We start from the raw sequence: 576,716 nt of genomic DNA on the forward strand, positions 1-576,716 counted from the left end.
TTACCTATTTTGTTTCCAATTCAGAGCCCTTGTAGGGCAATACAGCTACATAATAAGATAGAATGATCCAAGTAAAGACAGCAATAAGATAAACTATTTTCTGACATGATATTGATCGATATTATATGAACAATTATATCAAAAGTACAGTTTAAATCCTTTGTGTAATGTCAGTACAGAAATTATATGTGAACATACTAGTATATCAAGGAATGTCTTTGTTTCTTATTTCATACATCGTTTGCATAAAATTTGAAAGTATATATAGAACGGTTTTGTCTTCATTATTGAATACCCAATAAACTTTTTCTGAATTTTTTAACAAAAAAATGTTTTGACATAACTGACACAACTGACCTATTTCAGTGGTAATTATTTTTTGTCGTTCATTTGCATAAAGTGGACATTCTAACAATGAGTGCATAAACTATCGTCTCTTTTCAGGGCACTAACTGTTCATTTATTTTCCTTTTTCCGTAGCGCCCAGATTCTATACAAAGTTGGTGGGTATACTTAATCTAAATTCGGTGATAATATTACGCTGTCTGAAATCCAAGATACTTAGAAATATGCTTGTCGTCGGAAGCTAGTTTTTAATCTATAAAAAATGGAACATGTGTAAGCTTACCCGAGTCCAAGCCCGGCTCTTTTTGGTATTCCCAAAATTTAGAAAATTTTCTCTCGTCGGGCATTTTTTAACATATATTCTTAACTTTTCCTTGTCCCTATTTTCAACAACAGCCAAACTTATCTGCACAATAGTAAACCATGATAATATATTATACTGGCGGCTCAGAAGATATAACACACTGACAGGGAATACGAGCCCATATCCCTTGAGAAGATCTCGAATAACAATATTTTTATCATGTAACAGTTTACATTCCGCATATCCCGACTCATTCAAACTGCTTTGGCTTTGATTCCACTCTATGTCAATACATAAAAATAGATGTTACATGTTGTAAATAAATTGAAACTGTCCCAACTCAGCTAGCACACCTAGATTATGCTAAGGCACTGTGAATGATACCCAAGACCACAATTTAAAGGCAAGAAATGACATTTCTATTCTGCAGTAATATATGCCGTTATTTTAGGTAATCGCCGAACTCTTGCAGAATGGTGGTATTTTTCCAGTAAAGCGCCTAATGACCTATAAAAAATGAGAAAAAGCAAAGACAATTGAAAATCGAGGTCATGAAGGATCGTTATGGTATAAAGTATCCGTCATATAAACAACATGCTATTTATATTTTACCGTTATGAGATCTGTATAAGATGATCCTTTATACAAGACATTATAGGTCGCCCAAAAATGACAAAACTTTTTTTTTTATCTTGACGTTTTTAATCGATAGCTATATTTTTTCAAATTTCATGAATTTAGCAATGTGAAAACTTTTGATTACATTCCTTGTTCATGACAGAAAATTTCGCAGCATGTGAGACAAAGGGATGCTAATCCGATGCTTGACGACTGAAGCTTTTTGTATAAAGCTTTAGGTGTCAGACCACCAATTCACTCCTTCCAATTTAGAACGTATGTAAAAGTAGCCCTTCTCTGACACAAAATAGTGCTTTTGATGTCATTGTTTACTTAAAATAACCATCAAATTTGCAGAAATGAAACTTTTGGTGAAAGAGAAATATATTTAGACCATTTTGAGCCAAAATTTACTTGTCTATGAGTTTGCATTAAAATTGAGGATTAATCATTATGCGCTCCATAGTATACTACATAAAGATTTCCAGAAAAAAACAGAGATTATTTTTAGTAGTGCCTGTCTTCTGAAAGGCAGTTCTTTCTTAGAAGACTTTAAACATGGGTTGAAAATTGGCATGTAGAAAGGTGATACATGGACAATTCAGGATATACCTGGTTTCTATGAAGTTAAACTTAAGGTAAAATGTTAAGAAAGCTGTGAAAATTGCAAAATTTGGTTGAATAGATAGGGATTTGGAATTGGTCGTCTGACACCTTTATGTTTCGGAAAAGGTAGAAAAGCTGGATAATCCATATGTACAGATACCTTAAAGTCTGATGTTTCCGTCTGGCATATGGCCATTGTCCTTCGCATGACTTTTTTCAGTTATTGGGAGTAATAAGACTTTCGGCCAGACATATAATTTATTTATTAATATACCGGTATCTCTGATCTGGAATTTAGAATCACTGCAAGGTATGCATGTCCGTCATACATGGTTAACCTGACCGTGAACTCATTTCTTGGTTCAGTGATTAACTGAAGTTTTCGATAATATCCGTTTCTCAAATATAATAAGTAATTGGTCAGTTATATTCAGTGTATAGAATGATTGTAAGGTGGTCATGCTCATATAACAGGGTTAATCTTATCTTGATCTTATTTTCATATACATGGTTCATGCATGGTCATTCGTTTTAAGTTTCCGTGATTATATTATAAAAATAAGGAGATGTGGAATTATTGCCAATGAGACATCTGTCCACCAAAGTGCAATTCAAGTGGTTGTAAGCAATTATAGGCAACTGTACGGCCTTCAACACTGAGAAAAACCCATACCGTATAGTCGGCTATAAAGGCCCCGACATGAAAAATATGAAACAATTCAAATGAGCAAACTAACGGCCTAATTTATAACAAAACAATGTACTAAAAATAAGTATGACAGACATGAACCAACGACAACTACTGAACTACAGGCTCCTGACTCAAGACAGGCACATAAAGAATATGATAGGGTTAAACGTTTTTGAAGGCACCAACCCTCCCCTAATCTGGGACAATGATTAAACAGCACAACACCAGAACAATCTATACAAAACAACAAACGAAAAAGTCTGTTTCTTAGAATGAGTTAATATGAGCCATCTATATTTGGTGCTTGGATTGATTGTAAAGTGTACATGTCGGTCTGGCATGTATCATGATTCAGCTGACCGGGACCTCATTTTCATGGTTGATTGATCAATGTTAAGTTTTCCAAGTTAAGTTTGTTTCCTATATACTTTAAGCAATAGGTTAACTATATTTGGCACACAGAATGATTGTAAGGTGTACATGTTTGTCTGGCATGTATCATCTGAATTTGACCTCGTTTTAATGTTTCATTGTTCAGTGTTAAGTTGTCATGGTTCGGACTTTTTTTATACTATAAGCAAAATGTCTGAAATTGACCTTATTGTCATAAATCATTGATAATGTTAAGTTTATGTGATACTTGTAGTAAAAATAACGGCCAAATTTATAACAAAACAATTTACGAAAAAACAATTAGGACAGACATGAACCAACGACAACTACCGAACTACAGGCTCCTGGCTTAGGACAGGCACATAACGAATGTGGCGGGGTTAAACATGTTTGAAGGCGCCAACCTTCAACCTAATCTGGGACAGTGGTGTAACAGTACAACATAAGAACAAACAATAAAAATCAGTTGAAAAGGGCTTAGCTCATCAAATCGATACAAATCAGAAAAACATCTAACAAAAACACAGACCGGACGTGACAGGGGATTTATACCTCCCTCACAACAAAAAAGACACAAAGTACATTATGTCAGTTATTTTGGCCTCGAGCCTCACTAAAGAGACATTAATTGTCGAAATGCGCATCTGGTGCATTAAAATTTGTACCGTTTATGCTATTTTCTCAGACACTAGATGATTCCAGCTTCCCAATTGTGAACTTTCCATACCGAATTAGACTTATTACCTGGTTTGTACTTACATGAGCAACATGACGGGTGCCACATGTTTAAGTTTCGTGATTTCTCATATACGATAACTATATTCAGTGTATATATATATAGAATGATTGTACAGTGTACGTGTCCGTCTGACAGGTGGCCTTGACCTCATTTCAATGGGTTATTGCTCGACGTTAAGGTAGTAATACCTTGGTCTTGATTGTTGGTGTTAAACGCCATTTTCAGAAAGCTTCAGGCTACATCATCGTAGTGAGTTTTTATTGATGGAGGAAGCCGGAGAGAACCACAGATCTTCGGCAGAAAAAGTGGCGATCCTTATCAATTAGATCGGAGTCGAACGCGCATTGCCACGTGCGGGATTTGAACTCACGACCTCCGTGTTGGCAGGTTAACGGTTAGATGGATGAACTACTTAGACCACTTTGCCAACGAGCTCCATTTTGATCTTGATTATACTAAAATACATTTCAAGCATAATTAGTGAAGCAGGCGAGACATATCATCATGGGAACGGCAATTCATTTTGGGGAGGTAGCGCTTTCTTTTAAATCAGTAATACATTTATAAGTCAGTTTCTTCAAAGCTTTTTATGGATTCTTGTGAAATAGAATTGAATTATTCTGTGTTATACTTATAAGCTGTGCAATCTTTTGTTTTGTTGCTGTTTTTTCCGTCGTTTTTGTCTCGCCTTGACGGAGTCAAAAAGCGAGACATATGTATGCTGTTTCCGGCGGCGGCGTCAACAATGTATTAGTTTGTGATTAGGTCTAGTTATGGTGAACCACTAGTGGTAGGTCAATGAATTTTGGTATGCAGTTGTATTAGCATTGGCACATCTCATTACCATGGAGATTATTTGGCCCTGCCCCCTCAGTTATGGTCTATTGACTTTGAAACTTTGCTTAGTTTACATGTATTAGTTTGTGATTAGGTCAGTTTATGGGGACCACTTGTGGTAAGTTAATGATATTTGGTATACAGTTGTATAAGCATTGGCATATCTCATTTCCATGGAGATTATTTGGCTCGGCCCCTCAGTCATGGTCTATTGACTTTGAAACTTTTGCTTAGTTTACATGTATTAGTTTGTGATTAGGTCAGTTCAAGGGGAACCATTAGTGATAGGCCAATGTTAATTGGTATGCAGCTGTATTAGCATTGGCACATTTCATTTCCATGGAGATTGTTTAGCCATTTACCTTCAGTCATGGTTCATTGACTTTGAATATTTGCATAACTTATATGTTAAAGTATTGCTATTTTAATTTCAGGATTTGCATTAATTTATCAAAATCACAAAAAGGCGAGACATATCTCTGTGTTTACAGTTTATTATTTTTGGCCATGGTGTTATAAAAATAAGAAGTTATGGTATAAGTGTCGATGAGACAAAACTCTGCCCGAGACAAAATGACTAAGAAGTTAACAACTATAGGTCATTGTACGGCCTTGTGATTTTTTATCTTGGAAACTTTTCTTTCTAGAATATAATTATGAAAACGGTTGACAAACGTGTCAGTTATTGTTAAGAATCATGTCCCATTACCTAGGTGTTATTTGGTCTATTTCACTTCAAATTCTGTTGTCACATTATCTACATGATTTAAGTGTTATCAAACAAAACTCTTCTTATTCTTTTAGAAGATCCAAAAAGGGGTAAAAACAAGCAATTTTTACTCTGTCTTTCTGACTAATCTCAATAGGGTTTAAATAATCTTGAAATGTTTTTTGTTTTAATATTTTGGATTTTGGGCCCATTTTTCAAATTGGTTCACATCAGAGTCCAAAATTAAACTTTGTTTGATTTCAACAAAAATTGATTGGTAGGGTTTTTTTTCTATGCTGAATTGCTTATATTTGATCAATTTCATTTGTTTGTGTTTTTTTTACATTAAGAGTTACCTCCTTTACAATGATTTAATTTAATAACAGTTTTCCTACAAATTACAGCTTAAACTAAATTCCTATATGGAGCATTTTAAAAACTTAGCTAAAATTGTTCATTAATAAATAAATAAATTAAATTCTTGGTGTACTTGTAGATTCAGCATATCAAAGAACCCGAAGAGTTCAATTTTTGATGAAACAAAGTTGAATTTTTGACCCTTTGGAACTCAATGTGGACCAATTTCATAACATGACCAAAAACCCTCGGTTAGATTCAGCATATCAAAGAGCCTCATATATTCAATTTTTGTTGAAATCTAACAAAAAAAGTTTGATTTTGGACCCCAATTTAGACCAACTTGAAAACTGGGCCCAAAATCAAAAATACATGATTAGAGTCAGCATATAAAAGAACCTCAAGAATTCGATTTTTGTTAAAATCAAACTTACTTTAATTTTGGACCTAGTGGACCTTAATATGGACCAATTTGAAAATTATAATACTTATAAAGTACCAATTGCTGTTTTGATATATTTTATCATTTGTGACTTCTCTATCTGTCAACAGAAATTACAAGTTTTTGTTTTAAATGAACCACCATCTTCGCCTCCACATTCTTAACTGCTAAATATGTACAGAACTTTAAAAGCCTAAGATATATTATATAGAGAAATTTAAAATCTTCTGACGGTATCACTACCATCTTCAAAATATATCGACAAAAAGATCTTTTAACATAATGTTTGTCTTAATATTTTAAATTCCTGACTTGAATATTAGGTTGTCGAAGCCTGCCCTCTATAATTCCTAGGCCTACATTTAGCTGAAATCCAAATTTCACCCAAATCTCTACTAACTGCCAATATAGATTGTAAATTTTAAAGCTTTATAAGAAAAGCTGTACAAAAATAGTTCTGTTTTGCTTTCTTTCCGGTTTTTTTGTCAACTTGAAACATTTTTTATCATTTAATATTCATGGCCAAATAAGGACCATACCAAACTTAATCCTTTCCACATGAACATGAAGACTGTTTTGTTCTAGTCTGAAATGCTCAGCTGCATATTTAACATGCTTGCTTACAAGGTCAGTCTGTAAGATGACATCTATTATTTGAATTCTTGAGCGACATGTCCTAACTCCTTAACATTCAGTACCAATTATCAAATCTTAAGATTTGACCAGACCTGGGATTAAAACAATGACCTCTTGCACTTGAGGTTAGCTGGTTTTCACAAGCAACCATGTTGGTTCCAATAAAAAGTGATGTGGGGTATACAAGGAGCCAGCAACCCAACCTCTCATTCACAGATCAACTCACAGGCTGAAAACTACAAACCTAAGATCCCTCATAACATGGGTTATAGACATGAAATTTAAAGACTCTTACACTGGTAAAATTCTCAATTTCCCATTACAAAAGGTACACTTTAGTTTAAGAATTCTATTTGCTATGAGCATTTATAACAACTGCGTCAAACAAGTAAACTTGTCATTCATTGATAAACAATATTCTACTTTTGCTTACAAGCACTACATGTACTAAAACTTGATTTGACAACATAAAATATGAGTAAAATTGTGCATTCACTCATTTATATGATTGTATTAAACATGTCCTCTTGTAATATCAGATTGTATTAAACATTAACCCTTTTGTAAAATCAGATTGTAATAACTAAACATGTCCCCTCTTGTGAAATCACATTGTATTAAACATGACCCCTTTTTTAAAATCAGATAGTATTAAACATGTCCTCTCTTGTAAAATCAGCCTGACAGTCATAGATGTGCACCCCTTACATTTTGTTTTGTCTTTCTCTTTTTTATCTGCCTTTTTTGCAGGGATGAAATCTGGGGAAAATTCATCCATAAGCTGAATCAACTTCCTCTTGCCTTTGAAAGTATGTCTAATGAATGTTATTACTACTGGTCCAAACCTTACATTTCACACTAAATAGAAGTCTAGTTATTTATTTTTTTTAATTAAAATTGTTTTCGGCCTTAATTCCAAATCATTTCCGGTCATAAGTGAAACATGTGACTTGAGTGATTACTAGACCTGCTCTTACCTCTGGAGGTAAAAAGTAAACACCATCCAGTTTGACTACTGTAACAAATTCATTTACAACAATTCACTAACAGCAACTTTTTTAAATGCTTCACTGAATAATTCAATGTTTGGTTACCATGTCTGTCTTGCTTTATATATTAACATAGGAATCTAGAGTAGGGGTCAGTCGAAATCTTTCTGGCAGAAGAATGGACTTTGATAAATGTCAATGTTTATTTAGCAATATTTAACCTGTTGTGTGTATATATATCTCAGTTTGTACAATATTCCAAGACTATTTCCTTTCAAGATTTTCCTGACATTGGGATTTATGAAAGCTACTGATCCATTGGTTTTAACGAAGTTGAAATTAAACATGGTTAGAAATAGGGGAAGGGAAATACATGTAATAAGCAGTTTGTGAGATATTGAGTATTGGGTCCATAGAAACCTAATGCTCTTAAATTAATGAAAATTATTAAGCATGAAAACAGTTTTATTCAGTAGAAAAAATACATGTAAAAACATTACAATCAGTATATCAAAGAATAGTCAAGAAGAATAAATAAACACACATGTAGATATGAGTAGTACGCTTTCTCACAAGTTATTATAATGTTGAGGGAAGTATCTAAATATCTACCTATTTCATTCATTTCTAAGCTTAACTTCATTCATTTATCATCGGGCTGAACTAAGATTTCATTGAATGACTAGGTAAATAAATAGAAACAATTTAAAATCTTCTGAAAAATCAATGTTTTATACATTATAATTAAAAGCCACATCAGTTAGGGGACGATCATTTAACTTCAAGGGGGGTTATGGTTTTTTCCTAAAAAAATATTCTGATCCCCAATTTGATGAAAAAAAATATTGTGGTCAAGCAGACGACAAAAAAGAAATATTCTGAAACCAGATTTTACCCATGCCTTATAGTGTTAAATTTTGAAAAAAGTAATTTGATTGATTTGTCTGACTCAGACAAAAAAACCATAACACCCCCCCCCCCCACCCAAAGATACAAAATTAAAATGTCTTTACTAAATTATTTAAACTATTATTGAACGTGTCATTTTATTTTGAAAATAACTTGCATTGAAGCAAAAGATACGAATATGAAAATATATATCTAATTTATTTCTACCCTTGCAGTCACTTTTGGAAAGGCATAAATGAGAAAAACCTTGTCAAGAGTAATCATACATGCATGGTTGTAACAACAAAAAATGAAACTTTTCTAGCTCTATCAACATCCCTTTATGTGGCTACACAAGTAATATTGGTAATTCATATCATACTGACTTACATAGGATTAAAATACATAAATACATCAGCGTTTTTTTCTAATCTTTTTACTATATTTTACAAATTTTTATATTATTTGTTTCTTTTATGTTGCACTTTTTTTTAAATTTTTTTTTAAATATAAAATATCTGTTATATCTTTATAACATCTATTTGTACTTGTCTAGTATATGGTTTTAAGTGGTTTTTTGTAGCCATAAACACTGGCTTCAACTTTTCGAAATATCCAAAAATTTACAAATCAACAAAATTAGATGAACAAAATCTTTAATTTTCTTTTAAAGACATTTCTTACTAAGAAATTTTTCTCTTAAACTTGAGTTTAAAAATTATCCGAAACTTTACATCTGATTTGCTGTATGATACTAAGCCAGTGTTTATGTTGGTTTTTGATGAACAAGATTCAAGAGGGTCTAGAAAATGATATGCGTCTGTGAAGGTTTCAGAATTTGACCGACAAGATTCGGTACCTTTTTATTACATTTAAGTTTCCATCACAAGGGCTAGACGAGTTTGTCCCACATATTTATTTGATAAGAACATCAAGTATATAGGACAAACTCGTCTGGATCTTGTGACTTATTTTGCGTAAACATTCAAATGTTGAATGAAGACATGTTGGCTACATCACAGATTTTATTATAATTAATTGTATGAAGTATTTTTAATTACTATGAATAAATTTAAGACGAAAAACGATCTAGGACTGATTTTTTTTCATGGAACATCAGATTACTATAAATACTTGCACATATATATAATGCCAACTTTAAAATACTTTATAATAACTTTAGGAAACTTTTTCTTCAGTTGCATTTTACATGAATATCATGTAGTCATCATTGACAAAGACGTTCTAACCTTTGATAGTTTATGAATAGATCTAAGAAGCAAAGCAGTGTTTGGTTACCTTCTAGTAGGGACATGAAGGAGGATCTCACAGAAAAACTGCATTTCTATACATTTTGGAATGCTAATAATTTACACCTCATGCTTCCCTAATGTCTGTTTCGTTATAAATTTGGATAAATTTCCATTCCATGTGTTATACTTCCGAAGATAACATTTTAAGTTTTAGGTAACCCTTTTCCACTTTAAGTTACATTTTGCTATAAAAATTTCATCAGTTTCATGCATATTCCATTAGTTAATAAAACTGATCAAAAGGTTAAAAATCACTCCCTGAAGTAAGCAAAGTTATTTCAGTTTACAGTATGCTTCTCACAGCTTACGTGCACATCTATTTAATTTAAATAATACCAATTTTAGTACAGGGTTTATTCCGCGATTTGTTATTACTGTTTTATTACTGTGTTTAGAACGGTAATGTAGTTACTGCTCTGTATTCGATAAAATTAAAAGACCGACTTCAGTTCAAAATTTATCAACTGTTTCTGTATGGCATTCCGTTCCTTGTGCCTAATTAGAATTTTTTTTTTATTACTGCTCAAAATAAAAATATACATGTAGATTTGAAGCAACTAAAATTGAACACATTTCATTCATCTTGTACGTGCCTTCAACTTGTTTTACTGCAACAGCCTTATACCTTTCAGATTTTTGAAATTTATTATTTGATCAGTTTGGCAAAATAATGCAGTATGCAACTTGCTAGTTTTTTATGGTTAAAGGCAACTTGTAGACGGAAATGGGTTTGGTTCTCCAACATAAAAATATCTGCTTTTGTTTTAACCTGTGTTATCCTCCATGAAAACAATGAACATGAAAAGCTTAGAGAATTGTGCAGCATGCAAAGCCCACTCCGTTGTCATCGCCACAGCAAATAAGCGGTCTTAATTCTTCATCCTCTTCTGTTTTCCTTTTAAACCAAGATTTGGGTTGCTTTGTGTAGACCTCTTCTTCTTCCTGTTAATTTCAATATAATTTAAAGGGATTGGCTTATTATACACAATAAAAAATATAACATTAAAGGGGCATTAGCTACGAGATTTACAAAAAAAATAAAATGATTTTTTTTGTTAATGAGTAATAAAAGTGAAATAAGGAAATAATAATTCGCTTTTAGCAGCCAATTTGGTTCAAATTTGTCAAAATAAGCTAAGAATAGCAGGAGTTCTTTTGCGCCAATTACAGTTTTTCAGGGGTATCGTTTGCGCCAATTTTTTTTTTCTTCAAATGTATCAATTGCGCAAATATTCGGAACTCATTTGCAAGTGAATAATTCGACCTCATTGAATCCGTATGCATGTGACCTTTAATTTAACCCCTTAGCTGGACATGGGTAACGCATGTATTCAGCTACTAGTATTAAAAGGAAAATAATGTCAACATTGAAAGTGAAACAAGGATGAAACATTTGGTTGACTGATTCATTCGATCCACACAAAATCATTCTTATACGGGTAAAACGATGATTAACATATTTTTAACCTACAATATGAAATCGAACAGACTAAGAAAAATCCAATTGCACGTGGTCAATATCTGTTTATATTTATATTTATGTTTATATCGGATTATATGACCGTCGCAGTCTTCGGAGGTCATCTCGAACAATACACACAAAATGTTGATACATTTTGTAATTTGGATATACGTTTTAGTATGTTATAAATCAAATATGAGAATTTGAGTCAAATCGGTGAACATGAATTTGACAGCTAATGCCCCTTTAAATGGATCGGACATCATGGACATGTTGGTTATTGTCATATGATAGTAGATACAGTGGAAATGCCTTGATACTTGCAAACCATGTGTTTCCTATCAGTAATAAATTGGAATAAATTTGTGCTCTGATCAAAATTTCAAAATTAATAATTATTTTACAGAGTATATTTGAAGGTTTTGGAATGAAGCTTTTAAAGATGAGTGATTTGGAAGTTTACAAGAAAACTCGAATCAAACAAAAATCAGTGGGATATATGTTTGTCAATTATGCAATATTGATATTGTGATAAGATTGCAAACTTCAATTTTTTTTTATTTTATCTAACCATTTTTGGACTGAAACTATTTTTTTTTCTTATTTTAAGAGCACGCGTTTGTCCTGGAGTCCTGGAGTGGTTCAAACTGCCATTGCTTAGCAAATAGATAGATACTATATGCTGTATTTTCGTCCAGCCATGTCGTGACGTATCTGTTAACAAATGTACTACAGTCCTCTGTACGTAGGTCTTAAATGGAGACATAGAGACTCTTGCGACATCGGTTCACATTTGAGTCTATAATGTGCAGTTCCACATTTAAATTTTTTGGTATTTTCATTTTTTTTTATCAAATTTACATATGTATGGTCTTGCTTGGTTAAAACACTTGAATTTGCTTACTGCAAATTCTTTTCTTCCTGTTAATAATTTAGTTTTAATTATTACATAAATTTTTAATTTCACACTCTTCAAACTGTTTGTAAAAAACTGTTTCAGTAGGTAAACTTTCATCATATTACAAAACTGCTCAAACCAAGTATTTCGCTATCAAATGCTAAATTTGTAATGCATGTTGTTATTATTATTATTTTATGTTGTGTATCGGTCTTATATATTCGGTCAAAAAGAATAAGGAGCTTGTCTTGCATTGTGTACTAATGACCAACCCAACAAAAAATAAACCCAAATGGTTGACAGCTGGGGTATAGAAATACGATCATCTAAACTTCTCCCGTCCGGCAGTAAAACGCTTGCTTAAATAGGGCGTTTGTTTGACTGTGCTGGATGTATAAATACACAGCCAAGTCTAGCTAGAATAGAGACGTTAAACTCCGATGCTTTGAGTTGGATGAGCGTTACGCTCTCTTCAAGTTAATAAAAGGTCTGCCTAACTTGCAAGTCTACTTTTAGTATTAATGTTTGTTCTCGCTCTGAATATGCATGAAATATTTTCCACTAGATATCAAGCAAGCAACAGTAAATAAATCTCATCTTTTTCTTATCTTACATAAATATCAATAACAGATACCTCTTCGTCATAGTCAAAGTTGGCAATAATCCTTGGTTTCTCGAGTATTATGTCCGGAACATTCATTTTGTCAGGCCAACCATCTCTCTCTAAGTCACCCTTTTTATTTGGATCTACTCTGATGTCTGTTGCCTCCTTGTCAGTTAGTTCTGTATGATCCTCATTTAACTCAGTATAGTCTGCTTCGGTCTCCTTAGAAACTATGACAACATTCTTGTCATTCAAATTATTTTCCTGATGTGTTATATCATCTTCATCAGAAACGAAACTTTCATTAAAACCCTCCTCTTTTTCATCGACAAATACGTCATCTTCTTCCATGTTGTTTTCTGGTATCTCAACATTAGATTCGCAATCAAGATCTTGATGGCTGTCATAGTCGTCGTTTGGTTGAATTTCGTCTTCGCTGCTGTCTGATGTTGTTCTTATTCTATGTTCTTCTTCAGAATTATATCCTGTATCACAACTACTGTGTCTTTCTTCATCATTTTTAATCTCTGCAAGTTTCATTTCTTCTTGAAGACTAGTTTCGATATAACTTAATTTAGGCATATTACTTGTTTCCTCATCATTGTCATTGTATGCCTATAAAAAATAAAAACGAACACTTTATACATTTCATGCGTCTGAAGCGCTTTTCTGGATTTACCTTCAGAAGAACGCCCAAAGCCGAATACTTGAAAGCCAAGGATGTATAAGAACCGAAACATTTGAAGAGCTAAATGGCCAAAAAGTAACTAAAAATAAAAGCTAAATCTAAGGGTCAACTAAGCCTGAGGAAGTTGAAACCTTAGTTTCTTAATAATTTCAAAATTTATAAACGAATAGTTAAGAAAAGTTTGTTATAGAATGTATACATTAATATACTACATACTGGAAATGTGTTAAGGCCACAGTTACGGATGATAGCGAGATATAGCAGCATTGTTTTAATTGAAAATGAAGATTACTGCAACATTACCACCCAATTTCTACACGAAATTCAAATTCCTTCTCTTTCATGCACATATCGAGTTACATGTATACTAAAAATCTAGGTAAATATTTTCGCACAAAAAAGATAAAATCAACTAATATCAAATTTTGAAGAAAAAAAGAGTCAACGAGATATGAAAAAACAAATATTTGATTTTTGTAAAAGATAATTTAAACCGTTTTGCATTACAAATATTCACGAAATAAGATAAAATGGCTCGCTCATGAAATTCTCGTGAAAAGTATTTTGTTTATTTATTTCACATGCATGGAATTTGCAGATATTAATTGAAATGATGAAAAATCCTCAAAGTTACCAAACTGATAATTTGTTGCGTTTTTTGTGTACATAAGACCAATAAGTGATTCCAGAATCAAAACAGTTGGAAGGCTAAATCAATAACGAAGTTGAAGAGCATTAAAATCCCTAAGTTACAAAATAATAAATATAGATATGGCGATCTTTACGGAAGGGTAGAATAACCTTAGTTTTTGGAGTGATCTTTAACTTTGAGGAGCTGTAAATTTACAGAAAATGATCATACCAATGGTATTTCATGCCATCACAAAAATGCTAACTATACAGTGCTGGTGAAACCTTCGGTGTCGAAACGTTCACTAGCAGTGGCCTCGATCGAGAAGTTGTAAAAGCTTCTCAACGGTACCAGTCTTATAATTTAGTACCCAAGACGCGTATTTAGTCATCATGAGACTCATTGATTAATATTGTTTTACACTTCAAAGACTAGTTGTTTACTAGTTTAATGACAAGGTTTCTACATGTGAACCAACACAAAGATAATAATTCTTACGATTTCTTCATCGTCTTCATTGTTATCTGCCTCAGCTTGGTTAACACTGATAGCATCTATGGACGCCTCATCTTCATCATAGTTTATACCGATAGAATCAGCGTTAGTCCCGTAGAACAACTCGTCGACCATACTTGGAGACAAGGAGATATCATCATCGGCAACAAGAGCGACGTACTTGCCTTTATTTCCTGAAATTAATTGAAATCGAACCATGGTTACACTAACCTTTTTCTCGCAACATTGGATATTAATTACACTCAATACTTAGCATGCAGAAAATGGTCTACTTCACGTATTTATATTCTACTGACTAGCAAGCTCGATTGCTATCATTAAGTAACTCAATATAATTTTTTTCTCATAAATCATAATTTAATAAATCATACTTGGTGTGTTAACGATTAGTGCATCTTCGCTAGCCAAGGGTCACGATGGAGAGGAGGGGACTGGATCGTAACCCTTGGCTAGCGAGGATGCGAATAACGATGGAATGGAAGTATATACTGTATTTCTCATGAGGGTTAGTTTGTTATCGTTTAAATTTACAATTTAAAAACTATTTCAACACATACATTTTTATATTTCATCATTTTTTTACTTAGCTTTGGGACTTAAAAACATACTATAAAATTAGACATGGACGAAGGCGTTTTTGCAGTGAACAAAATGAAATCAAGATATTGATTAAACATGCATGCACATCTTACCCGAAAATTATATTTTTGCTTCTTGATGTTTCTGTATTTCCTCTATTGAGTTACAGTCAGTAAGAAACGAATTACTGGGTACTATGAATGTAATAAAATTTTGAACATTAATTTTACCATTGTATGTTTTGGCCTTTAGTACTGGTGTTTCTTTTCCTTCATACTTCTTCGATTTCTTTTTGTCTTTTGCTGTAAAAGTGAATATCATGTATAAGGAGAGAGAGATAATGCGTTTTAGATGACATCTGCACATGTTTATAGATGACTGTTTTGTCAATTAAGTTAACATTTTTTGATAAAACACAAAAGTTTGCATTATTGAGAGGTTTAGCTAGCTATAAAACCATGTTTAATCCACTATTTTCTACATAAAGAAATGCCTGTACCAAGTCAAGAAGGAATATGACAGTTGTTTTCCATTCGGTTGATGTGTTTGAGCTTTTGATTTTGCCATTTGATAAAGTACTTTTATGGCAAGCCGTTTTACTATTTATTCGAACTTCAAGATACCTCAAATAATATATAAGATATCTTATATAATCTAGTTTTATAAGATATCTTATAAACTTTATAAGATATCTCATATACTTTATAAGATATCTTATATACTTTATAGGATATATTATATACTTTATCAGATATCTTTTAAAGTTTATAAGATATCTTATAAAGTATATAAGATACCTCATAAAGTATACAAGATATCTTATAAAGAAAATTATAGAAGATATCTTATAAATTATATGAGATATCTTATAAACTAGGGTGAAGGTTGGCGCCCGTTAAAACGTTTAAACCCGCTGCATTTGTTTGCACCTGTCCTAAGTCAGGAACCTGTTGTTCAGTGGTTGTCGTTTGTTGATGTGGTTCGTAACTCATTGGCGTATATAGATTTTTTTTGTCAAATGAAGCCTGATCAATGTGATTATAAAGCATTAAGGAAGGAGGCTAGAATGAATTTCAAATTTTCAATATCCAAGGGGTAAATCAAGACCCCCCAACAGGTCAAGACCACACATAAGTTTCTCGTTTTTTATATAGATTAGAACGCTGGTTTTCCTGGTTGAATTGTTTTACACTAGTCATTTTGGGGCCCTTTATAGCTTGCTGTCCGGTGTGAACCAAGGCTCCGTCTTGAAGGCCGTACTTTGACCTATAATTGTTTACTTTTACACATTGTGACTTGGATGGAGAGTTGTCTCATTGGCACTCATACCACATCTTCTTACTTCTATATAAGATATCTTATAAACTACATAAGATATCTTATAAACTATATGAGATATCTTATATAATATATAAGATATCTTATATAATCTAGTTTTTAAAAGATATTCTTATATATTATATGAGATATCTCATATATTATATAAGATATCTCATATAGTTCATAAGATATCTTATATACTTTATAAGATATCTTATATAAATATTTTTTATATAAGATATCTAATATACTTTATAAGATATCTTATAAAGAAAATTATATGAGATAGCTTATAAACTATATAATATATCTTATAATATATATTAGATATCTGATATTCTATATGAGATATCTTATAAAGTTTATGAGATATCTTGAAATTAGAATAAATAGTAAAACGGCTTGCTTTAGACTTTCCGTTTGAATTTTTCTTGAAGTTCGGTATTTTTGTTATTTTATATTTTACTGATAAAATATTAAAACCCTCTAAAATAGAAATTATTCATTCGTTATCTCCCACTTGCAAATGTTAAAAAAGAAAAATCCTGTTATTTAGAGTAATGAGTAATTTCAATTATCCCACAAGGAACTCCATAACTTAAAAAAGTCCTTGTGACAAAATAAATGCCATAACAACATAAAAAGAAACAAAAAGTATAAAAACAAAAGCCAATAGTTCTCAACCATATGAAAGTTTGAACAATCTTTTCTTAGATGGTATACATGCCAAGACTTCAATTTCTACAGGTTAAAACAGATTTAAAAGGCTGCAAGGGATTTGGTGGTATGCCCTACTTTCTCACTTCCAGTGATTGACAGACAAGGGCAAACATTACTGAAATTTATTTGCATTATCTTCATTTCTGTATTTTCCTATTTTCATTATTATTGCGTATACCATGTATACATTATTCATTCTAGTAATACTGATCAATTGAAGGCGTTTATACTTATCACAATCCACAAACAAATGCCAAATAATTCATTCTGGCAGTTCATCAAAGAGGGTGCGTATTTCTGCATTTTTCACAGAAGATCGACTCGTTGTTACACAAGCGCACATGTATTCTCTCGTAGTTACAGCTTAATCCAATTGATTATTAATCATTCATTTAAAGAAGGAAACTGCCAAAAACCTAGATATTGGTGATTAGTTTATGCATAAATATTACATAAGTAAGAGTTATTTAAAATGTTGTTGCCAATAATAAAGCTAAAAAAGAGATCGAGCTTTTATACACTGGTAATAAAGTTAGAGTTGCATTTTGTAAAGATTAAACATCTTATAAATATTTGCCATTCTAAAATTCCGTTCGATGAGTCTATACTATGTTGATTTTGTGCCAATAACCTGTGAACATAGTTGACTAATCAAACTGAATGTATCAAAATCATCATATTAAAATTCCGAGATTCTACATAGAACAAATTTAAAAAATGAGTAGGCTAGCTCTTGCAAATGGAATAAACATTGCTAGAGTATGAACGTCCATTTCGCTGAACTAGTATACATTATTGTTTAGGGACCAGCTGAACCTCCGGGTGCGGGATTTTATCGCTGTGTTGAAGACCTATTTGTGGTCTTGCGCTGTTTTCTGCTCTTTGTTCGGGTTGTTGTCTCTTTAACACATTCCCCGTTTCCATTCTCAATTCTATTCCTTGTTTTAATTCTTAGATATAAGACCCTTTCGTTTCATACATTTGGCTTTCCGAACTTTTGTCACGAGTGCACCTGATGAAAGTTATTCAAGAAGCACGTGCTGTTCGAAAGGAATCAAAGCCTTTTGTTTTTAAATGAGCACGTGAAAACAAACTTTTTAGAAAGAATATGTCAATAAACTGTACATTGTTGGATTTTTTTCTCTATTTTTTTAAGTTACTGTAGTAAGGTTTATACACATTGTCATGTTTGTCCTAAACTCACCATGTTTTCTTCTTTTCCGGTTCCGTCTTCTGCCACCAACAAACAGTACATCTGTTTTTTCCAGCTGGAAAGCTTTGTTTAAAGCATTTTGTATTTTGACTCGGAGTGGGCTGTGCATACTACAGTCTCTAATAGGGTGTGAGGACAAGTTATTGGGATAGCTGCATGGTGTCGCGCTATAACCTAAATGGAAAATACATTGTCAAGGTGGACATAAATGATAGTGTGCGAGGACAAGTTATTGGGGTAGCTATAACCTAAAATATATATAGAAAATACATGGTTTTTCGTTGACGATATTTCTTTTTCTTCTGAAAACATATTATCGTAAATCATTAAATATAGTAATATTGATATGATTATAACTTTATAACAAAGCATTATCAATTCTTTAAATAACTTTAAAATGTTATCTCCTACTGATAACATTTCCATCTTACTTTTACAATTTTGTTTTACTCATGAATATATCAAAAATGTTAAACATCTTTCATTTTAAAAATTTCACAATTTTACATATCGTGTAAAAGCACGTTACAGTATAAGTCTATAATAAACTGACCTGCTGTACAAGTGTTAAACTCCTTAAAAATTATTTTCTAAAAAGCAAAGGAACCAGTCCCCCGATAGCTGTTGGAAAACTGCACGTGTTTAACACATGAATCAGTATTTGTAGTACGTATGTGTATAGCAGCAATGTGCACACATACAACAGATGTCTTTATGACCGCACACAGAAGGTGTAATTAACAGAACATTATAACATAAGCAACTGGTAATGGTCTGGACAGTTCTTATGTGATATAATGTTATTATCATAATATTACTGTTACCGGAGGAATAATATTCATCATTATTATATTTATTTTATTTCGACAGACGAAATTTGGAGATTGACGAAAAAGTGAAGGTAAAAATGTAAAGCTGAATAACTGCCCCGACTCCTACATCGAAAATAGTGTTGTAAATACTGAAGATATAAAATAATGTTAATTTGAATAATCGATATGTTTGGAATCATTATACGGTTTGCTTCCTAGAATTTAAAAAAAATCTAATAATTTATTTATTTCTGTAAAATTTCGACTTGAATACACAAAAGTAATGTAATATACAACTATCCTCAAATCATTTGGCATTTTCCCTTCAACAATTGTGGTTCTAAACCTACTTACCTAAGACTGGGTAACAGTACTTTTGAACAAGGCCATAAAATTTTGTTTTATATCTGTCACGAAATAATCCAGACAGACGAAGTTCATTCATGTTTCTTCATCAAATCTCGCGATATATATCAATCTCGGCGCAAGTTTTTTGAAGACACGTAGATACTTCTCATGCCGTCATTAATTATATGTATATTTCTAGCATTTATTTTAATGTACATGTATACAAATGTCAAACATACATAATAACATTCATTAGAGCGCTCACAGCAATAGTAGTAAAGCCAATATGAATGAAAGGAGATGCGGGGTAAACATCTACGAGATAGCAACCCAACGGTTCGATAACAGACCATAAGGCATGCTGAGGTTTATATATGTAGTGTAAACAATAGAGTGTCGTCAACACATTTCAAAAAAAAAATAATCTTAAATAGATTTAACAGAGTATATCAAAGATCTGCCATCAGCACCAAATTATTAAAAGGTCAAAACATTAAGATATTACTAAAGAGAGCCATTGACAAAGTTCCTGAATTAGAACAGGCACATGAACACGTGGCTTTGTTAAAGCAGTATAATTTAGGGAATATTAATTATATGGCTATGGTCAGTATCATACCGGTATCAAACCGAGCAACAAATCCCGAGAGCTCTGATCGAGGGATTGTATTGGTTGAGGGTTGATACGGTATATGATAATGAAAACGCCGTATCATATATACACGGAGAACATTATATGGCTTTTTCAATATCACATCGGTATCAACACGAGACACCAATAGAGCTCTCGGGATTATATAGATTGAGGTTGATGTACGGTGTGTGAAATTAAAAAAAAAGGAATATCATATAAACGTTATAATTTAACCATTAAATGACGTAGATAAGAATTAATATAGAATAGTGGTTTGATAAAAACACTTTTTGTCTTCCCTTATGAAACAAGTTATTTAATGTTTTTTTCAAGTCGCCACAAAACATGCTTGGCCCGTCGGTGCTTCCATTAGACGGGTATTTATGATTAGAGGTAGGGCAAATTTTCTTTGAATTCTAATATCCGTTTTCAATATTCTGTAGGATGATGACGTTTTTTAACCGACTCCATTTTCCTTTAATAGATTGAGTAACTGTTGTTTGATAAGCATCCATATACTTCATGCATGTTCATGTCGAGAACAAATTAAACAATTCATCTCACAAATGGATAAGAAGCAAATGTGGTCGACCGGGGTTGAGACTTAAAATTTGGATTGCTGCTGGAAATAGCTAGTGTTGGAAAGAGGCTGAAATATGTCCTTTCAACAGGCCACCTAGGAACTCACAAGAGAGTTGTTGCAAGGGTTCAATTACTTACAGAGAGCGTTGCACTCATTCAATACGGAGTATCTGAATTTGTATATTTTTTAAATGATGTTAAAGAGATGATTGCACGCAAGTTTTTTTCGTCTGTCGAAATTGACATTATAACAACATAAAACCACTGCTGCTTCCACGTCATCGATTATATCTTCAAGGAAATTAACCAGATTAAAATTCATTTGACATTTTTCACAAAACACAACTTCAAGTCCTCCTTTTCTTTTGGTGTTGTTAGTGTTGCTCAATAGATTGTTTGATTGTTTTGTTTTGTGTTTTGTAGACATCTGTTTGTCTCTTTATCGTTTTCCTTTTGGTCATAGTGTTTTTTCTACTTATAGTTTTTGATTGCATCCTTCTTATCTACCCCCTTTTTTATATATTTTTGTTAATGAATTGTCTATCATATTTTTTATTCATTATCGGTTGCAAAATATTTATTGGCAAATTTTAATAATTTTAGAACTCCGTGATGGACTCTGCGACGAATTGTTTTATGATTAGTACATTTTGATAAGGATAAACGAAAACACAAAATGAGGTGAGGATGCGAAATTCATTTCTAGAATGATTCATAAAATATAAATTATAAAAATAAGAAGATGTGGTATGATTGCCAATGAGACAACTCTCCACAAGAGACCAAATGACACAGAAATTAACAACTATAGGTCACCGTACGGCCTTCAACAATGAGCAAAGCTCATACCGCATAGACAACTATGAAAGGCCCCGAAATGACCAATGTAAAAATATTCAAACGAGAAAACTAACGGTCTGATTTATGAACAAAATAATGAACGAAAAACAAATATGATATACAGCAACAAACGACAACCACTGAATTACAGGCTCCTGACTTGGGGCAGGCACATACAGAATATGGCGGGGTTCAACATGTGAGCGGGAACCCAACCCTCCCCCTAACCTGGGACAGTGGTGTAACAGTACAACATATGAACAAACTATAAAAATCAGTTGAAAAGGGCTTAACTCATTATATAGATACAAAGCAAAAACAAGTGACAAAAACACAGAGTGGACATGGCAGGGTACTCATACATCCCCAAAACAAAAAGTACAGATCTGAGAGTACTCGCAGTTACTGACAACTAGTTCAAAGCCAATAACAACTTATAAAAAAAATCATGCATCTAAGACTAAAATATCAATCATCCAACATCCAATGGATTTAGTGTGAAAATGGCATAAACAGTCAGAGAAAAACACGACCTTGTGCAATGCCAAGATACAGGTATCGACAGAATGTAGAGCCATGAATATGCATATGTATATAAAAATGATATTTAGTTTGATTTTAATTTACTGATAACAAAATAAATAGTAATACCAATAAAAACAATATTCAAAGATCTAATTACAGTGTTGAATTGGTAACGTTTTAGAATACGTTTGTTTAAAGGATCGATAAGTTTACCCGGATCGTTTCTAAGTTTCCGGGCTCGGTAAACAACATCTCCGTAAAAATTAGGATGTGCTATCCCGTTTGAAATAAGTTTTCTATAGGTACAACCAAATTTCAAAACCAAATCTTTATTATATATGGAAGAATTTAGTAAAGGTTTTAAGTAATTTGTGGTAACGAAATCCCTGACTTAATAATTTACCAGTGATACATAGATTAAGTTCATTGAAATCCAAAACGTCACAACAGACACGGGCATAGCGAACGAGTTGTGATATATAAACACCGTAAGATGGTACCAAAGGAACATCACCGTCCAAAAAAGGAAAATCAACAATAGGGACGAAAAATCGTCCCTTTTGTCGTAAATTTTAATATAGAGTTTCCCGTGTGAAACTGAAATATCTAAATCTAGGAAAGGACAGTTATTACCAATTATATTTGATATGTTTAAAGTATGTTCCTTTGGGTAAATTTCGCCTCGGCAGTATATTTAGAACATTCTTGATTAATTAACGAAAAAATATCATCAAGATAACGGTAAGTGTTGTTGAATTTATCCATTAAGCTGTGATTCATAACAGTACAAGAACAAGTCTGCTATTAAAGGGGCACAATTGGTGCCCATAGGAATACCTACAATATGTCGATAAACTTTATTGCCGAAACGTACACAAATACTATCAAGGAGAAAATTAACAGCTTCAATCATCTCATCACACCTCCAGTAAATAAATCTAGCATATTTACCTTTCTCATTAGAGAAGAAGGCTTTAAATGAAGAAGGCTTTAAATGAGTTGCAGCAAATATTTTTGCATTCAGATTTATCAAAACGACCAATTAATTAAATAGGAAAACTTTTGTTTGATAAGATTGTGTGGAAGTGTAGCGTAAAGAGTTGAAAAGTCAAAACTGTCAACAGAATCAAAAGGACTATCAAAAGTACGTAATTTATCTTAAACATCCAAAGATTTTTTAAACTCCAAAAAAAGTTAATTCCACTATTTTCATATATTTTATTACAAAAGTTGATGATGAGTTCTTTGATAGTAGTTAAGGAACTAGTTAAAAGCACTGAAAGATTAGTTGTAGAACACTCACTAGAGGCCAGGATGAAACGATATTTTACTGGTTTTGTGTGTAGTTCAAGTAACCAATACATAGTAGGGACCTTCAAATGTTCAGAAGAGGCCTCAAGCTGTGATGTGGTTATGATATGTTTGTTTACTATATGACTCTCTGTGGAGCGCACGGACTTAAATGTAAAAGAAATAAAAATCTCACTCTTAAGAACGTCCGTGTAATATTTACGGCATACCACCACCACATTGTTGGCTGCTTTCTCGGCCGGTACAAACACAAACCGCTTTGAAAGTACTTGAAGTTTGTTTCTTATACTAGAAATAGGCATATTATGTACTCTTTTACTTATTTCTGAATTATTTTCAAAATGTGATATTCGAATATCCACAATATTCATACATTTATTCAAATAAGAATCAAGAGATTTTTTATCGGATTTTTTTCGAAGTAGCTCTTGGCTGCTTTGGATTTTTTTTCAAGTATCTTCTTATTGTTATTTGATCAGTTAGATGTTTTTTTCTGTTACCGCTTGGGTTTTTTAAGCGACGGCGGTGTTTTACTGCTACTGCTACTGCTATGGATAGATAAATAAATAAGTAACAAGATAACAAGATAAATATAAAGATAATATGTGTGTATTATGATAAGTACATCTTTATGCTAAATGCAAAGAGACGTTCATAATAGCAGTTTACAGTATTGCAAAAATAGTATGTACTTACACACACACAACACACACACACATACAAATTATCTGATTTTATATAATTTTAAAAAGAAAAGTTCGTCATATAACATTTCGTTAAACATAAATTACGTGATTGTTGTACACTAGTTTTTTTATCTAGAAAATATAAACTGTTTGTCCAAAGACGATATACAGGGTGAATACAGTTTCTTTTGTATTTATCACAAGAATAAATTGTCCATTGTTTTCAATTTTATACCATCATTAACCCGACAGTAAATTCAAAATATTATAACGGCCTCTACCAAGGAAGTAGAAGACGGCACTTATATATCCAGCCCTTGACAGTTTTCAGCCTACCACAGGCGGCAACAAAACAGTGTCAATTACATGGATTACTCCATTGACAACTGAAATATCCGCTGTTGTTATTTTACAGTCATTTACCACCAACTTATCTGAAAAATAAAAAAACAAATCTTTTTTTTAATTTACCACCTAATTTTACAAATTTCATAATTTTATAGAAATCGAGATCGATTTATTATTTCTAAGAGAATTACAGACATTAGAAACTAGGGCAATCTTATCATAGATCGAGAGGCGAAAAGAATAACGACAGTAATATTTGTATGGATTTTATGATCACTTTGAACATAAATTAATGGTCAAACAACATGCACACGTCAGTAAATCGGGTATGTTATTATTGAGAAAAGAGGAATCCAGTATGATCATTTTATTTTTTTTTTTTTTTATTTAAGATGTCCCCTTCTGTGTGTGTTTATGATGTTGAGGCGTCATATAAACCGTGTTTATAGTGATGTCTTTCATTTCTGAACTTCTGGAATGAATTACCTGGATTCATTGTGATATTTAGAGATCTGCCTTCTACTGTTGGCAGTACCATTCCATTCGTCAAACCAGCAGTGTATAAAGTTCCTTTCAGCAAGTGATAATTTAAAGTATCTACAAAATAGGAGATTCATATTTTACCAATTGCCTGATTAACAGTTCTGCCATAAATCCCACGTTCCTTAGGCTTTTGTCAAGTGCGCGTAGATATTTAGTGTCATGATCCGTCTTTTCCACCAGATATATATATTCACATAATAATTAATACCTTACCAAGCCAGTCTTTAAACAACTACAAATCAAGTATTTGCTAAATTTAGTGCAGAAAATAATTTGGATAACTACTGTAACTTAAACTTAATTTCGCACATACTTTATTTCGCGTTAAGTTCTTTCTAGCCAACTTCGCGGGGATTCGTTTTCGCGATTTTCTGATTTTCTTGATATATTTATATAAAGGGAAGATCAAAAGTTTATATATTCGCGACGATTTACATTCGCGTTATTTTTCTACTCGCGAAAGTTGCGAAAATTTAGAAGTACTGAACAGTCTTCAACACGCCTCATTATGAAAGAAACAGAAAAATTGTTTGATAAAAGAAGAAAAAAAAGAAAAATATCAAATACGTCTACTCTACATCCAGAAATATAAAGTAAAATATCATATTAAACGTTGATATTTGCGATTAGATTTTTAGTGTATAACCTTAACCTATCAATAGTAATCTAACATTTTAACTGACATTTTATACACAACAAACATTAAGTTTAAGGTGGATCATCGGAATATATTTCTTCAGATAGAATTTTCTTATACTTTGCCAAAATGAAGATTTTACCATGCTTTTTTCCAAAATATAATAAAAAGTATTGGTCACCGTGCTATTTTTCAAGCTACAAGTCGTGCAAAGTTTCCAAAATTTGCATAGATTGTTCATGAAAAAACACATTTTTGTGAATACAAAGAAGTCTATGAGATAGAATTTTGAAATAAAATATGAGAAGATAGGTTTTATAATATGCTTTAAGAAAAGAAAAAAGAAAAAAATGGTGTCACCGAACTTGTTTTCTTGCTACAAGTAAAATATGAAAAAATTTCAATATCATCCCAGTATAAAAATTTTACTATAAGAGTTATCTCCCCTTAAATGGCTAAGTTGAAAAATTGATTCTAAAAACGCAAATATTTGGTATTTGTTTGAACATTTTGGATTGTGCAATGAATCACGCATTTTTCTTTAAACAAATAAACATTCTTACACATAAATTGCAAATCTGTCTCAAAACTTGCAGATTTAGGCAAAGAACTAGCCCGAGAGAATGACAAGCTCTCATCACGTTAGATATCACTTGTTACAACTCTTTGAGGGGTCATAAGGTGGCTTAGTGGGTCCAAATTTCCCCTCTTTATGCAGAGTGGTCCACTTTACAGAAACAAGAATAACGTAGTGTCTTTAATGGTCGGTCACACTTTTCCTTGAATTTTTGATTCGTGTTTGCATCTTTTTAGTCAGTTCGATACCATCATGTTCTTATAACCTAAAGTATGAAAAATATGCAAGTGATCATAAATGAACTTACCTGAAAGTTTTTTGTCATCACTAACTAATTTAATCAAAAGGTATGGAGGGAATTGTTCAAAAGCTGCATCTGTTGGTGCAAATAATGTGTAAGGCCCATCTGCAAATTAAAAAATAAATCGTTATTTAAAATATATATTATCGACATTTACAGTGAAAAAAACTTTTCACATGGTATTTCATGTCCAGAAAAAATGTTTTCATTACATTGTGATGTTTAATCTAAACCTCATGACTTCAAACACGTGTGTTTTTTTTTTCACTAGCTACAATAAATGCTTTTATACCAACATATATACAGTTCTTCCTCATTACGCACATTTCATAAATCATTTATCAATAAGATTTACTTAACTTTATAATTCAAACTGATACATGCAACTTTAATGGGAAATTTAATTTGAGCGCTAAGTATTATTTTCCAAATCAAATGACAATGTCCGGATAATATCAGCATAGTAATGTTGTTCAGGTGATACCATTCCTTTCTTATAATCTGTTCTTGGTAATTTTAGCAAAAACGAATGTTCCAATTTTTCTAGTCATACTTAGTTTTGGGCGGTTTGGGATTTTTTTATTGTTTTTTTTTTTATTATTCTATTGTCCCCTTGTTTTTATATATCTACAACTGTTTAAACATTTTGATCTCAACATTCAAGATGCTTTGTCCAGAAAAAAAAAGTTACTCTCAGCAATTTTAAAGTGGGACGTGCTTAATTCTAACCAGGTTTTATGGAGACCAACCTCTGATACGTATATAGTACTGATAATGTGACAGTTTAACCTCAATGTGAACTCATTTATTCTTACCTATTAATTTTCGTTCTAGTTTGACCTTCACAAACGAATGGATGAATTTATAAAACTCGCCATTGCTGGCTAGGTACTGTAGCATGTTTTGACTTGGTAACGGTACAAGGACCTTGTCAATGACATGGATAACACCGTTTGTTGCGTTTTGGTCAGCAAGTAAAACTTTACTTCCATCTATTACTATTTTCTGAAGAAACATATAAATATGAATAGTTGAAGATTATCAGTCCAGGTATAAAAAGACAAGCAGTTGTTAATTAGTAAAAAAGGGAAACAATTGAATACAAGTAACAACTCTTTTGGGGGGGGGGGGGGGGGGGCAACATATTACAAAATTGCGATTAAATACTCAAACACTATAGCCTGAAAAATACCCATGATATGTCAAGAAGCTCCAATGTATGACATTCTCAGTCTACACTTTCGTTTTCATGTTTTTACAGAAAAGGAATTTTATATTTGTATTTCTGCTATTATCACGTCACACTGACGCGTTATAAATTTTAGAAAGAGCTAAGACATGCCTTATCATAACTTGTCCTTTCTGATAATTTTTTTCTTAATAATGCGCAGAGATTTATAGCTCTTTATAATCAAATACACCCTAATAAGTCCAGGTTTTCTCCGAAGTTACTTGCAATTTGTCTTTTACTAGTCAACAAGGTAACGAAGACGTTGACAGCTATACCCTTATCAACATAAATAAAGGATGGCCTTTAAAATACTAAGAATGTGTTCTCTGTTAATATATACTTATGATGATTTGTCATGCCATCAACACCAATTTCCCTTAATGTAAAAACAGCACGATACATGTAGTTACGAATTGAATGCTTCTTTTTGTAATTTTATCGAGTGTAAAAGCGAAGACCGAAGCACATTTTGTACAAAGCGCGGAAGCTCTTCATACTTAAAATGTGCGCATGATCAACTCTCTGGCAACCCTACATAATTACAAAAACATTCCCCGTTTCTATTCTCAAATTTATTCAATTCTTAAAATTACGTGTTTATGCATCAACCATGAAATAACGAGTTCTATCAAATTTTCGTTTGTTTTCCTAGGCATTGTTGTAAGGTTGTCATGAGAAGCACGTGATGTCAATGAAAATCACTATAGAAAAGAGCACTTAACTCCCTTATACCCGTTTAATAGATAATAATTACATTACATGTATGTTTCATTATGATACGTTATTTTGATTGGATAACAGCAATCTCGCGTCATTCGGAAATTAACCTTCATTTCAAAATGAAATGTAACATTCATGATGACACGAGCTTCCACAATAAAGTACACAGGTAATTAAAAGAAAAACTTGATAGAAATCGTGTTTTCATGATCTTAGCAAAAAAATGTAATTATAAGTATTGAATGCTTCTTTTAGACTAGTAATTTTATAGGGTTGTAAAAGCGTTGACCGTGCGCACATTTTTAGAAAAAAAAATGTACTTCGGTCAACGCTTTTACACCCCAAAAAATTTACAAAAAGAAGCATTCAATTCTTAAATAAAATACAAGTACAAACAAAAACAACAATAAATGGTCGCCGCGTGAAAGAGGGCTCGCAGTTGCTTAACGCAAGCTCAAAGTACTTACCCGGCTGATATGAATCATTCTGTCCTACACTTTCTAAGGCATGAGATGAACTATCGATCGATATAGGCGAGTAAACGACAAAATAAATCGTTTACTGATTAAGTTTTGCTTTATGACATATAACAAGGTTCCATTGGAACAAACTAACTGTATTGGTGATAAAATAAAATGATTTATATAAGAAATTTTAAGCACCGACGCACCTCTTTTCACCTTGATGTCATAGTATTTACCTTATTATACAGATTGATTCTAACTTTCATGTTATTATTAAGAGTAGGTATCCTTTTCTCATGATTTAACTCCTTGGTATATATCTTCCAGCTTAGTATATGGAACAAAAGTACAGACTTTAACATCTCCTTGTCCTTAGTCATTTTATTTAATACATCATTTGCTAAAGCATCAAATGCATTATCGGTGGGTACAAAAACTGTAAACGGACCTGCAAATCATGCATAAACATTTAAGCATAAAAAACACATTGAAATAGTCGAAAAAAGATAGGCTATGTGTGATAATCTTTGATGTAATATAAAATGAAACACCTTGAAACATGTACTAATTTAAAACAAGAGACAAAACATTGCTTATCACACCTTTTAAAATTTAAGTTAGCCAGTGTTTCGGAATTGGCATGAACTAACTGATACATTTTGAGTGTAAACTTCCAGGTCATAAAATTATGTAATTGTGATAAATTAAGACGACAGTAGTTTACAGATGTTCAAATCTCGTAAATGGATTAGGAAGAGATAATTCAAGGTACCAAACAAGAACTGAGAGAATTGCATGAACTCCAAAAGGAGCGAGACCGGTTACGTGATAATTGATGGTGACCGTAAAACTTAGGGGTTGATTTCAGTCGTTCTTCCTCATAACTCTGATGGAGCAGTTTTTGCGTAAGAAGCACACCCCTGTCAAATAAATCCGTACAGTGTAAACATGCACGAGCGTAACCATCAACTTAGATTTGTAAATGCCATACGATGAAACAGTGGTATGTTACTGCTGAGACATGGGAATTGACAATTGGAAAGTTGAAATTGAAGTCATAGATTCTTGTTTGAAGTCGTCCAGATTTGTCAATATTGAGGAAAGGACCAAGATATGAAGCAGATCTTCTATACTTTCGTTACTATCCTTAATCTCAAGTTCACTAAGATGTATAAGATGTAAGCGCTCATTGAAATGTGGTAAAACTGGGATTGCGAATTTACCACTGACGGTTTGGGCTTTTCTGTAAATATGCTCTCAAACGTTTTATATTTTTGATAAGTTGGTATTGGAAAGTTATTCCAGAAATACGTGTTGTCTTTTGGTTTTTATGCTGTTGAACATTTTATATTTTTGCTTTCCGAAAGTTTTGGTCTTGAGCATACTTGTCGAAGGTTATTCTGGAAACGCGCGTGTGTTCAGTCACCAGTGTCTGAGTAGAAAGTTTACGAACCAGGGTTATGTCAAAGAACGTCTCGTTCTTTTTCTTAAAAAAGTTCATCGGAAGATACCAAGACCTTGTTGACAAATAATCCGTATCAACTTACTGTTAAAGTCCATTTTTGGTAATATCCTTTTGGCGTGGCTCGGTACTTATACATCCCGCCAATGTTATTGTGCTATGGCCATTTTTTGTACTTTTGTTTTTCATTTTTGCTTATGTGCTTTGTCTATATGCCATTTTGTTTTTCTTTGTCGACATATTTGTTTGTTTTTATAGTGATTAAGATTACAACACAATGTTGACTGTTGTACCCCTATTTTTGACATTTTTACCGGTTATATCTGTTTGTTTTGTTCACACATTGTTGTCAATATATAATGGAATTTTATGCGACTGCCATTCAAATGAGAGGTTTAGCTAGCTATAAAACCAGGTTTAATCCACCATTTTCTACAAAGGAAATGCCTGTACCAAGTCATGAATATGACAGCTGTTTTCCATTCGTTTGATGTGTTTAAGCTTTTTGATTTTGCCATTGAATAAGGGACTTTCCGTTTTGAATTTTCCTTGGAGTTCGGTATTTTTGTTATATTACTGTTCACATGTTGTACGCACACAAATACGTTAAAAATATGTACTTTATGTATAAAATATGTGTGATAGCCTGTTATTTTATGTATTTTGTATATTTTTATATTCTTAGTACTTGATATTAGTATATACTTGAATAAAGTTATATTGTTAGCTTAATAATTACATTTTGTAATTAAGGATTAGCATTGTGTATTATTCTATTTTAACTTATTGACATGGACTATTGACGGACGAATTCTCATCTCATGTTTTGGTTAAGTCTGATTTCACTGTAGTTAGTACTTTATTTTCACGGTTGATTTGAGCGCTATGGTACATTTCTTCTATTGGTCAGTACTTTTGGCGGTTTAATTCCTTTGTTCTAGATCTTATGGGAAGACATCTTGTGGTCAACACCTATATATTTACCTGTCTGCAATTTAACAACTTGAAGAAATTAATATCTGTTAAATAACAATTCTGTGATTGGAAAGTTTCTTATATAAGGTCAGTCTTATTCTCTCTTTATTAATTTTGCAATAACTGTCCAATAGTTCATATTTTACACGTATGAATGTTTAGATTGAATGTCGAGAACGAGTGTTAAATTTTATAACAAAAGAGATCGTAAATGTATTTAAAACATAAGAAGAGTAGAATTTTACGATCAGATATAATAATACTTCATTAACCTATTTAAATCTGGTATAATAATTTGAAGATAAAACTTTACGTATAAAATTGAATGAATGCACGTATCGAGCGGCCCGGTATGAATGCGGTAATTTTTTAAAGGTTAATCGAATTAAAGTAAATATATCTTAGAGCTAAAAATAGATATCTAGGTTTAATATTGATTTTTATAGTAAACATGAGTTTGTACTATAAACAATAAATAATGCTTAACAAAGATTTATAATAATCATTTTTGTTATACAGGTATATTTAAACCTTGCCAAAGATGTAGTATTCGATATTTAATGGTTTATATGGAAATGTGCCACTTGCACGATATGTGAGGTAAGCTAAGTGTATTTGTATTCTTGTTTCGCTTAGCTTTAGTTTTTAATATTTGCTTTGCTATATTGTTACTTTTTGTGCTTATTTGCTTTTTGATTTAACCAAGCACGCAGCTTACGTTTTTGTGTAGTTTATGTTACCAACACAAGTAATATTTATAATAGACATTGGTATGAGACAGCATATGAGAACATGTACTATTATATCTAAGTCTAATTGGTATAACTGTAATTGAGACAAGTAATGGCTATTGTATCCACAGTATATATTTTTGTGACTAGATACATAAGTATGCAGCTAAATAAGTTTGCATGATAATGAATTACGAACATTAGTTTTAATTATTACTTAGTAAACAGATTTATCTATCTGTAACTTATAAGTACATTTATATTTTACAGGGCTGTATTTACATATTCATATAGTTACTTCGTTTTCGTCTGAATAAAAGTTACAGAACCCTAGATTGCAGTTATTTCTTTTATTACTAAAAGCCCGAGGAAAATCGGCTTTTACATTGGCGCCCAACGTACTTAGGAAGCTTTACTCAGCGACGAAGTAGAAACCAAGAATATATTCTGAACTTTGACAACGACAGTGAATTCGTACGGAAAAATTACATACGCAATACCGGAAACTGATCAGTGACGTATATCAACATAACCGGTTCATGAACTAGGACGACAGAGAACACATTTTTCGTTGGATTCATCTTGATCAACAAACATTATTGCTGAATTTATTGAACATATTAGTATTATAGTAAGTTCATATATACTTATAATTAATTGCCTGATAATATACATTGTATAAATCTAGTTGTGTAGCATTTATCGTATGTAGAGACTTCAAAATAATTGAAATTGGTGTTTGAAAAATTTGTCCAATTTTTATTTTGTAAACATTACACGCCGAAAAGCGTTAGCATTACTGACACTGAGTTAACATAAAACTCGATTGAAGACAAGCATACAAGTGGCCTTTATTGAGATTTAATTCATATTTAGACATTTACATTAAGACTTTGTACTTTGTTTATTTGTTTGTTGATACTTGACCCCCCCCCCCCCCCCACCCATAAAAAAGACCACACCCATAGATATAAGGTCAAGGTCAACCGGAAGTACACTTAATAAAGCTGTCTAGACATACACCACATGTAAACAAACATTTATTTACACACAGAGAGTGACATACATTTAGAATTGGTATTTTGCATTGAATATTATACACATTGATTGTGTTTGAAATATTTATGTCACATTAAAGCAAAACCAGACTTTGTTAATTTACGCATACACTTTGATAAGTGAATAAAGTCCAACTTTGTTTAACACACACACATACATACATACATAGGGTTCTTTGATATTGATTGATATTAACAAAATAAATTCAGACAGATTTTGTGAATTTTTGTTGTTGTGTGTATATGATATTTTTTGTGTGTGACTTTGTTTATTATCATTGTGTCATTTGTGTTTTATGTTGATTGTGCATAGTCCTGTGTAGTATATAGTTGTTTACATGTATTAGTGTTGTATACTGTACATTGTGTTGTGTTGATTGTGTATATTTGTTTGTGAATTTAAAATTTCAGATTTGATTTAAAATTTAATTTTCAATTTAAATTTAGAAACATCAGATAAATTTATCATACAAGTTAAACATTTAAATAGTAACTTAATATATTAAAGTTAAGATTTGTACGCATAGTAGTTAAACTTGTTTGAGTGTAAAGTTGCATGTTCCTTTATAACAGGTAGTTCTTTAACAACTGCACCACCTATCCATACTCCTAAACCTTACCTATTGCATGTAATACACATACATCCATTTCAACTTCTGATTTTTTTTTTCTTGATTCTCTTGACTGTATTTTTTCAGGATAGGATAGTTCTTAGGATTTTGATTCTGATTTAAGTTGACATTTGAGACTTAGACTTACATTGACAATTTGATTTGATATTTAGTACAGAGTAACATAGTAAGTATTGTTGTTTCATAGTTTTAGATTGTGAACGTAAAAGATTCACATATCTATTACACACTTTTGTAGGTAGAAGCAGATTATTTATATTATTATTTGGTAGGTACATTTGATAAATTGTATATATATAGTATATTTTGATATACTGGGATTGAGATTAGATCTTTTTGATATTTGGTATATAGATTTTTTTTGATATTTGGTATATAGATTTTTTTTTTGATATATGGCCAAGAAGGGAGGAACCGAGGAGGTCCCTATTGAACAACCTACTACTCCATTAGTTGAGAATCCATCACCTGCACTACATGAGATCATGGAAGTATTTGCCAAGACAGGAGTCAAACCAAAGGCTGATACACCTGAGGACCTAACTAAATGGATGATAGACTACCTAAAATCTACTGGAGCCATCAAATTAGAACAGGTTAATCCAGAGCTGGTATTACCATCTCCACCTAAGGCACCACCAAGGGAAAAATCTAACAAAGTAGTTATGACACACCCACCAAGGATTTCCAACTTTTCTGGAAATGAACCTAAGTCAGGGGACACCACCTATGAGTTATGGAAGCAGGAAGTAAAGTTGCTGATGAAACAGTCATATGAGAAGGAAGCCATCTTGAATGCTGTTCGAAGGTCACTAAGAGGGGAAGCTGGATATGCAGCCATGCGACTGGATTTAGATGCATCAGTTGAGGAAGTCATTCATAAGCTAGACTCTATTTATGGGAATGTCGACAAGAAGGAAGAACTTTTGGCAGAGTTTTATGGATCACGCCAAAAAGAAGATGAAACTGTCACTAGCTGGAGTTGCCGTCTAGAATCACTCATGGGACAGGCAGTAGAGAGAGGTATTGTTGGAAGACAGGATGTAGATGGTATGCTTCACTCCATGTTGTGGACTGGTCTGAGAACATCACTCAAGGACATCTCGGGACACAAGTATGACACCATCAAGGAATTTGATGCACTGAGAGTTGCACTTCGCCAGATAGAGAATGATCACTTGCACCGAGAAGTATTAAGCAAGCCTTCCAAACCACAAACCAGTAAAGCAGCAATTGAACAATCTGATGTTGAGGATATCAAAGGAATGATCCAGCAGATGACAACTAGAATGGACAGTTATGAAAAGAAATTGGACCAACAAGAACCTCCCTGGCAACAACAACCATCCACATGGCAACAACCTACCTGGCAACCAAAGCCTTGGCAACAACACTGGCAACCAGGATGGCAACAACAGAGAGGTAGAGGTAGAGGATTTGGTAGAGGACAAGGACAACAACAGACACATGATGAACCTCAATGTTGGAGATGTGGACAAACTGGACATTATAAAAGAGGTTGTGCTGTAAGAATGGATCACAGCAGGAAGAATTTAAACGGCAAGAAGTCTATGAAGGGGGAGCATCCATAGGCTTATGTAGAAGTAGTGTTCCCAAAACCAGTCATGTAAAAGTACCACCAGGATTATTTGGTAAACCAACAGAAACTAAAGTTTGTATTGAAGGCTTAGAAACACCTGCACTTCTTGATACTGGTTCCACCGTCTCAACTATCAGCGAATCTTTTTACAGGGAACATTTAACAACACCATTGAACAACATAACAACACTACTAGATATTGAATGTGCTGATGGCCAGAAACTACCATACTTAGGCTACATAGAAGCAGATCTACAAATACCAGGGTATAAACAGATACACTCATCTATCCTGTTAGTTACACCAGACAGTCGATACAATCAGCAAGTACCATTATTACTAGGAACTAACACGCTCTCATACTTCATGGAATCTCTCAGGAAGGACTTTGGAGAAAGATTTTTACAGACTAGTAAGGTGACTACATCCTGGTATCTCACATTCAGATGCATACTACTTCAAGAAAAGGAACTCAAGAAAAACAACAACATCTTAGGTCTTATAAAGAATGCAGAAGTTAAAAAGATCATTGTACCACCGAACACTACCATCACATTATCTGGATATGTTGACAAGGAAGTTCCATACCATACTACACCAGCTATGCTCCATCCTTGCAACTTAGCCAAAGATTCGGAAGACTTTGATGTTGAACCATCTTTGATTACATACCAACACACACGGAACGGGACAGTTACTGTTACCATAGAGAATTTGACAACAAGAACACTGAGTATACCACCAAAGGCAATAGTATGTGAATTACAACCAGTCCAACTAGAACCTTCACCAAGTTTACCATCTGAAGAGGAAATTACTAACATCATGGAGAAGATAAAGATTACACAGAGCACATTAACAGATGAACAACTAGATGCAGGAGTTCAACTTCTACGCTCGTACATGGACATTTTCTCCAAGACTGATGAGGACGTAGGTCGTACAGATATTGTGAAACATCGCATCGATATGACAGATGATAGACCTTTTAAGCAACGATACAGAAGAATTCCTCCATCAGCTTATGAAGAAGTTAGAGATCATCTTCGACAACTCACACATGCAGGGATTATTAGACCATCTAAGAGTCCATTTGCCTCCAATGTAGTTCTCGCCAGAAAGAAGGATAACAGCCTACGCCTGTGTGTTGATTATCGTCAGCTCAACAATAGGACGAAAAAAGATAGCTATAGCTTGCCGAGGATTGAAGACCTGCTTGATTGTCTCTCCGGAAGTACCTTTTTCAGTGTTGTTGATATGAAGTCCGGGTATCATCAAGTGGAGCTGTACGAACCACACAAGGAAAGGACTGCATTCACAGTAGGACCTCTAGGCTTCTATGAGTACAACAGAATGCCATTTGGACTCACCAACAGTCCCGCCACCTACCAAAGACTCATGGAAGACTGTCTAGCTGATTACCACCTTAGAATATGCTGTGTGTTCATTGATGATGTGATTATCTTTGGGAAGACATACGAGGAACATCTTAACAACTTGCAACTGGTAATGGACCGCATAAGAAAGGCGAACCTGAAGTTGGCACCCAAGAAGTGTTCTTTCTTCCAACGCAAAGTAAAGTTCCTTGGACACATTGTTTCAGCGGATGGAGTGGAAGTGGATCCAGAAAAGACCGAGAAAGTCATGGCTTGGCCTACACCAACATCACCTAAAGATGTTCGACGTTTTTTGGGATTAGCTGGATATTACAGACGCTTCATTAAGAACTTCAGTCAGATCAGCAGACCATTGACAGAATTGATGCCAATTCCATCAGGTAGGAAAGGACAGAAGAAGAAGAAACAACCACAGAAGGAATGGCATTGGGGAGAACAACAGGACCAAGCATTCAGGAAATTGAAGGAACTATTAACATCAGCTCCGGTATTGAGTTACCCTGACAACAGTTTGCAGTATGAACTTCACACAGATGCGTCTGGTTTTGGACTTGGTGCTGTACTTTACCAGGAACAAAATGGAGAGAAACACGTCATCTGTTATGCCAGTAGAGGGCTAACCAAAGCCGAGAAGAATTATCCGGCTCACAAGATGGAGTTCCTGGCGTTGAAGTGGGCAATAACAGACAAGTTTAAGGATTACCTGTATGGACCAGCGCATTTTACAGTGATGACCGACAACAATCCTTTGACGTATGTCCTCACCACTGCCAAACTGGATGCCACAGGACACAGATGGTTAGCCGATCTTGCAACCTATAACTTTGACATCAAGTATCGTCCAGGGAGAAACAACTCTGATGCTGACGCCTTAAGCAGACTTCCCAAGGACATAGTAGAGATCAAAACCGATACCATAAGAGCCATCTGTAATTCCATAACATCAGTACCTTATGCAGAATGTTTAGCAGTCAATCCAGATGTACTGCAAGATGACAACGATCTGAATGGAACATCTACATCAGATATCATAGACTGGAAGAGAGCCCAAAGACAAGACACAGTTGTTAGTCACTGGATTGATATGATACAGAAACAACAGAAACCAGAGAAAGGCGACGCCATACTTAAGAGGCAGTACCATCATTTGAAGATCATAGATGGCGTATTATATCGACAGGTTACTATCAACGATGAAGTTAAACAACAGCTAGTACTTCCAGCAGCACATGTTTCTACAACACTTCAGGCACTGCACAACGACATGGGACACCCTGGCAAAGACCGTACATTGTCATTATTGAGAGACAGATTTTACTGGCCTGGTATAGCCAAGGATGTTGAAGAATGGATAGCACATTGTGGAAGGTGCATTCGAAGAAAGACACTTCCAAACCAGAGAGCTCCACTAGTCAGTATTGAGACAACAACACCACTACAGCTAGTGTGTATGGACTACCTTACTTTAGAGCCATCCAAAGGAGGTCAACAACACATCCTGGTCATAACAGATCACTTCACCAGATTTACTCAAGCCATTCCCACCAAGAACCAAACAGCAAAGACAACAGCTGAAGCCTTCTATCAGAATTTCATAGTGCTTTATGGAATACCCGACCGGATACATTCAGACCAAGGGGCTAACTTCGAATCCAAAATCATAAAGGAGTTATGCAGTATGACAGGGATGACAAAGTCACGTACCACCAGTTATCATCCAATGGGGAACGGGATGTGCGAAAGGTTCAACCGAACTCTACTTAACATGCTGGGGACACTTCAACCAGACAAGAAGAAGAACTGGAAAGCTTATGTAGGACCACTTGTCCACGCATACAACTGTACCAAGCATGAGTCTACTGGATTTGCACCATATTACCTTATGTTTGGAAGAGATCCCAGACTTCCAGTGGATGTAGCGTTTGGTATACGAAAAGAGACAGGATCTAATTACATCAAGGACCTTAGAGAACGGTTGGAATTTGCGCACAACTTAGCTACTGAAGCGTCGAAGAAAGCACAACTGAAACAAAAGAAGAACTATGACACCAGAGTAAAGGGAGCTACCATCAAGAAAGGAGATTTAGTCCTGGTGAAGATAGTTGCATTTGAAGGCAAACACAAATTATCAGACAAGTGGGAGCAGGATCCGTATGTTGTACTCGAACAACCGAATCTGGACATACCAGTCTTCACAGTGAGAAAGGAGAATGGAGAAGGACGTAAGAGGAACCTCCATAGAAACTTGCTGTTGCCAGTGGGTCACCTTGTAGAACCAACTAAGCCAGTACCTAAACCCAGAAAACGAACCAAGAAGGAACCACCGAAACCTGCACCTAGAATATGCAAGAAACCGACAGCCAATTATCCGGAATCATCTGATGATGAGGATATTATAGATGTGATATTGGAACCATTAGTTGAGGATGACAGTGATTCAACCATCACTTCAGATATAACTCAGCCAGTTGTTATTCCAACAAGCAATGTGGATACAGAAGATGATTCTGAATCTGAAGGGGACGCCCACTCTCATGACACCATTGGGACAGATTCAGATATCAGCGACAGAAGGCCTTCACAAGAGGTGACCAGTGACAATCAGGAGGATATTTCTGACAGTTCGTCATCATCGTCACCTGTGAGTATTCGTCGGTCAACCAGAACAAAGAAAGCACCTGCTTGGATGACGTCAGGAACATATGAGCTTTCTAAGAGTGCAAGTCACACCACCACTGCAGATTGGTTTCAGAGGGTTCAATGCCTTTCATCTTTAGCAGACACTCATCTATTTCATGGAAAACAGGCAGAAGCAGCACAGGCCATTATTGATATCATTTCAACAGCAACCACACACAGGAAATGACGGGACGTCATTTCACGGCTGGGGGGAGTATGTGATAGCCTGTTATTTTATGTATTTTGTATATTTTTATATTCTTAGTACTTGATATTAGTATATACTTGAATAAAGTTATATTGTTAGCTTAATAATTACATTTTGTAATTAAGGATTAGCATTGTGTATTATTCTATTTTAACTTATTGACATGGACTATTGACGGACGAATTCTCATCTCATGTTTTGGTTAAGTCTGATTTCACTGTAGTTAGTACTTTATTTTCACGGTTGATTTGAGCGCTATGGTACATTTCTTCTATTGGTCAGTACTTTTGGCGGTTTAATTCCTTTGTTCTAGATCTTATGGGAAGACATCTTGTGGTCAACACCTATATATTTACCTGTCTGCAATTTAACAACTTGAAGAAATTAATATCTGTTAAATAACAATTCTGTGATTGGAAAGTTTCTTATATAAGGTCAGTCTTATTCTCTCTTTATTAATTTTGCAATAACTGTCCAATAGTTCATATTTTACACGTATGAATGTTTAGATTGAATGTCGAGAACGAGTGTTAAATTTTATAACAAAAGAGATCGTAAATGTATTTAAAACATAAGAAGAGTAGAATTTTACGATCAGATATAATAATACTTCATTAACCTATTTAAATCTGGTATAATAATTTGAAGATAAAACTTTACGTATAAAATTGAATGAATGCACGTATCGAGCGGCCCGGTATGAATGCGGTAATTTTTTAAAGGTTAATCGAATTAAAGTAAATATATCTTAGAGCTAAAAATAGATATCTAGGTTTAATATTGATTTTTATAGTAAACATGAGTTTGTACTATAAACAATAAATAATGCTTAACAAAGATTTATAATAATCATTTTTGTTATACAGGTATATTTAAACCTTGCCAAAGATGTAGTATTCGATATTTAATGGTTTATATGGAAATGTGCCACTTGCACGATATGTGAGGTAAGCTAAGTGTATTTGTATTCTTGTTTCGCTTAGCTTTAGTTTTTAATATTTGCTTTGCTATATTGTTACTTTTTGTGCTTATTTGCTTTTTGATTTAACCAAGCACGCAGCTTACGTTTTTGTGTAGTTTATGTTACCAACACAAGTAATATTTATAATAGACATTGGTATGAGACAGCATATGAGAACATGTACTATTATATCTAAGTCTAATTGGTATAACTGTAATTGAGACAAGTAATGGCTATTGTATCCACAGTATATATTTTTGTGACTAGATACATAAGTATGCAGCTAAATAAGTTTGCATGATAATGAATTACGAACATTAGTTTTAATTATTACTTAGTAAACAGATTTATCTATCTGTAACTTATAAGTACATTTATATTTTACAGGGCTGTATTTACATATTCATATAGTTACTTCGTTTTCGTCTGAATAAAAGTTACAGAACCCTAGATTGCAGTTATTTCTTTTATTACTAAAAGCCCGAGGAAAATCGGCTTTTACATATGTATGACATGTATAACATGTATCATACTTGTATGTATTAATACTGTTTCTGGTAACATTTTCATTGTTGAACCGTATAAAGAACAAACGAGTGGGTATCACAGTTGCCGAACGTCTTTTCCTAAGAATCTAAATATTAAATATTACTATGTAGTTTATACGTGTATGTATACAAGTTCGAGAGATATAAATACACTTACCTGACCCAGATAACATGTCAGTTAGTCCAACATCGTCTAGTAGCTTCACGAATTTTAAACCATTCAATTTTTCAGCTAATTCAGGTATTGTATCTGCACTCGATAACCCAAAATAAGCAATGATAATGCAAGTAATTGCTTTCATAGCAACTACAAGAGTTTGGGGAAACAATTCTTCCAAAATTATTTGACCTTTTATCTCGTACGGAAGTCACGAACGACATCTTAAGAGACGTTAAGATAAAAACTGTCTTATCAAGGTTGCGCAACCTTCACATTTCTACTTTAGCTTGATAATCAGCTCTTTATTTTTCACATATTATTAAATTCGAGTCAATACGTGTATATTTCAAACAATCGTATTAGAATTAAAGACGAAACAGCAACAAACTAGACAAGTACCTGTTTAGTCTGGTATCGTATTATTTGCCTCTGTTTAATTCATGCATAACCGGACAGACTTACATATTATTATACGTTGCATTTTCACAAACAGAGACTGCTTTAAAAAAGTTTAAATTCTGGTTAACTTATGTTTTTGAGATTATAACTATTTAAAATTGACCTACAGCTCCTTTTAATTAAACAAGATGCGTAAAATTCCGATATTCATTGCAAGCTCTTCTTTAGTGAGACCACAGTTTTTAAATAAAAAGATCACACTCAGACTACTTTACCAGTTCAGATAGGGAACCACGCCATTCTGAACCAACTCAATAGTTTATTTTTATAAATTTTACTTAACAAGCTCAGATACGGAAACAAACCGTCTATGTCATTTGGTCACTGGTGGAGAGTTGTCTCATTGGCAATCATACCACATCTCCTTATTTTATAAGACCCCCATATAAAGAAAAATCAAAATAATGTTGGCTAAATATCATTTTTCTCATAAAGGAGATTCTCTCTAATTTTCATGAACTCTTAAACAAATCGAACGATTTTAACTTATTACTAAAAACCCTAATATTGGACTAACCGATCAATGACCGACACGTCTAATCTTGGCGATTTCTTTGCAGACAGATCAAAATCAACTTTTTTTCATGGTTTGAAAGAAAAATAAAGTCCAGGAGCAGAACAAAATTGTCATGAACACGACTGTTTCCCTTGAAAGTGTGATATAAAACAAAGAAAAGGCTGTTATATAAAGGTTTGAACACAAACATACTATTCTTTTTGAAAAATATTACTTGCATATTAAAAAATATTACGAATACACATTGCGATTTATCTGATATTTTTGCAACATGCACAATCTTGTTTAGTAAGCGTCATTATCAACATATGGAAACAGATGGTACCAGACACTTACAGTTAAAATACGGAATTTATATTTAATAATGTACAGTCTATTTTTTTTTTTTAGGAAAGAGAGCCAAGCATCCACGCATCTTCTTCATTGCACTAGTCTTGATATATTAAAGTACATATGTAGAAGAGTTTTTTTGAATAAGGAAATCATGTAAAAATGATAACATAAAAAGACAACAATTGATAAGAAAACTCCTCATAGATACCAGGATTAAAATTGTGTACGCAAGACGCTCGCTTCGTGTACGTAAGACTCATCAGCGACTCTCGAATCAAAAAAGTTAAAAAGGCCAAATAAAGTTCGAAATTGAAGAGCATAAAGGATCCAAAATAAGATGAGCAGGTTTTCTATGTTAAAGTACTTACGCGACTTCTTAATGTTTGGGCATAAACAAATGAGGTTTGCACACTTTCCCACATTGTTCTGCTATTTCTGCAAGTACCGCTTGTTGAAGTTATTAATTTTCGATAAACAAAAACCAAGTATATTCTGACACAAAGTCGGGATACTCATGATTAAATATGAAACAAATGTTAATATATGTCACTTTTGTTAAATGCGATGATTATTTAAGAACTGTCTAGTTGTTTCAGACATGAATGTGGCCGATTGCATACATATGAGACAAAAAGCACTTACAGTTTAAATGGCTTAGTGAAAATAATGCTATATTCTGAGCTAGTTAAACAGTTCCCTCGCTGGCGCCGCTCATTCTTAATCATTAACAATTACTCTAACTAATACTTTGTTTCCAGCATTCGCATAGGCCCGTCATGAATTTATAACAGCATTTTCAAAAATGGAGGGGAAATCCGAAAATTTTTACTGACAATTTTATAAAAGGAGAGAGCGACTGTTTTTTTACGGAAATGTGAACATGCTTGTCAAAAAGATAAGACTGTGACAAAAATCTGTCAACGTATAACTATTCTGCTCTATTTCTGACATAGCCTGCATATCTCGCAACTATATTACAGGTTACAAGAGCGCAATTATTCGTAATGCATTTTCCATAGGGTACCACTGGTGTTCCGTATTTTTTTTCTCGAAGACTACACAAACTAGGGAAAAACGGATTGCAGTTCCTGTTACTAGAAATGCCAGTGTTGCATTACAATCAAAAAAATATATAGGGTCATGCGGCAGAAATTGACTTAAAATGCAGTTGAAAAAGATCGTCTATTTTTTTCGCTTAATGAAAAAGGCATAATTTTAATGGCTCCGACGTGCAGAAATGGAGGATATTTTCTATACTTCGTAAAATGTGAATATGATTTTCTGCAATTTTTAAACCTAATTGGATAAGCTTTCGATTAAATGTAATTCCAATCCTGTATCATCCAATCAGAAGCCGTATAGGATTCTATTCTGAGTACCATCTTGGGGTAAAAAACTTGCCGGTAAAATGTAAACAAATAATTGCGCTCTTGTAACCTATACGGTAATGAAAAACAATTGCGAAAATTAAGCGCCCGCGCTAAATGAAGCGCTAGCGTCTATCTAGATAAAATCACGTCTTTAAAACATTATCTGATCACTCTCTTAATTTTGAGAATTAGTTTTTGCCCGCCGATCGGGCCAAAAATTTGAACTGATTTTTTCACCAAATACGGTACTGTTCAAAAAGACATGAAGATAAAGTTTATTTACTGGCCTTATTTTTCAAAGGTCACCCAGCACTGATCATATTGTCGACAAAACCGTTCTGATATGGAAAAGCTACATCGATTTTTGAAGAATGGCTTTAAATGAAACCATTTCTTGAAAAAACACGTTTTTGAAACAGACTATAGTTTTTCCAAATTTTGAAAATATGATTATATTACTACTTTGGCAAGAGAAACTATTCTTGGACTACAATATTCAATGCCAAGATTAATTTTTCTACTTTGCAATTTAACTAAATCGTTGGTGTTTGCTTAGGGACCCTTTCGGTCAATTTTCACCAAATTAGCTTTTTGCTAGAATAGCAACTGCGTCACGATCATTATTGTTAAAAACCAAAATGAATCTTCAAATTCAAGATATACACATGCTTTTCCCCACAAAAACAGTAGATATCACAAAACCGTTCTATTCTCTTCATACTTTGTCGACATTCGAGCCTACCCTAGATTTAGATATGGAAATCAACACAAATAGGAAACAGACTATAGCTTGAATTCACGTTGATGAAAAGTCCATTTGACCCAATTTCTCGCTGTTTCACATTTTTTCCGAGCAAAATGACTATTTTTAACATTTTTCAAAGCCTTATTAAAAAAAAATGTCTTTTTTCTATAGGTTACAAGAGCGCAATTATTCGTAATGCATTTTCCATAGGGTACCACTGGTGTTCCGTATTTTTTTTCTCGAAGACTACACAAACTAGGGAAAAACGGATTGCAGTTCCTGTTACTAGAAATGCCAGTGTTGCATTACAATCAAAAAAATATATAGGGTCATGCGGCAGAAATTGACTTAAAATGCAGTTGAAAAAGATCGTCTATTTTTTTCGCTTAATGAAAAAGGCATAATTTTAATGGCTCCGACGTGCAGAAATGGAGGATATTTTCTATACTTCGTAAAATGTGAATATGATTTTCTGCAATTTTTAAACCTAATTGGATAAGCTTTCGATTAAATGTAATTCCAATCCTGTATCATCCAATCAGAAGCCGTATAGGATTCTATTCTGAGTACCATCTTGGGGTAAAAAAAACTTGCCGGTAAAATGTAAACAAATAATTGCGCTCTTGTAACCTACAAGGGTTTGTTGAAATCATGAATAGGAAACATATATTTTTCTTAACTTTATGATATAAGTAACAAACAAAAAACAGATAGACGTAGAGGCTTGATAAAAAGGGGTTTGAATAAATAGACCGGCATTGTAACTTACATCTTGAATCACAAAGCGAGAGAACTGTTTTTAATGCTTACGTTTTACCTCATTTAGATTATTGTTGTTCAATATGGGGAAACTGCAACAATTTTTATTACTTAGTTTACTAAAGCTGCAAAAGAGGGAAGCAAGAATAATTTTAGACGAACATAATTTCAACAAACCTTCTAGCGAATTATTTCACGAATGTGACATTGTATAAAAATAAGGAGATGTGGTATGATTGCCAATGAGACAACTATCCACCAAAGTTCAAATGAAGTGGATGTAAGCAATTATAGGCAACCGTACGGCCTTCAACAATGAGAAAAACCCATACCTTATGGTCGGCTATAAAAGGCCCCGCCATGAAAAAAATGAAACAATTCAATTGAGAAAACTAACGGCCTAATTTATAACAAAACAATTTACGAAAAACAAATAAGACAGACATGAACCAACGACAACCACTGAACTACAGGCTCCTGACTTGGGACAGGCACATAAAGAATGTGGCGGGGTTAAACATGTTTGTGAGCGCTAAACCCTCCCCCTAACCTGGGACAGTGGTGTAACAGTACAAGATAAGAACAAACTATAAAAATCAGTTGAAAAAGGATTAACTCATCAGATGGATGCAAATAGAAATACATCTAACAAAAACACAGAGTGGACGTGGACGGATACTTGTACATCCCCACAACAAAAAGACACTAAGTACAGATCTGAAAGTACTCGCAGTTACTGACAGCTAGTTCAAAGCCAATAACAACTAATAAAAAAATCATGTGCCTAAGACTAAAATATCAATCAGTACACATCCAACATCCAATGGATTTAGTGTCAAGACGTCATTAACAGTCAGGGAAAAACATGACCTTGTGCAATGCCAAACTATAGGTATCGACAGATTGTAGTGCCGTGAAAGTACATATGTGTAATATTTAGTATGGTTTTAATTTACTGATAGCAAAATCAATATTTATACCAATTAAAACAATTTTTAAAGATTTAATTACAGTGTTGAATAAGAATAAGTTTATTTAAAGGATTGAGAAGTTTACCCGGATCGTATCTAAATTTCCGGGCTTGGTTTACAACATCACCGCAAAATTTAGGATGTGCTATTCCGTCTGGAATAATAAACTTGCTGACCAAATCTTTGCATCTATGGAAGAATTTAGTAAAGGTTTTAAGTAATTTGTGCCGATTACAAAAAGAATACACTATCATAAATAAAATTGAGAATGGAAATGGGGAATATGTCAAAGAGACAACAACCCGACCAAAGAGCAGACAACAGCCGAAGGCCACCAATGGGTCCTCAACGCAGCGAGAAAATCACGCCTCGGAGGTGGTTCTTAGCTGGCCCCTAAATAAAATTGTGTACTAGTTCAGTGAAAATGGACGCCACACTAAACTCCAAAACATATAAATGAACTACAATTAAAAAACATACAAGACTAACAAAGGCCAGAGGCTCCTGACTTGGGACAGGCGCAAAAATGCGGCGGAGTTAAACATGTTTTGTGAGATCTCAACCCTCCCCCTATACCTCTAGCCAATGTAAAATAAAGAAACACATAGCAATACGCACAGTAAAACTCAGTTCAAAAGAAGTCCGAGTCCGATGTCAGAATAGGTAACAAAAGAAACTAAGCAAAATGACAATGATACATAAATGAACAAAGGACTACTAGCAGTTACTGACATGCCAGCTCCAGACCTCAATTAAACTGATTGAAAGATTATGTCTTCATCATATGAAAATCAAGTATAATCCCTCCCGTTAGGGGTTTAGTATCATACCATCATAAAATATATGAGAAGAACATAACCCGTATCATGCCAACAACTGGTTTTAGAATAAATGTGTTTATTTCCGATGCAAAGACCCTATGAGTGAATCAATATTAATATCAAAATATGCAATCCTTAATGACTTGACAACAGTATCGTAACTATATCCTTTCCGAATAAGTCTGTTTAAAGGTTTGGTTAGCTTTTGAGGTGAATGCCAAAATTTTTGTGCTTTGTAAAGAATATTACCATAAAATATTGGATGTGAAATACCTGAACGTATAAGATGTCTGCATGTTGATTTATATTTACGAATGATGTCCTTGTACCGATGATAAAATTTAGTAAATGTTTTGACTAGTTTGTGATATCGAAAACCCTGGTGTAATAATTTTTCAGTAATACAGAGATTTCTTTCGTTGAAATCAAATGCGTTGTTACATACACGAGCGAATCGAACAAGTTGAGATATATAAACACCATAAGATGGCGACAAGGCAACGTCACCATCTAAAAATGGATAATTAACAATAGGAAATGAAAAATCATCTCTTTTATCATAAATTTTGGTATTAAGCTTCCCGTTAAAGATAAAGATATCAAGATCCAGGAAAGAGCAGTGTTCATTGCTAGTATTAGCTTTATTTAAAGTCAGTTCGGCAGGATAAATCTCTTTAGTGTACATACTGATGTCGTCATTATTGAGAGCCAATATATCATCTAAATATCTAAAAGTGTTATTAAATTTTTGAATCAGATGTTGTTTCGATGGGTCTTTGCTGATTTTAGTCATAAATTGTAACTCATAACAATACAGAAACAGGTCCGCAATAAGTGGTGCACAGTTAGTCCCCATGGGAATTCCGATAACCTGACGATATACGGAATCTCCATAGCGAACAAAAATGTTATCTAGTAAAAATTCAAGGGCAGTTATAGTATCAAAGCAGGTCCAATTGACATAGTTCTTTTGTTTGTTGTTACTAAAAAAATGACCTAAAAGAGTTTGAACATATATATTCGCATTCCGACTTTTTAAATGCCCATTTAATCTGGTGTGTGAATTTTTCTTAATAAGATTATGAGGCAACGTGGTATATAGGGTAGAAAAATCAAAACTTTGAACAGATTCAAAATCACCAATATAAGCATGCAATTTATCAAGTACTTACTACATTACTAATGTATAAGGCAAAACATAGTTTAGCTCCAGAATATTTGTCGAGTCTTATTATATCCGCTTCTGCAAACCAAAAATACAATACGAGATTTTCATCATCTGATAATTTTATAATTCCAAAGCGAAATACTGAGAAGTATAAGTCTAGTTTCTCGTACAGTGGACCAACAGTTTGGAATGAAGAAAAAACTAAAAATCTATGTACTTTTAACATAACCATGATGTTTGTACTTTAATGCCATAGAATAATTGTTTATCAAATTTACATTGTATTGTATGTTTATTTATCATTATTATTGAATTTGTATTGTATTGTTTAATCATTAATGTAATTTCTATTGTATTAAGAGAGCGTTAATGGAAATGGGTGTAATCCAATGAGTTACTCTCTCTAAATAAAGATATTATTATTATTACTGCGTTTCGCACAACAATCTATTAAATAGATCAAGCGCAAATATACTCTTTTTTTAGAGTTGAATGCTTTTCTTATCGCTCTTTAGTAAAACATGTCCCTTTTGACTAAAATGCCACAAAACTAATCTTTAATTCAGATTAAGTTCACCAAACTTGATAATATAAACAAATCTTCAAATATACCAGACTTATAATTTGTTACGCCAGACACACGTTTCGTCTACATAAGACTCATCAGTGACGCTCGAACCAAATCGGTTGGAAGGCTATATCAAATACGAAGTTGTAGAGCATTAAAAACCAAAAATTGCGAAAAGTTGTGCCGATTGCGGCTATGACCATCTTTGACTGGGGTAGAAAAACCTTAGAGGTTCGAATAATTAAAAATTGGGTTAACAGAAAATTTATAGAAGTTGACGTTTCATTACTATTTCATGTAAACGCAGAAGTGCTGACTACTGTTTTGGTAATAAACTGGGGGACGAAACGTCCAACAACAGTGTCATCAACCAAATGGTTGTAAAGACTCATCAAAGTTATCAGGCTTATAATTTATAACATAGGCATATCATATGAAAATTCCATTTTTACGAAAAACGTGTATAGAAAATACCAAACCTACTGTTAAAAAGAAGGATAAAACACGAGACAAACATATATTTTTAAAAGGCCGTACGGTGACCTATAGTTGGCAGCTTCGACGTCATTTGGCGTCTGGTGGAGAATTGTCTCATTGGCAATGATGCCACATCTTATTTTTATGTGCATGTAGCGAACAATTAAAACATAAACTTTCAGCAAATTCCATGAGTGATATTTGATGTTCAGGAAGATTTTTTAAAATTTATATTGGGACTCGCCGTTCAATTTGTTCAATCGTTTGTTTTGTCTGAAGTGTTTGTTGGACCGTTGTTTTTTTTCTTTTTTTGCAAAAGTTGTCATCCTTTTTAACGTTTTGGCTTTGAATGTTCCCTTTCTTCCCTTTTTCGTGATGCCCGCTGGTCAACTTCACCGAATCCATATACCAGCCACATTGCTTTAAGTCTGACGAAACATAAACAATTCCACTCTATTTTTTAAATTTATTTACATATAATACGATAAAAAAAATCAACAAAATATATAACAATATACAATAAAACTGTATTATAATGTTTTTCTTATTTTGGAGGTAACAAAACCGTGTCAATAACATGGATGACGCCATTTGTGACGGGTATATTAGCCATGGTAACCTTGGCATCGTTTATCATCACACCACCTGAAAAATAAATGAAAGAAATAAATGGAAATTTTGAACAACTAACCATAAATTTAAAACAAATAAATTTTTACTAGACATCTCAGTTTTAAGCTCCAGGTCTGGAAAATGCTTAAGCTTGCAGTAACCTTAGGATTTGCAAGTTAAAAAGTATGGCGGAAAATATTGTCAAATTTTGGCAACTCAGATAACCATAATTATGAAGACAGTTTCTGTCTTTAATTAACAGTTACGCTGCGACATGAAAGATATTTCAAACAATATCCACTCAGTAGAATTGAAAGTAATTGAAAATTGATTTAAGTCCTCCAAAGTGCTTTGAAACAAACTATCAAACTTTGTGTGTATCAAAATGGAGAACTACTGTCCAACAATTCATTATATTGACACATTTCTTAAATAGAAATTACGTTCGGTAGACGTCCATGAGAAACAATCCTATGAAACACTGCCAAGGACCAAAATAAATACAAGGAATATTAATTTTATTGCTGTTTTGTACATGTTTAACTTATATTACCTGAACTAAGATCTACTTTTACTGATTTGCCCTCTACAGTTGGTACCATGCCATTTGATAGTCCGACACTGTAGACTGTTCCCTTAACAACATGGTACGTTAGCACCTCTACAACGTAAGATGTAATACATCACATTTTTGTCAACACATTGCATCTATTATTTCTACTGAAGTGTTAAATACACTTTTGAAAGACACAGTGTCCCTCCCACAGCCATTTATTCTCATTGGTATAATTGATAATTATAATCGCACTAAATAGCTTATAAGAACCAAACGAACTACCACTTGATTGAAATTTGTAACAATGTCTACAGATAAAAAAAATACATTATTCTCTCTCTTGATCTAAATATTCACGACATTTTCTAAATATACAAACAAAAACAAACAACAAAAACATTTGTTCATTTAGTTATTTGTGTTGTGTCTCATTGACGTTTACCATCAGTGGGAAAGCCACACGTCAGTTCTGCGCCTCCTTCCATATGACGTAACGGACAAGAATTCAAGGGCGACAATCGCGATTTTTACATAGACGGCGACAGTATCGCACCATCTCGGTAATTTGTTTACATCGTGTACGTTTGATTTTTCAAGAAATTTATTATTAAAGACAATTAAACTTGCATCATTTCATCATCAATTAGTTATATAGGTAAGTTTAACAGGTGACCATGCTATTTTTTCTTCTTAGGAGATTTTATTTTACAAGAAACAAACATCTGAAAATGGCAAGTGACGTTGTTGTTTTGGAAGATAAAAATATGGCGGGTGTTTTCCCCTTCTGAAAATAACTGACACATTTGCATCCTAATGGCTATTTAAATATAAAATGACCAAAAATAGTATCTATGATGATGGGAGTCCCTAAATATTTGCATAATTACCCATCACTCCGTGTCAAATTGCAACTGAGGCTGCGAAAGGGAAGCACATAAATCGACGCCATTTTTCAACAGATCCACATGAATAGTAGGTTTCTGTGCTCACAAAATCCTAGTAATATTCTTTTAATGGTTAGTAGAAAGATATGAACAATATCCATAACAAAATTTTATTGATCAGATCGGTTTATGCCAAATTATGGCTATATATTTGCCCCTTTTTCGATGCTGAAATTTCCACAGACCACATGTAAATAAACGCCCCTTTCCCAGCGTTAGACTCCAATTTTAAATAAAACTTTAATTTTGGCCTGTCAATGATAGCATTTATATTTTAGTTTAATTATTACGGTTGTGTAAAGCATTTGTGATCATTTGTTTGATTCTCTCGAATAGTAAAAAGGTTAGTTCAATGAGTGTGTGACAAAAAAAAATAACAACAGAATAGAGTACTATGGCTAAAAGTATAAAGAATAGAGAAAAATTGACTAAAAAATATAAGTAATAGAGAATAATGTTGTGCTAATTTATTGAGAAAAGAGAATGATGGGCAAAAAGTATAAAGAATAGAGACAAATGACCTTAAAGATTTAATAATATAGAAATGGAGGACACCCCATCCAGACCCTTGTTTATGTGAACAACAGTACCATTTTTTTGTTAAATAATGCATATATGGTCATGAAAAATATTTTGAACAGATTTCAGGTATATGAAATATTAATCAGGAGGAAAGTATCAGTTCTGCCTCTCCTTCCATGCTAAAAAAACACACAAATTATATGTGATTAATTGTTGATTTTTAACGCCACAGTATTGGCAAGGTATGTGTTGTGGCCAGGTTTTATTGGTGGTGGATGCCTGATTGCTCATATACTTTATAGTACAGCCCGAAGAATGCCCTCAGATTTGAGGGAATCTCAAATTTCACAACTGATTAGCTTCACAGTTTGAAGTCCTTGTAATTTATATATCACTCTTCCCAATAAACCATGGAAGTATTATATTGACATGAATAAACTGACCACAGATGTTATACATAGGTTATCTGATAAGAAAGTCAACATTTCGCCATTTTCTGTCTTTACTTGAAATATAGATATAAATATTCTTCATAAGATTTTGACAATCTAGTCAGTGTTTTTTTTCATTAATCATGTTCAGATACAGTTAAAGGAATGTAATATGAAGTTATGATTTTTTTTTTATTAATTTTCCATTTTTTTTAAATTTAGAATAGACCCATAATCTGTTGTCATTTTGAAGATTAATTTTCATTAGAAATGAATATTCTTTGTAATTTTCACATTTATTTTGATAAAATGTCATTTAATGATAAAAGGAAATTTCCTAAATATTTAAAAGAAATTCTTAATAGAATATCCATCAGGCAAAGACAATTTGGAAAAAGAACCCTCCTTTTTATACGCCCGTTTATGAGAGGTACAAATGTATTATGGTATACCGTTGTCCATCCGTCTGTCTGTCCGTCCGTCATAGATAACCACAGACCTTTGATTACAGCAATCCTAGTTCAGATAACTTGCACAAGGAGAGTTTGAATTCTCAACCTGAATACAGACTTACTTGTGCATTTACTTTATATTGTTGCTCTCATACTGATATTTTGTTTGTAATTATGACGTTTACTTACATTTAATATCATAAAATATATATTAATATCTATTAAACAGATTGATATGTTATTATAGTGATGAATTTAACTTTAACATGTTAAGATACTGAAGTAAATGAATAAATAAATAGAAATATTTCTTTGAACATATGTTGCTGTATATGATTTTGACCTTTTCTTATCAGACATATCATATAAAGTCATTAAAATAAATTATTTATTTACATCAAAAGTCTAAATTTTTTTGTTTTTTTTATTGAAGCTTATATACATACTTTTGATTATTTAAGATTAAAATAAGAATAATTTCAATTTCAAAAAAATAATAACAAATATCTAAAAACAAACTTAAGTATACCGGTATACATTATGGGATTTTCTCATGATTGAAGGCTTTAGTGTAGCATAAAATTGCTTATATCCACTCCATTTGATTTTTTGGGGATAGTTGTCTCATTGGCAATTATTTCACATCTGATTAGTTTTACATTAGTGAAATTAGAAACATTCAATTTAAATTAAAACTTGGACCACATAAGAATCAGTAGACAATTAAAATGTAAATTATAATTTCATATGACAACTCTAGAGAAGTTGGGAAATTATTTTCATTTAATATCATATGCATAAATTATATATTTACAGATACATGTAACAATAGAAATAAGGAATAAAGAAGAGCAGGAAACATTTCCATTTTGAGGATTTGTGGAACAGAGGACTTTTTGACTTGTTTTTACTTTAACTTGGACTTTTTAACAATAATTATGCTTCTTAAATTTAAAACTTTATTGTTATGTGTTTGTTTTTTTTTTTTTAACTTTCAAAGTATTTAAGTTGCATTAAATTTTGTTTATTTGATTGAAGCTTATTTACTTATAATTATTTAAGATATTATTTACATATGTTTCATTTTAACATTATTTTTATGCATTTGTATTTATTTATCTTTTAATAAACTTTTTTTTTCTTAACATTTTTATATTTTTATATATACAAAGTGAAACACCATAATCATTTTATATTGATGACATGGGGTAGATGTACATGAGACAATGCTGCTGCTGCAATACAATAAAACATTCATAGATGCAAAGCAAGCACATTAGCCATATGCATGTATGTACTGTAGTATTTGAGACATAAAAAAATATCAAAGATTTAAAAGGTCTACTTTAATGATTTATTAGGTGTGAAGGACTTAAATGGAGTGGTTTTAGAATCATTCACTTCTCCCAGAGGTATCTTTGATGTCTCTCTAGTGGCCTCTCATGACATGACTTTTCACTGTTATATGCTTCCAGGGAGATTTTGAAGTGTGGTGACCCTAGCACCTAAATAAACATTTTCAGCAGATACATATCTCTGTTTTCAGACTATTTGATGAAAAGTTTAAACTAATGTTCAAATTAGAAAAATGAAAAGTGAGCAACTTGAACCCACAAAATACAGATGATCTCAGGTGCTCTGGAAGAGTAAGCAGATCCTGCTCCATGTGTAGTATTTAGAATGAGATGCCTAGGTGCCCTTTTCCTATATGTAATCACATGATTTTGCAAATTATTGTGTGCTTTTATTATTGCAAATTTGAAGAATGGAATAAAATGTGTAAAAAGTATTGCTTTTGCAGAAAAATCAGCACACAGATATAGGAATGGTATATATATGTATCTGATTTAAGTATAGATCCTGTGTCCAAGCTTTGTTTTCTGGTAATAAGCTTGGACATAGGATTTGCATTTTAATCAGATTAAAAGGTATCAGAATGCAATTTATTATTTAGATACTCACCCACTCACATTATTGCAGTAATAAAAACTTTGCTATCCTTTCTGAATTTACAGTAACAAAAATTTCCATCATATAGACCTCGAAAAAGATTAGTGTGAAATTAAAGTTGTGGGTCGAAAAATTAATATCAACGCAACAAAACAGGATCACCAAAAATCAGAGTGAGACATTCATATGCCATCTTCAAAGCAGACCTCAGAAGCAATATAGCTTTTTTTAATGCTCTTAATGGTCATATAGCTCTCACTTGTATTAAGACTTGTATCTACTAGGCATTGAGCATACCTGTTGAAGGTTAATCCAGGAAAGCCCTTGGATGCATTCAATTTAAAATATTTTTTTTTCATTTTCAATGAAGGAATAGTGTAATTAATGAATGCTATATTTGAAAAATACCATTGTTAATGTTAATTTCTTCAGCAGCAGCATATCTGGGTTGAACTATTTTTTTTGGGAAAAGTTGTTTTTAAAAGAAACCCATATTGACATGATTGACAATTGATAGATGATGATAATTATAGGTAACAGTTTTAGCCTTCAACAATTTGCAAACCAATTTGTCAAGTGTAAAGGACCTTATAAAACAGCATGTGATAAAAAATCTAAATCCAGAACTAATGATGAAATAAATACAGCTACTATATATATATGGAAGAAAAACAAATTTGATGAATGGCCACTAAACTTTTTCAAAACATTTCTTTAAGAACATGCACACACTTTTAAAACACAATGACAAATATTTGTTACCAGGGCCCAGACACACTTAAACATGAATGGTTAGTGTACAACAGGTTCCTTGATAAGGACAGGCAAAATACAAATGTTTGTGTGTTAACTTCCCACTTGCATAGTAGTTTTATTTATACAATAAGAACAAAGACTAAAAATCAAGTGAAAATTATTGACTCATCAGATTTTCATGTCACAGTGGCAGGCAGGCAATATTTGTTGATTGATACTTTTAATATTTTTAAAATTTACAAGTTGACACATTTCAGGTAAATATTTACAGAAACAAAGAATGACTGTAATCATTAGACTTAAAAAAATGGCTTAAAACAGACATTAGCTGAGTGTTTACACTTTGCATTTTTGCAAGCTTTTCATTCAGACAATATTTTTTGCCCAACTGAAATTTCTTGAAAGTGGGAAAAGGGGGGGGGGGGGCTTCCAGACAACTGAAGTCATTTATATGGAAAAATTCAATCATAGAATAAACCAGTTTCAATGTACTACATAAATCTGTTATACACTGCAGCATTATTAAACAAATAATTAAATGAATGCAGAAAATTATTGAAACAAGGAGTCTGAGCAACATGAAAAAAATCAACAAATGACGGAGTAAAGCCTTCAACCTATCAACATTTTTATGTAAAACATTAAAAATCCAGGAAACATCATCACACTTCATTGTCTGAATCAATTTCGTGGTTAAAAACTGGTAAAAATTGACATCATTTGCTCCATTTTGCAATGAAATAACTCCAAAAACGTTAGAAAATGTTGAATTTTTACCTCCGGTTGAGGTATTTATTATGTAAACAAGACTCGAAGTGACGGGGTATTCTTTACATAGTCATGTGCCCATGTGTTTCTGGGTCACATTTATTTATATCTCAACCAATGAAAAGCTTTAGGATGCAATTGTGTCAGTTATTTTCAGAAGGGGGTATTACCCGCGGTTTTTTGGAAACCAACGGAGGTAGTCTTTTGATTTATCACATTTCAATAACGAAGCACTTATTTTAATATATTTTTGGCAGTCGTGTGACAAAATCTATTCTGATGAAGATTAAACCGCAAATACTGTTGGATGATAAGTCGTTTTGATAAATTTATTGTCTGAATCATATGCTACGTTTTTGTTTACACGCTGATTACAGCGCCACCTCGAAATTTTTAGATTATGTCCCCTTTCCCGCGTGACCACCGGAAAGAACTCTTCAATGTCACTGGCTTTCCCACATGCGAACTCAAGATATTGAATCTTAGAATTAATCACCATCACAAATATTGTTTGAAAAGCAATGATATTACAGATATTGATTCTTTATACCAAGCACGTCTGATGTATATTATTATTGTCTGTCAAAAAGCAGTTTAACTAAGGATACGGAAATTGTTACACATTAAAGTTTTATAAGTCTTACCGATGAGAGCTGTCTGGTTCTGTAGAAGTTTGTTTATTGCATCTGGTGGGAGTTTGTTAAATGCTTCATTTGTTGGTGCAAACAGAGTAAATGGGCCGCCTACAAAACACACATTTTTGTTACTGTCAAGTAAAAATCTGGAGAACTATTTAGCACTGGAATTTAGTATTAACCCCTTTTTCCTAAAAATAGGCAGCCGGTGTTAAAAGCGTAAATCCCTACTTTTATCTTGGAAAATCATTATGTATATATTTGTCAAATAAAGGTGAAAAACATTATTGTATAACTTGATAAAACAACTATCACTGGAGTTCGGTATCATTTAAGAAATAAAATGATGAACAAACACTTCACATGGTAAAAAAATGTCCGAAAGAATAATAATTTATACTTAACTTGCATTAAAAGAACAATAGTGACAATCTAACATTTTCAGTGTCATACATTGCCTGTTATTTTTTACAGAAAAATAATAAACTCTTGCATGTTTTGGGTTTGGGTTTGGGTTTGAGTTTTGTTTTTTAATTTATCTTTCACAATTAACCATATCGTGAGGGCCATTGATCTACTTTGTACTGTGCAAATGTTGACATATTGCACGTCTGTTTTATGGGAAGCTTTCTTTTAAGAATGAAATCTCCTTACTTTTTGTTTTGTCATTTCCTTATAATGGTGTCATTTCATAAAGAAAAGACTTGCATTTCAAACACAGAAACATTGGAACATTTGTATTTGATTGACTACAGCTGCTGCGTATAAATCCCTTTCCTTTAATTGGATATACGTTATTACAAAATGATAGTTTCATTTATTCTACCTGATAATGTTGCACCAAGTTTCGCTCTAACTACTGCGTATACAAGACTCGAAAAATCTTTTTGACTTGCAGCAAACTGTACGATATTTTGAGTTGGGATCTCTGCAAGTACTTCGTCAATTACATGGATGACGCCATTTGTTGCATTTTGGTCAGCCATTATTACCTTGCTCCCATCTACAGCTACAGTCTGAAGTTTTATAAAAATGTATAACGTTATTGCTATTTTACAAAAAAAGTATGAAGATACCGAATGTTACTGGGTTCTTATTTTTGTTGAATCTTTTTTGTCTATTCGTCTTGTTTGTTTCTGCCATTCTGTTTTACCTTATGATTTAAATCGCCCCTGTGGTGTCGTCTTACTTTTGCTAGTACCTAATGATCTTTTATTTGAAGTTGGTCATTGTGTATGTGTGTGTACGTGTGTCTGTTTGTTGACATGCATATATGTGCATATATATAATTGCTGTCACGGCCTATTCGCAAACATATTTTTGTTGTTCTAAACATATCAAAAGCTCGTATTGTTTTGTATTTTTATGAAAATTCAATGACCGTGATACCGTTTATGTAAATTCTACTAAGAGAGAATAAATAAAACAGAATATATGCTAGTATTTAAATAACGGGATGAGGTATGATTGTCAAGGAGACAACTATTCATAAAGGCCAAAAGACAAAGACGGAACAATTACATGTCATCGTACCGTCCTCAACCATGAGCAATACCCATGCCGTAAGTGTTATTGCTATACATGTAAGAGGACTCGGTTTTACATAATATGAAACAACTCAAAAGAGAAAACGAACAACCTTAAAAATACTACAACAATGGAGGGAAAAAAATGGCAGACACCAACCAACTACAACAAATGGATTACAGGTTCAGGTTAATGGCTTGGGACAAACACATAAAAAATAGGGTGGAGTGTAACATGTTTGTGAGCTTACAGCCCTCCCCTAACCTGGGGCAGTGGTGTAACAACACAACATAAGAACTGTGAAAATCAGTAGGAAAGAGCTTGACTCACCACATCGGTACTAAACACAAATAACAAAAAGAACAAATACATTAAGCAAGTACCGATTAATGTATACTAGCAGGTTATGCATTTCTTGTATAGATATTAAGAAGATGGAAAATGTTTGAAAGCAACAAATTTACCTGTCCGTAAATGTTAATTCTAACTTTTGCACCATTAAGCGTGGCTGCTGTCATATCATTGGTTAATTGACTTGAGTAAACTTTACCGCTTAAAACATGGAACAGCAGTACAGACTTCAGCAGTTGTTTGTCATTCATTAATTTATTTAAAACATCTGGAGGTAAAGCTGCAAAGGCTGCATCAGTGGGCCCAAATACCGTAAATGGACCTGTGATATAGAAAACAGCTATACATAAATAAACGATAGTTACTTTTGTGTACCAAAATTACCTGAAATTTTGACTTATGAATCTGGGTTTTTACCATCTCGTTTGTTCTGGCTGTTCCTGTATTGAAATTCAATATTAGACTTACGAAATAATTATTATTACCAGATCAAATGCCTTGTAAGTTTTTATTTTGTCGTACTATTCGTGCTGCTTCAATGGTAGCTGAACGTAACAATCATTTATAATAAAACGAAAACCTAATATCAGAATATAACCACTAAGGAATGAAAGTAGTATACCGAATTCAATAAAAAAAAATTATCACAAGTCAATGTATACTAGTAAACAGAACAAACTACATAGTCACAATTATAGGCGATGTGTGTCTACTGCTAGACTTACACCACACGTCATACGAATTCTTCTTCAGTAGCAAATAAAGGAGAATATTTTGGAGTTGTTTTAGAGTTCAAAGCACATCTCCGTCTATTTGTGAAATTTTTATAAGGACATGTACTGGCATATTACTTCCACCGAGACACCCAACACAATGAGCCAGTACTACTCACAGATAAAAGTAAAACGTATACAAATAATTAAGATATTTGATAAATTTTGACTGCAAGATTGTTTCTTCTTTGATTTTCTTTAAAAATTGAAAGAAAACATGAAATCTAACCTTGACCGGACAAAGTATCAGCAAGCCCTGCATCTGTGACTAATTTTACAAGAGTTTTAGCCCCAAGTTTTTCTGCAAGTTCTGGTATCGTCTGTGCATTGGATAGCACAAAACAGACCACTAACAAGATCAGTTTCATGGTGCCAGTTATTTAATTATTCAACGTTAATAATCTCACTTGATTTGTTATTCCTTTTATTCCTTTTATATCCAAAATTTCACGTTTCCATTCAGGCGACATGGTTTCTGCTGATAACAGAAACTATTGTATAATGTTGCGTTAGTAATACACGTGACACGAAGTTTGACAGCATAGTTTAGACGTATTTTTGGCAAGGGTAATCTCATATTAGAAATTAAGTCAAGTTAGTCCTTATACGAAGTTGGGCACTCTTTGGTTCTGATGCCCTTAAATACTTTATTTATCTGGATTCTCCAACTTTTGAATTTGAGCGTACCTTATGAAGGATGTATATCTATTTATTGAAATTTGCTGTTATAAAATTTTGATAGTCATTTTAGATTAAGGAATGTATCTCCATCGTATATATCTCTGATTTCTTATCCGTGTTTGCTTTTACTTTTACTTTTTGTCCTTTTTAGTTTTATCAGCTCTTCAATATTTGTATTAGGATTTGGAATTTCATATATTTTGACCTCGAACATTAATGAAGAGACGTGTGCGAAATGTGCATTCATCTGAAGCAGCAAATTGGTACCGTTAATGTTGTTTTTCCAGATAAATGTGTTGTGTGCCCTGAAGCTAGTATCACAGCACTAATATTACCGCTATTACTTCTAGTAAATAAGTATTGATATGATATATAGTAAAACTTTGCATTGAACCTAGAGAGGAAAGACTGCTTAAGGTTTTTAGGATTAAACAAAAAAAAAAGTGCCCATGATTTAGAAAATTGCCAATTAAAATGGAAATGATGTATAAAGAAATGCAATATCTTCTTTTCCTCAGTTTTTTTAGCCTTAAATACTACTATAAAACAATTGAAAATAAACTCTTTTGACTTTGATTATAGCAAGCATAGGTAGCAAAAACAAATGCATTACAAACAATCTCAGCTTATTCAGCAACATGTGTTGAGAAAAAATGTAAAAAAATGTTTTTTAAAATAACGTGTACAGGGGGCAGACTAATTTGAATTATTTTCTTACGTGTTCAGATCGTTTACAAGCTTGAAGTTTATATTGTTTGTAATAAAGGCTTACTATTTCATGTTATATGTTAAATATATCTCTTAACATCATGCATTACCCACTACTACATCAGGTATACAGTTTATTGACTTATATGTGTTAAACAAGCACACTCATACTCAAATTTTTGTTATTGATAAATTTGGCAACCTACATTGACTTTTAAACAACTTTAACATATCAAGTATTTTTGAATATAACCCGAAGAATAATAACTATGTATATTAATGTGAGAAATACAAGAAACATGTGTTGATCGATTCACATAGCAATAATAATATCCTCCAATGGTTAACAATCATTACATCTATATAATCTGAGAATCATGCCAATTCAGGAATACTTAAACACAGGTTTCATAATCACTTACTAGACAAAACGGAACACATGTATGATCTCTTATCATATTTTGGCTGGTTTGATTCCGTTGTTTTGTAATTTTATTTCATTTCCATTGGGTTGGTGCCACTTCTAGTGAACCCCGCTTTCCCTAAGTTACCTGTTAGTCACTGCTTTTAAATTATTTTTTTCGGGATTTAGATTAGAGTGGATCAGTTAATAAGAAAATTTGAAGATATATTGAGTGTAAGGGATACTCCCATATGCACATCTGTTCTTTATTTGGTTTGTTGTCCCTTTGTTCGCATTTAGGATTATAGCTCTTGAATGTGTAATTCTTTAGGATTTTCAATATTTGATTTCCACACCATAAATAATTTCTCAAAATGTTCATACGGTTCAACGTTCAACAGATAGATTTTTGTATATTTGAATTATGTTACTACCACTAAGACCGTGACATAGTTGATAGAATGCAAGTCCCTTATGGTATCATAAGCCCGGTTATGGTTTCGATCATGACTGAAGAATAATTAATTGATAGCTTCAGAATAGAGTTCTTTACAGTATAAAGTCCTAACCTTACAAAATGCCAATCAGATGATACAAGACATATTTAACCTTTTTCACGAGCGTACATGATAAACTTTATTCCAGTGTTGTGCGTATGGAAATAATATCATCTGTTCTTTTTTTTTTTAAATATATTTTCCGACAAACACAGATGAGTATATGATTATCTTACGAACACATGTTGTTCTCATCAGTTTATTAACCTACTATAGAGGCAATCAAACCATGTCATAAATCCCACGTGGTCTCTGTCAACTTTTATTACCTTGGTCTCAATTCATTTGAAGTTCTTAATCAACATTACCTCGTCTCTTTTTGCTTGAACTTATTATGGTTCTACTTACTTGGGTAAAATGTCTTTATTCTAGTGTTCATACAACTCGAATACTTTTACTGGTTTGTGATAATGGTTATCTATTTCAAACCTTCTTTTTTACCTTTCAAATAATTTATCTATTATTGCCTGGTTTTACTGATAACTGCGAGTATTTCTGATGAATGTTAATCCATATATATTATTTCACGCAGCAAAATCAAAGCGTTTTACACTGAATCACTGTTTTAATATATTGGTAATTGTCTCGTTATTTCGGATTTTAACACGACATTGTCTATTCTCATTCGATGGTTTGCTATTCTATATATCATCACATTTTCCAATGCCTGTTCCCGTATATATGTGAATATGTCTAGACATATTTTTTTGCAACTTGCAGAATATGTAAAATACGAACCAATAAATAAAAGTTTTAATTATCTTACATATGTCGTTATGCAGTCTGTATTTTTTTTTTATCTGTGATGGTGATTTATAAGGTTGTTTTAATTGAATGTTCAAATTTTCAATCATATATTCACGCCTTATGTGAAAAAAAACAATCAATTATTCAGATTCAACATATTTTAAAAATATTCTATTCATTAAAATAAAAAAAAGTAGCTCCTTTACTTATTTTAAAAAGCGAGACACGCCCAATAATTCGAAAGACCGGACGTGACACTCGGTTGTTCAAATATCTCATTTCAAAGTTCAGATTTCTAACATCCGACTTGATATTTCTCAGTTCTAGCTTAAATTTTTCTTCCAACTTCATATTCCCCATTTCCATATGCGTATGAGGGACATTATATTATTTTTTATTTTTCAAAATGTCGCCTTTATTCTTGGAATTTCAAACTCTAATCTCTGAATTATCGACTTTAATCCTTAAATAATCAACTTTGCACTTGATATTATTATTCTAATCTTAATATTATTAACTTAAATCATTTATTTATTGGAATTTCACTTAGCAGTCATATGATTTCGGAAACAGTTTATTAGGAGAAATACTATAGAAACTTTAGATTTCAAAAACTGTGCGATTTAAATTTTGGTAAATTACCTAGAAGTCTCAAAGACCATTATTTTTTTTTAATTTCACATGGCTACCAAATTTTTTTTTGTAAAACACTTTCTATAAATAGAAATATTGTTAACTATTGGATTAAATAATTATGGGATAATGGATGGGTGCACATATTACTGTCATTACTGCCAACAGCTTCTAGTTTATATAGTTTATATTATAAACATTGTACTGATAGTAATTTTTTCAGGATTTATTGTTTCCAAAATCATATGTTACTACTCATAATTTTTTTTAAAAAACCAAACAAGTTAATGGTCTTTGAATCTTCCAGGATATTTGCCAAAATAAGAATTGTATGTTTTCTAAATGAAACAAACTTCCAAATTAAAGTTGAAAGTTCCGAGATTAACGATGACAATAGCAAAACAAAATTAAAGTTTCGAAATAAAAGTAAACATTTAGAAAAAAAATAAATAATAATGTTTCTCTAATTCGCTTCCGTAGCGTACACATCTTTTGGGGTATATAAATAATTGGCAAGTCTCATTGGCAATCATGTCACGTATCCTTATTATTTTAATATTCGGAGAAATAGACCAGTTTTCTCAACTTTGCCTTAGGAATTTAAATATATATATAATATTTTGGAAGAAATATTTGTTAAACTTAACAGTTTACCGATGAATTGGCTTATAATTTGTTACGCTAGTCGCGCGTTTTGTCTACATAGAACTCATCACTGGCGCTTGAAACAAATCAGTTGGAAGGCTATATCAAATACGAAGTTGCAGAGCATAGAAAACTAAAAATAGAAGTTGACCGTATCATTGGTATTACATGTTAACACAGAAGTGCTGACTACTAGGCTGGAAATAAAATCATGGACGAAACGTCCACCAACAGTGACATCGACCAATTGGTTGTAAAAACTCATCAAAGTAACCAGGCTTATAATTTATAACATATGCATATCATATGAGCATTCCATTTTTACGAATAACGTGCATAGAAAGTATCAAACCAAACGTGTTAAATAGAGGGATAAGACACGAGACAAATCAACAACAAAGAGACATATCAGTTTGCCTTCCTGCTGTTTTGATTCGAGCGCCACTGATGAGACTTATTTAGATGAAACCTGTGTTCTAAATTAGAAGCCTGGTATCGTTGATGATTTTATTTTATCCAGAGTCTAACAAGAAAACAAACCTACATTGTTGAAGGCTGTACGGTGACCTTAAGTTGCTACTACCTCATTTGGTCTCTGGTGGAGAGTTGTCTCATAGACGATCATGCCACATCTTTTTTTTTATATTCATTCAGCGAACAATTAAAACATGAACTTTAGGCAAATTCTATGAGTGATATTCTGTGTTCAGCGAGGAAGAGTATGTATAGTTCGCTACGCTTGAGACTCGGTTAATTAAAGTGGTTCAGTCTTAAATGTTCTGTGTAGTGTTTAGTGTTTATTGGACTGTTCGGTTTTATTTCTTTTTTTGTTTTGTTTTTGGCATAAGTTTTGTCATCCCTTTTAACCTTTTTGTCTTCGAATGCCCACTTCGATTCTTCGTCCCTATTTCGTGATGCCCATTGGTCAACTCCACCGAGTCTATATACCAGCCTCATTGCTTTAAGTCTGACGAAACATTAACAATTTTACTCAAGTTTTAAAATATATTTACATATAAAATCAACAAAATATATAACAATATACACTAGAACTGTATTTACAATAACATTATAATGTTTTTCTTATTTTGGAGGCAACAAAACTGTGTCAATAACATGGATGACGCCATTTGTGACGGGTATATCGGCCATGGTAACCTTGGCATCGTTGACCACCACACCACCTGAAAAAGAAATAAAAGAAATAAATGGAAATTTTGAATAAATTATTATAAATTATAAAACAAATCAACTTTTACTAGACATCTCATTTTTTAGCTCCAACTCTGGAAAAAGCTTATTATGATTTGTAAGTTAAAATAGATGGCGGAAACTATTGTCAATTTTTGCAACTAAGATAACCATATGAAGACAGTTTCTGTCTTTAATTAGCAGTTACACTGCGATATGAAAGTTGTTTCAAACAATATCCACCTAGTAAAATTGTAAGTAATAAAAATTGATTTAAGTCCTCTTAAGTGCTTTCAAACAAACTATCAAACTTTGTTTGTATCAACATGGAGAACTACTGTCCAACAATTCATTAAATTGACACAGTTCTTAAATAGAAATTACGTTCGGTAGATGTCCATGAGAAACAACCTTATGAAACACTGTCAAGGACCATAAAATATTCCTAGGAATATTCATTGCATTGCTGTTTTATACATTTGTAACTTATATTACCTGAACAAAGATCTACTTTTACTGATTTGCCCTCTACAGTTGGTACCATTCCGTTTGATAGTTCGACACTGTAGACTGTTCCCTTAACAACATGGTACGTTAGCACCTCTACAACGTAAGATGTAATACATTTGTCAACACATTGCACTTATTATTTCTACTGAAGTGTTAAATATACTTTTGAACGACACAGGCAGTGTCACAATGCCTACCGATAATCAAATGCAATATTCTCTCTAGATCTAGATAGTCACGACATTTTCTAAATATGCCAAAAAAAGGTTATTTTTTTATTTGGTTGTTTGGGTGCTGTCTCGTTGACGATAACAGCCGATGTTAAAAGCGAACATCCATATTTTTATCTTGTATCTGTCAAACAAAGGTGAAAATATTATTGTAGAAAATGATAGAACAAGTAACTATCACCGGAGAAATAAAATGATGAAAAACAATTTACAAGGGATAAATAAAATGTCCGAAAGAATGATATACTGAACTTGTATTAAAAGAGCAATTGCTATAGCCAGTCATTTTTTTTAGAAAAAAAAACTCTAACACGTCTGGATTTGGGTTTGGGATTTTAACTTATCTTTCACAACTAACCACATTGGGAAGGCCGTTGTTCTATTTTGCATTGTGCAAATGTTGACATATTTCCACGTTTGTTTTATTGGAAGCTTTCTTTTAAGAATGAAACTCTATCTCAATACTTTTTCTTTTATCATTTCCCTATAAATGGTGGCAAATCAACAACAAAAGAATTGAATATCAAACACAGAAACATTGGAACATTTTATTTGATTAAATGCGTCTAAAATACTTTCCTTTAGATATACTTTATTATAAATGGACACTTTCATTTATTTCACCTGATAATGTTGCTCCAAGTTTAGCACTAACTACTGCGAATACAAGACTCGAAAAATCTTTTTGACTTGCAGCAAACTGTACGATATTTTGAGTTGGGATCTCTGTAAGTACTTTGTCAATTAAATGGATAACGCCATTTGTTGCATTTTGGTCATGTAGAAAATTGATGGATTAAACCTAGTTTTATAGCTAGTTAAACTTCTCACTTGTATGATTTGATTTGATTGGATTTGATTATTTGGTGTTTAACACCACTTTCAACACTAATGTGCTATTTCGTGGCGGTCAGTTTTTATAGGTGGAGGAAGCCCTCAATTTTAGAACTCATTCATACATTTTTGTATTATTCAAAGTTATCAGTAAATTATGTGTTCTACAAGGATCACCAGTCCTTCACCTTTCATTTGATACCTTAATTACTAAAATATATGCTATATAGTTTTAGATTTACACCTATGACTAGGAACTATTTTGTTTTAAATCTGTACTACTTTCCAGTATGTTCTTTTTTTACCGGGCCCGATTCGGTGGTGTTACATCTTACAAAGTCTATCCAAATTAATATTTGCAAAGAATTCCGCTCAAGCCGGTGATAGGGGCCGTCTTAAACTTGCAGTGAGGTGAGAGTTTTTTTGCTCGTTGTTGAAGGCCTCCCTGTGACTTTGAGATAAAGAACAGCAATAAAAGCGCTGTTCCTTTGCTTATTGTGTGTTTTTTGCTGTGCATGTACTGATTTTGTATCGTGGATGGATACATTATATCATTTGTTTTTCTATTATGTAGACACTCTATAGACAAAGCATATAAGCAAACATGAAAGACAAGAATACAAAATAAAATGACCATAGCACAATAACACAATGGCGGGATGTATAAATACCGAGCCACGCCAAAAAGGATATTACCAAAAATGGACTAAACTGTAAAGGTTACAAAAATACAAAGACAAATAAAAAGAACACGATAACACGCGTTATAAAGAACGGTTATAAATAAGTAAACGATAGTTGCATTTGTGTAGCAAAAAATTACATGAAACTTGCCGCATAAATCTGGGTTTTGTACCATTTTGCTTGCTCTGGCCGTTCCTATATTGAGATTCAAAATTAGACTTAAGAAATATTTATTATTACAAGATCAAATGCCTTGTACATTTTTATTTGTTCGTACTACACGTGTTGTTTCAATGGTAATTGAACGTTACGATCATTTATAATAAAACAAAAACATAATATCAGAATATAACCACTGAGAAATGAAAGTAGTATACCGATTTCAATAAAAAAAAAATATCACAAGTCAATGTATATTAGTAAACAAAACAAACTTCACAGTCACAATTATATGCGATGTGTGTGAACAAGTTGAAGTCTGCTGCTGGACTTACATCAAACGCCATACGAATTCTTATTCAGTAGCAAATGAAGGAGGATATTTAGTTGTTTTTGAGTTCAAATCATCTCTTTATTTGTGAAATGTTTAATATGATAAGAACATGAACCTGGGATATTGCTTCCACCGAGACACCCAACACCATGAGCTAGGACTACTCAAAAATAAAAGTAAAACGCATACGAATAATCTAAATATTGTCTGCAGGATTGTTTCTTCTTAAAATTTCCTTACAGATTAAAACAAAACATGAAAACTAACCTTGACCGGACAAAGTATCAGCAAACCCTGCATCTTTGACTAATTTTATAAGAGTTTTAGCTCCAGGTTTTTCTGCAAGTTCTGGTATCGTCTGTGCATTGGATAGCATAAAACAGACCAATAACAAGATCAGTTTCATGGTGCCAGTTATTTAATTATTTAACGTTAATAATCTCACTTGATTTGTTATTCCTTTTCTATACAAAATTTAACGTTTCAAGTTTCTGCTGATAAAAGAAACAATTGAATAATGTTGCTTTAGTAATACACGCGACAAGAAGTTTGACACAATATTTAGACGTAATTTTGGTTATGGCAATCAAATATTAGGAATTAAGTCGAGATTCCTCTGTCAAGAACTTGTACTTAACCTAAGGTTGCAAATCCCTGAGTCAAGTTTGTCCTTATACAAGGTTAGGCACTATTTGGTTATGATGCCCTTAAATACTTTATTTGTCTGGCTTCGCGAACTTTTGAGATTATAAGGTACTTATAAAGGATGTATTTATTTATTGAAATTTGCTGTTGTAAAATTTGGTAATCATTTTAGATTAAGGAATTTATAACCCTCATGCATAGCTCTGATTTCTATTCCGGGTTCGGCTTTACTGTTTGTCCTTTTTAGCTCACCGTTCCAAAATTGTCAGTTGACCCCTTAAGGAGTTATTGTCTTTTAAAGACAATTTTTCACAATTTGTTTGTCCTTTTTAGCTCACCGTTCCAAAATTGTCAGTTGACCCCTTAAGGAGTTAATGTCTTTTAAAGACAATTTTTCACAATTTGTTCATCTAATCTAGTTTGCTTACTTTAAACAATCTTCTCCTTTGAAACTGCTGAATCTATTTCAGCCAAACTTGGGCTGAATGAGTTTCAGAGTATCTTGTATAAATTTTGTATTTTATTTCCTTTTACGTCAAAAAACATAGCCACTATGGCTAAAATGGAACATTTGGGTAAAATGTATTTTTTTGCTTTTGTAGAAAATATGACAGATACAAAGAACATTTAAATGGCATTTTTAAGCCACTCATTAATATATATTGAAAAGCAAAAATAATCATTGATGAACGATTTAAGCAAAACATTACAGGTGAGCGATTCAGGCTCTTGAGAGCCTCTTGTTAGTTTTATCAGCTCTTCTGTGTTTGTATTAGGTTTTGGGATTTCAAATATTTTTACCTCGAATAATAATGTAGAGACATTTTAAATTTTTCGAAATGTGCATTCATCTGAAACAGTAAATTGGTAACGTTAATGTTGTTATTCCAAACAAATGTGAGGTGTGTATTGAAGTTAGTATCACAGCGCAAGTATTACCTGTATTACGAAGATTGCGGCTTTTCGGGTGACTTAAAATCTAGGCCGGATTTGGCTTGTTTAAATATTACACATTGACGGTTTGGTTAATAAAAGTGCTAAGAAATGGGTGTTTTCGAATTGACCCTGTTATTTGTCCTCAGTCAGTAATAATGGCCTCGGAGGCTGTAGTGTCCCTCGGCTTTGTATCGTGTCATTACAGGCATCCTGGATCATTATAACAGACCTTGGAATATAACAGGGCCATTATAAACACCCATTGATTAATACTATAATAAAAAGTGGATTCCATTACTTGAGAGAAAATCCATAAAAACGAATTGCATTTCTGTTATTAAGGTTATATATAAACTTTCAGTCTCAATCTGTATCAACTATATGAGCTTCAAGATGCCTGCCTAGATTTTAAGTCACCCGAAAAGCCGCAACCTTCAGAATGTTTATTTTCATTTTTTTGTGTTTTCTGATCTGGAAACGTATCATTGGTTTAAAGGTGACATTAGAGTTGATGATGCGCCACATCTACTTTTTCTCCGACAACACAACTGGATCGCAAACAGACTTCATGAAATGAATCCTCAATGGGATGACGATACACTTTTCTTTGAAGGTCGTAAAATTTAACATTGACATTTTCCAGCATATAACATTTAATGAGTATCTACCACAGATTTTAGGAACTACATTGGTTGCTAGCAGCAACCTTATTATAAAACCCGTATATTTGGATCAGTACGACGATAAAATAAATCATTCCATTAAAAATGAGTTCCTTATTGTCATTTTAAGGTATTGAATTGTTTAGCTCTTCAAAGTTTGTATATATTTTAAAATATTTTAGCCTCGATCATCTCTGAAGAGATATTAATGGTCGAATCCTGTGCAGCAACATTGCTATCGTTTACAAATATGTTCTTACTACCATTGGATCGATAACTCTGCTGGTAGACTACTAGTTCTTGAGTGTATCACCAGCCCAAGTACTGGCAGGAAAATACGAGTATTGCGTTATTGAAATATGCTGTTATCAAATTTTTAATTTTTTTTAAAAAAAGTGTATTTCCCTCATGCATAACTCTAATTCCTTGTTCTGGTGTTATCTTCACTTTTTGTCCCTTTCAGTTTTATCAGCTATTCAACTTTTGTATTAAGTTTTTGATTTTCAAATGTTTTGGCCTTGAGAACCATTGAAGTGACATTAAATGTCGAAATGCGCGTCTGGTGCAGTAAAATTGGTACAGTGCCTATAAAGAATTGATGGTATGTAGATACATATCTGAATTTGTTACATTGTACGATAAGGTATAGAACCAATAATTCGGGCCCGGTCAGAAAGAACATCCTTTATTTATTGGGTTTCTTAATGTATCATTTCTAAGGAAATTGATATATACTAATATAGGAATTCCGAAATCTCACTTGAAATATAATTTTCTACCAGTTTAGCAAGATGTCTAGCTGGGAGATACATAAATTGCTCTAGTTGATCCAAGTTTTTACAGAAAAGTATGTTTTTTTACCAAAATACACTCCTTTTCCATCATGTAGAAAAAAGAGGGGGACAAAACTGTCAATTAAATTTAATGTTTGGACTACTATCTTAATATCCAATGAACAATCTTTTATAAAATTAAGACATATAGGTAAGAACATTATTTGTTATTTGAGTGGATATTAGCAAATTAGAACTAATAATAATTGAAAAAGTCACAAATTGGTCACTATTATTAGCTATGTGGAGTTTTCTTTGTATTACGCATATGTTACTACCAGTCCAATTTGATATAGTTATTCAACAAAAGCTTTATGTGTTTTTCTATGCTAGAAATGGATCATAGAAAGAAATTAAGAAAAGCAGAAGTCAATATAACAAGTTTGGTGCTGTTAAAGGTATAGAACCACTAATTCGGGTCCAGCCAGAAAGAACATACTTTTTCCACAAAATAGTTCCTACGCATAGCTGTAACTTTGTCAAAAAGTAAAATATTTGGATAGTTTTGGTATCAAATGAAAGCTGGAGGACTTGGGATCACTGTAGAACCCTTGTTGGCAGTTTCTTATGGGTAATAAAATTATAATAGGAGGGCACATTTGGCCTTTTTTTCAGATAAGAAGTACCTGTATTTGTACTACCTTACTTCCGGGAACCAGTGCGCTTTTATATGCAATTAGAGGTATGTTAAATTTTTTAGCACAAGTCAGGATAAGGTATAGTTTTGACATGAAAGGACTGCCACTTTATTTGAACTTAAGACAAAGTAGCCATTAATGCTTGAAATTGCAGCATTTAGCATAGAAAGCAATGGGGCTATGAATTAGTACATTAGATATTGACCCCGTTACCGATTTATCCAATGAGATGGCGACTCCGCAAGTCATTGTTGCACTTGACTCACAGTGGTGGTCTAGCACACATTTATTTGTATCAAGCAGATGCGGAACAAAGATTTTGAAAAGGGGGAAACAAACTAAGCAACCATTAAGAGTGGAACATGTAAAGAGTCCATTCTTATTCCGCCCTGACGAGGATATTAAGCATTATTCTAATGATTGTAAGTTTTGTTTTATTGTTAATTTTCAACATATGTGGTTTTATTCCACAAAGAAAGGTTGACATGATGACAAATATATCTTTTGTATTAAAAAAATACCCGACAAAAACGTTTAAAAGCATAGGTTTGGATGTGCATTAATTGAAGGAAATTCCATTAAAAGAACAATGAATTCATCATGAAATTAAATAAAGCTAAATTGTTGATTGAAAAAAAAAAACCACGAATACATCATTATATATCATTCATTATTATCAAAAACGAACAAAAACTACAAAGCGAACTTCCTCATCGTCATCAAAATCTCTCGTCGTCGTCGTCATTATTAGGTCTTTCCACTTTTCTGTGGAGAGACCTATTGTATTTGTTCTGATTATTATTATTAAGTCTTTCCACTTTTCTGTGGAAAGACCTATTGTATTTGTTCTGATTATTATTATTATTATTATTATTATTTTTTTCTTCCGCCTAATTTTGTTCTCACGTAAAATTTTTGTTTCGCAAGATGTCGCTTAGATATTTCTTATTTAATATCATACAGTTTATGCGCTTTTTATTTTCACCCATTCTAAGCCGAACAATTTTCTTTGTAGGAGTTATCTCCCTGAACACTGTTTTCCTTGTTACTGCATCTCCTCCGTAACCGTAAAAGAAAGCGACAAATTTATTTTACCAAATTGCTCGTTATATCCTCAGGATGTTTTGTCCAATTTTGACCGAGGCGGTACGTAAACTCCATATGAGAGTTATTTCCCCTTCTGTATTTAACATAAAGATATATAAATGTATAGCATGAATGGTAAGTGATAGAGACCTAAGGTATATTGATTTGAGTTCCTTGGTTCATTTAAATGAAATTGAGGCCAAGGTCAAAGGTCAAGGTCATATTCTAAATTTTGACTTTTCCTTGTTATTTGATCTCCTCTGTCACTTTTAAAGATACAAATTAAAGAACAAGTGCAAAATGTTTGCCTAATTGTGATTAAGATATGATACATTTGGTCTGAAACAATCCAATGACATCTTATAGGAGTTATTGTCCCTGAAATGATTCAATTTAAGGTTAATTGATTATTACTCCAACTTGTTACATGATAAAGCCATAGTGTCTTTTGCAAACTGTTGGTTGACCTATGACCTTGAAAAATGTCAATCGGAAGTGACCTTGAGTGAACCGGAAGTAGTATTTTTTGCACTTATTTCATGGAAAAGTACCTAGAAACCATATATTTTTTGAATGACCATAGGTTAACCTATCTTTTGAGACCGGAAGTAACATTTTATAAACCGGAGGTGCATATTACCTTCCTTATTACAGGCATAAGTATATAAAAACTATATATTTTTGGAATCAGTGTGAATAAAGCTATCATATGAGACCGGAAGTGACATTTTCTAAACCGGAAGTAGCTAATTATCTCCCTTTTTACAAGCAAAAGTATATATAAACCATATATTTTTGGAATCAGTATAAATAAAGCTATCATATGAGACCGGAAGTGACATTTTCTAAACCGGAAGTTGGCAATTATCTCCCTTATTTCAGGCAAAAGTATATAGAAACCATATATTAATTGAATCAGTATGAAGAAACCAAAGCTTGGACGCCAATAGTAATTTTGAGTAAACTGGATGTAGCTTCTCATCAATAATTTAGAACATTGATGTGGAAAGACCTTCAATTGTTCTCTGAACAATTGGTTTTTAATTATTATTATTATTTTTTTTTTTTTCTTCCGCCTTATTTTGTTCTCACATAAAATTTTTGTTTCGCAAGATGTCGCTTAGATATTTCTTATATAATATCATACAGTTTATGCGCTTTTTATTTTCACCCATTCTAAGCCGAACAATTTTCTTTGTAGGAGTTATCTCCCTGAACACTGTTTTCCTTGTTACTGCATCTCCTCCGTAACCGTAAAAGAAAGCGACAAATTTATTTTACCAAATTGCTCGTTATATCCTCAGGATGTTTTGTCCAATTTTGACCGACGCGGTACGTAAACTCCATATGAGAGTTATTTCCCCTTCTGTATTTGACATAAGGGATATATAAATGTATAGCATGAATGGTAAGTGATAGAGACCTAAGGTATATTGATTTGAGTTCCTTGGTTCATTTAAATGAAATTGAGGCCAAGGGCAAAGGTCAAGGTCATATTCTAAATTTTGACTTTTACTTGTTATTTGATCTCCTCTGTCACTTTTAAAGATACAAATTAAAGAACAAGTGCAAAATGTTTGCCTAATTGTGATTAAGATATGATACATTTGGTCTGAAACAATCCAATGACATCTTATAGGAGTTATTGTCCCTGAAATGATTCAATTTAAGGTTAATTGATTATTACTCCAACTTGTTACATGATAAAGCCATTGGGTCTTTTGCAAACTGTTGGTTGACCTATGACCTTAAAAAATGTCAACCGGAAGTGACCTTGAGTGAACCGGAAGTAGTATTTTTTGCACTTATTTCATGGAAAAGTACCTAGAAAGCATATATTTTTTGAATGACCATAGGTTAACCTATCTTTTGAGACCGGAAGTCACATTTTATAAACCGGAAGTAGCATATTATCTTCCTTATTACAGGCATAAGTATATACAAACTATATATTTTTGGAATCAGTGTGAATAAAGCTATCATATGAGACCGGAAGTGACATTTTCTAAACCGGAAGTAGCTAATTATCTCCCTTTTTACATGCAAAAGTATATATAAACCATATATTTTTGGAATCAGTATAAATAAAGCTATCATATGAGACCGGAAGTGACATTTTCTAAACCGGAAGTTGGCAATTATCTCCCTTATTTCAGGCAAAAGTATATAGAAACCATATATTAATTGAATCAGTATGAAGAAACCAAAGCTTGGACGCCAATAGTAATTTTGAGTAAACTGGATGTAGCTTCTCATCAATAATTTAGAACATTGATGTGGAAAGACCTTCAATTGTTCTCTGAACAATTGGTTTTTAATTATTATTATTATTATTATTATTATTATTATTATTATTATTATTATTATTATTATTCTAATCATTATTATTAAGATTTGGACACTCTATGTTACCATCTCATCAGGCAATCCTGCTAATAGGCCACTGTTCACTGGACTGGTACAGTCTCTTTGAAAACTATGAAAACACCCATCTGCTGTACCGTAATCTTAAATTATTTGAGATGGTTTACGTGAGAACACAGTATGAAGACAGAGAGGTGAGCTGTTTATTTTATCTTTAACCTCAAATGGGAAGTTTCCGAACGAAAGAAAAAAAAACTTCGTTGCTTTGAGGTGCAGTCTCACGATTTCAAATTGTCGTTATGACACATCTTATTTAAAAAGTATCAACGGATGTAAATTATGGAACGCCACAGCTGTCTTATGTGGAACTCTGATATTACTTTATGTTGTTTTATTATTACTTGATGACATTTTGTCTTTACTTAATATGGTTTTGACATTACGTAATGATGTTTTGATATAACTCAATATGGAATAGTCATTACTTAATGATATTTCGATATTACACGATATGGTTTCGTATTGACTTGATATAGTTTTGTCATTACTCAATATGGTTTTGTCATTACTCGATGTGGTTTCACCATTATTTAATGTGGTTGTGTCATTAGTCAATGTGGTTTTAACATTACTTGATGTGAATGTGACTTAACGTTATGTAGTTGTTTCATTACATGATGTGGTTTTGTTATTTCGTAATGATGATTTGCCTATTCTTTATATGGTTTTAACATTACGCAATGATGTTTCAAAATTTGACGATTTTACACTACATTATGTGTTTGTTTCATTATTTGATGTGGTCCTGTCATTCTTTGATGTGGTTATCCCATTACTTGATGAGGTAAAACCACGTGACCAATTCGGAAAAAAATATGTTCTATTTTTAAACAGATTTCAAAATATCGTTTGTTTAATGTGCTTTGGATGGGTATCGCTATCCATTGAGTTACTGTTCAAATTAAAGTTCGAGTGGTTGTTCAGAGTTATTTGGTATGAAAAAGGGGAACGACAGACAATAATAAGAAAAAAAAGTATTAAAATTTTACAGTATTTCGGACACAATTGGGATATCCCCAAACCACTTGGTCCTGTTGTTTTTATCCTAAGTTCTTAAACGGAAGCAGTATTTTTGTAATAAATTTGTAAAATATTCCACGGAATCATGTGTCGCGCCTGATATTGCTGCTGTAAGTGTAAAAGCGTCATGTTGATCGGCTGTACATTTATCTATACATTTATCGGTAAAAACAAAATTAGAAAAAAAAATGTTTTTCTGTAGGTGCTTTTTCTTGAAACTGAGGAATAACTCCTATACAAGTTTTAAAACACTTCATTGAGGTTTACAAATTTATCATGTCAAAACAGTTTAATTCGGTTTTATTTAACTAAAACAAAACTGTATGGTTTTCAACAATGAGCAAAACCCATACCCTATAGTAAGCTATAAAAGGTCCCGAAATGAAAAATGTAAAAAACTAGAAACCTAACGATCTATAGATACATAGATACTTTATTCTCTAAAAACTAAATACAAGTTTACAGAGAAACATACAATATAAATACAGGTACAATAGTCGAGGTAAACAAATACAGTATGATATTCTAAAAGTACAAAATTATGATGGCATACATGTTTAGTAACATGTATAATGAAAGGTTAAACTCAATAGAAATAAAAGAATGGAGATGGAGACGCCGACGCCACTATCGACGACGAAATATAGGTTTGTTGTGTCTCACTGCCGCTACATTGATGTCGCAGGCTCGACACAAATCAAAAGACTTGAACTTTATTGTTAACAAATGAAACACTTCAAATCAACTCACACTAAAGTTACAGGGAAACGGGGGAAGAAGGGGCTCGGACTAAGTGACAAAGCATCAATACTATAAAATAAGAATTCTCCGATTTTTTTTTTTAGCGTAAATGATCATTTGAACTTATACGAATATCAATCTTTTATTTGTAATCAATTGAATTCCCTGATCTACCTCGCACTAATTGAAAAATAAACTTTTTGGAATATCTGTTTCACATGTGACGACGGACATGTTCCAGTGATCGTAACCATAATACCGTCATCTTTTCCTTGAATGTAAACTTCCAAATAAAACCAAATCACTGGGTTTATACTTTCTCGAATAACACGACGGGTGCCTATCTGGAGCATCCGAGATCACCCCGATGGATTTATATTACCCAGTCATACCGATCTATTGAATCAGCCAAATGAAACTGTTTTGTATGCCACCGCAACTGAAAGCTGGGGGCATATTGTTTTACCCCTGTCCGTCCGTCCGTCCGTCTGTCCGTCCTATTATGGGTGTATAGTTATTCCGCATAACTCCTCCTACAGTTTGAATCCTAGGAAGTTTTCTCTTTACTGTCTGTTTGTACATATATTGAAGGTGTGCATGTGGTCAGGGTTTAATGTTTATTAATATTTGCTTTTTTGGGAGATAGTTGAACTTTGTAATTTTTTGGGAAATTTATTTGCATAAGAAGAGCGTTTCCAGATAACTCCTCCTACAGTTTGAATGCTAGGAAGTTTTCACTCTGCTGGCTGTTTGTACATATATTGTAGGTGTGCATGTGGTCAGGGTTTTTATTTTTATTATCTTTTGCTCTTTTTGGGAGACAATTGAACTTGTTTTTGTCATTTTTGGGGTATAAGCGGTTAAATGAGTTGAGTGCGGGGGCATCACTTTGTCTAGTTTACATTATTTTCTCGTGTTGTGCTGTTACACAACTGTAACAGTCCGATGTAAGGTTAGGATTTAGCGCTCACATACATGTTAAACTCCGCCACGTGCACCGTTTCTTTACGTACCTGCCCCAAGTCAGGAGCATGAAGTTCAATTGTTGTCGTTGTATAAATGTGTGTCATTTTTTTTGTAGATTGTTTATTTATAAATGAGACCGTTTGTTTTTTCGTTTGAATTTTTTCACATGGTGCATGGTGGCCTTTTGTAGCTGACTAAACGGTGTGTTGAAGGCTGTTCGGTTGCCTATATATAATTTCTTACATCCACTGCATTTAAACTCTGGTGGATAGTTGTCTCATTGTCAATAACACCACATCTAGCTTTATTTCAACTTCTATGTTGCGTTTTGTATACTGTAACATTGTTTATCTTTTGTACGCATAACCCGGAGCCCTCTTTTCGGAAGCCCGAGCAAAAGTCCTTGTTCCGCGATAGAAAATTTAATTACGAACCCATATAAGATAGCTCGAATTTCAACTCATAATCTTTATTAATCTAAATGAGTCTTAAATTCGAATCTTACTCAAACTCTACCTCAAAAAGTGACTCAAATTTAATGTTGTAACTAGAACTCTACCTTTAATTGTGACTCAAACTCGAAGTCCAACTCGAAAATCAATCCTAACTAAAACTTTAATTCTAATAATGACTTGAATTCGAAATCGAAGACTAACTCAAAGTTTAACTCAAACAGTAACCCGAACCCAAATTCGATGGATGGCCACACTCATCCAAGGCACATACAACTGGGAATCTATCTAAAAATAGAACAGGTTTTTCCGAATTGGTCACGTGATTTTACCTCATCAAGTAATGGGATAACCACATCAAAGAATGACAGGACCACATCAAATAATGAAACAAACACATAATGTAGTGTAAAATCGTCAAATTTTGAAACATCATTGCGTAATGTTAAAACTATATAAAGAATAGGCAAATCGTCATTACAAAATAACAAAACCACATCATGTAATGAAACAAATATATAACGTTAAGTCACATTCACATCAAGTAATGTTAAAACCACATTGACTAATGACACAACCACATTAAATAATGGTGAAACCACATCGAGTAATGACAAAACCATATTGAGTAATGACAAAACTATATCAAGTCAATACGAAACCATATCGTGTAATATCGAAATATCATTAAGTAATGACTATTCCATATTGAGTTATATCAAAACATCATTACGTAATGTCAAAACCATATTAAGTAAAGACAAAATGTCATCAAGTAATAATAAAACAACATAAAGTAATATCAGAGTTCCACATAAGACAGCTGTGGCGTTCCATAGAAATTCCTGTCATCTTTGTTTTATGTATTATTTTTTTTTAAATCACGTTGAAGTTTCGAACATTTGTTGTTCCCTATTCTTATATATTTCGGTTTTATTAATATATTATTTAAGATATTATACGGAATATGACATCCTACACATGTTGGACGGATAATGTCCAATTAGTTCAGACAGTGGTCATCTTTCCTTAAAATCTGTCGAGCAAAAATAGGACTTGTATCGAATTGAAAATCTCTTCCCACTTTTTATAATCAAAGTCTTATAACTCCAAATCGAAAAGAAATTAAATATGTTTTTATTGTTTTTTAATATTCCTGAAAATCTGATTAACAGTTTGACTTAATGTTATAAAGATATAATCCTCCTTTTTAGATCACCGGGGCCCGAAGGGCCCCATGTGAGCTTATGCCATCACTTGCGTCCGTCGTCTGTCGTCGTAAACTATTTAAAAAATCTTCTCCTCTGAAACTACTGGGCCAAATACCTTCAAACTTTAACTAAATGTTCCTTAGGGTATCTAGTTTATAAATTGTATCCGAAGTTTTGATCCATCAACAAACGTGGCCGCCATGGCTAAAAATAGAACATAGGGGTCAAATGCAGTTTTTGGCTTATATCTCAAAAACTAAAGCTTTAAGAGCAAATCTGACATGGGGTAAAATTGTTCAATTGGTCAAGATCTATCAGCTCTGAAATTTTCAGACGAATCGAACAACCCATTGTTGGGTTGCTGCCACCGAATTGGTAGTTTTAACAAAATTTTGCAGTTTTTTGTTATTATTTTGAATATTATTATAGATATATATAAACTGTAAGCAGCAATAATGTTCAGCAAAGTAAGATCTACAAAAAAGTTAAATGACCATAATTGTCAATTGACCCCTTATGGAGTTATTGTCCTTTAAAGACAATTTTACACAATTTGTTCATCAAGTTTGCTAACATTTAAAAATCTTCTCCTCTGAAACTACTGGGTCAATTACCTTCAAACTTTAACTCAATGTTCCTTAGGGTATCTTGTTTATGAATTATATCCGAAGTTTGTATCCATCGACAAACATGGCCGCCATGGCTAAAAATAGAACATAAGGGTCAAATGCAGTTTTTGGCTTATATCTCAAAAACTAAAGCCTTTAGAGCAAATGTGACGAGGTAAAATTGTTCAATTGGTCAAGATCTATCGGCCCTGAAATTTTTAAACGAATCGAACAACCCATTGTTGGGTTGCTGCCACCGAATTTAACAAAATTTTGCAGTTTTTTGTTATTATTTTGAACATTATTATAGATATATATAAACTGTAGGCAGCAATAATGTTCAGCAAAGTAAGATCTACAAAAAAGTTAATATGACCAAAATTGTCAATTGAACCCTTAAGGAGTTATTGCCCTTTAAAGACAATTTTACACAATTTGTTCATCAAGTTTGCTAACATTTAAAATTCTTCTCCTCTGAAATACAGGTGAGCGATTCAGGCTCTTAAGAGCCTCTTGTTTAGTTTACTTAGAATATTATAACTCCAAAACGACAACTCAGACTAACCATACAGATATTTCACAAGAGAGTTTTAATCTCTTCAACCAATCTTAACATAGTGATACTGTTTCATAAAAACAGTCAAAGCAAATCTGAGGTATTGTAAAAAAAAAAAAAAAGAAATGAACGGACTGATGATCTGACAACAAAGTATCAAAAAACGTCCCCGTTCAACGACAATGGTTGATATGTGCTGCCATTGTACTCTTTGTTTTCCACACAACTGGAAATATCGGGAATTGTTATATCGTACTACTGTTTACATCGATGACATCTTCAACTGAAAATAATTCAACCAAAACAGAAAAACATGTACTAACAGCAATCAAATTTCCGAAACCACCTTTTTTTTTTTTGCTATTTTTTTTTTTTTTTTGTAGATACATGTGTATTGGTACACAATTAATTTACATCTCTCTCTCATACAGCCGTAAAGCAATTAAAATCATCGAAGGAAATTTCGTGAGTTACTTAAAACACAGCAAAGAATGCGATGTGAGCTTCGATTTGTCAATAAGTCTAACAAACATTTGTTTCCCCGTTTTGATGAGGGTTAAAGGTTCGTCATAGCAAATTGACAAAAATGGCTGTATTTACACCTCAAAAAACTGTTCTGAGTACAGACTAACATGTGCACGTGAAAAAGTTTTAAGGCCTGGCATTCACTAGATATATAAAAGTTAAATGCATTTTGTGTTTCAGAAAGATAAAATAATTTTTGGATTATTCTGAATTATTCTACATTACGACATTTTTGTTGTTGTGAATGTTAAATCATTCCGTACATTGATTGCTGTCTCGGTGATTAATCATGAACTATGAATGCAAGACGTGGTTGGATCTCCAATAACCCTGTATCAAAGAAATACTGAATTTAAACACAAACTCGGGAATAACGTGTTAACTGAAAGGTTTTTACTTCATATTCAGTTGTTCTCAAATTAACCTGACAGTCAATTTGAAGGTCAGTAATGAGTAAAACCTTGATTAATCTGTATGTGGTATCTTTCCTTTCAAATCAATGCCAAAATGGGCCCAATATAGTCTCCTTTCTTCGAGTCATTCGGTAACAGGGCACCCCTATACAGCAAAACGTACAGTAAATGGATAATGCTAGATTCTTATTCCTCTTGAGAAGCCGATAATTCGTTGCAGATGACTATTTGTTAGAAAAAAAGTATAACAAAAATATATTGGTACAAGTAATTTCCGAAGAAAACGGGTGGGTTAAATCTGGTTTTATAGCTAGCTAAACCTCCCACTTGTATGAAATAGAGTGTTCCGGTTTTTTTTTTACCAGTTAGGACATACGCTTTCCTTATACAATCCAAATCTTTGGAAAAGTAAGAAGATACAAAGAAACATATGGTACCAATTTACGTTGCACTTTTCATGAAAACCAAAAGATACAAAACACTGTAAGAATGAAATACGAAACGACCTAAACAGACAGCATAGACGGTCAAACTGATTAGCCTGAAATCAAAGCAATGGTTTATTTAATCTAAAAACAGACAACAGCTACTGTTTAAATATCAATGAAAATTTATTTCATGGCAATTTCAATAGTTGATTCCGACAGATTCAGACGTTTAATGTTCTCTGTATGGTTCTAGATCTAACCGAAGAATATCTGCAGAGTTCTTTAAATCATTACTGAAAATAAAAAAAAAACATTAATTCCTGTCGTTATGAATTTCATTGATTAGTGGATTTTGTCAGATACAAATGGTTGTGTATTACAGAATAGGAGGGTATTTATTACATATTTTGAATACGGGACCTGAATTACTTCATTTTGATGATTATTTGTGGGGGTTAGGGGAACTAGTTATCTGCATATTAATGCACAAAATGCACCTCCAAATAAGATTCGTGGATTAAATGTTTTGGCTGCTTGGACACTTAAACTGTTCACTTAATATTTTTTCTCAACTAAAAATTTAATTTTGTCCATCTTTCAAATTCAAGTGTTCTGCTTGGACACTTAAACTGTTCACTTAATATTTTTTCTCAACTAAAAAAATTTAATTTTGTCCATCTTTCAAATTCGTTTTCAAATCTAATTGCTGATCTTTTTTTTATGTGATTGTACTTGTAAATATTTACTGTTGTGTAAGATCAATACGTGACACTTTAATAAAATAAATTTATCTTTATCTATCTTATCTTAAATTTAAATCTAATTCGTCTTACATGTCTAATTCTAAACATTTATATCGTCACGGATTAACATCGGACATGATTGCTTATACTACTGTGGCGTGGTCAATTACATCAAAAAGTTGATGGTCAATACTTAATCAGTTTAATGATCTTTCATCTTGTTTAATGTGACAGTTTATACAGTACATGGGATGCACAGTAGAGTTGCAATAACATTGATAAGTATATCAAAATATTCTAAGACCATAAAACAATGTATAGCCTAAATTAAGAACAGATGTTAATAGCACGATATTGTGAGAAACTTTATATTGGTCAGTTATTTGTAGTAGCTAGAAGTTACATTACACACAGAAGCCCCGTTACACTACGGTATACTAAATATAATACTCACGAATCCTCTTGGATCAATTGTTTTGCTGTTGCAATATATAAACAAAAAGATGTGGTATGATTGCCAATGAGACAATTCTCCGTCAGAGACCAAATAACGTAGAAGTTAACAACTATAGGTCACCGTACGGCCTTCAAACTCTTCCTTTATCCATCTTTACAGATTGAGTCACCGCAAAGGCCAATAAATGGATAAATGGATATCTGTTTAACGTCCTGTGATATATAATACATGGACATCTATATGGACGAGCACATGTTACTGTGGTATGAATATAAACCCCGATTAAATCTAGACAGACACGCTGAACCGAATTTTAGTTTAAAATTCAATAAACATTGCAATATAAATCATTGGAAAACACCAAACAGTAGTATTAGTAACCTTGAGTAAATTCCAATATTTCCGGCAGATCTTTCATACCAAAATCTATCACTATGTCTGATAGAGTAAAACTGTTTCGTCAACAGACATGTAAACGTCGGACCCAACATACTGCCTCCTTTTGGTGTTTCAGACATACCTCCGGCGTATAAATCAATGTGATCTGATGTCTGCAAGAAATGTATAAGTTCAAATGTCACATAATTATTGCAACTGGATCAGTTGATGAGTCCTGCTTTAACAAAGCTGCTTTCATCAGATTATGATTTAGCAAACATTATTAAACTCCTTTGTCTACTTTCTTTCGTGTAAACATAACCTAATGTATAGTGTTGTTTCTTTCTAGTGTTTACGAGATTAGTATTTTTAATGATATATGACTATTTATTTTTACTTATCGAATGACAATCAAATTAGGTTATTGAAATGCATTAACTCCCTCTTAATTGAAAAGGGGAGATATTTTAAAATCCCAAGAGAGGAACGACTTTGTCATAAATGTAAAATACTAGAGGACGAGAAACATTTTTTACTCTATTGTGATTATAATAAAACACTAAGAAATGCCTTTTTTGAACACATATGTACTGAAAATAATAACTTTAATAATTTAAATGAAGAAGAAAAAATTCATTATTTACTAAATCCATCAACGCCTTTACAAACAAATAAGTTAGGATCCTTCTTGAAAAAGTCATTAGAACTGAGGGCAGGGGACTCTTAACAACAACTTGTTTGTTTTTATAAATTTTGATGCTGTTTTTATTGTGTTTGTTTGATATGTATGTATATATGTTTATTGTGTTAATACATGTTGGTCACAAACTGTAAAGTTTATAAGACAATAAAATATTTGATTTATTAACTGAGGTCACCGAGTCAATGACCCTGTTTGATATAAAATAAGATAAAACTAGACAAAGTGATTCCCCCGCACTCCACTCTGAAGTATCTGTATTATAACAAAGTCAGTGTAGGACTTTCTTTGAGATATTATTGTGTCTGGGAGACACAATTGATGCACAAATGATGCCCTCGCAGATGCAAAGTTATCCGGAAACTCTATGCACCTCTTATGCGAGTATATACTCCAAAATGACAAAGTTCAACTATCTCCCAAACGAGCAAATATTAATAAAAATCAAAACCTTGTCCACATGCACACCTTCAATATATGTACACACAGCCAGCAAAGTGAAAACTTCCTAGCATTCAAACTGTAGGAGAAGTTATTTGGAAACACTTTTCACCCATAATGGGACGGATGGATGTTTTCAAACTGTTAGAGGAGTTATGTGGAATAACTATAAGGTTATGCACCTCTTATACTAAAAAAATGACAAAGTTCAACTATCTCCCAAAAGAGCAAATATTAATAAAAATCAAAACCCTGACCACATGCACACCTTCAATATATGTTCAAACAGACAGCAAAGTGAAAACTTCCTAGCATTCAAACTGTAGGAGGAGTTATGTGGAATAACTATATACCCATAATGGGACGGAAGGACGGACGGACAGACTGACAGGGGTAAAACAATATGCCCCCCCCCCCCCCAACTTTTAATTGCGGGTCATAAAAACACCCAGAAAGATCAGATACTGTAAAAGTGATTATAAAATTACTTGTAAAGGCCTATAAGAATCTTAGAACTATCCTAATCATGGTCACGAAAGATGTAGTTTCTTGAAATACGAAGAAAAGATTTGATGATTTAGTTCAATTTCAGACAGCCGAAGAGCTGAGAACGAGCGATCTAGAAACAATTCAAATACCAAGGGGACCCTCAAAACTCATAAGATTAACCGACATCTCGACTGCCAAAACAAAAACGACGAATAGACAAACAAGTCCATAAAACACTTAAAGCCAAACAAAACAACTGGCAAATAATACCAATGAAACCAACACGGGGATTACTACATCCATCCATCTCAAAAACTGTTATCATAAGAATGAGAACGAAGGGATAGGGAGTAGGTTTGCATGAGACAAAAAACTAATGAAATACTTGAAAATGATTAATATATAAAAGTGCAAAAATAAAATGTGAATTTATTGAAAAAAGAAACTCAAATCTTTTAGACGACCATTGATCTCTTACAAAAACCGGAAATTTGTGCACTTTGGAACATAAGTGAATTTTGTATAAACACATCAGATATATTATTATTTCAACATGCTTCTTTTATTGTTTACTGGGTCAATCATAAGTCAGATATTCTGTATATTCCTCGAGTAAATTATAAGAGGACTTCCTCATCAGTCCAACTTTTTGCACTGTATTACAAAATAATTTAGAATAGTAATACAATACTTTCACATACTTTGTTGTACTATTCAAAACAAATGTATCATTTAATGGAACGCCACAGCTGTCTTATGTGGAACTCTGATATTACTTTATATTGTTTTATTATTACTTGATGATATTTTGTCTTTACTTAATATGGTTTTGACATTACGTAATGATGTTTTGATATAACTCAATATGGAATAGTCATTACTTAATGATATTTCGATATTACACGATATGGTTTCGTATTGACTTGATATAGTTTTGTCATTACTCAATATGGTTTTGTCATTACTCGATGTGGTTTCACCATTATTTAATGTGGTTGTGTCATTAGTCAATGTGGTTTTAACATTACTTGATGTGAATGTGACTTAACGCTATGTAGTTGTTTCATTACATGATGTGGTTTTGTTATTTCGTAATGATGATTTGCCTATTCTTTATATGGTTTTAACATTACGCAATGATGTTTCAAAATTTGACGATTTTACACTACATGATGTGTTTGTTTCATTATTTGATGTGGTCCTGTCATTCTTTGATGTGGTTATCCCATTACTTGATGAGGTAAAACCACGTGACCAATTCGGAAAAAAATATGTTCTATTTTTAAACAGATTTCAATATATCGTTTGTTTAAGGTGCTTTGGATGGGTATCGCTAATCCATTGAGTTAAAGTTCAAATTAAAGTTCGAGTGGTTGTTCAGAGTTATTTGATATGAAAAAGGGGAACGGCAGACAATAATAAAAAAAAAAGTATTAAAAAGTTTACAGTATTTCGGACATAATTGGGATATCCCCAAACCACTTGGTCCTGTTGTTTTTATCCTAAGTTCTCAAACGGAAGCAGTATTTTTGTAATAAATTTGTAAAATATTCCACGGAACCATGTGTCTCGCCTGATATTGCTGCTGTAAGTGTAAAAGCGTCATGTTGATCGACTGTACATTTATCTATACATTTATCGGTAAAAACAAAATTAAAAAAAAAATGTTTTTCTGTAGATGCTTTTTCTTGAAATTGAGGAATAACTCCTATACAAGTTTTAAAACACTTCATTGAGGTTTACAAATTTATCATGTCAAAACAGTTTAATTCGGTTTTTATTAACTAAAACAAAACTGTATGGTTTTCAACAATGAGCAAAACCCATACCCTATAGTAAGCTATAAAAGGTCCCGAAATGAAAAATGTAAAAAACTAGAAACCTAACGATCTATAGATACATAGATACTTTATTCTCTAAAAACTAAATACAAGTTTACAGAGAAACATACAATATAAATACAGATACAATAGTCGAGGTAAACAAATACAGTATGATATTCTAAAAGTACAAAATTATGATGGCATACATGTTTAGTAACATGTATAATGAAAGGTTAAACTCAATAGAAATAAAAAAAAATGGAGATGGAGACGCCGACGCCACTATCGACGACGAAATATAGGTTTGTTGTGTCTCACTGCCGCTACATTGATGTCGCAGGCTCGACACAAATCAAAAGACTTGAACTTTATTGTTAACAAATGAAACACTTCAAATCAACTCACACTAAAGTTACAAGGAAACGGGGGGAGAAGGGGCTCGGACTTAGCGACAAAGCATCAATACTATAAAATAAGAATTCTCCGATTTTTTTTTTAGCGTAAATGATCATTTGAACTTATACGAATATCAATCTTTTATTTGTAATCAATTGAATTCCCTGATCTACCTCGCACTAATTGAAAAATAAACTTTTTGGAATATCTGTTTCACATGTGACGACGGACATGTTCCAGTGGTCGTAACCATAATACCGTCATCTTTTCCTTGAATGTAAACTTCCAAATAAACCCAAATCACTGGGTTTGTACTTTCTCGAATAACACGACGGGTGCCTTTCTGGAGCATCCGAGATCACCCCGATGGATTTATTTTACCCAGTCATACCGATCTATTGAATCAACCAAATGAAACTGTTTTGTATGCTACCGCAACTGAAAGCTGGGGGGCATATTGTTTTACCCCTGTCCGTCCGTCCGTCCGTCCGTCTGTCCGTCCCATTATGGGTATATAGTTATTCCGCATAACTCCTCCTACAGTTTGAATCCAAGGAAGTTTTCTCTTTACTGTCTGTTTGTACATATATTGAAGGTGTGCATGTGGTCAGGGTTTAATGTTTATTAATATTTGCTTTTTTGGGAGATAGTTGAACTTAGTAATTTTTTGGGAAATTTCCTTGCATAAGAAGAGCGTTTCCAGATAACTCCTCCTACAGTTTGAATGCTAGGAAGTTTTCACTCTGCTGGCTGTTTGTACATATATTGTAGGTGTGCATGTGGTCAGGGTTTATATTTTTATTATCTTTTGCTCATTTTGGGAGACAATTGAACTTGTTTTTGTCATTTTTGGGGTATAAGCGGTTAAATGAGTTGAGTGCGGGGGCATCACTTTGTCTAGTTTACATTTTTTTCTCGTGTTGTGCTGTTACACAACTGTAACAGTCCGATGTAAGGTTATGATTTAGCGCTCACATACATGTTAAACTCCGCCACGTGCACTTTCTTTATGTACCTGCCCCAAGTCAGGAGCATGAAGTTCAATTGTTGTCGTTGTATAAATGTGAGTTTTTTTTGTAGATTGTTTATTTATAAATAAGACCGTTTGTTTTTTCGTTTGAATTTTTTCACATGGTGCAAGGTGGCCTCTTGTAGCTGACTAAACGGTGTGTTGAAGGCTGTACGGTTGCCTATATATGATTTCTTACATCCACTGCATTTAAACTCTGGCGGATAGTTGTCTCATTGTCAATCACACCACATCTAGCTTTATTTCAACTTCTATGTTGCGTTTTGTATACTGTAACATTGTTTATCTTTTGTACGCATAACTCGGAGCCCTCTTTTCGGAAGCCCGAGCAAAAGTCCTTGTTCCGCGATAGAAAATTTAATTACGAACCCATATAAGATAGCTCGAATTTCAACTCATAATCTGAATTAATATAAATGAGACTTAAATTCGAATCTTACTCAAACTCTACCTCAAAAAGTGACTCAAATTTAATGTTGTAACTAGAACTCTACCCTTAAATGTGACTCAAACTCGAAGTCCAACTCGAAACTCAATGCTAACTAAAATTTTAATTCTAATAATGACTTGAATTCGAAATCGAAGACTAACTCAAAGTTTAACTCAAACAGTAACCCGAACTCAAATTCGATGGATGGCAACACTCATCCCAGGCACATACAACCTGAAATCTATCTAAAAATAGAACAGGTTTTTCCGAATTAGTCACGTGATTTTACCTCATCAAGTAATGGGATAACCACATCAAAGAATGACAGGACCACATCAAATAATGAAACAAACACATCATGTAGTGTAAAATCGTCAAATTTTGAAACATCATAACGTAATGTTAAAACCATATAAAGAATAGGCAAATCATCATTACAAAATAACAAAACCACATCATGTAATGAAACAACTACATAACGTTAAGTCACATTCACATCAAGTAATGTTAAAACCACATTGACTAATGACACAACCACATTAAATAATGTTAAAACCACATTGACTAATGACACAACCACATTAAATAATGGTGAAACCACATCGAGTATGACAAAACCATATTGAGTAATGACAAAACTATATCAAGTCAATACGAAACCATATCGTGTAATATCGAAATATCATTAAGTAATGACTATTCCATATTGAGTTATATCAAAACATCATTACGTAATGTCAAAACCATATTAAGTAAAGACAAAATATCATCAAGTAATAATAAAACAACATAAAGTAATATCAGAGTTCCACATAAGACAGCTGTGGCGTTCCATAGGAATTACCTGTAATATTGAACAGTACAACAAAACCAAATTAACTATGAGATAAACGTACAAAGACATACAACAACGAGTAACACATTGTCTAACATAGATTACCCGACTTGATGCAGGCAATATAAAAATAAAGAGATGTGGTATGATTGCCAATGAGATAACTATCCACCAAAGTTCAAATGAAGTGGATGTAAGCGATTATAGGCAACAGTACGGCCTTCAACAATGAGAAAAACCTATACCGTATATTCGGCTATAAAAGTCCCCGACATGAAAAAATGTGAAACAATTCAAAAGAGAAAATTAACGGCCTAATTCATAACATAACAATTTACGAAAAACAAATATAACAGACATGAACCAACGACAACCAATGAATTACAAGATCCTAACTTGGGACAGGCACGTCTAGAATGTGGCGGGGTTAAACATGTTTGCGAGCGCTCAATCACCCTCTAAAATGGGACATTAACAGTACAACATAAGAACAAACTATAAAAATCAAAAGAAAAGGGCGTTTGTTGGTGTGGTTCATAAGTGTTTCTCGTTTCACGTTTTTTATATAGATTAGACCGTTGGTTTTCCTGTTTGAATTGTTTTACACTAGACTTTTTGGGGCCCTTTATAGCTTGGTGTTCGGTGTGAGTCAAGGCTCTGTGTTGAAGGCCGTACTTTGACCTATAACTGTTTACTGTTTACACACTGTGACTTGGATGGATAGTTGTCTCATTGGCACTCATACCACATCTTCTTATTTATATCAACTCATCAGATCGATACAAAGCAGAAAAACCAACTAACAAAAAAACAGACCGGATGTGGCATACATCCCTAACAACAAAAAAGACACAAAGTACAGATCTGAGAGTACTCACAATTACTGGCAACTAAATGTTCAATATGCGCAGAAACCTCCCCTATAGCAGTGCGTTATACTAATTGTTAACATTATGGTGTGTTTCCATTATATATATCTTTAAAAAAAACTTTTCGATTTTATTAATCATCACAATTCCCATTGTTTGCAATTGTTGCAATAAATGAATGTGAAGAAAATGATGGCCAAAATATGAACTAATAATAATTTATAATATCTTCCGCACATTGAACAATTGAATTGCGGAAATTTATAGATTTTCATGTGTACAAAATCTTTGACTATATATAGCAATAATTTCAGTTTCACCCATTTTTAATTATCAGTTTAACATAACATGTATTACAGTAAACCGAAACCGTTGCCGTTGGTATTTGACTGATTTTCGTACTCTTTAGTAGATTTAAAAGGTTTTTGTCGTGAACTAATATACATTTTTATATGGTGTACACAATATCCTGTGCGAACTAAAGATTAAAGCTAATTAACATACAAAATACAGAGGAATGGAGGCATACAATAACGTTTCATCAATCCTGGAGAAAAATTTTGATATTTCAGAGCTGCTGACACCTAACACCATCATTATATCAATTGGTATTTTCCTTTCTATTTGTGGAAATTCGATAGTTATGTTCATTCACTGGAGAAAACTTAACTCGATGAAAAACTTTCGAATGTTTATTCCGTTTCTAGCATTATCGGACTGCCTAGCAGCAATTATCTGCTCGAGCGTTTCAGTCTATCAGAACTTCCACTGGTATACATGGACTACACGACATTTATGTAAACTAGCCTGGTTCAGCATGTCATTGGTGCAAACAAATTCAGCCATCTTGTTGTTTGCCATTGCTGTTCAGAGATACTTACGGATCTGTCATCCACTACGGTGGCCAATGAAGTTAAGGAAGAAGATCGGACTTTTATTGTTTGCAATAAGTTTTCTTGGCTTTGAATCGGTTCCATTTATTGTCTTTGCAGATGTTGTTACTCATGACGATGTTGTTAAAAATGCGACGATATATGAATGCAGGATGCTGGTCAACGAGAAATTAATCCATACAGTGTATAGATATGCTGATGATATGTTTATACTGATCATCGTTGTTATAGTAACAATTTTATACATCAAGTCAGGTCTGGTCCTTTCTGTATTATCTAAGAAAGCCACTCAGTCAAATATCAGACACAATGATAAGAACAATTTAGGTTTATTGAATACAACTCAAGTGATCCAGGGACAAGAATATATTGAAAATTCTGTTGATGGTGTTTCTAGAACGTTGGATGTTTTGGACTCCTCAAATACAGATGGTACAATAGAAAGGGTTTCAAAACCAAAAAGGATGACTCGATCAAAGTGTAGAAAATATAGGAATATTAACATTATGTTCATAGTTATATCATTTACTGCCTTCTTCGTCTACACTCCACGCACAGTTTTTAACATTTTAGAGCTCCATTCGACACAATTTTGGTTTCGTCTATCTAAGTCTCAGTTAAGGCTTTTGCTAGCAGTGAAGAGGTTGTATCTAATGATGTACTGTGTAAATCCATTTATATATAGCATAATGGATAGTCAGTTCCGGAGAGAATTAAAAAAAATAGTTTTTCGTCTAGAAACGAATTCGGATTAATTTTTAATTTTACACTGGTAATAAAACTTATAGACACCAGGATTAAATTTGTATATGCCAGACGCGCGTTTCGTCTACAAAAGACTCATCAGTGACACTCGAAACAAAAAAGTTTAAAAGGCCAAATAAAGTACGAAGTTGAAGAGCATTGAGGGACCCAAAATTCCGAAAGGTTTTGCCAAATACAGCTAAGGTAATCTATTTCTGGGATAGATGCGATTGATAATAAATAGGTATTTGAGCTACATAGCGTAAAAATTATGTATATAATATGCAAATATCAAGGATATTTTGTCAATTCAAGTGTGCTATCGAGATTGTGTTCCTGTCTTATTGACGTATAATCCACTTTTCCCTATATCAATAATCATAAACATGATAAATATAATTATTGATCGATGACAAATCGGTCAAACAGTAAATCTTAGTGAAAATTCAAATATCAAATCGTGTTTTAATCTTCCTGAAATAAATATTAGATATAGAAAGCTTTGTTGTATAACTTTATTCGTCTTTCCTTGATTTTGCCCTTTTTTGAGTGTTTTTCAGACTATATTTCTGGTTCTGTTGGTGTAATTTTCTGCCTTATTGTGTGCCTCTCATACCTCTGATATGCTGCTAGTGTTTTCTCACTTTGAAAACAAAAAACAATGTAAATCAATTTATATACTAGTGAAACAGCAACCCTTCAACACGGCAAAACGATGATATATAGTGGTCAAAATATCATCTTCAACAATGATTAATTTTCTTTTTAAAGTGTTAATTTCAAGCAACAGATAGTGCAACATAGGAAGATACGAAGGAGAGTAGTCATAAAAATAAGTAAAAAAAGGACAGACATCACCATACACCTCCACCCAACAATAAATTTAAAAAATAACCAATAGAAAAACAACAGCCAACACCATCGCAAAACTTGGGATAGTCTCTCAAAACTCAGTTGCTTAGAAATGTTTAACAGTTCATTTTGTCTAGTAAGTGGTATCGAATCCAACACAGCATACCAATGATCTCAAATGAACAATAAATCCTACTAGACATAAGTATTATCAACTATGGACGATGATTGTGACATAGGACTGGTAACTTAAAATGTGTCGGGTAGAACTATTCTTGGAATATTTTTGTCTCAATCAGGTTAATTAAAAAATGGTACAGAGGAGAAGCTAAATTATAATAAGTTCCGAAAAAAAAGACCACTTAACATATAATAATAGTAATAATATAAACTGCAAAAAGACAGGTATTAGTCAAAATCAGAATTTCAAAATATCAATTAATTTTCTTTTTAAAGTGAAATAAAGAATGTTTGCGGATACTTAAAGTGAGCTCAAAGTGCTTAAAAGGCCGCCTTTAATAAGAATTTACTTCCCAATCTAGTACCGTCCGCATTGTCCGAAAGTAAATTTTACAGAGCAATATTATGACAATTGAAAAATGGACACTTTTAATTGTGTCTCAAACTTAACAGGCAATACATAGGCCCCTACTGGTTGAAAAATCATTGTAAAGGATTGATCAATAACTTGTCATGGTGTAACTGTATAACAAATATCAAGTCAATATCTTCAAGCATGACGAAAAAAAGTATTGAAAACCTGATTATTTAAGTGAATTTTCTAAATCCTCTAAGTCCAAGTACCATAACTCTGCACAGAATCATCAGACCGGAACAAAATTCAAACTTGATCTGTAACTTGTCATGATAAAACTATATACCAATTATCAAATCAATATCTTCAAAGCATGATGAAAAAAAGTGCGGGAAACTGATTATTTGAGTGAATTTTCTAAGTCCAAGGACCATAACTCTGCACAAAATCATCAGACCGGAACAAAATTCAAACTTGATCTGTAACTTGTCATGATAAAACTATATATCAATTATCAAATCAAAATCTTCAAGCATGATGAAAAAAAGTGCGGAAAACTAAATTTGAGTGAATTTTCTAAGTCCAAGGACCATAACTCTACACAAAATTATCAGACCGGAACAAAATTCAAACTTGATCTGTAACTTGTCATGATAAAACAATACACCAAATATCAAATCAATATCTTAAAGCAATAAGAAAAAAGGTGTGGAAAACTGACTTGCCGGACTGACGAATGGACAGACAGACAGACAGACGGAGTGCAAACCTAAAGTCCTAAAGACTAAAAAACGAAACTAAATCAAGAGTTTACCCTTGAAATACAAGACACAATAGAATGAATTTCATAACAGCGTGGACATGGACACATGGTAATTAAATGTTATCGTGTGTATCACTGGCTGTCAACAACAAAGACTTCACGCAATTACAGTATGTCAGGGGCCTCTCGATGGGGATATACATAATTACTATCTTTACACATGTCCATTTATAAAATTAAAGTTTGTGCATGAAAGTTTATAGGAATTTGTTTTGAATATATTTATATACTAACAACAAAAAGTTTCTTTTGACAGAATGAGTTTATTCAGAGGTGATATCACCAAGTAATCGAGGGAAAAAAAACGTTATGTTTTTTCTTGCACAAACGTTCTGTAGCTCCTTAAAAAAATAAGAATCATTTATTCGTACGAATTGAAGTAGAGTAACATACGATCAACTTTCATACTAAGATTATTTTTGTTGGTAATAAGAACCCCGGCCCTTCATAAAAAATCATTTTAGTCCTCTGGGCTACATATTTTTTGCACGGAACAAATTTGAATTCCCATCGAAGACTCCAACGATCAGATTTTCGTGAACATTTAAATATCATTCTAACAAAAAATAACTCATAAAAATATCAAGAAGCATACGAATCCGATCTTGTGTGCAAAATTTACGTTGATTGGAGTCAGAGTAGCTATTGTGGAAACAGTGATATTTATTTTAGATTTTGTTATACCTGAACGCGTATAACAAAAGTTTCGGGATATATATTCTTTTACTACAAATTAAGCAAGTAATTTCAATGAATTTGGTCTTACTCAACTATTTTTTTTTGTTATTTGAGGACGCATATTTGAGACAATTCAGCATACACGTTTATTTGCAATTTTATTAATGCTGATTTCAAAAGCCTCTTGCACAGCCACCCCCTCCCTTATTTTAACCGAATCAGGAATGGTCACCCCCTTACAATTTGAAATTGTACTCACTTCTTTTTCGGTTCCTGTGTTTCAATATATATCCACGAATTTAATGATATGTTCACAATACTTATGTTTTGGAATAATAAACCATGTGCACAAGACTATACTGGTCAATTGTAACACGAGATAATGTACAGGTTATTATGTAGTCTCGATTACCCAGACTATATAGTATATTTATATATGCGTATAAACTATACTTCGAAAAATTAAGCAGCTGGGTGATCGAGACTAGTTATTATGTCAACATAACAGTAACAGTGTAAAAATAATCTTTTAACTGGGTGCACTCGTTTGATTATTCTAATATAAAAGGTTTTGTTAATTCATGGATAGTTACTGAAACACAAATTAAAAAAAATAAGTACAATTCTAAATTAAATCGCTGTGATCCGTCCATTCGTTTTTCAAATCAACAGAACAGCGGCATTTAACAGGTTGGGCACGTTTCCTTATACGGACATGTATTATTAAGCATACTTATGCACCCCGTCAATGCATGTATTAGTGTTTATTTACAAAAAAAAAACTCTTTCTTTTTTTGGTCGATTGACCAATCCACTGAATGATTTGCAATGCATGATGGACTACTTGTCTATAACTGACACACTACTTAATTTTTCAGTTATTGCCAGAAAAAAATTTCTAAAAAATTTTTTCTCTCGATTACTTGGTGATATCACCTCTGAAATACTCATTCTTTCAAAAGAAACTTTTTTGCTGTGAGTATATAAATATATTCAAAACAAATTCCTATAAACTTTCATGAAAAAAAAATTTATGAATGGACATGTGTTTCTATTAGCTGGTGACGGTGACCTTTCATTTCAACAAAATAAAGAAATTTTTGAGTCTGTACAATCTAATATCAGAATTACCCAAAGATTCAGAACATTCAAATGCAATTCTGAATTCTTCTTTTTCACACTTCACTCCAGTCCAGTCGTATCTAATATTTCATATTATATTGTATTTTTTTTGTTGATTTTCGTCATTATCTAATGTATTTTGTGTTTATATTTGTATAGGAAGAGGACGTCACTAATGTTGTTATAACTTGTGTCCAATCCCTTTTGCTGCTTTTGCAAATAAAATATGTTTAAACTAAACTGATCTTAGAGACATATCAAAAGAGATAGATAACAAAAATACTATTGTTTTAAATTTCATTACCTCTTATTTAGTTAGGAACAAACACGTGCCTTTGTGAAAATGAAGTAACTAATATATGATTTAACAAAGAAATCTGGAATGTAATCAACCTTTAGCTTTGTTGCATAAAAAAGAATGGCCAAGTATCTTGTCTTAGGGAGGGACAAATCCTACTTTGTAAAAAATCACTCTGATTCCAACAAAAAATTCTCTGAAACTGACATTATCAAGATGCTTGATTTCTTGATTGACAACATATTTGTTACGTTTGGAGGACGTGTTTTTCAACAAACGATCGGCATTCCCATGGGGAAACTTCTTGGGAAGAAAGAAGAGAAGTTAGCAGTATCCTTTAACCATACTTTCCGCTATAAAGATGTTCTCTCACTAAATAATTCAAAATTTGGTGACTATGTTGAACGCATCTATCCCATCGAACTTAAGATAAAGGATACAACAGATACAGTTAAGTCTGCCTCATATCTTGACTTACATCAAGAAATTGGGGTCGGTTGAAAACAAAACTTTACGACAAAAGAGATGATTTCAAATTTCCAATTGTGAACTGTCCATTTCTATTTAGCAACATTCCAGCAGCGCCTGCATACGGAGTATATATCTCCCAGTTGATAAATATTCCAGGGCTTGTATTTCCTATCATGATTTCCTTGATAGACGGTTGCTGCTCTCAATGAAGATATTAAACCAAGAGTTCCAAGTGGTGAAATTGAAATCATCCCTTCGTAAGTTTTACGGACGCCATCATGAGTTGGTTGACCGTTATGAAATATCCGTATCACAGATGATTGCGGATATGTTTCCAATCTCGTAACTACACCCCCCCCCCCCTTTTATCCCGAATGTGACATACCGAATTATACTTATTACCGTGTTTGTACTAACATGAGCAAAACGACGGGTGCCACATGTGGAGCAGGATCTGCTTACCCTTCCGGAGCACCCCCAGTTTTTGGTGGGGTTCGTGTTGCTCATTCTTTAGTTTTCTATGTTGTGTTTTGTGTACTATTGTTTGTCTGTTGGTCTTTAGCTATGACGTTGTCAGTTTATTTTCGACTTATGAGTTTGAATGTCCCTCTGATATCTTTCGTCCCTCTTTAAGAAGCAAATGTTTAGATTTATACATCAAGCAACAGAAACAAATTGGATGCATAATTTAAAATAAGTCAAACAGAGCGATTTCCGTGATATACAATTATGCAGTTTCTGTATTATTGGACAGAGATTTCAAAACATCAAACTTAAGATAAAATAGATTAATATCGGATATGAGACAAAATAACCATGTTGATCCATTGTATTTTTAATTTTTTTTAAATAATGAAATAACTTTATTTTTAACTTGGTATTATGTGATATAATTACTTGTTAGACAATGCTTATGGAATTTTTTTTATGTTTAATTTGTCGTCATAAACTTCCTGGTTAAGACTGAATAAATAAATTGTCATTGACCACAGATAAAATAAAACTCAAACAAAGGATAATATGTTTTAACGGAATATATCAACGACTATATCGTACTTGAAATTGATACATTAAAGTATTTAACATGTACTATAATATTTGATTATTGAAAAAGCATAAGATATGAAGGTTTTGTATGACTTCTGCTTTATATGAGTACAAGAGGGAGTCGTAAAGCAGGAGCTCTCCATATTAGAAACCACTGAAAACTGACTGTAAATCTACCAAACTCAACAAATATGCTGTCGACAGGAAAGTCCAATATTATTTTTTTTTTATTGCAATGAATGTGGTTCTTTTCAAAGTAAGATTTGAACAACCTCGAATAGGACACTAGTATGGGGAATATCAAATGAATTTAACTTCAAGGTATATCTTCATTTATCATATACTTAGAGTAAATAACTTATATTTTTTACAGTATGACAATAGCATTAAATTTACGTGAATTCCATATTTTCCGAAATGGTGCTTAGCTGGCTGATATGAAAAATTTATCAACTGCCTTTCCGTCAATGTTATCACATACCACTCCGTCAACACTCGGCAAAATCCGGAAAATACACCTCAATGGTACGTTTTCAGTGAAAAAAAAACATAACAAAGTAGGGTTCAAAACAAATATTAGGAAACAGGAAAATATATTATGTAAAATGCAAAACAAATGATACTGTACAATAAATGCATTTTTCAAAGTTTCCAGCATAATTTAGCAAGTTACTTTACAAATGTTCAAGTGACTTTTCTTAACAGTGTTCATTATGTTTTGTTGATTTTTTTTATCGTCGATACAAAATACATTATACTGTTGTTTTTCTGTAATAGTTATACACCGAGGGACAGGTGTGTCTGGATAAGAAACCCCGTCGGCCGGAGGCCGGAGGGGTTTCTTATCCAGACACGCCGTATCCCGAGGTGTATAACTAACTTACACCCCATTCTAAACCCTATATTTGTTAACATTGATTATTAAATGAAAAAAAAAACGAAAGCATATTTATTGACAATATCAAACCATGATTTATAAGAATATTTTTTTTATTACATGAAACCCCACTAGTAACCTTTCTTTGGTTATCTTCGTTCAAACTTTGACAAGTGAGTATATTTTACAAATGTCAAAGTTGTTTTGCATATTCCCGTTAAATCGTGCTAATATGGATCAGCAGGTCAAGGTTGACTGTTTCGTGTATTCTTATTACAAACAAACCATACATCATGCTTCTGGTATGCAGTTGTCAATATGGACGGGTATAAGACGGACGACATTTTGTGGCAAGCGTTGGGTTTGGTAGAAGAGACTAAAGATAAAGGCAATAATATAACCCAAAGTAATTACCTGTGTCAGTTTAATAAAGGTAATCATAACTGTATTTTATATCTTACGATTTTATCAAAAACAAAAGCCCCCCTCTTCTCGAGAATAAACAAACATTCATATTCGAACATACTAAGGGATAGGTGTGTCTGCATTAGAAACCCGACTACCAGACACGCTCAACATACAATATTTAATATAGAGATAGAGGAACTCCCTTTTTGGGGGCAATCAGGGGCTGATCCAGCCGGGGGTTCCCAACTCAAGAGAAAAAAGGTGGGGGGGGTCCAACCATTCAAATACATTGATCTTTTAAATAAAAGTCGGGTCATACCCGCGGAAACCCCAACCCCGTATCGGCCACTGGGTAACCGGGGCGGGGGGGGGGGGGGGGGGGGGAGGGGGTTCCGGGAGTTATAATCCCCATATAGAGACATATGACTGGGATAAAAAAAAATTACCTTCAAGCAAAAGAGTATTTAAAGGATTATTTTTGTATTCCATATAGATGCTTATTGGAATTTCCTAAAATGTGTTTTTTTTTTAATATCATGAAACAATTTGTAGTGAACACTATAAGTACTTTCTTATGTTCGTGCTATTTAAAAAATAATCAACTTCTATTGTTACGAATAACAATGGACTTTGTTTGCGGGATGTAGAAGCAGGGGTTTCCAGAAACCCCGCTCGTCACACCCTGTGGTCAAAATCCATTGTTATTCGTAACAATAGATCTATTCAATTTACACTTGTTTCAGAAATAGAAACTATGAAGTATAACAATAGAACTGGGGTGTAACCTCTGTTGAGGCATACGATGAAAGATTTCATACTGGATGTATTACATTTGGCGTCCGTCGTCCGTGAACTTTTTTGAACTTCTACTTGAGAACCACTTAAAAGGATCAATATATTAAACTGTTATTTTTTCCATTGTTAAAGCATATGATAAAAAGATCATAACATGTCATTTTTCATATCAGATGTATTATCAGCCCTCTGCCTTCGGCTCTTGGGCTGATTTTGAACCTAGGGCTGATAATACATCTGATATGAAAAATGCCATGTAATAATCTGATAATATCGTTCTGATGAAGAACAAACACCAATGATTTCAATTGAGTGATGGAAGCAAAATTTCCAATGAGTAATAAAACATAAATTTAGACATTCAAGATTTGTTTTTACATTTTAAGAATCATGTATTGATTTATTACTGAATTATATCTGTCTCGAGGTATATAGAAATACATTACCATATTTTGAAGGATATCGTCTATAACTTTCTTTATAATTCTAAGTTAGTGTGTCCTTATCTAAAGAATTATTACTACATCTTTAGTGCATTTTGTCCATCAATGCTTTAAATGTTTGTCATTCTGATAGACGCCTAATGAATTATGTATAGCCTGTTTCTTTCCTTTTTTGGTTAATCACTGTTAATGTATCCAGCATTAGTGCTTTGGATGAAATACGTATTTTTCTCTCAAAATTTTGACTTTTTCTTCTGTGTGATCATTACTTTTTTTTTTAACGATTAATGAAGACATTAATTACACTGGATTCACCGTAAATCTCATTTCCGGTAAGACTTTTAATCTTTAATACATAATCGTAAAACAATTGTTGGTTGATCGTTCACTCAATCATGAACGGTTATTCAAAGCTTAGCAATTTTTACCTGTATGATGATATGTTCCTTTATTAATGATACTATAAAATCGTCCATTCAAAACAGTGCAATGCACATGTACAATATTATGTAAGTTTGCTACGCTTTTTTGTATAGCCACATATTGGAATCCACGGAGCTAGTGTTGAGTATGCTTCACAAATGTTATATATTCTGATATGAGAATCGAATGGAAGTAGTTTTAAAACACATATTTGGATTTATTTTTTATAATTTATAAAAATGCCGTTTTTCTCATGATCTGCAACTGTTCCGTCGCGCAAATTTGTTCGAAAACATTGTGCAGAAATCATAACACTCTGTTAGATTGTTCTGGGCGAAAATTAGATGAATTCCCAATTTTAGTTCATGTACTGCAGTTAAATATATGTATTTCAGTGATTACAATCTTACCATTGTTCCTTTTTTCAAATACTTACCGCGTGATATTTTTCTTTTGGATATTTCGTTTAACAACATCGAAAGTTTTGGAAGTGGTTCTTTATCATCAATGCCGAACCTGAGATATTTGAACTTAAGTGGGAATAGTTTTAGCACTGTTCCTGGTATTGAAAAAACTTCCGTTGATACTAACGCATTTGAATTTATCAGTGAACTGGATGATAAAAATCATTTTGGAAAAAACCGTTTGAAAAAAATGTGTTTCTTATCGAGTTTGATTTGCATGGCAATTATTTGGGCGCAAATCCGACCATATTTTATAAAGGCATATTCGATAATCTAAAAAAAATTACAATATCTGGATATTTCTGATAATAATTTTAGCAGAAACACACTTCGATATCCAGATGAAGAATTTGAAAAACTAACATCACTCAATAACTTAACTATTGACGCACTTGAGGGAAGAACGCCAATCGGTAAAGGATTTTTCAACTTGCAAAATCTTACAACATTGAAAATTTTACCTGGACGAATAAAGAAAACTACTGTAGACTATTTTAAGAACGTGCCACAAATTCAAAATTTGGATGTTTCAGTGAAAAGGACTCAGTATATAAATACGTCAAGTGGATTCTATCTAAAACAGAATGAATTGGGTGCTTTAAGTAAATTGCAAAGACTACGAACTTTTTCTTTTTTAGCCATGGCGTTGTCAGTTTATTTTCGACTTATGAGTTTGAATGTACCTTTGGTATCTTTCGCCTCTCTTTTACGAACTTTAGATATTTCATATAACTAAATGATTGGATTATGTGCTAGTCGAAATGTAACACATGACCTTCGAACAACAGATATAAAAGTTTTACGAGCAAATGAAATCCAATGTCCATATGGTTATAGTACAATGATTTTTATAGAAGATATAAAACCAACAAAACACTAGTCTCGAAGAACTTTATCTTGACAAAAACCGACCGGAAATGGCAGAAGATTTTGCAGCTACATATTTACCAAAAAATCTAAAAATATTAAGTCTCAGGTACAACCGTTTAAGACTTGATAAATATAAAGTTAATGGCATTTATAAATTAATAGGTATTCGGTTTTTAGATTTACGATATCAAGATCAGCATGCATCTATAGTGGATTATATAGAAACGCTACAATGTTTAGCAGACAGTGGCGAAGCAAGGCCTTTTTTAAGTGTACGCCCGAACCTCGGCGAGTGGTCTGGATCCAGGGTGTAGCTCTGAAAGGGGCTCCTGTGGGGGACCCCCGGACCTTCACGGAAGCTCACGCGTTATCGAGAAAGAGATACAGGAGATGTGGGGTGAAAGTGCAAACCACATATCGTATCACAGCTTCCATAGAAATATAAAAAAGAAAACTTAATGAAAAATGTTGTCCTAGATTTTTTAGTTGTAATCTCTGTCCTGCATTTTTATTTTTCACTCTATTCGTTCCTGCCTTTTTTTTATTAGTTTATCCTGACTTTTTTATAATAAATTGTCATCCTGCATTTTTTTTTGCCAAGTTGCTCATCCTGCCTTTTTTTTTACTCAAAAATCCTGTCCTGCCTTTTTTTCAAATTTCATCCTAGCTCTTTTTTCCTTCAGTATGGCCACGAAGTGGTATATTCTGTTTTCACAAAGGATTATTACATTAACTATTTTTGAAAGTATATGTCGGTTTTTTGTTAGAATCTCATGATGAAAGGATGACAGTGGAGAACTTGAGAAGCTATCGACTTGGATATTGAATTTGCAACATCCAAAACGTCTTGTCCAAATTTTACACAATAATGGTGAGAAAAATCATCTTCCATGTGTTGTTTTACATGTGACAAGTTTGACCAGTCATTTACAGGAGACAAAATTCAAAATTATTTTATTTTCATATCACATGTCGTTTGGCAAAAATAGTACAATAAACGTTTTACCTAGTTAAATCCGTAATGCTGTCTCCTTGGCTTCAGACTATCAGACACCACCACTTTCATTGTTAACAAGATTTTATATATAATAAATTGCTTTGAACAATAGGAAATTGAGTAGAATTCACAGTAGATTCAGACTTTGACAGAAAATGAATAAATATGTAATATTATATCATTTGATTCAAAAAGTTAATGTCGTCATTGAAGATAACATTACAAGCCTCATGTGCTTTTAACCAAATCTTTTAATTTATTAAGATTAAAATTTTTTTTTCAAAATTTATGTGTACGCCCGGGCGTTTTGACGCAAACGTAGCTACGCGCCTGGCAGATCGTCTGTTAATGAAAAAAACAACCAAAAAGACTTTCTCGTGATAGATAAGATAAAACATTATGCAAATGCATACGAAGAAAGATAATGCGCGATTGATACGATAACAAACCGTAAAACAGGCAATATATAAAAACATTATATTCTTGTAGAAATCTCGATACCAGAGGTACTAATCTGAATACCATTGACCCATATCCCTATGTAAGGCCAACATACTGCAGTTTGAATGGCCCAGGGGGTCGTTGGAAGTGGGTGTGGTATTCAACTACTATTCCACCGAACCTGAAAAGTGATAAATTGATCGTTCTAATCTTGGTGACATTATAGCAATCATTCAGCGGCAACAGTTTCCATTATTTTCTTGGGCCAGTCTGTAATGTTACAAAGGTACGAATACTTGATCTATCTAACAATTTCTGTCTGAACGTATCGACATATTTTTTTTATTAATTTCACCAGTCTGGAAATACTGCATATCGAGAACAACTTCCTGTGCGATGCCTTTTGTGAACTTAATAATGGTGAGATATTTGTTAATCAGGGAAATCTTACATCTCTCAATATGTCTGCAAATAGAATTATAGTTCTACCAGGGCACCTTCTTTATCATGTTCGAAATATTGAAATGTTTGACTTAAGTCATAATCTGCTAACAGACTGGAATCTGAACATATACAACTTACATAAGTTAAAGGAAATAATTGTAACGTTCAACCAAATAACTTTTCTATCAGAAACTGCCATGAAAAAACTGGAAAATTATTCATCAGCCAATTTATCCATAAATTTGACGAATAACCCATTTCAATGTAACTGTGAATCTCTGACGTTCTTTACTTGGTTAAAAAGACAAAATCATGTTTTGAAACACCAAGAGAACTACACTTGTCAAAATAGTGAATGGAAACAAACTAACCTAACTAATGCTAGACTGCTATTAATTAAATCGTGTAGTTCAAAGATTGGTCTAATTATTGATGTTTCCGTAATAGTTATACACCGAGGGACAGGTGTGTCTGGATAAGAAACCCCGTCGGCCGGAGGCCGGAGGGGTTTCTTATCCAGACACGCCGTATCCCGAGGTGTATAACTAACTTACACCCCATTCTAAACCCTATATTTGTTAACATTGATTATTAAATGAAAAAAAAAAACGAAAGCATATTTATTGACAATATCAAACCATGATTTATAAGAATATTTTTTTTATTACATGAAACCCCACTAGTAACCTTTCTTTGGTTATCTTCGTTCAAACTTTGACAAGTGAGTATATTTTACAAATGTCAAAGTTGTTTTGCATATTCCCGTTAAATCGTGCTAATATGGATCAGCAGGTCAAGGTTGACTGTTTCGTGTATTCTTATTACAAACAAACCATACATCATGCTTCTGGTATGCAGTTGTCAATATGGACGGGTATAAGACGGACGACATTTTGTGGCAAGCGTTGGGTTTGGTAGAAGAGACTAAAGATAAAGGCAATAATATAACCCAAAGTAGTTACCTGTGTCAGTTTAATAAAGGTAATCATAACTGTATTTTATATCTTACGATTTTATCAAAAACAAAAGCCCCCCTCTTCTCGAGAATAAACAAACATTCATATTCGAACATACTAAGGGATAGGTGTGTCTGCATTAGAAACCCGACTACCAGACACGCTCAACATACAATATTTAATATAGAGATAGAGGAACTCCCTTTTTGGGGGCAATCAGGGGCTGATCCAGCCGGGGGTTCCCAACTCAAGAGAAAAAAGGTGGGGGGGGTCCAACCATTCAAATACATTGATCTTTTAAATAAAAGTCGGGTCATACCCGCGGAAACCCCAACCCCGTATCGGCCACTGGGTAACCGGGGCGGGGGGGGGGGGGGGGGGGGAGGGGGTTCCGGGAGTTATAATCCCCATATAGAGACATATGACTGGGATAAAAAAAAATTACCTTCAAGCAAAAGAGTATTTAAAGGATTATTTTTGTATTCCATATAGATGCTTATTGGAATTTCCTAAAATGTGTTTTTTTTTTAATATCATGAAACAATTTGTAGTGAACACTATAAGTACTTTCTTATGTTCGTGCTATTTAAAAAATAATCAACTTCTATTGTTACGAATAACAATGGACTTTGTTTGCGGGATGTAGAAGCAGGGGTTTCCAGAAACCCCGCTCGTCACACCCTGTGGTCAAAATCCATTGTTATTCGTAACAATAGATCTATTCAATTTACACTTGTTTCAGAAATAGAAACTATGAAGTATAACAATAGAACTGGGGTGTAATTTTGTATACTGTTATCAATCTAAGTTACGGTTGGTGCGATTCTTTACAGACATCGGTCGCATATAAGATATTAGTACTACATATCTAAAAGACGATACTTTAGTGGATATGAAAGACTACGACATAATCAACAGGAATTTACATGTGATGCGTTTATTTCCTATGCAGACGACGACCGTCAATTTGTTTTTAATAATTTGATTCATGACCTCGAGGAAACAAAAGGAAAAAGGTTATGTATACAATCATCGCGATTTTATACCAGGTTGTGATATTTCCGATAACATAACAAATGCCATTCATGAGAGCCGAAAAATAATTTGTCTGATATCAAGAGCATTTATAAAATCTGATTGGTGTATGTATGAATTAAATATTGCTCGTATGGAAGGCATTTGGTCACGCGACGGGGCAAATATAGTTATTATCATTCTATTGGAAGATATCCCAACAAATGAACTTCCAATAAAAGTTATAGAATTAATTGCTAGCGATGCTGAAGTGTATCTTGATTATACACAGTACAGAAGTACACCAGAAATATTTATCGACATGCTAACTACTGCTATTGAATGTTAAGTATTGAAAGTCTTCGTACCAAAAAGGGATGTTTAACCAAAAATGTCTATGACTCTCTCTCTCTTTCTGATATCTACTGTATGAACCGATAAGATTTGTCTGTATGTGTTTCAACTCACTAGCGACATATTTTCGTTGTCTTAGAACATTATATAACGTCGGATCTGTAAGTTTACTGATTGTGTCTTATTCCCAATTGTGACATTTTGACTGAGTGTGGATTCGCATTGCGGGTGATGCATGAATTGCAGGAGACGTTTGCTCTGTACACAAACCCGGTGTCTCTACTTTTGGAGATCATGCAATTTCAAAGGAACAATACTTTTGTCGTTATTTTTATTCTAACCTGTATCATGTCAAGTATAAATTATACTTAAAGACATTAATGATTACAGTTAAGTGCTACACGAGGTTTCGTCAGCTATTTCATTTGTCAATTGGTACTGACATAATTTATAACAAACCCTTTCTTATATTATAGAAAAACAAAGGATATGGGGTATCCATCCATGAAAACAAAATCACTACAAGCACAGCAAAACACACACAAAAAGATTTATATTGTCCATTTATAAATTTTGAAATTATCAACAAACTAAGGTTTCAACTCCCTCAGGCAAAGTTGGCCTTAGATGGATTCGGTTATTCTGTTTAGACCTTTTTGGTGAAATAGCTCTTCAACTGTTTCGGTTCTTATATACATCCTTGGCTTTCAAATATTCAGCCTTGAGACTTCTTGATGAAGGAAATTCAAAAAAGTGCTTCGGATGCATCAAATTTGTAAAGTGTTGTTTTCATTTTTTCTCTGTTACCTCATTAAATAAAAAAACAAAAAAAAAACTAATTGTATCTCATTTTTAATAAATTAAAGATAATGATAAAAGTAAAAACAGTGTGTTTTTGAAAGCATATCACATTGATAACGGTATCATCACTTGAAATTTGAATATACATAATTTTCTTAAAAAAGTGTTTTTTTTTTCAAATGGAAGTTTTGAAGAAAGAAAACTACTATGTTATTTTTCATAAAAGTGCCAACTTATTAAGATTGTAAAAAGAGAGATATAAAAACTAACCTATCGATAGGTCACAGAGCATATGTCAGTTTTGTTCACAGAATGTGAGCATCCTAGTTTTATATAAAATGCTCATTGTTGAAGGTTGTGCAGTGACCTATAGTTGTTAACTTCTATGTCAATTGGTCATTGGTGGAGAGTTGTCTCACTGACAATATTCATAGCACATCTTCCTATCTTTATATTGAAAACTTAGTTCGTGTTCTCATGCAAGATTATCAATTGAGATCAATACAGATGTTTTATCACACGGCTCTTATCCTTTGATAGTTTAAAACTCAAATACCTTTTACTTTTATATTTTATATTCATTCGGATATGTTTTTACTCATTCATGTTGAATGTATGCATTAACTTGTCATCTACAAATCGAAAGTCAAAATTTTTAAATAGGTTGTATCCAAGTTCTTGCTCTAGAATTATTTAAATGTTTTAAGTGGTTGCTGCTTGTTCATTACCCGAAAACATATATGATCAACATATAACGTTCATCGTAGCTCTAAAAATAAATGATGGTGATCGTGAATCACGTCAACAACAGCCGCCTAACTATCCATGAATATCCTCACCGTACTACACATATTGGAAGACCAAACCCCGACTTAGTCCTATCAGCTCGGAATGCCCCGAAACTTCAGAGGAAATAAGCCAGCAAAACAAAAAAATCATCGAAAGCCCGTTATGAAAGAAACAACCACAGTCCAAGAAAGAGATGGAAATGCCTGCTCAATTCAAGTGCCAACAACACAGAACAGATAAGATGGGAGACACCGCACGAGACAGGGACAGACTCTACTCCTGATAGTAATAAATTTCTCTCTAAAAACTTTCACCAGCCTGGCCATCTCACTGTTTCTATGAAAGTCAGGATTATAGAGAAAATATACCATTCAACAAATGATCCCATATTGAGTACACAATATCGCTTCTCACGAAAAAAAATCTGGATGGTGTTGGTATTTTGTCTAGTCCCAGGTGTACGACTAATTAAAAACAAATTAAAAGTATTTAACACGTTTGTTCGACGCAATATGAGTCACGGTCATCGAAAATATACGCCACCTGTACTTCACATCGTCTCTATGGATGGCGTGTTATCTTCTGTTCAAAAATATTTGGTAACTCACTTCTAGTATATTCGAACAAAACTATTTTCCATACCATTATCAGTGTTCAATTCACTGTTTCAAGAGACCCAAAACACTTGCGTTATTGATTCAAATTCTTCTAAGTACATATTGGTGGCAATGGTTATGGACGCTGCTAACCAAAGGCTATTAAAACCCGTGATTACTAGTTCCAAAGATAAGGAAACCGTAGTTTTATAATGTAGCATTCGCTAATAAAGTTTAGGTGATATCAATATCAGCAATAATTTCCACCCTACCAAAAGTTTGCGCAGAAAACAATACCTGATTACACCAAAGATAAAACTACACCTGTCATTTCATATACCTACACCAAACATATTGCATCGAAGATTTTCAACCACAAGATGGTGCTAGAGAGCTCTACCATCAAGGATGTAAAATGCAAACCGCCCTGTTGCTCCTGTTAGTTTTTCCCGTACGTATAAAGCCTCGCTGGTCATGTTATTTTTGGAATATTTGTTTTCATTAAACGATGAATAACTTTGAGAATTCTTCAACTGGATGAAGAACTTTAGATTACTGATGGATGCAGTTGAAGAATATGGCAGAAAATGAGTAAACTCATCAAAAGATACCAGGCTTATAATTTGGTACGCCAGAAAAAAACAAATTTGGACTCTTTATCTGAATGGATCAAAGTTGCTCGGTCATGCATTCAAAATATACAACCTGCAATGAGCACACGAGTTTCTAACCCTTTTAAGAAACTCGAGGTTAAGGGTGCTATATCCTCTCTCCACGACAAACATGCTGTTGTTCCAGCTGACATTTCCTCTAACAATATTGTTTTATATGTAAACTCATTTTTTATTTGGTATGGCTCCATTAAAGAACTCGTAATTCACAACAATACTTGTAATCCCACATATACCATACACCATTCACGAAAGAGGAGATTTAAGAAAATCCAAAATCTGTCCTTCTCTCCTTTTGTACTAACATAAAAAAATCCTTATATAAAAAGAGGTATGCTACTTGCACAAAAACTGCTCAAACATAGCTTTGAGGAAGAACGACTGAAATCGACACTACATGGGTAATACGGTCACCATCACGAATTGGTTAACCGAAACGATATGTGTGTGTCCAAACTCACAAGGGACATGTTTTTGCAGTCTTACATCTTTATATACCAGAATGGTCGTCTAATCTGTAATTTTACCGATTGGGTCTTATTCTCGATTGTGAAATTTTGCATTCAGTCTGGGTTTGCATGACGGATGATGCATGCATAGCAGGAGACGTTTACCCTGTCAACGAACCCGGTCTCGCTCCCTTATGAGTTCATGCTATTCCATCAGGTCGTGTTTTTTGTCTTCTTAATCAATTTATTGCCTTAATTCTGCATCGGATAACAATGGCCGAAGTTTACTGCGAGGAATAGGAAAAACCTCCACCAAAAGCCAAATCATCGCCAAAGGTTCCGCCTGCTCTGTGGGTTATGAAGGTCGCCAAAGGACCACAAAAGAGAGAAAGGAAGATTGTCATTACAAATTCAAGATATTAGAGAGAATTATTGAAAAAGGTCACGCTGAACATTCAACAGAAGACCTATCTTTTCGAAATAAATAAACTCATATCACAGATACCAAATATATAAAAGAAAGGTGAAAGATACCAAAGGGCATTCAAACTCATAAGTCGAAAATAAACTGACAACACCATGGCTAAAAAAGAAAATGACCAACAGACAAACAACAGTACACAAAACACAAAACACAACATAGAAAACTAAAGACTGAGCAACGCGAACCCTACCAAAAAAAAGGAGAATCAAATCATTTATTAGCATAGTATTTGAAATGATATAGGAATGGAAATAGAAATAGAAATAGATATATGTTCAAAGGCAAAATTAAACTATTTTAGTATTCAAAATCTAACTAAAATGTATGTGTTAATCGTGTCTAATAAACACGAAATTTTAGGATTGAAAAATCCAATTCAAATACAAATATTGATGAGTTCTAATATAGGGAAGAGCATCAAGAACAGATAGATTATTGGTAGCATGTTTTGATAAATACTAATACCAGAATGAAGCAATTACGCCAACGGCCAATGAACGTCTTACAGTCTGAATCGCCGAGTACAACTTTAGGTTGAATTTATAATGTCCCTCTGGGCATAGATAAACAGCACTTAAAAGAATTCTTTGAGAAACAATAAGTGACTCAAATACAAAAACTAACTATGTTTAAATTTGTAATGTAAGGGTATCAGCCAAAACACCTGGTCTATTAGGCAATACAGAAGAACTACCAAACAATTATGATAGGGCTCTATAGCTAAAAAACCAAAGCAGTGTTTGAAATGCTAAAGTTTGAACACAAACAAAATAATGCAGACAGTGAGTTAAATGTGTAAGGTGTTGGAAAGATAACATAGGGAAAAATGTGAAGAGAAGGCAGGATGTATCAGCTATAAAAGTGAGCATCCAGTAACTAGTAAGATTACTATAGAATTGATACTTTGTTGAGATTTTAATGCTCACAATAATTTATTGGGAAATAAGAAAAAAAATATACTAACGGCAGACAACTTAAAAACTTATTCAAGAAACAATATATATCGAAGGTTCTGGAACAAGACTGGATCCAAACAATTTAGGAACATCATGTTTAGATTTAACTTTCAGTAGTCCAAATATCGAACATAAAATGAACTGCAACGTAGTCAGTACACCAACATTGAACCTATGGAAGTAATCGTTAGTAATCGTTTCTGTATCTTTATTAATTCAAATATATGTATATGAGATAGCAATAGTGATTTCTCCCTTAAATGAAAATTTAATGAAGCAAATTGGAAAAGCTTCACACACAAAATAGAAAATTAACAGAAAACTTAATTACTGATGATATACAGCAAACAACCAATGCATAAAGAACCAAATTAGTCGATATAGCATGTACATATATCCCTACTATATTACTAATTGCTGCTATGATTAATATATTTACCACCGTAGATACAAGTATCTTGTCTTAGGGAAAAAGTAAAATAACAAAAATACCGAACTCCGAGGAAAATTCTAAACGGAAAGTCCCTAAGCAAATGGCAAAATCAAAAGCTCAAACACATCAAACGAAGGGAGTGATAAATCGTACTTTGTAAAAATCACTCTAACTGAAACAAAATATTTTCTGCAACTGACATTATAAAGATGCTTGATTTCTTGATTGACAACATATTTGTAAGTTTGGAGGACATGTTTTTCGAACAGTCGGCATCCCCATGGGAACCAACTGTGCTTCTAGGAAGAAGAAAAGAAACAAGCATTATCCTTTAACTTCACGTTCCGTTAAACAGATGATGTCCTTTCACTAGATGATTCGAAATTTAGTGTCTACTAGCATGTTGAACGCATCTATCCCATCGAACTTGGAATTAAGTATACAACAGACACAGTTAAGTCTGTCTCATATCTTGACTTAAATCAAAAGGTAGTCAATGATGATCCGTTGAGAAAAAACGTTACGACAAAAGAGATGATTTCAGATTCCCAATTGTGAACTTTCGATTCTTATTCAATCAAATCCTGCATATATGGTATATATCCAGTTGATACGATATTCCAGAATTTGCATTCCTATTTTAATTGCCTTGATAGAGGGTTGCTGCTTACAAAGAAGCTATTAAACCAAGAATTTCAAGTTGTGAAGTTGAAATCATTTCTTCGAAAATTTTATGGACGCTATCACGAGTTGGTTGACCGTTATGGAATATCTGTTTCACAGATGACGACGGATATGTTCCAATTGTCGTAACCACAATCCCGTCCTCTGTTCCTCGGATGTTACCTAACGAATTAGACTTATCACAGGGTTTTTACTTACATGATCAATACGACGGGTGCCATAAGTGGTGCAGGATTTGCCTACCCTTCCGAAACACAGACCACCCCATGTTTTTGTGGTGTTCGTGTTGCTGTCTGTAGTTTTTTTTTTGTGTACTGTTGTTTGTCTTTGATTCATTGTTCACTTTTTGCCATGGCAATGTCAGTTAGTTTTCGACTTGAGTTTGGTTATTATTTTGGTATCTTTCGCCTCTCTTCTACTAAGAATTTCAGAAAACCAACAAACCTCGAGTCCTGTCATGAACCAATGAATGCACACCACCCATAAATGCTAGAAACAAAGCTAGCACAGAGAAAGTCGTATGTGAAGTGGCATAGATTTTGAAAACTAATTAAGATAAAGAGAGAAACACACGAACGAGACCTAATGTTCAAATTATTGCAATCATATGAATTGTAATAGTAACATTTCAGATCTGTGGTATAATGTAAAGTAGATGTTAGGCAAGATCAGCTATAAGAGAAATATTCCTTTTTTGATACATTTGAATGATTTTATAACAGATAACAAAGAAGGAAAAAAGTCTTTTTCTTCCGAGTACGGGAAAAAAAGAGTATTTAATGAAATCTTTTATCAGTTGCAATTTGCCGAAATTTATGTTGTCTTCTAGTACGTCTGTCATATTTTGTTAAATTGTCCTTTGGAACTTCTACTAACTTCCAATTAATTTTATATAGCATTGTTAATCTAGCTTTTTTACTTCTATTATGTAAACTGTCCATTGTAAAGAATTTGTCATGTTGGAAACTGTACCCGGTGTTCTGTCTTTTTAATCATTATAGACAAATCGGGCTGCTTTATGCTGAATCTGCTCAACCTGAGTGATGTGGTGCTTTTTGTAAGGATCCAAAACAGGGGAAGAGTATTCAACGACTGGACGTACAAGTGATGTGTACGTGAGGTTTTTAACCTTACGTGTACATTTTTTTTAAGTTCTACGGAGAAAGCCTAAGGTATTATTTGCCTTACAGGTAATATTATTTATTTGTGTTCCCCAGTCAAGATCATGGTTTATGGTTACACCTAAATATTTACTGTTTTTAACAGATTCTAATACATGATTATATCAAACGTGCTTGCGGAAAATTATTTTAAAACTGGTACAGCATAAACGTAAAATTATTATTATAAGGCTAAAATAGAACAAGAACAAATTTATTATTTCATTGAATATTACAAAAATAATACAGATTGTTGTAATGAAGAATTTACATTGCAGGGGTTCAAAGGCGCAAAGGCAGATACAGATGATAGCTCACCAGAGAAAATAGAACAACTTATAGTTTGTTTCGTCATTTAACTGACAGAACGTTAAGAATATTTTTACTTTCATTAATATTATTTTGATGTTACACTACAACAAAACCGCGTGCGCTCAAAAATCTATCGTTGGGATACTGAAAAAAATAAATAAAACCATTCCTGGTAATTCCTATTAATGTTTACTTCAGACAACAAATAATTTCCCAAATCTGGATAAAACAAAAGGAGAGAAGATACTAAGGTGGCAATCAATAACCACAAGTTAAAGACTATCAGACAACATCTTTCCAAAAACTATGTTTTGAGAGTTCCCCTTAGGTAATCTGTGAACATTAAAGAGTGTTATATTGATGTGTACCCTTGTGGAACATCCGTTTTATGCTTGGTTCACATTAGCTTTAGATATAGATATGTCAGACCACTGGAGCGAACAAGGGCTATTCACACTTATTCTTTTTCATCTGAACGTGACTTTTTATATTTATATACTTCATATTACTCCTTATCTTAAAAGAAGCAGAAAATTTGTATTGTACTTATATTTTATATATTAGTCTGTGATAATTTTGTGAATATAAGAGCACACATTTATTTGAAGATTTTACTTTTATTAAAAAAAAAAAAGATTGTGTATAATATCTAAACACATTTCTAAGTAAGTACAATAAATGTACGCATGTCTTTAATATAAACCCCATCTAAATGTGTTTAGAATTGAAGTGTTTAGGGCTAAAACACTAATTTCTAAGCTAAACACGATACTAAACACAATATTCAACACTTTTTCAACCCAATTACATTGTCAACCTAATTATGTTTACAAATGAGACATATTTAGACTTAAACATGTTTTAAAAAAGTGCACAAAAATCTGTTTACAGTTGTGTTTAGGATCATAACACCATATTTACAGCGTACATTTGGACGTTTAATACTTATCAATCATTTTATTGAAGGACTAAAAGATCATTTTGCGGCCTTAACTTGATATATTGCCATGGAATTCAGCTGTTAAAGTTTGTTATCATGAGATAGTCCCTACAGATGGAAAAGCTAGAAATTTTTTAAATTCTTTAACAGCTATATTGATCGATTCACATTAGTGTTACGCACTGGTTATTTCAATGGCAAATACTGAGCAGAAATTAGTCCAAAACGATGATAGTAAAAGATGTAATACCGAAGAATTGTCAGGGAAAACAATTCTTATTATTGGAACTTCCGGGCCAGGTTTGCAGTTCCTGTGGAAAATTTTGAAGGATTTAAATATAAAGGTATGTTTAATGGAAAAATACTTCTGTATTGAAAAATATAACAGGAAAAAAAGAGGTGAAAGATACGAAGGGGACATTCAAAACTCATAAGTCGAACAAAAACCAACAACACCATGGCAACCCCTCCCCCCCAAAAAAAACACAAACACACCAACAAAGCATTACATTTCGATAGATCGAGCAACACGAAACCCACAAAAAACCGGGGATGAACTCAGGTGACAACTAATAAAGTACGATTTGAAATTTTCATATGTAAGTTTGCGCATACCCCACCAGTTAAATGTATGATTGGTAATATATCAGTGAATATATTGAAAATAATATCGAATAACTCTACCAAACTCATAGAGATTTGAGTTGCCTTGGAGAATCAAGTGGCCTAATCTGGATGTTTGTGTTGCCCAAACTTTCAGAGGTTTTCATTGTTTTTTTACAATATGTTTTAGGTAATTCTGTTTGACCCAAAAGAAGAGAACCATGGTCGTCGTTTTGTTGAAGTTTTTATCCAATACAACTATTTAGAGGATTCTATACACAGAGATGAAAATCATGCAAATACTATCATTCGACTTCTCGGTCACAGGAAGGAACAGCTATCGGCATGTATTTCTTTCGATGAAGATAGTATGCATTTAACTGCCATTTTAAGTCAGAAGTTAGGACTGATTGGTATTGATCCAGATGTTGCTCGTACATCGCAGAGCAAACAATTAACCTATGATGCGCTGAAAGACGATTTGGATACAAGTAAATATTCCCCGCTATCATTTCGAATTGAAAATGTATCAGATATCGTCAATACAAAAGGTCTTTTATTTCCAGCGATACTTAAACCAGAATATGGCAGCAATTCAGAGGGTATAACGGAAGTTACATCGACAGACGATTGTGCAAGTAAATATACCAAACTACAAGGTGCATTTGGAAAAGATTGGAACGTGAAGGGATTCGGCAGTGCAATGGTTCTAATGGAATACTTACCTGGCATAAGTCACCACATTGAAATTGTTGTATTTCACGGTGCTTTGCTTAAAGCACTCGTATCAGACATGGGTCCAAAATTACCAGGTGTATTTGCAGATACGACCACTTGTTTTCCGACTTGTTTATCGGACAAATTAAAGGGCGAAATAATTAATGCGTCTTTTGATTGCTGTAGGAAAATCGGATTGGATAATGGTGTTTACAATGTTGAGATGAAATTGACCAACACTGGCTTCAAGATGGTCGAAATAAACACCAGACCTGGTTCTTATAAAAGGTGTGCTGTTTTCAAAACCACGAATTCTATCGACCTACATGTGACCAATGTTTTAATCAAATGTGGAATCAAGCCAAAGTTACAAGAAGTGAATATGAATTATGCGGTTGGATGTTTTCTGTATTCATTTGCTCATCGTCGTCAATTGAGGAATCAAACAGTACAGAGGAGAATCAGCAAATTACAACAGCAAAATCAAATTCTATACATTGAAAGATCCGAAATAGCTGAATGTGATAATACCTTTCCAAAATGTTTCGCTCATTTAGTGGCTATGGACAAAAGAAGTGTACAATTTGCAAAACAAAATTTGATAGACATTTGCACGGAACTCAATCTATCTAGTGATGAATATAATATAAAACATTTTACAAGGTATTTCTAAAACGTACATACAGGAATATAATCACTTAGACCTATACGCATTTTGTCAGGACTCGGTAATTTTAGTACATGGCATTCTAGTACGTGCCGGAGTGACACATTTTATGCAAGCTTCTATTCATTGATGTTTCCCTTTCAAATAAAATATCGAAGATTAAATAGTGTAATATTTTTCTTCAAAGGGCCCCTAATTTAACGTGACGAGGGCGTGACGTCATATATCGAATGACGTCATAATTGAGCATGTGACGTCACTGATGTCCAACTGCTGTATTTTCTGGCACATGAAATTTTAACCATATCAAATTAGTGACAGCAAGAGGGTAAAGGGACTAGTGTTTCACGATTTGACGCAAAATGGGCACAGAATGTCAAATAAAAAGTGCGAGCGATGCCCAGTTTGAAAATTGCAAAGACAGAACACTATTGTTTTCATGAATTCATTTTTTTTTCATATCAGTTATACTATGTTCGTTTTCCACAGCTCGGCTTTCACCACAATTATTGATTATTATTTTGTTTGTTCATTAGATAAAAAAAAGTTGCACATTTACAATAGCTTCAATTCACATTTTGGACCTCTGATCATCTCTTCACAGTCTCCATTTTGACTTTTCTTCTGTCGACCCGGGATCGTTTTAATCTTCGGGAATTGTGCTAAAAAAACATTTGCATTAAACTAGGATAGCGGTTTTTTATTTGGACTCCAGCAGATACCCGAAATAGCTGAATGTGATAATACCTTTCCAAAATGTTTCGCTCATTTAGTGGCTATAGACAAAAGAAGTGTGTACAATTTGCAAAACAAAATTTGATAGACATTTGCACGGAACTCAATCTATCTAGTGATGAATATAATATAAAACATTTTACAAGGTATTTCTAAAACGTACATACAGGAATATAATACTAACCAGACCGTCGGTAGTAAAACAAAAAAGGGTGACACAGATTTCTGAGCACACAACATTTGTTTCTAGATTAAGAGAGAAAATGAATTTGAAAAAAATAAAACCAGTAATTGAAAATAAAAATTATTTCTGGTGCATGATGTTTTACCGAGCCTACAAAATTGAAAACTTTCGTGCATGAACACTACATCCTGAAAATATTTAGAAAATTCTAAGAATTAACGACAAGAAGGGACGACGGACTCGAGGTGGTTTCAGTATCGTATGGTAAGCTTACGTGCTTGATCCAGTATAGGCATTAAGGCCGCATGGATATTTAAAGGATGATGACAAGCATAGTCGACAATTGTACATAAGAGACTGCCTTAGAGTAAATCATTTTTCAATAGGCTAAGTCTTGTCTACCTGAAGCTTGCATGTAAAAAATCTTCCTTATCAAAATAAATCGTCTACATCATATATGTTGGGAGAGACAAATATTGTTTTCCAATTAGGGGCAATCATACGTTTTTCGAAGTAGGGTGTATAAATACTCAGTCACCGGGTGGAATGGGGACGTCAAATCTGATGCCTCATGCAGGAAGAGTTCCTCGCTTTTTGCATGTTAAATACAAGTGACCTTTGCAACAACTTTTAAGGTGTCCGCAGGTAGTCTGTTGCAAAACAAAATTCATGTTCCTATCCAACATACCTTCTTATTCCCATGGCAGTTTAACTTTACCGCCCTTTATCCCGGGTCAATCCACTTAGCAGAACCTACCCCTTGGATTATTGTTAATTTGTTAATTTGTTCTCGTCCTGAAAATGGCGACATGAATTGTGTCACTGGACGTTAAGAAGATTAACATATTTATTGTAACATTTTACAAAATGATTAGGCACAAGTTATTACTCGTTGGACAATGACTTAAAGTTATTTGAAGGTCCGTTGGACATGGCTTGGATCTATCCAAAGGTCTCTTGGACATGATTTGGACCCTTCTAAGGGTCCGTTGGGCAGTTCTTAAATTTGTTAAAAGACGAAAGTACAATAGGCATGGATTAGAATGTCAGAAAGTGCGTTGGAAATGCCTAAAGATTTCAGAAGACCCGTTGAACATAGCTTAAATCTATCGAATGGATCAAATGTTTTCGACGATAAGACGTATACGCTCAAATGTAATCCATGTAGATCCATCTAAGCATTCAGACCATTAAAATCATGAAAACTATTTTCTGTAATATAATTTTGGAGTGGCTAGGTATTTATACATCCCACCATTGTGTTATTGTGCTATGGTTATTGTTGTATTCTTGTCTTTCATATTTGCTTATGTACTTTGTCTATAGAGTGTCTATATGCCATCTTTTTTCTTTTCTTTCTTGAAATATTTATTTGTTTTTATAGTGATTAAGATTATACTACAATGTTGACTGCTGTACCCCAATTATTTACATATTTACCTATTATGTCTGTTTGTTTTGCTCACACATTGTTGTCAATATAATGAAATTCTATATGACTGTCATATAAGTGAGAGGTTTAGCTAGCTATAAAACCAGGTTGTATCCACCATTTTCTACATAAGAAAATGCCTGTACCAAGTCAGGAATATGACAGTTGTTTTCCATTCGTTTGATGTGTATGAGGTTTTGATTTTGCCATTTGATAAAAGGACTTTCCGTTTTGAATTTTCCTTGGAGTTCGGTATTTTTCTTAATTTACTTTTTAGTAAAACTTACAATAAACAAGAACAACAATTAAGTTATCTTTAATTCAAAATTCATCATTTCAATAATATCATCCCTCTATGTTTCTACCAAAACTGTGTCTATGATCTGAACCACACCGTTCAAAGTTGGTACATCTGCGTTGATTATCTTAGCTGAACCTATATACACTTCTCTCTCTGAAAAAAAAAATCATTCGTAAAACACGGTTTTTAACCTACAGAGCATCATGGTTTTGGTGAGAAATATTAAACATAGTTTTATGAATTGGTGTAGTGCTAAAAAATAATCATTTAAAAAAAAATAGCAAAAATTAATAAAACTAAAGATATTTGTAGTCGAATTCAAAAAGAGGCAACCAACCAACTCATCAAAAGTAGAAAAGACTTCTAGCGATATCAAAAGTTAGAAGATACCAAAAAGGGCAAATCGACGACAAAACCTAACTTTTACAGAAAAAAAACAGACAAATAAAATTCTACAAAACAATGTTACAACAAACATAGAATGAGCAGCACAAACCTCATGACAACATAGACGCAGGCATACAAAAAAGAATCAGCACAGGCACTAAAATAATGTCTTAATAGTGTATTTGTCATGTATTTTGTTATAGTTTTTGTATTCATGAATGGCTCATCCAAATTATAGCGCTTTCCATGCAGTATGGAAGTTTGTCCATATTGTGACCACTAAGTTATACATAAAAATGTAACAGGAATCACGAAAAATACCGTGACTGACCACCAACATCGGAATCCTCCGGGGGAAAAACACGTCCAAAAAAAACATGACAACAACGAACAACATAAATTCTAGATAGGCTGACTTGGTACAGGCACACAATGTTATGTGGTTAATACAGTTTTACGTTTGCACAAACATCCCCCCTGATCTATGAAGACAATATGTCGTAAAAACTAAATCACAATGGTTTGATATTGCCGCTTAAGAAAACGAAAAATATCAGAAACAATATAAATAAAAGGTTTCATGAAGGAGCATCATAACATTTAATTGAAATCGGTTGTACTTTGAGGGGCCAGTATTTTACATTTAAAATCGTCAGATAATCAGAAGAAAACACCATTTAAACCGAGTTAGTATATCACGCCAGTATGTCTTTCTGTTGAAAGATGAAATTAAGAAATTGTTCACTGAGTCGAAGAAAAACCGACAACACCATTGCAAAAAAAAGACAAAAAAGACAACAACAGTCTCCAAAACACTACATAGAAAACTAAAGATGAGCAACACGAACCACACACCAAACCGGGTGATAACAGTTCCTGCTCTACATGTGGCACCCGTCGTGTTCATGCCAAATACAACTTTTGTGTTAATGCAAGGTTATGTTTATTAACAGTTTCTTTGGATAACTTATATCTATAGCAAGCCGTTTTACTATTTATTCTAACTTCAAGATATCTCATAAACTTCATAAGATATGTTTATAAGATATCTTATATAGTTTATGAGATATCTTATATAGTTTTAGATATCGTATATAGTTTATAAGATATCTCATATAATTTTATTTATAAGATATATTATTAACTATATGAGATATCTTATAAACTATATGAGATATCTTATTAAGTATATAAGATATCTTATATAAAAATATTTATAAGATATCTTATAAACTTTAGGAGATATCTTATAAATTATATAAAATATCTTATATAATATATAAGATATCTTATAAAAAAACAGATTATATAAGATATCTTATATATTATATGAGATATCTTATATATTATATGAGATTTCTTATATAGTATATAAGATATCTCATATAGTTTATATGATATTTTATATAGTTTATAAGATATCTCATATAATTTATAAGATATCTTATATAATTTTCTTTATAAGATATCTCATAAATTATATGAGATATCTTATAAACTATATATATATCTTATATAAAAATATTTATAAGATATCACATATACTTTATAAAATATCTTATAAACTTTAGAAGATATCTTATAAAGTATATCTTATAAACTATATAAGATATCTTATATAATATCTTATAAAAATTAAATTATATAAGATATCTTATATATTAAATGAGATATCTTATATATTATATGAGATATCTTGAAATTCGAATAAATAGTAAAACGGCTTGCCATATATATCGTTTAGTATAAAAATAAGAAGATGTGGTATGATTGTCAATGAGACAACTCTCCACAAGAGATCAAATGACGTAGAAGTTAACAACTAAATGTCACCGTAAGGCCTTCAACAATGAGCAAAACCCAAACCCGCATAGTAAGCTATAAAAGGCCCCGAATGCAAAAACAATCTATATCTATCTCACAAACGTTTTACTTTACACAATCCTTTATAGTTACTGAAAACTATCTCGGGGGAAATAAGAATAAAAAGGTTGTGTCGTGTAAACATCAATCACACAGCAACCACGTAAAAATCAAACAAACAATTTCAGGGTCATCATACGGTCGCCGACCACGGACAAACTTGATATCCATATTGCAAGCCTTAGTCCCTCTAGGGAAATTTTTCAAACACACAGATAACTTGGAAAAATACACAAACAGACTCGAGTCATATCTTTGTTTTATTATTCAAACTAATCTAACACATTCAAGAGTAACTTACTTTTAAAAATTAAAAACATGAAGATTGGCCTTACCTTTAATGTCCACTGGAAAAGACGTGCCTGATTTAGCTGTAAATTTCCGTAAGTGAGTAAGACCTTCAGTGAAAAACACTTCATCAGCCATATGGTTTGACAGAACTCCTACAGTATAAAATGTTAACTGATATATAAATGTTTAAAACATTGGATATTTCATAAATTTGAAAAAGAATTAGAAAAGCAATTTTACATAACTTGAAGGACTCTTAGCCATGGTCATCATCCTCATTGGTACAAATCCAGACTTACAACTAAGCTACTTAATTACACCGTGTAGAACACCACATGCTATGTTGGCTATGTTTGACACGGGGTTGCGGTTTTGAAGCGGAGATGAACCGATTTTTTTTAGAATTGTTAGCACCAAATAAGGTATTGCAAGGAAGGAACCGAACCATAATCTATTTCCAGCACGCAGAAGCAGTAGTTTCCAGTGCTCTGTTTTATCAAACACCTCTCCCCAGTTTTCCGTGTTGCTGATTTTGATACTTCATATGCAAGTTTCAGGATAAAAAACTACTTTTGGCGATTGTTTCCCGTATGATTTATATGGAAATGAATTCTTCCTATTATAGAATTTAACCAAATCCCAGCTTCTTAGTAAAAATTTATAGGTTTTAAAGTTAATTTTTCATCGAAATGTAATATATAGCTCGGGGTGTCAGATTTGCGTCTCAAGGGGTAGAGGCATTTATTAAAACAAGGCTAGATTTGCCTATAATTCGGTCTTTATCTGATAGTTTGTAATTCAAACACACCAACTCTGTTATGATGACTCATTACAAACTTAAGGGCATACGATACAGTTACAAGGGAGTTAATGACGTTGCTAACGTGAAATGTTATTTTTCGCGACGTCAAAGTCAAACTGTGACATATCGGGTAACGATGCATTTTCGACTAATTTTTATCATTCAGACTGATTTAACTTGAAAACGAGTTCATGGACCCGTCTTTTTTAAAATGACATTAGGTTTGATTACGTATGAAGATTATTTGTACCAATTTTTATGAAAAAGTCACCGATGAAATTTTTTTTAAATTAGATAAATATACAGCAAAAATGCCGTGTTTTTTTTTCTAAAATCTGAAACTTTGATAAGAATTAATTATTTTCAAAGAATTGTTATACAAATTTAGAGCATACTTATGTAAAGAAGATTTTCCAAATGTTTTTACAAAAATCCGCTTGTGTTTATCTTTTGAAACAAAAAAGTTAGGTATGTCTACCCAAAGGATAGAAATATCCAAAAGACCGAAATTTTGAGTAAATGTCTAAAATTTCGACCCCATTTATCTCTTAAAGTAGCACATGAAGGTATATTTTTTATTACATATTTGAATCGACAAGGTGAAAAATAGCTTGTATGCAAATTTTCGTAAAAAAATCATTGTGGAATCAAAACTGTATCGTATGCCCTTAAGGTATTTCAATTGGCCCATATTTTAGTTTTTTAATTAATGTGCATTTTTAATGTTAGAAATGGAAAAAAAAACCTCAAAGTATAATTATGTTTTATACCTGAACACGGTTTGTTTTGCTTTTCAGTTACTATCATGGTCAGGAAAAAGTCACGGCTATGGCTTAATACACCAAAACATGGAGCAAAATCACAAAGGTGTTCTACACGGTGAATTAATTCATCAAGTTTTATATTCATTTTCACGAGACATCATTAAAAAATTACACACACACAAATAAATAGATGGAAACGCACCGGCTTTATCAAGTATATTTTCTCGTTTTTAAATTCTTAAGAGTATATTTCTTGTATACAGTTTCTCTCCTTTCCACCACCCAGTACCATACTAGGCCAATTATGTCATTGAAAAAAGAAATCAAACTGGAAATTGGTACATTTAAACTCTTTACAAAGTTGATAACAATCGTCACCTGAATGATGGCCTGAAACAAATGTATTTACCAGTTGAAGAATACGTGTTACATTTTATAAACCATACCTTTAAGCAATTCTGGATTACTTGTGATATTTTGCAAAACACCAGGAGCTAATTTGGAAAATGCTGCATTGTCTGGTACTAAAACAGTCATGTTAGGTCCTTTAAGAAAAAAAATCCATAGATGTAATACAAGACTATGAAATGAAGTGCCAATTGATATCGTGTTATAATTTGTGTTAGGCGTTCTTGATCCAAGTTGATATGATTTGGTGATTTGATGTGTTTTGACAAATTTGTGCTTTGAATGATGTTTTTTAATATAGACATAACATGAATAAGGAAATCTGGTATGATTGCCACTGAGACAACTCTCCACCAGAGACCTAAGGACATGGGTGCATGCAACCATAGGTCACATTACGGTCTTCAACAATGAGCTAAGTAAAAAAAAACAATTTGTCTGCTTGAAATCACATGATTTACTGAAGGCAAAACATTAATAATAAAAAACAATTTAAAAAGCTATGCACATATTATACAACAAATATGCATACTCAATGTATTGATAGCTGATTGAAAAATATATAAATATACCTTTAAAAGTGTCCAAATCCTGAGCTTTAGATGCAAGTAAGAGAAATGTGCTTACATTGCGGTCTTCAGATATATATTTGTATGCTGTTTTAGTTGGAATCTGATATAATACATGATGTATAACACATATCCTTCCATTCTTTGTCCTGTCCTCAACGTTCATGTACTCACCACCTTCTACTGTTATTAAAGTTTTGTTGTCCTGAAGTAGGTATATAAAATAACAATCAGCCAGTGCTTCGTTTGAAGGCATACTCTTAATGATGCATTTTAAAGAAGTTTATTTTCTATCAATTAAACATATAATTGTATTAAAACTAGAGTCTTAAATCAGATAAAGTTCGCAATTGACCGTTTTAACTGTTCTAATTGGGTCGTTTGGGGTTTTCATGTTTCCCAATTTTAGTAGATGGTATTTTAGAAGTTTACTCTATAAACATGTTCCCAATTTTTGATAGATTGTACTTAAGAAGTTTACTCCATAAACATGTTCCCAACTTTTGGTAGATTGTACCTTAGAAGTTTACCCAAGAAGCATGTTTCAAACTTTTGGTAGATTGTACTTTAGAAGTTTACTCCATAACATGTTCCAAACATTTGGAAGATTATATTTAGAAGTTTACCCAAGAAACATGTTCCCAACTTTTGGTAGATTGTGCTTTAGAAATTTACTCAAGAAACATGTTCCCAACTTTTGGTAGATTTTACTTTAGAAGTTTACTCCATTAACATTATAATAGAATTAACACATTTGTATGGAACGCCACAGCTGTCTTATGTGGAACTCTGATATTACTTTATGTTGTTTTATTATAACTTGATGATATTTTGTCTTTACTTAATATGGTTTTGACATTACGTAATGATGTTTTGATATAACTCAATATGGAATAGTCATTACTTAATGATATTTCGATATTTCACGATATGGTTTCGTATTGATTTGATATAGTTTTGTCATTACTCAATATGGTTTTGTCATTACTCGATGTGGTTTCACCATTAATTAATGTGGTTGTGTCATTAGTCAATGTGGTTTTAACATTACTTGATGTGAATGTGACTTAACGTTATGTAGTTGTTTTGTAATGATGATTTGCCTATTCTTTATATGGTTTTAACATTACGTAATGATGTTTCAAAATTTGACGATTTTACACCAATTCGGAAAAACCTGTTCTATTTTTAGATAGATTTCCATGTTGTATGTGCCTTGGATGAGTGTGGCCATCCATCGAATTAGAGTTCAAATTAAAGTTACTGTTTGAGTTATACTTTGACTTAGTCTTCGATTTCGAATTCAAGTCATTATTAGAATTAAAGTTTTAGTTAGCATTGAGTTGTGAGTTGGACTTCGAGTTTGAGTCACATTTAAAGGTAGAGTTCTAGTTACAACATTAAATTTGAGTCACTTTTTGAGTTTGAGTAAGATTCGAATTTGAGTCTCATTCAGATTAATTAAGATTTTGAGTTGAAATTGGAGCTATCTTATATGAGTTCGTAATTAAATTTTCTATCGCGGCACAAGGACTTTTGCTCGGGCTTCCGAAAAGAGGGCTACGGAGTATGCGTACAAAAGATAAACAATGTTACAGTATACAAAACGCAACATAGAAGTTGAAATAAAGTTAGTTGTGGTGTGATTGACAATGAGACAACTATCTACCAGAGTTTAAATGCAGTAAATGTTAGAAATCATATATAGGCAACCGCACAGCCTTCAACACACCGTATAGTCAGCTACAAAAGGCCACCATGCACCATGTGAAAAAATTCAAACGACAAAACAAACGGTCTTATTTATATTTAAACAATCTACAAAAAAAAATGACACACATTTATACAACGACAACAATTGAACTTCATGCTCCTGACTTGGGGCAGGTACATAAAGAAAGTGCACGTGGCGGAGTTAAACATGTATGTGAGCGCTAAATCCTAACCTTAAATCGGACTGTTACAGTTGTGTAACAGCACAAAACGAGAAAAAAATGTAAACTAGACAAAGTGATGTCCCCGCACTCAACTCATTTAACCGCTTATACCCCAAAAATGACAAAAAAAGTTCAATTATCTCCCAAAAAAGCATAAGATAATAAAAATAAAAACCCTGACCACATGCACACCTTCAATAATTGTACAAACAGCCAGCAGAGTGAATACTTCCTGGCATTCTAAATTCAAACTATAGAAGGAGTTATCTGGAAACGCTCTTCTTATGCAAGTAAATTTCCCAAAAAATTACAAAAAAAAGTTCAACTATCTCCCAAAAGAGCAAATATTAATAAACATTAAACCCTTACCACATGCACAACTTCAATATATGTACAAACAGACAGTAAAGAGAAAACTTCCTAGGATTAAAACTGTAGGAGGAGTTATGCGGAACAACTATATATCCATAATGGGACGGACATACGGACGGACGGACAGGGATAAAACAGCATGCCCCCCAACTTTCAGTTGCGGTGGCATACAAAACAGTTTCATTTGGCTGACTCAATAGATCGGTATGACTGGGTAATATAAATCCATCGGGGTGATCTCGGATGCTCCAGAAAGGCACCCGTCGTGTTATTCGAGAGAGTACAAACCCAGTGATTTGGTTTTATTTGGTAGTTCACATTCAAGGAAAAGATGACGGTATTATGGTTACGACCACTGGAACATGTCCGTCGTCACATGTGAAACAGATATTCCAAAAAGTGTATTTTTCAATTAGTGCGAGGTAGATCAGGGAATTCAATTGATTACAAATAAAAGATTGATATTCATATAAGTTCAAATGATCATTTACGCTAAAAAAAAATCGGAAAATTCTTATTTGATAGTATTTATGCTTTGTCGCTAAAACCGAGCCCCCTCCTCCCGTTTCCCTGTAACTTTAGTGTGAGTTGATTTGAAGTGTTTCATTTGTTAACAATAAAGTTCAAGTCTTTTGATTTGTGTCGAGCCTGTGCCATCAATGTTGCGGCAGTGAGACACAACAAACCTATATTTCGTCGTCGATAGTGGCGTCGGCGTCTCCGTCTCCATTTTTTAAAATTTTTATTGAGTTTAACATTTCATTATACATGTTACTAAACATGTATGCCATCATAATTTTGTACTTTTAGAATATCATACTGTATTTTTTTACCTCAACTATTGTATCTGTATTTATATTGTATGTTTCTCTGTAAACTTATAATTAGTTTTTAGAGAATAAAGTATCTATCTATCTATAGATCGTTAGGTTTCTAGTTTTTTTACATTTTTCATTTCGGGACCTTTTATAGCTTACTATAGGGTATAGATTTTGCTTATTGTTGAAAACCATACAGTTTTGTTTTAGTTAAATAAAACCGAATTAAACTGTTTTGACATGATAAATTTGTAAACCTCCATGAAGTGTTTTAAAACTTGTATAGGAGTTATTCCTCAATTTCAAGAAAAAGCATCTACAGAAAAACATTTTTTTTTTTTAATTTTTTTTTTACCGATAAATGTATAGATAAATGTACAGCCGATCGACATGACGCTTTTACACTTACAGCAGCAATATTAGGCGAGACACAGGGTTCCGTGGAATATTTTACAAATTTATTACAAAAATACTGCTTCCTTTTGAGAACTTAGGATAAAAACAACAAGACCAAGTGGTTTGGGATATCCCAATTATGTCCGAAATACTGTAAACTTTTTATTACTTTTTTTTCTTATTATTGTCTGCCGTTCCCCTTTTTCGTACCAAATAACTCTGAACAACCACTCGAACATTAATTTGAACTTTAACTCAATGGATAGCGATACCCATCCAAAGCACATTAAACAAATGATATATTTAAACAGTTAAATTTTAATTATTTAAAAAGCTCGGCAAGCCTCGCGCTTTAAATATTAAAATTTAACCGTCTCGAGTGGAGAAATATCGTAATACACTTGTTGCAGTGGTGGAATCTATATGTATCTACTCGTTTTAAGAAGGATATAGAAGTGTGACGATTGTAACAACAAATTGTTTGAACGGTCCTGTTTAGATAGCTTAGCTATACCAGACACATGAGAATACAGAGATCCTAGTCATAATATAAGTTGAGATCTAAAAACAATACTAAGTTATTCTTGCCACATGTGCATGTGCCTGTTCCGTCATGAAACTCGAAAATGGCGGGTTGTCGTTTTTTTTTATATCTCAGTGGTTTCGCTATTTAGCGAAGTTGAAATCATATATTTAGTATATTTTGTAAAATGTCTTGATTTTCCTTATTTTGTATTAATATTTAAGCATATTTTGGATTGGAAAAGTATGGTCACACCTAATGATTAACTTTTTATATTTTGATAGGATTATTTTATAGCGAAAGAAAGCTTTAAAAAAACAATGCTGTTACTTTTGCTGTCGGCTACAAAGGAAATATGGACGGATAACTTTATAAAAACATGTTTCTTCATTTTCTTTATTAGAACATCATAACATTGTAAATCTGGTTTAATTCTTAAAACTAGCTCTTTCGGTTTTATAAATTCCCCTACAATATGAACAAATTTGAAGTACTTAAAAATAGGGAAAATGACAGTTAAGTACTCGTGTTGCTCAGTCTATAGTTTTCGAAGTTGTACTTTGTAGACTGTTGTTTGTTTTTTCGTTGTTTTTCGTTTCTTGCCATGGCGTTGTCAGTTAGTCTTCGACTAATGAGTTAGAATATGTTATTCAAAAGAGACACCATGCCTTTTACAACAGTCAGTTACTTATATTGCTGAAGATGTCTAGAAAATTATTTTGTTTGTTTGTTATATGGAAATAAAGAACGATTTGTTCTAACTCTTATTATACACTTTATTAGTTTGTGTTATAATGTATTTTGCAACCTAAATATTAAGTCTTCTGTCTATAGCATAAATGAAGTAATCCATGAGACTTTTGCTTGCTTCGTCAATAAGTGAATTTATCTAATTTTGTGACAATTTGTACGACTTTGTCCCCAGCAGAGCTATAGAAAAACAGCACAATAACGGGTGTTACACGGACACTTTTTATGAATAGAGTCACTAGTGCATTCAGTGAGTTCATAGGCATTTTATCGTATACCTTGTGACCTAATTACCTTGTTTTATAAATATAATTTATATGAAAATTGTTTATAAAAATTGTATTTATAAAAAAGCTAACTATGTCCCAAAATGCTGAAATTAAATAAAGTGTCTACGAAGTTACTGACTGCAAGAGTAACTGCAACCATAAAATATGTCCATGTACAAACCTCTCGTGTGTTTGCATAGGAGTAAGATTAAATCTTTCAAATCGTCTAAATCGTACTATTCGGAGGATTTGCCCTTTTCTCTTCATGTTCAATGAATTTGCTTAAGTCGAATTGTGATAGAACAAAATCAATATTTATACATGTTGTATTTACGTTTGTCTGATTACTCTTTCTTATTTCATTTGAATCTATCAAAAATGTTTCAATATATTCTTGTATGACATCAAGATTACATCTTATATCATGTTGTTCCATAAGTACTGTTTGTTTTGATTTGCTTATGAAGAGGGTTGTTTGAATTGGTAACTTTAAATCAATTTTGCAAATTTAAAATTCGACATTTTATGAAAATGACCCATATAGCCATTGTCGATGTAAAGTTTGCGTTACGGACCCATCAAACGATCAATCGGCTTTATGGAAATTGGAATGTTTATGTATTTATATTATAGTAACTTATTTGTAAGTTTATTGTCTTACCTGTTCTGATGTGTATCTGTTAACTCGTAATTGTTCTCCTTGGAAAGTTGGCAATAAACTGTTGTCTTTCATATTGTTACATTGAAGTTTCTGAGGAACTAAATGGTACATAATTGTTTCTTTTAAAAATGTTTTATTTTTAGACATCATCTCCATGATTGCTGATGGAATACTGTCCAGTGCACCTCTTGAAGGCAGAAACAGAGTTTTGCTATCTACAAAAAGAAAAAGCATCTCTGCAACCAAATCGTCCTTTCTCTAGTTTGTTGAAAACATTATACATGTATATACCTTCTAAGTTTTTGTATTGATTACTGCAATCCAAGAAAGGTTGTATATCTTTAGAATCAATATTTCTAAAAGCTAGCTCAAAGGAAAATTCTTCGGATTTAAAAAAAAATATCGACAACTACATATACTATAACCGGCTATCGGAACGACGACAGCTACCATAGGATCTGAGTTTCCCATTGATCTTAAGAGAAACATTAGCGTTGGCTATATCGTGTACCGTAGATTTTTGTCTGCGTCTCCTATTGTCATTGCAATACAGTTGATTTTACAATTGTGTAAAGCATTTTGATATGCGTTACATAATGTATCTGCTGAACATATAGCCGGTAATACGGTATGCAATGCACTTCTAAGTAATTCTCCTAAAGCTTTGCCATGCAATAGTGCTTGTGTCACGTCCTTAGCTAATTTAGGAAACAATTTTAAACAGAAAAGAAATGTATATGAAGCCATTTAGCTGTGATTCAGAATAAATCAATAAATCAATATTAATCCCGAAAAATACAAGATATAAGGATTTTGCAAACAACAGTTTACATAAGATTCATCCTTTTGAAATAAAGATTATTTATATGATTTAAAATATAAATTAAAGAGCAATCTGATTAAAATTCAGATCTATATTAACTCGCGTACTCGTATATATGAGGATAACCAAATCAGAGATCTATATTTGAATTAGATTGAAGTTTAAGATTTGAAGAGCATTCTGAACATTGTTTATTCGAGACACACATCTCGAATTCATTCGTCAACGTTTGAGGCAAGGTAGAGATTCTAATATGAGAAACGAAACTCCTGGGTAAGCTACTGGAAAGGGATATATTAAGACACAAAATACATTGTAAGCATGCTTGCCTTACCATTTCCTTTTGTAAATTCATGCGTAACATGAGCTTTTTCACATAATTCAACGAATTTCCATGATCCAAGAAAGTCTGCACAAGTCAGCAAATCGTAAAATTGACACGGATTACAATTGGCCGATATGACTGCAGCGAAAATTACCAACAAAATCTTCATTTTAAAATATTAGATTAAAATGAAAACACGGACATGACTAGGACTGTGTATATCACAAGTCATACACATATCTACCTAAGATAAATCACATTGATAAATATGATAACAAGCACCTAATAAGTACTTTGGCACTAGTGTGATTTTCACAAATTCCCAATTCTAAATTTAGCACGATCTTCTGGTTTAGTCTCATTGAGAGACTTAATCGATTTTTGTCATTTCTTTTTAGTATTTTTTATTTCAACTCTTTTTTTAAGCAATTGAATTCCCTTAAAATTTGGTCTTCTTTACTTTAGAATGTAAAACGTATGAATAAGTAAAAGAATTTGTCTACAAAATGTATGCTTAAAATCAAAAGTACAATGCATGTATATCAATAGGTACGTAAATCTTGATTATGAGAATGTACGCCTTTTTATGGATTTATCCTCATTTTCCAGTTGTATTCCAAATTTCCCGCCCTTCATCCCTGACGAACCCTGTTACAGGACCTACCTATTGTATGTATTGTTAATTCGTTCTCGTCCTGAACATGCATGAAATATTTGCCACTGGACGTTAAGTAACCAACAATCTAACCATCCTTGTTATGGTCTTTTATCATTTATGAAGTGCTTTATTAAACTGTCAAATAATGGGCAAAGTACCACCTACAACATAAACCATTATGCCATCAGATCTCAAAATCCATTCTAATATGTTTTATTTGGTGATACATCAATGGGTTGGGCACTCAATTTTATAGCCGAGCCGATTTTGGTCACGTTATCGTTAAATCTCAATTTTTCTGAACTATTAATTCTCCTTGTTTGATTGTCCGGACAAACGTAAGTAAAGAAAAGTGCTCCGAAAACAGAACGAAAAAAATCCTTTTTTTAAACAAAAATTAAGGCAGCAATCTCTCACCGAGTCAAGTTGACCCGAGAAGGTTTTAGCTTCCTGCATTTATTTTGTTCGAATTCATTTCGCCACTACTCGATCTAAACTTTTGAATCAGAGCTTGTTCCGGTGAAGTTAAAGGTGTCAGACCACCAATTCAAAATCCCTATCTATCCAACAAAATTTTGCAAATTTCACAGCTTTCTTAATATTTTACCTTAAGTTTAACTTCATAGAAATCAGGTATATACCCAAAGATTATCATCCGCCACATAATATTCCGACACTTAGCTTGTGTTTTCATAATTTGTAACTTTTTAACAACAACGGTCAAATGATGCAACTCCTAAATTTCAAGTTGTCATTCAACATGCAGCATTAGAGACCAAGTGGTATTAATATTAACTTGTGAATACGTCCCCCTTCCAAAGTGAAAATGTTTAAGATCATCCCCTTCATGGTATTTCAAAATAACATCTCTATTAGATGGATAATTTAAACTTTTATTCAGTATCCGACCTGATCACTTAGGGTCGTCTTGAACGTGCAGTGAAGCGACGTGAGCTGTTGCTCAGTGTTGAAGGCCTCAATGTGAATTTGCGTTGAGCAACAGTAATAACATCGTTGTTTTTTTTTGGCTTTGCCAAGTGCGTTTTAAGAAATTTTGACATGAACTAAGACCCACGTAGTTAGTAGAGTATGATATGTACTCGTCAAAGACCTGCTTTTACTTCATAGTTTGTGCCGCTAAAGTCATATAGACTCACATTATATTTCCCAATGTTTGTCTAAGTCTATTTTATAGGCATTTATTGACGGGTCCTTTATCATATTATCAGGTAGTTTGTATTACTCAACATGTCAAAATTAAGAGAAATTCAATCTTCAGAAGCCAAATGAGGAGCTACTACAGGTTCCTGACCTTCCTAGATCTTACTATTTCTTCAGTTCCTATTGGTCAAAAGTGTTGCAGTATGCATTTCATCCAATTCATTTTTGTTTTCAAAATTTGTATGAAATATTTGCTGCTGTGTGTTAATTAAACAAACTATCAAACAAGAAAAATAGGTCACCACGAACAACATTCTATGTCTTATCGTGTTAAGGTCTTGTCCAAGTTTATTTCTATGGTACTGCATATTCTTCAATTCTGTAACTCGGTGATGTTCAACTTTAACTATTAGATTTGGAATATATTCCAATTTAAAAACACAAGACAACACAATAAAACAAACTAGTCTAAGAACTGTTGACTAAGCTGGACTAATACACAACCCCAACATCCTGGATTGACATTTAGGTAAACTAGTTACTGATATACAGGAAATCAAAGAAATTGATAATATAAATTTGTATTTTTTCTAGTATTTCATTTCATGTCTCAGCTTCATGTACATCTTGCATACATATTTGTATGGAACGCCATGACTGCCTTATGTTAATGATCATCATTATATGCAGTGGTCACAGCAATATATGCAGTCGTGAAAGCATTGTTGCAGTGGTCAAAACATTATATGCAGTGGTCACAACATCATATGCAGTGGTCACAACATAATATGCAGTCGTGACAACATTATATGCAGTTGTCGGAACATTATATGTAGTGGTCACAACATTTTATGCAGTGGTCACAACATTATATGCAGTCGTGGTAACATTATATGCAGTGGTCACAACATTATATGCAGTGGTCACAACATTATATGCAGTGGTCACAACATTATACGTGTTTTGTTGGTGAAGGTGATGATCAGTGATAGGGATGATGATGATTTATGATAGTGATGGTGGTGGTTCAATTCGGATAAACTTCGTAAATTTTTTATCGGAAATTGCCGAATCCAAAATTGATAATGCCCCGCAAACAAAATGAAACAGTTATTGAAGTCATGTAATTTAGGCAATTCGATTGAAAACTTTATCAGAGAAAAAATAACGCCTGCTATTGTCTGCAAATTGGACAGACATAATTTTATAAATTTAGGGGTAGTTCATTCCGAGGAAATGATGAAACTAAGAGTTGAATGCATTAACTAGTTCTGTCCGTCTTAAGAAATACGCATGGCATAATGTAAGTAAAATAATGTTTAATAAAAATGAAATATCAAAGGACAGTTTGTATACTATATGGCTCGAGTTCATTTCCTACTGAAGAACTATTGCTAGGTGCCACTTTATAGTCGATATTCAGTTTAAATGGCATAAATACATTTTGAATAAAATAGTCAGTAAGACCTAAGTCCCATATCTCGCCAGCTTATATATGTCATGATAGAGCCATTATTTGGCTTTGATTTTCAGAATTATGCATTTTTACATGATTTAGTATCTAACAGATATGAAAAATGCAGTTTAAAGCCTTTCATTGTAGGTGTTTAATATAACAAGTTGTTATTGTTAACATAACGGGGTTACTTCCCTTTCAAAACAAAAAAAGAAATCTGAAAGGATTCAACAGACGAAGTAATTATAATACATGTAATGAACGATTGAAATTAATTCATAAAACAAATTTAAAGCTTAAAAGTTGCTATTGTTGGCATTTGTTTTCTGTATAGACAAATGGAAGTAGGATCTTAATACTCAGTATTGAAGACTTGATCACTTTGATAGGCCGCTAGTCAAAATACCACATGTGAAGATAGTCGGTAAGATAAATTCGTTACACGGTGTGCTAGTGACCTTATACGATATATATGGGGTCAGTAAATTCCATACTACTGACCCCATATATATCGTATTAGGTCACTAACACACCATGTAACTAATAATATATGACAGCATCGATCATATTTTACAACTTCAGATAAACATCTTTTTTGGTTCATGATAGTTGATGCTCATATCAAAATATAAACTTTTATTAGGAAAATTTACCCTTTTTCAGACCCAGTTTAACATTTTTATTTATAGTTATCATCTCTTTATCATCCTTTCGGAAAACGGAGTTTGGGAGTGGATATTGCGTTTACTACGTTTGTTTGTCCGTATGTCACGGTTAATATAAAAATAAGGAGATGTGGTATGATTGCCAATGAGACAACTATCCACGGGTTCAAATGAAGTGGATGTAAGCAATTATAGGCAATCGTACGGCCTTCAACAATGAGAAAAACCCATACCGTATAGTCGGCTATAAAAGGCCCCGATATGAAAAATATGAAACAATTCAATTGAGAAAACTTACGGCCTAAGTTTTGCGTTTTAAGGTCAAGATCGGAACAAACTGCGAGTCAAAGAGGAATGGTTCACTATTAGTGCGCACATCTTGAATAGTAACGAATGTCCATGAAAAAATTGGGTCACCTCGACCTAATTTAATTCTGGTTAAGTTTTGCATTAAAATACAAAATCTCATCAACTACAAAACATAGAGGAATGATATCTTTTAGATCGCACATCTGTGATAACAACAATGGACCTTGAAAAAAAGTTGGTCACCTCGACCTATATTTTTCGCATGAATGATTTTGATTAAAATTTGTGTTAAGCCACGGTCCAGATGAAATCAACTACAAGTAAAAGAGGAATAATATTTGTTACTGAGCAGCACTTCTTTGATATTAATGAAGGTCCGCACAAAAATTTTGTCACCTCAACACACAGGCGCTAGGCTAGCGTTTTGAAATTATATATACTCTACAACAACAAAAAAACAAAACTTGCCACTCCTTATTATGTTTCTTAATGGAGAGCTATTGTTTTACTGTGAATTCTTCTCGTTGTTGTTATTGGCGTTCTAATTCTTGTCTTGTCTTGTTACTATAGTCTGGGGATTTCAGTTATTTTTGCTAACAAAATGTTTTCCCTATCCCATGTTAGGATCCTTGTCAGAAGTTGCAACTTGAAAATTTCATATCTGAATATGTTTCGTTATCTGGAAACTTTACTTTTGATGGTAGATCTTGATTGTTTCTGTGGGGCTTTTTTCTCCTGCATATGTTTCACTCACGGGGTAAAAATCGGAATTGGATTTTTATATATTGCATAGTCCGAATTATATACTTAAAAAAGATTTTCATTCATAAAATAGTTATTTTACACTACAAATTGCTGTTCCATGCCTTTTTAAAACAATATTGCAAATCTTATACGTTTTATTAAAATTCTATTTCGAATGACATCGCTGACCAACATAAATTAAATTTGTTTCCAAAATGCAATACATAATTTATTTCTGACAGATATTTGGTTCTCCTTGAAAAATAATGGGTCATGATATATCTAAATTGCAGTCCCGAGTAATCTGAAGATGTTTATTTGGGATTAAATGTTCAGAAATGCACAATTATATATGTTTTTAAATACTTAAATTACAAACATATTAAGTTGTGATACTAATCACTGAAATACGATAAAATGACATTAAAAATGACCCTGACGTGGAATAAATTCTTGGTGAATTGGTCCTACTTTCTAATTTCCTTATTTCAATTCAGAGTTTTATATATTGTATAGATAGCTGTCTATTGTTACCGACTGTATGACTCTAATGTTGTACGGTTGTCTTTGTCGTTGGGTTGCTGCCTCATTAACGTGTATCCATATCTCTATTTTTCATATGAATATGATAGGAATGAGACATCGTACGTTGATTGAGTGGATCGACGTATTTCATGTAAGCAAAATATTTCTGTCCAAGTGCAGAATCTGCTGTCTGTGGTTGATCGGTTGTCATTTATCCATGTTCGTTTTTTTTTAATTTGTTTTAGTTCATTCTTTGCGACGGGATGCTTTATCCTTTGTTAATTGTTCCTTTACATAAGCCATTGTGATATGTATAAAATATTAAAAAAAAATTTGTATATTTGGACAGCATTATACGAAAACAAAACGTTCACTTCAGAGAAAATAAAAAATAAGATCAAGTGGGAACAAATGATCAAATCATATAAGACATCGAAAAGAGGAGACTCCTTGGAGTAATAGTTTTGGTGTACAGTCATGGCACCACATGATTTGAGGAACGGACCTCGATCATAGGCTCCCGGTGGACGTCGATCTTAGTCTTACATATACTAGTCAACAATGGTAACGATACACAAGTTTGAAGTCCAATTTATCATAAAATATAATAAATAGGAAAAACTGTTAAATTATCCAATGAAAAACATTCATTTGCAAAGCAAATGCGTATGATTAAAAGAATCTGACCAAATTGAAAAGTACCGTGTTATTGCACATAGGGGTCAAATTTATTTTGCGGAAAATGATGACAAAAGTCGGCACTTAATTTCGAAGATAAGAATTAAGTATTCAAATATCTGCAAAGGCATTCAAAATTTTCAGCAGACCATGTTTAAGTTTAAAGTTTTAAGTTCTAATATCGATTTTTGAATTTTGGGGTGAAAACACGATTTTTGAAATAACAAAAATTGCAAAAAAAAAAATTCGCATATTTGAGATTTGAATGGTTTTGATAGAAAATAACTCTGTAAATATTAGACCAATTGGGCAATTATTAACCTTGGTACAGTGTATTCAATTTCATTATATAAGGAAAATACATTGCCATGGCCCCCCTTTTGTGGGAAAAATTTGGTTGATTATTTATGGAATCACTGAAGCATGACTGGAGCGGGCCTCCTCTTATGGAAGTCAGTGCCCCCCCCCCCCCCTTATGAAAATTTCTGGATCCGCCACTGGTTGACTAGTATATATATGTGGCATATATGTTTTGGTTGTTCAATATGAAATGATTTCGAGACATGCAGTATACAAATGCCATACAATGTTTCATTATTATCATTCATTATTGTTAAATTACATTATGCCGTGCGTATTTCTTAATATAAATAGAACTATAATTAAATTCATTTAATTTTTAGTTTCATCATTTCCTTGGAATGAACTACCCCTAAATGGATTAAAATTATGTCTGTCCAATTTGCAGACAATAGCAGGTGTTATTTTTTTTTAAAAAAGATTTCAATCGAATTGCCTAAATTACATGACTTCAATAACTGTTTCGTTTTGTTTGCGGGGCATTATCAATTATGACTGGATTCGGCAATTTCCGAAAAAAAATTTACGAAGTTTACCGAATTTGAACCACCACCATCACCATCATCAATCATCATCATCACTATCACTGATCATCATCACCTTCACCAACAAAACACGTATAATGTTGTGACCACTGCATATAATGCTCCGACAACTGCATATAATGTTACTACGACTGCATATAATGTTGTGACCACTGCATATAATGTTGTAACCACTACATATAATGTTCCGACAACTGCATATAATGTTGTCACGACTGCATATAATGTTGTGACCACTGCATATAATGTTTTGACCACTGCATATAATACTTTCACGACTGCATATAATGCTGTGACCACTGCATATGATGATGATCATCAACATAAGGTAGTCATGGCGTTCCATATATTTGCATATCAAGGTATACAAATATACTCTGTTTCATATAGATAAATGAACCATCTTTAAGGACATGCCATGACAAGGTGGGAGCTGGACATAGCCAAAATTTGTTAAGTTCAATGGACCATTACTCTAGAAAAACTCAATTGATTGGAATATCCTACCCATATGTACATCTCCATATTAGATTCTAAAAGAATCGTGTAGATATGACAAAACATATAGGAGCTGTGATGACAATGTCTGATTGAAAACCCCAAAGTTTCTAAGTTCAATTGGCATTACTCTTAAATAAATTCTCTAAGGACTGAAATATCCTACAATTACACATCTACAGAATAGAATATATCAATGATCATCAACGTTCTAACTTAAATGTAGGTATGACAAACCCTGAATCAGTAGTAGTATCATTTTCCCTTTAAAACCATAGGTACTAGGGGACAGGATCATTTTTTTTTTACCCTCCCCCTTTTTTTCCAAAATCCTTTATTTTTTTTCGTTTTCTATTAATTTCAATTATTTTCGCATTTTTCTGTATTATAAGAACATAAATATACTACAAATAACTTGTATTTGCTGTTTACTATCAATTCCAAGTTTACTATCCACAGCGGTCACTGATATATAATAAATAACGGATTTTGGAAAAAAGGGGGAGGGTAAAAAAAATTGTCCTGTCCCCAAGAACCTATGTTTAAGACCATAGTTCAAATGAGAACTTAATACAAAGATAATGGCCTCCAAAAATCCTACTTTTTGAAGGCTGTTAACTTTTATGCTGATGATATTTCAGTCATGGTGTCTTTAGGCAAAATGTTGTCCTTTATCCAAATGTTTGCACCATGACAGAAAATATTTTTAAATCGAAAGTTTATATTTTTATCACTGAAAATTGATACCTGTTTTGGGGTATAATACCCATAAATGAGGATAGGACCCATTTATGAGGATCCTCCCCAACCTGTCCAATAAAACTCAATGGACAAGAACATCATACCCATATGCACATCTGCATATCAAACAATGCACTGAGTATAATTTAGAAACAATGAAGTATGTAGGATAAGTTGCAATGAAAAGGTCAGTTCTGAAAACTCAAAATTTTCTAAGCTAAGATAGACTGGCATATCTCTAGAAAAACTCAAAGGTCTTGAATATCCTACCCAAAATCACATTTTCATAAAAGAATCTAACAATGTACCAACTTCCATGTAGATATGATAAACCACGAGGGAGGGGTTGTCCTGACAAGATAGGTCACATAAGTGTTTAACAAGGCAAACTTTCTAAGTTTAAAGAGGCATGTCTCTCAATATTAACTCAATGGATTTGAGCATCCTACAAACATGCACATCTTAGGGGGAGGGTTGGGATCCCGCTAACATGTTTAACCCCGCCACATTCTGTATGTATGTGCCTGTCCCAAGTCAGGAGCCTGTAATATAATTCAGTGGTTGTCGTTTGTTTATGTGTTACATATTTGTTTTTCGTTCATTTTTTGTACATAAATTAGGCCGTTAGTTTTCTTGTTTGAATTGTTTTACATTGTCATTTCGGTGCCTTTTATAGCTGACTGTGCGTTATGGGCTTTGCTCATTGTTGAAGGCCGTACGGTGACCTACAGTTGTTAATTTCTGTGTCATTTGGTCTCTTGTGGAGAGTGGTCTCATTGGCAATCATACCACATCTTCTTTTTTACATCTGTATTTTACAATCGAACAATATACCAAGTTTTGTGTAGATACAATAAAACATGTAGGAGGTGTTGCAATGAGAAGGTTGGTGCTGGACATGGCCAACATTTCGAAGTTGAAAATGTCATAACTCTCAAAAACTCAATTGATAGGAACATCTTACCCACATGCACATATGCATATAAGGATCTAACAATGTACTAAGTTTCATGTAGATATGAGTAACCATGTGGTAGGAGTTGTGACAAGACTGGTTCTGAAAAGGGTCAAAGCTTTAAAAATGAAAGGGGCATAATTCTGGATTAACTGAACAGAAAACAAATTCCTCACATATAATGATAAATTATTCCACAAGTTTCAAAGTGCATCAAACAAAGGATAAGGAAGTTGGACAGTAGGCCAGAGAGGCTGATTCCTATATATCCAACACACTTTGTTTGCAGGGAATATTATATGTTATTCAGGTCTTGGACAGGGTATTCAGCTCAGGGAATATTATTAGTTACATAGTGTGCTAGTGACCTTATATGATATATATGGGGTTAGTAAATTTCATATGGGGTGAGAGCGAATTTTATCTTACTGACTATCTTAACATGTGGTATTTAGACTAGTGGCCTAACAATTAAGAACCTATACTTCCATTGGTCTATACAAAAACAAATGTCAACAATAACAACTTGTTAGCTTTAAATGTGTTTTATGAATTTATTTCAATAGTTCATCATCAATTTCTTCGTCTGTTGAAACCTTTAAGATTTTTCCTCAACACCGTGATGTTTTTATAAAGGGACGTAACACCACTACTAACCGTGTATTGAAATAAGCCCCGCCTACTAACCCAATATAGAGTATACATGGTCTCCAAGCCGTTGCTTTAAACCAATCATATTCCTAGAAATGTATAGGAGGTAAGATAAAAACTCTTAGCCGGGAATGTCACATTATATTCCCTGTCTGAAACCTGAATTACACATATATTACGGATTACCCCTGCCTTAATGTTTTTCCAGTACCAGGTATTCATTAAACATTCACCATGCAGTATATATATTCAGTATATGCTTATTGTTTCTTAATATTTTGAGTAATTCTTTTAAAAATGCAAGTTTTTCATCTATACAAATATTTTTTTTCTTGTTAAGAATTTTTTTCAATAACGTTTTTAGATTTCATGTAAGCTGTTTGTATGTTTGTGACTTTTTATGTATTATGACTTTTTTTGACAACAAAATTATTGAAAAACCCAAGCTGATATTTTTCGCATACATGAAGGATTTTGTAATTTGCTGTGAAAATAATTTTTATCGTGTATGCAATGATTTGTAATAACACTTTTAGACATTAATTAAGTATTTGATGTGTAAATCGAGTGATTTTAGATTAAATTAAAAACGTATTATTGATAGATACACATCATTATTTTCCCTCTGTGAGCCTCTGACATTCTTTAAGTGTTCTGTATAGCTTAAGACTAGTCACATAGTAACGTTCGTTATGATGACGTTGTTGAGGTTCCAATTGGGATAAAAAAAAACGTCATATATGCTCAGGCAGTTTCCTGAATATATACTGCCATCTCTATATTGTTATCCAATCACAAAACTCGACATATTTGTAATCCGTAATATAATAAAATATGATGTTTATAGATTCAAACATGAAACCTTCAACAATGACACATGTATATACCAAATGTCACACTATATATCACCTTGACCAATTGTGATCTGCTATCCACATCAAACTTGAATAAACCACAAGAAACACTTAATTGTAAACAACTACTGATGTTTTTGTTGATGTAGGACAGGTACATGAACTCGAGGCATGTTAAATTTTGGGTTATTTTGCTTTGGAACTCAACAGTCCCTATGTTGAAAATTGCCTTTTTTCTGTCTTGTTTTTAAAATAAATTCAATTTCCCCTTTTCTCATTTCACAAATCATAATAATGTCTTTGGCTGTCAAAGACCACTTCAATAGTAAAGTTGTATATTATTAATTAAATAAATACAATGTAAAACATATTAGAAATTAAACATGGAATACAAAATATCATAAAACATCTGTTATAAATAATTCACAATACTGTTCTAGCTTTCTTCAATGGTGTAACAAAACTGTCCTCGTCTGACAGTCTCTTCCTTTTTTTACATATTGTATTGTTTTTATTGGTATGTTGCTGTGTAATTGGAATTAAACATAGGTCCGAAGAATAAGATGCTTTCCTTTTCATATTGAGAGGTTTAAGAGGAATGAGTTTTACAGAAGCTGGAATGTTATTATTGTATAACTGACTGTGTTTGTCCATACTACAGTTTGCTTCTGGAAGTGATAAAGAGGTGTCATTTCCTGGACATAATGTGTCCACTGTATATTGATGGGCAACAGGAGACTTTGTCACAGTGATAGCAGATCTGAACCATGTATCCAGTTTCTTTTGTCCTTGATTTGGCTGGGTTTGAGTATTTTGTTTAGCTGTTGTAAAGGTACTATCATCTTGTTTTGAACTAGTTTGTATACCAACACAGTGATTATCTTTATTTCTATTTGACACACACGTTTCAACAGAATCAATACACTTGGATAAAGGTTTACGTGAATGAGTATTTGATTGGATTGCACCATCATGAAATAATCTATTCTTGTCATATACTGGCTGTTCTTGGTCTGAGGAATTTAATGTTGGTTCAATTTGAACACTTCTTTTATCAGATATTTCAGGAATTGTATTACCGGTAGTTGTGTCTGGTAAACATTCATAATCATCATTTACATTTGATTCTCTATAAACTAGTTCTATTTCTGTCAATTTTGTCATTTTGTTAGCATCATCAATTGTCGATTTCAAAACGGGATAATGTCTTACATCAATTTTATCGTCTAAGAGATTTGTTTTAGACTTGGACACTTTCTTGAAAGATCTTCTCATTTTTTCCAACTGATTTTCAAATTCTTGTGCAGATTCATTTAGTTGAGATTTCTGTGGAGATTCAAAAACCACACCTAAAGAGACAGAAGTTTTCTTCTTCAATGATATTTTGCAGCCTTGTTTTTTCTGTCTAGATACTTTCCTCATGTATGTATTCATAGGCAAAGACATAAATCTCTTAACAGATTTTGGAATTGTAAACTTCACACTTTGCTCTTTTGATAAGTATTTATTAAGGCAAGATAAATCTGAGCGGTCAGACAGTTTCCCAAATATTCCACCTCTTTGTCTTTCATTGACAACTGGATAAATGAATTTGGGTTTTACTCTTTCCACGAAAGTGCATATCTCTTCATAGCTACAATGGTCGGAATACGGTACTATATGGACATTAGATATACCTTCATATGGAATACAACCTAGTCCACAATACAAAGAACTTGGTAAAATCACCAAGGTTGGTTCATAGTCGTTCCAACCAATAATGTTTGATTTGTTAACTGTATGAAATGGTACTACTCTTATCCTGCACTCATTGTCTTCAATACAAAACACATTAGGCAGACCAAGAATTTCTGCTGTTCTATACATAGAAATTGGAACAGAAATCCATTCCTGAGTTATTTCAGCAATTTTAACTAATAAGTCCTCTTTACCTAGATTTCGCATTCCAATTATTATTCTGTGATCTTTATGCTCTTGTATCAATTTGATTAGTTTCTCTACAGCTTCCTCCCGTGTAGGAAAATTACATTCAGGTGCACAGTAAGTGTTGTCTAAATATAGAATATCAATATCAGAGCAATTTGATAATGGAGTATCTACAAACATTAAATCGCAATAACGAAAATCACCAGTATACAAAACTTTACCAAAGTATCCTTCAAAGAGAAACATAACAGATCCTGGACAGTGATTTGCATCAATCACACCAACAACCATTTGTTCCTGCTTCTCATCATCCAAATAAATTACACTACTACTTCCTGTCTCAAGGACATTTATAAGGTCATATTTAATTCCATACTTCTCAGTCAGTAGTTTTGATGTAACTGCAGAGCAGTAAATGTTGTATTGCCATGATGAGGACAGTCCTACTGTGTGGTCACCATGGAGATGAGTCAAGAAGAAAAACTTTGCAGATGGACAATCCCTTTTCTTCCAGAAGTCCACAGCAATTGGTGTTCCTGGTATGATATGTCCATTCATTGCTCTGTTGCCCTCAGTACTTTTTTATCAATTTAAATAATTGCTGAATATCATTGCTGAAAAATATGAAAATATGTTCCAGTAAAAAATTTATCACATTGTTGGTATTTCTGTTATAACAGGTAAATGATAGGTGTAAAATATGGATTACGTTGACAAAAACATCCAGCTGTTCTAATATTTGCAAGGTCATTTTACAGCTTCAGTTATAGGCCACTTATGTATTTATTCAATTTCAAAGAAAATTGAGGGTAAAATAATAAGACTATTAGGAGTCTATTGATGCTCATCTTGCAGTCACAAAGTGGATTACCAGGTATTTCCATTGTATCATCAGATCATGTTTTCCTTCAATATTTCTAAACATTCATGATATATTGTTTGGTAGACTGGAATATCATAACTTTATTCTGAAATGGACTTGCATATTTTTTTCTATACCCTCTGTCAGTAAAGAAAAACTTTTTATACATGTGTCATGTAGTTTTGTAAGTTACAAATGTATATATTGGCATGATACGGGTTATGTTCTTCTCATATATTTTATGAAAGTATGATACTAAACCCCTAACGGGAGGGATTGTACTTGATTTTCATATGATGAAGACCTAATCTTTCAATCAGTTTAATTGAGGTTTTGAGCTGGCATGTCAGTAACTGCTAGTAGTCCTTTGTTCATTTATGTATCATTGTCATTTGCTTAGTTTCTTTTGTGACCTATTTTGACATCGGACTCGGACATCTTTTAAACTTTTACTGTGCGTATTGCTATGTGTTTCTTTTTTCTACATTGACTAGAGGTATAGGGGGAGGGTTGAGATCTCACAAAACATGTTTAACCCCGCCGCATTTTTGCGCCTGTCCCAAAGTCAGGAGCCTCTGGCCTTTGCTTGTCTTGCTAGTTTTTTAATTTTAGTTCATTTATATGTTTTGGAGTTTAGTGTGACGTCCATTTTCACTGAACTAGCACATAATTTTATTTAGGGGCCAGCTGAGGACCACCTCCGGGTGCGTGATTTTCTTGCTGCATTGAAGACCCATTGTTGGCCTTCGGCTGTTGTCTGCTCTCTGGTCAGGTTGTTATCTCTTTGACATACTCCCCATTTCCATTCTCAATTTTATGTAAGACTCAAATCTATGGCGGGTTCCAAATCTATGGCAGATACCTAATCTATGGCAAATGTGACGTTACAAATGTCAAACAAATCAAATCTATGGCAGATTTTTGTTTCTCCAAATCTATGGCAGATCTTTAAATTGCGTAATTTTCCCGGGGAAAGAGTAACATATAATGTCACCATTAAATAACGCCATATTACATCATTGCTGCCGCAAATGATTGCAGAACCCATAGATTTGAACACCATTCCAGATGAAGGTTTTTCCCTCGACAACAATTTGCGGATGGTTTAAAGGAAGATGTGGCCTTTCATCCTGAAGAGGGACAAAACGTGCTGTACCGGCCAAAGCCAGCAATGAATAAGGGCACTGCTGTTTTCTGTACCAGATATTTTAGAAAGGGAGTTATAGAAAATATTTTACTGCCATGGCTGGCAAAGTTTATAAAGTGAAATATGAAATTACCAGATACCAATTTGATTTCATTCGTCATCAAATAAAAAAGATGTATTAACGATAAAATTAATATTATTTGAAAATTCAAACTGTTCATTTTTGTCGAGTTACTCTGACCTTTTTTTCGTAAAAGCGAGACATAGAGATCCTACATTCCATTGTCAGCATCAGCGTCCTCGTCGTCGACAGCGTCCACAAATATTCAATCTGTGGTTAAAGTTTTTGAAATTTTAATAACTTTCTTAAACTATCCTGGATTTCTACCAAACTTGGAAAGAGCTTGTTTATGATCATAAGATAGTATCCAGAAGTAAATTTTGTAAAAAAAAATAATCCTGTTTATTCGTATTTTTCTTATAAATGGACATAGTTTTTCTGCAAGTTAACATAACACTCACTCTGTGGTTAAAGTTTTGGAAATTTTAATAACTTTCTTAAAAACTATCTTGGATTTGTACCAAATTTGGACAGAAGCTTGTTTATGATCAAAAGCTATTATCTAGAAGGAAATTTTGTAAAAATGTATTTCCTGTTTTTCCGTATATTACTTATAAATGGACTTAGTTTTTCTTCAAGTTAACATTACATACAGTCTGCAGTTAAAGTTTTAAAAACATTTATTAGATTCATAAACAATCCTGGATTTTTACCAAACTTGGACAGAAGCTTTTTACAATCAAAAGAGGAAAATTTTTAATAATTTTTTACCCATTTTTGTTGAGCCTGCGACTAACAGCAAAAGTAGGCGAGACACTGGGTTCCGCGGAATTACAAATTTTTATTTATTTATTTATTTTTTATATAAAAAACTGCCTACTTGTTTGTTAAGGGACTTACTAGTTGGGTTAAACAGTTACCATGCACAGATTAGAAAATGTTTATTTTTTTACGGGACACATCATTTCAATCTTGAAGTCTGTATTAAGGTAAATGAATTCATCATTTACGAATTTTTTTGGGTTGCCATCACGATTTGGTTGACCATTATGGAAACTCCAAATGTTTATTTCACAACTGTTTATAGACATACTCCCGTTGTCGTACATTTCCACTTGTTTAAGACAAGTCATTGGTCGTATATGTACTGCATTGTTTCCATTTGCACAAAATTTGCCATAGATTTGGAAACAACAAAAATGCGCCATAGATTATGAAATTACAAAACTTGCCATAGATTAGGATTGTAAAAAATCTGCCATAGATTTGGGATGGTATGACGTCACATTTGCCATAGATTAGGAATCTGCCAAAGATTTGGAACCCACCATAGATTTGAGTCCTACATATATGTTGTGTACAAGTTGCAATTTTGTACAAATTATAATTTGTACAGGGTTTTTGTACAAGTTATCAGTATTTTGACACACACCTTCTTTCACCAGGTGATACAAGTCTATCTTCAATAATTATCCAGTTCGATGTTTTACTCACAAATTTATATACTTCAACCTAACATTAAGCACTGTCCTCTATGTCATAAAACTACAAATAAGGACACCTGATTGGTTTAGATTATATTTTTATTTTTTGACTAATACCAAATTCTATGTCCACAAAATATATTTTAGTGTTTTTATATAGACTTTGCGTCAGTACTATGTGCAAGACTAGCATGTAGTTGTGGAAATAAAACAGTGATAAGCTTAACCAAAGACACTGTGCTTATTTTATCTTATTATGTAAAGAGATTCACAAAATACTGATAACTTGTACAAAAATACTGTACAAATTATAATTTGTACAACATTACAATTTGTACACAACATATACATTGTAAATAACAATAATGGTCATGATGGTACATGAAAGTATCCTGAGTTACCATTACAGAATTGAACTTCATCCAGAACCTTTTGATCATTCAGGCAGACTTTGGTTCACTACATGTACTTTGAGAATATAGTTACTGTCAAAATGGTCAAATAACAGTCCAGACAAACCTGTGCACCTGAAAGAATTTTAAGGCATAGCTGGACCTAAATTATAATTTAAAAGCATTTGATGTTTCAAAATATCAAAAATTTATTAACTAGATTTTTCAATGCATTTTTTTCATTCCTGCATAAAGTGCTGAAATAAAGAAGTTGGGATAGGTTTTTGAGAAGCTTCTCTCATATAATACATTTTGTAAATGGAATGAACTGTTTTGATTGACATGGAAAATAGAAATCAGCACAACAATAGGTGATATAAACTGTGTAACTGAGTGGACCTTCTCAAGGAAAACTCAGGTGTTTGGAATTCTAGTCAATTCGGCACCTAGTTAAATCAAGATCTGGTTAATTTGGCACCTGATGTAGGTATTTCTGCACCCAAAAATTTACATTACTTTTGAAAGTTGATGATTGAAGACCATAATTTAATTTTAATATTTTCACTCAAGTTGTCATCGTATATTTGTTCCAAATAAAATGAATTGTCATAAAATATAAGTTCCTCTAGAATATAAATTCCAAGAGGAACAGATAATATGACATTGTTTATAACAAAGTTTCCATTGGAACTTCTGTTATGCAGAACAAATATATGTTGACAACTTGAGTAAAAATATTTAAATAGCGGGGGAAAAAAATCTAAATTACAACATGTACAATGATTAAATTTGCTTTTATCCTCATCTGTGGATTAACCAACAGCTTGGAAAATGGCTACTTTGTTTAGATTTAAGGAATTTTTAATCATAAAACATCAAAAACTACATAAAAATGGCTAAAACAACAAACAGGTTATTGTTTTTAATTGATATAAGTTCATAAGTTCATGAAGTTTATAAAGTGATAACCAATCAAAACATCATTAATAGAATATTGAGAAAACTTCAAACAGCAAGCCAACTGATTTTTTATTGTGTATTCTAAATGCTTAATTACATGTGCTGATTTTTTTTAACGATGTACGAAATGTATTTTTTATTTAACCTCTGAAAGTAAGTTTTGCATAAAAATATATATATATAAAAAAAAACGAAAATCTATTTTCCAAATACTTTAAACAAAAAGGAAAAAAAAGGTAAAAATAATATAAGTTGCCAAAATTGAATAACCAAATGCCGAAATGACTTTAAATAAATATTGATTTGACTTTTTCTATAGGTGCCGAATTGACCAGGTGCCAATTTGACTTGTACCCAGTGTTTGTTTAATTTGCAATCTTCAGTAGACTTAAAAAAGGTACCTAAAAATCCAGATAAGTTTTTAATTTTCTGAAACATACAATACATATAACTTTTATATATATCTAGGTCAATCCATGCCTTAAAATTTTTGCACTGGCTACGATTACCCGCAAAAAGTAACAATAAGAAATATTTATTGTCACTTCTGAGACTAATTGCCGAAATGTATTACCGGACAGGGACCGACTTCATACGGAAATTGCAGGAAACAATAATTTTATAATCCGCAAACTATATTCAGGCATGCATTGTTCTAAAAGAAATATTTGATTTGTGAGCAATCTATGGAAAAAATTTAAACCACTAAATTATAAAAATTCGTAAGGGTTCCGCGGAACCCAGTGTCTCGCCTACTTTTTCTGTTAATCGCAGGCTCAACAAAAATGAGGAAGTAAATCAATAAAAATATTCCTCTTGAAACTATCTTTTGATTGTAAGAAGCTTCTGTCCAAGTTTGGTAAAAATCCAGGATAGTTTATGAATCTAATAAATGTTTAAAAACTTTAACTGAAGACTGAATGTAATGTTAACTGGAAGAAAACAAAATTTCCTTCTAGATACTAGCATTTGATCATAAACAAGCTTCTGTCCAAGTTTGGTACAAATCCAAAATAGTATAAGAAAGTTATTAAAATTCTAAAAACTTTAACCACAGAGTGAATGTGTTGTTTCCTGGCAGAAAATCTAAGTCCATTTAAAAGTCAAATACGGAAAAAATGGATTTATTTTTTTACAAAATTTCCTTCTAGATACTAGCTTTTGATCATAAACAAGTTTCTGATCAAGTTTGGTACAAATCCAAAATAGTATAAGAAAGTTATTAAAATTTTAAAAACTTTAACCACAGAGTGAATGTGTTGTTTCCTGGCAGAAAATCTAAGTCCATTTAAAAGTAAAATAAGGAAAAAATGGATTTATTTTTTTACAAAATTTACTTCTGGATACTATCCTATGATCATAAACAAGCTTCTGTCCAAGTTTGGTACAAACCCAGGATAGTTTAAGAAAGTTATTAAAATTCTAAAAACTTTAACCACAGAGTGAATGTAATATTTCCCGGCAGAAAAACTAAGTCCATTTATAAGTAAAATACGGAAAAAATGGAATTTTATTTTTACAAAATTTACTTCTGGATACTATCTTATGATCATAAACAAGCTTCTGTCCAAGTTTGGTAGAAATCCAAGATAGTTTAAGAAAGTTATTATAATTTCAAAAACTTTAACCACAGAGTGAATATTTGTGGACGCCGCCAACGACGACGACGCCGACGGAATTTAGGATCGCTATGTCTCGCTTTTTCGACTAAAGTCGAAGGCTCGACAAAAACATTAACATGATTAATTTTTCAGATATATTGACCAATATAACGTTCACTTTTGCCATAGGGGTTGATTAAAACAACTCATCATAGAACATATCGATTTCATGCACTTTTCCATAAACTGTCGAGGTCACAATGCTTATGCTATTACGTCTAGTAAGAACTGATTGTTTAAAGATTTTGTTTACTGTTTGACCTCTGCCTTCAACCGGTGCAACTCTTTTTTAAAACAAGAATGTGTCCATAGTACATGGATGCCCCACTCACACTATCATTTTCTATGTTCAGTGGACCGTGAAATTGGGGTCAAAACTCTAATTTGGTATTAAAATTAGAAAGATCATATCATAGGAACATGTGTACTAAGTTTCAAGTTGATTGTGGACTTCAACTTCATCAAAAACTACCTTGACCAAAAAATTTAACCTGAAGCAGGACAGACGGATGAACGAACGGACGCACAAACCGAAAAACATAATGCCCCTCTACTATCGTAGGTGGGGCATAAAAACTACTCTGGATTGGTGTATTCAGAATGGAACTGTTTAGTGTGTGGTATAGCCGTGAATTTATAAGGATTTTAAATATAGGTTTCTGGAGCTGTACCATCTGAAATGTGTTGACTGTTGGCCTCAAAATGCCACTTATGGTATAAAACCACTAATTCATAGCCCCATTGCTTTCTCTGTTAAATTCTGCAATTTCAAGCATTAATGGCTACTTTGTCATAAGTTCAAATAAAATGGCTGTCATTTCATGTCAAAACTATACAAATTGACTAGGATTGTCAGTTTTCCTATCGAAGGTCGGTGGTTTTCTCCGGGCACTCCGGCTTCCTCGACCAATAAAAACTGGCCGCCACGAAATAGCCCAAACGTGGCGCTTAAAAGTGGCGTTAAAACACCAACAATCAATCAATCAATCAATCAAAACTATACCTTATCCTGACTTGTGGTAAAATATTCAACATATCTTTAATTGCATATTAGAGCGAACTGGTTCCTGGAACAAATGTGGAAGTTTGATTGTACAAAAACTGGTACTTCTGATCTGAACAACAGGGCAAATGTGCCCTCCTATTATATATTATATATATATTATTCATATACTTCTTTATTATTCAATAAAAACTTTCAACAAGGGTTCTACAGTGATCCCAAGTACCCAAGCTTTCATTTAATACCAAAACGAGCAACATATTGCACCTATTGACAAAGATACAGCTATGCGCAGGAACTATTTTGTTTAAAATATGTACTACTTTCTTGTATGTTCTTTCCGACTGGGCCTGAATTAGTGGTTCTATACCTTATATAAATATAGGAAGATGTGGTATGAGTGCCAATGAGACAACTCTCCATCCAAGTAACAATTTATAAAAGTATACCATTATAGGTCAAGGTATGGCCTTCAACACGGAGCATTGGCTCACACCGAACAGCACGCTATAAAGGGTCCCAAAAATTACTAGTGTAAAACCATTCAAAAGGGAAAACTAACAGTCTAATCTATATAAAAACGAGAAACAAGAAACTCATATGAACTACATAAACAGACGACAACTACTGTACATCAGATTCCTGACTTAGGACAGGTGCAAACATTTGCAGCGGGATTAAACGTTTTAATGGTACCAAACCTTCTCCCTTTTCTGAAACAATAGTATAACATCACAACATAGAAAGACACACTATAAAATATCAATTGGAGACTTAACTCAATCAAAAAACGTAAATTAACGCTTATACCTACATATACTGTGTGTGCAGGAAGTGCCAAAAAAATCAATAGCTGAAAGAATTCTAATTATGTATAAATGTGCTTTCAATTTATCTTTGCTATGTTCAATAAATTATTTTCTATTGATATAAATTTTGTTCATATATGTAAACCAACGTATACTGGTCAATGACATAAAGACAGTACAAAGTATCCGATACTACACATTAAAAAGACATAATTTGCAAATGTAAATTTTGCAGGTAATAATAACTGCAGGAATTTAAACAATAAAAAACAATAATGTGTCCATAGTACACGGATGCCCCACTCGCACTATCATTTTCTATGTCCAGTGGACCGTTAAATTGGGGTCAAAACTCTAATTTGGTATTAAAATTAGAAAGATCATATCATAGGAACATGTGTACTAAGTTTCGAGTTGATTGGACTTCAACTTCATCAAAAACTACCTTGACCAAAAACTTTTAACCTGAAGCGGGACAGACGGACAGACGAACGAACGGATGGATGGACCAATGAACGGACGGACAGACATACGGACGGACAAACGAACGGACGCACAGACCCAAAAACATATTGCCCCTAGGTGGGGCATAAAAATATATTATTGTTATCTGCCGTTTCCGTATGAAATCTGTCTTATCTGGAAACATATTTCGGCAATTAGTCTGGGAAGTAACAATAATTATTACTTACTGTTACTTTTTGCGGGTAATCATAGCCTGTGCCAGAATTTTCTGCTGCCCTGGTAATTAGAAAACAAAATTGAAATAGTGTGAAATGAGTGTTAGCCATTGGTGTAGAAATAGCTAGTCCGAGATTACTCTGACGTCCAACGGCTGTTTTGCCAGACAAGCTGGGGCCGTGGGACGGTCCCAGCTTTTGTGGCAAAACAGACGGGGACGGCCCCAGCTTGTCTGGCAAAACAGCTGTTGGACGTCGAGAGTAATCTCGGACTAGCTATTTCTACACCAATGGCTAACACTCATTTCACATTGTTTTCTATGCAAAATTAAGCAAGGGGTGTTCTTCATCCATACTATTTCGAAAATTCCGGGTCCGTTGAGTACACTTAAAAAATGCCATTTTTCTATAAAAAAAAAGCTGCAGCACCATATGTCAGGTTGGGAACAAACCCTCTACATGGTGTTTTTACCTGTATTGAGAGATAATCCTTCTATAGAGGGATAAAATTATCCTTCTATAGAGGGGTATTTTTGTGTATACTGGATTTAAAGCAAAATAGGGCAGATTGGCATTTTCTAGTTATATTGGCTATAATCTATAGCATTGTATGCATCAATTGATGTACTGAATTTAATTTGTACATGCCCAGTTTACTGCTAAACTGACTGAATATACAATCTATTGTTCACCATAATTGAAAGCTGTGATGATCAGGTAAATTCTACTCAGTTATGCCTCACTGAACAGAATTTCTAATGTTAGATTTAACATAAAATTTAAAGGTCAACTGTCGCTTTTGTTGTTGATCAGGTGTTCAGATAGCTATACAATAGATTTCAAGTTCTGTCACTTTAGCAAAAAACTGGGCATCCCAATTTTTAATAAAGAGCATTAATTGATGCATACAATGCTATAGATCACAGCCAATATAACTAGAAAATGCCAATCTGCCCTATTTTGCTTTAAATCCAGTCTAAACAAAAATATCCCTCTATAGAAGGATAATTTTATCCCTATATAGAAGGACTATCCCTCTATACAGGTAAAAACGAATCCGGGTCCGTTCACGCCCAATCACGTTCGCCCCCATGCACGTTCGCCCCCTTTCACTTTCGCACCCCACACGTTCGCATCCAAAGTCCGTTCGCGCCAAATTTTTATTGGTTTTGTGTTTCATAATTTGTAAAGGAGTTTTGGTAAGTGTATTGCTATAAATATATATTTTTTTCATTGTTTCTAAATAAAGTGAGATTCTGACAAGGTTTTTTTTTGTGTCATGGTAAAATTATGTACTGCCATAAACATTTTTTTTTTCATTTTTTTTTAAATAAAGTGAGATTCTGACGACCAGTATTTTATTTTTGTGTTGAATAATTTTTAATCATGTTTTGGTAAGTTTATTGTAATAAATATTTTTTTTCATTGTTTCTAGTAAATAAAGTGAGATTCTGACAAAGTTTTTTTATGTGTTGATAAAATCTTAATCATATTTTGGTTAGTGTATTGCTATAGATATTTCTTTTTTATTGTTTCAAAAAACTAGAGGCTCTAAAGAGCCTGTGTCGCTCACCTTGGTCTATGTGCATATTAAACAAAGGACACAGATGGATTCATGACAAAATTGTGTTTTGGTGATGGTGATGTGTTTTGGTGATGGTGATGTGTTTGTAGATCTTACTTTACTGAACATTCTTGCTCCTTACTATTATCTCTATCTAAAATGAACTTGGCCCGGTAGTTACAGTGGAAAATACTTTGTAAAAATTTACAAAAATTTACAAAATTTATGAAAATTGTAAAAAATTGACTATAAAGGGCAATAACTCCTTAAGGGGTCAATTGACAATTTTGGTCATGTTGCCTTATTTGTAGATCTAACTTTGCTGTACATTATTGCTGTTTACAGTTTATCTCTATCTATAATAATATTCAAGATAATAACCAAAAGCTGCAAAATTTTCTTAAAATTACCAATTCAGGGGCAGCAACCCAACAATGTGTTGCCTGATTGGTCTGAAAATTTCAGGGCAGATAGATCTTGTCCTAATGATAAATTTTATACTCATCAGATTTGCTCTAAATGCTTTGGTTTCAGAGATATGAGCCAAAAACTGCATTTTACCCTATGTACTATTTTTTAGCCATGTCGGCCATCTTGGTTCACAGGCGGGGTCATCGGACACATTTTTTAAACAAGATACCCTAATGATGATTGTGGACAAGTTTGGTTAAATTTGTCTTAGTAGTTTCAGAGGAGAAGATTTTTGTAAAAGATTACAAAAATTTACGAAAAATGGTTAAAAATTGACTATAAGGGGCAATAACTCCTTAAGGGGTCAACTGACCATTTTGGTCAAGTTGACTTATTTGTAGATCTTACTTTGCTGAACATTATTGCTGTTTACAGTTTATCTCTATCTATAATAATATTCAAGATAATAACCAAAAACGGCAAAATTTCCTTAAAATTACCAATTCAGGGGCAGCAACCCAACAACGGGTTGCCTGATTGGTCTGAAAATTTCAGGGCAGATAGATCTTGACCTAATGAACAATTTTATACTCATCAGATTTGCTCTAAATGCTTTGGTTTCAGAGATATGAGCCAAAAACTGCATTTTACCCTATGTACTATTTTTTAGCCATGTCGGCCATCTTGGTTCGCGGGCGGGGTCATTGGACACATTTTTTAAACTAGATACCCTAATGATGATTGTGGACAAGTTTGGTTAAATTTGTCTAAGTAGTTTCAGAGGAGAAGATTTTTGTAAAAAATTACAAAAATTTACGAAAAATGGTTAAAAATTGACTATAAAGGGCAATAACTCCTTAAGGGGTCAACTGACAATTTTGGTCAAGTTGACTTATTTGTAGATCTTACTTTGCTGAACATTATTGCTGTTTACAGTTTATCTCTATCTATAATAATATTCAAGATAATAACCAAAAACGGCAAAATTTCCTTAAAATTACCAATTCAGGGGCAGCAACCCAACAACGGGTTGCCTGATTGGTAAGAAAATTTCAGGGCAGATAGATCTTGTCCTAATGAACAATTTTATACTCATCAGATTTGCTCTAAATGCTTTGGTTTCAGAGATATGAGCCAAAAACTGCATTTTACCCTATGTACTATTTTTTAGCCATGTCTGCCATCTTGGTTCATGGGCGGGGTCATCGGACACATTTTTTAAACAAGATACCCTAATGATGATTGTGGACAAGTTTGGTTAAATTTGTCTAAGTAGTTTCAGAGGAGAAGATTTTTGTAAAAGATTACAAAAATTTACGAAAAATGGTTAAAAATTGACTATAAAGGGCAATAACTCCTTAAGGGGTCAACTGACCATTTTGGTCAAGTTGACTTATTTGTAGATCTTACTTTGCTGAACATAATTGCTGTTTACAGTTTATCTCTATCTATAATAATATTCAAGATGATAACCAAAAACAGCAAAATTTTCTTAAAATTACCAATTCAGGGGCAGCAACCCAACAACAGGTTGTCCAATTCATCTGAAAATTTCAGGGCAGATAGATCTTGACCTAATAAACAATTTTACCCCATGTCAGATTTGCTCTAAATGCTTTGGTTTCAGAGATATAAGCCAAAATCTACATTTTACCCCTATGTTCTATTTTTAGCCATGGCGGCCATCTTGGTTGGTTGGCCGGGTCACCGGACACATTTTTTAAACTAGATACCCAAATGATGATTGTGGCCAAGTTTGGTCAAATTTGGCCCAGTAGTTTCAGAGGAGAAGATTTTTGTAAAAGTTTACGGACGACGGACGACGGACGCAGGACGACAGTCGACGGACGCAAAGTGATGAGAAAAGCTCACTTGACCTTTCAGGTCAGGTGAGCTAAAAATGGGATTCTGACAACGTTTTTTTTTTATGTGTTGAATAATTCGTAATCATGTTTTGGATAGTGTATTGCTATACATATTTTTTTTCATTGTTTATGAATAAACTGAGATTCTAACACCGTTTTTTGGGTGTCTTCCCGATTGTCCCACTTTTTGAAATTACAGGTAAAAAAGTAATGAAATTTTGTGGGACAATCGGGAATATGTTTGTGGGACAATTGGGAAGTTTAAATGTGGGACAATTGGGAATTGTTTTGATAGTGATTAATTTGTTTTTATAGTCTGTATCAGTTAATTACAGGTTACTAATCACTGTAACTTATAAAATATGAAAAAAACCATGAACAAATAATAATACTTACATATTATATTTTGCACATACATGTAGTAGGTACAATTGAAGTATCAAACATGGAATATAATATGAAATCATAAAATTTTAGTCTTAGATGCATGATTTTTTTAATTAGTTTTTATTGGCTTTGAACTAGCTGTCAGTAACTGCGAGTACTCTAAGATCTGTACTTAGTGTCTTTGTTGTGGGGATGTATAAGTAGCCGTCCACGTCCATGTCCACTCGATGTACATAAATTAGGTCGTTAGTTTTTCTAGTTTGAATTTTTTTTACATTTTTCATATGGGACCTTTAAAGCTGACTCTGCTGTATGGGCTTTGTTCATTGTTGAAGGCTGTATTGTGACCTATAGCTGTTAATTTCTGTGTCATTTAGTCTTTTTTGGAGAGTTGTCTCATTGGCAATCATACCACATCTTTTTTTTTTATGGAAGTCTGGTTCTTCTTTATAGTTGGTGACGAGTCCTGTTGACTGCACTTTATGGCAAAGACACTGGGAATATTGGAAAAACAACCTTTGATATTGATTCTTAGAAAGGCTGATCTGGCAGAATTCTAGACAACAGCTTCATTATCAAAAAAAGGAAGTTGTTGGGTTCAGGTGAATCTGACGTTGGGTGTTAGCAGTCTTCAATAGTGCAGAGAATGTTGTATTAATGTCCTCTGACTTCCCTAGTAAAATTGTAAAGACTTCTGGAAAAATCTCTCCATCAACAAGTTCGTGTAAAGTGTAGAATGTAAATGAGTTTATAGCTTTTTTTTTTAATTGCATGCATTATTTATTCAAAAACTGTATAGAGAAAATGTAATTAAAATTATGGTATTGAAATTTGTTTTATAAATAACGTAACATTGTAGATATATTTCATAAATTAGAAATAACATTTTTTTAATCAAAAGTGCATTAATCTAATGATTTAAAAAAACATTTTGTTTTATACTTCTATAAAATTAATATTAAATGGGGAATATAGGGAAAGTAACTTATCATAGTTACAATGGAACCTCAATAGATGATTTTATTGTATCTGTAGTTCAACATTCCTATCAAATATAATGAACTTTAGAATTGAAGACTTTCATCCAAATAATTCAGATCACTGTCAAATAACCGTAAACATTTTTTGTAGTAATATAATGGGTCCTAAACAGGACATATGTAATCTTCGGAAATTGCCACAAGTCATAAGATGGTCTCCAATACGAGAGCAAAAATTTATTGAAAACTTAAATTATGATAGTTTTTATAATATTTGTACAAAAGCCGAAAAGCTGATAGCAAGTGAGAATGCTGATAACAGCACATCAGAAGTGGATGACGTGGTTTCTGATTTTAATCAATTACTAAAGGGAGCAGCAACCCTAGATAACAGATTTGAATCAAAACTGCATAATAAACAAAAAAGAAGGAAAATTAAAAAACCATGGGTTGACAAAGACTGTGATGTTAAATATAGGCATATAAAAGCTGTCTGTAGAACTTTATGTAGGAATCCTTGGGATTCTAGTTTGAGACTAAAAATTTTTACAGAGAGAAAAAACTTCAACAAGCTTGTACGTAAAAAACATAGGGTCTATAAAAATAAAATACTAAAAAATATACTTGACCTATCCGAGAACAATCCTTCGGAATTTTGGAAATCTGTAAATTTATTAAAGGACAAAGCGAAGGAAGACCCTAGCTCCAATATTTCACATGATGAATGGTTGAAGTACTTTAAAAATTTAATGAATTTTCAACATTGTAATAATTTTGATGAAAACGTTAGTAGTATTGATTGTAATAATGATTGTTTAAATGATAGTATTACTGTGGATGAGGTGTTAAAGGTTGTAAAAGACTTAAAGTTAAAAAAATCTGCTGGTTGTGATGGTATAACAAACGAAATGATTAGAGTGTCATGTGGTAAATTAGTTAAAAACATATGTGTTGATTTTTAATTTGATATTTAAAAGTGGAATCTTTCCTTCTATATGGAGAGAAAACATCATTAAGCCTATATTTAAAGGAGGGTGTTTTAATGATCCTTCCAACTACAGGGGTATAGCTCTTTCTAGCTGTTTAGGTAAATTTTTCTTAAAGATATTATCTACCAGGTTAGAGAACTTCCTTGAAACTAACAATATATTACACAAGGAGCAAATAGGCTTTAGGAAAAATTGCAGAACAAGTGATCACATTTTAACATTAAAAACTCTGATTGACAAGACCTTTAAAAAATCTAAACATCTATACATTTGTTTAGTAGATCTAAGAAAAGCGTTTGACACAATCAATAGAGATGGCCTTTTTCATAAATTACTAAAATATAATATAAAAGGGTCTTTTTTTAATATTTTAAAAGATATGTACAAAGATGTCTCTTTCTCTGTAAAATTAAAAGAGGGACTAACACAAACATTTCCCTCATGTGTAGGATTAAAACAGGGTTGTATATTAAGCCCTACATTATTTTCATTGTATATAAATGAACTGGTTGAAACGTTTGACCACAAATGTGATCCAGCATGCCTAGATGATAAACAAGTGTCTTGTCTTCTTTATGCAGACGATTTAGTAGTAATATCAGAATCTGCATCTGGCCTGCAAAATGCTTTAGATAAATTAAATATGTTTTGTGATAAATGGAATCTATCTGTCAATCTTAATAAAACAAAGATTATAATATTCAATAAGACAGGAAAAATTATTAAAAAACACAATTTCTATTATAATGGAAAACTACTAGAGCTGACTGATGAATACAAGTATCTAGGTATAATTTTTAAACCATCTGGATCTTTTACTACAGCAATTGATCAGTTATCTAAAAAGGCTAGCAAAGCTATTTTTTGTATTAGAAAATTATTATATTCTAAAAATATGAATTTACTACCACATTTAAAGCTTTTTGATTCATGTGTTAAACCTATTTTTTTATATAGCAGTGAAGTTTGGGTTACCATTAGTTTAGTGAAACAAAATACTACCATCGAGTCAAACTATGCAAACTTTAGTCCAAATAAGATTCAAATCAAATTTGCTAAATTTTTATTGGGTGTAAATAAAGGTGCTGTGAATAATGCTGTACTTGCTGAATTAGGATTATTGTCTGTTCTATGGTCGGGTTGTTGTCTCTTTGACACATTCCCCATTTCCATTCTCAATTTTATGGTAATAAACTAAGAACGTATCGCAAAGTTAAAAATAATTACGAATTAGAAAAATATCTCCTACTGGACCTTAACAAAAATGTTATTTCTAAAATGGTAAAAATTAGAATTAGTAATAGCAAATTACTAATAGAAGTTGGTAGATATACTAGAACACCTTTAGAACAGAGAATTTGTCCACTTGAAGATGAATTCCATTTCCTCATTAAATGTAAAGCGTTAGAATTTAATAGAAATATACTCTTTTGTAATTTAAGTGATATAGTTCCATCTTTTGTTAATATGTCTGAACAAGATAAATTTAGTTTCATTTTGAAAAGTAATGATACTGACATTTGTACTGTATGTGTAGCTGGAATAAGCGATATGTATGATTCGAACATTCATTTAAAGCAAACATAATGTTGTTAAGAACTGTTGTAGTAGTAAAGCTTATTGTAATAACTTGAAGTGATAATATAGTATGAATAACACCTCCACGCAATGTAGATATAAAATATGTGTCTCTTATCATTGAGAAAACATATCTCTGTATATTTGTTTTTTGTTTATTTAAGTCTGTTTTTGTATTTGTATTTTGTAAATGTCAGCTGGTATCATTCCTGTATTGGAATTTACACCAATAAAATTATTTTGATATTTTAAATGTGCAATAAATTAATCCTTGTTTATTTAGCAAAACAAACAACAGTTACATTGTTTATCTAAGAACATTTTACTTCATAAAATAATGTGGGACAATCAGAACTTTTCATGTGGGACAATCAGAACTCTAAAATTTTAAAAAGTGGGACAATCGCGAATAAACTGTTTTTTGTGTGCGTGTTGAATACATCTTACATGCAGTATTTACATCAAAGTAAGTTAAAACAACAATCATGATTTTTAAACACTCAACAATAACACCAAATTAGGCTGTGTATAAATACCAATTAGCAGTAATCATACATAATTAACATTTAATAATTAATCATCAAATCAATTTAAAACCATATTTTATTTAAAAATTCCTGAATTTTTATTTATGAAAATAAAAATATTTTGATATAAACATCTACAAAACATCTAAAAATTTATCAGGTTTTTAAATAAAAAAAAAAGGTGCGAACGTGTAGGGTGCGAACGGACCTAGGAGGCGAACGTGTGGGGTGCGAACGTGTAGGGTGCGAACGGACCTAGGAGGCGAACGTGTGGGGTGCGAACGTGTAGGGTGCGAACGGACCTAGGAGGCGAACGTGTGGGGTGCGAACGTGTAGGGTGCGAACGTGTATTTGGCGCGAACGGACCCGATACCGGTAAAAACACCATGTAGAGGGTTTGTTCCCAACCTGTACGTGTTTTGCAGTTTTATTCACACCAAAAGGTGATGATTATTCAGAATTTGACAGTTTAATCAATGGATCTTTTATAGCGAAAACGCAAAAGGCTACCATAATTTGTCGCCTATGTAAATAATTACTTCATTTTAACTACAACTGGATTTCTAAATCTTATTTTCGTATCTTCCGCTCCATCTTTAAAAGGTGCTAAATAAACTCTTACAATCCCGACCGCTGTGATATTTTTTTCATTATATTTCTAAATATTTCCACAAGTTACAGATAATTTGTAGTGCTATCAGTGTCATAATTTATTCATCAAAATAAAAAATGTAATCTGTAATAAAATAACTGCATATAGCTGTACTTTTTATGACACCTAAGTGCCTTTTCCTTAATATGTCAAGTTTTGTCAAGGGAGACAACTAAAACCATTTTTTTCTAAGGACAGGTTAAAAATTCAAGATCAAAATGTGATTATAGTTCTCTTGAAAACACAGTATATTAAAGGTACAATAGAAGGGTATTACATTTTGAATTGACAGGGATATTCAGTACCCAATGTGAAAGAATTACAGGGATTGTTTTGCTCCCAAAGCTTTCATGCACTAGGCCACAGACCACAATTAAATTCCCCTATTAGTTCTTTATAACGTTTTGTTTCATTAAAAAAATTGCACCGTGCATTTTTGTCAAATCTTTTGTGTGTGTAATGTATAGTACTAGTCCAAAAATATATCCAAAATTCAGGAAGATTGAACCAATGACTCTTACAAATTTAGCCAATACACATCCATACCCCTATGGACAAGTCAAGAGATGTTCCGAAAACTGTAAATATCACCTTTTTGCACCTGGCCTAATCACTCTTTCCATATCAAAATCAGTTAAAATACAACATCCAAAAGTTTATTTCACCTCTCTTCTTTAATTTCCACCCAAAAAAAACTAAGAAATGAGTGAGGAAGGGAAAGAAAAAAAATTAAGAAAAAATACACTCTAATTAAAAGGAACTATATTCGTGGACAACGAAAAGCGGGATCATTAATTGTGGTCTTGGGCCTATTAGGGGTCTAAAACTTGACCAATTCTAATAAAACTTGGCAAGATTTAAGCTTAGTGTATTATAAAACAGTTTACAAAGTTTCAAAGCCATATGATACCAATTATAAAAAATGTGGTATTTTTTATATTTGAACTTTGGGTGCTGAATTGTGGCGTTGAATTAGAACAATTTCAACTATCAAATTTGGGCTTCTAAAAACCAAAATATACCAAAACTTACACTTTTTAATGTCTCTATGTATAAGTTATCACCTATTAAAAGCAGCAGATAGCATACTTCATGTTTCAGACTTATAAAAAATGGCCAGAAGTAAATTTTATATGAGCCTGTGCCAAAAAATAGAGGTTTTCAAATGAAGTCAGGCCTTATATGAAATGTAATATTTTTCACTTACCACAATTTTCTGAAGTTGTTAAGTTATAAAAAAACCTTTTACATGTTATAAATGTACTTTTAATGGAAATATAAGTTTCAAATAGCATAACACATGTGAATAAAATGGTCTTCAGCAATGTCAAGCTTAAAAAAACAGGTTGTCAATTTAGGTCGTTCCCCACATTTGCATATTAAAAAGCTTATAAATGATATGGGAGATAGAGATATGCTTCTTTTTGCTCAAATCTTTGTTTAGATATGATAAAACATGGAGCCTGGATGTAACAAGACTGTCACTTTCAACTATATATGTAGACAGTATGATTTGATGCAAAGTTATTTACTTTACTTTTTAAAACCGGCATGAAATTTCAGCCTCAAATGGCCAATATTTTAACCACTAGCTATCAAACAAAAGAAAATTAAGGTAGTCTGTGAAACAGACAAGGTCAAACAACCAGTAATAAGTGCTTTTGATACAGATTCAGTGAAATCTGCTAAAAGGAATTCAACTTGTATGTGCATAGAACCTCATTTTTCACTTGCTTCATACTGACCGTTAGACTAAGACCATTAAAGCAGCACATTTTGCACTCTTATTCTGATTTTATCTACTTTTTTTTTGTGTTCAGTGTTCAAAAATGAGTTAAACATCTACATTAGATACCACATACACAAATAGAAAACCAGAAAAATCTGTCAGAGAGAAAGTAAGCATGCTACTTTTGTAAAAATATTGAAACAACTGAAAAAGTTCAATTTTGGGCATGTAGGCTGAAATGTCACTTTTTTACAAAATTTCTATCAAATAAAAGTGGAAATCATTTATTCTCATGTAGTTTGACAAATTAGTACCAATAGATCATTCAGGGAAGTTGTCAAAGTACAAATTCAATATTTCCTGAATTCACCTCTTAGGCCACAGACCACAATTAAATTCCCCTATTAGTTCTTTATAACGTTTTGTTTCATTAAAAAAATTGCACCGTGCATTTTTGTCAAATCTTTTGTGTGTGTAATGTATAGTACTAGTCCAAAAATATATCCAAAATTCAGAAAGATTGAACCAATGACTCTTACAAATTTAGCCAATACACATCCATACCCCTATGGACAAGTCAAGAGATGTTCCGAAAACTGTAAATATCACCTTTTTGCACCTGGCCTAATCACTCTTTCCATATCAAAATCAGTTAAAATACAACATCCAAAAGTTTATTTCACCTCTCTTCTTTTATTTCCACCCCTAAAAAACTAAGAAATGAGTGAGGAAGGGAAAGAAAAAAAATTAAGAAAAAATACACTCTAATTAAAAGGAACTATATTCGTGGACAACGAAAAGCGGGATCATTAATTGTGGTCTTGGGCCACTAGCTAACCACATCTAGATCTAGTCCAAATGATTTTGACGTCTTGGAAGGCTATTTTTATTTTATGCTTTGATGCCTTCCTGCAATGAGGGATTAAAATAAACAAAATCCTTTAACACCCTCAACAGACGGCATGATTATCTGAACTATAACCACATCCACAGGCACTTGTTTTTATCCATATTAGTCCACCTCCCAATAATGGCAATATCATCGATGATTGCAAGTTCGTGACATTTAGGGATTTCCGATTTGCATACGTTTCTATCATCAGCAACATGCTACTTCAAAAAATTTTGAATTAACAAGAGAAAATGTCTGACGCCTCAAAGGAAAAGTGATTGTTGTATGACATCAAAAATTCAAATGTCGCAAATTCCCAAATAGCGATAAGGTCTATGGATAGAAAAAAGCGCCTGTGACTACATCTCCTTATTTTGATAATTAAGGAACCAGATAGAGTAAATGTTACACCTAGATATTTGTGAAATTTGGTACAATCTTATCGCAAATAGAATTAAATCAAAAGCTTTATTTACATATATATACAAAACAGTACAACATAAGCTCAGCAGTGCTTTAATAACTGATATTAATCTCTTTTGAGATTCTGTGTCCAGAGTTAATTTCTGATTTGGAAAACCACTCAGTGGGCAGCCAAATCAGAAAATTGCTACAAAAGGAATAAACTGACATACATGACATAAGTATGCTTTCAAGACATTTCTCAAATTAGTTTTCCACTTCTGGTTAGATTTTTTCTTTAAAAGGGGGATTGCTCAATTTAAGTTCATTTTAAAAGAATATTGGGGTTGATGAAAAGTACTTAGTGTAAGTTGACATATTTGTTTAAGATCAGTTATAAAGGGGGTTGGCCATAATGCATTTCCACAAGGATAAACAAAACATAGCTAAGCAAGTGCAGAAGAATCAATGCTTTTTTTCTGAAGTGGAATTCTTTTATAATTAAAGAGTTAGGGCGGCCAATTTCCATGGATTTCCAAAAAAAAAACTTTTACTTCAGAAAGAAGTTTGGTTTAAGATAAGATAAGAACATTTTAATTTGATTTGGCATTTATAAAACTATACAACAAGAGCTTGAGATAGGCTTTTGACTGAATATAAAAACACATAAATAACATGAATTCAATGATAACAACAAGCATTACAGACACAAAATTTGGCATTTATATGGTTTGGTTCAGAATATTATTTTTTTTTTAACTCAAAACTTTACTGAAATCTTCAAAAACTGCCATCTTTAAGCATTTATAATTTGTTTTTATGTCCAGAAATGAATTTGTATTTATATTTGCAGAAAATGTCAGGGTCAAGATATGCAGCTCGAATGGCAAGGCTTTCTGCAAAGATCTTTGGAGAAGTTAGCCCAACAGATACCAAATTATCAAGAAAAGTTGTAGATTTAATGAGCAAGCCATACTATCATGAACAACCAGAGGTTGTGAATTATTACCCAAAACATTTTGAAGTGACTAGGCTCATGAAAACTCTCAGGCATTTTGGTTTATTCAGGTAATTATATCACCACTTTTAAGAAGTGATCCATCTCAATGTATTTGTTTAAAAAAAAGAATAAGTGATGCATTTATTAGTGAACATGACACACTTTTAAGCCTTTTGAAATAACTATATTGTACGTAGTTAAAAGATATGGAAAACTATTGATCATCAGTATTTGACTTGACCCACAAATATCAAATATTTCACCATTTAGGAGGCTACTGTTATACAATTGAATAGCATTTCATGTATGTTTCTTTAATTTCCATGGCAATAACAAATAACATTTTTATAAAAGTTTGTTATGTTTCCATCTTTTTATGTTATAACATGTATAAAGGGAAGTAAGTCTAAATAATCATCAAAAATAAAATAAACCACACACACACAAAAATTCACTGTATTAAAATTTAACTTCATATTGTCATAAGCCATAGTTTTATAGTCTAGTTAATGTGAAAATTATTCAGAGTAAGCATTTACATATTTAGTTATTTGGAAAACAATATCTGAATATAATAGTTGTTCCTCTGTAAAAAATATCCCAGCTTCAGCAAAAATCATTGTGACAAAGGGTCATTTATCACTTTTGTTTGACTTTGACTGTGTAAGTCAAAGTCATTATAGGGTATCACAACTATATGACTCATGTAATTGTATAAGAGGGCAAATTCAGCTCCAACACTAACATGTAAAAAGTAAAAGTTATGACATGATAAATCATTTAACTTTTTCATTGAAAAAATGCTAAGTTATAGGTAATTGGTAATTTTTACAGATGCCTACATCTTCTTTTTTTAAATAAAATATAAGAATATTATTTTGGTATAAGGTTAAAAAGTGTCTTTGTTTTTCATTTAAGGAGTGAACATTTAGACTTTACAGAAGAAATGGAAAGATTAAGAAAATTACGTGGCAAAGGAAAACCCACAAGAGATGCGAGAAAAAGGAAAAAGGAAGAATAAAATTATTAAATTTATTAAAGTTTGTTGAATTTATAAATGATTACAGATTATCATTATGTATCTTAAAAATGTATGTATGTCAATTTGTCAAAGGGTAACCATTTCACCATTAATTTTCAACCTCAGAGGATCAAGTTTGAGGTCGAAACTTTGTCAGCATGATAAAAATCAGTGTTGTTAATCATCATTGCGCATAAAACAAAGTGAGGAGATTGTTTCAGTTGTTTATTATGGCCTTCGGTTAAATTGAAAGTTCTTTGTTTTTGAAGGCTACAAATTTTTCCAACACAATTCAGTCTTTTATCATATTTGGTATACCTTACCATAATGATTACGACATTTACAACTTATTTGTTCAATAACTAATTGTACTATAATACATACCGGTAATAGATTTGTATTGTTCAGCTGTTATTAGATGAAAGAAGGTATAACTGATTATTTTACTTTGTACAGAGGACATATGAAGAGTAATTAAAACAAGTAAAATGTTGGTACTGCTCCTTGAATCATACATTTATTGAGAGAGAAAGTAAAAAGGAGTGATATGTATGTTCTGTCTTGTATTTTATTAAAGATGCAAAGTAGTATTTGTCTACACCACCTCAGTCATAGTCTATTGACTGTATAAGTTTGCATAGTTTACATGTCAAACACCTGAAAGTCGTGATTAGGTAAGTTATAGATGAACCACTAATAGTAAGTCAATGATATTAGGTATGCAGTTGAAGTAACATTTGAATTTCAATAGAGATTATATGGCCCCACCCCCTCATTCATAGTATGTTGACTCAAATTTTTGCATAGCTTACATGTTAAATTTTGTGATTAAGTCAGTTTAATGGAAACCACATATGATAAGTCAATACCACTTGGTATGCAGTTGTATCAGCATAAACACATCTCATATCCATGGAGATTATTTGGCTCTGTCTCCTCAGTCATGGTCTATTTACTTTGAAACTTTTGCACAATTTTCATTTTGAAGTTTGTGATTGTCATTTTAAGATGATCCTCTAATGGTAAGAGTCAGATATTTGGTATGCAGTTGCATTAGAATTTGCACATCTCATTTACAGGGAGATAATTTGACCATGTACCTTCAGTCATGCTTCATTGACTTTGACTTTGATGATGATGATGATGGATGGCTGCTTAATGTCCAGCGGCAAATTAATATGAATATTCAGGACATGAACATGTTTATGTAATATGAATATTAACCCTGCTTTGCAAATTGCACTAGACAGACACGCTGAGTCAGATTTTGAACGTGCTAGTTCACAAGGTAACAGTCTGCAGGAAGACATGTAACCTTATCTGGACACATTATTCTGACTGCGAGCCGACCAATCTTTGCACTTACTCCTTAATGTCATGAGCTTATCAGAGAAGCAGCAAATACCAATTTTAAAGTCTTTGGTTTGACCCGTCCGGGGTTCGAACCCACGACCTCCTGCACTCGTCATCGACTTTGAATGTTTCGCATAGATTACATGTTAAAGTAATGCCATTTTAATCTCAACATTTGCATTTAACTATCAAAATTACAAACAGAGGAGGCATATCTTGGTGTCAACAGTATATGATTGTTTTGCCTGCGACAATAGAAAATTTCAAGACGAAGCAATTCTAATCCAGCAGAGGCAACAACAAATATGTACTTCATATCTTGTATACAGATGCCCTATGTTTATGTCTGGCATATATCCATTGTCCTTGACCTCGTTTTCATGGTTCAGCAACTGCAGACAGATTTTTTATAATATGATTTGATGTATTTGGTTTATAGAATCATTGCAAGGTCTGCATGTTGCATCACACAGATTTAACCTGACCATGACCTCATTTCATGGATCAGTGATTGACGTTTATTTTTTTGTGTTTGGGTCTTTTTCTCAGATTATATAAGCAATGTGGAATCATTCATTTCACTGCAAGTTGTACATGTCCATCTTCAAGGGTTCATCTGATCTTGGATCTCAATTTCATGGATAATTGAAAATGTAATTTTTATGTGATATCTGTGAATAACAGAAAATTTATCTTATTGATAAGGACTTTCAAGGTACAATTCAATCATGATTGGTACAGATGGCAAGACATTTCAGCCTTTGCACTCTTGTGATACAAAGGTCTGAACTCTAGTAGATAATACCTGATTAGCCCAAAATATGATTTGCACTGCTAGGCATGGTGGCAAGAATTTATTGTCAAGTTTTGCATTGATTTGAAAGCAAAATGAAAAAAAAAGTGGTGTTCGTGATTTTTACCTTCAAATAGACATGGTTAATATATCTGTGAAGTGAAGGACTATATTGTTCCATATGAAACATTCATGTCCATATTACTCTGAGGCATCTAATTTACTAAAACCAACAATACACATTTACCCTGTTATAATATTTAATATTGGTGAAAGTACATCACTTGCGAAATAATAACTTAATTTATACAAATAGAAAACTGCACTGACACTGAAAATATTTCCTGTCTTCTGCAGTCAATTGATTGACAATTAAAGATTTTAATTTTTATACGACGGCAAAAAATTTTGTGGTCATATATTGGTATCACGTCGTCGTCGTTGTCCGCGTCGTCCGAAGACATTTGGTTTCCAGACAATAACTTTAGTATTAGTAAATAGAAATCTATGAAATTTAAACACAAGGTTTATAACCACAAAAGGAAGGTTGGAATTGATTTTGGGGGTTATGGTCCCAACAATTTAGGAATTAGAGGCCAAAAAGGGACCCAAATAAGCATTTTTCTAGTTTCCAGACAATAACTTGTGGAATGGTGTATGGATCTCTCTGAAATTATACCACAAGTTTCCATACCACAAAGGGATGGTAAGGATTGGCTTTAGGGTGTTATGGCTCAAACTGTTTAGGAATTAGGGGCAAAAAAAAGAGAAAAAATAAGGTTGTCCTGATAAATGGACAATTACTTAAGTACAATGTTGTGTTAGAATTACCTCCCTTACACTGCTTTCAAATTATGTATAAAGAAATGTTGTATTGTCTTGAGGTGATTAGCTGTTAATTTATTTTTAGAAGTTACTATTTTAATAATTTTAAAAATGCTGATTAAGGTATATCAATTTTAGCCATGATTATGTATGTCATTTTCTATTTTAAGACTTTTATGATGTATTTAAATGGGTTATTATGGTTGCAAACTCCATTATACAATTTTTTCTCCTCAAGATTTCAGAAATCAAAAAGAAAATTTCTTCAAATATTTTCTTTTTTTTTTAAAGGGGGAGGTAAAAAGACCAACAGCATAGTGTATTGCACAAAAGCAAAAAAAAGTGGGTGTAAATTTTTTTTTTTGGGGGGGTGGGGGGGTCAATTCGCAACAGCATAGTGTATTGCACAAAAGCAAAAAAATGAATATAAATTCAAATCATATAACCAATTCTAAGTTCTTCGACTCAATTATTCTGTGTCAGAAACCTTTTATGTGTCAAATATTGAATTACAATCCAAATTGGACCTCTGCGGTCGTATCCAGCTGCGCTTGGCGAAGCAATTTATTTAATAATACCATTCCTGAAAGAATTAAAAAGATACAAAGGCAATTACATACCATGGATATAAAGAATGAACTGTTAACACAGAGATCTGTCTCGCCTATCGGCATAAAATTCAGAAAAAGACCAATCTGATGGACAGCATCATTTCTTATTAATTCAGTCACTGGACCATGATCTAGTGGGCAGGGCCTGAAAATGGTCGACAAACTGAGATGTACAGACAGTGATGTAACTTTATAGAAAATATCGTTGTTTATTGTAAGTAGTTCTTATTACTGATAGTAATGTGACTTCATACAAAATATCATTGATCTATCACAAGTAGATCCTATCAATATAACTTAAGAAGAAAAACTTAACATTGAAAAGTGCTAATTAATTCAAAAGTCACTGGACCATGTCCTAGGGGCAGGGCCTCAATATAGTCGTCAAACTGATATGTACTGATAGTAATGCAACTTCATACAAAATATCATTGATCTAATTCAAGTAGATCCTATCAAACAAACTTAAGCAGAAAACTTAACATTGAAAATTGCTAATTAATTCAGTCACTGGACCATGTCCTAGGTGGCAGGGCCTCAAAATAGTTGTCAAACTGATATGTACTGATAGTAATGCAACTTTATATTAAATATAAATGATCTATCACAAGTAGTTCCAATCAAACTAACTTAAGCAGAAAACTTAACAATTGTTGACGCCAGAGCTGGAGCCAGTAAAGCATCCCTATGTCTCGTCTTCTGCAAAAGTCGCAGTCTAGACAAAAACGATAAAAAGACAACGGTCTGCAAAGCACTACACAGACAAGAGTGCACATGCTGAAATGTCTCACCTACTATACTGACCATTGATTTTATGTTGATAGTCCTACATATAAAGTTTTACTACAAGTATCACATTAACATTTATGATCCAAGAAAATGAGGTCAAGGTCAGATAAACCAAGCCGGAAATACATGTACACCTTCAATACAATCCCTCCATACACAGAATATAGATGACCTATTGCTTATAGTATAAAAGAAACAGACCAAACCATGGAAATTCTATACGGACCAATGAACCATGAAAATGAAGTCAAGGTCATTTGAACCCTGCCAGACAGACATGTACACCTTAAAATCATTCCATGCATCAAATATAGTTGACCTATTGCTTAAGGTATCTAAAAAAAAAATTAACCAGGAAAACTGAACATTGACCAATCAACCATGAAAATGAGGTGAAGGTCAGATGATACCTGCCAGACATACATATACACCTTACAATCATTACATACACCAAATATAGTTGACCTATTGCTTAAAGAAAAACAGACCAAAACACAAAAACTTAACATAAGCAATGAACCATGAAAATGAGGTCAAGGTCAAATAAAACCGGCCAGACTGACATGTACATCATTAAATATTTCCATACACCAAATATAGTTGACCTACTGCATACAGTATTAGAAAAACAGACCAAAACACGAAAAATAAACATTGAGCAATGAACTGTGAAAATGAGGTCAATGTCAAATAAAACCTGCCAGACTGACATGTACATCGTAAAATATTTCCATACACCAAATATAGTTGACCTACTGCATACAGTATTAGAAAAACAGACCAAATCACAAAAACTTAACATTGAGCAATGAACCGTGAAAATGAGGTCAAGGTCAAATAAAACCTGCCAGACTGACATGAACATTGTAAAATTTTTCCATACATAAAATACAGTTGACCTACCGGTATTGCATACAGTATTAGAAAAACAGACCAAAACACAAAAAACTAAACTATGACCACTGAACCATGAAAATGAGGTCAAGGTCAGATGACACCTGCCAGTTTGACATGTACACCTTACAATCATTACATACACCAAATATAGTAGACCTATTGCCTTGTTCACTGATCCATGAAATGAGGTCGAGGTCAAGTGAAAACTGTCATGAGGACCTTGCAAGGTACGCACATACCAAATATAGTTATCCTATTACTCATAATAAGAGAGAAATTAACATTACAAAAAATCTTAACTTTTTTTTCAAGTAGTCACTGAACCATGAAAATGAGGTCAAGGACTATGGACATATGACAGACGGAAACTTCATATTATAAGGCATCTATATACAAAGTATGAAGCATCCAGGTCTTCTACCTTCTGAAATATTAAGCTTTTAAGAAGTTAGTTAACACCGCCGCCGCCACCGGATCACTATCCCTGTCGAGCTTTCTGCGACAAAAGTCTACATTGAGCTACATGAACCCCACCAAAAACCTGTGGTGAACTAAGTTGCTCCAGATGGGTAAGCAGTTCCTACTCCACTTGCACCAGTTGTGCTGTTGCTTGGAACCCTTGGTTCAATAGCTTCCTTGTAAGCAGCAACCTTCTATCAAGGAAATCATGATGAGGAAAGCAAGCCCAGGAATATTATATCAACTTGCAGATTTATGCTCCATATGCAGAAAGAAAACTTCAATGCTAATGAGGCATTGCATTGTAGCAATTTGTTAAATAAGGTAGTGCGTGTAAATATGTTAAGTAATACTGTGGATTCATTTTTATGCCCCACCTACGATAGTAGAGGGGCATTATGTTTTTCAGTCTGTGCGTGAGTTCGTCTGTCCGGCCGTCCGTTCTTCCGTCTGTCCTGCTTCAGGTTAAAGTTTTTGGTCAAGGTAGTTTTTGATGAAGTTGAAGTCCAATCAACTTGAAACTTAGTACACATGTTCCCTAAGATATGATCTTTCTAATTTTAATGCAAAATTAGAGTTTTGACCTCAATTTAATGCTCCACTGAACATAGAAAATGATAGTGCGAGTGGGGCATCTGTGTACTATGGACACATTCTTGTTTTTGGTGTTTTTAAAAATTCTGCATACAATAGCTAGGTTATTGTAGGCAGAATAAGTCTTTTTTGCTAGCATAGTAAGTGTGGCGGACAATGCCATATGGCATTTTCATTATGTCTCGGCTATTGTTATTTTAACATTACTACAATGCATCTAAAATTAAATGCATGTAAAGTTTTAGTTTCTCTATTTTGTCAGTGTACTGTGGGGTGTGCCAACTCTAAAGTTTTTAAAAACTCTTGTAAAATCCTGAACATTTGCCAAAGTCCAAGGAAAATTTGTGAACTAATAAATTAAATGGACTGTTACATACAGAATGTGTTGACACATGATCTCTCAAGGCAGTTTTGCCCAGGGGAGGTATTTATTATGTTAAACATCTTGTCTCAGTTTTAATTCACATGGTTTGTATAAAAAAAGTACACTTTCTTAGAGTAAACAACAAAAATATATTAAATGTTTATAGTAATATTTCTCATTTTTATACAAAAAGACAATAAACATTTTAATTTTCAATAAAATATCACAGACAGTTTAGCAGTAATCATAAATCTCCTAGTTAATATCAGTCCCAACAGTTCAGTTAAATGTATATACTGCTTTACGATTTCTCAACACATTTCTTTAACATTAAATAGCACGGCATGATTATCAAAAGTTCTAGATGTATGAAAATCAGTAATGCTTATAGTTAACAATGCTTTACAATACATAATAAGAATGAACTTAAAATTAACCCGGTTTTAAACATTCTCTTCTTCATCATTTTTACATATAATACAGAATAATAGAAATAAATCCCAAATCAATATCCTGCTTTAACTGGATGTATTGGTGGTAAAACGTTATGTTTCTCTGACCCTGGCCGTCCCTGTGATGGTGGTCTTTGTAGAGGGGGTGGGAGATCTTTTTTAGTTCCCTTTCCATCCATCAAATTAATTGGATTCACAGAGTCTGTTGGTAAATTAAATCCTTTTCCGTCATGCAATGATCCATCTGGAGAATTTGACTTCATGTCCCCAGCTGATGCAACAGATAAAGTAGAATCAGATTCATCATCACTGGAACTATCTTCCTCCTCCCCTGTCTGAAGTGGTTTCTCTACTGGAGCAGAGAATGATCGAAGATCTCCTGAGACATTTAGACCCACTTGTCCCTCTACAGTCTGTGGAGCTGTCTTAGGGTACCTGTAATATAGGATTACATATTTTAGATGCTAGCATATATAACTAAGAAGAGATGAAGTGATGTAGGACATTAAGTTACATATCAAACCTACATAAAATCATATTTATTGGAATAAAACAGTTTTAGGTCATTTTTGGTTGGATAATCATCAAAGTTTCTTTGTTTATAGGCAAATGATTATGTTTTTCCTGACATTTTTTTCTGAACATTTTAACATATACTGTGAAAGTACTTTTATTTGTAGGGTACCAATTTTCGTGGATGGCCGTGTCCATAAATTTAAGTGTCCAACGAAATATAACATATGTTGTACAAATCAAGACATGAAAAGATCCCCATGTAGGTTTTACTAGATGGATACATCAAATATCAGCAAACACACTGAAAACTATATATATACAACTTCGGACAGGACTTTACCCTTTTAATCTTTAAAAAAACCTAAACTGTACGACTTCTTATTCTCATGGAAAATTCTTTTTGATCGATGAAAGTCAGACTTTCGGTGATGGTATGCGATGATGAAGTATTGATGTTAATTATCACCTCAAAATTCTCATACAAAAATATAATTAATAATTTCATATTGGGCTTTCTTTTTTATTTCATGAGAATTAATTCTACAATTCGTAGTACATTTGTAGCATTTTTTATGTAACCATTTTCTTTAAGTTGTATGGCCCAATTAACACCTTTGATAATCATTTGATCTTGGTTAAAATTAACATCATTTCTGATCACACGTGTGTCTTTTTGTTGCTAACTCATCGGTGTTCACCCTCACATCCATTTTTTTAATACTTACTGGGTAGTTATCTGCTCAAACAATGGAGGTATATATCCAGACACAGCATCCCTGGCAGCACTATGTCTTCTTTTGATGGACATCTCTTCCTGCAATAACAATAACTTATTTATTGGCATAAATTAATAATAAAAAACATGTGTACATATATGGTTGTTTATGTTTTTAGATGTCAGGGTAAATTGATTATTATAAGAGGAATTAACTGTAATATATTGTGATTTAAGGTTCTATAGTAGTTATTATTGGTGAATTTTATGTTTTCACAGTATAAAGTATAATTTTATATAAATACTATCTCTGATACAGAAATTCAAAAAGTTCCTTGTTGAGTAAAAATAGAAGAAATGAAGGATGAAACAAAACCTGCCCTACAAACAACCTCAATAAACTCTACAGTTTTTGATAAAAAAAAAAACAGTTGTTGAACCATGAAAATAGGGTCATGGACAATGGAAATCTCAGAACATAAGACATCTATATATAAGGTATGACATAACCAGATCTCCTGCCTTTAGGAATATAAAGCTTTATACAAATAGTCTAAATCCCCGCAGCTGCTGGATTAGTATCCATATGTTTGGCATTCTGCGATGAAAGACAAGTAAAAAAAATATTTTTAAAAAATGGAGATTTTGTTTATTATACATTGTTGTAGAATCTGTTTCTTTACGATCTTTACTCTTTATTTAGCCTAGTAGTGAACTCAAAAGTTATAGCCTATAATTGAACTTTTTATTTAGCCTTACAGTGAAATCTTTATTTAGGCTTATAGGGAACTCTTTATTTAGCCTAATAGTGATATATATATTAATAACTTGAAAATTAGAGAAATAATATTACCAATATTCCTCTGCCAGACTGCACAGGAGATTGTGTTTTGCCCCTCGTATATGGCTGAGACAAACTGTCTGGTAGACTAGGCTTGGACCATGTTCTGGTTCCCATCTGTGTTTGTTGTCCTTCTACCACTGTTTCCTCTTCATCTCCAGATTCACTTTGTTCTGATGTTAAACTGATACCTAGGTAGTCAGTTACTAACCTTCTTAGCCTCCTATAGGCCTCCTGGATATCATCTATAATCATAGAGATTTAATTCAGGTAGTATCATATTCTAACAAGCTTGCATTATGATCAGTCAAAAGAAATTGACTAACACAAATGTGAAAAGCATATTATCACAGCACTTCTGAATTTTATAATTTATGCATGTTATTTGAATAATTTTAAATTTTGATTCCAATAACTATCTTTAAAAAATTACACAAATGTCAATCAAACAAATCAGTTTCAAAATGTTATTGTTGTAGTTTAATTAGACTTTCATACAATTACAGATTTTGCAATTATTAACTGCAGTTGCTGTAGCAAAATAGAAAAGAAGTAATTATACAATATACATTTGTACCATAATAAATGAAGTGTAGGTTTAATATCATTTGTCAAAACTCTTTAAACAGGCATCATATAAAAAGTCTTTAATTTGAAAAGCAATCTCCATATGATATGTACTTATTCTAATGCTACTAAATCAGTGTTCCAGCTAGGCCTTTTTCGTAAGTCCATGCCTTTATTGCCTTAATATTTTGATGAAAATACAATTATTCTACCTGTCTTCATATTTATGACAAGTTTATGACCCTCAGCTAATTAACATTTACAGCAGGTGTAACAAGTTGTGATTACAGATAATCCGCTTATCGACATCGGATGGGTCATTAATCCGTTAATTAAACTTCATAATTGACCATTGTAATAATTTTTCTCATTAAGTTTGGTCAGTCAGCATTTCAATTTCAATATTTCTCAAAAGATGACACTTTGTATCCGTAGATCGTCTGTTGTTTATATGTCAAAGATTTTTTTTTTAAATTGATCTTTTAAATTAGTTTTAATCCAGAAGAAAGTAAAAACAATGCTTGACTGTACCTTTCATTAAATATCTATTTCCAAATTAAATTAATTAAAGCTGTAATCCATGATCACAAATTGACTGCTTTGTTTACATTTGTTGAAAGCCATATGCTTTTTTGGCGGAAAAATTCGGAAAACCCCTTTAACAAGAAACAGTTACATTTCATAGTTATTTATAGACAGTAAGATTTTCATTTTGATTAACTGCTAAGATTATTTCATTAAAAATGAATACGTTCTTGGGGTGAAACTGATAATACTTTAATACTCTACATCTAGGCATGTGTAAAATGGAAAAGGGGGGGGGGGGGGGGGAATTTTTTATATATTTTTTATATATAATATTACAAATATAAGTTTCAGAGTCTGAAAAGACATGATTAAATGGATTTTAATTCTGAAAAACTCAATGTGGTTTATTATAATTCATTTATTATTTCTATCATAATCAGAAACACTGGGCTACATGTATTAGGCATTTCAAACATATATTATTGCCTTTATAAGAACATTCAAGACTATTATTAAGTATGTACCTGTAGTAAAAATACCCTGGTAGGGCCTTAAAATTTCTACTGGGCCCTTGGAAAAAAGTTTTGGGATCCAGGTTGGCCCCTGGAGAAAATGTAAGGTATTGTTCCTGACTGTATTGCAGATCTAGTGTAGTATTTCAATTGACATGCACAATTCATTTCACTAATGAAATAAAAATAATAATACAAAATGCCGCTGCGCTCTGCATTGCAACTTAACCTTAGACCTACCATGCATCAAAAATGTTCTAGGGAAGACTGAGCTAGTAATATACGTCTTTGCATGGTCCCTTTAACACTGTTACCCAAAATAAGGTGGATTTTCATCTAGCGTAAAAGTGACTAAAACCCCCTCAAAACTCCTAGCTGAAACCCCTGCAGTTAACATAAGACAATGTTTGACATGCCCTTTTTGAAATATCAATCATCGTGCTAAAGTGCCCTTTTCGTGATTGGCTCCCTGCCCTTTTGAAATCCTAGCTGGAACACTGTAAATACCAAATATTACTGACTTTTAACATAACATAAGTGGTTCTTGTGAAACTGACCTCATCACATATATAAACATGTAAAGAAGTCAACAGACTGGGGAAGCAAGGTTAAAAATTCAAATTTGTATGATATGTTATGTATCAATGCAACTACATACAAATTAATAATGCTATAACATATCAAAATCAATTCTGTAAAACTGATCACACCACAAAATTAAACATGTTAAAATTTAATAGACCATGACTGAGAAGGTTTTGGCTAAGTAAGTTCACCTAACCATAAACTACAGAAATATTCGACACAAACAATGACATCAAGAACAAAAAAGCATTCTGAAACTTTCATTAGAAAAAAACAGTAGAACTCTGTAAAAATAGTATATTCATTGTACTTGGTATCAAAAACATAAACTAACCACTGTTGATCATCATATCAAAGAATCCAGGATGTTCTTGGTTGTATTCCAGATACATGTCTGATCTCTTTAGAGTGTAATCCATCTGTGCGTCTGTGTAGATCCCTCTGTCTCTTAAACGTTTCTCATGAGAATCCTTACTCAATGGCATAATCAACACATATCTTGGTTCAAAATAGGTATTTTTAAGTGTAAGCACACCCTGCATAGAAATAAATACAAAATAAAAATGACATTTGTGGCAGGGATAACAGTTAAAAAATGTTTTCCTCATAAATAACCATCGTAGATAAATATATTAACTGGCGAAAACTTTTTGTTGTTTTAAGGTGAATTTTTGAATATTTTACATGTTTTGAACAAATAATTGGTATTTTCATCATAAAAGTATATCAATGACTTGTTTACACCAATAAACCAGTGTACAATCTGATGGTCAATAATTATAGTATTTACCTAGCTGTGTTGTAGAAATCACAGATCTAACTGTAGGTTATTATCATTATAGAAACAATGTGTATAAAATTAATGGTCTTATACTTTATTTTCTAGAAAACATAAAACACATTCACAACATAAAAACAAATTTCCTAACATTTCCATTCCTGGATATAAATATTACACAAAATACTTATGTTGTTTTTTTATGTATCTTGAAAACTGCCAAAAAATGTTTTTTTCCTCTAAATTTTTAGTGCCTCACTTTGTCAGTAAAAACAATAAATCTACAAGAAACAGTTTCTTTTTGCGTACTATTAGAAGTGATTACCTCGAGTTCCATGTGTACAACACAAGCTAGACCTTCTCTTGCAACACATTCAACAGACTCCATTTGTAAGCCATACCAGTTACTATTATACTGATAAGTCTGAATAAACTGACCCTGTAATGAAATAGTACATACAGCTAGATTAAAATTGGAGACCATGCCTGAAATTCTGATGTTATAACAAGAATTGTAGCTCCCTTAAAAAGATGAACAAATAATTCTAAAAACTTAATTTTTTCAATTAAAGTTTGTCAGAGTTCCCCAAACTTCATCTCCTCTAATTATTAACAAGTTTCAATGTTAAGAAATTATAAGCTCAAAGACTGTGTTTTCTTACCATTTTGATATCATATTCAAACTTTTCAAGGGTAACATAATGATAGTCCTGTCCCATTTTTTCTTCCTGGTGTGGTCTTCTAGTTGTATGGGAAATCCTAAAAATAATACCAAATTACATGTTTCAGAACCAAAATATTCTGTCATTAATATGCGTTAAATTCGTTTTACCATAAATTAATCACTACATTAAAAATCAAAATATGATCAATATATCATTAATTTGATACTTTTATTTCTTATTTGACAAAAAATTTAATAGTTACATGTTCTGTAGTATGATCTTTTCTAGTGGTTTATAAATCAATTATTATTTATATAGCTGCTTTTGTCTCTAAGCTATCCTAATGAAAGTTAATCAAGAAATTTGCATCAAACACTGAAAATGTAATATGTTTCATTTTGATTTAAATTCTTTAAAATTTTTGTCAAGTAAATAAAACTAATAAAGGTTCAGTGTAGTCACTTACTATTCTAACCTTTATAATATTCACTTTGTGCTCTCCTGTGATATTTAACATTTTGGTACAATAAAGTAGTCACAACTTACCCATATCCAAAATAGTCCCCAAATTCATCTACCAGTTTCATTGCTAAATCTTTCTTCCCTGATCCCTGGGGTCCAACTAGAACTAACATTGGGTAAGGTGTCTCTACACTTGGTAATGTACTGAAATAAAGCATTCAAATTTGAAACTAAAATAAATAATTATAAATTTTAGACATAATCAGTTCTCATTTTATTTAATAGAAAAATTGAAATTCGCCTATCTGAGCAATGGTCACTAAAATTATTTAGCTTGACAACATTCTACAAAACAAAATAGTTGCCTAAAGTAGACACATTAATTACCTGTCACTAACTCCACTACAACTATTCAACTGTCGTCGGCAAGCAAAAAAAATATTTTACTTGTCTTAGACTGTAATGAAATATTTTCATTTGTCATGGATTTCTCTTTCTGTGTGCAGTTTGTTAAATTATGATGAACCACAAATTGATTAAATTTGTCTAGTGTAATTTCTCGCCATATCCATTCAGAACATTGAAATAGGCATTTTCCATTAAATCATTAGAGAAACCGATTCAACCAATTATAAAACTTGTTTTGTAAAATATTCATCCACTCTTGATAATTCAATTTTCAGTAATTACAAATCTCACATTTTAAACTTTGAAAATTGAACTACCTCAAGCAAATAAATATAACAATCAACAGCATTGTATTGTAGTATCTATATTCATGTACCTGTCCCAGACTCTACTTGGTTGGAGGAACTGATAAACAACATGCATTATATGATCTCTGGATGCTATAACTTCTAATGGTGGATTGAACATATTTGCTGCTGCAACCTAAAAATGTAAGTTGATAAAAATACAATCTGATTAAAATACAGATTATGTGTCCAAGCTTTGCTTACAAGGATCTAACATGCTCCGTTTCACTTTCAGTTCTTGTAATTATTACACCAGCCAATCAAATTTCAGCCTTCAAAAATTTGAAGGCATGTATAAATCCCACATAACCTTGAACAAGTAAAGCAAAATTGTATACTCAATAAAATGTACTTTAAATTTATTCTCATCCTATAAAAATTATCCACAAACCTGTAAGTTAAATATTTGCCACCATGCATTAAGTAAACAACTATCAATCAATCTAACTTAATTTAATGTAGGGTAACGTACATGTATTACCTCCCTTATCTACATTTCATGCACAATTTTCACTGCAAGAATAAAAAAAATAAGGTGACTATGTTGATTACTACATATATCAATCTATCAATAAAGTGATTGCAAATCTTTGTGTAAATATATTAGAATGAAAAAAAAAATACTTGTTTCTTTAACAGCAGAGTTAAAATATCTTTAAGTTTAACTTTCAAACAAACAAAATGTTGTCCTGCCTACAACACTCGACTAAGACATGCTGTTTGAGGTGTTTGAGGTGTTTGTGGCTGCAACGTTTGTTTAAGTTTGTGAATAGGTTACACTGGCAAGACATATGTAAAAACATAACTAGAACAATTTAAGAAAAACAGTTCTTGGAGTTAATAAATTCTTGTATTTACAGGCATGTTTTATCATGGAGAATGTATATATACTTAACTTAAATACACTTTGGTCATGAAAGAGATATCATCTAAAATTTCTAAAATTAAAATGATGAATATCCCTCTACTTACCTTTTCTTCAACCTCCACTTTGTGTCTGTCAAGTTGTGTTAAATTTTGAAGTCTAAATAAAATGCAGAGTCTATAATCAGGGAGTTCTTGAATGGGATTCCGTAACAAATTTAGCTGCCTCAGCATCCGTAATCCTTTAACAAACTTGATTTCTGTGATATCTATTACCTATAATAAATGATAAAAGCAAATTCTGACATAACAGTGGCGATTTAATTGTAAGTTTTGCACAAATTATCTCCCCTTCATGCAACATTTTTATTTTATATTTATAGGTAAAAAAAATGTAGTTCTTTCAACTTTCATATTTTTGTGCCTGTGGACAAGTAATTCTGTAAGCCTTTTCCTGAAAATTATTTTGAAAGAAATCATTGCTAAAAAATTATGCAGGCATTGGTATTTTGAATTTTTCATAAAAAATCTGAATTTAAGGAACTAGCTCAATATAAAAGTTCATAGCATTAAAAGAAGAACAGGGATAACCTCAAGGCTTTTTTAACATGTATGGAGATGCTAAGTTCCTTTAAAATGGTTACCCTTTATACCAAAATAAAAACAAAAAAATAAAATGTGTGTGGCCTAATTATAGCTAACCTCATTATCTTCTACATCAATACACTCCATCAAATCATGGTCTTCTAAACCCTTCAAACTTCTTATGTTGTTGCCACATAAATTAATTGTCTGTAAAAAAAAAAAACCCCACAAAAATACATCAGTACTTTAACCGGTTTTATTTTCTCATCTGACATCAAAGAAACTGACATAACTTAATGTTATCAAATGGTCACAAGTTACTAGTAAATCAGGTTTTCTCATTTCAATATTGTATCCTTGCATTGTCAACCTGTTATATTGTTGTTGATTTTTTTAATTCTAATCCATCTGCATTATTATATTGAATAAATAAATATAATTAATAATAAGTCAAATATGAGTTGTGGAGACACTGTTTGAGGACCAAAACAGGTTGTGGGAGATGAAGGTATTTTAAAAGTTCATCACAGCCTCTATCTGGTGGTCCAGTTTTAAATTTTTTGGCATTACTTGTATCCATTCATCATTATCTTAATGTTTCTTTATATTAAAATTCAAACTTTGGATATTCAATTTTCCTTATCACCTCAAATAAATGTGTTTCACAGAACAATTTTCCACTTGACCATTCATCAAAGGTGTTAAAAAACACTACTGATAAACATGTCAATCTGATTGTTACAGGTACAAATATGATTAACACTATTAGGTTTTTTTTAACAACCTTGACTACCCGTGAGGGTCTCGCACAGTCAGTAAATTAACATAGAATTAATTAGGGATTTGTTTGATGATTAATATAGAATTAACAAGTGAAACTGCAAGCTACTGCTCACTGATGATACCCCCGCTGCAAGTGGATAATTTTAATAGTGTAAAAATATGTAAGTGTTCGGTAAACAGGAAGTTGTTGAGTGATGAATCTGAAAACACATCACACGGTATAGCTAACTTATATAAACCCTGAAACCAAATTTCAGAAATCATTATGATGTAGTTCCTGAGAAAGATGCGACGAAAAATATTCATGGAACGGATGGACGGACTGACGGATGGACTGACGGATGGAAGGACAGACAGACAGAGGTAAAACAGTAAACCCCTACTTTTTTAAAGCAGGGGTATAATAAGGGATTTGTTTGGATGCAAAATAAAAACTACTATTTTATATTTGACACATTATGTTAGACTACATCTGTTTTCTTTGCTTTCCAAATTTTCTGTGAACTTTGACACAGAGTTAGTTGATGCTGATATTTCTTTGAGTAGACTTCAAAATACCTGTATACTCAAAATTATTTTAGAAATCAACATATTATAATCAAAGTGTAAAATGTATTGAACAAATAGGAATCATACCAGGGCTGACAATTATTTAGACTTATCTGACTGAGTAAAGAAAGAAATCTGACTGAGTTAGAAGGTACTGTGCTACCTTTCCAAAAAGATCAGTGCAATTCTTGAAAAGAAAACATATCAACTTTTTCTATCTTCACTTATATGGATAACATTTAAACATGTAAAAAGTTTGATCATCAAACTGCTTAGAAAACTACAAAACAAACAACAAATTTAATCACTTGACAATAATACCATGTTATTACTTACTCTGAGTCTGTCTAATGTCTCTATGTTTTCTATTTTCTTCAGATGATTATGACTCTACAAAAATCAAAATGATAATTAAGGAAAAAATTATAAAAAAAGGTATCATTATTTTGAATGTTTTTCCCCCCATATTATTTGAAGTTGTACCTCCTCTCCAACTGCAATAATGTTAATAGCTTTGTAAAACAAACATACTTTGGTAACACATATCTGACATCAAAAGTAAAACTTTCAAGTTTTTTAATGTGAAATGTAAATGATTAGGCAGTTTATACATGAGTTTTGGTTTAATAGTTAACCTTGAGTTTTCATGTCAGGATGAGAACAAATTACACAATTCATCAGTAGGTATAACAAAGTGGCTTTAATTGACTGCCACTGAAATAATTGGGAATCTTGCTTATATTAGGAAATTTTGCCTTGCAACAGGCTTCCTACAGATTTGTTACAAGGTTTCTTTAAAGTGCAGAGAGCATGGCCCTCCCTAAACATAGTGTATCAGATTTAACGTCCTGATTCCAACAGCATAATGCTGCATTCGTATACATCCTTCACAGAAAAACAGGCAACCATACAGCTGGATGGGAGATACCTGTATGACCAAATCTCTTCATCACATTCACCCATGATGTGGCTTAATGAAAGATATGTTTACAAAATAAGGAAAAAAAACATGAAAAAAGGCTTGTTAATGCTGCTGTAGTTTAATATGAAATGCAGCATACAGACCGTCTATTTTTTTATATGAACAAGAGCAAACTCCACTTTGCTACAAAAAATTGGATAGCAGGCAAATTTGAGGTAGTTCAACACCAGTAAACCAAACTTCTATACTTCTAAATTGATCATAATACATAACAAACTAGTATCTCTATTGTGAGCGATTTATCTAAACTAGTTTGTCTTACAAACCAGCTCCTGTAAATAAACAAACAGAAAAGATTAAAGTTATTTCAAAATATATAAACTTACAAGATCTAACTGCTGAATAGGTAAGTTATCCAATCCTTGTATTTTATCTATCTTGTTGTGAGCTAAACTGAGTTTAGTTATCCTCTTACAATTCTCCAAACCTTTAATTTCCTTCAATTTATTATCTGATTCTCAGTTAAGGAAACTTTATTTCATCAAGAATATTATAAATACAAAATAATTAATTGTCTCTGTTCCTTGCACTAAAGCTGCACACAACTATGCTAAATCTTTGCTGTAATTAAATGGTTAAAAATAAATTTTATAATGAGCCTTTTTTGTTTACTTTGTAGAAGAAAAATATGAATGAGGTTAAAACTTATAACATCTTATAAAATATATAGGTCATAGAATAGGCTAAATGATATTCAGATTAATGCAGTAAAATGAAACAGTTAACAAATAAATAAATAAATAAGGTTTTGAAGCATCTGAGTTTCCTCATGCAGAACGGTCTTATCTGTGCAAAAAAAAAGCTTAATGGGCCAGTTTTTGTTATTTTGAAACAATTAACAAAGTCAGAGAATGTGACTGTTCAGGGCCTAATCTAGGATTTTTGAGAGGGAGAAGTGACTTCTCCTTCCATGAGAGAGTTGGGAGAAGTGATCAATTTCATGGAGAAGCGAAATTCCATTACCGTTTCGTTTGCATAGTGTTTTCGTGTACATCATTAAGGGAAAATTGTTTTATTTATGCAATAATAAATATACTTGCAGTGTTTTATATGATATTGTATAAAATGTATGAATTGAAAATTCTTAATAAAAAGGTTTAGACAATGTAGTTGTTATTTATTCATTCAACCTTTTGTGCTGTCAACTTGAAATTAAGTTTGTTGCTTGCCTAGTAATATTATATGTATTAATCCCATGTGCATCTGCTTCGATAAGTCCAGAAAAATATGGCTCCCAGTTTATGTGATGACTTTTTAATGACTGGGCAATTTAATGTTTATCATCTCATGTCATAATTTTTAAAAAATATTGACTGTCCAGGATATCATGTCAGCTTTAAGTTGAGAATCTCGTGAAAGATTGCAAGCCTATATATAAATGAAAATATTTAGCAATCACATTTTAATAAGTCGATAAAGAGCTAATTTTTATCATTTTGTTATAAAAGATATCTCCCCAATTTATGAGCCCTAATTAACAAATTGGTCACAAGCTGGCCATTTGTTGTACGTTTGCAGTCATCTTATCCATTGGCTGTCTTTCTACCTTTTATATTTCAATTTTTGATCAAAGAATGTAAAAAATCTTCCGTTCATTCCCACCCTTGACCTACCGAATAGTAAAATTGATCGTCTTGTAATAAATAAAAAGAAAACAAAAACAGCTGAATGATTACGCAACATCCTCGGATGAAAATCATCGTAAAATGATAACTCAAACAGACGCTCTGTTTCTCGTTCCAATAGGTTTGAATGTTAAATCTATGGATGCTCAAAGTCGCCGTTGTATTTATTTCATTTAAACATCGAAAGTATTAGTCCTGTGTCACTTCAAAAATTTCGATTTTCCTTGTCGCTGCCATTTTTGTTACCTGTGAAACTTGTAAAATTCAAGTTGTCTCCCTTTTACCGATTTTGATAGCGATTTGACTTCGCCATGAAGTCAATCAGCCGGCGAGTTTTAGCGATTTTCAAAATTCCTTGGCGACTTAAATCGTCATTTCGCCGGCAAGATTATGGCCTGACTGTTATTTCCACACATAAAACTGTTGAAAGAAAATTCAACATTGTCTCCCAGTTTCACCCTTACTTGAAAATTGCCATCAAATTGGAAGATAAAAAATGTTAAGGATACGATCTAGAACAAGACTCATTAGATAGTGGTGTGGTGTCAAATCTGTCATTTCCTCTATCTCATTGTAGGACAAGTCCACTTGTTGTAAATTCTTCGGTGGTGAAAAATCCAGAAGTTTGGAAATTTTGTTGTGTGATGCATCTAGTATTAACAAATACTTCAAATCATTCAAGGGAGACAAATCTGCAAAATAAACAAAACTACTGAAATCTTCATCCAAATTTTATTTGCTATCATTATAACTTATTTTTTTTTAATATATGTTTTTGTCAATGATAAAGAAAAAAAAAATTCAATAATAATTAATCACAAATTACATAAGCAGTCTGTTGCATAAAAATTGTTGTTCACTGAAAAAAATCCAACACACCCCTAGGTAGCAATACACAGTTAGAAGTTTAGTTTCGCATTATGGCCATGGTGAATATTTTAAATATGAAAGTTTTTGTACAATAAAATTGATTTTTAGATAGTTGAAGAATAATATAGCCTTCTAAGTGTGTTTATATGAACATTTAGATTGTTTTTAGCATGTTTTATAGGCCATTTTTCTGTTTGACAGTTCGTATTTTCCTATCCATACCGCCCATAGGTCCAGAAATTATTGTAACGTTTTTCAACAAAGATTTGACGCTCGATCTTTTCAATTCAATTTTATGGAAAAACGAGCAGAAATGCATATGATTTTTTTTGGACCTCGTGATAGATAAATGTCTATGGTTTCAGGAAAGGTAGCACTCTATTTGATTGAAATTTTCCTTTTGACCAACTTTTGAAGACTTTTGTGAAATTTTCACCCCCTTTTTGCAATATTTTGTATCAAATAAATGCTGATTGTTGTCATGGTTACACCAAAAAGAGATTATATTTCACCATTTTAACTATTGGAAATCAAATCTATGGAAGATTCTCTTTCCATAAATATACACATGCATAACACAAATAGTAAGCCTTATTTGTCAGAAAGGAAGGGAAAGAGGGTGTCTAAAAATTTTGAGTGTCAATTTTAAGTTTTTTTCCTAACTGTGTATTGCTACCCTAACCTGCCCTTTCAAAATCCTGGCTGGCAGACTGAACAACATAGCTCACTAGTCATTACCCAAATGAATGCAGTGTAATTTAATGTATAGCTCTCTAAGTAGGAAATTGCTGTAACTTTGGTACAAAATTTTGAGACATTACAATTAAAACATATTAATATACTGCGTAACCGGTAAATGTCTATTTCATGGTTATTATAAGTTATCCAATTTTCATTTTATTTTGGTAAAATTGTAAGTGAATTTGCACATTTAAATCAAATACTCAAGATTCTGTAACTTTCTATTTTGATCAGTTCTTTCTAGTCCGTCAATTTTTCACAATCTATTGCTCTCTGCTTTTCCCTGAATTTGCTGTCTAGAGGGAAAATATGCTTAATGATCGGTCTTTCTTTTTCTTGGTTGTGACAAGATCATGTTTAAAAAAATCATCCAGAAAATTTTAAAGGAAGGGTATGCGAGTGTTGTAGGGTTTGTATGGGGTTCCTCATTGCAAAAAGGGGTCCAACGTAATTTTCATTTTTTTTCATAATAAAAAAAAAAAAACCTTTGAAGGATGGATGGAGTGTTGGAGACTCTATTAATGTTCTTATATATGATAATATTCATATTTTAACAAATGATCTTAATTATACTTTACCTGTGATTTCATTGTAAGGCATCTCTATTTTCTGCAGGTGAATGTAATTGGCTAAAATTGAAATGTCTTTCAGAGAAAATCCCTATAAAAAGTAAAATAAATATATAATTTATCTGAAATAATTTATGACCCTACTGTGGCCTACACAATTCAAAGGATATTAAAGATTATTAAAGTACTTTGTCCTTAGAGATAATATTCACTCTTACTATGAACATGATGAAAGAAATATATAATTTATAATAATTGTTTTATTTTCTATTATTTTGGAAACAATACTTTTTGTGAAAAACAAACTGAATTTGTGGTTCTTACATTTCATGTTGAGCTTTCAAAGTGACTGTAAATAGATATAAGAAGATGTGGTATGAGTGCCAATGAGACAACTCTCCATCCAAGTCAAAATTTATAAAAGTAAACCATTATAGGTCAAAGTACGGTCTTCAACACAGAGCCTTGGCTCACACCGAACAGCAAGTTATAAAGGGCCCCAAAAATTACTAGTGTAAAACCATTCAAACAGGAAAACCAACGGTCTAATCTATATAAAAAACGAGAAACGAGAAACACTTATGAACCACATAAACAAACGACAACTACTGAACATCAGATTCCTGACTTAGGACAGGTGCAAACAATTGCAGCGGGTTTAAATGTTTTAATGGTACCAAACCTTCACCCTTATCTGAAACAATAGTGTAACATCACAACATAGAAAGACACACTATAAAATATCAATCGAAATGGCTTAACTCAATCAAAAGACATATTAACACAAGTGAACATACACTGAACAAATAAATTTGATCTATAATACAATGTAAATACAAAATAAATAAACTAAGGGAAGAATAATTTAAGTAACATGTTATACCGCTGTGAAATGTTGAACAATTTAAGAAAAACAATATGCTTGAACCCTGGAAGTCATATCATTTTTTTTTCTAATCATATTATTAGCACCAGACAATTATATTCATTTTTTTTTTAAATATCATAGACAAAATTATGAATGACAAATGAAGATTAACTTTCAAATTTAATATAATTTTACTAGAATCCTAAAATGTTGCACCGTTCTTTGAAATCAAAATCTGACATACATGTAATAAGTTTATTACCGGAATGGCTGTGTGAAGATAAACTTGCTGTGATCCATCAGCTGACCTTCCAAGATTAGACATCCCTCTTCCAATAGTCTCCTCATCTAAGATTCCATCAGGAGATAGCTGTGCAAAAAAAAAAGTATTTTAAAAAATGCAAAATGACACTGATAAAGAAAATCTGAAGTAAATCGCTTTATCCTGGAATCATATTATATTATTATTGATAAAAGAATTAATGGTGGCACATGCACATGTATATATGGATGTGTATTGAGTTATTTATAGACTGTAAAAAAAAAGTGCAAAAACAGTTGTTGCATTCATTTGATTTAGGAGCTTGGTAACAGTTACAGGAGAGGTCAGGATACATGGAATAGGTTAGCAAATTAAAAACGTTTTTTAAAAGTCATGTTCATGTATAATTCATTGCAATAAGATATTTGACTAGAGTAAAATACATTTAACTGACCAATTCTATTTTTATTTAAAATTTTTGACAAAAAGAACCTTCAAAAGTAATTTGTTTCTTGATTCCTCAACTCAAATTTGTAACCCAGCTGATATGTGAAACTAGAAAAGTATATGGCATCCAACTAATGTCAATTAATGAATTAAATGGTTTGAAAAAGATCAATTTATTCTCCATCCAAGTGTGCACACAGGTAAAAGTGATAGTCTGATGTCTGTTATCCCCCAGGGGCATTAATGCAGTTACTTGGAGGGACTTGTGATTTATCATACAAGAGTTTATTTTCTTGCAGTTATAGTTACATGTACATGTAGTTGGCAAAACAAATACAGGAGGCAATTCATAAAATAATAAAAAAAAACAACTAGAAACAACATTTCATGGAAAAGCATCCTACTCTTTGTTTGTATGGCAGCAACTAGCATAGCAAGATGAACGAAAACAAATTTGAATACACTTTTTAACCATGGCAGCTGGCAAATCAAACCATGAATAGATTATTTGAAGCTGACATTTACATTAAAGAAGGCCTTAATAAGTTTTGATCTGAAGAGGAACTCCTCAATAGCAGTAAGAAAATCAATAAAAAGAAAAAGGAACATATAAATAAATATACTTATAAATCTAAAATCATTAACTTTATAACCATGCTAACACAACAGTTGCACTTGTGCATTACCCTGTTTCTATTTTGGTGATGGTAATTGCCCTGTTGTAATTAAGACGATTTTCCCAGAAATTTGTAAATTTGATTACCAAAAATAACAATAATATGAGTACCAGTATTTGAATTTATTCTTCTTGTGTACTGTATGGGTCTAGTGCTTATCCAACATACATGTATACGATTTTATAGCAAAAAAATTGAGTTCTCTGGTATACCTCATCTGATTAATCAGACAAAATTTTCATCAATAAACAAAGGTAAATAAGGCAAAAAAAAAAAAATGGCTGTTTAAGATTACATCCTTCAAAAAAATAGGGTGGATAGGTAGGTAGTTCCATTTTTTTTTTGGCAAGATGTTACATGTAGCTGTGTGCTGTTTGTAAATGTTGTTTAAACTAATATGTGAATATATTAACTTTTTACTGATATAAACTAGATTGGATCTAAATCGTATGAAGGCTTCAATATCGTGCACACGATGACCAAGGGCCTACATATGTACTTGCAATTTTGTTTTAAACCCAAAGTAGATTATTCCAGCTTTTAGCTTCGAATTCACTTTCTATTTTATTAATGGATAAAATGAGAAAGGGTTGGCACCTCAAAAAAGGGTTGGCTGGGTAACTATAAACATATTTTTTGGGGGGAAAAAAAGCTGGCTTAGTAAGGTATGTGTATTGTCTTAAGGTATACCTCATAATAAAAGTTTCTTTGTTCACAATCAAAATGATTCCATTAATAAAATTCATAACAACAGGACTATTATCGCATCTAATTTAAGTTACGTTTTCAACAGAAATTTTTAAACTCTAATTTATCATTTTTTGGTAAAGAGTTATTTATTGTTCAGCCCTCAGTCACTTAATATGTCAATGATGTAGGGTATCTGATTGTTTTAAAATGATATTAAGTGATTTTTTGTATTAAATGTCAACATAATTGGAAAAGTGTAAAAATAATTGATGTGCTTAGTAATAAGATTTAAAAATAATTTTACTGTCATTTTAATAGCAAAAATCAGTATTTACATGTAAATAGTTATTAATATGGACTTCATCCTCTTTCACAGGTACATTTGTACTGTATACCTGCCTCCCATGATGAAAAATATAGGGTATTTTTTAATAACTACAAATGCAGACTTCGTCTCATAATAGGTTGGGACACTAGACTCCTGTTAATTATCATCAATGTGTACCTCGACATCCTCTTCTTCTTCTGAATCATAGTATGAGCTTTGAGGCTGATCTTCATCAGCAGCAGTTGCCACTTCTGTAGCCTGTCTGTCTTGATCAAGTGATAGAACATTTGTATCGTAATTCAAAATATGTGTTTCTCCATCGACATGCACAAAACCGCCTTCAACAATAGGCGAAAACTGCCCATTTTGTATTCCCAATTCTTCATCGTTCCAGTTGTCGGCCATCTTTGTTTTCTTGGATACAAACAGATCCGCACTGAATGTATTTACTTCAAGTTCAATATAATTTTGAAATACTTTTAAAAATAATACATATGACTGAAACATGAATTTTTTTCTCTGGTCTAGATCAGTCAAATCAATGTTGATTGTACTTTTTTTGTTGTTGTTGTTTTAGACTGACGAGTGCTGTCCCTTGGCTTGTTACTCTGGGATCAGATTAATTTGAGACAGAGTTTACCAGTCATTTTTTTTTTTGGATTTAGCACCCTATACCGTATTTCCTATAAAAAAGGATTGTTTGTGTTACGATTGGATTAAATTGATTATGTTTATATTTTACATAAAAGCAAGGATTTGAATAGTCAGAAATTAAAATAAATGTTTATTAATAATCTAATTTATTTCTCGTAAAAAGAAAGTCGACAGCAATATTTGCACAGTTCAAAAGAAAATTTACCTAAAATATAAACTTTACGAATAAAACCACAGGCGCTTTGGGAATGGATCCCCCTATTTCATGTATTTAGATTTATTCTTTTTAAGTAAATATTCTGTAATATTTTCATTTATCTATTGTGTTCTTGCTCTTTTACATACGATATTACATTTGCTATAGTTTATATAAATTTTGACCATCTATATAACCCGAATAATTCAGACGTTATATTCCACGGCTCTACGATGGCTGTTATGATATCAGATAATTGTTTTCCTTTGATTTGCACTGAAGTCCATAGGAACACATGCAAAGTATCTGATCTGAGACTACTATAACACAGAAGAGAGAAAAAATTTCATTAACGGTAAATGAGTAATTTCCTTACGTAACAGATCAGCAAAGAGGTTATAACTGCAATGGATACATAAAGCAAACATAAGCCCTAACAAATTATATATATGTTCCCAAAATATCGCCGGCATTTTCATTTTTCAATTCACAATGTCCAGTAACATTGATTTTTTATCTTGGGATGATAGTGATCTCAATCTTGATCTTTTACGTGGTGAATATACTGCATCAGATATTGAATCTGAGGATGACTATACGTCCCTGCTGCAAAGACTGCAAAAACTACAAAAGCTCCAAAAGAAGCATCAACCGCAAGTACATGTAAATCAGAACGAAGAAGCTTCAAAATTACGTGACTGAATAATCAAATTATCTCTATGTTAACATAAATAGAACCACATTAGTGTAAATTACGATGACATTTTTTCAACACCAGAAATATGTGCCCTCTTTCAAAATCCCAGACAAGAAATTTTGTGCTTCAATACAGAGCCGTAAAGTTTTTGAATATTGTCTATTGTTAAAGTGTCGTATGTTTTAGTTATATCGCTATGCTTTTTGTAACCCTAATAATTGAGCAACTCAGATGAGAAGAGTTGTGATTTGCTTTAGTTTTTTTTAGCCACAGCAAATATAAATGTGCTTGTTCAATGTTTGGTGACAAACCATGTTAATTGTTGTCGGCATGATGCTTTGTAAATAGGTTCCCTATAACATTTTTTTGTTGGGTAACTGCTGACAGTTTACCATGTGAAAATTCTGAGAAGCCAAAAATAATGCGGAATGTATAAATACGTAGCAATGTCAGATCTAAACAAGAAGGTTAAATATGATAGCATATATTGATGTCACCTTTCTGTAAATTCAACTTCGATTCACAACTGCTTGTCAATGGCAAATATTTCATGTACAGTCAGCCTGATTAAACCGAAATGAACTATTTTCAAATTATGTTTAAAGTTTGTTTTTATGTTATGTCGTTACACCAATGTCCCATGCTAGTGGTGGTGATGAGCGCCTAAAAATATTTAACATTGTCACATTCTTTATGTGCCCGTCTCAAGTCAGGAGCCTGTAATTCAGTGGTTGCTGTTGGTTCATGTCCGTCATATTTGAATTTTCGTAAATTGCTTTGTTATTGTAGACACTTCGTTTTCTCTAGTGAATTGTGATGTATTTTCCATGTCGGGGACTTTTGAAGCTGACTGCACGGGATAGGTTTTCTCATTGTTGAAGGTAATTACGGTGCATTCCAATAACTTACATCCACTTCATTGAACTTCATTTGGACTAAAGGAGTTGTCTGATGATCATTAGCAAAAATATATAAAAATCTCCTTAAAGTTTGCTTCAAGTGGCTATTCCTTTAATATATAAAGATGTGTGGTTACTTGTTTTTTTTCTTTCATTTAACTGTTATCCAAACTGAGCGTGTTAGTGAATTTCTGCATTCCTGTCTTAGTTTTAATGTATATAATAATAAAAATGTATATTCAAAGACTTAAATATTTATTTCTCCATGTAAGACAAGCATGACAAATTCAATGAAATTAAAAAAAATACTAAAAAAAGTCATTTTCTCCTGTAGTACTTCTCCCTTCTTCTAATGCGTGATTTCTTTCTGGGGGTATTCCTACAATAAAGAATATATTATAAATAAAAAGAAATAATCGTTGTCAAGTTTATAGCATAGGCAATTCATTAATTTTTAAGACAGTAATCTGAGACTTGAGACTCAGCAGTAATTGACCAATCATGTCAATATGGATCAAAATAGTTAAACTGATAAAGGATGCAGACCAAAGGTGCATGTACTTTTTACATCATGTTTGGGTCAATTATTTAAAAAAAATACCTCTATTTAGGAACTCATGATGTACTGGTATTTCACATGGTGACACATTTTCATTGCATAATATTATTATACTAGCATGTATAGACTGCATATATATTATCAATGGAACCAAATATAAATCTAAATTTCTTTCACTAACAATACAAATTCACCTATCAGACCTCATGTTGTGTGTGTGCAAGTTGTCTCGTGTGTTTCTCAGTTCTGCAGCGGGAACTTACTGATACAGAAAAATTGGAATTTCATATAATTACAAATTTTACATCATTACATCGGTTAATTACTAAGGCTTGCACATACATTATCCGGAAAACAGATTGTTCATCTGGATGTAAGTTATGGGTGAGTTGCTCATTGACCCTGTCCCACGGACTGGTAGCGCTTTCATGTCGATCCGGCCCCACGTCGATCCGGCCCAAGTCGATCCGTCCCACGTCGATCCGGCCCAACGTCGATCCGGCCCATATTTAAAGTCGATCCGGCCCCAATAAAAAAATATATTTATATAAGGAATAAAAATAAAGATATATTTTAATTGTAATTCATAAATGTTTATGAATTTTATTATAATGTAAAAGGTGTACGGTAAAAAAAAATGGCCTTTGACAAATATTTTCTTTAGATGAGTATAAAACAAGTAGGTTGATTATGTTTTCATTACAAATTTTCAAGATTATTGGGTATAAATATAATAAAAACGTATATAACAGAATTTAGTACAATCAACAGACATCAACATTAATCAGCAGTAATTAGCATTTTCTTTCAATTGACTGTGATCTTAACAAGTCTTTCATCCTGTGTAATAACAAATAGTTACTGTATACATACGATCCCCAAGCTGATACATACAAACTTTGTTTTTGTTTTAAGTTCTTAAAACTTCTCAAATTGAGAAATGTTGTTTGATTTGCCGAATCCTTTCTATAAAAGAGGAGACAGAATGCGTTTGCTTTTAATATCACAATGGCTTTTCCTTGTGTGGTATGTGACCAACATGTTAGACCTCGGCAGCATGCACTTCAGTAAATGATTTAAAAGTTATATATATATTTATGTGAGTGTCAGAGATAGTGTGTTTGTTAGTGTGTATGAATTTATTGTTATATTATAGTAGTGCTGATATTATATTTTAGAGAGTGAAAATGTGCATTCAGTGTAATTATTTTGTTATTATCTTGCAATAAAGAATAATGGATACTCATATAACTTTTTTTTTTCTACACACAACTATTCAAAATATTGTCAACTTTAAAAAAATATATTAACTATATTCGATATTACAAAAAAACAACATGTGTTATAGAAGCCTCTGATGTTACCTGAAAAAAAATTACAATTAATTATTATAACACATAACACCAAACAAAAGATCAAACTATAAAGACCTTGCTGATTACGTAACTTTAATCAATCAGGATTTGATTGAATTAAGTGATTACGAGTGGCATTACCTTAGTTCACAATCATCAGACAATTATTGAATAAACAAACCAATTATAGACTAATGATTTGATTAAACAAGTCATTATATGATGAGTTAAATTTTATAGGTTCCATTGGAATGTAAATATTTATTTAGCTATTCTGTGTGTGAATTAAATAAAATAAAAATCGCCATGACATTCAAAGTTATCATGGAAAATATATAACTTCATATTAATATGTTGAAGCTGCTATACAAACAGACACAATCACACTCAGTTTCGTATCGATTTAAAATAATTCTTTGACTGGTACACCAATACTTCACTTACCTGTTGTCATCTATCATCGATACTTTTTGCAAAATCCAATTATACTGTTAAAATCCTCCAAAGTCAATATAGTTTATTCATATTTTATTATGGGGCCGGATCGACTTTGGGCCGGATCGACGTGGGCCGGATCGACTTGGGACGGATCGACTTTGGGCCGGATCGACTTGGGGCCGGATCGGTTTGGGGACGGAACGACCGGATACCCTGGTAATAACTCGAGGTTACTTTCCGGTTTGGTCGGTAAATTCAAGTCTATAACTGCACTTATTTTATTTAAAGTGCTTATAAACCAACATTTATGAACATGTCAAATCTTATATTCACACTTACCGGAACATAACACTCTTTATAAATCCACATTTGTTAATTATTATTTTCTCTTTCGCTGTCAAAAATGGCGGTCGAATCTTTCTTGTCAATCATTGCGAGTCACGTGCCGAGTCACGTGATCGAAGACTTACATAGACAATAATAGTGCATTGACTTGACATATCAACGATATAAGGATGAGGCTTAGAAACAGGGAAATGCGAGGCTCTGCCGAGCTTTTTCCCCGTTTCGGGCCGAATCCTTATATCGTTGATATGTCAAGTCAATGCACTATTATTGTCTTTATACTGCAATCTAAAAAAAAACATTTTCATTTGTTGTTTAATGTGTTAATGTTATTATTTGATTTAAATATTGGGAAACTTCCCCCTTTTATAAAAAGGCCTCATATCATGCAGGCGGGGAAATATACATAACAATGAAATGTACATTGCCTGTTGAAACCCGCAGTCGATGGTGAACGAATTTGTTTGAGAATGAACTAAAATATCAACAATAAGCATAAAACCTAATGATTTATAGTTTGCAAACCAAAAGTATCAACAAGTGAAATATGTTTTTTTTCTAAAAATTGCAAAAGAAATAAGTTTGAGTCGTTGCATACATTGGAAACAAGAACAGGTTGAATAGGTCGTATGAATAATTAATTATAATTTCGGCAATTTCTATTTAAATATTCATGAGGAAAAGTGATATCAGGTCAGTGACTGTATATGACATAGAAATATACGGTCAACGCATTTTGACTGCTCAAATAGAACGAGTGCAGTATAAAATTAATTACTATTTGACTGGTCAGTACGGGAAGTGACCAATCTCTGTGTTATAGTAGTCTCAGATCTGATATATAAAGCTGTCGGTATGTATTTATCTTTAAAATTGATACATGAACATTTTAACAGTCATAAAAAGCTATTACATAACCTAGCTCTGACATAGCCAATCACATAAAATACATGCCTGCAAAGGTATATTAAAACTTAATACCATTATTTTTTTAATAGGGCGAATTGACTCTAAGGGCGAACGAACCTAGGACGAACATGTAATTAGGGCGAACGGACCCGTTTTTATTACGCTCATTACTATTTATTCTACATATAATATAAACAAGTAATGCAAATGGACATACAAGACAATAAAAGCTGCATGTTCTGTAAAATTGGTGCTGGTAAGGATCAGAACACACAAATCTTGTATCAAGTAAGTACACAAATTGTACTTTTTATAGATCTGTTTACAATATTGTGGGTCAAAGTTCATTCTACAATTATAGACACAGCTTTTTTTTCTCTATTCTTTATATTTTTGGCCGTCCTTTATTCTGCACTTCGTGCCCATTATTCTCTATCCACCAGACCCTCAGGTCTTTTCGCCGGTGTCTGTTTATTAAGCTATGAGTTTGAAAGTTATGTTTTATAAGATATACATTGAATTTCCTTGATTGATTTAATCAAACTGGCTCTATATTTGTTTTTCATGTACTGACTTTGAATGATAAAACTTTTATGTTTTATTATCATATCCGATGCGTCAATCCGAGATGTCCAGAGTATAGTAGTCTCAGTTTCGATACTAGTAGACTATTTAGTACTGTTTGTGATAATGTAATAATACAAGACTAATGACCATCTTCAATCTTTTACTGAGACATTCTTCTTTGAATTTATGTGAACCCATGAACGAAGTTTGGGGATGGAAGCCACGGTACACCAGGAATCACTTTGTCTGTGCCAATCATTTCGGTTTCATCGATATCTTTTGAATGCCTTGGAGCCGGGATTATTCGGCATGAGTGATACTTGATATTCCTGTAGGTCCAATACCAGAGGGTGTCGATACTTTGGTGTCAATCAAGGTCTAGTAAAAATCCTCTTCATATTTTGTCAAATATTCATGTTCAACTATTTGACCCAAGTTCTCATATTTGATATATATACCATACTAAAACGTATATCCAATTTACAAAAAAGTCCAAAAAGATACAACTAATAATGCAAAGAAACAATTAACAACGCAAAGAAACAATTAACAATGTCCGGACTCGCTATAATGTATCAACATTTCGTGCGTATTTTAGACTAGACGTCATTTAATTAACAACCGAGATGACCGTCGATTTTTTATTTTTTTTTTATTTTTGGTGTTTTAACGCCATTTTTAAGCACCGCTTTTGGGCTATTTCGTGGCGGCCAGCTTTTATTGGTGGAGGAAGCCGGAGTGCCCGGGGAAAACCACCGACCTTTGATAGGAAAACTGACAATCCTAGTCAATTAAGATTGGAGTCGAGTGCACCCGCACGAGCGGGATTCGAACTCACAACCTCAGTGTTGACTGGCAAGTGATTGCAGTAGTAACTACTTAGACCACTCGGCCACCGAGGCCCCTGAGAGATGACCGTCGAAGACGGCCAATGGTCATATTTTGACCTCATTGACTCACTGCTCTCATTTGGATTATATTGGAATGATAACAGCTAAATAAGAATAAAAAATGCTATTTTCTGTTAAGGCCGCACACAAGCATTTTACCTTGCATAGACATGCGTAAAATATATTTCATTATTTTTCTCCAAAATAATAACCTTTATTCAAAGATTGAAAACGCATGATCTGTAAAGTTTCTAAAAAAAATTGAAGAATGTGCTATTTTAATATTGTAAAAATTATGTGTATTACTAAAATTTTATGAAAAAGTAAGAAGTCGCAAACCGAACCTTTTTTTACCTTTTATTTCATAGATAAAAATATCATAAAGTCGTCCAGTGTCCAGTTTGATGGTCAATTAATTTACTGTACTCGTGTGTGTAAAAAGAAATAAAAAAATAACTTCTTTATACAGAATATTATATGATTAGGGACTTCCAATATGTGCAAAAAAGTTACGATTGGATGATGGGTATAATATGTGTTACTGTTGTAACATTAAACATACACCGAAAGTGTTCTGCCTTACGATATAACCTGTGTATTTAGCTTCCAACCTTCAAATATGACTGCTTCACTCCCAGGTTATTTTTCAGTATACAAAATAGTCCTTAAGTATATCGACTCCATGTCTAGCATATTTCCGTCTAGCTGTAAGCAACTCATGGTGGTGTAAACATTATCACTTTAGCCCATTTTAAAGTAAACAAACACGACTGAGGGAATCTGTTAATGAAGTACGTATAGTGTAAATATGCACAAGCTTAAAGTATTAATTGAGAAATGTATATGCCAAATGATGGGGCAGAGGTAAATGGGAAGTTGACTATTAAAAAGTTGAAATCATCACGTTTGTCATGGATTCACGTTTGGAATTGGTCGTCTATTTACCTCAATTTTAATGAAGATATCAAGATATAAGGCATACCTTATTTAGTTTCGGTAGTACCCTTAATCTCAAATTCACTGGGATTTATGAGATAAAAGCACTCACTGATATGTTAGTTATTAATTGACCGGACATCATATGTATACAGGAAAGTGAAATTAAAGAACTTTGCAAGATTCTTTTTGTTTTGTTTTGGTCTTTGAGAATGTCCTGTGTGAAGTTTGCTTCATATGAGTACAAAAACAAGTCGACCAGTAGGGGTGCATATTTAGTACCCATTGTAATAACTGCTGTCTGTTGAAATCTCAATCCACCAAACTCAACAAACATGTTGTTGACCAGAAGTCCAGCTTTTATTTTATGTTAAAACCAAAGAGAGAAGGACGGATCTGTGATGTACAAGCAAATCGTTCCTATAATAAACTCATAAGAACTCTACACACTTGGGAAATCCCCCAAACATAAACCCACCAAGTACATTTACTTTTAAACCTTAGATAATATAATCTCGCTTCTATACAACGCAAAAATATTAAGTGCAATAATATGATCTCTACTCATATTTGCTTTATTGAAACACGAAGCTTTGACGAGCAAAGTTCTTGGACCAAGTGTCAGAGCGAATATGAATCAATATTATGCTCATTAAAACTGTTTCAAGATACGCAAATACAGCCTTGTTGGCAATATTTTCACATCTTTAAATTGGCAAAGAAGTGTATGAAACAAATTAATGCGTTGTTTAAAGGTATGCAGCGATTTCTGGAATTTGCTAGATCGAAAACCCGAGATTAAGTGACAGAACTTAAAACGAAATCTGGTATACTTTTTATGTGTTGCCTCTCTTATTGAAAAAGATGATGACAGACTTCTATAATAAAGCATTTATGCATAAGACTGCATACTTTGACCATGTTCATGAGGAAAATGTTGGAAGAAAAATTGAAAACCGGTAAAAAAAAATCCACATCGATTTCCTTTGTAAAATGGGTTCCATTCGCTACAAATCTATTTTTTTTTTTTGGGTGAATTTGTAAAAAGAAAATTAAGCCCGAAAATAAAACATGCTACACCGAAGAATAATTAAGTGGGGTTTCTCCAGTATGCTCACGGAGATTCTCATTGACAGCATATTTGTTGAATTTGGATCCCTCTCCCTGTCGACTTGTTATTATTTTCATATGAGAGAGTCCTTTCAGATACTTATAAAAAACAATAAGATCAAAGAAGTACGATCATTTGATTTCACATACAGATATATCCATGATGACTGTTCTCTCCATTAACCTATTATGTCTGTTTTTGATTTCTCACCCAGTTTTGTCAATATAAAGGAATTATAAACAACTGTCATACAAGTGGGAGGTTTAGCTAGCTAAGAAACCAGGTTTAACCCACAATTTTCTTCGAAAAATGCATGTTCCAAGTCAGGAATATGACAGTTGTTTTTCACTCGTTCCTTTGGTTGATAACGTTTGATTTTGTCAGTTTTCATGGACATGGAAATACCGGGCGTCCGTCCGTCCACTCTTGTTAGCGCTCTCACGTGTACAATTCTTGCCAGATTTTTATGAGAAACTTATATCATAGGCTTATATCATCAATGTTCTTGAAAAGTTCAAAAATCAGTGCCAATCAATTATATTTAAAAGAGTTATGCCCCTTGAAAATATTGATTATATGAAAAATTGCAATGTTATCGCTCTCATGTGTTCAATTCTTGCCAGAAATTTATGAAACTTATATTATAGGTTTATATCAACAATGTGTTTGATACTTTCGAAAATAAGTTCTGATCAAATATTTTTAACGTGTTATGCCCCTTGGAAATATAAATTATAATGGAAATCACATTGCATTTGCTCTGAAGCCTGAATTTCTCTTAAGATATTAATAAAAAGTTTTAAAGAAAAAAAAAATGGATGTTTTAGTGATTGCCCATGTACCTTAGATAGATTAAATATGTGCAACGCGGGGGACATTGGAACTCTGTTCTTTTATTGAATTTACATAAACAGTTCAGTATTTTTGTTATACGTTTTTTATCAAACTTTTCAGGATAAAACTATTTGTACTTTATCGGGAGAGTGTATGTATGTCAAAAATATTTTAATATACTATATAATAGTTTACGCCCAATTACAAAAACGTTTTTGTTGCCGTCTTCGTTAGATTTATATGCAATCCTGGACGATTGTTTTATTGTATGTTTGTTTTTACTATAATTTTTTATGTATCTATGATGTATCTTTACACAATATTTGCAGCTGGATTACAATTATTGACACGTTAACCGATTATGTCTGTTTTTGGATGCTCACAATATTTTTTGTCAATATAATGGAACTATATCCAACAACTGTCATACAGGTGGAATGTTTAGCTAGATATAAAACCAGATTTAACCAATCATTTTCCTCGGGAAATGCCTGTACCAAGTTAGGAGTATGACATTTGTTTTCCATTCGCTCCGTTGGTTGATATAGTCGATCGCTCGGTTTTATCAGTTTTTATGGACTTTCCCTTTTTTAACTTACCTATGAGCTCGGTTTTTTTTTTGTTATTACATTTTTTGCAATATTTTGTTTCATGTTTTTATTATCATTTTAATCTATGCCCAGATGTAGATCAATGCACTAGTATTTCATTTTTAGGAAATTGAACATTCGTTATATATATATATATGATGCATTTGATATTTCATTGTCAGAAATGTCACAAATCTGCCATGCTGGAGGGGTTTCGATATAGTGCAATTTCAAATTATCAACATTTGGTTTTATTTGGGGCTTATTTTGTATATGACATAAGACAGCTGGCAATTTGATTAAGACTACCGAAGGACTTATCCGAACTCAATCAAATTTAACACCTGCCACGCAGGAACCCCACCTCCAAACAAAATCATTTGGCTCGACAGACCGTGCTTTAATTCTATCATAATCATGTTTTTGACCTTAAGCCGCCATGCCAAGACTTTCCTTTTCAAAACTATTTGATTTAGCAAGTACACATTTCAGCAACTCTACGTTCTTTTACATCCCATCATCATTTTGTCGGGGGAACAGCCAGTACTATCATGTTGTGAATTTCTATATGCTATAAGAAAAAACGACAAGGTATCATTCAAATCTTTGCTTAATGATTTTCATTAGTGTTATAAATTGCCGATAATTACCAGCCAAATCAAGAAAACTTCTTTCCTCGTGGTCTTTTTTAACCGTTTTTATATTAGAAGGATCACATGTTATGCCTGCCTCATCTACCGTATACCCTGAAAATATAACGTAATTTATGAAAAGATAAAATTTATAAAACGGGTCCCAGCATTGTTCAAACCAGACCGGAGAACTTTAAACTCAAATAGTCCCATATATGTGTTGTATGTGTCCGTTCTTTACACCGATGGTTCATTTCAACTTGCAGCTAACCACCGGTCAAATTAAGTGTATTTTACATTCAGAAACCTAAAGAATCCGCAGATGTTCAAGTTCTAGGTAGAAGGTATGCGTTATTCTTCTTGACATAGTTAACTCTTCTAAACTCAAAGCAAGATCTAACCGATTCGTCTTTCCTTTTTACAAGCAAAATTTGTGCAATGCATGCGATTTTATCTTACATTTTCTGAATTTCAGTTTCAAGAACCTGTCTTTTTGTAATGTGAGGTATTGGTGGAGATAGTTTAATGGGTTTCGCATCACCAGACTTTATGACATGTTTTAATAGACTGGCACATTTTCTGTCTGGTCCAATAAAAATATACTGAAACTCACCAAATAATCCTTGCTTGATCGCTTTTGATTCTCAACAACTTTAGAAAAATGTTTTATCAAATAATGGATTCAAATATTTAATTCAAGTTTTTCCTTGTTTAGAAACTACGCCTGTATTCATAACAGTAGAGAAACAGGTTTAACCGGTTTTATAATCCCTACTTTTTTTGACAAGGAACATTCCAAGAAAATGCTCCTTGTACCAATCTTTTCTTTGAAAAAAGACAGAATATACCAAGGGGACATTCAAAACTCATAAGTCGAAGATAAACTGACAACGCCATGGCAAAAAAGACGAAAAGACGAAAAGACAACAAGAGCACAAAACGCTACATAGAAAACTTAAAACTGAGCAACAAGAACCTTACCTCCAAAATAACCGGGGGTAATCTCAAGTTGTCCAGAACTTTCAGATAAAATGCATATTGTCTCACCATCAATATTAGCCAAGCGAACTGTTATTTTAAGCTGAGTTATTTTGATATTAAATGCTGTTAATTTTTGCTCCAAATCGGAAATAAATATATGCACAGTGCTCCTCATGTTCATTCATTCATATTAAGAGTGTACTTGACAGTCCTATCGTTATAGATATTTCCGTACTCAACTACTTTCTTCAAGTTACGAAGTTAGAAAAAATTGTAAAACTTATGTACAAGTATCAATCTTTTAGTGTTTGCACTTAGCATAATATACTAGATACTAGATACAAGTAATTCGTGTAAACATCTTAACGAAATACATGTAGTTGTTTTCCGAAAAAGAAAATAAATATCAGTTTCAAACGCCCAAATTACAGACGACTACTGTAGTTGTCTTTCTTTCCACGTGCGATATAAGATTAGACAGACAAAACACAAAGTGCCATCAATGCTGCTGTACTTTATTTATAACCATGGCTTAATATCCCTGCTACATACATATGTCAAAATATTGACTCGGCACATCAACTTTTGTCACACTATTTTGTTTAATATCACGTGCTCAACAATATGCTTATTTATCAGAACTACATCGATTAAGCACGAATTAACATAGACATAGACATCGAAGTTTTATTTAAAGTCGTTACACATATATTACAAGTTACATAAGTTCTGTAGAGCTTTTAACTTGCATACATAATGACAATAAAATAAATATACAATACTGTTAGTGTTGCAAGCTCGCATGAAATAGTACTACAAAGCTTATGTTAAATCCGTTTAAGCACTAAAATCATTTTTCTTTGAAACCACTGAACGGATTTGAACTTCTGTTTGGTATGTAGAGTAAACAAATTTTATCTGATATTTTTATCCGTCAATTAACTTGATCGCCGTTGCTAAATAAAGGCAACAGAATTATACCGCTGTTCAATAGTCATAATTCGATTGAACAAAAACAAACCCGAAATGCCAACATACTTAGAAACGGACTGTGTGATAACAACTGCCATATTCCTGACTTGGTACAGGACATCGAACAATCTAAAGGAGGTAAAACTGCAGGTTTTGTTAAGAGATTTATCTCATAAACTAAAAGCAGTTATAGCAAAACTGACACGAATACAAATGATCAAATGGAAAAGATCTATCTACCCTGACTTTTTTTTTAGAAAAATCAAACTACATTCTTTTTAGAATTATTCCCCTTGAAATATCATTTTTTAGTAAACTGTTATATGTTATTATCTTTAAAACTAATAGATAGATAGAACCTTTAAATGGCAAAAATGACCAACAAGACAATTTCTACAAATAAAAAAAACACATTTCGAAATACGTCAGTCGAATACTTATAAGAGATATTGCCCCTACATGATGATTTTACACTTTGTTTTCGTTTTTGGCTCTTATCTTTAAAACCGCAATTGCCAGTTGCATCTTGGGCTAGGAATGTGTCATAAAGCAAAGTAATGTCACGCTTTGACCCCTATGGTAGTAAAATCTTTGTCTGATGTGTGTCCTTGGTATACATTTTGTACTGTAGAACTTAGGTTGTCCAAACTTGGTATGAGGATGTATCATGGCATGGGGTGAGTCGTCACTCTGACTTGACTATGACCTTTGGCATCTATGATAGTAAAAGTTTGTCTGATTTTTGTCCTGCGCATACCTTCTGTATCTTAGAACTAAGGTTGACCAAACTTGGTATGAGGATGCATTATGGCCTGGGGTGAGTCATATACCAAAGTCAGGTCACTCTGAACTTGACTTTTACCTCTGACACCTATGATAATAAAATATTGTTTGATTTGTTTTACGGCGTATAACTTTTGTACCGTAGCACTTATATCGACATTATGGGACCGGGGATTGTCAAATTCCAAAATCAGGTCACTCTGACCCTGATATTGACTTCAAATAAATAGAGAGAAATTGTTATCAACAAAAATGATCAACAAAAAAAGAATACAAATAGGTGAACATCATGAACATGTGGATTTAATATTTATAGAAGTTACTTCCCCCAAATAACAATTTTTGACAAATTTTAGCGTATTTGTAAATATCTTGAACACTTTAAACAGATGGAGAGACACTGGTAACAGCGGAAAACTGATCATACAGAAAGACAAGATCTACAGGAGAGTGTGTTGGAAATTGTAAATTGACTCCTTATTAGGATTATTGTCCTTAAATGACTTGACCATTTTTTCCCCCAATTATTCTCCCAGTGAATCTGGATCAAACCTGGTCACAATCTTACTTTGTGTGTGACACTTTTGGTAATGATTTAAATGTTGCGTAGTTTTACCAGGTCTGCAATTCAGGCTTCTAGCAGCCCGACTAGAGGCATTAGTTGGTCTTGACGAACTATATGATTGAAATGGTTACTTACTCTATAATAATATTTTTTCTTATCTATAACAGTAACGCTTCGTTACGATGTTAGAAAGCCAAAAATATACAAAATGTTTGAGAGTGAAAAAGGACCCAAATAGAACAGTCAAAATGTCCCAAGTTCAACTTTGCTCAAGGGAGTTGTAACCTTATTTTCGACACACTTACATAATTATATAAACTGGAAATTTACAACCAAAATGTATCATTGCAAGCATGCCAATATCAAATCACTGACTATAGTGGGTGAATGGTTTAATCTGAACTTACGTACATGTATACTGTTTCCGATCAATTATTCGAGCATCGCTCAGATAACTGCAAGTTAACTGAACGCATGTAATCTTTTTTCTCATATTTGACAAAATTGAAAACCCTTTTTTGTTTATATCTGGAACTACTTGAGTCATTCCCTGCTAACCTTTTCATAACACTGAAATCTGTACTGTTTCAGATTTATGCCAGACCGTATCGACTTTCATTCATTAGTTTCTAATCTGTTCATGCCCCGGGTACTTTTGATTTTGTGTTCTTGATTTCTTCTTTTGATTTACTGATCAAATATTGGAACTTGTTTAATATCTGTGTAACTTGTATATATTTTGATTGTAGCTGCAATGCCTAGACATCAACTCTGCGTCAAAAGTCTCGACTTTTCCTGGCATGTTTTGAAGGCATGGCACTATATGGTTTACATAACAAATTGTCTGTCTGATTTTTTACACAATTATTTTTAGCTTTCATATCCTGAATGACAATAAAACGTTCTATTTCTTAAAATAAAATCTGGACGTAGTCACATTGGATATTTGCTTTGTAATGAAGTATTCAATTTGGCAGTAAGCACTTTTTTAAATAGAAAGATATAAATAATTAAAAGATTTGTCAAAATAACATTAAACTGAATTAAAAACTTCTATAAGTAGTTCTTAAGATAACTGTTTTGCTATTATTGGGATCATTATAAAAGATACAAATTACTATCACTATTTGCGTAATGGCAGAGATTAAGTACTTCCATATCCACTAAAACGTCAACAAAGTGAACTGGAATAGTTAATTTACTATTCAATTAATCTGCTAAAAGATAGATAGAAAATCGATAACAATTATAAAACAGTAAAAATTAAACAATTACCAAATAAAATAGACAAAAATAGACGATAAAATTATAAGCATCATAAACATTGAACAAATGCATGTAGTTTATTATATATTTTACAACTTTCTTATTCAGTTTTGATTATTGTGTTTTTTAAATTTATCGATTTATTTTTGCTCTCAGTGTTTCAATATTTATAACGGTCTATCAAATTTGATCGTCCTGAACATACATGAAATATTTGCCACTAGACGTTAAGCAACCAACAATCAATCAATCAAATTTTGATAACGAGCATACGTGTATTTAGCTGTAAACCTTGTCTTATTGTCCAGTCCAATTTATAGGATAGCCGACCTAGTTAGTGCATCTGTCAAATACTTACCATACAATGGGGTGCTCATGACTTCATTTATATTCATTTGGAAGTAAATATTATAAAAGCTGCAACTTGGTAATGAATAATATATTGTGTTTACTCATTTCATTGACATGTTCATTAGATCATTTAGCGTCAATACACTTGCATTCATTGTAGGTTAATAAGTTAGTATAAGCTGTGGTCCGCACCTCGAATCTTCAGCACTTGTAAAGGCAAAACGTTTCGTACACAATACGTGTAACTTTTGTATTTATATTGATTTATAGTTGTTTGCTTAACGTCCAGTAGCAAATATTTCAATCATGCTCAGGACGAGAACAAATAAACAATTAAAAGAATAGGTAGGTCCTACAATAGTGGACGATCTGGATGAAGGGCGGGAAATTTGTAATGCCACTGGTGGAAAATGAAGGTATATTGGATAAGGACAGAAATTTAGCCTTGCAATAAGCCACCTACAGACCCTCAGAGAGTTGTTGCAAGGGTTCTAAACGTGTAGAGAGTTTCACTCTCTCTACACGATGCATAGGATATAACGTCCCCATTCCGACCGGAAGTGGCTGCGAATCCATACATCCCGCACAGACAAATGACACCCCACTTTGGTGAGAGTTTTACTGCCGATCGGAAGAAGATCGAAAGTGACCATATTTCTATACCCCAGTCACCCTTTGCGTTTTGTATCTAGATAAAAGTAGGTTCCATTTCCCATGAATTTAATTAACAAGAGTGCCCTTATAAAAAGTCTGTATTTTTACTTTAAGATTCAAAGTATCAAAACTTTATGTATTTACCTTATGGTTCTAAAACCAGTGTAGCTTACTTTGTAACATCTGACCAAATTGTTATTGCATAAAAATTATTCAAAACAGCACTTTCGACAGATTTTGGTAAAATTATATACATGCATACGAATTCTGATACACATATTAAACGATTCTACCACTGCCTTCTTTTCTCGCATACGCAACATGGTTTATTGTAAATTTGATTTATTAATAAATATTCGACATGAATATGCATGAAATATTTGCCACTTGACGTGAAGTAAAAAACAGCCAATCAGTATTTTTCCTATATTGTTTACAAACGACCATATGTAAGCCTGTGGTGTAAAACCGGTTACTTTGTTTCTGTTTTTATTTTCTCTTGATGACTTTGCCTGTTTATATATCGATATAATTCATTTTAGGATGAAGACTTTGTTGTGTTTAGAGATATAAGACCGGCGGCTGATCATCACTATTTAGTTATACCCAAAATCCATATACCAAATCCTAAACTGTTAAATCAAAGTCACATTCCACTAGGTAAATATAAAAATTAGAAGATGATGTATGATTGCCAATGAGACAACTCTCCACAAAGAGACCAAAATTACACAGAAATAAACAACTATAGGTCACCGTACGGCCTTCAACAATGAGTAAAACCCATACTACATAGTCAGCTATAAAAGGCCCCGATATGACAAATTTATAACAATTCAAACTAGAAAAACTAACGGCCTGATTTATGTTAATAATGAACGAAAAACAAATACGTTATACAGCAACAAACGACAACAGTTTGCATAAAAATATCTTTTAATTTTGAAAAAATGTTATACGAAGTCAAGTATTATGTGCTTTTGTTTTTTATTGATGCAGACTGAAGTCTATTGCATAAATGATAGGTTTTGAGCTATCCATTAACCCACCAATTTTCCTTTATCAAGTCCAAAATATTACAGGTAGTAATACACCTTCAAATCATATTAATATGCTTTTGTCCTTATTATTTATGTAATATGTGTCGCTGAACGTTAAGCAGAATTCAATCAACTAGTTATATATTCTATACTAAGTAAATGTTCAGAACTCATAAATTCATTATTTAGAGAAGGAAGAATAAAGTTATTATGTAAAATACAAGACAAGAAAGGGGAAGGGTGTGAACTTATTGCATCTCGATGCTTTTTCTCTGCACTGCCTTTCACATTTTTATTGTTTTCTTTACAAAGTAATGTTTCATTCCACTTAAAATCAGTTGCTGAAATATCAATAACTATTCTAAAGGGGTAGGAACTAACCTATAGGCTAAGTCCTTCCCGGGTTTTGGCGAGGTTTATATTGTGCATTCTTTCGTTTTCTGTGTAGTTTTGGATTTGTGTGTCTCTTCGTTGTTTTGCTTTTCTTTTTGGTCATGGTATAATTATGGTTTTTATTCGACCTGTGAGTTTTGTTTCCCCCTTGGTATTTTGTTCCACATTATCCACAAAGGTGAAATGTGAAGGTGGTAAACAGACAAACATGAGAGTTTAAATAATCGGAATCACACAAACTACAAACGAAATGAGACTAAGTGCGTTGAAAAGGTTAGAATTGCATACCATTACTTACCATACTATCCAAAAGTCAGTACCAGTAGAAAAACCAGAGGCATGTCTTGACTCTGTGCGAGCACATATATAAAAATAAGATGTGGCATGATTGCCAATGACACAACTATCCACCAAAGTTCAAATGAAGTGGATTTAAGCAAGTATAGGCAACCGTACGGCCTTCAACAATGAGACAAACCCATACGTATAGTCGGCTATAAAAGGCCTCTACATGGCCCCGACATGACCCCCGACAGTTCTTAATTGAATACTAAGTCCGTTATCACGGCCTTTGTAGTCCCTCTGTTAAAGGAATTAAATTACTTGAGAAAAACGGAAAAACATAGGCTAGTATCAATTTTAAGACCATAAAGGACAGTATTGGTGTTCACACCAATTTTGATAAAGTCTCGTATTTTTATATTTTTTTTTATATTTTATAACATTTAGAATCTTCAAATTCTGACATAAGATATAAGTTCGCAGTATGCAAGATTTCACTACATATTAGCATAATGAATAAGTATGTAAAATTGATCCTTCATTTTTATAGAATTCATTATACCATTTTTAAGAACTTCCATAAAAAAAAGTGCTGTGAACATTGTGTAGCTCTACACTCCGACATGGACTGAAACTTTGCAAGAAAACTTGCCAACAAATAATAAAATACATTGAATACTGTTTTAAAATACTGACATAAACTTCTGTGTTTGAGAAAATTGTAAGCTAGTGTAGCTATTGCAATGATAGTCTATTTCATCACGGTCAAATCATTTCGTCGCATTTTTTTTTTTTTTTTTGCATTTAAAGTCTTTTTTTAGTAGCTATCTAATGATGCATTCCAGAATTGCAGTTTGTCTGTGATTTACCAACTTAGAATATATAAAAGAGTAAAATTGAGGTGTTTCATTTTAAAGAAATTAAATGTAGATAATTACAATAGTCCATAATTTTCAGTGCTTTGAAATGTGTATGCTTTCTTGGATGTTTGGTTTCCCTCGTCTTATTGCAATTCAAATTTCAACTTCCTGTGAGGTTTCTGCAGTATGAAATCTCCGATAAAGTCCTCTGTTTGACCTCCATGAATTCTTCTGGACGCGTCGGTAATCTTCCATAAACGTTATCATATTTTATAACATTCCAGCAGCGCATGCATATGGAGTACATATCTCCTAGTTTATACGATATTCCAGGGCTTGCATTTCCTATCATGATTTCCTTGATAGAGGGTTGGTGCTCACAAGGAAGCTATTAAACCAAGAGTTCCAAGTGGTTAAGTTGAAATCCTCCCCTCGAAAATTTTACGGAAGCCATCACGAGTCAGTTGACCGTTATGGAATATGTTTCACCGATGCCGACGTATATGTTCCAATCGTCGTAACCACGATTCCATCCTCCTTTTCCCCGAATGTGACCTACCAAATTAGCCTGGTCACCTTGCTTGTACTTACATGAGCAACACGACGGGTACCACATGTGGAGCAGGATCTGCTTACCCTTCCACAGTACCTGAGATCATCCCCGGTTTTTAGAGGGTTCGTTTTGCTCAGTCCTTAGTTTTCTTTGTTGTATTTTGTATACTGTGGTTTGTCTTTTGGTCTTTTTCTTTTTATTTTGCCATGGCATTGTCAGTTTTTTTTTTCGATTTATGAGTTTGAATGTCCCTTTGGTATCTTTCGCCTATCTTTTATAAGTAATCATTTTCTATTACATTTGTACGTCCTAGTTTAAACAGTCTATTTGCCCCGGTCCTGTTTTTATAAGCACATTAGTAGACGTGTGTATATTTCTGTCATCGATATTTAAAGACATATTGATATTGAAATGTTTTCTTTAAATCTTTATTTTTGTCTGCAGTTGAATATTTATGTTGACCACTGGGCTACAATAACAAGTTTTTCACAATTACCGGACTCATCACACTAATTATAGTTACTTAATTTTTTGTGTTTCAGTTGAAAAGCTGATATTCATAGGACAACAGGTTTTGACAGAGAAAAAGGGTGACATAGACGATACAAAGTTAGTGCCCCTCTCTCTCTCTCTCTCTCTCTCTCTCTCTCTCTCTCTATCTACATTTTATACTTAAGGCTATTTTTAGCTTAACATACACAAATAGTAGTCAAAAATACTAGTCATCGGGATTGATTCCTACTGTTGAATAATGTCTGCTTTTTACGGAACGGCTGTTGCAGTTCGTTGTAAATAAATGGAAGTGGTGTATAGTTTACAGTTGTGCACCTAAATGTACCACAAGCAAATACATCTATAGCCCAACATAGAGATTTACAATAAAGAAATATAATGCCACTTTCCATATAATTGATTAATTATTATTTGTATAGTTTTGATTCTCCATTTGGTATTACCCACCTACTTGTTCCTTTGGTATTATCCACCTCCTTGTTTCTTTTGGTATCACCCAACCCTTGTTACTTTTGTTATTATTGACCTCCTTGTTTCCTTTGGTATTACCCACTTTCTTGCTTCCTTTGGTATTACCCACCTCCTTGTTTCCTTTGGTATCACCACCTCCTTGTTTCCTTTGGTATTACCCACATACTTGTTTCCTTTTATTACCTACCTCCTTGCTTCCTTTGGTATCACCCACCTCCTTGTTTCCTTTGGTATTACCACCTCCTTGTTTCCTTTGGTATTACCCATCTCTTTGTTTCTTTTGGTATAACCCACCTCCTTGTTTCCTTTTATTACCCACCTCCTTGTTTCCTTTCGTATTACCCACCTCCTTGTTTTCTTTGGTATTACACACCTTGTTTCCTTTGGTATTACCCACCTCCTTGTTTCCTTTGGTATTACCCACCTCCTTGTTTTCTTTGGTATTACCCACCCTGTTTCCTTTGGTATTACCCACCTCCTTGTTTCCTATGGTATTACTCAGTGTTGAAGGCCGTACTTTGACCTATAATGGTTTACTTGTGACTTGGATGGAGAGTTGTCTCATTGGCACTCATACCACATCTTCTTATATCTAATTACCCACCTCCTTGTTTCCTTTGTTATCTACCACCTCCATGTTTCCTTTGGTATTACCCACATACTTGTTTCCTTTTTTTACCCACCTCCTTGTTTCCTTGGTATCACCCCACCTCCTTGTTTCCTTTGGTACTACCCACCTCCTTGTTTCATTTGGTATTACCCACCTCCTTGTTTCCTTTTGGTATCACCCACCTCCTTGTTTCCTTTGGTATCACCCTCCTCCTTGTTTCCTTTGGTATTACCCACCTCCTTGTTTCATTTGGTATTACCCACCTCCTTGTTTCCTTTTGGTATCACCCACCTCCTTGTTTCCTTTGGTATCACCCACCTCCTTGCTTCCTTTTGGTATCACCCACCTCCTTGTTTCCTTTGGTATCACCCACCTCCTTTTTTCCTTTGGTATTACCCACCTCCTTGTTTCATTTGGTATAACCTCCTCCTTGTTTCCTTTTGGTATCACCCACCTCCTTGTTTCCTTTTGGTATCACCCACCTCCTTGCTTCCTTTTGGTATCACCCACCTCCTTGTTTCCTTTTGGTATCACCCACCTCCTTGTTTCCTTTTGGTTAAAAAGTTAAAAATAGCAATAAGCACAAATGAACATGGGCTCTTTTCACAAAGAATCATACGATAAAAATTTCTTCTTTATACTGTCATTTTTTGACATTCAATTTACTTTTTGTAATTTTTTTTTCAAACGTGGCAATTGTTTTATTTGTTGGTGAAAAAATTCGAGTTGCATCTTTATTCTTTTTTTCAAATTTAATATAGGGGGATTGGGGTAAGTGGTCACCTTAAGTAAAGAATTGTATAACTCGCCGTTTAAAACATAACCTGTGCATACTATAGAATATGTGCTACACTTGATACGAAGCCTTTATATAAATTGGTGTTTGCTGAATCACTGTCAGTATGTATACTTATTTACTTCTGACCCCATAGAAAGTCAATCGTGTATTGTGCTTATGACATGATTGGTTATCGAGCGGAAAATGTAAGTCTGGTCTTATGAGACGCTGACTCGTAAGAGAGTTTCGATGACGTAATTTTATTAGTGATGATTTTTTTTCAGCTATGGTTTTCACTGGCCACCGTTCCACTCTATTCCACACCTTCATCTTCATGTTATATCACCCTCCTCCTCCATGAGATGGTTGCAAAGAATTATATTTAGACAAAACTCATTCTGGTTTGTTACGGTAAGATAATACATTAGATCTATATTCTTACATTTTATACTTCAGGACTTTTTTTGGTGTCATGTGTGTGTGTGCATAGAAGATACGCATAAAATTGTTAGAGAGTAGATCTGAGTCTTAACTTTCCAACTGTTACTGGGACTGAAACTTTTCCCTCTCACTCTTACGTCAACAAATCCTAGTATTGCATAGCTATGGAACGCCGACACTGTCTTATTATGACATTTCTCATTATATGATGTTCATTTGCCATTATATGATGTCATATTACCCTTATATGATGTGCAAATGACATTATATGATGTGCATTTGTCCTTATATGATGTACACTTGTCATTATGTGATGTGAACTTGTCCTTATATGATGTACACTTGTCATTATATGATGTGAAGTTGTCCTTATATGCTGTCCAAACACATTTATATGAGGTGCAAACATCTTTATATCATGTCCACAATTCATTATATGATGTGCTTTCTCCATTATATTATGTGATTGAGTCCTTATATTATGTGATGCTTTCCTTATACGATGTAGAAACGGCATTATGTGATGTGCAACCACCTTTATACGATATGCAATCACCTTTATATGATGACAATTTGACATTATCTGATGTGCAAATTATATTATATGATGTGCAAATTATCTTATATGATGTGCAAATGGTCTTATATGATGTGCAAATTATCTTATATCATGTACAGATGTCTTTATATTATGTGCAAACTTCTTTATATGATGTGAACTTATCCTTATGTTATGTGCTAACATCGTTATATGATGTGGTAAGGTCATTATATTATGACAATGTAACATCATATGGTGTGGTTCGGTTTACATCTTTATATGATGTCAGAACATCATTATGATGATGTCGAAACATCATTATGATGATGTGCATTCATCGTCCTGATGGTCAATGAACATGATTACGATTAAAGCGATTACTCACTACGTCAGAACTGATTCCGATCTGCTGCTACGAAAACATATCATTTTAAAATGGCGTCGACGTCAGCAGACGCTGTTAGACGGGTTTTGACTCAGATTAATTTGGGAGAATTGATAGATACGTTTATAGAAGGCAAAGTTGATAGTATATCAACGTGTCGTATGTTATCAGATGCAGATCTTGGACGACTTGGAATAACAACAATTGGTGACCGTGCACGTTTTAGATCGGAAGTTATGAAAGGTAAGACACACCTGCTTTTAACTCAAAATAGTTCTCCTCCTCGATGACAAACTCAAGATTTTAAAAGAGGTGGCCAGGTGTCCAAGCCAGACCAAGCCACACTTATCTTGATAAAAAATACGTGTGTTTGGAGGCAAAATTTGATGCAGCCCGCTTTTAGAACCAAAAATTAGATTCGATGATTATGCCTTCTTTACACGTCCCTCCCATTTTAAAATGAAATTGCCTATGATTTGATGCAGTTTATTCTTTGTTAAAATCCTGTCCCAAAGTATGATTATCAAAGTACTTTATATTGTCTACTTGTTGCCCGAGACATGTTGTAGATTTAAAAATATTTTGAAAGGTTGTTGTTTTTTGTTTTATTATATATTATGGTGTCATAGTATAATTTTTTTTAAGAAGATATGGTATGACAGAGTTCTTGAAAAGTGGTGGTCCTAGGATTTGACCACCACATTTTTGGGGAGGACCAACACAATTTTGGTAATTTCCAATAGAAATGATAGTGAGGACCTGCAGATTTTTATCAAGGACAGCCAGGGAAAAAAAGGTTTCAAGACCTCTGGTATGAGTGCCAATGAGGAAACTCTCTATTGTAATGTAGTTTAAGTCAGCACGCAGTCAACTGTATGAAAAAAAAAATGATAGCTAAACTGATGTTTGATTGATATAGAGTATCCCACGTGAAATTGAATAAAATGTTTTCCATTATGTCTTGCATGTCTATTTTTGGCTATTTTACAATGGCGCACCCAACATCATCTTAGCCGAGTTGAGGCACACACTGAGGTTTAAAAAATACATGGTTTACAGAGAAGATATTTGAGGTTTTAAAAGAGAGGCGAAAGATACCAGAGGGACATTTAAACTCATAAGCCACAAATAAACTGACGGCGACGCCATGGCTTGAAAAGAAACAGACCAACAGACAAACAATAGTCCACAAAACCCAACATACAAAACTAAAGATTGAGAAACACGAACCCCACCAAAATCTGGGGTGATCTCATGTGCTCCGGAAGTGTATGAAGATCCTGCTCCACGTGTGGCACCCGTCGTGTTGATCATGTTAGTACAAACCCGGTAATAAGTCTATAAAATTCGGTATAACACATTCGGGAAAAAGGGACCTTGAAGCAAGGTCAAAGTTGCTTTTGATTTTTGCTGACCGCTTTAATAGATAAAATATCAATAGGACCATCAGAGCAACGATTCTGCAGCAAGGGGAAATGATATTTTCCTGATCTAGTATACATTAGGATTTTGGGGCCTGCTCAAGACCTCCTCTGGGTGCGGGATTTCTCGCATGTTGAAAACCCATTGGTGGCCTTGAGTTGTTTTGTACGTTTTTGGTCGGGTTTTTGTTTCTTTGACATATTCCCCGTTTCCATTCTTATTCAGCATGTACTACACATGCATGAAATATTTGCCACTGGACCTAAATCACTCAACTATCAATAAAAGCATCGTCATAGTTATTTTGTATTATAAATATCTACACGTATTAAAACATGTACAATGTTTACTTTTAATGTATAGATGTTTGTGTAAATGAATATTGTATTTTGTATTTATGAATGTATGAATGTATATTGTATGACAGGGGTCGAAATTGGCGCTGGTCCGGTGGTCCGGGACCAGTAGAATTTGCGTCGGACCGGTACATTTTGTCAGCTGGTGGTCCGGCGGACCAGTTGAAATTTTTCGATAAAATTCTCTGATTGCATGACAATCTCAGTTTGTTTACATTACAAATTACTTGAGAAATCAATTACGCGGTACTGGAGGTATTAAAATTGATTAAATTAATTAATATCTCGGGTGGGCGTCCTTCACAATAAACAAAATATGGAAATTTTTGGAAGGGGTTAAACCGCCGGAGCAAAAAAAAATAAGGTAAGTGTCAAAGAAAAGGAGGATAGAAATAAAGTATAAAAAAAAAATTATGACAATTACAAGAGATAACGAAAATATAAAAAATCCTGGGGAAAAGATCGATAATGGCCTAATAATATCGTCGATCGCAATGTTATGAATTGTACAACATGTAAAAAAATTTGCAGTGACAGACCTCGATAAAAAATGTATTTTTGTAACACTGTACATGAATAAAGGAGAGGAAAGTATCCGATGAATCAAGAGCAGGGAATATTTTTTCAAAAAAGCTGGTGCCACTGACTTTGTGATATTGATTTATTCCTTAGTTACCTTTCCAGCACATTTTGCTAATGCAGAAACTTAAGGGACCTTTCTGAGAATAAAGTTGTAAAAAATGACTGGCGTACAAAATTGCGTCCAAGTTTTTTTTATTCGAATATATTATTGATAATGTTTGACACTGAAGATATAGGATCATTTGATACACTGCCGTCTATTTAAATGTGGAAATTTCTGGACAGCGCTCCAGACGACCGAGCTTGGCACCCTATGGTCGTCGTGAAGATGGTGATGATGTTGAAGACACTGTTAACATTTTTACAGTTCTTGGTCCTGATTTTGATAAAGAATATTATTAACTTTATCAGAATCAGGATACAATATCTTCTTTGATCAATGTATAGTATATGTAAACAAAGACATGAAAATAAAAGTAAGCATCTTTAATTTATGTTGGAGTTTGTCAAATTGTTATGCGGGAAAGAGAGGGCAGGGCAGACTAAGGCAGTTGCCTCCCCTCTCCCGCTGAAAGTTTAAATGTAGTCGCCCTGCTGTTTACATAGTCTCTGTTCACTATTTCAACTACGACAATTTTGGGGACTGTCGTTCGCGTTCTTTCGAGGCCTCCTGGTGAATAAAACAAAGATGCCTATATATGTTTATTTCGAGTCCAACCATAAGAGTAAATTAGTGTTTGATTCCTCATATTTTACCTCAATTTACCATCATTATAAAATGTCATTTTTTCAGGATCAGTAGATTTTGTGCAGGACCAGTAGAATTTTCAGTCCACTGGTCCGGCTGGCCATTACACAAAAAACCTTAAATTCGACCCCTGAATTGTATGCATGTATTTGTTTAGAGGGCCTCAATGAAAATTAGACAAGTTCTAATTGAGTTACCCTCTTAAAATAAAGAATTATTATTATTATTATTATTTATATTAACAACGATAACACGTTTGGTCCAAGTAAACTGACAATACGTCCTTGTCAAAAATCGAATCAAGCAGAGAACTGAAGAATTAAATGTAACAAAAGAACGCACAAATAACTGGTTTGATACGAATTGCCCAAGAAGCGTATATTCACGTATTGTTTCACGTCTAGACCCGTCGTATTGCAGCATTATAAAGTACAAGTAATTTAGTAAAGGAGTCGGTCATAATTGTTTAAAAAGATAAAAAAAAAAAAAATCGGTTCTGTTAATTTTTTTTAATATTACCGTGGCTCAATTTATTGTGGAGAACTATCCATAAGTCAAATTTGTGTTGTATATGCAGGATTTAAACCGCATACAACAAAGATGAAGTTATACACAAGTTGTTATGTATTATGCACCACTGATTAAAATGTATCGTTTGTTTAATTGTTATTATGTATATGCCTTTGACCCTATTATGGGTATAATTTGTGCTTTAATAAAGAATTAATTAATTCGTCGACAACTTGGCGGCCGCAGCTGCACAGGTAAAAAAATGAAGCCTGTTTTGGAAGAGAATATTAATTGATGGACGCTGAAAAAACAATTTTCTATCAACGAAATTATTTTATTTACAATTAAGAACGCATAGAAACTATTTGAAGAATCTTGACCTGTATTCAATGAACATCTTTAACATTTGTCAATGCCCCCGCTGTTAGGCGAAAGAGAATTACGTTTACCCTTGTCCGTCCGTACAAAAGTCCGTCTGTCTGTAGTCCCGAAGTTGTTTTCCGTTCTATAACTTTTGTTTGTATCACCTATATGTTTTGAAACTTATCCACAAGATAGACAAGACGATATGGTATGAGTGCCAATGAGACAACTCTCCATCTCAGTCACAATCTAATTAAAGTAAGCAATTATAGGACAATACGGCCTTCAAAATGGAGCAATGTCTCACACCGAACAGCAAGCTACAAAAGGCCCCTAAATGACCAGTGTTAAACCAATATACCAAACGAGAAACTAAAAACACCTTTGAACTACAACAATGAACAAGGGGCTCCTGACTTAGGACAGGTGCATGTAAAATGTTTAAACGTTTCAACAGGTGCCAACCTTCACCCTAACCTGAGATAGTGGTGTGTTATTACGACACAAAAAGCTACACTAATAAAATAATTGAAAAAGGCTTAACTCATCAAAGTTGTACAAACAATAACAATCAAAATCAAGGAGTAAACAAAAACTCATGAAACCAAAAAACATCTACAACAGCAGTAAAACATAAATAAGAAACTAGACAAATTGATGCCTCCGGGGGCACTCCACACAGAAGTAACTGTAATACTAGTATAACAAAGTCAATGAGATATTGTTGTCTAGGAGACACAAATGATGCTCCCGCAGATGCAAAGTGTTGTTTTAAAATACACAAAGTTGAGCATGGGAGCACGTTGGTCAAAGGTTCATATCGAATGGTAGCTCCTCTTATGCATGTATATACTCAAAAAATGACGAACTTCAATTATCTTTCAAAAAAGCAAATATTAATAAAAATCAAAACCCTGTCAGATTATTTGCACACCTTCAATATGTGTTTAAACAGCCAGCAAAGTGAAAACTTCCTAGCATTCAAACTGTAGGAGTTATCTGGAATAACTATATACCCATAACTGGACGGATGGACGGACGGACAGGGTTAAAAAGGTATGCCCCAACACGAACTCCACTAAAAACCGGGAGTGAAATCAGGACAGTCTGGTGCTTTGGAAGGGTAAGCATTTCCTGCACCGTATACGGCACGCGTCGTTTTATTTATTTAAGTCCGGCAATGATGGAAGGTTATTTTGACTGAGGAAGAATGTCAGATATAATTTCTGACACACGTTTGTCATAATGGTCAATTAGTGAATTAGCTCATGATGGCGACCGTAAAATTTCTTGAGTGATGACTTTAAATGACTGATTCATAGCCCTGTCCTTGCAACTTTTGAGAAAGCAGTATTCCTCGTTCAATATAAACAGCAACAAGAAGTTACACTTAACAAATAAGTAAGATCCATGACACACTTTAATTATAAAATATGATTGCCAATCAGACAACTATCCACCATTACCATATGACGTAGATTTAGTAATTATAGGTCAACTTAAGACATTCGACAATTATCAAAACCAATACTGTTTATAGTATTAAAGGTATAAAGGTCCGACCATTACAAAGTTGAAACAATTCAAACGAGACACAAACAGACCGGTTATTACGTGTACTCTTTTTTTTTTAGCAAATTGTCTTCCACTGAATATTGATGACAGAAATCATCTGGAAGAAAGAGTATCACTATTCAGACCTTCAAGGTCACGATTTACCGCTGCATCATCTAATGGAAGACGCAAATTAAATACTAATAAGATACGCACATGGACATGTGAATTTGTTTGCATGTCCAAAAAGGACGCAATTAAAACACCAACTGCAGAAGAAAGGGTCGCTTTATCAAGAGCAGGAATGGGCATAAAAAAAATGCAATTTGCATTAAGTGATGACGAGGCAGCGTTTCGAAGACATCTCATCAGCTCGGAGGGATTTAGTAAGCTAAATCAGTGTGGGGGATTCGAGCTGATGAGATGTCAGAGTAACTGTAGAGTACTAGAGGTGATTGCAGGAAAATGGACGCCGGAAAGCTTGAGATCTAATATTGGCAGTCAGTCAAAAATTTATATTCGGCCAATTCAAAAAGATATTGATTTAGACAGTGTTGCTTATATTGTACATAAAACTAATATAAAAGAAATGTGCTTAAATTGTCAAGGAGAATTTTTAGTGTCTGACCTTCGAGAACACGTGAAAGACTGTAATTCTGTTAATAATATTGATGTACAAGATAATGTGGACAATTCAGAATCTAGAGCTGAAGTGCCGGAAGAGGGAGTGACAGAACCTGCTGCAGAAACGCTTACAACAACAACTGGTGATCTTATTACCAATGCCATTTCAGTAGATGATCTTATTACCAGTGCCATTTCAGTAGATGATCTTAATACCAGTGCCATTTCAGTAGACGATCTTCCAAATCTGTATATGCCTAGACACATTAATGAAAATGCTATTGAAACGCCGGATCTACTGCAGCAAATAATAAATTCATGTATAGATTTCTGTAATGAAAATAAAATAACAGATCCTGTAGATATACTGAGGTGTATCCAAAAAAGATTGGTTTATGGTCGAGACTTGGATCTTGTTGATGATTCAACAACTATCGATGGCGAAACAAATTTTATAATGGTAAACCGAACCAGTTTACTTGAAACAGCTTTTGAAGAAATTGCCGGCCTTACTGATATAAGATTGACTTTACAAGTCCAGTTTTATGATGAGGTAAGGTATCTGTAACATGTTTAATAGTAATCATACTTCTTATCGTCTTGACCTTGTTATAGAGTATGAATGATTTGTTTATTGTTAAAGGGCCTATACATCGACTGTCAAGATGAAGAATAGGAATAAATTGTTCTATGCATTTTTTTTTAAATCAAGTATCGCAAGTAAAGAACGACGTAGACATCATGGAAATGGAATTTTTCTCAATGCATTCGCTATAAAGGTTCCCATATTAAAGAGCGATGAAGACCTTAACAAATAGACATTTTTTTTCAATTCAAATCTTTATTGCCATTACACCATAATATATAGCATGTGTCACAACATAAGAGGGGGGATCGGACCTTTATCGGGACTCCGGGATCGGGTGTTTTTAAGCTCGGGATTGATCCTTTTGGGATCCGGGAATTCTTATTCCGAATTTCGGGATGTCGGATTGAAATTTTTTTAAATTCGGGACCTCGGGATTTCATGTTTTTAAGCCTAGAATTTCGGGATCAGGACCCCTCCGATCCCTCCTAAACATAACAAAATAAAATCAAACAATATCAACAAGATTATCTATATAGAGTCTCCTGTCCTCATTTCTATAGACTGTTTTAAAAAGGATCCAATTAAGCGTATTTACCTGAATGTGTGATCTTGGGTTGAGTATATATGTAACTAGAAGAGACCTAGGATACTTAAAATGTTTATGAATATACATAGCATAGCACTACATTGCACTGTTGGGTGGTTCGTATTGCCCAGACTGTTTTTTGTGCATAGATGGGTGTTTTATTAAGTGGTGCAAGTTTGTAATATTTCTTTTTCCGAGTTTTTGTAGTTTTCTATTTTTCGAGTGGTGTTAGTTGGTAAAAATAGTTGCGTGCGTGCGTTCTGCGAGTTGACTATGGGTCGAGTTGTCATGCATGCTTACACAGTTAGTTATGTTGACGGAAAGGAACCACCAAATACGGAACTCTTGGGTTTATTTAATTAAGCTACGGTAATGCATTACCCCGAGGGTACATTTCACAACTACCGCCCTTTAAATAAATTTGTAATAAAGTGTACAACGGCCGCATGACTGTTGGGGCAAAAATAGGGGGGTCCAACCAGCACATTGCATTTTAAACTCTGAGGGTACGTTTCATAAACGTATGTATGTTTAATGCAAGTCTGTAAATTTAATGTCATTTCAGTTTTTTTAATTCTATATTATTTTCGTGTAAATGTTATAAATTTGGTATTATTCTTGGCCCGTGATAACTTTTGCGCATGCTTAGAACATTTTTGTTTACTACTGGCAGATTTTGCACATGGGACGTTTGCACATGTTTAGAACACATTCCATTTTGGGTTGTTTACAAAATGTAGACGGGATGGAACCAGCTACGGAACTCTATTTGGGGTTTAGTTAATTAAGCTATGCTAATAAAAGCAATTACTATATGAAGTTATAAAGTACATTACATATACACTTACTATTTATTATTAGATAATGCTTCAGAAGATCGTCGGCTCGGTGACAAACCGGCTAAAAATGTCCAGTCCTTAAATTTAATAGTATAGCTTTTATCTATACCGTTTAAATATGTAAAGTGTGTATTCTCATTAAAAAATAAACTTTCCTAATATTACCGTTAATATCACAATATAAAAAGAAATGAATTTTGTCATTATTTTTTTTCCATTTTTTGCATAATCTTTCTTCTCTTGGGATTTTAAGATATCTTCCTTTTTATGCCCCACCTACGATAGTTTTCTGGTCTGTGTGTCTGTTCGTTCGTCCGTCCATCTCAGATTACAGTTTTTGGTCAAGGTAGTTTTTGATGAAGTTGAACTTGACGTCCGATCAACTTGAAACTTAGTACACATGTTCCCTATGATATGATCTTTCTAGTTTTAATGTGTCTAAATCCAAACCTGTTTCTTCTAACACATGTTTTACAAAACCAAAAATAAATTTCAAAAGAGTCAAGGTTTTCAGTCAAAACAACGGGATATTTCCGAAGTCTCCCCAAATCAACTCTTGCACCTACATTTGATGAAGTTTTTCTAATACCCAATGTATATTTACAAAACTGTAGATGTAACTTTTCTAAATGTGTTTTATCTTCCTGAATTATTTGCTCTTTTTTTTTGGCTCTAAAATTACATAGGTATCCAAAAGTCGTTTGATTTTTTACACTTGATTGCATCTTAAATACTGTTCCCTATAATACATGTATAGGTGTATCGAAGCTGCGTCTCCGGTGATAATTTTTTCCTCTAGTGACAATTCACCACTCATCCAAGGCCAGTATGTTTATAATGACACACCCTTACGTGTAACTAAATATACATTTAATAAAACTAACTTTAAAATCATGTACTAACTTTAAAATAATGAAAGTTCGCAAGATTGGATCGAACATCATTTGTAAGGGACAGACGGACTGACACGCGGACAAGCAGACTGATCACCATATACAAGGCCACCGCTGCTTCGATATCGGTTCGTTCGCGCTCATGCATAACATGTTCCCCTAAATTAATTATTGTTATCTACTGAATTAAAGGGTTTTCGTTTTGTTTTAATGTGACATTTTTTCTTCTTCTAGAAAGCAGTGGATTTGGGTGGACCCCGAAAAGAATTTTTCTCAATTCTTATGCGAGAAATTCAGCAGAAATATTTTAATCCAGTAAAGGAATGGTCCAAAGATTACGAAGTGATTGGAAAGATTTTTGGTAAGTATAAATAGGAAGATAAGTATTCCTTTTTAACCCTTACTTATTCTTCTCAGATACCGATTATAACTATACATCCGCTTTTTTACACCCCGTTGTTTTAATAGAAGGTAAATAGTAATGAGGGTTCCGTCTGTCCTTCCGTTCGTTCGTCCATTTGCTACAATATCACAACATGAATATGTACAACTTTTATATCCGCAACTCCTTCTAAACCATTTAATATAACTTTAAAATGAAACTTTCCCAGATTCATTATCTAATAATTTTGTTGTTTAATTAAATAATTTCAGTGTTTTCTTTTCCAACAAATGTACTTTTCCATTGCCTTATATGGCCATACTCATTTTGTATCTGCAACTCCTACTAAACCACTGCTTATAATTCAACGAATGTTCATTGAATCTTCACCATGAATTGTCATTGTGTACACAGGCACTTGTCTCAGAAAAACAAATCTCTATACCTTAACAGACTTAATAGAGATTTTTCTGTGACAAGTGCCTGTGATTGTGCTCCTCTATTTTATGTTATGGTAAAAATTATTTTGCAGATTTTCAATACTGAAAATATAAACTTTGTAAGGATGGGGTATAATTTCGTGAGCTCTGCTAAAAAACTTCTTGTTTTTAATTATTGAGTATATTTAAGAATTGAAAGCTTCGGTCTTTTTGTAATTTTATTGGGTTAACTTGGTAAAAGTGTCGACTGAAGCACACTTTGTATGCAATCTAAAAATGTGCGCACGATCAACACTTTTACACCCCTATAGCATTACTAATTTCAATCCTTATAATTTTTTTTTACTAGGATCATGAAAGAAAGAGTTCTATTGGGGTTTTCTTCTATTTACTGTGCACTTTTTTTTTTTATCGAAGCACGTGTCATCGGGATTGTTACATTTGATTTTGAAATGAAGGTTAATTTTAGAAAGCCGCACGATTATTGTTAGACAATCAAACTTCTGGATTTATGTGAAATGTACATCTAATGTAATATAAATTCCGGTTACTGTGTTGTATGCAAATATTTGCCGATTTCTGTAATATATAGTCTATTAACTGTACCTAAACCTTTTTCAGAATTTCTGGAAAAGAATATTTTACTTAACGTGTTCTTTAAAATTAAATTGAAACACAAATCAGTTATTTGAAAAACCATTATATAGTCACAATAAAATGAAAACTAGTCTTATTCAATCATTCGTTCTGTTCCAGCACTAAGCATTCTTCAGAATGGGACTTTACCACGTATTCTCACAACAGATTTATTAGAAGAACTTTTTGAAAAGGAGAACCCCAGAGAATTTGTAAAAGATCTTCGCATGGGACTTGATTCTTTAGGGTTATTTCAGGTAATCTAAACGTCACGGTATTTTTATTCAAGGTATAAAGCATATAGGATAAAGGAAGAGCAAGTGAACAATCGAACATTCTAAAAAAAAAAAAAAAAACAGAAAACAAGACAACATTTTTAGAGGGACAAATAAATAAAAATTGAAGGCAGAACAACACTTATGGTACCAAACAAGAAAGTCTAAGTCAAAAGTCACAAAAGACTGAGCTGTTCAGGCTGATTGTAGAAATAAAAAGCAACTTAACATGACTTGTATGCTTGCACATTAAAATTATTAAATAATCGACTATAAGGTTTATGCTTTGGGATACATGTACACGTTTTTGTGTGAATACCATGTATATTGCATTGGTTATGTAGAGCAAATATTCAGGCATGAAACTGTTTCAATTATTCTGAATTTAGCAATCATTATTTTCAGTTGGTGAAAAGTCTACCCCCATTAGTACACTTGTTCACACCAAGTCCGTCAACTCCAGTTACTTTCAAGATGATAACAACGATACTGAGGCCTGAGTTTTCAGAGGAAGGCTCAAATAGAAGGAAAAGAGAAAATAGAGTTTATTCTAAATTTATAAAATATATGAGAGAAGCTGCTAGTATGTATTATGGATTCTACTATAGGGTAAAACAAAATATGTAGTCTCAAAATGTTAAATGTGTCAATGACCATGTAATTCATTATAGAATTCGTATCATTGGCGAAGTAAGTGCTGCACCTTTTGATTATTTAAATTTTAAAAGTTATCTGTTAAACACTATAAATATTTTATTATAAATGTGTTCACTTTGGTTTATTGATTTATTATTTTCAATGTCTCTTTGAGCATTCCCCATTTCCATTCTCAATTTTATTTCATAATCTAATTTTCATTGTTTTCTTTAAAATGAATTTCTTAAGTTCAGAATAAAATTGTAATCAAATCATAATAATTTCGTATTTTTTTTTTTTTTTTTGCAAAATATCAAAGTTTTCAAACTATGGCAGGTTTAAATTTTATGAGTCTTAATTATCAATTACAGTGGAAATTCCAGAGATCCCATACCTACATGTGCATTTTGCTGGTATGCAAAACTGAATAACTAGATATTGGTAAAATTCACTTCTTAATTTAGTTACTTTTAGTAAAAGAAGCCTTTCTGAAATTCAGAAGTGCTTATTTTACTAAAAGTAACTAAATTAAGAATTATTTGTTTGTAGATATTTGTTCGAATAGTATTCATTCTTTTCAGGTGGAAGAAGAGGCGATGTGAATTTAGCCAAAATTCTAAAATTTGGAACCAGTGTGGAAGAGGAACCGATTCTAGGATTTTCGATGCATCCAAGTCTGCATTTTTCTGAACGAATTTCTTATCTGCCAACAGCAAATACATGCATCAACCGTATAACGCTTACAGTTCCAGAGACTGAAGACCAACTTCCTGAAGATAATGTCTTATTCAACTTATTTGATTATGCTTTTTGCAACACCTATTATGGATTACAATAGACTGCTTCCACCTTATGTTTACTTTGTTCTGTAAATAATTAAGCATTTCAGAACATGTAGAAGTATTGAGTAAGTGCCTTGTTAACAGGAATTGAAATGTTTTGTAACATGTCCTAAATAGAAAAAACAACTTTGTAGGGTAACCCATTTAATTTTCCCTTTTTTAACCTTGTTATAAAACCAGAGGTGAAGCCACCAGTTTGTGTTGCTTTGAAAGATTATGTGAAATACTTTGACAATTGCTTCGAATATATTTATTTATACCCGTCTATACCTGAAGGTAATTTAGTTGATTCATTTGATAACTTAACTCTGGTTCTCTTCAATTTTACATGGAATTTTAGAATCTGTAATTGAAAAACACATGTTATATTCAAAAAAATTACACAAGTTTCAGATTTTTAAACTTTTAACTCATCATTATTAATTGCTGTTATAGTAGACTGAATACTATTTTGATAGAAATTTCAAAGCAATTTCTATAAATGCACATTTTTTTTCTTTTTTTACTGTATGACCAAGAGTGTTATAGTTTATATAAATATGTATGTTAATATATTTAAACCTTAATTATGAAACTACAACAAATAAGGTTCTTTGCTATCCCATAAATGATTGTCTCATATACTTTGCAGTTCATTTATTAAATCTTCAAACTAGGGTGTGGCATGGCCCTGAGTAGGCGAGTCATGTTTTTCTTAGAGAGCAAGGAATACATTGTAATTCCAACAAAATATGTTGTCTGTTGTTTCTATAAGAGATAAACATCATTACAGTAAAACCTGACTAAACCGAACCCTTTCAGGACTTGAGATTTTGTTCAGTTTTGGCAGGTATTCGGTTTCATCAGGTTCACAATGCTTAAAATGTGATATGATTGGTCTTCAGAACAAGTTTGGATTAGACAGGTTTCCGGTTTATTCAGGGTTCGGTTTAATCAGGTTTCACTGTAGTGAATGGTAATTGACCACAAAGGTATATTAATGACATGTTAAAATTTTTACACTTACTGTACAAAGGAAATGTTTTACTAGTCTCTATGTATAGAGATTGGTGTCAAATGTAAAGCGGTTGAGAAGTTTTTACAAAGGTCTTTAGTTAATAATCCCATTTTCACATGTATGTTGAATAAATCATGTTACATGAATGTAGAAAGAATACAATTGTTAGGATAAATTAGAATGTTTTGATTTGATAAATAAAAGCCTAGAATTGGACTAATGACCTATTTTCAATAGGTGATCAAATTTTAGCTGGGCTGACCAAAGGCCTATTGAGGTTTTGTTTTCACTTGGTGGCTGTCATCCACGCGTCCGTCTGTAAAATTTCACACTCTAATACCACTAGGCCTAAAGGAAATAAACTTGTCAGATAGCATTAGCATCTTTTTAAGATCCTTTATCATTTTTTTTTCATTTTTTTTTTAGATAAGTAAAGGCGATGCCTTATGACTTCGCAATTCTTGTTTCTAGAAATCTTTTCGTCTGAAATCGATTAGCCAAATGGAACCAAACTTGACAAGAAGCCTTTATAAAGTTTCCTCATTTCGTCATTATTGAGCAACAACAATGGCAATCATGAGTAATTCGTGTTTCTTAGTGCCTTAGCAAAACTTATTTCCTCTAAAGTGATGGCGAAAATGTAATAAATTAAAGGACTTTTAAGCAGTTTGAACTTTTTGATATATTTATTTCTACTTGTGAAAGATATAAGACAAAGAATTTGATTTTAAGAATATGTGTATATTTCTATGAAGCCTAAAAGGGGTAATATATACCCAAAACTGACTTCAACGGTGTAAGTAGAATGTCAATGACATTTTTTTTTTTTTTATTTTTTGTATCGACTGTACCAGCCAGTAAGACTTAGGATAGTGATCAGGCGGCAGCGTCGGCGTTAGCTCTTGACTTAAAAGTTTAAATATTTTAAAAGGTAGAAGACCTGGATGCTTCATACTTTGTATATAGATGCCTTATGTTACGAACTTTCCGTCTATCATATGATCATTGTCCTTGACCTCATTTGTATGGTTCAGTAAGTACTTTATTAAAAGTTTTGATTTATTGTTATGTTAATTACTTGGGCACAAGGAGAGTCTGATGCTAAGTTTGGATTGCAAAGGATAATCCAAGATCCTATCATATTGTTATTTATTGCAAAACATGAAACCCTGGCGGGTTAAAATGCAAACATAGTACATTGTATACACAAGTGACAAGAAACATAATACATGATAAATGTTTTAAACAAGTCAAGTTGATATTACATATATATATATATATATATAATAATTGACCAATGTGGACCTTATTTTCGCGATTCCATAGATTGCTTTGTATAGTCTACAACACTAGACAAAATATCTTTATTGGGATCTAGAATAGTTTTAAGTTTAGAGTTTGAGTCAAGCTGGTTAAAATTAGGATAATGGGTTTTAATTGCATTTATAAGGGAATGTCTTACATTACTGTTAATTTGGCAATGAAGGAAAAAGTGTTCCTCATCATCTAAAATTTTACAAACTTTGCACAGTCTGTGTTCTCTTTGAATTTTTTTATAACGTCCTAATTCAATTTCCAAATTATGATCACTTACACGTAATTTTGTTAAAAGTTGACGACTATTAAAATTGTTTAGATTGTGCAAGTAGTCCTCCAATTTAATTTCATTTTTAAGTTTACTATAAAGATAAAGTTTTGAACTGTTATCAATATTTGAAAGTTTTTCAAGAGTGATGTTATTATACTTTTCCTTCACAATATGTTTAAAAGTTTTTTTGAGTGAATTTTTTATAAGTTTAAAAGGTTTATCAAAATCAACATATTCTTCTTCATCAATATTTAATTCTTTAAAAATATGCTTGGCAAAAGTATACCAAGTATATATTCCATCTTCAGACATAGACTTATTTACTGCAAAAGCTTCTTTAACAAGAGGGTTTATTTCATGGCAGTTTATTCTACAAAAATATAATAAAACCTGAGTTTTAATAAAGGAGTCAAGTGGAAATCGTCCTAACTCAGACTTTGCAGCTATATTACATGAGGTTTTTTTTTAATTCCAAGAACAGTTATTATTTTCAAACTGACACAAAACAATGCTAAAACACTTTTTCGTGTTTAAATAGAAAACATCTTGCTAAGCATACAACTCGAGTCCAAATTTATAAATATTTATATAATTAGCCTGAAAACCCCCATTGTCAGCAAACCAGGAACCCATACTGAAACAGCATTATTATCCAAAATAGATAAGTCATACAGAGAACCTTTAAAAATGTTGTCAATTACCAACAATTGTCCAACATAGTGGGAAAAAAGTCGGTGAACTTCATGTTTTGATATTCATCAGCAAAAAACAACAAAATGCATTTTGGTTAATGTTTTGTTTAAAATCATTAAAGTCTATATAAATATAAATAAAAAGTTCCTAAAAGTACCGTGAATTGTTTGAGTACTGTATTAGTTATATCTTCCTCATTCATATAAGTAACCTATCATTACCGGATAGAAAAAAGAAATAACACGATGGGTGCGATATACGGTGCTTACCCTTCCGGAGCACCTGATTTCACTCCCAGTTTTCAGTGGAGTTCGTGTTGTTTCTTGGTTGAACTTTGATATTTGGGAGTATATACTTGCAAAAGAGGTGCATAGCGTTTCCAGATAACTCCTCCTACAGTTTCAATGCTAGGAAGTTTTCACTTTGCTGGCTGTTTGTACATATATTGAAGGTGTGCATGTGGTCAGGGTTTTGATTTTTATTAATATTTGCTCTTTTGGGAGATAGTTGAACTTTGTCATTTTTAGCTCACCTGGCCCAAAGGGCCAAGTGAGCTTTTCTCATCACTTGGCGTCCGTCGTCCCATGGTCGTCCGTAAACTTTTACAAAAATCTTCTCCTCTGAAACTACTGGGCCAAATTTAACCAAACTTGGCCACAATCATCATTAGGGTATCTAATTTAAAAAATGTGTCCGGTGACCCGGCCAACCAACCAAGATGGCCGCCATGGCTAAAAATAGAACATGGGGGTAAAATGTAGATTTTGACTTAATTATATCTCTGAAACCAAAGCATTGAGAGCAAATCTGACATGAGGTAAAATGTTTATCAGGCCAAGATCTATCTGCTCTGAAATTTTCAGATGAATCGGACAACCCGTTGTTAGGTTGCTGCCCCTGAATTAGTAATTTTAAGGAAATTTTGACGTATTTGGTTATTATCTTGAATATTATTATAGATAGAGATAAACTGTAAACAGCAATAATGTTCAGCAAAGTAAGTTCTACAAATAAGTCAACATAACCAAAATGGTCAGTTGACCCCTTAAGGAATTATTGCCCTTTTATAGTCAATTTTTAACCATTTTTCGTAAATTTTTGTGATCTTTTACAAAAATCTTCTCTGAAACTACTAAGATGAATTTAACCAAAGTTGTAAATAATCATCATTAGGGTATGTAGTTTAAAAATTGTGTCTGATGACCCCGCCCGCGAACCAAGATGGCCGACATGGCTAATAATAGTACATAGGGTAAAATGCAGTTTTTGGCTCATATATCTAAACCCAAAGCATTTCGAGCAAATCTTTCAAAAACAAAATTGTTTATTAGGTCAAGATCTATCTGCCCTTAAATTTTCAGACCATTCAGGCAACCCGTTGTTGGGTTGTTGCCCCTGAATTGGTAATTTTTTTCAGCTTTTGGTTATTATCTTGAATATTATTATAGATAGAGATAAACTGTAAACAGCAATAATGTGCAGCAAAGTAAGACCTACAAATAAGTCATCATGACCAAAATGGTCAATTGACCTCTTAAGGAGTTATTGCCCTTTATAATCAATTTTTAACAATTTTCATAAATTTTGTAAATTTTACAAAATAATTTCCACTGAAACTACTGGGCCAAGTTCATTATAGATAGAGATAATTGTAAGCATCAAGAATGTTCAGTAAAGTAAGATCTACAAACACATCACCATCACAAAAACACAATTTTGTCATGAATCCATCTGTGTCATTTGTTTAATATGCACATAGACCAAGGTGAGCGACACAGGCTCTTTAGAGCCTCTAGTTGGAGTATATACTTGCAAGAGGTGCATATCGTGTCCGGATAACTCCTACAGTTTCAATGCTAAGAAGTTTTCACTTTGCTGGCTGTTTGTACATATATGAGGGGGTGGACAGGGGTGTATCCTTCTCCCGCCTCCCACTTTTTTTTTAGTAATTTCTCTCCCACTTTTTTTTTGTCTCCCAACTCCCGCCCCCTTTCTCCCATTTTTTTTATCAATATTTGCTCTTTTGGGAGATCGTTGAACTTTGTCATATTTGGAGTATATACATGCATAACATTTCCGAAATAACACTTTGCATCTGTGGGGGCATCATCATCTGTGTCTCCCAGACACAATAATATCTCAAAGAAAGTCCTACATTGACTTTGTTATAATACAGTTACTTCAGAGTGGAGTGTGGGGGCACTCACTTTGTCTAGTTTAGGTACTAAATTCGTGGGTACTGGACTGGTTACCTTAACTGGGATCTTATTCCAACTTTTCAACGCAATTTTACGAAAACAATTAGGCGAAAGACATATGATTTTCTTTTATATTTTGATATATGTATGTAAATAGATTCAGAAAAGGTATCACTCAAGGCCATTGAAATTCAAGTTTGCCGGGAAAAAATTTTTGGGAAACGACACCTTCACCCCAATTTTAGCACTATTTTATAGCAAATACAAGCAGATTATTGCCATAGATACACCAAAAATAAATAAAATTTCACCATTTTCAGCATTGGAAATAGAATATTTCGAAGATTCTGATTATAGACATATGCACATATATTAGATGTTTCTCGTTTTGTAAATAGATACATTGTACTTAGTAAGACCGTTGGTTTTCCTGTTTGAATTGTGTTACACTGGTTATTTGGGGCCCTTTATAGCTTACTGGTCGGTGTGAGCTAATGCTCCGTGTTGAAGGCCGTACATTGACCTATAATTGTTAACTTTTTATACATTGTGACTTGGATGGAGAGTTGTCTCATTTGTGACTTGGATGGAGAGTTGTCTCATTGGCACTCATACCACATCTTCTTATTTATACAAACATTATAAGCTTTTACTATTTAAAAGCAAGGAAAAGAGGATGGCTAATATTTATGAGGCTAACTGTGTATTGTTACCTGAAAGACTGGCATGTATACCAAAAATCGCCTGAATATCGGAAGTCCTGAAAGTTGTTCGTTGTGAAATGACTAAATGACAGAAAAACGGACAAGAGTTAAACTACATACCACAACTATATACTTTATCAATCAAAGTGTTCGATAAACATTTGTATTTAAAGCATAAAATGACATGTACAAATTACATAAAAGGAATAAAACAATATCGGAAGTCATCATCTTTGAAATAGTAAACTGTAACAGCATTTTTTTTTATATTCTTATTTCTCAACAACATAATGCTTAACCAGTTTGGTTTTATCTAACTCTTTCAATTTCACAATCTGTCTGAAAGTTTATTGCCAAACACTTAAGAAAAATGAGAAGATGATATACATATGTCCTACACTGAAAAAGGTTAACTCGTTTATAATCACTCAATAATTCCGGAATTCCTCTCGATAATATGTAATGCTTGTAGATATACGTCGATTCCATGATATACAGAGCTCCAATTTTTTGGACAATACAAGTTTAGTTGTTCTTGGCATGTTTCATTTACAACAAACGCCTGTGAATCAAGTATAGGCCTGGGATCATCTATGCCAGTATAGTCATTTAAAGTATCTTCATAATTTCCCTCTGTACCGTAATTTTCGATGTCAAAAATTTCAAAATCGGGTGGATTATTAATCATACCTGCAGTAAATAATCGAAGAGGAGACGATTTTGCAGTACGAAGGCGGTGTTTTCCCCACGCTCGTGCCCATATGCTCAATTTTTCATCGATTTTTTGCATATATACATGATGTAGAGCGAACATGTGGTCGCTAAGTGAAATGTCAAGAAAGCCTTCTTCTTCCATGAAATGAAAAAGATCATAATAAAAGCACAATACACCTTCAAAAACATCCCTCCACAACCTTTCAATCCTCTGATTGTGACAGCTTTTCCCTGTTATCATGCTACCACGGTTAGGACCTCGTTCTTTGATCATGTAATCAGCAACTAGGCAGTTTTCAAGGCCCTTATCGGATCGAACACGTAAAGGCATTCCGTAATTTGCTACACCATTTTTGAAGGAATCCAGTAATGTAACAGCTTTATTGTTGTCCCTGCAATTGAGAAAGGTTATAAATCTACTAAAGCCATCAATTCCCCCTAACACAATAAAATTCCATCGGATAAGCTTGTGGTTTGTGTCAATATGCCACATATGATTTACACCATCAACGTTGTATATACGTCTATGCAACCTTCTTTTCTTTCTATCTTGTATTCCAATGTCATCCAGCCGATGTAAGCTCTCTCTTAAACGCATTCTAGTCACCTGTTAAAGAATGAAGTGGTTAGATCAATATATATATATTTATATATTAAATTAATATGTCAGATCCGTTTTTTACATCTGGTGATCAATTTATTTGGCAATCGCCAATGGTAGTCAGCAGGGTTTAAGAACATCAGTTGTTCGACCTGTTAGTCAAATGCGTTTTGTTAAAATATACTTTTTCACTTTTTGGTCTTTTTGGAAAATGTTGTTTGTGCTGTACTTAGACCCCTCTACCAAGAAATTTGTTTTACATACACACGTATAAAAATTGCGGTTTTTATCCAACGCAATCATAGGTTTGAACGAGGTTTTCAATTTAGACTTGTTTATATTTTTTCGTTTGGGCTTGTATTATATTTTCCTTAGGGTTTATATGATCCGTTCATCCCATTTCGACTCTTAAAAATGCAAGAGTCTATCTTAAATTGAGGTAAATTATATGGCCTTCCAAATACCGTTTCGATCCCTAACATCACTGAAGAGACATTAATTGTCGAAATCCGGATATGGTGTACAAATTTTTGCACCTCATGTTTGTGGTATGCCATCTTTTCCGCAAGTTTATTGTTTTTACTGTTTGGTATTAAATTAATATGTCAGATCCGTTTTTTACATCTGGTGATCAATTTATTTGGCAATCGCCAATGGCAGTCAGCAGGGTTTAAGAACATCAGTTGTTCGACCTGTTAGTCAAATGCGTTTTGTTAAACTATACTTTTTCACTTTTTGGTCTTTTGGAAAATGTTGTTTGTGCTGTATTTAGACCCCTCTACCAAGAAATTTGTTTTACATACACACGTATAAAAATTGCGGTTTTTATCCAACGCAATCATAGGTTTGAACGTTGTTTTCAATTTAGACTTGTTTATATTTTTTCGTTTGGGCTTGTATTATATTTTCCTTAGGGTTAATATGATCCGTTCATCCCATTTCGACTCTTTAAAATGCAAGAGTCTATCCTAAATTGAGGTAAATTATATGGCCTTCCAAATACCGTTTCGATCCCTAACATCACTGAAGAGACATTAATTGTCGAAATCCGGATATGGTGTACAAATTTTTGCACCTCATGTTTGTGGTATGCCATCTTTTCCGCAAGTTTATTGTTTTTACTGTTTGGTATTAAATTAATATGTCAGATCCATTTTTTACATCTGGTGATCAATTTATTTGGCAATCGCCAATGGCAGTCACCAGGGTTTAAGAACATCAGTTGTTCGACCTGTTAGTCAAATGCGTTTTGTTAAAATATACTTTTTCACTTTTTGGTCTTTTGGAAAATGTTGTTTGTGCTGTATTTAGACCCCTCTACCAAGAAATTTGTTTTACATGCACACGTATAAAAATTGCGGTTTTTATCCAACGCAATCATAGGTTTGAACGTTGTTTTCAATTTAGACTTGTTTATATTTATTTATATATATATTTTATATATATGAATACAAAAACAAATGAAATTTTGTTCACGTCTATATTTTGTTTGTAAGCATATTTATTTTAGCATGTCTTGGGCAAGGATGTTTTGTAGAAGACACAATATGCATTACTCCTTTTGAACTAATATTACGGATTACTTGAGTATTGAAACATCGGTTAAAAGGAACAGCATACTTGACGGTGCTCTAACTTAAGTGACATGTACATATCAATGTTTCGTTTTCCGGAGATTTAAACTGGAGTAAATGAGGGTCGAAATATACCGACGGGACATTCAAACTCATAAGTAAAAAATAAACTGACAAAGCCATGGCTAAAAAAGAAACATACAAACAACAGAACACGAAACACAACATAGAAAACTAAGGATCGAGAAACACGAACCCCACCAAAAACTGGGGGTGATCTCAGGTGCTCCGGAAGGGTAGTAGATCCTGCTCCACATGTGGCAGCCGTAGTGTAGCTCGTGTTTAATAATAGTACAAACCCTGTAATAAGTCTAATTCGGTAGGTCACATTCGGGAGTAAGGGGAGCGTAAACCAGTTTGGGAAATAGTGCGCATGACAAAAAATAGTTCAATATACATTAAGAAACTGTTCCGCAACACATTTTGAGAAAGTTTATTAAGTCTACTTGTCAGATAATAAAATGACACTATTTTGTATAGAAAATAAAAAAACATTTTCCGACGATTTTGCCCATTTCATGACATGTAAAAACAGACTTATATATCTGAAAAGTGAACTGAACTAAGTGACAAGTAGATCTAATTAAGACAATAGTCAGTGGCGGATCCAGAGGGGGGCGTAGAGGGCGTACGCCCTCCCCCTCCCCCCCCTTTTGCTTGCACTTTTTTTTTTTTTTTTTTTTGTAAAATGATTAATCAGACTAGACTTCGCGAACTTTGCCATTTCCGATTATTTTTCCCGTGTATTTAATTTTTATGCGACAATTCTTTACTTATAAAGATATTTTTCGCTCGTATTTACTGTAATATATTATTGATTATGTCAAAGTCATGTGATTCGCTACGGTGGAGTTGACCAGTACGTCGAAAAAAACGTCACTCAGTCATTTTGAAATTCAAATTACAGTAACACATTGCTTAGGCTGAGGATGACAAGCATGACGCCTTCAAAGCGACAAAGTATTGATCAAGAACGTATTGACTTCTATTTCATAATTCTACCCAACAGAAAGTAATACTCTATTACACTCTCATGAAAAAAAAAGTTCCACAGCAATATTATTTACCTACGAAAACATGTTTAACCCCACACGCCCCAGCCCATTAATAACATTGCTGAATAGTGATCCCCAGTCAGTAAGCTTTTGATATAGATTTAAAGTCTAAGGTACGGACCATTTGATTTGAGGGGGCAGTCTGAGATATTTAAGAGAAAAATTCTGACCCTAATTTTTGCCTTAAAAAAAAATTCTGGCCGTATCTGGATTGAAAACAATAATCTTGTCCACTTTTTTGCTATTAGAAAAAAATATTTTCAACAAAATTATTTAGCATTAAATGAACATGATGAATAAAAAACGGGCGTAACTTTTTTTTTTTTTTTGGGGGGGGGGGGGGGTGTTGCATATGAATCCCATATCTGACCGGAATGTCTGTTTCGCCGAACTGATATACTGAATACTTTTTTCAAGGCCCGACTGCAACCTGCCTGCTGGGTGTGGCCTATATGTCTCAATGTGTCTACCGTCATTCACAACTTCATTGTCATTTCCGACTCATTCGAAGCCTTTGGTTGATTTGGAACCCCTCACTTCCCTTGTTGGTTGAAACATTTCAACCAAACATTGGGATAAAAATTGCTTGTTTGTCTTTCTTCGAGTCGGTCGTATTGTAAATTTAATTGAATAGCCGTATATCTTGTTTACAACAAGAAATCTGTGAGGTTATGCTAACTAACCATACAACAAACGAGAATTTTCCATCTCCATTTTTTACCGACAAATCCCACATCAAATATATTAATTAGTACATAGCTTTGGATCCATCCAATCATTTTATAATAGACAATTAATGGAGAGAATACGGCACCAAAAATGTCCAACCCCTACACTTTAACTATAAAATGCATTTTACACTTATTTTATGTTTTTTAGCCAACAAAAGGTCCAAAAAATTTTTCGCCTCGCTCCAAACGGCAAACTTTAATACTACGCCCCCCTTTCCAAAATCCTGGATCCGCCCCTGTAAGTGACAAGTAGACTTATTTAGCTAATTATGACGACTTAACTAAGTGTCAAGTAGGGGCAGATATATGCCACTATAGATTCATGTTTTAACAAAATAAAACCTTCGACTGAAAAGTTTAATTACGTTCAATATCTAAAGTATGACTTAAACAGCTGTGACGGACTTTTCGAATTAATGGAAAATATAAAATTGTGAAAATGCTAATTTTTTTAGGGATCCCAAAATTTATTCTTTGGCATTGACACTCAAAATTGAAGACGTTGAAGTTAAATATGTGTACATTGGCTCAAGGTGAGCGGGTAGATTGAGCGCTCACTAAACATGTTTAACTTCGCCTTATTTTGCGACCGTCCTAAGTCAAGAACCTTACGCATTTGTTATTCTTGTATGTTTTATACTTTTGGTTCATCTCTGTGTTTCGAAGTGTAGAGTGGCGTCTATTTTCCTGATCTCGCTAACATGTTTAACCCCACCACATTATGTAGTATGTGTCTGTCCCAAGTCAGGAGCCTGTAATTCAGTGGTTGTCGTTTGTTGCTGTGTTACATATTTGTTTTTTGTTCATTTTTTGGTACATTAATTAGGCCGTTAGTTTTCTCGTTTGAATTGTTTTACAATTGTCATTTCGGGGCCTTTTTTAGCTGACTATGCGGTATGGGCTTTGCTCATTGTTGAAGGCCGTACGGTGACCTATAGATGTTAATTTTTGTGTCATTTGGTCTCTTGTGAAGAGTTGTGTCTTACCAATCACACCACATCTCTTTTTTATATTAGTGTTTCAGGACCTTCTCAAGCCAGCATCTGGGTGCGGGATTTCTCGCTTTATTGAAGACCCACTGGTGGCCTTGGGTTGTTTTGTAAATTTTTGTCGGGTTGTAATCTTTTTGACGATTTCATCTTTTCCACTTTTTATTCTTTTTGCTATCATCTTTGCTCTATAAGTGAAACAATATTCATGGGAAATTACACTTTTATCCATTCCCGAAAACTGTGGATGCTCGTTTGGTGACAATTTTATGTTGAGTTTACTGTCCCGCTACATTTTCACTCATATTTAATAGATAATTCTTGTAAATGTATGGCATGACCATTCGGTATGGAGGCGGGCTAGTGGCTAAAGGATTTCGGGAGAAAAAAAATTAAGTTGATTTGCAAAAGACAAATTGAAAATAAAAATTCTTCTGCTTTTCAAAATGCAAAACATTTCCAAAAGTAGTTGTGTACAAGAAAGAACTTTAATGTTCATGCTACAAAAATTAACAGTTTTAGCAAAAAGATTCAAATCGAAAATTCCAACCGCAATACCACCCAACCCATCCCCTTTTTTACAACGACTAAATCCCATGTTCACTACCTGGTAACAATTAATTTTATGAAACATATGACTGTGTGATTTATTTGGTATTAGAAAGGAAATCAAATATATAAATTAAAAAGACAGTATTCAACATACCTGTATAGCTGTTTTTTGCATTAACAATTCTTTCATCATATTTTCGCCGCAGCGGGGAAATTCCTGAACTATCTCCTGTATTAAGGAATCCAAATCTTCATCCGAAATGTTTGAGACATTCTTTTTAGTTAAATTGCATTGCCGCATTCTCCTATAAATAGTACTTTCAGAAGCTGATAGGAGCTTTGCTATATCAGTAACAGTAAATTGGCATTCCAGAAAAAAGTGTAGAATATCCTCTGGTATCTGAAATATTCGACTTCCAGGTGCTCGGCACAAAGTAGAAGATCCATAATTTAAACACTTTAACCGTAAATTCATTATTTTAGAGCTATCGATTAAGCCTAAACTCTGCAATTCAAATTTGGACAATTTTCCGACAATATCTGGTGTTATTTTTTCATCTTTAAAACGCGATACCAACGTGCCTAGGTTTAACTCTTTCAAAATCTCGTCCATTTTTCATACGAATACAGATCTTGGCGGCAATAACTGCTTTTTTCGTAGCAGCAGATCGGAATCAGTTCTGACGTAGTGAGTAATCGCTTTAATCGTAATCATGTTCATTGACCATCAGGACGATGAATGCACATCATCATAATGATGTTTCGACATCATCATAATGATGTTGTGACATCATATAAAGATGTAAACCGAACCACACCATATGATGTTACATTATCATAATATAATGACCTTACCACATCACATAACGATGTTAGCACATAACATAAGAATAAGTTCACATCATATAAAGAAGTTTGCACATAATATAAAGACATCTGTACATGATATAAGATAATTTGCACATCATGTAAGACCATTTGCACATCATATAAGATAATTTGCACATCATATAATATAATTTGCACATCAGATAATGTCAAATTGTCATCATATAGAGGTGATTGCATATCGTATAAAGGTGATTGTACATCACATAATGCCGTTTCTACATCGTATAAGGAAAGCATCACATAATATAAGGACTCAATCACATAATATAATGGAGAAAGCACATCATATAATGAATTGTGGACATGATATAAAGATGTTTGCACCTCATATAAATGTGTTTGGACAGCATATAAGGACAACTTCACATCATAAAATGACAAGTGTACATCATATAAGGACAAGTTCACATCACATAATGACAAGTGTACATCATATAAGGACAAGTGCACATCATATAATGTCATTTGCACATCATATAAGGGTAAAATGACATCATATAATGGCAAATACACATCATATAATGAGAAATGTCATTATGTGATAGCCTGTTATTTTATGTATTTTGTATATTTTTATATTCTTAGTACTTGATATTAGTATATACTTGAATAAAGTTATATTGTTAGCTTAATAATTACATTTTGTAATTAAGGATTAGCATTGTGTATTATTCTATTTTAACTTATTGACATGGACTATTGACGGACGAATTCTCATCTCATGTTTTGGTTAAGTCTGATTTCACTGTAGTTAGTACTTTATTTTCACGGTTGATTTGAGCGCTATCGTACATTTCTTCTATTGGTCAGTACTTTTGGCGGTTTAATTCCTTTGTTCTAGATCTTATGGGAAGACATCTTGTGGTCAACACCTATATATTTACCTGTCTGCAATTTAACAACTTAAAGAAATTAATATCTAAAATAACAATTCTGTGATTGGAAAGTTTCTTATATAAGGTATATTTAAACCTTGCCAAAGATGTAGTATTCGATATTTAATGGTTTATATGGAAATGTGCCACTTGCACGATATGTGAGGGCAGTATTTACATATTCATATAGTTATACTTCGTTTCGTCTGAATAAAAGTTACAGAACCCTAGATTGCAGTTATTTCTTTTATTACTAAAAGCCCGAGAAAAACCGGCTTTTACATTGGCGCCCAACGTACTTAGGAAGCTTTACTCAGCGACGAAGTAGAAACCAAGAATATATTCTGAACTTTGACAACGACAGTGAATCCGTACGAAAAAATTACATACGCAATACCGGAAACTGATCAGTGACGTATATCAACATAACCGGTTCATGAACTAGGACGACAGAGAACACATTTTTCGTTGGATTCATCTTGATCAACAAACATTATTGCTGAATTTATTGAACATATTAGTATTATAGTAAGTTCATATATACTTATAATTAATTGCCTGATAATATACATTGTATAAATCTAGTTGTGTAGCATTTATCGTATGTAGAGACTTCAAAATAATTGAAATTGGTGTTTGAAAAATTTGTCCAATTTTTATTTTGTAAACATAAAACTCAATTGAATACAAGCATACAAGTGTCCTTTATTGAGATTTAATTCATATTTTGACATTTGTACTTTGTTTATTTGTTTGTTGATACTTGACCCCCCCCCCCCCCCCCCCAAACCCATAAAAAAGACCACACCCATAGATATAAGGTCAAGGTCAACCGGAAGTACACTTAATAAAGCTGTCTAGACATACACCACATGTAAACAATATTTATTTACACACAGAGAGTGACATACATTTAGAATTGGTGTTTTGCATTGAATATTATACACATTGATTGTGTTTGAAATATTTATGTCACATTAAAGCAAAACCAGACTTTGTTAATTTACGCATACACTTTGATAAGTGAATAAAGTCCAACTTTGTTTAACACACACACATACATACATACATAGGGTTCTTTAATATTGATTGATATTAACAAAATAAATTCAGACAGATTTTGTGAATTTTTGTTGTTGTGTGTATATGATATTTTTTGTGTGTGACTTTGTTTATTATCATTGTGTCATTTGTGTTTTATGTTGATTGTGCATAGTCCTGTGTAGTATATAGTTGTTTACATGTATTAGTGTTGTATACTGTACATTGTGTTGTGTTGATTGTGTATATTTGTTTGTGAATTTAAAATTTCAGATTTGATTTAAAATTTAAAATTTAATTTTCAATTTAAATTTAGAAACATCAGATAAATTTATCATACAAGTTAAACATTTAAATAGTAACTTAATCTATTACAGTTAAAATTTGTACGAATAGTAGTTAAAACTTGTTTGAGTGTTAAGTTGCATGTTCCTTTATAACAGGTAGTTCTTTAACAACTGCACCACCTATCCATACTCCTAAACCTTACCTATTGCATGTAATACACATACATCCATTTCAACTTCATATTTTTTTTTTTTCTTGATTCTCTTGACTGTATTTTTTCAGGATAGGATAGTTCTTAGGATTTTGATTCTGATTTAAGTTGACATTTGAGACTTAGACTTACATTGACAATTTGATTTGATATTTTGTACAGAGTAACATAGTAAGTATTGTTGTTTCATAGTTTTAGATTGTGAACGTAAAAGATTCACATATCTATTACACACTTTTGTAGGTAGAAGCAGATTATTTATATTATTATTTGGTAGGTACATTTGATAAATTGTTTATATATATATAGTATATTTTGATATACTGGGATTGAGATTAGATCTTTTTGATATTTGGTATATAGATTTTTTTTTTGATATTTGGTATACACATACACACTGATATGGCCAAGAAGGGAGGAACCGAGGATGTCCCTATTGAACAACCTACTACTCCATTAGTTGAGAATCCACCACCTGCACTACATGAGATCATGGAAGCATTTGCCAAGACAGGAGTCAAACCAAAGGCTGATACACCTGAGGACCTAACTAAATGGATGATAGACTACCTAAAATCTACTGGAGCCATCAAGTTAGAACAGGTTAATCCAGAGCTGGTATTACCATCTCCACCTAAGGCACCACCAAGGGAAAAATCCAACAAAGTAGTAATGACACACCCACCAAGGATTTCCAACTTTTCTGGAAATGAACCTAAGTCAGGGGACACCACCTATGAGTTATGGAAGCAGGAAGTAAAGTTGCTGATGAAACAGTCATATGAGAAGGAAGCCATCTTGAATGCTGTTCGAAGGTCACTAAGAGGGGAAGCTGGATATGCAGCCATGCGACTGGATTTAGATGCATCAGTTGAGGAAGTCATTCATAAGCTAGACTCTATTTATGGGAATGTCGACAAGAAGGAAGAACTTTTGGCAGAGTTTTATGGATCACGCCAAAAAGAAGATGAAACTGTCACCAGCTGGAGTTGCCGGTTAGAATCACTCATGGGACAGGCAGTAGAGAGAGGTATTGTTGGAAGACAGGATGTAGATGGTATGCTTCACTCCATGTTGTGGACTGGTCTGAGAACATCACTCAAGGACATCTCAGGACACAAGTATGACACCATCAAGGAATTTGATGCACTGAGAGTTGCACTTCGCCAGATAGAGAATGATCACTTGCACCGAGAAGTGTTAAGCAAGTCTTCCAAGCCACAAACCAGTAAAGCAGCAATTGAACAATCTGATGTTGAGGATATCAAAGGAATGATCCAGCAGATGACAACTAGAATGGACAGTTATGAAAAGAAATTGGACCAACAAGAACATCCTTGGCAACAACAACCATCCACATGGCAACAACCTACCTGGCAACCAAAGCCTTGGCAACAACACTGGCAACCAGGATGGCAACAACAGAGAGGTAGAGGTAGAGGATTTGGTAGAGGACAAGGACAACAACAGACACATGATGAACCTCAATGTTGGAGATGTGGACAAACTGGACATTATAAAAGAGGTTGTGCTGTAAGAATGGACCACAGCAGAAAGAATTTAAACGACAAGAAGTCTATGAAGGGGGAGCATCCATAGGCTTATGTAGAAGTAGTGTTCCCAAAACCAGCCATGTAAAAGTACCACCAGGATTATTTGGTAAACCAACAGAAACTAAAGTTTGTATCGAAGGCTTAGAAACACCTGCACTTCTTGATACTGGTTCCACCGTCTCAACTATCAGCGAATCTTTTTACAGGGAACATTTAACAACACCATTGAACAACATAACAACACTACTAGATATTGAATGTGCTGATGGCCAGAAACTACCATACTTAGGCTACATAGAAGCAGATCTACAAATACCAGGGTATAAACAGATACACTCATCTATCCTGTTAGTTACACCAGACAGTCGATACAATCAGCAAGTACCATTATTACTAGGAACTAACACGCTGTCATACTTCATGGAATCTCTCAGGAAGGACTTTGGAGAAAGATTTTTACAGACTAGTAAGCTGACTACATCCTGGTATCTCACATTCAGATGCATACTACTTCAAGAAAAGGAACTAAAGAAAAACAACAACATCTTAGGTCTTATAAAGAATGCAGAAGTAAATAAGATCATTGTACCACCGAACACTACCATCACATTATCTGGATATGTTGACAAGGAAGTTCCATACCATGCTACACCAGCTATGCTCCATCCTTGCAACTTAGCCAAAGATTCGGAAGACTTTGATGTTGAACCATCTTTGATTACATATCGACACCAACAGAACGGGACAGTTACTGTTACCATAGAGAATTTGACAACAAGAACACTGAGTATACCACCGAAGGCAATAGTATGTGAATTACAACCAGTCCAACTAGAACCTTCACCAAGTTTACCATCTGAAGAGGAAATTACTGACATTATGGAGAAGATAAAGATTACACAGAGCACATTAACAGATGAACAACTAGATGCAGGAGTTCAACTTCTACGCTCGTACATGGACATCTTCTCCAAGACTGATGAGGACGTAGGTCGTACAGATATTGTGAAACATCGCATCGATATGACAGATGATAGACCTTTTAAACAACGATACAGAAGAATCCCTCCATCAGCATATGAAGAAGTTAGAGATCATCTTCGACAACTCACACATGCAGGGATCATTAGACCATCTAAGAGTCCATTTGCCTCCAATGTAGTTCTCGCCAGAAAGAAGGATAACAGCCTACGCCTGTGTGTTGATTATCGTCAGCTCAACAATAGGACGAAAAAAGATAGCTATAGCTTGCCGAGGATTGAAGACCTGCTTGATTGTCTCTCCGAGAGTACCTTTTTCAGTGTTGTTGATATGAAGTCCGGGTATCATCAGGTGGAGCTGTACGAACCACACAAGGAAAGGACTGCATTCACAGTAGGACCTCTAGGCTTCTATGAGTACAACAGAATGCCGTTTGGACTTACCAACAGTCCCGCCACCTACCAAAGACTCATGGAAGACTGTCTAGCTGATTACCACCTTAGAATATGCTGTGTGTTCATTGATGATGTGATTATCTTTGGGAAGACATACGAGGAACATCTTAACAACTTGCAACTGGTAATGGACCGCATAAGAAAGGCGAACCTGAAGTTGGCACCCAAGAAGTGTTCTTTCTTCCAACGCAAAGTAAAGTTCCTTGGACACATTGTTTCAGCGGATGGAGTGGAAGTGGATCCAGAAAAGACCGAGAAAGTCATGGCTTGGCCTACACCAACATCACCTGAAGATGTTCGACGTTTTTTGGGATTAGCTGGATATTACAGACGCTTCATTAAGAACTTCAGTCAGATCAGCAGACCATTGACAGAGTTGATGCCAATTCCATCAAGTAGGAAAGGACAGAAGAAGAAGAAACAACCACAGAAGGAATGGCATTGGGGAGAACAACAGGACCAAGCATTCAGGAAACTGAAAGAACTGCTAACATCAGCTCCGGTATTGAGTTACCCTGACAACAGTCTGCAGTACGAACTTCACACAGATGCGTCTGGTTTTGGACTTGGTGCTGTACTTTACCAGGAACAACATGGAGAGAAACACGTCATCTGTTATGCCAGTAGAGGGCTAACCAAAGCCGAGAAGAATTATCCGGCTCACAAGATGGAGTTCCTGGCGTTGAAGTGGGCAATAACAGACAAGTTTAAGGATTACCTGTATGGACCAGCGCATTTCACAGTGATGACCGACAACAATCCTTTGACGTATGTCCTCACCACTGCCAAACTGGATGCCACAGGACACAGATGGTTAGCCGATCTTGCAACCTATAACTTTGACATCAAGTATCGTCCAGGGAGAAACAACTCTGATGCTGACGCCTTAAGCAGACTTCCCAAGGACATAGTAGAGATCAACACCGATACCATAAGAGCCATCTGTAATTCCATAACATCAGTACCTTATGCAGAATGTTTAGCAGTCAATCCAGATGTACTGCAAGATGACAACGATCTGAATGGAACATCTACATCAGATATCATAGACTGGAAGAGAGCACAAAGACAAGACACAGTTGTTAGTCACTGGATTGATATGATACAGAAACAACAGAAACCAGAGAAAGGCGACGCCATACTTAAGAGGCAGTACCATCATTTGAAGATCATAGATGGCGTATTATATCGACAGGTTACTATCAACGATGAAGTTAAACAACAGCTAGTACTTCCAGCAGCACATGTTTCTACAACACTTCAGGCACTGCACAACGACATGGGACACCCTGGCAAAGACCGTACATTGTCATTATTGAGAGACAGATTTTACTGGCCTGGTATAGCCAAGGATGTTGAAGAATGGATAGCACATTGTGGAAGGTGCATTCGAAGAAAGACACTTCCAAACCAGAGAGCTCCACTAGTCAGTATTGAGACAACAACACCACTACAGCTAGTGTGTATGGACTACCTTACTTTAGAGCCATCCAAAGGAGGTCAACAACACATCCTGGTCATAACAGATCATTTCACCAGATTTACTCAAGCCATTCCCACCAAGAACCAAACAGCAAAGACAACAGCTGAAGCCTTCTATCAACATTTTATAGTGCATTATGGAATACCCGACCGGATACATTCAGACCAAGGGGCTAACTTCGAATCCAAGATCATAAAGGAGTTATGCAGTATGACAGGGATGACCAAGTCACGTACCACCAGTTATCATCCGATGGGGAACGGGATGTGCGAAAGGTTCAACCGAACTCTACTTAACATGCTGGGGACACTTCAACCAGACAAGAAGAAGAACTGGAAAGCTTATGTAGGACCACTTGTCCACGCATACAATTGTACCAAGCATGAGTCTACTGGATTTGCACCATACTACCTTATGTTTGGAAGAGATCCCAGACTTCCAGTGGATATAGCATTTGGTATACGAAAAGAGACAGGATCCAACTACATCAAGGACCTCAGAGAACGGTTGGAATTTGCGCACAACTTAGCTACTGAAGCGTCAAAGAAAGCACAACTGAAACAAAAGAAGAACTATGACACCAGAGTAAAGGGAGCTACCATCAAGAAAGGAGATTTAGTCCTGGTGAAGATAGTTGCATTTGAAGGCAAACACAAATTATCAGACAAGTGGGAGCAGGATCCGTATGTTGTACTTGAACAACCGAATCTGGACATACCAGTCTTCACAGTGAGAAAGGAGAGTGGAGAAGGACGTAAGAGGAACCTCCATAGAAACTTGCTGTTGCCAGTGGGTCACCTTGTAGAACCAACTAAGCCAGTACCTAAACCCAGAAAACAAACCAAGAAGGAACCACCGAAACCTGCACCTAGAATATCCAAGAAACCGACAGCAAATTATCCGGAATCATCTGATGATGAGGATATTATAGATGTGCTATTGGAACCATTAGTTGAGGATGATAGTGATTCAACCATCACTTCAGATATAACTCAGCCAGTTGTTATTCCAACAAGCAATGTGGATACAGAAGATGATTCTGAATCTGAAGGGGACGCCCACTCTCATGACACCATTGGGACAGATTCAGATATCAGCGACAGAAGGCCTTCACAAGAGGTGACCAGTGACAATCAGGAGGATATTTCTGACAGTTCGTCATCATCGTCACCTGTGAGTATTCGTCGGTCAACCAGAACAAAGAAAGCACCTGCTTGGATGACGTCAGGAAAATATGAGCTTTCTAAGAGTGCAAGTCACACCACCACTGCAGATTGGTTTCAAAGGGTTCAATGCCTTTCATCTTTAGCAGACACTCATCTATTTCATGGAAAACAGGCAGAAGCAGCACAGGCCATTATTGATATCATTTCAACAGCAACCACACACAGGAAATGACGGGACGTCATTTCACGGCTGGGGGGAGTATGTGATAGCCTGTTATTTTATGTATTTTGTATATTTTTATATTCTTAGTACTTGATATTAGTATATACTTGAATAAAGTTATATTGTTAGCTTAATAATTACATTTTGTAATTAAGGATTAGCATTGTGTATTATTCTATTTTAACTTATTGACATGGACTATTGACGGACGAATTCTCATCTCATGTTTTGGTTAAGTCTGATTTCACTGTAGTTAGTACTTTATTTTCACGGTTGATTTGAGCGCTATCGTACATTTCTTCTATTGGTCAGTACTTTTGGCGGTTTAATTCCTTTGTTCTAGATCTTATGGGAAGACATCTTGTGGTCAACACCTATATATTTACCTGTCTGCAATTTAACAACTTAAAGAAATTAATATCTAAAATAACAATTCTGTGATTGGAAAGTTTCTTATATAAGGTATATTTAAACCTTGCCAAAGATGTAGTATTCGATATTTAATGGTTTATATGGAAATGTGCCACTTGCACGATATGTGAGGGCAGTATTTACATATTCATATAGTTATACTTCGTTTCGTCTGAATAAAAGTTACAGAACCCTAGATTGCAGTTATTTCTTTTATTACTAAAAGCCCGAGAAAAACCGGCTTTTACAATAATAAGACAGTGTCGGCGTTCCATACATAGCCGCGTTATCCCCTCCTCTTACTGCAACTGATACAAATCAGCTTTATTTTCAGGAGGTGTTACCTTATCTTAAGAATTGAACAATTAGAATACACGAAGTATTCTAAGTGTACACACTGTCATTTAAAATACTTCAGGTGCCTGGTATTTCCTATTCATATGAAATCCGACGGACAAGGTATAATTTGCAGTTGAAACTATACATTAAGCAGATATATGTATATATATATATATAAACAAGTCTAAATTGAAAACAACGTTCAAACCTATGATTGCTTTGGATAAAAACCGCAATTTTTATATGTGTGCATGTAAAACAAATTTCTTGGTAGAGGGGTTTAAATACAGCACAAACAACATTTTCCAAAAGACCAAAAAAGTGAAAAGTATATTTTAACAAATCGCATTTGACTAACAGGTCGAACAACTGATGTTCTTAAACCCTGCTGACTGCCATTGACGATCGTCAAATAAATTGATCACGAGATGTAACATGGATCTTAATTATTAATTTAATACCAAACAGAAAACAATATATATATATATAGTTGTTCATACAAGTATGTGTTGAAACAACAGACGGAAGCAGTATGAAAATTATCAACTTGTTATGTAAAAATAGAGGATTGTTATGTGTTTTTCTAAACTGTCAAGATAAATATTATCCTGCAATTTAACTTTATGAATGTTGATAATTATTTTTTTCAAAATACAGTTGCGGATTCGGCGGCATAGAGGGCGTACTGATTTGTGTATCTTAAAAGAACATTTATTTAAACGCTAATTATAAAGTAGCTTCCATTAAGTTATGATTACTTTTTCAAAATATTGTTGAAAAATATGATATGTAATTAATATTCAATGCACAAAGAATGTCTAAACAAATTTCAAACCAACACTGGTCATTCACCTACCAAAAACAGCATGCAAAAATGTCAGATCAAAAATTAAATAACAACTGTCTTCATCCAAAATAAAATTACCCAGAGTGCTGAAAAAAATATCATTTCACAACAAACAATATTAAGGTACCTTGACAGTGTATATGGCATACGAAACCAAACACAGGTCTCCAGACAACTACAAGTAAAGAGTCAACGATTAACAAGCTTGTAAGTAAGGTTGCAGCTCTTTCTCATAAAAATGTCACACTTTCTAAAAAGAACACCCAAAAACCGTGCCCATAAAATGTGTGCTCTTCAAAACGTATAAAAAGGTCCATTCAGTTAACTAAAGTTTGATCAAACAGTACAGAGAAGAAAACCCAGCAAAGACTTTTAAACATTATCTCCTCAACCAATCAATCAAACATACCAACATTAATTTATACAATGTTTTTGTGTGTTCATATTGTAATCGTTATTTGGTGATAGAATTGTAATAAAATTTATCCTTCTCAATGGAAAAAGTATTAGAGTATTTTCTCGCAAAAAAATCAAGCTTCATTTACTTGGTGTGAATGTTTCTGTTAACACACCCGAAACTCCATCAAAAACAATCCTCAATTGTCCAATATTAAAATAACTGAATGTCCAACATCCATTTTTATGAGTATTTCACGCACTTCTTCCTTTTTAAACTGTTTTAATAAAAAGTGTGTACGTGACAATAAAAATGACACTGTATATGTGTATTTTTTCATAATCATTGAACACAAAACATGTCATATCTGATCATATCCTTTCTAGTGCTTCTCTACTCGTATAATTTTTTAAAAACTAACAACTTAATTTACAATTGTTTTAGCTGACAATTTCACAGGCTTATTTATCCTTGATCTGTATTATCTAACAATTTTTGCTTCAAGCCTACTGATACACTTAAAGAAAGACAAAAGTCAAATTTCAAAACATATTAAAATCTTCAAATAAATCCTTAGTGATGATATATAAGAATTATTACACCAATCAGATTCTTCGAGCAAATAACAGGTGTAAACATTATCACATGTCAAACGATTTGAAAACTGTATATTTATTTTAAAATTTGAATCATGTGCGTGATTGGAAATAGCACAAATTTGTTGTATAATGCAAATCAAAATAATAATAAAAGTATAGAAAGTTAGTGAACAAAGGTGTGAATATTTGAAATACTAGAAAAAAATACTAGTAGCTAGATAATTTAAACAATTTGGTGTTTTAGGAAGACTATACTGAATGCTAGATTTTGACATCGGATGTGACCTTGAGAGGTCATATCGGTGTTATGTTGCCACAGAAATTTCTGCACACGTCCCTTGCGCTTTTGACTGATAACCGAACGTATTTCGTATAAATACGCGGATATTATCGAGTACAAAATAACATTCCTTATCGCTTGTTGTAAATTCATTTCTTCAATGAATACTCATGAAAATATTTTTTAAGAACATAAATAAATAATATGAAAATGCATTGTCGTGAGAAGTATATATATATATATATATATATATAAGTAAAAAAATCATTAATATCTATGCACACGCACCGGAAAATTGTGTTTGCGGATGCATATCTTTTATCGCTTGTTATGTATTAATTTCATTAATATATATTCATGAAAATATTTTTTAAAGAACAAAGATAAATGATATGAAAATGTTTTGTCGTGAGAAATATAGATATATCAGTAACAAATCATGAATACCGAAAATTTGTGTTACACATGCTGAAGAATATCTCGAGGACGTTTAGCAACAACAGTTGGAGAAATATGAATTCCTACTCAAATCAAACCTATTAGAAAAAAGAATCATTACAGAAGAGTGTCCACCATGCACTTGCACTGCACTATCATTAGAATAGTAGAATAGAATGATGGTATAAATGGATGAAAAATTGCCGGTAGAGTTATTAAGATGATCTGCTATAAATATAACTATTATACAAATATTAATATAATATATAACAACAAACCAGATTATACTGATAACAAATGATTGTCCCATGATTATATCACTACAGTATAATAATTATTACGGTGAGGTTGAATTCCCTGTCATGTATTCATCATCCACACAGGGACTTGTCTCAGGAAAAAAAATACATCTATGTACCTTAACCTAACTTTCAGGTATAGAGATATGATTTTTTTCTGAGACAAGTGCCTGTGACTATCCACCAGAACTTGCGGTCATAAAATGTTCAGTACTACAGTACTTTGATTGTATTTGTGCTCAGAGCAAAAATAACAGAAAATATCATTTTTATGAATTCACATACAAAATAAAAGGAGATATGTGTATAGTTCTGTTAATTCTTTTCTTATTAAATTCTCAGAGCTATGGCCAATTTCCCTGTATTTATTATAAACAGAAGGTTAAAAGTCGAAATTTTATGAAAAGCTTCAAAGTTTCAAGGTTGCTGTAAAAACAAAGCAAAACACTTATTTTAAAACATTTTATTGAAATTATCATTGTGATGGTATTATAAAATAACATTTTTCTTGTTGAGAAAAAGATATGATTTTGGTCGATCTGATCCCTTTAAGTGGCAACCATTTGATATTCTGGGGGTGCTGGTGCGATTTTTTTCTGACGAAATATTTATTTTTCACCTTATAATTTTCGAGTCTCGCTTATTTTGATGTCAAAATATTCATTTTCGGCCTGTTTTGGACAGGGTTATTATTTTCGTTCTCATCAGTCCCCCGGGTGGAATATTAAATAGTCAATCCCTTATACCTATGGTTGTATAAAAGAAGAGTTGCATGTCTGTAATTATCCGTGGAACTATCATTTTTATAGTGATAATGAAAAATAAATAGGAATTGAGTGCAATGCATTTATATATTGCTTATATTTATAAAGATTTTATTGTTTTGTAGGCGGAATGGTTAATTTCACGACTAAAGGCTATGGAAATGACACCTTGTAGGATGTGATAGGATTAGGCGTTCTTTGATTGGTGTAGTTATCCGGACACCATAACACCGCCATTTTGATTATTTGTTAATCTTATTTTAGATTGGTGCGATTATTGTCTATTAAATGTTGTCAAATCGATTACAATGTGATGTTTCTGTCAACTTATTGGTTATTTTTCATATCTGAATTACTTGTTTTTTGCCACGGAAGATAACATGACCTTTTTTGTTTTTGTTGTATATCGATAAAAATGAATATTTAAGGTTTAATGAGAGGAGCGTATCACACGAATTTGATTGCTAATTTGTTTGTGCGATCAGAAATAAGGTGTATTTACTAGAATATCTATGATGATGCCTTTTCTTGACACGAACATTTAATGTGCGTTGCTTCTAATTATTTACCCACAAAATGTCTAGTTTGTTGGAATAACAAAAAGATAATGTAGATGGCATTAAACAAGCAATGCGATGTGTCTTTTTATATCATCTTTTTATTATTGCCACGTCCGTGAAAAAGAGAACAACAAGTAGAACTAATGTCCCCCTGTATTTGCTTCACACACAGGATTCAGTCAAATCTAAGTCGTCATCACCTATTAATTTGAATGTTAAAAAGTTTTTATTATACTACAAACATTTTTCAACTTTTGTACATATATTCATTAATCGAATTAAATGTTATTAAGGGCTAAAATAGATTTGGCTCGTTTAATTTTCATAAAATTTTGACAAAATATTAACTTTGACCTGTTGACACAAATATAAAAATTTCAAGAAATTTGTACCACACAATTAACATGAATAATTTCATTGGATATATAGCAGTTTGACAAACACTGATCATTGAGAAGCTTGTTGCTGTTGAAGTGATACAAAATTGCAAATTTTATACGTATTTGTAAAATTTTGCATCGAATGAATTATTTTGTATCCGAAAGACAACGTGTAGGCCTTACTTCATTTAGTTTTGGTTAAGAATGTGCTTCATGACCCTTTTTAGCTCACCTGGCCCAAAGGGCCAAGTGAGCTTTTCTCATCACTTGGCGTCCGTCGTCGTCGTCCGTCGTCGTCCGTCGTCGTCGTCGTCCGTCGTCGTTAACTTTTACAAAAATCTTCTCCTCTGAAACTACTGGGCCAAATTTGACCAAACTTGGCCACAATCATCATTGGGGTATCTAGTTTAAAAAATGTGTCCGGTGACCCAGCCAACCAACCAAGATGGCCGCCATGGCTAAAAATAGAACATAGGGGTAAAATGTAGATTTTGGCCTATATCTCTGAAACCAAAGCATTTAGAGCAAATCTGACATGGGATAAAATTGTTTATCAGGTCAAGATCTATCTGCCCTGAAATTTTCAGATGAATCGGACAACCCGTTGTTGGGTTGCTGCCCCTGAATTGGTAATTTTAAGGAAATTTTGCCGTTTTTGGTTATTATCTTGAATATTATTATAGATAGAGATAAACTGTAAACAGCAATAATGTACAGCAAAGTTAGATCTACAAATAAGTCAAATGACCAAAATTGTCAATTGACCCCTTAAGGAGTTATTGCCCTTTATAGTCAATTTTTTACAATTTTCATAAATTTTGTAAATTTTTGTAAATTTGTGTAAATTTTTACAAAATATTTTCCACTGTAACTACCGGGCCAAGTTCATTATAGATAGAGATAATACTAAGGAGCAAGAATGTTCAGTAAAGTAAGATCTACAAACACATCACCATCACCAAAACACAATTTTGTCATGAATCCATCTGTGTCCTTTGTTTAATATGCACATAGACCAAGGTGAGCGACACAGGCTCTTTAGAGCCTCTAGTTTTCTCTATTACCTGTTATCGATTTTATGGACTCCTATTTGACCGTGCAGCTTACAAGTCAAGTAGTTTCATGGTATTACAATTTTTTTATGGATATTTCCAAGAATAGCATCTTTTTAAATCTTATTTCATTACATGATTTATGTTTGTGATTTCTTACTACTTTCGCGCTTAATGAAAGCGAAAAAAAAATTGGGATACACCTAAACTTAATTGTTTATTTTGGTAGTTTTTTGGCACTTCCATTTTAAACATTCAACATGACCGTAAGAACTTTTTAGAAATTTTGCTTATGTGTACGTGTTCTTTGTCTTCAGTTTCGTCTTGCTACAAGTCTTCAATACACCATAGGGAATAGAACGTCCCAATTTTGTCACACTTCTCACAGTACGTCATTTGCATATATTTGTATCTTTTTTTAACAAGTGTTTTTTTTACACCGACGAACTTGCTCTTAAACTCACTACACTGGTCAGTAAAGAACATTGGCAATTCGGACTTAGTGTACATACATGTACACATTTTAGACAAGGGCAGGGTTTTCAAAGTACTTTGTGAAATAATTGCTGATTTGTTTTGTTTTTTTGGCATAAGTAGTATTTATATGAATTGGCTTCTTTTGCTTATGTTTTATTATACAGAAAGTTTTGACATTCTGGAACGCTTTTTTTCAGAGTGAGAACTGCATGCCATTGCTAAATATCTAATTGAGTCCCTTACGAAATCTATCAACTACAGGCATTAAAATTTGGGCGTGAAATTAAACTTTTAATCTGAAAAGAGAGGTCTCGAGTTTCCTGATATGACTACTGAATGACAGTCTTATAGTTTCATAAGCCTTTCCAAGGCGTTAGGGGTTCCTAAATTTGAGTGGTGGTTATAAGAAGTTCTGGTCAGCTTTACAAGACAGTCTGCCTTTTAGAAATTCTCTGAAATATTTTTATAAAGTAAAACATATCCAAAATAGTTAGTATAACAATAAATAATTATCAATTGTTTTTGTAAGCGGATCGTACAATTTTTATCAATGAAAAACTTCATAGTCAAGATAACTTCCTGTGGGCTTTTATTAAGTCTGTTTTCTTGCCTCCAGCAGACGGTCAATTCCAACTGCTGGTACACTAATTGTTCCCAATGGTATCACTGGCCAGTTTAGCCACCTGCTCGTGTGGACGCTCAAGCGTAAAACTATAACAGATTTTCTAGCCATTTTGCCACTTCACTTTCCTCATAAATAAAAGGGTATATATACGTCAATGATACATCAACCCACTATTTTAAAATCTGTGTTAACGCAAACATTTTTAAAGGAAAACCTCTGACGAATTTCTTACTTTGGAGTTACATGTGGTGGTGTTTAACTTTTTTTTAAACGCCCTCCTTTTTTATCTCGACCAGTGCACCCATTGGGGAATAGAAATATGGTCACTACAGGTCTTCTTCAGACCGGCAGTAAAACCCTTGCCAAAGTGGGGCGTCCGTTTGGCTGTGCGGGATGTACAAGTACGCAGCCACGTCCGGTCAAAATGGGGATATTAAATCCAATGCCTCATGTAGAGAGAGTACCATGCTTTCTGCACGTACGTTAAGAACCATTGAACAACTCTTAGAGGGGTCCGTAGGTTGCCTGTTGCATGGCAAAATTTCTGTCCCTGGCAATCTAAATTTCCCCGACCTTCATACCGGACGGCCCCTTTTACAGGACCTACCTTTTGTAGTTATTGTTAATTTGTTCTCGTCCTGAACATGCATGAAATATTTATCACTGGACGTTAAGCAACCAACAATCAATCAATATCTCAACAAGTGATATAATGAAGCACATAGGATTATGTACGATAAAGACAGTTAAGAAAATCTGCACATCGATATTACAGAGAAAGAAACTGTACAAGTATAATAACACTAAATCGTACACAAAGTATGCTTCTATTTACTTCAATGAAATTCAGTGTACCAAGACATTACACACAGACTGGAACTTGTGGTTGGTTTTAGATATTATGATAGAGATTATTGTTACATATTCTAATCGTTATTATTCAACAGACATCCAGAGTTTCGTATGGGAACCAACTGTGCTTCTCTTATCGTCGTATCTGCCTTTGTTTGTACGAGAACAATTTCATAACTCATGTAAAAAGCTAGCGTTATCCTTTTAAGTTTAGGTTCCTCTATAAAAAGGATGTAATTTCACTGAAAAATTCAGAGTTTTGGGACTTTGTTAATCGCATTCATCTTACTGAAATTGAAATAAAGTATACCGTATACAGTTTAATATTTTTCACATCTTGACCCTAGAATTTGACAATGAGAGTCACTTGAGAGCTTAACTTTGCGATAAAAGTTTGATGATGTCAATTTTTTCATTGTTAGCTTTCCATTTCTATGTCGCAACATTTCTGCAGCACCTGAATATGAAGTATATATCTCCCAGCTGATATTTAAAGGCTTGCGTTTCCCTCTCAAGAATTTCTTGAAAGAAGAAACTATTCAACCAAAAGTTCTGAGTTGTAAAGTTGAAGTATTTTACCAAGTCAGGAATATGACAGTTATTTTCCATTCGTTTGATGTATTTGAGCTTTTAATTTTGCCATTTCTGACGTTTTATTGATGTCATCTTGATTGAGTTGACCATTTTGGAATATCGCGTCACACATGACTATGGGTTTATGTTCCACTTGTCGTAGCACCAATACCGTCCTTTTTTTCCTCGATGGTGAACCTACTTACCATGAACAACACGACGGGTTCCATAAGAAGACCAGAAATTCCTTAATCTTCCGGAAAATTCCTGTTCACTACAGATTTTGGTGGGATCCCTGTTACTCAATCTTTTTGAGTAGAGTTTTTGTTGACTGTAGCTTGTCTTTTCGTCGTTTTGACCCTGATTGTGTCTGTTTTTCCTCGACTTATGTTGTTTTGTTGTCCCTTAGTATCTTTTCCTTTCTTATTATATTTGCACCCACTTTCATTTCAGTTGTTGGTGGCTGTTGAAATTAAACTATTGACATTCTGATATAGAGTAAAGATATCCTTGGGTTTAAATTCACGTGGAAGTCTGATACATGCATCGTATCAAAATGACAGTATTGTTATAGAATGCCAAGGCTTTATCTTAAAACAAAATGTTTGTGTGATTCTGTCTAAAGAACGCCTACATCTTCAAAAGAATTAAAATAGCCGATTATACATGTAATCATAATCTAGAATTTCTGAAATTAATGAAATATAAGTATGTATCTAATAATACTGAGGCAGTATAAATGTCACGATTAGAAAAAGGAAAATTAATAAAATCTTAGAAACTATAACCTTTCTGACATTTACCCTTTCGCTTAGGGTGATAGTTCATTTAGAATTCCGCCAAGTAGCCAGTTCGTAAGTACTGGCATTTTTTAAATGTTAAATGATACGTTAATTTCAGTTGAAAAAAGTGAGACTTTACAAAAACTATCGGCGCAACTTTGAAATGAAAAGCGTTATTAGATATAGGAAGATGTGGTTTGAGTGCCAATGAGACAACTCTCCATCCAAGTAACAATTTATAAAAGTAAACCATTATAGGTCAAGGTACGGCCTTTCTTCACGGAGCATTGTCTCACACCGAACAGCAAGCTATAAAGGGCCCCAAAAATTACTAGTGTAAAACCGTTCAAACGGGAAAACCAACGGTCTAATCTAAACAGACGACAACTACTGTACATCAGATTCCTGACTTAGGACAGGTGCAAACATTTGCAGCGGGATTAAACGTTTTAGTGGTATCAAACCTTCTCCCTTTTCTGAAACAATAGTATAACATCACAACATAGAAAGACACACTGTAAAATATCAATTGGAAGGCTTAACTCAATCAAAAAACGTAAATTAACACACAATGAACGAATAAATTTGATCTGTGATACCTGAATGCAAATACATAGTTAATAAATATTATAAGGGATAAATAATTAAGGTCAAAAGTAAATAAACAGGTTTAAACAAAGTTAAAGTATGATACCACTGTGAAATGTTAAACAATATTTAGAAAATCATCACTTTTGAAAAAACCTGCGTCATATTATACACAGGTAAATGAAAATAATTTTGTTGTTAAGTATACTTCTTCTGTGTGTATAAAATCTTCCGTTTAGGAATGCCAAGAAATTTCTTTAATATCAATAAAACTAATTTAACACTTGGTACATATGGGGTGAATATCAACAATAAAACTATACAATAAGTGCTAGATAAAACTTCCTGTACAGTATTTAAGGAGAAATGAAATAATTTTGATGTTCATAGTACGAAGAAGTGAAGATTAGTAGTAATGCCAAATAATCAAAGCTGGTATATAGACAAGATCCATGTTAACATTAAATAACAAAGGTCAAATTAAAAAGAAAGTACGATTTGAGAGTACTCGCAGTTACTGACAAGCTAGTTAAAAGCCAAAACAATTAATAATAAAACATCATGCATCAGAGACTGAAATCAACTAAAACACATCCCAGGGATTTAGTATTTTAACGTCATGAACAGTCAAAGAAGACATGACTTGTGCAATGCCAAAATAAATGTATCGACAGGTAGTAGGATAGTTAGGAGTGACTTCTTTATAGATAAAAATGAACGTGTGTGTGTCTCTATACATCCCGTTTGAAATGAAAATACAAATTTAGTTATGTTTTAATTTGCTAATAACAAAATCGATATTAGTGCCAATGTAAACAATATTCAGAGATCTAACTATAACATTGGTACGATAACCCTTACTAATAAGTTTGTTTAAAGGTTCGATGAGTTTACACGGATCACATAGTGATTTCCGCGCTTTAAGTACAATATTACCGTAAAATTTAGGATGTGAAATACCATTTTTAATAAGTTTTCTACAGGTACAGCCAAATTTACTAATCAAATCTTTGTATCTATGAAAGAATTTAGTAAAAGTTTTAAGTAATTTATGGTAACGAAATCCCTGACTTAATAATTTACCAGTGATGTATTGATTACGTTCATTAAAATCTATGACATCACTACACACACGGGCATACCGAACGAGTTGGGATATATAAACACCGTATGATGGAGCCAAAGGCACATCGCCGTCTAAAATAGGAAAATTAACAATAGGGAATGAAAATCGTCTCTTTTGTCGTAAATTTTAGTATAGAGTTTCCCTTTAGAAATTGAAATGTCTAAATCTAGAAAAGGACAATTGCTGCTGTTTATGTTAGATTTAGTTAAAGTAAGTTCTTTTGGGTAAATTTCGGTAGTATATTTAGAGAACTCTGGATTATTTAACGAAAAAATATCATCCAGATAACGGTAGGTATTGTTGAATGTATCAACCAAATGTAACAATGATGTGTCTTTACTGAGTTTGGTCATAAACTGAGATTCATAGCAATACAGGAATAAATCTGCTATTAAAGGGGCGCAGTTAGTGCCCATAGGAATACCTACTACCTGACTATACACTATATCGCCGAGACGTACATATATGTTATCTAGGCGAAAATTTAAAGCTTCAATCATATCCTCACATTTCCAGTAATTGTATCTAGCATACTTTCCTTTTTCGTTACAGAAAAAGGCTTTAAACGAGTTACAACAAATAAATTTACAATGAGATTTTTCGAAAGACCATTTTATTAAATATGAAAACTTTTTCTTTATTAGATTGTGTGGAAGTGTAGTGTAGAGAGTAGAAAAATCATAACTGTCAACAGAATTAAAAGGACCATCAAAAGCAGGTATTTTATCTAAAACCTCTAAAGAATTTTTAACACTCCAAAAATAATTAATACCATTATTTTCATAAGCTTTATTACAATTAAGTTAATAACCACTTCTTTGATAGTAGTAAGGGAGGTAGTAAGAAGCACTGATAGATTAGTAGTAGAACACTTACTAGATGCGGAGATGAAACGGAATTTAAATGGTTTTTTGTGTAATTTCGGTAATCAGTACATGGTAGGGACTTTCAAATGTTCGGAAGAGGCTTTAAGCTGGGTAGTGGCAGTGATATGCTTGTTAACGATTCGACTCTCAGTGTTGCGTACGGACCTGAATGTAGAGGAATTGATAATTTAGTTTTGAAGAACTTCCGTGTAGTATATGCGTCATACCACCACTACATTATTGGCTGCCTTGTCTGCCGGTACGAACACAAACCGCTCTGCGAGTACTTGGAGTTTATTTTTTATTCTAGAAATGGGAATATCATGGACCCTATTATTAATTTCAGAATTGTTTTCAAAATGAGATATTCGAATATTAACAGTATTCATAATTTTATTCAAATAACTGTCTAGAGATTTTTATCAGATTTTTCACGTTTGCACCAATTTTTACAGTAGGCAGACAGAGCGTCTTTAATGACATGACGACACTGTTTCCAATCTATTATAGGTGGAGGTCCTTTCTTTAGAAAAGTTTTGACCTCACGGTCTTCGACGATGTTGAGGTCTCCTGTAACAACATGACCATAGGGAACATACATAAAACTAGATGTTTCACAGTCTCAAGTGGAAGGAACATTGTTTTCTATAATGACGTCTGATGTAACTGACGTATAATTAAAAATCAAACTTCTGCTCGGTTTTTTATAAGAATACGAAATAATGGGTGGTTCTATATTATCAAAATATGGAGGTATTTGGCTATAGACGGAAGAGTCATTGAATATGCTAGATAAGTTAATAAAATCAATACCTCTATTTATATATTTTAATTTAAGAAAATGTCGTTTATGATTTTCAGGTTTATCGATCCTAGGAAACAGCCTAGCTGTGATGACAAAAGGCTGTAATAATACGGGTGTATTCATAAAACGGGCTAAAACAAGAAATTTTATCACACTCAAGAAAAATAGCATATAATTTACTTATTGGTATCTGACCCAGTTTGCATAATACTTGATGTCTGCCATTATTTTTTATTATAGATAACAGATCAGCAAGTGTATAATTAATACGATGTTTAATACGTTGAATACGGTTTTTGCGTTTACCATGAGACCTATTATTTTTAAGTCGTTTATCAACAATATTAATGACATCGATAGATATGTTCCCCTGTCCTAATATTTTGTCATTGAGACCGAGAGGATAAGCTGTTTGAAGTCTTTTTATCCAAAATAATTCGCGAACTTCACGTGATTTTTCAAATTGCTTGTGTGATTCTCCTGGTTGTTTCTGAACGGTTTCGAGGGGTTGGAATTTTATAAATTTAAGATTGTGATTATGCTTATTTAAATGTTGATATACCAAACTTTTGAATTTTTTGGGTCTATGAAAGCGGTAAAGTTTATTTTTTCGATAGTCTTACAGGCCCCCGTTTGTCCATCTCTTGGTTAACCCTAAACCTAAAATCAAATATCGTAACCCTCGGTTAAAACTTAATCCTGTGTTATTGTCTGTTGTTCATCATTTGGTTAAATTTAACCAGTTGTTACTCAGGCTGTGTACTTTATGAGACGATGAAATAGAGAGTTTCAAATGATTCCACCTGTCAGAAATAATTTAATTCATTAGAGAGGGTAAAAATATGCAGTCAGAATTAACGGTATCGTGTGTCAGTCTAATCATGGAAGTCCGAATATAACCTCCGAGGTCTAATGAATAGTTTGTTAGTTGAAAGTCATATGCTACTTTAAATTTTAAAAAAAGTTGAATATGTTTTATATAAGTGAATGGCTAACTTTTACTATAAAACAAGTGTACGTGAACTTTCTTGTTAAAGAGGCGTTAGCGGTCAAATTCTTGTAAACCGATTTGACTCAAATTCTCATATTTGATTTATAACATACTAAAACGTATATCCAAATAACAATAAGTCTGAAATAAACAATTAAAATGCAAGGACTCGATAATATGTATCAGGATTCCGTGTGTATTTTAGTCTAGACGCCATCTAATTAACCATCGATATGACCTCCGAATACTGCCGACGGTCACATAACCCGATATAAACATAGACATACATATAAATAGATAGCGACCTCGTGCAATTGGACTTTTCTAGGTCTGTTTGATTTCATGTTATAGGTTAAGAAAATAAGTTAATCATCGTTTTTACCTGTATAAGAATGATTTTTTGATGATCGAATCTGTCAACGAAATGGTTCACCTTTGTTTCACTTTCAAAGTGACATTTTTTTCCTTTTAACTGAACACGACTTATACATGCGTAACCAATCTCTAACTGATCGGTTAAATTGAAGGTCACATGAATACGGATTCAATGAGGTCGAATTATTCACTTACAAGTGAATAAGTTAATCATCGTTTTGTTATTGTTTCGATAGTCTTACAAGTGAATAATTCATCAGCGATGTTTCTTAGCTTATTTTGACAAAATTGAACTAAACTGGCTGCTAAAAGCGAATTATTATTTCACTATATAACTTTCTTTAATGATTGAACAAAAAAATCATATTTTATTTTTTTTTATATCTCGTAGCTAATGCCCCTTTAAAGAAAATCCTTTACATCAAAATCTTCTTAAATGTACTTTTATTGAATTGTTGTCTTCCCGTACACTTATTCGCCGATATTTTCTCGTATGCAGTGACCTTGACTACGAGACTTCTCGTTAGAACTTCGGCCACCGAACAGCGCAAGTGCGAGGGAAAAACCGTGATGAAAGAATGTAAACAAACGTGCACTGGAAGGTAAATAGTAATCTGATTGCAGTAGTTGTCGTCTGTTTATGTAGTTCATACGTGTTTCTCGTTTCTCGTTTTTATATAGATTAGACCGTTGGTTTTTCCGTTTGAATGGTTTACACTAGTAATTTTTTGGGCCCCTTTATAGCTTGCTGTTCGGTGTGAGCCAATGCTCCGTGTTGAAGGCCGTACCTTGACCTATAATGGTTTACTTTTATAAATTGTAACTTGGATACATAATACATCTTCCTATATCTAATAACTGATTCTTAAAGAACAAATCAAATGCAACAAATCATTAAACAACTATTAAGGAAAAGATAAATCAACAAATAGAAACGCATGGAAAGATAAACAAAAATATTATGGCTCTATAAATTCACTTATTTGTCACGTGCTGCATTTGCTCTGTGTGTTGATTGCTTATCAATGTCACGATCCGGTAAACTTCGGCAACAAACTCGAAAGTTGCGATCAACAATCACTAACATTATTATTTGTCGATAAAACGATATAGATTTGTTATAAAAATTTTAAAAAACGCGCATACCGGGCTTTGTTTAGTATATGTGCATGTATTGGTTCAATAATTCCGATAAACATTAAAATCACAAGAAACTAGTTTCATATGACTATAACTATTTTACGTTTTATTTTCTATTTGCAATTCTTTATTTGTGACCCTCAAGACGGAGCCTTCTCTGTTTAAGGTCGCATTTTGTATCACATTTCCAATAATAATGAAACTAAACCCTATTAAAAGTATCCGAAAACTAATAAACAATATAAATACTTCAGAAAAAAAAATAAAAACTTTGTCATCCACAAAAAAAATCACAAAAATCACAAAAAAAAAAAGCCGTCGTAAATTTATGATATTGCGAGGCACCGCACGTCTTTTTGAAAAGGTCAAACTGGTAAAATATTGAAATCATGCCAGTACCAAAGCACTGGCTACTTGTCGAAGTTCAAAAATGAATTTCGTTATGTTACATTGGTTTGTTAAAATTCTTTCTAAATTTAGCTTTATGAAATTTTTAATTATTTTTAGTATTATATTTTTAGCATATAAAACAAAAAAATCATAGTTTTTTTTTTAATCAATGACTATGTATACACGGCAATTTCGGTAACACTGATACCAGTAAAATATGTTTGTACACGTTGTATAGCCTGTGCTCTATAGTATACAATAAAGGTGTGTATGCCCAAGAATAAAATATACTTTGTTGTTTCGGTACTGATAATTCAAATTTTGTTGACTAGCTATATATAATTATATAGATATAAAAGTATATTTTAACAAAACGCATTTGACTAGCAGGTCGAACAACGGATGTTCTTAAACCCTGCTGACTGCCATGGCGATTGCCAAATAAACGGATCACCAGGTGTAACAAAATGGATCTTAATTATTAATTTAATACCAAACAGAAAACAATAAACTTGCGGAAAAGATGGTATACCGCAAACATGAGGTGCAAAAATTTGTACACCATATATGGTTTAAGAACATCCGTTGTTCGACCTGCTAGTCAAATGCGTTTTGTTAAAATATACTTGTTTAGTATGACGTCCATTATCACTGAACTAGTATACATTTTTGTTTAGGGGCCAGCTGAAGGACGCCTCCGGGTGCGGGAGTTTCTCGCTGCATTGAAGATCTATTGGTGGCCTTCGGCTGTTGTCTGCTCTATGGTCGGGTTGTTGTCTCTTTGACACATTCCCCATTTCCATTCTCAATTTTATTTTTCACTTTTTTGGTCTTTTGGAAAATGTTGTTTGTGCTGTATTTAGATCCCTCTACCAAGAAATTTGTTATGCATGCACACGTATTAAAATTGAGGTTTTTATCCAACGCAATCATAGGTTTGAACGTTGTTTTCAATTAATGCTGCGTTCACACGTAATTCGAATTCGATGGATGGATGGATGGATGGATGGATGGATGATAGCTTATTTACATTGCCTTTGCGATCTCAGTGGCGGATTCAGTAACGCGGAAGGTGGAAGGTGGGATTTACCTGTGGTTGTTTACATCAACGACCTTTGATCACTGTGGATAATTGTCTCATTTGCAATCATGCCACAACTCCTGATTTAATATTGAAGGACATTTCCTTAATTTGTTTGCTCTAAACATTAGCATTGGATGTGAAATACCTTTTTTTAATAACGAATGTAGTATTAAATATAGTACTTTCGAACAAACTTCATATCGCATCACAACGGCTTATTTGTATATTATATATAGTAGTTAAACTTAACCTTTCTTTTTATGTGATAGAGTCGATTTAAACATGAATTACGCAAAAATGTACAACATTTGATTCTTCGCATTTTTTACTTGAAATAAATCAACAATTCTGTTTACTTTGAAGAAAATGGTTAGGGGTATCACAGATCTATTTTTAGTAGTGAATACGTATATATAGTGTTGTTTATTTAAGAAAGTTAAACATGTATATCTTTATCTTATTTTATGTATACTGATTTTCAAGAGGTTTACACTTATGCTTTCTGGTGTCTATAAAAAGAATTTTAAGAATTCCGCTTTCCTTCGTGTCACAACATTTTATCACATTCTTCTTATTTCAGAAATTGAGAAAAAGAAAATACTAGTAGATCTGTAAGTGTTTGAAAATAAGACCGTAAATAGTAATAAAATAAGACCCTCTTGTGTTGTTCATATGTATGTCGAATATGTTTTTGTATGTATATGGAACGTCTAGATCGTTCATACGAGGGTGTCGGATCGTCATGAAAAACGGTACTGTAGACAATTAATAAAATTGAATATCCGTCTAAAAAGGTGTACACCAACACCAAAATTAAAAAAAAAGACAAAGGTTGAATAATAAATACAAAAAATCAATAAACAACAAGTATCGCCAAATGAATAGTCTGGTGTAAACTAATGATGGCGTCTTAATCTACAGTGCTTTAAAAATCTGTAAATATATGATTTTTTTTTGATTTTTTCAACTCTCCAACTTAAGTTTTTAAACACAATAATAAATAATGTCAAAGTGAATATGCGATATTTTCCTTAATATGCATGTGTCAATTAATGAAATAATAAGATTATGATATTTCCGCAGGTTAATAATTCTAGAGGTAAAAAGACGAAAAATGCTACAGTCCAGATAATTTACAATTTGAAAAAGCATGAATGAAAAAGTTAGTCTTACAGTGTAAACAATTCATAGATATGTAATACGACTACTTTACCTAAACTCACACCTAAATGAGTGAACAAATTAAATTTCCGAGTATCGTTTGTAGACGAAACGCTCGTCTGTCGGCCGTATAGATTAAAGACTGGTATCTTTGATGAGTTTTTCATATTGATAACCAAAATCTTCGAAGGATAATAACAGTTGAAGGCAAGACTTTGGTGTATACTCAAAAGTGAAATATAGGAAAATAGTATTTTATATATATGTAGACATACGGCCAAAGTCAAATCTTGGGCAAATAATTTCCATAAAAATGATACTGACTCTCGGTAATCCTGCAGTGTAACTGTATTATATTGCACTTTTTTCGGCAAATGTAGCATCACCCAGAAGTCAAAATCATTAATTTTGTATATAAATTCTGCATCGTGAAATAGTTCTGCAATAGACTCTCATTGTGCATTTTTTGTACATTCGTACAATTTGTACATTGGTCTACCGACCCGTAATACCGATGATAAAAACTTCTTCAGCTAGTGCGAATATAACAATTCAAATAACATTAGTTATAAAGAAACACTGGTTCAGGAGCCACACAGAATTAGTTATAAACATACTAATATATTTATTACACTTTTAAGAAGATGCTAACAATAAATATACATATTTAATCCAGTAAAATCAGAAGTATATGTAAAGATAACGGAATATTATTAAGCAATTGCTTCATTAAGAGGAACGTGATCAATCAAACTTCAAATATACTGAGATTTTAAATCAATGTATAAAATAAATTGACCAAACTGTGTAAGCAATGTCAAACTTATCATTTTCATCGTTCGAGTGACGATATGAAAGCTCAAACAGATTGCTGAAGTTCCATGTAAAACTGCAAGCCAAGTTTCTGGTTAACCTTAAATACGTTTATAGTGGATAAAATCGATAAAATTTTTCACCAAAATCTCGTTGACCCTTCAAATCCAGAATGAAACATGAAACTGAATATTTTAAAGTTTTAAAAGTGTGACAGAGTACTGTAGCAAATGTATCTTGACAAGAAAATATTTACATAAAAGAAAACAAGGTAACTTAAAATAATGTTTTATTTGCAAAGAGATAATCTATTGATGCGATCCTTCCGAATAACATCATAATTATTGACACAATGTACGTCAACCAAGTAACTTAAAACAAGGACTCATTTAATTTGGCTAGAATGTCCAATTTTAAACTATGACTGTCATATAAATCTTTGAAAAGAATTTAAAAGTAATTAAACAAATTAGTCGCAAGTTTTTCAGGACTTTGATGTGATGAAAGGTAGTTTGTTTTCATATTAAATAATAGAAGGAGATAAATCAAAGCCGAAAAGTTTTCAACTTGATTTTTTTTACCATAACGCATTGTCGAAATCAATATGGTCACCTTGGTCTTTTTCTGGCCGGCAGTAATGAAAAAAGAGTTGTTTTAGAGGTTTCATTTGAAAGAATACAGAAAGTAGATTATTTCATCTACTATTTTTTTCTAGATGTATCAATGATGTATGAATACCTGAATATGTAGTATAAAAAGCTATATAACTAAAAGGATAATAAAAAGAAATAGCCAAACTTTCCAAGGTCAAAAGACATTTAGAGGGCAACATACAATCTTCAACAATAGACAGCTGTCTTTACGATATGTCAAGTTCTCATTGTTTAGAGTCATCAAATGAAAATAACACTTTTAAATTCCGTGAGTCCAAAGAGCTTTTCTGGATTTACATTCACCAGGAACACGCTCAAGCCAAAACATTCCAAATACAATGATGAATAAATACCCGAGTACGCGAGGAACTATATAACCAGATCTAACAGATACAGCCTATCCAAGGTCAACTCTGCACGAGGAAGTTGGAACCTTATTTTCTTAATAATGTTTTAATTTGTCAACGGAGAATTTAAGAGAAGTATGTTACAAATGTATAAATCATATGACAATAGTAGTTTAACAGTAATAATCAGATCTGAGACTTGCACACCTAGTAGGTAATCAACACGGTGGTTGTCACTGGTGGAACAGGAACTACTAACCCTGTCGGTTACGGTGGAGTTTGTATTGTTAGATCTATAGTTTTCTGTGTAATGTTTTGATAGTATTGTTTTTCTTTTCGTCGATTTTCATGTTGGCCATAGTGTTGTCTGTTATGGTTTTTGATTACCCACCTGGTGTCTCTCTCCTTAAATTAACAATTTTCATGACTTTAATTTTCTTACCTGCATTTTTTTAACTGATCTTTATTAGATGTATGGTATCAGTAAAACAAGTGTTGTATTTTTTTTTAATCTACATAACTCAGCAAAGGATATAAACCTTACTTAACATCATGTTGCACGCTTATTTCATACACATTTTGTTGTTATTCTCGTTATTTTTGAGGAATTACGTATACATTAAAGTTTTATTGTCGAGCCTGCGACTTCTGTCGCAGAAAGCTAGACATAGGGATATAGTGATTCGGCAGCGTCGGCGGTGGCGTTGGCGGCGGAGTTGGCGGTGGTGTTGGCGGCGGCGTTAACTAACTACTTAAAAGCTAAATATTTCAGAAGGTAGCAGACCTGGATGCTTCATACTTTGTATATAGATGCCATATGCTATGATTGCGTCTGTCATATGTCCATTGTCCTTGACCTCATTTTCATGGTTCGGTGACTACTTGAAAAAAGTTAAGATTTTTTGTTATGTTAATTTCTCTCTTATTATAAGTGATAGGATAACTATATTTAGTGTGGAAGATCATCATGCCTGTCAGACAGTTTTCACTTGACCTCGACCTCATTCCATGGATCAGTGAATAAGGTTAATTTTCCGTGATCAAGTCCATATCTCAGATACTATAAGCAATAGGTCTACTATATTTGGTGTATGGAATGATTGTAAGGTGTACATGTCCAACTGGCAGGTGTCATTTGACCTTGAACTAACTTTCATGGTTCAGTGGTTGAAGTTAAGTTTTTGTGTTTTGGTCTGTTTTTCTAATACTGTATGCAAAAGGTCAACTATATTTGGTGTATGGAAATATTCTACGATGTACATTTCAGTCTGGTATGTTTTATTTGACCTTGATTTCATTTTTTACGGTTCGTTGCTCAATGTTACGTTTTTGTGTTTTGGTCCGTTATTCTTAAACTATAAGTAATAGGTCAACTATATTTGGTGTATGGAATGATTGTAAGGTGTACATTTCTGTCTGGCATGTATCCTCTGATCTTGATCTGATTGTCATGGGTCATTGGTCAATGTTAAATTTTCCTGGTTAAGTTTGTTTCTTAGATACTATATGCAATAGGTCAACTATATATTTGATCCATGGAATGATTGTAAGGTGTACATGTCTGTATGGCAGGGTTCATCTGACCTTGACCTCATTTTCATGGTTCATTGGTCAATATAAAGTTTTCAAGGTTTGTATAAAAAAGAAGATGTGGTATGATTGCCAATGACACAACTCTCCACAAGAGACCAAATGACACAGAAATTAACATGTATAGGTCACCGTAAGGCCTTCAACAATGAACAAAGCCCATACCGCACAGTCAGCTATAAAAGGCCCCGAAATGACAATGTAAAACAATTCAAACGAGAAAACTAACGGCCTAATTTATGTACAAAAAATGAACGAAAAACAAATATGTAACACATCAACAAACGACAACCACTGAATTACAGGCTCCTGACTTGGGACAGGCACATACATACAGAATGTGGCGGGGTTAAACATGTTAGCGGGATCCCCCCCCCCCCCCCCCAACTCCAACCCCCTAACCTGGGACAGTGATGTAACAGTACAACATAAGAACGAACTATAAAAAGCAGTTGAAAGAGACTTAACTCATCAGATGGATAAAAATACAAATACAAGTGGACGTGGCCGGGTACTTGTATATCCAAACAACAAAAAGACACTAAGTACAGATCTGAAAGTACTCGCAGTTACTGACAGCTAGTTCAAAGCCACTAACAACTAATAAAAAAATCATGCATCTAAGACTAAATTATCAATCCTTACACATCCAACATCCAATGGATTTAGAAAAGAGACGTCATAAACAGTCAGAGAAAAACATGACCTTGTGCAATGCCAAGATACAGGTATCATCAGATTGTAGATCCATGAATGTGTATATGTATATAACAATAATATTTAGTTTGCTTTTAATTTACTGATAACAAAATCAATATTAGTACCAATAAAAACAATATTTAATGATCTAATTGGTCTGTTTCTTGTATACTATAGGCAATATGTCAACTATATTCGATGTATGGAATGATTATTTTTGAGGTGTACATGTATTTCTGGCTTGGTTTATCTGACCTTGTCCTCATTTTTTTTGATCATGTTAAGTTTATTGTTTTTTCAATTCAAGTTTTGTTGCCATTAATGTTTTTTTGTGTGTGACAAATAATATATAAGAAACATAAAACATTACAGACCAAAAACAAAACAAGCATGCAATTATGTCTTTATATTTGTAGCGACTGTATGTTACCATAATACTGCAAGAGTATAGTAGAATGTATTCACAACAGAAAGTTAGGTAAGGTTTCAACTCCTTCAGGCAAAGTTGATCTTAAATGGATTTGGCTATTTTTAAGGTAATTTTTGGTCATATAGATCGTCAACTGTTTCTGTTCTTATACATCCTTGGCTTTCAAATATTCGGCTTTGAACGTTCCTGATGAAATAAATCCAGAAAAGCGCTTCGGACGCATGGAATTTATATTGTGTTGTTTTCATTTTCTAACATTAAATTGAATGCATTTCTTGTTCGTGTTTTCTTTTAAATACAATACGCAATTAGACGATGTAAACAGCTGTAGTTTAAGTGAAATAGAAGAATTTGAAATAATGCGTCGTTTGTGCTTTTAACTTGTATATCTTTAAAATAAGTTAGACTTTCATGAATGTAATACTGATAAACTTGCGGAATAAGAGTAAATCGATTTGATCGCGTGTAATTTTACCTTGGGAAAAAACCGGATCTGCTCTCGAGAGAAAAAAACAAAATTGAAAATTTCCGCATCAGTTTAACATAATTTTCATCAATATCTGTATGACAAATTGATTGCAACACGCAGCAAAAAACAAATTAAAAACATAATTCTAAGGAATAAACCTACTTTAAACTCGGCCGGGAACCTGGAGACTGAAGGTCTATGCCATATACAGTCAAAGTATTATATCAAAACTTCTTTTTCAATCGAAACCAATTTTTCGCAATTTTCATTTTCATATTGATTTGACTCGAAGCATTTTATAAGCTGATATTAAAAAATACGTCTCGGAGAAATTTATTAAAACCTAATATTGAAATGTAGGAGATAATATCAATTACAATTTCTACATTTTTACTAAATGTTCTGTAATTCTTCAAAAAACTCTTTCACGCCTTCTATTTAAACCCTGTATGAAAGACCACAAATTATTCTTTTTTTTAATTTTTTGTTATAAAATACATGTAAAAAAACTCCTCATAGATAAATACCAGGATTCAAATTGTGTTCGCCAGACGCGCGTTTCGTCTGCAAACGATTCATCAGTGACGCTCGAATAAAAAAAAGTTAAAAAGGTCAAGCAAATTTTGATGCCGGAAAGCAATTCATTGATAAGACTTTTCATTTCTAATCAGTAAGACTGGTTTTTTTTTCACAGAGCATTTCTGCTTGATTCACAATTTATACCTAGCCTTAAGGGAGGTAACTCTGATGATATAATTTTATAAAGAAATGTATAGTAGATCTATTGTTTTGTATTATAGCATAAGAAAGTACGTGAACTACATTTTCTCATTTAACTTTTTAAAAGCACTTTATAAGAGCTATAATATTTTATATTTATTTCAAAATTGTGTCATTTAGTTTTCTTTCTAGCAGCATTATAATACTTTTTCACTATAATCCTTACACAATGTGTGATATTTTCACAACTGGTAGTTTGAAAACAAGCTTAGTGACCTATATTTTTTTTACAAATAGCACGATATAAACTGCAGTTTAACAAAGTCTGAAAAAAAAAACATTTATTTTTTGTGATATCCACATACTTACTTAATTTGTTTTTTCATGTTTCGTTTCAAACCAATTCACATTTGTATGAGATTTTTAATAACAAACTTCACCAGTATTAGAAACAGCAAACCTCTGGAAGCTCAAAATAAAACCGATAACAAATGGAATAAAAGGAGTATAACTACGTATGATATCAAGTATTTCTGTTATGTTGACAAACATCATCAAAATCAATACCATAAAATCAAGGTCAATAACAGGAGGGTGTGTACGTAGTAATTCAGTTAATTCTTGATATTTTGCATAAACTCTTTCGTGAAATAATAACAAGAAAAAATTAAACTCGTTTCTACCAATACGTTTCTTAAGAAGATAGTTGATAATTTGATATCTTCAAATTATCGATACTCCTATGGGTTAAAACTGTTCACCTTTGATTGCAAATCTTTTTCATTGCTGCTTTGAATCTTCTTTCATGGAAAAATTTCACAAAGGAAAAATTGCACATTCCGTCATTTATTATAATAATTGCAATTACCTTGATGTACTTAGTATACTGTAAATAATCCTGAGTTTATGCAGCATGATAATGTATTTATTTTCAACAACTTCAACTTAATAAAGATAAAAATAACAAAATGGCGTGAAAATATCAAAATTTGTACTGTTTGCTAGAATATGTTTTCTGAAGGTATCTTTCATGAGCGTTACCTTGTTTTATAATAAAAGATACTATTTACAAGGTTACACGGGTGTCACATATGGAGCAGGATTACCCTTCCGGAGCACCTGATATCACCCCCAGTTTTTGGTTGGGTTCGTGTTGCTCAGTCTTTAGTTTTCTATGTTGTGTTTTGTGAACTGTTGTTTGTTTGTTTTTGTTTTTTTTTCTTTTTTAGCCATGGCTTGTCCGTTTATTTTCGAATTATGAGTTTGAATGTCCCTTTGATCTCTTTCGCCTCTATTTTAAGCACAGCTCTGATTTTCTGTCCGAGTTTGATTATACTTTTGTTCCTTTTCGATTATATCAACTGTGCAATGTTTGTAAGGTTTTGGATTTATAGATACTTTGTCCTCGAGCATCACCGGTGAAAAAACTATTTGCCGAAATGCGCATCTAGTGTAGTAGAAATTGGTATCGTTTTATGTTATTTTAAGTCTTTTCGTAATGCACTATATGCGTTCTTTCCATTTTGTCGTCGCTGATTAATAAGTTTGTGAGCATATGAAATGAAATGTTTACTTTTGCATTTTTTGGGGAAATTTAAAATTCTTAATCAAAGGAGCCGCACTGAAATAATTTTGTTCATGTCACCTTAGTCGTAAATAGAACTAAAAATTCATAGGGACAATTCATGAAACCATCAGGAGTGGTAGTATTGAACAGGAAATATTGCACTGGGAAACTTTTGTAATTGACAGACAGACTGACTGACGGAAGAAACATAACGATTTGTCGTCCGGCATATTATTTGGAGCTGCATGAGTAAACAGGTATTAGAAAAATAGTCAATACATTAGAAACTATGAATTGAATAAAAGTTGTGGCTTGCTTCAAATCTATTCAAGTGTGATCAAACATTACAATATACTTGCTTACACCACCATGCAAGTCCAAAACGGCAGTGATAATGTAGATACACTAAAGGATAGATGTTTTTTTCATTTTGCAGCGCAAGTACACGAGACATACAGGATGAAATATTACAGAAAACTGCAATCATTACAACTTTTATTTTTTTTAACACTCATAAAACTGTTTATTGCACTTCTTGTTGTTTTAACAAAATACTTAATTCGTGTTACATTTATACAGAAAACTGCAATCATTACAATATTTTTTAAATTAAATCTTAATCTGTCTTGTTAAGTTACTTCAATTACTTGTACCATTCCTTTTCTCAATATTCAACATTTAACAATCCTACGACTAAAACTGATATGTGAATCTTCTACATCGATCAAATATAATGTCAGTACAGGAGTAAGAGCTGAGACATATTTGCTGGGAGTAAGAATGATGTTCTGTAAAGTCAGGCATTATCTTTTGCGATTGTTGATCAACAGAAATTAAATATTGCTATTTCAGGAAATTCCTACATATATATATATGACACTGACAATTTAAAATGTTTTTATTTTTTGTTAATGATGCGTTGTAGCTTTGATGTCTGTGGAGGATGACATACTTAATAGTATTTTGCAGACTGTGACCTGGTGTGGTACATGTAGCACGTTGAAAATCCGACCTATCGTGTCGGTCTTGAAGTAAACAGATTTCATAAACATATCACATCAACATGTTTTACTCTTGAATTTGATTGAAAGACTGTCAGCTAGACCTAAATAATCAATCCATCAATCCGTACTTTTTATTAGTACTAGTAAAACAAACCAGCACAAGAAGAGGGCAGACACGGAAATATTACGAAATATTGTGATATTTAAATCCAATCATTTTTAATGAATATAAAAAATAAAGATGGAAGTACGCTTCATTATGCGAAGCTTTTTTTCTATAAGAAAGTGATTTAAAAGATGAATTTGAATTTGCCTTTAAAACTAGAAATTGGTACGAATTGTTCTCCGTCCTTGGAAGCACCACTGCTTTGTTGTTATTGAAAGCTTACCCTGAAATAGTTAACGCAGGGAAAATTGACACGATGAAGTTACGACAAGTTTAGCCAGTGGTTAAAAGAGATTTACAGTCCAAAAGTATGGTCTGTAGTTACTTCTATCCTGAACTTGAAATGGATTTGCAATCCGCTTTAGGACCTCTCCTGCAAATATGTTTTCGATTGCGGAGAATATATAATATTCACCGGCTTGGATGATACTTGATGTAGTAAAGAGGACAACGAGATAATAAATCAAAACAGCAAGAGAAACTTACAGAAATTGACAGACTTCTTAAAACAATAAAACAAATGAAAACGGAGTAAATACAACCTGATTTTAAACTTTACTTTGGACAAAACGAATAAACCTTCAGATGATAAAAAAGAAAGGCAATTGCATTTGAACATCCAAGGACAAAGATTTAAAATACCGTTTAAATAAAAATAAAGCATAAACACAGGAGAAGATTGTTGAAATTTATTCCAGCAAGTAATACCTTCCTCGTAGACAAGAAATTCATTTTGAAATTACTTAAACAGAAGGGGCACCAAGTGTCTAGCAGCATCTGAATAAAGACATTCTTGAAGGAAATTATCAAAAGTACGCACGGTGTATGGTATCTAAAAATATTGATAATATATCATACCAATTTAATAAAATAATATGTGATGACACACTTACGGTTTGGATGTACCGTGCACCCCTACTGGCCGTCTTATTTTTGTACTCATATGTAGCATAAGTCACACAAAACATTATCCAAGTCAAAAAGAAAAGAAAACATCCAAAGATCTTCAATTTTAGCTTTCAGACATATTAATGATGTCCCGTCACTCAATAACCCACATTTCAGTAAGTGCTTGCATCTCATATATCCCAGTGAACTTGATATTTAGTATACTATCGAAACTAGAAGGTCTCCTTAATATTTTGATCTGTTCCTTGATATTGACACAGATGGACGACTTCAAACTAGAATCTATGACAAACGTAATGATTTAAACTTCCCAATTGTCAACTTTCCATTCGGAATTCAAACAGGGGTGTAATCCTTACACAAAAACTGCTCCAACAGAGTTATGAAGAAGAAGGAATGAAATCGACACTACCTAAATTTTACGGTCCCCATCGCAAATTGGTTGAACGATAAGACATGTCTATGTCTCAATGATTTCGATGTCTTAGATCTTTAGATACCAGAATAGTCGTCTGATCTGTAATTTTATCGATTGTGTCCTATTCCCGATTGTGTCATTTTGACTGAGTGTAGTTTTTCGTGGTGGGTGATGCATGATCAGCAGGTTACTCTTACCCTGTCGACACCCTAGGTCTTACTCCTTTTAGTGTTCTTATGATCCTTTCCGTTTTCGCTTGTCACCTGGATTTGTTTCTTTCTAAGCGATTCAGAAGATTTAAATATCGGTAAACTTCTATTCCCTTAATTATACACAGCTAAATGAGACGAATCTACGTTTTGAACATGATAACATCATTCTCCATATGCGTCTGAAACTTTCGTTCAAAACTCCTGTTTGTTTTGCATAGTATGCTACTTGTTAATCTATGATATGATCCTAATGTAATTCAATTTCATTAAAATAATTGTAAAATAAAGGCGAAAGATACCAAAGGGACATTCAATCTCATAAGTCGAAAAATAAACTGACAACACAATGGCTAAATAAAGAAAGAGACAAGCAGACAATCAACAGTACGCAAAACACAGCATAGAAAACTAAAGACTGAGCTACACGAACCACACCAAGAACTGGGGTGACCTCAGGTGCTCCGGAAGGGTAAACAGATCCTGCTCCACATGTGACACCCGTCGTGTTGCTCATGTTAGTACAAACCCGGTGATACGTCTAATTCGGTAGGTCACAATCGGGGAAAAGGGGACGGGATTGTCGTTACGACAATTGGAACATATCTGTTGTCATCTGTGAAACAGATATTCCATAACGGTCAACAAATTGGCGATGGTGACTTTTCTTTTGTACCTGCTGCTGGCTTCTCTAGGTGTTACTGATAACCTCCGATATAGATTTTATTCTTTATTCTCCATATCGGCTGTTATACAGCCTCTAAAATGAAATTACCTTTTCCGAGCTAATACTTGTTTATGTCAATCAAGAGTACTTGTGCATCTTCACCTGAAACAACTGATATTCTTTAGTCTGAATCTACCGTTTACAATTTTCTGTCTCAATCGGCTGTTATCATACTGTTACCACTTATCCTGTATAACTGTACAAGTTGTGAAAGTCGGTTGATACGTATCGTGATACGGAATTCAAACAGGGGTGTGATCCTTACACAAAAACTGCTCCAACAGAATTATGAAGAAGAACAAATGAAATCGACACTACCTAAATTTGACTCCACTACATTTCATATGCGGCATAGAATGTTAAAATATACGGTAAAATGATCACACCAAGGAGTTTTGACTATTCTTAGGATGGATAAATGATAAAAGGTTTCAGGTGAGTCTCCCAAAACGATAATTTTTACTTTTTTCGAACTAATATTCTTTTTTTCTATGCTAGCCGATGCAAGTTTGGAGAGTGGGGGTCATACAGTTGGTATTTTGAAATATGCTGACCCGTCTGCCTATGCGTGTAAAAGAATAGTTCAAAACTCTGGTTTGATTTGCTAAGTATACTTCTTCTTCCTATAATCTACTATTTAAGGGCATACGATACAGTAGATATCCCTCGTTGATTTTTTCTTGAAATTTTGGTAGAAGGTCAATTTCGATGTGTACTTTTGAAATATGCAAAGAAAAATATACCTTCATGACTTACTTTTTGAGATAATTTGGTTCGAAATTTGTATATTTGAAGGAAAAACCCAGAAATTTCAAAAATCAGGACTTTTAAGGAAAGTACCAATACTTTTGAACGAACAGTCATAATTTAACCGGGTTTTTTGTAAAATGTTCCCTTGATCCATGGCATCAGCATGCTGTAACAAGTTAACGGTTGAAATAAATAATTATATCCTAATGTAATTTAATTTCATAAACATAGGTGTGATTTTTAGGTTTAGTTGCCAGGATGCTATTTTTTTTTATATTCAAGTATGCATTTACATTTATTAGGCTATCAACTTCAATAAAACATGTAAATATAAATTATCTGATAAATAAGTAGATTTTTGCAAAACATATCAATTATTGATATCGAGTTCGTAACAATTTTGATGACGTAGCTTATCGTATAAATTTACGTTAACTTGAGAATTAAGTGCAAAAAAAGAATAACATTTTTTGCACTTTCATATATGAATGACAAACACCATAAGTACTTTGCACCAAAGTTATTCTAAACACCAAAGGTCCATAATGACCACGTAAACTTCTTACCTTAAGAAACCGATATCGGTGGAAGAACATGAAAGTATTTTGGAAACTCGTGTTAATCGTTCTGTCCATTGTTCCCTTGATTAGAAGGTTGTTCTAATTCTCATTTGCTTCCTAAAGGTCAACCCTACAATGAGACATACACAATTAGACATCCATATGACCCCATATCAAGTTAAGGGGTATCTAGAATTTTGAAAATGTCTAAGTATAATATATGTTTATGTTTTTTTTTTTAACCGTGAACATTCTTCAGCATTTTTAATGAAACAGAATGAAAGAAGAAAATGTGGGCATCAAAAAATACTATTTTAAATCAATTTAATGACTAGTTGAAAGTTAAACATGTCAACAGTATATCGAAAAATAATTTACCTCGAATTTTCTCATTTCATAACTCTATACAGATTTTCTCCAATTATTTCTACTTTAACATCGGGCTTGTTGTGTCGAACTCGGTTGTGTCGAACACTCGGATGAGTTGAAGTAATTCCTCGGTCCCGGCCAAATTGTCGTTTAATTAATGCATTTTAACCTCTGATGAGTCCAAGTCTGTTGATTTGAATTCTCGAAGTAGAAATTATTTTTAAAAAACAGTATTATTGGCAAAGAAGTATTGATTGTTACTTCACATTCTTAAGTGGCGTGATTTTTTTAATAGAAAATGTCAAAAAAAAGGTACTGAAACAGAAAATCCGACGCCAAACACTTGTTTTGCAAAGTGTGCCGGTTTCATGCTGTAGTCTGTTTTTTATTTAAAGAATGAATGCATTCAAAATATGAATATGTACAGATTTCAAGCTCTGAAAATGTTTTTTTTTAATGTTTATCGAAATTTTGCTTTGGAGGCAAATCTATTGCTAGCTTTTGGTAGTAATTGTTAGATATCGATGATTGATATCAAACGTGATCCTCTTTTGTGTCTGCACTCCTGTGTTGACATGAAGTATCGCTGATTCAGTCATTTCATGTAATATTACTGTTTAAAACCCTTAGGCATAGATGGCATAAGAAAGATTTAGCACAACTTTTCATTGCTCTTCAACTTTTTGTTTTGTTTCTAAAAGAGAGGCGAAGGATACAAAAGGGACATTCAAACTCACAAGTCGAAAATAAACTGACAACGCCATTTCTAAAAAGAAAAAGACAAACAAACAGTTCACAAAAAACAACAGAGAAAACTAAAGACAGAGCAAGACGAACCCCACCAAAAACTGGGTGTGATCTCAGGTGCTCCGGAAGGGTTAGCAAATCCTGCTCCACATGTGGCATCCGTCGTGTTGCTCGTGTTAGTATAAACCCGGTGATAAGTCTAATTCGGTAGGTCACATTCGGGGAAAGGGGACGGGATTGTAGTTACGACAATTGGAACATATCCGTTGTTATCTGTGAAACGGATATTCCATAACGGTCAACCAACTCGTGATGACGTCCGTAAAATTACGATTTCAGCTTCACCACTTAGAACTCTTGGTTTAATAGCAGCAACACTATATAAGGGAATCATGATAGGAAATATAAGTCCTGGAATATCGTTTCAACTGGAAGATATTTACTCTGTATGCAGGTGCTGCTGGAATGTTGCTACATAGAAATGGGAAGTTCACAATTGGGAAGCTGAAATCATCTCTTTTGTAGTAAAGTTTTGTATTTAACCGACCATCATTGTCAATTTCTAGATATAAGATATGAGGCAGACTTAACTGTATCTGTTGCATCCTTTATCTCAAGTTCGATGGGATAGATTCATTCAATATAGTCACCAAATTTTGAATTATTAGTGAGAGAACATCATTTATATAGCGGTTAGTAAGGTTAAAGGATACTGCTAACTTCTTTTCTTTCTTTCTAAGAAGTTCCTGTATAAAGTCAGCCTCATATGAATAAAGGAACAAGTCGGCAAGAAGAATGGGATGCCGATTTTGCGTTGTACGTCGTCCAAACGTGACAAATATGTTGTCAATCAAGAAATCAAGCATCTTGATAATGTCAGTTTCAGAGAAGTTTTGGTTGAATCAAAGTTATTTTTTGACAAAGTACGATTTATCCCTCCCGAAGACAAGAAACTTGTATCTACGTAGGCCATTCTTTTTTATGAAACAAAGCAGGAACTCTTTCAATTTGTCTTTTAGTTTGGAATGGGGAATACTTGTGTAGAGTGTATAAAAGTCAAATGTTTTAATTCTATTGCAAGAGGAAAGAGTCTTAGATTGTATGTACTCTAAAAGATCTTTGGATTTTTTTAGTATCCACATCTGATTCACGCCACCTCTAGAACAAGTAGTTTCACAATAACTTTGAAGCCCGGTTTGATTGCTGATAAAATAGATGTTAATAAATTAGAAAGAAGTTTCGTGGAGCACTTGGAAGACCCAGTAATACCGTATAGCGGGATATTTCGCGATTTTCATTGAATAAGGTATACGAAATATTTTGGCGGTTATTATTTTGGTGGATTCAAAACTTTTATCAATACCTTTGCATGTACACTTTTAAATTGGCGGAATTTATTTTGGCGATTTTGTTCTAACCGCGAAAATAAGCGAAAATTTACACCCCGCGAAAATAACCCGCTATACGGTATAACGTTGTTTGTAAGGACACTTATGTAGTTTAGGTATCCAATACAGTGAAGGAAGATCTTGTTCTTCATCTTTGGTTGAAATTCCAAAGGAACATAGAACAGACCTATGATTATCAAAAATGTCCTCCTTGGTAAGTGTCGTTGGAGTATATGTTTCCAAGTGAATTGTCAATACCTAATTCATGTATCAAGCAGTTTATGTAATGTGATTTACATACAAAAATGATGTTTTTTGGGACTTTATCTGCGGGGACAACAACATATTTGTCATGGAGCTAGAACAGATGCTTTGCAACATTTAGGTCTTTAAAGATTGATGTTGCATAGGTATTCATAGGCCCATTCAGTTTTTTAATGATTTGTATCAACGACACCACAGCCTTAATCCATTCGGAAATAGTATCTATGTCTTCTTTCTCGCGTTTAATCCATTGCGTGGCATAATCGACTGAATCCATCAGTATTTTGAAGTTGTGTTTCCAATTGATAGATTTAGGCTCACGATATTTCGGGCCTTTGGATAACACATTTCGCAGAGAAGTGTTATTGACAATGTTTAGGTCACCAGTAATAACGTGGCCAGCCGGATTATATATGAATGGAGAAGTAGCACAGGTTCAATCAGGAGGTTTAGACTTGAAGTCGTCAATATTGAGATCCAGAATTACGTGTTTGTAATTGAAAATTTTAGTTGCAATTGGTTTGGTATAGGTATAAGAAATGATAGGTACAGACTGATCTTTAAATTAGAGAGGTATTTTCGAGGTGAACTGATTTATGATGAAGAATATTGCCCAAATTGATGGTATCGAGACCTTTGTTGGCGCAGGAAAGTTTTAGAATATATCTTTTCTCTTTCATCTTTTCCAACGCAAACTGGTTTTAAAAGTCTGTGACTCGCAATATCCGAGATGATAGCTGTAAGTTTGTATTGATGTGACTGGAGGTTTGTAACAGTGGTTTCCAAACATACATGTCAGTAACTGCTAGTAGTCTGTTGTTATTTATGTATTATTGTCATTTTGTTTATTTTCTTTTGTTTCCTATTCTGACATCGGACTCGGACTTCTCTTACACTGAGTTTTACTGTACGTACTGTTGTGCGTTTGTTTTTTCTACATTGGCTAGAGGTATAGGGGGAGGGTTGAGATCTCAAAAAACATGTTTAACCCCGCCGCATTTTTGCGCCTGTCCCAAGTCAGGAGCCTCTGGCCTTTGTTAGTCTTGTATCATTTTTAATTTTAGTTTCCTGTGTATAATTTGGAGTTTAGTATGACGTCCGTTATCACTGAACTAGTATACATATTTGTTAAGAAGCCAGCTGAAGGACGCCTTCGGGTGCGGGAGTTTCTCGCTGCATTGAAGACCCATTGGTGGCCTTCGGCTGTTGTCTGCTCTATGGTCGGGTTGTTGTCTCTTTGACACATTCCCCATTTCCATTCTCAATTTTATATAAGTTGTACAGAGAATGAAGCTTTGAAAGGGGAAATGAATAAAGCTACGTGTGAATGTGATGAATACCTAACGGTTTTTGTATAAATGGCAGCAGGTCATTAATAGAGACATCATTGAGAGTAGGTGATTAATAATAACGATGACCGTGACTGCGTCTACGCCGAGGAGTAGAGTTAAATATATTCCTAACATTCACTGAGCTACAGGATGGACTAGATAGAATACCTATACCATCAATTTTGTCATTGCAACCATATGGAGTCGCAGTTCCCAATTGTCGAATCCAGTAGTCTTCTTTTTGTATACGGAGAGGTGTTGCAAGATGAGAGTTGTTACTTAGGTATATTTTTTCGATGATGCAAACTTGCATAGAAAGGATTGAATGATCAGGCTGATTGAAATGCTGGTAAACAATGTCGCTTGCATTGTTGTTGATATCTGATCTATGGCCGCACATAAGTTTATTAAGCCTTCCTTTCGTTTTACCGACAAATACCAATCCGCAAAGGTTATACTCTAATCCGTAGACGAGATTTGATGATTTACAATTCAGATCATCGTAGCTTCTGGTAAAATAAGATGTTTCAGTTAAATTGCTTATTGAATTGAGCATCTGTTATCAAAATTTTACAGGTTTTGCAGTTTTTGGTTTTACATTTCAAAATGAGACAGTATTGTTCAGACATTGAAATCCAAAATATCTTGTAGAAGAACTGAACACGGCCGTGTACGAATATTATTGCTGTTGTCATTAGTATGATGATCTTTTTTTATATTTGAGATATTTGTCATGGAGATGGCATTGATTGCAGATTAGCTAAATTATCTATCGTAAAGGATCGTAAGATGCAGTCACAGAAATAATTATATGTTAAGTACGTCTAAACAAGTGACAACTCTACGACAGATCCATTTATTGGATCACCAGTGAAGGTGATACACGGCTGAAAACATATATTATATTCATAATTACTCTAAATATCAGCACAACACTGTTAAATCTGCAAATTTGCGAAAGCAAAGTTTTGTTCTTCCCTCGCCGGGATTCGAACTCATGCTGTTAGGATATCGAGACAACACAGCCTGCATTGTGTCCAGCGCTCTAGACTACTCGGCTACCTAGACTGAACTAAAAATTCAGATTTCGGTGACCTAGTGTTACCTTTCCTTGTCAGTAGAATCAAGAGTTGTAACACAGTACATGCTATATTAGGCATGAAGTTGGAATTGATTGCAGATAAGCTAAATCATCTATCGTAAAGGATCGTAAGATGCAGCCAAAGAAATAATTATATGATAAGTACGTCTAAACAAGTGACAACTCTACGACAGATCCATCCATTGGATCACCAGTGAAGGTGGTACACGGCTGAAAACACATATTATATTCATAATTACTCTAAATATCAGCGCAACAATGTTAAATCTGCAAATTTGCGAAATATATGTATCATGGTTTAGACGTGTATAATACAATTAAAATTTGATGTGGCGGCATGGTAATTAACATTATCATCCTTTACGACAGACAAAATAGCTGATCTGAAAGGTATACCATCTACTTGCCACTATACATCATGTACTGTGTTACAACCCTAGATAAAGCCGACGAGGAAAGGCATTACATCGACCACCGAAAGCTATATTTTTATGTAGCCTAGGTGGTCGACTGGTCTAGGGCGCTGGACACGGTGCAGGTGGTGTTGCCACGAAGTCACAGACGCAAGAGTTCGAATCCCACTAAGGGAAGAACAAACATTTGCTAAAGCAAATATGAAGATCTAACATTGTTGGGCTAATTTTGAGACGAATTGTGTGTGTGTGTGTGTGTTATGGAATATGTATTAATAGTATCAACCACATTACATTAAACACTGGTTACAGTGTAACAATACAAAATATAACATTTGTGTTTTTTTTAATTTCCTTCGTTTGTTTCTTTAGCTTTGGTTTTGTTTGTCGCATTGTTGTAATGGTGAATGCTGTGTATAGTTTTACTCTTTTGAGTCAAATTGTCAAGAACTAAAATAGGAACCGGATTTAGCATATCGAAAGATATATTTGACTAAAATGACATTTACAAAAAATACAAACAAACAAATAATCTTTGAATTTACAAATCAATCCGACAATATAGAAATAAGGAAATGTGGCATTATTGCCAATGAGACAACTAAATTAATGATCACATTCAAGGATGACGGTAAACAACTGCAAGGCAACGTACGGCTTTCAACAAGAGCAAAATAGAAAACTTTATTAATTAACTACACTGTTATTGGACTTAATATGATGAAAACTGCCTATGCAATATAAAGGTGTCAACTCGGCCAATACAGAATAACTCGGTCAATATAGATTTTGTTTCTGTATTGGCCGAGTTCTGATCCGGCCTATACAGGATTTCGGAACGTCTCTAGTTTTTAGATCGAAAGTCACGATAAACACAAACTGAAAGTAAACAGTTGTTTGGAAGACGCAGTTTTCATATACTCACCATTAACATGCTGAAACGTTCAGTATGGCATATATTTCAGGCTAAAGACGGTCACATTCATTTAAAAAGCATTTTGAAAGCAGACGATGGAATTATTTCAGGTTTGGGGAACGAGTAGATAATCACAAAGTTCATTTCTTGTCGACCTCATAATTTCACGATGGTACAAATCGATTTACTGTTTACTTTCGCTTCTCATGTTTTGTAAACTCTCATTTATTTTTAAACCCGAACCAGGCATATGCATTCTGGAAGGGTGACCTGTAATTGTGCAAATCTTCGTTCTTTGGTCAGTTGGCTTATGGATAGTTGTATCATTTTCAACTCCTACATTATTTTTTTTAAAATATATTCAATTTGTTTCTGCATAACACATGCAATGGCAGTACCTTTCCAATTACTATTTATGTGTTGTGTCTAAATTTAAATTGTAACACTTTATAGTGACTGGAAAGGGTAGAAAAATTCATCAGATGAGAAAATGCTGAAGACACCTGGAAACGGCACCAGATCATTAGATATTGCATCTTATAAAAAGAAACTGAGATTTGGATAGTTCCCTTCAAGGTAAAAATGTTTATCTCTTGTGAAATGAAATAAAAAAAATATTGTAACACTGTATTAGTTAATTAATAAAGATACTATTACGTGTATTTCTGTATTGGCCTTGTTATTGGTCCTCGGCCAGCTGTATTGGCCTTCGGCTTCGCCTCAGGCCAATACAGCAAGCCTCGGACCAATAACAAGGCCAATACAGAAATACTCACGTAATAATATCATAATAAACGGTCCCAGTATAATATAACGTGAACACAATTCAAACGAGAAAACCAACGACCTGACTGGTGAAATGAGTCAAGCGTTTTGCTGAATATTTCATGATTTTTTGGTAAAAAAATGTATAATTACACAACTGGACTTAATTGATTTTGAAGTAATTAGAATAATTATGATCTCAAAATTTATCAATCACTAATGGTTGATATGTCATAATCGGATGATATAGTATCGTAAAATTAAAAAAAAACACACAATCTAACATCATCATTCATGTACATGAAAATGGCACGAGATCGCTCCAAAATTATTTCAGAAATCTAGTCTTCATTTATGTTACAAAGATAGTTAAAAAATCAAAATGTCATACTTCTTAAACAGACAATAGAGATTTATCGAAAATATATTTTGAAGCAAATGATGGGACATACATTCAAAAGGCTTGTCCAAGTCTAAGATTCAACTTTTGAATTTTACAGCATTTTAGCTCTTTGGTTAAAATAAAGGGACACTGTACACCATGCAGTTGCCACTTCTGTGTCCTCATGATAACCACTGACCAACGATAATTTTGCTTTAAAGATTTACCAATAGTTTCAATACTTTATTTTATATGTCTCATGACAATGTTAGCTACATAATTCCTTCATAACTTAAATATAAGGTATTACGTTAATCTGTTATTGATCATATATTTTTCAGTTTGATCTTTATGGATATTTTTCTCATTGGCAACAATACACATTCATTTCATTTGTTATGTAAAATAATAATTAATAGACTTTGCGTATTTTGAAACTGTTAACGGGTATATGTCACTAGTCTTTAATGATAGTTATATTTCAGGAAGAGTTGACATTGTGTTTGGGGCAACTATGAAAGATTACCTTACTCTTTCGGGGAACCTGAATTCATCCCTGTTTTTTTGTGTGGTTCGTGTTGCTCAGTCTTTAGTTTTTGTTCGACCATGGTGTTGCCTGTTTTATTTGACTTGAATTGTTATTGCCACCTCTGTGTCTTTTCTCACGGTTTTTTTTTCTAGATCAACAAGAATCACAAAATTGAACAGCATTGCAAGCCAAAAATTCCGAAAAATTGTTCCAAAGACGACTAAGAATATCTATGCATGGGGTAAAAAACCTTAATTAAGGTTTTGAATAATTCAAAACGTTTAACCAGAAATGACCATATCAATAATAAATCATGTTAACACAGAAGTGTTGACTACTGGGATGATTACACCCTCGCAGATGAACGTCCATCAGCAGTGGCTTCGACCAGTTGGTTGTAAAAACTCAAATATACCAGGCTTATATATTGTTACGCCAGAAGAGTATTTTGTTTACAAAGACTTATCAGTGGAGCTCGAATAAAAAAAGATTTAAGGCGAAATCAAACACGAAATTGAAGAGCATAGTTATAGCATACATATAGATGTTTTTGTTTGGTTTGTCGCATTGTGGTTGTAATGGTTAAGACTGTTTATAGGTATTACTTGTATACATTTTCTATAAATAAAATATGAACATTAAAATTTTCTAAACTGATATGTATAAAAAAATTAATACCAAGAGAAACAAATTCTTTGAATTTACAATTCAGTCAGACAATTTAGTTTCAGGCATTTTGCTCAATATTCCATTATTTTTTTGTTAAAAACTTATTGATTTTGACGTAATTAAAATACATATGATCTCCATTTTGGTTGAAGAGGTTTTCAAGTATTTATAAATTTCCATTTACGTCGATGATAAGTTTATCAATTACACACGTGCATTATAATTTCATTACAATTTTACAAAACTTATCAATCACTGATGGTTAATACGTCATAATCGAATGACACACTTTCGCAACAACAAAAAAAGACTCTCAATCTTACATTATTTATGTACATGAGATAACAAGTATAGATTATTCCACGATTATCAAATGAATATGAAGTCATAATTTATTTAACAAAGACATTCGAATTGCAAACGTTTTAAAAGACAATATACCGATGATTTGAAAAGATACTTTGAAAATAGGATATACATTCTAAATTCCTGTTTAAGATTAAACTGCAACCAGATTAGCTTTTGGAGTGCCAGGTTTTAAGCTCTTTGGTAAATATGATAGGCCAATGTACAAAAGTATCCATCTCTGCTAACGCATTACAACCACTGACCAGTTTATTGTTATCATTTCATTTTTGTCTTCATGGATAGTCGTCTCGTTGGAAATATCACATCTTCTTATTCATATATAACAACACTTGATAGATTTTGAGATTTGTATATGTCCATGATATTGGAAATATTTCAATAAGAATGGACATTTTGTTTGGTGTAACTTGGAAAGCTTACCTGAAACAGTCAAAAAAATAATAAAATATAGTTTATTGCTTTGGATCCATGTCCACAATAAAACCAGAAAAGATTGCATATCCATACACCCCGCACGGCTATACGGTCGACCACCGTCACATCAGAATCAATGGTCTTGCAAGCAGATGTTAGAATCTCTGATAGCATTATCTCTACATCCAAACAACTCCTTTGGGGTCAAACAAAATACAACATCGTAGCCAACCACAATCACATATAAAATGAACATGAATTGAACTCATAATTATCTTCACTAATGAAAGTATGTTTATGCTGTATAAGAAATTTTTCAATGGGGCCAAAAAAATTGTGAACAATGCTACGAAATAATTGGAAGGTGATGAAAACCGTTTTTTATTTAGTTCTCTATGCAGTGTTTTGTGGACGTGTTCGTCTTTTCGTCGTTTTTTGTTGTTTTTTTTCGTGGCTTTGTCTGTTTTTCTTCGACGTGTTAAATGTCCCTTTGGTGTCTTTTGCTTCTTTCTCAGATAATCTAAAAAAATAAATGTATGAAAAACTGTGGTATTTTAATATATTACCAATATTGACCAGCTGATGTCATGTGTCTTATTTCAACTATTTCACATTTAATCAATATAAACATTAAGGGACAGTCATTATCGACAGCCTTAATTGCTGAACGCAGTAACATATACCTAAAACAATAATTTTTATTTTTAAACAATTTAGTCAATAATACTAGTGCATCTGAAAATTTAAAGCCTACTCTAACTAAGGAAAAAACACTAAAAAAGTACAGTCACTTATAATAGTATGTTAACTATTTATGTAGGTCCTTGTCTACAGACATGAACAAAATTATTTCAGTGCGGCTCCTTTGATTAAGAATTTTAAATTTCCCCAAAAAATGCAAAAGTAAACATTTCATTTCATATGCTCACAAACTTATTAATCAGCGACGACAAAATGGAAAGAACGCATATAGTGCATTACGAAAAGACTTAAAATAACATAAAACGATACCAATTTCTACTACACTAGATGCGCATTTCGGCAAATAGTTTTTTCACCGGTGATGCTCGAGGACAAAGTATCTATAAATCCAAAACCTTACAAACATTGCACAGTTGATATAATCGAAAAGGAACAAAAGTATAATCAAACTCGGACAGAAAATCAGAGCTGTGCTTAAAATAGAGGCGAAAGAGATCAAAGGGACATTCAAACTCATAATTCGAAAATAAACGGACAAGCCATGGCTAAAAAAGAAAAAAAAAACAAAAACAAACAAACAACAGTTCACAAAACACAACATAGAAAACTAAAGATTGAGCAACACGAACCCCGCCAAAAACTGGGGGTGATATCAGGTTCTTCGGAAGGGTAAGCAGATCCTGTTCCACATATGTCACCCGTCGTGTTGCTCATGTATGTACAAACCCGGTGATAAGTCTTATTTGGTAGGTCACATTCGGGCAAAAGGGGACGGGATTATAGTTACGACAAGTGGAATATATCCGTTGTCATCTGTGAAACAGATATTTCATAACGGTCAACCAACTCGTGATGGCGTGCGTAAAATTTACGAAGGAATGGTTTCAACTTCACCACATGGAAATCTTGGTTTTATATACTAGTCAACAAAAGTAATGATACACAAGTTTGAACTCCAATTTATCATAAAATATAATAAATAGGAAAAACTGTTAATTTCGAAGATGAGAATTAAGTATTCAAATATCTGCAAAGGCATTCAAAATTTTAAGCAGACCATGTTTAAGATTAAAGTTTTAAGTTCTAATATCGATTTTTGAATTTTTGGGTGAAAATATCATTTTTGAAATAACAAAAATTGCAACAACAAACAATTCGCGTATTTGCCTTTTGTCGTAAAGTTTTGTTTTCAACCGACCCTCATTGTCAATTTCTAGATTTAGTCAAGATATAAGGCAGACTTAACTGTATCTGTTGTATCCTTTATCTCAAGTTCGATGGGATAGATGCGTTCAACGTAGTCACCAAATTCTAAATTATTTAGTGAGAGAACATTATCTATATAGCGGAAAGTGAAGTTAGATGATACTACTAACTTCTTTTCTTTCTTTCTAAGAAGTTCCTGTATGAAGTCAGCCTCATATGAATAAAGGAACATGTCGGCAAGAAGAGGAGCACAGTTGGTTCTCATAGGAATGCCAATTGTTTGTTGAAAAACACGACTTTCAAACGTAACAAATATGTAGTCAATCAAGAAATCAAGCATCTTGATAATGCAAGTTTCAGGTAATTTTTTGTCGGAGTGATTTTTTACAAAGTACGATTTATCATCACTCCCTAAGACAAGATATTTGTATCTACGTTGGCTATTCATTTTTATGAAACAAAGCAGGAACTCTTTCAATTTGTCTTTTAGTTTGGAATGGGGAATACTTGTGTAAAGTGTAGAAAAGTCAAGTGTTTTAATACTATTGCAAGATGAAAGAGCCTTAGATTGTATATACTCTAAAAGAACTTTGGATTTTTTTAGTATCCAGATCAAATTCACGCGACCTCCAGAATAGGTAGTTTCACAATAACTTTAAAGCCAGGCTTTGATTGCTGATAGAATTGATGTTAATAATTTAGAAAGAGGTTTCGTGGAGCACTTGGAAGAACCAGCAATATAACGTTGTTTGTAAGGACACTTATGTAGTATAGGTATCCAATACAGTGAAGGAAGATCCAGTTCTTCGTCTTTGGTTGAAATTCAAAAGAAACATAGACCAGACCTATGATTATCCAGGATTACGGAGATACTTTCCTTAATTTTAAATGATTAATTTCCTTAGTTTTATCACGGCATATGATAAATTTCCATGTCAGTACCGAAGTACTTAGCTTCTGGCCTGGTAATACCCTCGGGGACTAACAGTCGACCAGCAGAGGTATCGACCCTACAGATATAACGGCACCAATATTACTGTAAACCAACATTTCAACAAATAAGTATATGGTATCAATTTTACTGTAAACCAAATGCGTTTCTCAACAAATAATATCTATAAATCAACATATTAATGTAACCCCCCGCCCATAACTCATTCTTACTAAAGCAAACATTATCATCGAATGATGTTCTTTTTTAGTCATATTAATCTACGTTATACGTTACATGTGTATTAAAAGATAAAACGTATATGTTAGAGAGTGAAAGTTGTCTATCTTCCTACACACAAAAAGGGTAATAATTTGTTACTTGTTTTTCTGCTTTGTATCGATTTAATGAGTTAAGCCCTTTTCAACTGATTTTTATAGTTTGTTCATATATTGTGCTGTTTCACCAATGTCCCAGGTTAGGGGGAAGGTTGGGCGCCCACAAACTTGTTTATCCCCGATACATTCTGTATGTGCCTGTCGAAAGTCAGAAGCCTGTAGTTCAGTGGTTGTCGTGTGTTGCTGTATATCATATTTGTTTTTCGTTCATTGTTTTCTACATAAATCAGGCCGTTGGTTTACTCGTTTGAATTGTTTTACATATGTCATTTCAGTATCTTTTAAAGCGGCATCGGTTTTGTTCATTGTTGAAGGCTGTACGGTGACCTATAGTTGTTAACTTCTATGTCATGTGGTCGCTGGTGGAGAGTTGTCTCATAGGCAATCCTACCACATCTTCTTATTTTTATGTTACAGGATGATACCTTAGAATGTAAGATGATGGGAAATCGATGTGTTAAAGGACGAGAAATAGGTATGTTACAGGATGATAAATAGGTGTGTAACAGTATAATAACTTAACGTGCTACAGTATGATTACTTAGCATGTTACAGGCACATACATGCAGAATGCAGCGGGGTTAAACATGTTTTTGGTGCCATCTAACTAGTTAAACCCCGCAACATTCTGTATGTGTCTGTCCCAAGTCAGGAGCCTGTAATTCAGTGGTTGTCGTTTGCTGCTGTAAATCATATTTGTTTTTCGTTCATTATTTTGTACATAAATCAGGCCGTTAGTTTTCTCGTTTGAATTGTTTTGCATTCGTCATTTCGGGGCTTTTTAAAGCCGACTGAGGTATGGGTTTTACTCATTGTTGAAGGCCGTACGGTGACCTATAGTTGTTAATTTCTGTGCCATTTGGTCTCTTGTTGAGAGTTGTATCATTGGCAATCATACCACATCTCTTTTTTTTTATATTTCTGGCGCCACACCTTCCAAACCTGGGACGGTGGTAAAACAGCACAACATATAAACAAGTTTTAAAAAATATACCTCTTTCCCATCCTGTAACATACATATGTCCCATCCTGTAACATACAAATTTCCCATCCTGAAACATACATATTTCCCATCATGTAACATATCTATTTCCCGTCCTGTGACATATCTATTTCCCGTCCTGTAACATACCGATTTCTCGTCCTGTAACATACCGATTACCGATTTCCAATCCTGTAACACACTGATTTCCTATTGAGTACTATACCTATTTCCTAGACATAAAATACCAATTTCCAATCATATAACATACCAATTTCCTTTCCTGTAATATATTGTTTCCCATCCTATAACATACCAATTCCCCATCCAGTAACACACCAATTTATTATCCAATAATATATCAATTACCAATCTTGTAACATACCGATTTCACAACCTGTAATATGCTAATTTATCATCCTGTAACAGGCCTATTTTCCACCATGTAACATGCTAATGTAGTATCCAGTAACATACCGATTCCCAACATGTTACATAACAATGTCCCCTTCGATAACATACTAATCTCAAACCCTTTAACATACCGATATCGATACCAGTTTCCTCCTATAACATACCATTTTCCGATCCTGTAAGATACCGATTTTCTCCTATAACAAACCAAGTTTCGATCCTGTAACATAATTTACCATCCTGTAACAAACCTATTTCCAATTTTATAACATCATGACAAATTTTGCATCCTATATCATACCGATTATTTATCCTGTAAAATAGAGGCGAAAGATACCAAAGGGATACACAAAGTCGAACACAAACTGGCAATGCCATGGCAAGAAAAAAAAAAACGATCAGAAGACAAATAACAGTATACAAAACACAACATAGAAAATTAAACACTGAGCAATACGAACGCCACCAAACACCGGGGTGATCGCAGGTGCTCCGGAAGGGTAAGCAGATCCTGCTACACATATGACCGCCGTCGTGATGCTCGTGTTCTGAAAAAAATGCGGTGATAAGTCTTATTCGGTAGGTCTAATTCGAAGAGAAGAGAACGTGATTGTGGTAACGACAATTGCAGCATATCAATTGCCCATCCTGTAATGTACCGATTTCCCATCATATAACAAACCGAATCCTTGATCTTGAATTCGAAAAAAAAATATGTGTTCCTATAAAAAACATGTCTCCATTACAAAAGATGTAAGGTCGGTGCCTTAAAATTACCATTTGATTATTCGTTACCAGAGTGTTATTTAAGGGACATGTGCAGTTATTTCAGCTATTGAAATTTGTATGCATCGTACATAGATACACTACAATGTTCAGAAGTTGACAGGTACATGTTACCTGAAAGGTTATTGCGTACTTATTCTACACCTATCATATGTACATGTTTCTGATCTGTAGCTGTGTGTCAAACGAAAGTAATAATTTACTCTTCATTATAAAAAATAATAATTTGTTCTGTACATTTTAAACCTTTTTGTATTGCCTCTAGGTGTAAATAGGAATCATCTTAACGACTATTTTATTAATTTCTTTCTTCTTTGATTAAGGTCACATCGATAGAATTTTCTCTCTGGCAAATCAAACTAAATAGACACTAGACCTGCTCAGTTTCATCCCTTAAATAGCATTCTGCAATACAACTCTCTTCTTGGGTTGAAAATTCGTGTTAATAAAACGAGCTGTGCTTTTATTATTGAGATCAAACAATTTTGTTTATTTAATTTCAGATAAACACGCGAGGAGATTATTTTTGAAGATATTTCGTATGTAATATTATTTCATTGAAATATGTACCTGAATGAATACCTGAGCCCGTTATAGTTTGTTAAAATGGGCTTTAAATACTCTTCTAATGAATTACCTGTATCTGTTATATCGTGAATAACATTAAACACGAATCGTATTTTATGACTGCATTTGAGTGGTGTCATCTTTTTTTATTTATTTACACATCTATTTCTATTGGGGATAAGCCGTGCAGAATGAACAAATTGTTATTTATATTGTTTCATCTGAAGTCTGTCTAATACTTATAAGCAATAAAACGATTTGTTGAATAGATCGAAGGAATTCCCAAATAAATTGTATATATTTGCCCGCGTGCTATTTGGAATGCTTTGAATTCCACACTTTACTTATATATTTATTACATCTCAACAACCGAGTATTTCATGAATGAATTTACGTCACACAAGTGTCAACCAACCAAAAAGAATCCTGTAACACGCTCCATTGGAGGAATGTTTTACCTGATGTACAAGTAAACATAAGCACGTGTAAATGAATTAAATGTCTTACCGGTAGGCGTGACAAGACTGCCTTCTATCAAGGAATGACACCTATCAGCGAATTTGTCAACTCCTTGGTACAGATTTGCTATATTACAGTCAAGTCCACGATGGTGTAAAGACAGTACTACCTTTGTTCTAATTATATTACGATGAACAGTCTATATAAACTCTGGATGAAATTCGTGATACAAAGTCAAAGTGACGACACCACATCAATTGGCGACCCTGCTTCGCGATATGAGCCTTGCTGATTGTACCTTAGCTCTGGTTGTCAGTGTTCTCCTCTATAGCAGTGTGATCTTAGCAAAGCCAACTCGCAGTGTGTCCGACCCGAAAGTTGAAGTGTTCAAACAAAAACTATTGACTTCACTTGGATATAAGGAAGCTCCTGTAGTACGAAATATAAATAGCAGCATACACGAACAGCGAGCAATGATTAGGAAATATAAAGAACATATAAAAGGAAGAATGAATATAGAGGAAGAACGTTACCCAGAAACTGCCAATGTTTATAAACCAAAAGGTAAAGTCTTAATATTAGCTTCGCTTACGTCTTTATACAGAACTGTAGAACCATAAATCAAGTTTGGAACAACTGTTATTGAAGACTTATATTAGATGATCTTAGAATATACTGGTATGCTGTTGTATACACGTTAAGACGTCCAATTATATACTTATACATTTGTTTATGTTATCCAATCAATTATGAAATTTATATGAAATAATTGATGCAATCATATTTTGATTAGTTATACAATTATTTATACTAGCAACTTGTAACTCAAATCAAATTCTGGCTGTATCTTAAACCATCAGAGTGCATTCTATGCTCATCATGGATTGTCTTGTATTGTTGGTTTGCTGTCTAATTTCGGTTTACCCCCATATCTCATTTTATGGGTATAACTTTGATGTACTAGATTTGTTTGATAGAAATATTTTTACGTTACGACAAGTCTGTGAAATGCTGCAGTATTTTAATAAGTCAAATATGCAAATAAAAAACGTGTTGGGATATTAAATATCTGTTTTTCGTGCTTTATTGCAATGCAAATCTAGATGAAACACCTTTCATAATAGTTGTATTCAACAGCGATCACTGCAGAAAGGCAAACTTTAATCGTCACACAAAGTCTGCAGCAGATTCAAATTAAATGTCAACGCTTATGCCGTATTATCATAACCAAAACTGAACACGAGAACATATTTCAAATGTTAATAAGAATTCTTTAACATGAAAATATGAAATTAAAACTTTAACTCTTTTATATTTTACGGTCAAATGATTCTTAATAAACGCGAAAAGGTTTGTGTATTTTACATGTAATGGGATAATAACACGAGAGTAATAATCAGAAGATGTACGCAAGATCTTATTTACAATACTAAGGTCTCAAAACATGTCAGCTTTCGGTTCAAAGAAACCATAAGCAAACTGATTATTTTCTTATTAAAAAGTAAATGACAGTCAATTCAATTCATTTTACTCATTTTTGGCAAAGATCGTAATTCATTACAGAAATCTTGGTGTAATGGTATTGAACATTTCAGATTAGCCCACGATGTTCCTTTTGTTGGGTCGCACTCGATTGTTCGTTTTCTGTACTGCGATGTTATGTTAAAATACAATGTACACTTTTGTCGCTTATTTGATTCATTACAATTTCAAAGATTGGAAAATTAAAAACGTAAATATTGAAATTTAAATTGTATATATGAATAGGTACGCAAGTGGTTTTATAAACAAAATCGAATAAGACAGACTGAAAAAGACAAACTCTGACAATGAATGGAACTACATACGAATCATGACTTTCAATATCATTTAGCATTAAACGAACCGAAACAAGCATATATTCTATTCAAACATACTTATTATATCGTTTAATTTCAACAAAATTGTCTATAGAATAATTTCTTAACAGGGCTAAGGTTAAACGTCTAAATTGGTCAGTTTTCTATAATGCACATAGAAGGATTCAATGGAAATATTTGTAAATGATTAAAAAGACCGAATATTAAAACTTAGAAGTTAGAGAATATTGAAGATAGAGCATGTATGCCAATTGTTAACAGTTTCAAAGTTTGTCCATTAAATTATTTTTAAATTAGAAATTATATTCTTAAGTACTTGTATATTCGAAGGTTGACTTAGAGGAATAATAATAATAAATCAAAAGGTATGCCTTCTACAAAGGAAATTCGATAATATAGCACATTATATCCTTTAACATCCATAATCAAATTGCATTCTGCATTTTATCAAAATTATTACAAATAGTACTAATTAAAAAAAAGTGATTATTACCGTAAAGCTATTTCACAGAATTTTTAAATTGAAGAGAGCTATCTGTTAAAGATATTAATTTCTTCATGTCGAACTACTTTTTAATCGCCTTTAATTAAATACATTGACACTTAATTTAAAATGAACGCATCATTGTTTAAAGGGTTAATGGGGATGCTTAAAAGGTTATTCAATACATATACAAAACTGATTACAGGTAATCGTTGACGTAGAGAAGTATATATTTTATTCTTATTGATGCTATTTTCACTTTGACGTTCCAGCGCCATTTTGAACTTAATTGGCAATAAATTTACAATATTGAAGTTCTTATGAAGGGAATGTCTATAAAAAAAAATCCCTGAATATACCTTCTTTTTATTTCTTACCAAAATAACTGTAATTATACATTGTTTTGTTCTTTTTTGCAGATTCCTTTGAAATCCAACCAGATTACGAGCAATCAACAGCCGCAAATCTATTTCTGAGCTATGACATCCAAGAAAAACAACCAGAAGATCCACACATGGAGACCATCATTTCTCGTGCACATGTTAAAATTGATTTAAAAGAATCGAACAATTTAACTGCACAAATTAAAGTTCATTCAGACAATGCGGATGAATTTTCTAATTTGTTAACCAATGAATTTGTGTTCTCAAATATTCCAACGAATGCCAATGTAGTGTATTTAGATATCACAAGTCTTTTAAGAACTTGGCTCGAAAGCCCAACAGAAAAGTTTGGAATCACTATTTCTTTCACCGCAAACATTTCACAAGTTCTGAAAATAAATTCTAAGAAATCATCTGGAAAAGCATTCAGACTTGATTTTGAAAACGGAATGGAACCAGTATTAGAAGTATTTAGCTATCGAAAGATGATTTTAGGACGTGAAAAAAGACAAGCTAGTACTGCTACTAGCAGACGAGATTGTGTGAAAGGTGATGGCGAGAACAGATGTTGTCGTTTTAGAACACACATATCATTTGCTGACATTGGTTGGGATAATTGGATAATACGACCAAGTGGTTATGAAGCTTATTACTGTGATGGCGAATGTCCACATCGATTTAAAATGGCAAATACCTTCGCAGGAATTAAATCATTGCTACACATGAAAAATCCATCGACATTTTCACCTCCATGTTGTGTTCCGAGTAAACTTAGCCCTTTTACAATACTACATAAAGAAGAGAGCGGGAAGTATGCCTTTATGGATTTAGACGATATGGTTGTAGAGGATTGTAAATGTGCTTGACTCAGGAAAAGACTGTTGTCTGTGATAGGGACCATATATATTTATTTATGTGTCGTTTGTTGAAATACTTGGGTAATACATGATTCCATTTACCATATTTTTTTTTACAATTCCAATTTTATTGCTTTATTTAATGTTTTGTGTGTTTGTATTGTATGTATTGTATGAAAGTTACCATTTGTTTTATTTCCATGACAACAGGTTACCCCTTAAAGGAACAAATGTCTCTTTGAAGGGAAAGATATATTATTATTCGAACGTGCCAAAACTTAGGTCTTTCTGCTCCTTATTGTGTTTTAAAGCACATTTACTAGTCTGTGAATACTTATGAATAAAGTCTTTTTAGTTTAAACTAAAGAACAAAAACAAGTCTTACTGGACTACCGTGCAGTTTTGTTAAATAATATTCTCACTGTTAATTTTCCTGGCATTTAATTGAAAATATCTTATAGCTCATCTGAAATTGTCCTTAACCGTATTTAAATAGAGTCGCTAGATTCCACACTAGAATTCCAATGGCGAAAGCAGCAGGTGTCACATTGGAAACTTTAGTCTCAGTCAATACGAAGTTTATGTTTCACAATGCTGATAAAAACGTTGTGTTGACTTGCAAGAGTTACTTGCTCGAGAGTTATTTAACCGCTTAAATACATGATAATATGTCTTCATAAGAAAATAAGTAATTTTAGAAAAAGTCTTTTTTCGCCCTTGAAATAAAACGGAGAAATCATTTTAAAAGAAAACGCCAACACATGCACAATTACTTAACATTTGTATAATGTATATGCATAAACATAGACATTGAAAATGATAGTAAACGGTAGCTTTTTAAAGGGATGGGGGACTTACAAATTTCGAATAATGAAACACGTATGATTTCATTTTACTAGAACGAGAAATAGTATTTATTTTGATAACTGTGAGAGTGTACAAATGTTGATGACTTGTAGAAAATCCGTATGACGTGCCATGCTGAATAGTAGGCAGAAAGCTATGAAATCCTGGTGCTTATATGTTTCTGAACTTTTCCATGTGATATTTTGTGTTCTCTTGTCAAACAAGGCATTTACTATGAAAATTGAATCACAGTCATGTTATGTTGTTATATATTATTTATTCACAATGATTTTAGCGGCCAAATTGGTGCAAAATGTTGAAATATAAAATATAATGCTGATAAATGTTTGTTTATTTATTAAATATTTCTGACCTTGAGCATTACTCAAGATACATCAATTGTCGAAATGCGTATCTGATGCAGTAAAATTGATACCGTTAATGCTAAAATCCTTCCACCACTTTTAAATACGCACTGCAGCGGGTATCTTTGAATCGCATACATGTAAAAAAAAATATTTTGTTCACTAAACAAAATATGAATAAGGTTTTTCTAGACAAATAGTAATCATGCAATAAAAAAGTGCCAAACACCTCGATAATTCCATTGTACCGTGCTCACCTTGAGTGCATGTGGAATACCATGGTTTCGAATACCGGCTGGGTAAAACCAAAGGCTTTAAAATTGGTATTTAATGCTACTCCGCGAAGCACGCCACATTTAGAAGTAAGAACAATTACGTCCGGCTTGGAGTCAGAATGCTGTCTCCTTAGATACCGTATGGGCTAATGCGATAAAATGCCGACACATCGTGTCGGTCTACTACAAAGAAGGGTATATTCATAACTCATTTACAAGCTTTCGTACTGAGTATTCATGTACATTTTGCATTTTTTCGGATATCAATAAAAATGTGGTCAATTTCGAGCACTTGTAATCACATACTCAATAACGATTGAGGTCAGTCGTCAGATAACATCTTATTTCCAAAATAAGAAATACTAAACAAAAAATCAAAAATACGTCTTCAAAAACTCCATGCAGAGGCTTGATGTAGGAAAAGTTAATACAGAAAAAACAAGAGGAAGTTTCATACATTTTGCCGCTTTATTCATTATTCTCAAAAGTAGAATAAAAAGTCATTTATGCTTTATATCTAAACGAGAAGATGTATGCAAGTCATGCTAATGATGTGAATAGTTTTACAGGAACACAAACGTCTGTATATTCTAACATTTGTAACAAATATATAGCTATACTTTGTTTACCAACCACGTGTTTTTATTGTCTGCAACTCTTATATGGCGCATTTAACTCATATAAGTATTCGTGAATGAGATCTTAAGTACAATGCAGTTTATTTTTTGCATAATTTCTGATAACTTACAAAGTTGACAATACGTAATGGTTGTTTTTAAGCTCATTAATGAAAACCTCCTGTCAAGATTCAAGATGAAAAGCAATAGCAAAAGTGTGGTTTCTTCAGTTTTTTGCGATTTAAAATATTATTTCTATTATACTTTTTTCTTCGTCTCGAATATGCATTTGTTATGTCCAATAAACCAGTGATTGATTGCTTTAATATTATCTAAAATGAAAATAAGTATTAGTACCTTTGCACCTGAATTTCTAAGAACGCATTGAAAGGTTTAACTTCAGACAAATACAAAAGTGTACTGTAATCGCTTCAACATTGTTTATTGTAGATACGATAGTGTCTGGTCCCTTCTAGGGGCCATGCATTTACATTGCCGAATACAGAACAAATATGTGTTCATGTTCTGTGTTATAAATTATAGACCTGGTTACTTTAATGAGTTTGTACTTATATTCTCATGATATTGAATTTTTGACATTAACAACAAAAATTCAATTGCGTACAAAGGACCTCAGCAAGTCCTTAGAGGGACTCTCACACGCCAGAGCATTCTCGGGACTAGCTATACTCTAATCATCCTTGCTTTTCAAATCAAGATTTAGAACTTAAAACACCACCTTACCTACATTAATATTTTTTAATGTTTTCATGAAGGTGCGATTTGCGTAATCTTCAACGATGTTTTTATAAATCGGAGGAAGGAATACATTATTTAAATAAAACATTAAAACGTTTTATAGTGCTATTAATCAATTTACAAAAGACGATATACTTGACGGAGCACCGGAACTCGTGGGTACCAAATAAGTCTTACGCGTGCTTGAATAAATATTATTCGAGATTCATTTCATTTTGCCCTTAGAGGATAACGATATACCTTTTTGTATGTTTTAATCGATCTTACAGTTATTCATTGAATTTAATTAGTACTTGGTTAATAGTGAATGCGGTTTTCCCAATGAAAAAGAAGAAGAAAAACAAGCTATTGTGATCATTACTGGCACGACTGGCTTTAACTTTAAATTCTATTAATGATTCTGCATTCAAACATTATGAATTTAAAATTTAAAAAATATCTCAAAGTTTTAGAATACAATATTTCAAACTTCCGAAGGCTTATCAAAGTAAACAATGAGCGTGATATTTTGCCAGTATTTGCGAATTAATTAATGCTAAGAAAAAAGAAGGTTACATTAAAGCAGTTTACTCATTTGCGTGATAAAATTCAACATATGAATTCGCTGCCCACTAGATTGTTTTGCAGCCAACTAGCCATGATGTTGCTGTATATCTTGGCCATCAATTTGAGGAGTATTGGCATGTAGATCTGTTTCCTCGTGGGCTTTATTGATACATCGACGTATCAAATGTGATTATACAATGGTTTCTCCTTCCTTTAACTATTTCCTGATGCAACAAGACAAATTTGTGTCACGAGATGCTATTTTAATAACTAAGCGTGCATACGCCTATGTTGAGCAGGTTTTTTGTCATATTTGTGGGTTGAATTTATTTTCTAAACATATGGTATGGGTTATTGACCAATTTTTTGCACAGTTTTTAATCGTTGGCCTTTAGCAACAGACACGGAAGTACTTAGTATGCATATCTTTGTCGTAAGCTACAGTTTACACTAGGTATCCTCGTCGCTGTCCTCTTTATTACCATTATAATGTTGTGTTTTACTTGGCAGCAGTCGTGTTTCAGTGGTCGCTTACCTGCGAATCGTCATGTAGAATCGCTTTATGTGAAAATGGTGAGTTTATATCAAAGAATTATGCCCTCTTTTATTTTATACAGTGTCATAACGTTTGTTAAAGTATAGTAAACTGGCATTTACTCAAAAAATCTTTGAGCACGTACTGAAATGCAAGTATAATATACTCAGTTACCCATTCTAAATGCCATTCTAAATGGAGTTTGGTATTAATGCATATTAAATTTAAAATATGACCGAAAAAGACACAAAACAAGAAAAAAAATTGCATTAAGTGAACAGGGAGACTTGAGCTATTAATGATAGTGTTGGTATACCTATATTTGAAGAAGGAAAACAATGTTATATATTCAATCATATAGATAAAATAATTCCTTAACAGGTTAAATAATGTCTTTAATAGTACATTTGAATAACTCGGAACGATTATTTTTTATAAGATCTTATGTTAGTAAGTAAAACTCTTAACTTTGATTAATGGTCTATTAAACTTACCAGTAGGGCATATTTTATTTGAATGTGGACTGGCTTGTGCAGTTTAAGGCAATAAATGTGTTCTTGGTTTTTTGTTATCATTTTTGAATGGTCTATCATCAACCGAAAATCCCTTTATATATTTTCCAGAGCGTATTTATCAAGTTTGGAATGATAATGCCACTATAAAGTTTGGATTAAAGATCCATTTAAAGTTCAAATGACACACTTCTACCATATTCCTAGCACTAAATATTGTGACTACTTCAATGAATAAACTGAGCTAAACTTTAGGCGCGTTTCTTGTTTTGGTTTATTAAGCAGGCCACTGATTTTTTATATTATAAATTAATACACATTGATGTTCTGACAATGATAAACCGATAACTTTGGTATTTATTTTGACGAACAGTATTTATTTTTAAAAGACCTTTTAAGTAAATATGTACATTTTATACATAAATTTGCGAACTAAGTCTTAAGTAAATAAATGGTATGAGCAAGCAAAATGTTACACTGTAGTACATACTATTTCACTTTAAATCAGAACCTAATGCAATTTTCCTAAAAAAAAGCCTTGACTGTAGAACTTTAAAATGTTCGTGCAATCAAAGAAAAAGAGTCAGTCTTATGAAACTAACAAACAAATTAATTTTGCATCCACAAATGTATATTCCTTACAAACTTATTTATGAAATGATTAAGTAATTGCACATGTAACAATACGATTTTGGAAAGCCAATATCAAGTTAACATACCAAAATGAAACGCATCACAAATACGTGACGCGCGCATATAAATATTGTGTACAGAATTATACAGGAAATGTTTAACAATTATTATTACACTTTTTCGAAAAAAATGTTAATTAGTATCACTATGATTTTTTTTAGTCATTATTGTCCAAATTTTACGAAATTAAAGAAATAAATATAACTTAGTATAAAATGTTCCCTATTTATTCTTAGCTAGCAAGTGCACGTTTCAACAGATAGCACAAGTTCAACTATATATGTGATGTCACCTCTTGTTCTATTTGAGTTCTGCAATGGTGAGTTATTACTTCATATTTCATTTTATGAATTGCTAAATTTAAAGACGAAAACACTTTACCCTAACTTGTCTGACTTCAGAAACAACCCTTTATAACAATGCTCCAAGGAAAAGCTCCCATTTCACAAACGAACAAAAATTGCTAAATATTATTGAAAGTGTAATATAAGTATGATAATAAGATAATGACCTTCATTGAAATTTTAAAACGAAATGTAAATGAATTCATTGAATATTTAACCATAGTCCTAGTGTTCAGTCGTTTCTATCAAAAAGTAATGTTCTTTCCTTTAAAGTTGACACTGGACTATAAGCAAACTATGTTTGCCTTTATTTGCAAATCTACTTGTCTAAGTAGACATTTTTTTTAATTTCAACGTAATTACTAACATTTTATTAAGTAATAGTAAAGAAGAAGCGAAAGATACCAAAGGGACATTCAAACACATTCGTCGAAAAAAAAACTGACACCGCCATGACAAATGAAGAGCTGCGCCATTGAGCTCACGTCAATCGATATAAACAATTCACCAAAGTTTCATGCACATTGGTTTTATTGTCCGATATGTTGACGATAAACGGACAGACGGAAGGACAGACGGACGGACGGACAACGGTATACCATAATACGTCCCTTAAACGGGCGAATAAAAACCGAAAAAAAAACGATCCAGAGTCAAACAACACTATACAAAACACAGTACTGAGCAACACGAACCTCACCAAAAAAATCGGGGACGATATCAGGTGCTCCGGAAGGGTAAGCTGATCTTGCTCCACATGTGATACCCGTCGTGTTGCTCATGTAAGCATAAACCCGGTGATATGGCTTAATAGGAATGATTTTGATTACGAGAATATTTGTGTATATGTGTTTCGATGAACCTTGCTATAATTAAATACTAGTGTTCGCAAATTTGAAACATTTATTAATTGACAGTTTTTAACACACACATACATACATTTAGTGACAATTAAATATGGATGAATGTTTTCATTCATACCCATGTGTAATCTAATTAAAATATAGATCACTGATTTCGTTATGCTCATATGAAGTACCATAGATCTGAATTTTAATCAGATTGACCCATGTGATGTTCCTATTAATTTGTTTCTTGGAATATCTTAAGGTTTCAAACGTAAATGAAATATCAATATTTTTTATTGCGAATTGTTATTTTTTGCCAGTAGTCCATTTTCAAGTTATTGAATTCCAGTTTTTAAATATTGTCACAGGATGAAATATCGTTAAGATAACAGTCTTTGTTTCTTGTCATTTCAAACCTCATGGAAGGAGCATACTTTAATGTACGTAAGCTGTATAAAGTTTCCACTCATAATCACATATTTTGCAACCCCTTTTGACTATAAATGGGTGATGCACTTAAGAAGTAAAAGTTTTGTCGGATTCCGTAAAATAGACCATGCTTGCACAATTTGCTTTGTGTAGTCCGGGACCACTGTTTATCATATCTTGGACCTGCTTCTCTTTGGCAAAAGTACATAGTTGGAAACAAACTCGGTAATTTGAAAATAGACTTGTGTGAGAACAAATACCTTAGTCTATGTCAAGACTTACGTGGTACCTACCAAAACGCCACCGATATACTAAAACAAATGTTGCACACTACTGTTACACGGTATTTCTATCAGACTTTAGCCTTTGTGATAAGAACAATCAGCAATTGCACAAAATAGCCAAAAAATTAACTACATGATATGACACTGCACAGAATAGCACTTAGAACAAATATAGACGGGACTAAAACTTTTACAGTTCAAAAGAAGAATGAAAGTTACATTTCAATTTACTTCACAAAATAGTAAAGGATTATAATTAGATTCCCTATGGCAATAAATTTGGCAAATATTTGGCATATTAATCAAAACAGGAAAAAAAAGAAAGAAGAAGGACTTCACTCCTACATATTATATCGTATACTAGTAATTAAAATACTATACTGTAAATATGCATATCGTTTAACAAAGCGCTTGAGTGTAAATTTCATCCTGCAATCTGTGCTTGTAGTGACGAAAAGAGGAAATGCTGATTTAGTCGCTCTTTTTTTCGGGATTGATAAGCTAGTACATAAGTATTTTATATTTTCCAACAACCTAAAGAAATTATTTGCACGCAAATCTCACATGTGCTCTATAATGCAACAAACGTTATAACAAGACTTCTAAGACATATGCATATAAATCAGACAATAACATGACAATGGACACACAACAATGGAAAAAACCCAAATCTATGAAATAATTGGTAATGAAATAATATCCCATTTTCATCAGTTAAAACTGCTGTCGCCATGGCAACACCAAAATGTTAAGCTCTGGCCAGGTAATAATATCTAACAGTTCATAATGATTTGAGTTGGTGCAAAACATTAGGTGGGGTATACGTCTAATAGACCACAGCTCAGCGACACATAAAACTACATTTAGAGGTCAACATACGGCATTCAACTATAAATAAGTGCTCAGTGTCATTAAAAGTTGTGATTCAATTCAACAATGACGATCAACGAATTGCCTTTGACGCAATATTACCCAAATTACCAAAAAAAACTTTACGATACTGTATATAATAACTAAAGACAACTTCAGAAGATGTACCTGACTTGTAACAGACTCATGAACATGTTTACGAGTTGAATTAGTTTTGTGGAGGTCTTACTTAGGTATGATATATATCTGTATATCTATTAGAATGACATTTACATCGTGCATTGGTACATTAAACATTTCATGTATGGACGTCAAAACTGCAACCAATACGTTTATCATGGAATTTAAAGCAATTATTGCGCATTTTATCCTTGCATTTAACATTCCGCACGTTAACTGATGTTGCAAATGCGAAACTTGAAAAGAATCAGGTAAGTAATAAACGAGACAACAATTGTGTTTAAAATCTAATTTTGCGCACGGGTCTAAAATGTTTATTTAAATCATATTTGCGGTTTCATCTAGAACACACAGACCTTCCCAAAAAATTAAAATTGATACATACTTCTCGCAGCTTTGGATCTATTTCAATAAAATTTTAATTTAAACTTATTCCTGATGTACATTTAATTTTTATTCGACTTGAATATCAGTGGAGCAAGACGTAACAACTACTTATATCTGATTAAAGTAAAGGGTTGGTTTAAGTTGATGTTCGAAGCGTGCACAACACGCCTCCTAAGTTTAATCACAATCTCTCTCCTTAAATCATCTAGTGCAGTTTTCTTCATTAGGATTAGTATAATACCATGTAGGAAATGTAAACTTTCCTTTTGATCTTCAGATTTTTTATACCTCAGAATTTAAAAAAGAAAACTTTACGCTCGCATAGATTTCTTTGGCACAGTAGGTCTACCCACGCATGCGAAACATCCACATTCCATTTTAAAGTTAAATGCTCTATTCGGTTGGTAATTCAAGTTTTTATAAACATAAGGCTGCGGCAGCTTACTGTTCAAGTAATAGTGATGTTTTTTTCTTACACTTATAACGATTTGGGCTTAATTTTAGTTTTAATACCATGCGATAAAAACGAAGATTGAATTTCATAAAGAAAACTCTTTTTTTTTCCCATTTTTGATATAAATATTTCTTGTTCATTTTGTTTATTTACTAAAAATTCATAAACTGAAAAAAAAAATTGCGGAAAGGTCAACGCTACTTACCAAACAATAGATGACATTCATCAGAAAAAGACTACTTAAGAGAACATTAGCACTACGATTTATACATACAAACTTGTCTTAGTGACCACCTGTACAAGAGAATAAAATTAACCTTTAATTATAGTTTATTACATCGCATCGAGGTACGCAATCTTACTGTGACAAGAATTTTATATCATTACTACAAAAAATAACCTAAATCTAAGCACCACCTAATATATGACATTCTTTTATTAAAAATGAGAGATAGACAGCATTGGTACGAAAGTGACTTTTAGACAGGCGTCAAATGACATTCGTTAGAACTAAAAACAATTTGTGACTATTAAAGCATCATCTTTCTACTTTTTATAGTTACAGCGCCTTTAAAAAATATTTCAGAAAAAAACAACCTATTTTAAAAGCGTTAAAGGTTTTTACAAGACAAAAGATTAATCGACGTCATGAAAAAACAAGTACCAACGATAATATATATGATATTTGAAGTTATCTCCGCGAATGTTTTACAAACGATATATAAATTATGATTTAGTCATCGAATGCGACTTCTTATTATATTTCTACTTGTGGAGCAGCACGAAGGGTGCCACCAGTGGAGCAGAAACTGCTTATTCTCCCATAGCCCCTTATATCCATCCCAAATTATGGTGGGATTCGTAATGCTCAGTCTTTTGTCTTCAGCGTGGTGTATCTTGGACTGTTGTTTGTTTTGTGTATTTATTCCTGTTTACCATGGTACTGTCTGTCTTTCTTCGATTTAATGTTTTTGTTTTCCTTTGGAATGTTGAGAAAGGCAGATATTTGGCTCACATAATCAAAAAGGAACCAAGATAAATGAGCTTACTTTTCCTGCAAGATAGCCATGCCTTCTTGTACAAAACCTCTTTATACGACGACTCGGATGTATAAGTACTAACAAACGTGAGGAGCTTTATTTCCAAAAAGATTCTAAAAAGAATAGTCAAATCCATATAAGGCCAATTTTGCCTAAGCGAGTTTTAAGTTTCCTTAGATAAATGAGATCTGGGATGAAAAGGTCCTTTTCTCACATTTTTAGTACCCTCAGGTGGATTTTTTGCCAAATAACTTCATTGACTTTTCGCAAAGACGTTTCAGTTTTATCAATCATGTCGTACCAACTTTTATATTTTTACTCACAAATCATTTTTACGGTAATATCATTTTTCCTCTTTTTTGTGTGTTTTTTTGGGGGGGGGAGGGGGGGGTCTTAGAAGCTACCCATGAAAATTTCAAATCAAAACATCTATGTCAGATTTGCGTCTTCCTCTTTTAATTGGTCCTGTAAATGTGATGATATCAAATCAATTTTCGGTCAAAATGATGCTTTTTTCAAGATACATAATTATTTCAAAAAGTAATACACATTTGTAGAAACGAATCCTTTTTGCCCGATAGTACACTATCCGATATATTACGTGGGGATTGAAAGTTGCATATCTTCGGAAATGCATAGACACTCAAAATTTCAATTGATATGGAATGTCCAAAACGGACTTTGTAAATTTATTAGTATATTACGTGTGCTGTATAACATACAAATGTTTAATATCAAAAACCTTTGAAGCTTTGAAGTTGTTATTTTCTTAAATGACGATGCATAAATGATTTTATGTGTTTTCTTTCTCGACTATATAGATCAAATATATTTTATACTATTCTGACTAATAGGCTACAAATTCTGTTTCAGCATCTTGAACTCCATTTAATTAAATTTAATAAATTCGAGCCATACCGTGTACCAAGCCAAAATCTTGTGGTGTAGACGCGTGTATTACCAATAATTACAGTAGTCGAACATTTAAAATCTTTAAATTTGTGATTTATTGCTTGATAAATATGATATTTAATCTAAACGATAATTGATTATAATTGGTTTAAGTGTTACGACAGATAAAAATCTACCCCAGAATACTAATTATACAATTACTAAAAAAAAAAAACGCCGATACAAAACATGTACAGTTTTTAAAGGGTGTGGCATATTTTTTTAAAAAGAGTCGAATTTATAGGTCAAATTGTCTTTTAAAATCTGCTTATAGATTTAAAAGTATTTATATTCGTTCAGGTATTACGCCCTTAGTCAATCAATGTAAGCCGAAATTGCAGTGACGTATTTTGGCGACTATTATAAAGTAGATCTTTTGTAGCTGGTAATAAGTAGAATTCAGTCATTCTTTGTGTCACCTATTAAAGTACCAAATGATTTAGTATAACTTAACCACTTTGATGAAAACTTTCAAATCTTTTCTTTTCACTAACTTAAACTTTACTTGATTAGATGTGTGCATGAAGAACAAATACACCCATACATAGTAGAGGTGTATTTTATTTTGTAAGCATTTTTTGGGCTCATTGTAGTTGTTCAAAATCCACATCCACGAAACAAATATTTATCCGTTCACTCCATCTAGAGGAAATCAAGCATCTATGTTTTATTTTTGAAATGTCAAATTAACGGTAGCCTTTTTTTGTAGAGATTTTCGTGATCTCCGAATTGCGGAAGGTGCTACGAAACATCCGGACCAAAAGAATGAATTAAAGGGAGTTGCATGTTCTTAAAAATTGACATTAAGGATGTAGTCAGGTCAGGTTTAGGTAATTTTTGTGAGATGTTCGTACTCCTTTGGTTTTTTCCTGCGATACAGATATTTTGCCCAATATTACCCACTTTTCTTTTCATAGAAGACTTCAATAGCTCAGAAAAAGGTCAGTACCAAAATTTGAGCAGATTCTAGTTTTCTTTTCTTACGATTTGAGACCCAAATAATGCCAATGCTAAATATAAGGTAAAAGTCCAAATCAGCCTTTTTCCGCCATTTGTTTTATATCAAATATCTCTAAAAGGAGCTCCATAATCTCAATATTTTTAGTTTATTTTGTTCCTCAACTAAATACTCTTCTTACTGATAGTATCATTTTTAAATTCCAGATTTTTAAAAGTTCACCCGACTACATCCTTTAAAACCAAGTTGATGCGTGCATCACTTGTAGGAAAGTGATATATAGTACAAGAAGACGCCTGTGGAATAGCGGGTATTCGAAGTAGAATATGTTTATTTAACAATGCACATTGTCATCTTGAAAAGTGTAGTACTTATGTTGAAGAAAGTAAGTGAACTATTTTCGTCAAGTTGGAATGCTTTCATTCGTTTGTCAGGAAAACAATTTCGCTTGTCTGATGACAATTTAATTATCTTGTAAAACCATTGCGGTGCGTTGTTATAAACAAATATACTGTAGATTTTTTTAACCAATCTTGTTTCATTTAGGTTTGTTGTTGTGCGTTGTTGTTTTAGTGGTTTTGAGTCACATTGTTACTGATTTGTTCCATGGCAAACGGAAGAATTGACATACATTCGTATAAAATGACGAAAGGACAGTCAGAATTCATTTTCTTTTCCAAACTATATCCTATACATTCAAAACTAAAGAAAAAAACCGAGGATAACATGCTAAATACTAAACTTGGCATGCAAGCTTCATGGTACATAGTCATACTGATAAATTAAAATTAGTAGTTTGAAAAGCAACATAAATCCGCACGAAGTAAATTCAGTACCCCTTTCGAAACTTCATTCTCTGTATGACTTATTATTGGCATTCTCTGTTACAAACCCTCTTTCTAACCAAAAAATAATTTACAGGTATCATCTCGGATATTGTCCGTCACAGATTTTCAAGACAGGTAACATGGACTTAAAATTTAATGAGCATGCAGTAGTCTTTTGAACGAGTCAAGATTTTCTGCAGCGTTCACCGAGGCAGGTAAGGTGTTCCAATCTCTTATCGTTCCTGGATAGAAGGACTCTTGCTTGATGCTAATCCTGCAAGATGGTATTTGGAAAGAGTGAAAGTTGGTATGAGTTGTTAATCTGTATGGTGGTATAAGTTTGTCATCAGCATCAATCTTTACTTCCTCGTATGAAATTTTGTATAGGAGGGTTAGCCTAGCGTTCTTTCATCTCTCTTCTAGTGTTGGCCATTATACTAGTAGTTGTTGTAGCATGGTTTCAACTGATGATATGGTGTTGTACCTTTTTTTTTACATACCTTGCTGACCTTCTTTGTATCATTTCTAGCTTATGCTTTTTTTTAGTAGGTGAGGATCCTATATTGAACTTGCATATTCAACTGTCGGTCTTACTAGTGATGTATATGTCTTTTCCTTGATCTCACTGCTTGCTGTATTAAGTTTCGTTTAAGGAACCCTATTGTCCTGTTATCATTTTGACAGATGTTTTTATATGAGCACCCCACTTTAGGTCAGATTTTACGATGATTCCAAGATATATGACTGATGAGACATGTTCTAAGTTGTGTTTATGCAGGATGTAATTTTTGTATATTGGTTGTTTCTTTTTTGTGATTACCAGAACTACACATTTAAAGGAATAGAACTGAATCATCCATTTTTCTTCCCACGTGGCTAGCTTGTTGAGGTCTTCTTGCAGACTGTTGTTTTTCTGATGAGACAATGAGGTATGCAATGGTGTCATCTGCAGATAGCCTCACTGTTGATGAAATGTTGTCTGGCATGTCATTGATGTAGAAAACGAAAAGGTTGGGGCCCAATACTGATCACTGCGGGACTCCGAACTCTACATTTATGATGTCAGACTTCTCCCTTTCTATGACAACGCGCTGTGTTCTACTAGTATCAGAAAGAAAGCCTTTATCTAAGCATTTGTTTTTCCTTTGATTCCATAATATTCAAGTTTATAGATTAAGAGACTGTGTGTTACTTTGTCGAAGGCCTTCGAGAAATCCATGATGAGACAGTCTGTTTGTTGTCCATTGTCATGGTTCCTCGTGATGTCGTCTATGAACTCCACTAGTTGTGTCTCGCATGACCATTGTTTTCTAAACCCATTTTGTAGACGATGTTACTCTTATCTGCATGATTCATTATGTGGCTGGTGACTATATGCTCCATGATTTTGCAGCAGATGCATGTAAGAGATACAGGTCTGTAATTGATGGCTTCGAATCGTTTGCCTTTCTTAAAAACTTAGCAGACATTTGCTGTTTTCCATATCGATGATACTATTCCAGTTTCATATGATCTTTTATATATCAGTTTTAGGATTGGTGTTACTTGTAATGTCATCTCTTTTACTATTCTAGGTGTTAAGTTGTCTGGACCTTCAGCTTTGTGTGGGTTTAGTGCTAATAGTAGTTTTTTTATTACATTTTCTGGGATTATTATGGCTGTTGCTGTTTCAAAGTTTCCAGTCATTTCGCATCTCTGTTTGTATTCTGTTTGAGTGGATAAATTTATCTTTATTGGAAAACGCATCTTTGAACTGCTGATTTTATAATATATTGGCTTTATCAAATAACTCTTCATTAAGTAGATCATCTGATTTCAGTGTTTGGTACTAGGTTATTTCCATCGGATTTCTTGTGTTTAATATATGACCAGAAGCGTTTCATACAATTTGGGTTTTCATCGTTTTCACTGCTTGGTGTGACTATGTCTTCTATGTATCTCCAATATGCTTTGCGTATTTGTTTCTGTACTTCACGTTTGAGTTCTTTGTACTTTAAGTTGTCTCTTGCGTTATTTGATTATATTTTCCTTTTGTATGCTCTGTCTTTCTTCCTAATAAGTCGACGTATACCTGTGGTTATCCATGGGCAACCATTTTGAGTACGAGATGTTTTGTGTGGAATATTTCTTCTTATGATGGCTTCAGTTTTACAGAAGAGTTTCCAAATGACTTCAGCGCTGGCGTTTTCCTTAAATACAGATGACGACGGATATTTCAAATTGTTGTAACAACAATCTCGTCCTCTTTTCCTCGAATGTAACCGACCTAGTTAGACTTATCACCGGGTTAGTACTTTCATAAGCACCACGACGGGTGTCACATGTGAAGTAGGATTTGCTCACCCTTTCTGAGCACCTGAGATTACCCCCGTTTTTTTTTATTTGGGGGGGGTCGTTTTGCCCAGTCTTTAGTTTTCTAAGCTCTGTGCACAGTTGTTTGTCTTTTGGTCGTTTTTTGTTTTTTGCCACAGCCTTGTCAGTTTGTTTTCGAATTATGAGTTTGAATATCTCTTAAGTATCTTTCGCCTCTCTTTGTTAAATAATCTGATTGGCCATGTTATTACTGGTGACCTAAACATTGTCAACTATACTTCACTACAGAATGTGTTAACCAAAGGGTCGAAATACCGTGAGCCTTAAATCGAAATTTTTTTTTTAAATTTCTTTTGCAAAAAGGTAGGAATGCCATCAATATAGGCAGTATCCTTCATTATAAATCTTTCCAATTTAAGCTACATCCCTACTTTAAAGATCAAAATGTTCTGTTCCTATCATTTCTCATATGTATACCACACGTATTGCGACTTAAAAAATTAATTGAGAAAACATGTTGCAGGATATCAATATTGACGACTTCAGTCTAAACCTTCTGATTTCACCTGTGCTAGTTCCTCAATCATATATAATCCGTCTGGCCACGTAAGTACTGATGACCTCAACATTGACAGCAATACTTCTCTGCAAAATACGTTAACCTAAGGGCCGAAATAACGTGAACCTTAATCCATAAATTTAAAGTGCTAATTGATGAGGTCAAGGATTATGCCAGGCAATGGGCTGGACATGAAAAAGAAGACCTACATACTCTTTTTGAATGGGTAACGGCCATGAGGTCGTTGACACAAATCCGAATTAATAAAAAAAACCTAGTGTGTCTATGAACACCCGTGCTACAAGACCCAGTTGTTGCTAAACACCTGTCGTACCTTCATGCATCCTATGTTGTAGTACACGCCAGAAAAATCCCCAACAACATTGTTTTTTGTTTATAAATCATATTACATTAATAGCTTCATAAAAAGAAAAATAACAAAAATACCGAACTACAAGGAAAATTCAAATCGGAAAGTCCAAAAGCTCAAACACATCAAAAGAATGGAAAACAACTTTCATATTCCTGACTTGCTACACGCATTTCCTTATGTAGAAAATGGTGGATTAAACCTGGTTTTATAGCTAGCTAAACCTCTCACTTGTATGACAGTCGTATACAATTCCATTATATTGCCAAAAATGTGTGAACAAAACAAACAGACATAAAAGGTAAAATGTCAAAAAAAAAATAGTACAGCAGCCAACATTGTGTTATAATCTTAATCACTATAAAAACAAACAAATATGTCAAAAAAGAAAAACGAAATGGTATATAGACAAAGCCCATAAGCATAAATGATAGACTAGAATACAAAAAATGACCATACCACAATAACACAGTGGCGGGATGTATAAGTACCGAGCCACGCCAAAAGGATATTAAAATGAAAAGTAATATTTATGAAGTAAAATTTATGAAAATGAAAATGCCGAAATGAAGTAATATTTATCCGATGTAGATACATTATAGCTTTACTTCCAAAATAATTTTGTTTTAGCACCCGTCGTATCACTCGTGTAAGTACAAACCCAGTGATAAGTCTAATTCTGTAGGTCACATTAGAGGATAATAGGATGGTATTGTGGTAACAACAATTGGAACATATCCGTTGTCATCTGTGAAACAGATATTCCATAACGGTCAACCAACTCGTGATTGCGTCCGTAAAATTTTCGAAGAGATGATTTCAACTTCACCACTTGTAACTCTTAGTTTAATAGCCTTCTTGTGAGCAGTAACCCTTTAGCAAGAAAATCATTATGAGAAATGCAAGCTATAGAATATCGTACCAACTGGGAAATATAAACTCCATATACAGACGCTGCTGGAATGTTGCTACATACAACCGGAAAGTTCATAATTGTAACTAAATGTGTAATGAACTTCTTAAACATCCTTAAAATGATTCCTGATACACAAAATGCCTTAGAACAGGTAAAGCAGGTTCTAAGGTTAATGATGCATAAAATAAATTTAAAAAAAGTTTAACACGAAACTTGAACGCTCTTCTGACGATCATTGATGTTTATATAGCACTTAAGGAATATTTCAATTTCATACTTTTTTGCTATTATAGATAATATTTTTCAGTTCATAAAAGAATTAGATATTGACAATTTACTTGGAAAAACCCGACATAACTATACTCCTGCTACACTTACCGAAGAGGACATTGAGTACAGTCGTAGGTTCCCTCTATGTTTCTTTCGAAATTCAAAACGATAAATGTCTTTTACTGTACTGGGAACTCAAAAATTACTTTATATAAATGTTTTATTGCTTGGTCTGCCAAATGATCCACGAAACCTCTTTCAAATGTATAAACATCTATCATATCAGTTAACAAATACGGGCTTCAAAATAACTGTGAAACAATTACTGTATAGACGGTGTGAATCAGATGTGGATACTAAAAATATCAAAAGGTCTGTTAGAGGACATACGATCTAGGTCATCCATCGTGCAACATAATAAAACATTTGCCTTCTCTACCTTAACACTCATATTTCTCAATCTTAACTAAATTGATAAAGTTTATTTCATTTAAAGACGGGTTGAAAGATTGAGTCCAATTTTGACCAGCGTAATTAAAAACACTTTGTTTATGGAAGTGACAAATCAAACTTTGTAAAATAAAACTCTCTGATTCAAACAAAACTTATATCATCAAGATATTTGACTTTTTTATTGACAACATATTTGTTACGTTTAGATGATGTTTTTTTTTTCATGAGACAGTCGGTAATTGTTATGGTAATAAACTGTGCTCTCCTCTTTTTGTCGACTTGTTTCTTCATTCACATGAGACAGATTTCATACAGAATCTTTTCAGGAAGAACAAAAAGAAGCTAGCTTTATCCTTTAACTTCACGATCCGCTGTATAGCTATTGTCCTCTCACTTACTGATTCAAAGTTTGATGACTTTGTTGAACGCATCTATCCCATTGAACTTCATATAAAGGAAACCGTAGATACAGATAAGTCAGCCTCACATCTTGACATACATCTAGAAATTGACAACGAGGGTCGGCTGAGAACTAAACTTTACGGAAAAAGAGATAATTTCGATTTTCCGATTGCACACTTTCTATTTCTGTATAGCAACATTCCATGAGAGAATGCAAATGGAACATATATATCACAGGCTTTGCGATTTTTTCATGATTTCCTTTGCAGAGGATTACTGTTTACAAGAAATCTTTTGCATATTTTTCTGGCGTAACCAAGTTCATCCCCGTTTTGGGTGGAATTTTCGTTGCCCAATTTTTTTTACTGTGTTATGGTTGTTTGTCTTCACGTCGTATTTATTGGTATCTTACATCTCCTTTTAAAGCGCTGGTCAGTCAAAATTAGGTTAATAGGTTATGTCGATGCTCTGTTGACTAACCAAAATTGTACATATTCACAACTCGAGTAATTTTATAATTGACTAATTGTTAGTCAGATGATCTTTAATGACTACATTTTTATTTTTATCAGGTTTTGTTAAAAGATGTCAATTGATTATATTTCAGTAACTGTAAAAATGCCATGTTTGACAAAAGGTTAGGATGATCATTAATTTATCAAAGTATAGATATATATGACAAATGTGCTACATAAATTATCGTAGTGCTTCAAATTTATAAAACTTGTTCTTAAGGAATTTGATACCTTACATAATCATTTTGTGTTATTTAAAACAATTTTTTTCGGTCATTTAAATATTTTATCACAATCTTTAATGCTAAATTAAGAAACCTGTTATTGTGTGTCACTTCTCCAATTACTTGATTAAATTAATCAATAAATCAGTATGACTTTATTTCTTGAAGTAAGCATACACTGTGCAGTTTGTGACTATTTGGATTATGTGGAGACTCATCGAAGATACTAGGTTTATAAGACTCATCGGTTACGACCGAAACAAAACAATTGGTAGGCCATATCAAATACGACATTGAAGAGCGTAAACAACCGAAAATTCCCAAAAATAGTGCCAAATAGTCTTAATGATTGCTGCATGCGGGCAGAAAAACATTGTGTATTGAATGATTTATAAACATTATAAATAGTAAGAAAACTCATTAAGGATGCCAGGCTTAAAACTTGAACATCAGATAAGACTCACCAGTGACGCTCGAATCAAGACAGTTGGAATACGAAGTTGAAGTGCATTAAAACCAAAAAATTCCAAAAGATTCATCAAATCAACTGTGTCGGAGTTCTTGTTTGACCATGTGAGCATTGTGTTGGGGCTCGAAAAACTGACTTTATTGCTAAAACTCCACTTAAATAACAAGTCTTGTGTATAAATAAACTAAAAGATTTGGTTGAACCCCAGGTTTCAGAATTTAGATTTTTTGTCAATCACACCAGCAGAAAAAAAGAATGAAAGAGTTTTTACAGTTATTCAATATATAGTGGATTGATGTAAAATTTGGAATAGAAAAGTTTGTCTGTACACCTGTCTTGTTGACTTTCCATTTGTTTCGCGTGTGCATTGTTCTCTGATTTCAAATTTGTTTTCGCATTTTAGTACAGTAAGTTCAAGGTTATACCTTATATAATAGCATTGTTGCATTTTATATCTATAAACCATGTATTTCACAGATTTATATCTTTGATAGGGAAATGACTTAAAGTGGGTGTTCGTTATATACGGGTTCTTCAAACAGAAAGGTATATTTTGAAAACGATTATTAAGAAATTATCCATTTAATTCTCTGTACCTCAACAGAAGTGAATTTTCGGTACAAGTAAATTGCATAATCAGAACTACTCAAAAATTTAACAATGAGTATTCTACATCTTAAATTAATAGTGATACCATTATATTGATTCAATAACGGATGTCTTTAACAACAAATAACAAAAATAATTAGAGAAATTTCACTATCGTTAATATGCGTAGGTCGATCGCCCTAAATGTTCAATCTTTTTTATAATAATTTGAACATTTAATTATGTTCATTTACAAACTGTCAGTCCCTGAACTATTATTTAGTGTGATCAAACGACGGACAAAATGCTAAAAAGCATATAACCCTTTTAGCTTTGACTTCCTTGGCGTTTTCCGTGTCCTTTAAAGTGCTTCAGACATTCGGGGAAAAACGGTTTTCTAACAATCCTCCTTTAGTGGTCGTACTAAAGACTCAAATTAGAACGAAAATTTGCCATTGTAGGTCAGTAGTTAAAAGACTCATATCTACATGACCGTCGTGTCCCATGATGATTTCCGGTCATTTAAGTTTTGAAATGAAGGAGTGTGTACTTCAGACAGATATATCTGTCTGTTGCATGTCAACGACATCTGTCTACGTTCTTATGAAATATTATGTCATTTTGGAATTCTTTTGGATTATTTGAAATTGTTACAAAAGAATAAATTTGAATATTTTGTAATGTACCTCCTCTAATATTTATATTATTTATCCATTTCGCCATTGTCAAATTTAAATCTGATTTTAAATCATTCACTAACTTTATATCATACAAACATTGCAGAATCCGAATTATCACCTATAGCTTATGTACCTTTGCCAAAAACCAATATATCAAAATGTTACCTATTGAGCGGAAATTATATGTAGCAGGTGCGATAGTAAAAAATAACCAAAATCTGAATACAATATCTCCTTCATCAAACCAACCGAAAGAATCGTGTTATCTACAGGCACGGGGTTTGTGGTTTTAATATTGACCGCCATTATGCAATGGTTCGTTTTTACGTCAACCAATTTTGATTTTTAATTATTTTGTGCTCATCTCCATTAAAGCCGTAAAAACCGCAAGAATTATATTTTGAATTGGTTCATTATCCCTTGTTGGACAAGCATGCATCCTGTAAAATTGCTTATTTTCCAGTCATTTCATGTGCCCCGTTTGCTGATTTATAATCTTTTCAGATTTATATAAGAACCCTTTCTTGTTGACATTTATTATCATTACTTTGATCTTTTTTTTAACCACAAAAAAGAAAATAGAAAAAAAAATGATTTCGTCGTTTGTATTAAACTGACGTTTAGACAGTTTGACAGTACTGAAACGTTTTAAAACAATCATTCACGATTTAATATATCAATTTAAAAAATATATATATATTATATATCATCAGGAAAAATACCAACCAACGACTAATTTCACCCAAAAAAATTCTTACGAGAAAAAATAACCGTAAGTCAATTTCATCGTAAGATTTTTTCTGCAAGGGATAAAATTCTTAAGAATCTTCAAATTTTAAAGCGACTTCATTTAGTTTCATAAACACTTATAATGGCTACCCCAAGAATAAATTATCTTAGCTATATTTGGCAAAACCTTTCGGAATTGTTGGTCCTCAATGCTCTTCGGTCTCGTACTTTATTTAGCCTTTCAACTTTTTTATACGAGTGTCATTGATGAGTCGTTTGTAGGTGAAACGCGTGTCTGGCATACAAAACTATAAGCCTGGTATCTTTGATGAGTTTTTTTTTCTATTAACCGGAATTTTCTTATTTTCATTCATTCAAAAAATACCTAGAAACACAGCATCGGAAGTGGCTTATTGTATACCAAGAAAAGGCTTTTTTTTTCTTTATTTTATTTAAACAAAAGTACGTAGGTGTCATTCATTGAAATGCTTGTTGTGCATTCATATGGTTCCTGAGCTGAATTATATAACTAGCTCTTTCCAATCTGATTAAAATCACCTGTTTGTTACACTCCGATTACTACGCACAACACCAAAAACAAAGGAATAGAGCTCAATCCTAATATTATTTGGAAGTAGATACTTTTCTTACCAGAAAATTAGCACTGTTTTAGATAGGGAAATAATGGTTTATAGATCGGAGAGTACTATTCAACTATACATTCGGAAGTTTTAAAGTCAGTACAGCTAATTTAATCGATTGTTAAAATAGTGAATTATTTAAAGCAAAACAAACCTAAAATGCACTTTTCTTATTTCTTCACATGTACATTTCTTTACAAAAAAAATACATTAGATGGAAGATCATTCAAATCCATTAGGAATCCGATGATATTGCGTTGAATATGTTTGGTTGTTAAAAAGACTTAACGAGAAGGTACAATGGGGGGCAATCAAACACCATAAGAAGAAGATGGACGAACAGACATCAAGGATAAATTAAGGCAACAGTAGTTTACCGATGTTCAAATTTCGTGTAACAAACAGAAACTGAGGGAATTGCATGAACTCCAAAAGGAGTGAGACCGGAAGTGTCAACAGAGTAAGCGTCTCCTGCTATGCATGAATCACCCGCCATGCGAATTCACACTCAGTCAAAATGTCACAATCGGAAATAGGACCAGACGACTATACTGGTATCTAAGAATTTAAGAACGCGATAACATGTCACTAGTGAGTTGAGAAACCGACACATCATATCGGTCAACCTATATAAAGACAAAGAGACCAACACAGTCTACAGTTCACTACAAAGGAAAGTAAAGATTGAGCAATACTGACCTCACAAAAAATCGGGGGTGAGCTAATGTGTTCCCAAAAACGTGAGCAGTCCCTGTTCTACTATTGACTAGTGGCACCTGTCGTGTTTCTTATGACAATTAAAAATCCGGTGATCATTCGCATCTGGCAACATCATAAACAAGGAAAGAGGGCGAGATTTTGGCTGAGACAAAAATGGCAAGATATTCCATAAAAATCAACAAAATCGATTTGGCGTTCGCAAAACTTTAGAAATTATGATTTCAACTTTAACATTAAAAGCAAGTTATTTAATATATTATCAACTGATATATATATACAAATTTCAGATCTAACATTGTTGTGCTGTTATTCAGACGAATTATATATACAGAATGTGTTTTCAGCCTTGTATCACCATCACTGGTGATCCGATGGATAAAATCTGTCGTAGAGTTGTCACTGGTTCAGACGTACTTATAATATAATTATTTCTGTGACTGCATCCTACATTAATTTATAAGATCCTCTACGATAGATAATTCAGCTGATCTTTAATATTCCATCTCCATGCCTTATATATCATGTACTGTGTTACGACTCTAGATAAAAACTGACGAGGAAAGGTAACACCCGGCCATCGAAAGCTTGATTTTTGTCGAGCCTAGGTGGTCGATTGGTCTAGCGCGACGGCCATAGTTGCAAGGCGATTTGGTGCCACGATATCTTAGTAGCATGAGTTCGAATCCCATTCAGGGAAGAACAAAAATTTGCTTTCGCAAATTTACAAATCTAACATTGTTTGGCTGTTATTCAGACGAATTATATATATATTATATTCGATATGCAGGTGCACTAGAATGTGCTGCATTAAAAAAAATGAAAAGTCAGCAATGAGAACATCAAAAGTCTTCAATTTCAATTTCTGAATTTGACCACAATTTAATTTTATTTTACTCCGATTATCCTACTAACGTTTGCAACTACTTTTTGACATTGACTTTCAATGTTTTGCTGTGACGTAATACTTTACGAGAATTCGATTTATTTCCTTCAGTGGCTGACAGACTTGAAATTTGTGTAATTTTACTAAAATTATTATGTTCAGAAACACCTCATAATATAAGTCAACACGATTAAATATGAAGTCGCCAAGGACAAACTAATATCCACAAAAATGCTGCAAATATGTTTATCAAAGCGTACTTGTAAAACTCGTTATTAGAATCTAATTAAGCTTTATATTACATATGATAATTTCAGAAATATTTCGTAATGTCCCGGATCCATTCTAAATGTTTTCCTCATGTCATAAAGTAAGGTATGTAATAATTGCAAAAACGAGATGACGAAGCGCAAAATTTACTCCCACATGGAAATACTTGCATCTCCATCATTCATCCGAAAGAAGTTAAAACATCAGAAATGACGATAATATGAATGAATTTTTTTTAGAGATTATAAAGAGCACAGAAAGCTCTTAAAGAAAAATGATATAATGCAAATAAAAAAATGCAACTGAGTAAATAAATGTGGCAAATCGGGAAAATAAAACATAGCGAACTAGATATAACAATGAAAAAGTTCAAAAAAAAGGTAACATAACGTAAGTATGCACTAAAGCATTGCAAAACTTGGTCCCTTTCTTACTGTGATTATATATTCCAACCCGTTCGCTATTTCTGTGTCTGTGATGATGTTATAGATTTCAATGGACGTAATTGTGTATCACAGGGATATCGTTAGCACACTGTAGAAAACCTATAACAAACAGGATATTACATCCTAATTTTTACGACGATGTTGTTTATAGAGCCCGTAAATGCATATACGATCCATGTAAACTTATCGATCCTTTGAAAAAAAAACTTATTATTAAGGGTTTTGAATTCAATTCAAAACTGTAGTTAAATCCTTGAATATTGTTTTCATCGGTAATGACATATTTTGCTATTACTTAATAAAAAAATTTAAAAATATTGCTATACAGTTAACACTTAAGATTCTAAATCCTGTCGATACTTTTGTCTTGGCATTGCACAAGGTCATGATTTTTTCAGACTGTTTATAACGTCTTAAAGTTAAATTAATTGGATGTGTACTGTGTCTTTTATTCAATTTTATTTTTAGTTTTACATCGATCTAATGAGTTAAGCGCTTTTCGATTATTTTTTTTCATTTTGTTCTTAGCTGTTACATTTCTGTCACGGGTAAGGGAAAAGTTTAAACACCCGCAAACATGTCAGATTTTGTATGTGTCTGTCCCAATTTAGGAGCCTGTATTTCAGTGGTTGTCGTTTGTTGCTGTTTATCACATTAGTTTTTCGTTTATTGTTTTGTACATAATTTGGGCCGTTGGTATTTTCGTTTGAATTGTTTTATATTTTGTCATGTCAGGTCTTTTTATAGCTTGCTATGTGGTATGGTGTTTGCTCATTATTGAAGGCCGTACGGTGGCCTACACTGGCTATCATCTAAGTCCTCTGGTATCTGGTAGATAGTTGTCTCGTTTTCTAACATACCGCAATTTCTTATTTTTATATTAATCAGCCATGAATGAATAGAAATACCGATCGTTTGTTGAAATACACGTCCACCAAATGTAACAAATATTTGCCAATAAAATATTAAGTATCTTGTAAGTAGCGCTATAAAACCAGGTTCAATCCACCATTTTCTACATTTGAAAATGCCTGTACCAAGTCAAGAATATGACAGTTGTTGTCCATTCGTTTGATGTGTTTTGTCATTTGATTTTGCCATGTGATTAGGGACTTTCCGATTGAATTTTCCTCGGAGTTCAGAATTTTTTGTGATTTTACTTTTTGATAATATGAGCATCGGAGTGCTTGTATTTGTCCCTTCCTAAAACAAGATATTTGAAATTTTATAGAAAATATGACTCAATTATGTATAATAGACCGTCAAACACATACGAATGGAACAACATTTAGTATAAAAATCGGGAGTTTACTTAGTTTTTCTACAAATCTATTAAGATAATTAAAGTTATTGCCTAAGATAATCCTTAGTATATTTTTCCGTTTAGAAAAATCAATTTTATTAGCTTCTGGTGAGAACACAATATCAGAAACATTCCTCGATTTATTCAGTTAGATATGAGGCAGAAATACCAAGGGATATTCAAAACTCGTACATCGAAGAAAAACTGACAACAATGGAAGACGACGAAAAGACAAACAAGTAGTCCACAAAACATTACATAGTAATCAGAACCCACCAAAACTGGGTGTGATCTCAGGTGCTCCGGAAGGTTATTCAGAACCTGCTTCACTAGTGGCTCCCGTCATCATGGTAAGTACACATTCGGTTATGTCTCATTCAGGGATGTCACAATCGAGATGTGGGACAGGATTGTAATAACAATAACGTCCGTAAAACTTTCGAAGGGATGACTTCAAGTTTACCACCTGGAACTCTTGTTTTAATAACTTTTTTAAGTGCCTTTTAAAGGAGCAACCCTCCAGCATGGAAATCACGACTAATAGGAAACGCAAGCACTGAAATGTCGTATCAAATGGTAAATATATTCCATATGCAGGCGCTTTTAAAATGTTGAAATTAGAGGCAATAAGTAGCCAGTTAACCGCTCTTCAAATCCCATAAACCCATTTAGGAAAAAAACAAATCAAGGTAGAAAAACAAAACTGACGGAATCGCAGGTACTCCAAAAGCAGCAAGACAGGACATTTTCTGAACGAATAGTATAACATTTTTTGTGTTTATTATTTCTTTCATATGCAAATTTGATAAACATAACTTAAACATGGGTTTCAATGTATTTGATATGAAAGATATCGGGGAAATAATAAAATCGCAAAAAGCTTGTGTCAATTAATTTGTCTCTTGCTCATAATCTCTTCTGTCAATAGCCTTTCACATAGATGACCTTCAATTTATTTATACCAAGGTTATAGTTGTCTTTTTGACATTGTGTCATAGATCAAATTTATTCGTTCAGTGTATGTTTACTTGTTTTTGTTATATGTCTTTTTGATTAAGTTGAGCCAATTCAAATTATATTTTATAGTGTATCTTTCTATGTTGTAATGTTACACTACTATTTCAGGTTAGGGTGAAGGTTGGCGCCTGTTAAAACGTTTAAACCCGCTCCATTTGTTTGCACCTGTCCTAAGTCAGGAACCTGTTTTAGTGGTTGTCGTTTGTTGCTGTGGTTCTTAAGTGTTTCTCGATTCTCGTTTTTTATATAGATTAGACCGTTGGTTTTCCTGTTTGAATTGTTTTACACTAGTCATTTTGGGGCCCTTTATATATAGCTTGTAGTTCGGTGTGAGCCAAGGCTCCGTGTTGAAGGCCGTACTTTGACCTATAATTGTTTACTTTTTACACATTGTGACTTGGATGGAGAGTTGTCTCATTGGCACTCATATCACATCTTCTTATTTCTATATAGAATATAACAGGATGTACTAACATTTATGTTAACATTGATATTTTTGTCGTTTTTGTCATAATAGTTCAGTAAGGAAAGGTTAATAATTAGCACACGAAAAGAATATTACAATATTAATATATTTCAATTCTTTATATGCAAGAAACGTTTATATTTAATGGCTTCCTCTTACGTGTACCTAAATTAATATTAATAATTCACCGAAGGAACTTAAATAGATTACCATATTATCTACTTATCTATTTATATATGTATATATCGTTCACTTTCAAGACTGAAATACAGAGATTTAACCCAATGACTGTCTTACAAAACGTAAGATGATTAAGGTCAAGGAACAGTAAATGGGCTATATCGCAGATGCATTATAACTTGGACAGCTCAACTGAAAAAGGGGAAAATGCAGACAAAGTATTTTTTTTTATAGTTTATATAGAATGCAGGGAAAATCGACGAACAAAACTCAAAATCATCTTTAATTTCAAATTCCATAAATGTAGAGATTTCTTGAAATATTATATATTGTTGCCAGACGAATTTCCGTAGGATGTAAGATGGAGGCATAAACAGAAAAATGAACAATAAAAAAAACTTACAAAAACGACATAATAGAATAATTGTTAAATCAAAACTGAATTCAGTGACCATATCACAGAAACCAAAATTTATCTTGCAGTATCGTCTTTTAAGGAATATTTATGAATTAGCTTTTGAATAGGATACTGGTAGTTTTAATATGATCGAAAAACTACTTTATTATTTGAGTTGTTTACAAACGTTTGAGGAAGCTATACAATATTAACGTTTCTTGCATTAATAATGTAATATATTTTTCGTGTGCTTTATTTTAACCTTTCCTTAATGGACTACTATGACAAAAACGACAAAAATGTCAATGTGAACATGAATGTTAGTAAATCCTGTTATACTCCATAAATACATTGAAGGTCATCTATGTGAAAGGCTATTGATAGAAGACATTATGAACAAAAGGCAAATTAATTAACACAACTGTTTTTACAATTTTATGTTTTCCCGATATCTTTTATATTAAATACCTTGAAAGTCATGTTTATTTTTAGAATTTCAATCATCAATCTAGCTTTTTAAAAAAGAAAAGAAACATGCATATTTTTTTTTAATTTTCACTTATAGAGCATACATAATAAGAGAAAGTTTTGTGCGAAATTGTAGGAAAGTCTAGAACATTACCGATTTACTATTACTTAACCGTAGAACCTTAAAATTCCGCTTCCATGAATTTCCAAAAATTTGGTTGTTTAAATAACAACAAGATCTATAAATCTCTCTTTTTATTTAAGGAATGACTGCAACATTTTTTCTGTCTATGAAGAAATAACATCAAAAATGTGGTGCACACTGAATGACCCGCGTGGCGGGTTATTTAAACGTGTGCACCACATTTTTTATGTTATTTCGAATAGACAGAAAAAATATTACAGTCATTCCTCATAATTTAATTCTGAAAAGGAGTAAATCATGATATAAACGTTGATGACATCACGGTCACATGACAAAATTATGTCTATGAGCTGATAGATAAAACACTTTCAGCCAATCAGAAGACTTGTTACATCCAAAATTAAATTATTGTAAAGTATATAATTGAGAATAATTAATTTTTAAATTGATGATGTGCTTTGCAGTTATAATTTGCGACGCACGTAAACTGATAATTTACAATGCTGCGCGTATTTTACTCCACAACTACGACACAGGGTACGTCTTAAAGTCATATGATACTTCAAATAAAAAAAAATGAATATGTTTTATATACTTGAATGGCCAAGTTTTACTATAAAACAAGTGTACATGGACATTCTTGTAAAAGAAATTCTTTGATCTTATCAAAATCTTCATAAATGTACTGCTATTGAATTATTGTCTTCCCGTACTCCAATTAACCGATTGATTTTCCGTATGCAGTGACCTAAATCACGAAGACTTATCGTTAGAAATTCGACAACCGCACAGCGCAAGTGCGAGGGAATGACCGTGAATGAAAGAAAAGGCTAACAAACGTGCACTGGAAGGTAGAAAGTGTTAATTGATTCCGAAAGAAAAAAATAATGCACCAAATATTTTTAACAACTGTTATGACAAAGTTTAATTAACAAATGGAAACAAATGCAAAATGATAGGAAAGAAATATTAACATCTCTCTATCAACTCACTTATTTTTCACGTGTTCAAGGATTCTATGTTGATTGTTTATCAAGGTCACGATCGGTAAACTTCGGCAACAAAACACGAAAGTTAATTAGAACCTAAAGTTTTCGACCAACCATCATTGAATAAAATATATTTTGTCGATTAAATGTTATGGATTCTTAATAAATGTAAAACATGGGCTTAGTTCAGTATATATATACATGCTTTTGTTTAATATTTCCCTTAACATTATAATTACAAGAAACTCGTTTCATGTGACTTTAAACATATGCTATCATATGAATATTATTCGTTACGGCAATATTATGTATTTCCTTAATTACGCCTGAAAGAAGGGCAATAAAGAAACACGTTATGTAAGCCGCAACAAGATTGGAAGTACTCGTTAAAAAATAATACCCGGGACGATGCAATGCTATTAACAAATGCATTTCAAAATAAAATTGAGAATGGAAATGGGGAATGTGTCAAAGAGACAACAACTCGACCAAAGAGCAGAAAACAGCCCAAGGCCACCAATGGGTTTTCAACACAGTGAGAAAATCTCGCACCCGGAATACATAATTGGACATTTCTATTTTCTAGTTAAAACCTAGTAATTTTTTTAAATCTTATTTTTGCTTGGCAAAAAATTCTCTGGATCGGAGCAACAAGTTTTCCCTCTTTCACTTAATTGTTTGCTCCAGAATTAAAAAAAAAAGTGTTTAAAACAAGGTGTTCAGGTCGAAATCCTCATTTCTTAAATAATACAAATGGGTCCTTATGCATACCATGTTATATTGTTTATATGTTTTGTTTTAATGATCCCAAATTTAAATTTCTTTATGTATTTTGCTTTTCAAACTTATTGCCTTGATTGTAAAGTGGAAAAGAATGTGTATTATAGTTGATGATACAGTGTGTGTATGTGTATTATAGTTGATGATACAGTGTGTGTATGTGTATTATAATTGATGATACAGTGTGTATTTTACATTATTCAAAGTGGTTTTTGTTTTTATTTGTTTGATATTTCGCATAACATCGAAAAGAATATGGGTAAATATCAGAAGAAAACGGGTACACTTTTCAAACGGATTGTATATGTTTTGAGACTTGCAACTGAATTAAAAGAAAATCTGTTGCGTGATATTTGATGTTTTCTTTCTTGTTTCAATTTATAAAATTGCTATTTAAAAAAGTTTCTGTGGGCGTATCAATTACCCTTAATTATTCCAAAGCTCATCGTGATCGTGGGTTTCCCTATTGTGTTCCGGCAATTGTTACAGGTTTATCTGATCAAGGATTATGTTAATGTAAGTAATTTTTATTTAATATTTAATAGAAATCCTTGTAAATATCGGTATGATAAGTGCGGGCGTGGCGGGTTAATTTAACCGATTTCCTAATTTAGACAGAATGATGGGCATTTGTCATTCTTCAACACTAGCTCCGGAAAATTAGTCTGTCCCAAGTTATTTATTATGGTATATAAAAACACTTATGCCAAATTTAGATGGATTCATTTTTAATTATGTATGTTGACCTACAAGATAATCTAAGTACAATATTAAAACAATGTTTTGGTTGGGTACCTATATTACCAGGTGGAATTATTTACTGCATGTCAATAAAAATAATCGCTTCCCCAAATAGACGTTCATACTAAATATATTCATCCTTAGACAAACATAAATTTAATATACATTTAATTTTAGGTGGCCATTTCGGTTGCATATGGAAGTAAAGGGTAGGTTTCATCTTGCACATTTACGTCTTTTTCACTGTTGTTTTTTCAAATGCGTAGTTACCAGGTGCGCTTTGTTTGATCTGTAAGATTAGGCTGCTGTAAAAGAAATTTATTTTAAGTCATTGACCATAAACTGTGCAATTCGGTGCATTTTAGCATTATTTTTTTTCTTCGTCGACTCCAAAGTGCAAATAAGAATTCTTCCGTTTTCTATGGTGTTAACTTCGTATATTTTTTATCAATTTTATCAACAGAATATAATGATTCAATATATCTAAATCAGTAACGTATATGTGTTTAACTTAATTGAGTAACATATTTAAATCCAGAAAAGTTTATTGTTACACGTTTGGACAAATTTAGTATTGTCTTACACAAAAGAAAATATTTATGATGTCGATATTTGATTGCCGTTTAATTAAAATTAATATATATTGACAGGTGTCTTTCGTCTTTTTTGTTATTTTTAAGTTTGCATATTGCTTCCTTGTATCTTTCTGGGGATTTACCATTGCAGCATAGCAACCGTTATTTCCATTCAAACATATTTTACAATTAACAATTTCATATGTTTTTTTTTAGATATACCAGTTGTAATTAATGGTTTCTGTCTATCTTACCATTTCCACTGTCAAACAACAGGACATATTTTTACGCGGACCAATACAATAGAAGAAATGTACCGATTTTGTTTTCTGGTCGACAATGAATGATTGCTTACGGAAAATTCAAATCTATGATTACGTAACCGGGGTCAGACCATGGCTAAACTCCCCTAGTCTTTTAAATTATATTTATGTTTTGAAAAATGTGAAGCGGAAATAACCTTTTTATATTTATATTTAATGCTAAATAATTCAAAATTGTGATATATACTAAGTGCTAGTAGCAACTCAACATCTACATGTATTTTCCAGTTGATAAAACTTTAAACCGGCAACTCTTCTTTGGAAGTAAGACAATCGTTCTATATTTCTTAAGATATGACTTCAGAACATTTCCAAAAAATTTTCATAGCTTTTTTCGACATTCAGATTTTAGCGTTTCAGAAATTTTCGTAGCTTTTTTCAACTTTCAGATTTTAACGTTTCACATTTTTAACCAAAGAAAATAATTTAACACTTTAGATGGCGAATTTCCAACGTACTGAACCCCTATAGCAAAGATTATCAAAAAAATATGAAGATAGACACTTTTCCTTTGTTATTTGTCCAGTATGATCACAATTGTATGAAAATATGTAAGTTTTTAATTTTACCTCTATAGGACTAATCGAAAGTTGACGCAAGACCAAACTTTTATAGTACCGTGCAGCTAAATGTCTGAGGAATACATTGAAAAAAATATTTTTGTATATTTATTCCAGAAGGGACCAAAGGGGCTTGGAATATGATGTGTTGCTTTTCTATCAGCACTCAGTATAAGATAAACATACACATTACACAAATATTCATGAATAAACATACAATATTATGCAAAGAAAGTTAAAAACGTCTAGCTTGTATTGGTATGACAAATGTAATTGCTATATCAGTTGGTGTTAAATCTAGGGTTCAGAAGACTTTCAAAGTAAGTTATGTTATAAGCGGAAATAAAGCTTTTACCCCTTAACTTTATTTTTATATAATTTTACGCAATTTCCTTAAAGAAATGAAATAAATGGTGTAAGTTTTAACACCTTTTGCAACATGCAGTCTTTTCATTTAAAAATATACTTGCTTAAAGCAAATGTTTAACTGAATGTTATATGATGTCAAGGTCAAAAGTTGAGTATAATAAATGTTTTGGAAGACATTAAATACTACTTCCGCAATTACGATGCTAATGACTTACTTCTGACAATACATGCAATAACTACTGACAAGAAAAACTTTTAAAAAGTCTGACTTTGGTTTGATTGTTAGCATGGTAATTAGACAACAAACATCAAATTCTGCCATGTTTAAACTATATAGATATAAGAAGATGTGGTATGAGTGCCAATGAAACAACTCTCCATCCAAGTCACAATTTATAAAAGTAAACCATTATAGGTCAAAGTACTGCCTTCAACACGGAGCCTTGGCTCACACAGAACAGCAAGCTATAAAGGGCCCCAAAAATGACTAGTGTAAAACCATTCAAACAGGAAAACCAACGGTCTAATCTATATAAAAACAAGAAACACGAGAAACACGTATGAACCACATCAACAAACGACAACCACTGAACAACAGGTTCACAGGTGCAAACAAATGCAGCGGGTTTAAACGTTTTAACAGGCGCCAACCTTCATCCTAACCTGAAATAATAGTGTAAAATCACAACAGAGAAAGACACACTATAAAATATCAATTGAAATGGCTTAACTCAATCAAAAGACTTATTAACAAAACAAGTAAACATAAACTGAACGAACAAATTTGATCTATGACACAATGTAAATACAAAATCAATAAAAAAGGGGGTGAGATGTAAAACAATATCAGAAAGACAACTATAACATTGGACAATATGCCGTTAAATAAAATAACGTACACAGGTATGTATCCTTCCTAAAGCATTTCTTCCTTTCTTCAAAACTTCTGTCGATATTTCTTTTCTTTTCTGTATCTTTTTTATTATTACAAATTGCTTAGTTTACTATTGTATTTTCTCAAACAATTCTATTTTTGACCTCCACTAAGATATTTTTTTGATAAATTTTAGAAACTTTACTACAGAAAATCTATCAACACTGAACCCAGAAAACAATGTGTATGCAGACTTGGCCACTTAACTTGTGTAAGGGATCAAATCAGTGGAAGCTAGAACACTGGAAGAACTAAACACTCCGCGGTTATAAAAAAAAACATAAAAGGGAGGAACAGTCAAATAATGAATTAAAGGTGATTTGGGGTATACGTCAATGAGAAAGTAACCCAACGAATCAAATAATTAAAAGAAACAGATTATCATTTAATAAACATCAACTACTTCTTAAAGTTTATTGGTTTTAATACAAAGAAAATGACAAATTTTACCACATTCAAGATTACTTTAAAAATCAAATTGAACCGAAATCTGGGAAATGACAGAATCCAAAAGAACAAACGTAAATCCACATATATACTCAATTATTACAGTACAAGTATTTCCGTAAAAATGGTGTGGTTGGGCATGATTTACGTCATTAAACCTTTTACTTACATCAATAAAATTTAGAGTTTTGAAACCTTGTATCAAACTTGTATCCATCAGGGACTTAAAGGGATGGTGGGGTTGGGGAGGGGTCATACGGAGAAAAAGTCTATTCATGTTCCAGCATGTTTTGAAGAAACCAACAGCAAAATATTGACATTTGCAGTGTATTGTATCTTTTTTTTTTATTAATGCTATTTTACAATTATATTATACCTAACTTTAAATAGGAGGCGTTCTTTCACATAACCTAAATACTTATTTTTGTTCTCTTTTTATGAGTCTTTTTGAAAACTAAAATAAAAAAAGAGATATGTGGCAAGACTTCCAATGAGCCAATTATCCAGACACCAAAAGACGAGAATGATGTTAACAACTTTAGGTCTTATTAAGGCAGTCAACAATTACCAAAACTTATGCCGTAAAGTAAGCTCTAAAAGGCCCGGCATGACAAAATGTAAAACAATTCAACAGAGAAAACTAACGGCCTGATTTTGCTGAAAATAATAAACGAAAAACAAATATGGCAGACTGCAACCAACGACAACCAGTGAAGGTTCTTGACTTGGTATAGGCACACAATGGTTGTGGCTGAGTTAAACATGTTTGTGAGCGATCTACCCTTCCCCTAACCTAGGACATTGATGTAACAGCACAAAATATGAAAAAAATGTAAAAATCAGCTTAAAAACCTTTGACTCATCAGATTGGCGCGAAGTACAGAAGGAACCCTATTAAAATGACAAAAAAAAAGGCTCCAGGTCTTACGTGCAGTTAATGAAAACTAGACCAAAGCCAATTTCAACTTATAGATAAACCATGTTTTTTCCAGACTAAATATCAACTAGTACATATCACACGGATTTAGTGTAAAGTCTTCCCCTTTTATAGCCGACTATACGGTATGAGTTTTTCTCATTTTTGAAGTACGGTTGCCTTTAATTGCTTACATCCACTTTATTTGAACTTTGGTGGATAGTTGTCTCGTTGGCAATCATACCATATCTCCTTATTTTTATATAAAGAGTCCGTGAAAAGCATGATATTATGCAGTCCCAAAATATCAGTATCTACAGGATGTTGGACCATAAATATTTATATAATGTTTAAGTTTTCTAAAGAAAAATCAATGACAGTACCGAGCCACTCCATATTTCCAACTGAAACCTTTTATATCAAAACTTCTTTTTGGAAAGGTATGATGGTAACGACCGATGGACACATTACTTCACTTCGTTGTCACTAAATGTCGTTCAACTGTTTTTTTCACATGATTATCTATGGAGACGTTTTCAGAACTGTAAATGCGAGATGTGACAATTTTTGTTTACCATTACATGGTAATAATTTCATATCTTAAAGAAAAAACGCCCTTGCTATTAGTTTTGTGTTCGCCTTTTCTGAAACATTACTCACTATAATAAAAATATTAAAGGGACGATTTGTTATGGTAAAAAGTGAATTGTTTTCTTTGAGACATATTTTATTTTATTTCAATGGCTATCAAAATACTATTTACATACTAGTCCTTAAAAATGAACGGTGTCATTAACACTAAATAGTCGCATTCGAATCACAAGTTAAGATCAACTTTAACCTAGCTAAATACGATAAAAATGCATTGTCATTTTTGTGATTTTTTTTTCAAGTTATAATTAGGTTGAAATAAAATTTATGATGTATGCGTAATCTACGTTTTGTCCTCAAATCATGCTATCTTCATGCAGTTATCTTCTTCTGCAAATGTAATCTATTACTAAAAGAGACCTCTTCTAACAAAGCCATCTATGTATGCTGCCTTGATATAGATGCAAGTTCAAAATTTATAGCTACTAGAACACACCCGCGAAATCGCGGGTATTTAGAGCTTGGTTGAAAGTATGTAAACTGTTGTAGGATGAATTTTTGTAAAAGATTTTATGTCTGGAGAATTTCAGAAAAGGTATCAAACTGAGTCATAGGCACTTGGAGACAGGACAATTATTTTGAGCCCTCTCCCTTTTTTCCAAAGTCCGTTATTTTTTTTGCTCTGTGTTAAATTCCATGATTTTTGCGTTTCTGTATACTATGAACATACATATATAATTATAATATAAATAAAGTGTATTTGCTATTAACTATCAATTCCAAGTTTCTTCTCCTAGGCGATCACTGCTATATATTATATAGAGAGTTTCTATATATTATAGGATTATAATCATAGTATACATGCAGAATAACGCGAAAATAATTGTCCTGTCCCCGAGTAATTATGAAAATTATGTTTAAAGAGGGTAGTAAAAGGGGGGGGGGTATCTGCATGGAAGAACGCGAAATAAAATTGCCATTTCACGATGAGCGAACAATTAAAAATTTCTTGCACGTTGATCTTTTTATCGATTTCAAGAAACACGGTGAATAACGAACCCTTTTCACGGCTGCACGTGAAATAAAAAGTGGCAAAACACGTTGCACGAAAATAACCCTTTACCCCCTCTTTTAAAGTTTAAAATCGGAAGTCTTGGGTATGACTTCAAAGTCGGTCTGATGACGGAAACAATATCCGGATGGCTTTTTCTTCGTTTTTCTCCCAAAATAACCCAAACTGAATAATCATAAGAATGGATGACAAATGCGACTATGCATGGTACCTATAGGACACAGAGGCATGATGATTAATTTATTGGGGAAGGAAGAGAAGCGACACACAAAATGAGGTCTTCTCGTTTAATAGTATAGATATGAAAACTGTTGGTTTTACACACACAAACATTGCTGCTACAGGAAGAAAGAGGAGGCTTCGGGTACCAGGGACACCAATTCAGATCCATCCCATTTGTGTCTGTTAGATAGTCAGATAAGCCACCTATAGTTCATTGAGTTTGCGCGTTTGTTTTTGATTAGCTGCATGGCAGTTGCTGCGGTTTACTGTTGTATGCATTATTTCGATGCAACCATACGCATGCGCCAAGTTCAAACGTACTTGTCAGAGACCAAAAAAAATCTAGATACATTCGAGTTTCCACAGTAGGATAACGTTATGCCGAATTATCGTTGTTGTTTTTTAGGAGGTAGTGCATTTAATTACAACAAGGATTTCCCGTTGTGTCGGCAGCTGAAAAATATATTGATGTAGGCAGTCGAATTTTTAATCAGAGTATAACAAAACAATAAAAAGTGATGAATATTAGAGTAAGAAGATAAGAAGAGGGAAATGAAAAGCATGTACGAGAGGAACAAAACGTGGTTATACTTAAAAAAAAAAGAGAAGAAAAGACAAACAATTGTTTTCCCTTATAAAGGAGACGAGGAACCAATTCATAGTTATTACGGTTTTCAATCTGAAAAAAAGCGTTTTCGTAAATAAAAAAAAAAAAACGGTTTTCAAAATATCCTATATTGCAGGCTCGAATCGAATGTGTATGCAAACGAGTGACCGAGTGAATAAGTTGTTAAAATTCAATTCCTGATAATTTTTTTTAAAGATAAGCAGTGCAACTTGTATTAACGGATCTGTTGTTGTTGTTGTTTTGTATAAATTTAAATTGGCTAGCTTGCGTGTGTAGTTTTTTCGTTTTTATTGTGTTTGTATTGCCAGTTAGGTACAGCAATTTTATTATCGTGGTTACAATGTATACATTCAAACATAATCAATCGATGATCATGATCTTTATGTAGAAAAACGCAATATCGAGTTCCTAAGAAAAAAGAATATTTGAAATTGTAACTGCACAGCTAATGTGTATCCAAAGAGGTCCAGTATTGATGTACAAGTAATATTGTTTCACGATGTTATATCTAAGGAATGCGATGGATTTCGCACTTAGTTCTTATTACACTGGGTCATTCTTTCCATGAACACAATGTTTTATTGCCGATAAGACTATACTTAATTCTTTAACTTTATACAAATTTAATTGTTCATTTTGAGAGTATATAAATTTCACAATACAAATCAGCTACTGCAACAATACAAAAGTACAACGTAGACGTCACTGTATTTAATTCGGATTACTGAGTCTCGGCAGTCTGACAGGAGGCAACTAATCCTCCACTCTCAGGTCAAACTTAATGTTTCGCTTTAATTTTCATTAATTTTGCTAGCAAGATCAAACGATGTATAAAACCATTACGTTTTTATTTTGTTTTATTGATGTTTTATAAAACTCAAAAACATATCGTTTAACTTGATATCTTAAAAAGAAATAAAAAAATAATTTTGATGGCTGACTTCCAGTGTTGTAATAATTACCACCTGCTAAGGTAAATAAAAAATTATTGTTGTACAGAGTTTTACAAAAAGCATAGTTTAAAATTCAAGGTGTGATACATGGCTTCTGAATTTACCACATATAAAAATGAATTTGCTTTCTATAATAACAAACGAGTTTCGCAGTTGAAGTACTTGAATTTTGATTCATCGGCATTTAGAAATAAATGTTTACGTATACCTGGCACGCTGCCGTTCTAAGATGTATGTGATAAAAAGGCGATTATCTGGTTATAAAATTTAAATTTTAAAACTGATATTAAGTTTGCCAAGCGTGCGAGATGACTTGTATGTTTAAGAAGACAGCAAATTGTTAAAAGAAACATCAAAGCCGGCTAGGTAATTATTGTTTGCCAATAACACAGACATATTTGGTTTTGTTCACTTTCTTCTGGGATACCTCACAAAGATCAAATTAACGTGCTGTGAAATTTCGCGCAGTGAAGCGAATGAAACATTCCTATCTTTAACTTTGCATGTGTCACAGGTACACTTAGAGAACTCTAACTTCACCTGTGTGTGGGGGCGTATAAATTTAAATGTCGTTCTGATCCAACATCTATTGACTCCCTGTCGATACACCTTATAATATATAAGCCACAGAAACTCTACCCAGTCATTGTTCATTTGATATATGTTGTCGAATTAATAAATTATGATAATGTCTTTGGTAATCAGATTTAACACATCTAATATATCAGTTTGCATGTTTTTGGTCCGTATTCTGTCCTCCATTCCAACCTTCCTAATAGTCACAGTTAATATTCATTACTTCATTTCTCTTTTTTGTTACAATAAAATAAAGTGAGTACCAGAGAAGAATTTTAATGCGGCTTAAATCTTTCATAAAACTAGAGTTACTTGGTACGTTTGTATATAACCTCGTCACCCTGCTGTAAAAACGTTGATGTCTTTGTAAATACAATAGTAGCAAATAAAAACAAGATGGACCACAAAATAAATCTTTTTGATTACTCACTTTAAGTCTTTTTTTTACTTTCATTACATCTTAGATTTATTTTATATTTTTGCAAAATATTTTTTTCGTCATGCTACATTATAATTTTCCTCTGAAATTCATTAAAATTGCAATTACCATATTAATGCAACACTGTATTCTATCGTTGTCTCAATCCTGTATTGACCTGTTCATTCTCGTTCATACATACAGTCACTCTGAAACTCAGATTTCCTCACTGTATATGATTATGGGGCGTTGTTTGTTTCTTGAATTAAATTAATTACTGCTGCTCGTTTTCTACACGTTAAAAAAAAACCAAGGAGCTTAACACGTAAGGGAGATAACTCTTCAGAAGGCAACAAAAATGTTTCAGTTAGCATTAACAATCAAACATTTGCAAGACATGTGCTTTTTTCGGCAGTTGGATTTTTATCAAATTCAGTTACACAATTTTAATGAAATATTGAAATTTGTTAAGATGAATATTTACGTTTGCCTAAAAAGAAAATTAGGAAAATTAAGCAAGTTTTGGATGATGTTTAACGTTCGTTTTTTTTTCTTTTTGTAATTTAACATTGGCTTATCTTTTCATTTGAAATTGAAATGTAAATTGTTTTGAAATTTAAAAGGTTTATAATATGAACACTCACGGGAGATAAAACATGCAAACTACCGCAAAAGTGGCCAAAATGTGCGTAAATAGTTATTCATTCTAAGCATTTAATAATCATTATATAAAGGTGGGCATTTAATGTTTGGATATATTTGATGGTCTATGTTTAATTTTCATAGCAGTTTTTTTTTTTTAAATTGTAAATGTGAGACAAGAATGAAAAAAAAGCCATGTTCATCAGGAAATAGCAAAAGCATACGTGTGTGTACTCTGGTCCTGTTTTAATCAATACTCGAAACTCGAAAGGTGTGAAATACTTAGTAAGATACTTAATGTCTACTGATTCGAGTAATCTTTTGAAAATGTAAAGAATTTAAAAAATAGCAACAAATGCACATTTATCTTAAATTATGCAGTATATGCATCAGTAAATAGACATTTGCATAAACTGTCAATCAACTAAATGTCATTCGTGTAAATTGGTTCATGTTAAAAAAATAAAGTCAAATCCGGCATTTATGGTTTTTGCAATGATTCTTTTATCATAGTTTCTTGATACAAGTTCAGTAAAAATAAAAATTAGAAATTAATTATGTTGACCTTTTTAAAATTTAAGTATTGAAGCATTACCACTCATTTGAAAACATACGCATGTTAAAGTATCAATTCAATAATGCATCAGATGAGACATGGAGCATTATTGAAGTAAAGGCCATTGACACAAGAAAAAATCTGTTGATCTTTATTGAAATTGTATGATGAAAGACGCAAACATGTTTTTGTTATAACCAATTTCACGCTTATTTGAGGCGAGGTCCACGTCTCTTTGTGTTATTTGACCATATATGGAAAATATTAATAGATATAAGAAGATGTGGTATGAGTGTCAATGAGACAACTCTCCATCCAAGTAAAAATTTATAAAAGTAAACCATTATAGGTCAAAGTACGGTCTTCAACACGGAGCCTTGGCTCACACCGAACAGCAAGCTATAAAGGGCCCCAAAAGTTACTAGTGTAAAACCATTCAAATGTACTCTTCTTTGGTCATCTTTGTTACTGAATTGTCATGTCTCACAAAAAATAGATTTTGGAATAAAAATGTTTAAAGGTTATAAAATGAAGAACATGCAAGAGTTCTAGGAATAACAAATGAAAAATAATGACTAGTAAAATATTATTAAATAAATACCTTATTTGATTTAGTACAGATGGGTCATTGTGTTCCCATTTTCCCTCTTTTCTAATGCTATTTTGACTATCTTGCCCTTCTTTGCTTTGTAGAGGGTTAAACTAAATGTACTATGGCATATTTGATTTTTATCTCTAAAAATACATTGGAACTGTTTTGTTTTTGTAAAGTTATTACTTAAATCTATTTTGCCTGATTGCATAACTTTGTGAAAATGTTTGTTATAGCATCGCTTATCAAAATTCTTGCATATTTTGAGGTCCCCCATTATTTTTATAGTTTTTATATGCGACGAAAAATTAGTATTAGGAACCTTAGATTCGTGCTATGATGTTTTCGATGTGGAGGAAAGTTGCAAACAAGTAAGGGTTTTCTTTAAACTAAAGTCAACATCTCATTTGCTATTGTCGAAACATTTTTTTTATATAAACACATAGGAATCTTTATACTCATTAGGAGTCTTAAATAGGTTAAAAAGTCCACGATTTACCATATGAAAAACCATCGATGGGGTTGCATGTGATGGTAGGAATGCTTTTAAACGCTAAAACAATTTTGAAGCCTACCCCACAGGATCCTGTTACGAACTTCTAAATATTAAATTGAAACTTAAACATAAACTGGTCAAATACTAAACATGGACAACCGGAACAGCCATGCATATCCGGGACAAGGGATTTGAATTCGGTAATTAAGAATAAAAGTTGTCTATTCGTACAATTTAAAGACATACGAAATATATATAATTTAAAAAAAATATATGCTTAATATCAGTTTACAAATTAAACAAAGTTATATACAGTGACATTCATTTACATTGTTTCTTTAATTTATGATTATTGAATTGCAGGTTGTCCGAATATTACTCTAACATTAGTCAATTTAACAACCAAATCGATCAACCAATCAAAATTTGTCATCTATGTCATTGTTCCACTGCATATACATTTGTACACAATTTCAGCATTTAAAAATCATCAGTGTAAAGAAATCGTGATACCTTTTACAAAAACCCAGCGGGTTCTCACTTCCATAAATAAACCTGAACTCTGGACTAACCGACATTAAATAAAATATTCATTTATTGTAAGTATTTCGCTTTGTCATTTTCATGAAAAGTAAACAACCAAAACAAACAAAATTGATGATATTCAAAACCGAACTAATTAAAAAGACATAAACGGTAATAATAACAGTCTCGTCAAGGTGAAATCTTAAACTTAAGAATTACTCCTATAATAAGTATAATCTAATTAGATGAAACAACCAAAACAATAGTTTTTATACCCTTGATTACTAAAGGCAGAGGAACATAGACTAAGATTGTTGTTTTTCTTTCGTCTGTCCGCATTTGTACCCATCTCTCCCCTTAAAACAATGTTATTGACTGGCATTGTACACTTTTAATCTTATTTTTTGTACAATTTATTTCCCCCCAATACCTGCAATAGGGATAGAAATCTTGTATCTGTGGCTCCATAACCTTATATGAATGAAACTTTCAAAGAGTGTTTTTTTTTTTAAAATGTCATTGTGTATCTCTTATTCTATTTTTCAATCAGAATAATTTGGGTTTTATCCAGCAACATGGTTTAGCCAAATATAAACAAATATGATAGTATGAATTTGCGAGTTTTGTTTAGTTTTGCCGTCTTTCTTGATGTTAAAACTTCTACAGTATTCATTATATAATTACCATAAATAGGTATTTTATAATAATAAAGTTTAAGAATTATGATCAATTACATGTATGTGTTAAGTTTTATCACCTTAAGTGACGACTTAAAGATAATGTAAGGCTTAGCATGACAAGCAGAATTCACATTTAACTCATTTATATTGAAATACTAAAAAAAACAATACATAACGTTTAGTGTGCTTCATAATTACATCAACAACAAGGGCGAGTTGAAAAAACTAAACTTTCCATAAAAGACGTTTTCAATTTACTCATTGTAAACTTTTCATTTTTATATAAGACCATCTTATAAGCACCAGTCCTTTATATGGAATGTATATATATATATATAAGTCTGAAAATTAAACCCAACTGTTAGAATTAGATTTTTATACTGACATTTTTTTTCCCTCAACGGGATTTGAACCCACAATTTGAAACACTACAGCACCAATCGCTTAGCCTCATGTCCAGCTCTAGACCACTCGACCACATCCGCTATATAAAAATATAACTTCAATAGTCGTAGTGTTACCTTGTCACGTAAGGAAAATCTAGAGATAGACAAAAGACATGTATATATATCTCTCTCATTTCATACGATATTCCAGGTTTCGTGTTTTCAGTCAAGTTTTTCTAGAAGATGTTACTGCTTGCATTAAAGGTATTGAACCAAGGATCTAAACGGTAATGTTGAATTCATCTCTGTACACGTGTTATTGAGGACATCATGATTCGGTTGACCGTTGCGGAATTTCTGTGTCCAAAATGACTACATATACTGTATTAGTTATTATAACCACTACACCTTTCCCCATTCATCACTATTGACCTACCACCGAATACGACGTATGATCGGATTTTACTTGTCATAAGCAACACGGCGGGTGACATTTGCGAAGCTAGAAGTGCTTTTCCTTCCGTTGCAAATCCTACACATAAAACCTGGTTGCATTGATTGCAAGGCTCGTGATGTTCAATCTGACGTTTTCTGTATTATGTTTTCTGTGCTATTGTTTCCTTTTTGTTCTTTCTCTTACGTCGATGCCGATAAAAAGAATAAGAAAATCCGATATAAAAACTAGAGGATAGCCGAGATAAAATAGGATATTAAAAGAGTGGAAGTTTAACTCCGTCCAATACTTATAACATTTTTGATCGTTTTTCTTTATTGCCATGGCATTGCCAGTTTGTTTTCAACTTATGAGTTTGATTATAACTTTGGTATCTTTCGCCTCTCTTATATATAATATTGATAGCTTGGTTCTAAAAAAAATATATTTTTCTGGGTGGTCTTTCCTCGAACTCCATCTTTTTTGAAAACTGACATGTTTCTTGAATATTTCTTTCTTGTTGGTCAATACTAAGGAAACAGTTCGATGGTTAAGAAAAGAAAATTAAGTGTATTTTGTAAAATGCAAATGACGAAACGAAATTTAGGTCATTTTTAATTAAAAGTTTTGTGTTCCTTGCCAATTTAGGCCAATGTTATATTCTCATTCAAGTCGCCAATCAAAACATTTGGTTTGTTGCTTTAGTTTTGCTTACGTAATTTATTAATTGTATAGACATATTCTCATGTTTTGAAATACTTTGCATTTTGTTCAAATTCATATTTCTTAAACGTTTTATCAAATCCTACTGAATCTTTAAATTTATGTTAGGTAATGAAAAAGAGAATTCACATTCATTTTCATTACAAGAATAGCTCAGTTTTATTTACACATCTTATTATAATATGCATTGTCATTATAGTATCATATAGACCGTAAAACAACGATCAATCAAGCGTCATTTCTGGTTTGGGGGACTTCCTTATTCGCGTGGCAAGCACGCGTAATCATTAGCGAAAAGACTTGCGCTGAAAACAAATCGGAAATGATGTACTTTCCAAAATCATCAAGTTTTTGTTAACTTGAGAATGTTAGTAAATTAGCAACAAAGTGTAGAAAAAGGGTGTATGAAGTGTTAATTGAGTCATCACCCAGCACAACCTTCATAATGAAGTGACAATCTTCTGTCACTAACTTGTCAAGTTATGAATAATAATTTCTCCGTCCTGTCAATCATCCAGGGTGAGGTAAAATCCTACAAAATATGACTAAATACAAAAACGTTCTAATAAATCGAAATGTAAAGGTCAAAAATATATTTTCCCCAATAGTTTACTTACATATTACCTTCTGTATATTTATATATAGCTGGTGATTCAAGATCACACTTACCCTATCAGAAAGCTTGGTCGGAGAGGTTAACGGAGTTTAATAGGGTTGTGTCATATAGAAGAAACAACGAGTAAACACTAAATTATTTTAAATCTCCAAATAAACAATTTAACTTTCAAAACATGTAAATATTGATTTTCCTGAAATGAATTAGAATAAAATATAATTCATCGCAAACTTGTAAGAGAGAAGTCTCTTTTTAAAAAAAAACAAATCTCACATTGAATTATTTTCGATTATAAACAATTGCAATGCAGTCGTTGCATTGACGCAAAATTTATTATTGATAAAATGGATAATAACAAAGTAAAACACTTTTAGGGTCATAGCCAAAGACACAGCAGATGTGTAAATATGATCAAATATACCCGCTTTAGGACTCAGTATCAAAACAAACTATCCCGTAGTTGCACAACGAGTATTTTTTGTTGTTGTTTTTTGTTGTTGTTTTTTGTTGTTGTTTTTATGTTTACCTAGGAATGAACGAACGAACGAACGAATAAATGAATGAATGAATGAATGAATGAATGAATGAATGAATGAATGAATGAATGAATGAACTGAGAATGGAAACGGGGAATGTTTATTTCATCCATGTAGTCCGGTTCATCTAGCCTTTACCTTTTTTCGTTGTTGTAAATTTTGATTAAGTAAGAGTTTTTGGAGATTGAAAAATGGTTTGAAGTTGCTTTACAAAGATTAGCGAAGAATAAAACATACAATTACTCATGCTCATAAGACTCAATCACTAAATATACAAAAGAACATACGCAATATCCAAGGTGACATTTTAAGTGCAACGGTGACTCCTACTTGCTTTGCGATAGACTTTCTGACGAAGTCTATTCTATTGAATGTATATTTTTATTCATTTTACTGATAATCACTCATATATAATTAATTTATTTAAATTCACATTTCTTGTATATTATAAAAATGTAATAACAAAGAAAAAATAATTAAACGTTGATCGATAAAACTGAAAAGGGTTAAATTTAAGACAAACCTAAACAAGGAACTATAGATATTCCTTTACTTCGCATCATTTTTATAACTGCAAATTTTCATAAAAATTAAATATCCGTATTTTTATGCCAGTGCCGAAGATACCACCGGGGAGTAGCAGTAAACAAGCAGACCAAGTGAAATATGAACTTTCAGATTACATTATAAATGGAATGAATGTGTAAAAAAATATGAGACGATACCGGCTTTAGCGGGCTTTAAAATACCAGAACTAAAAAAGGACAGACATCAGCATTGCTGGAATTAAAAAGACGATAAAGCAAGTCCGCAATACAATACAAAGACAACTAAAGATAGTTCAACACGATTCCTTTACAATAGGAGTATATGCACCGAAGTTCGGAAACATGTTAAAATATTTGCTTGGATTTCAAAATCATATTCAGCATTTTGAGTTATTACATTAAAAAAATATTCAATTCATGTAATAGAAAATGGCAAAATATTTTGATAATTATAGTTAGGCTCGACTTGAAATAAGTGAGTTATGCAACAGAAAAAGCCGAGAAAAGAAAAGAGGGCAAACAAAAAGCACAGGTAGAAAAAGGACTGACAACACAATGTCCAAACGAATATAAGAACAAACAAACAACTAACCGCAAAAAAACTACACAGAAAACAAGAGTCAGAGAAACGAGATCCCGCCAAAAACTGTTTTGAACTCAGATATTTCTGAAGAAAAAGACGTTCATGCTTTAGAAGTGACACCCTCGTGTTGCTCATCGATAAAAACCAAATTCATAAACCATTAGTATATGTAAGTTCGTTAACCCTGAAACTTGACCGAATTCTATGAAAAATTTTGAAATAAAAACGCGGTTAAGAAAATTGATGGAGAAGACAGTTAGCAGTTAAAGAAACACAGACATTGAAAAACAAAATAGCATATAAACAACACAAAACTGAAGTAAAAGCACCACAAGTCCCTTAGAACGAATCCAATGGTGAATTTAGTGGCTCCGTCGGGTAAGTATATCTTACTCCACGTAACATATGTCGTGTTAATCATGGCAGTCAAGTCCTGCGATAAGTCACATTTAGTGATTTGTAAACAAGGAAAAAAGGACGAGATTGTGACTACGACAAGTGGAACATATATATTGTCAATATGTGAATGAGATTTTCCTTTGCGGTCAACCAAATCATGAAAGTTTCCATAAAACTTTTGAAGAGATGACGTCAATTTATCTATAAAGAACTTTAGGTTTAATAGTTTCCTTGTAAGCAGCAACCCTCTATCAATGAAACGCAAGTAGAGGAAAATCGTATCTTCTTGGATATATATAATGCCTATACAGGTATGGCTGGTATGTTTCTACATCGAAATGAAAAGTTCTCAATAAAAAATTAAAATCATCTAGTTATGCTCAGCCGACACTCACTGTTAATTTCTAGACGAACGTCAAAATAAGAAGGTATTTTAAATATTAGGCCACTCTTATTAATTGTCTAATATTTCCTCCCGTTAGATTTGTTTGCAAACCTACCGAAGTATACATATTATACCGATTTGGCTTAAGCACTTCCTTCTCCACTGTAGGAATTTGATATGAACTTTAATAATTTTGATATAAAAATTGAAATAACTTTGAAATCAAATTATATAATATGATCAAAATCGGTACACAAAAGAGATTATAGACGCATTTTATTTATATAAAAAGTAATTCCTTCAGATGAAAAAAAACTTAAAATCACTTGATAAAAAATGCCATACTTGACTCATGTGTAAAAATTCATTCCCGCTAAGGTATTGGAAAATTTACAGAAAGTACTTATCAGCCTTTAAAAGTTTGTTGTTTTGTTGTTTGTTTGTTTGTTTGTTTTTATTTTGTAAGCAATATTTTATTAATGAATTTCTAGAATTTTAATATCAGTTGTCTTATTGAAGGGGCTCACAGTACTATTTTAATTAGGCTTGTGGTCTTCGTCAATCATAAATGTCTCTTTTCCCAAACGCTGAGTAATTATTGACCTTTAAAATGCCTATTAAATTCGTTTTGTCAATTGATATCTTATTGACGATAATAACAGTATTTTTTTAATCTGGTGGCGGGAACTTGAAGGATTCGACATATTTTTCTTACTTTCTTATAAGACGCCTAATCTAAGAGAATCGTGCTGCATAACTGTACTACTATATGGACGACTCCTTTAGGTTGGGGTGTATCTCAAGACAAAACATATCTTTTTAATAGTTAGAATTTACCTTATATAGCTATGATGTTTATACTACTGTCCAGTCATCAGCCTGGTCCATTTTTTTCCGACGTTTCATTCCCTACCTGAAACGTCCTCGGGTTTGGGGAATAACAGAAGTTAATAAGTCTTCTATCCCCAACGGTCAGGCTTCTAGCAAGTCTTGTTACACATCCACAGTTAACTGGACGCTCTCTCTCTGCTGCTTGAACCAATGTGGACGCGGATCTCTTACTGGTTCTTCTTTAAAGTTCTAGGGCTGTCATCATCTTCCATAGGCTTCCTGTCATCGGGTCTCCTATGATACTGTGAGTTCCATCACCACTAACTCTTTGTACTTTTTGCTTATAGTAGGTCATATAGCCATAATGGAGTCTCTACTATAGTTGGAAATTTCAGCTTCTTCCCATGGTCGACTTTCTGCTCTTATTCCTTTGACATACGTAGGATTCAGTTTCTACACCTCTTTCCTGGCGTAGTTTGGTCTCCGGCAGTGACAAAATTGATGAAATTTGAATGACTGGGGTTATTGTGGTCGTCTTTCCTCTCTGTCTTTAACAAGCGTGCAAGTGCCCTTCAAACTTTGACAAGTCTCCATCTGGATTGCCCTTTTGATGGGGCTACCTGGCATGACGTAAGTATATGTTCCAGGTTAGCTAATCTCGGTCAAAGGTGGTAGCTTGGGTCCTCAATGATTCGAAATTTGCACAGATTCATTAATGATTGAAGTACATTGTATACAGACATCGATAAGAACTCAAGTTCCTTTTTAAACCCGTAAAAATCTACCGTATTACGGAAGCGTATTAGCGCCACACAACTTTATTTTTTAATATTTCTTCCTATATTTGCGTTATAACGCAAACCTTTGCGTTATACCGCAAACCTTTGCGAAATAACGCAAACCTTTGCGATATAACGAAAACATTTGCGTTATAACGCAAACCTTTGCGAAATAACGCAAACCTTTTGCGTTATAACGCAAACCTTTGCGAAATAACGCAAACCTTTTGCGTTATAACTCAAACATTTGCGATATAACGCAAACGTTTGCGATATAACGCAAACATTTGCGATATAACGCAAACCTTTGCGATGTAACGCAAACATTTGCGATATAACGCAAACCTTTGTGTTATAACGCAAACATTTGCAAAATAACGCAAACCTTTGCGTTATAACGCAAACTTTTGCGAGATAACGCAAACATTTGTTTTATCTTATATCTTATTTAAGATTTAAAGGAAGCAGCAGTTATAAATGGAGGAGACTGCATATATTAAAATGTATTCCCCTTTGTACTCATTGCACAGTGAAATGCTTGAATATGTAGAACATATCATTGACTAATAATGAGTAGGATAATAGATGTAAGAAGATGTGGTATGAATGTCAATGAGACAACTCTCCATCCAAGTCACAATTTCTTAGATTAACCATTATATGTCAAAGTGTCTTGACTCCGGGCTTTCTAACTGTCTTTCTATGTCATCCTTGGAGATCTCCAGTGTCGTAAAATGTGTTTTTCCTGTCTTAAATTTTTCTATGATTGAGGATATGGGCGTCTTCAGTTTTTCTGACCTGTTGTATAACTCCGTTGAAGATTAAAAAAATATAGGGTACACCTGACCATCTTCTCAAGTATCGATTGATTTTCTCTCCATGATCGACCGCTGTTTGATGGCTACTTTGTTGACATCTCTGAAACTATCGTCGTACCATTTCCCTTAACACTTGAAAGGATTATCTACAATGGATGGGATTTCTGCATCAATTTTACATTTCAAATCAGATTCGCAAGACGATTCTTAATGACCGCAGCATTGAAGGTATGATTATCGATGTGAGATTGCAAATATTATTTAAAGGGATCTAACTTATATATTCTCACCTCGAGTTTGGGAGGTCAAGGTTCAATACCCAAAAAGACTTGAAAATTCGTATGTGCTGCTTCTCCTCTAAGAACGCTGCATTAAGGATTCGGAGCAAACACATGTGGCTCAGAGGATGATGTAAGGGTACGGTTACACGCCTTCTTTCGGAATTTTTTCCTCGCGAATTAGCACGTTGAATATCCGGTTCAACGTGTCCGTTCAATACAAGTTTATATTCACATGTACTCATCCGAATATGCAATTAATTTGCTGCTGGGCAAGTAAACAGCCATATATCATAATCAGTGTTTATTGATTATTCGTACTGATGGCATTATGAATTTCAAAAAACATGTATGCATTTAGTTTTGTATGCCCTCGCCTCTAGGCGAAGGGGGCATTAAGTGTTACCGTTGACCGTCCATCCTTCCGTCGTCCCAAAAGTATTTTCACATATTATAAGCAAGCTTGAGCGGGGGCATTCGTATCTTAAGACACATAGTTCTTTTATTTAGATAAGATATTATTACTATTTAACCCTTTTCGCTAAAATGCTACAGATCTTTTAATTTATATTTGGGGCTCAAATGACCATATTTACTGTTAGTTTTTTAAAACATTTTCGATAACTTGTGAATTATTATTGGTATGTTCAAAGTTATAGTACATGCAATATATTGGGTGAAATACACAGCGGACGGCAGAATAATTCAAAATCGAAAATGTGCTTGATGATTAATTAATTATGATGATATATTTAACATAAGATGACTGAATGTCGATATAAGAGACAGAAGATAGCGAAGAGACCATCAAAATGCGTAAGTCGAAGAGAGACCGATAAAATCATGGAATATTCTATAACAGACAACCAAATCATGGTGGCGTACGTAAAAATGTAAAGCTTTTAAAGGAATGATTTTAATTTTACCCCCAAGGAACCATCGGTGTAATGGCTTCCTTGTTAAACCAACCCTCTATCAAGCTCTTGAAAATCGTATCGAACGGGAGATGTAAACTTCGTATGCAGATTTTCTGCTAAAAACACGTCCCCAAAATGTATCACATACAATTGTTGCCAATAAAAAAATCATGATGATGTCAACTTCAGAGAATGTTTCATTTGATTAAGAGTACTTTTTACAAAGTATGATTAATCCCATTCTAACACAAAATATTTTCATCTACGTTCACCATTCTTTTTTATGAAACGATGTTGGACTTATTCTTTTAAACTGTCTTTGGTGTATTCTTTCAAACTTTCTTTAAGGTAAGTACGAGGAATACTAGTGTAAAGTGTAGAGAAATCAAATATACATGTATTTACTATTGCAAGAGAAAAGAGAATCAGAGTGTATGTCCTCTAACAAATCTTTGGAATATTTTAGAATCCACATATGATTCACATCGACCTTAAATTAGGTTATTTCACAGAAGCCCTGGCTTGAATACTGATTAAATAAATGTTAATAATTTTGAAAGAAGTTTCTTGGGGCAGTTGGCAGATCCAGCAATGCGACGTTGTTTATCAGGACACGTTTGTGATTTTTGTATCAAGTACGGTAAAGAAAAAAGCTATTGTTTTGGAAATTATAACTTCAGTTTAGCCATTTCGAACATTAAACGCCTAAGTATCTCGAAATCTGCTAACAAAGTTTGATCCAGTATATTACTGATTTTCATGAAGAAGCTGACTAAATGCCAGTCAACAAATTACAAAAGCATGCACAAAAGGGATTAAATAATTTTTTTCTGCAGCATTTCATGGTATAAAACTTTTTAACTGTTACTGATATTAATTAGAATCATTGGTTTAATAGCCTCTTTGCAATCAGCAACTATTTATCGAGGAAATCTTGGTGAACATGCCAGCTTTGAAGTATTGTACCAAATGGAAGATAAATACTCCGAATGCAGGTGTTTCTGGTGTATTGGTACATACAAATAGGAATTTTATCATAGTAAAATTCTAAACAAAACATCACTGTAAACTTTAAGATGTAGGTCAAGATCTGATGCAGACCAGTTATGTCTGTGTTATCATTATTTTAAGTTCCTTTTTAAACCCGTAAAAATCTACCGTATTACGGAAGCGTATTAGCGCCACACAACTTTATTTTTTAATATTTCTTCCTATATTTGCGTTATAACGCAAACCTTTGCGAAATAACGCAAACCTTTTGCGTTATAACGCAAACCTTTGCGAAATAACGCAAACCTTTTGCGTTATAACTCAAACATTTGCGATATAACGCAAACGTTTGCGATATAACGCAAACATTTGCGATATAACGCAAACCTTTGCGATGTAACGCAAACATTTGCGATATAACGCAAACCTTTGTGTTATAACGCAAACATTTGCAAAATAACGCAAACCTTTGCGTTATAACGCAAACTTTTGCGAGATAACGCAAACATTTGTTTTATCTTATATCTTATTTAAGATTTAAAGGAAGCAGCAGTTATAAATGGAGGAGACTGCATATATTAAAATGTATTCCCCTTTGTACTCATTGCACAGTGAAATGCTTGAATATGTAGAACATATCATTGACTAATAATGAGTAGGATAATAGATATAAGAAGATGTGGTATGAATGTCAATGAGACAACTCTCCATCCAAGTCACAATTTCTTAGATTAACCATTATATGTCAAAGTACGGTCATCAACACGGAGCCTTGGTCCATACATAACAGCAAGCTATAAAGGGTCCCAAAAAATATATACATTATAATACATGTATATATATTTTACAAAGAAAATTGAGTAAATTGAAGTTATATCGAAGAATATAAAAAATCAACTCTGCTAATACAGCTATAGCCAAATATAAATATACTTCCAAAGTAAGCTCTCGTTTGAGGATTGTGTAAGGTTGGTTAGATCCAAACAAGCTACCTTTTTGCAATAAAATGAAGATGTTTTATTATTAAAATTATGTTCTCTCCATTCAAATTTCTTCCCAAGCATCTTAAAAGTTACTTCACTAGATTGAAATGAAAATTTTATGACTTTCTATCAAAGAATCTTTATCATATTCTGAGATTTAAAAAAAAAACGATTTCTTGCATCAAAATTTTAAAAAAAATGTTTCTTTACTAATAATTCATGTTAAAGCAGAAAGATCATTTTGTCTATTTGACTTGCAAGTTTCACAATTGTATGACATTTTTTTTGCTCTTTCAACTAAAATATGCCTATACCATATCTATGTTCTTGTTAAATTATATACTTTTCTGATGCACAAATCATTCTTAATTTATGTATAATGGCACTTCAAGTATTCCCTTATTACTATGCATATTTATTATAATAATTTGGATTTGTATTTATGGTTCTTTTCTTATCTAAAATCACAACCGAAATTAATGACAGACGGACATATATACAAAACTTAATGAACAATTGAAATCAAGATGTTTGCGTTATAACGCAAAGGTTTACTTTATTTCGCAAATGTTTGCGTTATACGTTATAACGTTAAGGTTTGCGTTATATCGCAAAGGTTTGCGTTATATCGCAAAGGTTTGCGTTATAACTCAAAGGTTTGCGTTATTTCGCAAATGTTTGCGTTATAACGCAAAAGGTTTGCGTTATTTCGCAAATGTTTGCGTTATAACGCAAAGGTTTGCGTTATAACGCAAACATAGGAAGAAATATTTAAAGAAAAGTTGTGTGGCGCTAATACGCTTTAAAAATCAGCAATAATAAGATTAATAAGATTATATATCTTTTTCTTTAAAATTTGCTTCATCCACCATATCTCGATCTACTGCTAATTGATATAATATAATCAAAATACAACTGATTACCTGATTTTATAATAAGATGAAAGTCTGTATTTCCAGAGGAATGCACCGAAAGTATGACAGTGTCACTGCATTTCAATCATATAATTTATTTTAATATATATATATATATATATATGTTGTTTTCTTTCAAATAATTCTTTTGTCTAAGAATATTATATGAAAATGATTTTAAATATCTAATTAAAAAAAATCATGTATAATCTGAATTCCAGCCCTACATCCCTTAAAAAATCCATGTTATTTCACTCCCAAAAGCAAAACGTCACCGGTCTTAACAAAAGTGCAGAGTGTTTATTGTTTTTCTTCATTTGAGTTTTATGAGTTTACTTGAAAACATGAAACTGATACCGTTACTAGTGCGAATATTATTATGTTAAATTATCATCCTTAGTAGTTCAAAAATTCCCATCACTTGATAAAGAACTTAAAATATTATTTCTGTACTTAATCCCATGGGCACGGTCGGGAATATAACAATCCCATATTTAGATGAATACTTTTTGCATCCGTTGTTAAATTCAATAAACACCTGTGTATTTTGAAATATCCGTTATTTCGAATCATATAAAATTCATTATAGTAAATTAAATGATTATTGTGATTTGAATTTTTTTTTACGGATGTAATTTGTACCTGCCGAATCTAATTGGTTGCTTTTACCCTATCCCATACTACTATTACACCGCAGTTTCAAATATTTATATCTTTATGTCAAGGACTATCAAAACCACAAATATTATGCTATTTTGCAATAATCTGTCAACACTCTTGGTGGTAATCGTTTATTGCTGTTTCAAGTTGTTTAAACCGCAGCTGTACAAACCTCAAGATTATGGATGATTAGTAAAATATATATCAATGACTGTGTTTCGAAATATATAAATTTATATATATCAAACCTTGAATGAAATTTAATCAACTACCGGTGTTAATCAGATGTAGATTCTTAAACATTTTAAAGATCTCCTCCAAAATCCTCAATCACAATAGCTACAATTTGCAGTAATACATTTTCTCCGTCTCATTTAACAGAGTTTTTTATTCTAAAAACAAAATGTGAATCGTCGAATCAAATATCTCTATATCCAGTGAACTTAAGATTAAGCATACTACCGAAACTAGAAGGTCTGCGTCATATCTTGATCTCTTTCCTCGATATTGACACAGTTGGGCGACTAAAACATATGACAAAAGTGATGATTCCAACTTGCCAATTGTCAACTTCCCATTACCCAGCAGTAACCTGTATGCTGTATGGCGCTTTGATATATCAATTAAAACGTTACGCCCGTTGTGCATCCTGGTATCTATGAGAAGTTTATTCACATTAACTTCATCAACAGGTGTGTTCTCCTTACACAAAGAATTCTATAATATAGTTATGCGTAGGAAAGACTGACACTTCAAAAGAGTTACGATCATAATCAAGAATTGGTTGGCCTATACGATGCGTCTGTGTCACAACTCACTAGCGACATGTTTTCACGATCTTGTACCTTTAGATACCAGAATAGTGTTTTGGTATGTAATTTTACCGCGTGTGCCCTTTTCCCGATTGACATTTTGACTAATTCTGGATTCGTATGGTGGATGATGCATACATATCAAGAGACGTTTATCCTATCAAGTTTGGTGACTATGTTAAACGCATCTATCCAATCGAACTTGAAAAAGGTTTACCACAGAGTCCGTTAAGTCCTCCACAAATCTAGAAATTGACAATGTGTGTCCATTGGGACACTCATTAACTTTATGATAAAAGAGTTTATTTCAGCTTTGCAATTGCGAACTTTCCTTTTCTATGTAGCATCATTCCAGCAGCTCCTGCATATGATTTGATACGAAATCCAAGACTTTGCGTTTCCTAGCATGGTTTCCTGATTTCTGCATGTTAGAGCTTCCATTTCATATAATGGGTTTATGCAAGAAAGCTATTAAAACTAAGGATTCATAGTGGTCAAGTTGAAGTCATCCCTTAAGAACATTTTACGAAAGCCATCATGAGTTGATGACTGCTATGCAACTTTTCAGGTCTTATATATATAAAAAAAGGCAACAGTAGTATACCGCTGTTCAATGTTATATATCCTTGGCTTTCAAATTTTGGGATATTGTGCGATAATGCAGGAAATTCCCCTAAAAAACTAAGGTGTCAACTCCCTAAGCCAAAGTTGATCGTAGATGATTTTGCTATTCTCTTTATGTCCTTTTTTGGTCATAAAGCCCATCGTGTTTTCAGGTCTTATGCATCCTTTGCTTTCAAATTTATGAGTTTTGATCATTCCTGATGAGCGTAAATCAAGAATGTTCCCGTCGGCACGGGCAACGATAAATTGTTTCTTATTTATATCAAATTAAAGAAGGGCATAGAATTGGATGTAATGTCTGTCTCTCGGTTTGGGTTTGCTCTTCAGGGTTTGGGGTAAAACAAGACGGCGTGAAAGTAAAATGGCCCTCTTTTATATCTTAGGGTATGTCTCCTCCTAAAGGGAACGTTCGTATGTAAGCCCGTCTACGCAACCACAGATTGTGGTGGTCTAAATCTACAGCCCGCCCAACGAGATTGTCACGATATCTACATGTTAAAGAAGACAGACAACAAGACTATGAATTCACCATTTACACCTGTTCAAATTCTTATTCGAAAGTGATATGTGTTTTTTCCAGCGACAAGTTACTTGTTCTTTTGATCTCGTGGTCTAAACGACAACTTAAGCAACTGATATCAATTGATGTCTACGTGACATTCAACGGCTTGTTGAAATCTCCTAGAAAATCACTGAACAAAATTGTTGACTTAATTAACTTGAAAATATGTGCGAGAGAGGGAAGACTTAATATTTCCATAGTCCTTTGATTACAGCTTTTGTTATCTAGATATCATACTTTTTTTCAATAATACACGAAAAGATAACCTACATCACATCCATCCGAACGTTCCAGAAATAAAGAAACTATTTAAACAACAATGTCTGCTTCATGTTTGGATTTGGACCTACCCAAGTTGTCCGTTGTTTATTTGAGATCCTACAGTTGGTAATCCCATTTTTTTGTTGAACTGTACCCTGATTGTAACGTAGCAGAGCTGAGGGATAAGATTTACGAAAAAACCTGAACTAACTGTGAGTGAGATGAAATCAATGATAAACCGATGAGTGTTATTAAATAATCCAGATAAGGTAAAGATATTGTATTGCAAAGAGGACAATCGTTCTCCGTTATCTGATAGTGTACATTGAGTCGAGTGATACAGGATTTTTCTAATTTAAAAGAAAAGTTAGCAATCACACTCTGACCTCTAAATTTCAAGAACTTGCTTCATTGTAATATCAAAATCAATGCAGTTTGCCATCCGTATGTCATTCATTTCAGTTTAGTTGGCCTCCCACGTGCTTTTAGTTTCATTGAAGATTGCGTTCAGTGCAGTTTGCCTCGCATGTGTTATTAGTTTCAGTGCAGTTAGTCTTCCATATGTTATTAGTTTCAGTGCAGTTAGTCTTCCATATGTTATTAGTTTCAGTAGAGTTTGATTTCCATAAGTTATTGAGTTCAGTTCAGGTTGTCTTCTATTACCGATAAACAAAAATGAATTTTGTTACATAGAACTCTTGTCTGTTGAAATTAAAATTAATAATCACACAAAGATGGAAGCTCAACAACGCGAAAAAATATTTCCTGCCAAAATCAAAAGAAAGCAATATGAGAAACAAATTTACTTCTCTAGAATAATAACCATGAACATGGAGGTGAAAATACTTGTTTTGTACTTAATTTGAAGGTCATGGTAAGAATACAATATGCATTAGTTACATTTACATATAATTATGTATATAAAAAGGTTGAATTTTGAACATTTATTACTTTAATTCCGCATTTAATCAATTTATTAAGTTACGGTTTAATAATTAGTGTGATTAAAACTTTTTCGACATTTGTTTATTTGTAGATAATGGCTCTCATTGGTTGATTTTATAAATCTATGGCTAAAACGCTTTACATTTTCATTATTGAATGTAAAAAAAAACAACTTCAAGTTTATGGCTGAATAAGTATTCAAAAATGGGGAAATAGTTGAAAACACTATTAAACGTGTTCCCTGTGCTTCCTCGAGTGTTAACACCTTCAAATAATAAACAATTTGAAATACTTAAGACTGCATGAATAAAATACTACTATTGCAATTGCAAATTTCAGTAGTTTCTTTATTTCTAGAACGTTCTGGTGGATGGGATGTAGATAATCTTTTCATGTGTTATTACTTGAAGAAAAACATTTTGTCTAGGTAGCGAAAGCTAAATTCAAATGAATAAAGAAACATTACATACTTCTTCTCTCTCACACATTTTCAAGTTGATTAAGTTAAACATGTTGGTCTAAATGGGATCAGTGATTTTGGAGGAGATTTTTAAAATCGTGGAATGGCAGGTGGACCTCAAGTTAGTGATATCAGTTGCTTAAGTTGTCATTTAGACCACGAGATCAAAAGAACAAGTAACTTGTCGCTGTAAAACAACACATATCTTTTTCGAATTAGAAGTACAGCAGTATTAAACGGTGCATTCAGGTGCATTCATAGTCTTGTTGCCTGTCTTCTTACTTTGATATGATTAAGAAATAATTTATTGTTGCCAGTTGTTTATTGGAGATCCAATAGTGGGTAATTCCTATTTGCGTTGAACTTTACCCTGATTGTAACGAAGCAAAGCTGAGGGGTAAAATTTACGAAAAAACCTGAACTAACTAAGAGTATGATGAAATCAATGATAAACAGATGAGTGTTATTAAACAATCCAGATAAGATAAAAATAATAAGAAGCAAAGAGGATAATCGTTCTCCGTTATCTGATAGTATACATTGAGTCGAGTGATACAAGATTTTTCTAATTTAAAAGAAAAATTAGCAATCACACTCGGACCGCTACATTTCAAGAACTTGCTTCCTTGTAATATTAATTTCAATGCAGTTTGCCTTCCGTCTGTTATTCATTTCAGTGCAGTTTGCCTTGCATGTGTTATAAGTTTAGTGCAGTTTCCCTCAATGTGTTATTAGTTCCAGTGCAGTTTGTTTTTCATGAGTTATTGATTTCAGTTCAATTTGTCTTCCATTACCGATAAAAAAAATTAATTGTGTTAAATAGAACTCCTGTCTGTTAAGAAATTAAAATTAATAATCAAACATGGAATCTCATAAACACGAAAAATTATTTCCTGCCAAAATCAAAAGAAAGCAATATCAGAAACTAATTTACTTCTTTAGAATAATAACTATGGACATGTAGGTGAAAATACTTGTTTTGTACTTAATTTGAAGGTCATGGTCAGAATACAATTTACATCAGTGCCTTTTGGTTCTGTTGTTTACATATATATGATATATGAATTTACATAAAAAGGTTGAATTTTGAACTTTTATTACTTCAATTCCGCATTAAATCAATTTATTAAGTTAAGGTTTAACAATAATTGTGGTTAAAGCTTTTTTTGACAATTATATTTATTCTATATGTAGCTAACGAATCTCATTGGTTGATTTTATCGATCCATGGCTAAAACGCTTTCACATTTTCAATATTTTATAGAAAAAACTTCAGGTTTAGGACTGAATAAGTATTAAAAAATGGGGAAATAGTTGAAAACACTATCTAAACTTGTTCTTTATGTTTCTTCGAGTGTCAACACCTTCAAATAATAAACAGTCAGAAATACGTATGACTGTTTCAGGGTATATAGACGTTGTTCAAATATACAGCTTGCGTGAATAAAATACAACTATTGCAATTGCACTGTAAATATCCCATTTTTAAACTGAAGAATAATATATAGGACCATTGATTTTGAGTATAGCATTTTGTATGATGTTGATCACAAAATGCACGTGATCGTCATATCATTAAAAAACACCATGAACATTTTCAGGATTACATCACTTCCATTATTTCAAAAAATAAAGTAAAAAACTGCATAAGTGCATATTATAATGTGTCGTGTATGAATGAATAACAAGACACGCTTTATTAAATATGCAATGCACCGAATTAGACTGACTTTCGAATGCATAGATATAGATATAAATATTTGAAATTCCTTTAGGAAGAGAACCTAACCCAGCACATTCGTCGGGGAGTTTTGGTAACAACTATTCTTTTATGCTGCGATGAGAGTTGTTAACCAAAAAAAAATAATAGCAGAATTGTAATGAAACAAAACACTGAGGGACAAAAAAAACTCACCAAAGATACAAGACTTTTAACTTTGTACGCCAGACGAGCGTTTCGTCTACAAAAGACTCATCAAAGGCGCTCGAATCAAAACAGCTGGAAGGCTAAATCAAGCATGAAGTTGGAGAGCCTTAATTGTGCCAAATACGCCTTAAGCAATCTATACCTAGGGGGTACAAAAACCTTAATGTTTCAAATATTTCAAAATTTTATTAACAGTTAATTTACAGAAAATTGACAGTGATATATAAAAATAAGAAGATGAAGTAGGATGGCCAATGAGACAACTCTCTACAAGAGACAAAATGACACAGAAATTAACAACTATAGGTCACCGTACGGCCTTCAACAATGAGTAAAATCCATACCGCATAGTCAGCTATAAAAGGCCCCGAAATGACAAATGTAAAACAATTCAAACGAGAAAACTAACGGCCTGGTTTATGTACAAAATAATGATCGAAAAACAAATATGATATACAGCAACAAAAGACAACCACTGAATTACAGGCTCCTAACTTTGGACAGACACATACAGAATGTGGCGAGGTTAAACTAGTTTGAAGGCGCGCCAACCCTGCCCTAACCTGGGACAGTGGTGTAACAGCACAACATAAGAACAAACTATAAAAATCATTTAAAAAGGGCTAAATCATCAGATCGATACAAATAGAAATACATCTAACAAAAACACAGAGTGGACGTGGCAGTGTACTTATACATCCCCACAACAACAAAAAAACTAAACACAGATCTGTGAGTTATTGACAGCTAGTTCTCAAAGCCAATAACAACTAATAAAATAAAGCATGAATCTTAGACTAAAATATCAATCAGTACACATCCAACATCCAATGGATTTAGTGTAAAGACATCATTAACAGTCAGAGAAAAACATGACATATCAACACAAAAGTACTGACTACTGGGCTATTGATTCCATCGGGAACGAAACGTCCATCAGCAGTGACATCATCCCAGTGGTTGTATAAAAACTCATCAACCAATTTGGAATGCCAGTCATTCTTGTGCCATTCTCACCTATAAGTAGCTACTTACTATGTTATATGTTTCTATGTTTCCATTATCTATTCTATAATATTGCTTTATTTATATTTATATTTATGGATATTAAGTCGTATGCCGTGTTCTATTGTTGAGGATAGCAGCTTTATTGTCAATAAGAAAAACCATTTTACTTCTGAATAAAAAATAGAAGATTCTAATATTTTTTTATCAAAGCGAAATTCCAGTCCCTATCTTGCATTCAGGCTGTAATGTTAGTGGCTGTCAAAATTCCTTACCATCTTCCATCGAAATTTGTAATGTGTTAGCTGATTGATTAACCTTTGTCATCTTATATGTGGTTGTCATATGGTGTGAAGGATGATAAGAACCAGCAAAATAGTCATGTAAACTTTCAAAAGACGGCACATATGTGTTAGATTGCTTTTTTATATGAAAAACTGATCCTTATGAATATTTAACATCCCATGGATTAACTTATATAGGATACAACAGCTGTTTTTTTATAACGATGCTTTATCTCTTACCTTATTTATAGGTATACAATAAATTATCTTTGTGACAAATGGTTCGAATTACATTCCTATGCTATCTATTTATATCTATTTAAATATATAATAAAAGTTGTTAGTCATAACCAAGATCTTAAATCAGTGCATCTAATTTGTATTGGTGTGTAGAACTACCCGGTACCATTTATCAATTATATAAGTTGTAGTTTCTATATGGGCGGCTTTCATAGTTTTCTTTCAAGTTTTGATTATTTCACAATAGTTACTTAGATTTCAGTATTAATATTAAGTTTGTAAAATTAGATGAAAAAAAACCAAAGATTTTCTTTCGTTATACCAGATGTTAAAAAGATTGTATAGCTTTGATAATAATGCGACGGTTTAATTTTTCTTTGAATGAATTAATTTTGAGTTATGATTTATACTTTTTAGATGCAACACGTTGATTCCAGTAATTTTTTAACTTCAGGTATGTCTCCTTTTTATCTTAGGTGTTTTAAGAAACGAATGATGAAACCATAAAAGACCACAAATAACCCATGGAAAGTGTTGGGGCTTTCTTCTGTTTTTTTCTTCAGATTTTGTTTCAGTTCTTTATATTGGTATACAGTATATTGTTCGAATAGAAGGATTTTTATTATATAATGTAATGGGCCTTGAAAATCCTATAAACTGATGGCAGAAATTTCAATCCTTAAAAATCAAAACGGAATGATTACCTAAGTTTACTCTTATTTTGTGTTGATGCATTGATGTTTTTGGTGTTATTCCTTATCATTTCCCAGTAATTGAGTATGAATAAAAAAAGATTCTGGATATACACCAATGAGAGAGTAACCAAGCAACACATAAAAACCCAAAAGACATCTAAATGATAACGTACGGTCTTCAACAAGAAACAAATGTCAATTCAAAGTGACCGTATGTTTTTCGGTGTCCTTTTATAGGTTACTATATGGCATGGAATTTACTCATCATTGAAGGCCGTAAAGCCACCTATAGCTATTTATAGTATAGGCTTTCTGTTTTCTATGGACAATAGTTGTCTCATTGGGAATCGTGCTTCACCCTGTATCTTTATATTTATTTTTTGATATGTACTCATAAACTTTATAAGAAGCAAATTCCAAAACAAAACCAAAATTATACTGAAAGTAAACAAATTTGCTGTCCTCAGCGACAACTTTATTCAACTTGATTTTGCTGTTTGTCGATGCAAAGTTTTAAAATTTATATTAAAACTGTCTATTACAGCAATGTAAAACGCTGAATAACAATGATATATCACTTCGACACTTTCCAATTTAATAAGTCAAAAGCAGCATAGCTTTAAAGATCTTTTTACGGTTTCTTTTGAAGTTTTGTCTCGATACTCCTTATCCTTTATATCACTACGGGGAATAAAACCAGATCAAAATATTAATAACTATGTAATTTACATGGAACATTTGAACCCAAAAAAAAAAAAGCCCGCATTGGGATAGAATAAGCATAATATATGTGCGGCTGTGCAAGAGCAAAGGTAAAAATGATTCTATTAAACTGTCCAGTTTCTTGAAGTAAATGAACCTAACTGATTTACTATCATCCAGGCTTATTTTTAAACAGAAGCATTTATAAAAGTAAAGTATCTAAGAATGTAAACTCTGTAAATCATCTAAACAAGTAACTAAAAAAAGAAGCCTTTTACATTAGAATCAAACGAAACAATTCTAAATAGAAATTTAAACAATTACCGCCCGAAATAGTAGGTAATAAAAATTATTTTAAGTTCAAGGTTAATGACAATAATGTATTACTACCATTTATTGACACCTTTTGTTTATGTTGTTTTAATGTATACACACCTGATAAGGTAATGCATATTGAAATATAATTACTACAATTTTGCTTTTAAATATTTATCAAACCAAGTTTTATACTGGAAAAGATATAAACATCTAAAGCCACCGAATCTAATTGGTTGCTTTTGTCCTATCCCATAACCACTATCACGTTGTAGGAAATTTTACGTGCAGGAATCTGGGAAGGTTATTTAGAAGAAAAGGACAATTTTTAATCCTATTCAAGAATAACTAGATGCCAAGGTCGTTATATTTTGCTATTTTCCAATAATCAGTGAAAATTGTTGAGTGGTGTCTAAATGTTTCAATGCAATACGTAACATATTCATTAAGTTCTTTCAAGATAATGTGAAAGATGTGTGATTTTTAAAATAAGCAATTTAAATCAAATAAAAGGCAAAACGGTATAAAGATAAAAACAAAATCAAATAAAAACAAAATTATAGACTGGATTATAATTACGTCATTTTACATAAAACATAAAGTTAGATTTCCAAACATATTCCTTTATTTTTGTGATGTGTCAAGCCATTTCCAACTAATTTTTATGGTTTGTTCATATGTTGTGCTGCTACACCACTGTTCGTGACTCGTTAAACAGTATACGAACATTTTAGTATATAAGCGACATAGGATACAAAAATAGTTAAATCAATATGTAAAACGGTTACAATATGACAGCCCTTTTAGCGGCAGAATGACATTATCTTTGATAAAGACACAACACCAATGAATAAACACAAAACCAAAGACAGATAGCTATCAGAATTATGATCCCTTAAAATCCGTAAATTTGATTTTTTTTCAATTAAATAAAAAAAAACATGATCTTCAAGATCCTGTACAAACACGCTTTTGTTCATGGTATAAAATATCGCAGACGCTATTTCTTCATTTTGGTATTAAAAATTCTATACGGACATAACAGAAGTATTTCCACGAGTCAATAAAATGTTACATCGTGTGTCGTCTCTGAATTATCCTTTTGTTATCTTTCATTTGAGTGACTATATCTAGTGATTTTACTACAATTTATAGAAGAACCTATATCGCATACTACAGTATTCCAACACTTAATATGTCCAAGCAAGTTTTACAGACCAAGAATTATGTATCGACTTTCGATCGGTCAGTGACACATAATTTAATTTTGACAATTTGCCATGCAATTTAATAGTAACTTGGTGCGTAGGAGCCATAAGTATGTAAATAAGACCTTGAAACAAGGCTGTTCGCCAGTCAAACAGGTGCATACACCATTTTTGTTAACACTGATAATGTTTGGCAAAATCAAGTGCCGGCTTCGTGAATTTTAAAGCCCGGAAATATTGTATCCTTAACTTTACCATCCTGGCAATAACGCAAAACTTAATGTCAAAAATTTCTGTTAGTTAGCTATACTGAGGTCCAATCTCGAGGCACAGGAATATTGAAGCATAGCTATAAGCTATATTTTAATTTTATTCGCAGTAAAGATAGAAGTAAAATGTTGCTAGTTTGTTGTGATTGATTTTAATTTCTGGAGACATGCAAATAAAAGATGTATGAACAGCAATGACTTCAGCGCGGTTCCATTGTTTTTTTTTTTCAAGTCAAAGATGTAGGGGAAAGTTTTTTTGTTATCAATTAATACACCACGCATTCCATGATATGTCAAGCCATATAACCAAAATGAGTCTAAAAAGATTTGTCGAAACAATCTCTGGAAGTATCAACATGTACGGAATAAATGAAAACAATCCCAAAACATTGTCTTGTGTTCTTGAACCGGCATTCATACAACCAATCTAACACGTACAGAGGAAGCATCACATTCATACAAAACACGAATCATAAACACATATAAATACGGACTTGGGTTTTGATTGCTGATCTTTATAATTTTCCGTTTTTGTTCACTAGTCTAAAGCTGGATATATGATTGTGTATTGTTCAGCACAATATTTTGGTCTTAAGATGTATGATTGTTTTGTTAAATCATTAGCAGGATGTTGTCTAATATTTCTGCCATGAAAATTGAATATCAAATTCCGCACCTGTAACTGAGTAGGACAAGCAAATTGTTTTTCGAGACATTAACCTATCACGTTTCCGAACTGAAATGTGTCATGCTATATACAACGTCATTCACCTCCTAAGCTACACGGGAGTTCATTCATTACTTTTGATATACGCTCATACTCAAGTACACTGGTCACTTTCTTTTGTTAAACCAAGGTCGGAGAACGGTGTGGACTTTCTGTAATAATTGACACTCATTACATATCTACGCAATTGGTAAGGGATCAACTAGTGCTTTACTTCAATAATTGTTTCCTACTTATCAACATTATATTTTTCATACATTTTCCTTTACAAAATAGTATTCGTGTACTTGAACAATCCTATTAAACTTATTTTTCAGTAAACAGAGCCTAATTGAGATATGTTTTTTATCCAATTGGCAGTTGAAAACCAATAATTCCTCTTCAAAGCACATAAGCCAACAAAGTAAAGTTAACCCTGATGTTTAAGAGGTACTGACAAACGAACCTACAAAGCGAAAGAACTTCTCCTAAAACCTTCTTTGGATTTGAAAAAAAATATATGTCCATTATAACAAACCTTTCACAAATCCTTTATGAAAGGGCATTAACTTGACTTCCTTGAGGCAATAAAGCGGTTAAATATTCTGATAATCCAAGATATGAACAACAACCACTAGTTGAGCAAGAATTGTTCACCCTACATGAGAACCTGAGTTCATCGCCGGTGTTTGTCGTGTTGTAGTAATTGTGGACTGTTTTTTGTCGTGTTGCAGTGATTTATGGACGGTTTTTTATCGTGTTGCAGTGATTTGTGGACTGTGGTTTGTCGTGTTGCAGTGATTTGTGAACTGTTGTTTGTCGTGTTGCAGTGATTTGTAGACTGTTGTTTGTCGTGTTGCAGTGATTTGTGGACTGTTGTTTGTCGTGTTGCAGTGATTTGTGAACTGTTGTTTGTCGTGTTGCAGTGATTTGTAGACTGTTGTTTGTCGTGTTGCAGTGATTTGTGAACTGTTGTTTGTCGTGTTGCAGTGATATGTGGACTGTTGTTGTCGTGTTGCAGTGATTTGTGGACTGTTGTTTGGTTGTTTGTCGTGTTGCAGTGATTTGTAGACAGTTATTTGTTGTGTTGCAGTGATTTGTAGAATGTTGTTGTCGTGTTGAGGTGGTTTGTGGTCTGTTGTTTGTCGTGTTGCAGTGATTTGTTGACTGTTGTTTGTCTTTTTGTCTTACAATTACATGTTAACCAAGCCAAACAGAAAACTCCAAAGGTCAACTCTTAAGCCAATTCAGAATGGATGACCGTGGACCAGGCCGCGAAAAATAGACAATAGAAGACAGATTACTCAGTAAATAAAACAGCGGTAATGACTTAAGACAGTATTTAGATATATGCAACAGAGAGTGATTTTTACCATCTGTTTAATTAGGAACATTTAGCTTATTGGCGATCCCACTGTACGCGTAGCCCGCTTGTGTCAGCCGACTGCAGATCACTAGCTTCGATTCATTGCTCTCTTTTCTAATAACGCCGATGCCTGCAACCATCTTATTGTTCATTTCCCTAGTGCACCATTCATGGATTCTTCGCAACATCCGAATTACCACGGCTATGTCGACCTGTTTAATTCTTGCCTGCCTTCTTTGTCATTCCTGGATTCCCTGTCGTGCGTTCTGAAACTGGAGAAAAGAAGAAAAGTCGAAAAGCTAAAAATTGTAAATTAAAGATTAAAAAAGCAAAGAGCCTTTACAGCAGTAGTCGAAAGTGTGAAAAGCAGGAAAAAACGAAAATCAAAATATTGACTCGGGAAAAAATTAAAAGCGGAAAGTCGAAATTTCTCCTGTGAGATATAAAATATATTTTACCTTTCCACCAGACGCCGTGTAATCGTATTATGTAATTTTTTCACCATGAAAAGAAGTTGCTTTAGCATCCATTCATCTCGAGTTCATTGCATAATTCCGGCCCTCTCAGTCATGCTCCAGTGACTATATTTTTTGTATTGTTTCGAGTTAAGTGGTCCGATAAGGTATGCTTTTATTTCTATATTGTTTAACTGTAATGTATTATTAACGGTGAGACGTAAATAAACTATCGGACTCGGACTTCTTCTAAACTAAGTTTTACTGTGCGTATTGCTGTGTGTTTGTTTATACTACATTGGCTAGAGGTATAGGGGAGGGTTGAGATCTCACAAAACATGTTTAACCCCGCCGCATTTTTGCGCCTGTCCAAAGTCAGGAGCCTTTGGCCTTTTTTAGTCTTGTATGTTTTTTTTAATTTCAGTTCATTTATATATTCCGGAGTTTAGTGTGACGTCCATTTTCACTGAACTAGTACACATTTTTGTTTAGGGGTCAGCTGAAGCACGCTACCGGGTGAGGGATTTTCTCGCTGTGTTGAAGACCCATCGGTGGCCTTGGGCTGTTTTCTGCTCTTTGGTCGGGTTGTAGTCTCTTTTACACATTCCCCATTTCCATTCTCAATTCTATTTGTATTATAAATGTTAAAAAAAAGAGTATTTATGATTGGTCATTGATGTGTAATTTGTGTTTTCTTTAGCATCCAGGTATCCCTTAGTTTCAATTCCCATTGCAGAATGAAAGTTTCTATGAGTTTGGAATTTTTACATTGCTTAAATGTTTTAATGTAAAAATAAAAGGATATGGTATGATTGCCAGTGAGTTAAGTTTTTCTGATAAGGTGTATACTAGTAATTGAAAAATAACTTATATCAGATAATACATATTTGGTACAAAGTTGTATAAGTATTCACATTCAGATTATGCGACACAGCCTCTTCGGTTATGCTTGGAGCAGAATATCGATATTTGGTACACTGTTTCTGTTTCAGTTGAATGTATGCATCTTGGTTACAGGTACTATATATTAGTCTCAATCTCTCCGATCGCCGTGTGACTTATATGAATGATTGCATTCTTTTCCCCCTTATTAGTGTACTAAAGAAGAAAAAACAATGAGATAACTCATTGTACTAGTATTCGAATCTAAATTGATAACTTTCGAGAAAAATATGAGGCTGTAAATATTATTCATTCTCCAGTGAGTTTGAACTTCTTGCATTATTCGATGTTAAGTTTTCTGTCGGATGCTTGTTCATAGAAGGTATCAACTTCCATAAGTACCTATTAATAATATAACTTGATACATATCAACAGCTACACTCGGCCAAAATATTTGAATATCCAAAATATAATACAATTGTTTAAATCAAATCAAAAAGGACCTAAAGTATAGTCAAATCCGAACAAGGAATCAGAGCTTTTCATTAGGGAGATACATTCCTTAATCTAAAATAATTTCAAAAGTTTTATAACAACAAAAGTACTGGCTACTTGGCTGGTGATACCCATGTGACAATCAAACTGATAATACGAAAGAAAAATAATTCGTAGATAGTATGCGTATAGTAATTTTCATGACCGAAATTAAAGCAGAAAATTTTGGAAATTTATACATTGTAGAACGTCAGTCAAAACAACGGCACGTAATGTATTATACGTCTCCGTGTACATTATAAATAAAACGAAAACAGAACGGTGATTACAACGATTTTGGTCATTTATATTAAAACGCTCATTAAGCGTATACTTAGGACGATATATGCTTATAAATCAGTGACGTAGGAGCAGAATGAAAAGTGGGTGGGGGATTCTGAAAGGGGATTCTGAAAGTGACAAGTCAAAAACAAAATCTATTCCTCTTTCATCTTCATTTTGTTTTTGTCCAATGAAAAAGAATTGGCCAATAGCAACCCACCGGCTCCTTCGCTCCTAGAATTCTTTTTTTAATGAGCATGCTATTTTTAGATTTAAACAAGAAAAATACATTGAATCGCTACACCTTTTATTTAGACTTGTCATGTATAATAAAGCTCCGGTCATTACAAAAACTATTAATTGGGGGCAAATAAAGGAAAATACTGGTGCATACTGACTTCTGGGCAGGCTCTTCAAGTATTCAGCGGTGCGTGGTCGTATCCGTCGGGTTTTTGACAAATGAAACAAGTCGGTTGTACGGTGTCCCGCTGTTACATGTATGAGGGGGTGGGCAGGGGATACCCTTCTCCCACCTCCCGCCCCTTATCTCCCACCTCCAACTTTTAGAATCTTTTTTTCTCTCCCATCTATTTTTTGTCTCCCACCTCCCGTTCCCCTTCCTCCCACCTCCCGCCCCCTTTCTACCACCTCCAACCTCCCTCAAAAGCTGTTCACCCCCTCATATATTGATTTGAGCTGTTAAATAATGCACATTCAGTGTAATCAAAAGCTATCCAACATCGAGAAAATCAAAATTATCACCCATTGTGAACTGAAATCATTAAAATCCACAAAACACAAGTTTGAAATGAAGCAAATCAATATATCACTCCAGAAGGAATTTTAATAAAATCCAAATTACTAAAAAAAAACTTAAACCCAACTAAAGCAATTGGTCCAGACATATCACCTCATTTTTTGCAAGAGGTAGACCATGAAATTTCACCTATAATATCTGACTTGTTTAATTCATCAGTAAATCAGCAAATAACGACTAGAGAGAGGCCATTATTACACCAGTGTTAAAAAGGAGCAAAATCTAATACCGAAAACTATAGGCCAATCTCACAGATCTCAAAAAGTGGTAGTTGAATGTCACACATCAAATAGTTGTCCTGTATTGTCAGGCGTCCGTCAAAGCTCTGTTCATGGGCCATGTATTTTTTCTTTATTTACATAAATGACATGCCAGACAAAAGTAATGTTTGCCTCTTTCCAGGTGACACCACTGTGTAGCTAACAATATCATCACTTAATGACTGTCACACCCTTCAATCAGACCTACATAAATTGGAACAATGGGAGCAAAATTGGTTAATGTCATTCAACCCAGACAAATGTGAAATCATCCACGTGGATAACAAGAGAGCAAAAACCCATCATCTTTAAATATACACTACATGGTCGCATATTAAAATCAACAGACAAAGCAAAATATCTTGGCGTTGCCATTACAAACGATCTAACATATGGAACTTAACATCACAAACAAAGCAAATGCATCACTAAGATTTATTAAAAGAAGTGTAAAAACCAATAAAGCAAATGCATCACTAAAATTTATTAAAAGAAGTTTAAAAACCAACAGCATAAAAACAAAAGAACTTGCTTTCAAAACATATGTCAGACCAAAAATGGAATATTGTAGTGTTGTCTGGGATTCCTGGCAGAAACAATAAATACATGAAATTGAAATGATCCAGAGAAGAGCTGCCAGGTATACACTAAATCAATACAGCTACCAAACTAGTTTAACAGCCATGCTTGAATATCTAAGCTGGCCGACACTACAACAAAGAAGAAATCTTGCATCGTTCACCATTCTCTACAAAACCCAACATCAATTAGTTTCCCTCTCAAACAAGCAATACTTAGTACCATCAAAAGAACATAAATTTGTACAGCCATTCTCTCCCACAAATTACCATCCGTATATTCATTTTTCCTAGAACTATCAGGTTGTGGAATTCCTTACAAAACCAGGTAGCCAGTACAGCTCAAACTTAGAAAATTTTAGTCTGGGGCAAAATCCCATATATATTGCCAGAACAAATAAATGTTTTTATCTATACACAAAAAATATAAATGAAAAAAAGTTGTTTTTGAAATTTATTCACGTAAATATGTTCAGATTTTAAAAAAATGCCATAGCATGTGCCTTCTCGTAATCTTTAATATATTGAAGTTAAGAAGTATTATGTAAATGCAGATGTAGACAAGTGAGCTAACGGGGCATCATCATTAAGGAAAAGAAAGAAACAACATGGATTCTTACGCACTACATGTGCACGTGCCTGTCCCAGGCGTGACAGGAACCTCGTAGGCGGTTGTCTTTAGTTTCATCTTAATGGTTTTGTCATGGATCAGTTGTATCCTTTCAGTCTTTGGTTGTCTCTGATGAATAAATTCTCAGGCGATTTAGAACTTGAAATAAATTATTAACACTTGTTCAATAAGATAATAAAATTGAGAATGGAAATGGGGAATGTGTCAAAGAGACAACAACCTGACCATAGAACAGACAACAGCAGAAGGTCACCAACAGGTCTTCAATGTAGCGAGAAATTCCCGCACCCGGAAGTCCTTCAGCTGGCCCCTAAACAAATATATATAATGATTGCATGTATTCTTGTATGTCTCTGAAAATATGCAGGTATATAATGGTGGTTTTACTAACTCTATTGGAAATACTTCTTGGCTATATCTCCTTTAAAATGATATTTTATTTGTCTTAACATCTTTCAAAATGACAAAATTATAGCTATCTAAAAACAACCACCCTAAATATTCCAGAATGAGACTGTTGATTTAACCGTTTTAAAAATGTTCCAATCAGTTGGTGAAATGTCTACATCTTTTAGTTTTAAAAGCAAACATTTCCATCTTCCTCAACCTATTCATTTTCTTTTTATTTGTAGGCAAAACAGAGATTGCTGGCCCGTTGTATTCAACGTAAAAATTCATAAAAAAAAATAACCGGTTTATAATTAAGTACGTTTTACCTGCAAAGTCATTTTCGGTAAATAGATGTATTATGGAGAGTTATGTCCCCTATTAGTGGTTCTTTACTTAGGAGGTTTTATAAGCGTAAACAACAAGTTCTGTCACGAAAAACCAAAATATTTTGCACGATTTCTTTAACAACTTGGTATCTTTTTTTTAAATTAGAATGTTTTAAATATTCTTAAAACATAATTTCAAGATCTATCTTAAACATACAGAGGCTTTTGGTGAAATAATGCATTCCATTAGTTGCTAAGAACGCAAAGTATTAGATTATATTTATCTACAGACTACAAGTTTGCGGTAAAAATCAGGGCAGGTAAGCACATTCTGCAAAACTGCGAAGAAACACATTTCATTAGAATGTATCTCCAATATACAGGTCATGATAAATTGGTTTAATATAGTTCCAGCCCCAAGTTGTTGCACCCCCAGTCTATTCTGTCCAAGCTCGGAACGTTTACTCTGATGCGATTATGTTTTCTGATTTGTGTGGACCATAGATGATCCGCTAATTGTCAAAAAATATCATAATGACCTAAGACTAAGAGCTATGTTTCCACATCTAATTCTGCCCATATATATATTTGGCTTGTGGTAAATAAAGTGAATAATAGCAATTGTAGTTATTTTAATATGAGGCAGGCATTACCTGTGAAAGGGGACGAAGTCTATGAATTATTTTTTTAATTCAAACATATTTTAACTTCAAAATCTGTTAAGAAACGGAGATACCGTAACGTTTCCGATTTTGGTTCTGTTGTTAGGGATTTTAGTTGTGACGTTATTTAAGTTATGACATCATATTCAATGTAAACAAAGAAACGCTATCATCAGGTAACGTTTTTTCATTTCAAATAATTGTGAAAAATGAAATTGGTATTGTGTTCCTTCCTATATTTTACTAAACTGATAAATTTATATTTTACTCAAAGAATCATGACAAACGAGACCGGAAGAAGGAAGTAGATTTCTGTGCAAATGCGGGAAAATAAAAAAGTCTGAAAAAAAAGTTAACTATTTTGAGTTCATTAGTAGAATGATTTTTTTGCGGGAAATTTTTAAAATTTAAAATTTAAATTTTTAAAATTTTTTTTTTAAATTTTTCTACCGTAATAGGGGACTTCGTCCCCTTATTAGAGTTAGGTTTCAGAATAATCTTGCAGTACATATGTAAATAGTTACTTCCAAACCGCAATTCTGCTATGAGACATATTGAGATATATGACTTATAATGTAAAAGGATTTGTTTCCAGTGGCGTAGCTTGCATTCTTTTATTACTGAGGCAGGGGGTCTGGGGTTGCAGCCCTCAGAAGCTGTTGAAGTTTTGCAATTTGAACAAGAAGAATCTATTAAATATTATAGCAGATGTTTTATTTTATTTCATCATAATAATATTAATATGCCTTACACTAAGTTATACTACAGATTTATTAGTTGATTACTGGTACCTACATCATTTTCAATCAACGGTTCAGATGAATACATAAATGTTCTCAAATACATTTACCACTATTTCAAATTGAATCCTTTCAGTGAACTCAGATTTCAATGAGAATAAAAGGAGATGGATATGAGGTATACTTAAATGACACAGCATGTCAAATAATACAGCTAAGAAACCATGTCAACTAACGCGTACAGAATTAAAAAAAAATCCAGATTTCAGCTAGCGCTTTACAAGTGGACGCAACAGCAAGATTCAAAACGTGCACTCTGCAATGATGATAATATGCTCTTGGTTGGATTTGCTGTATGCAGGTTTCAATACCAGAAACATTACCAGACATTACGCTAGCACCATTTCTTGATAAACTAAGAAATAGACACATGCTACATGTAAAACGTACCACGGCACTTTTAATGGTTGTGTTTCGCCCTGATATTTCTTGGAATGTCTTCAAATTCTTACATGATTTTCCCATTGTGAAAGTGACAACCGTTGAAGTACTAACGGAAACATTTTTGTTTTTCTGAAGTCTTCATAATAAATGAAAACAGTATTTGGTTGAAGTTTTTATATAGAAACAGACATATGTATGAACTAACAGACATATACCATATATGTCGCTGGAATAAATGACTCCTTCAAATATTTAAAATTCCCTGCTATGGAAAAACTATAAAATTTTAAAAAGCGAGTATAAACTTCAGAACAACATACAGATTATTAGTTTGTGCATGTTGATTAATGTATATTTTATTCTAATTTATATCAAAGTGAATGAAACTCAGTACTAATTTGTAGTACTACACATATTAGAGAAAATGTCAACACACAACGATGTTTCAATTTTAGACATTACCGGTTGAATATGAGGGTTTGAATGGGGACTTCAAATATTTATTTTAATCCTTTTTGTCCATAATTTGATTTCCTTTCTTTTATATTTAAGCACCATTTTAAATCTCTATTCTTTTAAGTTTAAAATAATTTCAGGGCATTTTTTGTATTCTGTAAACCTCACCCAGACCCTCATATACTAGATATTATTCTCACACAAAATTAATAATTTACCGGGTCGTGAAATGGATCATCATCTATTCTACTGATTTTGCTTGGGGTAGGATTAAAATTTTTCAGGTTCAATTGTGTCGATTTCTTTTGACTCCGACATATTTAAAAAACTACCGCAAAGGGGTCGGGATTTCCGGAGGGAAATGTTTCCATAAGTCTTGCATAACTCCCAAAGGATATGAATCAATAACGGCAACAAGACGATATATACAAGTTGGTTTAGTAGCGAGTCTTATGCATTTTGTGAAAAAACAGTTTTTTAGCTCACCTGGCCCAAACGGCCAAGTGAGCTTTTCTCATCACTTGGCGTCCGTCGTCGTTAACTTTTACAAAAATCTTCTCCTCTGAAACTACTGGGCCAAGTTTGGTCAAATTTGGCCACAATCATTATTGGGGTATCTAGTTTAAAAAATGTGTCCGGTGACCCGGCCAACCATCCAAGATGGCCACCATGGCTAAAAATAGAACATAGGGGTAAAATGTAGAGTTTGGCTTATATCTCTGAAACCAAAGCATTTAGAGCAAATCTGACAGGGTAAAATTGTTTATCAGGTTAAGATCTATCTGCCATGAAATTTTCAGATTGCTGCCCCTGAATTGGTAATATTAAGGAAATTTTGCCGTTTTTGGTTATTATCTTGAATATTATTATAGATAGAGATAAACTGTAAACAGCAATAATGTACAGCAAAGTAAGATCTACAAATAAGTCAACTTGACCAAAATGGTCAGTTGACCCCTTAAGGAGTTATTGCCCTTTATAGTCAATTTTTAACCATTTTTCGTAAATTTTTGTAATCTTTTACAAAAATCTTCTCCTCTGAAACTACTAAAACAAATTTAACCAAACTTGTCCACAATCATCATTAGGGTATCTAGTTTAAAAAATGTGTCTGATGACCCCGCCCGTGAACCAAGATGGCTGACATGGCTAAAAAATAGTACATAGGGTAAAATGCAGTTTTTGGCTCATATCTCTGAAACCAAAGCATTTAGAGCAAATCTGACCAGGATAAAATTGTTCATTAGGTCAAGATCTATCTGTCCTGAAATTTTCAGACCAATCAGGCAACACGTTATTGGGTTGCTGCCCCTGAATTAGTAATTTTAAGAAAATTTTGCAGCTTTTGGTTATTATCTTGAATATTATTATAGAAAGAGATAAACTGTAAACAGCAATAATGTACAGCAAAGTAAGATCTACAAATAAGTAAACATGACCAAAATTGTCAATTGACCCCTTAAGGAGTTATTGCCCTTTATAGTCAATTTTTTACAATTTTCATAAATTTTGTAAATTTTTGTAAATTTTTACAAAATATTTTCCACTGTAACAACTGGGCCAAGTTCATTATAGATAGAGATAATTGTAAGCAGCAAGAATTTTCAGTAAAATAAGATCTACAAACACATCACCATCACCAAAACACAATTTTGTCATGAATCCATCTGTGTCCTTTGTTTAATGTGCACATAGACCAAGGTGAGCGACACAGGCTCTTTAGAGCATCTAGTTTATTTTTTTTTAATTATTTTTTACCGAGGCAACTGCCTCTGTTGCCTCAATGTAAGCTATGCCTATGTTTTCACCTTTAATGAGTAGGGACGATGATGCAGTACAGCCAAACCTGTATTAAGCAGTCACTCTTGGGAAGTATCAAAAGTGACTGCCCAAGAGAGGTGACCTTTTAAATGAGGTTCTGAATCATTATGATTCCTACACTGGGCGGGATCAGGGCAAATTGTTTTAGTATTTTCAATTGGTAGAGTTCTTTCTTGCGGCAGTGAAATAAAAAAAAATGGCGGATTCCAGCGCTGTAAATTAGAAGAACTAACGGGACTCTCTGCCTTTCAGACAACCCAACTTTGAGAGTTTTTTTGGGGGGTTTATGTACACGTAGCTCAATCCTAAAAGAGCGGCGAAAAATTCCAAAGGAATATTCTAACTCATAATGGGCAGACAAACTGACAACTCCCTGGCAAAAAAAATCAAGTCTACATAACACAACATAGAAAACTAAGAACTGACCAACACAAACCCACTTTTCTGTGAAAGCTATATGGACTATCTGACTATTTATTTTCATTTTTTAAAATTTTTTTGACCATTGTATTATCTCTCCTTCTTTAAGGATGAATGTTTTATGGTTGCAAATTTTAGTATTTTTCAATTTTTTTATGATGTAGATTCCCCAATGGACAAGCGTAAGAAGAAAGACAGATTGCTGGTACCAGGAGATGACGACATGGATGGAGTCAGTAATCCAGTCATGGTATGCATATGTATTTATAGGAGACTCATTTATGTTTTCTGAAAATAAAAATTCATCTAGGATATACATTTATATATCTTGTAAAATAAGAGACATTGATATGCAATTTAAAATTTGATACACGTTTAGTGGAATTAAAATGATTTTTCCTTCATTTTATTGCACACTTTTTACTTACATGATAGTTACATCTCCTTTTATTTATACTTTTAAACCAGTAAAAGGAATGAGTACATACTGAATATTTTAAACATTATGTATGATTAAAGATTATACATTTATATATTTACATCATTTGTTCTGATAAATTTTGTTTGATTTAAAATATATTTTTCTTTAAAAACTACAAGTAGCCTAAAATGTTTTATTCCTATTTTTGCTTTTCCTTTAATTTTCAGGAAGGATTATTAATTGACAATATTTGACATTTTCAGGAGGAAGAAGCGATGGGGCCCAGTGGAGGAGAATCATCAGCTGAGGTACTGTTTAAAAGCAATGTCGTAATAATAAATTATTAGGTTGTTTTTCTATACTAGCAAAAAAAACACTTTAATAGTCAGAAAATTTAGTTGTGAAAACAAGGAAAAATCTTGTAAACAATTTTTACATCTTGAACACATGTTTGCAGAAAAAAAATCTATATATGACAACTTTTTTCAGCTATTTTAACTGATTGCATGGATTTAGAAAGTCTTTACAAATGGGGAAATATAGATTATAAAAAATAAAGACATGTGGTTTCATTGCCAATAAAATAACTTTCTTCTAGAGTTCAAATGAGGAAGATAAAAGCAGTTATAGGTCATCGTACATCCTTCAACAATGAGAAAAACAACTCTAACCATATAGTCAGCTTTAAAAGGTCCAGACATGAAAAATTTGAAATAATTCAATTGAGAAAAACTAACAGCCTAGTTCATACAATACAATTTACAAAAAACAAATATGACAGACATGAACCAGTGACAACCACTGAATTACAGGCCCTCAACTTGAGGCAGGCACTTAAAGAATGTGGTGGATTTAATTATAATTTTGAGCACTCAACACTCCCCTAACTTGTAAAAGTGGTGATACAACACAACATAAGAACAAACTGTAAAAATCAGTTACAAATGAATAAACTCAATAGATCAGTACAAAGCACAAAAGAAGGCATACATAAAAATCTATAGACACAAAACTGTTTGTTAATTGTTTTGTCAACATTAACTAAAGATATCATTGCATGGATTTGGACAGTCTTTACAAATATGGAAAACATAGAAAACTGTATTCAGATACAAATGCATTTGTTTTATTAATATAAACTAAATATAACTTATACCAAGCTAAATGATTTAAAATAAATCTATCTTTCCAATAAGAGTTAACTCCCCTGTTTACAGTTATAGTTATATGGCTTGACTAGCAATTTTTATAAGAATAAAAAAAGTTGATCTGAGAATTTTTCTTCCTGTGTTGTATTCTAATGTATCATTTTTGATTTGTAGACTGAAGCCATGGAAGCAGATGCGCTTGTAAAAGACCTGAAAACAAAACATAGAAGAAAACAAAAAGAGGTAAGTGATAAATTTGTTACTGTTTATATGTAGTGAAGAAATATTTTACCTGGAAAAATACAGTATTAAACATCAATCTACTTGAAGAGTTTCAAGCATGATTTAAATAGTAAATACTTTTAAGTCAAAACTATTTTTTTTGACTTAGTTGAACATAAAGGAGAAATATTTTTGACAGTATAAGGCATCATGTTATCAGATAAAATATGAAACTTGCATCTCCCTTTTTTAACAACTATCTTTTTTTTATTTTTACCTCACATTGCCTTTTGAGCTCACCTGGCTCAAAAGGGGAAGGGGGGAATGCTCAGAATTTTAAGATCTATCTATTTTCTGTTGGCACTAAAATTATCTTGAAGTGAGTTATTTGCCTTGAATGATGATTTTGGACTAACTTTTAAAGTTTGTGCCTATTAAGGAATTATTCCCCTTAAATGACAATTTTTTTGATTCAACTTTTTTGCTACTTATCATTTAAACTATAATAGATAGGTAAAAACTGTGCACTGCAAAAAATACAATAGCTACGAAAAAAAACATAACTGATCAATAAAGGTAAAGATGAATATCAAAATGGCATATTATTTTTTTTTTTTATCATAAACAAATTCTTCAGGTTGCAATTCTGTAAATATAGACAATGCAATTTCCCATAGGCACTCCCCTTGCGGCTAAAACTGTGACACTTTTACTATGAAGTTTCGTGAAAAATAATATCCCAGAACGGAAAGTTTATATGCACTACTATTTTATTCAAAGGTTAAAATATAGGGCTGTGCGGCATATTTTCAACATTTATATGCCCTGAACTTCTATGAGTTATTAAACTTATACTAAAATGCTATATAACCCTTACCTTCATATTTGGACCTCCTAAGAATTAAAATTTAGGCGCTACCATGTTTTTCTGTACTGGTTACATTCCCAAGTGATGTCTCTATGAGATGAAACACAGAGATCATAAATGGGAACCAGTACATTATCAAATTAACATATCTATGAATATTATATATCTCCCCAAAAGAGGCGTGCTTTGAGAAACAGCTGTATTTACAAAGTGCAACCTTTATTGCACTTTCTAAATGTTAACAACTGCCCTATATAGTATATTCATTCTATATAGGTTTAGCTTTGTGACATATTTTTACCAAGTGAGCGATTCAGGCCCTTAGGAGCCTCTTGTTTAGAAAAAAAATTTTTTGGTAAAATTTTGTTTTTAAAATATTTTTTTTGGAAAAATACTTAGAGCTGTTTAAATTTTTGACTATTGTATCATATACGCCAGAGTTGATTATTCATTGTGCATTTTGAAAATAAAGATATTTTGCTACAAATGTATTTTACAAAGTGACCTTTCTGCACTGAAGTACCAGATTATATAAGCCTGTTCGTTATTATCAATAAAATTAGGTTAACCTTGAAAGGCTTCAAAAAGTTTACTATTTTTGCAATTTCATGGGCTAAATAATGGCTCTTATAGCTCCTATGATAACAACAACATTAAGAAACTTGTGACAGGAAATTTGAAATTCAACTTGGCACCAAGAGAAATATACCTGAAATTTAAATGCTTGTTTCCCCAATAGCTGTGTATCAGAAAACCTTGTGTAGCATGTGACATGTGACAGATATAATGTAAGCCAAAGTGAAGACTATGTTGATATTTTATACAGATACATAGTTATCTTTCATGAACTGATAAACTTTAAGAAAAACAACAATAAATCAATCCATAATTTTTTACAATATACTTTCAGCTATCAAAGGTGATATCTCCTAAAGATGATTTAGCTACAGAAATGAAGACCATCAAAAAGAAGAGCAGAGAGAAAATTGAGGAAGCTGAAAGACAGGAGGAAGAAGAGGCTACAATGGAGGTAGCTGATGATGGTACTGTACCTATGCCTCCTGATACTTTAGATGGACAAGGTACAGAAACAGTTGTTACATTTAGAGAGGAACCAGAAGAAGCAGAACCAGAAGAAGTAGAAGAAGATCCAGTTAAACGTTTGAAAAAGAAGAAAATTGAAGAAGAAGGTATACACTGTAATTTTGTTTACCATTTTCAGAAAAATGGGGTTAAAGGGAGAAGTGAATCATATCTCCTTGTCATATGCTTCCCTGTTTGGAGAACTGGTCCACAGCAAGATTTTAAGACTTTTCTTCAATATCCAAATGAAATATTTCTTTTGATTTCTCAAGTTTGGTGAACTCTAGATGAAAAAAACTGAAAATAGTACTTGAAACATGAAGTAAAATATTGATTGTTTTAAACCAATACTAGTAATAAGATTAACTATTTAATACGAGGAAGTATTTTATTGTTTTACCGTGCATTTTCTACAGGTCCTAAACCTTTCAAGTATGTAGCATGAATTAAGACAGAACTCTGATAATGTTTGAAGTAAACCAAGCTAAACTTCAACATGATTTATTTATTAGTTGTAATTGGCTTTGAACTGGCCTTCAGTAACTGTGAATAAAATGGTACTTTTTGTCCTTTGTCTTTATGTTAACTGCTTTTTTGTGCTGTGTGCCAATCTGATGAGTCAAGTCATTTTCCGCAGATTCTTACAGTTGGTTCTTATGTTGTGCTGTGAAACTACTGTCCTAAGTAAAGCAGAGGGTTGATTACAAAAATGCTTAACCCTACCACATTCAATATATGCCTGTCCCAAGTCAGCAACCTGTAATTCAGTGGTTGTACTTGGTTGCTCTTTCTCACATTTGTTTTTCATTTATTGCTTTGTCATAAATAAGGCTTTCTCCTCTGAATTGTATCACATTTTGTCATGACATGGCCTTATGTACCTGACTATAAGATATAGGTTTTGCATAGTTGAAGGCTGTACAGTGACCTTTAATTGCTTACATGCACATCATTTGGACTCTGGTGGATAGTTTTCTCATTTGCAATCATATCCCTTCTCCTTATTTATTCTATGAACAAGTGGCTACCTTAGAAAAATGAATTAAAAATGATTATTAGGACATATAACAAGATGGTTTCAATAAAAGAAACTGTGGTTAGTAATTATTTAATTTCATCTTGGAAATAAATGGTATCATCCAAAATTTTACAATTTTACTTTGTGTAACCTACTAACATGTATAAAGTAGACAAGACAGATTCCCATTTATAAACATTGTCTGACATAAAAAAAATTTCAAGGAAATGTCAACATTTATTTGAATATCAATGAGCCAAACAAATTACAAAACAAATGCATGCTTCATTCTTGTGCATGATACTACAGTAATACACAGCATGTTAACCTTTTATAACTTTCTCTCAACAAAGATATCAACCAGTTGTTATCAATCTAAAATTATATTGTAAACATTAATTTTATTTGTGCAGTTAATAATTAGTTATTTTTTTAATTTCAAGTTCAAGCTTTCCCTACAGAAGAGGCTCCTGAGGAGCCTCCTGCTGAAGAACCTGAACCTGAGCCACCAGCTCCTGCTGAGGAGACTAAAACTCCAAGAGGAAGGTCACTGAAAGATAAATTGAAGAGTAGATTGGCAAAAGCAAAGGTTTGGACAAATTAATGTGAACAGTCCTCATCTTAGCTTTATTGTTTGTTTGCTTAATGTACCTTGACTAAAGAAAAAGAAAATGAAAAAGCAAACTTTAGTCCACAAAAAACTTCACAAATAATAAATAACTAAACATTGAGAAAAAACATACCAAAAAAACTGGGTTTAAACATTCCTGATGAAGGTAAATTAAAAAAAAAAACTCTGAACACACCAAAATTTATAAAGTGTTGTTTTCATTATGTTAGTATTAACCTTAGTGATATTTCAAGCTAGATTTTAGTTATATATATATTGGGTTAAAGATATGCAGAAATGTTTGTATAGTTTATGACAAAAAAGCTATATATAACATATTCTATTCATTTATTAATCTAATTTGTACTTTTTTAGATTTAGAAACAAGTTTACTTTTAGACATCAACATATACAGTTTGCACTCAGAATAATATTTTGTTTATAACAGGAAGAAGCAGAAGAAGAACAACAGCAACAAGAAGAGAAAGAGAGAACAGAGAGAAGGTTGAAAAGACAAAAAGACCAGAAAGACAGATTTCAGGAGGTAAACACAAGAAGTTTAATAGAATAAACAATGGTATTAATAAATGAAGAGATTTGAAGCTGAATGGGTTTTGTAGAAATCTAAAAAAAACATTAAATTTTATTTTTGTTATACAGTAGTTTATTACAGAGTTTTATGCACTTTTAGCACTTCTTACTTGGTTACTATATATACCATATAATAGTAAGAAAGGACTGCCTAGTAGCCAAAAAAACCAATAAATTTTACATAAAAATCTAATGCATATTAAAGCAGTCTGGGATAGCATTTATTAGACATCGCTAAGTTTGTTAAACCTTCACTAATTTTTTGGAATCTTTGAAATAAGCTCCTTCAAGAACAATAAAAAATTTGATTTTAAAATTTTTTTTTTTCTGCATTTAACTTATACATGAACTTTTTGTCAATCAACATTACAAGTTTACATTGACATAAGCAATTGCTGGTGAGACACCAGGATCTACAGAACCCTTTACAATTTTTTTTACAATTCTTGACATTTAAAACACAGCTGTTGATAGAAAATATTAGAATTTTCCCCTTTTGAGAAAAGTTGGTTTAAATGCAATTGGTTTCAGTTGTAAAAGATAAAACCCTCATTCAGATTATTCATTCATCATTTTTTCATTTTAATATATATCATGGTAGTACATAGTTCAAAATAGTTACATGTTTTCATTGGCTATGAAAGCTTGTGAAATCATTATATGGTATACATAATAGCCAACAGAAAAATACTTGATGAAAAGTGCACAATTACTTTAAAGTTAATCCCTATTTTCTTTTTCTTCAAATGAAAATATGATTATTTTATCTCGCATGCACATGATATTTAATAATTATAAATGTCAAGATGAGAACAATAATAGTCTCAAATAGAAAAGTACTGTAAGAGTACATTTTGTTGTAGTTTCAATTGATCTATTATTTATATTTATATGGAAAATATAACATAAACAGAGGTAATCTTTGTAATGGAATTTAATTGTTAACCTGGCGGTATTTTATCATACAAAGGAGTTAACGGGAAGTAAAATGACAATGTGGTTAAGGTACTAGGTTAACATTAAGTGCGCTGTTCACACGTACCAAGTTATCGTCCAACACTATCTAGTATCTTATCATGATCAATCACACAAATTAACTTTATTTACAAACAAAAGAAATGTCTTGTTAAATAGTTTAATTAGGTGATAGAGGACATGTCGATCGATGGCTTGTAGTATTTTAACATCTAGTCTTTTAACTTTTGATTTGATTATCTTGTGAATGGACGCCTTGAATATATGAACCATATTTCGCAGACAATGGATGGTATTTATGGGAATTTACATGCCTTTATTTACAAATTAAAAAATTTAATTCATAGATTTTATCATCTGAAATTATTAAATCTGTGTACCTTTAAATATCCTATAAATACCTGATCAACCTGGCAGCTATTATGTCTTTGATGTGTTGAAAACTAATTATAATCTGATTTATTAATTGATCCATTTCCCACAGTCTGAGGTAATGTAGGAGTGTCTTTGTATGCTAGCTCCACCCATTCATTTAAATCATATTCCTAATGAAATGGGACACATCATCATTATCATAAAAAATTGGTCTACAGTTTTAATAAGCAAAAAAAAAATCATTTTTCATGGTTTTTGCTAACAGCCAGGATTATGCAGATTTTAATTTTTAATGGGACAATGTGAAATTGTTTGAGCTAATATTACATTTAATAATTTAAGGCTAAAATGGTGTTCAGTTGTGCATACATTTTAATGTTTAAGGAGAGTGGAACTAGCTAGTTTTGCATCATAAGTGTCAATTTATAATTTGTGTTTTTTCTTCTTAACATGCATTAGTACATAATGAGTGTTCATTATAGGAAATAACTAGAAAGTGTAACATTTGCATTGTAAATATTTCAGTAATGTTGCATTTTTTACCTATTGAGGCATAAATCAAACACACCTGTATTTTTTCTTACCATTATGAAACATTTTAAAGATTAGTTGCAGTATTGACAAACCTATCTAATAAATGGATATATTATATATTTAAAAGCTTTGATATTGCCATATAGTAGAAAACTGACTTGAGTAATCACTTCACCTTACTTTTTAAAAGATTATTTGTCTGTAAGAACATCTTTTGTGATTTATTTGAACTGTCATGAAGGACTACCTGTTAAACACACCCAGCCAAAAGTTTTGCCTAACTGTTTATTTGTAGCATAGATTGAAAGTTTGCCTCAATGATAGAACAAAATCCAACGTTTCATCAATATTCATGCATACCAACTAAGTTAAAAGACCAGATTCCTTCAAAAAATATCTGACATTCATTACCAAAAATTATTTTTGAATGATCTGCCCTTATGTTTACCGCTGATTATTTCTATCAACAGAAAAACAAAAGTAGATTGATCATGTGACTTTTTTTATGCCCCTGCCTTATGCCCCCGCCGTAGCTGAGGGGGCATTAAGTTTTACCCTTGTCTGTACTGTCCGTCCCGTCTGTCATGTACTTTAGTTTGCCTCAACCAAATGTTATAAAATTTATACACAATGCTTATTACCACAAAACACAGATCAAATTTGAAATTGGGTGGCGTCACTTTTACCGTTCATGAGTTATGCCCCTTTATTAACATAAAAATTGCTGAATTTTTCGTTTCTGTTCTCTTACTTAAGTTTGCCTAAACCAAATGTTTTAAAACTTATACACAATACTTATTACCACAAAACACAGATCAAGTTCGAAATTGGGTTGCGTCATTTACCATTCATGAGTTATGCCCCTTTATAAAAATAAAAATTGCAGAATTTTTCGTTTCTGTTCTCTATCTTTAGTTTGCCTCAACCAGATGTTATTGAACAGTAAGTGCACTCAAACCTGCAAGCAATTTCTAATGACAACATGTAGAAATATATATGTCATTAACTTTAAAAGAAAAGAAAATGTCAATAATTAGTACATTGACTCATGCATCTTTATAAGCGGGGGCATCTGTGGCGAGTAGACACATTCTCCATATATTTTTGAGTAATTTATGTGGCAAATCTATAGAATATCAAAGATAAACTTTTAGTTTGAGCTATTGAATAGTAAGTTAATATCTATATGTAATAATTATCAAAATATTATAAAGGATTACATTTTGATAAGTATATATATTAAAAAGAATCCTAATTTAAAATTTGAATAATTAAAACAATAGAAAAAAACCTTGATTAATTCAAATAAGAAAAACAAAATTCTGTTGGATGTTTATTTTTTTTGATTTCTAACATTTGATAATGCTATGTAATAGTAATCATCCCATAATAATTTTTAGTATATTTTTCTGTTGTTTCTTTATTCATATGGTAAACCAAAATTACATCTTTTATGTAGCATCTCTTCGTAGTTTGGTTTAGTTTACTTACATATTGGCTGTCTTAAGTCAGAAAAATGTTGGATCTCCATGACAGATGACTTGTCTTAAAAGACTGTCTTCCTTTGTGGAAGGGTCACAAGACAGATTCCATTGTATAAACAGAAATTATTCCTTGTTCAGTATTTTGAGAAATTGAAATATCAAAAAGTATTGCAAACATCAGCATTTAAATATAGGAGATCTCTGTTAACAAAAGAGCTTTTCAGTCTTTTCTGTTTGGTTAGAAGGAGGCTGTAGTAATATGATTATATGTATGTATAGTTATTTAGTGCTACTTTAGATTTCTCTCGTTTATAAGTTTTCTGATAATTTCAAACATGATGTTTATTGATTTTAGGTTTGTTAAATGTTCAGTGGCAAATTTAGACATGTTTTAGTTACTGATAGCATAGAATTCATATATGATTATTCTTAGTTGACAGTTTGAATGCAATACATTATCATTTACATATGCTTTTTACACTTGTAGATTTAGCTAACAATATTTTATGCATTATTAAAATTAAATTATACACTCTATGGAGAAAAAAATATATACAATCAGAAAATTTTTTTGTCCTTTTTTATTCTTTCTTACACCAGCGACACCATCGAAGGATTCATTTTTTTATATAGAAAGTGAAATAAAATACTATAATCCTATAAAAAGATGAAGATTGTTTCTAATCAGTAGTGTTACCATTTAATTTCTTGTAAAACAGATGCTTTATTGCTCCATATATGGCAGTACCAAATTAGATTCTTTAGATTTTGTAAGATTTCAGTAGATCATAAAAAACTTGTAAATAGATTTTGGGATATTTTAGATGGATGAGACTGAAATAAGGAAATTTGAAGAAAAAAGAGAGAAAATGAAAGAAAGATGGAAGAAGAAGTTGATCCCAGAAAGAGAAAAGGTAAGAATTGACTTAAGGTATTGCTCATTCTGAATGTAAGCATATACAAAGTTATGTAGTATTTTTCATTATTAGCCATACTTTAGATATAGAGCAGAAAGATTTCCATTGATCAATTTAAAAAAATGGGTTTATTGATTGAGTTAATATAGTTATTTAATTGAGAAATACTTTTGTTTCTTACAAATCTAATTGCTTGTCTATTATGTGATGATGTTTCATTCTAACTCATGTTGGCTTTCATGGATCTTTACAAAAGTTTTACACAATGTTTGGTTCTGTTATGGTATTACTTTTTGATTTCAACATTTTTCAGAATTATTATTCTAGAGCTATAAGACTATGATCTTGACCATTGAAACAATTTTCAGCATGATAACTTAAGTTTGGTTTATTAGATCACTGCAAAATGTGAACACAACTTTCAGGTCAACGTAGAAAAGCTGCCTTTTGGCTTTAATGATTTTATAGATTTCTTTGTTATGGGTCTTTAATCATCAGAAATATAACAATTTATGCACATTGTGGTAGTTATTTTTATCAGAAGCCCTTTAATGTTTTAGATGAGGATGGGTATATCATGGGCTCACATCCCAGTTGTTTATTATATGATTTCCACCATTGTCATTGATTGAAGAGTCATTTTAATTCAAACTTATTTGAGAATTTCAGGTGAGAAGAGGCAATGTGATCCTTTTTGTGTAGTATGTGTTATTTGACATGACAAAATTTCTAAGTATATATGGTAAACAAAGATATCACTTAGACTTTCTATTTAGCAGCTTTGATTTGAAATTCAAAAAGGATTGTCAATCTATCCAATAACAATCTCATGTTCACAAGTCATAAGTCTCTTTGATATCTATTTCTATATTTTGATGCAACTGCCATCACCGGAGGGGGCATTAAGTGTTACCCTTGTTCGGCCATCCATCTGTACGTACGTCCCAAAATTTGTTTCAGTTTTCTATCTTTAGTTTGCCTCTACCAAATGTTATGAAACTTATACACAATGCTTATTACCACAAAACTCAGATCAAGTTCGAATTTGGGTGGCATCACTTTTACTGTTCTTGAGTGATGTCCCTTTATAATGTTATGTGTCCCATGGACACATTTCCCATTTATTTATTTTTGTCCGTCATTTTTTCTGTAAGCTTTCAAACATTTTGCTTTTAAGGAAATACAAAAAAAAAACTGCTGAAAATAGTTTCATTATTATAAGATGATGTTGTTAGTGTTGAGATGTGAGAGGCTGGTTTACCCCAATAGTGTTATGCTAATCAATATATATATATAAAAATTCACAGAGATATAAATTATGATGTGTTGTATTTGTTTAGAGAAAAGCTGAATTGAAAGACAAGGTAATATTTTGTAAATGAGAAGGAGGGCTTCTTGGTTAAGATGTCATTAAGGTTTATATGGGAAAGCTCGAGCTGCCATAATTTATGTAGATAATTTATTTCTTTAGAAATATTTTTGATTGATTGAATTTATTTTACTATGAATCCTTTAAAATAATAGACTGTGAATATTGAAATGTTATTGTTTTGATTTTTGTATAACATAATATTAAAGATAAAATAAAAATACAATATTTCAAATTTATTATTTTTTCATAATTTAAATACTGTTATCAAGATTTGACAGTTCATTGCAGTACATGTATAATCTTTTTACAGTTCAGAAGAAAATCTGACATCAAATTAACCTAAAGATGTTCTCAAGAATTCAACTGACATCAAATTAACCTAAAGATGTTCTCAAGAATTCAACTTTATAATTACTTAAAACAAATACCGGTATTTGCATATTTAAAGTTTTGGGACTTTTATCTAACTTATGCTTATTAAAGAAATTTAAAAATCCTAAGGTGCAAACTAATTTTTTTTTACAAACCATGAAGCTCTCTTTCATTTCTAGAGAAACTACAAATCCTATGTGTTTTAACACCAGGACAGGAACCTCTGATACACTTTACTGCTTCAGCAAGTTTTGTTATTGCATGAGGATGCACATTTTTAGGAAAATTAGTGATTGCTCCCAAAGAATTACACAGCGCACACAACCCACTGTGATGCTCTCAACATTGTTTAATGTGTGTGTGTGTGTGTTAAGATGAGACATTATGGTAACACATTTTACACTACACCTACACAAGAACTCACATGCCACCTAAAGCTTTACCCAGTAATCTTCTACCTGTATCTCCCATTTCCACTGTCTTAGCTTGACTTTTTACATTGAAGTTATGAATATAATGAAATGTTCTTCAGGTGTATGATAATGCATTTACATCTTCAGGTGTATGATAATGCATTTACATTCTTCAGGTGTATGATAATGCATTTACATTCTTCAGGTGTATGATAATGCATTTACATTCTTCAGGTGTATGATAATGCATTTACATCTTCAGGTGTATGATAATGCATTTACATTCTTCAGGTGTATGATAATGCATTTACATTCTTCAGGTGTATGATAATGCATTTACATTCTTTGTGTTACATTTCAATGCTTACAATTCATCCACTTTAGGACTAAGCAGAGGGGCGGTATTCAGGATTGAGCAGGGAATTTGGGAATAGCCCATTAATTTGTGACAAATTTGGGATTTGATTATTTTGAGATGCGTGAACAGACATTATTTTTACGGAAAGTCGGATTTTGGCATTTATTTTCTCCAGAATTCGGAATGAGACCCCTCCTTTCCCTCTCTTAGCATGACTTGTAGTTTGTATTTATATCAACTTATTCAGAATGATGCCAATTCTAATGCTGACTTAAAATGCTGAGAAAAAAATAAAAGAACAAAAAGTTAAGAACAAAGGAGTTGGTTCACTAATGACTTTTCTATGTATGGCAAAAATGTGGTGAAAATTCGATGAAAACATATGCTAAAATGTCCAAAAAAGATTTTCACCAGTTGTGTCATTAGTGACATATTTGTGACTTTATAATGGAGGTGAATTTCGTAAAATCCTGATTTTTGCAGAATTCTGCAAAATTTATAACAGTTTTCTGAAAAATTAACAGTGGCGCCACCCTTCGCCCACAAATATTTTTGCGGAAATATTCTTTATATTCCATATTCTTTTCTTTTCAACAAAAATTTCAATGGCGAGGGGTGGTGCCACATATAAACACATGAAAACAGGTGGAAAAAGTTGAATATTTCTAGGAAAATGGATGAAAATGAAATCTTCACTTAGTTTAGGCTAATATCTTTATAAATATGAAGCAGAAATACAATTTTTCTTATTATACTTTCAAATAGCATACATTTAGCAATACATACACATTATATTTACTTTAAGATTTAAAGTTAATTAAAACACACCTTTACAGGGCCGTTTAATGGGGTTCCTGGCTCTGCTCCTTTATATATGATATCATGTTTACATGTAAGCCCTACAATACAAGTTAGGTGTAAGTATAAAAGGATGGTTTTCCAAGGTGCATCTCTGCCTTACAGCCTCCACCAGTATGCCCTATTTTCTACTATATATGTAGTTTGTTGTAGCCTGTATAAACAGTGGGCCCCAGTGAACACATGGACCATCAAAGTGCTAAGATTGGAGAAAGACTTTTCTATGTATGGCAATCTATAGAATGCCAGTCGAGTCAATATTCTATGCTATACTGTGTGATCCATTTTCAAGTCCATCATTCATCAACTTATTGTTTACCGAATTCTTGCATCTTTCATGTAGGAAATATTTGTTGCATTTTTCACAGCATCATTAAATTTGGTATCAAGCTTTGTGTGATCATGATTTAGAGTGATATGTGTTCACATCCAGTGCTTATCAACTTTCTGTTTACCAAATACTTATAGCAGGGGTATCATAAATGAGTAGTAGCTTACAGTTCAACTTGTTGAATATAATTACCATTCTTATCGAGAATTTGTTTGCCTCATAAATTTGTGCATTTGCTCATAAAATAGCACAAACTGATCAAAGAAAAAATTACAGTAACAAATTTAAGAAGATATGGATTCAAAGTTAACTATAAAGTACCACTGGAATCATAAGACATACAGGTCATGCTACCATATATACAAAGTTTTAAAAAAGTGTGTCAGATCAATATTTGATGCTCACTTAATTTATATTTTTATTACACCAAGTGAAAAATAGCCTTTTTAAAGAATTCAATCAGTATAACAGAATAAATAATTTGCTAAGTCATTACAGTCTATTTATATATTTGTACACATGAAGTTTTAATGAGACTCCATCAGTAAATTAACTTCATTAATTTGTTTAATTGCTTTGTCAATATGCAGTTTAAAGCATTCCTTTGAACCATGTGGAGAATTATACAATTCATTGCTCGATAAAAAGATACTAAATTATATTTAGAAGTGAAAAACCACAACCCCTGCAAAGTACAATATTTGGTTTTAATAGTCTTTAAATTTTCTGTAATTGGAATAAATTTTAAATTGATTTAAACTTCTGGATTTAAATGTAAAATGTTTGCTGTGTAAATTGTTCAGACATAAGGAACAGTTTAAATCAACTGAAAGGTTTAAAGTGTAGTCTTTTCTACTAAAACTGATTACGCATGGAATGTTGAATTCAGTCTCACTCCTTGCAGCACCAGATAAACTTACCATTTCAAAATATCTTCCTCATGCAATATTGAGAATAAATCAACAATGTTTATCATCTTTAATGAGGGCCATGCACCAAGGGTGTGGTTAAGTAAGGAGTACAGATTGAAATTAAGTTGTTCTGGTTAGCTAGAGGAGAGCTACTGATGGGCTATTACGGTAACCAATCATTGTTATTCTAATTTTAAAGTTTGTCTGCTCTTTCTGTCTGTCGAGACTTTTTTTTATAGTGTATGAAGATGTTAAGGTAATTTTTTCTATCTAAGATAATAATCAAGTGTTACAGATTGATTTAGAATTGAAATATGGCCCTTGTTCTTGAAAAATCTTCGTATTCTTTACAGCAAAGTCAAACAAAGCTAATAATGTGGTGAATATTATACAGATGTAAACATTGGGGTTTCTGGACAAAATCTTTAGAGCAATATGGAATATCTTAACAACACTTGTCTTCATAATGTCCCTTCAGAAGAGGAAGAGCTTGTTGATATTTGGGTCAATAGGTCAAAGGTGAAGGTCAGAGCAGCTATTGATTGACTTTTAAAATTGCAGCAAAATTTTGGATTTTGGATGTTATCTTTTGAACCATATGTCAATCTTTTACCTTACTTGATTGAATTATGTTGCTTCTGTTGAGGAAGACCCAGTTGATTTTGGGGCATATAGGGTAGATGTCAAGGTCACAGCAGCTATTGATAGACTGAAATTGTGTCTTGTACTGATGTGAACATTTTTGTCTTCTCTGCAGCATAGGTAAGACTTTGGCATTTTGTTTCTTGTGTCTGTGTCAATGATTATTTAAGTTTTCCATTGTGTAACATAGATGCTATATATCTCTGTTTAAACAGTTTATTATTCTTGTACCAGACAGAAATGATATAACCATTTGGGGGAGGGGGGGACTGATCTATAAGACACTTAAGTCAGGGGACTGATTTTTGGACAGGATTGGGTTCACATAGTTAATTTAAATTTTGATAGCTTTATTTGTATGCCACATTTCCTGAAATTGTGAGAATTATTAAGGCATATTTGTCCATTGTTTAACGATTCCAATATTTAAAAATGGCTGGTTATTTACTTCTGCAAAATTGCACAATTTATTTCAAGTTTGTGTTCTGTTTTCGGTTTTTTTCAGTCAATTCTAAAGTCATTTAAAAGTAGGACATCTGAATGATTTAATTTACCTTCATTCATATATTAATATGACAGAAGTGATCTAAATAAGAAATCTGTTATTCTTAAAATTTTGAATGAATTTAACCATTGACATTGGGTACAAATAATTTTGTCTAAACTTAATGTCTTAATTAGCATAATTAAAACTCATATATCATGTATAGATAAGTCAACTGGTCCAAAGTTTTTACTTTGTCAGTACTGTATTAAAGGTATTTTCAGAAATAAGCAGATTTAAATTGTAGGATTTTATTTCTATTTTTTATTATTTTGTCAATATAATAAGTATTTTATGTGCAGTATCACTCTAATCTTCATCAAAACATGCAATTAGAGTGTAAAGATCTTTAACAGTGGTAACTAGTAAATAGTGGTTTTATATGTAAATATATGATCTACCAGGTAGATGTTGGCCTTTATAATTTATTATAGTCGTAAAGGTTATTTTAAAGGATATATTCGTGTATTAACTTGGCCAACTTACTCACAAACTAAAAAAAGTGTGAAGGACATTTTATTGAGTTTGTGAATAAAAGGCAAAGCTGACATATACATTATTGATGTTTAAAAAGAGCCTACTTACTCACAATTGAAGATAGTCCATTTAAGTTTGTTTTAAAAGGCTTAGTTTACACGTCAATATACTCTGTAAACATAATCTTAGTTACTTTTCATTCCAATAAAAGGCAATTAAAAGTATGACCAGTAAAAAAATCTTCAACGCTTACAGAACTAGCCTGTGTCGGGATTCATATATGTGATGATGATAATGTTTTTTTGGTTGCCATCAAACTTGCTAATGTGTATGATATGAGACTGAAAATACAACTTTTTAAAATTTAAATTTGACTCCATTATTTTACTTGGAATCAAATGAAATTTTTTTTTAAAACATCTTTTGTTATCTGGTAGTTATTGGTGGTTAATTAAAAAAAAAAAACTTCAGTATTTGAAAACACCTGTCAGTAACATTTCTGTAGCAAACTGTGTTTTCTGCTGATTTATTAATGAAGCAGGAAAATGGTTAGTTGCATCTGAAAGATTAAATGTTGACGTAGGACAATATTTTAAAATGCACTTCATTTTCGACTGTGAAAGCTTAGTTCTGCCTGCTAATTTCTGATGATAAGGAAGATCATGGTATATAATTTCACACAATTCATTTAAACCTTAAATCTCCTTCCTTCGTCAATATTTTGATGTTTTTGACATTAATGGCACAGTAAACAATTTGCAGTAAAATGTGTATGTATATATAATAATCCATAAAACTCTGATGTCCTGACCAGAAGCATACACAATCTAAGTTTAGGGCTATCCATCTGATGAGTTGAGAAGGCTAAACTCATCAGATAGATACAAACAGAAAAACATATAACAAAAACACAGAGTGTAGGTGGATGGGTACTTATACATTCCAACAACAAAAAGACACTAAGTACATATCTGAGAGTACTCGCAGTTACTGACAGCTAGTTCAAAGCCAATAACAACTAATAAAAAAATCATGCATCTAAGACTTAAATATCAATTAGTTGTAGAACAATTACTAGAGGCCGAGATGAAGCGAAATTTTACTGGGTTTTTGTGTAGTTTAGGTAACAAATACATAGTAGGGTCCTTTAAATGTTCAGAAGAGGCCATAAGCTGTGATGTGGTTACAAAATTTTTCCTATTTTTACTTTATGATTGTCTGTACAATGTCAGGATCTAAACTTTGGTTAGACACTTGTCTGAATATATCTGATATTGTGGATTCATTTTAATTTCGTTGGGTACCAATTTCATGGATTAACAAAAATTGTATTTCCGTGGATATTTGATTTTGTGGTTTTTGCCAAAGTCTTTAGAAAATGTTTACTTTGTTTGTTGAACATTTAAATTTGTGGTTTACCTAAACCCATGAAATTTAAGAAATTGGTATCCAACAAATAATAGTCCACAGTAGATATTTTGTAATGTACAAATTTTTACCTACTGCAAATACAAATTTCCTTACATTTGTACAATATTTCCTTCAAACATTTTTTGCAATAAAAATTCATTCATTTATATATGTGCAGTTGTTGAATGAGGTAAGGCAGAAGTTATTAAGTACCAATTTTGATAGATTGTTTTTTTGTGGATATTGGATTTCATGGTTTTGTACAAATTTTGTGTACAAATCTAACTAATTTTATATATTACTATAAAAAGACAACAACATCCTGGATTGCTGCAAGGAAATGCTTTATTCTGGTCTAATTTTATATATTGTTAAACACTTAATTTAGTGATTTACCTTTATCCATAAGGTCCATGAAAATTATTTACCATTGAATAATAATCAATCCCAGTATCTTATATTGTTGTCAGTTGTTTAAGCATACATGATGTATGTGAATATTTACAGGGTGTTTTTATGCCATCTAACGAAGAAGCATTTGATTTCTTTGCTCGGGACTTTGAACCAGAACCTGAAACTGTTAAAGAAAAGGCAGAAGAAGAATCAAAAGAAAAGGAGGAGAAAAAGAAAGAAAAGAAGGAAGGAGAGGAAGAAGAAGAAGAAGGAGAGGAGAAAAAAGAAGAGGAGGAAGAGGTTTGGGAATGTTAAAATGAAGAATCTTAGCTTATTGATAATCCATTGAACATTAACATCTTATTAAAAACGTTGAGTTTTCTAAATAGTGCTAGGAAAGCTTAAGTATTATATTTGAATAGTGAATAAAGAAACCAAAAAAAAAGTAATATTTTTTTGAGAGCACAAGCTTTCTATTGTAAACAAAACTTATTTTTATGTTTATTAATGTTTTTGCTATATCAATTTTTGTTTCTCTCTGCAGGAAACAGCTGCCAAAAAGAAAGAAGACGTTCCAGAGGGTGTGTATTTAGAATTATTTTAATTTGAATTTAAGTTCCTTACTTAATTTCAGTATTCAAATGTATAAAAAGGGCTACTGAAGATGAAAATCCATAATTAACAAATGGTTTTAAATTACAGAAATCCAATATACCCATAGATAACAACTAAAATACTTAACCAACTGAACTTGTAACTATTACGATTTTTATGGTCACCACATTCAAAAATGTATTTTAATTCCAAGATGTAATTTGATTGAAGTATACATATATATATTTGTAATCAATGAGCAATGTCACAAATTATATTGAATTAAATCAGAATTAAAGTCCATATGATCTATTTCTTGAAAGACTATTATACCTAAGTGTGTAGAACATGTGTGGTCTTTTGTAGTGTATAAAACATTATTTTTTTTATATTCTATTAATATTTTGATTAATTTCTTTGAAGGTATGATCTGTTTGAGTTAAGAAGTGTTTAAATTATTTTGTTTACAACAATCAATTCAAATAAAATTGAAAGAAGTAAATGAAAATACTTTTAGTTATAACCTTTTACATCTTACCTTTGATTTTGAAGTAAAACCTAAAATTAAAAAAACTTTAAAAATATTGGTTTTAGCTGATTTTAAAGAGCTTGGATTTTCTCACCGACAATCATTTGGGTACTTGGTATACAAAATAAGGAGATGTGTTTCTTTCAGCAATTCATTTTACCAATGTGTACAAAGTGGCATAACTCTAATTTCAAGACCAGTAACACATTTTATGGTACCTTAAATCTAGAAATTGTGGTGAAGAAGTTCTAAGGGTTCAGTACCGTAACATTAAAATGGCTTTAATTTGATATTTAAGCTACATGTTTAAGAGTTATTTAGCTAGTATATTCAAATATATTATGTAATTACATTTCAGATATAATTGTATAAATGGCATTTAAAGAACAAATTAGTCCAAAGATTTCTGCCTCATTATAACACCCAAATTTTAATGCTGTTATTTCATTAATACTGTAAATGCCGAAATTATTGCGAGGTTTTTATTAATGAGAATAATGCGACCAGGTGAGTATCGCAATAATAAGAACTCACATTTTTGTCCATTCGTGAAAAATCGCAATAATAAATGCACGCAATAATTTCTGAATTTACAGTAGAAATAATTGTGAAATATTTGTAGTATAATTTTCTATGAGATTATGATACTCTTCACTGGTTAAGGTTGACAATTTTTGTTCAGAAAGAAAAAAAAACAGTAAAAGTTAGTTTACAGCTGAGTTTGTGTAGGCTTTTACACATTTTTCTTCTGTTTTGATGTAAAAACATGGGCAATTCATTTTGTTTCATTTTCATGGATAATCAGCTGTGCTATGTTTTTATCATATTTATTTGTAATGAAATGCCATAATAAAACAAGTTTCAAGTTTAACAATCTTAAAAGGAAAAAATAGGAAAATTGCATAATTTTGAAATCCTGTCATAAAGAGTGATTCTTAGATACTATTAAATTTAAGTGCCCAGATTCTTTAATCTACCCATTTGAACAAATATGTGTCATGTCATCGCCTATGAATGAAAGCTGTATAAGTTTTATTGGATTAATCAGTTTCCATTCATGTGCAAACATTCCATTGAAAAATGTTGATTATGACTAGGTAATTATTATTCAAATACTCTGAAAAAATATGATGATTCTATTTTAACAACAAATTACCTCACTTGAAGTTTGAAACAGTGACGTAAAATACATTTAAATTAGAATATCTTGAAAGGCTTGAGAAGGGTTAACATTACAGTTTTTTATTCTACGTAAGTCTTACTACGAATACAATTTTAATACAGATGAGCAGCCTCTGTTAGATGATATAGATGAGGAGGGAGTAGGCATGGTAGCTGTCAGGAGAGCAGATTATGATGATACCCCAGAGACAGAAAAGAAGAGAGAAGAAATGTTATTTATACCTTCTGTCTTTTCTAGTTAGTACCACTTAATAAACCATTCATGTGTCAATTTTTTTGCAAATGATATTTTTTTTTAATTTTTATGAGGGCTTTTCATAAAAATTTTAGCTGTCGAAATAAATATTGTTTAGGTGGAAAGAAAATTAGTCTTCCTGAATAAAGCTATTTTACTTGGCCATTATTTTTTTAAAAGCTACTGTTTTAGAAAAAAAATTCGGAAACAGTAAATGGTCCTTTGTAAGAAAAATTGTAATTTCATAGAATGATATATGCTTTAGATAATGCTTTACATAAATGTTGAATAAAGTCTTGGACCTAAAGACGTAAATTACCATTAAATTTGATAAACAGTATTCAACAATGAATATACACCCTAACATCACAGCAAACAGACTCAGCTGCTGCTAATATATTTCAGTTGAATGTATGGACTTGTACATATATCACAAATGTAATTTGAAATATATTTTTCGTTTTTTTCATGTAATTGTAATCCTCATGCTACACTTAAATGGTCCTTCATTTACTGTAAATTAAGAATTTTTTGTTAGTTTTAATTATAGCTATTGTTGAGATGAATTATACAATTTTGGAAAATGCTGAATACAAATAATGCTATTAACATTTAAAATGCAGGTTTTTAATTTTGTGAAGCCTATTCCATCACAGTTTTAGCAAAAATGAATAAATCACATTTACTTTTTTCCCCATTAAAACCATGTCACAATCAAGTGTAAAAAGGGGTCTTTGGTATATAAATAAATGCACAAATACTTCCCCACCATGAAAGGTCTAAAACATTGGTCCATTGATTTTGTAGCACCAGCCGAACAGAAAGTAGGAGAACAACAGCAGCCTAGGTTTTTAGAAGATGAAGGTTTTTATGTGGGAACCAGACCTGATCTTGGTGGATGGAATCTCAACATAATGGAAAACAGATTACTTAAACACGGAGATAAGGTACTTATTAGTTCACCCAAACAATGAATTGTTTTTTTTATACCCCCGCTTTAAAAAAGTGGGGGTATACTGTTTTACCTCTGTCTGTCTGTCCATCCGTCCCATGAATATTTTTCGTCGCATCTTTCTCAGGAACGACATCATAAGGATTTCTGAAATTTGGTTTCAGGGTTTATATAAGTCAGCTATACTGTGTGATGGGTTTTCAGATTCATCACTCAACAACTTCCTGTTAACCGAACACTTACATCATTTTACACAAGACATCCAAGTTGAAAATTTTCGTCACATTTTTCTCAGCAACTACATTACAAGGATTTCTGAAATTTTGTTTCATGAGTCAGCTATACCGTGTGATGCGTTTTCAGATTCATCACTCAACAACTTCCTGTTTACAGAACACTTACATCATTTTACAATAACTATTTAAATATTCCCAATGCATATTTGGGCGGGGGTATCATCAGTGAGCAGTAGCTCGCAGTTTCACTTGTTTGTCATGGGGTGTTAATATTTTGGCTTATTTTTGCAGCCTGACTGTGTGATGTAATAATATTAGATTTTGACAAAGTCTTTTTTTTTTTTTTAATAGGAATGGTTTGGTGAAGATGGGAGAATGTTGGCATTACCTAATCCACTACGGCCCAAACCATCTAGGCCACAGGTTCCTGAAGAGCCTGAACCATTTCTAGAGACAGTGTATCGTAAGGCTGTGGTTAGAGAGTATGATAATCGGTACATTGATGGATCTATGGATAATGCTGGATTTTATCAGTTAGATGTTGACATGAATTCCATTAGTTTTTCTCACCATCATTTGTTCAGCAGAGAACATGTATTAGCAGAGAGATTAACAACATTGTATGGACAATATCTTGCCAGAAAAAATAGAAATATGACAGAGTTTCTTACAGAAAAGGTAGGAATTACCATGAGGAAATACATAATAAAGGATAGTGTTTCAAAAATATGAAAACACACTTTTTTTAAGTTAAATTTCTAATAATGCTTAATTGTACATTCAGTATTTTTTGTAAATTTTTAAATTTTAGAAGTTTCGGATAATTTATAGGTTATAGACTTACCTATGTTTTTTTATTTCATTACAGTTGAAAGCCTTGAAGAGTTCAGCATTACATTTGAGAGAACACATGGTAGTTCACAAGGTAAATATTTAACATTCACTGAAACAGTTGTAGGGGAAAATAGCTTACATATCTATTTTAAATTTGGCAGGCATTTAAATTGGTGCCAAGACCAGTCTACTAGAGTTAAATGACAGTTCAAATACAAAAGATCAAGCCTGCATTAGTTGATTTTATTTCACCTTATATAATTTCCCCCTTAATTTCCCCTTTTGCAAACCATTGTTTATTGTTTATAAATGATGTTCATTTATTCTCATATTTTCATTGGTTGATAAACAATTGTGACAAAATTCCTGATGGGTTCCTAAGGAAAAAAAAAACAATTATTGTTTTCAGATCACCAGAATTTATTAAACTTTAATTTTGTGCTATTTGACATTTTTTTATAGTAAAATTTTCAAAACTTTCTGCAATTCAACTCTCTAAAATTCAGATAATGATAAAATTTCTCACTGAATGAGACGGTAAAATCTATCTTTATAAGCACTATGCATTTGCAATTTTATTCTTATCAAAAATGTGTTTGATATCAAATGTTATGTGCATATAAGGTAAGGCCGAAATTTTCATTTGGGAATTATTTGCTGTAATTTTTGTGGATTATAATTGTAAAATATAAGAAAAGGATGTCACAGATTGTAAACAATATTAAATGAGCACGGAGGTGCCTGAATGAAATTCACTTTTGGAAATAACACAGTAAAAATTGACAACTGAAAATTAGATAAGAGTTTAGCTGGTTAATTGGCATGTACAGATGTACAAGAAAATATACTTTGATATTGTTAATTATTATTTTTTCCAGAATGAAAATAATGTTGTTGTTTTTTCAGTCAGAACACAGTTATTCCGACAGATCCAATTATGAAAGAAGGTTACAAGACTACAAATATGAAATCAGGTAAAATATCATCTCAAGAATATTAATAAATATTACATCTTTTTTATGTGTAATGTTATTTGATGGAAATTTCCATCTGAAGGTCAATTTATCTTTATTTAATTATCTAATATTTATTAGAAAAAAATTGTTGGGCTCATAGATGTTAAAAGTAGTTTTCTTTTGTACTTTAAAAAAAATAATTCAAATTTGTAGTTGCAAGAAGGTTGTATTTTGTTCTTCAGAAGATAATGATGAATTCTTTTCAAATCTAATTTGATACCGAATTTAACTAACTTCTACAGACGAAACTTTCATTTTTTTTTTTAAAGTGGTAATTATGTGAATAAAGTCTTCTTGTCACTTATTTTGGAGCTCGCTGGGTCGAAATGCTCTACAAATCCCAAAATTTCTTGTAACAAGGGTTGGAAGATTGATTCTTTTTTTTTGATATAAAGCCATAGATACTCTTCTTTGAACACATTAGCTATAATTAGTTTTATAAATTTTTTTTAGGAAAACCAGAGCATTAAGAGACAAAGAAGAATATTCTGACAGACAATTGCTGAAGAATATTATACACACATGGAAAGATCTGAAAGCCCAGAGAGACACACAAAATTATAATAATACACCAGCTAGACTTCAGATACATAAGTAAGTTAGAAACAATGGCAGATATATTTTGGGAAACTGATTACAAACAAATATAAAAAAACACAATGTAAGTAATTAAAAAAAATAACATTAAAATTATATTTATAGAGAATCGGAAAGAAGTCAATGAAAAAGAAAAATATTCAACTAATGACTTAACTATACATTTGTTCACAAAAGCATGTAGTACATGAGTGAATTATCACTGTTATTCGGTCACACAAGTTACACAATTTCTTTGAATTTCACATGTGAAAGTATCAGTTTAATAATTAATTTCTCAGTTTTGACTACAGTAACCACAATATTTCATCACAACCAATTTAATAATGTAATTGTTAAATTTCAGATATTTCAAATTGGATTGGTTTTTGTCTCGCCTGCCACTTTCGTTGCAGAATGTGAGACAAAGGGATTACAATCTGGTGGTGGCGTAAACTATTTGTATAAGGCTTTATATTTCAGAGGGTAGAAGACCTGGATGCTTCATACTTAGTAAAAAGATGCCTTATGTTATGAAGTTTCTGTCTGCTAAATGTCCTTTGTTCTTAACCTCATTTTCATCGTTCAGCAACTGCTTGAAAAAAAAGTTCTTTTTTTTTAAATGTGAATCTCTCACTTATTATGAGTAATAGAATGACTATATTTGGTTCCTTGCAATGTCTGCATGTCTGTCAGACAGGGTCACTTGACCTTGACCTCATTTCATGGATCAGTGATCAAGGTTAAAGTTACATAATTAGTTTGTTTCTCAGATACTGAGAGCAGAAGGTCAACTATATTTGATGTATGGAATGATTGTAAGGTGTCCATGTCAGTCTGACAGGTTTCATCTGACCTAGACCTCATTTTCATGATTCATTGGTATAAAGTTTCAGTAGTAGGGTCCTTTGTAAGATACTTAAATCAGTAGGTCAACTATATTTGATGTATTGAATGATTGTAAGGTGTTCATGTCTGTCTAGCATGGTTCATCTGACCTTGACCTCATTTCCATGGTTCATTGGTCAATGTTAAGTTTTCCTGGTAAAGTCTGTTTCTCAGATACTATAAGCAATAAGGTCAACTATAGTTGATGTATGGAATGACTGTAAGGTGTACAAGTCTGTCTGGTAGGGTTCATCTGACCTTGACCTCATTTTCATGGTTTATTGGTCAATATTAAGTTTTCATGGTGTGGTATGTTTCAATTATACTTTATCGTCCTGATTATGCATGAAATATTTGCCACTGGACGTTAAGCAAGCAACAACCAATCAATCAATTATACTTTAAGCAAAATTTCAACTCTATTTGGTGTATGGAATGATTGTAAGGTGTACATGTCTGTCTGACTAGGTTTATCTGACCGTGACCTCATTTTCATGGATCATTGAGAATGTTAAGTCAGTTTATGTGATACTTGTAGTAAAACTTTATCTTTAGGAATATCAACATAAAATAAATCATGAATAGTAAAGCAGGCGAGACATTTCAGCATGTGCACTCTTGTCTAAATGAGTGTCTGTCATAATCTTATGTCGATAGATATTTTATTATTTTGGTACAAGTTACTTTGCAAACTAATAAAGCAAACTAAGTTTGTAAAATGCAAACATTGTTATAAAAAGAGATATTTATAGATTATCGTTGGTTATGATGACCAATGATAATCTGTTTATCGCTATTTTACCTATGAAGACGTTGTTAATTTCCTTGACAACGGCACATGTTCCCTTAGTTTCTAGCGATAATTTTCATATCACTTGACTCCGTTTTCATATCACTCGACTCCACTGAGAACGGAAATTATCAGTCAACAAGATCAAAGGAAAAATTTGTAAAATAACGATAATATTGGGTATACGTCAATGAGACAACAATGCAACAACATCATACAAACAAAATATGATTTATAGGTCAACATACAGCCAGACAATCTCTAAATTACGTGATATGCAGAACAAAAATACTCAGATATAAACAACAACAACCATTTTTTGAATCATTTTGTTTGCCTGTTTCCACAAAATCAATAAAAACTAAGTACACAAATTGAACAAAAACGTATCTGCAGTTATTTGAAATGGATATATATGTTTTTTATATTATTTGTATAGAGCTTGTCTAACAAATTCTGCACATGTTTATGTATGAAAACATTTTATTAGGCAATTGCATGATATTTTACTGTCATTTTTGGAAACATTGACATAACATTATTGTCTCTATTTTTCTTCTATGCAGGGAAGAAGTGGATAAAATTCATGACCAAGCTCAGTGGAAACTTGAAATAGAAGAGGAGCTGGAAGAAATGAAAGAAGAACATGATGAGGAATATGAGCATAAGAGAGCATCTTATGAACAGCAGATGAAAGAAATGAAGAAACAGAGAGAAGCTAAGGTAGGAAAGAATAATTGGACATTAGGGAATAATTATCATCTTTTTGCACATTAAGCTCAGTATTAGTTATTAGTTTTTGCTATTTGTAGGCACACCATATTACTTTTTCCTTTTATTCATATAAAAGTTACCCTTAGTTTTAGTATAACCTCAAATGTTTAATAGGAACCAAAGGTATTTAATCAGAAGTATGCTTATTAGCATTCAACTAAAACATGATGTACACATTCTCACCATATTCTGTTTTCTGAAACATTAATAGAAATTAATAAGTTATTGTTTATTTTCTGTAAAAGGAGGAAGCTAGGAAAAGACAGAAGAGAAAAGGAAGTAAAGCTTCACAGAAATCACAGAAATCTAAACTTAGTGCTGAACAAGAACAGGTAATACAGACAAACCTTGGGGACTTTTGTAAAAATAGGCAGTTCTTTAGCAAAAGTTTGGATTTATTCACTAGTATAAAAAAAAGAACATTAATTTCTCATTTTAATTGGCTGAGCTATACATGTTTGCTTGCAAGATTATTCTATTGTGAATTTATCATTAGCTATTTTACAAACATCAATGTGTTGAAACAGCAATTGCTTTAGTGGAACTCAAAAGTTTACAAGCTCACAATTTGTTTCAAATGAATTTTTGTCGAGCCTTCGACTTTAGTTGAAAAAGCGAGACATAGCGATCCTACATTCCGTCGGCGTCGTCATTCAATATTCACTCAGTGGTTAAAGTTTTTAAAATTTTAATAACTTTCTTAAACTATCCTGGATTTCTACCAAACTTGGACAGAAGCTTGTTTATGATCATAAGATAGTATCCAGAAGTAAATTTTGTAAAAAAAAAATTTCATTTTTTCCGTATTTTACTTATAAATGGACTTAGTTTTTCCGCCTGGAAACAGTACATTCACTCTGTGGTTAAAGTTTTTAAAATTTTAATAACTTTCTTAAACTATCCTGGATTTGTACCAAACTTGGACAGAAGCTTGTTTATGATCAAAAGCTAGTACAACAAATGTATCTAGAAGGAAATTTTGTTAAAATTTTGTACCTGTTTATCCATATTTTACTTATAAATGGACTTAGTTTTTCTTCCAGTTAACATTAAATAAATTCTGCAGTTAAAGTTTTTAAAACATTTATTAGATTCATAAACTATCCTGGATTTATACCAAACTTTGACAGAAGCTTCTTACAATCAAAAGATAGTATCTAAAGGAATATTTTTATTGATTTTTTTCCTCATTTTTGTTGAGCCTGCGATTAACAGCAAAAGTAGGCGAGACACTGGGTTCCACGGAACCCTTACAAATTTTTTAATTTCAGTTATAAAAGTAAGATGGTCACTTTAAATTTTCTCATGGGACTGTAGCTTTAATATACTATTCAAAATAGGAATAAGGAAAGATCAGCTGGAACATAATTCTTTTTGAATGACATAATACTAAATTTGTAACCAATATATTGTAAAAAGTGAATGGGAAAAGGAATTTTCTTCTCACTTTTCAAGAAGAATGTTGGTTACCTAAGCAGGGAGTTACAGACATAAACTTCATTTATAATAACAGTCATTCACCTGGTCATCTTTTTGAATGCCAGTGTTTATTTCAATTAAAATTATCACTGAAATTGTTAGAATAGATTTAAGCAGATAAAATCATAAGTGCTCATGTGAAATGGCATGATCAAGTTAACTTTGCCTTTAGTATACTTTAGTTCTGTTGTGCAATTTTTATGTCATTGACTATCAGCCTTTTTGAAGTTCTCACAACAGTTAAAATAGATTTGACAATTAGTGACAAAATAGACTAACTAGTCTTAGATGCATGATTTTTAAGTCTCCCAAACGAAGTTTGGGAAGACTTATTGTTTTTGCTCAGTTCTTATTATTATTATTATTCTTCTTCTTCTTCCGCCGCTTTTAAATTTGAACTTGTCCGCACCCGTTCTCCAAAACCGCTTGTCAGATTAACTTAGGGTTTCACAATATGTTAGACTAACATGTCTAGTGGTGCAATCAGGGTTTTGTTTTTGCAATGGGGTTTATAAAGGGGTACTTTGAGGGGCAAAAAGAAAAGAGGGTTTTACTATAGAACCCTATGGGATTTTATTTTTTAAAATTTTCAAATGATTATAAATTGAAAACCGTTCGTGATAGACACAAACTTTTTAATTGAAAATGTTCTAAATGATAAAGCCCATTAAATGAAATACAGGGTTAGTCCCCAGGGGTCACCCCCACCCCCTGCCATTTAAAAAAATTCTAATACCTTGTAAGTGGTCAAGATCCCCACCCCTAAACCATATATATTCTGGTTTGTCATGCTAAGATGGTTTGAATGATATACAGGGTTAGTCCCCAGGGGTCATCCCTACCCCCTGTCATTTGAGAAAGTTCTAATATCTTGTAAATGGTCGAGATCCCCACCCCTAAACCATATATATTCTGGTTTGTCATGATAAAGCACATCAAATGTAATACAGGGTTAGTCCCCAGGGGTCATCCCCACCCCCTGCCATTTAAGAAAGTTCTAATATCTTCTAAGTGGTCAAGATCCCCACCCCTAAACCATATATATTCTGGTTTGTCATGCTAAGATGGTTTGAATGATATACAGGGTTAGTCCCCAGGGGTCATCCTGACCCCCTGCCATTTGAGAAAGTTCTAATATCTTGTAAATGGTCGAGATCCCCACCCCTAAACCATATATATTCTGGTTTGTCCTGATAAAGCACATCAAATGAAATACAGGGTTAGTCCCCAGGGGTTACCCCCACCCCCTGCCATTTAAGAAAGTTCTAATATCTTGAAAGTGGTCAAGATCCCCGCCCCTAAACCATATATATTCCTATTTGTCATGCTAAGATGGTTTGAATGATATACAGGGTTAGTCCCCAGGGGTCATCCCGACCCCCTGCCATTTTAGAAAGTTCTAATATCTTGTAAATGGTCGAGATCCCCACCCCTAAACCATATATATTCTGGTTTGTCATGATAAAGCACATCAAATGTTATACAGGGTAAGTCCCATGGGGTCACCCCCACCCCCTGCCATTTAAGAAAGTTCTAATATCTTCTAAGTGGTCAAGATCCCCACCCCTAAACCATATATATTCTGGTTTGTCATGCTGAGATGGTTTGAATGATATACAGGGTAAGTCCCCAGGGGTCATCCCGACCCCCTGCCATTTGAGAAAGTTCTAATATCTTGTAAATGGTCGAGATCCCCACCCCTAAACCATATATATTCTGGTTTGTCATGATAAAGCACATCAAATGTTATACAGGGTTAGTCCCCAGCGGTCACCCCCACCCCTTGCCATTTGAGAAAGTTCTAATATCTTGTAAATGGTTGAGATCCCCACCCCTAAACCATATATATTCTGGTTTGTCATGATAAAGCACATCAAATGAAATACAGGGTTAATCTCCAGGGGTCACCACCACCCCCTGCTATTTAAGAAAGTTCTAATATCTTCTAAGTGGTCAAGATCCCCACCCCTAAACCATATATATTCTGGTTTGTCATGCGAAGATGGTTTGAATGATATACAGGGTTAGTCCCCAGGGGTCATCCCGACCCCCTGCCATTTGAGAAAGTTCTAATATCTTGTAAATGATTGAGATCCCCACCCCTAAACCATATATATTCCTATTTGTCATGTTTTGAACATTTGAATGACGTATACGGTCAGTCCCCAGGGGTTCCCCCCACCCCCAATGTTCTAATATCTTGTAAATGGTTGAGATCGCCACCCCTAAACCATATATATTCCTGTTCGTCATGTAATGAACATTTGAATGACGTATAGGGCCAGTCCCCAGGGGTTCCTCCCCACCCCCAATATTCTAGTATCTTGTAAATGGTCGAGATCCCCACCCCTAAACCATATATATTCTGGTTTGTCATGCCAAGATGATTTGAATGATATACAAGGTTAGTCCCCAGGCATCACTAATGCATATAACTTTACTTGACCAAACCAATTTTCACTGGACGTTGCCCAATGTCAGGCGACCCTGGGAATTACGAATTATGGGAGCTTCGTTTGGGAGACTTCGTAACAGCATCCTGTTACAATCATTTCTTGTTTTATTAGTTGTTATTGGCTTTGAGCTAGCTGTCAGTAAATGCAAGTACTCTCAGATCTGTATTTAGTGCCTTTTTGTTGTGGGGAGGTATAAGTACCCATCCACGTCCACTCTGTGTTTTTGTTAGATGTATTTCTATTTGTATTCATCTGATGAGTTAAGCCTTTTTTAACTGATTTTTATAGTTTGTTCTTATGTTGTACTGTTACACCACTGTCTCAGGTTAGGGGAAGGGTTGGCGCCTTCAAACGAGTTTAACCCCACCACATTCTGTATGTGCCTGTCCCAAGTCAGGAGCCTGTAATTCAGTGATTGTTGTTTTTTGCTGTGTGACATAATTTAGTGATTGTTGCTTTTTGCTGTGTGACATATTTATTTTTTGTTCATTATCTTGTACATAAATTAGGCCGTTAGTTTTCTCGCTTGAATTATTTTACATTTGTCATTTCGGGGCCTTTTATAGCTGACTATGCGGTATGGGCTTTGCTCATTGTTGAAGGCTGTACAGTGACCTATAGTTGTTACTTTCTGTGTCATTTGGTCTCTTGTGGAGAGTTGTCTCATTGGCAATCATACCTCGTCTTCTTATTTTTATATAACAGTTGAATGGCTTCTGGTGTAATTCCTATTGAAATGAGAGATGTGAGAACCATACACATTACATAGTACCTTTCCAAGGAAATCCTATTCATATAAAAGTTGAAAATGGATTAATACCTCTTTTCAAATGACCACAATGGTAATGTTTAGATCTGAAATAACAGTGGATGTGTCATTATAGGGTTATGCACCTTTTTCTACAGGTTATTGATGTATCCTCTAGGGCTGATTAACTGACATAAAAAGTCCAAATGTTTCATCTAACCTTGATCCAAAGGACTTTCATGTAGAGTTTTTGAGCCAGCAATTCAGTTTACACATCAAATACCTCTAGTAAAAATTTGTTCAATCCTTATGATTTTAAATACAAGCATTTCTTATTTTTTCTTTCAATTTACTTTTTCTTTAAACACACTTAAGGATACCATCCATGTGTATCTCACATGAATATACTACAGTGAAATTCTCATAGGTTAGGAAAGTAGTTTCAACAACATGGTCTATTGAAGTGTAAACCAAGAAATAAATTCTAACATATCAATCATATACAAGTTTTCCTAGATTGGAAATCATATAAGAATTATTTTATTTTATTATTTTGTGTTGGGAATCATATAAGAATAACAATATATGTTATTATTTTGTGTGGTAGGATTTGGCTGATGATGATAAAAAGGTTTTAGAAGAGGAAGATTTACCAGAACCAGATCCACCCGTTGAATTTGATGCTGAAGCTGTGAAAGCTAAAATTAAAGAAAAAGTTATGACGAGTAGAAGGCGACCAGGTAAAAGTTAAACTGGTGTATATTTGAAAAAGATAAGAACTTATTATATCAATGATTAAATTTAAAGCTAGAAATTATATTTCAATGCAATTATTTTGTATCAATGGTTCTGATTGGATGACAGTAAGCGTAAAATTCTCTATCTCCCTGTCTGTAACTAAGGAAGCCAACATTTTGAATTCTGGAATGTATTGACATGTAGTTACTCCAATAATAAGCAAAAAAACTCTCATTTTGCACCTAGAGATCATCTTTTTATAAAATTTTATTACTTTTTGAGGCGGCCAAGAAGCCAGAAAATGCCCGGTGTTTATGTTTGACGCCGGAAACATACCTATGACGTCACCTAGTCTTGGGGCCAAAGAAGATAACATCATTTTCGCGGAATTTTAGTTTAATGAAAATTTTACACTGAAATAATTACTAAAATTGAATTATGTATTTATTTTGCATTAGAATAGAGATAATTGTATTGTATTTGAAGCTTTGCGGACGTCCATTGGTAGTTTTACTGTCGCAAATATCCGTTTACCTGTCTCCACTAGGCGTTGCCAGGAAAACTCAATTTGAGACAGTAAAACTACCGATGGACGTCCTCAAAGCTTCAAATACAATACAGTTATCTCTTAATTATTAATCAATGGATAAATGTGTTCAACAAAATATTGCCTGAGCATAAAACGGTCATCAGTCATAAGTTTACCAGCAACAAATCTCTATAAAAGTCTACACTTATGAAATTAAATGATTTAACACTATGTTTATGATATTCTAGGTGAACCAAAGTTATACCCAGAGTTGACACAAACATCCAGCATTACTCCCACCAACCAGTGTCCAAGGTAGGTCATATCTCCACAAACATCCAGCATTACTCCCAACAACCAGTGTCCAAGGTAGGTCATATCTCCGCAAACATCCAGCATTACTCCCACCAACCAGTGTCCAAGGTAGGTCATATCTCCACAAACATCCAGCATTACTCCCACCAACCAGTGTCCAAGGTATGTCATGTCTCCACAAACATCCAGCATTACTCCCACCAACCAATGCCCAAGGTAGGTCATATCTCCGCAAACATCCAGCATTACTCTCCACCAACCAGTGTCCAAGGTAGGTCATATCTCCACAAACATCCAGCATTACTCCCACCAACCAGTGCCCAAGGTAGGTCATATCTCCACAAACATCCAGTATTACTCCCCATCAACCAGTGTCCAAGGTAGGTCATATCTCCACAAACATCCAGCATTACTCCCCACCAACCAGTGTCCAAGGTAGGTCATATCTCCACAAACATCCAGCATTACTCCCACCAACCAGTAGGGTAGGCCATATCTTCACAAAAAGACAGTCTTACTCTAGTCAATCATTTTCCAAGTTATATTTCAACATTTTTATGCCCCCGCCATAGCAGAGGGGGCATTAAGTTTTACCCTTGTCCGTCTGTACGTCCCAAAATTGGTTTCCGTTCTCTAACTTAAGTTTGCCTAAACCAAATTTTATGAAACTTATACACAATTCTTATTACCACAAAACACAGATCAAGGTTGAATTTTGGTGGCATCACTTTGACCGTTCTAGAGTTATGCCCCTTTACAAATGGAAAAATTGCTAAATTTCTTGTTTCCGTTCTCTAACTTCAGTTTGCCTCAACCAAATGTTATGAAACTTATACACAATGCTTATTACTACAAAACACAGATAAAGTTTGAATATTGGTGGCATCACTTTTACCGTTCTAGAGTTATGCCCCTTTATAAATGGAAAAATTGCTGAATTTTTCGTTTCCGTTCTTTAACTTTTGTTTGCCCCCACCAAATGTTATGAAACTTATACACAATTCTTATAACCTCAAAACACAGATCAAGTTTGAATTTTGGTGGCGTCACTTTTTCCGTTCTAGAGTTATGCCCCTCTACAAATGGAAAAATTGCTGAATTTTTGTTTCCATTCTCTTTCTATACGTCTTTAGTTTGCCTCAACCAAATGTTATGAAACTTATACACAATGCTAATTACCACAAAACACAGATCAAGTTCGAATTTTGGTGGCGTCATTTTTGATGTTCTAGAGTTATGCCCCTCTACAAATGGAAAAATTGCTGAATTTTTCGTTTCCGCTCTCTTACTTTAGTTTGTCTCAACCAAATGTTATGAAACGTATACACAATTCTTATTACCACAAAACTCAGATCAAGTACAAATTTGGGTAGCGTCACTTTTACAGGTCTTGAGTTATATCCCTTTATAACATTATATGCAAGCGGGGGCATCATCTGTGTCCCATGGACACATTCCCCATTTATTTGGTTATAGTATGGCAACCAATCAATGTCAAAGTTATAGTTCAACAAATTGTCAACATTATGTTAACCAGTTGTCCAAGGTACATGTAGGTTACACCTTGACAAACATCCACCAATATCCCTAGATAGTGCCCGTGTAGGTTACATTTCTATGAACAGTAAGCATTAAATCTACCAGCCAGAGTCCAAAGTATATTATCATTCAACTATCTAAAATATTTGTCAGATACAGTCCAGTATAGATTATTTTCATCCTTCCCCTTTGATAATAACAACTAAAGGAGCATTATTTTAAAATTGCTAGTAATCGTAAGAAAAGTCGAATTATAAAAATCTTGAAACCTATTTGAAAAAATGGTTAAACTAAAGTACTATATTTTTATGTCATTATGTTATTATTATTTCATTGAAGGGGAGAACAACAAAGAAGAGAGGATATATCCAAGTGTAAAATATACATCAAAGTCATGTTCAATAATAAAGAAGTCTCAAGGACACCTTCAAAGTAAGTCACTTTGACCTATATAAACATTCATTCCTAAATAGAGCGGTGTGAATAACACATAGGAGTTTATTCTTTTTTGTACAGCAAAACTAATCAATGAATGATAGATTATCCAAGGAAATTTAAAGTTTCAATGGAATAAGCTTCATGGAGAACAATATCTATTGTATATATTCAATGGGAAAATTCAATTTGCAAATATTGAAATACCCAAATGAACAGGTATTGTGGGGAAAGGTTTAAAATTAATAAGGAATAAACTGATATTGAAGTAGAGTTAACATCTTACTATTTTTTTACACATCAGGTACCAATATAGGAAACGTTGATTTTGATATATTAATACAAATTCGTTTATTTCTTTTTTCCCACTAATGTTGTATTCTTTTTTACAAGCCGTAATCAATAAGTCAGTTAATCAATTTTTGTTTTATTTACACATTTTGCAGTTTTAAAAGTTTGTTTTTTAATTTCAGAATATTATCTCAGGATTTCAAAGTAAACTTTGGACAGATATATAACTTAAAGATTGTTCAGTGGCCTGAAAGTATCAAATTTCAGGTAAGTTATAAATACTTAATAAGGAATTATGTGCATGACATGCAGAGAAGCAATACATGTTGTAATTGTTATGAAAATAATGTCAGTGTGAACCATTTCTTGCAACTGGTCAGATCAATTTGAACCTTATCATGAACTAATGACATTTGTAATTCATTGAAGTTAGTATTGCCTAGGAAAGATGGTTTGCTTCTGGTGAGTTTATCTTAAATATCTGAGCAGTTTTGGTTTCAACACTTGATATTTTTTTTAATATCATTTTATCAAATTAAAAAGAAAAGTGCTAAACGTGTGTATAAGTTTATATTTAAATCATTTATTTTCATTAAAACAGATCCATGAGACCCTTGGTTTTGGAAGTGAGATGTTAGCAGAGTTGTGTGTTGGTATCCCTGAGGTATCAGTTACCTCACAGAGTGTTCAGTTGGAAAACATGGAGTTCAGTAGTGACCACAGGGTACATCACTCACATGAAGGGGTCGGAAGTGGTAAGTACTGACCACAGGGTACATCACTCACACGAAGGGGTCGGTGGTGGTAAGTAGTGACCATGGGGTACCACAGGGTACATCACTCACACAAAGGGGTCAGTGGTGGTAAGTAGTGACCATGGGGTACCACAGGGTACATCACTCACACGAAGGGGTAGGAAGTGGTAAGTAGTGACCATTGGGTACCACAGGGGTTATCACTCACATGTGGGAGGAAGGGAAATTGTAAACAGTGACTACTAGTTACCTTATTCATTTGAAAGGGTCAGAAGTGGTCAGTAGTGACCATGGGGTACCTCACTCACATGAGGGGGTAGGAATAGCTGAGTAGAGACCAAAGGGTGCCTCATTCACATGAGGGAGTGGAAAGTTCTAAGTAGTGACAACAGGATTTATTACTCACATGTAGGGGGCAGGAAATGGTAAGTAATGACAACAGGGTTGATCATTCTCATAAAGGGGTTGAAAGGAGTGGTAAAAATGACCACAGGTTACATCAATCAAATTAAGGGGTTGAGGAGTTGTAAGTAGTGGGTTCAGGGTTCTTCACTCATATAGAGGAGTTTGAATTGTTTAGAATTGAAAGTATTTTTTAATAATTGAAAGAAAGTTAACACCACAAAGTTTTTGAGGCATATGTAGGAATCACCATGTCCATCATAGTATGGTCCTTTCAGTGCAACCACCAAATAGATTTCCGTATATTTTTACTCTTGAATTTATTTCTTGAAATGTTAAAGTTTCTTTTATAAACTATTTAAAAATATCTACACAAGGGAAAATAACTCTGACCAAAGAATTTTCATGAAAATCCAATTAATAAAATTTTTTTATTGACAGGTTTACCTTTCACTTTTAACAAGACTGGAGATATGATGACACTGATGACAACAGGAGAGATCAGTACTAGTGTGGCATGGGCTGTAGACGAGAATGGCATTCCATTGGTACCTCCTGTAACAGGCACTGCTCTCAATGTAGTAGAGTAAGACAACATAGTCAACATAGTCACACATTTCTTTAGATTGGGTTTTTTTCCAAAATCTATTCTATAACTTAATTGCATTTGGCAAAATTTATGTGTATGTTTTTTTATTGAAGTACTCAAATTGCCACCTTCTTTACAAGGAAATTTAAATGTTGTTATTAAAATAAATGGGGGGTTTCTCAAATCTCCAATAACTTACAATTAAGTGGCCTTTGCCTGGTGTCCAAAAGTTAAATCACTATCTTAAAACTGCTGTATAAAACAACAAAATGTGATTTGACGTTGCAGAAGAGTTTCTCCATTGCCTTTGATAATTTAGAAAATAAAATACAAGTTGTTAAAACAAACACACACACTCTCTTTTAATGTACAATGCTGGCCAATAATTGCATTTGTCTCATAAGTATGATGGTTTAGAGGTATGTAAATGGAATGCATTGACTTATCAAACAAATGAAAGTAAAAACTATACGCCTTGACTGCAGTTTTTGTTCTGTAATATATTTCTGTTGTAGAGTAATTTTTCTATCCAAAGATAGGAAAGTCATTGTTTTGCAAAGGTTTTGTCCATATAAGAAATTGTTGGCGGCGATGTCAGCTTAAGTCTCTGTTAAACTCTTGAATTCATACATAACTTCAAATCTTTGAAGACCAAATATTGACCTCTATACATGAATTAAAGTAGATGTAGTGTATACATCAATGAGACAAGAACCCAACAACACAAAAAAGAAAATGAAACATTTAAAGATCAACAACAGACAAATGTCTATACAAAATGTACATCTTTAGATTGCCCCAAAGATAGGAAATTGGGAATAAATTTAACAAATGTCTGGGTTTGGTTTATTTCACATCTCATGTTAATTGCACATTTTACATTTGAGGTAATTACATTTGCAGTGCCATGAAAAAGATGGATCCCATGGCAGCTATAGGAGCTACAGGAGTTGTAGATTTTCAAAAATTATCAAAGTGGTTTGAGGAGTCGAGACTGGATCCTAATGACCCAGCTAATGCTGATCTTGTCTATATGTTAAAGGTAGGTTATTTGAGGAGTGTAGGCTGTATCATAATGACCCAGCTAATGCTGATCTAGCCTATACATTATGGGTCTCATTGGGGTGTAAGTGTGATCCTGGATTGGCTGATTTTTTTGTATGCGTGACACAAGACAGTCAAGTCAATTTGGGCGGGACACGTGAAATTACAAGCGCTATTATTACAATGATAAATGGGATACAGGATTCTGACAGAACAATAAGCGGGATCAGGGATCAGACCCCCACAATGAGACCCCCTACATTAAAGGTAGGTTATTGGAGGAGTGAAGACTGGATCCTAAAGATCCAGCTAATGCAGATCTTGTTTATATGTTAAGACTAGGTTGTTTGAGAAGTGTAACCTGGATCCTAATGATTCAACTAATGCTGATTTAGCCTATACATTAAAGGTAGGTTATTTGAGGAGTGTAGACAGAATCCTAATGATCCAGCTAATGTTGATCTAGCCTATATGTTATATAAAGGTAGGTAAAAGAGGGGTGTAGACTGGATCCTGATTACACAGCTATTGCTGATCTTGGTTTATATGTTAAAATTGGGTTATATGAGGAGTGTAAACTGGATCCTAATGAAACATCTATTACTGATCTAACCTTTATGTTAAAGGTAGGTTGTTTTAGGAGTGTAGACTGGATCCTACTGATCCAGGTAATGCTGATCTAGCCTATATAAAGGAAGGTTGTACCTTCTTGCCCATGTCATTAGGTCTTAAGGGCATAGTATACACAAAAGATCTCTTGTTGATTTTTCCTTTGCAATATTGATATATGTATGTTTCAATTAAAAACACAAATTTCCAATACTTTTCTGGAAAGAAAAACTTTCAAAGGGAAAGATATATTTTTACCTGTTTCTTTGCAAGATATTCCCTTATTTATAGGCCTTTAAGGAAGTCCCTAAAATAAATGCTGAATGCGACAAAATATTTGTAAAGTCATACATTAATTGATAACAAACAATTCAAATGCATACAGAAAAAAATTCTACCATTAATGTTTCTTGCAATTTGGATATAACATTCTTAAAGCAGTAAATAGTTGATTGCAATAAAAAAAAAACTAAATTTCGGTTTCTCCTTATTTTTTTTAGCTAGAAATGGAAAAGATAATTTTTTAAATGTTAGAGATCCCATTTCCCTTTTTTGGGTCTAAATTACAATGTTGCATTGTATTCTTAATGCAACATTGTCCTGTAGCTATTCCCACTGTCCATCAATAATGCTATACAAATTGCTGTCATATTCAAATTTATAGATGATACAAAATTAAACAGTCTACATGTTCCTCAATGGCCCTACAGTAGATTTCAGGTTCTTAAATACACAACATGTTTGTTTTCCTTTGCAAATACTTTCAAATTCACATAACTGATTTGATGACATAAGTGATTTTTCCACAAATTTTGGATGCTTATCATTAGCAATGCTGTGAAAAATACATGTTTAAGTTAGATTTATTATTATCTGCCCTTTCTTCTGTATTGTATGCCTGGGGATTATAGTAAAGGACTCTGTCTCTGTCTGATGAAATTTTAGATGGAAGAGATAAAGACAATTTATGTTAGACAACATGCATAATTTTTTGACAAACAGCTAGTTAGTGATTTACCTTTCAGCTGAATTATATAAATAAGTCAAATGCTTAAAAAAATTGTAATGTGTTTCAGCCTAAAGGTGGAGAAATACAACTAAACCCACCAGATTACTTCAGACTAGAACAGCTTCAGGAAGAATTTAATTTTTGTGATGATACAGACATTGCTAATAATAAAAGATTTCAATTACTAGAGTTGAGAGATGGTGAAGTGGCAGAGTTCAAAAACTATAAACTGGTTCCAGTTGTTGAGAAAGAAATCCCTAGAGATACATTTACAGTAAGTTTTCTTTTTTATGTCCCATATATGATAGAAGGAGGCATATTATTTTCCAGTTTGTGCTTCTGTCTATTTGTCCATCACATATCAGGTTAAAGTTATGTTTTACGGATGTTTACCATGAAGTGGTGGTCACATCAAATTGAAACTTAGTACACATGTTCATAATGATGTGAACTTTTAAAAGTATGTGCCAATTAGGGTTTTTACACAAATTTTGCAGTTCATTGAACATGTAAATTTATCTGGTTAAAAGTTTGGTTTAAAGTAAATTACTATGAAGTTGTGGTAACAACAATTTGAAACTTAGTACATTCATTCTTTATGATGTGAACTTTTTAAAATGTATACCAAATTAGGGATTTGAACCAGATTTCACAGTTCACTGAACATGGAAATGTATTAGTCTGAGGGAGCATGGTGTCTATGGACACATTTTCGAATTGTATATTGTAAACTACCAGTCCAAGGTTGGGAACCTCTGCAATGGTTGTCTTTTTGTATGTCTTGGTGTTTTTTTTGTATTGTTAGGAAATTTGGTGTGAGTTGTGGATCTTTTGTGATTTCTGTTTTAAAATTTACTCACAGCTTGTATGAACTCCTGTCCATTTTTGGCATTTTTGGGGGACTCTCTGAGTACAAGAAGGTAAACTTCTATAGAAGGAACTGATACTGATAACATATTTATATTAGGATTCTTTATAAAAATGCTTCATTACATTTCCCAAATAAATATCTACCCAGTGCTGTCATTTTCTAATACATTTTAAAAAATACTTTCGAAAATGCAATTCAATTTAACTTTATGTTATTTTCATAATTCTATATTAGCTTTTCTTTATCGTGTATGAATTGAAAAATAAAACCCATTCTGGAACAAAACCATTGATTTGCCCATGATAATAAATGATTTAAAAAATGCAATTTAAAATTTGAATTTATGAATAATTACAGGAGTATGAAAAAAAGAAAAGGGAGGAAGAAAAAATTAAGCAAACTGAAGATATTGAGGAACAAAGAGCTGCTATATCAAGATTCTTACAAAAGGTAACTTTTACTTTTATGAAGAATAGCAAAATGTATTAACATTTTTTGCTATTTTAATGCTAGCTTTTCAGATAAGTGGATTTCATTGAATTGTGTGGAAAATTTGATGTAGGACTTGGAAGCTCAGCAATGTAAGAAAAATATCTATCATGGTGTCATCATTGAAAGTATACATCAGTTGTTATCTGGGATGTTCAATCTAAGGCATGTGTTTGGAGTATGTAGTAATCTGTTGTAAGATTTATAAAATTGACTGTCAAAATTATCCATTTTATATGCTAGTCTTCTTGCATTCAAATCCTACAAATTGATGACTTCTTTACTAAAATGCTAGAACCAAAAGTCTCTAGCTGTTAAGCAAACATGAATCCATCAACTAATGATAATATGTAGAGTTATAAAACCTGTATAAAAGTCAATTTCACTGTAGGATTTGAATAGTGTAATAAAAGACACAAGGAAACAGACACCCCCTTAAACAAAAATTTCTATTATAGTCAAGATTCAAATTGAAGTTTGACTATTTAAGTCAGAGACATCCTAGCTACGGGCCTGGATATTGACCATTCAGAGAGCTTGAAAATCCAGGGTGACCTTGTTATCACCTTTGATAGTCAGGAAATGAGACATAACACATTGGAAGACAACTTCTTTGCCCCATGTCTATTCTTAAAAGGTTTATTTATGAACAAGTAGTTTTAATACAGAACTTGTCAGACAGCTATTTGTTCTGTTCTTAAGATAGTTGATTACCCCTATAGCCATTGTTGAAAACATGGAATACAACACCCACCCATGGAAAGCATTACCTGATGATATATGTGTACAATCAATCACCACAGAAATTTTGAAAAGTATTGAAATAGACTTCTTTCTATTTAGGTTTACAATTGAAATATCATTGTTCAACCATGTAGTTCCAAGAATAGTAGTAGGAGCTGTATTTAATTTCTTCTAATGGTTTTCTCCAGTGAAAATAGACTTTAGAAATATCCTTTACAAACACAAATTATTTTCTTGTCTGTTCCTTATTTCATTTTAGATTTTATAAATGTAAGAAATTGTAAACATCCGTCTAAGTTACCATTGTAAACAACAGATCATTGTAGATGTATATCTTAATTTTATGACAACAATGTCTTGTTCTCTAAACGGAGAAAGAATCTTTTGAAAGGGTTTACATATGGCTTACGGTATTTAAATTTAATAATTCCTAAATAACAAAATTATTCAACTTCACATTCATCAAAGAATCCCATCAAACCTAATCATGTTAACATGATAAAATTTACCTGAGTTCTGATACAAGGGTTTTCAATAAAGTCTATAAAAAGACTTGCATCAAAATAAACATTTCTCATGGTTTAATAGTAACATTTAATTTTAGAATTGATGCATGTATAAACAATTTATATCCAAAAATATTGACAATTTAAAGTTAAGGGGGTCTATAATTCAGTTTGACAGCTTCAGATACTGTATGCTAATTTTTTACCCTTATCCACTAGACTTAATCACTACTTTACGATGTTTACCTTAAAATGCATCACCCAAATTTGTTTACATGTACATAGAATTTCACCCCCTTACTATTTGTAATACAGCATATCTTAAGTATTACAACTTGATTCAGGTATTAAAACTTACACTACATTTACCTATGTTGTGCCTGAAAAAGTGGGGTTTTTGATCTGTAAAAAGAGAATTTATGATTTGCAAGTAAATAGACTAATCGCTCCTATGAATAGCTTATACTTAAATAAATTTTGATTTTCTTCTAGACAAGAGAGCAAGTTATGAGGAAATTTAGACAGTTATCCCATAAGAAACATCTGGGTGATGTTGTGTTAGAAGAAGAGGTTCCTAACATAGCGTAAGTATTTATGGTAAATAGTAGCAAAAGAAATAAAAACAACATGTTATTAATTTCTTGCGTCCGAAACTCTTTTCTGGATTTACCTTCATCAGGAACGCTCAAAGACAAATATTTGAAAGCCGAGGATGTATAAGGACCGAAACAGTTGAAGAGCTATATGACCAAAAAGTACCTAAAAACAATAGCCAAATCCATTTAAGGTCAACTTTGCCTGAGGGAGTTGAAACCTTAGTTTATTCATAATTTTAAAATTTATAAACGGACAATTTTAGAAAGGTTTGTTATAAATCATGTCAGTACAGAAGTACTGACTACTGGGCTGATGATACCCTCGGGGACTGATAGTCCACCAGCAGAGGTATCTACCCAGTGCTGTAAAAGAAATGAAAACTGCAAATTAGCAAGTTTACAGTATTGCAATTTTTTATATTAGATTATAACATTTAAAAGATGTGTAACTTATATTTCTTTCTTTGAAATACAATCATTTCCACATTCAGTGTTCCCTTGCTATTTTTGCCTCACTTGAAATGAAGTCTTTGAATCAAGACATGCTTTTCCCTACATTGGCAGCATCAATATTTGTATAAGTTTACACTAGGTCAGTTTGAAGTGAGCATGAATGGTACATAAATTCTGTTTTTTATGTAGTTTTATCAGCAATTTGTACACATTTTCTTTGACTTACTACCCAATATTATTATAGATCATGGACAGTACATAATATTCGAAAATTGATAGACAATGATGTCAATTTTTATGTCAATCTGCATTAATTTATCAATGAAACACATGTGAAGTCTTTCATACAACCAAGAAATCATCAAAACACATATCATTTCGTTACAGAATGATAGGTGCTAATTTAGTGAAGGTTACTGAAAGAAGACGTCCATTAAGACCAGAACGAAAAGAAAGAAAAAAAGTAACAGCTCAAGCAATAAAAGACAATGATCTTAAAATATTGGTTAGCATAACCAGAGCTTTGTATGTTCCAACTCGAGCAACTTCTTCAGGGTAAGATCATTTTGTGTATTGATATTTTTAACAACTCTTTTTTATTAGCTTTTTATGTTATAGAATTTAATTGATTTTTCTGGAGTTATGACCTTTTTTAAGCAACTAAGGATAAAATAAAACTCTGTCATTAAGCCCTGAGTCTAAAGTTAACCTAGAATTTCTACTCATGCAAATATCACTAACAAAAGAATGTTTAGTAACAGCTTTCTTAACTGACCAGATTATATGTTGCAGGAACTTCAATTTACACATAAATGTTTTTTGAGGTTATGTTATGAACACAATACTGCTTACCTTTGACTATGCTTAAATATGCTGATTGTTTTAGAAAGTAGTTGATAGTTTAATATATGCAAGATAGTTTAATCTGTAAGAAAAATGCATAATTACATTTCCTACAGTGACAAAAAGTTACCATTAATAAGTATGAAAAAGACTAATGTGTATGTATTACCTAATATATTACCCAGGGATGAGAAGTAAGTACTCTTTATTAGATCTTCTTTCTTCTATCAAATTATCTCATACATTGTACAGTTGATATCTTATGCTGCTGTCTGCTATGTAAAGTTACCTGCAATTTATCAAATTCACTGTAATGAATAAATTGGATTATGCTGGGATTATCTATTGGTCTCAGGATTAATGTTAAATATAAAACTTAATTTGCCTGGAAAACTGTCTAAAATGAAGCCATATTTGTGTCTGTTTTTTTACTTCTAAAATGCAGTTTTTAAGAAAATTTGATAAATGTCTTCAATCTATCGCTTGTCTGAAATGGAATAATAGTTAATGTTGGAATACTTTAATATTTTTTAAATACTAATCATTTAGTGATTCACTATAACTCCTTTTGTTGAGTTGGTGGTTGGCATAGCAACTAATACAACAAAACAGTTTTGTTTACACTTCAACTATCATCTATACATTTCATGTAGATGTCATTTTCTTGAGTGATATGAGTTCCAGATTTCAACTGTACATATCTTTAAACAATTAGGTTCATACAGAAGAAACATGTATGCATTAAAGTACATTACTCAAGTTTCAACTGTATGTCTGAAAATATGTATTGAATCAAAGTTAAAAAAAGTTTTATGACTTTTAAAACATAATTCACATTTTATGTAGCACAACTTTGACTGTGGCACAATCACATGTTGTTGATAATAAACTTTACTGTTGACTAGCAGCAAATCTTATTCCATGGCCAAAAATAGAATTAAGATTGTTTGATATTGCCTACCTACCCACCTAAAAAAGCAGCCTCCTGAAAAATTTATGACACAAATCATGTTTTTTAACGAAAGATTTTTTCCTGCTCTTGCATCTTTCTTGTCTAAAACATGTTGTTGGTCAAAAAAAAACATCCTTACCTACCTACCCAACCCTGCAAGGCATGAGTAGGCAACATCAAACAAGGAATTTATTAAGGGTGGCCTTATAACTAAATATTTTACAGGAAACTTCATGGTAGACCTTCCTGTAACATTGTTTCATTTAAATACCTTTAGTTCTTCATTAATTTTCAATTACAGTAAATAGAAATGTTGACATGTGTCTGTTTGATCATGTTAAACAGAAAATAACTACTGTAAATTCAGAAATTATTGCGTGCATTTATTATTGCGATTTTGTCATTTTAGACTAAAATGCGATTTTAATTTTTGTGATATTGAGAAAAATCCTGTTTAATTCATATAAAAAATTTCAAAATGCGAGTTAAAATTATTGCGATTATAACCCTGTCGCCTTTTATGCAATAATAAAAACATCGTGATAATTTCTGAATTTACAGTAGTAAATGATATTTAGACTGAAATAACAATGATGATCCAAATGTAAGCTGAAATGTCTTATTGTAACATAATATCATAAACTCATGTTCAAATTTCAAACTATTTTCAATATAAATTCAGTGGAGTTAAGACACTTTGCATGAGGTCAATCCATTGTTTAATCATTTCCCTGATATTTATTGTTTAGCACAGTTCGATAACAACAACAAAACATCTTGTAAATTGAACATTTTTTATAACTTGCAATCAAAGTAACTATACAGTACAGAGTTTACTGAAGAGAAATGTCTGAAAATGACGGAAAGTTTGAATACGACTTAACAATTTCTTGATCAGGCATTTTATATTGGTGCAGATCTAAATGGGCATTTCAGTCCAAAATCTTATTTTAGTATATATGCTATAAGATTTTGCGCTCTTGGACTGATAACTCCTGAGTTTTTATATTTGAAATTTTACTTACCGGTTCTACTCACAAACTAGTGTGCTGTAAACAAAGTGTACCAATAAATTTGTTGGATTCATAGAAAAAGAACAAACAGATAAATAAAAAACTTCAATGAATGGGGAAATGCGAATTTAAGTTTGTATGATGTCAAAACTTAGAAATCATGGCTGTTACATTTTATTGAGCAATATTATACAACAAAAGAATACCAGTGTTATTTTTTAATTTCTTTGAAATTTTGTATCTAGGAACAAGTAACTTTCAAGCTGAAATATTTTTTTTTCTCTAAAGCAAGGCAAAAAAGTTAAGTTTTAAGCTTTTTCTTAAAGGGGATACATTCTTATATCAGGTTGTGCAATAACAATTTTGGGTTTAAATTATGCTAGTTAAAACATGTTCTGTTTAGGACTAATACAACAATTTTTATGTTTCAGACATGGTGGTATGACATCAAGAGAAGAAATCAAAACACATAAAACTATTATAGGGGAGGTAATTAGTCATTTAATTTTGTTTTGTTTTTTGGAATACCAAATTTGATTTTAAGTTAATGAACAAAAGATATAAAAATAAAGATTTTGGTAAAAAAAAAAAGAGATGTGGTATGACTGCCAATGAGACAACTATCCACCAGAGTCCAAATGACATTGATTTAAACAACTATAGGTCACCATACAGCCTTCAACATTCAGCAAAACCCTTAAGGTATAGTAATCTATAAAAGACCTGGCATGGCATAATGTGAAATAATTCAAAATAGAAAACCAAAAGCCTGATTTATGCTAAAAACGAATATGGCAGACGGCAACCAACTAGAACCACTGACTTGAAGGCTCCTGACTAGGGACAGGCACATACAGAATGTGGCTAGTTAAATATGTTTGTGAGCACTAAACCCTCCTGAATCAATGATGTTTATATTTAATTTGCTGTTTGTGAACATTTAAGAAATATAAATATACAATTTTTTTTATATTGAAAATGTTTAAGAAGTTTGTTACAAATTGTTTAAAATATATAATCAATTTATAACATTTTTTAGTAGCTTGCTGTGTATTTATTGAGTATTTAAATGATTTTGTAGACACGGGTACAGCCATTTGTAGAAGTGATGTTTCAACACAATACAGTGAGAACAAGCACTGGGGATGGTCCTAATCCTAGCTATAATGAAGAATTAACATTACCATTCAGGTAAGCTCACAGGTTGTAAGACAAGGTGATCTTTTGATTGATTACATTATCTTTAGGGTCTGATATGCAGTAAATTCAGATATTATTGCGATTTTTTTATTAATGCAAAACATGTGAAGGTATCGGGTTCGCAATAATAAAAACTTGCATTCATAATTTCAGTAGTGATTTTTCCTTCACAGAATGTTTGCAATTGCATTAATTAGATCTCACGGTTTTACCAGAAATCAATGATTTGAATTTACAGTACATGAAATTATTAACCCTACCCACTATAAAAGGTGGCTACTATTACTTATATTAAAATGTCTCTATAAAATCTTGTCAAATGTAAGCAAGCCACTTTATATATGTATGTCTATTTTAAAACAAATTCCGGCAGTATGTACATTTCCATTTAACAAATCTTATTATTGTTAACAAACTAGTTTTTGTGTCTTTCACAAGAAGAAAAATATATTGTGAAAACCATTTGTTACTAAAATTGTATCTTCTCTTATACATGTTATATGAATACATTAAAAAACATTAGAAAATGTATTGCCACAAAGTCTATAAGAAACGACTGAACAACAAAAAAGGTACCCTGGCCACCAAAATAAGTTGTTTACAGTATCTGTATGATATAATATTTCAGAGCTCCAAATGGAGATTACAGTCCGTCCAGTTTACAGACAGTAGATGATAATGTTTATCTAAATTTATTTGATGAAGTGCTCGTTGATATAGATAAGGTAATTATTGTCTACAATATCTTTATTGACTAGTATAGTTAGTTTTCTACTTTGTTTTTTTTTGCTTAAGCTTTCTCATATGAATAATTTGCTTTAAGAGCATTTTATTAATAATATAATGATTCGCATGAATTCTGTTGTAATACTTGTTTATTCTTGTTAGTATTGTGTGCATTATCTTTACTCTTCAAGACTTCTTTTTCTGTAGCCAATGAAAGTGAGTATTGTTTAATGAATTTTAACACATGTACACCATTTGTCCTATTAATTATAATTTGAAGTAACACCATTATATTCCTTATCACTTTGACCTATGAACCCTCCAGCACAGTGTCCTTTTCTTTTTTTTCATTTAAAATGCATACCCTCAATTGTCACAAATCTAACTATTCCATCAACTGATTGATTCTAGTGGATCAGTAAGAAATACACAGCTATGCATTTTTTTTTTTTAGAGATTTTACCATGGGCCAGCAGTTTTTTGTCGAGCCTGCGACTTTTGTTGCAGAAAGCTCGACATAGGGATAGCGATCCGGCGGCGGCGGCTACGGCGGCGGCGGCGGCGGCGTTAGCTAACTTCTTAAAAGCTTTATATTTTAGAAGATGGAAGACCTGGATGCTTCATACTTTGTATATGGATGCCTCATGTTACGAAGTTTCCGTCAGTCACATGTCCAATGTCCTTGACCTCATTTTCATGGTTCAGTGACTACTTGAAAAAAAAGTTCAGATTTTTTGTAATGTTAAATTCTCTCTTATTATAAGTAATAGGATAACTATATTTGGTATGTGCGTACCTTGCAAGGTCCTCATGCCCGTCAGACTGTTTTCACTTGACCTCGACCTCATTTCATGGATCAGTGAACAAGGTTAAGTTTTCGTGGTCAAGTCCATATCTCAGATACTATAAGCAATAGGTCTAGTATATTCGGTGTATGGAAGGACTGTAAGGTGTACATGTCCAACTGGCAGGTGTCATCTGACCTTGACCTCATTTTCATGGTTCAGTGGTTATAGTTAAGTTTTTTTGTTTTGGTCTGTTTTTCTTATACTGTATGCAATAGGTCTACTATATTTGGTGTATGGAATGATTGTAAGGTGTACATGTCTAGCTGGCAGGTGTCATCTGACCTTGACCTCATTTTCATGGTTCAGTGGTCAAAGTTAAGTTTTTGAGTTTTGGTCTTTTTTTCTAATACTGCATGCAATAGGTCAGCTATATTTGGTGTATGGAATGATTGTAAGGTGTACATGTCTAGCTGGCAGGTTACATCTTACCTTGACCTCATTTTTATGGTTCAGTGGTCAAAGTTAAGTTTTTGAGTTTTGGTCTTTTTTTCTAATACTATATGCAATAGTTCAACTATATTTGGTGTATGGAAATATTTTATGATCTATATGTCAGTCACGCAGGTTTTATTTGACCTTGACCTCATTTTCAAGGTTCATTGCTCAGTGTTAAGTTTTTGTGTTTTCGTCTGTTTTTCTTAAACTATAAGCAATAGGTCAACTATATTTGTTGTATGGAAGAATTGTTAGCTGTACATGCCTGCCTAGCATGGTTCATCTGACCTTGACCTCATTTTCATGGTTCATTGGTCAATGTTTAGTTTACTTGGTTAATGTTAAGTTTATGTGACAGTTGTAATAAAGCTTTATATTTAGGACTATCAACATAATATCAATGATTAGTAAAGAAGGCGAGACATTTCAGCGTGTGCACTCTTGTTTCATAAAATGTTGAAAAATACAATGCATAAGGCATACCAATGGTAAAATTGAAGACAGCATCAGATTCCATAAATCATTTGGATTTTAATGAAAATTTAAATCATTTTGTAAAAAAATAAATACCCCAAAAACCTTTCACCATGACCTTACATATTTTTATTTGTTACAATTGCTAACCACTAACATAGTTATAAGGCCTAAGTGATAAAAAAAATCTTTGTATACCTTAAAGTGTGTTTCATTTGTATTTAGGCATTCTCATACTCATGCATTTCTAATTTTTAAAGCACATCTAGTATGTTTGAAATTATCAACAATTTACAGTATGCCGATTTATAATTTACAGTAAAAATGTATTTAAAGTAAGAAATATATAAATAACAAAATATAGACATGAGTTTAGATATGAATAAATCTTAATTTATTATTTATGTTTTTAAATGGATATAACAAAACAGCTTAATTTTAAAGCTAAGGGGTAGAAATAATATTAAAATATTACTTGACTTTTCAGGATGATAGGCAATCACAAACAGTACACCAAAGAATAGAAAGGAAATGGTTAGGTCGAATGTGTGTCCCATTCTCTACTATATATTACAATGGAAAAGTAAGTAATCAAGCAAAGGTATAAGGTTTATTACACTTTTAGGCATTTTGCATAGATTATACATGTAACCAGCAAGTCAAAAGTTTATTTTGTTTATCAGACTGGTAACATAGTGTTGTCAACAAATTTTCTTAAACTACCAAATATTGGTGAAACAACCTTTGATCTTTGTTACATGATGCAGATGGTATGCCCAAAATTTTCTTCTTCTTTAGCTTTATATACTCATATATAGCTGTTTTGTTCACCTTCAGTTGAGAAAAGAAACAGAAAAAAGTATGTTATCTTTATTAAATGTATTGTATATTTCAATAAATAAAAAAAAGTTCTGTTTTAATTTTTGTTAGCTGAAAGGGAAAACATTCTACAGATCAAAGGAACATCCCAATTTGAAACAAATTTCATTTTGTTATGTTACATATTTTCAGATTGAAAGTAACCCTTTTATTTTACTTGGTTAAATATTTTTTCTTTTCAGATTGAGGGTACTTTCCAAATAAAAGCCCCTCCAATTTTATTAGGCTACAGTGGTGAGGAAGCAGAGGAGGGGGATATCAGCACATCGAAGGATGGTAAAACTTACATGAGTTTATTTATAACCATGGAACCACCTGTATCACCACCAGAACCTATGAGAGAAAAGGTAGGTTTTTCTTATACACCTGTCAATACCCATTCTATATTTGGATGAAAATAATTCTGTTATGCACCTTCAAGATCATTTTGGTCACACTGAGGAAGTAAGCTGTTTAGTTTGGTTACCAGATTTTTGGAAAGATTAAGAAGTTCTTACTATTAAGGATCATACAGAGCTATTTATTTTGGAAATTAAAAAAATTGCAAAGAAGCTTTTATATATTAAATTTTATTCTTTTAATTGGGTTCTTGCTTGAAGTTTATTGTATATAAAAAAAAATCACAGATACAAGAATCATCTTAACTTGCATGAAGTCGTTTCATATTGTATAATTTTGTGATATCAGTCAATTGAATGTTATCAAGGGCAAGTAGAAGTAGGATTGAAGAAATATATAGAAATAGGAAATCAATGCATAAATTGTTTGCCATGAGTTCTTATAGACTGCATAAATAGGCAAAAAAAAAATGAATTGCAGTATACAGGTATTTAATTCTTTTACAGTTTGTAACGAATGAAAGTGAAAAACTATTACAATATGCTGAAACCTGGCAGAATGAATTAAATGGTAGATTCCCTAAACGTGAATTTAAATCAACAGTGGTAGATGTAAATGGCAAAAGTGTGTTTGTTACCAGATATTTCAAGTCCCTGAAACCTCCAGAGGAATTATCTCGAGGAAGTACTGTAGAGACAGCTGTAAGTTAGAAAGTTGGACAATACAATTTTATTCATTGGGAGCTGTTTTTAAAAGTATAAAAAGTATGAGGGGTCAGAAGGCACTTTACATTTTTGGCCACTATGTATAAAATTTTAATGGATTCTTTTCATAAATGTATTTCCTGGCCAGTCTTCAGAAACAATCATCACCATTTGAATAAAGTTTGATGTATTCTTTGAACCCCATGTAAAATTAATAATTTTTTGAAAGGCCTTTTGATTTTGTATTACCCTAGGCCTGTTTCATTAAAAACAGAAGAAGCATTAAGTTTTACTGTCATATTTCCTTGCAAGTTTTGTTCAAGTTCAGTATACCTTTTCAAAATTTCAAAATTATGCACAAGGTTGTTTACAGATGAAAACAGACCAAGTTGTTTTTAGTTTCTCTCTTTTGAGTTATGTCCCTTCAAATTTTGCAGAATTCCAAGTTTTGGGTTTCTTCTCTTATATCTTTAGTTTGCTATCATCATAGGCTGTGAAATTTCAGTATACTTAGTAGTTAAATATGATTTTGGTACCTTTTATCTTCATTTATCTGAAAGAAATTTTTTGAAAGAGCTGGTAGGAGTCTTAACTTTTAGATTGTGTTGGCTGATTTTTTCAAATTTCAATTATTTATAGTGTGAAACAAACACAGATTTGAAGATTTTCATTGCTATCACTCTTTAGTGTTAATATTTGATAAAATCAAAGTTAGTTTTGCAATTTTTTATTATCTGATTTACCACTTTGCACAAGAGCAATATGGAATTCTATAATTTTAATTCTTGTGATTATTAGACACATTTTGAGGAACATATTTGAAATTTTATATTATTGAAAACTTTTCTGGCTTGTATGTATGATTGTTGACCACAAGTGCTTTTCAATATATTTATAAAACACTGTGTAACATTTATTTTTCATGTATGTCTATAAACCAGGATACATTTTAAAACCTAATAATTCACATTGTTTTGCTGTATTTTCAGAAATTACTTGCCAGATATGTATCATTAATTCCTCATGTATCAGATGCTGTTGTTTTTCCTGGACTGTGTGATATCTGGAGTACCTGTGATGTAAGTTGTTACATGGACATTGTTTACAACATGTAGAATTTTCATTCTGTATTAAATTTTATCATTTTCAGTCCTACATAAATATGACAAAACTTTAACATAAAAATTTGCTTAACATTCAAAGTCAGTGAACCATGAGTGACAGTGAAAGACCAAATAATGTAGTGAATTAGTTATGCCAATGCTGATAAAACTGCATACCAAAATATCATGAACTTATATAAGGGGTTCCCCTTTAACTGATATAATCACAAAATTTAATATGCAAAAGTTCTAAAGTCAATGAACTACGACTGAGGGGATGTGACCATATAATCTCCATGGAAATAAGATGTACTAATGCTCATACTACTGCATACCAAATATCATTCATTGTCTTTATACGATAAAGTTTAAATTTTTTTTTCAGCAATTTCTACGCATGAATGTTGGTGATGAAGAAGAACATGCTGTATTATTGACTAATTTCTTCCTTGGTATTGGTTTAAAAGCATGGATTATAATAGGTCAGGGTTTTATTTGAATAATACCATATCAAAATTGTGAAAATGCACAAAATATAAAATATAATTATTAAGGTAAAATTTACAAGTTTGATGAAGATGTTATCTTTCTGCTATTGGTAGAACTAATGAACAATTCAATATTTTTCAGTCAATTATTTATTTTTATTTATTACATTTTGTTTTAGTATTGTGTGAAAAAAAAAATAAGACTGGAAAATAAGCATTTTTTGTTTGTTACAGGAACTGGTATCCCAGAAGGTCCTACTGCATATGTATTGACTGAGGATAGTACCAGTGGTTTTCTGATATGGAATGCCAATACTGGAGAATATTACAGAGTCCATGACAACTATTGTCCTCTAATTTCTATAGGCTGTATAATAAACGATGAAAATGTAAGAAATGTGCTACACTTCAAGTTCATTTAAAAGTCAATACTCACGTTCAGAAACAGTACCATATTTATCGCTTAAAACCTAGCATAAAAAAACTTGTTACAGGTGCTTACCAAGTTGGGTCAAATGTTATTTTATGTCAAACATCTTACTTGTATGACCCTCTCTTGAGGTGAAATATAGTGGAGACTTTTAAAACAAACAATTCAAACTCAAAATTTAATATTTAAAAAAAAATAGATATTTAATTTTGAACTGAAAAATAGTCACAACTTTTTCATGTACTTATGAAACACTAATCTTTTTAACAAAATGCCCTTGACTTTCAGGCAAATAATTGTGACAATTTTCAATATTCATTTGCATACACAAATAGTGATGTAATGCTTACCAATAATTTGTTTCTTTTAGATTTTTGCTAATGTACAACAGTATGAGAAACCAGCACAGATGAACTTTGAATTTAGTAATACATCACACTGGACACCATTCTATAGCAGAAGATTTCCAAACCAGCACCTGGGTTCTATACAGGTATGTCATATCAACTACAAGAAATTGTTTGTCTAAAAAAATGAAAACCAGGTTGATGTTAATATTAAAATCAAGCAATTTCACCTTAGAATTTTTAATTTCTTTTTAAAAATTTGATCCTTTATTTCATTAAAGCTGTTAAGAAAACTTTCAAGGATATAACTTTCTCCCCTAATAGCCCTAAATAATATTGTTAATAGGCGTAGGATACCCATTGTAATATAAGACTTACAATTTTCTGGAAATATATAATTGTTTTTCCATATAACATTTTTCTACTATTGAATCATCCTATATAATAATCCTATCATAAATCCAATTTGGGAATTTCCTATCACATTATGTGAATATATAAGATGTTTTAAAATTTATATTTATCAAACTACAGTATTACCAATGTTCCTTTTTCATACCTGTATTAACTCATTTTGTCAATATTTTTTGTAAATATCTTAACTGCCTTTTAAAGTGTTTTTAAAGATAATTGAACAATTGAAGGTGAAATTTTAATTCAAAACCTTACAGTTTATAAAATAGCCCATTGTAAGATTCAAATGAGTAACCCCTGCATTGGTCCATCCTACCTCAATCTAATAAATTTAAATAAGGACAAACTTACTGGCAATGCTTGAAAATTTTACATGAAGTTTTACATTAAATAATATAATTCTTTGTTGAATTGCAGTATAATAATTTGTTATTTTCTTTTAGCCTGAGAGTCTTTATTACTTTACTGCAAAGAAAAATGTAGTAGAATTACAAGAAAAGTTAGAACAGCATTTAAAGAATAAAATAATGGAATGGAGAAGTCGATATATCACACGATGGAACAGACATTGCACACAGATAATGAGAAAAGTTCTACCTATGTAAGTCTCATTCTGTACACCTTATTATACCAAATAATGATAATGAGAAAAGATCTATGTATGTAAGTCTCATTCTGCACACCAAATTATAATGTATAATGGTAAGCAGAAAACACCTAGGTACTTACATCTCATTCCTTTCCACACATAACCTTGATCAAAGAAAATAAGAAATTCACTATTTAACTCCTAATAAAACATTACATTGTACATAAAAATGAGAAATAACTCATCATACAATGAAAATGGGAAAAGCACTACACACAACATCACATTGTACATAAAAAGGAGAAAAGTCTACATTCATCCTCACACAACATCACATTGTACATGAAAAGGAGAAAAGCCTACATTTATCCTCACAGAACATCACATTGTACATAAAAAGGTGAAAAGCCTACATTCATCCTCACACAACATCACATTGTACATGAAAAGGAGAAAAGCCTACATTCATCCTCACACAACATCACATTGTACATGAAAAGGTGAAAAGCCTTCATTCATCCTCACTCAACATCACATTGTACATGAAAAGGGGAAAAGCCTACATTCATCCTCACACAACATCGCATTGTACATGAAAAGGGAAAAAGCCTTCATTCATCCTAACAGAACATCACATTGTACATAAAAAAAGGTGAAAAGCCTACATTCATCCTCATAGAAACATTACATTGTACATGAAAAGGGGAAGAGCTTACATTCATCCTCACACAACATCACATTGTACATGAAAAGGTGAAAAGCCTTCATTCATCCTCACTCAACATCACATTGTACATGAAAAGGGGAAAAGCCTACATACATCCTCACACAAAATCACATTGTACATGAAAAGGGGAAAAGCCTACATTCATCCTCACACAACATCACATTGTACATGAAAAGGTGAAAAGCCTACATTCATCCTTGAACATGAAAAGGAGAAAAGCCTACATTCATCCTCACACAACATCACATTGAACATGAAAAGGAGAAAAGCCTACATTCATCCTCACACAACATCACATTGAACATGAAAAGGAGAAAAGCCTACATTATCCTCACAGAACATCACATTGTACATGAAAAGGTGAAAAGCCAACATTCATCCTCACACAACATTACATTGTACATGAAAAGGAGAAAAGCCTACATTCATCCTTGCATAACATCACATTGTACATGAAAAGGAGAAAAGCCTACATTCATCCTCACTCAACATCACATTGTACATGAAAAGGTGAAAAGCCAACATTCATCCTCATACAACATTACATTGTACATGAAAAGGAGAAAAGCCTACATTCATCCTCGCTCAACATCACATTGTACATGAAAAGGGGAAAAGCCTACATTCATCCTCACTCAACATCACATTGTACATGAAAAGGAGAAAAGCCTTCATTCATCCTCACACAACATCATATTGAACATGAAAAGGTGAAAAGCCTACATTCATCCTCACAGAACATCACATTGTACATGAAAAGGTGAAATGCCTACATTCATCCTCACAGAACATCACATTGTACATGAAAAGGTGAAAAACCTACATTCATCCTCACTCAACATCACATTGTACATGAAAAGGGGAAAAGCCTACATTCATTCTCACACAACATCACATTGTACATGAAAAGGTGAATTGTACATGAAAAGGTGAAAAGCCTACATTCATCCTCACACATCACATTGTACATGAAAAGGAGAAAAGCCTACATTCATCCTCACACAACATTACATTGTACATGAAAAGGTGAAAAGCCTACATTCATCCTCACACAACATCACATTGAACATGAAAAGGAGAAAAGCCAACATTCATCCTCACACAACATCACATTGTACATGAAAAGGTGAAAAGCCTACATTCATCCTTGCACAACATCACATTGTACCTGAAAAGGAGAAAAGCCTACATTCATCCTCACTCAACATCACATTGTACATGAAAAGGAGAAAAGCCTACATTCATCCTCACTCAACATCACATTGTACATGAAAAGGGGAAAAGCCTACATTCATCCTCACACAACATTACATTGTACATGAAAAGGGGAAAAGCCCTACATTCATCCTCACACAACATCACATTGTACATGAAAAGGAGAAAAGCCTACATTTATCCTCACACATCACATTGTACATGAAAAGGGGAAAAGCCTACATTCATCCTTGCACAACATCACATTGTACATGAAAAGGGGAAAAGCCTACATTCATCCTCACTCAACATCACATTGTACATGAAAAGGAGAAAAGCCTACATTCATCCTCACAGAACATCACATTGTACATGAAAAGAAGAAAACCCTACATTAATCCTTACACAAAATCACATTGTACATGACAATGAGAATAGGCCTACCTAACTCCATAACATCACATTGTACATGAAAAGGAGAATCAAAGAGCATGATTGCTCTGAGGGATATGATTGCCATTGTTTTCATTGATATTAGTCAGTATAATGACAAAGTTCAGGTGTAATTTTGATCCCATATACACCGTTTGGTGGTGCACCCGACAGTTGGAAAGTACAGATTACGCAACAGGTAACAGGTACTCATGGTACTATTGGGATAGGGCCTGGAATGTTGTTATTTTCAATCAACACCATTGTCCTATATTAGTTAGATTTCACGTGCAGTACGTCGATTGAGCATGCACGACAGCGTATAAGACAAAGATCAATAACGGTCTCCGAAATTTGGATGTTTTCTCAAAAATTGGCATTTTCTGTGGAAAAACAAATGTTTCAAAGACAAATTTAGGAAGAACAAAACTCTAGATTTATACATGATATCACAAATATTTCCGACATTGAATGGTTTCAGAGGATTTGGGGCTCAATGAAATCAGTCTCTTCCTTTAGTAGTATAGATTCTTTCTAAATGTTATCAATCCCACATACTAAGTGTCAAAAATATACATTTGTACAAGCACACAAAAGTCAATCGGTTCTTTCTTTGGGTTTAGGATTCATATAGCCCAAAATGTTAAAATCCTAGATGTCTTCCAAAATTGCACACATTTAAATGATGATCGCGGGCAAGATTGTAAATTCTATCATTAATGAAAAGCTTTTTGGAAAACGGTATCTCAATTTAACAAAAAAATCTAATGGATTAAACTAAACCCTGTTTTTTATGTTCTTCAACTTTCAACTTTGTATTTGATTCGAGTTTCTTACTGTTTTGATTCATGTGCCATTGATGAGTTTTATGTAGCATTTCTAGCGTACCAAATTATAAGTTCCATACATTTTTTGTACATGAGATTTTTCTACTCATGCTTCTGTTTCTTCTGTCAGTATGAAATAATCAACCTTTTTCTTCTGATGCATTTCTTGATTATGTCCACTGTTCATTTAATATATTAAACATGTTTAAGGAAATTTTGATGACTGAGATATAAATACTAGCTATTCATTGATGTCTTGTTAAAAAAAAGCTATTCATCATGTTCATTGATGTCTAAATTACTTTCCCCCATTACAAATAACCGAGTACATTTTAATTTCTCAGTAAAATACTAAAAAAATTACATTAAAATTTGTTTTTCCTTCAAAATTTTGCCCTTTTGATCAAATTTACCAAATCCAGGTAGTACAATAAAATTCCATGAAATTTGGAAAATTCAAATTAATGGAGTGATCGAAGTGATCGTAATATAATGACTGGATTATTCGGGATGCCCTGGATGACATCATGGCACTTCTTACTGCAAACAAAACATTCTTGTTCAAAACCATCATGAAGTTCAACACCACCGTAAATTGACTTAAAAATTTCTACTAGTTATATCGATTTCAACGTGAATCTTCTGAATATTTCGTCTGCATTCCTTCGCTAAATTCTTCTATTCAAACACGTGTGTACATTGAAAACACGTTTCATGCTCCATTGCACATGTTTACAAACAATTTTAAACTCCTCATATTTTCACGCCATACGTCAGGATACATTGATCGCATGATGCAACTTATTTTTAATATCCAGTTTACCGGCGTTAATGGAGCGATCGAAGTGATCGTAATATGATGACTGGATTTTTCGGGTTACGGAATTCCCTCTCTGACGTGATTCTAAATATATAAAACCCTAAATATAAATACTGCTTAATTCTGATTTTCCGTATTGATAAATAAACGCAAATGAAAAAGGGAGATATCAAAATAGGAGGATTATGAGAAGAAATTTAACAGAATGTTGTTTAAATTCAATCTCTTGGTTTGTTTTTACTTTTTATAACAGGACAATCTTAAGAATCTGAGTTGTTCCTATTAATGTAAACACAAAACGGTTGTTGTGAGAGTCTTGGAAGGGAATCAATGGTAAAAGTCTACAGATTGCCTGACGGCACTCGTATCCCAAAAACCCTACCTAACTCCACAACTTCACATTGCACAGGAAATGAGAAAAGCCCTACCTAACTCCTTACACAACATCACTTTGTACACAGAAAATGAGAAAAATCCTACTTAAATACTCACACAACATTACATTGTACACAGAAAATGAGAAAAGGCATTAACTCCTTACACATTATCACATTGTGCACCGAAAATGAGAAAAGCCCTTAACTCCTCACACAGTATCACATTGTACACAGAAAATCCTACCTAAATAAGTGGGTTTTTTGTGTTGCCTTCGTTTCTTAAAACTGTACACAAACAATGAAATAAGTTTGATCTACATATTTTCATTACCCTCATTACATCACACTATACAGATAATGAGAAAAGCCAAACATGTATACGTTTTATAATTCAAAACAAATCATATTTTTTACTCTTTTTTTTTCTTTTTTTTTTCTGAAGTATTTTAATAGCTTACAAGGTACATTTGTGATTTGTTTTAAAATTTTATTTTACAGTTTGGAGGAAAACTTAGGAAAGTCACCTGGTGCCTCACATCTACAGGATTTAGAGCAGCAGTTTAGTTCATATAAGGTAGATCAACCTAATGTTTATATGACTCAAAGATATCCTTGAAAACCGTGTTGTCTTCCCTACCTTTTTATTTCTCCTTTCCATCTTTTAAGCTGGCCTGTATGAGCTATTGCCATCACTTGGTATCTGCTGTCTTTCTTTTTTAATTTAAGAAAAAAATTCTCCTCTAAAACTGTTTTTATGTTTTAATCAATGATTTTGTAGGCTTCCCATAGCGAAATATGACAATACTGTATTAAAGAATGCTCACAAATACTGAAAGCATTAGCTCAAAGTATTGAACTTGCTAATTTTAAATCATGATGTTCTACACTCTAATTTTGGTGACTGTTGTCAAATAAGACTTGTCAGCATTTCATTGAAAATATTTCTCACATTGAAGATTTTGTATTCATTTCTCAAATATTGTAATGTTATTTATGATATAAGAATATAGGGAAGTCTGTATTATTTAAATCATCATAGTAAAATGGTTAATTAGACCTGTATTTGCTGTTTAATGCTTGCATTATTTAATGTCCGATTTTGAAGATATATTCTTTGAGTTATAAGAATCTGATTGTTAAAAGTTTAACAATTACAAGCACATTTCATTGTAACTCAAGTTGTTTGCTCTAAACATTTTTTATTGTGGTTGCAAAAAAAGAAGTTTCTTTCCATTTCACAATTCACCAATTTTTCATTCCAGATTGATTGGGCATTAATTTTTAAAAAACATAAAGGTCTTCTGATAATTAAAATGAGGTTTTAAAAATCTTTTTGAAATTTTCATACAGAATGACTTTATTTTATTATGTAATTCTATTGATTTTGAAGAATTTCAGCATTGTTCCAGAGTTAAATGACGTTAACTGTAAACAAAATTAATAGTTATGAGCTTGTCTTGAAATAAGTCATCTGTAGAAAAATTAACGTAATATTTGTTGAAAATTTTGGTAATAACAAGTTGAAGTTTGCTTTAAGTGATCTTTACAAAATTTTCTATGAGGACAAATCCCCTTGCAGTTCAAAGTTTTTGGACTGTAATCAATAAAAATCTTTAATTTTTACATGTTTAATGTGTCTTATGTCAAATCAATAACATTTCATTTAATTATGAAATTTTCCTACAGTTATGCAAGGACACTTTGTGATAACTGAAGTTGCTTTAACAAATCTATACAAATTCTTTACATAGTTTTCATTAAGAGAAAAGCTCTTACAATTTTTTTCTCAATTATTTTAGATGTGAAGTTATTGAACATTTATCATTGACAATTTTACAATTCATAGCATTTCTTGTGATAACACAAGTCAGCTGCAGCAGATCTTTTGGACATTCTATTGTATGACCTTAATTGTATGAAATTTGGGAACAAAGTTCAAATAGCTAAAAAAAAGGGTGTTTTTTGGGGATTTTATTTATGCCCCCGCCGTCACCATAGGGGGCATTAAGTGTTACCCTTGTCCGTCCATACATCCAGACGGCCGTACAAAAGTCCAGAAATTGGTTTCCGTTCTCTAACTTAATACAAAATGCTTATTACAACAAAACACAGATCAAGTTCAAAATTGGGTGGCATCACTTTTATCATTCTCGAGTTATGCCCCTTTATAACGTTATATGCAAGCGAGGGCCTCATCTGTGTCCCATGGACTTATTCTCCATTAATTTTTTTTTTGCCACAGACATGGTAACTATTTATACTGTTACATCTGTTTACTCTTATATCTTATATTTTAATCTCTGAGTGATAATCTAGTTCTAGGGACCAACCTATCATTTATGCACAATATCACTGAAATCTTCTCACTAATAATTGAATGATTACTAAAGATAACACTGACAAATAGATATCACAGTGTTTTTAAATTGTTTTTATTCAGTTTATGTCTGGCCTCATTGAAGCATAAAAAGCTAGGCTTAGGCCTGATGTTTCCGGCGGTGTCAACAATGTATTAGTTTGTGATTATGTCAGTATAAGGGTAACCATTAGTGGAAGATCAATGATATTTGGTATACAGTTGTCTGGGATACCTGAGTTAACACCTAGTTTTTTGTGGGCATTCTGTTGCTCTGTTTTTTGTTTTTCTTTGTTTGTAGTGTTCTGTAAATCTTTTCGGCATGTTTCATTTATTTTCCAGGGTGTTGTTGGTTTTTCTTCTACGTGTGATTTTCTATTGTCTCTTTGGTATCGTCTGCCTCTCTTTAACCCTATGTGATTTATTTTTTCATTTGTTTTGATATTCTGAAAGGTAAAGTAAATGCTATTGATGTGATTATGATTAAACAAAGTGCCTAAATACAGTATGTGATATTGGTGCAGATGTTACTTCTGTAGAACATAATGAGGTATGTAAAAAATGAGCCAAATGTTAAATACAACTAGCTTACTTTTGACTTCCTCAATTATCATTTTCATAAACCTATTTATTTTTCACTGGATGCATTTTAATATTGAAAAATTAGTTTATTATTGCAAAGCTTTATAATCATGGACCAATGACCAAATAAATAATTTAAAAAACCATAAAAAAATAAGCATTTTTAAAGGCATTGTCATTATTTTTATTATCTTTTTTTTTTTTCAGGTGTCAGGATTCCCATTAAACATGCCATTTACAGAAATATCCTCCATTACAGAAGAAGTATTTTCTACCGGAGTACATGCCCAGGAGTCTAGTGATGTAGAATTTGCCCTGGCTGTGTACATGCATCCTTACCCAAACAATGTGCTATCTGTGTGGGTGTATGTGGCTTCACTCATTAGAATGAGATAGCTAATTTTAGTACCTATAGTGCTGTCAATTACATTGTTATTAGTTATAGTATCCGTCCATTCTAGATCAAAGTAAATTCTACATTCTCAGAAATTAAATTATGCATCTGTAATTTTAAATGAACAAGTGAAATTATGTATTTTATTGATTATATAAGCTTGAACAAGGACACTGGATTTAGACATGGCATCTATCTGTTAAGTCTTAAAAGTCTTATATTTTTCATTTGCTAGTCGTAACTATTTAAATTCATTATTGGGTCTTTATAGAACTGTCATGGATTCTTCAAATCAGTATCTAATGATCTATAAGCCTTATACTGTATAGTATTTGTTTTATAACTATAGTCATTCCAATATATAAAGGTCACCTGGGCCAGAAAAAACTGACCTTATAATAGAACTGACCTTTGAATTGAGGTTCAAAATTCACAGGTACATACATGTATTAATAAAGCAGGAGTAGAATAGAGTGACTTGAGAGAACAGGTTTTCATTTATAGAAGTGACCTTCATATCAGGTTTTGACAGATAGTCATTTCAAAAATTAACTAAAAAAGTAATAGTCCTGTGCATATGTATGTTTAAAGAATTTTTAGGGGTGGGTGGGGGGTGAATGCCCTTCACACTCTTCCCTGTCTTTTGAATTTTCTGAGTGCCATGACCAATTTTTTTTTATTGAATATGATATCAATGTTCCTATAGGTAACTGCCATTGCAACAGACAATGCTAAGGTTTATAATGTAATGTATATGCTTTATGTCACAAAAGAAAATTCTCAATTACATTATTTGCCCTTTTAGGACATTTGATGATCTTTGTCAAAGACTGGATGAATAGAACTAAATTTGTTGTCTTTTAACATTTTCTTTGAAAATAATACATTCTTTGCTCAAAAGTTAAATTTGCTAAAAAGAACCAAATTCTAACCTAATATGAGAGTCTTGTATTCCTTAGTTACCAGTAAAAGTTTCAAACCTGACTTTAATTCTAGGAATTATCAAGATAATTTTGGTTTATAAAAGTGCATGTTTCCAGTGTTATGGTTGAAATGATTGATAATTTTACTGTAAAGGCTTATTTCAGTCATATCAGATATCACAGTTAATCATTATTATTTAATGCAGAATTACATCCTTTAAAAGGAATATATTGTTGTTTAACATTTTAATTGGGCTACCAGATCAATTACATATCATATGACTTTGTTGTTGATAAAAATGTTAGAATATTTATGGATATTACAATACAAAAGCTTGAGATATGATGATTAATGTTACACTTTATTGTACTAATGAAATCATTTATTTCCCTAATGGATAAATGATTGCTTATATAAATTTAAAGTACATTTCCCAGATAGAAATGAAAAAAAAAAGTAAGCAAATTACATTAGCAGCCAAGATCACCCTTTATAGTTATTACAATGAATGAAAGTGTTAATGAAATGTGTGTTTATTAATTCATTTCATAAAAAGAATTTACCCTAAAAATATTTTACTATAAAATGTCATACAAAGATGATGATGTGAGTTTTAAAGCCTTTTGGATAAGGCTGTTGCTCATGTCAAAATATTGATGTCAAGATCTCAAAATAAGGCATGCCTTCGTGGCTGAGTGGTATAAGTGATCACTACCCTGTCAACACTCAGGTTACCAGCTTTGAACTACGATCTTGATTGACTAGAATTGTCAGTTTTCCTGCAAATAGTCCTGGTTCTCTCCATGTTTTCCAGCTTCCTACAGACTTCCACCAATAAAAACTGAATGCCTTTTAATAGATATAATTGTCACATCTGCATGCTTTTTTAATCTGGAATTCCCTCTGGAGACATGTTCTCGTGTAAAATATTGAAATATGTCAGTTTCCTTCCTATAGTTACATTATTATAATAATGTGGCTTCGATAAAAGTTGTTCTTTTCCTTTTTAAAATACCATTTTAAAACAAGTTTCTGTGTTCACATTCATATTAATACAGGTGTTAACTAATCTTTTTTAATTTTATGAAGATCTGTGTTTAAAGATGTCAAATGTTGCAAACAATATTACTCTAAGGTAGAGTTACCCAAAGCAACCAGTTTCATCAAAGTGTTATTGATTCCATGTCTTACTATTGTTTAAAAAGTTCCAGGTGCCGTATATCTCATTCAAAGTGAATTTACCAGTTGCAAGAAAATTGGTTTTAACAGCTGTGTAAATATTAGTGTTAATTAGTCTGATATGTTGCTGCAACTCATTCAACAAGTAATAGTTATGTCATTTAAATTTTTAAATCAAGAAATTTGTTAACTGTTTTTTATTTTGTTTTATTAAAAAAATTGATTTTTATAAGTAAAACAATATGTGGGGGTATATGTCAATATTTCAACCCCATCAAGTGGGTAGATTAACCCAGAATTTCAATTTTCAAGGGTATCTGTTTCCCTTTTTGAAGGTTTGAAACTTGACATTATTTCCTATATTTACCAGTAAGTATTAAAGTACTAATAATTTCATGGAACAAATTGATTTAGTTTTTCTTCAATTGAAATTATCAAAAATGTTCAAGGTTTGAATTTCTATTTAATGAATTTCATTCTATAAATTGATCTGATTTAATTCGAATTATAAAGTATAAATATCTTGTTGAGTTAAAAGCTTAAAATTGAAATATGTCAAGTACATAAATAACACGACCTATTTTTGATACAGACGTTGAAAGTATGAGAATGTTGTTTTACTTTAGATCATAGAAATCGATAAAGCCTGTGATATCAATATATTATTTATTTTACTATAATAAATGCTCATTTATTTACATTTGTTAATTGTTTATTTAATGGATTATCCGTCAGGATTAAGTCTCTATGAAGAAAGTGAATAAGGTCTGAATTACAAAATGTAAATATTGGTTTAAGTGGATGATTGGATATATCTTGTAAAACAGAAAGGTCTTGTATCAATTTTTAATAAGTACACAAAGGTAATTGATGTCTTGTTTGCACATCCAATCAATAGCACTTTTGGACCAAAATAGTTTTTTTTCAATGCCACAAAAATTTGTGGTTTCAAAGTATGTATAAAAGTGAATTGTGTGGTATTCATCAATGAAAGAGAAAAGAAAAATGATACAAAAAAATAGATATCTAGATGTTTGTTTCCATGTAAAGCAAAACATGGTAGGGATAGAGTCAGTATTAGGTGTTCAAGTTTTGGGACATGTCTCCTCTGCACACTTATATTGTGAGCTAGCATCTGCTTGTACAATGTATTTAAAATTGAGCTTAATGTGTCAGTTTAACAACAAACATAGCATATTAAGAACATGCTTTTGCCCTATATATGCATGTGATATTTGCCACTGGATGTAAAGCACCCAATCTACATTATGTATGATATGCAGTGAGAGGAAAACTGGTAGTCATTTTGATAGGTGTCACTTCAATTTAAATGATCTGAAAATATTCCTATATTTTGATCTCATTTTAGTCACAGGAATTGTCTGTTGTGGTTTAAATTAAAAAAAAAACAACCTCTCTATCTATTTGGTTTAAACTTTTCCAGTCATGCTTCAGTGATTCCCTATATAATCAACCAAATTTTTCCCACTAAATCCGTCTCTGATACCTATAAATGTTTCAATACAGATACTTGACTGTATTGCCCTACTATTTTTTTTTTCAAGCAAGAGTATTAGAGGTGGTATTTTATTTTTTTCATAGGATCAACTGTCAACTTCTACTAGCTATGGAATAAACAGACAATGTAATTCAAAATGTGAAGGAATTTAAATTTACGAAACTTCTAACAATTGGTTGAGGCTAATCCAGTAATCAGGAAGTGCCTGTTTTCAGAATTGGAGACATTATTTTTAAAAATAATCTCATTTTAATTCAAAATGTTTAAAATGTAGCCTAATCTTATTGGCTGGGTATATGAAACAGATATTGTGTTGAAGATCTAGAACAAACCTGGCATAATTCTTTGGATTATACATAATGATTTATGTTTTAAAAAGTTAAAAAATAATCTATTCTTTATCAAGGATTTGTATTATAAATCCTTGTCTTTATCAATAGATCGTCCTGAACCTGCATTGAATATTTGCCATTGGACGTTAAGCAACCAACAATCAATCAATCTTTATCAATAGGCTCTTTTAGTCTTGGAGTAATTTTCTGTATTAACCACCAGTGGCCACTGTGTTTTTGCATTTTGTTGCACTTCTATCTATAAAGTTACGTACTCAGCAAAAGGATGGAGAAAGACAATATGACTTTTTGAATGACCACAAAGAATTATAAATCCATTTGTGATTATTGTCATGTGTTCAAGCAAACGTCACATATTCTTTCATGCGGTATTGTCCATTATTATTTTAAAGTTATTCGTATTGGTATCACACAATTAAGTGCTTCTGCTAAACATATTTTTTACGTTTTTGTGCATTTTGTTATTCCACTGATCGAGATAAAAGGGGGAGGGTTAAGTGCTAAAACAATAGTTTTACCCTGCAATATATGTTTTGTCCCAAGTCGGGAATTTCTTCAGTGGTTGATTTTAGTTATATCTTAATGCCTCTGCCCTTCAAGGATTTTTACCCTTGTTTTTCATTCGTTCGCTTCACGGTGAGTACCTTTCTAGACTACGGTTGCGATATTGAGCATGATATATTGCATAGACGCTTTAGTGTTGTCTATTATTGCAGAACGTATGCAGAGCTCTAGACGTTTTGATTATTTTTCCTTGAGTTGCTCCCATTGACGCACATTCTCATTTTATTTATATTCAGATACATGTCCGTTTTTATTGACTTTTTGTATAATTTTCATGATTAGTGATCATCCAGCATCTTTTGGTGATAGGTTAATTAGCTATTAATATTTAGCGTATTATAGCGAATCATTGTAAGGTGAACATGTCTGTCTAACAAGGAGCTTCTGACCTGGACTTGAATTTAAGGTGCATTATTCAAGTTAAGTTTTCGTAGTATGGTCTCTTTATTTTTTGGTTTAAGCTGAAACTACTACTCGCCGTTGAATAGTTGAGTTCAGAACAGGTTGTTATATATTAACAATTTCTGATTAATGTGTTTTAGTAGTCCCACATACTATAAGTAATAGTAATGGGTTTCTGGTAATAGGTCAACTATATTGGATGTATTTAATCCTGTATGGTGTATTTGTTTCATCATGCCTTGACCTCATTTTCATGCTTCATGGATCAACGATAAGTTTTCGTAATTATGTTATCTTTTCAGATGCACAGTAAATAGGCCAACTGCATTTGGTCAATAGAATCGTTGTAAGATACACTTGTCCATCTGACGTTTACCAAATTTTCATGGATCATTTATCAACGTGGGGTTTAGGTCAGTTTCGTGCTGTAAGGAAGGCCAAATATATTTGGTCTACAGAACCATTGTAAGATGTATATATATTCGAACGGTCGTCATTATGGGCATAATTAATTGGTTCATTGATCAACATTAAGTTTTCATGATCATAATTTAGTTACAATAAATATTACGTCTGTTGTATTTGGTCTTTTGAACCATTCTAAAGCATACATGTCCGCCATTGTCTCGAAAACGTTCAATTTTCTTAAATCGGTCAATTTCCAAGTTTCAATAAGTAAAAGCTCAACACTGATTTAAAGAAGCTATAATGTGATCGTGTCTGTCTGTCCGTTATCGTTTGATCTTGACCTTAACTCATTGTCAATTGATCCTGAGACTATAGCACCAAATTCATTTATCCATGATCTGCAGCCTCTTCAAATGAACCAAGAGATCTTGTTGGTAAAAAACAAATAGTAACAAAATAAAATACTGAACGTCAATGTACACTCAAAATCGAGTAGGCATGTGTCCCAGTAAATGTCCGAATTCGACCATTTAAGAATATTTTTTCAAAACTCGTAAACCAGAACTTTTTTATTTCTTGGCCTAAAATCTTCATTTCATTTTGTGGCTCATTTTCAAGAAAAAATATCCAGAACTTCGCACAGTGTTGAAAGTAAACGAAGGTTCAACAAACCTTTTATGAACATTTTGACTGGTCACTATCACCGGTCAGTTTTTCTCACAAGCAAGTTGTTGACCTTGTTAGTGTATTCAGTATATAACCATATATTTAAAATATCTCGTCTCGTACCTGTGATATTTTCAATATATTATTCAGTCATTATCAGTAATGCAGGCGAGACATTTCGTCCACTTTTTACTTACCGTTACACTGACAGGACAGTGACAAAATCTTAAAAAAGAACGACATTGAAGGCAGTACTACTTAGTAGTAGTTGAACTACAATGTATGAATATGGGTGGTCTTTGAAAGAATTGAGAATGTTAATCCACCCACATCCATTAATAACCACGAGAATCTCTTTAGATACAAGTGTTACAGAATATACTCTTTTGGCGTTTAACCGGGATTAGAAAAAAGAAGCAGAAGATGCCAAGGGGTCGAACAAAAACCAAAAATCACTACGACCACCGAGAGAGATAAACGTGGAAAAGACAAAACAACTGACCACCGAGAGAGATAAACGTGGAAAAGACAAAACAACTGACCACCGAGAGAGATAAATGTGGAAAAGACAAAACAACTGACCACCGAGAGAGATAAACGTGGAAAAGACAAAACAACTGACCACCGAGAGAGATATAAACGTGGAAAAGACAAAACACTATAATAAAACTAACTGTTGAGTAACAAGAACCCACCATTACCTGAGGGTGAATTTAGTTACTCCGGAAAGGTAAATAGATCTAGCTCTGGTGGTGACATACGCCGTATTCCCTTTTTAAAATTCATTGATGACACTAATTCAGCCATAAGGCTTATTAGTAATACCGAATTAATAAATATGAGAAAAAAAAAACTTTTTGCGAAACTGCACTCGATTAATTATTTACAACTCTATTCCATGTGAAGTAAACGTTCCTTGTAATCGATATTTCAAAATTAAACGAGTAAAAAGCGTACTTTATTCTGTATTGGAAATCGAACAATATATATTAAACTTTTGAAAAATAAAATATTGTTCAAACTAAACGCCGTACAAATAATTTGTGTCTGCTATTTGTTCTATAGTATTGTATAACAATATTATTAATGACTTATTTATCGCCATGCACACTTAAGAGAGGCGAAAGATACCAAAGGGACATTCAAATTCATAAATCAAACATAAACTAACAACGCCATGGCTTAAGAAGATAAAGACCAACAGACAAACAACAGTACACAAAACACAACATAGAAAACTAAAGACTGAGCAACACGAACCCCACCAAAACTGGGGGTGATCTCAGGTGCTCCGGAAGGGTAAGCAGATCCTGCTCCACATGTGGCACCAGTCGTGTTGCTCATGTTAGTACAAACCCGGTAATAAGTCTAATTCGGTAGGTCACATTCGGGAAAAGGGGGATGGGATTATAGTTACGACAACTGGAACATATCCGCTATCATCTTTGAAACGGATATTCCATAACGGTCAACAAACTCGTGATGGCGTTCGTATCATTTACGAAGGGGTTACTTCAACTTCACCACTTGGAACTCTTGGTTTAATAGCTTCCTTGTGAGCAACAACCATCTATCAAGTAAATCATGATAAGAAATACAAGCCCTGGAATATCGTATCAACTGGGAGATATATACTCCATATGCAGGCGCTGCTGGAATGTTGCTACATAGAAATGGAAAGTTCACAATTGGAAAGTTGAAATCATCCCTTTTGTCGTAAAGTTTTGTTTTCAACCGGCCCTCATTGTCAATTTCGAGACGTAAGTCCTGATTTGAGACAGATTTAGCTATATCTGTTGTATCCTTTATCTCAAGTTCGATGGGATAGATGCGTTCAACAAAGTCACCAAATTTTGAGTTATTTAGTGAGAGAACGTCACCTATATAGCGGAAAGTAAAGTTAAAGGATACTGCTAACTTCTTTTCTTTCTTCCTAAGAAGTTCCTGCATGAAGTCAGCCTTAAATGAATAAAGGAACAAGTCGGCAAGAAGAGGAGCACAGTTGGTTCCCATGGGAATGTTTGTTGAAAAAAACACTTCCTCCAAACTTAACAATTATGTTGTCAATCAAGAAATCAAGCATCTTGATAATGTCAGTTCAAGAGAATTTTTTGTTTGAATCAGAGTGATTTTTTACTAATCACGATTTATCCCTCCCTCAGACAAGATACTTGTATCTACGTTGGACATTCTTTTTTATGAAACAAAGCAGGACCAACTCTTTCAATTTGTTTTTAAATTGGGAATGAGGAATACTTGTGTTAATTTGAAGGATACAAACAGAAATCGCGGCCCATTTTAGATCGCCAAGATTTTGCGCGTCATGCAAAAAATACACTGGTTTAAAAATTCCATTGAAAGATCAATATCAATATCAGCATAAATCATAATATACACTAAGTCTAAGATGGTCTTATTGGACAAGGTTTTGTTGTCCACTACAGATATTCTACGTTAAAACCAGGACGATAGAAAATCTCCCGAACGAATACGGAAAAACGGTTAGGTTTACTTTAATAAGAACAAATAAAACAATAAAAATGTAATCAGATAGCGAACTATCAATGATATTTTAGCTTTCTTTGCTAAGGTGGCGTCGAGCAAACAAAAACCAGTCTATCTATTAAAGAAGAGAGTAGATAAATAATGCAAGATTACGACAAATCTATCACAAATAATTAGTTAATTATGAATAATAGCTATATTATATGTAATAAGTTTTTTAGAACAATCATAATGTCGGTACAGCACTCCGAATTGTTACTGAAGCCCATATATATAACAATACATAATTCTTCACTGTGTGGTTCTAATTGAAAAGTTTTTTTTCCAGAAAATATGCACATTTTCATGTTTTTATTTAAATAAAAATAAAGTGTTTAAGTGTACCTTAAGGAAATTATTACAAATTTTTCGGTGTAGATCAAAACTTTATGATAGAGTTTATAGATATAAGAAGATGTGGTATGAGTGCCAATGAGACAACTCTCCATCCAAGTCACAATTTGTAAAAGTAAACCATTATAGGTCAAAGTACGGCCTTCAACACGGAGCCTTGGCTCACACCGAACAGCAAGCTATAAAGGGCCCCAAAAATGACTAGTATTAAACCATTCAAACAGGAAAACCAACGGTCTAATCTATATATAAACGAGAAACAAGAAACACTTATGAACCACATCAACAAACGACAACAACTGAACATCAGGTTCCTGAATTAGGACAGGTGCAAACAAATGCAGCGGGTCTAAACGTTTTAATAGGCGTCAACCTTCACCCTACCTGAAACAATAGTGTGACATCACAACATAGAAAGAAACACTATAAAATATCAATTGAAATGGCTTAACTCAATCAAAAGACATATTAACAAAAACAAGTGAACATACACTGAACGAATAAATTTGATCTATGACACAATGTAAATACAAAATTAATAAAACAAGGGGGTTAAATGTAAAACAATATCAGAAAAACAACCATAACCTTGGACAAAATGCCGCCAATTAAAATAACGTACACAGGTAAATAAAAATAATTTTGTTGTAAGGTATACATGGAGTACGGAAATATTTTTACAAAACAAATAATTTTGTTGTTCCTAGTACGAGAACAAAAGCGAAAATTTATCGTCATACTAAACACTTATCAAAGGTGGTATATATTAAAAATAGTGAGACTAGATATAACACTGAATAAGTAAACAGTAAATAACAAAAATACATAACAGATTGTATCAACAGGTCAAATTAACACGAAAGTACGATTTGAGAGTACTCGCAGTTACTGAAAGCTAGTTAAAAGCCAAAAAACAATTAATAATAAAAAATCATGCATCAGAGACTAAAATAAAATATAACCTGCATAACCTAAATAAACAATCAAGGTTATAAACGCGAATAAGAGTAATAAATTAAGTAACAATTCAAAAGACGTCAATCTTCACACACTATCGCCTTTCAAAAGCGTCTATGTAGAAACTTAACTTAACGAATATTTAAAAGAAATTTTAATTTAAGATCAAAGTTCGATTTTATTTTGTTACTTTTGAAAATTTAAAAGCAATAAATTTAATTGCAAAGGACGTTTTAACGCCATTACCAGTGTTACCTTTGAGGGTTAAAATGCATTGTATGTGAAATTAGTTAAGTTTTAAATATATAGATATACATAGGTCACAGACAAATTGAAAACACGTATAGTTTTAAATTTTTGATATTCAATTTGCAAATTAATCGTCTATTTTCAGAGGTACCCGATGACTGTATTGCCCTCCCCTTTTAATTTTATGTTAAATTTTAATACTGACACTTTTATTGCTTGATAAGTAAATATTTAATGTTTGATAACTATAAATTTCTCAATAGAAATGACAAGATAATCTTAAAAAATAGTCATTTCCTCTTTCATACAAAAAATGAACCAACAATAAAATAAAATAAAAATAGTTAAAACTAATAAAAAAAAAAGAAGAGTGGAAGCCGTCAAGACAACACGCACGTTCCTGTGTCCTTTCTTATTTCAATAACACATGAATGAGTCTGCAAAAAAAAATAGACAACTTTGTATTGCACAATCTCTTTTAAATATTTCTAATTAAAACTCGTTTCAGAAAGAAAGGAAATCTTCATAATTTTCAGTATTTCAAAACTCTTATATAAAATCCATATGCGTATGCTTATTGAGAACAAATAACAAATAGTTACTATTTGTTTTATTTTCTGTTTGTTTGTTTGATTGGTGTGCTTTGTTTTTTCTCTTCCTGTCTACAGATACAAAATAAACAACAGTTGCGAATACTACCTTTAATTAATTTTTCCTATTTTCCATTTTTAAGTTAAAAAAATCGTTAAAATCCCTGTTTATTCCTCATCTATAGTAAAGTCTCGCACTTTTTGATCCAGCGATTCACTCTGCCTACGAACTCTACACAATCTTTTTTCTCGTTTTCTTTCAAATTTGTCCATATAGTTTTTGTAATCATCTTTAGTTAAAAGAAGATGTCCGTCTGGTGTTAAGGTTCCCATTTCAAACGACGCTAAGTTTTTAACTACTTCGGCATTTGGAATTGTAGGGAGCGAAAGGCGATTCTCTAATTCATTTTCTTTTAGGTTGAATTTGGTATTCTTCCTATGTTTTTCCTCAGCACGATTGGTTTTAACTTTATCGTTGATTCCAGAGGTGTGAGATATAGTGTTCACTGTAGCCAGCTCTTCGGTGAAATCTCCAGGATATATAGTTATTTCTGTTACAAGGGCCTTGTTGCTTTCTACAGATTGGTCTATACGTTGCCTGCCACTACTTTTGGCAACTGCCAAGGATTTCCCGTTAAGAGACACAACAGAACGAGATGTAATTGGACGTTCAGATAATTTTTCACCTTCTGAAGTAATCACACTCACTAATGATTTTGATCTGATATTTTTTCGAACATTCTCCTTGTTCGTGTCTTTGTTATTCAAAAGATCATCGTCGTCATTTTCGTCCTCAGACAAAAAGTTAATATCAGCCTCAACCTCAGCCTCAGCCTCTACACTGTCTCGCATTATTTCCGTGCTAAATCTTTTAAAGTTTTTCTGTCGTATCTTTTCTCTCATTTTATTTAGAAATACCGTTTTTTTACTCTGAAATGTTGACATGTGCACTTTTTCAGCCAATTCAATTGAACGTATTCGTTTGTCCAGTTTCCTTCTAAGGTCAAACTGCATTTGATAAAGTGTTCTCGATTTCATCATTTCAAATATTTCATGTTCGTGAAGGAAATTATCCTTATCTGACATTCGAATATGAACTGAAGATTTTGACATCACGTCTAATCACTAATGAAACACTACATCAACCGTATCTAAAATACAAAAAAGTGACAGATAATAATCAAAATTATTTCAGCTTAGTTCCATTTCCGATGTGCTATTTTATGACGTATCCAAGAGTAATGCAAAGTTTTTATTAATCGACTGCAGACTCTGTAAATACTGAATATTTCCAATGCGGAATCGAAGACAAATATTTAAATGTATTCTTGTTACAAAATACTTTCCTTAAATAAAATAAAAATTGAAAATCCGTTTTTAAATGCCGAAATTTGTATTCTTTGTTAGTCAATCGATTCCATCAAACCTTCTCATTACAGTGAACGTCAATACGCAATTGTTTAAAAACATGATTACAGTAATTGTCTAATAATTTTATCTTTCAAGGATTTTGCTGATAAATCGAATTCTTATGTTCATGTTAGGTTCGGTAAGGCTATCATCCTAATACTCCAGATATCAATGTCACACATGTGTCTCTGTACGGGACAATCTATATTTATGTACTCGGGCGATTGACTTTTTGTAATTCACTTAAAACCTTCAGCTAATATTTATTTTTTGAATTAGCCAGATTTCCTGCGAATATAGCTTAATTGAAATACCAACTGATATAGACAGGGATTTAGTCAAGGCTTTTCAACTGCAAAGAATTGGCGTCACTCTGAAACAAAATTGCGACTGAAAATTAAAATATAATGAATATTTCACCACTGAAGAATAATCCCTTTGAAAGTTAAGTTTCATAGAAATTAAAAAAAATATTCGAAAAGCTTGAAAAGTATTGTAACTGATTCACCAATGTCTGTTTTAAGTTTGCTTAATACGAATTGATTCACAGAAAATACAAATGTTGATATGAATATGGCACTAAACTCTTAGATTTAAAAAAAAAGAAAAAAAAAGTAAGTGTAAAGTACAGAACACACACCTTCCACTCTTGTATTCCTAAGATACATTTTGTACTTTTAACAAGTTAGAGCTAGGACTCAAACGCCCCTTTTAAGGTTTATACTAGTCCAATCTGCTTAAAATTCAGATCTATCGTAACTCGCTTATTCGTCATATGAGCATAACGAAATCAGAGATCTATATTTTGATAAGATTGATATTAGTTTTCTCTCTAGTTACATGTTAGTTTCAAAGAAATCAAGCTCTTTGGCTGGCTTTGGCTGATCTAAAAGATAAGGGGGAAAATTCTCACTTAGAACGAAACTTAATGTCGTTTTGTTGCACAAATGTCTGCAAATGAGACCAAGTCTATTTAATTGGACGTAATATGAAAGTGTCTAGATCAGAGCATTTTAAATATTTTTTACAAATGTACTCAGGTTTTTTTCTGTTATCTGTACAGGTAGTTTAACTTTTAAATAATGTTTCTAATTAAGTTATAATTTCGTTGGAACTATTGCTTTTTTGACAAGAAAATCCTTTTAAACGATTAAATCAATACATGTTAACGCCCGCAACGTGTTGCAATCTATATAGTTTTATATTTACATCGACCAAAAACCGAAAGGGATCAGTAGAATTGCCAAATTGTGCTTTAGTCCTGTTTATTTTATCATAACTTGAGAACTGTACTTGAATGATTGGATGTTATCATTTTTTATAGATATATTTATTGCAAAAGCAAATCTTTTAAAAAGAGACGATTCCAAATCCTTGTTTGGCCTGTGAAAGTTAAATGACGCCTTCCAATACCTATGTTCTTTTCTTTATCAACATCTGTTCTTTCTACAGATTTTAATACTTTAATGTTATGTTAAAAATATGTTTAATTTGTAAATTGAAAAAAAAAAATGAATGTTTCTAAAAATGCAAGTTTTTTTTAAAGGAAGACAAAATTGTTAGTAGGGAAAATAACAGCTACGAGACTTGGAAACCGTCAGGATATTAAATCATAGAGTATAGGGGAAATTGTGTTTATGTACATTTCCCGTATCGGTTTGGTAAATTAGTACATTTTTCCTTTGATAGTGGGCAATGTTATGCCCTCAAAGCTGCACTATGATAGATAAGAGAACTTGAATCTGTTTACAAAGTGACTTTGAATTGTTGGAAATACTAAGGATGTTCTATCCAAGGAACAGATTACATTAGCTGTATTCGGCTAAACCGTTCGGAATTTTTGGTCCTCAGTGCCCTTAAACTTCGTACTTTATTTGACTATTTTGATTCGAGCGTCACTGATGAGTCTTTTGTAGACGAAAATCGATTCTTACGTATAAAATTTCAAGCCTTGTATCTTTAATGAGGTTTTTTTCTAAGTTACAAAAATAAATCAAAACATAACAAAACAAAAAACATTAACAAAAAATACACACAAAAATAAAAACCAAAAACATTATATTTCAGACAGTAAATGATAATAAATGTATATATATATGTACATTCGTATCTACAAAATTCAATTATTTGTTCAATTGTCGATCTCTGAATTTTTAATGAAGTTTATTTTGGTAAAACTTTAAGTTGTTTGTTAGTTAATGAAAGTAAAATGTCAATATAATACCTCCATGGTTAGTTTAAGAAATCAGATTTTAGAGTGTATCAATTTAAGCGTTCTTTATTTAAAACGTATATGGTTCATTAGTATTTAATCAGTTACAAAAACATTTAACTGTATATGTCGGTACAAGGATTGATTAGTAAGACCCATCCCTTTCTACCACAAAAATCAATGATCGGTATAACAGTATAAGCCGTATAAATATACAATTGAATTCATCATCTGAATAATATTCCAGAAAAAACACATTGTACTTTATATAATTGATCCATCAACATGAATGAACGAGTTTTTATGGTCCGTCATGAATAGTACACGAAAATATGATCGAGTGAAAATTCCCAAAATAAATTTGTACACAATTGAAATGCATGAAACAGTTTAGTCTTGTTTCAAACTATTAAAAGTCTAATTTATATTAATCTCCCAGATACCAGACGCAACCTCCCAAATACCATACGTAGTTATTAAACACCAACAAAACAATCATAACCTTAACCAATAAAACTATTCAGCCCCTCAAAAAGGTTTGAAATACAACGCGTATGTTTGTTAACTTTATAATTAATATCACAGTTAAAAGTATTGATTATCAAGAGAAAAAATAGTGTCTAAATATTTGCAGGTATTGTTGAAAATATCCATATAGTTGGGTTTTGTTGGATCTTTATAAATAGTGAAAACAACAACATTATTGGATATTTTGTCAGCTGGTACAGACACAAATTGCAATCCGAGAGAACTGGTTTATAAATTGATTCGACGCATTGATATCGTTTAAGTAATGATTTTGTGAAAAATTATTTCGAAATGTTTTTCAATACAATTTATCAGATTCAAAAAAAATTTTGAAGAAAAAAATCCATGAAGTTGTACCAGTTCTCTCTGTTTTTTGTTTGTTTGTTTGTTTGTTTATTTCGGTCCTTTGTAAACGTCCGTTTCTTCAAATGACATAATAGTATTATCTGAGACTACATTATAAGAATGATCTCAGACCCAAATTTTACACTTGTTTTGAAATTTTTGTGAAGTAAAAGCACAGTTTTTACCTATGGGTATACAGTTATTGTCCCCTTCCACTCTTTATATCTTCAAGTTTCTACGCCTGGTATCATCGGTTTTCATTTGGGGGTCATCTGAAACAATCAATGGATTCCTTGTGTAAATGTTTGCTCTTACATGACAATTTTGATTTAATTTAAGTGTTTTGTGCGTTTTTGTTGAATATAATAATTGATCACGGGAATTGTAAAAAGCAACATGATCAACAATACAAGATCTACAAATACCAATATGTCTGGAACCATAACCTGGCTTCATACAGGAGTTTGATCCTTTAATTTTAACTAATTTTTATGATTGCACATTATCCCGAAAACTATAATTAAAAGACAGAAATTAGAAAGTAGCAAAAATTACCAGCAACACAAAAATGACAAGAATGACTGAAACCATCAATTGACTCCTCATGGCAGTTATTGCCCTTAAAGGTTTTTTAATGTGTGTTTCTGTCTGTTATCTTGAAATCATTTGTTGAAAGACAGAAACATTACACTGCCAAAATTATCGGTTTCTTAAATATCTTATAAGAACAAAAGTCGGTATTTAAGTGTAGATATCAGACAACCTATATAATAAACCGTATAGTTTCAAGTTTAATGGTTCATTAAATGAATATATTTAGGTACGAGTAGTTTACCGTTATTCAAATCTCATAAATCGATTAAAAAGATACAAATCACGGATACAAACAAAAACTCAGGGAATTGCATGAATTCCAAAGGGAGCGGGATAGGGAAGCGTCTCCTGCTATGCATACATCACCCGCCATGTCAATCTACAGTAAGTCGAAATGTCACAATTGAGAATAAGACATACTCGGTAAAATTATACAATAAAGACTATTCTGGTATCTAAAGATCTAAGACCACACAAACATGACGCAAGTGAGTAAAGATACAGACAAATCGTAATTCGAGATGATGACCGTAAAACTTAAGAAGTGTCTTTTCAGTCGTTCTTCCTCATAACTATGTACCAATTCAGGAATTTGGCAGTTTTTTTTCACTTGTTCCGTTGATTGATAGCATTTGATTTTGTCAGTTTATGGACTTCCCCTTTTTGGATTTGCCTTGGAGTTAGGTATGTGTGTTATTCTTTTTTTTTTGGAGCACGTTTTGTGTAATAATTAAATCCATATAGTGTGAAAATGAACGAGCGTAAGATATTAATTGAGATATGTAAATGCAATACGGTGAGACAGAGGGTATGTTACATCTGAGAAAAGGGAAGTTGACAATGGGAAAGTTGAAATCATTTCATTACGTTTGTCATTGATTCTAGTTTGAAGTCGTCCATCTGTTTCAATATTGGGGGAAATATCAAAAAATGAGCAGACCATCTTGTTTCGGTATAATCCTTAATTTCAAGTTCACTAGGATATATGAGATTCAAGCACTCACTGTTATGTGGGTTATTGGGTGATATGACATCATTAATATATCTGAATGTGTAATTAAAGAACTTTCCAAGGTGCTTTTTCTTTTCGTCTTTGATAACGTTCTGTATGATTTAGACTTCATTTGAGTACAAAGCCAAAAGCAAGGTCGATCAGTAGGGGTACATAATTAGCTCCGTAGGAATAAAAATTGTACATTTTTATCATATCCTCCCCCCAATTATTATGAGTAATAGATCAGTTTCATTTGTTATATAGAAACATTGCAAGGTATACATGCATGTCAGGCAAGAATCAACTTACTTTGAACTAGTTTCATGGTTCAGTTGTCAAAATTAAGATTTCTTGATAAGTTCGGATACTAAAGGTAATAGGTCAAATAAACTTAGTGTATACAATGATTGTAAATGTACTTCGCTTCCTAGCAAGACATCTGACCTTGACCTCATTTTTATTGTTCATTGATAACTTTAACTTTCCATGCTTACAACAGATTCTAAATATCTGTAAGGTATAGCTCATATAGACTAATTTGAAGAGATTTCAGTCCTTTCTCTCTTGTTAAATGGGTCATACTTAAAAAAAACATTTTTAGAGACAAGAGTGCACACGCTGAAATGTCTCGCCTGTTTATTTTTTAATAATGATTCAATAATAAGGATGAGGTCATTGTCAAATGAACCTTTCCAGACAGACATGTTAACCTTACAATCATTGCATACACGAAATAAAGTTGACACATTGCTTAATGTATCTGATAAACTGACAAAACCCCGAAAAATTAACATTGACCAATGAACCATGAAAATGAGGTCAAGGTTAGATTAGACAGACTTGTTCACCTTACAATCATTCCATACACCAATTCTGGGTAACCTACTAGTTATAGTATCTGATTAACTTACAAAACCATGAAAACTTAACATTGACCAGTGATTCAGGAAAATGAGGTCAAGGTCATATGAACCTGCCAGACAGCCATGTACACCTTCCAATCATTCCATACACCAAAAAATAGTTGACATATTGCTTATAGTATCTGATAAACTGACAAATCATAAAAACTTAACATTGACCAATGAATCATAATTTAAAGATCAAGAGCATACGAACCATGCCAGACAGATATGTACACCTTACAATCATTCGATACACCAAATATAGTGACACTTTTGCTTACAGTACCTGAGAAATAGACCAAACCACAAAAATTAACATTGTTCAATGAACCATGAAATAAAGGTCAAGGTCAGATGAAACCTGCCAGTCGGACATGTACACCTTGTAATCATTCCATACACCAAATATAGTTGTTCTATTGCTTATATTATCCGAGATACGGACTTGAAACTTTAACCTTGCATGATCACTGATCCATGAAATGAGGTTGAGGTCAGGTGAACACTCCCTGACGGACATATTGACGTTGGAAGGAAACCATATACCAAATATATATTTTCATATTACTCATAATAAGTGAGAAATTCCCTGACAAAGAACTAAACAAAAAAATTCTAGCAGTCGCTGAACCATGAAATTGAGTTCGACAATGGACATATGACAGACGGAAACTTCGTAACATAAGGTATCTGCATACAAATGATGAAGCATCCGGGTCTTTTACCTTCAGAAATATAAAAGCTTTATACAAATAGTTTACACCGTCGTTGTCGCTGCCGCCGGATTGTTATCCCCATGTCTCGAATTTTGCGACTTTCGTCGCAGGCGAGACAAAAAAATGAGAATTAAAGAAATAAAACTTACCATCATACATTATTAGTTATTTCCTATTGCGTCATTACAACAGAAGGTAATGAGATATAAGTGAGATCTTATTTCTCCAAAATCCTGTTGGCAATACTTCTAAAGAGGCGTTTTTAAATGAAGTTCAGAGTGTAGAAAGGGCTCTTGGATGATGAGCTTTAATGTTAAAACTGCCGAAAAGTTCTTCCTTAACTAAGCCATAAGCTAGAGATAGATTTGTAGATCTAAGAAGCAATGGTTTTAACGGACAAATCGGACAAAATGAAAAGGATATAGAATTAGAACTATAGTACACATAGTATCTTTTCCTAAGATAAACAGTCATAATCCAAACTGGACAAATAAGTTTTAAATTTGAGTCAGAAGGAAGTGCAGCGATAACTATGGGTCATGAATTTGATGTTTGACAAGAAAAGATAAGGTTATTCTTGAAAGATCTGAAAACCATTCTTGGCAGCCCCAACGAAGAGCTACTGCTTCGAATAATTACTGACGAAATTCCCACTCTTTGTTCACAGGAGCAAGAGACAATGTATGTTTGTCTTTATAAACACTGAGGCTGTTTAAAATATGTCACACTTTCAGATGAAGTAAAATCTTAAAGCAAAAGAACAGAATGTATTTGACTATCTGATACAAGGACTAACAATGAGTTCCTCCATGATTCTTAATTTGAGCAACAATCGGGGTGTTTTCGGTTGTCAAAACAACTGTGTTGATCCGATAAGGTTTGAAATAATGCAGTGTAAGAAGAACTGTCTTCATTTCTAGCACATTGATGATCGCTTTAAGACAATCTAAGCCAAAGACTCCGAGACAGTGTGTCCCTCCAGATAAGCACCACACCTTGGTTGGAGGTAGACGAAGGCCCCTAGTGACATTATTCCTGAGTAGCCACCACTGAATGTGAGGAGACAGATACTGAAGCATTGGAATAGGAGCTTCCCATTAAAAGGAAGCTAGAATCAAAAATTGGTGCATATAAAACCGAAGAGGAAGAATATGGAGTTGTCCAAGAGTAACTATACATGCAAAAAATAAAATAACAAAAATACCGAACTCCAATGAAAATTCAAAACGGTGAGTCAGCGTTTTACAGACCCAGAAGTTTCTAGAATTGACGTGCACATGCTGAGTGAAGGTTAAAAGAGATAACTTTTAGAAAATAGATGGAGAGTCTTCTTCTAAGTGGGAAAGACTAGTCCTTCATGGGTGAGAAGAAATGTTCACCAAGGAATATAAAATATTGAAATGTAATCCTCTGTGTCTTTTTCCAGGAAATGAGGAAATCTAGGGACAGAAAGAGTTTGATGACCAATTCTGTCTGAGCTTTTAGGTGTAAAAATCCTTGATAAGAAAATCGTCCAAACAAAAATGGATTTAGACCGGCTTAGGATGAATGTGAGCAATAACCACCTGTATAACATTGGTAAAGACAGGCTAGGCCAAAGTGGAATGCCTTGAATTGGAACACCTTGTTGTTTAAAAAAAAAAATTCCTGGAAGTATTGGAAATATGGATTGTCTACATTTTAAAATGAGGAATTTAGATATGTGATCAGAATTGACAAGTTTAATATATGACCGGTCTCAACCCCTTTCCCCCTTTTCTTTGGGAATAGAAAAGTGAAAGACGGAGTTAGACATATATCTGAAAAATAGCGTCTTCTTTCATTAAAAAAAATGACTCTTCACAGAATCCAAAGTATGAGATGTATGACAGATACGGACTCTCGAACTGAAGCGCCAATCCCTCTCAAATATTTGACAACACAATCTGCAGTCAATTTCCACCACTGTTTTAGAACAGGGGTAAACCGATCAAAATCAGAATTCAAGCAAGAGGAGGAGTTAAATCCTCTAATGGTGCAATCGACCTTAGAGGGGCTAATACCTAGGTAACAGGACTAGGTTTTTTAAAGAGCCAGTATTTTTTTGATTTGGTAGACTTGGGAGCAGTCGATTTGTTCTGCCTGCTAAGAATGACCTTTTGTTCTTGGAAGTAGCAGATTGACCTCCAGAGGAGTAAGTAGAGGCAACCTTAATATTTTGTCCGAGTAAAAGGGGACTTCATTAAGGAGTCATTAGATTTTTACAATCCCTAGATTTCTCTTAAATCTAATCCCCCTTAGACAGGATGTAATTAAGCAAGAGAACCCACAACTAAAAACAAGAAAGGCCTTATCTAATTAAGTTTAAAAAAACTCTTTTAATTCTGGTAGAAGTACACTCTCTTTGCTATTCACTAAACAAACGACCAAGAAGAGATCGGATGTGCCTAGGATCTACTAGCACTTCGAAAAATATTCCAATTCTTAGTCCAAACCGGCGGAGTGACCCATACGTTCAAACCCGTGCTGTGATTACTATAACACTACATAGACATAGCAATCTCAGACCAGTGATAAAATCGAGATGATTATTTGGTTTCAGTCCATTGTATTACTTTGTACATATAGGCGAGTGACTTTAACCATAAAATTAAATTTTTAATGCACCCACCTAACACACGGCTAAATTATATATCATTTGAAAGCTACACATCTCTACTATCTGTATGGCCCGGTCGTAAAAAATTCGTACGGTGCAATTTCCGTCAAATCAAGATCAAAGGCCAAGGACGAATAAGTGCATATTTTCTGAGATTTCAGCTTGATTGCATAATATGACTTTTATATACTAAATTCACATATGCAAACCATTTAAACTTTTAGCAGAGAGATTAACGGTCATTAATCAAATGCATTTTAAAATATTTAAAACGTGTTTTTGATAGACAGCACATGTTTTCTGAAATTCGAGTAAAAGTTAACAAAATGTGTGAAAACCCAATTTTTTCTTTCTGATGCAACTGCTAATCACTTAAAACTAAGTAAAACCTTGTAATAACTATCAAAGAAGTTTTTGACATCATAAATTTCCTAAAATTATGCTTACTTCTAATCAAACAGCAAATCATAACAACTCATGCAGTTGCCCAAAATACCGCCATCTGCGAAAAAACAGCTTTTAAGCATTTCTTCTTATTTAAACATTGTATGTGGTCAATATAAGATTTAATAAACAAATTCTTAAGAATCTGAAAAATTTAAAGTAAAAAAATATGTGTGCGAATCATACTATTGCTTGAAATAAAGGGGGGAAACTAAGAGATTGCAATCTGCATTGTAACTACCAGACTGAAATAAACATCTTTTGACTTTTCTAATTGTTTGATTTGTAGCTTCATTATAAATATTGATGTAGTGAAAAGACCTTTTATTTATTTAATGTGAACCATAAAAAATAAATTGAAAATTTAGACAAAAATAGATAAAAAATAAATTGATGAAAATTGAAATTTAAAAGAATTTAAAAACCAGTAAACACATTATAAAACTTGACTTCTTGATTGCTTAAATTGCGTTTTTCATTGTTTAAATGCATTAATTCATCAAATAAGAATAATTTTGAAGAAACAAATCCATTAATACGCAACGATTCTAGTTACAACTAGACTTTCTGAATAGCTTGAATGACTAGTTCATTTTTCATACGAGGATGACTTCATGCAAGAGCTTCTGATGACGACTGAAAAGAAGCTACCATTATCTTGAAACTTCACTTTCCACTATATAGATGATGTCATCTCGCTGAATAGTGCCAAATTTGTCACAATGTTGGACTCGTATTTTCCATTGAAATTTAAAAAAAGACTCAACAGATATAGTTTACTTTACCACTTATCTTGAAATCGTCGATGAGGGTTGGTTGAGAACAAGTTTTACGACAAAAGAGATGAGCATAAATCAACCCATAAAAACACTCCTTACTAACCAATTATAAACTTTTCATTTCTATGTAGCAACATTATAGCAATTCCTGCATATCTATACTATTAAAGGAGGAGACCGATTTCACTGAGCCTCAACTCCTCTGAAACAATAACAAGTCGGAATATTTATGATATGACGTATAAATGTAGGGTTTTGCATTTCCTAAATTTGTCTTTGCATGCTCAGTCGACGTACTGCCCACAAAATTAAATAAAACTCTTTATTTAAACACTTGCCCAATTGTAACGCGATTTCGCGGCATCTTCTTGTGGAGTATATATCTCCAAGTTGATACAATATTCCAGAGCTTGCATTTACTTTCCCGATTGTCGTGATAGTGCGTAACTGCTCACAATGAAGATATTAAATAAAGGCAACTATAGTATACCGCTATTCAATAGTCATCAATCGATTTACTAGTAACTGAAACAAATCCGGGTATCAAACCCAAACCGTGGGAAACGCATCAACTATAAGAGGAACACAACGGAATAACAGAAACACTGAACTGCTACAAAAACAAACATTAACATACAAAGAAACAGATTATTCGATACCAACTGCCATATGCCTGACTTGGTACAGGACATTTGAAGAAAAATGGTGGTTTGAACATGGTTTTTAACCAGAGTTCAAATGCAAAGTTGAAATCATCCCTTTGAAAATTTTATGGACGCCACTACGAGTTGGTTGACAATTATGAAATATCTGTTTTGCCAGATGACGACTGATAAGTTCCAATCGACGTTACCAAAATACCGTCATTTCTGCCTTGAATGTCACCTACCGAATAAGGCTTGGCACCGAGGTAGGAATTACACGAGCCACAAGACGGGTGTCACATGTGGAACATGATCTGCTCATCCTTTTGGAGCCCCTGAGTTCACCCCAAATATTTTTGGGGGGTTTGTGTTACTCAATCTGTAGTTTTATATGTTGTGTTTTGTATAATGTTGCTTGTCGTTTTTTGCCCGGCTTTGTCAGTTCGTTTTCAATTATGAGTTTTATGTCCCTTTGATATATTTCGTCACTCTCTAAAACAGCGAATGATTTTATGAGGTCAGGAAGGTATTCAACTTTTTTCTTTTTTATTTCACAACTGCTTATAGTGTTTTACATACACAATGACCTGCATTTGTATTTTAAAAGCTTATGTTGAAAATACTCAATCCTATCTCTATACCTTTGAAATTTGGTTTGTGAGAATAAAGATATATAGAAGCATCTTTTATTCAAATAATTAAAGAGATTAAACTTCTAAACACATTTAATATGTCTAACACGATTTTAAACTAAATAAGAAGCAGTAGCATTATATGTAGTTCGTTTACATCCCGCTTTAGACAACCAAGTGTTTCTAAACAAGGTTACTTATTTCAATGTTGCCTACGATTTAGTCGCAAAGTCATGTTTGCATTTAAACATGATTAAAAAAAGTAAATAAGTTTAACTTCGTAAAAAACATATTTTTACCTCAATTAGCTCGTATATATTCATTTTTGAACTTTAAATACCCCTTCTTTTATTATGGAAGATCATTCTCCTCCCTGATATTGACAATTAGCGATGTGCTATCTTAACATAGAATAACAAAATGATCGCTATTTGCAGATGGCAGATTTTTGGGCAACTGCAAACACTTCAATAGAAGGCTGTTCTATGAACAATAATTAATAATTGCATCTTAAAATTACAAAACAAATATTCCTTGACCTAAAACATATTATTTTTCTATTTTTTTAGCATACAAATATCGATCCCCCAAGATATATTTTGCTTTTGGAACAATTTTTCATTTTTTTAGGATTTGTGATGAATTTCAATTTTCGGGAAATATTGCGCATATAACCTCTTATTTTTTGTTTGATTTGGAAATAATGTATTATGTTATATAGAGTTCATATGATCTTTTGAAAAATGTTATGGTACAAGAATTAGAAAATGGCTTTTTGTTTAGTAATCGCAAAAATTGGAATGTTTTTTCATGACCTTTGACCTTGATTTAACAGAAAATGCACCGTACGATTTTTTTACAACCGGCCAAAACAGAAAGTACAGATTATTAGCTTTCGAATGATATATAATACAGCCGTGTGTTAGGTGGGTGCATTAAAGTCGTTAACTAAGCGTCTTTTTGAAATAAGTCACTCGCCTAATATACTTTCTATAGCTTAATGAGAACAATTGTTTAAATAACTAATAAATTGAAAATAAGCTATTTACCAATTTGCAAAGGTGTGAGAACTTAAAACACCTTCTTCTGTAATCTTCGAGAAACATGTGATGTCTATGGCGCAGACGGAAATGGAATGACGGTAATTGGTATCATATATGCTTACTTGCCAAACTAACTATATCCTAACTGTCAATTTTTAGTATGGTGATACCGTCTGTTGTTACGACACAATAGAAATATTATTTCATAATTAATTATGGTAGCGTATTCATTGCAATAAAAACAATTAAGTTTTCATGCTTCTGTAGGTTTCTAAGTTATTACGAATGATTCAGTGAAAGGTCACATATATATTTGATCAGACGTTGAAAGTGGTACATGTTTGTCTGACAGGGGTCACCTATTGATCTAATTTTCATAGTGGTTCAGTTTTTGTGATCGGGTCTTTGTGTGTGTTATTTTGTAATAATAGAGATCAACTATTCATACGGTCTTTAGAATCCTTTCTATGTCTTCATATTTGTCATGCCTCAATAAATGGTTTTATGATGAATATAAAGTTTCCTGCCTTGATCTGTTTCTAAGTTACTCTGAGTAATATTGTAGGTAGACTTAGATTGTTCAAGGTGTGAATGTCTGCGTGGCATACATCATCTCGCCATGACCTCATTTCCAGTCCAATGATCTATGCTAAGTGTTCATGTTCAGGTCATTTTCCCAGTTACTTCCAGTGCCACTGACGAGTCTTATGTGTCTGGCTTACAAAATTATTAGCCAGGTATCACTGATGAGTTTTTACTTTAAGTTAAATGTCATCTATACATGGTATTTAAAAAATCCTTATAATATGTACACGTCTTTCTGACAGGGGTCACCTGAGATTGACTACGTTTTAATAGTTTGGTGATCAGTTTTGAGTTTCTCTGCATAGGTTATGTCTCGCAAAATAATCCAAGGTTTGGTGACTATATGTTGAACGTATGTATCCCATCGAACTTGAAATAAAGGATACCACAGATACATTTAAGTCTGCCTCATATCTTGATTTACATATAGAAATTGACAATGAAGGTTGGTTGAGAACAAAACTTTACGATAAATAGGATTTCAGCACCCGATAGTGCACTTTCCATTTCTATTTGTGGAATCCGTGTACACTGCCTATTATGGTTGATAGGGATATGTTACTGACTTAAATACAACTTATGTACTTTAACTTATTTACACCAAGGACAATCTTAAACCCAAAACAAAGATTTGACACCGGGAAGTCTGTTATTATGGTAGAGGAAGCCGAAGTACTCGGAGAGAACAGGTCAAAATCGGTGGCCTTTTACTAACCGAGGATCCCAAAGTACCCATTCTAGTTTAAACTCCGGGCTTAGTCCCAAAAATGTGTGTGGGAGGGTGAAAATCACCTTACTAATGTTCTGAAATTTTCAGCGCCCCGAGTCAGAATCTTACCCTTTAGCAATGTAGCCATCGATCTTAACCACTAGGCCACAAACCCACACATTGTCAAATTCAGCAACATTACAGGAGCGCTTTCATATGGAGTATATATCTCCATGTAGATACGATATTCCAGAGGTTACGTTTTCTATCATGATTTCCTTGATAAAGGGTTGCTCCTTACAAGAAAGCTATAGAACCAAGGGTTCAAAGTGGTAAAGTTAAAGTAACCCCTTCGAAAGTTTTACGGCCGCCATCACAAGTTGGCTAACCGTTATGGAATATCTGTGTCACAGATGACCATGAATATGTTCCAATTGTTGTAACCGCAATCACGTCCTCTTTTCTTCACCGGTTGATACATCACCGGATTGGAACTTCTATGAGCAACACGACGGATTGTGGAACAGGAACTGCTTACTCTTCTAGAGCACTTTGTGTGGGGTTTGTTTTGTTCGATCTTTAGTTTTCTATGTGGTGTTTTGTGGACTTGTTAGTCCTTTCGTAGTTTTGTCATTGTGTTGTCAGTTTTTCTTCGCTTTTGAGTTTTGAATGTCACCTTGGTATCTTCCCTTCTTCACAGTTACTTTGAGTAAAAGGTCAACTATATTTTGTCTCTTGAAACACTGTAAGATAATGTGACTGTCTGTTAGGGGTTACCGGAACTTCCACGTTTTTATGGTATATTTATCAACATTAATATTATAGAAACAAAAATGTCATTTTGATAATTATTTTCACCTTTTTGATTTATGTTAATTTTCTCAATCTTGCTGTTTTCTCTAATAACAATTTTCAAGTAAATATCCTAAAAATTGCCAAAAACTTCAAATAATGTTACTACAGGGCTATGTTGATTTATTTCTAGATCTTGTTGCTTACAGTTTATCTCTGCATTAATGTTTTTAAGAAAATAGCAAAAAATTGGCAAAACTTGTAGTTCAAGGGTAATTACTCCTAAATAGATTTGATTAACAATTTCAGTCAGGTTTGACTTATTTCTATATCGTGGTTTGTTGATCATTTTACAGTTTACAGTTTCTCCTTATCTATTATAGTTCGCAAGATATTTGTCAAATAGATATAAGAAGATGTGGTATGAGTGCCAAAAGCTATAAAAATGAGCAAAAATCTCCATTTAAGGCAATGACTCTAAAAATAATAATTATATTGAAAATTTCGGTTATGTTGACTTATTTGTAAATCTTATATTGCTGCTTATAGTTTCTCTCTATGCATACGTTATAGTTTCAATAAAATAGCCAAAAAGTGCAACCGATTTACAAAACTTGTTATTTAAAGCCAATACTCTTTTAGGGATTCATCTGACAATTTCTGTCTGGTTGACTTATCTCTATATCATTGTTATTTGATCGTTTTACAGTTGACAGTTTCTCTTTACCAATTAAAGTTTTCTACAAAATGGCCCCCACACACAATTATTAACAAAACTATAGTTTAAGAGCAGTTACTCCTGAAAGAGTCAATTGACGATTTCAGTTGACTTAATTCTAAACTTGACTTGCTGGTCATTTTTACTGGTTACAGTTTCTCTCTATCTAATGTAGTTTTCAAGTCAATTGCCAAAAACGCAAAAAATGGATAAACAATACCTGGCTTATAATTTGGTAAGCCAGACGCGTGATTCGTCTACATAAGAATCGTCAGTGGCGCTCGAATCAAATCAGTTAGAAAGCCAAATCAAATACAAAGTTGAAGAGTATATACAACTGAAAATTCCAAAAAGTTGTGAAAAATAGGGCTATGGCAATCTATATCTTTGGGTATTAAACCTTGGTGTTTGGGTGTTTCAACATTTTATAATCAGTTTCTTGTAATTTACAGAAGACTATTTCATGTCAGCATATAAGTTCTGACTACTGGGTTGGTGATACCCTCGGGGACGAAACGTCCTCCAGCAGTGGAATCGACCCAGTGGTTGATAAATCTCATCAAAGATACCAGGCTCATAATTTGGTACGCCAGACACGTATTTCCTCTACAAAAGACTCGAAAATGGTGCTTAAAACAATCTATACCTCGGGATAGAAAAACCTTTTTCAACATTTTATTAACAGTTTAGAAAAGAGTTCCATATGGCACCCCCACGGAATAAACTGTAATACATTATTGTGTTCTTTTAGTATGGTGTGGTGCCGTGTGGAACTCTTGCCACAGTTTACAGAAAAGAACCTATCAAAGCTATTTCATGGATAAAAGTGCCGACTACTTGCATGGCTGGTGATACCCTCAGTGAAGAAATGTCCACCAGCAGTGGCATAAAACCAGTGGTTGGAAGAAAAAGTAAAAGGTATCATTTGAGGGTAGTAATTCCAATAAGCAGTCATCTGATATTGGAGAAAATATAGGGTAGGTCATGACATTTTAAAATTTTTATCTATTATGGTTTTTAAGATATTAGAAAATTACTTACATTTTCCTCTAAAGACATATTCTAAGATATAGTCAACATGTTGAAAATTTGGAGGTACAGAAAACACAAACTTTTTTCTAGATATCATAAGGAACATTCAGCCCAAGTTTGGTGACATTAGTCCAGTAGTTTCAGAGAAGAGAATTATTCAAAAAGTTTATAACTACAGGTAATGGCAATAGCTCACATGGCCCATAGGGACAATATGATGATTGCCAATGAAACATTAAAGTGAAGTTTTCTCAGAATTATATCTTAAAGGCTGTCAACATATCATTCAGTTCTAATCAATTGAACATTCATTTCAGAACACTACAATGGTAAAAAATTATAATTTAAGGGCAATTACTGAATACTCTTATAAGGAGTCATCTAATAATTATATTTAATTATAAACTAGTGGTAGGTAAATCTTGACATTCTAAGGATTTTCACATTATAGGTTAAATACTTGCATTTTACCCTAATGTTTCATTCTAGAAATGGTTGATGTTGATTGATTGTCAGATAAATCTAAAACTAGACATCCTAAGAATTATTATGCCCAACTTTGGTTTAAAATAGCTTACTAAGCGATAGGGGTTTGCACGTTGTTGAAGGTTTAAGGTGACATATAGTTCACATCCTTGTACGTTTGTCTTTGGTAAAATTTTGTCTAACAGGCAATCATACAATATCTCCTTATTTTCATATTGTGAAAAGGTCAAGTTAAGATGACATGACCATACATCAAATGTATACACCAAATTTTGTTGATTGGTTACTAATAGTAAACCTAGAAACATCCGAAGCATGGAAACTTAAAGCAGGCCTTAGTAAGTCATAGATCCAGGAAAATGTGGCCAAGGACTTTGACACATGCTGGATGATGCAAGACATAAACTTTAGACTATAATAGCCATCTTTATACAAAGTATGGATTGTCTAGCTCTGCTTCCTTCTGAAATATTAATCTTTATGCAATAAGTTAACATCATCACCTCCTGTTCAATTTGTTTGTTTGCAAAATATTTTAAATTTCAATTTTCACTGTCAACTGATAACTTATAAAGCATTTTGTAATCAAACATGCAGATAGAACATGAGAATAAGTTCTTAACTGCAAAAATTGCATGATTAAACATTTTCTTTTTCTTTTTACAACGAGACTTTCTATTACTTTTTAAGGACTGTTCTACAAATTTTAGTATTCCATGACGTTTCAAGGTTTAGCTTGATGAAACTTAACCCATGATTTGCCAAAATTTTAAGATCACTGCATAAACTCTGTATAAAGAGTGGATAGAAATTTGAACAAATGACAAGTATGGCATGAACATAAGCATTAATTGATAAGATTTTATTGAAAAAAAAATAACAACTATATTCAACCTTCACTTCTATTTTAATACAGACAGAAATGTTATTGCAACAATTAAAGCTTCCATCAGTGTTATCTTCCTTCATCAACTACATGCATTCCTCACTGTTAATTTGGTACCACTGTAGCATTAATCTGACTACTTATAAGTCATATGAATTATACTTGTTAGTACTTAGTTCTGGACATAAGATAAATGCTCTCTGTTATCAATCTCAGTATCACAGATATAAACTATACTATCTTATCGTGAATAAAGCTGCTGTTTGGGTATTTTGCATCTATAATCAATTCAATACAACTAAGCATGCTTTTCTTAGTGTTGCCCATAGAAAATTGTGGATGATTAAATGACTGATACAATTCAATCTTTATTCTCTACAAGCTTTATTTCAACATCTCAATCTTCAGGTGTATCTGCCATCTTTTACTTCTGATCAGGATTGCTTATTTCCAATTCTAATGAACAACTGTGAAGTAAGATGAAAATAGTTCTTCTCCTTCTTCAATATGTCTAAGTGATACAAGTACTATAACTCTTGTCTGTCTGAAATTATATACACAGTCATTGATCAAAAGTAAAATATCATATATTCAAATAAATTTATGTTTAAAATAGGTTCAGATTCAATCTCTTATTTGATTTTAATAAATTGCCTAGTGATATAACTTTTCTGACTTTAAATGGTATTATAATTTCAAAATTTTGATACATTGTTTCTTTAAAGAACTAATAACACTATTTACCACCTTCATTGTCTAAAATTAACAAATCACTTAGCAGAATATTAAGATTTTAAATTTGTGTTTATATTTACGGTTGATTGATTTTTGTTAGCTTCAAGTCCAGTAGCAAATATTTCATACATATTCAGGACGAGAGCAAATCATACAATAAATCAAATGATTCTACAAAGCGGGTAAACCAAGGTGAAGGTAATTTTGACTGGTAAGATGGTGTTTATAGCTGTGTATAAAGGTAAAACATTTGGAACTTCTTAATGTCTACCTGTTATTCAATTTTAAGCCCTTTTCAACTGATTAGTATAGTTTGTTCATATGTTGTACTGTTACACCACTGTCCCAGGTTAGGGGGAGGGTTGGGCGCCTGCTAACATGTTTTACCTCGCCACAATCTGTATGTGACTGTCACATGTCAGGAGCCTGTAATTCAGTGGTTGTCGTTTGTTGCTGTATATCATAATTGTATTTCGTTCATTGTTTTTTACATAAATCAGGCCGTTAGTTTTCTCGTTTGAATTGTTTTACATTTGTCATTTCGGGGCCTTTTATAGCTGACTATGTGGTATGGGTTTTGATCATTGTTGCAGGCCTTACAGTGACCTATAGTTGTTAACTTCTATGTCAATTGGTCTCTGGTGGAGAGTTGTCTCATTGGCAATTATACCACATCTTCTTATTTTTATATTATTCAAAAATTGGGCAGCTTCATTGGAACATCATTGTTTTGGATGTTCTGATTGTCAAGACATTATTTACAAGGATGTTGATTGTTAAGACTCCTTAATGTAAATAATATGGACATATGTTGAATATCTGAATAGCTTCATTACTTCTAGTGATAATTTTCTGGCACAATGTATATACCTGATTTCCTCATTTTCAAAAGATGAACTGTAGAAATTATTTGGAATAAATTTACGTAGATGGAATGGGAAGTCAACTGGAATGTCAATTTCCTGATAGGCAACATTTGCTTGATATTCTGTAATAAAAATAGGCAACATTTGCTTGATATTCTGCCATAAAAATAGGCAACATTTTGCTTGATATTCTGTAATAAAAATAGGCAGCATTTGCTTGATTTTCTGTAATAAAATTGGCAACATTTGCTTGATATTCTGTAATAAAAATAGGCAACATTTGCTTGATATTCTGTAATAAAAATAGGCAACATTTGCTTAATATTCTGTAATAAAAATAGGCAACATTTGCTTGATATTCTGTAATAAAAATATATAGTGCAGTTGAAATTGGTTTTTTTACCTTCATTCATAATTCAATATTGTACAAGTAATAACCTTTTCAATGTATTAAAGTACTGTTTACTATTTTTACAAAATTTACACAAGTCCCTTCAAAAATGTTATTACTGCCTAAAAGCATGTCTTAACTTAAGGAAATTTTGAAAATCTAGTGATAAACTGTGTTACTAACTACTGCACTAATCCAGCTTCCTCCACCAATTAAAACTGACCACCACACAATAGCCAATAGTGCTGAAAGTGGTGTTAAGGGCATACGATACAGTTACAGGGGAGGTAATGACGTTGCTAAGCAAAAAATAAATTCTGTGACGTCAAGCTATGACATATTGGGAAAAGGTACATTTTTCTACTGATTTTAATCATTAGCTTGAAAGCGAGTACAAGGACTCCTCTTTTTATGGCCCCGCAACAAAGTTGTCGGGCCATATAGTTTTACTCTTGTCCGTCATTCCGTCATTCTGTCAATCCGTCATTCCGCAACAAACCTTTATACAGACTTTTTTTCTAAACGCCTTCAGATATTGGGCTGATTTTTGGTATGTGACTTAACCATGATGAGTTACAGATCAAGTTTATGTTTCGTTCCGCTCTGCTAATTTTTGCCGAAATTACGGGCTTTGGACTTTGATAAATTGTTGAAAATCACAGTTATACGGACTTTTTTTCTAAACGCCTGATTTTTGGTATGTGAGTTAACCATGATAAGTTACAGATCAAGTTTAAGTTTCATTCTGCTCTGCTAATTTTTGCCAAAATTACGGGCTTTGGACTTTGATAAATTGTTGAAAATCACAGTTATACGGACTTTTTTTCTAAACGCCTTCAGATATTGGGCTGATTTTTCGTATGTGAGTTAACCATGATGAGTCACAGTTCAAGTTTTGTTCCGCTCTGCTAATTTTTGCCTAAATTACGGGCTTAACTTTGATAAATGGTTGAAAATCACAGTTATACAGACTTTTTTTCTATACGCCTTCAGATTTTGCGCTGATTTTTGATTTGTGAGTCTACAATGATGAGTTACAGATCAAGTTTATGTTTCGTTCCGATATGCTGATTTTCATGTCGTTTCAACACATCTTCAGTACATCCACTTCCTATTTGCTGATAATTTGAAATTTAACTACTCATTGATCAAGGAAATTTTTCATCAAACTAGTATTGGTCTTGAGAGCTGGATACCATCCATGCATGTTTGTGTCCACATGTGTTGTTGAAATTGCAGATTTTTCAACTTTTTGAGACGGGGCCATTCGTGTCGTTCCGACACATCTAGTTAACAAGAGTGCACACGCTGAAATGTCTCGCCTTCTTTAAAAACCATTGATTTTATGTTGATAGTCCTAAATATAAAGCTTTACTACAAGTAACACATAAACTTAACATGATCCAAGAAAATGAGGTCAAGGTCAGATAAACCAAACGAGAAATACATGTACACCTTACAATCATTCAATAAACCAAACATAGTTGACCTATTGCTTATAGTTTCTAAGAAACAGTCTTAACCAAGAAAACTTAACATTGACCAATGAACCATGAAAATGAGGTCAAGGTCAGATGAACCTTGCCAGACAGACATGTACACCTTACAATCAATTTATGCATTAAATATAGTTGACCTATTGCTTATAGTATCTAAGAAACAAACTTAACCATGAAAACTAAACATTATGAGGTCAAGGTCAGATGATACTTGCCAGACAGACATATACACCTTACAATCCTTCCATACAACAAATATAGTTGATCTATTGCTTATAGTTGAAGAAAAACAGATCAAAACACAAAAACTTAACACTGAGAAATGAATCGTGAAAATGAGGTCAAGGTCAAATAAAACCTACAAGACTGACATGTACATCATAAAATATTTCCATACACCAAATATAGTTGACCTATTGCATATAGTATTAGAAAAAAAGACCAAAACTCAAAAACTTAACTTTAATCACTGAACCATGAAAATGAGGTCAAGGTCAGATGACACCTACCAGTTAGACATGTACACCTTACAATCATTCCATATACCAAAAATAGTAGACCTACTGCTTATAGTATCTGATATATGGACTTGACCACGAAAACTTAACCTTGTTCACCGATCCATGAAATGAGGTCGAGGTCAAATGAAAATTGTCTGACGGGCATGAGGACCTTGCAAGGTACGCACATACTAAATATAGTTATCCTATTACTCATAATAAGAAAGAAATTAACATTACAAAAAAAGTTGACTTTTTTATCAAGTAGTTACTGAACCATGAAAATGAGGTCAAGGACAATGGACATATGACAGACGGAAACTTCGTATCATAAGGCATCTATATACAAAGTATGAAGCATCCAGGTCTTCTAGCTTCTAAAATATAAAGCTTTTAAGAAGTTAGCTAACGCCGCCGCCGCCGGATCACTATCCCTATGTCGAGCTTTCTGCGACATAAGTCGCAGGCTCGACAAAAATGACATTTAGCTTGATTATATTTAAAGACTATTTGTACCAATTTTCATGAACAAATCACAGATGGATTTTTTTTAAATCAGATAAATATATGGCAAAAAATGCAGGTTTTTTCTGAACTCATGAAAATTTAATAAAAAAATGAATTATATCCAAAGAATTGTTCCACAAATTCAGAGCATAGTCATGTAAAGAAGATATTTTAAAAGTTTTACAAAAATCAGTTTGTGTTCACCTTTTGAAACAAAAAAGTTGGGTATGTCTGTCCAAAGGATAGAAATATCCAAGAAACAGAAATTTTGAGTAAATGTCTAAAATTTCAACCCCATTTATCTCTAAAAGTAGCATATGAAGGTATATTTTTTATAACATATTCATAATTTGAATTGTCTAGTTGAAAGATAGCTTGTATGCAAATTTTCGTCAAAATTCACAGTGGATCAAAACTGTATCGTATGTATGCCCTTAAAACACCAAAAATAAAAAATCAATCAATATAAGGGTATATTACCTGTTGACTGATTGTTCACATACTGTCCAACTGATAAAGGGTTGACTGGAAAAGGAGTAAGCCAAGACATATCACTGATAAAATATGGCCCAATTCTGTCTCTCTGACAACAAGATCTGAAAAATAAAAAACACATGAAATAAAAATGTCAATACAAAGAGCTACATGTTTAAAAAGGTATATTAAAACTAAAAATTATGTTTCTTCTTTAAAACAAAATAATTAATTATCTTAGAGAAATGAAGGCTTGAAAACAAATGCAATGCAATTTCTGCTATAATTAATATTTTCAAGGGCATAACTCTTTTAAAAATATTAGATTGGCACTTATTTTTGAACTTGCCTGAAGCATTGCTGATATAAACCTTTGATATAAATTTGATAAAAATCTGGCAAAAACTGGACATATGAGAGCACTTACAATGCAATTTTCCATATAACTATTATCTATGTGGGCATAACTCTTTTAAAAATAATTGATTGGCACTGATTTTCGAACTTGTCCAAGAAATTGCTGATATAAGTTTCATAAAAATCTGGCAAGAATTGTATATATGCAAGGGCTGACAATGCAATTTTCCATATAATTAATATTTCAAAGGGACATAACTCATAAATAATAATTTTATCTTTTCTCTTGTTCTAAAAAGAGCATTTTTTTTTTATAAAACAGAAATATTGTCATTACCTCAAATTTTCCAGATGCAGTAAAACTTTCAGAAGATGTTTTATACTTATGAATTTTAAATGAAATCATAATTGCGTCTTTTTATTGGTCACCAAATTGATACCTTATCACCACTTTTGTATGGTAATATGAATCCCTGTACTTGTCCTTTTCTGGTTTAATTACCAAAACCTTAACATTTTGCTGATAAAGGATAACACTTCTATGTAAAATTTGAAACATTTTCAAAATGTTATATTGGGGAAATGAATGTTAAACTGAATTGCACCTTTAAAAGAAAACAAGAAATTCAAAATGTTTTGCAGATGTGTGTGTGATGCATCTATTTTTGCCCCCCACCCCACATCTGGGGGACATAGAAATACTGGGCGTCCATCATGGTGTCTGTCTGTCTGGTCTTGTTAGCACAGATACATGTATGAGAAGCCTACATCTTATACTTGCAAATGACATTAAACAAAGAACCACAAACTACAAAAGACAAAAATTTCTAGCATATAAAATCATCAAAATTACTTGCATTCACAGAGCATACCATGATTTTATAATTAATATTAATCTTCCAATAATCAAAATTCAATATCTACCTATACATAAATTTCGATAAATTCTTATCATTTCCATCAATTAACATGCCATCAATACATCTAAATATGAAAGGATTTAAGAGGCTCTGGAATAGGATTGGTTCATGAGGAGAATAAATCAGACCTGAAATAGACAAAATAATATATTCAGATGCATGCTAAATGGAAGTAGCATACTTATATGTGTCATAAATTATGTCTTTAGATTTTTTTTTTAACTTCCGGAATTTCAAACTTTTCTCAATTTTGAAAAATAAAAACAAATAGCTATTGTTTCCATTTGCATAGTCCTTAATCATGAGAATGAAGCAAACTAATTCAGTGCATAAAAGAAAACTCTTCTTTTAAAAGATACGACTCATTACTGTTTTACATTACATTACTATCCTATTTCTCTTAAAATAGTTGTAAAAACTATTTCTACCACTTTACATATTTATTCAAATCAGAAGTCTCGTCAGTAACCATTTTTATGTCCATAAAGGAATTCGATATTGAAGGCAGATCATTGATTGTTTCTTATGTATAGAAGTCTCCAAAAATAATTGAGGTGCTGTGGTAATTAATTCCTGTCAAGTTCAATATCATTCCTATGTTAACTTTAGGAAACTTTGTATTGACTAACTTGTCTATCATGTGGAAATAATAAGGTAAATGTTTTGCTTTTGAGAACCCTCATAAATCAACCGGTCAGAATATATTTATTGCAATGTATGTACACTCCAGTATAATATATTATAATTTGGGCTTCAAAGGGGATATGAGCTCATCTTCCCTGACTGTGTCCTGTGTCTTGAATATGAGCTCATATCTCCTGTGAAGTTCATGAATAACTTGCATTATTCCCACTGAAACTTACCAGGATACATTGATACTACAGTTCCCGGTTCTATACTGCCATGTGTAACAAAAACACCAATTCCTCCAGTTGGTAAAACACTTGGTTTCCTTTCTGTAACAAAACCTAAATGAGCTCTCATCTTGTTTAGATTCTCATTATAGATTGCTTCCTCTTCAATTGGGTCAATCTCCAATTTAGACAGAAAATTTGTAAAGAATTTTAGAACATGTTCATCTGATATCAATTTATCATTTTGTCCTTTGTGTACATCTCTGACTTTTCTGAAATTTTGAAGAATATTTGTGAATATTTAAAGGCAAGTGCTCAGCTAAAGTGAAAATAAAATTTCCAGCATACTGTTCTTAAATAATATTTACTTTGCTGTGCAGCAACAATTCTTTTCCAACCTAAAAAATGTTTAAAAAATTCTTATTATTAAGTATTTACTTTATCCACAAATTTAAATATTGCCAATTGCTATGAAAATATATATACCTGTATCAACAATAATATGCATTGTATATTAAAAACTGAATCATTTTTTTCTAAACTAAAATTAGTGACTTCATACATGTACACAATGTAAATGTAAGTACATTTTTGTACAATGTGTTTGCGATTAAAGTTTTTCACTACTGGTACATAATTCATATAAAATCATCATGATCATAATTTAAAAAAAAAGGTATTTTAGATATATAACCAAACTAAATCAAAGTGCTTGTGAGCACTGATGGGTAAAGATTGCTGTTATTTCGCAATTTTGATCATTTAAAATAAAACATTGAATTGTGTTTTGAGCTAGACAAATTATAAATTTGAGTTGGAGTTATCTTCCTTTGTTCATGATTGTACATTTGTAGTTGAACCTATTTTTTTTACAACAGATTCATACACCATGCATTGCTTATGTAATTTTTAATAAAAAAAAATTTCTTGACAAGTATGGAAATTCAAATATACATCATATTGAAACTTAAAAATCTAAGTATAACATATCATCAATAAATTACATGATATTGACTTGATAGGGTCTTAAAAATGACCACTTTACTGCACTATTTTTTTGAACTTTCAAAGGTAGTGATAAACCTTGGAAGATATAGATATCAAGTCAGTACCTGAAGGATTTTGAAGGCATTTCATGCAATCTTTACCCCAAAAACTGAAATTATACAGGCTACAGTTTTTTTTGTTTTGGAAAATGGCTGCATGTTAATAAATAAGACTTTCTCAGGCTTGAACACATACCTTAATTTTTTTTAATTTTGGTTGTTTACAAAATGTAAACTGTATACAAGATATATGTGTTTAAATAAAGAATTGAAAATGCGGCTGCATGTTTGCTGTTGAGACTTCTGATGGTTGAACACAAAACTTACTTTTTTTTTTTGGTTGATTTTCATTATAAAGTTAATCAACACAGAGTCCAAAATATAATAAAAACAGAATAACTAAACAAACTAGAAAATACTGACATGACTGAATTCTTTTGTTCTGATTTTGACAAAATCTGTCAAGAATTATTTTTTCAATAATAATTAAAAAAAAAACCTATTTCATCTTGATTGATTATTGCATTCAATAGGGTCATTGTGGAACGATAGTCCAAAAAAAGGTTGAAGTTCCATTACTCCCATTAAAATTATCAAATCAAAATGACGATATAATATCATTAACTACACATGATGGCCAACAATCCTACATAGTATGAGGGTATTCTGTCCGTTAAAACAGACTCACAGGAGATGTTTTCTGTCACTTTCACAAGATCGAGTCATTGTGAAGGACAGAAGGATAAGCTGATTAAGTGCGATTCATTGGCTGAGTCTTCATGATGGAAATACATAATACATTTCGTTCCCTTTTTCCGGTAACACCTGTCTCGTATAAGATCAAATAATATCAGCCACTTTACTTATCCAAGCAGATTTCTTAATTTCAGCAACTCCAAACACTGTCTTGTGTACCTTTCATTTAGGTTCATTATGATCCAAGGAGTAAATCTGTATCTGTAATTTTTCCATTTATTTTTCAAGTATCTAAAAATCATTACAAACGATTATTAATCTTTTTTCGAAGGACATTCTTCTTCCTGATGAAATTTAAAGAAATTTAATCATGGGCGCATCCATCTTGTAGTAACGAGGTGAATAAGATTTTCTATTGGGTACTTCTGTGTTTTTATTTTCGGAACGCCTCTTGAATTTTTCTGTGTTGAATGAAAACTGGCATAAATGTAAACATGCCTGCTGGTGATGAAAAAATCGAAGACTTAAACGAAAGAATTGGACACTTTATAAGAGAACTGAAACAAGGGTAACGAAAGTATTCATTCAAATATCAAGCAGAGTCTAAAATAAATACTGTTTTGCACCGTCAACAGTTTTAAACAACATTTTATATTATGACATGACAGCAAAAAATAGATCCTTCTGATAGTCCTTATCCTATTTGGGAATATGGATTATGTGACACTTAAACTTAATTGACATCATACAACAGTAACTTATGTATTGCCTTTGTCGGTTGACATTTTCTCTTGTGTCGTAAAAGTTTTATGGGAATGTTTGTGATGTCAAGTAATACGCCAGCTCGATATAAGGTACCTAGTTAGTTATATCTGTCATGTGACTTCAAACACCATGTGACCAAAATGTAGGCATCATCACTTCCAACACATGTTGATCAAATTTGGTGGAAAAGTGTGATGACATTCTGCACAAATTATAGTCGGGGAAATTTAAATTCGTAAATGATGGCATAAGCAGTGATTTGCCAGAGCTCCTCATTTACGAACGATTTTCTAAATGGCGCAATTTTTCTGATCAATTTCCTAACTAAATTTTGTAAAAGTAAAAAAAAAAAAATTCTGCATGAAAATCTACAATTTTACCTAGCGACATATTTATGACAAGTTTACCACCCTAAGCTAATCAATGGTCACAACAGATGTCATAATTTGTTGTTGCAGGTAATCTGCCTATTCGATAGGAAATAATGATCCTCAAAATTAATTGATTGGTACAAAGAGTCGGGTCAGTCTGCATTTTTTCGATTTTAATATGAATTTATCATACAATTACTATTTGCAATGTTTACCGTAGTTTCATAATACAAACGTAATTAAATGAAAGATGAAAACTGTAATGAACTCATTAGAAAACATCGATTATCTTGAAATCCGTAATAATTTTTAAAATCAGATGGGTTTCTGTCCAGTTCTGATTTAAAATCAACGCCATTTGTATTCGTTTCTAATGTGTATAAGCCTCCGTCGTTAGGAGCACCTCTGTTCCAAGAAAGATAATTCAAATTTATCCTTTTCTCAAAACTGATAGACCAACTCAAGATCTGTCTCCATCCTTCTACAATTAAGGTTTAAACAAATGTAGGTCTTTTCAGTCATGGTGCATAGATAAGGAGGTCTTTGAAGGGGTTCTTCATTTTGTATTCTTTACTTTTTATGCCATTTTTATGCCCCGCCGTAGCGGAGGGGGCATTAGGTTTTACCCTTTTCCGTCTGTACGTACGTACGTACGTCCCAAAATTGGTTTCCGTTCTCTAACTTTAGTTTGCCTCAACCAAATGTTATGAAACTTATACACAATGCTTATTACCACAAAACACAGATCAAGTTTGAATTTTGGTGGCGTCACTTTTACCGTTATTATTATGGCGTTATAGAGTTATGCCCCTTTACAAATGGAAAATTGCTGAATTTATTGTTTCCTTTCTTTAACTTTAGTTTGCCTCAACCAAATGTTATGAAACTTATACACAATGCTTATTACCACAAAACACAGATCAAATTTGAATTTTGGTGGCGTCACTTTTACCGTTCTAGAGTTATGCCCTTTTACAAATGGAAAAATTGCTGAATTTTTCGTTTCCGTTCTCTAACTTTAGTTTGCCTCAACCAGATGTTATGAAACTTACAATGTATACACAATGCTAATTACCACAAAACACAGATCAAGTTTGAATTTTGGTGGCGTCACTTTTACCGTTCTAGAGTTATGCCCCTTTACAAATGGAAAAACTGCTGAATTTTTCGTTTCCGTTCTCTAATTTTAGTTTGCCTCAACCAAATGTTATGAAACTTATACACAATGCTTATTACCACAAAACACAGATCAAGTTTGAATTTTGGTGGCGTCACTTTTACCGTTATTATTATGGCGTTATAGAGTTATGCCCCTTTACAAATGGAAAATTGCTGAATTTATTGTTTCCTTTCTTTAACTTTAGTTTGCCTCAACCAAATGTTATGAAACTTATACACAATGCTTATTACCACAAAACACAGATCAAATTTGAATTTTGGTGGCGTCACTTTTACCGTTCTAGAGTTATGCCCTTTTACAAATGGAAAAATTGCTGAATTTTTCGTTTCCGTTCTCTAACTTTAGTTTGCCTCAACCAGATGTTATGAAACTTACAATGTATACACAATGCTAATTACCACAAAACACAGATCAAGTTTGAATTTTGGTGGCGTCACTTTTACCGTTCTAGAGTTATGCCCCTTTACAAATGGAAAAACTGCTGAATTTTTCGTTTCCGTTCTCTAATTTTAGCTTGCCTCAACCAAATGTTTTGAAACTTATTCACAATGCTTATTACCACAAAACACAGATCAAGTTTGAATTTTGGTGGTGTCACTTTAACCATTCTAGAGTTATGCCCCTTTAGAAATGGAAAAATTGCTAAATTTTTATTTTCTTCTAAATATCAAGTAATTTTTAAAATTGGAGTTATCTTCCTTTGAATCAACTACAATCAATGCTTTATACAATGCAATGTTTAATTTTGACTTCCACTGATAAAACACAGATCAAGTTGAATTCGGGTAGTGTCACTTTAATCATTATTGAGTTATGCCCCTTTATAAATTGAAAGATTGCAAAATTTTTAGTTTCTATTCTGTAACTTAAGTTTGCCCCAACCAAACATTATGAAACCTATACACAGTATTCATTACCACAAAACTAAGATCAAGTACAAATTTTGTTTCCGTTTTCTAACTTTAGTTTGCCTCAACCAAATGTTATGAAACTTATACACAATGCTTATTACTACATAATACAGATTAAGTACGAAATTTGGTGGCAACACTTTTACCATTCTTGAGTTATGTCCCTTTATAAACATAAAAATTGCTGAATTTTTCGTTTCCGTTCTCTAACTTTAGTTTGTATCAACCAAATGTTATAAAACTTATACACAACCGTTCTAGAGTTATGCGTGTTTACAAATAGAAAAATTGCTGAATTTTTAGTTTCTGTTCTCTACTTAAGTTAGCCTCAACCAAATGTTATGAGACTTACACACAATGCTTATTCTAATGCAATTATTTTGTATCAATGGTTCTGATTGGATGACACTAAGCGTAAAATTCTCTATCTCCTTGTCTGTAACTAAGGAAGCCGACATTTTGAATTGCGGAATGTATTGACATGTAATTATTACAATAATAAGCAAAAAGCTACTTTTTATATGCGATATGCATCAATATTAACATAACAGTTTGTTTTGTTCTAATCTTTATTGTTTAATTTATTTGTATACTACTGGAATGCTGAAAAAAGAAAATGAAAGATCGCATAATGCCATTGAACATGTTTTTGCATGTATTAAAGCCCATGTAAAAACTGCCCTAGAATTATACTGTTACCCAAAAAAGGTTGGTTTTGTATGACGCAAAAGTGATTAAAGCCCTTAGAATAATAGCTAAAACCCTGGTCATAAGGGCATGCGTAATTGACGATCTTTTCCAGTGAAAGATATAATTTGGGAAATAGCCTATGGCTTACTAATAGCTATATTGTGTATTGTCCCAGGAAGGTGTGAAGGTAAAAATTAAAATGGCCTTCTAAGACTTTAAAATAGACCTTATCCCTGTTTGGGAATTAACAACACTTGAACTATTGCCATCATACAACAATCACTTTTGCTTTGTGGTGTCCAACATTTTCTCTTATGACGTCAGATTTTTACAAAAGTGATGTCAGGCAAATAGCTATAAGGTGTATCACCACTAAGTCTAGTAATTTCGTTCATCTGGTAAGTTTGTTTATTTTGTTTACATGTTTAATGGACTGACTACTTCATATTAGACAAAAAATATCTGGCGCATCTCATTTGGACTATGGAACTGTAGCTCTTTATGATTTTTGGGATAAATCTATGGTCTCCAAATGCAAAAAAAATATTCCAAGGACAATAAAAGATACATTTATGGGTCCACAGCTAGACAGCAAAAGGATAATTTTAGTTTATTGGTCAGAATTTTTTGATGAAAACGGAAAAAAAATCAAAGTTCACATACTAAACACTATGCAGATAACAACAGACTAACAGTAAATTTGACATTCCATTAATATTAGAACAACAACTATGTGATCTGACTTCCTGTATGCCACAGAACATTGAACCTCAACAAACAAAAGTAACTGAACTTAATTTCAATTTTACAGAAGTGTAGAAGGTTCCTATAATGTAGCATATAGAACAGTATCCCTGCTGGTCAGGGTGATATCACAGACTAAATGGACAACAGCTAGGTAAGCATACAGAACAGTATTATACTGGAGTGAAATAATCCTGCAATTCGATTGGTCACCTGAACAGGGAATATGAGCACCATATACCCTGTGAACAAAAATGAAGTTAAGAATGGTTAACAATGTTAAAATTGGGACACTCCAGTATAATGTAATTGTTATTCTGGTTTCGCAGGGGATATTACAGACTAAATGGACAAGAGCTAGGTAAGCAACAGCTAGGTAAGCATATATGCCACACATTAGTACATAAATGCTAATTACTTGTATGTGTAACACATCACAGATTAAGCAACATCAGCAAGTGCGCTGCATACATATTGCAAATTAAGTGCACAACGTCTAGTTCAATACATACATATACATGTATAGATCACAGAAGTGCAAAACATCTAATACAGTGCATACACATAAAGTGACATACTTATCACAGATTGAAATGAAGTGCACAAGAGCTAGTTCTGTACATACCATATCAATGATTAAGTGCATGATAGCTAGGCTTTAAGCACAAATTAAATTTCGCAACAGCTGTTTCATAGCTTGTTAACCATATATTCTCTTAGAGTCTTATGATTGTGGCCTCTTATATATTTCTCTCATATTTCTCGTAGCACACTGAACCGAGTTCATATCAACAAATGATAACACATACAACAAATACTTCAATTTAGTTGGCTTATCCTACAATGCTGTATTAGTTTATGACATTTAAAATTGGCTGTTCATAAAGTCAATGTGGACTAGCAAAAGTCATGACAGACTACTTTTCTCGGAGGCAATGGGTTTTTTCATTTCTAATTTTTGCAATGTTCTTTGAATAAGATTTTTACTAGCTTGATCACAGACTGGGAAATAAGAACTGATCCTGTGTGCGTTTATGCAATGCATAAAAGGAGTCATAATTGGCTGAACGTGTAATTCATAAAATTGATTAATTGTTAGCCAAATTCTCAATACTAAATTGTATTAGTCTACATTTCAATTCCAATTTTCCCTCATTATAAAACCTATAAGTGCACATCAGCTTAGTTAATATATGCATTATGGACTGACTCTTATCTATATTTTTCCAAATAACATAGATGGCTGTACATATGAAGGTACAAATGAACAATTCATGAAGCACATATTGCACTTGTCATGCTTATAGTAAAAACTATTATGTATTGCAGAGAATTGTTAGATAATGTAACTACCCATGGGAAGAGAATGATTTCAGCACAACCATCAGAGTCAGCAGTGGGCAATATGGTTAGGAGAATTCTTAAAATGATAAGAGAAGAATATGCCAGGTAGGATTTTATAGCATATATTCCGAAAGAACTGTGAGCTTTTGCCATCACTTGGCGTCCGTCGTCTGTCGTTGTCGGTCGTCGTCCGTCTGATGTTAACTATTTCAAACATCTTCTCCTCTGAAACTACTGAACCAATTCCAACCAAACTTAAGCTGTATGATGCTTAGGGTATCTAGAATAAAGTTTGTGTTTTATTTACTGTTTCTAAAAACATGGCCGCCATGGCTAAAAATAGAACATAGGGGTAAAATGCAGTTTTTGGCTTATATCTCAAAAACCAAAGCATTTAGAGCAAATCTGACATGGGGTTAAAGTGTTCATGAGGTGAAGTTCTATCAGCCCTGAAATTTTCAGTTCAATCTGATAACCCATTGTTGGGTTGCTGCCACTAAATTGGTAATTTTAAGGAAATTTTGCAGTTTTTATACGACCGCAAAAATTAAAAATTTTTTGGTCGTATATTGGTATGACGTTGGCGTCGTCGTCGTCGTCGTCGTCGTCGTCGTTGTCGTCGTCGTCGTCGTCGTCGTCCGGCGTCGTCCGGCGTCGTCCGAAGACACATTGGTTTTCGCACTCTAACTTTAGTTTAAGTGAATGGATCTCCATGAAATTTCACCATAAGGTTCAATACCACAAAAGGAAGGTTGGGATTGATTTTGGGGGTTATGGTACCAACAGTTAAGGAATTAGGGGCCAAAAAGGGGCCAAAAATAAGCATTTTTGTAACTTTCAGACAATAACTTGTGTGTAAGTGTATGGATCTCTCTGACATTGTACCACAAGGTTCCATATCACAAAGGGAAGGCTGTAATTGATTTTGGGGGTAATTGCCTCAAAATTTTAGGAATTAGGGGCCAAAAAAGGGGCAAAAAACAAGCATTTTTCTAGTTTCATGACAATAACTTGTGTGTAAGTGTTTGGATATTTCTGAAATTGTACTACAAGGTTCCATATCACAAAGGGAAAGCTGGAATTGAGTTTGGGGGTAATTGCCAGAAACGTTTAGGAATTGGGGGCCAAAAAGGGGCCAAAAATAAGCATTTTTCTAGTTTCCAGACAATAACTTGTGTTCAAGTGTATGGATCTCTCTGAAATTGTACTGCAAGGTATCATACCACAAAGGGAAGGCTGGGATTGAGTTTGGGGGTGATGAATCATAAGGGGGTTCAAAAAATTTGGGGGGGGGGGGGATTTTATTTTTTTTTATTTTTCTTTTTTTCCTTTTTTTTTTCTTTTAAAATTTTCCATTTTAAGTTGGTTATTTCTGATTTATATTTAAAAGCAAATAATAATGATATGGTAGGAGATACACACCAAACAGGATGTGTAAATTATTATATAATAAGTATTGTGCAATAGCAAGAAATTTTCAATTGCACAGTATTGCACAATAGCAAGAAATCTTCAATTGCACAGTATTGCGCAATAGCAAGAAATCTTCAATTTAACAGTATTGCGCAATAGCAAGAAATATCCAATAGCACAATATTGCGCAATAGCAAGAAATTGTCAATTGTACAGTATTGCGCAATAGCAAGAAATATTCAATTGCACAGTATTGTGCAAAAGAAGATACTTCGTATAAATTGCTTATTTCTTGATCAATTTTAATGGGGTTTTATTCTTGAATTCTTGGGGTTCTTTAATATGCTGAATCTAACCGTGTATTAAGTTTTTGGATTTTGGGCCCCGTTTTTAAATTGGTCCACATTGAGGTCCAAAGGGTCCAAAATTAAACTTTGTTTGATTTCATCAAAAATTGAATTATTGGGGTTCTTTGATATGCCGAATCTAACCGTGTATTTAGATTTTTAATTTTGGGTCCCGTTTTTTAAATTTGTCTACATTAAGGTCCAAAGGGTCCAAAATTAAACTTAGTTTGATTTTAACAAAAATTGAATTCTTAAGGTTCTTTGATATGCTGAATCTAAACATGTGTTTAGATTTTTGATTATGGGCCCAGTTTTCAAGTTGGTCCAAGTTGGGGTCCAAAATTAAACTTTGTTTGATTTCAACAAAAATTGAATATATGGGGTTCTTTGATATGCTGAATCTAAACATGTATTTAGATTTTAGATTTTTGGCCCAGTTTTCAAGTTGGTCCAAATTGGGGTCCAAAATTAAACTTTGTTTGATTTCAACAAAAATTGAATATATGGGGTTCTTTGATATGCTGAATCTTACCATGTATTTAGATTTTTTATTTGTGGACCCACTATCAAATTGGTTCATATTGAGGTCAAAAGGGTCCAAAATTAAACTTTGTTTGATTTCATCAAAAATTGAATTATTGGGGTTCTTTGATATGCCAAATCTAACCGTGTATTTAGATTTTTAATTTTGGGTCCTGTTTTTTAAATTGGTCTACATTAAGGTCCAAAGGGTCCAAAATTAAACTTAGTTTGATTTTAACAAAAATTGAATTTTTGGGGTTCTTTGATATGCTGAATCTAAACATGTGTTTAGATTTTTGATTATGGGACCAGTTTTCAAGTTGGTCCAAGTTGGGGTCCAAAATTAAACTTTGTTTGATTTCAACAAAAATTGAATATATGGGGTTCTTTGATATGCTGAATCTAAACATGTATTTAGATTTTAGATTTTTGGCCCAGTTTTCAAGTTGGTCCAAATTGGGGTCCAAAATTAAACTTTGTTTGATTTCAACAAAAATTGAATATATGGGGTTCTTTGATATGCTGAATCTTACCATGTATTTAGATTTTTTATTTGTGGGCCCGCTATCAAATTGGTTCATATTGAGGTCAAAAGGGTCCAAAATTAAACTTTGTTTGATTTCATCAAAAATTGAATTATTGGGGTTCTTTGATATGCCAAATCTAACTGTGTTTTTAGATTTTTAATTTTGGGTCCCGTTTTTTAAATTTGTCTACATTAAGGTCCAAAGGGTCCAAAATTAAACTTAGTTTGATTTTAACAAAAATTGAATTCTTAGGGTACTTTGATATGCTGAATCTAAACATGTGTTTAGATTTTTGATTATGGGACCAGTTTTCAAGTTTGTCCAAGTTGGGGTCCAAAATTAAACCTTGTTTGATTTCAACAAAAATTGAATATATGGGGTTCTTTGATATGCTGAATCTAACCATGTATTTTGATTTTGGACATTGGACCATAATAGGTAAATTAAAAAAAATGAAGTTCTTAGACCACATTCTTTCTGTGTCAGAAACCTATGCTGTGTCAAATATTTAATCACAATCCAAATTCAGAGCTGTATCAAGCTTGAATGTTGTGTCCATACTTGCCCCAACTGTTCAGGGTTCGACCTCTGCGGTCGTATCAAGCTGCGCCCAGCGAAGCATTTTATTGGTTATTATCTTGAATATTATTAATGATAAAGATAAACTGTGAACAGCAAAAATGTTCAGCAAGGTAAGATCTACAAATAAGATCAAAATTGTCAATTGACTCCTTAAGGAGTTATTGCCCTTTAAGGACAATTTTACACAATTTGTATATCATGTTTTCTAACTTTAAAAAATCTTCTTCTCTGAAACTGCTGAACCAATTCCAACCAAACTTAAGCTGAATGATTCTAAGGTACCTAGAATAAAGTTTGTGTTTTATTTTCTGTTTCGTAAAAAAACATGACAGCCATGGCTAAAAATAGAACGTAGGGGTAAAATGCAATTTTTGGCTGATATCTCAAAAACCAAAGCATTTAGAGCTAATCTGATGAGAGGTAAAAATGTTTGTTAGGCCAAGCTCTGTCAGCCCTGAAATTTTCAGATGAATCTAACAACCCATTGTTGGATTGCTGCCACTTAATTGGTAATTTTAAGGAAATTTTGCAGATTTTGGTTATTATCAGGCTCTTGAGAGCCTCTTGTTTATAAATTTCAGATTTACCGTTTCCGAGTTTTGGGGTTTTATTCATTAAAAAAGGGGGGATTTTCCAGTTTTCCGACAATAACTCAAGAATGCTTTCACCAACTTGCAAGAAATTTTGGTGAATTGTTTATATCTATTGCCATGAGCTCTCTTTTGGATTTTTATAAATTTTAGATTTAAGTTTCCGAGTTACAGGGTTTCATTCATAAAAAAAGGGGAATTTTCCAGTTTACGGACAATAACTAAAAAATGCTTTCAGCAGTTCTCATGAAACTTTGGTGAATTGTTTATATCTGTTGATGTAAGCTTCCTTTAGAATTTTATAAATGTTAGATTTTACATTTCTGAGTTTTGGGGTTTTATTCATTAAAAAAAGGGGGATTTTCCAGTTTTTGGACAATAACTCAAAAATGCTTTCAGCAGTTCTCATGAAACTTTGGTGAATTATTTATAGCTATTGATGTAATCTCCCTATTGATTTTCATAAATTTCAAATATGACATTGAGAAGAAATTGAACTTTATTTGTTTATAGTCTGACAACAGAGTACACAGTGTATTGCACAACAGCAAGAAATCTATATAACCAATTTCAAGTTCTTTGACTACATTTATTCAGAAATCTATAATATGTCAAATATTTAATTACAATCCAAATTCAGACCTGTATCAAGCTTGAATATTGTGTCCATTTTTGCCCCAACTATTCAGGGTTGGACCTCTGCGGGCGTATCCAGCTGCACTCAGCGAAGCAGTTTATTAAGCTATGCTATACAATAATGGGTTTTTGCATGAATATGGCTGAAAATTATCCCTCGTAGAATATGTATTGCACTCGCAGGCTCTTCCAATATAAAAATCTACTAGGGACAATATTCAGACAATAACCCTGTTGTGATATTCATGTACCATAGTTTATTTGCTGTGATAATAGTTTGCTATTTGTGAGTGGTTTGCTAGTATTGTACAATGACATTGCAGAACTTTTATGTTTAATGTGGTGGAATGTCTTTCTTTTTTTTTAGCTCACCTTGTTCGAAGGGCCATATGAGCTACGTTGTTCATAAACTTTTCATTAAAAATCTTCTCCCTTGGAACTTCTCAAATGGATTGGAACTAAAGTGTGTCTGCTTCATCTATAGGATGTCTACTATTAAGTTTTTGATTTTTGTCAAGCCTTCGACTTTGTCGAAAAAACGAGACATAGCGATCCTACATTCCGTCAGTGGCGTTGGCGGCAGCGTCCACAAATATTCACTCTGTGGTTAAAGTTTTTGAAATTTTAATAACTTTCTTAAACTATCCTGGATTTCTACCAAACTTGGAAAGAAGCTTGTTTATGATCATAAGATAGTATCCAGAAGTAAATTTTGTAAAAAAAAAATCCATTTTTTCCGTATTTTACTTATAAATGGACTTAGTTTTTCTGCCAGTTAACATTACATTCACTCTGTGGTTAAAGTTTTTAAGATTTTAACAACTTTCTTAAACTATCCTGGATTTGTACCAAACTTGGACAGAAGCTTGTTTATGATTAAAAGCTAGTATTGAGAAGGAAATTTTGTTAAAATTTTGTTCCATTTTTTCCGTATTTTACTTATAAATGGACTTAGTTTTTCTTCCAGTTAACATTACATACAGTCTGCAGTTTAAGTTTTTAAAACATTTATTAGATACATAAACTATCCTGGATTTTTACCAAACTTGGACAGAAGCTACTTACAAAATCAAAAGATAGTATAGAGAGGAATATTTTTATTAATTTTTTTCCTCATTTTTGTTGAGCCTGCGATTAACAGCAAAAGTAGGCGAGACACTGGGTTCCGATGAACCCTTACAAATTTTCTTATATGGTGATCAACTAACATGGCCACTGTGGCTAGAAATAGAACATAATGATCAAAGTGCAGTTTTTGGCTAATATCTTTAAACTGTATATATATGTAGCAATTATAGAAAAACTTACAAGGGTAAAAATGGTCAGCACAACAAGCTCTTTCTACTCTGAAATTTTTAGAAAAATCTGTCAACCTCACTGTTTCGAAGTTGAAAGTATTAATTTTTTTGAAAGTTTAGCAATATACTTTCCTAAGGCATTGGCCTCAAACCGGAAGTTGGACAGACTATCGCAAGTGTTCTACTCCTAGATAATGTAGTACTATTGTTTGAATACTAATTCTAGGAAGATGCTTTTGAAATTTTGAGTTACTTCTATATTGATTAGCTTACAGCTTGAATTAAAATGGACTGAATGTTCATTTTGAAAATGGCTATCACAAACACTACTTCGCGGATCTGCGCTGCGCGGAAATTAAAATCAATACACATCTACACGAGACACGGTTTCTACGTTATGCTTTTATCGGTATTCCCCAGACATGCGTGAGATCCATATATGTGTACCTCCTGACGGGAGTACAATAATCCCGGTTTCAGGGGTTTCCTCCCGCCCTCCGGTTGAAGAGAAAATAAATACCGTGTTTAAAATATTTCATGAATGAACATTTTTCGACGCTATTTTTACTACGATTGTTACAAATGTTTATTAAAGACGTAAAAGCCCCAGTGTATCGAAAGTAACCTAGTATCTCATCTCGGCCCATAACAGACTCAGACTATAACAACTTGGCCTATTACAAAATCGGACTATAACAAAATTAGTATATACTATTTGTTATTAATTCTCCCAAACAAAGTTTGGAGACTTATTGTTTTTGCTCAGTTCTTATTATTTTTCTTCTTGGGGTCTATTGATGGGTATTTTGAGGGGCCTACAGAAGGGAAGGATTTCCTAAAGAACCCTTTGGGATTTCATTTTTTTTAATTTTCAAATGACTATAACTTGAGAACAGTAAGTGATAGACACACACGGTCTTCAGTAATGATCACAGGACAATAAAACAAATCAAATAAAATATAGGTTGAGTCCCTGGGGTCACCCCACCCCCCTTCAATTTGAGAATGGGCTTTTATCTTGTAAACAGTCACCCCCAACCCCTAAACCATGTATATTCTTGAATGGGACAATAAAACAAATCAAATGAAATATAGGGGGAGTCCCTGGGGGTCACCCCATCCAATCCTGTTTGAGAACTTGTAAACGGTTGAGATCCCCACCCCTAAACCATATATATTCTTGTATGGGACAATAAAACAAATCAAATGAAATAAAGAGTCCCCTGAGAATCAACCCCCCCCCCTTTTTATAAGACTGCAAAAAATTATGAGATCGTATATTGGTAAGACGTTGGCGTCGTCGTTGTCCGTCATCGTCGTCCAAAGACACATTGGTTTTCGCACTCTAACTTTAGTTAAAGTCAATGGATCTCTATGAAATTTTACCATAAGGTTCAATACCACAAAAGGAAGGTTGGGATTGATTTTGGGGGTTATGGTACCAACAGTTAAGGAATTAGGGGCCAAAAAGGGGCCAAAAATAAGCATTTTTGTAACTTCCAGACATAACTTGTGTGTTAGTGTATGGATCTCTCTGACATTGTACCACAAGGTTCCATATCACAAAGGGAATGCTGGGATTGATTTTGGAGGTAATTGCCTCAAAATTTTAGGAATTAGTGGCCAAAAAAGGGGCAAAAAACTAGCATTTTTATATGGACAAATACTTTAGTACAAAACATAATTTAAAGCAGTGTAAGGGAGATAAATCAAATACATCATTTATATTACCTCCCTTACACTGCTTTTAAATTATGTATAAAGTAATGGTTAATGAACAATTAAGACAATTTAAAACAGTGTTAGGGAGGTAATCCACATACAACGTTTTGATTACTTCCCTTACACTGCTTTTAAATTATGTTTAAAGAAATGCATATTTATAAAGGAAGACCAGTAAAAATATCTGCAAATGTTGCATCTTTTTTTTTTACAAAAAAATCCATATGAAAGATTTGACACCATATTTTAAATTCTATTATAAAATAGATTAAGTTAGCACTATGGTAAATTTAAATGGGTAATTATGGTTGCAAATTCCATTGGAAATTTGAATTGAGATTATGACCATATCTTGAGGGAAAGAATTTTTTGGGGGGAATGGGGGGTTGGGGAGGGGTAAAAAGAAATTGTGGGGGGTAAATTTTTTCTCATTTCAGATTTCAGAAATTAAAAAGAATTATTCTTCAAATATTACTTTTTTTCAAATTTCAAATATTGAAAAATTTCAAGAAGTTATCTTAAATTGCACAGTATAGCACATTAGATTTGTAAAATCTTTGACCACATTTATTTATTTGTTATGCCAAATCTGACCGTGTATTTAGATTTTTAATTTTGGGTCCAGTTTTCAAATTGGTCTACATTAAGGTCCAAAGGGTCCAAAATTAAACTTAGTTTGATTTTAACAAAAATTGAATATATGGGGTTCTTTGATATGCTGAATCTAAACATGTATTTAGATTTTTGATTTTGGGCCCAGTTTTCAAGTTGGTCTAAATTGGTGGCCAAAATTAAACTTTGTTTGATTTCAACAAAAATTGAATATATGGGGTTCTTTGATATGCTGAATCTAACCATGTATTTAGATTTTTTTATTTGTGGACCCCGCTATCAAATTGGTTCATATTGAGGTCAAAAGGGTCCAAAATTAAACTTTGTTTGATTTCATCAAAAATTGAATTATTGGGGTTCTTTGATATGCCAAATCTAACCGTGTATTTAGATTTTTAATTTTGGGTCCAGTTTTCAAATTGGTCTACATTAAGGTCCAAAGGGTCCAAATTTAAACTTAGTTTGATTTTAACAAAAATTGAATATATGGGGTTCTTTGATATGCTGAATCTAAACATGTATTTAGATTTTTGATTTTGGGCCCAGTTTTCAAGTTGGTCTAAATTGGGGTCCAAAATTAAACTTTGTTTGATTTCAACAAAAATTGAATATATGGGGTCCTTTGATATGCCAAATCTAACCGTGTATTTAGATTTTTAATTTTGGGTCCCGTTTTTTAAATTGGTCTACATTAAGGTCCAGAGGGTCCAAAATTAAACTTAGTTTGATTTTAACAAAATTTGAATTCTTGGGGTTCTTTGATATGCTGAATCTAAACATGTGTTTAGATTTTTGATTATGGGCCCAGTTTTCAAGTTGGTCCAAGTTGGGGTCCAAAATTAAACTTTGTTTGATTTCAACAAAAATTGAATATATGGGGTTCTTTGATATGCTGAATCTAACCATGTTTTTTGATTTTTGGGCCCCGTTATCAAATTGGTTCACATTGAGGTCAAAAGGGTCCAAAATTAAACTTTGTTTGATTTCATCAAAAATTGAATTCTTTGGATTCTTTGATATGCCAAATCTAACCATGTATTTAGATTTTGGATATTGGACCATAATAGGTAAATTAAAAAATTTTAAGTTCTTAAACCACATTCATTCTGTGTCAGAAACCTATGCTGTGTCAAATATTTAATCACAATCCAAATTCAGAGCTGTATCAAACTTGAATGTTGTGTCCATACTTGCCCCAACTGTTCAGGGTTCGACCTCTGCGGTCGTATCAAGCTGCACCCAGCGGAGCATTTTATTGAGAACTTGTAAAGGGTCGAGATCCCCACCCCTAAACCATATATATTCCTGTTCATGATTTCAAGAAGATTTGAATGACATACAGGGTTAATCCCTAGGCGTCACTTATGCATATAGAAATTATCAAAATTTTACATGACAAACATATGAAAAAAGTGATTTTTGATAATTGCTGATGTGACAATGGTTTAGAGAAAAACACCAAAGCTGTGATTAAATACATATTTAAATAATACACATCTACAATCTATTTGAAATAATACACATCTACAACCTATTTGAAGTAATACACATCTACAACCTATTTGAAATAATACACATCTACAACCTATTTGAAATAATACACATCTACCGTTGCAAACTTTCCACAGGTGCTATCCAGCACTTTGATTTCAATTTTCATAGTTTTTGGCTGTTATGGTGAAAACTATAGAAGCTAGGTTAAAAGTGTAAATTGCAAATGATCTGTAAGACATGATCTATTTACCCTGAAAATTTCTGAAAAATCTGTTAAAAAGATTTGGAGTGATTGCCCCTGAAATAACATTTTTTTCCAATTTCAGTTTTTTGCAGTTATCTTGAAAACTGTTCTAGCTTCTCTGAAAATATCAGAAATTCTGACAACCCTTTTTGGAGATGTTACTCCTAAAATGTTGACTTTTAGTGTTTTTTGCAGTTTTGTCTGTTATCTTAAAAACTATATGAGCTACATGAAGGTTAAACACATGAAGAGCAATAATGATTAGCAACACTATAGCTAAGTATAACTAGTATGTACATATAAAGGTCCCCATTAGCAGACTGGTACTTTTTCACTAGGTGAGCAATACATGCACAAGTATTACTCTTGTCATATCCAGATTCTCATACAGCTACTCTTAGTGAGTAATAAAATTTTAGTTCTGGTAAACATTCTTTGAGTAGGAATTATTGCCATTTTTGTCTCGCCTTGACGGAGTCAAAAAGCGAGACATAGGTATGCTGTTTCCGGCGACGGCGACTGCGTCAACAATGTATTAGTTTGTGATTAGGTCTAGTTCATGGTGAACCACTAGTGGTAGGTCAATGATATTTGGTATGCAGTTGAATTAGCATTGGCACATCTAATTACCATGAAGATTATTTGGCCCTGCCCTCTCAGTCAAGGTCTATTGACTTTGAAACTTTTCATAGTTTACATGTATTAGTTTGTGATTACCGGTAGGTCAATTTATGGGGAACCACTAGTGGTAGGTCAATGATATTTGGTATGCAGTTGTATAAGCATTGGCATATCTCATTTCCATGGAGATTATTTGGCTCCGCCCCCTTAGTCATGGTCAATAGACTTTGAAAATTTTGCTAAGTTAACATGTATTAGTTTGTGATTAGGTCAGTTCAAGGGGAACCATTAGTGGTAGGCCAATGTTAATTGGTGTTCAGTTGTATAAGCATTAGCACATCTCATTTCCATGGAGAATATTTGGCCCCGCCCCCTCAGTCATGGTCTATTGACTTTGAAACTTTTGCTTAGTTTACATGTATTAGTTTGTGATTAGATCAGGTTAAGATGAACTGCTAATGTTAAGTCAATGATATTTGGTATGCAAATTTATTATCATTTGCAAGTATCGTTTCCATGGAGATTATATAGCCCACCCCTGATCATGGTTCATTGACTTTGAAACTTTTACACAGTTTACAAGTTAATGTTTGTGTTTAGGTTTTTTTAAAGGGAACGACATATAATAAGTCAATGGTATTTGGTATGCAGTTGTATTAGCATTGGCACATCTCATTCCATGGAGATTGTTAAGCCATGTACCTTCAGTCATGGTTCATCGACTTTGAATATTTGCATAACTTAAATGTTAAAGTATTGCTATTTTAATGTCAACATTTGCATTATCAAAATTACAAAAAGGTGAGACATATCTCTGTGATAACAGTTTATTATTGATATTACCCCGGTGATGGCTATTTTTTTTTGTAAGTTCATGAAATTTTATTTCATTTTGACAGTGCTTTAAAGGGTTCTGAAGAAGCTGATCCACAAGAATCTCTACATGTAAGTCATATGAGTATTATTGAGTATTATTTTTGATATAAATTGATAATTAAATATTTTTGGCCAGCATGGCCAGTGAGACATTTTGATCTACTGTAGATTCATTTATATTCATGGGGTAATAGTTTTTGTGGATTTTATTGGTATAGCAATCACAAATATTAGTGATCATCAAAATCATAAATGTAACTTGTTCAGCGAAATCACTTTTATAAGTGTTCAGAGAAATCACAAATTTCCCATAGGTTTGAGTGCAGAATTTGTCAAAACCACAAACTAGGTAACCATGATTTTTTTTTTTTTACTTCACGATCAAAGAATTTTGGTCCCCATGAAAATAAAATGAATCCACAGTATATTGATACTATACAGTTCCACACATATAGCTTAATGCAAAATTGTTAACAAAACAACAGACATAAGTGTAACACACTCAACCAACAAGTGCAAAGGATAGATTTCTTTGTAGTGTTTTGTAGACGGTTGTTTGTCTTTTAAGCTTTTCATTGTCTGTCTTTCCACGACTTATAATTGTTTATTGTTCCTTTTGTATCTTTTCCCTTTTTTTACAAAGTTGATGTTTTTGTAGTTTTAAATCTTATATTTTCAGTGAATATAATTATATATTTTTTTCAATAAATGAGTACAGCATAACTTTCATTGATGACCAAGTAAAATTTTATGAAAAATTTCAGTAAAATTTTTGGAAACTATTTAAGCTTTGTTAACACATAATTTATTCTACCAGATACATGTTTTACCAACCCTACAAGACCTTCATGTGTAGTAGAAGATATCTGTTATGAAAGTGCAAGAAAACTGATTACACCCAAACAATGTATTTCTAAACATCATGGTTGATTCAGTATACTCCAGTTGACCCAACTTCATGATATCTACAAAAAATTAGGTCTAAACTAAAGTCTCTTATAATTCATTCATTTTTTTTTTTTCATGTAGAAATTATTATCAGCAGAAGGACAAAAAGAAGACTATGGTCAGTCTGTGCCAAATCTCAAGGTATGTTTGTCACGAAAATTAATTCTTCTTCATTATATTTCACCTGTTTAACAGTTAGATAAGTATCCTTGAAAAATAAAATGTAAATAGGTGGGAGTAGAGAGACATCTTCCAACAATACCAGTTCACCAGAAATAGGTATTTAGAGCTAACGATGTAGTTTTCAAAGGTGGACCAGCAATCATACTAGATGGCAAGCTTGAAATCACTTAGAAACAAGCTGTGAAAAAAAATCAAAGGTCGTACATTAACACCAAATTCTACATAGACAAAAAACATAAACATAGACAGATGCATGTACAGTGAGTCATGGAAGAAAAAATTGTCTTGTGGCAGACACAGAAATATAAATGCTAATTTTTGGTCACATATTTCGATATCGACTGAAAAAATTTGGCAAAGGAATCTTGAAAGTACAGAGATGGTGATCTCCTTTCAGAATAAAATTGGAACCCTCCAGAAACATTGTGAAAAGTATGGGTATTTCAGCATAAATTTTTCAAACAATAATCATTATAGGTATTTCAGTATTTGATACCTTATAAAAAATTTGGATATTTAAGTACCGGTATATTTTATATAAAATAGTAGTATGTCAGTAGAATTTTTTTTATTTAGTAATAAGTATTTGTATTTCAGTATCTTTAATACCAATGTTCTCCAAATGCTTATATATTTAAGTGTAACTTTTACCATGGTACTATTTGAATAGATTTTATGATAACCTATCATTGATAGGATTTATTATAAATGTGGTGCTATAATTTTAGGGAAACAGTGCTATTTCAAAAATCAAGGTGCTATTTGAAGATACTGGGGAGAACATTTATATCTATTCACTTACTAATAAGTATAGGTGTTTCAGTATATTTGATTTACTTCACAATAGAAATAACTACAGTCAAACCTGCCTTAACAGTCTAACCATGTCAGAGGTCACCGAATTTACACAATTGTCAATTTAACTTTTAACAATTGTCATTTTAATATTTTTAACTACCAAAATAATCATGATGAAAAATATATGTTCAGTATCAAAGTCCAAACGAATATCGGAAACCATTTTCAGCTGAGATCTAGCAAAAGGTGAATCTGTGATTCTTCATGTTCCCCTCCCTTCAGTTTCCATTGAAAACCTTATCACCAACTTATTTCTCCATGAATATATACATATAACCAATGTTTTCTTCAAATTTACAGTGCTGGAATCAGCCATTTTTGTCGAGCCTTCGACTTTAGTCGAAAAAGCGAGACATAGCGATCCTACATTCCGTCGGCGGCGTCATCGTCGTCGTTGTCGTCGGCGGCGTCCACAAATATTCACTCTGTGGTTAAAGTTTTTGAAATTTTAATAACTTTCTTAAACTATCCTGGATTTCTACCAAGCTTGGACAGAAGCTGGTTCATGATCATAAGATAGTATCCAGAAGTAAATTTTGTAAAAATAAAATTCCATTTTTTCCGTATTTTACTTATAAATGGACTTAGTTTTTCTGCCAGGAAACAACACATTCACTCTGTGGTTAAAGTTTTTAAAATTTTAATAACTTTCTTATACTATTTTGGATTTGTACCAAACTTGGACAGAAGCTTGTTTATGATCAAAAGCTAGTATCTAGAAGGAAATTTTGTAAAAAAATAAATCCATTTTTTCAGTATTTTACTTTTAAATGGACTTAGATTTTCTGCCAGGAAACAACACATTCACTCTGTGGTTAAAGTTTTTAAAATTTTAATAACTTTCTTATACTATTTTGGATTTGTACCAAACTTGGACAGAAGCTTGTTTATGATCAAATGCTAGTATCTAGAAGGAAATTTTGTTTTCTTCCAGTTAACATTACATTCAGTCTGCAGTTAAAGTTTTTAAACATTTATTAGATTCATAAACTATCCTGGATTTTTACCAAACTTAGACAGAAGCTTCTTACAATCAAAAGATAGTATCAAGAGGAATATTTTTATTGATTTACTTCCTCATTTTTGTTGAGCCTGCGATTAACAGAAAAAGTAGGCGAGACACTGGGTTCCGCGGAACCCTTACGAATTTTTTTATATCACTGCTCGGAAGAACGACGACTCTGCTGATTGAAAACACTAAAACAATTTGCCCTGATCCATGCAAGGGGCGATGAGGGAATTGGAATTGGAATTTTTCGGAACCTCGTTTTATTTGTCTTTTGATACTTCCCAAAAGTGACTGCTTAATACAGGTTTGTCTGTATTTCAGTTTATTTTATTCACATGGTGAATATAATATGTTTGGGTATTTCATTCAGGTATTAATAAACATAAGTATTTCATTATATTTCGTTCACTTGGTGATATTATGTGTAAGTATGTCATTTTGTTTTATTTTTTTGGTAATAAGAATGAGTTTTTTCAGTATTAATAATAATAAGCATGGTTGATTCAGTATATTCTATTTAATTTCAGGCAACTGTGATAGAGGCTGTTAATGAATTAAAGACTGAATTAGAAAATAGGTTTGTTTACTATTTTTCTCTATATCAATTATTATTTTATTGTTTTACAATAATTATATAATTATTTGAAATAAATTAAGACCTTTTTAGTGCAATAAAACAATTACACTAAAGTTTATTTATGTCTATGTTTTTAAACATAAAATGAATATTATATAACACATGAAAAGAGATATAAGGAATTGTCAAACATAGTACTTGAAATGATATAAAAAAAACATTTCACTTCTAAAATTGTGTTGTTGGAGGTGACATTGATAAAGAATTTTAAAGATGTTTTTATTTCAGTGCGGATAATATAGCTGGACAAGCCTTAGAACATATACACTCCAATGAAGTAATATTAACAGCGGGAAAATCAAAAACTGTAGAGGCATTTCTCAAGGTAATTGGAAAGAAAACTCAAACATGGATATATATATATATGTAACATTATGTATGCATTTGTTGAAATCCTTCTGAATTAATTTAACATATTTTCTCAGATATAGATAAAAGGAAATTTTATATCCATATTGTAATAATTTAATTTTGGATGTAACATGTCTTCTGATTGGCTGAAAGTGTTTTGTCTATCAGCTCATAGACATAATTTTGTCATGTGACCGTGACGTCACCAATGTTTTTTTCAAAATTTACTCCTTAAAAATGGAATTTAGAATTAAATTATAAGGAATGACTGTAATATTTTTTCTGTCTATTCGAAATAACCTAAAAAAATGTGGTGCACACTTTTGAATAACCCGCTGCGCGGGTTATTCAGTGTGCACCACATTTTTGATGTTATTTCTTCATAGACAGAAAAAATACTACAGTCATTCCTTAACAAAATAAAATTCTCTGAAATTTGGTAACTTTTTTTTACATTTTAACGTCAGAGATAGAAAAAAGTAAAAAATAAAAATTTGGTTATGGATGTTTAAAAAGCTTATGATAAGGTTTTGTTGTCACATTTTTTTGTTGTTGTTGCTCAAAACTTGATGACTTTCTAGGAGGAAATAAATCACTTCCGTTAAAGTGAACATGCATGGTGGGTAATCTATGTCGAGCCTGCGACATTTATGTCGTGAAAGCGAGACATAGTGATCCTAGATTCCGTCAGCGGTGTCAACATTTAGGTTAGGTCTGTAGTTAAAGTTTTTTTAGACATCAATAACTTAATCAAATCTTCATTGAATCTTATGAAATTTGGACAGAAACTTGTTTATGACCAAAATACAGTATCCCGAGCAAAATTTTGAAAATATTTATTTTCATTTTTATACGACTGCAAAAAAATTTTGCCGTCATATATTGGTATGACGTTGGAATCGTCGTCGTCGTCGTCCGAAGACACATTGGTTTTCGCACAATAACTTAAGTTTAAGTGAATTGATCTCTATGAAATTTTGCCATAAGGTTCAATACCACAAAAGGAAGGTTGGGATTGATTTTGGGGGTTATGGTACCAACAGTTAAGGAATTAGGGGCCAAAAAGGGGCCAAAAATAAGCATTTTTATACGACCGCAAAAAATTTTGTGGTCGTATATTGGTATGAAGTTGGTGTCGTCGTCGTCGTTGTCGTCCAGCGTCGTCGTCGTCCGGCGTCGTCGTCCGAAGACACATTGGTTTTCGCACTCTAACTTTAGTTTAAGTGAATGGATCTTTTTGAAATTTGACCATAAGGTTAAATACCACAAAAGGAAGGTTGGGATTGATTTTGGGGGTTAAGGTACCAACAGTTAAGGAATTAGGGGCCAAAAATAAGCATTTTCTAGTTTCCAGGCAATAACTGTGGAACGGTGTATGGATCTCTCTGAAATTATACTACAAGTTTCCATACCACAAAGGGATGGTTAGGATTTGCTTTGGGGGGTTATGGCTCAAACCGTTTAGGAATTAGGGGCAAAAAAGGGGGAAAAACAAGGTTGTCCTGGTTAATGGACAAATATATTAGTACAAAACACAATTTAAAGCAGTGTAAGGGAGATAAATCAAATACATCATTGAAATTATCTCCCTTACACTGCTTTTAAATTATGTATAAAGTAATGGTTAATGAACAATACAGATAATTTAAAACAGTGTAAGGGAGGTAATCCAAATACAACATTTTGGTTACTTCCCTTACACTGCTTTTAAATTATGTTTAAAGAAATGCATATTTATAAAGGAAGACCAGTAAAAATATCTGCAAATGTTGCATCTTTTTTTTTTACAAAAAAATCCAGATGAATGATTTGACACTATATTTTGAATTCTATTATAAAATAGATTAAGTTAGCACTATGGTAAATTTAAATGGGTAATTATGGTTGCCAACTCCATTGGAAATTTGAATTGAGATTATGACCATATCTTGAAGGAAAGAATTTTTTAAGGGAAAAAAAGGGGGGGGGGGATAAAAAGAAATTGTTGGGGGGCAATTTTTTCTCATTTCAGATTTCAGAAATTAAAAAGAATTATTCCTCAAATATTATTTTTTTTTCAAATTTCAAATATTGAAAAATTTCAAGAAGTAATCTTTAATTGCACAGTATGGCGCATTAGATTTGTAAAATCTTTGATCACATTTATTTATTTGTTATGCCGAATCTAACAGTGTATTTAGATTTTTAATTTTGGGTCCAGTTTTCAAATTGGTCTACATTAAGGTCCAAAGGGTCCAAAATTAAACTTTGTTTGATTGTAGCAAAAATTGAATACATGAGGTTCTTTGATATGCTGAATCTAAACATGTATTTAGATTTTTTGATTTTTGGCCCAGTTTTCAATTTGGTCCAAATTGGGGTCCAAAATTAAACTTTGTTTGATTTCAACAAAAATTGAATATATTGGGTTCTTTGATATGCTGAATCTAACCATGTATTTAGATTTTTTATTTGTGGACCCCGTTATCAAATTGGTTCATATTGAGGTCAAAAGGGTCCAAAATTAAACTTTGTTTGATTTCATCTAAAATTGAATTATTGGGGTTCTTTGATATTCCAAATCTAACCGTGTATTTAGATTTTTAATTTTGGGTCCTGTTTTTTAAATTGGTCTACATTAAGGTCCAAAGGGTCCAAAATTAAACTTAGTTTGATTTTAACAAAAATTGAATTCTTGGGGTTCTTTGATATGCTGAATCTAAACATATGTTTAGATTTTTGATTATGGGCCCAGTTTTCAAGTTGGTCCAAGAAAGGGTCCAGTATTTAAACTTTGTTTGATTTCAACAAAAATTGAATATATGGGGTTCTTTGATATGCTGAATCTAAACATGTATTTAGATTTATGATTATGGGCCCAGTTTTAAAGTTGGTCCAAATTGAGGTCCAAAATTAAACTTTGTTTGATTTCATCAAAAATTGAATTATTGGGGTTCTTTGATATGCCAAATCTAACCGTGTTTTTAGATTTTTAATTTGGGTCCCGTTTTTTAAATTGGTCTTCATTGAGGTCCAAAGGGTCCAAAATTAAACTTAGTTTGATTTTAACAAAAATTGAATTCTTGGGGTTCTTTGATATGCTGAATCTAAACATGTGTTTAGATTTTTGATTATGGGCCCAGTTTTCAAGTTGGTCCAAGTTGGGGTCCAAAATTAAACTTTTTTTGATTTCAACAAAAATTGAATATATGGGGTTCTTTGATATGCTGAATCTTACCATGTATTTAGATTTTTTATTTGTGGGCCCCGCTATCAAATTGGTTCATATTGAGGTCAAAAGGGTCCAAAATTAAACTTTGTTTGATTTCATCAAAAATTGAATTATTGGGGTTCTTTGATATTCCAAATCTAACCGTGTATTTAGATTTTTAATTTTAAGTCCCGTTTTTTAAATTGGTCTACATTAAGGTCCAAAGGGTCCAAAATTAAACTTAGTTTGATTTTAGCAAAAATTGAATTCTTGGGGTTCTTTGATTTGCTGAATCTAAACATGTGTTTAGATTTTTTATTATGGGCCCAGTTTTCAAGTTTGTCCAAGTTGGGGTCCAAAATTAAACTTTGTTTGATTTTAACAAAAATTGAATATATGGGGTTCTTTAATATGCTGAATCCAACCATGTATTTTGATTTTGGACATTGGACCATAATAGGTAAATTAAAAAAATTCAAGTTCTTAGACCACATTCTTTCTGTGTCAGAAACCTATGCTGTGTCAAATATTTAATAACAATCCAAATTCAGAGCTGTATCAAGCTTGAATGTTGTGTCCATACTTGCCCCAACTGTTCAGGGTTCGACCTCTGCGGTCGTATCAAGCTGCGCCCCAGCGAAGCATTTTATTGTAACTTCCAGACAATAACTTGTGTGTTAGTGTATGGATCTCTCTGACATTGTACCACAAGGTTCCATATCACAAAGGGAATGCTGGGATTGATTTTGGGGGTAATTGCCTCAAAATTTTAGGAATTAGGGCCAAAAAAGGGGCAAAAACAAGCATTTTTCTAGTTTCATGACAATAACTTGTGTGTGAGTGTATGGATCTTTCTGAAATTGTACTACAAGGTTCCATATCACAAAGGGAAAGCTGGAATTGAGTTTGGGGGTAATTGCCTAAAATGTTTAGGAATAAGGGGCCAAAAAGGGGCTAAAAATAAGCATTTTTCTAGTTTCCAGACAATAACTTGTGTTCAAGTGTATGGATCTCTGAAATTGTACTGCAAGGTACCATACCACAAAGGGAAGGCTGGGATTGATTTTGGGGGTAATTGCTTTAAAATATTAGGAATTAGGGGCCAAAAAGGGGCAAAAAAACAAGCATTTTTCTAGTTTCAGGACAATAACTTGTGTGTAAGTGTATGGAACTTTATGAAATTGTACTACAAGGTTCCATATCACAAAGGGAAAGCTGGGATTGAGTTTGGGGGTAATTGCCCTAAACGTTTTGGAATTTGGGGCCAAAAAGGGGCCAAAAAAACAAGCATTTTTACAGTTTCCAGACAATAACTTGTGTTCAAGTGTATGGATCTCTCTGAAATTGTACCGCAAGGTACCATATCATAAAGGGAAGGCTGGGATTGAGTTTGGGGGTGATGAATCATAAGGGGGTTCAAAAAATTGGGGGGGGGGGGGGGGGGATTTTTTTTTCCTTTTTTTCCTTTTAGCTCACCTGGCCCGAAGGGCCAAGTGAGTTTTTCTCATCCCTTGGTGTCCGTCGTCCGTCGTCGTCGTCCGTCGTCGTTAGCTTTTTACAAAAATCTTCTCCTCTGAAACCAAATTTAACCAAACTTTGCTACAATCATCATTAGGGTGTCTAGTTTAAAAAATGTGTCCGATGACCCCGCAAACCAACCAAGATGGCCGCCATGGCTAAAAATAGAACATAAGGGTAAAATGTAGATTTTGGCTTATATCTCTGAAACCAAAGCATTTAGAGTAAATCTGACATAGATTAAAACTGATTATCAGGTCAAGATCTATCTGCCCTGAAATTTTCAGACAAATCTGACAACCTGTTGTTGGGTTGCTGTCCCTGAATTGGTAATTTTAATGAAATTTTGCAGTTTTTGGTTATTTTCTTGAATATTATTATAGATAGAGATAAACTGTAAACAGCAATAATGTTCAGCAAAGTAAGATCTACAAATAAGTTGTCATGACCAAAATTGTCAGTGGACCCCTTTAGGAGTTATTGCCCTTAATAGTAAATTTTTAACAATTTTTTGTAAATTTTTGTAATCTTTTACAAAAATCTTCTTCTCTGAAACTACTGAGACAAATTTAACCATACTTGGCCATAATCATTATTAGGGTATCTAGTTTAAAAAATTTGTCCGATGACCCCGCCTTCCAACCATCATGGCCGACTTGGTTAAAAATAGAACATGGGGGTAAAATGCAGTTTTTGGTTCATATCTCTGAAACTAAAGCATTTAGAGCAAATCTGACAGGTTGCAAAAATGTTCATCAGATTTAGATTTATCTGCCCTGAAATTTTCAGACGAATCCGACAACTCGTTGTTGGGTTGCTGCCCCTGAGTTAGTAATTTTACAAAAATTTTGCAGTTTTTTGTTATCTTAGATATCATTATAATATCTAATATCTAATACTATTAATTATGATTTTAACCTTATTTTACATGATTTCCAAATCATCAGTAAATACAGGTGAGCGACACAGGCTCTTGAGAGCCTCTAGTTTTGTTTTCTTTAAAATTTTTCATTTTAAGTTGGTAATTTTTGATTTATATATAAAATCAAATAATAATGATATGGTTTGATTTCATCAAAAATTGAAATATTGGGGTTGTTTGATATGCTGAATTTAACCGTGTATTTAGATTCTTAATTTTTGGTCCCGTTTTCAAATAGGTCTACATTAAGGTCCAAAGGGTCCAAAATTAAACTTAGTTTGATTTTAACAAAAATTGAATTCTTGGGGTTCTTTGATATGCTGAATCTTATATTTAGATTTTGGATATTGGACCATAAGGTAAATTAAAATTTTTTAAGTTCTTAGACCACATTCATTCTGTGTCAGAAACCTATGCTGTGTCAAATATTTAATCACAATCCAAATTCAGAGCTGTATCAAGCTTGAATGTTGTGTCCATACTTTCCCCAACTGTTCAGGGTTCAACCTCTGAGGTCGTATCAAGCTGCACCCAGCGGAGCGTTTATTCTGTATTTTACTGATAAATAGACTTAGTTTTTTTACAGTTAACATTCAGGCTCAGTCTGAGGTAAAAGTTTTTCAGTCATCAATAACTTTGTCAAACCATCATGAAATTTTATGAAATTTGGACAGAAACTTGTTAATGACCAAAATACAGTATCCAGAGCAAAATTTTGAAAATATTTATTTTTATTTTTCTGTATTTTACTGGTAAATGGACTTAGTTTTTTTTACAGTTAACAAGTAGATACAGTCTGGGGTTAAAGTTTGATACACATCAATTACTTTGTCAAAGCCTCATAGAATTTTATGAATTTTTGGCAGAAGCTTTTTTATGTTTAAGAGATAATGTCTGAAGCAAACTTTTGAAAATATATTTTTTTCATTTGCAGTATTTTTCTGATAGATGGACTTAGTTTTTTTACAGATTACTAGAGACAGTCTAGGATTACATTTTTTTGACATGATAAATTTGTAAACCTTCATGGATTGTTATGAAACTTGGACAGAAGCTTATCTTCAAGACCAAGAAATAGCATCTAAAGAAAAAGTTTGAATTTTTTTTTCAATTTTGTATTTTACTGATAAATGGACTCACTTTTTAAGTCAACATTACACTTTTACACTGACAGCAGCAATCGCAGGCTAGATACAGGGTTCCACGAAACCCCTTATGAATTTTTTAAATGGAAAAATCAGATTATGTCAAATTAAGTTTTGTGTTCTACAGGGGTTGCTTCTAAGATAAACCTTTTTCTATATTAATTTAATGACTTTTACATTTAAAGCAAATCAACAAAGAAATAAACAAATTTAATGTGAATGAATAAAGTTACAATTAAATCATTTTTGTTCCAAAATTAATCCTTTTTTTTCTAGGTTTCTAAATATTGTACAAATCTGCATGCATGGAAATCCACAACTAAGACTTGTATATTGTACTAACAACAACAACAATAAACACATCAACAACAACAACAAACACAACAACAACAACAATACTTTATTTTAAGAGGGTTACACAGTTAGCTATATAACTTATCTTCCCTGAGGCCCTCATCATAGAAAAAGCATAAACAAAAATGCAAACATATACTCATGGCAACCCCCCCCCTTTTTGATTTATTTTACAAGAGGGTTAAGTATTAGTAATTGCAATCCTTTCTGTAAAAAAGATTGTCCAAGTAGTTGATACAGGCTGAGTCCTTCTAGTGTCCTACAAAAAAAAATTTCTTTTAATGAAAATACCATAAAGTGTAAATTAATTAATTGGTTTTTTTACAGAAAGCAGCAAAGAAGAGAAAGTTCCAGGTGATGGTTGTGGAGTGTGCCCCATTTTATCATGTGAGTCAAACTTCTTGATACAATTAAGGGGATGTGGTAGGATTAACAATGGGACAACTATCCATAAAGACCAAAGAACAAAGATGTGAACAATTGCAGGATACCTTAAAGCCTTCAACAATGAGCAATTTGTGAACCATATAGGAAGCTTTAAAAAGCCCGGGTATGACACAATGTGAAATAATTCAAAATAGAAAACCAAGGTTCTTTTTTATATTACAACAATGAACCAAACCAGGTATGGCAGACAACAACCAACAACAACCACTGGATTACAGGGTTTTTGGATTGGAACAGGCACATAAAGAATGTGGCGGGGTGTAACATGCTTGTGGGCACTCAACCTGCCCCTTTGCCTTGGACAATTGTGTTACAACAATTAAGATCAAACTCTATTGGAAAGGGCTTGACTGATCAGAAAGGTTTTTAGCAAAAACACAAATAATGAAAAGACAAAAGACACAAATTTCCAATCTAAGAGTACTCACAGTTACTGAAATCTAGTTCAAAGCCCAATGTCAACTAATAAATAAATCATATTATGTTCAGAGATTATCATTTTAATGCTTACTAACTTTCTAGTTGAATACACAAATCTCAAGTTGTTTTTTATGTATGAGTTACACCAGTTGACCTGAGGTCAATCAGTGTTGACGACGTCTTTGAATAATCAGTTATTACTGTGAAGTAATAACATAAGGATTATGACATAGGAAATTTACGGGAAAGTGCAAGAATTTTAAAGTTATCTATTGCTGCAATATTTGATATCCATGATATGGCCATTTTTCTTTTTAAGGTTGTTTTATAGAAAAGGGGATTAAAATTTTAAGATATCCATTTAAAAAGATAGAAAGTATAAATTCAGTGTGACTACAAAAACATGTATACAATTTTATAGCTATAAATACGTTACCATCATAAATTCTGAGTGTAACCCCAATTGCGTCATAGGTCAGATGGAAAATCCCGACTAAAAATAAAAGTACTCTCACTGGTCCGGACATATACCCCTGTTTGCCCATATTCTCCCATTCAATTTCCATCTGCGACATCGGTCACACGTGCACATTTTTACAGATTCAACAGAGAAGTGTTTAGTTGTTTGTAAAGTTTTTTGAATAGCTTAATTGCTTTTCATATATTGTGTATTTTATTGGAAATTTATTCCCTTGTTTAGTTTGAATTTCTAAACAAATTATTTGTGTTTTTTTGACTAAAGTAAATTTTATTATGGACTTTAATTTGAATAGTCCGTACGTAAATATTCCTGGTTCGGACTATCTCTTAGATGGGTCACTACCTTTAAGTCCCCCCCAAACTACCAGTACATTGACCGGAGTTTCGATAACGGTGTCTGGTAATGCTACCTATCCGACCCTTTCACAAGGTTCGGCCATGCATTTTGGGGGGGTACCTACGTCAACTTCGGTGACTCATACTTTATCTAGGCCTGTTAATTCAGCGGGTACTATTAGTTCTGTCCCAGGTACAGCTATGGGCTTGAACTTGCCAGGTTCTAGACCCCCATTATCCTATTGTGGGTATATGCTTCCCAACTCGGGCACACAACCTTTACCCTCATGGTCTCAGCCACCTTGGCCACAGTCTTACCCTTATGGTGGGTTTATGCCAAACCAACCTGGTTTTTGGCCTTATAGGGACAATTTCTATGGTCCCCCTTCTGGGGTAGCTACTGCACCACCTTTAGCTCCTGCTCCACCCGTAGCAGTATCTTTGACTCCTGCAGTAGCTCCTTCTACCACCGTACCTGACTCTCGAGCTCAATCTTCTAGCTCTTCTCATGGTACTCCGGTTTCTGATCATGCATCATCTTTGGATGGTTTTCAGAAGTTACTTTTGGACTTTGGTGAGTCTTTCAAGGCTGAATTTAGTACTCTATCCAGTCGTATGTCTCTACTGGAGAATAGAGTTTCTTCTCATCAACCTTCTCCAGCTAAGTCTGTAGAATGTGATGAGAGGGAGGATGACGAGCTTTCTGTTTCCCCTGGGAGTCATGAAAGGGCTTTCCTCACTGATGAGGATGTTGAAAGTTCTTCTTCTCCCAAGGTATCGAAGACGGCCCCTGAGCCTTCTTCTAAGTCAGCTCAACAACCTCCCACCAAGGAGACTGAGGATCCTCCATCCTTGAAGGATCTTAGGGATAAGGTGTATACCTTGATGAGGGATGAAGCACATATCCCTTTTGCCTCTCCTTCCAAGCCGAAGAAACCTTCTTCAACTTTTGAAGCTTCCTGTGGTATTTCTCAGGATACTGTGACTTCTCACAATTCTTTTCCTGAATCTGGCCATATGGCATTTGCTTTACAATTTATTAATGAAGGTATCGCTAATTCTGCTAGTGAAAAGGTTGCTAATAACTATATCTCTGGATTTGGAATGTCATCCTTTTCTGATCAGGTTAAGTACAAGGATTTTGATATCTTTGATTCTTCACTGGGTAGACTTGTTCCCAGTTGTGACAAATCTATGTCATCTTTATTGGGAAAAAAGCCAGTAGATGGTCTTCGTCTCACTCAACCTGTTTGGTCAAAGACTGAGAATCTCCTTCGTAGTGCTTCTCAAGTTCTTGGCACAGCCGAACATTTTCTAGCTGCAACCGGACATTTGCTTAACAGCGAAGATTCGGTTGTTCCAGCAGAAGTACGATCCTTCTTACTTCAACTGGATAAAGCTCTAGGTTCATCTCAGTTGCTTTTAATGGGTTCTATTGCTAATTGCACCCTATCTAAAAGAGCAGAGTTTCTTGAAAACATTTCTGTCGCTGAGCCTTTGAAAGATTCTTTACTGAAATCTCCACTTACTGACAAGATGTTTGGTTTACCCTTACAGCGGGTTCAAGAGGAACTCAGCAAAAACCCTCCTCCAGTCAAAGTTAGTGTACAAGTTACTAATGGCAAGAGGTCGGTTAATGCTACATCTAGTTCTACTAGTACTTCTGCTTCAGGTGGTCCTCCTTCTTCTGCTAAGAAAAGGAAGAATAACTACGGCAAACCGCAGAACAAACCCAATAACTCCGGAAAAAGCTCAGGTAAGCCTTCTGGTGGTTTTAAGGGTCCCAAGAAACATGGGTCTAGTACCTAGGTTCTTGCCCCCTCGTACGTTATTGACAGCTTCCCCAGGGGAAAATTTACAACAAGTTCCTCAAAAATCAATACCAGTAGGGGGGAGGTTAAGTTTTTTCCTAAATCAGTGGAAGAAAATTACCTCAGGCTGTTATGTGCTGTCAATAATTCGAGGGGGATTAACACTTCAGTTCAAGAACCCACCTCCTCTGTCTGCAGTTCAAATAAGTTTGTCTCATACTCAAGACCCAGTCAAGTATCAACTTCTATCAGTAGAAGTGGACACAATGTTACAAAAATCTGCAATAGAGGAGGTGTCGCTCTTAACTCTGTCCCCGGGATTTTATTCCCGTCTTTTTCTGGTTCCAAAGAAGACTGGAGGAATGAGGCCGGTCATAGACCTATCTATTCTGAACAACTTTCTTATTGTTCCCCATTTCAAAATGGAAACCAACAGATCAATCAGGGCTTCAATCCTTCCAGGAATGTGGACTACTTCTCTGGATCTTTCAGATGCTTATTTCCACATTCCCATTTCCCATACTTACAGGAAATACCTTCGCTTCGTTTGGAACAACAAAGTTTTCCAGTTCAAGGCTCTCCCTTTTGGCCTGTCTACAGCCCCTTTGGCTTTTACCAAAATCATGCAGGCAGCTATAGCTCACCTACATTCCCTGTCTATTCAGATTCATTCCTACCTGGACGATTCCCTTCTCAAGGAATTTTGCCCAATCAAATTGAGGGTTCAGACAGATTTGGTCATCAATTGTTTTCTGTCCCTAGGCTTCCTAATCTCTTGGAAAAAGTCAGAGATAATTCCTTCTCAAGACTTTGTTTTCCTGGGAGAACATTTCCTAACCAGTGTAGGCCTAGTCCTCCCACCAGAGGAAAAATTTACAAAACTATGTCAGAAAATACATTTATTCCTGACGGTTCAATCAGTCACAGCACGTCAATTCTTGCAACTTCTGGGTCTATTGAACTCTCTGGCAGATGTAATTCCATTGGGACGACTTCACATTCGTCCGCTTCAGTTTTATCTGCACAAGTTATGGATTCCAGCTTCACAAGAATGGGAAGCATTGATTCCAATCACTCAGCCTTTATTTCCACACCTTCAATGGTGGTTAGTACGGGAAAATGTGATGAGGGGCCTATGTCTGTCCCCTCAAGTTCCCAGTCTAACATTATTCACAGATGCCTCCACCCTCGGTTGGGGAGCATATCTGGAGGGGCTTACAATCTCGGGAGTCTGGAATCCAGATCTTTTGGAAGAGCATATCAATGTATTGGAAATGAAAGCAGTTCTGTTTGCACTGAATCATTTCCAAATGTCTCTAAAGAATCAGTCTGTCATTCTGGCCACGGACAACACAACAGTTGTAGCTTATCTCAAGAATCAGGGAGGAACTCATTCACCTTCTCTTTATCAGATAGCCAGAGACATTCTCCTTCTGTGTTTTCAACTCCAGGTTCATCTAGTGGTGAGACATATTGCGGGGCACCTCAATATTCTAGCCGACACTCTATCCAGATCCCTTGCTCCAGTAAACACGGAGTGGGAACTACTTCAAGTAGTTTTCAAAGCTGTGACTCTTCATTGGGGGTCACCTCAGATAGATCTGTTTGCGACCAGTCTCAATCACAAACTTCTAACATTTGTGTCTCCGGTTCCAGATCCAAAATCTTTTGCGGTAGACGCAATCAGCCTATCTTGGAAAGGAATGTTCGGGTACGCCTTCCCTCCTTTCAGGTTTCTCTCCCCAGTACTTCAGAAAATAGCAGGGGAAAATTGCAAGATCATAGTTATTGCTCCAGCATGGCCGAAACAGTCTTGGTTTCCAGACCTTCTGCGCCTATCATGTGCTTGTCCTCTAGTTCTACCTCTGAGACCAGACCTTCTGTCTCAAATCAAGGGCAAGGTTCTTTATCAAAATCTAGAAAAACTTCATCTACACGCCTGGCTTCTCTCAGGGTTAGCCTCAGAAAGAGAGGTTTTTCTGAAGGAGCAACCAAGCATCTCACAAAGTCTGTCAGAGACTCCACTAGCATTGTCTATGATGCAAAATGGTCAATCTTCTCAGATTGGTGTAGTGAGCGGGAAATTGATCCTTTCCAAGTCACTGTACAACAATTAGCAGACTTTCTAGTTTTTCTTTTTGAATCCAAAGGATTATGTCCCTCTACTATTAAGGGATATAGATCAGCTATTTCAAGAACTATTCATATTTCTGGTGGCCCAGATTTTGGAAACAATGAGCATATTTCTCTTTTGGTTCGTAGTTTTAGTCTTGAAAGACCAAGACAAAAAACTTTAGTTCCTAAGTGGGACCTTGGACTAGTTTTATCCTTTTTAAAACTTCCTCCTTTTGAACCAGCAGAAACAATAGATTTAAGGTTTCTTTCCTATAAATGCTGTTTTCTTTTAGCTTTGGCTTCTGGACGGAGAAGGAGTGAAATCCATGCCTTCTCTATTTCTGATGCTTGCCTTCGATTTAACAGGGATAAATCTTCTGTTACTCTTTTAACGGATCCTGCTTTTTTGGCAAAGAATCAGATTCCAGATAAGGGTGCAGAACCAGTCGTGATTCCTGCACTCCCTAGCGATTCTATTTCTGTACTTTTATGTCCAGTAAGAATCCTTTCTATTTATCTGGATAGAACGTGTAGTTTACGTTCTGTTTCTAACTCAAGACTCTTTATTCCTATTAAAAAAGGAATCTCAGATCTTTCTGTTAAAACTATTTCTACTTGGATATGCAAATGCATATCTTTAGCTTATGGTTCTTCTAAGGCAGAACTTTTAAATAGTTTTAATGTTAAAGCTCATGATGTTAGGGGTATCTCTACATCCTGGGCTCTGTTTAACAGTGCATCTTTAGAAGAGGTACTGTCTGCAGGTTTCTGGAGAAATGAGAACTCTTTTATATCTCATTACCTCCAATCTATGGCTACTTTTGCCGAGAGTTTATACTCTCTTGGACCTATAGTTTCAGCACAAAGATTGAACTTTCCTCCCGTTTCTTCTGTTACAGGGGATTCAGCTTTACGTTAGATTCTGTTACTCAGAATTTATGATGGTAACGTATTTATAGCTATAAAATATTCAAATTTTAAAGTAAATTTGGATTTTATTAGATAAATACTTACCATCATAAATTATAGGTCCCACCCACCTCCCCTTCATCCCCTTTCCTTATGTTTCTGTCTTGAGGAAATTGAATGGGAGAATATGGGCAAACAGGGGTATATGTCCGGACCAGTGAGAGTACGTTTATTTTTAGTCGGGATTTTCCATCTGACCTATGACGCAATTGGGGTTACACTCAGAATTTATGATGGTAAGTATTTATCTAATAAAATCCAAATTTACTTTAAAATTTGAATATTTTATATTGAAAAACTCATAAGTCCCACCCAATTTCAAGAATCACGAATCTGCAATTCCTAGACTTTCTCTCATAGTTTTGGAGTAAAGATTGCATGAACAATCAAAACCCTATTGTCACTGGCAAGACAGCTATATGTTTTCCAGGTCCCATCTCTACCTTTAAGAGCACAAGCAACAGTGAGGTGAACATTCTTTAGATCTGTAATGTCTATTTCAGGAAATTTATTATTAACTTCGATATCCAAAATCATGATGTGTATGTGTATTACAGTACTTGTCAAGAAAACTATTTTATTGAAAATTTGTGCATGGTGTATGGATCTATCTGTTTCTAAAAATAGGTTAAACTAAAGGTATGGACAAAGGAACATACTCAAATTCAAAATATTGGATTGTAAGTTCAAATTGCAAAATAAAAGTAATCTTTTCCCGTCAGCACTTGGCTTTGATTATAGCCTAGATAAGAGAGTAAACAGTTTTTTTGCCAGAAACTAGTATAATATGTCTTCAAAATTGATTTTTGTCTATATATACTTTAGTCTGATAAACAGTTGTAGATACAATAGTACACAGAAGAACATAGACATTATTCAATAATATAAAGGTACATATGTTTGGTCTTGCATGCCACATATGTCACACTGGTAGAAGAGAAAACATGCTGATCTGGTGTTACTGGCAGTGATTATAGCTCTTTGCATAAAGCTTCATATTTCTGAAGGTAGACCGTAGACCTTGATACTTCATATCTTGTATACAAATGCATTAATGAAATAATGTTAGCTGAACATTTCTATCTGACAGGGTTCATCTGACCTTGACATCATTTACTTGGATCCTTAGTTAACACTCAGTTTTCACCTGACCTCATCCTCATTTCATGGATCAGTGATCAAGGTTAAAGTTAAGTGATTAGGTTCGTTTTTCAGATACTATTAGCAATAGGTCAACTATATGTGGTGTGTGGAATGATAGTAAGGGGTACATGTTAGTCTGGCAGGTTTCATCTGACCTTTACCTCATTTTTATGGTTAATTGGTCGATGTAAAATATTGTGTTTTGGTCTGTTTTTCAAGAACTACAATGTATAAGCAATAGGTCAACTGTATTTGGTGTATGGAATGATTGTAAGGTGTACATGTCTGTGTAGTCGGTCACATCTAACATTAAAGGGAAACTCCGCGATTTTTTACTTATCATCTAAATATGTTCATCTTAACATAAAAAACACATTCACAAAGTTTTAAATTTATACTCTTTCTAATAACGGAGAAAATCAAGTAATTGTAACTTTTTTGGTTGACCTACGTCACTGGGTTGTGACGTTTTAACCCGAATTGTTGAATCATGGGAAAAAATTAAATCTGTTAAAGTCTTAATTACTTATCAGAATTTTACGTAATTAAAAGCGCACAGATGACCGTTGGTCGTAGTTAATAACCACAATATAAGAATGAAAGAAAATGAATATGTGTGTACCGTTTTGTATTGATTGAATAAAACTTCCTTTATGAAGTTATCTTTAAATATAAATATTTTCGAATTAATTTCATAAATTATTGAGATTTTTTCATAAAATATCTATAGAACATTTTTACTGATATTGAACTGAAAATATTTAAAGTTTTATTTACCGTTATAACTTTGATAACCATTTCAATGCAAAATATTTGTGAACAGAGTGTGTATATAATTTTGAAAAGTCATTGTTTATTTCTCGATTTGAGGAGAATTCGTTTGAACTTTACCTTGCAGCAATTTAGCCTCAGGCGTACACAGGTGTGAATTCAAGCGTACACAGGTGTGAATATTGTCATTTTGAATGGATTAACAGAAAGAGTATAGCGTGTTTAATATACCCAGATGAAATACCCGATGACAATAGAGAAACAATAATTAAATTGTATAAATTAATTGAAAATTAACATTCAACTTTTTAATTCCGGAAGTGTTACAATATTAAAATGGAACAATTTTCGGTTACGTTCCATGCAATTAGCATAAAGTTAAGATATGAAGCTAAAAGAATAGTACTTTTAATCTTAAAAATTAAATGTTACATTTCCCAATTAATAATCATTGCACATCTGTTTAATTTACTTTACCGGAATTCTTTAACTTGTCTTTAAATCTGGCGATGTTTAAATGCTAACAATCGTAAAACTATCGCAATTTTAAAGTTTTTAATTGAAAAAATACAACAGTACAACATGCATGATTTTTTTAAATTTTCATATTAACATTTCATTCTTACATAGTTAAATTCATTTGACAATCACCTAGACAAATTATTTGTGAAAAGAATACCAATTATCGTTTATTTCATTAATGAATATACATACATTATAAATCTAAGCTAATACATTATTTTGTTTGAGGATTTTTTTTAGGATAGCCGTCATTAATCCAAATTAGTAATACAGTTGTTGTAATTAAAGGCATATCTTAGTAATGTATTACTGATATTGACGATTTTAGAACAGTTCGTCCCAACCTCGTTGTTCTTGACTAGTATTTCGCCAATCTTTACTAGTATACTTGTAAGTTTCCTGACGTATAAGCGCCATTGAGGATGAGCTCCAGAGATAGCAGACTAGTAGCGTATTTGTTTGTTGGGGCAGGAGAGGCCATGCAACCACTTGTACAGATAAAAAAGCTTATGTTGTCAACACTATCAGAAAGAGTTCCCATCGTCGGATGGGGTATATGAAGGTTCCAAGAATGAACTATTGACATGTCTGACTCTGAACAGTTAGTAAACGGACTTAACAATGATCTATAGACATCGACCGCTTGTTCTTGATATTTGAAACTGCATGCATATACACGTTTATGGGAGTCATTATTTATCTTGTGTCTGACGAAAACTAAATGCCTGCATGGTTATCATCTTGCCATACGTTTGTATTGGTTTGGTGGGTGTTCACTCAAAATCGTAATTAAAAAATTGTGTTTGTGAGATGTAGATTCACTTCAATACCGAATTTCGTCTATATATTTCACAAGTGTATACCACGGAGAAGATCTGAAGGTATATTACTCCCATTTTGTTTGGGTGTGGACCATCGATGTTTACAGCAATATTTAATGAATAAGATGATGATGGTAGAAAGAACTATGAGCGTCATGAGGAAAATATTACATGCATGTCGGACCATGAGTTGTCAATCTGTATGAAAAGATTTCCAATACATCCATATTGAGTAGGAATTTTTACATGCTATACTCTCGTACTAGTATTACAGGGTTCTTGTGTCGTTTAACTCTGACACACATCTTTTACTTTAAGATGTATGAAAGGTTCTAAATGTATATATATATCTTAAATGTAACAATAATCAAACGCCTATAGGCAATCATTAATATGGTATGAAGTTTTTATACAGATTTGTTCTTATTTACACAATCATTAACAAAGTAACACCGTGACACTACGATATAACAAATGGGATACTAATTATTTTTAACCATGCTATGCAGAAACTTAACACATCAAGCAGGAACATATATATTAATATACTGTTCCCAGCATCAAGTTATTGCACGTGAATACCAATTAGGAACATGATGTGTGATTTTGTATAACTAAAAATATCAAACGAGCAATAACTTTGTCAAGCAAACAATTTTTTTCATTATGCCTCTCTTTATCTCCGCTCCTTTACAATAACTATTTCGCTTTTCGTCGATCATTCTCTATATTGTTCTCTATTCGGTTATTCTTTTTTTCACTATATGCCACTCTTACTCCGCTCCCTTTTCCCCTGTCGTCCTAATCCTTATAAAGATAGGGACATTAGACATAGAAGGGGCTCTCTTATCTTCAATGAATTAATATTGATAGTGACTATAAGTGCTGCATTACTTTTTATATCTGCATGTTTGCCAATCGACAAAAGCTTGTATTTGCGTGAATTTTTTTTCTCTCTCAACAATATGGTCCAAAATCATGACAAAACAATATTCATTTTACCAAAATGTTCAAAGGTCATGTTTATAATTTTTTTTTAAACTTATTATCAGCAAAAATAGTGGATAATATTATTATCAGAACATCATTCATTAAAAGGTGGAATTATAATTTCAAACACACACAAGATAAACAACGTTAGACACAAATATATGGTTCAATAAATGTTACCTGTGCACACTGGGTACCTCAATAAAGAGGCCATGCATGAACCTGTATTATATAATTGTGTAATACGAATTTTTAGTTGACAGGATGTCACTGGAATACCCAGGGACGTGTATCTAACTGAATGTGTCGCTCTGACACGACATCTATCAATAATTCTGACATACCTATTATCAATTCGGGAGGAAGCCAAAATATATATATAATAAGATAACGTAAATAAAATTTAAAAAGAAAAAAAACCTATAAATTTTTCAACGAACATACCAGATAGAGTCACACATTTAACTGTTAAGCTAAGTGTCTTTATAAGTGACCGTTCCGACTTGATTCCGTATCAATTTGATATAATTTAAAGATTAGTTAAAAAAAAACACTTTTAATAAAAAAAATTGAGATGTCCGATATTTCGATATTTACATATCTATAACCTGGGAATATTATACTATATCAACATATTATGTCCCAACTAAAACCTCTTCCTAACATTGCTCCTTGTCAATAGCCGTTAAATTTCATAATTAAAAAAATGTTATTTTATATCGTATAACTTTATTAATTGAAAAATTATCTTGTCTAAATACGGAACTAATCTTTATACAAATCAATGCACTTTATATAAAAGAGGCATACTTATGAATCTTCTGTAAATCAGTGATTGTTACAAGAACACTGCATTTGTCTTTCTTATAATTGAAACTGTTCTTCCTCATCAAATCTATATTTTTTTTATTCAACGAGATCTTATCATATAAGGATTTGATAACTATAGCTATCAGAACTGCTAGGTTATTTTGTTATTAAAAAAGGATAATTACCATCGAATCTCCCTCGTCACAATATTGTTCAAAATGGTCTTCACACACCAACTTGTGCTTGCTATAGATGCAACTATTTGCTGTTAGTTTAAGGTTGTACAACCATGTCTGATACAATTCTTTCTTTTTTTGTGGGATTGGGAAAACTATGTAGACTTTTGTCATAACCTTGTCTGACAGAACAACCGTACGCTTGGCAAGACATTTTTACACTGAATAACCGTCTACGGTAATCCCCAATTGATGATGGGAGTTTTTAACGCACGGTCGGTAAATCCCCGATTCTTTTTGTTCTTTGTGGTTTATAGATATCACGTGACTTTTTAGATCGAACATGCCGACAAGATGGCGATATGTCGAGAACTGATAGTGAATTTCAAAAATCGATTTTGATCTCTTTACATAGAGAATAAAAGTTTTTTATTTATGAACATGTGGTTTTTTATGCTTAAAGAACAAAATATCAATTTTTCATTTTTTTGCGGAGTTTCCCTTTAACCTCATTTTCATGGTTTATTAGTCAACATTAAGTTTTTGTGTTTTGGTCTGTTTTTCAAATACTAATAGCTATAGGTCAATTATATTTGGTATATGGAATAATTTTAAGGTGTACGTGCCTGACTGATAGTTTTTATCTTACCTTGACCTTATTGTCACGGATGTTTAAAAATGTAAAGTTAATGTGATACTTGTAGTGGAACCTTTCTCTTTATGACTTTCAACATAAAATCAATGGTCAGTAAAGCAGGCGAGCATATGCACTCTTGTTATTTTTTAATCAACTCATAAAGATTTTATCCAGGATCACCTCCTGCCATCCAATTTTACACCTTCATGTATTTCCAACTATGTTGATAACCATTCACATTGAATTAAGCACATATTTTGCAACCCTGCCATTTGATATTTGACCTATTTAATTCTGTTAAGGGAGCCTGACTGTAAAAAATGGCTATACAATTTCAGGGATAAATTTGATCAGTTTTTAAATATTTCAGTTATTTGGCTTCTTGAAAAAATATGTCAAGGTTGCTGGAGTTGGTTAGAAAGGGTAAAAAAATTTTTGAATATGGTTGGAGGTATTTTCAGATAAAGGAGTAAGTTTGATAAGGGCCATATTTGGCCCCGAATATTAAGCTCATAGTTTTCAGATAACAAATGTTTCAGGTTAATGAAAAGACATAAAAGAACGTGAAATAGAACCATTTTTGTGCAGTTTTTGTCGGCCTGCGACTTCTGTCGAAGAAAGCTCGACATAGGGATAGTGATCCGGCGGCGGCGGCAGCGGCGTAAGCTAACTACTTAGCTTAATATTTCAGAAGGTAGAAGACCTGGATCCTTCCTACTTTGTATATAGATGCCTTATAATACGAAGTTTCCGTATATCATATGTCCATTGTCCTTGACCTCATTTTCATGGTTCAGTGACTACTTGAAAAAAAAAGTTAAGATTTTTAGTCTTCTTAATTTCTCTCTTAATATGAGTAATAGGATAACTATATTTGGTATGTGTGTACTCAGACAGTTTTCACTTGACCTCGACCTCATTTCATGGATAGGTGAACAAGGTTAAGTTTTCGAGGTCAAGTCCATTTCTCATGATCAGATACTATAAGTAATAGGTCTACTATATTTGGTGTATGGAATGATTGTAAGGTGTACATCTCCCACTGGCAGGTGTCATCTGACCTTGACCTCATTTTCACGGTTCAGTGGATAAAGTTAAGTTTTTGTGTTTTGATCTATTTTTCTAACACTGTATACAATAGGTCAACTATATTTCGTGTATGAAAATATTTTACGATGTACATGGCAGTTTGGCATGTTTTATTTGACCTTGATCATATTTTTACGGTTCATTGCTTAATGTTAAGTTTTTGTTTTTTGGTCTGTTTTTCTTGTACTTTAAGCAATAGGTCAACTATCTTTGGTGTATGGAATGATTGTAAGTTGTATATGTCTGTCTGGAAATTATCATCTGACCATGACCTAATTTTCATGGTTCATTGGTCAATCTTAAGTTTTCCTGGTTAAGTTTGTTTCTTAGATACGATATGAAATAGGTCAACTATATTTAAAGCATGTAATGATTGTAAGGTGTACATGTCTGTCTGGCAGGGTACATCTGACCTTGACCTCATTTTCATGGTTCATTGATCAATGTTAAGTTTTCCTGGTTAATTTTGTTTCTTAGATACTATGTGCAATAGGTCAACTATATTTAAAGCATATTTGGTATATGGAATGATTGAAAGGTGTACATGTATTCCAGTTTGGTTTATCTGACCTTGACCTCATTTTCTTGGATCTTGTTAAGTTTATGTGATAATAAAGCTTTATATTTAGGACTATCAACATAAAATCAATGGTAAGTAAAGAAGGCGAGACAGTTCAGCGTGTGCACTCTTCTTCTTAAATAGCATTTACATTTACAACCCAATTAGACATAAAGTAGAGATTTTTATGAAATTTGACAACATCTTGATTTTTACCAAATTTAGGCCTAGGAATCATAGAGCGCAGGGATTTGACAAACTAAATAATCAAAATCGATATGTAAAATGATATAACAAACATTATTTTCTAAGATGTTTCTTGATGACGCATGCGATCTATGTTTCCAGTCCAAAACATCAATGGAAATTTACCTGTTTCCTTTAATTTTCATGGAAAATCTAAATGTGTGCTATTTGTGACGTTATGAACAGAATGCCTGTACGTACATTTTCAACAAAAAGGTATATTTCCTACCTAGTTTAACTATGATTCAATGTAATATTGGTCAATAAATCCCAATTTAAAATTTTAGCTCGAAACAGGGGCCATTTTAGGGCCGTATCGAACCTTCTCCTTTTAATCAGATATTTTATTTGAAGACAAAATCGTGGCAGCATTGATGCCACATGAATCACAGATGATCCTGGTGGAAACCACATTTTCCTCTTCTTGAAATCTTCCCTGATATCACAAGGCTAATCAAACCCAAAATTTGTGGGTGTTTTTTGTAGGGTGTCAGATTCCTTTTTAATTCAGATATGTTGTTCTGGAGTTACATGTTTATATAATGGTCAGAGTAATGAGGATGGACATACTATGCACTCATGGTGCAGCTGGTTTTCAGGATTTTATATAAGTACTGAATGAACTCCTTTCAATGATATTTCCATTATTCAACTGCTCATCCTGTATATTAATGTTATGGGTAGTGAAAATTTAATTTGAATTGATAATCTGAAATAATTTTGATTGGACGGTGTTAATTGCTGACAGATTTTCCCTCTTGGATTTTTTGTAATTTTTGACAATGTTTCTTTAATGAAATTTTTAAAGGTATTTACTTCATTAGTTGTTTATCTATGCTAGTTGAAAACTCATCATACAAAGTAATTAAATGTCTTCCAAGGAATGACTTTTTATTTTTTTCTCTTAACATATTTTCAAAGTGTAGGCTGTCTGTGAATCATTGCTTATTGTTCTTCAGTTAAAGGTCTTTTAAGGTCCTGGTAAATAAAAATTGTATGTGCTAATTGAAAAACTGGTAGCACAGCTGCATCAGTTAAATGTTACTTTAGTTTGTTATAACCTTGAAATTTTATTTTAAAGATTTTCCAGATTTCAATTATTTCTTTCTTTTCAAATCAAGTTTGTGACGCAAGCTACTTCCTGATACAAAATGTCAAAATAGTGAACTTGGTTTGAACTTGGTTTCACTTGCAAGCGAATAATTCATCAAGATGTTTCTTAGCTTATTTTGACAAAATTGATCTTAACTGGCTGCTAAAAACGAATTATTAATTCACTATTTCACTTTCATTAATGATTGAACAAAAACAAATCATATTTTAATTTTTGTATATCTCGTAGCTAATGCCCCTTTAAAGTGATATGACTGCCAGATAGAAATCAAAAGAATGAAAAATGATAGGAAGTTGTTTCATAACTTTGCCATCTCTAACTATATCATACACTTCAACAGATTTAGGTTGACGGGTTCAATAATTTGTGTATTGTTTGCATTTACCGAAAGAAATCAAAACTTGTCCTTTCATAAAAATTTCTGAGGAAAATCCCAATTCCTGACATCTCAGTGACATGCATTTTCTAAACCCTGTCCATTTCAGTTATTTAGGAAATCTTCATATTTGTTTACTGCAGTTTAGCAAAAAGGAATAAGTTTGTATTGGTTGATGATATTTGAGATGATGTTTGAAATAGTGTTGGTTTGCAACTCCACATCCAACTAGTAATGAAGTAGTGTTACTGAAACCTTACACTCTTCATACTTTAATTTTCAGGTTTTAGGTCAAATGAAGAGGAAATATCTTCAATATGCTATAACATAAGCATCTTTGTATGTCATTTTCATGCAGTTAACTAGGCAGTCACATTCTTTTGAATTTGAAGTCATTCAATTGTTCCTTGTTAATCTAATACAAAAAATATGTTCATTCAGTTTACAATTCTCTTATTCTGAGTTATTTATTTTTACAGTTTAATAGTCAGAGGATGTGTATCATGTTAATTATAATATAGCAAAAAAGGGAGTGCATATTAATCATAAATGAGGATTATACAAGACTATTAATAGTATAAAGTTTTATATATGGATCAAGATGTAAACTATTCCATATCTTTTGAATTTTTTTTCAGTAATTGTTGTTTTGACTATATTCCATTTCTCAATACTTGGACCTTGTCTTTCTGACATCTGTATTCCCCCTTATAAAAGAGTCCTGCTGTAGAATCCCATCTATAAATAAACATTTGACAATATGAACTCTTACTCTCAGTATACATTGACAATCTTGAGTCCAAAATTGAAACAATAAATGCCTTAACCTCTTCTTTAAATCTTTCCTGATATCACAAGGCTAATCAAACCCAGAATTTCCAGGTCTTTTGTAGGATTGCAGTCTCTTTTTAGTCCCCTACTGACGAAGTCGAAAGGGACTTTAGGTTTGCACTCTGTCAGTCTGTCTGTCCATCCGTCAGTCTGACAAATCAATTTTCCACACTTTTTTTTATTCATGCTTGAAGACATTGATCTTGACAAGTTTCAGATCAAGTTCGAATTTTGTTCCGGTCTGATGATTTTGTGCAGAGTTATGGTCCTTGACTTAGAAAATTAACTCAAATAATCCGTTTTCTGCAATTTTTTTCGTCATGCTTGAAGATATTAATTGATAATTGGTATATAGTTTTATCATGACAAGTTACAGATCGGTCAAATTTTGTTCTGGTCTGATAATTTTGTGCAGAGTTATGGTCCTTGGACTTAAAAAATTCACTCAAATAATCAGTTTTCCACACTTTTTTTCGTCATGCTTGAAGATATTGATTTGATAATTGGTATATAGTTTTATCATGACAAGTTACAGATCGGTCAAATTTTGTTCTGGTCTGATAATTTTGTGCAGAGTTATGGTCCTTGGACTTCAAAAATTCACTTAAATAATCAGTTTTCCACACTTTTTTTCGTCATGCTTGAAGATATTGACTTGATATTTGTTACATGTATATAGTTTACACCATGACAAGTTATAGATCAAATTAGCATTTTGTTCCAGTACAATGAATTTTTAACCGGTAGGGGACTATGTATTGCCATGCAATACTCTCAGAATGCTTGTTTAATTCAGATATGTTGTTCTAGAGTTACAGGTCTATAATATGGTCAGAGTAATCAGAATGGACATACTGTGCAATCATGGTACAGTTGTACATGAAGATTTTATACTAGTCCAAATGATATGTGGCCTAAATTATTTTCATTTACCTGTGTTTAAAGTTATTGCAAATGGCTGATATTTTTGTTGGAGCATTTTTCTTTAATTGTTTAACATTTCTTACAGATATAACATGTTACTTTTATTATTCTTCCTTTAGTTTATTTATTTTGTATTTACATTGTGTCATAGGTCAAATTTATTTGTTCAGTGTATGTTCAATGGTGTTAATATGTCCTTTGATTGAGTTAAGCTATTTCAGTTGATATTTTATAGTGTGTCTTTCTATGTTGTGATGTTACACTATTGTTTCAGAAAAAGGGTGAAGGTTTGGTACCATTAAAACGTTTAAACCCGCTGCATTTGTTTGCACCTGTCCTAAGTCAGGAATCTGATGTTCAGTAGTTGTCGTTTGTTGATGTGGTTCATAAGTGTTTCTCGATCTCGTTTTTTATATAGATTAGACCGTTGGTTTTCCCGTTTGAATGGTTTTACACTAGTAATTTTTTGGGGCCCTTTATAGCTTACTGTTCGGTGTGAGCCAAGGCTCCATGTTGAAGACCGTACTGTGACCTATAATGGTTTACTTTTATAAATTTTGACTTGGATGGAGAGTTGTCTCATTGGCACTCATACCAAATCTTCTTACATCTAGTTAGGAGATTTATATTATACTCTCCGAGTGAAATATCTTGGGGCAACATTTTGAAAAAAATCGGTCATCTCATCTGGAATTGTAACTTATTTTATCATTTATTTAGTATAATTTGGGAAATATTTCTCATCAATAAACACTGAAAAGGTAAGAATTTATATACATGTATATGCAAAAATTTTTAGCCATCAGTGAATATTTCATGGTATAATTGGGATTCTAAAGTTGAGAGATAAATTTGCTCTCAAAGTCCAGCTGAAAAAATATGACTTCGGCATGATGACATCAAAGAGAAAGGTGTCACAGCAAAAAAAATAAATAAAAATAGCCTTACATGATGTCATAATTATTTGGAATAGATTTGAATGAACTGATTTCCAGTAATTGTTTCAACTGTTCAGCCAGTATATTAGTTTTATTACCATTGATAATTAAATTTTGAATGATAATCTGAAATAATTTTGATAGGAAGGTGTTTTAAGTGCTGATAGATTTTTATGTCATTTTTAACAATGTTTCATTAAAGACTCAAACAAATTTTTAGAGGTCTTTAAGGTCTTCATGTAATAACTCTTCTATCTTTGTTTTGATAGAAAATTCATCATGCTAAGTTATTTTACATCTTCCAAGGTATGTCAGTGCAGATTTTCCTCTCAGGTATTTCAAAGTGTTGGCTGTCTGTTAATCATTGCTTATTGTCCTGTATTAAAGCCTCAAAGGTCTTTTAAGGTCTTCTGGTAAAACAATTTGTATGTGTTGATTGACGTAACATAGTGTCTTCCAATGTTATCCAGATTTTTATACGACCGCAAAAATTGGTATCACGTTGTCGTCGTCGTCGTCAGCTTTGTCCGAAGACAGATGGTTTCCGGATAATAACTTTAGTATTAGTAAATAGAAATTAATAAAATTTTAACACAAGGTTTATAACCACTAAAGGAAGGTTGGGATTGATTTTGGGGGTTTTGGTCCCAACTGTTTAGGAATTAGGGGCCAAAAAGGGGCCCAAATAAGCATTTTTGTAGTTTCCAGACAATAACTTGTGTTAAAGTGTATGAATCTCTCTGAAATTATACAAGTTTCCATACTACAAAGGGATGGTTAGGATTGACTTTGGGGGTTATGGCTCAAACCAAATAGTAATTGGGGGCAAAAAAAGGGGAAAAACAAGGGTTTTTATACGACCGCAAAAATTAAAAATTTTTTGGTCGTATATTGGTATGACGTTGGCGTCGTCGTCGTCGTCGTCGTCCGGCGTCGTCGTCGTCCGGCGTCGTCAGAAGACACATTGGTTTTCGCACTCTAACTTTAGTTTAAGTGAATGGATCTCCATGAAATTTTACCATAAGGTTCAATACCACGAAAGGAAGGTTGGGATTGATTTTGGGGGTTATGGTACCAACAGTTAAGGAATTAGGGGCCAAAAAGGGGCCAAAAATAAGCATTTTTGTAACTTCCAGACAATAACTTGTGTGTAAGTGTATGGATCTCTCTGACATTGTACCACAAGGTTCCATATCACATAGGGAAGGCTGTAATTGATTTTGGGGGTAATTGCCTCAAAATTTTAGGAATTAGGGGCCAAAAAAGGGGCAAAAAACAAGCATTTTTCTAGTTTCATGACAATTACTTGTGTGTAAGTGTTTGGATATTTCTTAAATTGTACTACAAGGTTCCATATCACAAAGGGAAAGCTGGAATTGAGTTTGGGGGTAATTGCCCGAAACGTTTAGGAATTGGGGGCCAAAAAGGGGCCAAAAATAAGCATTTTTCTAGTTTCCAGACAATAACTTGTGTTCAATTGTATGGATCTCTCTGAAATTGTACTGCAAGATACCATACCACAAAGGGAAGGCTGGGATTGAGTTTGGGGGTGATGAATCATAAGGGGGTTCAAAAAATTTTGGGGGGGGGAGGGTTCTTTTTTTTTTCTTTTAAAATTTTCCATTTTAAGTTGGTTATTTCTGATTTATATTTAAAAGCAAATAATAATGATATGGTAGGAGATACACACCAAACAGGATGTGTAAATTAATATACAATAAGTATTGTGCAATAGCAAGAAATTTTCAATTGCACAGTATTGCACAATAGCAAGAAATCTTCAATTGCACAGTATTGCGCAATAGCAAGAAATCTTCAATTGTACAGTATTGCGCAATAGCAAGAAATATCCAATAGCACAATATTGCGCAATAGCAAGAAATTGTCAATTGTACAGTATTGCGCAATAGCAAGAAATATTCAATTGCACAGTATTGTGCAAAAGAATATACTTCGTATAAATTGCTTATTTCTTGATCAATTTCAATGGGGTTTTATTCTTGAATTCTTGGGGTTCTTTAATATGCTGAATCTAACCATGTATTAAGTTTTTGGATTTTGGGCCCCGTTTATAAATTGGTCAACATTGAGGTCCAAAGGGTCCAAAATTTAACTTTGTTTGATTTCATCAAAAATAGAATTATTGGGGTTCTGTGATATGCCGAATCTAACCGTGTATTTAGATTCTTAATTTTTGGTTCTGTTTTCAAATTGGTCTACATAAAGGTCCAAAGGGTCCAAAATTAAACTTAGTTTGATTTCAACAAAAATTGAATATATGGGGTTCTTTGATATGCTGAATCTAACCATGTATTTAGATTTTTGATTATGGGCCCAGTTTTCAAGTTGGTCCAAATCGGGGTCCAAAATTAAACTTTATTTGATTTCAACAAAAATTGAATATATGGGGTACTTTGATATGCTGAATCTAACCATGTATTTAGATTTTTGATTATGGGCCCAGTTTTCAAGTTGGTCCAAATCGGGGTCCAAAATTAAACTTTGTTTGATTTCAACAAAAATCGAATATATGGGGTTCTTTCATATGCTGAATATAACCGTGTATTAAGTTTTTGGATTTTGGGCCCCGTTTTTAAATTGGTCCACATTGAGGTCCAAAGGGTCCAAAATTTAACTTTGTTTGATTTCATCAAAAATTGAATTATTGGGGTTCTTTGATATGCAGAATCTAATCGTGTATTTAGATTCTTAATTTTTGGTTCCGTTTTCAAATTGGTCTACATAAAGGTCCAAAGGGTCCAAAATTAAACTTAGTTTGATTTTAACAAAAATTGAATTTTTAGGGTTCCTTGATATGCTGAATCTAAACATGTGTTTAGATTTTTGATTATGGGCCCAGTTTTCAAGTTGGTCCAAATCGGGGTCCAAAATTAAACTTTGTTTGATTTCAACAAAAATTGAATATATGGGGTTCTTTGATATGCTGAATCTAACCATGTATTTAGATTTTTGATTATGGGCCCAGTTTTCAAGTTGGTCCAAATCGGGGTCCAAAATTAAACTTTGTTTGATTTCAACAAAAATTGAATATATGGGGTTCTTTCATATGCTGAATATAACCGTGTATTAAGTTTTTGGATTTTGGGCCCCGTTTTTAAATTGGTCCACATTGAGGTCCAAAGGGTCTAAAATTTAACTTTGTTCGATTTCATCAAAAATTGAATTATTGGGGTTCTTTGATATGCCGAATCTAACCGTGTATTTAGATTCTTAATTTTTGGTTCCGTTTTCAAATTGGTCTACATAAAGGTCCAAAGGGTCCAAAATTAAACTTAGTTTGATTTTAACAAAAATTGAATTTTTAGGGTTCCTTGATATGCTGAATCTAAACATGTGTTTAGATTTTTGATTATGGGCCCAGTTTTCAAGTTGGTCCAAATCGGGGTCCAAAATTAAACTTTGTTTGATTTCAACAAAAATTGAATATATGGGGTTCTTTGATATGTTGAATCTAACCATGTATTTAGATTTTTGATTATGGGCCCAGTTTTCAAGTTGGTCCAAATCGGGGTCCAAAATTAAACTTTGTTTGATTTCAACAAAAATCGAATATATGGGGTTCTTTCATATGCTGAATATAACCGTGTATTAAGTTTTTGGATTTTGGGCCCCGTTTTTAAATTGGTCCACATTGAGGTCCAAAGGGTCCAAAATTTAACTTTGTTTGATTTCATCAAAAATTGAATTATTGGGGTTCTTTGATATGCAGAATCTAATCGTGTATTTAGATTCTTAATTTTTGGTTCCGTTTTCAAATTGGTCTACATAAAGGTCCAAAGGGTCCAAAATTAAACTTAGTTTGATTTTAACAAAAATTGAATTTTTAGGGTTCCTTGATATGCTGAATCTAAACATGTGTTTAGATTTTTGATTGTGGGTCCAGTTTTCAAGTTGGTCCAAATCGGGGTCCAAAATTAAACTTTGTTTGATTTCAACAAAAAATGAATATATGGGGTTCTTTGATATGCTGAATCTAACCATGTATTTAGATTTTTGATTATGGGCCCAGTTTTCAAGTTGGTCCAAATCGGGGTCCAAAATTAAACTTTGTTTGATTTCAACAAAAATTGAATATATGGGGTTCTTTCATATGCTGAATATAACCGTGTATTAAGTTTTTGGATTTTGGGCCCCGTTTTTAAATTGGTCCACATTGAGGTCCAAAGGGTCTAAAATTTAACTTTGTTTGATTTCATCAAAAATTGAATTATTGGGGTTCTTTGATATGCAGAATCTAATCGTGTATTTAGATTCTTAATTTTTGGTTCCGTTTTCAAATTGGTCTACATAAAGGTCCAAAGGGTCCAAAATTAAACTTAGTTTGATTTTAACAAAAATTGAATTTTTAGGGTTCCTTGATATGCTGAATCTAAACATGTGTTTAGATTTTTGATTATGGGCCCAGTTTTCAAGTTGGTCCAAATCGGGGTCCAAAATTAAACTTTGTTTGATTTCAACAAAAATTGAATATATGGGGTTCTTTGATATGCTGAATCTAACCATGTATTTAGATTTTTGATTTTTGGGCCCCGTTATCAACTTTGTCCACATTGAGATCAAAAGGGTCCAAAATTAAACTTTGTTTGATTTCATCAAAAATTGAATTCTTGGGGTTCTTTGATATGCTGAATCTAACCATGTATTTAGATTTTGGATATTGGACCATAATAGGTGAATGTCCAATTTAAAATTTTTAAGTTCTTAGACGACATTCATTCTGTGTCAGAAACCTATGCTGTGTCAAATATTTAATCACAATCCAAATTCAGAGCTGTATCAAGCTTGAATGTTGTGTCCATACTTGCCCCAACTGTTCAGGGTTCGACCTCTGCGGTCGTATCAAGCTGCGCCCTGCGGAGCATTTTATTACAATTGAGACAATTTAAAAGCAGTGTAAGGGAGGTAATCCAAATCAATTAAAAGAACACTGTTTGATTACCTCCCTTACACTGCTTGTTAATTATGTATTAAGAAATGATGATTGTCTTGAGGTGATTAGCTGTCAATTTATTTTGAGAAGTTACTATTAATTAATATTAATTTTAGCCATGACTATGTATGTCATTTTATATTTTAAAACTTTTATGATGTATTTAAATGGGTAATTATGGTTGCAAACTCCATTAGAAATTTGAATTGAGATACTAACCATATCTTGAGGGAAATATTTTTTTGGGGGGAATAAGGGAAAGGGGGGAGGTGAAAAAATTTGGAGGGGGGGGGGGCAATTTTTCTCATTTCAGATTTCAGAAATTAAAAGAAAATTTCTTCAAATATTTTTTTGGGGGGTTAATATTCAACAGCATAGTGTATTGCACAAAAGCAAAAAATTGAATATAAATTCAAATCATATAACCAATTTGAAGTTCTTTGACTACAGTTATTCTGTGTCAGAAACCTATTATGTGTCAAAAATTTAGTTATTATCCAAATTCAGACCTGTATCAAACGTGAATATTGTGTTCATTTTGGCCCCAACTTTTCAGGGTTGGACATCTGCGGACGTATCCAGCTGCGCTCAGCAAAGCAATTTATTTTAAGGTATTTTTAAAGTTCAGCATATCTGTGAATCATTGCTTATTGTTCTTTAATTAAAGTCTAAAAGGTCTTTCAAGGTCTAATGGTAATAAATTTTGTATGTGTAAATATTAAATTCATTAGAGTTATATTATGTCTTCCAGTGTTATCCAGATTTTTCTCTGAGGTATTTTCAAAGTTCAGCATGTCTGTGATTTAACAACAAGCGTTAGGGAAATAAAGTTTACAGAAAGATGGTAGTATGGCATTTAGGGTATAATACAAAGATATATATTCTTTCAGATATACTGTCTTAGGGTATGATCATACTAATCACTGTAGAAAAACAAGAAATACAAAAATCTATACAAACTACTGTTTTATTTTTAAATCAAATACAAAACATGAAAAACTCTTGCATTGACAATAATTCAAAACAAAATATTTGTCAAAATGTAGGCAATACTGATTTGTTGATAGAACTTGTATTTTAATGTTAAACAAGAATGTATATGGTGACCTATAATTTCTTACATGCACATCATTTGAACTCTGGTAGTTGTGTCATCAGCATTCATACCACATCTCCTTATTTTTATAATGTGAGCCAGACATATGTTAATGTTATTTAAGACCCATGAACAAGTTATGCTAGTGTCATTTGATAATTGGAAACACACCTGCATTAGTAAAATGAGACTTCCCTGACATCAATTTGTAAGAATTTGCCAAATTTCACTTATTTCTTCCTTTTGAGTTGAAGTTTGTGACGCAAACTACTTCATGATACTGGAACAAAATGTCAAACTGGTGAACTTGGTTGGATATTGGATTTCAACCTTTAGATGTTATATTAAAATGTCTGCCAGTATTAACAAATCGAAAGAAAGGAAGTAATAAGAAGTTCTTTCAGATTTTGGCTTCATCTCTAGCTATACAATAAACTTTTAACATATTCTGGTTCAATTTATATGTGTATTGTTTGCATTTACTTATCGGAATTCAAAGTTTGCACATCATAAAATTTCCTGGGAAGAATCCAGATTCCTGTCATCTTAGTTAAATGCATTTTTTACTCCCAGTTACTTTAAAATCTTTGTACATTTCTGCAAAATTGAATAATTTTTTTAGAATTTTTTTTTTAGAATTTTTTATGTACAATTCTGCAAAAAGGAATAAGTTTGTACTGGTCCACAAAAGTGTTGATTTGCAATTTCATGGGGTTGCAATTACACGACATTAAGTAATAATGCTTTAGTGATGCTGAAACTTCTTCTAATTTTGCTGGGTAAGGTCAAAAGAAATGGAAATATTTTTGTATATGCAATTACACAATCATCTGTGTATGTCATTTTCATGCAGATGATGAATTACATCCTGGACACCTTGACAGTCACATTCTATTGAATTTGAAGTAATTAAATTGTTCCTTGCTAATCTGATATCATAAAGGTATTGAATTAATGTGCATTCAATTTGTCATTCTCATATTCAGAGGTTTCTTTAGTTAACTAGTAAGAGGATGCATATTATGTTATAAATAATGTCTTTTCAGAGTATTACAGTACTGTAGGCATTTCTGTATCTTCCATGACTGGATTTTAGTGAAACATTCACCTTTTTCAGAGAATCTTTTGTACCTAATGGCATAATACAGTGCTTCTACTTTATTTTTTTATACAAATAAATTTTGGGTTTTCCCATAGCAAAGTGGATTCTGTTTTAATTTATTGAATGAATATTTATTTAATGTTTTCTTACATGAAGGGGAGGAGTGGTGGTATGTAATTGTGAGGTCTGCTCATATTATCCCTCCTACAATCTCTGTTATGACAATCTTTAGATAACAGTTTTCTTAGAGGTCTTGATACCAACTTTGAACAGGCCCCTTGGACATAACCTCTCTTGTAATTAGCATTGTTGGTTCTGATTCATTGATATCGATTTACCCCCATGGTATCTATATTCATGACCACAATGTTTATAGATTATTTCAACCTGATGCAAAGTCAGATGTGGTAATTATGAAGAGAAAACTATTGGTGTGAAAATAAACAGTCAGTCTGGGACTAATCTATTGATCCCAGAGTCGGCCAAAAAAACAAGAAAGAGTCATCAGAACTTTTTTTGGATTTGAGCGTCACTGATGAGTCTTTTGTAGACGAAAACGCACGTCTGATGTAGGTACAAAATTTAAATCCTGGTATCCATGATGAGTTTATTTACAACCACTGGGTCGATGCCACTGCTGGTGGAGTTTTTATTCCCCGAGGGTATCACCAGCCCAGTAGTCAGCACTTCTGTGCTGACATGAATTATCATTGATATGGTAATATTTATAAATTAACTGTTTACAAAACTTTGAATTTTTGAAATACTAAGGCTTTTCTACCTCAGGAATAGATTGCCTTGGCTGTATTTGGCAAAACTTTTAGGAATTTTGGTCCTCAATGCTCTTCAACTTCGTACTTCATTTGGCCTTTGAAACTTTTTTGGATTCGAGAGTCACTGATGAGTCTTTTGTAGACGAAACACGCCTCTGGCGTAGGTACAAAATTTAAATTCTGGTCTATGATGAGTTTACCTAAAATAACAGTTGATTTTTATACGCCCGTTTACGGGACGTATTATGGTATACCGTTGTCCGTCTGTCCGTCTGTCCGTCCGTCCGTCTGTCCGTCCGTCGTCAACATGTCGGACATTAACTCAAAAACGCTTTAACCAATTTGCAAAAAACTTTGGTGAATTGTTTATATCTATTGACATGAGCTCCCTTTCGTTTTTTTAAATTTTAGATTTTACGTTTCCGAGTTATGGGGTTTTATTCATTAAAAAAAGGGGATTTTCCAGTTTTCGGACAATAACTCAAGAATGCTTTCACCAACTTGCAAGAAATTGTGGTGAATTGTTTATATCTATTGACATGAGCTCCCTTTCGATTTTTATATATTTTAGATTTTATGTTTCCGAGTTACAGGGTTTTATTCATAAAAAAAGGGGGATTTTCCAGTTTTCGGACAAAAAATCAAAAATGCTTTCAGCAGTTCCTATGAAACTTTGGTGAACTGTTTATATCTATTGATGTAAGCTCCGTATAGAATTTTATAAATTTTACATTTTACATTTCTGAGTTATGGGGTTTTATTCATTAAAAAAGGGGGGATTTTCCAGTTTTCGGACAATAACTCAAAAATTCTCATGAAACTTTGGTGAATTGTTTATATCTATTGATGTAAGCTCCCTTTACATTTTCATAAATTTCTAATATGACATTGAGAATTAATTGAACTTTATTTGTTTATAGTCTGACAACAGATTTACTAAGTATTGCGCAACAGCACAGTGTATTGCACAACAGCAAGTAATCTTTAATTGAATATAAATTCCATTCATATAACCAGTTTCAAGTTCTTTGACTACATTTATTCAGAAACCTATAATATGTCAAATATTTAATTACAATCCAAATTCAGACCTGTATCAAGCTTGAATATTGTGTCCATTTTTGCCCCAACTGTTCAGGGTTGGACCTCTGCGGGCGTATCCAGCTGCGCTCAGCGAAGCAGTTTATTTCTTGAAGAAATGTTTTTGATTAATGAGTCTAGTTAATACATTGATAAATTTGAAGTCAAATTTGATTTCATGGACTGTTTTTTAAATGAATATCTTGGATGAGATCCTAGATTAAAGGGTTTTGTTAAATGTTTTTTTAGGAAAATCTTTGTTTTTTGTTGTTGAAAAAGGTGGTTTTGCGAGTTGATTATGATGAACCCATATGTCTATGAACTTGGGAACTACTGTTACTCAAAATAGAAATTGAACCAAAAAATCAGTTATATTGTTTACTTTTGGCATAAATCTACTATAGAAATACAGGATATTTATACTTTGTAGTTTGAAAATTGCATATAATTTCAGGGTCAGGAACTTGCAATGAGTTTAGCAAAGTCTGGAATAGAAACAACAGTCATCAATGATGCTGCTGTATTTGCTATTATGTCAAGAGTAAACAAAGTTATCATTGGAACACATACTGTAATGGCAAATGGAGGGTAAGTATTACAGCAGACTTAAAAAAAAATGTTTAGAATATGTATACTGTAAAAAATGTAAATTTTTTTTCCAGATTTCAATGCATAATCTTTAAGCACAGGGGTTAAATTTTCAACCATAAATTTGTACTTCATATCATAAATTTTGCTGTCAGAAAACTATTTGACCAGGTATGTTTTTTCATGCATTTGACGTGAGAGCAAAATATGGGAAAATGTCCATGTTTACAGTATATTTTCTATCATGAAATGCCTATTGATTTTAATATCATGTTTTGAAAAAAAATGCTTTTTAAGCATTTAGGAGAAACAGAATTAAAACAATCAGTGTTACCTTTTGGATTATAATACCTTAATGAAAATGGCTGACATAAACATAACAGTGACTTTTAAGAGTTATGTCCATTAACCTAGGTCTACCTCCTTAAACTCCTGGTGTACAAAAGTTAAGTTACATGTACATACACATCTGTGAATACAATGTATGCAGAGTAAATATCTTTAAATTTAACCTTAACACATACAATTTAATCATATTTAAAAAGAAATGTATTTTCTAGACTAAAGGCAATTAATGGAAGTCATGCAATAGCTTTAGCAGCAAAACATTACTCTGTACCGGTAAGTTTGATAAGTTAATCAGTTCATTTATGTAAGAATGTTGTCTTAAGTCGGAACTGTTTTCCAAAACAACAAGACAGGGAAAATATTTATTTTTATACGACCGCAAAAAAATTTTGTGGTCGTATATTGGTATGAAGTTGGCGTCGTCGTCGTCGTCGTCCGGCGTCGTCGTCCGAAGACACATTGGTTTTCGCACTCTAACTTTAGTTTAAGTGAATGGATCTTTTTGAAATTTGACCATAAGGTTAAATACCACAAAAGGAAGGTTGGGATTGATTTTGGGGGTTATGGTACCAACAGTTTAGGAATTAGGGGCCAAAAAGGGGCCAAAAATAAGCATTTTCTAGTTTCCAGACAATAACTGTGGAACGGTGTATGGATCTCTCTGAAATTATACTACAAGTTTCCATACCACCAAGGATGGTTAGGATTTGCTTTGGGGGGTTATGGCTCAAACCGTTTAGGAATTAGGGGCAAAAAAGGGGGAACAACAAGGTTGTCCTGGTTAATGGACAAATACTTTAGTACAAAACATAATTTAAAGCAGTGTAAGGGAGATAAATCAAATACATCATTGAAATTATCTCCCTTACACTGCTTTTAAATTATGTATAAAGTAATGGTTAATGAACAATAAAGATAATTTAAAACAGTGTAAGGGAGGTAATCCAAATACAACGTTTTGGTTACTTCCCTTACACTGCTTTTAAATTATGTTTAAAGAAATGCATATTTATAAAGGAAGACCAGTAAAAATATCTGCAAATGTTGCATCTTTTTTTTTTACAAAAAAATCCATATGAAAGATTTGACACTATATTTTTATACGACCGCAAAAAAATTTTGTGGTCGTATATTGGTATGACGTTGTCGTCGTCGTCGTCGTCGTCGTTGTCGTCGTCGTCCGGCGTCGTCGTCCGAAAACACAATGGTTTTCGCACTCTTACTTTAGTTTAAGTGAATGGATCTCTATGAAATTTTACCATAAGGTTCAATACCACAATAGGAAGGTGGGGATTGATTTTGGGGGTTATGGTACCAACAGTTAAATAATTAGGGGCCAAAAAGGGGCCGAAAATAAGCATTTTTGTAACTTCCAGACATAACTTGTGTGTTATTGTATGGATCTCTTTGACATTGTACTACAAGATTCCATATCACAAAGGGTCGATGATGGGATTGATTTTGGGGTTAATTTCCTCGAAATTTTAGGAATAAGGGGCCAAAAGGGGGCAAAAAACAAGCATTTTTCTAGTTTCATGGCAATAACTTGTGTGTTAGTGTATGGATCTTTCTGAAATTTTACTACAAGGTTCCATTTTGCAAAGGGAAAGCTGGAATTGAGTTTTGTGGTAATTGCCCAAAACGTTTAGTAATAAGGGGCCTAAAAAGGGGTGAAAAATAAGCATTTTTTAGTTTCTAGACAATAACTTGTGTTCAAGTGTATGGATCTCTCTAAAATTGTATTATAAGGTACCATACCACAAAGGCAAGGCTGTAATTGAACTTGGTTTTGGGGGGAAGGGGGGGTGATGAATCATAGGGGGGGGGGGGGGTCAAAAAAGGGGTAATTATTTTTTTTCGTTTAAGGAATAAGGGGAAAAAAGGTTAAAAAACTAGGGTTTCCATTTTAATAGACAAATAATTGAGTAAAGAACATTATTTAAAAGCAGTGTAAGGTTGGTAATTCAAACTCATTTAAATATCTCACCTGCACTATGTTTGAATTATGTAAATTGGAAATTTGCCAATTATTTTAGTATAATAAACTTCATTGGAAATTTGCCAATATAAAATTTTGCTGATGAAGGTTTTTTGTTTACCTTTAGTCTGACTATGATGTCATTTTCTATTTTAATAGCCTTATGATGTAGTTAAATTTTTTTTAATACTTTTATGATGTATTTTAATGCGCTTTTATGGTTGCAAATTTATTGTTTTAATATAATAAACTCCATTGGAAATTTACCAATAGTTTGTTTATTTTTAGCTATGACTATGATGTCATTTTCTATTTAATTTTAAGGTTACAAATTAATTTCAGTTTTAAATATTATTGTAAAATGTTTGCCCAAAACATTTATTAATAAGTGGCCAAAAAAGGGGGCAAAAATAAGCATTTTTTTAGTTTCCAGACATTAACTTGTGTTCAAGTGTATGGATTTCTCTGAAATTGTACTTAAAGGTACCATACCACAAAGGGAAGTGGGTCAAACAATTTTGGGGGGGGGGATTTTTTTTCCTTGTTTTTTTCTTTAAAATTTTCCATTTTAAGTTGGTTAATTCTGATCACAAAGAGAAAGTTGGAATTGAGTTTGGGGGATAATTGCTCAAATGTTTAGGAATAAGGGGCTAAAAAAGGGGTTAAAAATAAGCATTTTTTTTTAGTTTCCAACAATTAATTGTGTTTAAGTAATTGGATCTCTGTGAAATTGTACTGCAAGGTACCATACCACAAACTGAAGGCTGGGATTGAGTTTTGGGGGGGGTGGGGGGCGTGATGTGTGAAAATTTTCCACTTAAAGTTGGTTAATTATTTCTGATTTAGATATAAAAGCAAATAATAATGATGTGGTTTGATTTTATCAAAAACTTAAATTGAAGTTATGTATATTGTAAATTTAGGTTACATTGGAATTTAAGAATTGGCTTTGGGGTAGGGTTATGGCTCAAACCTTTAAATAATAAGGGAAAAAAAGGTGAAAAAACAAGGGTTTCCAGGTTAATAGACAAATAAGTACAAACATTATTTAAAAGCAGTGTAAGGTTGGTAATTCAAACTCATTTAAATATCTCACTTACACTGCTTTTAAATTATGTAAATTGGAAATTTGCCAATAACTTTATTGTTAATAAATGCATTGGAAATTTGCCAACAATTTTAGTATAATAAACTTCATTGGAAATTTGCCAATATAAAATTTTGCTGATGAAGGTTTTTTGTTTACCTTTAGCCTTGACTATGAAGTCATTTTCTATTTTTATAGCCTTATGATGTAGTTGAATTATTTAATACTTTTATGATGTGTTTAAATGGGGTTTTATGGTTGCAAATTTATTGTTTTAGTTTAATAAACTCCATTTAAAATTTGGTAATAAAAAAAATTTTTGTTTATTTTTAGCTATGATTATGATGTCATTTTCTATTTTACTTTTATGGTTGCAAAGAAATTTTTATTTTTAGATATTACTGTTAAATGATGCTGATTAAGGTTTTTGCTATGTTTAGCCATGACTATGATGTCATTTTCTATTTTAATATCTGTCATGATGTATTTAAATGGGCTTTTATGGTTACAAAGGAATTTTATTTTTAGATATTACTGTAAAATGTTGCTGATTAAGGATTTTGTTTATTTTTAGCCATGACTATGATGTCATTTTCTATTTTAATACCTTTATTATGTAATTTCCATTTTTAGATATTACTGTTAAATGATGCTGATTGAGGGTTTGAATGCTGGGATTGATTTTGGGGGTAATTGCCTCCAAATTTTAGGAATTAGGGGGCAAAAAACAAGCATTTTTCTAGTTTCATGACAATAACTTGTGTGTAAGTGTATGGATATTTATGAAATTGTACTACAAGGTTCCATATCACAAAGGGAAAGCTGGAATTGAGTTTGGGGGTACTTGCCCAAAACGTTTAGGAATAAGGGGCCAAAAATAAGCATTTTTCTAGTTTCCAGACAATAACTTGTGTTCAAGTGTATGGATCTCTCTGAAATTGTACTGCAAGGTACCATACCACAAAGGGAAGGCTGGGATTGTTTTTGGGGGTAATTGTCTCAAAATGTTAGGAATTAGGGGCCATAAAGGGGCAAAAAAACAAGCATTTTTCTAGTTTCATGACAATAACTTGTGTGTAAGTGTATGGATCTTTATGACATTGTACTGCAAGGTTCCATATCACAAAGGGAAAGCTTGGTTTGAGTGTGGGGGTAATTGCCCTAAACTTTTAGGAATTTGGGGCCAAAAAGGTGCAAAAAACCCAAGCATTTTTCTAGTTTCCAGACAATAATTTGTGTTCAAGTGTATGGATCTCTCTGAAATTGTACTGCAAGGTACCATACCACAAAGGGAAGGCTGGGATTGAGTTTGGGGGTGATGAATCATAAGGGGGTTTCAAAAAATTTGGGGGGGGGGGGGATTTTTTTTCCCTTTTTTTTCTTTAAAATTTTCCATTTTAAATTGGTTATTTCTGATTTATATATAAAAGCAAATAATAATGATATGGTTTGAATAGGTAAATTAAAAAATTTTAAGTTCTTAGACTACTTTCATTCTGTGTGAGAAACCTATGCTGTGTCAAATATTTAATTACAATCCAAATTCAGTGCTGTATCAAGCTTGAATGTTGTGTCCATACTTGCCCCAACTGTTCAGGGTTCGACCTCTGCGGTCGTATCAAGCTGCGCCCCAGCGGAGCATTTTATTAATTCTATTATAAAATAGATTAAGTTAGCACTATGGTAAATTTAAATGGGTAATTATGGTTGCCAACTCCATTGGAAATTTAAATTGAGATTATGGCCATATCTTGAGGGAAAGAATTTTTTGGGGGAAAAAAGGGGGGGGGATAAAAAGAAATTGTGGGGGGTCAATTTTTTTTCATTTCAGATTTCAGAAATTAAAAAGAATTATTCTTCAAATATTATTTTTTTTTCAAATTTCAAATATTGAAAAATTTCAAGAAGTAATCTTTAATTGCACAGTATGGCGCATTAGATTTGTAAAATCTTTGATCACATTTATTTATTTGTTATGCCGAATCTTACAGTGTATTTAGATTTTTAATTTTGGGTCCAGTTTTCAAATTGGTCTACATTAAGGTCCAAAGGGTCCAAAATTAAACTTTGTTTGATTTTAGCAAAAATTGAATATATGAGGTTCTTTGATATGCTGAATCTAAACGTGTATTTAGATTTTTGATTTTTGGCCCAGTTTTCAAGTTGGTCCAAATTGGGGTCCAAAATTAAACTTTGTTTGATTTCAACAAAAATTGAATATATGGGGTTCTTTGATATGCTGAATCTAACCATGTATTTAGATTTTTTATTTGTGGACCCTGTTATCAAATTGGTTCATATTGAGGTCAAAAGGGTCCAAAATTTAACTTTGTTTGATTTCATCTTAAATTGAATTATTGGGGTTCTTTGATATTCCAAATCTAACCGTGTATTTAGATTTTTAATTTTGGGTCCTGTTTTTTAAATTGGTCTACATTAAGGTCCAAAGGGTCCAAAATTAAACTTAGTTTGATTTTAACAAAAATTGAATTCTTGGGGTTCTTTGATATGCTGAATCTAAACATGTGTTTAGATTTTTGATTATGGGCCCAGTTTTCAAGTTGGTCCAAGTTGGGGTCCAAAATTAAACTTTTTTTGATTTCAACAAAAATTGAATATATGGGGTTCTTTGATATGCTGAATCTAACCATGAATTTAGATTTTTTATTTGTGGGCCCCGCTATCAAATTGGTTCATATTGAGGTCAAAAGGGTCCAAAATTAAACTTTGTTTGATTTCATCAAAAATTGAATTATTGGGGTTCTTTGATATTCCAAATCTAACCGAGTATTTAGATTTTTATTTTTAAGTCCCGTTTTTTAAATTGGTCTACATTAAGGTCCAAAGGGTCCAAAATTAAACTTAGTTTGATTATAGCAAAAATTGAATATATGAGGTTCTTTGATATGCTGAATCTAAACGTGTGTTTAGATTTTTGATTATGGGCCCAGTTTTCAAGTTTGTCCAAGTTGGGGTCCAAAATTAAACTTTGTTTGATTTTAACAAAAATTGAATATATGGGGTTCTTTGATATGCGGAATCTAACCATGTATTTTGATTTTGGACATTGGACCATAATAGGTATATTAAAAAAATTCAAGTTCTTAGACCACATTCTTTCTGTGTCAGAAACCTATGCTGTGTCAAATATTTAATAACAATCCAAATTCAGAGCTGTATCAAGCTTGAATGTTGTGTCCATACTTGCCCCAACTGTTCAGGGTTCGACCTCTGCGGTCGTATCAAGCTGCACCCAGCGAAGCATTTTATTTAAATACGGAATGGGAATATAATGCAACATTACAGTTAAGAGAACAAACACCATTGGCATATTACCAATGTATCTGTCAAATTTGTTTATGAAACTATATAGGATTTTGTTTTTAGACTTTAGAATAAATTCCCAAGGAAGCCAATTAAGAACAATTTTGTAACTTGTGTACACTGCTAATATAATTTAGAGCATATGTGGATATATATGTCAACCAGACAGTAACCTTACAACAATGAACCCAACAGGCTTTTAGAGGTTAACATATAGAATTTGTAAACATTTATTCAACACTAAAAAAAATGGTTTTCAGGCATTGAGTTAATTGTGTGCTTTATAAAACATTCATGTGTTTGCTTGTGCATGGAGAACATCTTCCCTAATATCAATTGCCCCAGTTTCTCTCCTTATTCAACATTTGTTTTTATTTTCAGCTTATTGTATGTGCAGCTATGTTTAAGTTATCACCACAGTTTTTATGCTCCTATGATCAGGTAATTTTAGTCTTATTTTAATTTAAACACTATTTTATCAATGAATATTAAACAATCAACATGAACACAATAGTACCATATTTGAAATATAAGACTGGTTGATAGGTTTATAAAACAAGTTCAAATCTGTAATTCAAATTTATGCTAATATGTGGTCACATTTATGTGTTGTTATTTTTAACTTTTTGGTAATTTTTAGTACTATTTTATTTTAATCAGGTATATTGTAGGGTTTTGCAATTAGGAATATAAAAATAAGGAGATGTGGTATGATTTCCAATGAGATAACTATCCATAGAGACCCAAAATTCCAAAAGGTAATACTACTAAATGTTTATTCTTTGTGTAAAGTTTTAGATGTATAAAGCAAATACAACTATGAGCAGTAATGTTGTCCTGGTTATTATAATCCTGTGTTATTAAGCAGAATAACTGTGTTTTTATATTTCTTTATACAGGATGCCTTTAACAAGTTTGTTAGTCCACAAGATGTGTTGAACTTTTCTGAAGGCGAAATCTTGTCAAAAGTTCAAGTTCATAACCCAGTGTTTGACTATGTACCACCAGAGTTAGTTACACTTTTTGTATCTAATATGTAAGTATTGAATCATTCATTGTATCCCTTCTTAGTTAAGGAATGGGGATTGTTATGAACAATTCATCAGTTGTCTGCATTGCAGTTAGTCCATTCATTTGCACTTTGTATAAGCAACTCCTCCTTAAAAAGGGACTAAATTTTCATACAGCTTCATTTAATTGGGTTATATATAAAAAAAAATTTACTGTCATTTTTGTTGTACAATCCACGTCTGGCGTACAACATTATAAGCCAAGTATCTTTTATTAGGTTTTCCAGCAATTTTAGAAAAAAAAAAACATACACACATCTGAAGTTTGAAAAAAATGGAATGAGGAATGCTTTTCAATAATATTAGAAAATGTAATCGGATGTAACACAACATAACACTTACATATAACATTGGGATGAAAATTTACATTTAAAGAGGATAGTGCAAAGAAGCTGATCAAAGTATTGTGACAAGCATTTTAGGACTTATTTCTACATATATCAAAAAATTGTAGGATTATCTTTAATATTTGATTTAATGTATGTGTACTTGTACATTTGATTTATTACATTTTAATTGTTTTTCAGTGGAGGAAATGCACCATCCTATGTGTACAGACTTTTAAGTGAACTTTATCATCCAGATGATCATGATATACAATAAATAACTTCTATAATAATATTTTATCCTTGATGTATGGAGGAAGAGCAATATTGTTATTTATTGCATTTTAATTCTTTGCCTATATTATTGTTCAGTTGACAGTCTTTTCGTAGTGGCAGCTCTATACACAAATCATTTAAAAATATAAATGGAAAAACTCCACCAGTGTTAAAAGTACTAGCATGGAGCAAGTATGAAAGTTATGGCAAAAGAAGTTCTTTTTTCTTGCTCCTAAGGAAAGAAGTAAAGTTAAGACACTTTTCAATTTTATACAAATGTATTAGATCTACAGTATAGTAATATGCAAAAGGAAGATAATTTAGTTTTACAATTAATCATTCTCAGACAAAAACATAAGTTGGAATAAAAATTGATAAAGGTTTGATGTCCAACAGCAAATATTTCTGCATAGATCCAACTAACAGCTGAGATTGTAGACTTGAGAGCATACTCTGAAATTGACACTACAGAGTTATACTTATCACCGGGTTTTTACTTACATGAGCAACACGAGGGGTGCCAGATGTGGAGCAGCATCTGCTAACCCTTCTGGAGCACCACAGTTTTTGGTATAAACATAAGCATAAGATAGATTATCTCAAATTATGGTACAGGTTCATGACTAAATAAAAAAATATACTTCCCACAATTCTGCGTTTTTCAACACATTGTTTGTTAAAATCCAACCATAAATACCTTCAAAATAATTTATTGAAAAACGTAGTTTTATATATAAAATATACATCAAACAATTGTACGTGAACTTTAACTTTTACCATGCACTGTACACTGATCTATACAAAAACTATATTAATAAATTTACAGAGACATATACATTAAAAAAAAATTTAAACAAATTAACCGAATCTGGGAAGAAATTGGCTTGGAATGAATTGGACTTGGAACAAATTGACCAGCATTCGTACTATTGTTTGTCCTTTGGTCTTTTTCGTTCTTTACAGTGGCGATTTTAAAAAGCTTGATTTCTTGCCTTACAACATATCTGTTGTGTTTTAAGGACACGTTTTTTTAACAAACAATAGGCATTCCCATGGTTACTAACTGTTACTCTTCTTCCTTCTGCCTTGTTTCTTTATTCACATGAGGCATACCTCATACAGGAGCTTCTAAGGAAGAATGAAAAGAAGCTAGCATTATCCTTTACTTCATGTTCCACTCTACACATGATGTCCTCTCACTAAATAATTTAAAGTTTGGTGACTATGTTAAACGAATCTATCTCGTCGAATTTGAAATAAAAGGGTACAACAGATACAATTAAGTAAAGCTGCCTTATGCGAGCACCCTAGATTTATGTTCTACCCAATAAATGCTGAAATAGGTGCCATTGTTATTATCTAGCTGGCTATTATGTTATTTATAACTAATTGAACACTTTTTTCATACTTTTAATTCTGGAATACAAAAAATATGACCAGAAAAACCTTAAATGATCGTCGAACCACCCAACAGTTTTGAAGTTGCACATAGGAAGTAGTGCTCAAAAGAAATCCTTATGTAGTTTATCATCCCCTATGCTTTTGGCTAAGATGTTTGTCCGGTGTTATCGACCGTTTTGGCAAGATCCTGGATAGTGATTATTAGTTGAGATTCACAGGACCTGTGTTTACGGAAGCCATGCTGTGCGTCTGTTAGAATGGTGTGTTTTTCTAGGTGTTTCATAATGCTGCTCGTGATTATGCTCCAGCATCTTACAGGTGATGGATGTGAGTGAGACAGGTCTAATTTTCAGGGCGGTTCTTAGCACCTTTCTTAAATATAGGGACTACATCTGCCTTCTGCCATTCCTTTGGGATCGCTCCTTGGTTGATGGATGCCTGGAAAAGGACTGTGAAGACTGGCGCTATTTCAGAGCATATGAACTTCAACAGTCTAGCTGACAATCCATCTGGTCCAGTAGCTTTGTGGATTTTAAGGCCTTGAAGTAGTTTTAGTACACCTGGTTCTGTGATGTTTATGTTAAGCATATTCGGGAACGTCAGTTTACCCATTGATTTGATGTTGTCTTCTGGTTCATTGGAGTTACATACAGATGAAAATTGGTTGTTCAAGATGTTTGCCTTTGCTGTTTGTTCTGAGTATGTGAGGCCATCTGTTGCTTTAAGGGGCGCCACTCCACTGCTGTCCTTGTTTTTACTGTTGATAAAACTCCAGAAGCATTTTGGATTTGCAGTGCAATCTGGTGAGATTATATTGGTGATATAATCATTGTAGGCCTTTTTGCATGCTGTTTTTGTTGCAGATATAAGTTGTTGGTATTTTTTCTTGTCCCTTGATCTGTTTGAGGATCTGACCCTGTTAAAGCTTCTTTTCTTTCGCCGTGATAGTGCTTTTATCTCTTTTGTGATCCAGGGTTGACTAAAGCGGCTGGTCATCTTTGATGGTACTGAAGAATCTAGGATGTTAGTTAGTGCGGTACTGATGTCTAGCCACATTTCTTCTATAGACGACTGAATGGTGTATTTGTCTAGGAATTGTTGTTGGAATTCTAGACATTCTTTTTTCAGTTTTTCATTGTCTGCTCTTTTCCATAGGTGTTTTTTTCCGTTTTACCGGTTTCCCTCGTTTTGCAGCTGCTGATGATTCAATTAAGACTGCGTCATGATCTGATATACCAGGTAAGGTAGAGCATCTATTGATCAGGCTTGGCTGGTTTGTAAGAAACACGTCCAGTGTGTTGACCAGACGGGTGGGAAAAGTGACTGTTTGCTCCATATGACAGTTGTGGATCATGTCTAGAAGTCTTTTGTTGATACCAGAGTTTACTTTATTTCCTTGAATAGATGTTGTGTTCCAGTTAATATCAGGATCCGATAATGAGTGACAAATTTTTGCCCAGATTTACATTGTAGTTTGGCAAATACTGCCTCATATGATGTTGTGGTTTCCATGGAGTCAGTGATGTAATCTTTCTTTATTGCCAAAATAACTCCTCCATTGCCATCTTTCCTGTCTTTGCGGATGTCATAGTTTGGTGGGAATATTTCAGCGCTGCATATTGACGACAGCAGCCATGTTTCCGTGCCCATGATAATACTTGGGTCTGATTGCTCGATTAGGTTCATTACAACTAATTTTTTGTTTTTGATGCTTTGAAAGTTGATTACTGTAACTTTCATTCGTGAGCTATGTGATTTATTTTGCTTTGTTGTTGGTTTAGATGGTGAAGAGCAGGATGTTGGTGGCCCTGGACTGTGTGTAAGTACATCGCTGATGTCACTGCTATCAGAGGTTGAAAAGCTGTTGCGTGTAGATATTATAGTGGAGTCAAATAAACTAGATGTAAAGTTTGGCATTCCGCAGTTAGTGCAGTGCCATGAGAGGGTGTTTAGAGACATGTATACAGGGGTGGACATATGCATACATTCGGTGTGAAACCACTTTTCACAGTCATCACAAGCTACTCCTCGTTGCTTCCATGTAACGGCTTTATAGCATATCTGACATGGGTATTTGGGGGTTCTCTGCCCTGGATTTTGTTCTGTGTCTGAATCATTGAGAATAAGTATCAATGAAATGTAAGTGAGGACATGTTTCCTACCTCGTCTTATATTTGAGTACATTCCCTTATCCCTCTTGTGGGCAAAGTGCATTACTATACTTCTCTGCAGTGAACTGTCTTTTGAGTATAATGGGAAGGTCTGAATAGTATCTTCTCTATCTGTATCTTCGTGATTTGTAAGAAATACAATGATGGAGATCCACATCAATATAAGATTCACACATCCGGAAGTCATTGTGATTGTTTATATTGACTACACAGAACCGGAAGTTGTTATCGTATGTGTAAGAAAGTTAATTTCCTTTGTTTACACATATTATTTCTGATTGATTCTGGAAATGATCACTTTCAATGATTTAATTCTTGGGATCAAGTTTCCTGTAAAGATCTTCAATCAAAATAGATGATTCGATGTTTTTTCTCTGCTCTGCAAATTCAGGTTTATCTACGTCACGCATGCGCACAAGATCTACTTAGAATCTCGGACTATGGAAGACAGTGAAACCGTAATCAAGATATTTTAACTCACTTATAATTTCAAATTAAATTGAGAATGGAAATGGGGAATGTGTCAAAGAGACAACAAGCCGACCAAAGAGCAGACAACAGCCGAATGCCACCAATGGGTCTTCAATGCAGCGAGAAACTCCCACACCCGGAGGGGTGCTTCAGCTGGCCCCTAAACAAAAATGTATACTAGTTCAGTGATAATGGACGTCATACTAAACTTAGAAATATACACAAGAAACTAAAATCAAAAATCACACAAGACTAACAAAGGCCAGAGACTCCTGACTTGGGACAGGCGCAAAAATGCGGCGGGGTTAAACATGTTTTTGTCGAGCCTGCGACTTTTGTCGCAGAAAGCTCGACATAGGGATAGTGATCCGGCGGCGGCGGCGTTAGCTAACTTCTTAAAAGCTTTATATTTTAGAAGGTGGAAGGTCTGGATGCTTCATACTTTGTATATGGATGCCTCATGTTACGAAGTTTCCGTCAGTCACATGTCCAATGTCCTTGACCTCATTTTCATGGTTCAGTGACTACTTGAAAAAAAAGTTAAGATTTTTTGTAATGTTAAATTCTATCTTATTATAAGTAATAGGATAACTATATTTGGTATGTGCGTACCTTGCAAGGTCCTCATGCCCGTCAGACAGTTTTCACTTGACCTCGACCTCATTTCATGGATCAGTGAACAAGGTTAAGTTTTGGTGGTCAAGTCCATATCTTAGATACTATAAGCAATAGGTCTAGTATATTGTATGGAAGGACTGTAAGGTGTACATGTCCAACTGGCAGGTGTCATCTGACCTTGACCTCATTTTCATGGTTCAGTGGTTATAGTTAAGTTTTTGTGTTTTAGTCTGTTTTTCTTATACTGTATGCCATAGGTCTACTATATTTGGTGTATGGAATGATTGTAAGGTGTACATGTCTAGCGGGCAGGTGTCATCTGACCTTGACCTCATTTTCATGGTTCAGTGGTCAAAGTTAAGTTTTTGAGTTTTGGTCTTTTTTTCTAATACTATATGCAATAGTTCAACTATATTTGGTATGTGCGTACCTTGCAAGGTCCTCATGCCCGTCACACAGTTTTCACTTGACCTCGACCTCATTTCATGGATCAATGAACAAGGTTAAGTTTTGGTGGTCAAGTCCATATCTCAGATACTATAAGCAATAGGTCTAGTATATTCGGTGTATGGAAGGACTGTAAGGTGTACATGTCCAACTGGCAGGTGTCATCTGACCTTGACCTCATTTTCATGGTTCAGTGGTTATAGTTAAGTTTTTGTGTTTTGGTCTGTTTTTCTTATACTGTATGCCATAGGTCTACTATATTTGGTGTATGGAATGATTGTAAGGTGTACATGTCTAGCGGGCAGGTGTCATCTGACCTTGACCTCATTTTCATGGTTCAGTGGTCAAAGTTAAGTTTTTGAGTTTTGGTCTTTTTTTTCTAATACTTTATGCAATAGGTCATCTATATTTGGTGTATGGAAATATTTTATGATGTACCTGTCAGTCTTGCAGGTTTTATTTGACCTTGACCTCATTTTCACGGTTCATTGCTCAGTGTTAAGTTTGTGTGTTTTGGTCTGTTTTTCTAATACTATAAGCAATAGGTCAACTATATTTGTTGTATGGAAGGATTGCAAGCTGTAGTACATGTCTGCCTGGCATTGTTCATCTGACCTTGACCTCATTTTCTTGGTTCATTGGTCAATGTTTAGATTTCTTGGTTAAGTCTGTATCTTAGAAACTATAAACAATAGGTCAACTATATTTAGTGTATTGAATGATTGTAATGTGTACATGTATTTCTTGTTTGGTTTATATGACCTTGACCTCATTTTCTTGGATCATGTTAAGTGTATGTGATAGTTGTAGTAAAGCTTTATATTTAGGACTATCAACATAATATCAATGATTAGTAAATAAGGCGAGACATTTCAGCGTGTTCACTCTTGTTTATGATCTCAACTCTCCCCCTATACCTCTAGCCAATGTAGAAAAAAACAAACACACAACAATACGCACAGTAAAACTCAGTTCAAAAGAAGTCCGAGTCCGATGTAAGAATAGGTAAGCAAAGAAACTAAACAAAATGACAATGATACGTAAATTAACAAAGGACTACTAGCAGTAAACTGACATGCCAACTCCAGACCTTATGGAACGGATTGAAAGATTATGTCTTCATCATACTTTTGTTGGAAATTATGTTCAAACCTTTAATTCATTCAGACCTAGCTGCACAAACGTAGCTTTTATTGTCCTATTATGGTTTAATTTTGACAAATTGTGACTTGGAAGGAGAGTTATCTCACTGGCACTCGTACCTCATCTTCTTATTATATTTCTTTACAATTTGCATCCACAGGTAGACATGTTATTCTGAACAAAAGCCTGGCAAGGCAAGGACATAACACCTTAGCAAGTTGTCATTCAAAAAAGCTTTGAAAAAAAACAGACAAGTATATATATGCTTGGAAAATTTGATTCTTAAAACCTATTGTGTCATTCGGTCTCTTGTGAAGAGTTGTCTCAATCATTGGCAATCACACCACATCTTTTTTTTATAACAGAGAATATAAGCATTAGTTATCACAGCATCAATGAACATGGACAAAACTAATACATAAAGATTTTAGACATGAAGCTTTTTTGCTACATTGTATTTGTCAAAATAAGCAAATTATTTGTAATTGTTTATATTTCAGCTTGATTCCAATCTTTGGGAATGGCTAATACTAGAAGAGGCAAGGCATACATGTACATGTACAATACATGATTCTGTATAGCAACTGGATTGTCTATTCTCCACAATAATTCCATAACAGCAATGAAACTCTAGACTACTACATGTATGATGTTATGAAGATATTTACATATATATCTACATATACATGTATGATCAATTTTGAAGATTTTTTATTCAAGGTCTCATCATGTCGACTAGTCCGACAAGTTTTGGTTCAGCTTTCTGACAGGAATTATTATAAACTTTTCCAGCAGGTACAACATATAAATATTATTTGTTATTAAGTGTGCCTATCGGTCTAGCAATTTTTAGAGACTGTTTAACGATACTTTCAGAACTATGATCATGATATGTGATCATATGTCAGAATCTGTGTAACTGTTACTACAAAAGGAGATATATTATTGTGCACTAAGAAGTATGCCTAGTTATCAGAAACTTTTTGCATGAAGTTATATATAAAGATAGTTGGAATTCATGATATTGATGCATTGTGCAGAAACATGAAATATTTTTGTTTGTATTCTTAACAATCCAAGAGTAAGGTTAAATTGTACCAATGAGAATTACTTATTACCATAATTACGCAGCAGTATTTTGCTTGTGGATTCTTTTCAATTTTATTATTAACTGAATACATATTTGTCACTTGTTTAATGCCTTGTTCACACGTACATTTAATTTGAATTGAATGCGAACCGAGTTCATACAATCTTCTTTTTTTAATTTCGAATTGAATTCAAATCTAATGCGAATCTAATTTGATTAAACTTTGGTGTGGACACTTTCTAAATTGTAATTCAAATTAAACTATAATAAATTAATTGATAAATTGAATTAAAAGTTAACGTCATTCGGACAGAAAAGCGATTTTGACGCGTATTGCAATTCGAAGTAGAATTTACTTTTGGACATTAAACATGTAAATGCATGTTAGACGTTTCGAATGCGTATTAAACAATTGCAATTTTTGTCTTGCCTTGACAGAGTCAAAAAGATATATATATATATAAACGCCTAAAAAGTGTACACAACAACACCAATAACAAAAAAAGGAACTATAAATGTAATTATTTATAAATATTTCGGATAACAGATATCCTTCATCAGTAAATATGATTGTGATGTTGAATGAATCATATATCAGTCTACTTAGATTAAACTATACCAATCTTGAAATTTATACAATAAAAATGTCAAACCGAACATCAGGTAAGACGCTTGCACAATTCTAAATAAGTGTTAAACACGACATAGGTTATATGACTAATTACAACAGAGAGTTCAAATATATGCTTTAAATAAAAATAATAATGTGCGATATGAACTAGCACAATTCTAAAGCTTTAATGGTGACGACAGTTATGATGTTACAAGAACGATTGCGTCAATAAGAATTCCAAATAAACAGCACTGAACGATCTAAATTTGTAAATATTTCAAATTTGACAACGGTAGAATAGTTGCAACAGAGTCTGCGTATTTAAACATCGCAAACAAACGGCTGTTAAAATATAATAATAAATTTTGACTAAGGTTAACTAGTTGAACGTGGCTTGGTACTTTTACATCCCTCAAAAAATTAAGCAATTTAAATTGGTATATTCAACAGATTTATTTTAGAGATGAGTAAGGTAAAGAAATAGAAACAGAGACTGTAATAAAAAGTAATATAACCCAAATGTGAAGCACTGCATGGAGTCGAACTACATCTTTTCATTTATCCCACTTGGTGCCAAAGTTGTTAATTTTCTTATCCAAAATCTTTCCCGAGTGAGTCTATCCTCCATAGACCAGGCAGAGTTGTGGTCAATGATTGTAATGGTCATTCGATTGAGATCTGCCTAAGTGTGGCCAGGGGATCTCAAATGTCGACTGAGAGGGAGGTCTGGCTTGCATTGGTAGTCGCTACGATGACCGTTCATTCGTTTGTGAAACGGCTGTACTGACTCGCCAACATACTGTTTACCACATTTACACTGTAGGAGATACACAACATTTGTAGTCTTGCAATTAACATTGCAAAATATGGTGTATTTTGTACCAGTGGAGTGACTGTTAAAAGTCTGGGTAACCAGTATTTGTTTGCAAGTCAGACATCGTTTGTTTCCGCAACCCTTGCAAGAGCCCACAGACGAAGAACCTGCTTGAGAGGATAAATCAGCTCTCACCAGCAAGTCTTTAAGGCTTTTGGGCCTACGGAAAGCCAGTACAGGTGGCTCGGGAAAGATCTTGGATAGTTTAGGATGTTTTTCGATTTCTTTCCAATTTTCGCGGATTAGGTGAGATAAGTTGTCAAATTTTGGATGGTAAGTCAACACAAAAGGCACCCTCCTGTTGACCTTTTTGACTTTATATTGTAAAAGTTCATCTCGGCTGATGTTGTTAGCACGAGAAAAACCTTTATCAGTGTCTTTTCTTTTTTAGCCCGATGTTTTAGGTGACCGCGAAGTTCTTGTAGTCGTTTTTTTGCAATATCGTTGGTGGAGCAAATCCTTTTTATTCGTATGGCCTGGCTGTAGGGAATGCTCTTGGTGCAATGTTTAGGGTGAAAACTCAAAGGAGATAGATATTGATGTTTGTCTGTGGGCTTGCAATACAGATCTGTAAATATGTTTCCATCCCTCACTTGCGTTGTAGTGTCAAGAAATGTGATCTTAGAGTCAGAGATTTCATATGTGAATTTTATTGAGGGATGGGCATCGTTGGCATGTTGAATGAACAAATTTAGTTCTTGTTCAGTATTATCCCACTTCATGTCAATATCATCGATAAATCGGAACCAAGAGAGGGGTTGATAAAAAGAAGAATTGAGAATTCTCTGTTCTAATTTCCCTATAAAAATATTGGCATAAGACTTTTTTCAGGTTTTAGATATTCAAATGTGTTTTCATCAATATGTCCCTCTTCACACATGTTTTTCAGGTTTGTGGTGATCTCTTTGTTGAATTGAGGGGTGGGGTCAGAGTCTAATTTCTTATAAAATCTCTCATCAGAGAGTTGCCTCTTGAATGTAGTCAAATTTGTCCATGACGACAACAGCGCTGCCTTTATCTGCTGGTTTTATTATAATGTCGTCTCTGTTTTTAAGTAGCCGCACAGCTTCATTTTCTTCAGACGATAAATTGTTTAATGTTTGGGAAGTGGCAGTGGACAGATGTGTTACGTCGGATTTAATTTTGTCAATAATATGTTCTAAAGAAGCACATTTACTGGGTTTAGGAATCCATGATATTTTTTTCCTGAATCTGGGAATATATCAGAATTTATTGACTTTCATCTGAGACCACATGTGGAAAATTTACCATCATATATACAAGACACAACACATTATCTTAAGAAAATGGAATCTTTGAACCCTCTCCCACCTGAAACGATTCTTGTCTCGCTTGATGTTACCTCCCTCTATACTAACATCCCCCATGACGATGGTATTGAAGCCTGTAGGGAAGTCTGGAACTCTCGTAACACCTTACATCCACCGACTGAATGTCTCATCCAGCTTCTAACTTTGGTATTACAATGCAATAACTTCACATTCAATGGTGAACACTTTCTCCAAGTTAATGGAACAGCAATGGGAACAAAGATGGCCCCGTCTTATGCCAATATTTTTATTGGGAAATTAGAACAGAGAATTCTCAATTCTTCTCTTTATCAACCCCTCTCTTGGTTCCGATTTATCGATGATATTGACATGAAGTGGGATAATACTGAACAAGAACTAAATTTGTTCATTCAACATGCCAACGATGCCCATCCCTCAATAAAATTCACATATGAAATCTCTGACTCTAAGATCACATTTCTTGACACTACAACGCAAGTGAGGGATGGAAACATATTTACAGATCTGTATTGCAAGCCCACAGACAAACATCAATATCTATCTCCTTTGAGTTTTCACCCTAAACATTGCACCAAGAGCATTCCCTACAGCCAGGCCATACGAATAAAAAGGATTTGCTCCACCAACGATATTGCAAAAAAACGACTACAAGAACTTCGCGGTCACCTAAAACATCGGGGCTACAAAAGAAAGGACATTGATAAAGGTTTTTCTCGTGCTAACAACATCAGCCGAGATGAACTTTTACAATATAAAGTCAAAAAGGTCAACAGGAGGGTGCCTTTTGTGTTGACTTACCATCCAAAATTTGACAACTTATCTCACCTAATCCGCGAAAATTGGAAAGAAATCGAAAAACATCCTAAACTATCCAAGATCTTTCCCGAGCCACCTGTACTGGCTTTCCGTAGGCCCAATGTCTTAAAGACTTGCTGGTGAGAGCTGATTTATCCTCTCAAGCAGGTTCTTCGTCTGTGGGCTCTTGCAAGGGTTGCGGAAACAAACGATGTCTGACTTGCAAACAAATACTGGTTACCCAGACTTTTAACAGTCACTCCACTGGTACAGAATACACCATATTTTGCAATGTTAATTGCAAGACTACAAATGTTGTGTATCTCCTACAGTGTAAATGTGGTAAACAGTATGTTGGCGAGTCAGAACAGCCGTTTCACAAACGAATGAACGGTCATCGTAGCGACTACCAATGCAAGCCAGACCTCCCTCTCAGTCGACATTTGAGATCCCCTGGCCACACTTAGGCAGGTCTCAATCGAATGACCATTACAATCATTGACCACAACTCTGCTTGGTCTAGGGAGGATAGACTCACTCGGGAAAGATTTTGGATAAGAAAATTAACAACTTTGGCACCAAATGGGATAAATGAAAAGATGTAGTTCGACTCCATGCAGTGCTTCACATTTGGGTTATATTACTTTTTATTACAGTCTCTGTTTCTATTTCTTTACCTTACTCATCTCTAAAATAAATCTGTTGCATATACCAATTTAAATTGCTCAATTTTTTGAGGGATGTAAAAGTACCAAGCCACGTTCAACTAGTTAACCTTAGTCAAAATTTATTATTATATTTTAACGGCCGTTTGTTTGCGATGTTTAAATACGCAGACTCTGTTGCAACTACTCTACCGTTGTCAAATTTGAAATATTTACAAATTTAGAACGTTCAGTGTTGTTTATTTGGAATTCTTATTGACGCAATCGTTCTTGTAACATCATAACTGTCGTCACCGTTAAAGCTTTAGAATTGTGCTAGTTCATATCGCACATTATTATTTTTATTTGAAGCATATATTTGAACTCTCTGTTGTAATTAGTCATATAACCTATGTCGTGTTTAACACTTATTTAGAATTGTGCAAGCGTCTTACCTGATGTTCGGTTTGACATTTTTTTTGTATAAATTTCAAGATTGGTATAGTTTAATCTAAGTAGACTGATATATGATTCATTCAACATCACAATCATATTTACTGATGAAGGATATCTGTTATCCAAAATATTTATAAATAATTACATTTATAGTTCTTTTTTTTTTGTTATTGGTGTTGTTGTGTACAATTTTTAGGCGTTTATATAATTTATTTATTGTGTACGTGTATCGTTACTCGTAACGATCCAGCGCCCTCGTGGGAAAAATCGTTGACTATTATTCAGACGTTTTATATATATATATATAGGCATGCTGTTTTGGTGGCATTAACAATGTATTAGTTTGTGATTTTATGATAAGGTCTAGTTTATGGTAGGTCAATTATATTTGGTAAGCAGTTGTGTTAGCATAGGCACATCACATTACCATGGAGAATATTTGGCCCCACCCCCTTAATCATGGTCTATTGACTTTGAAACTTTGCATAGTTTTACTTACATGTATAAGTTTGTGTTTGGTCAGTTTAGGGGGAACCACTAGTGGTAGGTCAACGATATTTGGTGTGCAGTTGTATAAACTTTGTCATTTCTAATTTCCATTGAGATTATTTGGCCCCGCCCCCTCAATCATGCTTTTTTTACTTGGAAACTTATGTTACTTTGAAATTTCATTTATTAGCTTTTGATTAGGTAAGTATTAGGGAAACAAATAGTGGTAGGTCAATGATAATTGGCATCCAGGTGTAGAAGCATTAGTACTTCTCATTTCCATAGAGGATATTTGGTCCTTACCCCTCAGTCATATGCATGATTTATTGACTTTGAAACTTTTACTTAGTTTACATGAATTAGTTTGTGATTATTATGATTATGTCAGTAAATTACCAGTAATCTTAAGTTAAAGCTATTTGGTATGCAAACGTATTGGTATTTAAAAGTTTCATTTCCATGGATATTATATAACCCCACCCCCTCATTATGGTTCATTGACTTAGAAATTGAATTTGTGTTAAGGTTTGTTTAAAGGGAACGACTTATGAAAAGTCAATGATATTTGGTAAGCAGTTGTATAAGCATTGGTACATCTCATTTCCATGGAGATTGATCAGCCCTGTACCATCAGTCATGGTTCATTGTCTTTGCATATCACTTACATGTTAAAGTATTTCTATTTTAATTGTAACATTTGCATTATCAAAATAACAAATAGGCAAAACATGTTAACTCTGTGTTAACAGCTTATTATAGATTAGACATGTACAATTATTATATAAATCAGAAGATGTGGTATGATTGCCAATGAGACAACTATCCATCAAAATTTAAATGAAGTGGATGTAAGCAATTATAGGCAACCGTACAGCCTTCAAAAATATATGTTGCATCATTGCTAGGCCGTTATAACAACATCAGCATTTATTGTAATATAATATACAAGAAAATTACACCACTTCAGATAGTTTCAGGTATGATTTGATAATTGTGCATAGTAGCACCAGCTGATCCAACTAAAACCGCTAATATGGCATATTCAAACTCTAGTACATAGTGGAATTAAACCATACACCACTGTTGGACACCATTATTGAAATTATTATTCTGATAAGAAATTTAGAATATTCCTCCATGCAGCCCGCAACAATTAGCAAAACCTATACTGCATAGTAAGCTATAAACGACAACGAAATGACAAATGTAAAACAATAAAACTAAAGCAGCCTGATTTATGTAAAAAACAATTATGAAAAATAAATATGATATACAGCAACAATCAACAATCACCAAATTACTGGGTCCTCACTATGGACAAGTACATACAGAATGTGGCAGGTTAAACATGTCAGCTGGCACAAACATGGGACAGTGTATGTGCATAATCTCAGACATTGAATCTTTAAAAAATAAATTGGAAATATCTTTTGAAAGTGGTAGGATTGGATAGCGGAAACATTACGGTACACACATTATTTGATACTCGAGAAATAGCTGAGATAAATATTTTCACCAATTCTTCCACAATATTCATCTTAACTTCTGTCAAGTTTGCCTTTGGTTTTTTAATTAACTGGCTATAGCGCCCTTGGTGCTTTGATTCGTGTTTTTTTGCCATGGCGTTGACAGTTTGTCATCGACTGATGAGTTTGAATATCCCTTTGGTATCTTCCGCATCTCCTATACAAGTGGGGGGCTACATATCAATCATCTCGTACGTTTGTCCAACAAATATTTCCGTGAGATTTTAATCAGAAACTACAAAATGAATTTATATTTGACCAGCAGCATGGTGATGAGTTGTATTGTGTGAGCACTTTTCAGGTCTCTCAGACACATACGTTTTGTTTGTCGATATTTTTTTTAATTGAACGAATCTACACATATTGTACAAACATTTCAACTTCATATTTGGTTAGCAGCTCAATAGTGATTATCGCAACTTTTAAGAATCTGTTAGACACCTACTTCATGTTCTTCGATAATTCGACTTTTTCAATATTTTGAATGAACTTTAAAATTTTCGTCAAATAATTCTCAAATACCACTGACCAAAATGACTATATTTAGAAAGCATCATTTTCGGATGTGTTTGACTCCTACGTCCCGTTTTCAGGTACTCAGTCGAATTTTGCAATATGTTTAATGAACTTTAAAAAAATGTCAAACATTTTTTCAATAATACTGAACAGAAGAACTCCATATTTGGTCAGCAACTCAATAGTGATGAGTTGTTACGTTTGTGTCCTTTTCGAAACTTTCAGACACCTACTTCCTGTTTCACGATACATTAAAAAAAACGAGTGGGAAAATGCTTCGAACCGATGCAGGACGCGACGTCCATACTGCCATGCCGTCCATAGGATGTATCGTACATATCTTGAAAAGATGTATCGGTCATAGGACAACATCGTCCATACTTTGTGAAGACGTGTCGTTTTTCTTTTTGAAAAATTAATTTTATTTGTGATATTTCCATGTAGATGGTTATTATAACTTGTAAATGTATTATGCTAAATTTACATTATTTGTCATGTTTTTATATGTTATACACTTGGAATACGCATTATGCATATCTTATATAAATGTGCTTCATCTAATAAAATATTTATATTATTTTCTAAACGGATTTTTAATATCTTGCATAAAACAAACTGAAAAAATAAAACAAATAAAAATGTGTATCATAAATGGGAGAACATAACTAAAACAATAATTTTAGTTTTGAAATATAAAACTAAGTAATCAGATAATGATTAATCTGAAAATTAGGAGAAATTATTAAGAAAAATGTTAATTGCTTATTATTCCCCTACCGACGAAATCGAAGGGGACTTTATGTTTGCACTCCGTCCGTCTGTCTGTTTGTCTGTCTGTCAGTCCGGCAAATCAGTTTTCCACACTTTTTTCTTTATGCTTGAAGATATTGATTTGATATTTGGTGTATTGTTTTATCATGACAAGCTAAAGATCAAGTTCGAATTTTGTTCCGGTCTGATGATTCTGTGCTAAGTTATGGTCCTTTGACTTAGAAAATTCACTCAAATAATCAGTTTTCCGCTTTTTTTTCGTCATGCTTAAAGATATTGATTTAAAAATTGGTATATAGTTTTATCATGACAAGTTGCAGATCGAGTTCGAATTTTGTTCCGGTCTGATGATTTTGTGCAGAGTTATGGTCCTTGGACTTTGAAAATTCACTTGAATAATCAGTTTTCCACACTTTTTTTCGTCATGCTTGAAGATATTGACTTGATATTTGTATATATATAGTTTACACCATGACAAGTTATAGATCAAGTTAGAATTTTGTTCCAAAACAACGAATTTTTAACCGTTAGGGTACTATGTATTGCCATGCAATACTCACAGAATGCTTGTTATCATTTCTTTGATGAACATTAGTATTAATTATGCTTTTGTCAAGAAATTGTAAAGGAAACACAAAACGAGATCACTCTAAAAACAAAAGCACCCATAATGAGTTCAAGCGGATACAAACATACATTCGGTAGTGAAATTCTTGTAACAGTACAAGCTGTTTGATCAGTCTTTTTGAAGTGCCGACCTTGCAGCATAAAAGTAACCAGAAATGTCGTTTGCAATAATTTGTAAAACAGCAGCCTCGCCGTATATTAATTTTTCAATTCAATTCAAAATATTTTATTGTTCAAATATCAAACGTACATTTAAACAAAGGGACTGGACAAAAAGCAACGCCTATATGAATCCTTTCCCATACAAGATGGATTGAATAATCTGATAGTATATAATATATTTCTGATAATTCATAGATCATTCATTTTTGCAGTGAGTCAGGGGAGGCAATCCCCCCTCCCAATTCTTGAAATATTTTATTGGGTATGCATATATAAATAATAATTATTAGTGAACTCTTACAAGTTCTCTACTGAAGAGGATAATGTCAAATTTTATACCACATTAATAAGAAATGGTAAAGAATCAAATACATCTTTTAAGTGATATTAACTCAAATTCACTTGCTCACTGCAACAAAGTTGCTCTATTTGTATAGATAATAATAATAATTGCCCCTTATTTTGCATACACAGTAATTTAGTATATCATCTTATTACAAAGACTGTTTATTTCTTGATTTTTTTTATAACATAAGTATTAGAAAATATGAAATAAAACATTAATAAATTTACTTTCAAAAAGATGCTAACACAATTGATTATTGTTGTTTGTGTTAGATGTTAGTTTTTCTTTAAGACTATATATTTATGTTATAATAATGAAACAATACTTGTTGTATTATTATATTTTATGTTATAACCACAATGAAATAAATACTTAAAGTATGGACGATACGTCCTATGGACGATGTGGCGCTATGGCCGATACATCCTATGGACGACGTGGAAGTATGGCCGTCGCGTCTCTAAAGCCTTCGAACGACCACGCATGTATTCTTGTTGAAATTACTTTGGTATGTTTTGAGCAACACACCAGTGCAAGGAGAAACAGCCGACCTCTTCTTGAACATCTGAGTTCACCTTCCAACTTTTAGTAAGGTTAAAACGGTTCAACCTTTTGTGTTATTTGCAGTGTTTTATGAAATTGAATGTGTTGTCTTTTTCTCTTGGTCATGGTTTTGTCTATCTCATGAACTGTGTGCAAATAATCAGATTAGTAAAGTAATGCCAGTTAAGTAACAACATGAGAAAAGTGCTGAACTGAAATCCACGAGAGAAAAGTTTCAATAAAATCGTATTTGTTATTTTTTGAAATTCTAGAAAAGTAAGTCAACGTCTAAAGGACCAATCTGCCTAAGAATCAGGCAGTGGTGAAAACATGGCAAACAAAAACCCGCTCATCATTGCATTAAGTTATGTTCAAATTGTATAATGGTGCACGAATATAACACTCGTTTCCTTTTCCTGTTCTGGTAATTCAAGATATAATTTGGTTGAAATGCACTTGAAATTAACTATTAAGAGGAGCTAACTCCGTAATTTGCTATCATTCTAACCAAAATTTATCTAGATATTTCTCAAGTTACCAGACACGCAGAAACGAAAGACCTACCATTTCTAACTCAGGATGAGGGTAACTTCAATATAGGGTTGTTAGGTCGGTGGGTTTTTTGTTCGGCCATGTTTTGATTTTTTTCTAATTTGCCTGATTCTTACAAAGACTGGCACTTTGATACAACTTTTACAATCACATTGAACTGAGAACGATTACAGGACAACTTGACAAATGGGTGTACATGCCTGAATATCTCAACCGATTATTGATGCCTTGACAGTTCTGGTTTTCAACTATTACCATGCAGATATTATAACCAAACTCAACTGCATTAGTTATCTGAACATAGCAACGAAGCAAATATTTCAAATTAACAAAGAACACAGCTTGAATATGGAGTGCGCATAATAAAGGCGTCAATTTTTGCCACGCCTGCAAGAAATGTCATAGAATAAAATTCCATCTTCAATATTTCCATTGGCCTTGACCTCAGTTTTGTTTTGTTTTGTTTTGTTTCACCTACTGCATATTGTTTCCTATTCGTTTGGAAGGTCAGCACTTTTCCTGACATGAAATATAAATATTCATAAAATATCAAAATTATTTGAAACATTCATTTTTTTCAGAGACATATAACACAATTATATTATATGTCTCTGGTTTTTTTCTAGACCCAGACATTGATCTTCCTATCCAGATCTGGCACTAATTGTTGGAATTAACACCTAATTTAAAATGCTGTTCATCTTCAACTTGAAACTGATTTTCCCTTTAAAATGTTTTCCGTGGAATGCCACTGATGAGACGTATGTAGACATATTGCGTCTGGTGCACTGAATTGAAAGCCAACAATCTTGTATGATTTTTATTACCTTTGTAAATACAGGCATTCATAAATCAAGCTACCACGTGGGATTTATATACAATGAATTTGGCCACAAACTCTTTTGTTTTTAACAATTTCTGTTTTCTACATGCTCCACTAGATATGACTTCTGAAATACGATTGATAACTCCATGAAGAAATTTCCATGTGGAGGACAAGCGGAAGATTTAGTAATAACATAAACGGTACCAATTTTGCTGCACCAGATGTGCATTCCGACAATCAATGTCTCTTCAGTGATGCTCGAGGCCAAAATATTTGAAAATCCAAAGCTTATTAAAAAGATGAAGAGCTATAAACCAAAAACGACAAAAAATATTGCCAAAGCCGGGCAAGGAATCAGAGCTTCGTATGAGGGAGATATATTTCATCATTTAAAATAATTTCCAAAATTTTGTAAAACACAAAATCAGTATTTTCATGCCAGTACCGAAGTATTGGTTACTAGGATGGCGATACCCTCGGAGAATATCCGTCCACCAGCAAAGGCATCGACCCAGTGGTAGTAATAAAATAAACGGTACCAATTTTGCTGCACCAGATGCGCATTTCGACAATCAACGTCTCTTTTGTGATGCTCGAGGCCAACATATTTGAAAATCCAAAGCTTATTAAAAAGATGAATAGCTATTAACCAAAAAGGACAAAAAAGTATTGCCAAAGCCAGGCAAGAAATAAAAACTTTGCACAAGGGAGAGTAAATTGTTAATGTATGCACTGTGAAAAATAAGGATTAGACAACTTTCAAAAGCGAAAGAACGTTTTAAATAAAATATTGACAGAAACGCAAAAAATACTGACCTACATGTTCCAACTGACCGCGTTTATATTGGATGACACAGTGATTGTCTTTTAAGAACGCAGTGACATCCAATGGCAGTTTTAAGAATCTAAGCCATTATAGCTCAACAGCTGTATATTGAGTACGATGGTAATGAATTGAAAACTATAAATTTGGAGCGTTCGGGATTTACTTCCATCAGTTCACACCAAACAAGACGTGGTTATATAAATACTACTTGAGAAACTATATGACCAAAAGGGACCTAAAAAAAATCGAAAAATCCACATAAGGTCAACTTTGCCAGAGTTCTAAATTATCAATGGAAAATTTCAAGAAAGTATGTTGTAAATACAAGTACGAATATTGTACACTAAAATGGTAATTAAGGAGGGCTATATTTGTGCATGCACTGATACGAAGATTTGAATAGAACAGATGTGGATTTAGCGCTAGATATTTTGTTTTTAAAAGCACCTCTATTTTTGACTTTCGATCCATCTTCCCATCTGCATACCGTCACTGGTGTATTATCACAGATTGGTACATAATCAGGAGGTGAATAGTCATAATATGAAAATACAGACGGCATTATGTACAATTAAAACTCCATTTGTACGTCTCTTATGTTTCATCTTGCCTCGACTTCATTTTCCTGGGTCATCTTTAAGTATTTCTTATACTAAAACTTCTTGTATGGGATCATTGTACGGTTGACATGTTCATCTGACCTTGACCTCATTTCCATGAATCTTTGACCACGGTCATTTCTTCTAATACTTAAAAAAAACTTTCGATATAAAATTCAGTTATACTAGTAATCAGTTAAGCAGCCGATATATATATTTTAAGATCATATATACTTTAACACTTCTCACATTTCAATATGTCTAGCTCATCATAACATGAATTGCATCAATAAGAAGATGCTTGAAAACAAAGTAAATTTCAACGGAATCTTCTGAGTTCCAGTGTTGAGATATCTTGTCAAAGGTCGTGAACCTCCACAGTCCAGTCTTAGAAGTTCATTGATGATATCCTGTCCAAGCTGACTGAGATCTTGGCTACAGTTTGACAACGCTCTTGCACCACATATTCCAAATTCTTTAACGGTTCTTTAATTAAAAAATTTTAAAAAAAAATGTCTTCAGGTAATTTAAAAGGTATTTTTTAACAAATTGTCAATACAAAGATATTGATAGAATAACGTTTGAAAAATATTGGATTAAATGTTTGAAAATCAGTAAAGATTTTGAAAAAAAATCTCTTTATCTTGTTCATTTATCATAATAGTGCAATTTTCAACCCTCATAATTTTTAGATATCTTTCTTGTTTTTTTTTCTCTCTTAGAGGACCATCTTCTACTGATAATATCCTTTTACGTTAAGACGCCATAGGAACATTTTCTTTTTGCATTCATAAGTTCGTGCTAGGTCTTACCCAATGTGTAGTCTTGTAAAGTATATACTTTACGATGTTTTGTTTAACAGTTTATGGAAGGGGATTTCCAACATAATTCATTCAAGTTTATTCTACATTAGTTCCCAACTTCATTCATATGTGGCTTTTGTATTTTTAACTTTTATCTTCAGTATTTTCAGTAATTTTGGTAGCTCAGTACAATTACTGAAGTTTATAACGTTTAAATTTCAAACTAAAAGACAAATTGAAAGAGTTGGTCCTGCTTTGTTTCATAAAACACAATGGCCAACGTAGATACAAGTATCTTGTCTTAGTGAGGAATAAATCCTACTTTGTAAAAAATCACTCTGATTCCAACAAAAAATTCTCTGAAACTGACATTTTCAAGATGCTCGATTTCTTTATTGACAACATATTTGTTACGTTTGGGCACGTGGTTTTTCAACGAACAATCGGAATTCCCATGGGAACAAACAGTGTCCCTCTTCTTGCCGACTTGTTCATATGAGGCTGACTTCATACAGAACTTCTTAGGAAATAAGAAAAGAAGTTAGCAGCATCATTTAACTTTAACTTTACTTTCCTCTACATAGATGATGTTCTCTCACTAAATAATTCAAAATTTGGTGACAATGTTGAACGCATCTATCCCATCGAACTTGAGATAAAGGATACAACAGATACAGTTAAGTCTGCCTCATATCTTGACGTACATCTAGAAATTGACAATGAGGGTCGGTTAAAAACAAAACTTTATGACAAAAGAGATGATTTCAGCTTCCCAATAGTGAACTTTCCATTTTTATGTAGCAACATTCCAGCAGCGCCTGCATACGGAGTATATATCTCCCAGTTGATACGATACTCCAGGGCTTGTATTTCCTATTATGCTTTCCTTGATAGAGAGTTACTGCTAACAAGGAGGCTATTAAACCAAGAGTTCTAAGTGGTGAAGTTGAAATCATCCCTTCGTAAATTTGTTGACCGTTACGGAATATCCGTTTCACACATGATAGCGGATACGTTCCTAATGTCGTAACTACACTTCCGTCCCCTTTTCCCGAATGTGACCTACCGAATTCGACTTATTATCGGGTTTGTACTAACATGAGCAACACGACGGGTGACACATGTGGAGCAGGATCTGCCTACCCTTCTGGAGCACCTGAGATCACCCCCAGATTTGGTGGGGTTCGTGTTGCTCAGTCTTTAGTTTTCTATGTTGTGTTTTGTGTACAATTGTTTGTCTGTTGGTCTTTTTCTTTGATATCTTTCGCCCCTCTTTTACGGACGCCATCACGAGTTGGTTGACCGTTATGGAATATCCGTTTCACAGATGATAGCGGATATGTTCCTAATGTCGTAACTACAGTCCCTTTCCCCTTTTCCCGAATGTGACCTACCGAATTATACTTATTACCGGGTTTGTACTAACATGAGCAACACGACGGGTGCCACATATGGAGCAGGATCTGCTGACCCTTCCGGAGCACCTGAGATCACCCCCAGTTTTTGGTGGGGTTCGTGTTGCTCAGTCTTTAGTTTTCTATGTTGTGTATTGTGTACTATTGTTTGTCTGTTGGTCTATTTCTTTTTTGGCCATGGCTTTGTCAGTTTATTTTCGACTTATGAGTTTGAATGTCCCTCTGGTATCTTTCGCCTCTCTTTTAATAAGTGTTTCCTTAGTGTATTTCTAGTCACATATTTCCTTCTTGTGTACGAATTAGTTAAATATCAATATGTCTTAGTCAATCTATACAAGAATAAGCATACATGAAATTATGGTAGTATGTTGCTACCATAAAAGTGTATATGCAAACCATTAAAGATCACTTTCTATCTGAGGAATACATACCCACAAAGTTCTGTAACAGAATCGACATCAAAATATGTAATGTTTTTTTGAAAAGTGTCCAGATATTTCATGAAAAGATGATTTTGCTCCTCTAGTAGATATGTACAATTACTGAATCCTCCCTTACTGAAGCATTCCACGTTATTCTGAATGTCTGAAACAATGACATTGAGATAAGCAGACGGTACTGGACAGCATTTAGTTATACATCAACAGGGACAGTACTTGAAATAAGTATGCATTTCATGTTATATTAATTCTTTATAAATTTGTCGAAATGATCAAGTGCTGTATCAGAATTGGTACTGTGTGAAGTTCAATATAAAAATAAAAAGATGTGGTGTGTTTGCCAATGAGACAACTCTCTACCAGAGGACAAGCAAGTGAAACTGCGAGCTACTGCTCACTGATGATACCCCCGCCGCAACTGGATAATTTTAATAGTGTAAAAATATGTAAGTGTTCGGTAAACAGGAAGTTGTTGAGTGATGAACCTGAAAACGCATCACACGGTATAGCTGACTAATATAAACCCTGAAACTAAATTTCAGAAATCCTTATGATGAAGTAACTGAGAAGATGCGACGAAAAATATTCATGGTACGGACGGACGGACTGACGGACAGACAGAGGTAAAACAGTATACCCCACCTTTTTTTAAAACGGGGGTATAATGACGTAGAAGTCAACATCTATAGGTCAAGTCTGTATTGCAAGTGATATTTACCGCTTCAAATTAAAATCCAGAACTAATCATCATAAGTGACCGAGCTGATATGTCATGTCGCGTTATCTTTTAACATCCAAAACAGTTGTGGGGACCGAGCTGACATGTCATGTTGCGTTATCATATATCATCAAAGTCAGTTGTGGAAGAGAACGAAACGGTTAAAATGTCAACTCATAACAGCTTTACTATACGGTATAGTTTTTGATCATAGTTGATGGATGTACGCTAATTCTCATCTTTGTCATTTTGATCTATGGATAGTTGTATCATTAGCAATCATGCCACATCTCCTTAATTTTATATAAATGATTTAAATACGACATATTGACTATACAATTAAATATTAAAAAAAGGTTGTTTTCCCAATGTGTAAATGAATTTACATTCATGTTTTAAAATACAATTATCGTTTCGGCCTGCATGTATGCTTGAATCTGGGTGTTTTTTGCATGAATCTGTGTTTTTATATCAACTTAGCACCTGTATGTTCCAGCTGAAATTGAAAATATATTACATATGTTCCTAACAATAACTCCCTTGGTTAAAAAGCGTCAATAAAAGCAGCAACCCTCTATCATTAATGATATCTAAGACATATTACCTCTTGTTCGATCACACATTGCTCCAAAAATTACTTGTAGACGATAAGCATTGGTGAGGTCAAGAAACTTCATGAAAATTCTGTCTAATATATTTTTGGACTGACCAACTTCCCGAGCGATACAGGTGACAAAATCGTTCATCTTGCTGTAAAGATGATAATGTAACAATTAAACTTTGGCTTAAAGCAGTAGTGAGAAATTTCAAAATCGTCGTTAACAAAATTTGTTTTTACATTTTGTTTTCATAATTATGAGTGAAAAAATAGTATTAAACTCCAAAATATGAAAACACGAAAACAATTCCGACAAAAGTAACAGATGAAGATTATTGTGACATCCCCTACAGCGCACGAACATGATATCATGATCATATACGTCTTTAGGTACAGATGGATACATTCCATCCAAAGGATGTAGGCTAAACAAGATTTCATATTATTCATATTAAAAGCTATCAGGTTCAACACTTTCAAACAGATTTGTTTTACAATTTTGATTTATGAAGTCACCAACAGTGTAGCTTGGTGATCTAAACAGGCAATTATGATAAAGATTTGACTTGCACATCAGAGCATTCCAATGAAACTTTTGTTCGATGTCTAGCCTCACATTTTTTAATACAGTTTAGAACTTACAATAAATTGGCAGTCGTTTCGTGTCAAAACAATACTCCATCATGCCTTTAATTGCATTTGAGGAGCGCACTTGACTTAAAATTTGCAGAAAGTGCAAGATATACCCTACTGATTCCATTGATTTTCTTTCATTATTCGTAATATTCAACAAAAATCCCATACCTTTAAGCCTATGTTTGATGCGAAAATTAACCATTAGTTTAAAATATTTTAAAAGTTAGAATTATGGATCGGAACATTAATACTACTTTCTGGTATATTCCTTTAGATCGGACCCTCTATTGGTGCTTCTATATCAGTTCAGTCAATTGCTTCTCTTTCTGTTCGTGATGTACATTGTGCTACCTGGCTGTTTTTAACGGTTTTTATTTTTGCATTTGTATGAAACATTGACCCCTGTTTTACTAAGCTGACCTTAGGAGTATTTGGCTTTTCCTTTTAGGTCCCTTTTGGCTATTCTTTGTAGGTCCCTTTTTGGCTATTCTTTGTAGGTCACTTCTTGGCTATTCTTTGTAGGTCACTTCTTGGCTATTCTTTGTAGGTCCCTTTTTGACTATTCTTTGTAGGTCACTTCTTGGCTATTCTTTGTAGGTCACTTCTTGGCTATTCTTTGTAGGTCACTTCTTGGCTATTCTTTGTAGGTCACTTCTTGACTATTCTTTGTAGGTGCCTTTTTGGCTATTCTTTGTAGGTCACTTTTTGGCTATTCTTTGTAGGTCACTTTTTGGCTATTCTTTGTAGGTCACTTTTTGGCTATTCTTTGTAGGTCACTTTTTGGCTAATCTTCTGATGTCCCTTTTAACCATACAGCTCCTCATGTATTCTAGCATCTAAACATCTTTGGCTTTTAATTTTTTAAGTTTGGGCGTAAATCGAGAAAAGGTCACTGGACGCACCAAAATAAATAAGTTGTATTTTCATATTACAGAAATTGTTTATTTACTTACCCACAAACATATGGAATAAAATCTTTAACTACATTCAAAGTAGCTTGTTTTCCGCCAATTGTTGTGTTTTTACCAATAATGCGTAAATAGAGTTCACCGCCAATGTGCACACCACAATACATCATAACCGAGGTAAAGTGCGAATTCTCAATCCATTTAGATTTTGCGTTAAAGCAGTCTGTAGTAAGAAGTTGTTTCTCCACATTTGCAAAGGTTTGTGCTAAATTGGGACTGCATCTCTGTAGCTGTATGCGAACACACATATCCACACTTCTTATTGCTCTACAAAATGTATATGTAAATCTTTTAATAAAACGTTAACAGACCTTTATGATCCTTTATAAGTACAAAAACAAATGTGCATCTTTATATAATTGCGACCTATGTCTAAACCATGTGGTCTAAACAAATAGATATTCAGAATGCATGGCTATTCTTTGAAAAACGTGATATATGAATGAACGCATTACGGTCATATTAAAGGAAGTCAATATTAAAACTATCAAGTATCCGATATCCTTCACAAAGTTCATCAAAGTTAAATGCTATTTTTTTCTCTCTGTGTTCAAACGAAAAGTGGTTTCTTTCTTTCTTAGAAACTCAGCAATTTGAGTGCTCAATACGCATGTTTCTTGAATAATCATCATCACGTACCCTTTAAGCTAAAAGATTTACAAAGGACATTTATACAACGTTTGTGAGCATAAAAATAAACAGGGTGTAGACGATAGATCTTGATTGAATCATCGACGGTTAAATTTGTCCGAGAGAGTTACCATATTTTTTAGTACAATTTAATAAATTATAAACTGATTGTCAAAATCGATTTGACTAAGTATTAGTGGCAAACGCAGTGGTAGTTGGCAGTTTAATATTCCCAACATGATTTCCCTACCAGAATTAAATGTGTTTGTCTGTGAAAAATCAGTATAAGTATCCGATTGTGACTGAATCAATATATTCCTCTACTTGAATTCAAAATATACATGTAATGTATGCATTCGCAATTGAAATTTTAAAATGTCAAAACGTTTTTATGAAGTGTAGATTGAAAAGTACAGCTTTGCATTTTACTTACGAGCAGATGTCTGACACGTCTCCTGGTTCAACAGTAGTTGGTAGGGTGTAATTGCGTTGCGAATAATATTGGTTCCTGTCTTTGTTTCTTTTTTTGAGATTCGTTAAATGTAAACTCATTGTTCCGCCACAAAATACCAAACCTATTACAGTGTCACGTTCTTTCAAACATGCTTCTTCTGGTCGACTAATTGCTTTAAAAAAAATAAAAGAGGAAAGTCTACAATAACAGCTTTACATTTTGTCATGAACAGCGATCAACTTGTTATTTGAGTGTTGAAATATACTGGTTTTACTTCTCGTACATAATGGCAAGAGTGTCGGATTATTTTGCTGCATCTCTTATGAGTTACTTGGGTTCAAATTCATTATTTAGAAGTCTGTAAAACTTTATTATCTTTGACTGTTAATACGCCATTGTTACTCTGTGGCTTTCTGATACTACCTTTGTTATGCTACTTCTATGTTATGTGTCAATTTTTTAAAGTAAAAAAAACTAAAAACAAAAGGATTTTAATGAGTATGATTTTTGAAACTGCCAAATTTAGGTAGAACTATCGGAGGTTCTCTATATCAAGTGTCTGGAGAATAAATTACGTCACCACTTACATAGAAACCAGCGCTCTCGACCCCATTTTATAAAACCTCCATAGATTAATTTAGAAATTATTAAGATATAGCTTCCAACTCCTTTTAGCAAAGTTGACCTAAGGTAAATTTGGCTATTCTTTTTAGTTCCCCTCAAGTTTGGTCATATTGTTCCTAAAGTAATCAAGTATTTATACATCATTGGATTGGATTTGGATTAGGTCGTTCATGACGAAGGTAAATCTAGTGAAGCGCATCGGACGCACCAAATTTATAAAGACACTAGAAGATCTTGTAAAACAGTCACATGACAATCTCATCACTAAAAGATCACAAGGGATCTTGTAAAACACAAACATCCCATATTATGCATTTTAAGATTATATCTTTTATATAAAATTGGTAATTGATATTTCTTGCAAAGGCTTTTCCAAGACTCACTAGGACTTCAAATTTGTATCTTCAACAAATATCTTACTCAGGAAAAATGAATTAAGGGTACAATAAATCATGTGCATACTGAAGTTCAAACTTTATGCGTTTTAAAGTCTGCGTTCATAATCCTTTGATTGTAGCCGCAAGTTCTAAACAAGCTGTACAGTAATAAGATTGAGAATGGAAATGGGGAATGTGTCAAAGAGACAAGAACCCGACCAAAGAGTAGAAAACAGCACAAGGCCACCAATGGGTTTCAAAACAGCGATTTTAGTAAACATTGTGGGTGAAACTTTGTAAGTTCGACACCATTTTTTCTTCTTTCCGTTTTTTGATAAATTTTTTTATACTTTTCGTTTTCAACTTTCTGTTTGTTTTATCAATCTTTAGAAAAGTTTTTGATAAAATAATTGCAGATAAAAAATTATTTGGGAATACGAATTTCAAGGCATGCAATTTCAATATAAGTATTTTCATTTTCTTTTAAAACTAGTATTTAAAGAATTCATTATTTACTGCTCTAATTTTCATCTATGTGTCAAAGGTAAACTATTTTATCTTTTTGTAATTTTCAAGTGCAAATTCAGAAACTCAGCGGAGGTATAAATAAAGAAGTGTGATTTTTTTCCGCTCGTTTTTTCTTTGAAATTTTGTTTTGTTCCTGTGTCCTCAAACGTTTTTTGTTTGATATTAGTTCATTCTTGTTTCGGCGATAGAAGATATATAGAAGCATCGATAGTAGTATATGTTGTTCGTGTGTGTGTTATATTATTATTGTTATTTTCTATAAGTAGTATAGGGGTAAATTCAAGATAAGATCTGCTTTCATTAGTTTTGAAACATTAAATATCAGTATGAAAAAAGAGCGTAAAAGAGTAAAACTTACAAACTACTTACGTAATTCACAAAAATGATTTAATGCTGAACCAATCGAGTTTGGGTTCAAATATCTGGCAATTATCGAATCAATCTCACTGAAAGGTTTCACAAATCGATCTTGGACACACGAAGCAAATGCAGTTCGATTGCTAAAACATAAGATTATTTAAAAAAAAGAACGTACAAGTTAAATTCCTAATTATCAATATGATAGTAATAGTAAATTATTATGTTTCAAAATTTGCAATAGCAGTATCCGTTGAAAAGAACGCAAAAAAGGATTTGCAACAAGATAAACTTAAACACGAAATCACACAATAAGTGGTATTTACAATAGATAGACATTATGAAGTTGACGTCTTTGATACATAATATTTTATGAACACTCATATCTTTTAAGCTTTAATCTCTTAATATGACAGTTGTTTTCCGTTCGTTTGATGTGTTTGAGCTTTTGATTTTGACATTTGATAAGGGAATTTCCGATTTAAATTTTCCTAGGAGTTCGGAATTTTTTTTTTTTTTTTTTTTTTTTACAATATAAAGTATGGAACAACAGCAAATAAGCATTGAAGCATTTAAAACAAAGGCATTAATTTCAGTTACTAACTCGAGTGTTGCGTGTATTCATTTGACAAAATACTACTTCAGTGTTTTACCTGCAAAAAGACTTGGTGTTAAACGATTCAGCAATGATCCTTGCAATAGCTGCAAGATTATTTGACGAATTACGAAATTCTGCACCTACACCATTCAAAGTGCTGTGAAAGGACTCCAAGGCACAAATAAGTATAACGGAATCTATATAACTGTAATATCAAATGCATAATAATGTGAATAAAAGACACAAGTGACTAGAAAGATTTCTCTTATTACAACCTGTCATGATATCTACTGTTTTGAAACATTTTAGTGTGGTTTCGCATGGCGCTTGATTCACGAATAGCAGTAGGCGCTTTCTCTGTAAACGCACCAAGTCTGGCTCCATTTGGAGTTTATACAATTCCCTCACTTTTTGTTTTTATCTTGAATTGTATTCTTATTCGATTTATGATATTTGTACATCAGTAAACTTCTGTTGCCTATAATTTGACATACAGACGCGCCTTTAAGTGATAACAAATATAGTTTTTATCGTAACTAACCTTGATTTTGTTTTTTGATAAATCAAAATAAAACTGAAAATGTATCGCTTTGAATTTATGAAAACTTTTTATCGATATTATAACTTGTGTTTTGGCATTGTACAAGGTAAAAACTAAATGTTTCTGCACATTCCTTGTACTTTTAACAAAGTACCGGTTAAACATGTGTCATATATATCAACTCGAAACACTGCAAACCCTGTTCCCGCTTGCTATTTTTTGTGCATCCAAAATCATGGTTACCTCAATTTATGGAACTGAACCGAAATAAGCCATGTATCTTCTATGTTAAACCATTTTCTTAACAATCAAACCAAATTATTTTTAAACTTCTTAATGCTTATAATTACAATTTTCTTTCTTGACTACACGAACATCATTAAGGACAAAACAAACAGCAACTAGGATATTTGAAACATTAAAAACTTGCATATACAGTATAAGAAATCCTGTTGAAATATACTTGAAGTATTATACATATATGATTATCAATAAATATAAAACAGGTTTTGTTAATTGCATCTATGTTAAAAAAATGTAACATGTGACCATATTCTAACTTTAGAGAAATCCATCACTCATTGATTACTGTGGATTCATTTATTTTCGTGGGTATCAATTTTCGTGGAAAGAGAAAAAAAGACGTTTCGTGGTAAACGTAAATTCGTGGATCGCTGATTACGAAAAAAAAAATCAGATACGTAATTCGTGGATTTCTTTTTGATTTAGGAGATCATATATTGGTTTGATCAATAATAAAACGAACAAAAAAGAAGGAATTCATTGAAAAAGTTTTGAATTGTCAAAATTCTAGATTAAAGTGTTCATTGAAAACTTCTATTACAATAATGGACAGAGACAACTAATTATTTGTTTGTTTTACAATTTATAAATTCTTGTCGGAATTTTATAAGGCATTTAAAACTCTATGATTGAAAGCTCATTCCCTAAGTCTAGGTTAGTCTATGGAAAGGTATATACTATGAAATTTAGAGCGAGGGGCTTGCCCCGAGCTCTTAATTTCATAGTATATATCTTTCCATAGACTATCCAATTTAGCACATATTTACAACTCGAGTAATCTTTTAATTGGTCTATTGATAGTTTATTTTGGCTGACTACTTGTATCACAGGTGTTTGTAAAAAGGAGCTCATTAACGAAGTTTTGTAAATCTACTCACTAGTATTATTGTAAAATATGTGATTTCAAAAGGCCCTTCACTCCAGAATGAAAAGATGGTAGCTGCTGGTGTAAGTATGTATACTGATATAAAGCGGTGTTTTACTATACATGTTCTTCTTACATGGCAAGATGACAAAATAAATTGACCAAAAGCAGGCAATAATTAAATTGCAGTGGAAGCTTTACATGTTTTGAAAACATTTTTTAATTTCACAGTAAAACTAAAGCTATAATAAATTTGAAACATAGAGATAGTTTGTCCCCATAGATATAGTCTAGCAGATAGGCATTAAAAAGCAACTACCAATAGATCAGAGATTATAGGTTTTGTGTTTTGTGTTTTCTTTTTTTTATTATTTCAAAGTAAAAACTAAAAGATTTATCAGAATATGTTTATATATGTATATAGGTGGCACATTATGTTCAGACATAATCACAGTTTTTCAATTCATGACATCGTCCTGAACATGCATGAAATATTTGCCACTGGACATTAAGCAACCAATAATCAATAAATCAATCAATTCATGACGAAATAGATCACCTTCCTTAAAGAAAGTTTATCACCAAGTTGCTTTAATTTTCCTGCACAAGGTTTCATAGTACACACTTTTCTGTGTACAAAGTAATTGCATGGATGATACATTATCATAATTTTAAGATATCGTTGTACTCTAATCAAGGTATAAAGAACCATATGTATTACCCTTTATTTAAATGATAAAATTTGCAATTGTCAAAAACAATTTTTAGATCCAAAGATTTTAATAGCAGGATATTTAAAAATCAACGTGAAAACTAATTACAAACTATTTAATTTAATTTGGAACACAGCATTTTATTTCAAAATAGCCAGTGGCAATTTTTGTTTTAAATATCTTGATTACGATACAATGAAATCTTACCCTTGTGGTCATTCATGCGTAGTTACTTCGTACACAGGAAAAGTATGTACTATGAAAATTAGAAGGCAAATATAAGCAATTTGATTGGACGAGAAGTTGTAAGTATGTGCTAATCACGATATAATAAACAGTCATATAAGTAAAAGGTGTGAAAATAAATGTTCCTGTCATAAACAATATTACCTACGGGCAATATCCCCGTACTTAATCCTATTGATTTTTAATCACCAGTAAACCAAACTATGACACGGTAATTAACAACTTGCAGTTATTTTCCATGAACAGTTTTAATCAATTTTAAAAAGTAAATTATCACTGATATTCGTATATTTATTATTGATTTAATCAAAATACTTGTATCTTTTTTAATTAAAAACACGTGTTCTGTTACAATATTTATCGCTAGTCAACACTATACTAGAACTGCATAACATAACCGGAAATAAACATCCGACTCCATACAAATTTCTCGGGATTATTCTTCGTTGAATTCTTAAATAATTCGTGGTTCGCTGTGACCCACGAAACCCACGAAAATTGGTATACAACGAATAAAAATGAATCCACAGTAATTTACCCGAGTAAAACAAATATCTTCTAAGTTGACGAAAATACATGTATCAACTAAAAAAAACGGCCTGTGATGTTGTATTTATTCAATATAAATAATATATTTTCAATCTGTTAAATATAACACTGAACTAATCATAATAAATTGATTTCTGACAAAAATTTAGCATTGTTCCTATTGAAATTTGCTATTTTTTGTGTTTGTTTAGTTATAGAATACATTTATATAAGAAGGCCTTAATTTAAACATCGTCATTTTCGAGATTTTATTTGTCAAACACACAAAAAGACAAATTTCAATAGGAACAATATTGAAAATTTTGTCAGAAATCAACTTTTAATGTTTGAATCAGTGTTTGCATTGAACAGATTGAAAATATATTATTGATATTGAATGAATACAACATCATAGTGTGTGAGTTAATATATATGTATTTTCATCAAGTTAGAAGATCATTTTTTTACTCAGGTTAATTAATTAATCAATGAGTGATGGATTTCTCTTAGAAGAAATTTAAAGGTACCAGTGAATAAACTACACAGAGAATAATAGCTATTGTATTTATTCAATGGGACAATAGAACAGACAAAAGTTTAAATACCTTGACCAAGAGCAAATGACTCTGTGGAAAACTTTCATTTGGTTCGCAATAGCTAAAGGGTACCGAGAGGTTTTTTTGCGATGCTTTAAATTCATAGGAATTTATTTGAAATATTTCACGTTCATTTTTCATTCTTTATCATTTCAAAT

The 576,716-nt window shown here is 32.9% G+C and overlaps 16 protein-coding genes and 3 long non-coding RNA genes across 31 annotated transcripts in view; 8 read left to right on the forward strand and 11 right to left on the reverse strand.

Annotated features, from left to right (window-relative positions):
- Positions 1-8,110: 8,110 nt before the first annotated feature.
- Positions 8,111-19,798, reverse strand: LOC127727002 (uncharacterized protein DDB_G0283697-like). 2 transcript variants are annotated; one of them, XM_052234376.1, is made up of 6 exons: positions 19,665-19,798; positions 18,490-18,672; positions 15,476-15,547; positions 14,649-14,839; positions 12,862-13,446; positions 8,111-10,809 (listed from the first exon to the last, which is right to left on the reverse strand). In XM_052234376.1, the coding sequence occupies exons 1-6, from the start codon at positions 19,753-19,755 to the stop codon at positions 10,675-10,677; spliced, it is 1,257 nt and encodes a 418-aa protein (XP_052090336.1). In that variant the 5' UTR covers positions 19,756-19,798; the 3' UTR covers positions 8,111-10,674. The 2 variants fall into 2 exon arrangements, with proteins under 2 accessions (XP_052090336.1, XP_052090345.1); XM_052234385.1 differs by lacking the exon at positions 19,665-19,798 and adding an exon at positions 19,052-19,204.
- Positions 19,799-24,145: 4,347 nt separating this feature from the next.
- Positions 24,146-41,799, reverse strand: LOC127727080 (protein sll1483-like). 2 transcript variants are annotated; one of them, XM_052234499.1, is made up of 6 exons: positions 41,466-41,799; positions 29,294-29,505; positions 27,458-27,647; positions 26,649-26,747; positions 25,071-25,181; positions 24,146-24,670 (listed from the first exon to the last, which is right to left on the reverse strand). In XM_052234499.1, exons 1-6 carry the CDS (start codon positions 41,608-41,610, stop codon positions 24,564-24,566), a joined length of 864 nt encoding a protein of 287 aa, XP_052090459.1. In that variant the 5' UTR covers positions 41,611-41,799; the 3' UTR covers positions 24,146-24,563. The 2 variants fall into 2 exon arrangements, with proteins under 2 accessions (XP_052090459.1, XP_052090462.1); XM_052234502.1 differs by lacking the exons at positions 27,458-27,647; positions 29,294-29,505 and having other exon boundaries at positions 41,466-41,781.
- Positions 31,157-251,106, forward strand: LOC127727026 (uncharacterized). 3 transcript variants are annotated; one of them, XM_052234418.1, is made up of 3 exons: positions 38,640-40,233; positions 243,184-243,626; positions 250,962-251,106. In XM_052234418.1, the coding sequence occupies exon 1, from the start codon at positions 38,645-38,647 to the stop codon at positions 39,776-39,778; it is 1,134 nt and encodes a 377-aa protein (XP_052090378.1). In that variant the 5' UTR covers positions 38,640-38,644; the 3' UTR covers positions 39,779-40,233; positions 243,184-243,626; positions 250,962-251,106. The 3 variants fall into 3 exon arrangements, 2 of the variants coding, with proteins under 2 accessions (XP_052090378.1, XP_052090385.1); XR_007993744.1 differs by lacking the exons at positions 38,640-40,233; positions 243,184-243,626; positions 250,962-251,106 and adding exons at positions 31,157-32,856; positions 40,666-40,747; XM_052234425.1 differs by lacking the exons at positions 243,184-243,626; positions 250,962-251,106 and adding an exon at positions 40,666-40,747.
- LOC127727098 (transforming growth factor-beta-induced protein ig-h3-like) lies at positions 50,109-68,655 on the reverse strand. Its single transcript, XM_052234514.1, has 6 exons — positions 68,517-68,655; positions 59,274-59,482; positions 58,109-58,298; positions 57,292-57,390; positions 50,822-50,929; positions 50,109-50,301 (listed from the first exon to the last, which is right to left on the reverse strand). The coding sequence occupies exons 1-6, from the start codon at positions 68,653-68,655 to the stop codon at positions 50,201-50,203; spliced, it is 846 nt and encodes a 281-aa protein (XP_052090474.1). The 3' UTR covers positions 50,109-50,200.
- LOC127727120 (uncharacterized) lies at positions 65,338-67,011 on the reverse strand. Its single transcript, XR_007993783.1, has 3 exons — positions 66,863-67,011; positions 65,994-66,101; positions 65,338-65,491 (listed from the first exon to the last, which is right to left on the reverse strand). It is a non-coding gene; the product is annotated as an uncharacterized LOC127727120 (long non-coding RNA).
- On the forward strand, positions 114,917-117,347 carry LOC127726991 (carnosine synthase 1-like). Its single transcript, XM_052234366.1, has 2 exons — positions 114,917-115,552; positions 116,002-117,347. The coding sequence occupies exons 1-2, from the start codon at positions 115,403-115,405 to the stop codon at positions 117,199-117,201; spliced, it is 1,350 nt and encodes a 449-aa protein (XP_052090326.1). The 5' UTR covers positions 114,917-115,402; the 3' UTR covers positions 117,202-117,347.
- LOC127727073 (transforming growth factor-beta-induced protein ig-h3-like) lies at positions 119,851-132,086 on the reverse strand. Its single transcript, XM_052234493.1, has 6 exons — positions 131,875-132,086; positions 130,718-130,932; positions 124,995-125,196; positions 124,461-124,559; positions 122,493-122,600; positions 119,851-120,000 (listed from the first exon to the last, which is right to left on the reverse strand). Exons 1-6 carry the CDS (start codon positions 132,032-132,034, stop codon positions 119,900-119,902), a joined length of 885 nt encoding a protein of 294 aa, XP_052090453.1. The 5' UTR covers positions 132,035-132,086; the 3' UTR covers positions 119,851-119,899.
- Positions 139,366-167,860, forward strand: LOC127727107 (28S ribosomal protein S33, mitochondrial-like). The gene is made up of 3 exons (XM_052234525.1): positions 139,366-139,392; positions 166,480-166,694; positions 167,545-167,860. Exons 2-3 carry the CDS (start codon positions 166,483-166,485, stop codon positions 167,645-167,647), a joined length of 315 nt encoding a protein of 104 aa, XP_052090485.1. The 5' UTR covers positions 139,366-139,392; positions 166,480-166,482; the 3' UTR covers positions 167,648-167,860.
- On the reverse strand, positions 142,992-145,201 carry LOC127726980 (5' exonuclease Apollo-like). Its single transcript, XM_052234356.1, has one exon. The coding sequence runs from the start codon at positions 145,147-145,149 to the stop codon at positions 143,089-143,091; it is 2,061 nt and encodes a 686-aa protein (XP_052090316.1). The 5' UTR covers positions 145,150-145,201; the 3' UTR covers positions 142,992-143,088.
- On the reverse strand, positions 174,412-192,972 carry LOC127726969 (leucine-rich repeat and guanylate kinase domain-containing protein-like). The gene is made up of 16 exons (XM_052234345.1): positions 192,726-192,972; positions 190,407-190,514; positions 189,286-189,367; positions 187,606-187,788; positions 185,798-185,922; positions 184,826-184,879; positions 183,275-183,364; positions 182,681-182,848; positions 181,738-181,844; positions 181,038-181,157; positions 180,489-180,585; positions 180,152-180,265; positions 179,383-179,584; positions 176,869-177,101; positions 176,026-176,114; positions 174,412-175,219 (listed from the first exon to the last, which is right to left on the reverse strand). Exons 1-16 carry the CDS (start codon positions 192,951-192,953, stop codon positions 174,838-174,840), a joined length of 2,382 nt encoding a protein of 793 aa, XP_052090305.1. The 5' UTR covers positions 192,954-192,972; the 3' UTR covers positions 174,412-174,837.
- LOC127727115 (uncharacterized) lies at positions 195,233-197,811 on the reverse strand. Its single transcript, XR_007993778.1, has 2 exons — positions 197,686-197,811; positions 195,233-195,373 (listed from the first exon to the last, which is right to left on the reverse strand). It is a non-coding gene; the product is annotated as an uncharacterized LOC127727115 (long non-coding RNA).
- Positions 224,670-228,872, forward strand: LOC127738473 (uncharacterized). The gene is made up of 5 exons (XM_052249739.1): positions 224,670-224,707; positions 225,900-226,026; positions 227,244-227,380; positions 227,804-227,981; positions 228,616-228,872. Exons 2-5 carry the CDS (start codon positions 225,948-225,950, stop codon positions 228,870-228,872), a joined length of 651 nt encoding a protein of 216 aa, XP_052105699.1. The 5' UTR covers positions 224,670-224,707; positions 225,900-225,947.
- A 45,857-nt stretch (positions 251,107-296,963) lies between the features above and the next one.
- LOC127727040 (growth/differentiation factor 8-like) lies at positions 296,964-301,607 on the forward strand. The gene is made up of 2 exons (XM_052234443.1): positions 296,964-297,398; positions 299,597-301,607. The coding sequence occupies exons 1-2, from the start codon at positions 297,113-297,115 to the stop codon at positions 300,424-300,426; spliced, it is 1,116 nt and encodes a 371-aa protein (XP_052090403.1). The 5' UTR covers positions 296,964-297,112; the 3' UTR covers positions 300,427-301,607.
- Positions 301,608-372,525: 70,918 nt separating this feature from the next.
- On the forward strand, positions 372,526-442,828 carry LOC127726947 (coiled-coil and C2 domain-containing protein 2A-like). Of its 3 annotated transcripts, none has more exons than XM_052234324.1 (43): positions 372,526-372,781; positions 377,169-377,254; positions 377,689-377,733; positions 378,748-378,816; positions 380,574-380,853; positions 382,208-382,353; positions 382,823-382,918; positions 387,158-387,247; positions 388,591-388,614; positions 395,446-395,631; positions 395,876-395,912; positions 397,739-397,873; positions 398,679-398,818; positions 399,411-399,737; positions 399,928-399,984; positions 400,800-400,867; positions 401,363-401,503; positions 403,730-403,886; positions 404,183-404,269; positions 409,228-409,360; positions 410,136-410,202; positions 412,081-412,173; positions 412,650-412,734; positions 413,069-413,222; positions 414,066-414,210; positions 415,117-415,255; positions 416,943-417,149; positions 418,104-418,196; positions 419,978-420,069; positions 420,922-421,089; positions 423,774-423,831; positions 424,424-424,533; positions 425,171-425,267; positions 427,513-427,608; positions 428,087-428,251; positions 428,750-428,944; positions 429,937-430,026; positions 430,436-430,532; positions 430,773-430,927; positions 431,339-431,461; positions 432,173-432,330; positions 437,194-437,269; positions 439,841-442,828. In XM_052234324.1, the coding sequence occupies exons 2-43, from the start codon at positions 377,177-377,179 to the stop codon at positions 440,027-440,029; spliced, it is 5,148 nt and encodes a 1,715-aa protein (XP_052090284.1). In that variant the 5' UTR covers positions 372,526-372,781; positions 377,169-377,176; the 3' UTR covers positions 440,030-442,828. The 3 variants fall into 3 exon arrangements, with proteins under 3 accessions (XP_052090284.1, XP_052090292.1, XP_052090296.1); XM_052234332.1 differs by having other exon boundaries at positions 372,526-372,607; XM_052234336.1 differs by lacking the exon at positions 388,591-388,614.
- An 8,004-nt stretch (positions 442,829-450,832) lies between these two features.
- On the reverse strand, positions 450,833-464,787 carry LOC127727173 (uncharacterized). 5 transcript variants are annotated; one of them, XM_052234627.1, is made up of 3 exons: positions 464,627-464,787; positions 455,417-455,503; positions 450,833-451,887 (listed from the first exon to the last, which is right to left on the reverse strand). In XM_052234627.1, the coding sequence occupies exon 3, from the start codon at positions 451,847-451,849 to the stop codon at positions 450,905-450,907; it is 945 nt and encodes a 314-aa protein (XP_052090587.1). In that variant the 5' UTR covers positions 451,850-451,887; positions 455,417-455,503; positions 464,627-464,787; the 3' UTR covers positions 450,833-450,904. The 5 variants fall into 5 exon arrangements, with proteins under 5 accessions (XP_052090587.1, XP_052090583.1, XP_052090596.1 ...); XM_052234623.1 differs by having other exon boundaries at positions 450,833-452,519; XM_052234636.1 differs by having other exon boundaries at positions 450,833-452,536.
- A 5,002-nt stretch (positions 464,788-469,789) lies between these two features.
- LOC127727417 (SET domain-containing protein 9-like) lies at positions 469,790-479,086 on the reverse strand. 3 transcript variants are annotated; one of them, XM_052234765.1, is made up of 6 exons: positions 478,893-479,086; positions 476,941-477,203; positions 476,082-476,205; positions 474,807-474,922; positions 471,434-471,551; positions 469,790-470,372 (listed from the first exon to the last, which is right to left on the reverse strand). In XM_052234765.1, exons 1-6 carry the CDS (start codon positions 478,973-478,975, stop codon positions 470,285-470,287), a joined length of 792 nt encoding a protein of 263 aa, XP_052090725.1. In that variant the 5' UTR covers positions 478,976-479,086; the 3' UTR covers positions 469,790-470,284. The 3 variants fall into 3 exon arrangements, with proteins under 3 accessions (XP_052090725.1, XP_052090726.1, XP_052090727.1); XM_052234766.1 differs by lacking the exon at positions 478,893-479,086 and adding an exon at positions 478,666-478,886; XM_052234767.1 differs by lacking the exon at positions 471,434-471,551.
- Positions 479,087-479,102: 16 nt separating this feature from the next.
- LOC127727337 (translation initiation factor eIF-2B subunit beta-like) lies at positions 479,103-544,184 on the forward strand. The gene is made up of 13 exons (XM_052234760.1): positions 479,103-479,241; positions 483,402-483,488; positions 484,664-484,783; positions 496,186-496,231; positions 497,192-497,251; positions 499,688-499,737; positions 500,026-500,122; positions 507,605-507,664; positions 535,259-535,392; positions 535,953-536,013; positions 542,511-542,570; positions 543,029-543,165; positions 543,727-544,184. The coding sequence occupies exons 1-13, from the start codon at positions 479,144-479,146 to the stop codon at positions 543,800-543,802; spliced, it is 1,086 nt and encodes a 361-aa protein (XP_052090720.1). The 5' UTR covers positions 479,103-479,143; the 3' UTR covers positions 543,803-544,184.
- On the forward strand, positions 484,823-494,022 carry LOC127727594 (uncharacterized). The gene is made up of 2 exons (XR_007993856.1): positions 484,823-487,683; positions 493,624-494,022. It is a non-coding gene; the product is annotated as an uncharacterized LOC127727594 (long non-coding RNA).
- A 17,992-nt stretch (positions 544,185-562,176) lies between the features above and the next one.
- Positions 562,177-576,716, reverse strand: part of LOC127727242 (uncharacterized) — a 21,293-nt gene continuing 6,753 nt past the window's right edge. The window contains exons 7-13 of the mRNA XM_052234728.1: positions 572,822-572,971; positions 572,181-572,311; positions 570,262-570,454; positions 569,184-569,465; positions 567,601-567,746; positions 566,270-566,423; positions 562,177-564,106 (exon numbers count right to left, since the gene is read on the reverse strand). Of these exons, the coding sequence (XP_052090688.1) occupies positions 563,890-564,106; positions 566,270-566,423; positions 567,601-567,746; positions 569,184-569,465; positions 570,262-570,454; positions 572,181-572,311; positions 572,822-572,971 (1,273 nt within the window). The 3' untranslated portion in view covers positions 562,177-563,889. The remainder of the gene's footprint in view (positions 564,107-566,269; positions 566,424-567,600; positions 567,747-569,183; positions 569,466-570,261; positions 570,455-572,180; positions 572,312-572,821; positions 572,972-576,716) is intronic.

The sequence above is a fragment of the Mytilus californianus genome, unplaced genomic scaffold, assembly GCF_021869535.1.
Source record: "Mytilus californianus isolate M0D057914Y unplaced genomic scaffold, xbMytCali1.0.p SCAF_1, whole genome shotgun sequence".
In the NCBI taxonomy this organism is placed as follows: domain Eukaryota; kingdom Metazoa; phylum Mollusca; class Bivalvia; order Mytilida; family Mytilidae; genus Mytilus; species Mytilus californianus.

Bases quoted from the DNA above. Each gene is read 5' to 3' on its own strand.
- LOC127727173 (XM_052234651.1), bottom strand. From the start codon at position 451,849: ATGTCAAAATCTTCAGTTCATATTCGAATGTCAGATAAGGATAATTTC.
- LOC127727080 (XM_052234499.1), bottom strand. From the start codon at position 41,610: ATGAAAGCAATTACTTGCATTATCATTGCTTATTTTGGGTTATCGAGT. The intron at 25,182-26,648 runs GTAAGTTCATTT...CCTATTTTGTAG, and splicing joins TGATGACAAAAAACTTTCAG to ATACTTTAAATTATCACTTG. The intron at 24,671-25,070 runs GTAATTCATTCC...TTTATTTTTCAG, and splicing joins AAATATCACAATGAATCCAG to ATAAGTTGGTGGTAAATGAC.
- LOC127738473 (XM_052249739.1), top strand. From the start codon at position 225,948: ATGCGAGAAATTCAGCAGAAATATTTTAATCCAGTAAAGGAATGGTCC. The intron at 226,027-227,243 runs GTAAGTATAAAT...GTTCTGTTCCAG, and splicing joins AGTGATTGGAAAGATTTTTG to CACTAAGCATTCTTCAGAAT. The intron at 227,982-228,615 runs GTATGTATTATG...CATTCTTTTCAG, and splicing joins ATATATGAGAGAAGCTGCTA to GTGGAAGAAGAGGCGATGTG.
- LOC127727098 (XM_052234514.1), bottom strand. From the start codon at position 68,655: ATGAAACTGATCTTGTTATTGGTCTGTTTTATGCTATCCAATGCACAG. The intron at 57,391-58,108 runs GTAGAATAAATG...TGTGTTTTGTAG, and splicing joins ACTTGGTGCAACATTATCAG to GCGGCCCATTTACTCTGTTT. The intron at 50,930-57,291 runs GTAAGACTTATA...CTTACGTTGTAG, and splicing joins GAACCAGACAGCTCTCATCG to AGGTGCTAACGTACCATGTT.
- LOC127726991 (XM_052234366.1), top strand. From the start codon at position 115,403: ATGGCAAATACTGAGCAGAAATTAGTCCAAAACGATGATAGTAAAAGA. The intron at 115,553-116,001 runs GTATGTTTAATG...AATATGTTTTAG, and splicing joins TGAAGGATTTAAATATAAAG to GTAATTCTGTTTGACCCAAA.
- LOC127727417 (XM_052234765.1), bottom strand. From the start codon at position 478,975: ATGATTTTTAGATACTTGAAAAATAAATGGAAAAATTACAGATACAGA. The intron at 477,204-478,892 runs GTACACAAGACA...TCAAAATTTCAG, and splicing joins ATAATGAACCTAAATGAAAG to AAAAGTCAGAGATGTACACA. The intron at 476,206-476,940 runs GTAAGTTTCAGT...TGTCTATTTCAG, and splicing joins TGTAGTATCAATGTATCCTG to GTCTGATTTATTCTCCTCAT.
- LOC127727337 (XM_052234760.1), top strand. From the start codon at position 479,144: ATGAAAACTGGCATAAATGTAAACATGCCTGCTGGTGATGAAAAAATC. The intron at 484,784-496,185 runs GTAGGATTTTAT...TCATTTTGACAG, and splicing joins ATAAGAGAAGAATATGCCAG to TGCTTTAAAGGGTTCTGAAG. The intron at 543,166-543,726 runs GTAAGTATTGAA...ATTGTTTTTCAG, and splicing joins ACACTTTTTGTATCTAATAT to TGGAGGAAATGCACCATCCT.
- LOC127727002 (XM_052234376.1), bottom strand. From the start codon at position 19,755: ATGAATGAACTTCGTCTGTCTGGATTATTTCGTGACAGATATAAAACA. The intron at 15,548-18,489 runs GTGAGTTTAGGA...TCACTTTTACAG, and splicing joins CCGGAAAAGAAGAAAACATG to CAAAAGACAAAAAGAAATCG. The intron at 14,840-15,475 runs GTAAAATTAATG...AATTAATTTCAG, and splicing joins AAAGGCCAAAACATACAATG to GAAATAAAGGCAAGTACGTC.
- LOC127726980 (XM_052234356.1), bottom strand. From the start codon at position 145,149: ATGAATGGACATATCATACCAGGAACACCAATTGCTGTGGACTTCTGG.
- LOC127726969 (XM_052234345.1), bottom strand. From the start codon at position 192,953: ATGGCCGACAACTGGAACGATGAAGAATTGGGAATACAAAATGGGCAG. The intron at 185,923-187,605 runs GTATCCTTAACA...ACTGAGAATCAG, and splicing joins AATGAGTCTTGTTCTAGATC to ATAATAAATTGAAGGAAATT. The intron at 180,586-181,037 runs GTAAGTTGTGAC...TATTATTTTTAG, and splicing joins GGGGACTATTTTGGATATGG to GATTTCCCATACAACTAGAA.
- LOC127726947 (XM_052234324.1), top strand. From the start codon at position 377,177: ATGGACAAGCGTAAGAAGAAAGACAGATTGCTGGTACCAGGAGATGAC. The intron at 377,734-378,747 runs GTACTGTTTAAA...TTTGATTTGTAG, and splicing joins GAGGAGAATCATCAGCTGAG to ACTGAAGCCATGGAAGCAGA. The intron at 401,504-403,729 runs GTAAGTTAGAAA...TCTTCTATGCAG, and splicing joins GCTAGACTTCAGATACATAA to GGAAGAAGTGGATAAAATTC.
- LOC127727026 (XM_052234418.1), top strand. From the start codon at position 38,645: ATGTGCGAAAGGTTCAACCGAACTCTACTTAACATGCTGGGGACACTT.
- LOC127727073 (XM_052234493.1), bottom strand. From the start codon at position 132,034: ATGAAGATTTTGTTGGTAATTTTCGCTGCAGTCATATCGGCCAATTGT. The intron at 130,933-131,874 runs GTAAGGCAAGCA...TTCTTTTTGTAG, and splicing joins TGAATTTACAAAAGGAAATG to ATAGCAAAACTCTGTTTCTG. The intron at 120,001-122,492 runs GTAAGGCCAATC...TTTTTTTTTCAG, and splicing joins TTTTCCAGTGGACATTAAAG to AGAGAGAAGTGTATATAGGT.
- LOC127727040 (XM_052234443.1), top strand. From the start codon at position 297,113: ATGAGCCTTGCTGATTGTACCTTAGCTCTGGTTGTCAGTGTTCTCCTC. The intron at 297,399-299,596 runs GTAAAGTCTTAA...TCTTTTTTGCAG, and splicing joins CAATGTTTATAAACCAAAAG to ATTCCTTTGAAATCCAACCA.
- LOC127727107 (XM_052234525.1), top strand. From the start codon at position 166,483: ATGTCAGGGTCAAGATATGCAGCTCGAATGGCAAGGCTTTCTGCAAAG. The intron at 166,695-167,544 runs GTAATTATATCA...TTTTCATTTAAG, and splicing joins AGGCATTTTGGTTTATTCAG to GAGTGAACATTTAGACTTTA.